The 475,013-nt window shown below is 41.0% G+C and overlaps 2 protein-coding genes and 1 long non-coding RNA gene across 5 annotated transcripts; 2 read left to right on the top strand and 1 right to left on the bottom strand.

The window, feature by feature from the left end:
• Positions 1-16,746: 16,746 nt before the first annotated feature.
• LOC129047012 (uncharacterized) lies at positions 16,747-26,129 on the bottom strand. Its single transcript, XR_008508937.1, has 2 exons — positions 25,699-26,129; positions 16,747-17,974 (listed from the first exon to the last, which is right to left on the bottom strand). It is a non-coding gene; the product is annotated as an uncharacterized LOC129047012 (long non-coding RNA).
• A 522-nt stretch (positions 26,130-26,651) lies between these two features.
• EDIL3 (EGF like repeats and discoidin domains 3) lies at positions 26,652-269,509 on the top strand. The gene is made up of 11 exons (XM_036402712.2): positions 26,652-26,985; positions 95,597-95,725; positions 125,152-125,181; positions 145,880-146,008; positions 165,972-166,085; positions 192,984-193,165; positions 210,810-210,965; positions 212,047-212,191; positions 218,185-218,369; positions 254,077-254,232; positions 265,610-269,509. The coding sequence occupies exons 1-11, from the start codon at positions 26,919-26,921 to the stop codon at positions 265,757-265,759; spliced, it is 1,443 nt and encodes a 480-aa protein (XP_036258605.1). The 5' UTR covers positions 26,652-26,918; the 3' UTR covers positions 265,760-269,509.
• A 128,991-nt stretch (positions 269,510-398,500) lies between these two features.
• HAPLN1 (hyaluronan and proteoglycan link protein 1) lies at positions 398,501-433,260 on the top strand. 3 transcript variants are annotated; one of them, XM_036403500.1, is made up of 5 exons: positions 398,516-398,615; positions 400,038-400,040; positions 412,994-413,368; positions 424,549-424,851; positions 432,971-433,260. In XM_036403500.1, the coding sequence occupies exons 1-5, from the start codon at positions 398,516-398,518 to the stop codon at positions 433,258-433,260; spliced, it is 1,071 nt and encodes a 356-aa protein (XP_036259393.1). The 3 variants fall into 3 exon arrangements, with proteins under 3 accessions (XP_054373907.1, XP_036259393.1, XP_036259392.1); XM_036403499.1 differs by lacking the exon at positions 400,038-400,040 and adding an exon at positions 400,377-400,379; XM_054517932.1 differs by lacking the exon at positions 400,038-400,040 and having other exon boundaries at positions 398,501-398,615.
• Positions 433,261-475,013: the final 41,753 nt, after the last annotated feature.

A 475,013-nucleotide genomic window follows, 5' to 3' on the forward strand; every position in this document is an offset into this window, starting at 1 on the left:
TTATATTCACTTTTCTGAGCCAATTCATGGATTCATAAGGACCAAGTTTTCACTAAGTCAAATTTTATAAACCAAACAGTTTTACAATCTTAAACCAAAGCCCACTGAAGTGGATTAGTCTCAAAGAAGATAGAAAGGGTAATACACAGAAGAAAAAGTTTAAGGATTCTATAAATACTGTAGAGGAAAAAGTGTTGGAGATATTGATTTGCAATAATTAAATAATGAAACTTCCAAAAAAAAAAAAAGTCTTTTACTTAGGCAAGTTTAATTTAATAGGGAATAGGATGCTTGACCCTGCTAGCAAGCTCTTTAACATTATGAAGTATATCACACAGAAAGTATTCTTGATTATTGACTCAATAAAAATGTTAAGAGGAAGAATGTAGACAGAACAGTGAGAAATAAGCATGAAAGATTTTCTGTCATAAAGATTCCTGACAGTGCATAAATGGGGATGTGTTTACCACGAGCACCATAGGCAGATCTGCATTCCTGTGAGCAGAACTGCTCGTGTTACTTAATTTAACTGATTTGGCATCAGATCCTCTACCCCTACAGCTTCAGCATACACTGCAGAAAGAAAAAAACAGTGATCTTAATTAGGGTTTGATTTTTTAGTGACATTTTTTAGCTGCCATAAATGCTTCTTTCCAAGTGTTCCTGTGTTATAAAAGCAGTGACTGTGGATTCCTGTAGTTCTTTCATAAATTTAACACTTTTAACTAAATTTTTTCTTGGGCATTTATCTCACAAATAGTTTTAAGGGTCAGAGGTATTCCAAAGAAACACCATTTTTTCTGTTTTCCTCAGCCTCAAGTTATCCTCTGAGAGTAATTATTTTTAAAATTAACAGGGCAATATAATGTAATCTGAAAATTTCATATTTGTTTTTAATTCAATTTTGATGTTAGCGAAGCGATGCTTTCAAAAAAATTGTTTATATCCTTGCAGTATTTAAATCCCTGTCACAGTCTGTCATGATCTTTGAAATCACATTCTGAGCCCTGTCATTATACAACCATGTTTCATCTTGAGAAAAGGTACTTCCAAGATTGTGTAGATAATGCTAAAATTATGTATTTTAGAATTTCTATTTCATTTCATAACTGCTTAAACAAGAGACTAACTTCCAGTATTGGCAGAGTTTTATTTATGTGGGTTATTCTTGCAGTTCCCCTTAGAAAATGAAAACTGCACAAAAGAAGAGCAATAAAAAGTAAAAAGCCTTTTTTTTTTCCTCCTAGTGATATAATTTCATCAAATGAAAAAAACCCTCCAAGTATGGAACATAATAAGTAGGCACAAATATTATGTGTTAGGATTTTCAGGTTGCTGAAATAACAGTTATATTCCACTGCATGTTACGAGGGAAAAAATTCAGGAGTAGGATTTTGCTGATTGCATAAATTAATTTCAGGCCACCTAAAAAAATACAGTATTACATTTCAGTAATTGATTCTGAGTTTACTTGCAAATATTTTAAAAAACAGCTGCTCTCTGAAATGTGGAATTAAAACTAAGACAGGAGTGTATGTTTAGATTGACTTAAAGTTCAAAACACATCCATCTCTAAGTCTCTGCCTGTCCTTAAGTTCTCCAGACATGATGCTGATTTTTAGATTTTTCACCTCTTCCCTGAGAAAGGGATGGGTTATGTGAAAAATCAGTTTCATTGAACAGGTATTCAATCTTTTTTCTTCTCAAATTATATCCTATTTTTGCAAAAAATTCAAGATTTTACTTTAAATATACCTCTGCAATCGATAGGTATTCCCCCAGGAATACCAGCACAATCTGTTTTACCCCTCTAAGACTGAAATTGGACTGAGAAAACATGACAGAGTATACACTACAAAAGTAACTGAATTTGTTCTACATTTACTTTATAAATAACTTTCCTTTGAACAGTCAGTATTATGGAGAAAAACCCAGCAGCTGAGATTGACAATACCAAAATGAAGCATCTGTAGGAAAGGCTTAATATATTTATTTAAAATTCTCCTGCATCTTGGCCTTTAAACATCAATTGACAGCTGGTCCTTTTGAGTCTTTGGGTATTTTCTGTGGACATGTGTTGTTCCCCATCACAAATAAAACTAAATGTTTACGAAATTGACTTGTCACATTGATAGGCACAGAGGGAATATTCCAGTTTGGTTTACACAGCCAGCAAAGGGCAAATCTGGCTTGGTCATTTCACACAACATGATCAATTATCTAATTAGTAAATTAGTAAATTAGTAATGAGAAAGGAAGGGAAGGAAGGGAAGGGAGGGTGGAAGGAAGGAAGGAAGGAAGTGGCGGAAGGAAGTGGCGGAAGGAAGGAAGTGGCGGAAGGAAGAAAGTGGCGGAAGGAAGGAAGGAAGTGGCGGAAGGAAGGAAGGAAGTGGCGGAAGGAAGTGGCGGAAGGAAGTGGCGGAAGGAAGGAAGTGGCGGAAGGAAGGAAGTGGCGGAAGGAAGGAAGTGGCGGAAGGAAGTGGCGGAAGGAAGTGGCGGAAGGAAGTGGCGGAAGGAAGTGGCGGAAGGAAGGAAGGAAGGAAGGAAGGAAGGAAGGAAGGAAGGAAGGAAGGAAGGAAGGAAGGAAGGAAGGAAGGAAGGAAGGAAGGAAGGAAGGAAGGAAGGAAGGAAGGAAGGAAGGAAGGAAGGAAGGAAGGAAGGAAGGAAGGAAGGAAGGAAGGAAGGAAGTGGCGGAAGGAAGTGGCGGAAGGAAGTGGCGGAAGGAAGTGGCGGAAGGAAGTGGCGGAAGGAAGTGGCGGAAGGAAGGAAGGAAGGAAGGAAGGAAGGAAGGAAGGAAGGAAGGAAGGAAGGAAGGAAGGAAGGAAGGAAGGAAGGAAGGAAGGAAGGAAGGAAGGAAGGAAATGTGTTATTTTCCTCTGCCCAATGAAAAATCTGAAAACTACCATTAAGCACTTAGCTTTACTTGATTTTCCACAAGATTGATGTCCAATAGAGGCCCTTTATGTCTTTCCTTTCCCTGTGTTGTGGTTTATCCTCACCTCCTTGACTTCCTTATCCTCTACTTCCAGGCCACTGGTGCTCTTATTCCAGCAAGGTGATGATGTGCTCACCTGAGGTAGAATTGCCCCAGTGGCTGCAATTTTTTTTTTCCAGATTTTTTTTTACCAGTTTTTCCAGACGTCACTAGGTCAGGAGGGAAATTCCAAAACGTTGGAGATGCCAAGTGTTACAGGATCTCTCTCACAATAAGCCCCACTCCCTGCTTCTCACACCTATCCATCCTTGAGACAGATCTTGGGTGATATTCTTAAATGAGTTTTTTTTTGCCTTGAGGTTTGGCACACACCCAAGAGCATTGCAATAGGGACATGAGGGTTTGAACGTGCCACAGAAATTAAAACTCCTCTGTTTTAAATAATCTGAGGGAGAAAGGGGAGGTGAAGGGGAAAAGGATGGGTAAAGAACGGGTAAATTGCCCATCCTTGTCCCCACAGATTGGGTCTCTGTGGAGAAAAGGATAAGGATGTAATTATTAATATTTTTTAAAGGGTTGCTTCCAAAAGCACAGAGATGATGGCAGTGCTGGGCACAAACACCAGGTTAGGCTGACAACCAACAATTTTCTCATATCACAGGCCAGTGATACAGCAAAATGATCATCCTAACCCAGCCCTCAGAGACAACAAACACCATGTCAGGAATTCTGATTTATTTCAATAAACATGCCCTGCATGGCACAAGGTGAGAAGACGTGCAACAAACAACCCCGAGAGCAAACAAATCAACATTGTGATCAGTAACTGATCATCTAATGCAAAAAATGTTTATAACATTATTGTTTTAACATACTCTGGTCAGAGCTGTCGTTATCTCAAGCCTTTCATGCACCACATTGGGATCCAAGAGGGACTGTGGCGTATCAGGAGGGTAAAAGTAAGAAAATTCATGGTTTGGGATCATAATTTTAATGAGTGAAATAAAATCAGGTAACAAAGTAATAGTAAAAGTAATATTAATAAATTGAAATGAAAAGGAAAAAAAGAAAAAAAAAACCAAACTGAAAGAGAGAGAAATGAAACTGGAGAGAAATGAGAGATGCAAGCTACAAAACTCTGCTCGCAACCTGCCAGAGGAAAAAGAGATGGGAAAAGGGAAAAGGGGGAAGAGAAAAGGGAAGAGTAAAAAGGGAAAAGGGAAGAGAGAAAAAGGAAGGGAAGGGAAGGGAAGGGAAGGGAAGGGAAGGGAAGGGAAGGGAAGGGAAGGGAAGGGAAGGGAAGGGAACTTTGAAATTCCATATATTTTTATGGAATCAAGTCAGCAGTTTAGCATAAGCTTGGTAGTCTAGATAATAAAGATTATTGGTTTTCTTTGTGTTTATCCATAATGATGATTTAGAGTTTGGATTCTGTTCTGAGTGTCAAAGGAACGAGAGAGCATTTTGATAAAAAGCTGCTTTAAAAATAGCTCTTACTCTTTTTAATGTGTTTTAGCATGCTATCAACTTACTCAGTTGGCTAATTACCATTTACTAGGGAAATTAATTAACATCTATTGGTTACCTTGTATTTCTGCAGGCGTAGGAAGAGGTGGACTGGAAGGGAGGTGAAATCCTTGAACAAAATACTGTTCTCCAAAGCCATTCACTGGATATGGGAGGGTTCACAATTTCAGCAGTCCTAATGATGATAAGAAAGATATCTGACCCACACCAGTTTTCCACTTCAAAAAAAACCCCTTACATTACAGCTTTTGTGGCTTTTACCACTTAAATCTATCCCTTGCTATGAAGACACCCTTTGATCCCAGGATCAGTGTATAAGAACATCTATGTGTCACCGAGTTTGAACAAATTCATCTTTCTGAAGTGTTCATTAGTCCCAAATAATGGCAATATTATTATCTTGGATGTGTACAACCCATACCCAGGCAGGGTGCAGTGTTGCTTCCAGCTTGGCAACTTCCTCCTTCTGGCTGGGACAGAGTGGGAAGTGCTGGTGTAAAACCCAAAAAATGCAATCATACCTGCCACTAAAATTTAAATAGTACCACCATTAAATGCCATGAAATTACCATTAAGTGCCAGAAAATTAAATTGTTCCTCGTCATTAAAATGCTTCCTACAGGCAGAATGCAGGACATGCCTGGAGAGGCAGCACCCCTACACTGGAAACTTCTGCAAGACCTGAGGTGACAAAATCTTAGGAATCATCTGTGACAGAAGCTGTGTGATACACAAGAGCCTAGAGTGATATTTAATTTCTAAATATTGTCTGAGAGGGAAAAAAGAGGGACATTTTTTCTTTTTCTTTTTTTTTTTTTAATTAAAAACAACTTGCTTCAATAATTTACTTCTAATTATCCCAATATTATCACCCAAATAGGAAAAAATGGCAACCTAAAGCTGGAAGAGACTGCAATATTTTCCCTCTGTTCAATAAGAAGCTGAAAACCAACTTACAGGGCTTCTGTGAAGAATTTAAAGTAAGTAATAACAGCGTTTTGTCACTAAGATTATTTTCTATTGTAGCCTGCATCACTGAAAATACAGACATACATCTTTTATAATGTCCATCCCAGTGACTCAATTAAGTGTTCTTAAACTACTGGAACGGAGAAAACACCTTAAACAGTAAATACTTCTAAAACTGCTCCGTGGAGACTACTTCAGCCTCAAAGAACAAGGAGCATCTGTTGTTCCAGAGTCCTCCTCCACAGGGCAACAGGAGGAAGAAAACACTCTGTTTTACCGCTAGAAACGCTACTGCACACAGTGCTCCTCTCCCAAACATCAGGAACAATGCCAAATTGCCTTTTGGACTATCAAATTAATGAGCAGCTCTTTCACAGGCTCGGATGAGAGCAGAATTTAACGTCTTTGATTCACAATGTTAGCCATTTGCGGCTAACCTGGGACTAAATTAATTAATAACAAGTCCTTCACGTACAGAGTGCATCCTTCAACAAGCCTCACCCTCAAGTTTTATTTCCTTTAAAGTTAGCTTAGCAATATTTCTAGGACTACAGCTAGAAATTAGTCTCTTTTCCTATGTGTATAAATACCAATTGCTGTCTGTATTTTCCTGTACAGCAAAAGTAATGCCTCATTTAGAGAGTGACATCAGAGAAGAAAAGATATTTCCTTATCTAAGCTCACTGAATTTTTAAATTTTTAGAGGCCTGAGAATTGTTTTCTGGCTTGGGTGATGGAACTTTTTTTTTTTTTTTTAATATGTATTTTAGAAAATATGTGTGATTCTCAATGAATTATTCAGCAATAGGAAAAAGTAGATAATTTTTTCTACAGATCATTTTAAGAAAAGTTGGTTGGTTTTTGGTTTTGTTTTTTTTTTTCCTTATCAATGGCTCTCAGGTTGCATTAATTAATTGCCATTAAAAGCTTCCATAATCTTTTAATTTCTCCTGCAAATCCATTTTTTCTAATCTTATTGAAATGACTTAGAGTTCTGTCTTTACGGAGCTGTGGGGGCTGGGGGAAGAGGTGTTTTTATGTCCTTTTTGAGACTTTTTGGGGATGCAGGGTTACAAAGGCTGAATCTGTCATGTGGCACGGACATTCTTATATTTTCCAGATATACATTTTTGATTAAACAATATCCTTAATAGAAAGTAATTACTGTTTCCCTTTCCTTGCTTTTATGGCAAGCATAGGCCCAGTAAAAGATAAATCAAGTTAAAAGCTTTAACCTTCCTTCAAGGAATCCATTTCTTTGTCATCCAGAGGAAACCTGCAAAATAGGACCAAAATGGCGCAATAAAACTAATGAAATTCAATGGTGTGAAACAGATTTCTGTGCTAAAAATCTGCACACCATCTATTCCAGGGGTTTATGTGGTCCATGGGAGCATGGGAGGTTAAAATGTGCAACTCAGGATGGAAGGGGAAAGGGAAAGGAGAAGGGGCAACTCCAAACATAAATCCACAGATATTGACGTCTCCTCTGCTTTTTTGTGCTAAAACATGGTGAATCTTTGCAGAATTATGTATCTAAAAGATGAAGGGACAAAGTTTGATGGGCTACTTCCATATCCCTGACTGCACATACTCAAAATCTCTCTTCAACTACTTAAATTTTAGTTTGGTAAATTTTGATAGATTATACAAGTCCAAGAAACTCTGCTTCAGGCCACAAGGAAAAGAAAAAAGTCTCTTATCTGTGAAATTGTTTTCTGTTTGGTTTTGTTTAGTTTTATCTGTGTTTCTCCCCAAGGAAAAGAAAAAAAATGACAGGAAAAACACAGAAGGAAAGTTGAAGGTTGGAATTCATCATTTGTGTTCATAGAGAAGATTAACAAATGATAATTACTGAATGTCTGAAAGAAAAATGTGCAGGTAGTAACTTGTCTTATCTATGCTAATAATATGTTTCTATGAATCTCTGTGATTTGACTTTATGACTGATGATGAATTTTAATAATCACAGCCCAGGATAATTTTTCAAATTAAAGAAATATATAAGATTTTATCTTTTATCTTCTCTACATTCATTTATTTGTCTCAGAAGTAACAAAACTCTGGCAAAACAAGTAAAACAAAAACAAACCTTCAAAATGAGAGAACCTAGTGAAGAACTACCAGTCTGAATTTAATGTAGATAATGTCATGATGAATTGCCTGTTTATCAAAGTCGTTTCTTCCCTTCCATGGTGAACCCATGGATCTGAGCAAAAGCCTGAGTTCTATTCCCAGATAAACAGCCCACACCTGACACAGAAGCAATTTTAGTTCCAGCAGTGCCATCCACTGTAGAGCTCGCTATAAAATTTTTGATCTTTATTATTCTTTAATCTTGGAAGAGTGTTGCCCAAAATAATTAAAAAAAAAAAAAATCAATGACCCAAAAAATCCCCAAGGACCCCAAGCACACAAAACCCACCAAAACCAATGAGCAAAATTCAAAACAAACAAGAAACCAAAGAAATTTATGTTTTGAATCACTTTTCTATGCAAACCATTTAATAACTTCCTTGATTTTTTTTTAAGTAATAAAAAATTTTGTAGATTTTGTACTTTACAATATATTATCAATAGAATTTAGCCAACAAAGACTTTTTGCACTCTTCTGCCTTATGTTCAATAAATAAAGCAAAAAACCCTTAATTAGTTTTTACACATTTCTAAAGAGGTGTTTGGCACGCTGTTGGTGCGCTGTTTGACAGGATATAGCAGAGAATCTTAGAAATCATTCAGTGAAAATCCATTAATCCAACAAACAACACATTTGGGCAGAGAAAACGACTTTCAAACTAACACACGAAGCTGTCACCATTTCCTTCTTTATATAAAGAAGCCTTTCAAAGGGCACAAACAAGTCATTAGCAATAAACTTCCTTCATATTTCCAAGCATCACTCTGAGTAGTAGCTCCTAGGTGCTAGAAATAGCAAAAGATTTTGAGTTTCATCCTAAATTCAACCTAATAAATTAATGGTATGTCAAAGAAACCATTGGCTGAGGACTCACATTACTTAATTTCCCACTGAATAGAAACACGTGTCCTTTTAATGTGGCCTGCTATAGTTTCAGTTTGGTATTTTGCAATATTTCCATAGTTGTTCCTCTTTCTGCGTTGTTCCACTCCTCCTAACATTTTTTGCAATAAAAATCTACGAGGAGGTCATTTCTGCATTTCATTTAATGTCACTTCTGAGAGTCTCCCTTGCATCTGTTACACTGAAAAGTTGTTTGCCTGGTCAGGAATCAATATCACCCCCATTTATTAAAAAAAAAAAAAAAAAAAAAAAAGAGCGGCCACAGAGAGGATCCATTTATTTTGCCCAGAGCAGGGTGGTTTGAGAACACACTGGTGTTTTTGACCTTAACTGTAACTCTAAAGTTAACAGAGCAGACGTGTCCTGTGGGATGTGTCACCTTGGGCTGCGCTGTCAGGGCATCAGAAGCTACAAGCAAAACGTGTGAATCAGGTGGGAACTATCTCTAGGAATCTATTGCAATATATTGCAAGGCAAAAAAAAAAAAAAAAGAATAATATAAAAAAAAAGAATTAAAAGAGAACTGAAAATTATGTAGAGTTTTCCTCAAAAATAGGTCGCTCATCAGGTTAATAATGGAGTAAATTGTGTGATGGGACTCTGGAAACATAACAGGGAAAGTCTGGGACAGGGAGCTGAGTTCCCAAGACCTTCACTGCTCTGAGGTGTCTATATGAAGAGGACATTCAGCCTTAAAAAACAATCAGTCAATCCCAAGGCCCCCAGATACCCAATAAAAACCCACTTAGGTAACCTAAAAAGCACCTCCATTACATTAATTTATTAGCACTATCTAAATTGTTTCCATGTAAGAGATATTTAAGTTTTCTTGAATGGTAATACTGTGAGAAAAACCTATCTTTCCTTCCTGCTGGCTTGAATTCAGAAATGTGCCTGAACACCTGCAAAGGCATGCCAAGGGGTCCTGCAGGCTGGAAAAAACCCTCTATTATCCCTCCTGCAGCAGCTTCCAGCACAGGAACCTCTGTGCCTCACCACTTCAGGTGTTCCAGGTGCTGTGCAAGTGTGTTACAGTCCGGTATAACAATTCCCAACACACAATATCAGCTACAGGGACAAAAAAACGTTTGGCACAGCATGTGGAGAGCTCTCATAATTTCCAGGTTTTTCTCAGCTGCTTATATTCTTCCTATTCCAGACACCTTTTCACACATCTCAAAGCTAAAATATAGCAATTATATATATATTTTTTTTTTTAACAATTAGTATTTTTTTTTAATGAGAAAAATACAGCTTAAAATTACAATTTGTTTGTGCTGGTTCCTATTTCTGAGAGGCAAGACCTGTATTCTTCACTGGTGTTTTCAGTCTCAGGTAGAGTAACCACAACAAATGGGGAACAATTAAGGTCTCCATTTGCTCCAGGAGATGGCATTGTGAATACCCTCTTTTATGTGCAGGAAACAGAGACAATCTAAAGATAATCAATGTAGGCTGCCCATAGTTAATCAACTCAGCATTGAAAAAAATAAAATTGAAAAAAAATTTACAGTGTGGGCCAATTAGTTCTAAATAAACATTGCAAAGAATTTTAAGAATGGCTGCTGAACTAAGGAAGCAAAATATTGTGGCATCATTAATTAGGTATGATTGGATTTTGGAAGTATTCCTGAAGGAGCACTGTTGGATCCTTGAACGTTGCTGTGGAATGAACTCTTCTGCACAATTATTTTTGAAGACAGAGCGTATAAAAGGATAAATAATCCTTGTTTAGGGATTGGGAATTAATGATGCCTTGGAATTCAGCAGAATTGAGCGTAACAAGTTACAGTGGGAGGAAGAATATATCTGATGGTGAAAGCTTTATCTGTTCCTCAATTTTTCACACAGTGCCCCTCCCTGCTCTAAACAATGCAGAGGTTTTTAAGCAATTTTTCTTAATCTTGTTTTGCTGTAAAGTTATTTCCTGTAAATCATGTTTTCAGGGAAAAAGTGGATATATTGACCAGGCAAAATAAATGAGAATAGCTATGAACCTATAGGCATTGTTTTGCAAGTGTAAATCAGGTTTTAAAACAAGGAAAGGAAAAGATTCCACAATGCCATGTGGGTTTAGAGCAGGTGGGGAAAAATGTGCTTCTGTTTCATTAAATAAGTAAAAATAAAATCAAATAAAAATGATATAAATTAATTAAATAATTAATTTATATTATTTATAACAATATGAAATTATTATAGTATATAATATTGATAATAATTAATTTATATTGTGTTTGTGTCATAAGCGTAGTCAAATTTGGCCAGTGGAAGCAAACAATGGTTCTCTACATTGTTTGCTTGTAATGTTGGTTTGAGTTTGATTGAGTGCTCAGCACACATATTTTAACACTATGGGTTAGGATCACTTGTGTGTGGATGAAGAGATGACAAGACACAGGCATGTTAAGAAAGGCTATCAGTCAATTATCAATCAATCAATCAATCAATCAATCATGGTGCCTTTCCAAGAATAGAAGAGATAAAAACATGGAAAATTGCAGGTGTTAGTAAATGCACGTTCTTTAATCATTGCATTTCTTAGATTTCTGTCTTTAAAATAGTGTATATCACTTAGGTAAAATGAGATTTTTTCTTCTTCATATTTCCATCTAGTTCCCTTGTGTTGAATGAAAAAATAAATTTCTGTGCTTAGATTTCAAGGAAGTGTTTTGAGATTTTGTTTCTTGAATATATCTTGATTATTTTGAAGTTTGATTTGCTTGATTGTTTGCCATAAAAAGTATCTATTTCTTGCAATCAAATGTAACAGTATTTTTAAATATCAATGTTGAGGAAGAAATTACTAAAGATGTTTTAAATACTCTTTAAGTTTAGCAAAAAAAACCCACATCACTATGATTTCCTAATTGAACAGGCTATCAAAGATATCAATGATGGGAGGACACTGTTTTCTCAGACAGCAAACAAATGCAATAATTGCCACTATATATCATAATGAATGGTTTAAAATATGGGATTTTTTCATGACCATTGTCATGAATGTACAAATTAGTCCAGCTCCAAAAAGGTGCTGCTAAAGTGGATTCTTGCCTTGGATTGTTGACTCCAGGTGCTGCCATTTAACGCTGCAAAGCATTGCAAGTGCACTGCAAATCACACGTCTCTTTGCAGTGATGTTTTTGTTGTTACAATGATCACTGTAAGAGGAATTCCTGAGGAATGACTTCATGTTAGTGTTTATAAAGTTCCTGATCTTGTGGATTGATCTCGCTGGGACATCAGGAGCCAGATACAGGAGGAGTTCCTTGTGGAAAGGACAGAAGTTCACACTCCAACCTTCCTATCTTTCTTTACCTTGAACAAAAAGCATCAAGGGAGGGGGAATTCTGTCCCTGCTCAGGTGAGACCCCACCTGCAGAGCTGCCTCCAGCTCAGGGTGCCCAGAGCAGCTGGGGCTGCCCCTGGATCCCTGGAATTGTCCAAAGCCAGGCTGGACACTGGGGCTGGGAGCAGCCTGGGACAGGGGGAGGTGTCCCTGCCATGGTTGGGGGTGGGACAAAATGGGATTTAAGGTCCCTCCCCAGCCCAGAAGGCTTGTAGATCTAAGATTCCATGAAACAGAATTATAGAAAGTGAAAATTTTGTCCTATAAGGATGAGCTCAATGGGTAACGTTTTTAAGTGTATGGAAATGAGAGGTGATAAACCAAAAAAACAGGCTGCAGATTGAATATATAAAACATTTGAAGTTCAGCCAGAACACTAATTATGAGCTCTAGCAAATGCCGGTTGTCTGTACTGTTAAATAGTCTCTATTATTTTTATTAGAGATGATACCACCAAGTTTATGTGTAATTGTTTGGTTTTTAAAATTACTGGCTAAATGTGTGTTTCTTGCAACTCATCAAAGCATTAATGCAAACATTTGTTCACGGATGCATCTCTTCTATTATTGTAGATAAAGGCAGAGGGAAATGTTTGTTTTGCCTTTTCTACAGCCAGTAACACCATTTACAAAATGTGCAACATTTCCCTTTCCAAAGCATCTGTATTAAAAAGCAATTAAAAAAAAATTCTCTGTAAGCAACAGAACTAATAATGCCTAGTTTTTTATAAGTATTCTGGAGGCTTTTTTATTTTTTTTTTCTGACAAAATTAACTGCAATGTCTCAGTGACACTCCAACCATGAAAATATCTGTCCTTCACTATAAAGCCAGACTGCAGTACCGTCAGGTCACCACCTTCTCACAATTTATCCTATTTCTGCTGTGTACCACAATATTTCAGTCTCCTTTGAATGAGTTTATGTCATCCCTTTACATTCCTCAGTGTTTGATGATGTTTCTGGTTATTTTCTGTGGCCCTTCAAATAAAAGAAGCCGCAGATGATTCTGCTTCCTTTGAAAGCATCTCCATTTTTGGTTTTATTTATTTTTATATTTATATTTATTATTTTAATTTTTTAATTTACTTTTAATTTTAATTTGTTTTTTATTTTTAAGTTAATTTGTTTGGTTTTTTGTGGAGAAAGACTTCCTCACCCCTGTACTTTGATATTCTGCACTTTCTCACCAGTGCAAGTACCTGGTGTCTAAATTCTTTAGGTTTTTTTTTCCTGTCCATGGAGAGACAAAACTCTCTTATTTGGTAACTGATCTTCCCAGTGTTTTAGGACATCTAAACATCTAGACTCTAGAAGTTATTTCAAATGCTTGAAAAGAACAATTCTGAAGTTACTGTGGGAGTATGGCCTTCCAGAAGTCTCACATCAAATGAGAAAATGGGGTAAGAAACGTGCATCAAGGGAATAGTAAAAATGTCATCTTGCTAAAAAAAAAAAAAAAAAAAAAAACCAGAGCCAAAATAAAATTAAAAGAAAAAATACAGAAACCCATGGAAAAAAGCAAAAAAAAAAGCGACAAAAAAACTCAAAAAAAAAAACCAAAAACAAAAACAAAAAAAACCCAAACCAAAAACCAAAAACCAAAAAACAAACAAACAAAAAAAAGCAAACAAAAAAAAACCCCACCCAAAAACTCTGAAAGACTGAAGAATTTTGGAGGAAAAGAGCAAAACTTTGGATGAATTCTAGGTAGGACTTTAGGACTTGCTGCCATTCAACTCCAGGTTCTCTAAAACTTAACAAAGAAATTGTGTGTTTGTAATCCAAACTGAATATGTTAAATCAAGTGGGTTTTTTTTTTTCAAAATTTGAAGGAATTTTTTATTCAGATCATCATTAATATGTGATTCATATCAAAATATTTGCAATATAATGTGAAGCAGGCAGATGCAGCAAATTTCTTTTTGCAGTTCACCATAGGGCAGCTCAGCTCTGGGAGTCTAAGATGGATCAGGCACAGGCGCAATTTTTACTCTCTCTGATGAGTTTCATTGAATCTCCATGTATAGGGTGCATTGTTTTTACATTATAAACAGAGAACCAAACAAGATCCACAAGAGAACCAAATCACAGAACCAGAGAATATTTGGGGTAGGAAGGGATGTCTGATCTGGTCCATCCCCCAGGAAGGTGCAGCTGGGGCTGGGATGTCTCCAGCCAGGGACACTCCAGGCCCTCCCTGGGCAGCTGTTCCAGGGCTCTGCTGTCCCTCCATGGACACAAGTTCTCCCTCCTGCTGCCCTGCACCTCGCTGCCCTTTATTTGATGGCCACTGCTGCTCATCCTGGCACTGGCAGCACCGAGCAGAGCCCGGCCCGTGCTCTGGCAGCCCCTGGAGATGTTGGGATGCATTGATGGCATCCCCTTGGCACCATCCGCTGGGGCGAGCGGGGTCGTGATGGCTCCTTCCCAGATCCCAAAAGTGCAAAAGACAAAGAGCAGGGGACTGTCAGTTTAGTCACAACAAATGCACCTTTACTGAGGGCAGCAAATGTGATGGAGGGATCAGAAAAGGAAATAAAGCATAGGAAGAAAGAGGGAAGGGGGAATATAGCTACCAAGGAGACGGAATCCTCGTGGCCCAGCCACACAGATTCGCCGTGTCCGTGGGGGTTCACCAGAGCCATCTCAAAAGTTCCAGTTGATACAGTCTCAATCCAAAGCAGTGGCACCTGGCCCAAAGGTGGGGAAGATTCCTGGGCCATTGTGCTGAGAGCCCTCGGCGTGTGGGGCAGGTGCGAGCGAGCAAGGCCGAGCCGCTGCTTGTCAGACCTTGTGGGGCAGGTGCAGGCGTGTGAGGACAAGGCCCCATCAATCAGAACCCGTTCCCAGCAGGGCTCTGTGAAGGCACAGTGAGCACACTGCAAACGATCCCTTGGGATAACACCCAGAACACGTCCACCTCAGCCAGGCCAGGGCTCCTGACGGGGCCTTCAGGGCCCTTGCGGCCATCGTGAGGCCAATGAAGGAAACTTCAGAGCGTCCCTTACACCCCTCTTGGTGTTCCCTCCTGCAGCCTGGCCAGCCCAGCTCCCGCAGGCTCTGGCCAGCCCAGAGATGCTGCAGAGCCCAAATCCTGTGTGTGCCTGCCCTGGAGCCTCTGCAGCAGCTCCTGGTGTCTGCTGTGCTGAGGAGCCCAGGGCTGGAGCCAGCGCTGCAGAGGAGCCTCAGCTGGGCCCTCCCTGGCCTGCTCCCACTCTCAGGGCACCTCAGGGTCATCCTTGTGAAAAACGCGTATTTTATGATTGGCTTTTCACAAATATTAAAATGAATATTGTATGTGTTATGTTAGAAAGTTATGCTGTATTCATTTTCTTAAGTAGTGTGTTAAATGTAGTTTTAGGTTATAACAAAATGTTAAGATAGAAACTTTGCTATGTAGGACACTTTTTTCTAAAGAACGGATGTGCACTGAGACAGCAGCCACAGGACACCTGAATCTTTCAAAGAAAAAGAATTTATTGCCCCATTATCAGAAGAAACAAACTTCTTCCTGCCTCGCTCAGTCAGGACGATGCCGTCAGGATTCAGAGGAAGAAGCTGACACAGACCAGACAGAATCCTGTGTTTGAATGGAATTTATGCATCATGTATGAGGTGTATGAATATGCAACAGGTTTTTAAGGGTTAATCCTTTGTTAACATGGGTCCTTTGTCAGGCTCATGCTGCCCAGAAAGAGGTACCCAGACTGTCTGTAATTCTTTGTTTCTATTTTCTCATATTGTCCTAATTCAATTTGTCCAAATTATTACTACTCTAATGGTACTAATATTTTTATAATTTTAAATTTTTATAATTTTTATCATTTTTACAATAACTTTACTACTAAACATTTAAAATTTTAAAACCAGGTGGTTGGCATTTTTCACCCTCTGGCCCTCCTGGCCCCAGGAGCCTCTGACAGTTCATGGCCACCTTGTCCCCAGCAGCACCCCCAGGTCCCCCCCAGGCTGTGGGGGAAGAACCTCACAGGGTTTGTCCCCAGCAAACTCTGCCCAGGTCCCTCTGAGCACCAGCTCAGCCTGCAGGTGAATCACACACTCCCCCAGCTCTGCATCACCAGACACAATCAGATAAACAGGGAACAAGTAAAAACTCCCCACAGGGCTGGTGGGTTGGGGGCACTCATTTTGTCTCCAGGGCCTTCAGTTGCCAGAAGCAGGAATGATATGTGAGTCAACAAATAACATTTGGCATGGAAGTACAGCTGGTTGATAGAATGTGACTTTTTTCAGGCTCAAAGGCCATAATTTCTTTTTCTTTTTTTTTTTTTTTCTTCTTTTCGTGTTTCAGACATGATATTCTTGTATTTAAAAGTGAATTGAAACCTTGTCAGTGCTGAAGAAGCTGTTTTGGCTTAGAGAAAAATCTGTGTGTAAATGGGTCATTCTTAGTTGCATGCATATGTATGGTTGAAAAGCTGAATTTCAGTCACCAACTTTTCAAAGTTTAATGATCAGAATTTTGTTTCAAAAAGTATCTTTGGGGGCTCTTATCAGTTTCTGCCTTTTTTTCTCCTCTTCCATCCCCATCACAAAAGGAATGATTTTGAGAGTTAATATTGTTCTTTTGCAGCTTCAGTGCTCCAACATTGCCAATTTGATTACCAAAGCTACAAATCCTTACTTCTTAATAGGTTTTATGCACCATTCCAATTCTGGTGAATGAATTTACCAGATTTGCCTAATCTGCAAGATACTGAGATATTCGACTGCTCATTAAAAAAAAAAAAAAAAAAAAAGAAAAAACAAACAAACAAAAAAACCAAAAAACTTGAGAAGTAATAAACTTCCATATTATATCCATATATAATTTAGAACTGAATTTTATAGCAGTAATTAATCTTTCCTACTTAGCTGACTGGAACCAAAAGAGCTGAAAGAAAAAAAAAACTACCTTTGTGAAAATAATAATTCTTGAGTACATTTATGAATTAAACATATACTGAAACATCCTTTATCATAACGAAAATATTTAAATGGGAAGCTTTCTCAGATTGAGAGAAACGTCTAATGAACATGGCCTTTTAACATGTTCTTGCTTAAGAGACAAAACTCCCAATTTCAAACAATAATTTTTTTATGTGACAGAACCACCAATCAGGCAGCAATGAAGGATGTGTGAAAGCAATAAATGGACAGAAAAATGTACAAAGCTAACAAAAAAGGAAAACATTTATGTGTATACTTACATATTTCAATGCTATTACTTAAAAACATAGTAGTAGTAGTAGTAGTCATAATGCATTGTGAATTCTGTTGAATTATGTGCCAGTGTGCCCCATGACACAAACATTGTCTGTTCTACATTCCTTTACTTAAATTCATGTAGGCTCTCTGAGTTTCTCTATTTCCATTAGATGAAAAATAATACTACAATAATAATAATAACAATGGTTTTTTTTTTGGTTTTATTCTTTTTGGTGGTGATTTTTGTCGCTGTTGTTATTACTGTTTTATTATTAAAATTGACTGGTACAGCAGTACTGCAGCACCTTCCTCCTCCTCCTCCAGGGAGAGATGTCCTGATTTTGAACCCAAAAAAAAAAAAAAAAAAGAAGATATTATATTGCTGATTCTCTGGGGCCTGCACAATCCTCCTGTGAGAACACAAATGCCAGTCTGAAGGCTGAAGGAGATTTTAACTCAGACAGCCCAAGTCACCCTCGATTTTTTTATCTCCCCAGACCCCTATCCTACCCAATTAACAACGCAAAGACAATTGCCTGCACAGATCGTACTTTGTCATAAAAAATCATGTTCACTTTTACTTTTTCTCATTCACTTTGCTCCTCCACAGCACTTTGTGGCTCTGGCTCTGGTCTTCAGCTGTAAATTCCCTGGGGAAGGGGCTGACGCTGCTGCACCCCAGCCTGTTCAGCAGCTGCCTGGAAAATCTGCTCCGATTGTCAATCGAGATGAAATCAAATGAGACAAAATGAAGGTTTCTCAAAATTATAACGAGAACCAGAGCACTGATTGGAAAAGTGGAGTCCCTGAGGGGAAGGAAATAGTCAGGATATTTAATTGATATAGCAGAGAGGCAGATGAAGCAGCTGTATTGCTTGAGTCAGAGTGCAGGTTGAAATCTCAGCATCTTGTGTCAAACAAGATTCCTGGCTGCTGTACCACTAACAATCTGAAAAAGAAAAGAGAATTCTTGTGTCTTCTTTTGATGAGTGTGCCCTTTTCCATCTTGGGAAAAAAAGCTCTGCCAGTCATGAAAAATATTACCTTTCCAAAATGTAACTGGAACTAGCACATTCCTTCCCTCAACCTTTTCTTTTTTCCCTCTTTTCTTTTCTTTTCTTTTCTTTTCTTTTCTTTTCTTTTCTTTTCTTTTCTTTTCTTTTCTTTTCTTTTCTTTTCTTTTCTTTTCTTTTCTTTTCTTTTCTTTTCTTTTCTTTTCTTTTCTTTTCTTTTCTTTTCTTTTTTCTTTTTTTTCCTTTCCCTTCCCTTCCCTTCCCTTCCCTTCCCTTCCCTTCCCTTCCCTTCCCTTCCCTTCCCTTCCCTTCCCTTCCCTTCCCTTCCCTTCCCTTCCCTTCCCTTCCCTTCCCTTCCCTTCCCTTCCCTTCCCTTCCCTTCCCTTCCCTTCCCTTCCCTTCCCTTCCCTTCCCTTCCCTTCCCTTCCCTTCCCTTCCCTTCCCTTCCCTTCCCTTCCCTTCCCTTCCCTTCCCTTCCCTTCCCTTCCCTTCCCTTCCCTTCCCTTCCCTTCCCTTCCCTTCCCTTTCCCTTTCCCTTTCCCTTTCCCTTTCCCTTCCCTCTTTCCTTTCCCTTTCCCTTTCCCTTCCCTCTTTCCTTTTCCCTTTCCTTTTTTCTTTTCTTTTCTTTTCTTTTGTGGTTATGTGATGAATATAAATTTCTAACACACATTTTTAGCTCTTAGCCTGAAGAAGGTAACAACAAGAACAATAAAACCAACCAACCCACTAAAAAAACCTCAACCAACCCAAGAACACTTAAGAGTAACTTTCTGTGGTAAACATTTTCTGTCATGCATTGAGGCAGGATGGCTCACTGCAGCGGCATAAAATTATTTCTAAAATCTGTCACGTTGTCAAATTCTGACGTGAATTATCTACAAACTGTCACATTGGACTGCCAGATAGAAGATTGAAGAAACCATGTTGGTTAGTTGTCTTGATTGATACAGAACTAATAATTGAAATCTTTCATGTGTATGTGATGTTGATTTGAAATGCATCCCACCATGAGAAACAACGAGCCAAAAGTCTCTTGGCTGTAATAATATTCTCTGATTTGGAAATCACAAGATTTTTGGCAAAGTCTGCAGTTAAATGCCTGAAATGCAGGTGGCACCATGCCCTTAAATACTTCGTAGTGATTTAATGGCTCCTCCCCTGTGTTCTGAAATTCCGTGTGAATGAGCTACTAAAAGTAATGGTGCAATATGAGCACTGAAAGTAAGACAAAGTCATTAAGGAAATTATGTTTCAAATCTCATTTTCTCCCTCAGAGTAAAATAAATTAACACACACACACACACACACACACACACACACATACGAAACCCAAAAACAAACAAACCAAAAAACCCTGTTATTATTTATTGCAAAGATCTGCAAAAGCACACAACCTCAGACACTGTAAAAACTCCTTAGAATTTAAGTGGTTAGAAGCATATTCTTGCTAACATGAAAATATGTTTTGTAGGTGTCTGAAATGAACTCTTTCACCAAGTTCATTCATGATGCTCTCCTTGAAAACCCAGTATAAATAACAGTAGGATAAAGACCTTGGCACAACACATTTAACTTTGCAAAACAGCAACTTCAGCACTAAAACCCAAACAGCACCTTGGTTGTTACAAATTTAACGTAGCCCCTGAAGAGCTGTGCTTGGAATTTTAGCAGCTTCTAGCACAGCCCTTGTGGGGTTTGTGGAAATTCAGCTTGATTCAGTTGAGTGTTGGCCAAACCAAGGGATTTCTGAGGCTGCAAAATATGTACTGCATGAGAAGGAATCCTTGCACCTTCAGGGAATCCTTCAGTGCACCTGGGTCACTGGACTCCACTTCAGAGATGTTCCTTCAAGGATTCAGGGTGCAAATGTTTTCTGATACTCGAAATGTTTCCAAGGCCACCTTTGCTGGAGATCTCAAAGAGCTGTTGGCCTCCTTTCCCTAAGCAGTTGTTTAGAAGGGTGAATGAACCAAGACTCCCATTAATAATGGTGATTTGGCTTTCTTGTAAAAAGGAGCAGAAACAATACACAGAGTGGGGCAGAAAGAGTGGTGCTATCCCAGAGCAAGCACTGTGCAAGTGGAATATTAGGGATCATGGAGCAGTGGAAAGAGACAAACTTGAGAAAGAGAGAGAGGTGTGTGTCAGCTTGGTTTTGTAAGGAGAAAGGCTGTTCAGTCAGATAGTCTCTCTTCCACTGACTGATCTCCTTTAAGTACACATTTTTGCAGCTGGAAGAGGTGTACAGGCCACCAATGGCATGGGAATGTGATATCCGAGGTGCCAGTCAGGGTCCTCCTCACTCTGGAGCGGGATTTAACTTAAAAAAGTATACAGACAGCAAAGAGAGGGGTGAAGCAGCACCCCTCCCATGGGTGCTGTGGGTGCTCAACAGCCCCTCAGAAATGCAGGTACCCTACAGTCCTCTGGGTTTTCCTGGGAGCAGCATCACCAGCAGCTGGGGCAAGGTCCTGACGAGAAACCTTCTCCCAGAGGACTTTCTCAAAGTGACAGAGAGTGGTTTACATGGGATCTTGGCAATGAGGAATTGTTCCCTGGCAGGGTGGGCAGGCCCTGGCACAGGGTGCCCAGAGCAGCTGGGGCTGCCCCTGCATCCCTGGCACTGCCCAAGGCCAGGCTGGGCACTGGGACACTGGGAGGTGTCCCTGACATGGCAGGGGGGTGGCACTGGGTGACATTAAAGGTCCTTTCCAACACATTTCATGCTTCTATGATTCTATAACCCACTGTCTGCAGTTTGCTGCAGGTGTCACTTCATCAGGGCAGAACTTTGCCTTTTTTACCTGAACTGTGACATTAATCTCTAACTCAGGACTTTCTGCTGTCTGCGGGGAGTGGGAGAGAACCACGTGGCACCGGTGCTGAGCTGTCTGCAGAGGCACTGAACAGGCACACGTGCACCAGCACTCAGCTTCTACACATCTTAGTCCTGCTGAAAGAAACGCTATGAATCCAAATTCCCTTCACAAGCAGGCAGGGAATCATCCCAGCTGAGATTAATCAGTTTCTCAACCTCAGGGCTGTGCAGAAGGCTTTACAGGATGAAACACAGGAGTGCCTCATGTCAGGGGTTGTGCTCACACCTTAGCCTTTGCACTCCTCTCCTCTCCTGTGTTCTTGTGCACTTTACATGTTCTCATTTTGGGAAGAAAAGGATTCATTTTAAAGCATACTCAGGCATTTAGACAGGATTCTTTAATACTATCCTCTGTGGGCAGTAAAAGCTTATTTCCAAAAATAAAAGTAATCAAACCCTACTATGATACTGATTTTATTGGTTCCTTCCTATAAATAGTCAAAAAAGGAAAAAAAAAAAAAACCTCTGTTCTGCACAAGACTGAAAGAAAAAAGTTTTTTTTGTTTGGTTTTTTTTTCTTTTTTTTAATGGAGTTTGACTGTTTCCCTGTGTTGCACAGCTGCTTCTCCCCCTTTCCTGTGATGGAGCATTACATGACAATGCTTTTGAACCAGAAGTGTTTGAGGGAAAGGGGATCTTCCACAAAACCCACGTTGACTTAATGGGAAGCCTCACATGTTCAAGAAGTGGGGGATCAGGCTGTGCTTGGGAAGAGATAAAAGAACCAACTGTTCCCTTTTTTTTTAGAGGCAGTGTCAACCCCAGGAATAATTCTATAATTCTGGTGGTGTTGCTGTGGTGGTGACAGACAGATGTATTATCTCTTCTTCTCTTGAGTCAAACACACACAGATGACTTGCAGAATCAGAGCAGCCAGTTGTCTGACAAATCCCCAAAGAACAAAGTACATATTATTAGGAGGAGAAAAAAAAATAAAATAAAATAAAAGGAAAGTTCTGCTGCGTGCAGCAGAGGCTTTTTATAGCCCTAATTATAACGGAGGTGGCAATAAAATCAGTGCCTGTGCAGCCTGAGACCGTCCTGATCCCTGGCTCTGAGGAGGTTCTGATCTGGCGGGTGCTGTGATGGGAGATGGTGATGGAGCTAATCTCCTCCACAAAGCTGGTATCCAAGATACCCTAAAGGTGTTACAGGGTGATTGGCAGGTTACACTCACGTTGTCTGGATGACATCTAAAATTGGCAAGAGGTTGGCAAGCAGGAAAGATCAGCTCTTGCTCTCCTACTTCCACAGCCCAGGTGGGAGTAACTTGTTTCACCTTTTGTGCGACAAATGTTAGACCTGATGTCACTGCTGAACACACTGGCCATCATTCTTCTCTTACGCCCAATTCCTCTTCATGTTACACATTCAGACTTGCTGTCACTGTTCCTTTACTGATGGCTCTTTATTTAAGGACAGTGCGGCTGCCTACATTTCTACAGGCTATAATTTAATATTTTTTTTTTCCTGTTTAATGTACTGAAGGACTGCAAAGGGTTAATTGGAGCATTTGAGGCAAGACAGGAAATAATGTAGAAAACTTAAGCTACTAATAAAAGCAAGATGCAAAACAGTGAGGACATTACCAGACATTCATTAGCTCTTTCCCAGTTAGTTTTGGGGTTTTTTTCCCCTTGGAAAGGCAGCAGTTGATTTGTCTCTCCACTCTACCTCCTCTCCCCCTGAAGGTCTATAGGAATGTTCAGCCTAAGGGAGGGATGATGCAGATCTAGACAGTCTCCACGGTCCTTGTCTGGCAATCCTATTAGGCAGAAAATTCTGACAAGCAGAGCTGATCATTTAGATGGAAGAACATGAGAAAAATTGGATGCAAAAGAGTACTTGATCCTGAGTGATTGGTAAACAAATAAAATATGTATTTGAGTATTAGAGTGCAGCTAAGTCAAATTAAGAAGGAATTATCCTGAAGTGTAGGAACAGTCTGGAAAGTGAAAAGTAGTCTTTGAGTTCTATGTGTGACAGAAAAAGGAAGACAGAAATATTAGGGACTAATGTCTGGCAGTTCTTGAGCCCATTTCTCTCTTAAATTCCAAACCGCAAAGCATATAATGAATCCACATGGCAGGAGGAAGAGTTTTTGCCTTAGGGGTAAATATCAAAATACAAACATAAAAATGTGATTTTATATATTGTGTATTTATATTAATGTTGATATAAAAGGTAGAACGTCAGCCTGAGCTGCAATGGCTTGTGACATCCCAGTCCCATCCCGCCCATATTTCAGCAAAGTGCCTCCACCACGGGGATGGCAGTAAGGATTTGCAAGTTTGGGACCCAAAAAAGGAAAAGAGAACCTTCAGGATGGCCTGAAGGTGCTAGGGTTTCCCACTAAAATTGATATTTGCATACCTATAGTACTTATAGAGTCATAAGGCAGGTTTTCCTGCTGTCAACAGCAGGAGGCAGCTGCTTCAAGAAAAACAAAAAATGGTAAAAAATTAATAATTTCTGAACCTTGGAGGGCATTGAAGGACACCAGGTTAGGGTCTTCATCCAGAAGGTGAGGTCAGGGGCAGGTCACTGTAGGAGGGGGGTGCTGCAAGATGCTGCAACCACAACAACCCCAATGACAACGGTGTGACCCCACAGCACAGCAGCAGAGGAATTCAGGGGTAAAACCCAGGCTGGAGCAGTAAATAGCACAGCCTGCCTTCAGAAAATCCATTTTAAGAACGCCAGGATGCAGGTGATTGCTACCTGTGGGTTGGAAGGAGCAGTCTGCACCTCGGAGCCAATCTCACAGCGCTGAGCTGGGGCTTTTTACCCTGTGCTCAGGGGAGAAACTGGGGGAGGAGGAAGGTGCTGGATGAAGGGACTGCCTGCAGCATCCCCCTGATCCTGGGTCATCCCCAAAACACCAGGAACAAGCAGGAGGAAGCAGCACAGGAAGAGCAGCCCAGCAGAGAGGAGCAGCAAAAAAAGTCTGATTACTCTGAGGTGGGAAGATAGGCTTTATTGAATAAAACTTATTGAGAACCTGGAAACAAAAAGGCACCGCTCTTTAGGTAAGAACCAGGCAGAAAAGCCTTTTGTTGTTTTGTCCCTTTTGGCAGAATAAACAATGCCTGGCTTTGAATAAGCTATTTCTGTGTCATTTTAATCAGCTGCTAGTCACAGGCTCTCAGTGGAAAAAGGCCTCCCGGTACCGAGTGTAGTTAGTCCCTTTAGATTTGTCCTAACTGGGGAAATAAAGGGGCTGCATTACGGGATTATTCCCTCAAGAAAAATAAAATAACAACCACAAAAAAAAAAAAAAGAAAAAAAAGAAAAAAAAAAAGAAAAAAAAATCGCAGGCAAGACTGCCACTTGGGGGTGCAGGCATGCAGGGCTGCCACAGCAGCTACAGTGCAGCCTTGCCTTGTAATTGTGACAGCTGGATTCTTGGTTGTAAAACAGAGATAAGCAGTAGAAATTAGCACCGTTGCAGAGAAACGATGCGTTAATATCAGAAGCTTTGTTAAGGCTCCCTAAATTTCCACTGTCTCTTTATTGACAGCAAAGCAACCCCTTGGGGAGAAAGGGAGGTGTTTTCTTTCCCGGCAGCGGTTCTTCAGGGAGATCTCTGGCATGGAGACTGATGTGTGAAATCCAAGTTGCTGTAGAGGTGGTGATGCAATCGCAGGGACCCCTGTGCAGCTGAATGAAGGTGTGGCTGCAGCACTCCTGAGTGCTGCCAGGTGAGTTCTGCTAGTCCACCTTACAGTGAGGACAGGAAAAAGTTTTGGTGGGTGCCACCAAGCTCCCACACGTCCAGGGCATTTTTACACTGGACCACAGCTCGTGGTAACACATATTTTCTGCTGCTGTGGGCTAAATTAATTTAATTAATTTTGGGAGGTTTTGTTTTGTTTTGTTTTGTTTTGTTTTCTTTTCTTTTTTTATCTGTCCTAGCCTGCTGGACAACTCTGCACCGCCCTGAGTGCCATCAGGAAACTTGCCCTGATGCGATGGGTGAAGTGCACACCTGGTTGTGGGCACCACTGAGCTGTGTGCAAGCAGGAAATGCCGTGGGATTGTGGGTGTCAAATGCTCTTTATCAAGGAGGGTCGTTTCTGTTAATTTTGTAGTTTAACCAGCGCAAAAAAAGCCTCTTCCTCTCAAATCTTTGCTGACAATGTAAGGTGTTGAAACCAAAACACTTCCAGTGCCAAAGAAAAATGTGATTAATTGCGAGCTCAGATGTAAAACCAGAGCTTTAGGCAAGGGCTGTCACCCTGTCACTGGCATTTAATGGCAGACAAAAGGGCTTGCAAAATGAAATGCTGTAACTACTGCGAGGTGCCAGCCAAAGTAACCAAGAGATCAGACGACTTAACGGGTCGTTTCCACTCCTAATTTCACGATGTCTCTTCTCGTTGTCATGCAAGCAGCCCGGACTCTCAGGTTGTATCTGCAGAAACGCTCCTCAACAGCCTAGCGCTGTTCAGTTCATCCTTCTCACTCGGCAAGTGCATTAAAGCTTAATATAATATTTATATGTGGTCTTTCACCATGAAGGCATGTAGACGGGATGCAAATTACAGATATAAAATACCTGGAGAGCCTTTTGACGCCCAATAGGAAATTGGTACTTTTTTTCACTCTCGTGGCTCCGTATACCCAGGTAGGGAAAAGAGATGAAAATTAAAAAAAAAACAAACAAGTGTGTAGTGGTCTGACGTGGGATCTACCCTCTACCTTGGGCTGCTATTGAAATATCACCGCATCTTTCATTCTTGTTTTGACTCCCTTCCAGTTTTGAGTAGGATGATGTCCTACCTGAGGAGGGAGGGAGGTGGAAGAACGGACCTTTGCATCTCCTGGTCTGGTGGAAGGTGTCCTTCATCATCCTGTTGGGATGTGGTGAGCTCTGAGGTCCCTTCCAACCCAAACCATGCCATAATCCTGTGATCCCGTGCGAGTTCCCCGTGTGGATGCGCTCAGGAGGGATTTTAAACCGAGGCAGCACTCGGCAGAGCGCAGGGCTTGGACAGCACCTACAAGACAGAAGAAGTTTTGTGGAGGGCAAAATTCCTCCGCGGAGGATAAAACACCTTCGTGAACAGCGTCCTCTCCCTGAGAGAGGAGAGCAGGCACCCACCCAAAACCAAACTAGCCCAGGACATGCGATTTGCCGCGGGAGAGGAGCTCCGGCTGCGCAGACCCGGTCCAGCCGTCCGTGCCCACCGGAGCGCTGCGGGAGCATCCCCGGGATCAGCCGGATGGAGCTCCCGCACGGGGCCCGGACCCCGCGGTGCGGATCGTGCGGGATGGAGCATCCGCACCGCGGGGTCCCGTCCCCATGCGGGAGCTCCATCCCGCACCCTCCGCATCCCGGGGTCCCAGCAGGGTGAGGATGCTCCACATCCCGCACCCTGCACACCGCGGGGTCCCGGCTCGGTGCGGGAGCTCCATCCCGCACCCTGCACACCGCAGGGTCCCGGCCGGGTGAGGATGCTCCACATCCCGCACCCTGCACACCGCGGGGTCCCGGCTCGGTGCGGGAGCTCCATCCCGCACCCTCCGCATCCCGGGGGCGCGGCTGTGGCGGGGCGGGGCCGGGGTGTGTCCAGCGGCGCCGCCCCCGGGATCCGCGCGGGGCGGGCAGGGCAGCGGCGGCAGGAGGAGGAGGAGGAGGAGGAGGGAGGGAGGAGGAGGAAGGCAGAGAGGAGAAAGAGGGGGAGGAGAGGAGGCGGCGGGACACGGCTCGGAGGCGGCGGCCGGGCCATGCTGGAGGCGCGGCGGCACCTGGCGGGCGCGCAGAGCGGGCGGGCGGCGGGACGGGCTCCGCGCCGCGAGTAAAGGGCGGTGGCAGCGGAGCGGCGGGGGCTGCGCTCGGCCGGGAGACGCTCCGCGGGAGGGACCTGCGCATCCTCGCCGCACCTCGCATCGCCTCAGCGGGCGGAGGCACCGCCAGCGCCCGCCGCTCGCATCCCTCGGCTGAGGCGGAGGAGAGCAGGAGCGAGAACAGGAGGAGGAGGAGGAGGAGGAGGAGGAGGATGAGCCGCGCGGTGCTGGCCTGGCTGGCGCTCTGCGGGAGCCTGGCGGCGCCGCGCCCCGCCCGAGGTGAGGGGACGGCGGGGACGCACCGGGGACGGAGCGGGGGACGAAGGGTCGGGGTCGCGCCGGAGCTCCCGCAAAGTCGGAGTCCAAGTGCGCGGGGGACCGGGAGGTGGCTCTCGGCAGGGTGCCGCTGGTCCGGGCTCTCCTTTTCTCTTTGTGCATAAGGAAAGAAGAAAAAAAAATAACAATACTTATCTCTGCGTTTCAAATAGAAGCCGGCGGACGATCCATCCTCAGACTCGTTCTGTTTTGAAACTGTGCTTGCTTAGAGGGGAAAGAAATGCCGTGAGAGATTAAACGTAATCCAGAATGAGCGGCTGGGAAGATTTAATATCCGCAGAGCTGTCCGCGCCGCTTTTCCCTTCCTCCCCCCACCCCTCTCCAGCCACCGGTCTTCATTGTAATTTGGAGGCTGCTAGCTCCGAGCAAACCGCGGAGCAGTTTGCAAACACGTTCGGGAGCTCGAGCATCTCGGCAGCGGCGAGCAGTTCTCGCCAGGCGACCCTTTCGCTGCCTCCCTCTAATTAGGTCTTCTCCATTCTAAAACACCCGCGGCGCCTTCTCGGTGTCTCACCCCCTTCCAAGACAAAGCAAAAAAAAAAAAAAACCCAAAACCCTACCAAAAGCTAAAAACCCTCCGGAAGAAGAAAACGCCAACCGTACCCCAGAGAGACAACTTTAGCTCTCTTGGGAGTTCTCTTTATTATTTATATTAATCACTTCTTGCAGGGGTTTGCCCTGCTGGCGTTGAAAAGTTGTCTGAGCCCGCGGTGCGAGGCGCTGGTGGTGGGGCTGTGGGCACGGTGCCCCCTCCGCAGAAGGCTCGGGGGCTGCCGGGGGCGGTGGGCGATCACTCCCTGCCCGTCCCGTCCTGCCCATCCCGGCTGTCCCGCTCCCGGTGGTGGAGCTGGGTCCGGCTCCGGGACCCCCGTGGGTCCCCTCCTCTTGCCCGCACTCCCCTCTAGGGCTCTCCCCGTCCTCTGCCAGCTCCGAGCCCCGTCCTGTGCCGCGGATGTTCTGTGTCTCTGTGTGATCCCACCCGGCGTGGAGACCCCTCTATCCTCCTGGCTTGGTAGAACAACTGATGTTCTAATGAGTACCAGAATATTCCCGCTGACTTTTTAAGACCTCTTCCCCTCATTATTGACTTTTTTTTTTTTTTTCAGGTTTCAAAATGAAACCAGTGTATCAGTAAAAACTGAATATTTTATTAGCCCTTAAATTATTCAGCACGGCGGCTTCTCAAAATCCGGTAGCATTCACACAGTTGCAGTGAGCATGTGATAGCTTATGCAATATGTCCTTGTACCTGCGGCTTATTCCCCAAAGTCTCTTTTTTTTTAAGCAGAAGATAACTGTATCTGCCACGAAGTCTGGACTTGTCACAAGTGCTTTGCACTGTGCTTCCTTGGAACTTCTGATAGCTCACATCTGTGGTGTTTTCTCATTAAAGTCCACAGTCCTGCCATGTTTTCAGGTAACTTCGGAACAGAGGGAACTTAATAGGTTTTCTAGCAGAAGTGAGATAGGAAGGAAAAAAATCCATTTGCACTGTGATTGCTTAAGCTGTGATTGTTCAGTTAAAGGTTTGTCCTTGGCTCTCGAAAAGAAACAGAAGAACATTATACTGAGTCTTTTTTTTTTGAGCTGAAATGGAGCAAAATGCTGCTTGACAAGTCTGATTTAGTGGGTTAATTTTGGTAGCTGTCATAACATTTACTTTTAATAGATCCTCTCAAAGTTGCAATGACTCCAAGCACTGTAAGTAACCAAAACTCTTTCAAAAAACAGGTTTTGAACAGTGCAGTTTTGAACTACTCACCAGGAGTCCATTCCCATAATGGTGCAGAATGAAAACCAGTGGAAGTGTCATCTGTGCAGTGGCTGGTTCCCAGCTGCCTCTCAGGGTAAATTCCAAGTGCAGATCAAAGTTAAGTCATATACTTCATTACTGACCTGCATTTCCAGCCTACTGTTAAAGAAAAACACCAACTGTTTTGTTTTTTTTTTTTGATGGAGCTCAGCAAAGTAATGGTGGAGGTCAAAATCCTGTTTATTCACGATGTCTTAAAAACACCTTTTGCTTTTTGTGTTTGGAACAAATGCACAGTATGTCAGCAAGTTTGGGGTGAGGTTCTTTCTGTCCTTTTGCTGCTGTTGTTGATTTTAAGGGAGAGAGAAGGGTGAGAGAGGTTGAAAGATACTAATGGATGAAAAAACCATCTCAATGGGAGACTGTCATTTTCTTCTTCCTGGCCAGTCTGATGAATTTGCAATCTCATGCACTGTAACAGGAGCCTGATCTTCATTGCTGTGTTTATATGCAAGCACATGATGAAACCAGCCTTCAAGGGTGCAGTGACTTCCAGCCCTTAGGTTGCAAGAAAGATGCAGGTGCATTTTTAATAAGCAATGCCCTTTTATGCATATTTAAAAAAACAGCTGTAAGCTTTTACATTTGCTGCTGTTGCTGTTCCTTGGTGGAATTTGAATGCCAGGCACTCTGGTGCTTTACTGTGCATGGACAGACAGTAACTACCAGAGTGACTACAGAGACTACTAGAGGTAATTTCAGGAGGAAGAAACACAGTGCATCCCACCTGCAGTAATGCAGGTTCATGAGTACCACTGTGTGGGGTTTTTTAGGGTTTTTTTTTCATCCCCAACAGCTTTATGAACAGTCAGTGAAGATTGGGATCAGATGAAAGGAAAGCATGATGTAAAAGCGTTGGCTGTTTTGGTTCTGGCCATGGTTTAAGCTGATCAACAGCAGTAATGGGACTCTAGGTGCACAGCAGATCAGTGCAACTAGATCCCATGCCTGCATGATAAACATTTTTTTGCAAGAGGACCTTCTGAAAAATTACCATTTGAGTTGTCTTTACAGTGAAGCTGCTCCCTGGGATGCAGCGTGCTTCTCCTCTTAGCTGTCTGCTGAGTTTTTAAGTGTGGTTTGCCTAAAAATGGTATTGACATTGCTGAAAACAGGCGAGTCTAATTCGTTATTTTATGACCGTATCCTGTCAGCCTGAGTGAAAAAATCTGGAACTTTGAAGGAAGTGTTTCAAAGATATTGCTTTTTCTCCATTACAATGGGAACCTTCACTCTCTCTGAGGCTTAGAAGTTTCTATAAAGCCCCTTTCTGCAGCTGGAATCAGCTGCAAGGAGCAAAAGTGCTGAGAAACAAGAGAGGTAAACTGTAGCTTTGTTCTCATGTATCTATTCTGAAAGGCTGAAAAGATCACAGGGGCTTTTAAAGACCAAGGTTCTTCTGTTTTACTGAATGCCTTTGCATCTTTGGACAGCATCTGCTTCTGTACAAAGTGCTGACAGTGTGACCCTGCATAATGATTTTCACTGTTCTTTTAACAAATTACATTTGTATTCAAATTGATTTTCCATGACTGCTCGTATAGCCTCCAGAAAGCATATAGTGGATATACTGTTGTATTCTGTACATGCCTGGTCAGCCTAGGACAAAATTTGATGTCAAGCCATGCATTATTATAACTGGAATTAATCGTTCTGGTAGTATTAGTTGGGTTTTTCGCATGTGCCCAGCCTCCTATTTCACTGCCCTTTATGTCCTTATCCTTTATGTCTCTTTTCAAAGGATATACTTCATAGAAGGTTGTGTATCAATGGTACCATAGGGGGAAAGGCTCACTGTCTTATCTTCCCTCCTCCACATTTTTTCAATTACCACCCAGCTGAAAGTCAAGGAAATGATCCACTCTGGAAGTTATTTCAAAAGACAGTAACTTTTAATTAAGATTTTTATGCCTTAAATTAGCTGTTTATGCAGCATATGCCCCTACTACAAACTCACAGCCAGAAACCCCTTCAGCCTAAGTGAAGATACCTGGGGAAGCTGTGTTTAAGAAACTGCAAGAATCAGAGATGAATCTCTGTTATTCTCAACTTTATTGTGAGTCACATGGGAGTTGACTGTTTTCATCTTTGTCTCTGAAACGTCTCAAAATTAGTCAAGCCACAGATTTCTGAAATCCTAAAGGATGGTTGGGGCTGTATTACAAATGAGATTAGATGTGATGAAAAAAATATTCCCTGGCAGGATGGGGAGACCCTGGCACAGGGTGCCCAGAGCGGCTGGGACTGCCCCTGCATCCCTGGAATTGTCCAAGAGCAGGTTGGACATTGGGGCTTGGAGCAGCCTGGGACAGCGGGAGGTGTCCCTGCCAAGGCAGGTGGTGGCACTGTGACACTTTCAAGGTCCCTCCCAACCCAGGCCATTTATGTGATTCCATGACATCGGGCATTGTTGTAGCATACCTGAAGCCCAGCTTGATTTTAATAAATATGGGTTGAACAACGGACAGCTATTAATTTAAGTTTCAGAAAAGTTTCACAGTTGAAATACAGTGAAATCAGTCAGATGAGGCATTAGAAAATAAAAGATGAGTCAAAAGATTCAAGTCCAAAGAAGGGTTGTAAGAACATTAACATCTGCAAAATTAAAACCTCTGGAAAATGCTGTTTTATATTGGAAGACCAAAACACATTTTGCACTTTAAGTTCAGGAGACAACCTAGGGGAAAGGAAAATTCAGCCTAAAATCAGTGTGTTATGTCAGTCTGAGGAATAATGGGTCTAAGTTTCCCTTTTTATAGGAAACTTGGATATAATGTTTGAGGGAGAACAATTCACCATGTGTAGCGACAGCAGGGTATGGCTGATAGTCTAATGATCTGTGTAGAGGGTAGAACAGCTTTTTTGCCATTCATATTGTGGGAACAGAGCAAGGATCTGTCCAAACCCAGTTTGGACCCACAGCTGTGGGTCTGTTGCTCTGAAGGCAGGGATTGAATGAGCAGTTGTATCCCAGGAATGTGGAGGCAGAAAACCTGCACCACACCTTCGTGCTTTGAGGTTTTATCAAATCTCAGTCTTGCTGGTCAGGGAATATATTAACGTACTTGTGGGGTTTTTGATTCATTTGTTTGTGTGGGTTTTTCTTCCCTCTAATCAGCAAGCTGTGTTACCTTTCATCGCACTGGGGGTGTTTTTCTGTTTTAAGTTCTGAAAGCTGAGAAGTGAAGCAGACCATAATTATCTAATAAAGTCTCTAGCTAATCCAGCTAATAACTACATGTGGGGGGTGTGTGTGTGTGTGTGTGTGTGATTGTGTTTTCATATGAAACACACATAAAAACATCTTAATTTTACATAATGTATAGCAGCTATGTGCAAACATACTGCACTTTGGGTATAATTTGGGTATATCTACACTCCAGAGACCGTACAGAGGAATTGCAGCCACTTAGTGCCTCACATCTGGTCAGATACTTAGAAGTTTAAGAAATGTTAGATAAGACCTAATCATCCTACGAATTCTTGAAGCACAGCTCTGTATTTGAAGTAAGAATTTGTTATATGCCACAAAAGCACTGTCTAGGACTTTTTTGAGGTTATCAATATTATTCCTCACTGTCCATACTTCTTTAATAAGGGGCAAAAGGGGTTTTGTGGCTTGTAGATAAAAGACTTAAGTCCATAAGGCTTACATATTATGATTTATACATAGATATAGATATAGAGAGATAGATATATAGAGATAGATAGATAGATAGATAGATAGATAGATAGATAGATAGATAGATAGATAGATAGATAGAGAGATATAGATGATATAGATTTAGATATAGATTAGATATAGATATAGATATAGACATATCATCTATATATAGATATATATATATATAATCTATAGATAGATAGATAGATAGATAGATAGATAGATAGATAGATAGATAGATAGATAGAGATATAGATTTGGTGAAGTTTGAAAATGGGCAAGTAAATACTGACACAACCACAGAGTAAGCTGAGCTAGAAGGGACCCACAAGGTCCATCCAGCCCAGCTCCTGTCCCTGCACAGACACCCCAAAATCCCAGCCTGGGCATCCCTGGAGTGTTGTCCAAACTCTCCTGGAGCTCTGGCAGCCTTGGGGAGCCATTCCCTGGGGAGCCTGGGCAGTGCCCAGCACCCTCTGGGGGAGAACCTTGCCCTGAGCTCCATCCCAGCCCTGGCCCAGCTCCAGCCCCTTCCTTCAGGTCCTGCCACTGTCAGGAGCAGAGACCAGAGATCAGAGACCAGAGATCAGAGATCAGAGACCAGAGATCAGAGATCAGAGACCAGAGACCAGAGATTAGAGACCAGAGATCAGAGATCAGAGACCAGAGACCAGAGACCAGAGATCAGAGACCAGAGACCAGAGATCAGAGACCAGAGCTGCCCTTCCTCTTCCTCTCATGGGGAGCTGTAGCTGTGATGGGTCTGCCCTCAGCCTCCCTTCTCCAGCTGAGCACACCAAGTGCCCTCAACCCTCCTCACACGGCCCCTCCACATCATTCACCATCCCCATGGCCTCCTCTGCACACTCTCTGACAGTTCAATGCCTTTTTTGTGTTGTGATGCCAGAACTGCACCCAATATTCCAGGTGAGGCCTCCCCGGCCCAGCGCAGAGCAGGACAATCCCTGCCTGGCCCGGCCGGCCATGCTGGGCCTGGTGTCCCCAGGACAGGGATGTCCCTGCTGGCTCCAGGACACTGCCACTGACCAGGACCCCTGTCCCTTTCCCTGGCACTGCTTCCCAGCCTCTCATTCCCCAGTCTGTCCGTGGCAAAATCCCAAACTTTCCCTTATTGAACCTCACACAGTTGGAGCTGGCCCAGGCCTCTTGTTTGTCACGGCCTCTCTGCAGGGCCTCCCTGCCCTTGAGGGAGTCGACAGCTCCCTCGAGTTTTGTATCATCTGTGAACTTCCTCAAGACCCCTTCCAGTCCTGCATCCAGGTAATTCCTGAGGGTGTTGAGGAGCACAGGGCCGAGGATGGAGCCCAGCAGAACCTCACTAGTGATGGGTTCCCACTGTGATGTCACCCCAGTCGCTGTCACCCTTTGCGCCTGATCCCTGACCCAGCTGCTCACCCATCTCATGATGTGTTTATCCAGCTGTAGGATGGACAGTTTATCCAGAACAACCCTGTAAAAGACAGTATGGAAAGCTGTCCTGAAATCCAGAAAGATTCCATCAGCTGGTTTCTCTTGATCCACTGAGTGGGTCACCTTGAAAGGAAGTCAGGTTTGACAAGCAGGACTTTGCCCTCATGAAGCAATGCTGGCTGTGACCAGTGATTTGTCCTCCAAATGTTTTTCAATAGCTCCCAGAATAATCTTCTTCATACCTTTACCAGGCTCTGAAGTGAGACTGACAGACCTGTAGTTTCTGGGGTCCTCCTTCTTGCTCTCCTTGAACGAGAAGGAGAAAACTGAGACAATGTCAAAACTGAGACAATGTTTTCCAGCTTCCAGTCATCTGGAACTTGTCTGGACTCCCAAGATCACTCAAAAATCATCAGGAGAGGTTTTGTGATGATATCAGCAGCTGTTTGAGGATTCTTGGGTTAATCCCATCAGGCACCTTGGATTTGTAGGGATCCATCTGGAGCAGCAGACTGGGGTTAACTGGGGGTTGTTCATCCTCACAGTCATGCTCCTCCAGCTCAGGGCACCAGGACCCCCTTGGTCCATCTGTGTCAAAGAAGGAGGCAAAGAATTACTGAACACTGCAGCCTTGTCCCTGTCCCTGTCGGTGAGGTGACCATCCTCTTCCTGGAACAGGCCAGTGGTATTTTTGCACTGCCTACTGCCATTATTTTATTCAGAAAATCTCTTTTTATTGTCCCCCACAGCTCTTGCAGCACCAACTCCATCTGAGCTTTGGCCATACAATTTTCTCCCTCCACTGGCAGCAGTATCTCTGTGTTCTTCCCATGCCACCTGGTCCTGCTCACACTGGGCACACGCCTTCCTTTATTGCCTTACTTCCAAGAGAATATTCCTGTTCAGCCAAGCCGTCCTTCTGCCTACGCTGCTTAAGCGGAGAATCCTGGATTATCTCAGCTCTCCCAACTGCGGCAGCAGAACGACAAGTTCTGGGTTTTAGGAGTCAGGATTTCAGGCTCAGTATTTAAAGCAGCAAGCCGAACCGTGCAGATGACAGCAGGGAGGAGCAGCAGATGGATAAGGAGGCTCAAGAAGATCAGCACTCCTTCAGCAGAGCCAGGGCAGGAGCTTGGCACATCCCAGCAGGAATCTCATGATGTGAGAGAAAATTGTGCATCAGATCTGTGGGGTTTTTGTGACTCTGGAGGTCACAGGGGACAGGGAGGGGAGCAAAGCCTGCCCCAGAGGAGGTGGGAGGTTGTGGTGTGGGATTTTTCTGCTGCCTCCCCTCCCAGGTGGTGTGTGGGAGAGTGGGGTCAGATACAGAGGCATAATCCACCCTCCGCCCCGCTCCAGGGTGCAGTTTCTGCATCAAGTGGTGGCTCTTGATTAAAGCTGATGGAGAAATTTCCTGATCCCAAGTGCTCTATCAGAACATTGCAATTCTGTACACACAGCAGTTTAACCAGTGAACAGGCTCACTCTGGAGTGTAGCTTGCACACCTGGGACAGCACGAGCTCAGGTGACTGTTAAGTGCTTCACACTATGGCTTTGAACCCCACAGTTTCAAATTTTTAATTTTAATGCAAAGCAGGGTGTTTTCTCAGTGTTTTGCAAATAATCTTCTCTCATTCTTGCCCCTGACCCCTTGTGACTAATTTTTTCTTTGAATTTGATTTGATTTTGATCATTGATTTTCTTCAAAATATTTCTTTGATTATTTTCAATTCTGAACTACACAAGGCATTTATTTATTCATAGTCAGATTATGGTCCTGCTGTAGGATAAAGCTACCATTTAGGCATAGAGACCTTTTTATTCATGTCTTTGAGTACTCTCACAATAGTAACTTCTTGACAGGCCAAAAAAATACCCCAAACCAAACGTGAAGGAGATGACTGCATTGCTAATTTTTAGCTGCAGCAATTTTATTTGCTGAGATTCTGTGCAGGGAGGCTGGAAAAAAAAATCCTCTGCAAAAGCTGCTTTTTTTCCCTATCATTGTCAAGATGCTGTGTCAACCTGCATAATTATGGAGAGCTGTGACAGCAGAGCATAAATAACAGTAATTTCTGGCATCTGATTACCCATGTCTTAGGTTTCTGCAACAGTGAAGCTACAACAGATCACACAAGAAATACTTACGGATAAGATTTGCATGTGCCAAGCGGAGGCACAAAAAAATAGAAAAAAAAAATTAGATTTATTTTATGTTTAGCATTTGTTTACATCTTTCAGTCTGTCTCCCCCTCATGTAGGAGAGCTTCTATCACTGCTGGGTGTCATTGCAGACAACCAGCCCTGGAAATCCAAGTTTCCTTCCTGTTTACTCCGTATTATAGTTCTTTACACCATCCTGCTTTAATTTGTTTGCCAGAGTTTTTTTCTTCGGGTTTTTTTTACTCCTTTTCCAGCTCAGGCTTCTGAAGTAGAGATGGAGAAACTATAACATGCAATGTAACTTGTCAGATTCCTTGCTTGTGTGAGGAATTGCACGGGATTGCTTTGCAAGGTCTTTTCTAGGTTAAAAACTGAGACCCACTAGCTGATTGCTTTCAGATACCATTCCAGAACTATTTTAAAACCATGCAGTTCTATTTATTTGAACAATTTTAAGGGGAGATTAGCTTGATACTGTGAATAATGTACAGTGTGGATGGGGAAATGATGAGCTGCTGTCATGGGAAGTAGCTGAAATGACCTAGTAGCTCCCTTCCATGGGGCATGCTATATTTGTTTCTTTAATGATGCTTTTGTGTAATTTCTTTAATGTCTTTTTTTTATGCTTTACCCTCAGACCTTGTACAGAATGATGCACTCCCTACAGATAGCCCTTCAGGATAAAGATCAACCTCTTTGATAATGACTTTCATTTTCTTGGGTGTGATCAAGCTCATCCTATTCTGACACCTTGCCTTTCTTCACCAGGCTTCTCTTCAACCTGGTGTCCTTATTCAGGGATATAAAGTCTTTCAGAAATTTCTCTTAGAAATGCTGCATTTTTGTACTGTGGCACAGTTACAGAAATGCTCTGGCTCCTTCCTAGGGGTGGTTTTACTTAACCTTAAACTCTTACTCCAAATGTGGGTCTTGTGGTTCAACCTGTCACTGAAGTCATAAAGAAATAAAAAAAAAAAAAGGTAATTGAAGCAATGTCAGGCATAGCTGGGAATGTAGTGTCAGATGTATCCTTTCTTTTGTGAAATCCATCGGGGAAGAAAAAAATCAAAGCAACATTCTGAACAAGAGCTTGGAAGTCAGCTGGAATAAAGTGTGATTGACTATATATATTGACTTAATGTTAGTTCCACATCTATATTGGTTCACACAGCAAGAGCAGTGATTGCTCTAATATGCCTCAATATCTTTCAGTATAGATGAGTGATTACATAAAAATGTGAATTTAAGAACAGAGAATTATAGAATAATAGAATGGTTTGGCCTGGGGAGGGACCTTAAAGCCCAATCCAGTGTCAATCCCAATCCCTGCCATGGCAGGGACACTTTTTACTGTCACAGGCTGCTCCAAGCCCCAGTGTCCAGGGAACAGTGACTGGGATCCAGGGGCAGCCACAGCTGCTCTGGGCACCTTGAGTGCCAGGTGAGTGTCAGGACTTGCTCACCTTCCCAGGGAAGAATTTCCTCCTAATAACTTGTATAAACCTACTCTGTCAGCTTGAAGCCAAAATGCTGAGTGTGAGTAAAAGTGGAGCACTAAGAGGTGCAGCTCTGACTTGTGGGTCAGAGCAGTTTGGTCAGGGAGGGGTGAAACAAATATCTGGCCTGTAGGAAACTTCCCAAGCCTCCAAAGTTTGTTTGTTTTTCTGGTTTGTTTTTTTTTTTACTACAAGACAAAGCTGAGATGAGCAACTCTGTGAGATTCGATAGTTTGGCCGAAGCCCATCTAGTTTCTCTGCCACTGGTTTTTCCCTAATTCCAGCACTGGTGGTGTTCTTACACAGAGCAGTAAATTTCTCTGGTAGTTTGCCTTTTTGGGATGGCTTAAGGCAGGAGCAGGCCAGTCCCAGTGATGGTGCAAGGAAGGGAGATGGGGACAAGGAGGGAGAAGCAAGTGATGTGGACAGGGAAGTTGAAGACTGGATGTGTCCTCAGCTGATTCCTTCAGGGGTGAGTTATGGATAGTTTTCTCAGCGCCAGTTTTACCCTTTTATTTTTTTTTTTTTTTTGCCAAGAAATACGTTTCTGGACCAACTCCAAGACACAGGCTGCCAAATTTCCCCTTTCCTCGAGTATAGCTGTGTATTCCCCCCTGTGGAAATGTGCAGAAATCAGACCCATGAGCATCCCTTGTGCTCCTGTCTGCTTTGCCTTGGCATGGATGAAGGCAGAGGAGCAAATTCCACATTTTCCTGGCCATCTCCCAGTCCAAAGTGGCCATCTCACCATCCTGGGGCAGATCCAGTGTTGATTAACTAGACAATCCCAGTAGCTTATTCTGTTGAGGACAAATTACAGTGGGTTTTTTTCTTCCCTAATTATTTTGTAGCAAATATTTATCTTGTGGATAACGATCGCTCCTGGGCCACGCAGAGCAGGCGAGGCTCAGGAGCTCCCCACATGCTCTCAGTGTAAACAGGAGGATCTGCCTGCCTTAGAAATCCTGCTCTGGCTTAATTCCAAGCAAGAAATCTGTTTTAAAACTACCAGGGGGTCGATGTGGTTCTGGCTGCTTCATTCAGACCAGCTGAAGGCTGAGCAGGAGGAAAGAAAGAAGGCAAAATGGGTAAAAGCATTGTATGCTTCAGTTCCTTCAGGAGGAAAAAGAGAAGACTCTTCAAAATGTCTGAGATTCCTGACTGACTAATTTTGACCAATTAGCCTGCTGCTTGATTGTTTGGGATTTTTGATAAACAAATTCTTGAGGATTTGTGGGGTTTTTTTCCAAATTTCCCATGGAGAGTTATAAACAATTAACAATGGGTACATTGGTTTCTTTTCCAGATGAATTCTGGTTAGAGCATTATACTTGTAGAAAAATCTGACCAGAATTTAAATTCTATCTAAACATTTTATTTTGAGGAAGAGGAGGGAAGGAGAAATATCCCAAAACCTTACCCAAACTTCACTGGAATAAAAATCACTGGTATGTAATTATAATTTTTTATCTTTTTTAAGCTAGAGGAGCACCATTTGCGGAGCTGAAGAACTGCAGCAAAAACCTTTACTTTTAATGATTTCTGAGTTTCAGGAAGCCACCCTTTCACTCCTTTAATGCTCTAATAATAATCCTGAAGTCTTGTGCTAGCATCTTTCATAGCAATCTTTTGTCCCCTGTGTCACATCAAGATTTTTCCTGTCGTTCACACCCATCTCTTATCCTTGACGTGTCTGTACCTTCCATCTCTGAAGTCTGAAAACAAAGGTTGATACATCAAGTAGAAAAAGGCGTCTGCTTTTAAGAGAAATGATGAGTTTTGATGACTTATGCCTGATAAAAGCCATGTTTTGAGTCTCCTGTAGTGCCAGCTCCAGCGTTGCAACCTCAGCAGCTGCTTGAACATCCATTTCATTCTGTGTGTGTGTGAAAGAAGTGTTGGTATACTGGAAATACTTATCCAAAGATTTTGAGAGATCTCAAAAAAAACCAGGGAATCATCTGGAAATGCTGCTTCAGGAGAGCTCTCAGTTAATGTCATTCATTGTTATTCTCACTTTATTACTATGCATGCAGGAGATTCTCATTTCTTTTTCGTTTTCAAAATGAGGTGCAAGAAGTTTTTACAATTGAAATTGAAAATGCCTGGCCTGTTTACAACATGGTCTCGGTATCTTGCAACAGTTGGGCTAATTTTTAAAAGCCTTTCATGTAGGGTCTCAGAACAAATTTTCTGTAGGAAAAGCAGCTGTGGAAAGAGCCTGTTTTTTCTCAGCCCATTTTCCTGTTAAGATAGAGAAGTAAGAATTACTGAAGATTTTAGAGATAGTACATATGTTCTTTGAAAAAGAACAACATAAAAGACACAAAATTGCTGTTCTAGCAGATTACAGGCTAGAGTGCGTATCTGTTGAAACTGGCCTTATGGAGGGTGCTTCTTCAAAGTTGATGTAGTTTAAAAAAATAAAACACCAACTTCTTTTGCCTCCTGCCCTCCCTGAGTCAGCCCTGCTCTTTGGCTTCACCCAGGGTTTGTGCTTCAGGGAACAACCTGAGGGGTGGGCATCATTCCCACCAGTGACTGAGGAATTCCTGTTTCTTCAGTCTGGGAGAAAAGGGAGAGTATTTAGTCTTGATGCTCTTTAAGACATAACAGACCCCATATTCTCCTGCTGGAAATGAGGGATTTGAAGAAGCTGCATCTCTCTGGAGTTAGTGGTGTGGTGACAGTGCTGTCCTTGAGGCAGCGCAGCTGTGTCCCCACGTGGTCCTGTCAGACCTCATGGGGAGTCTGGTTGAAAATGGCAGTGGCAGGAATTGTACAGAAATGTATTAGCTGGGGAGGAAGAGGTGGCTACTGTACTACCACGCTTATTTTTTTTTTTTTTTTTGGCTTTTGCCTTTTCCTAACACATCTGGAAGCACTAACACAGGACATATCTTCATCCGGTATTTACATTCTGCAAGTGTTCACCAAAAAGTGAAGAGTGGTGGCGATGTCTGTAGACAAAACAGGTTTCTGCATTCAGTACGGCTGTCTCAGGCTGTCAAAAAATTGTCTGGGAACATTCCCCTGCATTAAAAATAACTGCATTTATCCTTGGTGTCTGTGTAGTGACCTAGATTGTTTATCACTAACTACCTTGACTTTTTTGACTGCATGTACTGTTGTCTGGCAGAGTAAAAAAAAAGATAATTCTATATTTACTTATTTATTAATATACTTTTGTAGAAAGAGGTGCAATTGTCTTCTGTTTGGCTGGAGTTTTTTATTTCTTCAGGCCTGAGGTTTTAATGTAATCCTGATTTCTTCTTTTGTACAAAGGGTTTACATGGAATTTTTCACTTTTCATGGAACTCTTCCATTAATTGAAAGCTTTCTAATAGTTCTAATAATTAGCCATGTTACAAATCATAATGGCCAAGAACTGGAGCCAGGTGCAGCTGCAGTACACTTAGGGCAGGAAATGTAGAGAAAAATCTTCACTGTGTCAAACATGATGGTATTTGAAAGTGTTTTCAGGTTTTGGATTTATATTGTACCTTAACCTACAGCTTTTCTCTGGCTTATTATTTTATTCCTTTTTCTTTTTCTTTGGTTTATTTCTTTTTCTCATTTCCCATTTTGAACTCTATTGAACTGCAGGATTTTTGATTTTTCAGTTGGTGGTTCAAAGACCAAGGGCCCTGATAGATGATAATCCAAACTTGACGTTGAAAGTAGGTTGCTTTTCAGATTTATCTTTTTTGAGAAATATGGATTTTTGTGGCTTCTCTTGATTTTAAAAATGCAATGACACTTCTATTGAATACAGCCAGAACAGCTTTACACTGAAGCTGCCTCTAGATTAATGTCTGCAGCTTTGCCAAAACTATTATCTATATTGCAAGCTGTCACTTTATGTCTAAACTAAATAATTAAATCTTCAGATCAGATGTACAGTTTTTTATTATTATAGACATAGTTTAGGATTTTATAGTTTCAAAGAACCTTTGGGAAAAGATAACTGTATTACAGCCTACTGGAGAGTGGGCTAAAACCTCTCTGAAGTTTTTGCTGGTTAAATTACATTCCTTGGTTTGAATTCCTGTTTTTCAGTTGAAACCAGAGATGAAAACTGCCAGCACTGAATTAGGTGTGTCATGCCTTAACCACTGCGAGTCTCTTTATGATCTGGTCTGGAACCCTTAATCTGAATTGCTGACAGCAATTATGTAAAATTATGATAAATTCTTTTTTTTTTTTTTTTTTTTTTTTTTTTTTTAATGCAGAATGGCGAGGTCACCCTTTTGCAATGTGCCAGTTGGGTAACATTATTTGTCCCCAAAATGAACACCTCTGTCTTTCAAGGGTAGGTGTTGCGGGTGGCTGTTTACTTTTGCCAACAGCTCCAGTCCTGTGTTGTGAGACGGGAGGGAAATGTAAGGGTGCTCCCCCAAATGAGCTGCGGATGGAAATGTCCATGATGGAGGAACTTGGAAATTCATAATTTCTGATGTCACATCTCATCCCCACCTCTACTTTTGCAGCTGCAGGAGACTAAGAAAAGGGGGGAAAAAAGGGAAATACAATGAATACAATGTCCCCCGGGTCAGTGGGACAGGATGGACATGATGGATTTCATCCTGGAGTGGGACCTGGGCAGTTCCTGTGCAGGGTGGGATATCTGTCACCTCTGGGACAGCCAGGGATTACCCTGGTGGCCAAACGAAGGTGAAGGTTGCACCCATATTCCAATAAATCCCAAAGGGCAGCTGAAGGGGAAGCTCCAGGCTGGCCAGCCTTGCTGGGAAAGCCAGGAGCTCGTTCCTGTGTGGGGTGGAGAAGCCTGGGGCTGTCAGCAGGGCTTAAATCCCACCTGAGCCACCTGGTGTGCTGGGGAGAGGTGGCTGCAGGGTCTGGCAGAGCAGAGGGAGTCCTGTGCCTGGGCTGGGGCCGGGGCTGGGCACTGTTGCAAGAGCTGAAATGAGGGATGTGGGACTGCAGGGGCTCTCCAAAATGCAGTTTGTTCCATCCAAGAGATCACAGCAGCCCAGGGTCGTGGGGACAGAGCTGTGCCCACAGCTGTCAGCTCCAGCTGCAGGCAGGCCTGGAGACCCTTTGGTTTTGGTTACAGTGCATTCTAGACTTTTCTTTTGGTCACAATGCATTCTAGACTTTCCTTTTGGTCACAATGCATTATAGACTTTTCTTTGCTGAGCATCTTCATACAGCAGAACCAATCTGTACCTTAACTATTATCTACAGCCCATCATAACTACTGTAATTACCATATTCATGTTACTGTTCTCCAGTCACTAACAGTCAGTACATCACAGTTTAAGCCAGAAGTTGTTTTTCAGTTTTCTTGCAGTGGAAAATTCTGAGACCTTTTTTCTACTTGCAACTTTACTGCCTTGTTTGCCTGTGCTCTCTTTGTGCTTGGTAAAAACATCTTCTTGTTTGGGGTGGGTTTATCCTTTGCTCTAAGCCATACAAACCCCTTCTAACTCACACACCCTTTGCCTCCTTGGTTATCCAGTCAGACTGGCTCAGCAATTCTTTTCTTCTATATCAAAATTTGCTTCCATCTCTATTCCTGCATCAGACTCTACATTTAAAAATCTTTCTGCCAAGCTCACACATATCTGTGAGACTTTCTTGTCAAACTCTCATCCTTCCCAGCACACTGTCACTGCTCCCACATCCCCGTGGACAGAGACGTCTCAGGGATGGACAGGGGGACAGACACAAATCCTGGTCGCACTGCTGGGACTCAGAGGGCAGTAGATGATCAGCCCACGTCACTCTGGAGTTTTGTATCAAGTGGGTTCTGTCTGGGGTTTCCTTTGCGTCATGTCTTCATGGGTGCCCTGAGTGAGGTGCCCCGGTGACCAGGGATGCCCTCAAGGGCAGCGGTGCCACCAAGAGAGGAAATAAACCAAAAGGACCCATAAGCAACAACAAATGGCAAGTCCTGCCTTTGGGAGGGAGAGTCCCTGTGAGAGCAGGGAAGTTTAAGGTTTTTTGATCCCCAGTTTAGGAAAGGACTATTTAAATAGGTGTGAGGTCAGGGAGAGCATGGTGGTGTTGGGGACTGGATCTCCTGCCCTGCAAACAGAGGGAACTGTGGCTGTATCATTGCAGGGGCAGATTGAGGAGAAACCCTCAATCCTGAGTCCCTGTAGAAGGGTGAGACTGAGGAGACAGAGACAGCAAGGCGTGGCAGGAGGATCAGAGTAATTTTCTCTGTAAATATGAACCTAACTGGGGGTGAGGATGAAGTCTCGTGCCCCTCATCACCCTCATTTTGAGTATCTGTGTGAGATAAAGCATTGTTCAACTCCATACTGCAGAACTCTCCTTTCAATGGAAGGAATAGGGGTTGTATTTTATGTAGATGCTGGCAAAATAAAATCTAGTACAAGCAGGACACATCTGGTGTTTTTTGGTTTTGTTTGCTCATTTACTTTGTAATTGTTACTTATCATTAATAAAGTAGACTAAGCAACATAAAAAAACAGGTTGTGATTTTCAGTGTTCTGTTTTTTTTTCATTTTGCAGCTTTCACTTTATAGTCTTGCAGTTGTGTTGGCTGCCAGTAAGAACTCCAAACCAAAGATTTACTTGCATTATTAACTTTCCTTTATTTTTGTTTATGAAATCCAAGTGGAAAAAGAAATGAGTAGCAATATGTAAAGACTCATCTTGCACATTTTCCTCCTAGAGATGGTAATAGAAATGTCCAATTTCCAGATTGTGACAGAAAACCATGGCTTTTTTCAAACACATTGGAATGAAGTTATGAGCCTGAATTTTAAAATGAATTCTGGATTTGGCACAAGAGATCTCAGATGAAAACCTCCTGCTGAGATGATGAGGTTTATAGATTTGAGATTCAATGATCATGCAAAGAGTTTAACAACTCTGCTGAGTGTTGAGGGAAGAAGTTAAAATGAACTGAATTGGTGATTCATTTTGGTTACACTCTGAGGGAGGAACAGACATTTTCTAATAATTAATTATCTAATTTAAAACCTCCCTATTTCTTGACTGAGGTAAAAAATGAGGTATTTTGTATAATAAAGCAGCTGATCTTTAAAACTAATGGAAAGTGGTTTTATATTTTTCACAAAAACTATATGCGCTTCAGTTCACTGGCTCTGCCTCAGGAAATCAGTTTTGAGCAAATTAGCTAGTAAAATGAATGTACCCTGCCCTGGCTTATTAATGAAGCAGTGTGTAAACACAGCTGATCAGTATATGGCAACCTGCATAAGCGGAGAAATAAAAATATGTGTGAATAAAAAAGTCCTGATTACTGACCGTTGATCATGAGCTGTGTTTGGTAGGAAATGTTTCTTTTTGCTCGAAAAGTGAAAATGTGTCTCTCCAATTAGCCAGTCAGTTTTCACGGCCTTTGATTGCCTTCGCTGGAGATTGAGAGCACTCAGTAGAACTTAGAAGTAAGAAAAGGCACATCCTTGCAGTGCTGTGCTTCTGGAGGGTGCACCCTGAGATGTAAACATTGCACTCTTTATCACTCACATCCTCAGCTGAGCATTGTGTTCAGGATTAATACTCAGATTTCTGAACATGCTTACACACCAGGACACCCTCCCAGAGGGACAGAGTCCCAAAAGTCTTGACCCATTTGGTAGAGGGCAAGATGTTCATTATAAATTCTCCTCAGGCTGAAAATAAACACCAATTCTTATGCTTTATTATCTAGTTGCCTTAACTCCAGCAGTTAGCCACTATTAACTCTCAAAAGCTTTGGTTAACAAGCCCTTAAATTTTACAAGCTCCAGCAACAAACTTCAGGTACTAAGATCTCAACTTTTACAATTACAATTATAAATGACAAGCTCCCAGTCCTGTAAATAAACTTTGGTATGGAGTAAGGAGTAGTACAGGATAGCCATGCCCAGACAAAGCAGGAGAGGGGAGACATAAAGGTGTCAGGGAGAGAAAGATAACAAGGATCACCCGTCCTCAGAGCCCACACTGGTCCTGCCACGTGGATGGTCTCAACAAAGAGAATGAAGGAAAGAGAGAAGAACTGATATACTCTACTTCCTTTCATAAGGTTTCCTTCCTTTACATCTCAAGTGTAAAACAGATTTTTCATGCCACTGTGTTTCTGCATGTGCAGCCCCTCTGAGTCCTGCAGGAGGTGAGGAGCTGCTGCAGGTAGAAGGACAAGAATGTGTTTTATTTTTTATCCACTGGCTTGAAGCCTTGTTCTGCAAACATCCCATTGCTGCTCATACAATTTCTGATCTTGAGCATGAAATTGCCTTGCAAATATTAAGAGCAATAATTGGGGTGAGTAGTACATCTGTTTCTCTTTCTATAAGAATGTATATTGAATTCTTGTGCCAGGGGTATGGCAAAAGCTTTCATGGCAGTTCTTTGAAGACCATGGTTAAGTAAATTTGCCTAATTCTGTTCTCACAGCATCTAGAGACTTATTGGCTGACACCATGGATTGTATTAGCCAACCATACAAAAAAAAATAGAAAAAAAAAATAGAAAGAATGGCCAAACCTTGTAGTTTCAGGATAAGAAAAAAATGCTGCCTGAGCACAGAATGGAGAATTCTGAAATTCTCATTTCTGATGAAATGGGACTGTGATGGTCAAAGTGCCTACAGCAATCCCCTGATATAACTAAAGGTCAGGGGTATGGTGTGACACAGAGAGCTTTAAGGATGGGTTCAGAGAAGATGAAAAGCAGCTTTGTTGGACCTCTTAAATCCATCTTTCCAAAGCTAAATGGCAACGTGGGGGAGAATGAAACACGGAGTGCTTTGGTGACAAATTTTCAAATACATGGAAGGTTCTGCTGGACTTTTTGTTACTGAGTAATTGATGATTCATTAAGAGATGCTTCAAAGAGCTTTGAAAACAGAGAGGGGTGACATGTGTGGGACGTGGTAGGAGAGGGAGAGAGAAAATGGAGTCACAAAAGGACATTAATGACCAAAATGAAGCAAGAGCCCTGTGCAGGGCTCTGCAACAGCATTTTGGAAAGCTACTATCCCATTTCTGAAAGCCTGAGTGAGAGATGGCAAATTAGCACAAACTCCAGCAGATGAGAACTTGGGGTGATTAGCTGTGCCAGTGGCTAGGAAAAGAGGTGTCCTGGGGGAATAATAAAGGAAAAAAACTGAGATAGTGTCAGCCACCTCCTCACTCTCACGCCTTGCAGAATCGAGTGGCAAGCAAAGTAATACTGGTCACTATTTCAATGTTATTTTGTTCCATATAAGCTGTTATAATTCAGGATAATTCATATAATGGCGGAAATTCAAGGTCCCTGAAAACCTGGGGGGAGTAGTTCACTTTTTAATGTGCTTTTTGGAGACAGTGAAGGTTAGGGCTCAACTCTTTGTTCTCCTTTATCCATATCTGTCTATCCACTATTTCCAGTGCGTGTCAGGAAGAGCTCTTCTGTCTGCCCTTTGAAGTGTGTAGGAAAAAGGGAAAATGTTTCCCTGATGAAGTTTCTGAACCAACCAGTTGAACATGTCCAGCTGGTTCTGGTTTTCACTGTGTGGGAGAAAAATCTGTGTTGTAACCACACTGCTTGAGCTGATGGAGAGTGAAAAATGGTAATTTGAGCAAGAGGCGATTAATCTGTTATAAAGATCTTGGAGAAGAATCCAAATTATTGTAGTCCAAGTTCCAGGGCCTGTATTTCTTCAAAAGAAAAGGGTAAGCAGGAGAGACTCTGCTCTGAAATGAGATGAGGGGAAATTGGGGAAATTCCACACTCTCGGACCCAAGAGTGTGTACAGGTATTGCACTGTGTTGGGCTGAGGTCTGAAAACCCTTAACCCTTCATGCTTCCATGGCCTCCTCCTTTGCAGTAATTTCCAAGGACAGGAATTTCCAAGGAATTCCAGATGCCTTGGCCTGGTCTGCTCCATTATTTCTCCAATCTAATTTGGGAAATTAGGGGACTGTAAATCTTGGAACCAGTCGTGTAGTCAACTGAGAGATCATTTAAGATTTAGTTCATGAAAGTCAAAGTTTAAGTCATTTGGGGGGGAAAAATAAGGTGAAGAAAAAAAGTATTTTTTAACATAATTTTCAAGTGAATTAATATGTTAGATGCTATAAAATTACACAGAATGCTGGATCAGTAATGCATGCAGATCTCACCAGTCTCATTAGCCTTCAAAAAACAGTCTGGTGCGTGATTTGATTGAGCTGGCTTAGAAAATTATTTACTTCAGTCAATATCCACAAAAGTTTCAGATGGCCATGTGTAAAGATCCAGTGAGCTCATTGGGCACTAGAGCAAATTTCATGCAAGAAAGAGAGGAGGGAATGTGATTTCATGTTAGGCAACATTAGTCAGGTTCTAATTTATCCTGCAGGAGGAGAAGCACATCTCTGGAATGGGTTGTGATGAAAAGCACATCTTGGTAGTTTGAGGCACTGGTCTGCTAACTTAGGCCACAGGGAGAGGTCGTTGCTCCCCATTAGTGAAACTTGTTTGTTTTCTCTGCTTTTCCATCCTTAGCAACTTAAAAACCAACCAACAAACAAGCAAACACAGAAGAAAAACATACACACAAAGGAAAAAAAAAAAGAGCACATGTCCTTTGGAACATGAAAGAATCAAAGTACTTTCTGGCAGTTGAGACCATATAGAAGAATTTTTGTGAAAGCTCTAATCAGTTTTATATATGTCAGAGTCAGAATTGTCCAGTGGGAAACAAGAATTGTGAGTTAATTTGATGTGGGACCCTGACTTCCATTTGTGTTCTATTTGCAGAGTCTGTGCTGCCAGAGGAAGATGAGGGGCTGTCTTTTTTTCTCTAGCTTCCCTTTTCAGGATATTTTAGTGTCTTGTCCTTAAATAGTATTTGAAAAGCTGCATCTATGAAGACTTGTAAATAATAGAACTTTGAGAGAGTGTCTCCTTGCATTATATTCCCTGTCTGCATAAACTGAAGGAAGGGTAGTGTTCAAAAAAACTACACATTAATTTACTCAGTTCTTGAAACAGTTGAAATTAATTTCTCTTTCCTCTTTCAGATAAAAATGACCTGTCTTTTTTACTTTTACTCTAGATAAAAGTAAACTATATTTAAATATCTGTAATTTTTAACTTGTCTTTTTTGGGAAAAGCTGATGGAACATATCAGTCTTTTTCTCCTCCTTAGCATTTTACATCTCAAATTGTAAAAAGACCTTAAGTGGACACTACTTACTCTCAGAGTAAACACAGAATGGAAGACAGATCTTGCACAGGTTAACTTCTTTAGTTCAGTCCTGCAGGAAAAAGTAAAATGACAGAACATCTTTGTGGAAATAGAGATAGCAGAGTCTCAGAGGAAATGAGCCAGAGATGTAAAAGTAACTTGAGGTTATTTATGCTTTTGTTTCCATACCTTGCTGCCAGCAGTTGCTGTTTTTAAAAGCTGCCCTGCTTGCTTCTGGTTGGGAGCCAGAATTTTGGAGCATCTCTGTCCTCCACCAGCTGAGTCTTGCCCCAGGTTTTTGACAGAGAGCAGCACCTTAAAGCACCTGCTGCTCCTTTCCTCTGCTTTCTTTTACTGACATGAGCTGTGCAAAGTTTGGGTACAGGCAGGAAGGTCACTTTTTTTGCCAGTGTTTGATTCCTCTGTACATTTGTGCAGTACCATTCATGAGCATTTGTCTACCTGGGTAACAAAGCAAGCAAGCAACCAAAAAAACTAACAAACAAGTAAGCAAACAAACAAGCAACCCCCCAAACCAAACAAATAGACAAAATCCCCAAACAAAAAAACAAAACCAACCCAAAAGTGCCAAAACAAAAAAACAAAAAAAAACAAACCCAAACACAAAACCCAAAACCCACACACAAAAAAATCCCCTGTAACCCATCCCCAAGACAAAAACAAAACAAAACAAAAAAAAAAAAACAACAAAGAAAACAAAACAAAATAAACAAAAATAAACCCCAAAACCTTCACAAAACCCCCCAAACTCCCACTATGCTCAAATAATTCCATGTAACCTTTAGAGAAGAGTCTGGAAATAAGTCAAGTAGCTGTAGAACATCAAGAAATAGTAGAATAAAGCCAAGATGATTTTGACTATGTTGATACTGCAAAGTCTTGCTGTACGAGCAATGTTTCAGGCATCTAAAGATGATATTTACTAGAATCATCCTGCCTGGGGAGTTTCCTGCTGGGGCTGCTTTCCCTGTGCTTTTCATATGGATCTCTGTATGTTTGCTTCTTACTCTTCCCAGAAGGTTAAAACTGAAGGTGCTGTAATTCAAGGGCCAGGATAAATTTTTCTGTGTCATTCCAGCAAGTGTGAATTTTGATTTAGCAGTAAATGAGAGCAGAGATGTGGCTTGCCATTAAATTTCTGTATTTTTTTTTGATCATAATATACTTATTTTTAATAATAAATTACAAAAAAAACCCAAAAAACCCAAACAAAAACAACAACAACAACAACAAAAAACCAAACAAAACAAACCAAAAAATACCAACAGACTTGTTTTCATTTTTTAAATTATGTTTCAGGCAAAGTACATGACTACTTTATGGAGAAAGATGGAGCAACTTCTCCCTGAGGTCACCTGTATTTTTGAGTTCCTTAATGCTGTCGTGATAAGGATTCCATGATGCCTTCTTCTGTTTCTTTTTGATATTCTGGTGGTGTTCCTCCCCGCCCAAGTCACCAAAGTCACTAAACCCAAGTAAAACCCATCAAATTGGTATAGACACATGGGATAGTTCCAGGATTAATACCTGAAGGGATTGTTTCTTCATCAGCAAGACCTACAGCTTTCGAATATTTGTCCTTCAAAATCAGAGGTTTTAAATACACTCCATTGATTTCAGCTGTGTTAGAGTTATTTTTAAGCCATTTCCCATTTCTTTTATTCACTTCGCAGCTACTGAACTTTTTAGGAGTAAGAAAGTAAATCATACTGATTACAGGCTTCCATTAAACAGAAATAGTAATTTTCTGCACTAGAATTACAAGTATTTTTCATTTAAAGATAATTAGATGTATATAGTGGATCAGCTTAAAATTTGCAATTAAAATGACTGAGTAATATAATAGAAGAATTTCTTGGAGCAAATGAATTTTCAGACTTCCATAACTATCTCTAGAAGGAAACGAATATATATATATATATATAGTAAGTGTTTTCTTACAAAGGGTGAAACTGTTGGTCTTCATAAAAGGCAGAGAGCAAAGGCAGAGAATTTATATTGGGTGTGCCATAAGAATTAGGACATTCCTTGAATACAGTGCCTAATTAAAAATGTCATTGTCTCTCACCAAGGTCTTAATGGTTATCAAGGTTTCAAATTCAAATATTCATCAGGTAGTACGAACCCACTGAAAATTATTAATATCTGAGTGTATTTATTCCTAAAGGTACACAGACAAATTCCCTCTCAGATTAATGAACAAACACCCAGTCATTCCAGTATTCCCTCTGCTGGTTTTCAGCGGGAAGCTCTGAAATCTTTGGCTGCACTTCAGGAGCAGCTTATTTGATGTGACAGTGCTCCGTATTCAGCAGTGATGTGGCTATCTGAAATGGGAATAATGTGTTTTTCTTTCACTAGTGCTGCCACGAGAGGATTTAAATCATCTGGCAGTATTTCAGTCGAGGGCTATTCCAGCAGGAAAACCTAAGGACAGCACAATCTTCAAAATAAGACTAGGACAGAGAAGTCAAAGGGGTAAAAGGTACAGACAATAATGGTGTCATTTGAGGTGTTTAAAGAGTAACTCAAATGCTTCCTAAGTAAGCACAGTCCTCAAAAAAAGCTGGGTTTTGGCGTATTTTTCACTTTAACTACTGAAAAAATTGCAACTGTGTATTAGAAACATCTATTTGAGGGTGAAATTTAATCTGTTAGGAGAAAAACCTGACACCAGCAAATGAGTCTATAAATAAATTTGATAGGTCTCTTCATAAGACCTCCTGCAGCACTTCCCTGTATTGCAGTGGACACCTTCTCCTTGTTAGCAGCAGGAGGTGGGGCTCAAGGTCGTGCAGCTTTTAGAGATTTTTAGGAAGACTGTGGTCATCTCAGTTGTGAAGTGTGACAGCTTATAAAAAGCAGGACTCTAATGAAATACTGGTTATCTTACTGGGACATTCCACATTCACACTGAAGACTCAGACCTGGGTAATTGATGGAAATGTCCTTTTCCCGGATGAGAACCTTATCCAGGGACTCCAGGTGTTTCTGCAGTTGGGAATACCTCTTGTTTTGTGCTCCCAAATCATTTGTCATGATGAAGACCTACTTCAGGACTAGCAAACCATTTGGACAGCTCATTATACCCAGAGCAGTAGATGTGTACAAGCCATGCTGTGCCTCCCTGGGGTCTTTTTGGGGGCTGTGAGTGCAGGTCTTTTGTGGACTGGTAACTTGGGGCCTCATTTTCAAAGCAATAAAACTCTTGGGTCTCCTTATGCATCCCTTGTTCCTGGTAATTCTGCTGCATCGTGCAATCCCCAGCTTCTTCTCAGCTGCCAGACTCACCTGAGAAACTCTGGGCAGCACAGACCTGCTCTGAATGGTTCTGGGTCTGCTTCAGTAAAATCACCCAATGATAACAGGAAAATAACCTGGGAAGTATAAACAGCCCTTGCTGTCTCATAACTAAACATAATTACCAGCATTAACTAATTACACCTGGAGAAATATTTGATTATATTGAGCATGCTCTTTGATTTATGGGCGACATGCTTATAAATTAGCCAGTGGAACAGAAGGCTGCAAATAGTCTGTGTGGAGCAGGCCCTTTCTTAAAATGAAGAGCTGATGTGTCATGGCAGTCAGGTTGCTTGAGTTGGTTGTGTTTTTAAAAATAAAAAACAAACAAATAAACAAACAGGGGATGTGTCCAGATATACACACACAAGAACCAATAAGACTGAGCACTACAAAAGCTGAGAAGGAAAATCCCATTTTGCCCCAGCTGAGCCCTTGCTGTGAGCCCAGCACAGAGGCTGGACACGTTTATCCCCTCTGTGTTGTCTGCTCCAGCACTGGGTTGATGGTGCTCAGCACTGCAGCGCCAAAGGCAAACTGCACATCCCTGGTGTGGGATGCAGAGAGGAAAAAAACCTCAAAAACCATCCCAGGTTTACTCTTAGCTTGGGGCTGTGCTGGAAGGCACAGACCACTGCCAGGATTTTGTACTTTCTGCTTTCTTGTCCCTTTTCTTCCTTTTTTTTTCCCCCCCCCGGTTCCTTCCCCCTCCCATCGCACAAACACACACATCCTTGATTTAGTAATGAAATGTGAAGGGTGTTTACTGGGACAGAAGGAGCTGGAATAGAGTCCTGGGAGGAAATTTGAAAGCTGCCCTTTGCCAAGTGCTTATAAGCCATGAATCAGCAGACAGGAGGGACTGTCATAAAAAAGATCACCAGGCTGTTTTATCTGTGTAAAATCAGAGATGCTTGTCATGTTATCAGACAGCTGAATGTCTGCTGTTAATTCCTAGAGTGTCTTGCTAGGTATTGGGTGCTTAGAAATCACACCACAGTAAAAAACATCTAAATTGAATAATCTATGTCTGTATGAAATTGTCTTTTATCTTGTTTGTTTTAATTGCCCAATTAGTGATAAATATTTTTTTCCATGTTTGGAACAACAAAAAAAATAAATTAAACTTCACACTTCTTGCAGATTGGTCTCTTCATTTAGAAAAAAAAAGAAAAATTACTTAATCTGATAAATTCTGTCTTGAATTATTTGCTTCTTTGTAGTGAAGCAATGATTTGTGTCCTTCTAAATTCATTGTCCTGTTCTTGCCCTTTCCATAATCTGATAGTCTTGGTCACCTGGGGGTTGAGATGTCAAAAAAGATGTGAGGAATTTAATAGCCTGGCTGTGCTTCTCACATTGTTCTTTGGTTTCACGTGGGAGTATTTGAAGTGAATAAAGTAAATTCTCAGTAAAATTTTCCACTTTCAACAATGTGGGGTTTTTGGGATTTTTTTTGTAAATGATGACAATCACTAAGTGAATTTTGGTTACTCCTGTTTAGTCATGTCTGAAGGGGAAACATTATTTTTCATGTACTAAGTAACCCAAAGTGCAAGTTAAAGTAGTTTTTGAAAGTGCAAACCCTCTAAGCATTACTGTATAGGTTATGTACAGTATTCCAGGTAGTGGAAAACTGCTTGGCAGGGCAGTTTTATCTCTTTTAAGGATTTTTTGTGTGTATATGGAGGGAGGTTGTGGAAATGTCTGTATTTGACCACTGCACCCAGTAATAGCCTTGTGACAAATTTCTTTTAAAGGTCTTTTCTGTGCATTCTGTTTGGACAGAGAGGAATCACTCCGAGAGCTATAATTTCAGCAAAAGTACAAAATGCCTTGAGTTTGCTTTACCATCAGTCCTTAAATCGACAAGGTTCATGAAAGCCACGCTTACAATTTTAACACACGCACCCCTTTTCTCTGCTCCTTTGCAGCTGGAGAGGTAACAATCAGAATCCGCTGTCCTTACCCAGATGGATTGCTCATGAGCCAAAAAAAAAAAAATGTAAATGTGTGCCCTTGATCAAAATCAACTGGCTCAGAGAAGACTGAGAAGGTGGAACAGGCACATGTATTTAATTAAGTTGAATGTGACATAGATAAGTTGCAGACACCTTGAACAGAGTAACTCCAGAGTTGTCTGTGGTGTGAAATAGGGACTGCACTGGATATATTTCTCATTACATGGCTAATATTTTTTTTTTTCTTATTGTTATTATTATTTGGTGGTTTGCTGGTTTTGGGTGGGTTTTCCTTGTAAAGTCAACATCATTAAGACTGCTTAACAGCAGAAGTTTTGAAGGCTTTTGTTCATATAACTCCAGGTGTCAGGCTGCTTTATCTAAACCACTGTCACATAATTTTGGATGCACAGCAAGTGCAAGATTAGAGGATTTTTCTCCAAATCAAAGCTTCCCAGCTCTGAATCAAATAATGCCCTTATAGACCTGCCACTTTTGCCAGTGTGTTTCACATAAACATGAGAGGAATATAACCAAACACACTTTGGTTAAAGCGTGTACTGAGCAGTAATCCAGTAGTTCCTGAGCTGGGTATTAGCAATCATTGAAAGAATATGCAAAAACCACTTCCAGTTTTCAGACTGTTAAGTATGAATAATTTACATGCAGCAGCGCTCATGTCAGTGCTGATGCTCTAACATGGAGGAGAAACATCAGGAAAGAACAATGGTTGAAATTCATCAGAATGTGTCGTTGGTTTATCTATTTACTCAGGACTCCATGTTTGTGGTAAGCTGTCTAGCCCTCTGTGTGTGCCTAAATTCACTTTTAATCATTGACCATGACTGTGTATAATCCAGGAACTCACTGAGATCTTCCAGAATCAGATTTTTGGTATTTCTCTATCAGAAATACCTCATCTGATACATCCTTAGTGTGCCACCTGCCTTTTCCATGGGGTAAAACCAGTATGGATCCTATGATCAATTAGATCTTTGAGCCCATAACTTGGAGAGACATATAAATACCTCCACCATGAGAGCTGGCTCGCTTCTCTTCTAAATGCTGTCCCACCTGTGCTCCCTGACTCCATCCAGTCATTCCTCTTGTGTACCAACGAATTGACAGCATCACCCAGCTTTGTATCAGCAGCAAGGTTGATAATGGAAATGCTAAACAACCAATTTAGTGGCATGGATCAGCAGCAAGTGGCTCTTTGCTGGAGCCACTCCTTCCAACACTCTCATTATCCACGTGGAGTCCGGATTCACTTTGAGTTTCCCGTGTTAATGATGCTGACAGGAGGCCCTGCTAACACAGAGCTGGTGAATACAAGTCCTCCAGCATCTTGCACAAAGAGCAGCAGCTGCAATTAAATCACGTGGAGAGCAAGGATGGAGCTGACCTGCTATGGTAATGATGTATTTTGGGGTCTGCTATAAAGGATGGTGGTTTCAGACCACGCATTAGACTCATTAGAATTTCACTGCAGAGTGTCTGAGACCAGAAAAGTGACACTTCTAATTAGTCTGGGAGGCACAGGCAGGGTGTCTCTTGTCATGGGTGTCGGCATGCCTGTGATATCTGGGATGTGAGGGGCAAAGCTGAGGGTTCTGATGGCTCTGGGAGAGAAAGCATCTGTGACATGTGGCTGTCCCTCCAGGTGCCCACTAAAATTATGGACACAGCCTGAGAGCTGGTAGGAAAATGAAAAATAAAAATAACAATCCTAAAGAGCAGTGCAGGTGTGCTCATAAATGCTACTGTCATCTGCATTTCAGTGGGGAACGGTGTCAACACAAAATGTGTTACCACAGTGAAAGATTTCCTTGGAGGTGTTTTTGAAGGGGTGTTCATGATACAGAAAGATGTCTCTCTGGTCTTTTACTTTTAGCTCTGTCTATTAATTTGTTGTTTAGTGAAGGAGAGCCATGGGTGGGGAGGAGGAGGAGGCAGAACAATAGTGTTCCCTCTCCAAGTGAAAAAGTAAAAAAATCTGGGTGGAAAGTGGTTCTGAGTACAAAAAAAAAAAAGACTTCAGCTTAAAAAAGTACACAGTGGAAATGGCAGATACCCACTCAGTTAGATCATTTTGAGCCTCATGTTGGGGCAGTGATAAATTGTAAGATTAAACTGTATTTTATCACCAGCTCTGTCCTCTTAAAAGACACTTATTAAGCTTAGGTATCTTCTCAGCCAGAATCTGCACAGCATTCTCCATCACTAATTAGGAATATTTCTCTCATGTGATTAATTTTCTTTTTCTTCCATGCCCACTCCTCTATGGCATTACTGCCAACCATTGCAAAATTTCACGAGGCTGGTTTTTGCCCCCCCTTTTGATAGCATTTCTTCTGTTCCTTGCCTTCCTGATCCAGCCGTGGGCTATGTCAGCAAACAAACACTAAACAATTCAAATGCCCTTGGAGCGTGGGTGACAAAACAGCCACAAACAGTGTTAAAGAGCTCTGTAGAATGAGTTCCCACTTTAAACCTAATCCTGAGCGTGCTGTAAAGGGTCTTGCTGGGTTCAATGACATGTTAGGAAGGCTTTCAGATGTCAGAAAACATTTACTGCTTTCAGTCCTTCCCATAATGTACTGGGGGAAAAAAATCTCTTGCACCTTTTATTTCTTCACGGCTACAAAAAGTCCACAACAAACCAGTAGCGGTGAGGGTGTTTCATATGTGTAAATAATATTTGAACTAGACTCTAACAGCTTTTAAATTAGAACACCAATTTTTTTAACAGCTGAGGGAATATTAACAAAAAACCAAAAAATATCCATAAAATAATAGGTGTAGCACATTCTTTCTGAAAACCACACATTTGTATTAGCATTTGTGTGTGTTCTTGAACTTCACAACGTTGTTTTTTTTTTTTTCCTTGGACCACAGAGGACTGGTATTTGGCAGCTTCTGGAGCACAATCATGGGGTTTGTATGTGTGGAAGTAAAATGTAATGTTCCGTGTGGTTTAGTACATTAAAACTGCATAAACAGTGTGGAAAATAGACTGGCCAGACATTTTTTGGAATCTACCATATACTTATATTTAAAGAATGCACAGTAACAGGCATAAGGACCTATAAGAGATCACAGCATTTCTTATTAGTGTAGGAACTTATATTTAATATAGGAAAACCAGAGAGGTTTTGGACCCAAGGAGCCTATGGGTGCAAATCATATTTTTGTACGTGGTTTTATTTATGTGCATTTTGGTATTTCCAAGGATAGAGTTTTTGAAAGGTAAAAATATTTCCAAGGTTCTCTGGGCTCTTTTTTGCAGTATTACAGACTCTGCTTCCCTACATCCCCTTTATAAACTGCAGAAAGAAATAATTTACTTTAGAAAGGGTAGAACAGCAGTGAACCTGTGTCTGTGGCTTTCACTTTTGATGTAAATTTCCAGCATTTATTTTCCCTTCAGCTGCTTGAGCACATAGTCAGGACAGATTCAGAAAGTGAAGCACATGAAGGCAGACTTCTATCTTCTGCACTCACATTTGCTGGACTATGCTTGAGCACACTTTTTTTTTTTTACTTCCTTTTTTTTTTTATTTTTTTTCTGGATAACAGGTTTTTTTGTTTGGTTCCTGGCTTTCTGGTGTGGGTTTTGGGTGTTTGTTGTTTTTTTTTTTTTTTGTAGCAGCTGTGCCTCAGAGCCCCACTTACATAACAAACAGATTGAGCTGTGAATGTGATTGATGTGAAGTTGCTGAGCATAAAGGATCCCAGAACAGTTTGGGCTGGAAGGGACCTTAAATCCCATCCAGCGCCACCCCTGCCATGTCAGGGACACCTCCCAGTGTCCCAGTGCCCAGCCTGGCCTTGGGCAGTGCCAGGGATGCAGGGGCAGCCCCAGCTGCTCTGGGCACCCTGTGCCAGGGCCTGCCCACCCTGCCAGGGAACAATTCCTCATTGCCAAGATCCCAGCCAGCCCTGCCCTTTTTCAGTTTGAGGCATTTCCCCTTGTCCTGTCACTCCATCCCTTGTCCAGAATCCCTCTCCAGCTCTCTTGGAGTTTGTAGCTGTGAGCTCCTGATGTTGGACAACTACAGAGTAGAGCTTGGAGTGTGTTATTTCCCTGTTCCCTTCTCTAGCCCTGCACATTCAGCTGCCTCAGGAGTTGTGATGTTCCTTAATTCTCTCACCAACTCACTGGAGGCTCTCCAGCTTCACCTGGCCTTATTAAGTAGTGATTCCTCAGTGAAAACTGGGATTTAAAAGCAAGAGAACAATTAACTTGGAAAATTTAGCTCAGGAATTCTACCTGCTGGAATGGAACACATTTTATTCCACTGTCTGTTCAGCTTAATCATCTGGCCCATATCATTCCTCACTGCGTAAGATTGTCTTCCTGCTGAACACACATTAGTTCTTAATGAGGTAACTAATTTTTAAAATTTAAATCATGTGGCAGGCACCGTTCACCATCAGAGAGGTTCCCAAGGCTTGATGTCAGGAGGAGCCTTTTGATTTAGCTCTGAAAAGACTGGCAGGGTGAGAAAATCTGCTTCTGGTCATTTTAATAAAAATGAGGAGAGGATATTAAGAATTCTTGTACAACCCTTGACTGGCACCTCACAGACCTTTGACAGAGAGCTAGTAACTAGCCATGGTGTTTGTTTGCAGCTTGCACGGGGCTCAGTTCCTTCATTTAGGTACCAGGAGCAAATCTTCCTCCATTTAAATAGCTGTATCATTTCAGATGTCACTTTGTGAGTAACAAATGTGAATATATTTTCTAGCTTTTCTTCCCCCTATTTTTAACCAGCTCATAGTGCGTGTTCTTCTGTGTCCCCACTGCAAATCACATTTAGCTTGTCAAGAAAGTGTTCTTAAAATATTTAAATACTTCAGTGAAAACTTTTCTAGTTATGTATTTTGATTGCAAGAACAGATTTTAAACTGTTACTGGTATTTAGCATATTTATGGAGTGGGATGGCTGATAACTGATGATGGATAATTGGGCTGTATATTTTGGCATGGAATGGGACACGATGTGGAATAAATTTTCCAGCGCCAGCTATTTTCACCTCCTAAGGAGGCAACTATTCTGAATTTCTTAATATTCCACTCAGTGAGCTGATGCACATTTTAAAAATAAATCCAATTAAAATGCATACATATTTTTGTTTAGGAAAGCAGTTCTTAGAAATCAGAGAGGTGTGGGAGTGCCTGGCCAACCATATCAAGGAAAGGTGCTATTTATGCCTGGGAGGGAAAACACCCAAAAAGGGGCTGTAGATCCAAGATCTAGATGTTTGTGTAGGCAGGGGACACTGCACAAAAAATTGAGCCAATTCTGTACATATTCCCCTCTCCTTCTGACTTAGAAACTTTCATGGAAGAGGCAGCTTTGGTTTGTTATAATGATGAAAATGTGTCCAATTTCCCCCATCCTTCTTTCATCCTTCAGGAAGGAGGGCTACACCCAGAAGGAATATAAAGCTAATATACAGGTTTATTGGCAGGTCAGCCCTGGTGGAAGAGAGGGGTGGAAGGTGAAGATGAACTGTGTGGGAAGAGAGGGCACAGCTCTTTGTGGTGTACTCTGAAACAAAACAAAACAAAAAAGTAAAAAAGAAAAGTCAAAACTCTCTTTTTACCCTTCTCATGCTTGATGCAGGGAGAACCAAGCGAGAATCCTCCTTATGAGCGGGGAGATTTGGCAGGTCTGTGTGAGTGAAATTGCTGCCTTTGAAACTTGCAGGGAAATTGTACAATGAGGCAAAAAAAAAAAAACCTTCAAAGAGTAGGAGCTGGGAGAGCTGGGCCCGAGCTCACATTCGAGTGGAATGGAGGGGAAAGAAATGGAATATTTCAGTTGTGAGGAATCCACAGCCATCATTTACTCCTGTTGCCTTCTTCTTGGTACTTCCCTCCTCCTCCTCTTCCTCTTCCCCCTGCTCCTGCTCATTGTCACTTCTATTTAACTCAGATAATACTCCTTGCTTAGTGGTAATGGTGCTTCTTTAGTCTTTGTCACAAACAGGGTCAATAACATAAAACATTAAAAACAAAGCATAAAATGCATAAGAGATTACAGTAAAGAGGAGCGTGGCCACACTGGGGATAGATTCCTTTCTACACAGGTCTCATGATGAACAATATCTCCAATAATATTGGAATGGAAACTAAGAAAAACAACCCACAGGTTTTGGATGTCTGTGGGTAGTTTTAACTATTCTTCTGTTAACTTTAAATTTTCCTTCTGATAAAAAATGCAATTACTTTCTATCTGTGGCTGCAGTGGGAATCAGAGTCTAAAAATTCACATTATTATTTTAAAAGGCTTTGAGGCACAGACAAAGGTTTTTTTTTATTTTCTCTTCCTGAACTGCTGAATTTAATAGCAAATGCCTTCACACAATTAGCAGATTAATAATCAAGGTTTTTAGGACTACTCAAGATTAGGAATTTATCTATAGGCCTCTGAAGTTCTCAAATGTAATCAGTTTAATTAGTTAGGTGATGCCACCTTGAAGGATGTTAAAAATCATTGAGCATTGGGCTGTTCCTGATCTCCACATCAATTTACTTCCCTTCAGAAATGTGTTCTCAGTTGAGTGCTTCATTCCCAATGAGCCACACAATAATAGCAAATTGTACAGGTTATTTTAATGGGTTTTAAGTATCAGTCTAAAGTAAAAGCTTATCAAAATTACCAAATTAGTAACTGAGGAAAAATTTTAACTTGCTCTGTCCCTGGAAGAAAATGTTTTCTGCTTGTCAGTGCTCTTCAACTTTTATATATTTTCATAAAGCCTGAGTTGATGCCTCTTTCATGTTCAGCTGCAAAGTATCTAGAAAAAACCTAAAGGAATATTAAATTTTCAGAGTTAGGCAAACACTACAGAGAAAAGAAGCACAAAATTGATGTTGTCTGAATGGCCTTTACTTAGCTTAACTTTGGCTTGTGATGCAATAAATTATTCCATGCTGTTTTCTGACTTAAAAGTGGACATTTTTCATTATGCCACAAGGCAGAGGTGGATGTCTTTTCACTTAGCAGAGCATCTCCTCATTCAGTAACAGGTGACTCTTCAGCATCTCCTTGCATTTGTTGTTGTACTGATCATGCAATGATCTCAGCAGCAATGCAGAATTCTTTTGAATATTAAGAAGATAGCAGTTGTGTAAAATACTTAGAGATACAACCAGATATTTTTGTCCTCCCTTCCTCTCAAATATGTGAGCATGTGTACCTGTTGCTCAAGTGAAGTGAAACTTTTTTTTTTTGTCAGCTTTGTGATTAAAAAAAAAAAAAAAAGAAAGAAAGATCAAACTTACTCAAAATTCTTCCTGGCTGGAAATTGAATAATTCTCCCTGGATGGAAGTTGAATAAAAGTTTTGGGAGAACATAAAGGACTTGAAAAGAGAGACAGATGTGTGATAAAAGAGTGAAAATTATTGTGTTGTAGGCACACATCTAGTTCCCCATGCCCCTGGAAAAGATGGTCTCAGTTTAAAGCAGATAGAAGTACTTAATCCAGTGTCTTGGTAAAAAAAAAAAGTGGTCAATGTTTTATTGCTGCAGGTTTTGCTTAGGTTCAAAAAGCAGTACAGACATATCACACAAGAAAAGTCTGTAACTGTAAATTGGTGGTAAGTCAGAGTTTCCAAGTCCTGGATTGCTTTTCACTGATTTTGTAAACCCCTGCTCTAAACTGCTGTTGATTCTGCTGAGAGCTTCTCTCTGCCAAATACCCAGTCCCATTCCACCTGAGTGGAATTTTTCAGCTCCATCAAGAAATGATTCTCAGTCTGCCCTTCAGACCACTCTGTCTGTGCAGTTCTGGTTGGCAGGCTGGGACAATACCTGTCCAGAGCCCAAACCTGCATGAAGCTGAGCTTCCTTTCCCTCTTATTTATCTCAGAGTTGTGGCCCCAAAACTCATTTACCTTCTAATCACAGTAGAGTTAGGCATTATTTATTGCACAGTATTCAAAACCTGCTCATGGAATAGAATGATTAATTTCCTTGCAGGCCTCATCAGTGTTCATCTTTGTAAAAGTCTCTTTGCAATCTTCCTGGATGCATCTGAAAATATTTCTATAACAACCCCCTGAAAAGAGAGCAGGTAATTGCATCTACTGGAATAGGAAACTGAGGCAGGTCACCCTGGCTGCCTGATATTGTCACAGCATTCCACTTTAAGGGGAGTTTTAAAAGTTCATCTAACAGAGCTAACATTTATTGCAGGGGATTCACATTCTCATCGGTTTTGTCTGCAGTTCACAAAATGAACATCACAGGTAGCAGCCCTTAAAAAGCAGTCTGGGTGAAAGACAAGGTAACTCTGAGGTTTCAATCAACTTTTTTAACCATGAGATTTTTTTTTTCCTTTTCTTGTGATTACCTGTTCCAATAATTTTCTATCATGTAGCACTTCCAGTAAATATAAACTCAGTGATATTGCCAATATCTTTCATTATTGATTCATGATGCTGGCTTTGTGAATAACTGTTTTTCTGACCTAAATGGAGGAAAAAAGTTCTCCCTCCAAACTGAAATTGTTGGGTTTTGTTTCTTGTAATAATACATTCTGTGGTTTTGGAGTGTTTTTCACTTTGCTAAGGAAACCACAGCAATCACATTTCAAAATGAAATCTTGTTTCAGGATACAAATTGGAAATACTTATGTCATCTTGAAAACATTAAGATTTTTCCTCTGGGAGTCCAAACTCTTATTGAAGTTCAATTGGAATTGACAATTTTCAGCCCATTCTGTTTTTCCACGAGTAGCTAATCTTTTATTACAGTTTAACTCAGCTTGCTCAGCTATGATTCACAGGAGCTCCAGTCTGTGTTTTCACCATGAATTAACAAAAATATTTTCACTCACCTCATTGGCATAGATGATTGCAATATTTTCCTTAATTTAAATACTGTCTGAAGTAGAAAACCTGTAAGACTTCAGTCCAACAGAAAGCAACGTTCTGTGGTTGTGAATGAGTGGCTGACCTGGCCAGAGACAACAGGAAGGAAAATATAAACCCATATTTATCCTGTATCTTTGCAGAGCTGTTGTTGATACAGACACTGGGGGGAGTTTCCTCTATTCATTTTGACATTCAAATTATTTTAAGATGGAGAATAATTGGCACAACTTCTTGGTAAGTGCTTCTGCATTTCAGAGTAATGAAATAAAAATTTCTGCAAACAAGGACATTAAAGCCACCTTAAGGAACTTTGCCCTTGATGCAGTTTCTGCTTCCTTCCATGTGCATTTGAGACTTTTCCTATTAAAAATCTGGACTGACTTCCTTTTAAAATATTAATTATCAGTACTTTCTTGGCAGAAACCCATAGTTTTTTCAAGTGTTTCCACAGTCAGCTAGAATCAGCCCTTAGGTTAATGTTGGTGAAGCTTGTTATCTACAACTTTTAAATCCATTACTATTATAACTTCATTGCTGCTTACCCCACCTTTTACAGGGTGTTTTCTTGTGTTTCCCTGAGATATCTCTGTCGAGATCTCAGCACCTGAGGTGAGAATTGTCTGTCTCTATTACTGACACTCTCTCAGGTTGTGGTGCTTTTTTTGGAGATGTTGAAACACCTCAGTTGCCCACCAGCTTCCAGACTCGCTGTGCTCCAGCACACAGACACAACAGCCCCAGAAGGGCAGTATGAAAACTCCTGACTTTTCAGGCTTTTCAAAATAGCGAACAATGTGACAAAAAAACCCCGAAAAAATCCTGCTGCAAATGGCAAAGCTCCACCCAAGTCTCATACATGGAAGGCAGTTAGTGTTGATTCATCCAAATGAGTGAATTAGAGAGAAAATTTTAATTTACCTTTCCACTTTCCCAGCTGACAGAATTTCTGGGTGTTTTGTCTTTTTGTAGGCTGTGATCCCCACGGTTACCTGATACCAGAAAACAGGTAGTAGACATTTGGATTATTCGATGGTGAGTTAGCAGGAAGTGTAAAAGGGTATTAAAATCTTACACTCTTTTATGTTACAAAGCTTTACAGCAGGATTTTGGAAATCCCTGTCAGAGTGTTTCTGCCCATATCAAGCAGTTCTAGTATCTAAATCCAGAAATAAGAGTTTATATCTTGCAGTATGCTTGCTTTCATATAGATATACACACTCATTTCTTCTACTCAAGTAGTACCAGAAAGTAATAAACTCCTGCTTTCCAACAGAGAGAAAATAACCCATTTTTTCCATCCAGTGCTAAGAGGGGAAGATATTGGAAGAACCAAGCTGGTTAAAGGGTGCTGAGAGATTGGAATCTGGGGGCTCAGATTCTTTACAGACAAGGACTTCTCATGTCCTTTCACTGAGAGTATCAGCAAGCAAAGCTGGTAGAAACACCAGTGAAAGCACAAACACAATAAATTCACTTTGAAATTTCTATTTCCAACCTAATCTGCTAAATTCTACTGCATATTTTGTATTTATTTTATTTTATTATGTTTCATGATGTTACAACACCACCAACAAAACCAAGCAGTTACCAAAACTTCTTTTTCTGTATTCACATAACCATCTACTTCTGCTTCATCTGCTAAAAAAAAACCCCAAAACAGTTCTCTCAGAGACTCACAACAGGCAAGTATTTATCTTAGCACCACGATAAACATGAGAGGAAGAGCACAGAGAGTAGGGAAAGGCTGTTGTGTGCCTCATCATGCTGAGGAGTTCTCTGCACATGGACTTGTATAGCAATATCGCTTAGAGATTAATCCAGGATGCGTGAAATTGCCCATGCATGGAGTTATCTGTTACAATTAAACCCATGATGGATGTGCAAGTGTGGACAAACTGCAAGCTGCAGCAGTGGGTATGATAAGTTACCTCTTGAAAGTGAATGCTGTGAAAATTTCAGGGAGGTGACGCACTGTGAAAGAGGAAAATGATATTTAGATAAAGTAATCATGGGAGAGCCTGGCTGGTTCATGAGTAAGTGCCAATCAATCTCCTGCTCTGCTCTCAGGTGGCAATTCAGAGTGTTGCCATGGCTGTCAGCCACTCAGGTGTAGCATGTACTCCTCTGTCTTACTAATTTCCAGGGGATGCAGGGAGGTTCTGAAATGATAATTGAAATATGTATGACAATCCAAGAAGGATTTCTGCTGAGGAGGTGCCAGTTTTAGAGTGAAACCAGGATTAATTTACTCTCTTTGACTGTTGCAAGAGTCAGGATTGAAAGGATTTCTTGTATATTCTTGTATATTTTACCCCCACTACCACCAAAAAACCCAGTTTGCTGCACTAAAAAAATAAAAGGTGTGCAGAACATAGGGGAAAAAATTCATTTGCTTAGAGAGATAGGAAAGAGGAAAAACCAGTAAATATCTGGAAGCTTGAGGGTGTAGCGTCTGATATAGATTTTGTGATAACCTCTAAGGCAGAGGACCAGTCTTCCTTTACAAATGTACTCCTTTCTAAAAAAACCTAGCAGGCAAGAGCAGAACAAGTAGTCTGAGGGAAAAAAGCTATGAAAGCATTTTTCTTTCCTCCAAGGATTTTACGAGTGTCTGTCTCTCTGTAAAGATTCAGTCATGGGGATGGAGAGATCTTACTCTGCACTCAATATTATTTTCTTTAGCCTTCCCTGCTGGGATTTTTGGGTTTTTTTCCTCTTCACTTTGTCTCTCATGACAGGAATTGCCCAGACAGAAACATTAGAATGACCACAGTGGCTTGTTGCAGTTTATTTGAAATCAGGTTACCTTGCAAACACCCTCTCTATTCCATATTTTATGTTCTTTCTCCCTGTGCCTTTTCTTGTCTGAGTAGCAGTTTACCCATGAGGAGGGAGAGCAGGAAGGGAGGAAGCAATCTGCTTGGGGATATCATCAGGGATGGGTTTGAACACTGATTTACTCTCCCAAATGGGAGGTCTGGGTGGTTTAGGGTTTAATCTTCTGTGTGGACACTTTGTAGAGATTTCAGTGTTTGTTAGGGAATGTGGCAGAACGAGTGGGACTGGGGACAGGCAGTGTTGCAAGGCACAACTGACTACTGAGTCTGTTTCCATTTCACATCTTGAGACTCGAAAACAACAAGGGATGAGATCTGAGGAGTGCTCAGATCTGAGAAGTGCTGAGAGAAATTTTTATTTAAGATTCCTTTTTTTTTATTTTTTTCACCTTAATGAATTTTTTCATCTCACAGGACTGAGGATACGGATTAAATGCAGAAAAATTTTCTATCAATATCAACATGTGATTCACACATTTGTTGAAAAGGAGATGTTTCAGAGTAAGTTTGCACTCTTAAATAACCAGCAGTGATTAAACTATCCTTACAACAGTAAGTTGTTAGGAGGAAATATTCATGCCACAAGTAGTGAGTTATCTATAGTGGGTGCAAGTACACAATTTTGACCACCACAAGACAGGGCTTAAATTTCTGAATAAAATAAAGGCTTAAGTGTCCTGTAAGATAAAATCTGGGAGACAATCAAGTTATTGCCAGTGCTGGAAAGTGATGTGATAACCATGGGAAAGAGTCAAGAAGCTATTTGGACAAGGTTAAGTGATTAACAGCAAGACCCTTTTTATGATTTGAACATTTCCATTTTCCTAAACACAATCTAAATTTCAGCTACTAACACATGAGAAAATTATAAATAATGCTCCTATTCCCCACAATAAATATTTGTCACCAGGAGTAGCTAAAAACCACAAAGATCAGCTCCTGAGCCCAGAATTGTCTAATCTTTGGCTGTTTTTAATTTACATCCCGAAGACATAAGATTTACATCCCACAATCCTATTCAGCATTGTGTAGTTCCTTTTCTCCTTCATTCTGGTAGAAATCTCACTGGTTTTCCGTGAGCATCTGTTGGTACACAGTGATACTCTTTAAGCTGTTTGCTAGACAGCTCTTAAAATGGAAACTGGATCTCCCAGAAGGCACAATCATAGCAAAATATAATCTACTGAAATATGTAATCAAATTTTTACCTTCAGTAGACTGCAGCTACTTGGAAAACTGGTATTGTGCTTATTCATATTTTGATGAACATCGAAATGAATCCACATTGCTAATATTTTTATAAATTTATGTCTGAATAAAAAAGTAGAGGAACTTAAATAACCTGCCCATATGGATTATGTATCTTGAAGTTAAGTTGCTTGGCAGGAGTTTTAAAGTTTCAATGAAAAGTTGGTAACGCAGGTTGGTTGCGTGTGGAAATTAAAAAAAAAAAATAAAATTTAAAGTGCCTTTTGCTGATCTTCCAATTAAGGAATATTTTTAGAATGGAATAAAGAAAACAACCTGGGAGCATCAGGAAGCGAGTGGGAGCAGGCCAGGGAGGGCCCAGCTGAGGCTCCTCTGCAGCGCTGGCTCCAGCCCTGGGCTCCTCAGCACAGCAGACACCAGGAGCTGCTGCAGAGGCTCCAGGGCAGGCACACACAGGATTTGGGCTCTGCAGCATCTCTGGGCTGGCCAGAGCCTGCGGGAGCTGGGCTGGCCAGGCTGCAGAAGGGAACACCAAGAGGGGTGTAAGGGACGCTCTGAAGTTTCCTTCATTGGCCTCACGATGGTCGCAAGGGCCCTGAAGGCCCCGTCAGGAGCCCTGGCCTGGCTGAGGTGGACGTGTTCTGGGTGTTATCCCAAGGGATCGTTTGCAGTGTGCTCACTGTGCCTTCACAGAGCCCTGCTGGGAACGGGTTCTGATTGATGGGGCCTTGTCCTCACACGCCTGCACCTGCCCCACAAGGTCTGACAAGCAGCGGCTCGGCCTTGCTCGCTCGCACCTGCCCCACACGCCGAGGGCTCTCAGCACAATGGCCCAGGAATCTTCCCCACCTTTGGGCCAGGTGCCACTGCTTTGGATTGAGACTGTATCAACTGGAACTTTTGAGATGGCTCTGGTGAACCCCCACGGACACGGCGAATCTGTGTGGCTGGACCACGAGGATTCCGTCTCCTTGGTAGCTATATTCCCCCTTCCCTCTTTCTTCCTATGCTTTATTTCCTTTTCTGATCCCTCCATCACATTTGCTGCTGGCCCTCAGTAAAGGTGCATTTGTTGTGACTAAACTGACAGTCCCCTGCTCTTTGTCTTTTGCACTTTTGGGATCTGGGAAGGAGCCATCACGACCCCGCTCGCCCCAGCGGATGGTGCCAGGGGGATGCCATCAATGCATCCCAACATCTCCAGGGGCTGCCAGAGCACGGGCCGGGCTCTGCTCGGTGCTGCCAGTGCCAGGATGAGCAGCAGTGGCCATCAAATAAAGGGCAGCGAGGTGCAGGGCAGCAGGAGGGAGAACTTGTGTCCATGGAGGGACAGCAGAGCCCTGGAACAGCTGCCCAGGGAGGGCCTGGAGTGTCCCAGGCTGGAGACATCCCAGCCCCAGCTGCACCTTCCTGGGGGATGGACCAGGGCACCCTGCCTGGGCAGGCTGGGCTGGGGCAGCTCGAGAGGAACCTGCCAGCCCCAAATGTTCTGTGTTTCTGGGAATCTGTAAATTCAGGTTTTCAGCCTCGTGGAATGCTCTCTGACAATCCTGAAGATATCTGGGTGTATTCTGAAAAGGGCTTGATCTCCTTCCATGTCTCCACACCCTCAGGAATGTTCTTTGCTGCGGTTTACAGACTTTCTGTCCTGATTTGGCAAATTATGTCTTGCACTTCTACAGTGTTTTCACTGATTACTCATTTTTTCTTACCACCCATCCCATTGCCATGTTGGGTTTTGTGGGGGAAGGTTTGTGGACAGTTCTTCCCTTTTACACCTGGGAGTGATATTGCTGATATAAGTGACAGTAAAACCAAGGAAGAGTAAATGATTCTGTGATCAATTATTGGACTTTGCTCCTTGCTTACGGGGTGTGATGTGGACTAACCCTCTCCTCTCTAAAATCTTTTCTCCCAAAAGGAACGTGGAGCGCACTCTGGATGGCTGCTTTTTCTCCTGGAGACAGAAATTCTATAAAATTGGCTTACTTTCATGTCAGGAGAAACATTTCTTTCAAATATGTCCTTAACTGTAGTGAAACAAGATGATTAGGAGGAAAAGGGTGAGGGAAAGGTGAATCTGCTATCAGTGGGATTCAAAAGAAAGGGCCATGACAGAGAAACTTTTTACTTGTAAAAATGGCTTATCTGTGCAAATATCCTGATGTTCCTAGCATAGTTTTGCAACTTTATTTTCTGTCCACTGACTGTGTTCTTATTTCGTGTGCCTTTTTTTTTTTTTTGCCTTTGAATGTTGCACATCTGTTGAATTCAAGGCATATTAAATTTGAATCAATGTCACCAATGCACCAATAATTTTATCTACATTCAGATTTAGACTGCTTTCTGCTCATATCTTCATGTCTGTGTGCTTTCTTGCAAATGGAGAAAGAGTGAAGTTAAATAGCAAGCTGCTTGGTTTTTGTCCATCTATGCTTTGACCAGTCACCTGAAGATTATTTTGATAAGTAGAAACGCTGAAAAAATATTTTATTGACAACACTGATAAAAATAACATTTCAGTGGAGAAAGTATAATTTATTTCTTGGTTTTATAGTAAATAGTTCCTCTACCAAGCCCTGCCATCTCAGTGCTGTTCCTGGTTGTATGGCTTGGGGTTTTTGTGCACTGTCAGACATTTGTATCCTGTTGTTGTTGTTGTTACTAGGTGGAAAATGTTAGACACACAATGTAGTCACCAAATAAATGGATTTTTTGTAGAGATTTTTCAGATTGCAGCACCTGAAGGTTTATTTTGGCCGGTAAGAATATCCTGAAAAGTCAAAGCAATGCTGCCAATGTGGAGTGACACAGCTCTAAATCTGCTCTCTTGAGAAGGTCAGACATCTCAGAATTCTGTCAAGTAGGAATTTTTTTTTGAGAGAAATACAGGCATTTATTTTGAATCGAAGAGTTTTGCTCATATTGCAGTGACCTTTGTGAGTTTCTGTTAGTAAAAGGAGTTTGGCTTATGCAGTCACACTCTTGTGTAGAAGCTATTTTAAAAAAATACCTGAAACTGAAATCTAGGCAAACCAATGTGAGATTTAAATGGGAAATAATTAATTTCAGAAACTTTCCAATATGACAGTGATAACAATAATTAAAACTGTACTGATGAGCCAGTCCCCACCCGATCTTCTCACCTGCAATTTTTGGCCATGAAAAAGGGGGAGCAAGTTGGTTTAACTGAGGTAGGGCTGTGATTTATTTCTCTGATGTAGCTTAAGGCAGGATATCCCAAGGCTCAGTCCTTCCAGAATTAGAGCTGTTACCACCATCAAAACTTGGATATACCCTTCAAAAATGAATAGGTCAAATAAGAACTTAGGAGAACTTGCATTTTAGAAAACGTGAGGTTTTATCCACCTAGGTGAAATGACATTGTGTGTGCATTTTACGAGTCCTTGTCTGTTTTTAAACGTGAAAAGTGGACACAGAATATGATTCAGCTGAGTATCTGCTAATTAAGCTGATTTATGCAAGCCTGGAAGGCTCCTAGGGAGTAACTGGTTAGAAGTTGTGGAAAACTAAAAATAGAGGAGTGAGTCCAATCTCATATGTTTAACATATTAGGGTGAGGACGGTCATTGGTTCTGTGGAACTTGTGAATTTTGATTAAAGAACATAGCTGCTGCACCTCTTCTTGAAATTTCCGAGCCTGTACAAATTTACCAGGTTTGTTATTTCAAATGCAATGCAGCATTTTAAAGCATGTAACATCAGTACATTTTATATGCTAACATTTGTATGTTAGCTGGGAATAAGTGCTGTATGGATTTTTAAAATAATTTCTCTAAAAGCATTTCTTATAATGGCTGAATTTTATTTGAAATACAGGTTTTTACATCACACTAACAAGAAAACTGTTCAGTATCAAGTCAAGACTAAGTGCTCCTTTCATTTGCTCTCATAAACACCCACAAAGTTGTACCCAAGATTTTATGATGGATTGGGTTGAAATTTTCATTGCTTCTTTCTCACTGTTTTTCAGAGTATTCTCTGTGGAATTGAGCTCCCTGCCAAAAGAGAAAAACATTGCAAATTTAGTTTATTTACAAGTTATATATTTTGTTCCACCTAATGACCACAAAATAATAAGAAATGCTTCATTTGCCATTAAAGAAGGTAGATAAGATCAGGTAGTTCAAAACATTTCTGTGAAAACAGATATGATTTTGTTTTCTCTGTTTCAATGCTGTTAGATATCTACTTTTTTTTTTGAAGTGGAGGTAATTAATATTTATATAATTCATACGAATCTCAGATTTAATATTTTGATCTTCAGTTACTTAACCTTTTACATGTTTTTATTTCTTATGCAGCACATTCACACTCTAAAAAGAAGCAATTAATCTCTAGTACAAAACAACTTGTACAACTCACATATTCAATATTTGCTGAGCACCTGGGACCTAATTTCACATTGTGCTTGCCTGCATGTATGCAACTGCCTGAAGTGAGTTACACAAATGAATTTGGTGCAGATACTTCAATAAACGTGAGTTTTCTAATTACAGAATAAAGAAAACAAACAGAAAAAAAATTGAATCACGGAAATGTATGTGTAATCTTTCACTGTGGATATGGCAATATAGTTATTCCAGGATTTGGTGCAATTCATAGAATCAAAGAATTATAGATTGGTTTGGGCTGAAAGGAGCTTAAATCCCCTCCAGTGCCACCCCCTGACACAGGCAGGGACACCTTCCACTATCCCAGGCTGCTCCAAGTCCCATCCAATCTGGCCTTGGACGCTTCATTTCTGTATATTCAGAACTAGATAATTCTTCAAGGCTCACAAAATCTCATGGCCCCTACCTACTCAGAGTAAATTATGCTTTTTTTGGCACTTTTGGGTGTTTTTCTAAGCCAGACTATCACAGGTGGGATGCTGGATGCAGCACTTTGCAACATGGGTTTTTCTGCCAGGGGGTTTTGTGCAAGTTGTCAGATTTACTCTCAGTTCTGGAAAGAAGTTTTTACTAAATGAAGAAATTTCTAACACAAAAAAAAAAAAGAAAAAGGAAATAAATCTAAGTTACAGTAGAAAAATCAGTTGAATTTTGCAGGTGTTCTTGGTTGCAAAATTTATTTGAGGGCAAGCAATTAGCTGTAAACATTACAGAAAAAAACCAACTTTTGAGGTCAGGTGAGATGGATAACACCTCAACATCATGGAGGGATCTCTGCCTGAAATCCAGGCTGCTTTAAAGGAAAATCTTGTAGCTTAAAGAGTCATTATTGCAGATGGGACCCTTGGTGTCATTTTGTATTTGTTTTCCTACGTGTCTTCCCAATTCCACTGAGTGATAATTGTTCTGAGCTCAGCCAGAAACCGTCCTCTTAAATGGATGCAATATTTCAGGCTCAGCTGAGACAATTTGAAACAGTGCCAGATTCTGGAATTTAGGAGGCCCTGATTTGTGGAGAATTCCTCACAAACAATATTGCACATGTCAAGTTTTGTTGGGTGAGTACTCACTTCTGTGTAAATCCCATTTAAAATTACCTCATGAATCACCTGAAGAGGAGGGTGAGGTCAGAAAGTCAGTCATGATCCTCGAGCATCCACGTCTGTTTTAAATACTGTTCTTTTAGGTGTTGTGGTAGCACACAAGAACTGAGGATCGCATCTGCATTTCCCACGAATATGTTTAATGTCTTGAAAGAATTATGGAAGTTTCCGTATTAAGTTTAGTAAACTCAGTTCTCCCTTCACTGAATTTCAGAACAATGATCCTCAACAGCTTTTTCCCGAGTTTTTTTTAACTGCTAAAATCCGTGCTTTGGCGACAGTTTCAAAGCCATGATGAGGTATTTTAATGAGAAAATCCAAATATTTGTATAGTTCTTTTTTTTTTTTCTCTGTTTTTAATAGTGAGTGCCCCAGACAAAAATAGCAAAAAATCAATGGATGAATCTGTGGGTTCTCCTGCACTGTAGCTTGCAAAGTCCTGATATTCTGACTGTGGCAAATTTTTTCATTCCCTTGAGGAGGAGTGCTGCCACACAGATGTAGCTGTGTGGATTCTGCATTTTGGATGTCCTTTCTTCTTGTTGATGTTGATTTCTGTTTCCTTTGGTTTATTTTGTTAGGGTTTTTTTATTGTTTGCTTTGGAAGAAGACATTTTAGTACGGAATTAATATTAATTGCCAATTAGTAAGGGGAGTTCTTCAGTAGGTATTTTGTCCAGCACAACTGCATGCCCCATTTACATTCCTGTCAGCCTGTGGAGGTCTTCATCTTGCATAAATAACCCAAGAAAATGTATTTACAGCAGAAATTTCAAAATAAATGCTGTATCATAGCATGAATTTACAGTACCTCTACTTGTGATTAGGATAACTTCATAATTAAAGACACAGATCCCTGAAATTCACCACAATAAAATAGTTTTGTGAGGGGGAAGATGCAAAGCCCAAAGCAAGCTGGCAAAAATTAGAATGGATTTAAACCAGTCTGATTGAAATGTCTGGTGCACAATCATAAAATCCTGTCCACAAGTTTGAAGCCTCATCAAAACCTCATTAGCTTTAATGAGACTTATAATATGCATTCTAGGAGACAGATTGTAGGGTTGAGGCTCAAATTAATACAGAGTTGTTGCATGACAACTTACTAATAACATTAATCTTTCCACAACCTGTTCTGACAGGGTTTTTTATGAAGAAGATCGGACTTTACTTTTTATTTTCCCTTTCTTCTTTTTTATTTTTTTTCCCCCAGTTGGAGGAATATTTTTGCCTAGGGGTCAAATTAAACAGCTGGGGGCTTGTGTTTTGTCTGTGTCTGTCTGCCCAAATTATATTCTGTGTGCTCCTGAATAGATTCAAATAACATGGTATAATTGTAATATTGTAATTTTCCCCTTGGAAACTCTTGTAATATTTGCTGGATAATTATGAACCCTGCATAATCAATCCCAAGGGATCCTCTGTAGATTTAGAGTGAAATCAAATATGGGCCCTATAAAGATCATCATTATAAGACTTAGAAGTCTGGATGGGATCAACTTAATTCTCCCTGTTTTTCCTTAGAGTTTTGTTTGGGCCAATTTTGGAACCTCTGGTTCAAAATTAGAAATGATAACTTGAGTAAACAACCAGTGTAGCTGTAAATTATTTCATTTTAGTTAAACACCTTTTTTTAATTTTTTTTTAAATTTTTATTCTCCTCCCCATCTTTTTTCCTGATCATTGACTATAATGTTGAGGCATTCTTGGTTCTGAAGAGAGAAGTTGCGTTTTGTAAATATATTTTGCTTTCCTCCTCCCTTCTCACTGCAGTTTCAATATTATATTTGTATGGCATATTTCATGGGGCCTCTAAATTAAAAAAAAATTGTAAAAATAAAACATTGCTTTCTTTTTGCAAAGTAATTAATGAGAAAGGGCACCCAGGAAGGGGTCTCTGTTTTGCCTGTCACTCTTGCTGGTTACTATGACTAATGCTGTATAACATTCCTTCAATCTGTTGTTTAATGGGGATGGATGAGCTGTTAGATAAATTATATTTGTGAACTTTATTCTTTCTTTGACTCCGTGGGACTTAGTAAATATAACAAGGAAGTTTCAGAATTATTTTTTGTCTTTAAAAAAAAAAAAAAGAAAGAAAAGTAAAACTTTTCTAACTTTGACTGCATGGGATGGGTTTTTTGGGTTTTCTCCTGCCCCTTTGGTACATGGCTGCTGTCTCACTGCTGCTTCTCCCTGTGTTTAATTAGCCCCTGAAAAGTTCAGTCCCCACTTAACACATTGTACATCACCAGTGTTTCTGGCAAAATCTGGAATTGCAATTGAATGGCATCGTCTACCTCAAAGCTTTTGAAAAATCATAAAATGTTTCACAGCATGACCCAAGCTTGAGTCAGCTGGTGACTCAGCCTATGTGCTCTTCTCATTTTGAAAAGCAAAGTGCTCTTGGTTTTCTTTAAGGTCCTAATTCTGTTTAGGACCATCTCTCTTCTCCAAATTCACATGTGAGCTATAAATTTAACGTTCTAAAGATGACTTCCAGACCTGAGAGGTACACTCAATTCCTTGCTTGTGCTGAAGTATTTAAAGAAAACACTGAAGCCTCTAAAATTTGGGATAAACATTTCAGTTGATGCTGTGTGGGAGGACAGTCAATAGCCACAGCAGACTTTCATTGTCTGCCTGACAAAGGACTGAGTCATAGCTGTATTTTACTTTTGGCAAACTTTGGGAATTGCTTTCCTTTTTTTTTTTTTTTTTTTTTTTCATCCAATTGCACCAATTTCCAATTCTTTAAAAGAAGACTGTCTTAAGGGGTTTGTCTGAGAGGGCCAGTTAAAACAGGGTGACCTAAAAACTTATGTTAAATTGATGCTAATGCAAATGCTTTTAGTGGTAGGATGATGTGTGAAAAGAAAACCCAGGAAAACAACACGAAAAACCCAAAACAAACCAAAAACTGAAAACAAAACAAAACAACAAAACAAAACAACAGTGTAAATATATGATGATTTTTTCACCTAGAAGTATATCTTGGGTAAGTGTACTGATAAGAAAAAATACTTTATTCCAATCTCTCTCTCAGGCTGGGTGGCACTGGGTTATCATTGAAAGGGCTGGGATTTTTGCATTAGTAGTCCACCTGCTTTGTCTGTTATGAATTATCAGCAAGAATCATTCACATGCAGAACACATTCAATTATTTCTTTGTCTGTCCCAGCTTGTCTCTTCAAAAAACAAAAAATAAATAAACCCAGACCCTGTGAAAAAAACCAAATAGTTTAGAAAGTTCTCCACCTGTATTCACTAAACACAGTTGGGTGTGCTGTGCAGAGTTTCATGGACTAAGAGCTTATAAGCAGCATTTTGAATAGCTTAAAAATGTAGTTAATGCTGTGCTTTCATCTCACAGATCAGGCTCTCATGGCAACACTGGAGTGTTATGAATTTCATCATAAATGACCACAATTCATCATATTAATCGTATTTCATCATAAATTACTCTGATTATTCATTATTTCAGCTGTAGCTTATATGTTTTTTGGACTTCACTGAAGATGCAATTACTTACAGAAAGTCACTTGTCACCTCTTATTGTATTAATGATAAATGAAGTTTTGGACTCATTGCAGTGATTTGTTTTTACACAGGCTACTCTTCGCAGAATTAAAATTTGGAGAAAACTAAGAACTTGATAGTTTCTGTAGCCTGAATCAAAGCCAGATGCTGGCATCCTGAAGGATCTTATTTGAGTAGCTGAGACATGAGGCCAACATTTTTACATTCTCTGGAGCCACGTAAATATTTAGATACTATTAAAGTACTTAATTATGTCTCACATGGATGCAGTCTCTTGTGAAATACAGACATTTTATTAATTAAATGGAAAGACAGGTAGATTTCTTGAAAATTTAACTAGCAATGTATTTATTTGTACAATTAAATATATACAGTTTTGCATTGTATAAATGCAGTCTATTTATAAGGCAATTAAATTTTGCTAGCTATGAGAATTTGTATTCTTTACATACCAATGGTGCTTTTAATTTAATTAATTTCTTAGCAAGGTCATCTAAATTTCTAACTAAAATTTTTTGTCACGGTGAGACTGAACTAATGACAACACCAACACAAGTTTTAGAGTGAGACATTGTGGTTTTTTGTTTTGTTTTTTTTTCCAACCCCAAAATTAAGTAATGGTAATTTAATGTCAAAATTTAAGGGAGAAACCCTCTTTTCCAAATCATTCCCATGTGGGACTTTATGCTGACAGTGTATGAGGTATATTGAGCAACACTGGACTGAAAACTGAATTAATATTATATTTATGCTGTGTTGTAGCAACATAGTTCATACCCTTGCCAGTACAAGATCCCAAAACAAGCTACCACTCACTCATAATGAATTCTCCCACCTGCTTCTTTATAATACACTGCTAGCTTGATTTTGCCTTTTTTTTTTTAATAATCCTCATTGACCTTTTAAAGGAACAGAACAAGATCTGATTGCAAAAAGCAAATACTTTTGGAATCTATCCCTAATTATGGCCCAGATAATCCCTTTTGATTTTTGCCATGGAGAGGGTGATAATGACAGCAAACCTGTTGGGTGCCTGAAAATCCATTGGTATTCAGGGCTTGGCTTATCTGATGTTATCTTTTACTGCTTTCTGCTTATTTTTTGTCTCTCCCCTTTTTAATTTTTGTGTTCTTGAAGAAAAATTGAAATTTGAGATATGACTAGGGATGAAAGAGACGTGTTATGGGTGGAAATGATGCTGTTGGCTCAGGACATGAGATAAATGAAGAGATTATTCAAATAATACTTTTCCTACTTTAATGTTCTGCCAGGCAAGTGTTTTTGGATGGATTGAGAAAAAGATCAGGTGTGAGTATGGTGGCTTATTTGCAATAAATATGTGCTTAGTTACACTGCTGAACATCTCATTTTATCTGTAAGTCTGAAGAGAGTGAGTTCAATGATTTTCCTCACACCACATTTATTCCTGTGTAAGTATCTTCTGATGGGATTTTTAACTTTCTATTTTAATATAGAAGAGGTAAAAAAATCAAAATGTGGGTGAGTGTAGGCAGTGCGTGTGTCTTTATGCACTCTGAAACAAACAAAAGTAAGGATTTGTATTGCACACAGAAAAGGAGTTCTTAAGTTTTTCATAATAGAATAAATATCATATTTATAACTTAATTAAATCAAGCTTTGGGCTTGTAGGTGTGTAAGCAAAGAATCACTAACCTGTCAGTGGTGCATCCCCATATTTTTTGTTATATTTTTAATCCCTTTAGTCCTGAAGTAGAAAGTAATAAAAGACTTTAAAATCTATTGTGTACAATTAACACTTCCTGCATGTGGTGGTAGTAGCGACAATTTTCTTTTGCCATTTTAACATAAAAATATGTCCCATTGGATTACAAGACATTACTGAAAGAAAGTCTCACAGGAGCATAGCTACTAAAAAACAAGTTTCAAGAGAGCCTTGCAAACTTTGTAGGCAGTTTTTAGCTTCATAAATAAGTAATAAAAACACAAGCACTGGCATCCCAATGCATTTCATATTTAGAAACTAAAATTATTATGGTTCCTTCCTTTTTTTTTTTTTATCCTGCTAATCACAAAATTCCAGGAAAGCCCTGGAGGAGGAGATTTCACACCTAATACTTTTTGCTGTGACAATGAGAGGTGGCCGCATTTCTTGCACCGTGGGGTGTTCCTTTGGTGGCTTGTTAGTCTGATTTTTTTTTTTTTTTTTTTATTCTTTTCACCTGATCCAGAAATTCTGCCTGTGGAAGGCCAGACAGCAGCAGACACAGGATCAGCCACGGCTCTGCTGGTGTTTTCCACAGGACAGTTTTTTGGTGTCATTTATCATGTTATTAGGCGGAGTATATTGCGGCCCATTTACTACGTGGGGGCAGAGCACTGTAGATTAAAGGTAGCCTGGAATTCTCTCTGAAAAGCGGGAAAAGGCCAGGAATTCAGAGCAGAAAGCCTCTGTGGAAGTGCCAGCATTGTGAAAGAGGATGGCCAGGCAGCAGGGTTGGTGTTTGATTCAAGCGGGAGGTTTTTGCATCAGGTTAGACACATAATGAACATTCCAAATCCACTCCACAGTATTGCAGGGAGAGAGTGAGGTGTGTTGTTTCCAGGAGGCAGAATTCCTGCCTGTGCTTGTGGTTCCCAGCTGGACTGCAAGGAACTAATAGAAGAGAAGAGCAGGATACAAGGAGAAAGATGGGAAAATGGATGCGTTCCCTCTGAGCAGCTCCAGAGAGGAGCGGAGATGCTCTAAATTGAGTGATCCCACAAATTACCAACTGCATAATATTGCTCACCAATCCGTTGCTCACTATTTTTGGGTTTGCAAGCTGGAGCTCAGAACACAGTCCAACTTGAAATAAGCAAAAACATTTCAGGTTGACAGCCTGCTTTCTACCTGACAGGAGGGTGCAGCCAGGTGTGTGTCGCAAGCATCCAGTGACAGGAAAAGAGGGAAAAGCCTCAGGCTGGCCCAGGGCAGGCTCAGGGAGGACAGCAGAAGGAATTTCTTTGGTGAAGGGCTTGTCAGGCATTGGAAGGAGCTGCCCAGAGAGGTTTGGAGTGCCCATCCCTGGAGGTGTCCCAGGAAGGGCTGGAGGTGGCACTCAGAGCTCTGGGCTGGGGACAAGGTGGGCATCGGGCACAGCTGGGACATCCAAGATCTTGGATGTTTTTTCCAGCCTAAACGATTCTGTGAAACCTGTTAGCCACATGGACATCTAAAGGAGATCTTGGCACATCCTGATAGCTTTGCTTGTTTAAAAATAAGAAGTGAGGGGAAGGAGGGAAGTGAGAGGAGCAGTGTGACACAATTCCTGTGCCCAAACAGCTGGGGAACACATTGGCATTAACTAAACATCTTGAATGCCAAAATGATAATAAGCACCACATTTCTGAAGGATTATGAATCTCAGAACTAAAATCAGCTAGTGTACATAAAAGTGGTTTGATTTGGGAGCACCTATGAGCCTGGTTTCTATTTAATTTGATGTTCAAGACTGGGAGCACAAAACCTGCAAGATGCTCAGAGCAGGAGACTGCTTTGTTTTTCAAGTGCCCTTTGGATGTCCATGGAACAAATTGCACTTGAAGTCAGGTAAATGTCTGAAATTTTAGGATTATTGTGAGGCTTCTCGTTCAGCAGATCTAGAATTGGAATTTCACATTTGGGAACCACTTTTGTGGCCACTCTGCAGCCGACTGCCAAGGCATCTAAAGTTGTTAGAGTGGCCTTTCTCTAATGCTGAACTGCAGATCTTCTAAGAGCAACATCAAAACCAGCATTCTTTAAATAACCATCTGAAATAATGCATGTTTGGGTGTTGGTGGGGTTTTTATTGGGATTTTTAAAAATTTTCTGTGAATTCTTAGCAACTGACAAGATGTCTCTTTTCCTGCTTGGATTCTGGCAGGGCAGTAATCTAAATCAAAGTGCTCTGGCATGCAGGAGAATGGAAATGGTAGACTGGTTTTTAGATCTTAATTCTGACAGATATTGTATTTCCCCTTAGGAAAAAAAAAAATCAAAAACAACAAAAAACCCAAACCAAACAAAAAAAAAACCAAACAAAAATACACACAAAAAAGAAAAACAAACAAAATCAAAGCAAAACAAAAATCATGCAAACAAACAAAACCAAAATCCAAAGCCAACCAACCAACCAAAATCAAACTCAACAAAAGCCCCCAGACAAAAAAACAACCAAACAAACAAACAAAAAAACCCAGAAAAATACACCAAAACCAAACCAAACCATACAAAAAACAAAGGGAAAAAAACCCCAACCAGTAAATAAGCCAAAAATATTCACAGAAACCAGCAAAAGCCACCCTCGCCCCCCAAAACCCACAAAGCAACCAAGGAAAACAAAGTAACATAAACAACAAAGCAAAATGTAAACAAATCCACTGAACTTCCTGATATTTCCACAGAACTATAATAAAAATCAGTCATTATCACTTTTCCAGGAGGAAATGAGACCATGCACAAGGGTTGATCTCCTTTCTTTATGGCTACTGAGATCTTTTGGGTTTGTTCTGCCCTGAGAAATGCTCTGCTCAGATTCTCTGCTGCAGTCTGCCTCTGAAAAGAAGAATGTTTGATTCTTTTGCTTCTGTTTTATGCTCACCTGGAACTCTGGCCTACATGGCAACAGTGACGTGCAGGCAGAAAACAAAACAAACACATACACACAAAAAAATATACTCTAAACACTCAAGCTAACAGAAAACATCCAGGCTCTTGCCAGATCTGTTCAGAGAGATAAAAACCACTTTCATTAGCAAAAGTGCTTCATATGCTACTAGAAGAGGAAGGTAGGCATTGCCAGTCACTCCTTATGAAAGCAACAAGAACTGGAGGTAGAATCATGCAATTATTGACAGAAATATCACAGAAAGGGGATTTTTGATATCTAGAGAATCTACGTCACTCAGTTTTGGTTTTTGTTTGTAAAGGTTCATTACAGAGAGCCAGGCATAATCCAGTCACAGCCTCTACTGCTAAATTTTTGATTTTTTTTTCTTGGCAGAGCTGGGTGAAATCACTTATCTTTGGTGTATCAGAAATATATCAACTCTTGGGCAATATTTGAATATTTGATACAGACTGGTGGGCAATAGGGTTTAAAGACTAGGCAGTAGAATGATTATATAAATCACCTATGAGGACTCACTTATGGACCTCATATATTTTTTGTGGGATTTTTTTGTAGTTTTGCAGGCTTTTTGTGGTTTTAGGTTTGTTGTTGTTGTTGTTGTTGTTGTTGTTGGGTTTGTTTTTTGGGTTTATTTGTCTTGTTTTCAGGATGGCCATAAGTAGAGGTGTGTTTGCTGGTTCCATACACCATTTTTATTATTCTGTGCTTGGTTCTGTTTACTTGGATTGGAATTGCAGCAGGAGCAGGGCTTTGTAACAAAAAAACAAAACACAAAGAAAACACCAAAAACAAAGAACCCCCCCAACGCCTCCCAAAAAAATCCAAAACCACCCCGAAACCCCCAAAGTAACAACAAAAACAAAACAAGAAACCCGAACAAAAATCCACCCAACAAACAAACAGACTAACAAAGAAAAAAAAAAACCACACCAAAATCAATAATCTTTGGACCTGATTTATTAGAAAGTATCTGATTTCTATAGGACCAGGTATCAGGTGGACTGATGAGGGAGTGGATGTGTGTGAAGAGGCACTGATAATTTTCCTGTTAAAAATAGAAGCGATGCAAGACCCCAGCAAACAAAAGTTCGTGGAACATACATCTCATGCTGCTGAATAGATTAGCATTTCCAGAAATGCTTACAACTGCAGTCTCCAACCGGTGATTCTGAAGATAAATACAGAGTTCTCTAGCAGTGATAAATGCAATGCCTTTCGTGGTTTTGTTTACTTTTAAGCACTTTGATCCCGGTTTTTAATCTATTTTCATGGTAATATGTTTTATCTGGGAAGACCCGTTGTCTTCAGTTCACTCCTGACAATGAAACTTACCAAATTTACTTCATGTTAAAGTTTTATTTATTCATCTATAGCAAGTTTCAATAGAGCTGTAGTGGAGGGCAATAGTGCCTGCCTTTGATCTGTAATGACTCAAGATGGTTTCTATTGTGATGCCTCGTAGATTGCTTTCAATAGTTGAGCTTTTCAGACAGTGTTGTCGGCCTTCCTTGGCAGCTGTTGAAAGGAAAATATTCATATCACATTGTCTTCCTTTCAGTCACCTACCAGGGTAGGTGAACAAAGAAGAAACAGGTTGAAAAATGCAGAAATTGTTGTTTGAGCTGACTTTTCTTGAACTTTATGAAATATACCGGTACTTCAAATGCAGCTTTCATAACTGAAATAATTTCATTTCTGAATAACATAGGAGGAGAATTCAGCAAATACCTTTGTCCAGCGTAATAAATGTCTGCTTCCTTTTGGGCTTTATTTTTGTACAACAATAGCAGGGGATAAATGTTTTTTTATTGATTTCTCCAAATTGTCTTGCATACCTCTTGCATATTTGGTTTCAAGCAGGACTAGAAGGAGCCATTTACAGCAATTTCTGGGTTAGTAACCTGGCATTCTGAAACACCACTGAGACATAATTGATATGCCACTAGAATACACTAAAAGGCTCGAGTGTTTCTGGATGCTTCTTAAAAATAATAGCTTTAAACTGCATAGCAAGAAAGCTGTAGCAGGTAAGTAATGAGGGTAAAATCGTAAAAAGGCTGCACACGAATGGAAAGATAGACACTACCAACCGAGGCTGAAATAATAAATAAAAAAATAAAAAATAAAACAAAAAGTCTGGCTGAAAAGTGAAGAACTAATCAGAAACATATGAGAAATAGAAAATGTGGTTTAAACGTTGCTGGATTGAAAACGAGACAGGAAATTGGAGGAAAGGGTAGAAGGAATACTATGAGGACATTAAAGCCTGAGAAATTGTCTTAAAAAATTGTGGTTCAATTAATGGATAAAAACAACTCAAACACTGCTGCTGTTGACAATATCGAGCTGGAGCAACACCATGGAGTTAATGGATTTAATTTGGGCTGGCAGCAGCGTGGGGCAGGTACCCTTTGGATTTAAATGGATTCTGCTGATCTCGTTAGAAGCTGTTGTGTAACAGCTCATGGCCCAGCACCAGCGCTCTGATCCAGCTCCCTGGAAGAGCATTTTTGCTTCCAACTTTGCTCCGGGAGATTTATTGGTCCTTAATCCTGCAGGGGTGCCAAGTGTTGTGCAAACAGTGCTTTTATCATCCAGGATGTTCAGTCTTGTGCACTCCTTGAATTTCAGGCAGCTCAACCTGGCGCAGCAGTGGCTGTGCCCTGGTGCCAAACAGAACATCTTTTGGGGCAAAAAAGCTGAATTTAGGGCAAGGGTGATGTCCTAGCCCCACAGTGGTGACTAATTGTGGGTGTAGCTGCCTCGTGGTCTGGGACAGCTCACTGGAAAATGAATATTCAGAGAGTTAGTTTGAGGTCAAGATATCAAAGCATGGAAATGGCAGCAATTAAAATGTTTGTAGGTCCCAGCAATACAGAGGAATACACAGACAATAATTTGATTTTGGGAAAGGGAGGGATCAGCACCTATTTATATATTTATTTATTTATTTATTTATTGGAGTACAGCAGTATATATATATATATATATATTATATATATATATATATATAAAACCCTGTACTGCTGTACTCCAATAAAGAAAAAGTTCCACTGGCAAAAACATAACTACAACACACACAAAAAAAAAAAAAACAAACAGGTGATTCCTTTAATGAGAGTCACAAATAGAGGGGGAAAACAAATTCCCTAATGAGCCCCTGGGTAGTATTTAATGCCATCGTTTGAGAAGAAATACGTTGAAATTCAGACTGGAATTTTATAACCTATTTATCAGTCATTTTAATTGTGGTGTCTTTGTCAAGATCAGGCTTCAGCAACATATTTGTGCACCCACAACAACTCTTTTATATGTTCTGTTGGTGAATAATGAGGCTTCTCTAATCACCTGGTTGTGCTGTAACTACTGTGTTGTTTGTTGCTGGCATAAATTGCTGTACAGCAATGGCAAACGATAAAAAATAACACACATAAGCATAGGGTGGGGGCTGAACTGGTGTGTGTTTTGGGTGAAGGGAGAAAGAAAACTGAATGAAGTTAATTTTATTAACACATTTAAAAATAAGATGAAGAACAGGAAGAAGTAGGAGACTGGTGCTAATCACAGAAGTATATAAAGAGAACACACATATTCCACTGGTCTGGTGCTAATCCCATACAAATCCAAGCAAAGGCCTTGTTCTTAATCTGAAAACAAAACCTACAGTCCTCTGCTGTGATATCCCATGGTCACAGATGTGGAAAGTTGAAAAGGATCAGTAAGCACTGATGTACATTTATAACTTTATTTGGACACATCAAACTGTAATCACCTTCCATCCCTTTTTCCTGTACACTGCATGAAGAAATGAATTAATTGTGTTATTTTTATTTTAGTAGCTTAAATTTATTTGTGAATATGTATTCATGATTGCCATTATCCTCACCTCCTGCTTAGTGTTTTTCCCTCCCTTTGGGATTTTCTTTATGCTTAGTCCTGTATTTTAAAAATACATTCTCTGTATGCAGATACAGGACTGTGTTAAGTGTCAAAGAAGAGCAATTGCATGTCAAACATGAAATTATATGGGCATCCTGTTCTACTTAACAAGGTTTACATTGCATTGCACTGCTTTACAACCACACCACATTACCTGGAAGCAGTTAATAAAGCAATGCTGCAGGAAAAAAATAAAACCACAAAAACAAACAAACAAAAAAAAATAGAGACCAGTTAGATAACCCTCCTTGTGATTTTTCACCACTGCTGAGTCAGTGTGGGAGGCCAAGTATGTTTCCAGGTCTGCTGTGGCCTCTAGGAATGTGTCTGGGATGTTGAAGGGCTGGTTAATGACTTGGTCTTGTGAGTAGAAGCAGTTATCATGCACTTCATTCCTCCATATTTTGGTCATCTGGTGATGCCAGAGAACAAACGGATTGCTTTAGGAATATTTGTCTGTGTTCAGAAGCTGAAAGAGAGTAGTTGGCTGGCTCAGTAGTCCAGGATCTATATGTACCATTATTAAAATAACGTTTAAGCTCTCTGTTACAATATAGTAAAAGCATTGCATTCTTGTTCACTCCAGTTGTGAACATCTGTAATTTACTCTTTTCTGTCTGGCTTCTTCCTTTTTCATCCTTTCTCAATGACTGTTCTCAGCTCTTCATTTTCAAATGTTGCTCCACAGAAGCAGTGAGGATTCCCAAGCAGCTTTTTTAAGCTTGGTTTAAATGTAGAGCAGGTAATAAAAGTAAATTAAAAACCACTGCCAAGAATACGGTTTGTTTGTGCAGTGTGGCCATACTGAAATGAGGTTTTGGCACATATAAACTGCTTCCTTACTTAATATTCTTGTAAACCACCATGTGGCTGTAACAGCACGAGGCAGCACCTACAATGTGAGAGCAACAAATGAATTTATCAAAGTCCAGTTTACACCTCGGCTAAATCTGTGCTTAGGTGTCCTCATGTCACATGCTGCTGCTGCATGGATTCTGTGCCCTCGGAGGCTCACAGCTCTTGCAGTGCAGTGTCCGTCTGCTCCTCAGGACAGGAGGACAGGGAGCTCCTGGAGCAGCCCCAGAGGAGGGAAGGGGACAGAGGGGATTCAGGGAAGGCTGAGGGAGCTGGGGCTGCTCAGCCCGGAGAGGAGCCCCAGCTGAGAGGGGCCTCAGCCCTGGCTGTGCCTGGCTGTCCTTGCGTGTCCCTGAGTGTCCCTGAATGTCCCTAGGTGTCCTTGGGTTTCCCTGGCTGTGCCTGGTGTCCCTGGGCAAACCCATGTGTCCCCCTGTGTCCCTGTCTGTCCCTACGTGTGCCTGTCTGTACCTGGAGGGTCCTTGTCTGTCTGTCCCTATGTGTCTCTGTGTGTGCCTGGGTCCCCATGTCTGTCCCTGTCTGTCCCTGCCTGTTCCTGGGTGTCTCTGTCTGTCCCCTGTATGTCCCTGGGTGTCCAGTCTGTCCCTGTGTCCCCTTGTGTGTCCCTGTGTGTCCCTGGTGTCCCTGTCTGTCTGTCCATGTCTGTCCCTGTGTGTCTCTCTGTCCCTGTGTATACCTGTCCATTCCAGTCTTCCCTGTGTGTCCCTGGTGTCCCTGTCTGTCTGTCCCTGTCTGTCCCTGTCTGTCCCCATGTCCCCCTGTCTGTCCCTGTCTGTCCCCGTGTCCCCCTCTCCATCCCTGTGTGCAGAGGTCAGAGCAGGCCCAGGCTCTGGCCCCAGGCCTGCTCTGACCCCAGAGCCCCGGGCAGGGCTGATCCCAGCCCAGTCTGTCCCTGTCTGTCCCTGTCTGTCCCTGTCTGTCCCAGTCTGTCTGTCCCTGTCTGTTCCTGTCTGTCCCAGTCGTTTCCTGTCTGTGAGTCCCTGTCTGTGAGTCCCTGTCTGTTCCTGTCTGTCTGTCCCTGTCTGTCCCAGTCTGTCTGTCCCTGTCTGTCTGTCCCTGTCTGTTCCTGTCTGTCTGTCCCTGTCTGTCCCAGTCTGTCTGTCCCTGTCTGTCTGTCCCTGTCTGTTCCTGTCTGTCTGTCCCTGTCTGTCCCAGTCATTTCCTGTCTGTGTGTCCCTGTCTGTGTGTCCCTGTCTGTCTGTCCCTGTCCATCCCTGTGTGCCCCAGGCCCAGCCATGGCCCCAGAGCCCCGGGCAGGGCTGATCCCAGCAATTCCCCTCACAGGAGGCAGAGCCAGCCCTGAGCAGAGCCCAGAGGGGCTCTGGGGCTCCTCCCTGGGAACATTCCAGAATTCCCTGGGCACAATGCCCTGGGCTCTGGGCTGGCCCTGCTGGAGCAGGGAGGTGCCACCAGCTGAGCCACTCTGGGCCCTTCCAAGCTGGCCCATCCTGGGGTTCTTGCCTGGTGGCTTTAGTTGCAATGAACCTGGTAGATTCATTATTTAATCATTATTCATTATTTAATTTAAGTTTTATATCATGTTTGGGAAAAGTCTAGGAAGAAACCTCATTTGCAAGTATTTCATAGAATATATACACGGGTCTTTCTAAGAGTAAAAGTTTCAGATTTCAGTCTGTTTGTGAACAAGTTGGAACAAACGAGGTAAAAATTGCATCTGTCCTTTCCAGAGGCTCTTAGCAAAAATGACCCAGAGGATTTTCATCACTCATCCACAGAGCTCACATGGTTCTGCCAGCTGCATTGTCCAAAACAAACAGAATCAGTTCTTTATTGCAGCTGATAGCTGTAATGCCCTTACTAATTCATATCCCTGACACAAGAGGCTCATCTCTGCAGTGCCTAATTGATATTCTGAATGTGGTCAGTAACGTCACCTTCCTGTAAAATCAGAAAGAAAATTATGAAAAATGGCACTTTTTTGGTATCTCTTTAAGTGACATGTCTTTTTTGACAGTGGCAGGACCTCCTAAAAATCCACATGACCAGAAAATGTGTGAGATTAATGAAGTAAGACTTGTTAACTGTAATGATGAAAAGGTACAGAATATTTTGCTTTATTCTCTTTATGCATAGGATTTGGTGTAATCAAAGAGGGCATTGTGGATGCTGTCCATGTAGGAAAGCATGTTCAGGGCTGGCACGTGAGTTAAAATGATCATCTGGAGTGCAGGTAGGTTTTGCAAGGGGATCCCTGGTTGCCTGCACATCCTACACTCCTTTTACTCCTGCCTGCAGATGGATTTTTGTGGGGATGAGCTGGGTCCATTCCCAAAAAAGCTAAATTCAGGTGGAGGTTCTGGTTCTCAACCAACACCCAGTCATTGGAGCACCTTGGGATCACATGGAGGGAAGTGATTAAACCTGAAGCAAAATCCACAATTATTATATATTGTTAAGATGAAAACCAACATCATTTCAATACTGTTGGAATCTCTTGTAAGAACATGTTGCCAAATAAGGTGTTAAGGAGTGGATAGCCAAAAATAGAAGTAACTAGAAATCAATGAATACTTTTCAAAGTGTAATGAGAATATGCTTAGAACTTATATTCTACAGTATTTCATTTTGGTGCAGATAGAAGGGTATAATGAAGCATAATCAGAGTTTAAAAACTGTTAATGATGACTTTTTTTAATTGCTCAACTTTCAAATTTGGATTTGCTTAGGATGGGAAAAGATAAATTCACCAGTGCTGAGATTAAAGATTGCCTAGCAACCAAAGAATGAATACATCTAATGTAGGGAAAACAAAGGGAGAACAAACCACTTTCATTTCCATATATATGAAGTATGTATAAATATAAAAGTGTGAAAATAAATATACGTGTGTATGCAAAAATATAGACATACACCCTAGTTCTTCCAAACTGCCAACCTGAAATGCTGTGGATAATAAAAAAAAAAAAAGAAATGGAAAGGCGAAACCAAGATCTAAGATGTGGACTACATTTGGAAATTCTCATTTCAAAGTGATAAATCCATGGTAAGTGTTTGGGCTTTGTTTTAAGTTGTCCTCCTTCACTGATGAAGTGAAAGTTGAAAGTGGAGTGAAAACAGTCAAGACCAGTAAAAATATGTGCATCTGAAAACTTTTAAACCTGTAAAGACTAGAAGGAAAGGAGATGTCACCTTTCTACAGAAGATCATAATCACTTAGAACTGTTAATTTTGAAGGACTGTGCTAATGATTAAGCTATGTGCATTCATTGTTCCTCTGTGGAAAATGGGATGGGCAAGAAATATGAATATTTTATTAACTGAGACATTTCAAGTGAACATAATGCTAAAAATCTCCTGATCAGCTTTAAAAGTAAAGGACAAGAAAATGATGGAAATGATGACTGGAAATGATAAGGCATTTCTTGGAATATTTTCTGAAAATTTTAATAGAACAAAACAAACAAATGGAAAGACAGCCTAACTGCCCTGTGCAGAAAGTCTAATGTAAAGGTCTTATTTATTCCCTTTTCATAAACTTCTTTCACCCCATAAATGTGAACAGGTGCAGAAATCCAGGTTTATTCACCTGAGTCTTAGCAAGTGGCAAAAAAAAACGTGAAAACAAAAATCCACTGTGTGAACACAACTGAGGTGAGCAACAACCACAACCGAAGCAAAGTGTGCAGGGACTGACTGCTGGGGTGATTTTTTGCCAGCTTTGTTGAGCATGCAGAGAGAAGAGATGTGGGCAGCTGTGTTGATGGGGACCAGGGTTATCTTCATTAAAGGCAATTTTCTTCCCTCTCCCTAGTTCTACAGGAAGCATCGCTGGCTGGGGTTGGGTGCTGGGGGTGGTGTCACCAGTGCTGTCAGCTGAGCAGGCAGGGGAATATCTCTCTTTTTTTTTTTCCTTTGATGAAACACTGTCTCGACTGATGGCAGCTTTCCTCAAATCTGCACAGCAGCCTGTGCATGAAAGATTTCCCACAAGTTGTAAAAATATTCAGAGCCGTGTTATATAACCACGTCCCCCCTTTAATCGTTTTTGATCCATTTTTTACTAATGAAGATGTGAAATGACAGGAATAGTTCACATTCTTTTTTTCCCTGCAGAGCCTGTTGGCATAGAAATGAACTCTCTGTAACCTATGGAAGAAAGAAGAGTTTACTTTTTAAGCTGTTCTCTGTTTCTACTTGTGTTTCATATTGTCAAACATGAGATGCTTGAAAGGTCTATAACACAGCAGGCTGAAGTGAAGTGACCTGCTGCTCTTTCACATTCAAATTAATAAAGTAGCTCATAGTGTAGACCTTTAGAAAGGCAAGAGATTATACTTTTTTTAAGGCAGAAGGGGATTTGTTATGATAGAAATTAATCTCTGCAGACGTTAGTTTAGGGCTTTATTCTAACTCTTGAAGTAGGGACACACTTTTACAGTATTGCACCATTAGATTAAATCCAAATCTTAAATCAGCTCTTCATCATCACCCAGGATTAATGTTTCAGCCCAGTCCCAGAGTGGAATTCAAACAGTAATTCTCTGATTAGAATAATCTGATTTTCTTTTTGTAATGTCATCTCAGGTTTCGAGAAATCAGCTGCTGCATCTCTTCAGATTAAGAGACCAGAAAAAGTTAAAATTAGAAAAAATTTTTACACCTGGTTTTACACAAGCTCATTGCAGCTCTCCACCACGACTACAAGCTACAGATTACATGCATGGAATCTCTTGATCATGGAGGCTTTCAGAAGTAGCCACTGTGATTTTCATGAGACCTGTGATGAAATAATGAATTTTATTCTGATATTTACATTCTCCTCTAGTTTTGTTGTCCAGCAAGTGGACATTTACAGTTGACATTATTGCTTGATGCATTTTCTATAACCATTTAGACACTCTGCTAGGAGTGCTCTAGCCAAAAATTTACCTGAACTTTCTACCTGCATAGTAAGCAAATCAGGATAGGAAAGAAGCAGAAGGAGGTAGATGAGCTATTGGTATCTAGAAACCTTATTTTTCAAATAATAAGTGAGACAATTTAATTATTCCAACTGTCTTTTTTACCTTAGGAGAAACAAATTAGCTGCCTTGCCATAAAATCTGAAGAAACAGCTTACAAATTTCTTAAAAAGAACTGCAGAGCTCATCTGTTTCTCTGTTCACACTTTGCATCTCTGCACAGGTGTGTCTTCAGCATGATTTATGGTTCTGCTTCAGCTGTGAGGAAATAGATGTGAAGTTGGGCACTGTGGAGATGATTCTGTAAATCAGGAAACTATTAAAGCTCTTTTTCTGAAAACTGATTTTAAAATGAGAATGCTACAGGTGCCAAGTACTTTCTCAGTCTTCTTCTGGAGCTTAGGTGCTCTTCTTAGCTTCAGAACTGGTGCTTATTTTTGCTATATCTATACCAGATTTCTGTTGACTGGCTGTTTCCTGGGCTGTTCATTTTTTGGTGCTGCCTGGAGATTTCTCTTTTGGAACAAGTTTTATTCTTGTGAAAGCGAATGGCCATTATTTTTATTTCTTTTGAAAGAGCTTGTAAAATAAGCCATATTTCTTGTAGCCACATAGGAAATTGAGTGCAATTATGGCTGCTGTTTTAGGCAGAAATGATGGCCCTCCTCTTCCCATCAATGGTGGAACCAAAAGTTGAATTTTAAAGAACACACTGTATAGAATACCAGGAAAGAGCATCGTGTCTCCCTAAAAATCTGTGTGTCTAACATCATAACCTCATATGCCATTCTCTTTGCAGCTACAGCATCAGCACATTTACCTCAGTATCAGCTGCTGTGAATTTCACTGCCTCATTATATAATATATACTCAATGTGTTCATATTTATATTTAATGCCCACTACATGAAAGAATAAAGAGGGTTGAATTTTTCCATGCACACTTGCTGTTTCACAGAATGTGCTCTATTTTTAAATTATAGAAGGAAACGTGGCCCAGACACCAGAATGGTCCTTATTCAATCACTTCTATCATTACAGTTTTGAAATGTGAATCCACGGGATTTTTTTAAGGCAGGTTTCTTTCTTTATCATCATATCATTGTCTCAGGCAGATGTCTCTCAGAGCAGCAGTTCTGCCAGAAAGCCTAATAGTTATCATTCTAGGTGTTATAGTTGAGGGAAATTGTCTCCATTTCAGGCTAATGATGTTGTGCATGGGGACTGGAATGCTTCTCTCAGGCCCAATTCTGGATACCTTAGCTTTTGGCAGGTATTTCTGCCCCAGAAACTGTAACATTAAATAGTGAATAGCTTTAAGTAGGATTAAATAATTCTTTTTCATCTTTTTAATTTTTTTTTTCACTGCAAATTAATTAGAGTATAATAAGGGCAGCTGGCTGGTCTCTCTGCTTTAAGAGTGAGTGCTTTATGAAGGTGCAGGTGGTTGAGGGATGGAACTTCTCCCTCTGCTCATCTCCTTCAGCCTTCACATCACAAGAGTTGTTTTCATAAACTGTGAATTTCTGTTCCTGACAAGGATTGATGGGCTAACTGTTAGCATCACAGAGTGCTGCATTATTTATACACACAAGGGTTGGGCTCCTTCTTTCAGGCTGTCCTCTGCTGTCAAGCAAGGAATTAAACTCCTGAGTCAGGAATCACACAATATTTTGTTTCTATGGGGTTTTATGGGATCAAAAATAAATTATATAAATGTATAAAGTTCAGCAAAGAGTGGGTGTACAACTTCTACCCAACTCCCCACCACTACCTGCTTGTGGAAAGGGGCAATACTTGTATATTCAGGATTTTATTGAAAAGCATGTGGCTTAAAAGTAGTTATGTGAACACATGGAAAAGAGCATGATGGACTTGCAGAATAGTTTTTCTCTGGATGCTTTTAATGAAAAAGATTTATGTTCATTGGTTGAGTTATTCATTATGTACTAAAAAACATCATATTTCTTAAAGAAAATATCCTAGGTATTATTAGAGAGCAAATATATCAGCATTTCATTTGAGTTTTGCTGCATAATTTTTCCTGAGTTTGGAGAATTAGGGAAGGTTCTTAATTAAAATTCTATTTTTGAGTTTGCATGGATCTCTTTGATTTTATTCTTTTTGTCATGTTTTTTTTTTTAAATTCTTAACCAACCATAGTTCCCAAGCAGAGGATGGACAATTTGCTCAAGAACTAATTTGACTTCAAAATGTTATGAAGAAACGACATATGAGCAGAAAAACAATAATAATAATTTTTAAAATCCCACAAATTTAGGATCCTTTGATACTAAATGAGTCTCAAAGGTTTATGTACTGTCTTCAGACACTTTTACACTTGAGAGGTCATGTAAAGAAAAGCACAAGGTTAGTCAGACAGAGGAGAGACAAACATAAATGACTGTTTTTATTCGACATTGAATCTTACTGGAATCCTTTCAGAATATCTTAATAAAAGTGCAATAGTAATTAGTCTTTAGATTTTTTTTCAAATAATTTAATTTCTCATGGAGTGTTTGTTTAATTTGCAGAAATTTGTCAAATTACACAGTCTGTTACACAAACAGCATCTTGCCAATCACCATGGAAAGCCATCAGCAACAGAGCAGACTCCTGCAATATTTATTGTAAACTATATATTTCCTTTCTTGGGTTTATTTTACTCTTCCATTCACAAAATCTCCCAGGTTAAATTATGAAACCAGTGTAGTGCTAAAAGAGGATGTCGCATTTTAATGGGAGCAAATGCCTTTATCAGTTGTGTTAAGACAAAATGCACCCATGTCAGCTTTTCTTACTAATAGCAGAGACTTCAAAATCAAATTCTGCTCATCAAACCCAATGGAATGTATAACAAATTATATTTCAATATTTCACTATGAACGTCCTCTCAAGAGGCACAAAATCGAAATTGAGGAAGATTTTGTTGATTCAAAGGTGATATTTATTTTGTTCAGCACCATTTCACAGACAATAAACTATAAATAACAGAGATAACATTTTACATGATTTTTGACAATTTAAGTTTCAACGTTTGCACAGCCTGGTACCTCCTCTTAAGTAGAATTGTGCAGCTTCTCATTTCTCTGACTCCATCATATTTGATTTTGTACTATGATATTATTTAACCACTGTTGTTTACAGAAAGACTTTTCCTCTTTAATCCTCATTAACATTATGTGAATGAGACAGGATAAGCTGGTTTCTGCTTGGCTTTTTTTTTGTTTGTTTGTTTTTGGTTTCATTTCGGTTTTGTTTTGTTTTTTCTTGTATTTTTGGTTGGTTGGTTTTTGTTTGTTTCATTTTGTTTGTTTGTGGTGATTTGGGTTTTTTTTGTCTTGGATTTTTTGGGTTTTTTGGTTGGTTTTTTTGGAGGGTTTTTGGGTTTTTTTGGGAACTTTTAGTTACCTGTGCTTGCTTTCTTTTGTTGTTTTCTTTAACCCATTCTCTTTAGATGTGTTCTTTATTCACTTTATTTCTGAGATTTCTGTGGTACAATGACATTACAAAAATTACACCAATGACTGACAGGCCAAAGTGGTGGGTCAAAGGAGCAATTAGTGCAGTTATTTCCTGAACATGGAAATAAATGGCTGTTAACAGAGGAGAACATCTGCTTTATTAATCCCAAACTGCAGGTCAGGTCACTTTATTTCAGGCTGAAAAAGCCAACACAAATTTTCAGGCAAATTAAAACCACGCAGCTGACTGTCCACACTTTGGGCATTTCAGGAGATTTCAGTTTTTGGAAATATAATGCAACATTTTGTGTGAATTCTGCTTGTCATTCAATGTAGAATTTGCAAATTCAAAATGCATTTTTGTCTTTTTGCCTCTTATGCCAATGGCATTATTGAAATCAGAATCACACCAAATCAGGAAATATGTGGCAAAAATATCCTCTCTCATTTTAATCAGAATATCCATGCGGATTTGCATACTAAGCGTTCCTGCTGCAGATGCTATTTAGTTTATTAATTTAATTAGAGGTATGGGAATACAATTGTGAGAGAATTCATTTAATAGTAGCTGTTCTTTCGAAACCAATTGCCTAATCCCCATAAAGTAATAAACAAGCATCCTTTTCTACCCCAATAATGCAACAAAAGCAGAAAATGAGAAGTCTTGGCTTATTTAAATTCAGTTAGAATATACCATTTACTGTTCTCAAAAATAGCTTTGCTTCTCCATCAGCTGGACAGTCTTTAAGACAAAACAATATCAAGTGCATGACAGCTCTCTATGTCATGAAGGCACCCTAAAGCTGACAAAAAATTAAATAAAACTACAAATAACCCAGCAAACTTCTGCAGAACTCCAGTTTTTCTGTGCAACTGATCCACAGATTTCATAAAGGCATTTTCGTTGCATCACCTACATTTCTTAAACAATGTTTACATGTAAATTCTCACGCCAAGGATTAATCTGAAATCCATGTGCAAGAAAAGTGTTGAAATCCTGAGCTGAGTTTGCCAACAAAATAATCCAAAACATGCTGTAATTGCTGACATTGTATTGCTGACATAAACCAAATTAATTTCCATAAAACTCTTCAATTACATGGAAAAAAACCTGGCAATTTTCAATTAAAAAACCCCACAGAAAACCATGTACCTGTTCTCTAATATTTTTTTACCTGTAGATCGTTCTTTCAGATGCATTTAGTGCACAATATACTGTCATTTTTAAATGCTATGCTGAGCAGTAGAGAGCAAAAACCTGCCTTAAAAGAGGAGGAGTGAGATAGATAAAAATATATGTAGATGTAAGAGAAACTATCTGGGAAAAAATACTAAATTAAAGTTGGCCAAAGCCTCGGGGGTGTCCTTTAGGGTTGTTTCTAGTTATCCCATTGGTAACAGAATGAAATCTGTAGATATCCTGAGAGTCTTCAGGTTAGAAAAAAATAAATAAATTACCATTTGCCATTGTCTTTTGCAAATGGATTGAGTTTAAGACAACCACATTTTATGGGATGGACGATTAGGGATAGATGATTACCTGGAGCTGTGCTGTTAAATAAATACAAAACTGAATCAGCCAAAAGTCATTCAAAGGACATGTGAGTTCATAATTTCTTTCTGTACTTAGTTACCAAAAATCTGATGTGTTTAGAGCCCATGGGTAATTTTTGGTGTCTTTTCTACAAAAACTTTGTTTTCCCTTGTGCCCACAGCGGATGTGTGCAACTCCAACCCCTGCCAGAACGGCGGCATCTGCCTGTCAGGGCTCAATGACAACTTCTACTCCTGCGAGTGTCCCCAGGGTTTCACAGATCCCAACTGCTCCAGCCTTGTGGAGGTTGGTAAGTGAAAATTAAATTAAATTGATGAAGTGTCTCCAGTGGCCTGTGAGCCTGTGGCTGCTCAAGCAGTGATCCCGTCCGTGGTGTTTTTTGTGGTGGTGGTGGTGGTGAGGCCTTGTTGGGGCTACATTAATACAGAGGCCAGAAAAAATGAAAATAAAAAGCATTTCTGTTTATTGAAGGGCCTTCAGGAACATTTTGGGCTGGCAAAGCCCATCCAGGGGTTACATCCAAAAATGGACTCACAAGTTTTCACACTTTTATAAGTTTGGTCCATTTGCACTTTGGGGGTTAATCTAACAATTACAGCCTCAGGTAATGAAGGCATTTACCCCAAGTTTGCCCACCCAACTCCCTTTTGTTTGCATTTCTGGCCCTGGGGCAGTGAGGTGTCCTTGGTTGCCAGGCCTGGAGAGGAATTGTTGTGTCTGCCCAAAATGGGGCAGCAGCAGCTGACACTGAATGTGGAGTTTGGAGTTACACACTAAAGAACTGCAGGATCACAAATACATGGAAATTATAAAAGCTAAAATCCCAAGGCATCCGTGGGGTCCTTATGTTGATCATTATTGGAGTTTTTAACCTTATATCTGTGCCATAGGCATCTCTAATAATAATAAACAGTTGAAAGGTATGTAATGAGGTTGAAATGGCATCTGCAGTACATAAGTACTCTGAAAAGTCCAGTGGTCAACAAAAATGTCCATAATGATGATTTCAACATCACCGACATTTTTCAAAGATCAATTCTAGATAACTGTACATAATTCTGTGTCAATTCTACATATCCTTCTTCAACAAGTGCCCTTCAAATCTTCATTTCTGATAGTTTTATTCCAATGTCCATAGTAAAGACTAATTTCTTATGCAAATGAAGAGACAGGAACAGCATAGCACAAAACCAGAATAACACATAGCGGTCACTTGTTTGAATTTCAAAATAATTATCCATTTGGAGGCTCTAATTAATCATTAGATGAGTCCATAGAGCACAAGTCAAATGTACTGAAATTTTGTGATGCGCACTTGACTCAAAGTAAACCTAAATTTGAGTGGTAGATCCAAAACATCCAGCAGGTCAGGCCTCTGTGTTAAGAAAACTTAAGGAGAAAATGAGAATCTGAAGGAAAATGTGGAGGTAGACAGCTCACTGAAAGTTAACTGAGCTCTTGTATTATCCCAAAGGAGGCACCAAAATATGTTTACAGAGAAAAATGATAGAACTGTCACGGCTGGGCTCAACACTGCAACTGTCCTAAATCTGTGTGGTTCTCATTTTTTAACAATAATTATTTAATTTAATAAATATGCTTTAAAAAAATTGCACAGAGTGAACCAGGGGTTCACTGTTCTGTGGATTGTGTCGCAGCCATGGGGTAAAGGGAGCAGAACTTAGTCCAGAAATAAAGGGCTGTTCTTTTTATGAGGTTTTCTGTTAATTTCCTTTCCTGCAAATAGTGCTACTGCTGTTTTTTAGAGTGAATTCCAAGTGTCCACCATGCAATTTTAAGGGAATTTGGATTTAAATTGATTCATTTTCAGGTAAAAACTTTCTGCAAAGAAATGGAGCTAGTTCCTGTGGGAGAATGATCAACTTCAGACACCAACTGCAATTTTTTCTGACTTTAAAATGTTGTTGTATTTGGTTGCCACTTAAAACTTTGAGTTGCAGAAGGAGGTGCTTTTTGCCCTCACAAGAAGCCAGGAAACACTGCCTCAAATCTTATTTTCCGTCCCTTTTCCATAATTTTTATCAGTGCTTGAATTTATCCTACGGATATATGTCGTACTACCCTAAAACAACATAGGCATGGCTTCACTTCAGGAAAATTTTGGATTTACTGTGTAGTTGGCTGGCAGGAGATATTGCATTGCACATGACTGGGAGGATGCCAAACATGACTGAATCTTGAGAAAAAAAATCATATTGCGATAATTGTCACTGTAATTAGCAGATGAGCATGAATAGGGCTTTAAAAAATACACATATACTTAACTAAAATCTTCAAGCACTTCAACAAAAACTCGTTTTGGTAAACAGACTAAAGCTTAAGTAAATAACTTGACAATGTGTGGCAATCACAGCAGTTACAGAAGCAGGATGTTGCATTTCTAGTTTGCAATCCATGGGGACTATCTGCTGGTCAACATTGGTTAAACAAAGAATCTCTTTAATATTCCTACAGTAACTAAAATCCAGAATGTTAATTTAGGTCGTGCTTATCTTGTTTTCTACATGCATGGATTCAGTTCTAGCCTTGTTAAAAACTATTAAAAATAGGTTTTAAAATAATCTTTTATTTTTTAGTAAAAGATCATTCTGCTTTTTGTGACCCTGTACACAGTCATATAAGCCACTGGGAAAAAAAAAAAAAGGCATTTCAAGAAAATAATTTGATTTTTTTTTCTATGAAAATAATGGTGATTAGTGTAAGCTGTTAGTCAATCATCTCCATTAATTCAAATACTGAAGTGCCTAAAGTAAAATAATGTAAGATGTGTCTAGAGGAGCCCAGGAGTGCATGACCCTGAGTGATCACTTTTACTAAGAGTGTTTATTAGATGTATGAATTAAGAAGGAATGCCAGCAAAGGTTGCTTCTCTTTGGCTTTTTAATGAGTTTCAGCCCAAAAGCTAATCTCTTAATCCCTCGTATCTCAAAAAAGCCTTCTTGACAATTTTCTGTGCAGTTGAAAACGCTAAGTCAAAAATTAATGTTTAGGATGTCAGGGGGTACCACGTAGGAAGAAAAGAGGAGGGTGAGGAAAAAATAACCAAGCACACAAAAAAACCCCAACAACAATAAAAAACAAAAACAAAAACAAAAAAAAAACCAAACAAAAAAAAAAACACAAAACAAAACAAATAAAATAAAATTAAAAAAAAAAAAAAAAAAAAAACAAAGAGAAGGGCCTGTGCCACTCTGTCTCCCTCAAAAGGGCTGCACAGAAAATTTAAAAAAAAATTCAAAAGCATCTTGGTGTTGTCTGCATCCCCCTCATTAGAGACTTTGTGCAGTGACAGGATGCACTGCTGAACTCTGGGCACCTGCTGGGAAGTCATAAATTTTTCAAGGGACATACCTTAAACAGGAGGATTTTCACAGTAAAAGACAACAGGGATTTTACTTAATCATGCATTAATGTGGGTAAATAAAAGGCAGTCACATTCAGACAGCAAGTCATGAACTATGCAGAGGGGGAAAAAAAATAGATGCATACAAGTACCCAGGAAGATCAAACAAATAGGTAGAAGTCTTCCCTAGATAGATCAACAAATACTCCAGACAGTTTGGGAGCTGCATGGATTCTCCAGAATGCAACTTCCTTTATTATCTTAATAGAAATAAAATTTAAAATAACCTGATATTCATAATAATACCAATTTCAAGCTAATAAGTTTAACTAATTATGTGTTTTTATAAATTTACCCATGGAAAAATATAACTTTTCTGCCATACTTCTTTTTTTTTCTGACCCTGTAGCTTTTAGTGTGCGTAAACCAAAATTTATAAAATATTCCTGTGAGAGTAATTTGCATATTTTAAATTGCTATTCCCATTCTGACCCTACTCTTTTGTTAGTGGCAATCTCACTTTATTTCCTATGTGTATTTATATACCAAACTTAGTTGTGCTAAAAGATTTGAGATGTGGTGGTAGATCTGTAATATCACCCTATTTGTGCAGAGGTTTTTCAGTGCTGTAACAGATTTTAAATATCTGATAAACTGGCAGAGGATAAGATAGAGAAAGGTAGGAAAAATGTGTGTTTTAGTTGTTTTCAGTACAGCACATCCTCCAGCGAGGTGAAAAAGGATTTGGCTAAACAGATAAAAGGTGATTATATCAAACATTCCAAATAGCAGGATGTTTTCCAAAGATAATAGGAACACTATGGTCCAAGTTAACTCTTCAGCAGACTCCCGCCTACATATATGGAAAGTAATTTTAACCTAAATTGAAACAAAATATTTTTCAATTAGTTGATATTGGCATTGAAATGCGTTACAGAGTAGTTGGCAGATTTTACATCTTTTAAACAACTCACAAGTCATTCTCAGGAATCATGTTAAATATCAAAATGCAATAAACAACAACTGTTACAGACAATTAATAGGAGTAATTAATGAATTCTGTTCAGGAAAACTCTTAATGTGCTGCCTGTCAACCTGGGTGACTAATTAGCCATGGACAGCACACGAGGGGATCAATAAAATGGCACTGGGGGGAGTTTTCTTTGAAATAAAAATTGCTCCTGTTTGGTTTAGTGTGTGCATAAGGGAAAACAGGGGGAGAAACACAACCTTAATGGCAAGAAAAAGAGTTTATTCACTTTATTATGCCACAAGGCAAGGAGACTGTGTTCCATGGGTTGACCATGTTCATATTTGAAATCTGAGCACCTTAAAACTCCTCGGTTTTGATCTTCCAAGTCTGAAATTCAATAACTGTCTGAGAGGATAAACCGGTGAACATGTTTAGTTTATTTAAGTGAAAAAAAAAAAAAAAAAACCAAACCAGATGTCAAATGGGCTGCCAGCATCCTTTTGGAAAGTGTCTGTACCTTTTATGTCAGCTCTCACTGAGAGGATCTCATTATTGAAAAACATTATCGAAAAAAAATTGCCTGTGTGCATTTTGGAAGGGTGGAAAGGCAAGTTAATGATCTTGTGGTTAATGATCAAGGGAAGCTGGGTTTCAGTGCAGCATGGAGGCTGAGTGAAGGGAGAAGAGTTGAAAGGTGAGCCAGAGATGCCCGTTTCCCATGGCATCTTTATTCCTCCAAGTGATTAAGTGATCGTGGGGTGCCTTGCTTGGCACATTGCAGTTTTCCATAATCAGTTCAGCCTTCCCAGTACCCAAAGTAAACTATTTCTTTGACAGCTGCTGTCTCTCAGCCAGAAACACAGGAATCAAAGCAGTTCTTCCCTTTTCATGCTGTTAAATAAAAATTCAGTAAAATGGATTAGGCCCAGAGTGCTCTGATCTGTTTGCTTTGTGGCTGTATTTGCACAACCCAAGTCTCCACTTTTGCTTTCCTGACCCCTGCACTGACAGGACAAGGGCTTCTGGAAAAAAATTAGTGCAGATGAAAGTCCTGTCACTCACTTCCTGCCAGTCTTGCAGATGCTTTTCAATGCCATGATTAGAAATGACTGAATGATTGCAAAGATGCTTTTATAGCCTTACAATGTGTGTTTTGTCCTTTTTTTAAGGAGGGTTGCTTGCACCACACGTTAAACATGTGTACTAATGGATTTTTCAAGGTAGAAATAGTGAAATTAATCCACCCTTACCAAAGAATTCCAATTAGTTACTGTCATGTGCACCCTGTATGCAATTGACATGAAAGTATTCACCTCAGCTGTCAATAAGGTAGCCTGAAATAATGCAAATTATAGCACTGGCCCTCCCAAAATCAGAATAGTTGAAGATATGAGGCACTTGTGGAGGTCTGTAGCCTAACCCCACCTCTCATGGATGACCCAGGGTGCAGGTTTCTCAGGGTCATTTCCAGCTGAGTTTTGAATATTTCCAGAGATAGAGACTTTACAGCTTCTCATGGCAACCCATGCCATGTGTTTGATCACCTTCACAGGCCAAAAAAAAAAGCAAGGAAACAAATGGAAAAACCCCAAAAGCCCAAATATATTTAAGTGTAATTTCATGAAATTTAATTTTTTTCTCATTGTGCTGTCACTGGGTACCACTGGGAAGTCCCTGGCTCTGGTGTCTTTATTTGTATTTTCTTCTCCAGGCCTGACTGTTTGATTTTAGGGGAATAATCACACCCCTTGGCCTGCTGGCACTCCTCTCCTTAGTGCAGCACAGTCCTTTGCAGATTGCCCAGGATATTGGGAAATACAGTTTGGACTCCAGATTTCACCACCTGTTGTCACTGCTTTGGGCGTAGAGCCACCCAAACTGGCTATATTTATTCCTATATTAGCAAAATTTATGTAAGGTGACTTATTCACCACGTTTCTTATTGTCAAGAGGAAGACTTTACCACACGACTGTGAATTCTTCTTCAGTGAGCTGTCGTGCTTTTCTCTTGTTAGTGATTCATTATTTGAAGAAAAAAATTGCAAAGTCATTTGCTCTCCTCTTGCTGATCTTCTCACTCTCAAAAACCATTTCTATGGCTCTGCTGCTAACAGAAGATTAACATCAGAGGAGAGGTGGGCCTGTGTTTATTTGAATTCAGCAAGAATAATCAGGTTCCATGGTTAAAGGGTAGTTTCTTCTGGGAAAAGAGTGAGAGAGAGGGTGAGGGGAGGGATTGAAAACAAATTCTTCCTTGCAGAAGAATTATTCAGCATGTTGAGGGCATTTCTCAGTGCTCTATTCTGAAGCCTAAACCCCAGGGCTTCACATTTCTGTTGCACAGCAGTGTTTTAATTTTATGTGGAATTAAATGCAAAACACATTTTTTAAACAGAAATTATCACATAATCAAGATGCTCTCAGAGGTTATGGAGCTCCGTTAAAAGCAATCAATACATATTAATAAAAATAATTTGACAAATTAGGTCCTAATGTTTAGTTTTTGGGTAGCCTGAAGAGCGCATAATGCACAAAAATCTAAATTGAATGGTCTGAATGCATGCAAGCAGAATAGCTTGATAAATGGCATTGATTGCAGGGCAGAAAATGTTGTAAGTCATAATTCACAATATTTCTGCCCAAAAAATTGCCTTTGATGCTGATTGCAATATATCCATTGTGAGAATAAGGTTTTGAGTCACACTTGGTGAAGAGGGTGCAAAACTGGGAGTTCACAGAGTCATAGAATCCCAGGTTGGGAGGGACCTCAAGGATCATCTGGGTCAAACTTCCTTGGCAAAATCATAGTCCAGGCAAGGTGGGCCAGAGCATTGTCCAGCTGAATTTTAAAAATATCCAGTTCTGGGGAATCCATCCCAGCTGGCTCAGACAGAGAGTCCAAGCCACAAGCCTTTGTTATCATTCTTTCCTATTCTGTTCTTAGCCAGCCTTCTGATGAAATCCTTTCTTCTATTCTTTTAGTATAGTTTTAATATAATATATATCATAAAATAATAAATCAAGCCTTCTGAAACATGGAGTCAGATCCTCATCTCTTCCCTCATCCTCGTCCCTCATCCCTGTGAACACGGTCACGCTCTGGGGCCACCTTTAACCAGGGGAGCACAGGTTGAGGTGTCCCCTCATCCTCCTCTCCTCAGGGCTGAGCACACCCAGGTCTCTCAGCCTTCCTTCCCCCCCAGGTCAGATTTCCCAGCCCTTGGATCCTCTTTGTGGCCCTTCCCTGCAGCCTCTCCAGCCTGCCCAGCTCTGTGTGGCACAGCAGGGACCACACCTGGGCACGGGGCTGCAGGAGGGACCCAACAGGAGCTGAGCAGAGTGGGGTGATGACTTCTTCACCTCGAATTTGCCCTTTTTGGTGCCTCTTTGTGTGAAGGATCCTGCAGTCAATTCCTTCCCCATCTTGGTGTGCCTCTGCTCCACAATGTCCTCGTGCCTCTCGTCCTGTGGAGACCCAGACCTGGACACGCCACTCCAGATGTGTCCCTTTGCTAAGCAAAGAGAAGGATCACCCACACTGACCTGCTGCCAGTGCTCTTCCTAACACATCCCACAATGCTGCTGGCACTTGTAAAAAAAGGTGCTTAATATTCTGTTGGGTTTCATCAGAATATTTATTTCATAAAGCATTTTGAAGCACATGACAGGCCTTAAAAGCCTGTGTGGTACCGCTGGTCAATGTGACCATGCGCAATATTTGTGGGTAGTGAAAACTTTAAAACCTGAATGAGAAATGCTCTGTTGAATGAACCCCATGCTGGAATTCATATCACTTTTTTTTTTTTTATTATTATTATTCTGCCTGCACATTTTTGTTATCTGGAGGTACAAACTGTCAAGGCCACACACTAGAGGGTGAGCAGTTGTCCACTCAGAAGGAGATTTTATGCATCTAATTAAAAGGGCAAATGGAAAACAACCAGCCCCTTGTTGACAGGCCTACCACTCAGGATGAGACCTTGCAAAGAAAAACAAAGTTTGTGAGCATGGGGGATGTGTATTTGCCAAGACACATCCCCAGGCCCTGCTTTCAGCTGGAGGGATGAAGGACTCAGCAGTGCATCACGTTTTGGTTGAAAGCTGCAGCACTGATGCCAAGATTTTCATGTAAAAATACTCAGAAAAGCATGCATACAGGTCATGGAGAACTGTGACAAACTGTGAGCTCTGGGCTTTCCATCCAGGTGTTATTTAACTGGAAATTCCAGGTACACAGAGCCTGCTAAAGGCAGGGTGCTTCAGAAACAAGATTTGCACCTGCCTGGGCTGTGTGTACTGGAGGGGACTCCTCTCTGGTGAGCCAGGTCCATTTCCATGAGGTTTTGCCCTGTTTTATTGGGTCAAGAAGAGAAAGGAAAAAAAAAAAAAAAAGAAGAAAGAAAAAAAAAAGAAAAAAAAAAGTTTTCCTCAGAAATGTGTTATGTCTATGGCCTTATATATTTTTTAAACCAGCTTCAAAAGAAGCAGGTAGAAGAAACCAGTTGTGTTTTGTCAGATCTGCCAGTGAAATAGGCTGCACATAAAAATCTGTAGAGCTCATGCTGAGGGGAAAATTGCTCTTTGGATAGGTGCTCTTAGCATTGCCTGGAAAGAGAGGTGTTCAAATAATTCAACTTTGGTGGGCAGCAGCTGCATCAGGTTGAAAGAGCAGAGTACACAACACACCAAGATCTAATGAAATAAATATTCTGGTACACAATATCCTGCACATTTTCACATCCATGAGTACCTCTGGAGTGGTTCAGAGGACTGCTGACACAGCTGCTGGTCTGCTTCTTGTGATGTTCCATGTCATGTTGACTTTGTTCTTTGGTGTCCCTGTCCTGGTGTTTAAAATGGTTCTCTCACCACTTTAAAAATTATTAGTAGTATTAGTATTAGTATTAGTATATTTTTTATTATTATTTTATTTTTATTATTTTTAATATTGCTGTTTTGTTATTGTTATTGTTATTGTTATTGCTATTATTATTCGATTTTAATATTATTACAGTTATCTTTATTAAAACATGGAAACCATATCTATCTTATTGTTCCTAATCAATTGTTACTACCTTTAAGTTTCTATTTTACATTTTCTATTACCAGATTTTTTTTTTAATGCATGCCATCATCATTAACAAATACTAGAGGTCTTCAGGTTCCTATCCAGTTACAGAGAAATTAATTACTGCAGGACTTTTTTGTACTTTTGAAATACACCAATCATTAGGAACTACTAATTCTTACAGATTAGGGATCACTAAGTATCATCATGATTAGGATTAATTACTATTTGGCTTTGCTAGCAATGGGGTAGTAGCTTTATTTTCCTGTTCCTTTTGCTTCTTGGCTAATGCAAAGTAAACAGTTTTGGTGGTTTTTAAGAGACCAGACAACATAATTTCTGATAACATTTTGACTCAAGAAATGTTCTTGAAGCACTGCCTCTGTTTGTTTTCCCATTTTATGTAATATAGCTTTCTCCTGGATTTTTATGTAGAAGGATGTGACTCAACAGTATGGAAACAACTTGCTAAAAAATAAAAATGCCAGAAGGAAGCTGATTCTTTAGCTGAAAAAGCAAATTGGTCTTTAATGAGATGTTAATTCTGGCATCCTAGGAGATTCAGATTAGAAGATTTTATACTTCTTAGGAAAAAATGATCAGATGGAAAACCTGGTGGTGTTGAACTTAATGCAAGCTCTAAATGGAATTTGGTTCCAGAGTAAAAGAAACACAAATTAAAAGCTGAATATTGGATCCAGAGACAGATGGACATTATTGTTGTTTTTTCCTTTCCCTCTTTAAGTTTTTTACCAGAATTTTTTTTCAAAACTATTTATATAAATGGCTCATTAGGCAGAGCAAAGTACATCATGTTTTGGCATCACTTTTTCTTACTTTTTTCTCTCCATGTATGTTTGCTTGTTTTTAAGTAATGAATTAAGGAAATACATCTTTGCTACTAAAAAAATGCAGATACAATAGTTCAGCTTTTGCTTTTCTTCTTTAATAAAAAACTTCCTTTCAGAAGCAGAAGAACAAGATTACCCAAATTTAATGTTTCTAACTGGGAAATGTTGCTATTTAGTAGCTCAGAAATTTCTCTTCACTGCATAATTCTCTGATCTGACTCCTTTCTGTGCTTATTCCTCTTTTATTTAATTTAAAATCTCTGTTAAGTCACTTGCTTAAGGGTCTTTGGTGTTCATCATCCAGATGCAAAATTCCCTTAAGCATTTAAAATACTGTGGAATGATATATCTGCTCTCTTACAATTTTTTTTTCCAGTTCCAGAATAATAAATGAACTTGTTGAAGATTTTAAACTGGAATAGATAAAACTAGTATTGTCTTGAGCAAATAAACCTTATTCTTTACTATACTGAGCACTGTAGCTCACTGTTGCTCTTCTAAAACCTCTACAATTTTAGATGAATGTAGAAGAATTACACTGATATGGATAAGATCAGGCCTTTTAACTCTTTTCAGCAAGGGATTAATTTACTCCAAAAATCACATTTTCCTAAGGGGAATAACTAAATTATTTAGTTCTTGAATGGTTTATCGTTGTTTCTTTTTTCTTTATTTTTTTTTTCCCCCAAATATAAGTGTAATTACAGGAACTCCATAAAAGTCTATGGCTGAATTTTTTTTTCCTATTCGGCGACAGAATTAATTCCCATTTTGTTGCAAGGAATCAAGAAACCAGGGTAATTATATAATAAAAAATAGTTAGCTATGAAAATTATCAGTCAAAATCACAGGAAGAAAAATGCCAGAGGGGTGTCCACTTTTCCTACCCCGTTTCAGGGTTTTAGTTTTGGTCTGGATTTATTGCTGTTTGGCCAGATGTGCCTGTGCTGTACCTGTTCTTGTCAGGTGTTAATAGCAGGGCTGAAGTACCCCCACTTTTCCTCCTTCATTTACCCAGTAAATTATCTGGGATGGTTCTTTTGGGGTGAAAAGGCACTACGTGCCACGTGCTCATCTTTTTGTGCACTCGTGGGTGATGAGGATAATGAGGGCTTGAGTGAAATCCTGACTGTTTGAAGCATATGAATAATTCAAATTATAGATAACTGATTTTGAGAGGTTTTTTTCGGGTTGTATCACAGGTGTACAGCTTTCTCCTACTTGATGATGCTATAAATTAATGATTAATAATAATTAATTTATATTTATGCTATATTAATGACCAGAATTTTTAAGGCATGAGGCATCATGCTGAATTATGGTTGCAGAGATAGTATTTCATGTGCATTACTTGAGCTGAACACCTGCTTGAGAAACTGACATTGCACCATGAGTTAGGAGAGTCAATATATTATTTCCTATGTTAGAAGAAATTAATCAATGAGATTGAAATTAATGTTTCAGCTGCTCCCCCGTGGCTATATCTATAATATTAGAATGCTAATTTGAGGTACAAACTCTCAAGTTATCAATACCATCTTCACTTTGAAACATGCACTGGAATGGCAACACTCTAAATCAGGGAATTATGAAGACCGGAAAATTCAAAAGGTTGGCTTGGAGAGGACCTTAATTTTTTGTCCCTGAAAGGAGGAAAAGAGTGAGGTAGATTTCAAGACCGTCACGATTTGGCAAAAATCACACTTCAGCTTCCTAGGTATTTATGATTCTGTTCAGTTTAAGTGTCACTTCATGCATAATTGGTGCAAATATATGTAGCTCTACTCTTCTGATCTATGCTTTTTGACAGATATCTAATTCCAATCTGCATGAACGCACGCAAGGTTTTAATTTTTATTCTTTTTTCAGATGGACGGGTATGAGACGTGCATATACAATCTGCTTTGTTTGCCTGCCCATATCCAAACCACTCTGAACATAGCACCACAGAATGCTTGGGGTTTGGAAGGGACCTGAAACCTCATCCAGTGCCATGGCAGGGACACCTCCCAGTGTCCCAGGGTGCAGCCTGGCCTTGGGCAGTGCCAGGGATGCAGGGGCAGCCCCAGCTGCTCTGGGCACCCTGTGCCAGGGCCTGCCCACCCTGCCAGGGGAGAAATTCCTCCCAATATCTGGTGCAAACCTACTCTCTGTCAGTTTGAAGCCATTCCCTGGCTGCCTTCCCTCCAGCCCTCGTCAATTGTCTCTCTCCATCTTTCTCATTGGTTCCTTCAGGCCCTGCAAGGCCACCCTGAGGTCACCCCAAATCCTCCTCTCCAGGCTGAACAATCCAAATTCTCCTAGCCTTACTGGTGCCCTAAAATTACCTCCTAACAGACTAACAAAAGTGGTCAAAATATCCTGGAACATTTAGCTTTGCCATCTTCTGCATAGACAGCAGGATACAGAAGCTCAGACTCCAAATCCTCATGGAGATGCTTCATATAATGCATTTCCATTCACAGAAAATTCTTCTTTGTGGCCCTTTCCCTTTGTATCCACACAAATACAGGTTGTTGCAGAAAGGTGTGTCTTCTGGGTTAAGCAATTTTTTGATGCTTTTATCCAGCAAAAAAAAAAAAAAAGAAAAAAAAAAGATCACAGAAAGGAGTTCCAGGCTTGCAGATATTTATCCTGCATAGGATAAGGTGTCTGGAAGACAGGGTTGGGAGCGATGTGCCTGTGGATTCAGAGTTTCAGAGGGGAAGTCCGAGATATCTGTAAATTCCAGAGTCTTTTCTCTAAATCCCAGCCAGTATTTTTTTTGTAGCTCCTCATGGCTTTGAACAGCAATAATTGTTTGGCTTCTGTTGACTCTGTTTGCTCATCTGGTCCTTCCAAATGCAGGTGTAGGGAAAAATAGAGAGGAAAAAGCAACTGCTGCTGTGGCAGCTGCCTTAGAGTTTCTGTTCCTTCTAAACATACTTAGGAGTTTTCATGGAGTCTGATGTGTTTCACAATGCAGACACAAACAGGGCAGAAAATTTTTTTTTCTCATTTGGTTGGTGATGCCTTTGTCTCATTTCCAACACAGACTGGAGGCGGCAGCTTCAGCTTCAAATGCACACTTAAAGTCAAATGAATTGGTTATGAATGAACATTTAATAACCATTATAAAACCTAACCAACAACAACAACAAAAAAACAAACAACAAAACAAACAAACAAAAAAAAAAAGCAAGAAGAATAAATAGTATGTCAGTCCCCAGACTGTCAGATGTGCTGTAGCAAAAGCCATCAATGGGGAGGTGACAAGAAATTATGTACCTGAAGAAAGGACAGTATGTTATTAGAAATGTGCTGAAGAACTGAGATACTTAATGTCCATTTCTTCTCCAACGTGATAATAACATATTATTATGTTATCCATATTTTCATTAAAAAACCATTTCTTGTTTCCTAATTTATTCAGCAGTTGCAGTGACTAGAGATTTAGAAAGGGTGAGAAGCTCAGTTCCAGCAACTTGCATTTAGCAAAGATGAAAATTATATTCTCAGTGAGAACCCACACTGAGTATTATGGGACTCAGCAGAATATACTTGTCTAAGTACTAGTGGTGATTAAAAGACATCATGAAACACTGCCACACCATTTTCAGATTTTCCAAACCATGTTTTTCAGTTTAGTTCTGCACACCAAAACCATGTTCTTGCGGCAGGTGTGTTTTCCCCCTACATTAACCACCTTTCTCCTGTTGGCACAGTACAAACTACAAACATTCCTACTGTAGCAAGGAGAAGTTTTCATCATTACTAAAGATTGTTAACTACTTAGATACACCTGAGAAAAGCTTCTGAGAAGTTTTTGCAGCCCTGTGTTGGCACAAGATCTTCATTTGCACAGGCAGTGGCGACATCAATGCTGGCAACGGGTCCCTGGTTGTGGATAAAGACTTAAAACCCTGAGAACCCAGTAAGGAAAATATTTCTAAGAGCTAAATCTCAGTGTATTATATTACCATTATCTAGATATATAAAGCATCCAGTTCATATCAAGTATCCAGTTCTGTCAAACTCAATTTGAACTGACATTAAATCAAACAAAAATCAGCTTTTTGAAGCTGCCTTGGTTTTCTCCATGTGTTAACTAAGATGAGGGCTGTAAGGGTGTGAAATAACATGAAGGCAGATGTATGCCAACATATTCAAGTACAAATGTAATCTTGCTGCAATTGAAAAGAGAAGTGTGTCTTGATTAAAAATTCCTATCACTTTCCTCTCCTTCTCAGGCAGGTCAACTTTTTAATCATCAGCTATATTATTCATTATGAACAGCCTAATGAGGCCAGAGTTTGGTCCTTTAAGATTAATTTTTGCAGATAGGAAAACTGCGCTGTCAGTGTCATTTGATTTATTCAAAAATATGACTGAATGGGCTGTAATTTATAAGGGGAACGATGACATTCATAAAAAGAAAATATTTAATTTCAGCTTCTGCTTTTCCTGGCATGAAATAAGAAACATCTGCAGTAGTCATTAGCTTGTAGCTGAACAATACATTAGCCTAAGTCAGCAGCAAAAGTGAGCGGTGGATTAACTTTGTCCTCACTGGTGGTGACTTTGGGATTTTACTTATATTAATTTTACTTATAATAAAACAACAGATCCTGACCAATGTAGCATGAACAAAATAAATAAATATATCAATCTGAATGCAGGGTGGTGGATGCTTCTGAAACACCCGTGCCTTCATCACTTGCCCTCTCAGGTGGGAGGAAAGCTAAGCAGTTTAAAAGAATCAGTAACTCAAAATAAAATAGATTAATTGTGTTTCAAGCATTGAAGCTGAATAAATGAATGCCCAAAGACCATGAAACAAAAAGTTTACTAAAATAAGGAATGTAAATATTAAATTAGCAGGCTGTGAATCTTGATGCTGATTAGAACTGGGATGTGTCAAGCATTTCTGTCATGCATCTTACAGTAAAATACAGGAAAAATTAAATTACACAGGTTTTGTCTGGTCTGGCTGAAATCAAACCAGTGGCAATACTTTAGCAGAAATACCTGACACTTGTTTAGGAAAAATACGTACTAAAAATACCATAATCTGGCTAATCGGCTTTGAATTAAATGTCTTTTTTGATATAATTTCATTTGCCACCGAAGTTAATTCCATGCTCTGTAACAGGGAGTGTTGCATCTACATTTCTCATGAACTGTGTTCATTCAAAAACGGTCCATAGTAGCTGCACTGTTCTGCTTTGACTTGGCAGCCCTAAAATCTAGATTTTCTGTGCTGAAAGCACTTGGCTTGATGTGACAGTTCTGCTTGGAGCCCGAGAACTCTACAGGTCGAGTAGGAGAGGAGACAGGACTTGGGGGTGACACTATGAAATCTGGTTTATTTGCATTTTTACAGCCTTCACGACCATATTTGGATAGGAGAGAGACAATTTAGCAACATAAACACAGAAAAATATATTTTTTTCACATCGTTAGCCAGTGTGTGGTACCCGAATCACAGTGGCATCACCGTGTCTGGTGAGAACTGGAGCAGCAGAGAGGATGAGATTAATAGAAAACCAGAGTGCAGCGCAGTGAAACATAGCAGCGATGGCCTGCCTGGTGAGAACAAAGTGATGAAGGGAGACTGATTAAAAAGAATCAAAACAGCCTAGCAAAGCAGCTGAGCAGCACTGTGGTATTTTTTGGGTTTTTTTTTTTTGGTGGTGTTTTTTTTTGTTTGTTTGGGGTTTTTTGTTTGTTTTTTGTTTGTTTTTTGTTGCTGTTATTGGGTTTTTTTTTGTTTTGTGGCAGGAAGGAAATGATGAATTTGACTCTATGTTTTTAGAAGGCTAATTTATTATTTTATGTATTATATTACATTAAATATATAAACATATAATATAATATAATATAATATAATATAATATAATATAATATAATATAATATAATATAATATAATATAACATTACATTGCATTTTATATAATATAAAATTTATATATACTTATATATAATATATATAATATATTATTTTATTTAATATTATTTTATTTATTATTTTATTTAATTTATTATTATTTTATATAATGTACTATTATATATATTTATATATATAATATATTATACATTTTATATAATATATTATATTATATTGCATTATATTATATTACATTATATTCTATTACATTTATTACATATTATGTCATATTACATTGTCTTATGTTATATTGAGATTATACTAAAGAATAGAGACAGGATGCTTACAGAAGGTTTAACAAGATACTAATGAAAAACTCGTGGCAGTTTCTAGAGTTTTGACACAGTTGGACTGTGATTGGTCATTAAGTAAAAACAATTCACATGTTGGATAAACAATTCTTAAACTACATTCTGAAGAAGCAAACACAGGAGAAGCAAACGAAATATTATTTTTTCTTTCTTTCTGAGGCTCCTCAGCTTCCCAGGAGCAGAAATTCTGGCGATGGAATTTTTCAGAAAATGTGACAGTGACAGAGCATCACAAGACAGGGAGAGGGAAGTCACTGCACAGTTCAAGAGAAACTTCAGGGAAATTGAGGTTTTTTTGTCAGTTTAATGGGATCTGCAGGGCTATATCAGCTGCAGGACCACACATTTCCACCACTTGGGAGCAGAGGAAATATCCCTTCAGATCGGGGAAAGGTTACCAAATCCTTTGGCAGAGAAGCTGAGGACACAAGTGATGTGCATTCACAGAGACTAGAACAAATAAACAATGTTAAAAAATAGCCTGCATGCCCTTTAGCATTTCTAACATGTGTTCAGGGCCCATTATTCACCACCTATAACTCGAGTACAGTTAGGTTTGTGGCTGTCTGTGAGGATTCATCAACATAGGGAGCAGAGCAAGCCATGATCAGGAGATGCAGGATGACCCCTGCAAATCACAGCGTGCCATCACACCCAAATATTGCTGCCTGCACCCCAAGCTTTGCCTTCCCCAGGAAGCTTACAAACAGGATAAATCCAGGAAGAAGAGGGCATTTAGAGAAGGGATTTTGATAAGGTGAGAGAAGCTCTGCTCTAGAAGTAGCTGGGAAATGTCATTGTTTAGATTATGAGTATTTCAGGGTTTGTTTTTTTTTTTCTTCCCCTGTTCCTTTACCTGAGTGCCAATGTGGTACAATCTGCAGTTACAACTTCATGTAGAAATGTCACTTCTTGCTTTGAGGTGAGCATCAACAATTAAACAAATAACAAACAAGAACACCTTCTCAGCACTGGATTTATTTTCTGTACATAAATAGTGCTCAGTGATTTTCTATTTATGTTTTCATCGACCAAGTAACAGAACGCTCTAACCCTTACTTCTGATTATTTCTGATTTTTCTTGTTCTGGTAACATCTCAGTTAATTTTCTCTTTCTTTGATATTCTCATGCCTTTGTTGAAATGTAGACACAAGAACCAGAAAACTTAACCCAAATCTGTTTTAAAAACATTAGGAGGTACTAAACTAATTTTATGTGTTTACTTTTTTTTTTTTTTTAAGATATTTTATATCTCAATGTTCAGGAATCTCATTGACTGCAACATTTATTCTTGTTATTGAGAAAGAGTGGGTGAGATGATGGAAAAGGGATGGTATATAAAACAGCAGCAGGATTTGTATCAAAAATAGTGTGGCCAGAAAGACCAGGGAAGTGAAAAAGCGGGGTTAGGTCACAGATTGGCCTCCATGACGTTGGAAGCCTTTTCCACCTTAAATGATTTTGTGATACTGCAATTATTTGATCAGTGGGCAAATAGGAAATATTTACAATATAAAAGACTGTATTTACAACATAAATTGCTGGTGAGAAAGGCATGAAGCAGGAAAAGGCATTGGCCTGGCCTGCGGACACTCAGCAGAACCACTGTCACGCAGGCAACTGGATACTGCAGATATTATTCAAATATTAGCAATGACTAATATTAGCAATGACTGTAATTCAATGTAAAACCGGATGAGAAATTGTAATTTTTCGGTACTATTGAGCATGTTCAACACAGTTTAGAAGGTGTTCTTAAACATGGGCTTGCTGTGGGTCCAGATGAATCCTTGGGTTATCATAACACCAGGTGTAACTGGCACTGGTGATGATGTTTGTTCTTGCTGGAAAGAAAAAGAGGAAAACAACCTGTGAAAACAAAGTATAAGGTCGTGGAAACTTCCAAGTGGAATTTTATTGCAGAAGTAAGAAATTCTAACTGATTTTCAAGGTTTTGATCAGATGGGGTTTTTTTGATCAATAATTCAGATTTTTTTTAGGGGGAAAAAACAGCATTTCCTATGCCACTATGCAGTGGAGAGCAAAAAAATTGATCAGAAATATCCTTTAAAAGCTTCGAGGTGTCTGAGAAAGGCCAGAGGACTTTTGAACCTGAAGAATAAGGAATATGGACAGAAAACACTTTCTTTCCCTTAAGTTTACTGTTCAATTTTTATGGATAACATGGATACACCATTAACATCTTTCCTCTTTAATGTTCTTTGGGAACAAATAGCATCTGCTATTTCTTAGTTTTTACCAAGTTACTCAATTTGCTGTCTGTTTTAAGTTGCTTGGTAAATCAGGTATAAGACTGAAGAAGAAAAGGAAAGTTCATCAAATTGAGCAGTCCTGTGCCCCAGGGAGAACAGAAGCCTCTGGAAGTATTAAAACCAAAAAGCAAAAAGCAACAACCAAACCAAATCAACAAAAAAACCCCAAAAGCCAAAATCCAAAATATTAAAAGAAAAACCAAACAATACAAACGAAAAACCCCAAACAAACAAAAACAAACAAAAACCCAACAAAACCCACACAAACAAATAAAAACGAAATAAACCAAATAAACTAAAAAAAACAAATAAACAAAAACCCCCGAAGCCCAACACCAAAAACCCAAACAAGACCAACCAACCAACCAATCAAGACCTCAACCAACAAACAAAAAAAACCCAAAAAACTCAACAACAAAAAACCACCACCACCAAAGAACACAACAACAGACCAAAATGAAAAACCAAACAAAAAACCTCAAAATAAAGAAAAAAAATAATGAAACAAACAAACAAACAAAAAAACATATAGGGGGGAAAAATTCTTATCTTGAGACCTGATTGATGACCTTTATGTAGAGATTCCAGCAACTACTGGCCTCCACCAGAATTTTGGGGCTGCATGTGGAGTGGAGGGTGCAAATATTTCGGGAAACATCTGGAAACAAACTCACTAAGCCTTTCAGTCACTGAGGTTTGCATTGGTGATGGCAAAATGGCAGCAAAATTTACACACTCACTTTCTACAGGGAAAGATTGACCTAATTGCAGAGGAATTAATTATCCTGGAGCTGTAAGCTGGGATTTGGTCCTGGCTAGACTAAACTCTGATGATTTCAGGGGATGCCTGCATCATAAAGAAGCGTGAGGGGGCATTAGGATAATTCTCAGGCTGCGAGGTAGTAGAGTAAAAGAAGCACAGCTAGTGAAAAGTAATATAAATGTGTATTTCATTGATTTATTCCAGGTCAGCAGGAGACAATACATTCAGTCAGTCCCTTTTATACTTACAAAATGCATCTCACCTGAAGAGCTTTGCGTGTTTCAGAGAATCAGGAAGAAGACAGAAAAGTGAAGAAAATCCCGCCAAATATTGGCTGTTTATTTTTAGCAGACACTTTTCTCTGTCAGCTTAGGTAGAGTAGGGCATGTAAATTTGTATGTATGTTTTTTGTGTTTTTTTGTTTTTTTTTTAAATCTGTAGTGTGTCATTGTGTCCTTTTAATGCAGAGTCATGGATAAAATTCACTAGGTTAAAACATGGAATATTTATGAAGTGCAGCAATTTGCTCAGCGGATGAATATTTCATGACTGGTATTTTTTATGTCTGATTTCTTCAATGTACCTTCAACTTAGTCACAACAATCTTTGATGTAGAAAGTGCTTGCAGAGTGCTGTATAGAGTAATTAACATAGACTTTATAATAGGCGGTTTGAGGTAAATTTTAATGTTCCAGTGGATTTCATTAAAAGGAATATTTTCTGTTTGGTGAAATCATCGAAAAATTCCTGGTGAAAAAAGAGTTTGGTGAGGGAAAAGTAAGTGTTGGGAATTAATTTCTGTCTTTTGCATTTTGTCTTCGTCTTTAATTTAAGCCCTTGTTAGATTTCAGCAACTCCACTGACTTAGTTAAGTCAGTATTTAATGTTAGCATTAATAATGCCGTATAAAGTTGAGCAATTGACAATGCAGTAAAACTGCATCTGTTAGCATTTGGATCACCCAGTTCTGAACCTGAACTTTTCCTTGCATGAATATTAACTGGAAAGTGCCACGGGGGCCATGCAAATTATTCATGAGCGCGTGTTAAATTCAGAAGGAATTTTTAACTTTGAAAACAAACACATTTCTTTGACCTGAAAACTAACAGAAAGCAGTGCAACCTAAAAAAAAATAGGAAAATGTTTATGAAAATGTGTTACTTTCATTTTAATTTTTTGAGATAGTGTTTATTGATGCCTAATTTTGAACTTCTTAAAAGTGCTCTAAAATGATTGAGTTTTTTCTTTTTTTTCTCTTGAAAACACTGAAGTTGAGTTGATATACTACAAGTATGGAATTTTTTTTAGTTGACCCAGATAAAAAGTTTTCCACTTCTACTTAACATATACTTTTTAAAATATATAGGTGTTGGGGAAAAAAACCTAAAAAACCAAGAAAACAAACAGAAAAGATTATTTTTCAGATTTTGTCCTGAACTGAGCAGCTGACAGAGAAGACAAGCTGGTAATTTATTTTTTGTTATTGCATTTAACAGTAATGAAAATCAATCAAATTCCAGCCCAGGCTTTCTTTACCATGTGGAGCATCTGCTGGTCATATTCCCAGATCTCCAGGATGACACACTTAATGTATTTACCCTGAATACTTGTGATGAAGACTATGGAAGAAGAAAGGAAATCAGTCCTTTAAATTTAGCATATTTCAATAACCACAACATCTCAGAATGGTTTGGATTGGAAGGGACCTTAAAGCCCAATCAATTCCACCCTCTGCCATGGCAGGGACACCTCCCACTGTGCCAGGCTGCTCCAAATCTCATTTAACCTGGCCTTGGGCAGTGCCAGGGATGCAGGGGCAGCCCCAGCTGCTCTGGGCACCCTGTGCCAGGGCCTGCCCACCCTGCCAGGGGAGAAATTCCTCCCAATATCTGGTGCAAACCTACTCTCTGTCAGTTTGAAGCCATTCCCCCTTGTCCTGGCGGCCCGGCTGTCTCTATGCGTGCCCCATTTCTTTACACCTTTTTTATTTTATTTTTTTTTTTTGACAAGCACACGGCATTACTTGAACCCAGGAGCAAGGACAGAAAGTATTGATTTTCATTGTTCTGGCCTCGAACGACCCAAGTTAAAAGCACTTCCAGCATTTCCAGTGCCAAGGAGAACAGATTAGAACAGCACTCCCTGTTTTCGGGATGGGCCGCGGCGGCGCGCGGTGGGACGGGAATGTGTGGAAGACTTCTAGACTCCATCCAACATCAGCTGGATCATTTCCTTCCAGCAGGGAGAGGTTTTGCCATCTGTTTGCAGAACAGAAGAGGGGAGAATCCAAAATGAAGGGCAGAATTTTAGCACAGCACTCTGGCAGCTCTTTTTTCTTTCTCCGAGTGGGAGGCGCTGGTTGGGAGCGGTTTTGAAGAAAGGGGTGCTGAGCACCCCTTGGAAACCCGAAAACCTGCATTGAAAATGAATAAATGTGCTCTGAGGAATGTATGGGGAAGAGGGTGAGACATAGGAAAAATCCATACGCTCGGGATGAAATAAAAACATCTTTTAAAAAAAAATAAAAAAGAGAGAAGAACTCAAAATCAATAGCCCACCTCCTACACTAATGAAAAGTGAAGGGCACGGAGGAGCGCCAGAGTGCTCACTGATGGGCTGCTGTGAAAATGTGTCTTTCAGGGTGAATTCAGAGAGGATGGAAAAGTGTTGGCTCCCAGTCAACTCTTCTATTTACCAAGATAAGAGAAAAATCAGTCTAAATGATCTTCCCTTATCGTGAGGAAAGGCCTCAATTTCTAGTAATTTTCTGAAAAATTAAGAATTACATGGATGAAAAATTAGGAGGAAAAGTGCATTTCTGAGAAGAACAAAGGAAACTCAGACCAGGTGTATTTTTTCTATTTCCTATCACGCTCCTTGTGCCTAGTTTGCACCCTGTAAAGCCATGCTCATATGAGAAAGAGGGTAAAAATCACCTTCTTTTACACTTGAGGGTGATTCTCATTTGGCATTCTGGTTTGTTGAAGTACAAGTGTCAAAAAAGAAGTTTGTGTGTTCAGTAAAACCAGTGTAGGACCCAGAAGTTTGTTCAAATTGGCCAAAGATTGAAGTAAGCTTCTTTGCCTGTCATATTTTAGGGCAGAACACTATATTATTTTTGAGGAACTCTGGCTTCAGCATGGCCTCTGCAGATACCCTTTGACAAATTGATATATGGCTTATTATTACTGTTTTTAACCCCAGATCTGTGGTAATAAATTTTTGAGATCTAGATTAGGGCAGTGTTTTATTGAAACTGGGTATTACTGACACTGCTTTGCCATAGCCTACATCACACATATTTTCCAATGTACATTTTTCAATGCTGAACAATAATGGATTCAGACAGGTATTTAATCTGGTTGTACTGAAGTTGAATATAAACCAAATATTGGCAGTAAAGTTTATAGGATCTTCTTTTCTTTCTGCGCAGCCAGAAAAGTTAGAAGAGAATACTTGTGTTTCTATTATTCCTTAAGCAGTAGGTTCCAGTCTCCAAACTCCACCTGAACAATGAAAATAGTGTTTTATTCATTTAAAAATTACCTTCTTTGCCTTTCTTGCACCAGGACTTGATTCTTCCCCCACACCTGCACTCATGCTGTGCAGCTTTAATGGTGGAGCATTTTCTCTATTCCTGAATTTACCAAAGAACCATTAAAACCCACAGATTGAACCAAAGCAACGTGCCTCCCTGCATGGGACCCCTCCAACACCACATCTCTCATTTTATCTGCCATCTGCTCCTTTGAATTCTCCTCTTGGCACCCTATGCAATTTACAGTTCAGGTTTCCTGTGATGGAGATCGTGTTGTGCTATTAAAGCAGCATGCCAGTCAGGCTGGACACAGTAGCATGGACTTATTGTGAATAAATATAAGAAAAAAAGCCGTTAATTCTTTTGTAGGGCCTATAATGAAGCCAGTTCTTCCCACCAAGAACTGCATGCCCCTGGTCCTAAACAGTTTTATTCATTAAGATTTATTTTCTATGAAACTGTGGCTATTGAGTCCTTTTCGTCTAATTTCAAACCAAAGACTTTTAACACTGGTGGCTCCGTGTTTTAAGAGGTGCTGCCCAATCTTAAAGGTTTTATGATAAAGTTGCTGTTGGCCTGCTGGTTTTTACACCACCATTGCCCAGAAAGGATGGCAGCACAATCTTTGCAACTGGCACATTAGGTAATTTGCCAAAACTCACAAAGCATTTGGGAAAGCACTGAAAATTGCAGGATTCATGTTTAACCTGAAATTTTAGGGTTGGAAAGTCTCTGAGGTTTCCTGTGTACTTATTTAACTTCCCAGTATGTGTTTCCACAAGGCAAAGTGGACAGTCTGGCTGCAATTGCCTGGCAACAGGCCAGCTCATGGAAGTTATTTTGGGGTTAAAAATGGCAAATACTGTGACAGAAAGCTCATGCATTAAGATCAGTAAATGACATTACGGGGCTGAATAGAGTCGGTGTTTATTTATCTTAGCTGTTATTTCCTCATCTCTTTGGGGCATTTTTTATGGCCTTTTGAATCCTTTTTTATGCTGCTGGATGTTGTATGTTGAACATTTTCAAGTGTTTTGGTACAGATAAAATACCACACGAAGAGACATAACCCAGCCTCCTGTACCAGCCCAGGGCCAGCAAAAAGTCTGTGAACATCTGAGCGGGCTTTTATTGCATTTTTTGTTTTCTCCCCCAGGTGGGAGGATAGCCATAAAATAAAAAGTATCATCACCATTATGACTTCGTGGTGTGGTATGTGATGTTATTTTAAAATTCCGCATTCACATAAGAACAGGTAGTAAAATTTCCCTTAAAACACACAAAACAACCAAGTGAAACAGCTTCAGGCAAGTGACTGAAATATAAAAGGATGAAATTGTTTGGCTTGAAAGGCAAAGCTTTCTGTCTGTGACTGTGGGGATTTCCCAGGTAGGCTTTTTTGCATCCACAATAAGAGATGCTAGCTGGTACCTACTTCTATAACTGCATTTTACAGCCTTTTTTTAGCATTTTATTTTAAGATTATTAATTTGTTTCCTGGAGAGCGCTCTTTGACACTTAAAGAAGCAAAGAGTTCTGCACACTGATTTGCAGCCTTATCAACTTTTACCTTTTTGAGTACACTTATTTTTTGGACACCGAAGCGCCAGGGGTACCTTCTCATTACATTTTCCGCTCTTTTGGAATATTCACATATTCTCAAATCTGCAAATGTCATCATGTGTGTGTGTAAAACTCTGTGATAGTTCAGGCCATGGCAGACTACTCCTGGTTTCAGAATTACAATCTTCAGTACTGTTGTGCCTTTGGCAGCACTGGAATCCCTGACAAGAATTGGAGCTGACTAAGAATTCAAGAATTCCCTTAAAAACTTAATTTCTTTACGCTGTTTTCCAAAAGAAAGATGATCCTGACAAATACCAGGGCACTTCCCTCCTTGTTCTAGAGAGGCGTAAAAAAAAAAAGTCATTATCTAATCTTGTCTTCTACAAAATGTAGCATTTCACCTAAATAAATTTTTTATTTGATATTTGAACACATTCTCATTCAGCACTGAGGGCGCTGGTGATTGGTAAAAAAGGAAGACCAATGAGTATGGGTTAGATGCCTTTGCTGTCATTTTAAGACACTAGTATTCCAGATTTTAATAATACATGGCATTTTGCTCAGACACCTGCTTTTCTGTTAGAATTTATTTTTCTTGAAATAAAACCACGAAGAAAGAGTAAGTTTTTTTCCATAGATTTTAAGTGCTTAAATCGATGTAAACCTGTGGAAAGTGATACATCTTCTCTACTAAGTGCCAAGGGCCGTTTTTGGGGTTTCTTAATTAATATATTTGTTTTCCATCGAACATCTGTCACCCCAGCAGAGTTTCATTAGTTCATGGAGAGTTATCTCTGCCATGCACTGGTGAGGGGCCTGGCGTGCTCCTTCTGGCTTGGATTTTGTTCATTTCTGTTTGTTCTGTTGTCCCTTTTTTTTCTGTTTTTTGGGGCGTTTCTTGCGGTTTTTCAGGTGTTTGTTTTGGGTTTAGTTTTTGGGGTTGTTTTTTCCCTTTTTCCCATGAATGAGTGCAAAAGCAGCTTGGCCAGCTGGAGCAGGCAAGGAAGCAAATGCTGCTCCAAGGGCCTGTGGATGCTGAATTCCGTCAGATGTGGAGAGAGGGAAGAGACAGGAGTCTCAGGCACGTGTTTCCAGTGGAACATCTGTGGCATTAAAATCACCTTCTTAATGACTACAGCTGAGATTTTGGGGAGCCAGTCTGCCTTCTTCCTTGCACACAGGTCCTCTGGGACCCCTGAGATCCGATGCTGAGACGACTATAATTTAGTTTTGATGCTGCATTCAGAAAAACATTATTTTCTCTTGGAGCTTAGTGTTCCTTTGGATAATTTTGTGGTCCTCTTGTACAGATTCTCCATAGGGATAATGCCATATATATCCAAGTTTATTCCTTTGTATATGAGTCTAGCATTTTATTTGAATGTTAAAAAAACACTTCACATTAATATAAACTTAACACAAACTTTAATATAATGCAAAGCAAGTGTAATGTGTCATAAGATATAACATACCATAGCAGGCTGTTACACTGGATCTGCCTAAACCGAGATATTTATGCTTCAAAATTCAGATTTTTTTTTTCCCTAAACCTGTCAAGGTTTCTGCCATTGTAACAGAGATAATCAGGAGTCTGGCAGAGATATTCAGATACTATCCAAGCATTGCCTTTCTGCATTATCTCTCTTAAGCTAATGTTGGATGACATGTCACCTGGTACAGGCTTTCCAAACCTGCCCGTGTCTTCTTGATTTTTTTTTATTTTTTTATCCCACTTATGTCATGCAGCATTATTCACCTCTAAGATAAACAAAATTAAGTTTTCCCCAAGTGAACATCAGATTTTTTCTGAAGATAAAATCCAGTATCTTTCCCGCCACATATCTTATTATATTTTGTCAACGACGCATTAAAAGGGGAAAGAAATGCACGGTGAAAAATGCTTTAAAGCTGCAGAACAATTTACAGCTCAAGGCCTTGCAGTGCTGTCATAAGACCATGACTGGGGTATGTCTGTGACTTTTTTTGGGGGGCTTTTTTGGGGTTTTTTTTGTTGTTGTTGTTAAGTTACTGGCTCCTCTGTGGGAGTCAGGAGGAGGACACGGGGCTGATGGGGACCCACCACCCACAGCAGTGACTCACCAGCTTCTGCCAGCCCAGCTGAGCAAGGCAACTCCCCCTTAGCCCCTCTCCCCTCCTCTGAAACCAGCAGAGAGTCAATTACACATAATCACCCCGGGGATGAGTCACTATATAAATAGATTTTTTTTTTTTTTTTTAATAACTGAGTGTTTTAAAGCACTGCTGATGGGGAAAAAAAAAAATTAAAAATAGGTGGTGTAGTGTAGGAAGTTTTTGGTGTGGTAATTTGGCGCATTTCCTTAAGAAGTGGAAAGCAGAGTGCTGATATTGCATTTGAGCTGGTATGATAAAGCAAAAGTAGGTATGTTCTTTGAGTACTCAAGATCTTACTGAAGGCTGTTTTTTCAAACGTGGTTTATTAATCTAACGGGAGGTAAAAATATCCTGTCACAAAAAGCAAGAGATTAGGTTAATTTAATTTTTTCCAGAAGTCTGTATGAATTGTGAACAGGTTCAGAACTGCATTTTCATCTCCATTTTTAGTATTCATCTTTAATTTCTGTCTAGGATTAAGAAATGCAGTATTGACGAGTAGAATTAGGGATTTTTGCAAAAGCAGTTCTCACTAACTCTAACTGAGACAGAAAAAGAACACAGTCTATTCCTGGATGAGCTTAAACTAGCAATCAAACAGCCAAAATTAATTAAATAAACAGAAAAGTAACATTATTGGCATAGCCATTTTGGCATCTGAGTGATTTATTCAGCTGAGATTCAGCCATCCTGTTTTATTTAGATGTGTACCTAAGTGCAGAGTGGTCCCTCTGAAACAACCATCAGAGTAGCAACAGAGCCCAGCTTTGAATTGCTAATGCTGCTATTCATCCTGATAATTAAGTCTCAGAATATTATTCAAATAGCAGTCTGAAGGAAACGGTTACTGGAATAAATATTCCTTGTATAATTGGACAATTTTGTTTAACCAGTTTTAAAGCAGACTCTCCAGTACTTTGAATTATTTTTCATTCAAGCACCAGCAGAGCTGGAAGCTAATATGGATTTGGGGCATTTGTAAAATTTTGACTTCCTGCTTTCATGTTCTCTTCTGTCTGTGTAGTTGTCTCTTCCACTGGTACCCTGAGAAATTGCAACCTACTTTATTGACTTAATTTTTAGTTTGTTATTTACTTCAGAGTCTGCTTTTCTAAGATTTAAATATTCTAAATATTCTGGTTTGGGGACTAGTTTTGTTGTTTTTGTGGGGTTTGGGAGAGTGGGGTTCTTTGGCCCTTTTTTTGATTGGCTGGTTGCTTTCTTTGGTTTTTGGGGGTTTTTGTGCGTGCTTATAATCAGCTTACATATTATTAAATTAATGATTCAGCTGATTAGTTCAAGTTAAAAAGAGTGGTGTGGCATTTTCCCTCTTTTCTTTCATTACCTTGAAATCCTCCACTACCACAAACACATTTTATTTAAATTTAGTTTAAGTGGCAAAAGAACATGTTGAAGCTTGACGTGATCTTTACCTATGTACACTGCATAACGGATTAATCTAGTTTCAAAACACACTTTCAAACTTTAAATAAGGAGCTACAGAAGGCAAGGCTCTGCTAAGTACCATGTTTAGGACATTTTAAATTATGTCTGACACAATGTTATGGGTTTTTTTTTTTCTGTGTAGCCTTCTTCAGGGTTTATCTGAATGCCAAACTTTAGAAATAAAAATCACCTGTGTACTTCCAACCACTGTGGTTAGAGACAAGATGGTTGGCTGGTGCTTGAGAGAGTAATTCATTATTTCCCCTCGATTAGATTTGACAGTCCCCAAAAGGACACCATGCTACCCTGCAATTAGCAATAACTGATGTGTTCAGCACTGGTTGTCACATACAGTTGCATACAGAACGCTGTGCTGAATTAACCAAGGGGTTTATGGACCTTCTCAATTGCACTTGGTGTGTCTGTTGACAATTTTTTTGCCAAAAAAAAGGGAAGGTCTCCCTGTTCCTCTCCCAGTTTCTCCCTGCGCAAAACATGGGGTGATACCAAAAGTAAAAAAAAAAAAAAAAATAAATAAAAAAGAGGCGAATTTACCAAGCATGGTGGTGGTGGTGGTGGTGGTCTTAGAGGAAATGTTTGAAGTTTTTAGCCATGCCATGTGCAGGCTCTGTCAGGCTGGATCAATGCCTGCCATGGATGAAGGAGTGTTGTCTGAGCTGGTTCTGCAAGAAATCAAAACAGGAGGAGCTCCCATTTCAACTGGCAGCAGGCGGTTGTTAAAAGGGAAGAAGAAAAATTATGGATACAAGTGTTTAATATCTCTATATCACATTTATGGAGGGTTCTCTCACTTCTGGGCCCTTTTCACAGTATCCAAGTGAGAAACACTTGAATTCAGCTTTTACTGTCATCCAAAAGTTTTTCAAGGCTGTGAAGAGGCCGTTTTTGTGATGCATGTGTATATAAACCACACTGAGTAAAAGAAGAGAAAGAATTAGGTCACTGATGTACTTTTAAAGTTCACTTTTGCTGGGAATATGTCTGTTTCCTTCTTTTGAATGTGAGGGTAATAGATGGTCCGGAGCCATCAGTGCTTTTTTGATGGCAACTTAAGGCAATTTAATGGTTATCTGTCAACAAAAGGGAGAGGTGAAGACAGGATTTTCATTGCTTTTCCCAGAAAAATAAACATCTGGAATGGGGAGCCCAGTTATTGTGTGCCTGACAGACAGACAGACTCACACACAGCCCACCCCAAAACAGCCACTTTGTCTCCCTAACTGCCCAATTTCAGAATCAGCAATTCCCACCAGGCTGGGAAGAAGCTGGGTGGAGCAGAAGGGGTGGAGGGTTATGAGAATAAAGTTTTTCACTATATCTAATTGCTTTTATATTAATAAAATGTAAATAATACAACCATTAGCATTACATGGATTTCTTCATTTGTATTTTTTTTCTCTTTTTCTCTCTCTCTTCCCTTCCTTCCTCTTCCCATTCCCTGTCCCTGCCTCCCTCCCCACTCCTGACACCTTTTTGCACAGCCTCCATTGAAGAGGATCCAACTTCAGCAGGTATGAATTATTTATATCACATCTGCATTGTGGCAACCATTTATTGAGACCTGCCTTTACCAAAATCATTTTAGCCTGTTTCATTTGGTGTGTAACTTGGCAAATATCACAGCTGGGATCTGTCCTCTTCTGTTCCCCTTTCTTTTTTTTTTTTCTCCTTCTCCTCTACTCGGAGTCAGCAGGAAACATAATCCTCCCGTAGCATTTAAAAATATCAGTGGCATTGTTCCATCCTTCTTCCACGCTTAAGCTGGCATGTCAAGCTTCAGGTAACAGAATGATTCAATCAGGAGTTGAAGAAAAAAAAAAATAATCAGTGATTTTTTTTTTAATTCTTATTTTTTAAATTTTCTAAGTTAGCTTTTTTTCTTGTCTTTATGCTGGCAAAACTCACGTCACCTGGATGATGCCCCAAAGCTGACATCCTTTAAAGAGCTGGGAACGAGCAGTGAAGGAAGGGAAAAGAAAGGCAGCAGATGCAGAAGCATCATGCTCAAAGAAAACATTCTCCAAACGATGGCTGGGGTATCTGCTCAGAGAACTTTTATTTCCATTGACAAGCTGCCAAGCAGTGAGAATGGCTACCATCACAGTCATAAAAATTAGTTTAGGAGCTCCCAGAGAGACACAAACGCATCGTGTTTATTTTATTGTGAAGATTAACTATTTCTAATTAATTGGCAATCCATTAGCTGGGGAGTATTTAAAGAAGAAAGAAGACAGTGTACCAGAGAAGAATGCCACTGAGCAGCCTAACATATTTGAAATGGCACTGAGTTGTACAAACTCAGCGAGCTAAAACATCAAATAAATGGGGAATCACTTTATAGTGGCTTGTTAAAAGAAGGAAAGGCCTCCAGAGGAGCAAAAGAGAAAAGGTGAGGAGAGTGAATGAAGAGAGGAAGATGGCAAGGAAGGATTGAACACTGTTTACAACGCTAACCTACAACTTGGGAGCAATATAAGTAATTAGGATACAGCAGAGTATAATAAATGAAAGGACAGAGAACAAAGCCAAGAGTAGAATGTGAGAGAGGGAGAGCAGTTAAGACTAGAACTGAATACAGAAAGAAGCAGAAGGGAGCTTTAAACGTGAATGTAGCAGCAAAATGAGCAGGAAGGAGGACTGGAATGAGAAATAACGCTGCAAAAGAGAGAAAAAAGAGGAATTTGAGGAAAGAAATGTAGAGTACTCACGCAGCCCCATGGACCATGCATTCTAATTACTAAGTATCAACTTTCAACTCTCCATTTCTTGAGAGATCTGTCAGTCTTGGAGCTTTCATGGAAAGTGTTTTAGCAGAAACCTACTGCAGCCATTCAACAGAAGCATTAGAAAAGGATGGGGTTTTTTTTACTTAGGAAAGAACAAAACCCCCAGCCTTTTTCCCTTTAGGGAAATGGTTTAAATGCTCATATTTTTTTAGAGCATCTCTGAAAGGCTTGGCCTCCCTCTTTGAACACCACTGCTGGTTTTGTGAGAGCCCCTAACTGTGATCTGGCCAAGCTACCCAGATACATCAGCTGAAAATGTTCAAGAGGAGGGAAGTGGAATTTATAACACAGCCACGTGGGCTGCACTACAGATATGATTTGTACTAAGAGAAAAATGCATGCATAAAGTGCAATCTAACATTAATTTCTACCTTTAAAACTTTAGAAGCAACGCTAGCTCTTCAGATGCTCCATAATTTATGGTTCCTATTGATTTTGCTGTAAGATATGACCAGATGTCGCTGTTTTGAAAGTACACAGATTAGTTCTGCACTCTTACAGGATTGTTTTAATACAACTTATTTCTCAGATTCTATTGGCATTTGTAAAACTGCGGGTTCTGCTTAAAGCATTCAGGGTGGGAATCAGCCATGCAGTTTGGAAGCTGCAGGGCTGCAGAAAAATAAATAGAAACTGCATTCAAAACCTCATGCACTCACCTAGAGCCTTTCGGTGGCATGTGCCTGGTAGGGACAGTTTTATACAATACCAGGTTTTCCTCTTTTCCAACACAAAAAGTGCAGCAGTTTCCCTCCAGTTAATGAAATTTATCTAATCATTATCTAATCATAATCAATGCACACAGCATTTTTCCAACAAATGCCTTCACTTGTGAAACAACATGAGGTAGGATAAATTGCATCTAATATTTTTATGAAGACTTTAAAAATTATTTTGACGTTTTATGAAAATTACAAACTGTTAATTGACCTGTGATCAGGACCAAAACTAAAATTTCCTTTCCTGTTTAATCAAAGGGATGTAGCACTGTTATTTCCCATACTCTGCTTTTTGGGATAGGGCCTAGCTGCTCTGACAATGCCATCTGTGAGGAATCTTGTAGAAGCAAAGTTTTAAAATTTAAAATTTTTACTTTGAGCATTGTAACCAGTAAATTGAAGATTAATAACCCTGTAATAATAAGTGTCCTGTAGTTATCTCCCTATAGAAATTATAATTCACTGGAGCTCCTTGAGTTTCAGAGTGCTTCAGACTAATTATGAACTCTAATTATAACCCCATGTTTTTCACCCAAGTTACTTTCCCAGGAAAGATAAAGGAGTTTTTTCAAGGAGTTTTTCCACACAGTTTCAACAGAGTTTTCCTTAGCAATGCCTCTGGTTAAGCATTACTCCACATCTCTTTTTTTCTTTCCAGTTAAAAACCTATGATTTTATGTCCTTGTGGACCATCTAAACTCTATTTTGAGTCACTTCGCCATGTTTCTTCATTTTTTTTGACTTAAAATCAAATCTAGTAAAATACTTTAATTAAATTATTGTTCAATTAAATAATTATTTAATAGAAGTAGGAAAATCTCAGGAAAATTCTCTCTTTTCCATGCGTTTTTATGCCATCCATATGTGACATGAGTTTTTGAAAGCTGTTTGTTGAGCCAGGAGCAGACTCCTTTGTTGACAAGTATTTTTCAAAGCCTAATGCAGCAAGGAACCCCTGCTGGATGTCCTGCTGTTTGAAGCTTTTCATCCCAAAAATGTTTCCCCGTGGTTTTATGGATTCCTCGAGGAGCCTGGAGTAGTTTCTACAATTATTAAAGAGTAATTCTTCCAACACCTGATGAGTCAGAGCACAGCAGTTTGTTCACTTGTCTCTACACACTTCATCATCACTTAACTGGAGCCATTCCTTGCCTCTCCCACTGATATTATCATTATTATTATTATTATTATTATTATTATTATTATTATTATTATTATTATTATTATTATTATTATTATTATTATTATTATTATTATTATTTATTATTATTATTATTATTATTATTATCATCATCATCATCATCATCATCATCATCATCATTATTATTATTATCATCATTCTTATTATTATCATCATTATCATTATCATTATCATTATCATTATTATTATTTATTTTCAATTATAATGCTTTAGGAAACATGGCATTTTCATCTTTGCCTTGTCTCTATATATAACATCTGCAAACACATCTGGAGTTTCATGGTAATAAAAGCTCTTTTACAGGGTGAGATCTGCTATTGTCCTTTAAGTTTAGGTGTTGTAGAGATTAAAGATTCACTACATGACAGGGCCTCCTTCTTCAAAGACATTGCTAAAAAATAATCCCTTCAACAACCTTGTGGCAGAGTACATAAGTTGCATTGAATATTTGTGTCTCTAAGGAAAATTATTTTACCTTTCCAAAATTACACACGAGATCTAACCTGTTCCCTCTTTATTTAGATTTCTTGACTTGCATAAAAGTTATTTTAGCATGTTTTTCCTAAAGAAGTAAATAACATAGGGGGGAAAAATTCACTTTTGAGAAAGAAAAAAAGCTGAAAATGTTTTATCAAATGAAAGAGACTTCAGCTGTAAAAATCCATAGAATTAAGTTTATTTTATTAAAGGAAATTAATGGCATTTTATAAAAGAGTTACAATGGAAGAGAACAAGTTCCAGGATGAAAGTTGTACTAGACATAATACAGTTATCAAAAAGTCATGAGAAACAGAGATCTAAAACTATTAAGAGTTTACCCTGAATTGCTTACCCATTACCCTCACTCCAGGAGCATGGTGTTAAGCAATACCTGAAATATAAATCCAGAATAAAAATCAAAACACAAGTTACCTGCTTTGTTTTTCTTCTGCTAGGAGAACTCCAGGTTTCTCTGGTGCTTGTTTTCTTCCTTGGATCTCATGTGTTTAACTTTTTAAAGAGGGATACCAAAACATAGTGTTGGTCTTTGTCTTTTTATTCCCAGAATTTAAAAAAAAAAAAAAAAAGTTTTACAGAAAGAAAATAGATTTTAAAAAACGAAAAATTAAAGGTAATGTAAATTATTTCAGTCAGTAGACATTTCAAAGCTGACTTGCTTGGCACAGCCGTGATGACTCCTAGGAGAATATTTCTGTGCAATTATTGGATCCTCAGAGATAAAATTGTTAATGAGACATGTAGAGTTTAAAAAAAAAAAAACAAACCAAACAACAGAATATAACTTGTGCTATAAAAATGTTGTAAAATAATTAGTTGTCTGTATCTAAATATCTTTGCATTTAAAAATTTATTGGACTGTCATTTTTTATAGATTTAAAACACTAGACATATTATATAATAATAGTAATAATATATAATATATAATATATAATATATAATATATAATATATAATATATAATATATAATATATAATATATAACATATAACATGTAACATATCATATATATCATATATCATATATCATATCATATATAGTAAATAATATATAGCATATAGCATATAGCATATAATATATAATATATTATATATTATATATTATATATAATTATAATATATAATATATAATATATAATATAAAATATATAATAATAATAGATGTATTATTATTAAAATGCCATGCAGCAGTTTAATATTGCTTTGATATTCAGAATATCAAATTTTCATGGTTTGGATTTTTTCATAACAATATAAAGTGGAAGGCGTGAGGGTTCCATTTGCCACCAATCTTAACCAGGTCTATATTAGACAGTTCAAAATGATTTTAATTTAGACGGCTTAAAAATAGGCGGATTGACACGGGATCTTGGCAATGAGGAATTGTTCCCTGGCAGGGTGGGCAGGCCCTGGCACAGGGTGCCCAGAGCAGCTGGGGCTGCCCCTGCATCCCTGGCACTGCCCAAGGCCAGGCTGGACCCTGGGACACTGGGAGGTGTCCCTGCCATGGCAGGGGTGGCGCTGGGTGGGATTTAAGGTCCCTCCCAACCAAAATCAGCCTATAATTCTGTGATTCAAATATCAGATAGGTCTTTTCTTGAACAGGTGAATATTTATTAGCTTGAACAGGTAATCAATTTTTCGGTTTTTTTTTTCTGGCTTCATGTCAGAAAATTCTTTTGCCATTTGGGTGTTGCCCTGCTCATCAGAGAGCAGGTGAGATCCATTTGGTCAAAGTTCTGGGCACTTTGTGTCCTTGGTTCTCAGGGAATGAGGCTAAGAATTGAAGTGAAAAACATTTGAGATTGTACTGGCATTAATATTTACATGTAAATTATGCTTACATCCTTATATAATAACTACACCACGTCTTTGTCCTTAAAATACTTGACTGATGTGGGTTTTAAATTCGGTTTCACAATTTCACAGAAGGGTCTCTCTTCTCCATGAAAATAATGCCCACAGAGTCATTATTAAGAGGCTTTCAGTAATTGGGAAAAAAAGGGGAAAAAAGGAAAAAAAGAAAAAAAAAAGGAGGAAAAGTGCCTTCTTCAATGGTTATTATGATGAGTTTTGGACCTCAGTGATCTTTTTGGTCACTTCCAACCCAAACCATTCGATGATATCATGACAATCTGAAAAGAGAAACAAAATCAGATTTTTCTTTTTTTTTTTTTTAAGTTATTGAAATGAAACTTTAAAAATTTAAAAAAAAAAAAACAAACACATGTTTAATCTGCTTTCTGTGTCACCCTCAAAGCATCAAAGATGTGTCTGGTCCAGTCTCAAGGACTTCCGTTTCCTGCCCACTGCACAGCCGGATCTGGAGTTGTGGTTTTGTGACAGCTCCCAGGCTGTCTTTGGGGCCACAGTGATTTTGCTGTGGTGTGCAAAGCTCTTCCATTTCACACATTTCAAAGAGGGAAATCATCTTTCAGCATTATTCTGAGGGAAAGGATTTGCCATTCCCCCAGGGACTGTACCACAGATTTACTGTCTTGCTGAACTTGGTTTACGCATTTGTAGCAATTCCATTTCCTTTTTTCTTCTCCAACTGCATATTTTCTTTTTTTTTCCAGTGCCTGCAGCTAGCTTGCTAATTACTTTTCCATCTATTCCAAGCAAAATATAGACTAAATCAGAAAATTATGTAAAGGTCATATTGAACCCCATTCTGATGGAAATGAGGCTTAGGCAGTAAAAATAGTCCTAGATGCCAGGTGGCACTGAAGGCTATTGGAGCAGCCTGTCACATTTAAAAGCTGGAAATCTTGCTTAGGTCAGTAATGAAAATTAATTAGTATTTTTAGCCTATCCCTTAGTGACTGTCCATCCACATACCATAAAAATAACAGAGTTTGGCAAAATGGCTTGCTTCTTTCCAAGATTGACAAGAAAAGTGAGCTAGGAGTTTGAAATCAGCCTGCAGTGCTGGCAGCTGCCTGAGAAACTCAGACATGGGCATTTTTCTATAATCTGCGCAGTTTCAGAGAGTGTTCTTTGTGGTGGTTATACAATATTCATCCCAGTGTACAAATAAAGTGGGAGATCATACAGTATCCCCTAAACCAGCTACTGATTTCTTCATTGGACTTTTCCTTCCATCGGCTTTTCCCTTTCTTGCCTGAATTTTGAGGCAGAAGTTTTCCAAGATGAAGCTTTTCATTCCTGACATCTGCCTCAGACTGATGAAGGCTAGGTTGGATGGGGGTCTGGGAAAGCTGGTTTAGTGGAAAATGTCCCTGCCCATGGCAGGGGGTGGCACTGGGTGATAAAGTCCCAGCCCAAAATTCCATGATTCTATGAGGGCTGTATCAACAGGGTGGTTTTACACAGGTGCAGCTGCTCCCATCTGGGAAGCAGTGTTCCCCAAAAAGAGATTTTGCAGGTATCTAGTCCTTGCCAGGACAGATGAAAAGAGTAGGGCCAGCTCTGGCTCTGGACAGCTAAGAGAAGTGAATAATAAACATCCAGATATTATTATTTGGTATTTATTTCTTCATCCTCTGAAGATGAGGAAGGAAAGAAAAGATGAACCAGGTGCTGTTCTGGTTGCTGCAGGGATCTCAGTGGACCCTGTTGCTCCTTGAGTCGTCTGTACTGCAGACAAGTAGGGTTGAAACACAGGAGAATTGTAGGAAAAGAACACCTTTTTTGGGGGAGACGCGATGTTTTGGAAGTGAACCACTTCAGTGATGTGGCACTGAGTGCTCTGGTCGGTTTGACAAGCTGGGATTGGTCACAGGTGGCACTCCTGCTCCTGCAGTTGGTTTTTCCCAACCCCAGTGACTCTGGGATTCTGTGAAAAGTCTGAACATGACAGAGAGGAGTTGACAAAACCCTCTGCTGCCAGGAAGGGTTTTCATCCGAGAAGTGCTGAAAACTGAGAGGAGAAATTCCTGGGGAAGGAAGATGACAGGCAAAAAAAAAAAAAAAAAAAAAGGGATTAATGAGTTGAGAATGGGCACAGATGAAGTGTGTCTGAATGCAGGGATGCAGAGGGAAAGGCAGCGGTGGCGTTGGCTGCTGTTGCAAGGTTTGCTCCCCTCCCACATTTCTGACTGCCTCCTCCAGCACACCCTGCTCTCCTTTGTGGCCCTGCACAGCTCCGTGTGTTTGCAGCTGCATCAGGGGGCTGCTCCAGCTGGAAGGGCCTCATCCAAAATGCAGTTTTCCTGGTGGAGCCAGCGTTCACTTGGTTCTGCTCCTTGATCTCACCTGCCATGCCAGTGGCATGGTGTGCTGGCGCTGGTGGGAATGCGCATTGAAAGTTAGAGTGGAGACGAAAAAATTTTCTCTGGTCAAATATTTGGATTACCTTTCACTAAAGATTCCCATCCTGCCATTAGATACGTGGAAAGTGAAATAAAAATAAGCAAATATTAATGAAAGCAAATCATGCAGAATTAGTGGTTGGTTGAGGATTTAGTAGCAGGTTAACGAGCCCGACGAAAAGGACTCAAATCAAAAAATAGCATCACAAGGAGTCTTACTTTATGCTTATTTTGGGTTTAAACTGCCTTACGACCATCTTGAAAGCATTGGATTGATTGTGAAAACATAAAGAATACCAAGGAAGGAATTTCACTCCTTTACAGTGCAAATTTAAGTGATTTTTAGTCGTCAGGGCTGTGTATTGCACATCAATTCAGGAGGCAAAAAACATATTGAATAATGACCCATTTGTAGAAAAGCTGTTCCTGTTCAAATGAACAAAATTATTAATTAAATATAAATATAATTTAAAATTATTGGTTTTTACAACCACACCTTTTCATTAATTAATATTTTATTACATCGGAGTGTAAAAAAACCCGAGCTCAAGCAGGTTAGATGGCTGCTAAAGCAAGCATGGAGGAAGTCCCAAGGAAAGCTCTCTGGCAGGTGGCAAAGTACAGAGAGCATGGCTGAACTGAGAGAATTTGGTACTTCTGTTAAATTCAGCCTCCTTTGAGGATGATTGTATAATCAGGATCTTGTATTTTGAGATCTTTAAGTCTGTCATAGCTTAAACGGAAAAAAAAATGTTGAAGGAAGATTTGGCCTTATTATTTTAAAAAACAGTGAAATGTTGCTTGTCACTAACATTGGGCAAGACTAAATAGTCCTCTTTAAACTGTATCACTGAAACAACCTAACAGGTAAAATTCAGATGCATTTCTTATCATAAAGAGAATATAAATTGCTTTAGATGCATGGAAATATCAACAAAGGCTTGAATGACTTCACTCAGACAGGACCATGGGAATTTCTGCACATGTACAGCAAATTCTTAGATGATTTCTTGCAGTAACAAATATGTACCACTTCATTGGCATCATTTGTACTCATATATTGACTTCCCATACGGCAATCACTCTTTGCAAGAGCCAAGGCCTTCCTGTTTTCTTTAGTCTTAGAAACGGAATAGATTCTTTTTTTATTGTATATTATTTTGAAGTTTTACTGATGCAATTAAAATGCACTTTACTTTTTTCTACTGGAAATCTTTTAGATAAACTATGCTTTAACTGCGAATGTCCTTTTTTAGGCTTGACAAAAGAATGATATGTGGCATTCACCTGCCTGTGTATTGAGTAATCATAAATATGCTTTTGTAGTAGTTAAAAAAATTATTTTGGAAACAACTATTTTTGCATATTTTTCTCTTCTATTTTTTTCTATTGTCTGCAGTAGTCTTCCTTACAGATAAATGCCATGTGACTTCAAAACAAAATCGTGGCAAAACCATTTACATACAAGCCACAGTACTGTAAAGCAATAAAATGTTAAATGAAAATTGTCAGAGTGACTGAAGATAAGTAAAAGGCCAAAAGATTTCCCAGTCCAGTTCTTATTCCAGATACAACTTCTGCTGGCTTCCATGGGAATTGTGGCTGTGTGGCAACTGTTGGGATAAAAATAACAATTATGAAATTGCAATATGCCTCAATTATGAACACAGTTGTAATCTTAATTGTAACATGCTCCCATGAATGTCCAGTTTTCTATTACTAAAAATAAGCTAGCATGAAATCTACCTTTATATACTTTGGAAGTTATTTGTGTCAAATACCCTGAGAGATGCCTTGGAATTCCTGAAGTTTTATTGGAATGGCTGCAATAGCTACAAGGAAGAAGGCACAGCCCAAGAACAAAAAGGTCTGGGTAGAGATTTATGTATTCAATTTTCCTGCAGCACTGTGTTTTAACAAAGCATGAATTAACACTCTACAGTAATATTACAAGTCAGTGTTACAGTTATTCATGAATTTCATTAGTTTCAACTTTTCGACAGAATTTCATCCTGTTCCAACTGCAGAACAGTTTATTTATTAATATACACTAAGGGAAAGAGTGAGAGTACTTCAGTATCTCTCCAGGCTGACCAAAAATATTTCAATTTTATTTTTTTCATCCAGCCTCCTAAATGACAAAACAATTCTACTATTTATTTTTTTTCCTGCAAAACAGGAACTCTGGTCTTTTCTTTTATTAAACAAAACACAAATCAAACATCCTGCCAGGTCTGTGTTCTGCTCAAACCTCCTCTGAGCAGGGGCAGGGAGAGAAGGTGCAAAGCAATGTGTTTCTCACCAGGTCTTGTTTCCATCTCAAGTTTTTGTAGAACAATACAGGCCATACAATATAACATCCTAAGAAATTCAAAATAAGTTTTTTGTCTCAAACTGTTTCAAGTCCTGCAGTTTGATATGTCTGTCAAGCTACCTATGACCCACCTGAGGGTGGACACCAGGAAAGGCTCTATGGCTCTGATGCCAAAGGATTTTTGCTTTTTATATATTTCTTTTACCTATTTGTAGCTCTGTAAAGCACAATTGTATAATTCTACAGTTTCTTCAGTGGTAGGCCAAAACAAGGGGGGGGATTACCACATTAAATTAGGTTTATTCTAACTGGGGATTCTCATCAATTATGCTAATTTGATAAACTGATAAAAGCGTCAAAGCCCTCTATCACATGTGCACCTGGAGGACCTTGAATAAACAGTAACATCTTTTTATCACTTCAATCTTGTTTGGCTCTTTTAGGGGCTATAAGGCAAAATCTCCAGCAGAAGTTTGCCATGCCATTCCCTAAAGGAATAAATTATTTCCCTGGAGAGCGCTGCAACTCAAGCCCCAGCCCTGGAAGGCAAAATTTACCTGTACTGAGAGCTGTACTTAAACTCCTTATCACAAACTATTTACATTACTATTAAACACAAGCAAGAATTTCAAGTTAAAGCATTAAAGCTTATCAGAAAAGAACCAACCTGCAGTATTGCTGTGCAGGGCTTATTGCCATTAGCCACCAAAATGAGTCAGTGCTCCCATCCAGGTGCAACTGGCTTCACGTGAACCCCATTAATCACAAGCAACTAACTTGAACTTGTGCTGTGGAAGTGGCTGGTGCAAAGGAAGCAGCAGATCTCAAGTGATCCTGCTGTGTATGCTCCAAACTGAAGGCTCATCACTGCAAACGTGGGTCGTGATTTTAAGCTGGGAATCTCAGCCACTGTAGGTTTCTGGGTTGACAAAAAACCAAGGTGGAGGAGTAAAAAGATGAATGCTGTCCTAGCTGGATTGTCTACCTAGGAAAGGAGAAAAATTTGGAGAATAGTGACAGGATCTGGAATTCAATAGGATTTAGGGTTTTTTACATGGAAATAGCAGGGTTTGATGGCAGCTTGGGAAAAAAAGTGGAAGAGAAAAGGATCTATTTCCTCTGTCCTACATCCTCAGGGAAATAAGTGACTGGTGTGTAACTCTTGTCTATTTCCCTTGGTTTCTGCTGTGGACAACTTTATGCCTGTTTGGACTATATATATTTCACATTTAGTGATTCTCTTTCATCACTTTTTAATAATATTTCATGTCCTGAGGATAACCACCCTCTGAGGTTCTCTTCTGCTGTTTCTGTGTCATTAATGCAGCACTAGTAATTAGGATCTGACTCATACAAATATGAACAGCCTAAGTTTAGGCTGTGGCATTTTTTAGTTCCCCCTGGAATCCTCGGCAAGAGGACTAACTGGATTTATTCTATTTGCTGTTATAATTAAGGTTCACATAATCTTTGCAGGTTTTTTTTTCCATTTTCCAGATATAGAGGCGAAAAAGGATGAGAAGTCCTCATCATTGGCAGTTTAAACTGCAGTGAAACAATAAAAAATGGCATCTTCATATATGATGACAAGAATTATGATGATAAAAATAACACTGTTGCACAGAAATCCCAATTGCAAGTGAGGTTCTGCATTAGCTACCAAACAATATATAGTTTCTTTATTGCTGGGTCTGTTTTACTTAAGCCATTACCAGTGCAGTAAACAGAGACATGGATTTGTTCCAATCACATAAAAATGGATTTGGAGAGTTTGTTTTAATGCAGAATCTGTAGACATTAGCCTTTCCAGGACTGAACCTTTGAACTAAATCTTCCAGACATCCCAACTGAAATCTAATCTAATATTTCTTTGAATATTTTAGCATTAAAAATTCAAGTCTGCAGTCCTTCAGCAAAGTTTTTACAAAATTATTCTCTCTGTTTGCAGAGAGTGGTTTGGTTTTTTGGTTGTTTTTTTTTTTTTTTCCCTGTTTGATGTGAACCAGAATCAACTACAAAATAAATTTGAAAAATATTTCTAATGTATGTTGGAGAATTAATCTAGTTTTAATGAGACAAAATAAAGCACAAAAGGAGTGTAGCAAGCAAGATGGCACAGCTGGGTCAGAAAGACTGGGAGAAGTCAGTGACAGAAAAAGGATCATCTATGAGAAAAGCAGGAACGATGCTGCCTGAGTGGAAAGTTAAAGGAGGAGGAGGAAGAGGCCTTGGAAATGTATTTTCTTTAAGCTGATCAGGTGTTCCCTGGGAAGATAAAATCCTCCTGTGAAAGGTGATGCAGGGATGCAGAGCAAGTCTCGCTTTAACACTTGCTAAGGAGGTTTGTGGGAGAGCTGGTGGGGGAAGAATACTGTGAACATTATCCAGAAACACATATTTAGGTGGCAAAGGGTACAAAGAGGTAAAAAAATTGAAGCATTGAAAATTGGCAAAGAAAGTTCTTAGCCTTGAAAGCTGAGGAATATGAAGAGAAATAATGGAAGAGGGTTTGGGGAAAATGCCTTGTAGTGTGTTGAACACTTTCCCTAGATTTTAGAGTATTTTTGTGTCTCACCCTCTGTAAAATCACTACAGTGCCTGCTACACTCACCATGCTTCAAATTTGGGCATAATTTGCCATCAAAGGCTTGGGTGTGACGTTTAAGAATCTTAAGGAAAGTCATTGTATATCCATCAAGTATGAATTGCTCCTTTTCAGAAAATATTCTAGCTATTGGCTCAAAAAACGTTGGGAGATGGCTGGACAATCCAGGTTAAATTTCTTCCCTGCAGAAGAATGGTAGGGAATAGAATTACAGGGAAATGTGCAGAAATGACCCAAAATCCACTTCGCACTCAGGGGCTGAACTTTATCTTTTGCTGCATCCAGATGGAGACACCTTGATCATTATAATCAACACGCTCCATTTGCTGCATTAAAAACAAGATAAATATTTAATCACAGTGCAATTAAGTCTGGATCTCTGCCATTAGTTTATAATGAATATATAGGCAGATAGAATCTAATACACTACTAATTCACTTACAAGCCAGGCTGAACAGATTTTTTTCTATTTTTTTTTCCCCCAAAGCTGGTATTTTGGGAATGTTCATGAGATGACAGTGTGTGTCATCTAATTACTTTCTCTGCTTTCATGCATTAACTGGAATAACATGCAGCAATCAGTTTTTGCTATCAATATTCCACATAAACTGTGAATGATGTTCTGCAGTGCCTGTTCTTTTCAGGTTGAAATAACCAAACAAAAAGCAAGGTGTAGGTCAATGCATATTTGTTGATGCAAAGTACATGTGTATCCCAGCAGTGAAACAGAAGCAACAGTAGCAAATTCATAAAGGAATTTTTTGAAGGAGTAGAAGGAGCTGTTGTGGATTGGTTATTCCCTTTTCTCCTTACTTTACAAATATTTTGTGTGCTGGGCAAGGAAGAATTTCTTGTTACATTTCAGAAGCTTTGCAGGATGAGTTAGTTCAAAATACAGCTTTATTATGATCATCGTAATTAACTGATGATGATCAGTTTGTCATGGTGCACCAGTACAAATGGAGTTGGGCCCTAAAACATTTAGATGTTTATGTAACTTTTTAACATAGAATTACTTTTAAATGGAAAAAAAAAAAGATCTTTGAGTGAGAAGGAGCAAATACTGGACTACAAAGCATTAGTTCATTACTGCTGATGCTTAATACTTTAATACTTTTAATACTTTAGTGGCAGAAGGAGCATGTTGTCTAGAAGACAATTTCATGATTGCTGTGCCTTCGGAAGGTCGACAGCACATCTGCTGGGAATGTGCCCCTCAAAAGTTCCCAAACTCTGCACTGCAAGGCAGGCACCTGGGGGCGTTCAAAGTCTTCACAATAATATTGAATTAACAACCAAAGCAGTAAATGTGAGGAAGATTGGAGACCCTCAGAAGCTTTTGTTGTATTCCTGACCTTTTTCTGCAATAAAGCAGATTTCTGCCAGAACCTGTAGGGACATTCCTGATGGATTTGAATGCTCATCTGTGTGTCTCTGTGGAAGATGGTCCCCTTTTGAATAGGATTAGGTTATACTTTGGATTTGTGTCTGCTGAAGTGTGAAGTCTGCAATCTCACATTTGAAGGGGCAGACCTTTCAAAAATCCATTTTGAGTTTTTAAAAGGGCGATGAGGAAAGAAACAGGTCAATGAACTTCTGAAAAAAAAAGGCAGTCTATCATTTGTGTGCATAGTGGTGGTGAAATTTTTAACCATGTGAAGAAAACATGTGTGTCACTTAGAAAATTATGTCAACTATAAAGACATGGAAACTGAGCTCATCACAAATATTTGTAAAATATCTATTGCAGATTTTTGCTCATTTCTACGGCGGGATGGTTCAGCTTTGTGCTCAGGCTGCAGGAATTGCTGAGCGGAGGCAGTGCAGGGCTGGATTACCTGGGCATTGAGCCTAATTCAGTGTGATAATCCTTATTTCCCTCCCCACGGGCAGCTTGTGCCATTCTGCTCCTGCAGCAAGGAGGCTGATTCTTGCCTTCCCATACAGGTGAAATGAGTTGTTTGCGACACTGGCTGCCTTTGCACACACTAATTCCAAAATACAGGAGCTCCTGCTAAGTGGGCTCTGTCACTGCTTATTTTGAAGGTTTTGCTTTGGCAGAGGAAGCGCCTAAAGTGTCATGTATCATCCAAACACAGAGGAAATCTTCCAACTGATGAGGTTAAAACTCTGTGAGGGATCTCTGGTGAAGATTTCAATTTATCAGATGGGGGAAAACCCTATGTGACATTCAAGTAAGGCCAAGAGGAACTTAGGAAAAGCTGTTGCCACAAAGGCATGCAGCTGGAGAGTACTTTTCTTTAAAATGAAAAGAAAAATTATTTGATATGTTTTATTAGTTTGATGATAGCTCGCAATATTTGTTTTGATGGGATTTGCAGCTTATTATATCATCAGAATAACATTATCTATTAATCCTACTTCAGTAATACTCCACAAAACAAATGAAGCAATTAGCTTTGTATCTTTACCTTGATGTATATTAAAGTCAATATCTAATTTAGTGTTTTTCATTAAAGTCATGTTATTTCTACATGAAGAGAAAATGGATTGATACCATCAAACGTGCTAAGATTTTTTTTTTATTTCATTTTACTTAATTTTACTTGTGAAAAATGTGGTTGTTTTGCACATTTCAATCCATTGGAGTACACATTTTTTTTCTTTATTTTCTCCTTATATTTTTTGTATTTGTCACTTAAGATCGACTTACTAAGAAAAAGTGGACTTTGATTTTTGATCATCTGTTTTAGCATACTTTTGAGTTCAGGGAATCCAACTGTGTGATGGCCTGATGTTGATTTCTTGTTTAATGACATCCCCTGTAATTTTTGCTTCCCACCAAAGCATCAGCAGATTTTATATTTGGCAAAAACAAATGCTTATGTTGTTTTTTAGAGGCAGTTGGCTATCACTAAACTGGTTTCCTTGCTTTCCTGGCTTTATCTTCTCTAGACAAACTCATGGTTTCTCTCAAATATGCAGTTTCCACTGCAGTATGGCATGATACAAGATTTTATTTTGAATTTTTCGTTGACTCTACTTGTCAAATGAGAAAACAGATAACATGGTTCTGCCTTGAGCCCCTCTGCAGCTCTGCTGAGGATGCATTTATTTGATTCATATCTCTATGAAGTCTCAGAGGTTTTAGTAAGAACATCTAAAATTTAAAACCTGCTGCACTTTAAGTTAACTTTCAATATTTTTTCAAAAACAGCATGGGATTTCAATTGAATAACAGGATGATGTATTTTGGACTACACTTATTATGTTGGCTGATACCCCTGGAACTGAACAAAGAAGAGCTCAAAAGAGCAGCAAAGTGAACAGATCTATTACTTTGAGTGCACAATTAATCTTGCTGACATTATTTTATATGAACATGGCTAAAAATGCCTGGAAACCACACCATTGAATTCCTCTGCTCATTAATATTGATCAAATGTTGTTGTTCTCTTTGTGTTGGAAGCCACTTAAAGATTACCTTCAAAAGTATTACAACACTATTGATTTAAAAAACCCAATCAATCCCTGAAGTCCACTGTTTTTGAAAATGAGTTGACAGATTTGGTTTGTTATTTTGTTCGTTTGTTTGGGTGTTTTTGTTGGGTTTTTTTGTTAGTTTTTTAGGTTTTTTAGTTTGTGTTTTTGGTTTTGGGTTTGTTTTTTGTTTTTTTTGGTAAAAAATGATATTTGCGGACTTGCTGCTATAGATCTGAGTAACAGACCATATTAATCAGGCTGTCACAGAATTAATTATCCAGAATTTAACACCATGTTGTTTAAAAGACTAGATATCCCTATGGAAATTGGCTAGGACCTCTCCTCATGTGCCATCTGGGCCCAGATCTTACACATTGCATTTTTGGTGCTTCAGTGGACTGATGGCAGGATTAGGCCCCAGTTCCTTGAAGACTCTTAAATCTGCAGAAATTGAATCATTGGGATCCTGTGGACTCAGTTAAAATTAATTAATTAACTAATTAATTAATTTTGAGGAATCATATTAGGGTGTTCAAGCAATGTAAATAAGCTCAAGATGTATGAACTTAAATTTTGGTCCTTTGAAGAATTAGGAGAAGCAATGGTAGGGTGGCACAGGCTTTTTAATTTTCAATCATTCATTCATTCATTTAGAACAGAGAGTTAGTCTGACCCATGTCTTTATCAATTAATAAATGTTGCCTAGTCAAAACTACGTGACTGTAAATTTTAATTTGAGCACAAATAATGACAATGTTTTGTTGCTCTAAAAATAATTTTTGAACTACCAGTTTCTATGAATAACAACAACAAAAGCAAACAAAAATACCCAAAGCAAAATACAAAACATTTATATTGAAAGTAGTTGTATTATTTGTCCATAACAACCATAATCAGAAAAAAAAATCATATCGTTGGTGTGTGTTTTGTTGTTTTGTTTTTTTTTCCAGAAGAAAGGCTTCATAAAAGAAAAACATTAGTTAGAAATATTATCATGCACCAGTATATTTATCACTATGCACCTCAGATGACCTTTTAAGCCTTTGCAGTTTGGACTGATCTGAGAAAATGCAAAATATAAAGAAAATCGATGAAAGTAGGCTGAACGTGTGCTTAACAAGCCATACAGAAAAAGCAGAAAGCAAAATGAGAAAGTAATTATTAAGAGATTTATTGTTCTTGGAAGATTAGAGATCTTGCTTGCATAGAAACAATTAACATATGATGCTCCCCAAACTGCAGCTCTGCGATAGAGACTTGGAAAAAAACCACACAATTCATATTTATTAGGAGGCTATAGGTGCAAATTATTAGACAGGTTTCTTCCCAAATTATTATTATGAAGAAATAGCATGAAGTAGTAATACTTGAAAGAATAGAAGCAGTAATACTTGAAAGACACAAATCTTCCCAGAATTAAGAATGTAGTGTACCACTACTTTTAGATTGTAATACAGAGTGTGCGTGGCAAAAGGCAAATCAGGCAGCAACCATTCATTCTCCTTATTTTCATCTTCACGATTTTTGCCCTTTTTTTGCTAATAACACCATTTGGAATTATCTGCAGTACATTCATGTCCATTTTTTTTTTTGGCTCAATGAGACATATCCCATGTTTAATGATGTACACAAGCAAAACCTCTGCAGGGCTGTGTCTTGGAACAGGCTGATGACAAAAGTTGTAATAGAAATGTGCACCTGCGTGGCTTCTCAAATTGCAATAGCCACATGGGCAGCAATAACTGGGGAATATGTTCTGACATCCTCATCATTCAGTTAATTTTTATGCTTTGCAAATTAATATTTGCTCGGAGAGCGTGGTGTTCCCTGACGTGAGGTCTGGATGAATGGAGCTGCTGTGAAAATCATTCAAACCTTGGCTTGTAATTGAAAACACGAACAGGCAGACATAAAGAAACATTGAATTTACAGATCTTTAAAGTCTAAATCATTCCTTTTGTTCATTTGTTGGCTCGCTAAGGTGACTTGTCAGGTCTCACCAACCCCCTGGAGCACTCCAGGCAGGGGCAGAGGGGCTGGGAAGCTGGGACAGGCCCTGGGGTGCTGTGATGATGAGGCCTCTGGGGTTGAGATGACCCCAGGGGTCAGAAAACTCTCCTTTTCCCAGCCCCGAGACCGAAGCAGAAGCTGAGATGCATTGGCTCTGCTTTCCAAGGTTGTTTATTTTCTCTTATCTATAGCATTGTTTCTCTGACCTGCCCAGGTCTGTCTGGCAGGTTGGGTTGTGGCACACTGACTGCCCTCAGGGCAGTGTTAGCTTTTTATACTAAAAACTACGTGTTCTTTATTACCATAATTCCCCAATACCTGTCACCTATGTTAGACAGTGAGTTTCTACTTTAAACCAATCCAAAAGTGCCACCATCACAGCAGAAGATGGAGGCCAAGAAGAAACAGGAGGAAGGACAGGACAGGCCCAGATTCCTCCATCTTGCCTCCTGAACCCCCATTCTAAAAACCCCAAAATTCTCCATTTTCACCTCATGGTAAATTCACTAACATTTTACTCAAAGCCTTGTGGCTGGTAACAAAGTTGGTAATTGTTGTTTCCATGGGTTACAATGGAAGGCCCAGGTGTCTCTCACTCCGTGCCCAGGTCTCTGAGGCCCCTGCCAGGCTCTGAGGGCAGCCAGAGCAATGTCCTGGCTTCCAGCACTGTGCCAGCAGCCGGACTCAGCCCAGGGGGGCCCAGGGGTGCCCAGGGGGCCGAGAGGCCGATGGCCCCTGGGCTGTGCCAGCCCTGGGGTGGCGGCAGGAGCGGGGCAGGGCCCGTCCCTGTGCCGGCCCTGCTGAGGCCACACCTCGAGGGCTGGGGCACCTCTGGGCCCTCACGCAGGCAATGGAGGGGCTGCAGCGTGGCCAGGGAAGGGAACGGAGCTGGGAAGGGAACGGAGCCCCAGGAGAGGCTGAGGGAGCTGGGCAGGGGCTCAGCCTGGAGCAAAGGAGGCTCAGGGGGCCCTTGTGGCTCTGCACGGCTCCTGCCAGGAGGGCACAGCCGGGGGGGCCGGGCTGTGCTCCAGGGACCAGGGACAGGAGCAGAGGGAACGGCCTCAGGCTGGGCCAGGGCAGGCTCAGGGCGGGCACAGCAGGAATTTCCCCATGGAAAGGGGGCTCAGGAACTGCCTTGGCACTGCCCAGGGGGGTTTGGAGTGCCCAGCCCTGCAGGTGTCCCAGGATGGGCTGGAGGTGCTCTGGGCTGGCGACAAATTGGGCAACAGGAAGAGCTTGGACTTGATGGCTTTGGTGGTTTTTTCCACCCTCTGGGATTCTGGGATTCTGAAATTCCCAACTCTGATTGTCAGTAAATTATGCTCTAGCTTTCTTTTCTCTTTTGTTTGCTTTGGGTATTTTTTTCCAAATGCAATTTAAAGTGAGTGAAGGATTATGACATTGCGTTTCAACAAACAGTGGTTATCACCTTTCAGGGTACAAGGCATAGGTTGCAAATAACTTACATTATATTGAAATTACAAATCAAGACAAACTTGCTTGTGGGGCTTTCTAAACAATGTTTACTACTTCTTTAAAATGAGATAGGAAAAAAAATCATCAAAATAATGTTTTCTTCTGGTAGGAGTCATGCTGGGGGTAGTTAGTAAGACATTACAATATAAGTAGCTCTTTTCCAGTGCTGTTAAATGAGTAAACTTTAGACCTCAGGTCAAACAATTCCATTTTTCAAAGGTACTTAAAGTTATAGTAATTGGAATTATAGCAGATCTCCATGCTAAAACTTTATGCATCCTAGCATGTGGCGTGTTGGGGAAAAAGAAAATTTAGTCAGAAGATCTTTTTCAAACCATCTTGAAGTGACTACAGAGGCACTGAGTGGAAAAGAATAGTTGGCTTGGTAGCTGCTAACTACTGGCCCAGATACTCTCATTTCAGAAAGTCACCCAGAGCCATAGCAAAGATCTCCTCAGACTGCTAACTTGACATGTAGTGATCATTCAGGGACATTGTACCTGTCACTCTGTGCATGATAGGCATGTTTGATTAATACCTATTCCCTCAGTGGTGCAAAAACTAGAATGCCTGTTATCTTTAACAGAAGAGCAAGATTTAGCCTCACTGTCTCCTGTCTTCTCTCACATTAAAAACTAATGCCATGATTAATGAGTAGTGACACTCTTCATATTTTTTTTCTTGTTCATAAAAATCCTCGCTGGCAAGTTATCTGAAGTAAGTGAAGGGTGTATTTTACTGAGTTAGTGGAATATAAAGGCCTGCATAAGGCATTCTATTTCTTTAATGAATCCTTATAAATGACTGAAATTATTATGGTTGTTATTGTGGATGTGTACATACTTGTCTCTCTTTTTTTTTTTTCTTTTTTTCCCTTCTCACAGGACCCTGCCTCCCCAATCCATGCCATAATGGTGGGATATGTGAAATTAGTGAAGCATACCGAGGCGACACATTCATAGGCTATGTCTGTAAATGTCCACCGGGATTTAATGGGATTCACTGCCAGCACAGTAAGTTCCACGTGGTAAATTTTATTGTATTTATAGATAGGAGCCTTTTTATTGCCTGCACAGTTAAGGATTAATATCGGATCTGCTTTTCTGGAGTATATCAGACTTTGGCCTTTATATTATGAGCAAGCTAATACCACAGAATGCTGCTGCTGCCTTCAGAAAATGACCTGACTACCAACACACTGGACACAACAGGACATGATTTGCTATACATGTTTTACACCATGGCAAGGACAAGGTAAACGTATTTCGAGGGCTTTAATGCAGAAGTGTATTTGAAACAGAAGGACTATCTTCTTATCTCAGTAGTGTTTGTGGGTTTGTTTTGATTAATGCTAAAAAAAAAAGGAAAAACCCATGACATTTCTGAATAAATGTCTTCTACATCTTTCTTTACGTATGTCTTTATAAATAATGAAGAAATGTTTTGAATCACAGTATCTAAGTTCAAGAGCAAAACCTCCAGACTTACATCATTTAACCCTGTTTAAAATACAGTTTCTTGATCTCTTTCTAATCCTTATCATTTATTTGGAGAGTATTTCCTATTTTCAGGTCAGATTTGGAACAGCAGGGCAGTAGCCTCATCATATAGTGGTAGGTAGAGAACTTACAATGAACCATATGGGGAAAGAAATTTTGGGTGTGCTGGATCTGACAGGAGCAGAGTTAAATGTCTTCACAGTAGCTGGTGTGGGCTTGTGTTTTGGATTTGTGCTGGAACCAACACTGAAAATTCAGGGATGTTTTAGTTACTGCTGGGTAGTGCTAACACAGAGTCAGGAGCTTTTCTGCTTCTCACTCCACCCCACCAGCAATCAAAGCCAATTAGTGAGGGATATTCATCTGCTAGTGACTGAGCAGGTCGTGTGCTAACCTATTAATGTAGTCTGTTTTGCCTGTTAATTTAATAGAAACTGGGTTTTTTTCACATGCAAATCTCATTTGAAACAAGTGCTTGCCTGAGGAGAAGCTCACAAGAGAAATTTTGGGGTTTCCATTTTGTGCATGAGTGGTTCTTAAACCAGGAGCAGCATGGCTCTTTAAATCTTATGCTGTTGATGCATTTGGAAGCCAGCTGTTACAGAAGGTAAAAAAACTCGAGGAAATAGTCAGGAATCCAGCTCCACTCACATGTTAAAATTGGTTCAGTTATTCAGCTCACAGTGACTAAGCACTGAATCCAGCCTACCTGAATTAATTGCTCCATTTAGATATTTGTCTATAATTTGAAGTGTCCAGAACACAATACAACAATACGATCCGGCTCAGCTAACATCTTCATGTTTATTATGTCCCTTAAACACTCTAAGTATCTCCAAAGACTGGAATATGGATGCTCCATTCCATTAACTTTGGCCACACTCTCAGTTAATTGTGTGGGTAACGTGGGGAATTCCACTGACTTAATCCAGTGAAAATACACACCCACCTCCTCCACTGGGAGCATGGAAATGAGTGTTTGCTGTCCAGCCATGTGGATGAGCTCATGTGAAAACACAATCACATGGACACATGTGCTCAGGGGTGCTCCATCATGGGACCTGTCACGTTGATGGCAAGAGTTGGAGGTTCCTCTGGCTCTGGTCCAGGGGCTTTTCCAGATGACTTTGTCCCATCTGGATCACCAGAAACTGATGCCTTGTGAAGGCTGACCTAGAACAGAGGCTGGACAGAGCTAAAGAATACATCAGGGATCTATTAAAAAGCCTTAATGGATCCACCTTGGGCAGCACCAGAGCCCAGCCAGGGCTGCATCCAAGATGAACCAAAATGGTCCCAAAATGCACAACCAGGCACAGGGTCTCTCACTGTGTTCAGTTCTGCTCCATTTGCATCTTGCAGTTCATTGTCCCATTCCAGCTTTAGCCCCTGCAGTCCCACCCTGCTTGTTTTTCTCTCTCCAGCCCACGGTGTTTGTTCTCTTGGGGCTGAGATTTGGATCATTTGTCCTTGGTGCCCAGCTGGAGCAGGAATTGTTTTGTCTCCCTGCTCTGTGCAAAGAGCTCAGCATCCCCTGATGTGAAGCTCAGACTCACCCAATAAAGCAGCACAGAATCTGAAAAATAGAAAAGCTAAAACCTGAGGCATCAGCGTGGCACACAACACTTCTTCCATCAAATATAATGGAGCTGACCTTTGTTAAAGAAGTAAATAATCCCACAAGTTTCATCAAGCAAAACACGTTGCTGAGCACGAGTTTTGGATGGAATGCCATCTTTTGTCACCTAATTAATGAGTAAGAAACATACAGCTGGTGCATCACAGAGTGATTCATCAGAGTTGTTTGCTGGGTCCACAGCATCCTTTTAAAAATATTGAAGTATATCATGTTAGCTAATGATCCTGATAATCAGCAAAGTGTGTTTGTGTCAACTTCAGGACAAGATAAAGCCTTCCCACAGCTGACCCAGACTCACCACAGCCCCAGAAGGCAGCTGAAGTGATTTAAGAAAAGACTAGTTTATATGAAGATTTATTCTCTGGGGGAGAATGAGATTCAGTCCTTTTCAGATAATCTGATTTAAGATGGGATGATAAATCAGATACCCTATCCAGGTGTTCTCAGAGGGTCTCTGGGGATGGGAGCTGTGAGAGGCAGCCACAGAGCTCTCTGCAGTCAGGGAGAATTGTGGGATTTTCAGTGGTGGACTTAAAATTTAGCATTTATATACAATATCACCTTAGCTCAATTCACGCTGTTCCTTTGATACAAACTCCTCTGCTTCATGAAGTTTAACAATTCAATTCTGAACACTGTAAATCAAGTAAGAAGTCTGTCAAATTTATCATAAAGAGACAAATTAAAATGACCTCGTTGCAAGGCACGTCTCTTCTGCACTGTCAAGAATTCCAAAAGCCACTTTGTGGTTCTCTTGTACAAAGCTTTTTATCTTGGATTTCTTTCATGTCTAATATTCTGTTGCCAAATCAATTAAGCCAGGTGATTGATTTTGCAGTCGAGATACCTTCTCAAAGCTGGTATTTTATCATTCACATCAACAAACACCCTGTCAGTATTTCTTGCCCATGTAAATAATTAATATGTAAACTATAAAAGAGATCGTTGGAAATTTTACTGATACAGTCAGTAAATATTCTTGATTTATTGCAAAACTGATATTAATTGGCTGTGGTTGCCTGAAAAGATTCTAGTTACCCAATGGCAAAAAAAAAAAAAAAAAAAAAAAAAGAAAGTGTTTCCAATTTCAAAGCTCATAAAGTAACCAAAACCAGGAAAGTCTGCCTCAGGTAGAGTCCTGGACTGGATTTTGTGCTGATGCCACAGCAAATCTATTTTTTAAATATTCTTCCATTATTTAAGGGGCATTTACTTACCTGATTGGAATGAAGATTGAAGTCAAGGGCTCTTCTGAAGCAAGGCTGGGAGAGCTGGGGATGAAGAGAAGGCTCCAGGGAGAGCTCAGAGCCCCTTCCAGGGCCTAAAGGGGCTCCAGGAGAGCTGGAGAATTCCCCATGGCTGGGGGGTTGGAACCAGGTGATCTTTACAGTCCCTTAAAACCCAAGCCAGTTTGTGATTCTATATTAAAAAAGCCTAGAACAACTCAGAATCCATGGAAATACCCCAAATGGACAGCTTTTCCACCCCAAAAAAGGAAAGCAAAACCTAAAAAACCAACCAAAAAAAAAACCAAAACAAAAAACCAAACAAACCAATCAAACAAAAACCAAAAAAACCCAAAATCCCCTGCTAAAAAAAATCCAAACCAAATGGCAATAAAAAACCAAAAATACCAAAAAAAGAAAGACAAAAAAAACCCCAAAAAGCCCCAAACCAAACCACAACCCAAAATTTACAAAAAAAATACAAAAGAAAAAAAGGGACAGAAAATCCCTCACAACACAAAAAAATGCAGTTGAAAGATATATACAGTATGCATTATTGTGATTATCATACTGGAAAAAGTAGGAATTTGAGACATTAGACCCAATATGTGTTACTGGCTGCCACTCAAGTAGCTGAAAGGACACAGATCCAACCAGGAAAATTCATGTTTGAAGCAACAAAGGGTTCAGATTTAAGGGTTTGATTTGCACGTGGGTTTGTATTCTGAGGATCATTAACTCCACCAGACATAACTGAAATCCTTGCAGCCCAATAATAAAGGTTATTAATCAAACACACTTAATAATGTAAGCAAGCCCTTCCCAGGGTTTTACCGAGGTTTCTGCTTTCTTCTTCCACATCATGGGTGGCCTGTGATATCCACATGTGCTGCACAAATGTGTTGGAAAATTGCACAGGCCCTGTGGCAGATTTCCATTCTACCTTGAGCCATCATCCCAGCTACCCATGGGCCAGAGCCTTTCTCCTGTGGTGCCACAGCTGGAAAGGCTCGTGGCCACACATTTCTGGCCAGTTGACCTGATGCATAATCTCTCCCAGCAAAATTCAGTATACAGTCAAGGAATCTCCTGAGGTGGAAGGGACCCATGATAATTATCTATTGAAAAGCTTGTCCCTGCACAGACACTCCAAAATCCCAGCCTGGGCATCCCTGGAGTGTTGTCCAAACTCTCCTGGAGCTCTGGCAGCCTTGGGGAGCCATTCCCTGGGGAGCCTGGGCAGTGCCCAGCACCCTCTGGGGGAGAACCTTGCCCTGAGCTCCATCCCAAATCCCTGGCCCAGCTCCAGCCCCTTCCTTCAGGTCCTGCCCTGTCAGGAGCAGAGACCAGAGACCAGAGACCAGAGACCAGAGATCAGAGACCAGAGACCAGAGACCAGAGACCAGAGACCAGAGACCAGAGATCAGAGATCAGAGACCAGAGATCAGAGATCAGAGACCAGAGACCAGAGACCAGAGACCAGAGACCAGAGACCAGAGACCAGAGATCAGAGACCAGAGATCAGAGACCAGAGACCAGAGACCAGAGACCAGAGACCAGAGACCAGAGATCAGAGACCAGAGACCAGAGACCAGAGACCAGAGATCAGAGATCAGAGACCAGAGATCAGAGATCAGAGACCAGAGACCAGAGATCAGAGACCAGAGATCAGAGACCAGAGACCAGAGATCAGAGATCAGAGACCAGAGACCAGAGACCAGAGATCAGAGACCAGAGATCAGAGACCAGAGACCAGAGATCAGAGATCAGAGACCAGAGACCAGAGATCAGAGACCAGAGATCAGAGACCAGAGACCAGAGACCAGAGATCAGAGACCAGAGACCAGAGATCAGAGATCAGAGACCAGAGACCAGAGATCAGAGATCAGAGATCAGAGACCAGAGATCAGAGATCAGAGACCAGAGACCAGAGATCAGAGACCAGAGATCAGAGACCAGAGACCAGAGACCAGAGATCAGAGACCAGAGACCAGAGATCAGAGATCAGAGACCAGAGACCAGAGATCAGAGATCAGAGATCAGAGACCAGAGATCAGAGATCCGAGACCAGAGATCAGAGATCCGAGACCAGAGATCAGAGATCAGAGATCAGAGACCAGAGATCAGAGACCAGAGATCAGAGACCAGAGATCAGAGACCAGAGATCAGAGACCAGAGACCAGAGATCAGAGACCAGAGATCAGAGACCAGAGATCAGAGACCAGAGATCAGAGACCAGAGATCAGAGACCAGAGCTGCCCTTCCTCTTCCTCTCATGGGGAGCTGTAGCTGTGATGGGTCTGCCCTCAGCCTCCCTTCTCCAGCTGAGCACACCAAGTGCCCTCAACCCTCCTCACACGGCCCCTCCACATCATTCACCATCCCCATGGCCTCCTCTGCACATTCTAACAGGTTAACATCTTTTTTTATGTTGTGATGCCAGAACTGAGCCCAATATTCCAGGTCAGGCCACTCCAGCCCAGAGCAGAGCAGGACAATCCCTGCCTGGCCATGCTGGGCCTGGTGTCCCCAGGACAGGGATGTCCCTGCTGGCTCCAGGGCACTGCCACTGGCCTTTGTGTTTGGAGGTTGTTTTCACAAACAGGACAGCACTGCTGGGGTACATTCTTCGAGTTTTTGTTGCAGCATCAGCCTCATTACATGGTTGAGACAATAGGAAGATGGAAAAGCTCATGTACAGCCAGCAACAGCCAAAGATTTCTTTGCCACAGAGCATTTTAAAAACTTTCTAGCCAATAGCACATTGCTAAAGCTTACAGAAAATTGTTCTGGCCAATCAGTGAAAGCACATGTACACCTGCTTCACATAATGCTTGTCTGCTTTCTATCAACAATACACAATACTCCATTATTAAGCTTAAAACTTTCTACTATCTTGTTAGACATAGAATATCTTGTTTCCTATTTTTCTGCAGTCCTAAGGTCTATCTTAGCCAAGTCTCAAACTCAAGCTATTGTTTAATGTCCTTGCTTGCTCTACCATTGTAACTTTTTCTACTTTCAGATGTTGCAGCTGCAGCTAGTTCTGCGTTTTCTGTTCTGTTTTTAAAAAAAGCCTGCTTTTACAGCTTTCTTGAAATCATCTTACTTTCACTATTTCCCACAACCAGGATGCCCAGTGCCTTTCCCTGGCACTGCTTCCCAGCATCTCATTCCCCAGTCTGTCCACGCATCCAAAGTTACCCCATCCCAGGGGCAGAATCACAGTGACTTTTCCAGCTACCAGGAAGAAGTTACTGTGATGAGGATGCAGAATGTGGCACAGATTTTATGTTAAGAGGAATGAGTGCTCTTGTTAAACCACTCCTGGCTGCTGTTGGGTGGAAGGGCACTCCAGAAACCATTCCCCACAGATGGTTTCCATGCAGCTGCCCTGTTTTGAAGACTAAAACCCATTGTTTTCTTGCACAGATGCAGGTTGTTCCAAGCCAGCCATGGCAAGAGCCAAGTGAGCAAATTTAATGTACCAGTGTGCATGCAGTTGCACCACACCAGATTTTCATCCCATGCTCCTCCTGACACACATAAAATATGGTCCCTCCTTTGGAGAAAAATATCTGTTTGGGCTGTTCTAAACTTTACCACATTGTTCCTTTTTATTCTGGGGTGGAGGGAAGGGTTAATATTCATCAAAATTAATTCTATGAATAGCTTTAAAAAATTATACTGCCAACAAAATACTTACTGGTACAGTAATAAACTCCATAGTGCAGTAGCCAGTTTCATGTATACGTATGTCCTTGTGCCTCTAAGCATTGTAGAGCTGAAATTTGGAAACTATTCCTGTGTTTGACCAGTAGCTTGGACAAGAAAGGAAGGAGGAAGCATGTATCATTATTAGTTTGTGAAACTTCCAGAATTTAACTCAAAATGTGAAAGAAGGTGGGTAATTTTAAAGACATCTGAGAGGTATCACCAGTAAAGAATATAAAAACAAACAGCCACTGAAGGCTATTGGAAGAAAAGTCAGTAAAATGTTCCCAGAATTGAAGCTGTGTCAGGGGGCTGAAGGAAATGGCAGAACCAGCAGGTGTGGGAGCCCCTGGTGCTTTTGTCCCATTCACAGAAGTCCAGGGAAGCTTGTGTGGGGACTGGAAAAAGGAAATTCTCTAATGAGGTGAAAAATGACAGGTTTGTCAGCTGAAAGTGAAGGAAGTTTTGCTGATGGATCCTCTTACAACAAACGTCTGGTGAGATTGGACAACAGTGACACCAATTTTGGGGCGATTGGAAGAAGGTGTTTGTTTTCCTTGAAGCCCAAATAAATGTTGTGGTTAAAGCAGTAGGTAACTGAGCTGATGCTTGCCCCCTCCTTGAAGATTTTATTTGATTCAGTAAGAGCCAGAGATTGCTTTAAAGTCCCAGGTAGGAAGTATAATAACCCCACCAATTTTGTTTCACTCTTCTTAGAATTTGCTTGTATAGCATTGTTTATTCTTTCTATCCATACACAATTCAAATAGCTTTTTTTATTCTTGTTGAGTTACTGATCTTAACAATTTCCTCATACATAGCATTGAGTTTCAAAGTCTAATTTTGCTGTATACTCAATAAAAAGTCCCTTTTCAATTTCCAACCTGCTGTCTTTCAGCACCTTTTAAATGTTTCATCCTTTGTCTATTACAATACTGGGAGAAAAGCAGATTTTGAATGCCTTGTGTACACCACTTGTTATTTTGCAGACATTTGTTATGTGCCCTCTTACTTCTCCTGTGCAGCCAGTTAAATTTGTTGCCTTTTCTGTGCAGTGTGTTGGTTTTTCTTGCACTTTCAAATTGTCTCTCAGTGGCCTTCTCAAAACCTTCTTTGTTCAGTGGTGTATTTTACAGCAGCAGTGACTTATAGTAAAGAGAAAGCTGTAAGGTTTATTTGTCAGAAGTTCCTTACATTCTGTATTCTTTATGCAGCATTTTGTTGTTAAATTTCCTTCTGATTTTTTTTTTTTTTTCTTTTTTAACCAGAACTGGGTGTGGGGCTGAGGCTTTTCTTCAGCAGGCCGTGGTAATTGCTGAGTTTCTTTCATGAGGTGCCATAGGCGGAGGAAATAGATCTTCCTGATTGCTTTGGGGTTTTATGGCAATGTTAAACAGAGGGGTTGGGCTCCTTCCAACCTAGGCACTGACTGAATTACATAATGAATGGTGCTTTTCAGAAGACGTGTGTTTCTATGGTGTAAAAGTCACTTTGGCTGTCAATAGCCATTGTAAACTTTTTTTGTAGGCAGGTAGTCTTTCTCTAATTAGTGTCTTTCTTAAGGAGTAGTTTGTTTTTTTGTTTTGGTTTTTTTTATGGTGAAAAGAAATTAATGTTCCAAAAATGCAGGAATTGCTGTTTGATTGCAAAAGAGATTAAATTTGTTCATATTCTGCATTAAAAATATAACATATGGAGATGTTTTATACATAAAAGTTTCTCTTTATATTTGAATTAAAAATAAAAAGCACTGAATGAAAGGAGTCCACTCTAAATTTGAGAATAGTTATCCCATTGTAATGTCTACATCATGCATTCCTATTTTTATAACAGAAATATTGTAATAAACTATCTGAGGTTGCACTGAGTCCCAGGGAAGAGCTGATAAACCACAGTAGAGAGGTGTATGGTTAGAGGAGGAACACATGATAACTTTGCCTGGACAAAACATCTCTTTTCCTTTTATTTTTCCCACTTTTTGTGCCCATTTGGTAAGACACAGCAACCCATAAGTCAATTTCAGCCACTGTGATGGTTTAGGGTCAACACAGCCACCTGAAGTTTTATAAGCAGAACTCTGGTCAGTCTTTGTTGCACCAGCAGCTTTCTCACAGATACACCAGCAAATTCTTGTGAGGAAGATAAAGTAATAAATGAAATCTTGAAATGAAATCTGATTGTTTAACAAGACAGAACTTACCACTTAGAATTTTGTCACACAGAGATGTGGTCTGGGAGCAGTTGTTGGGGAAAAAAAAAAAATGTAATTCAGATATTTTTCTTGGTTTTATTGTTTTGCTCCTGTAAGAGCTACTGTGCTCAGCCATCTGTATGTGTTGGTGTGTCAGGGATGCAGAATTAAAATATTGTATTGTGTTTGGAACTCGTGCTGGCACATGGCTGTGCAGCTCCCTATTACTGTATAAAATATTGGTACTGCTCATTGAACTACCTGAAAATCTTGTGAGCGGCTTTATTGTTTGGAAATTGAACAATTTGCATGGAAATTTTTCCTGAAAAATGAAAGAAGGAAAACACATTCAGTTATCAGGGGCTTGTTTTATACTACAAACCCAGTGAGAAGTTGGAAGAAGTAAAAGAACTTAGAAGGAAGATCCAGGAGTACATTCAGTAGTCTAGGTACTCTTTTGAAATTATAAACAGTATTTTTTCATGTGGATACACTTCTGAGAACGAACACTGTACAGAGGGAGAGAAGGATATTGCATCAGACTCATTGCCTGTGCAAGAAAAATTTCAAAAATCAGTATTTGTGCTTGAAGCTCAGTGTAATGATAAACTGGTGTAATGGCAGAAACCAGTCTGCATCACAAACTAATCCCTTTGTATTCATAAAATATCTCAAGCAAAACCCACGGTGCTGTCACATTTTCATATGAATACCCAGGATATTCATGTAGTTTGCATTTATTCTGCACTTACTCTTAAGTGACATACAATTATTTCTGTAGAACACCTGGCTAAGAGTTTTAGTTTGAGTCAGGAGTATATTTCTTAAGAAAATCTCTTGATCATCTCTACTTATCATGTTTTGCTTTGTGTGACAGCAGGCTGAGAGCACAAGAACTGGATCCCTGTGAGATTAAAATAATCTGAAAGAAAGTAGCCCAGCAGTCTGAAATTCCTGGGATTTGACATAACTGGGAATTTTCTTAAAACATTCCAGTAGGCAAATGGAAATTCAGTCCACCCAGACATTCTAGAATTTGTACAGAGAAAACGTGCCCGAGACCTGCGTAGGGAAGTGCAGGTGTGTTCTCAGATCTGAAACTGCATGTAAGATTCTGTAAGGCCATGCTTCTTACAAATGCAGGCATACTTTGCTTTTCTCAAAGTACACTGAAAAAATATTAATAAATCCTGTTTATCTTCCTTTTCTTATCATGTGCTAAGTGTCTGATGTAATGAGACACGTGCGGCTTTCTGTCAGCCGTGCTTCGGCTGGAGGTTTGTTTGGTCCTCTGGTGGGATTGTCTGATTCTGCCAAAAAATAATGACGCCCATCTCCACTGAAAATTGATCCCCATCAGACGTGTGTTTGAATCAGCTCACCAGGACTGTGGTGAAGTGCACAAGCTAACTGTGTTAAGGGATTTTCAGTGGGATCAGGTCACAGAATGTGGCCAGTGCTAGGTCCTAGGGAGGTGAGGAGATGGGAACATGCAGAGGGACATGAATGGCATTAATTGTGGCTGTCCCTGGATCCCTGGAAGTGTCCAAGGCCAGGCTGGACAGGGCTTGGAGCAACCTGGAATAGTGGAAGGTGGTTGGAATTATGTATCTTTAAGGCCCCTTCCAAACCAAACCATTCTGGGATTCTGGGATTTTCTAAAAAGCCTTTTTTAGAAGAAACCACCAGCTCTACATTTGCAATAAATTCAATTCAGGAATTACATTCAGGAATTGCCCTTGTTACAACAAAACATTTACAGTGAATTGATGTTCCCTGGTCCAGATGTGTAGGCACTGCACCATAAAAGAGTATTTAAAATGTTATTTACCTCCAAATAATAGGTATCCTTTGTAATCTTGTCAGATATTATTTTGCCCTCCCCACAAGTCAGTCAGGTGGCATCTGGCTCTGAAAATGTATTTATTGCGTGTGATCCTTTATTGTACCTAGCAGAGCTGTATATGCTTTACCCTCCTGCAGTTTTTGCAGTTTACTTAAAAGCAACATTCTTTTCCATACCAGCAGTTGTCACTGTTAAAGAGAAATTAATCTGCTTCCTTCTCACCCTCTCCAATTTCTTTGTCACTAAATATTTAAGGGAGCTTCAGGATAATTCTGCAGGAGACATACACCAAAATTAGGAAAAGAGTGCAAGGCGAGGAGAGCCTTTACCCTAATGTAAAATTAGGAGTTTAAAAAGCTTATTTCTGACTTCTTTATGTCAATGCTCATAAAAGAGCGAGAACCTCCTCCCATTTCTCAGCAAAAGTAGAGATTTTTACAGGAATTGTAGCACCCACACCATTGGGTTATGGTACAGATTTTATGTACAGACTGGAAGACAGTATTTTTCTTCCTGAACCAGGCAATCATTGCTGATGTGGTGGAGCTGCTGCATCTTTTGTGGGGAGGGAGATGGGGTTTTCCTTGTCACCTTTGCAGAGGAGGCAAGGAAATCACCACAGCCCAAAAGGCAGAATTGGTGATGAGCGTTTCTTTCCTCGGTGACATTCACCAACCTGCAGTTCCGGATTAAATACAAGATCCATTAACAGTAAAACATACATATATTTCTGATCAGCTAAGGGTCTGAATTTCAAAACTATCAGCAAAGAGTTGAAGTTACCTCTATGTAGCACATGTATGTGCACTTATGCAAGTGCCTCAAACAAATATTTCTGATTGTTCAAATGAGATTTATACACATTGGCCACAAATGAGTACACTTCACCCTGTGTATATCAAATAAAGACATGTCAAAAAAAAAAAAAACCATAATCATCTGGCTTTGTCATTTTAGAGCATCCATCTTTGTATCTTCCAGGACTTGTTTGTCTAGTGATATTTTTAAAAACCTGTGCCATAGCCATGTTCACGTAAAAACAATGCAATCCTACCCTCAGTCTATTCTGAAATGCATGAACAACTGCATTTTGAAGGGATAAAATTTTTCCGGGATGTATGAAGGGAAATAATGCTAATTTTACTGATTTGGGGTCAAACTCATTTTGGTAATAATTGGATTTATTGCCACGTGACCACCCACACTCCTCTAGCAAATCATCTAGTTGCTCCAATGCTCCATAATTTAACTTATTCCTGAAGCTGAGATTTTTGGAGCATTGCTTGTAATGAAAAATGATTCACCAGTTGAATCACTTTTTAATAAGATTTTTTTTTCTCTCTTTTCCTGAACTACAGCTTAAATGATTTGTCAAATGCTTGTTATATAAATAGCCAATTATTTTAATAAGGTTCATTGGAAACGCCAGGAATAGTTGCCCTGAAGATGTACTTCCACAGTGTAAAATTAAATGATAAGTTACTTAATGGGACGAAGGTTTTCATGCCAGTATTCATTAAAAGTAATTAAAAATGAAAAATCTGCTTCAATACATATTAAAACTTTTAAAGTACCAACTCCTTTAAAACTAATAAGGAACATCCAGGCTAGGCTATTGCAAAATTCCATTAGATTAAAATTGCCTCAGATGAAATGCCATTAAATAGGCATTTAAACAGGTAAATAGAAGATCAGGAAATACTGACTAGCCCAGTGTTGGAAGTACGACTCCACAGAGAACACTGTAATAACTTTTCAGTGGCTATAAGGAAAAGATAAGTATTTTGCATAATAGAGAGTAGCTACCTATGCAGAGTATAATTTCACTGCATGGTCTATTTTATGAGAGTTCTCAAAATTGAAACAGGGATGAAAAAGTATCTAAAAATACCAAAAAAAAAAAAAAAAGAATCTTGTTAACAGCACAAGATATATCACTACTGTGGCAACGATTCTTGTAGAGCCCTGTCTTATTTTAAACCCTTTGAAGTAGATAATTTAAAGTAGAAATGTATTCTGGAATGCACTTAATTGTGTCTTTTCCTTTATTATTTTTTAAATTATTATTTTTCCAATAGTTTTACATTTAATCCTAGCATTCTGAAACCTGTGATTATAGTTACTATTTTATGGAAATGAAGTCACTTCAAAACTTTAAATTTAACTTTGAATTTTTTTAAGTGAAGGTAGCATAGGGTAAGTGCCACAGTGGAATGCAAAGAACAGTAGGAAAATGGTATAGACAATAAATTGATTTTAAACTGGATTTCTAAATACATGCTTCTATTAATTTCACTGCTACTATAACAGAATAACTGTAACTATAATATTGAACAGGAGTGTAAGTTGCAGGTGGAAAAGATGAAAAGTTAAGTGGTGGAGAAAGAAATTAGTCATCATAAAAAATGCTGGTTTGTCTAAATTAAGGATTTTACTTCACATATGAAATTTAAGAAGGTATTAATTAAAATAAAAATAGTCTTTCCATTTTCTCAGAGCCTGGATTTTTACAAATCAAATCAAAATGAAGAGGATCTAACTATATATTCCAATTTTCCTGAAACAAGTTGGCCTAGATATATTTTAGAACCAACAGGGAAGGGAACAACACTGGATTGTTACCAGGTGGCATGAAATATCTTCTCTTGTTTTATTTTTTAAGAAGTCTAGTTAAAGAAGTATATTTAAAAATGTGTAAACTAGAATTTTTAAAGAAGCCTCAAAAGAGATAAATTTGCTCTGAAAAAAGAATGCGAGAATGGTTGGAGAAGCAGCTTCTGAAGGAATTCTAGGCAAGAGCTCTGGGATAATATAATGTAAAATATTTGTAGTGAATGTTTCAGGAAAAATCCTGACAGACATCCCTGTGGTGGATTATCCCAGGTTTCAATATTTTTAAAGAAAACCCAAAATACTTTCCCACGCAGCTGTGCTTCAAAATAAAACTGTTATATAGCTGGCAATGTGTTCAATTATCTTTACTTTTGGAAGCTGGTGTGGCATAGTGTGGACGAAAAGATAATATGGAATAATTACAGGAATAATTAAAGAATAATTACAGGAATAATTACAGAATAATTACAGGAATAATTACAGAATAATTACATTTTCCTCCTCCTGTAAAAATACAGGAGGAGGAAAACTTTATATGGAATTATGAGACCAGGGGTAACACAGTGTTTAACTTCTAAGGATGGAGGAGCAAGAGGTCTGCACTTTTTTTGTCTCCAGTGTAAAGCAGTTTTCCTCTCTTTTTGAAGATCACATAAGAAGGATATCTGAATAGTGAATCCCTTCAGGGTGGCACAGAGCACTTGAAGGTTTCCTGCAGGTTCTCTTGGCACAGTGTTTTCAGAGCCTTCTGTGGTCAGGAAACTGGCTTTGAAAAAGCAAAGGAAACCTCTGAATTCTAACAGATGCCTGTCCTGCGTGGAATGTTAATGCATCCAATTCAGATTTAATACTTTATTCTAAATTCCTGCACTTCAAGGAAATATGCCACATTATTTGTAAAAGTTTCACACCAGTATTGAGCCAAACAAGTGCTAGTGCTTGTTTTTGCATAATCCTAATTAAGTCAAGGATCAGTTATAGCTAAAGCTACAGTTTATCTGTTTATATAAATTATAAACAAACATTCATTTGGAACATGTTAGAGATCTTCTTAAACCTCTCATTAAGATTGTTAAGATAAATCATTATTGTGAAAATTATCTATTCCATATCTTTAGCCAAAAATTGAAGGTCATCCTCCTGTGCTTTTCCTGATGCATTTTCATTCTGTTTAAATCATTCTGTTTAAACACATTTATTTACTTCTTTATTTATTAGCTTTCTAGGGAAAAAAAAAAAAAAAAAAAACAAAACAGCAAGGTAATCTAATTTATGAGACCTTTACAGTTTAGGCTTGTTTTTATAAACGGTGTGAATATGAGGAAGAATGCTTTGATTTGGGGGTTTTTTTGGTAAACATTTTCATAAAAATATTCTACTCTTAAAGAAGATGTGTCTTTCAATATGTGAATTGCTGTAATCCTTCAAATTTTATCACTGAGTAGCTCACTGTTAAGATAATTTTATTAAATTTCAGTTTCTCATGAGCCAGATTATTTGCCAAATAAAACCAGTATAGTTTAATTCTTTTCAATGGAGTTTTGCCATTTTGTATTTCTTAAAAATATTTGGTGCTTGTGCACCTTGGTGCAAATAAAAAAGAAGAGTGTGTAAGCTGAGTTTCATGATTCTAGGAAATTCATAACAAAAAGTTTGACCATCTGAAGCTCAAGCTTAAACAATTACAAGCTACTACAAAATTCTGCAAACAAGATCATACATTTTGTGTGAACTTACTGATATGGTATTGACCTGTGTAATTTAATCATTCAGGATCAATACATAATAAAGAAAAGATACCTAGAATGCATTTTAGAAATCTATAAAGAACCATCAAGCAACTACAAGAATAGCTTAGCTTAAACTCCAAAGACAATTAAAGATGTTAAAACTTTAGGATAATTATTCCACATTATCTTTTTGTCCACATCATGCCATACCAGCTTTCAAAAGTAAAGATATTTGAGCACATTGTCAGCTATATAACAGTTTTATTTTGAAGCACAAATGTGTAGGGAAATATTTTGGGTTTTCTTTAAAAATATTGAAACCTGGGGCGCGGGAAGGAGTGAGAAGTTACTCAAACTGGGAGTTGCTCTTTATCCAGTGTGTGGCTGTGGGTATTCACAGAAGCCAATTATGAAACAGATATTGCTAGATGATTTTTTAATTCCTAAATTGCACTAAATGGCACCCTAAACTGACTTTGTTATGGGAAAGAAAAATGTTTGCAATATTTATAAAGGATAACTGGATTTTGTTGGATCAATTCTCCTAATGAAAGCTATGTTGGCTTCCAGAGAAGACTCTTGAACATAAATGCTTTTTCTTTGATTGGCCAACCACTTTATCATGATAGAAGACTGATTTTAAAACATGACTTAAGGTTGAGATGAGCAGCCTGAGTGTGATCCAGAAGCCAAAATGTGAACAAAACCAAAATCTAAGGGAAGGAATGTTCTGGTCAGCAGGAGAGAGCTTCAGGAAGCCTGCATGGCAAAAGGCAGTCCTGGACCAGAAACAAGGGCTCAGGTGGCAGGAACCAGGAATTCGGGCTGTGAAAAGAACAAACAGGCAGGGGACAGGAACAAGACACTGGTGTGAACTCACAGGCAAAGCACAAGGTGTGTTGGCCAAAAAAAAACCAAAATGCAGTTAAATTGAGCTTATTGGTCGCTCCTTCAGAAAAAAATTCAGTTTGTAACAAGTAGCTTGCTGACGGACTCAAAGGGCTTTATGTAAGAGTTAATTTTTTAATTATGACAGCTGCACAATTTAAATACCCATTTCATGAGGGGTGATTTTCCAAGAAAATATGTGTGACTCTATTTAACTGGTACAACCCAAAATGAGGCTAGGCATTTTTAATTATGTTACATTTGCAAGTAGTAGTTTTTATTAATGTTTTATTAAATACTTAGAGGATTAAATAAGCATATGTATATAAAATCTATCAAAAGAAGAAAAAAGCACAGAAATCTGCCCCTTGATGGTTTTCCAAGTCACTATGTGACATAGCCAAGTTCTCAATTACTTTCCTAGTTTTGTTCTGGGGTGCAACACAACTGTGCTTCAAACAGAAGTCTGCTTAATAACTCTGTGATTATGGATTGAGAGTAGGAGATAGGAAATTTAAATTTAATAATCTGCAGCATAAAAAGAAACCTTAGCATAGGCTTTACTTCCTAAACCTACTCTCTCAGCCCTTCAAGCTATTTCTTTCAAGGAACAATCTGTTTTCAGAAAATCTCAGTTTCTCTGTTCCTGCATCATCCTGAATTTCAGAATCCCTCTTCAGCAGAGATATCATGAGAGATTGGGCATTTGGACTTTTTGAGGCTGGGGGTTTTGGGATGTTTTTGTTTGGGTTTCTTGTTTGGTTTTGTTTGGGTGGGGTTTGGGGTATTTTTGTTCTTCTTTGCTCTCTTTTGTTTGTTGGGTATTGCAGTTCCTCTCGGTTTTCTTTCATTTCCTTTATTGTTGCTTGTTTGTTTGTTTCTTTTTTTTCTAACTGGACACTATCTAGAGATCCAGACCTTCCCTCTGTCTTTTGATGAGTCCTTTTCACTCAGTGTTCATCACTTCCACCACCTCCCTCTGTGAGGAACTCAAATTTCTCTGGCAGCACCCAGGTCTCTGTATTTTATTTAGTGCAAAGCGAAAGGATCTGCCTTGAAGCTAAGACTTAACCTTACCTGAAAACTCATGAGCATCCTGCAGTGCTTTTACTGTGCATTATTAATTTAGATCAAAAGAAAACCTTCATCCTTCTTATGTAGGTAGGTTATGTGGTTGGTGAAGAATTAGAATCTGATAACAGAAAGAGAGTTTTCTGCATGAGTCTCTATTGCCTGGAGGAGCAACTTCTCAAGAAACCCTGGTATTTTAAAATTTCTAGGGAAATTTACTCCTTGTCATGGTGACAGAACAAAGTTTATGTTTTCCAGAAGGAAGGAACACACCAGCTAGTGTAAAGTGCAGTATCAGAATTGGCACATCTGGGAATCTGGACACAAACTCACCACAATTCGTAGGAGCCACCCTTACTTAAATATTCTTCGTCTGCATGTTCAGTCAAATGAAATAATAACGGGAAAATATGTAATTCTGTAGAAGTTATTATCTAACCCATGTTCAAGAATGTTGTTTTATTCTTTAACATGGTTTTGTTGATTTTCTTTTCAACTAAACACATCAGACATGATGCAATGACCAACCTTTCCTCATAAATTCATCAAATATGACATATTTGTTTGAACTGATGGGACTCAAGTTTCTGAAATTACTGGGAAAAATCACTGTAGAAGCCAAGTAACAAAGATAATAATTAACAAATTCCATCTTTCTGCTCTGGATATTGCTGAGTGCTCCATGAGGATGGAATATGAGGATTGTTTTAAAAGGATGTGGTGCTCCAAGCTCAGTTTATATTTCTCCATCACCACGCAGTCAATATGGAATATTCTGGAAAGCTATGCTTTTTCTCCTCCTGTTTCAAGAAGAATGGTAAAATAGGGAAAAAAAATCTTGAGGAGATATTGTCTTTACACAGAAAAGCTTTTAAGAGGATAAATCACTACCAGCATAGTGGGAGATAGTTCATATGTTCACTTAATGTTTTTTAGTTCACAGTGACCTTGATTTTTTTTCCCCCACAAATGTGTTAGCCTGTATTAAAATGATGAATAACCTGATAAAAATGTAAGGTTAATGGGCTTTGCTTAAAAAGGCAAATGGGGAGCTGAAGAACCTTGTTAAATTTTATAAATACATATAAAGAATTTAATTTAGAACTGAGCAGGTCTGCTCTTTGGTCATTTCCCTTGGCAGGTTTTATTTCTCGAACTCTAAGCTGTTACTCCTCTTGTTCATCTTTAATAGAAAAAATTCAGCTAACTCTAAAGTTTTATTATGCCAGTATGTAATATCTTTAAAAGTGAGAAATAGAAAAACATGAGGGGTTAAAAAGAGGCCCAGGGATCCATTGCCACCATTAATTTTAGCATAAAAATCTGAAAACTTTCTGTTTCAAACAAGTGAAACTAGCCTTCCTATTTCACTGAAGACCTGTCTCTGCATTTCTGTTCACAGCAATGGGAAGATAATCCTATTCACTGTATAAAACACTGATTTTTTTTTTTTAATACATATTCCTGGAAAATAAAATAAAATAAAAAAACCAAGTTGAAAGTACAGAAGTCACATACTCAAACTATCGAATATCAGGAAACTTTGTTGACAGATCTGAGTTCTGCTTTTCCTGAGCATAGCCACGTTGCATAAGATTTAGACGTTTTTGTAACATTTTCTTTGGTTTGTGTGTGCCAGAAAAAAAAAAAAACAAACCAAAAAAAACCCAAAAACATTTTGGGCACAGGAGCAGATTAAACACAACAGCAAGGAGTATGACTTCAATTCCCAGTGATTTCCCCTATTATCTACCATGTTATCTACCATATTTACCACATCCTCTACCCTTTTTAAAACATTTAACTTCAGAGGTCCAGTCCTTTTAAAACAACACATAAAACCTATTCATTTCTAGCCCATGCAGAATAAATATAAATGTGGAAACTAAGAACTTCAATTATGATGCATCAACATAATCCCCCTGCCTGTTTAATGTTGACTGAAAAATTCCGTGCCACACTTGAGAAAAGGAATCTGATATTACACTTAAGGTTGCTACACTGAAAAACACTGGTGAGTTTTATTCTTGCAGAGTTTGACAAAGTGTACTGAAAAAGAGGAACTCAAGTGAGATTACCCACCTTTTCTGTCTTTTATGAAATTTAATGAAATTTGCTGGCTTCTAGATTGAGTTATGAGTTTCAATTTGCCCACTAACTCATTCACAGAAAGGGAATTTTTTTTTAGATATTTAAACAGCCTTGTCAATTAGATGTTTAATGAATTTGAGATGAACTGAGACACATCCTTAACTGGCATCTGCTGATAAAGAAGTAGCAACATTCCTTAAAGTTGCAAGAGTCTCTACTGATTGCTCCATTAGAACTACTACAATTTGGTTTTTTGGGGTTTTTTTCAGGCCAAACTTTTGGCCCTGATATCATCTGGAAATAACAGTGGAAATCATTGAGCAAGACTTTGAATTATATTGTACTACAGGACATAATAAAACTTCTCTCTCATGTTTTCTTCTTTTTTTTAAATTCTTTTAAACATGTGCATATTGCTTTTACCATTTCTCTGCTAATCATGGCATTCTTTTTTTGTGATTCCTGCAGATGTGAATGAATGTGAAGCTGAACCCTGCAGAAATGGTGGAATCTGTACAGATCTTGTTGCCAACTATTCCTGTGAATGTCCAGGTGAATTTATGGGAAGGAACTGCCAACAGAGTAAGTACAGCATGTTTTAAAACCATTATTTTTAATAATATAATATAATATAATATAATTAATATAATTAATATAATATATAATTTTATTTTAATAATATAAAATATAAGATTCTATTTTTACAGGGAAAGAACAAACAAAACCAGAACACTTTAATGTACTGTGGAAATACTTCTTTACACATAAAGAAACCTCAAAATAGCCATGTTATTCCCTTCAAAACTGAGGGAGTTTCAGAGACCAAATCTGTCACACATTCAAGTAAAGCATCTGATATGATGGAAATATTTGCAAAATGTATCTATATTTAAGCAAGAAGTAAAATAGTGTAATGTAGAAAAAACCACAAAGATTAATTCAGGCAGAGGTTTCATCTCATCAAAAATCCTGTCATCAGCAATGTTATTGGCAGAAATCAACAAGTGTAGGAAAAGGGCAAAAATATCTGTTATTTGCTCTGACATGTCTCTAGCCTCTGAAATTTGGACCACTGCTTTGTGGGGAAGTCATTAATAGAATTAACAGTCATTAATGGATTTGTCCTGGGAAAAGCTTCACCTGATTTTTTTTCAATAACATCGACTATGGATGCACCATAAAGGTCTGATTCCTAAAGTTCTTCATGTATGATAAACTAGGTAATCCTGAAGGCCAAAAATAACAAAAATAGAATAGACTTCTTTGGCATAAAATGCAATATACCTTAACATGTAGATATTAGAGGTTGTTGGGTTTTTAATACTGCAAAGATGAGAGCCTGTGTGTTTCAGTCAAACAAAAGAAGTTAAAATTATGGTATTGTGGATAAAGCTAATAGCGTTCCAATGTATATTACCATTAAAAGAAACAGGAAAGTATTTAACAGTTGGCTTTAGTGGTGTTGGGTTTTACATTCAGAATACCTGAAATACTGGGCTAATCCACATTGAAGAAAGGGAGCTTCTAGTGTAAGGAAAATCCTACTTCATGTAGCAAAAAAAAAAAAAAAGAAAAAAGGCATTACAAGTTGAATCATAAATAAAGAATCATAAATAAATGAAAACATAACAAAAGCTGAAAAATATCAAATATCATAACAAAAGCTGAAAACATAACAGAGCTGAAAAATATTATTCTTTTTCCTGCATTCACATTGTGGATGTATGGGGGAGAATAGAGAGGAAAACAGGATGGACCAATAACAACAAATGTTTATTTGAAGTGGTTTCAGTGAATTCCCAGATTTATACACAGCAGAAAAAATATTTGAGGCACCCAACATAATATGTATGTAGTTCCAGAGAGGAATAAAAGATGAAGCTTTGCTTTGAAAAAGTCACAGGTCTCTGTGGCTGCCTGAAAGAATTTATTAAAAAAAAAAAAAACCAAAACTATTAAAGTGTTTTTCAGAATTTGCTGGTGAAGCAATTCATGCATTTCCTTATTAGGTGCAATTGAATTGCCATTTGGAATTCTACCAGGAATCTCATCCATCTCCTCAGAGTTTATCCCTTCTCTATTTTGGCTGCATCATGAGCACTGCTCAGATAATAGATCACATAAACCCAATCTCCTGTTTTGCTGGAAATGGGGCAGTCAGAGCTATTACTTAAGTGTTCATTGCATTTCCTGAACCATCATCTGGTATTTTATATTCCTTTTTTTTTTAAATAGATGTGTATGTAGTGATATACAAAAATAACTTTGTGTGTGAAGTTACATATCTTATATATTAAACTGAGTTAAGTTTTATGTATGTGTATCTATAAGCACAAACAGACATTTCTGGTTTTGAGAGCATATAAGAGAAAGTATATGTATGTAAAAAAAAATTGAAACTTTCCAGTTTATTGAAATAGTGAAAGAACTCTGCTGCTCTATTGCAAAATATGTTATCCCCACTCTGTCTTTCTGTGTCTTATTTTGAAGAATCATACTTATGTAAATATAAATATATATAGTGAAGTAAATATAAATATATATAGTTTACCATCTCTATAACTTTCACTATACCATTTTCTATAGCTGGGCTTGAAAATACTTCTTTTTTTTCCATTAGAAGTTTGGTTATGTCATCACACTTAATTACGTAATTACAAGTAGTTATTACACATTCTAATTACACCATCAAAGTTTTGCACATATTTACAGTAATCATATAATTAAATACTGTTATGCTAATTACGTAAATTACTGACTGCTGTCTCAGAATTACCTCACAACACTCAAAGATTCCTGAGTCACATCACAGAATATGTAAAATATCCTAGATGTAGAATCAAAAAAACCCTGCAAAATTGCATCATACAAGCTGCTTTACAGGATGCATTTAGAATAATTTATCTAGTTTGTTATAGCCCAAATACCACTGCTTTGCAACAAGGATTTGTCATGTTACTCATGCACATGCCTCCTGTACTTTGTGTCAGACACCTTTTCCTACACCTCCACCTAGGTTTTCCCTCTTTTTTAATTCCACCATTTGATTTCACCACAATTAATTCCTCTTAGCTAATCTCCTAAGCAATTCCCTTCCATTTCATCTCTTGTGTGGCACTTTTCAGGGGTGAGACAACTGTTGTGCTACACCCAAATCCTGGGATCCTTGTGTGACACCCATCCCAAATCCTTCTGAGTAGTCCCAAAAGCCTCTGGAATAACTAGTGCAGCGAGTCTCAGCTGGCCTGAGAAGGAAAGGGTTAAAACTGAGTACAAAAATTACAATAAAATGATCTTTTAACCATATTTAGACCACCCTGACCATCCTCTGAGTCTGTTTCTGGCATGGATGAGATTCAGACTGGTTTATATTAAGTTCTTTCTTTCTTTCTTTCTTTCTTTCTTTCTTTCTTTCTTTCTTTCTTTCTTTCTTTCTTTCTTTCTTTCTTTCTTTCTTTCTTTCTTTCTTTCTTTCTTTCTTTCTTTCTTTCTTTCTTTCTTTCTTTCTTTCTTCCTTTCTTCCTTTCTTTCTTCCTTCCTTCCTTTCTTTCTTCCTTTCTTCCTTCCTTTCTTCCTTTCTTTCTTTCCTTCTTTCTTTCTTTCTTTCTTTCTTTCTTTCTTTCTTTCTTTCTTTCTTTCTTTCTTTCTTTCTTTCTTTCTTTCTTTCTTTCTTTCTTTCTTTCTTTCTTTCTTTCTTTCTTTCTTTCTTTCTTTCTTTCTTTCTTTCTTTCTTTCTTTCTTTCTTTCTTTCTTTCTTTCTTTCTTTCTTTCTTTCTTTCTTTCTTTCCTTTCCTTCCTTCCTTCCTTCCTTCTTTCTTTCTGTCTTTCTTTCTTCCTTTCTTTCTTTCTTTCTTTCTTTCTTTCTTTCTTTCTTCCTTTCTTTCTTTCTTTCTTTCTTTCTGTCTTTCTTTCTTTCTTCCTTTCTTTCTTTCTCCTCTCTCTCTCTCTCTCTCTCTCTCTCTTTCTCTTTCTCTCCTATTAGCTATGGCTGATTTTAGCAATTCAGGCATAACTGGTATTTAAACCATCTGCTTCTCATTTATGGAAAGCACAGGACAAGGCAAAATCAGGGTAAAGTGGAGTGTGAGAGCACTGACAGCCTCAAAACATATTCAGCCATTCTGGAATGAGCTTATCAGCCTGCTAAGAGACACTTCAACAAACATCTGGTATTTACAGAATCCGCCTGCAGATGTTTAGCAAACACTGAATGGGAAGAAAGCACCTTTCCCCATCTTCTGAATGTAAAATTTAAGCTATTTTAATTCCATATTACTTCCCAGATTTCTAAGGCCTCGGAATTTCCTTGATGCAGCTGAGTCTCCTTCTGCTCTCCCACTCTCTGAACCAATTCCTTGCTTCTGTGTTGAATTCAATCAATTATGATCATGTTCATTACAACTTTCCTTAGTCTTGGAGTATCCATAAATAAAATACTGTTTCCAAGACAGTTTCTCCTGTGGTTGGAAGGTTTCTGGTTTCTTGGTTTTTTTTGGTTTTTTTTTTTTGGATCACAACATTCTCTTGCAGGCACTTTCATCAAGGTCAGGCTGCTAATATTACTCAGTGCAAATCTGTATTTTTAAAATCTCCCATGACCAGCGTGGGTGGAGAATTGCAGAAATATGTGAGCAGTTGCACAGGTGACTTTTTTGATCACTTTCCCTTCCATTTTAGCAGATGGTACCAGGCAGTGGACAACTTACAATTCCAGCACTTTGCATCCTGAAGCTGTGTTTTGCTAAATGCCAAGAGTTTCTGCCATTAAAGCATATGGAAATTCTTCCTATGTTTTTTTTTATGTGAATATCTAGATCAAAATAGTCACTATAAATATTTCTTTACATATACTGTTGTCCGTTCACCTCCTTTTCTGGGGATTCAACCTGCCCATATGTAGGAGAACTGCATTCAAAGCAAGTGCAGCAATTTATTTGTCTAGCATGTCAGAAATCCTGCCAAGCAGTGTACCACCACCTTGTTTTCATTGATTTCCCCTGCTTTTATGGTTTAGTACACTGTTGTGCTTCTCTTGCTCTTGGTTGCCTCCTGCCTCCCTCTCTGTAGAAATCAAAGTGGCGTTTTCTTTCCATTCACATGAAAATGCCCGTCTTTTTAACTTAAAAAATTATCTGAAGATCTGACAGATCTAGGCATAAAGAGATGTTCAAGACTCCTGCTTACATGCAGCCTTACAGTCCCAGACTAGATGGCTTCACCCAAAGCACACTAATGCATTATTATTTTAGAATTTTCCTTCTCTCAAGATTATTCCCAGGGCACGACCCTGCAGCTCACATGATTTGTAGTATGGGATAAATAACTTATTTTACAGTGTCTTTTCTAACAGACCCTTATTCCTTTTCATGCCGTCTGTATTTCACTTCTGTGTCCTCAAGGCAGAGTGTTGGGTCTTTTTTGGCTTCAGGTGCTTGTCCTTTGAACTCCTCTGCTTGATGCTCACAGTCTTGGGTGAATTTTGGATATCTCTGTCTTACAGATCAGACCAGCCCTGGCCCAGCAGGGTCCAGGGTTGATGAATCCTCCATGCTTAGGTTCAGAAAAACCCTACTCAGAACAGACATAAGGGCATAAGAAGTGCACAGACGAAAAATGAAACAATTTATGAAATATTAAAAAACTGTGATTTCTGGGAGAAGGCTTTTTGCTGGGAAAAATTTTGCCTTCCAGGAAATCTCTGTTTTCAAAATATGGATAGGAATCAGAACTTTACCACTTTCTGAAATCAAAGAATGTGGTTAGGGGCTTTCTGGTGAACTCAGCTCATGGAATTGACCTGTTGAAATTAAGCTGCTAGGAACTGAATGGTAAAGGAGATCCCATTGCATATATGCCTTATTTCCAGATTACCTGCTGGGGAACTTTGGTTTCAAGGCCTGAGATTCTTTGTTCAGCTTCAGTAATGTCTTGGTTTGAAAAGCCAGGTGCCTGCTGAGGAAGGCAGGAGCCTCCCCTGAAATGGAAAATGCAACCCCCCTCCCTCTGAATTATTGCAATTTTGAAATTTAGGGGCTCTCAGGCAAAGATATGGGAATAACAGGTTTTTATTAGGGGAGAAAATGAAATAAACAAATACAAAAAAATGTAATAGTACAAAACCCACTGCCAGAGTGAGAGCAGTCCCTGTCCCCTGTGTGTCAGGATGGTGGCACAGCCCCATCCCATGGGGGCTCAGCCCTCCTGCAGTGCCAGCTGTGGCTCTGCTGGAGCAGGGATCCTGCACAAGGGGGGAGTTTTCCTCTGCAGCTCCAGGGCTGCTGGAGATGGGCCTGGGCTCCCTCTGGCCATGCAGGGCAGCAGAAGCTGCTCCTCTGGCAATGCACTGGGCAAAGGCTGCTGGGCTGTCCCAAAGCTCAGATTGGATCCAGGTAGGAATGCTTGGCTCCTCCCCTGGGCGGAGCATCTCCCCATGGGATGATGGAACTGCATCAGCCCCGCAGGGACACTCAGTGGCCATGGACAGAAGGTAATTAATAATGAATGGCCATGGACAGCAGAGATCTCCTGGAGGGAGGGTTGGCTGGGGGAGAGATAAAGAAAAAACTGCCCAGTGAACAGCAGAGAACTGCCCCAGCTCTGACAGATGGAAATGGAATCCACATCTCCATTTCCAACCTAAGACAAGTAAATACTTTGAGCTTGTAGTGAGCCACATTGCCCTGCTGGGAATCAACACAAGTTCCCGAAATTACTGATTATCATGAAACTCTCTGTCAATGACATTTAGGAGGGCATACTCTTCCCCACAGCTCAAAATACCAGTTTGACTAATTCTGAGATTAATGAATTATGAAGTTTGAGTTTAAGCTTATTCTTGATTGTTTTGAATGTGTGCCTGTTTCATGATCTCAAATACTGGTGTTAAACATAAAGTCAGAGGTCATTGAAATACAAAGCTGGACAAATATACTAATGAAGGAGTGGCAAGGGGGAATATAGAAGGTAATTAATAAAGCAGATCAGTTCTTTGATCCAGTGAACTTCACAGCCACACAGGTATTGGGCTGGTACAAAGGAATGGCAGGGGAAAGAGCCTGGGCATGAAATCAAAGCTTAACACCAGCTAAGAAATGTTAATCAAACCACGGTCTAACCAAGAAAGTAGAAACTTTAATTAATTTTTAAGGCAAGAGAAATGTTTATTTAAATTTTAATATTTTTCTTGCTTTGTTTCACTTCAGAGATCATAAAATTTAAAAGCCAGTGTTGTCAGCTTATTGTCAGCAGAGGATAGACTGCAGAAAAATTTGGTAAATATGTGCATTGTTGCTAGTCATTATTTGAATGACAAATTCAGGACTTCCATGAAAAGATTAAGGACGTTTTATAGAAATGCATATATGTGTGTGCAGGTGTAGATATATGTATATAAAATTATTAATCACAGAGAATTAATTTTTCAGTGTCCTAAGGGTAGTTAATTTATCATTCACATGATATCCTTGTGGATTTATGGGATTATGGGGGGGTTAATCTCATACAAAAGAAATAATGAAAAAAAATTGTGCCTAAAAGAATTTTATCCATTTAATATCAAGTTAATAGTACTAGTATGAGCTCCCTGGATTACAGAAATATCTCAGAGCAGAAACATATCAGAAGTACACTTTGAAAGTGCAGGAGGGAGAATTTTTACATGTCAAATGTGACTTTAGGCCATGTAATTCAACTCAACCTCAGTAATTTGTCCTTTTTTGAACATGTCATAAGAATATGAAGCAAAAAGTATTTCCAAAGTTGAATTTCTCCTTGAAAGAGAGGCTAACATCAGTAATAAGAATTTTGCTCTATGTACATCTTTAACTATTTCAGCTAATCTTGAATGGAATACAATTTCTATATTTGCATTGGACAAAACCCCTCTTGAGCCCTTTTGCTGAAAATGATGATTTTTGCTGAGTCTGCACCACTCTGTGAATGTTGTCTGGCAGGCATTTCTGCTTTCATTTGGTACGAAAGTGCAAAGAGGCAGAAAATGTTATAGAAACGACAGAACACGTTGTTAACATTGAAATGTTCTCCCAGGCATTTCAATGACCCAGTGAGAAATATTAATCAAACTCCAACATTTCTAAAACCTTCAAGCAAAGCTCCACCCTGGCCCTTCCACTGGGGACTTTCTCTGTCCAGGCATCTTGTGCAGGACACGGAGGTTTTGGCAGAACTGGGCTCAGCAGATCAGAACTGCAGTTCTGTTCAGCACAAAAGAGAAATGAGACTGATCTCTCCGTGTTTGATGTTGAAGCAAAGTCCTCAGCCCTGTGCCTTCGGGTACATTTCCATCTTGCTGCACTGGCACCGTGCAGGAGCATCTCCCTTTGAAAACTAATTTCTCAATATCTTGTTTTGATTAGGCGGGGGAGGATTCAGTCTTTACCTGCCAGAAACTCAGTGTAAAACACTCAGGCAAGCCCTGAAGGCCCAGCAGGAATATTTTAAAGGTGTAATTGTTTCCTTACTCCATGAGTCATCAAGTGCAATAATGGTTTTTGTGCGGAGTCAAAACCCACGATATTAACTCAACCCTGCATTCAACCCTATATTGTTGACTTCAGATTGAACCACCTTGTTGTGGCAACTTTCCTGCCACGTTTTCTTACTTTAACCTGTGGATCTGCTTTTCCAAAGGGTTTGTGTCTTCTCCCTCTTTTCCTACTGAGGGAGCACTGTGAATTTACCTTTTCACAGAATCCCAGACGCACAAAAAGAGTAGAGGAGGAAAAAAAAAAATCTCATCTTGTAAACATGATCCACTGTTCCTTTGTTGGAAGAACTTTTATGTACATTTTTATGTGTGGCAAAGCCTATGACAATGAATATTTCAGTATTTCTAAGCCTTAAAAGAAAAATTACAGCACTCCATTATTCTCAAAGTAGCCCCTATAGCTCTTAAGTTCCTGGTCTGGTCAATAATGCACGTTCTTTTTTTATGTCCTCACTGAAATGAAAAATAATTTGCAGGTAAGAAATTGGTACTATAAAAGAAATAAAAGCTGGACTGTAGACTGTAGAGGGAAGCTCAAAACAAATCACAGGTTATTATGACCAAAAAAAGCCTCTTAAAAGTATGGAATGAAAAACCACTAATGATTATAAACATGTGAAAAGGGGTATATATTAAAAATAAACATATAAGGGTATATTAAATATAAAAAATTTACAGCTGCAGTCGGTTTAAAAGAGTTCCCAGCAGCCAAGTCACGGGAACATTTTGAAATACCTTATTTCAAGGCTTATTATATAAGATATTGGGTAATTATTTCCAAATAGATTGACTGGGGAAGGTGGCTTGCCATAAGAATTAGCCTGGTCTTGTTTTCTGCTACCCTTTGGTGGACACAGGAATCATCAGTTTGAGTAAAATTATTTCCAGGGCTGTACAAACTCCTCAAAATTAAACTGTCTCGAGCTCTGGAGTAGTTAACAAGCCAGGCACAGAGTGGAATTACAAGTGAGCACGGCATAAACCTTGCAAAACTTGGAGGTTTGAAAGCTGGCTCACATTTTGGAATTTCATTTAGTCTTGGAGCTCGAACGAAGCTGTGAAACATGAAAATCCTTATGAACTACAGGGGGAAAAAAAAAAAAAAAAATAAAAACCAGAACGCAGTTACAGGAGCCCTAAATGAACTCAAATCTCCACTCTCAGCACAGCTCTCCCACCTGCAGCTTTCAGGAGGGTGAGGAAATGAGAAATGTGGAGTGCCGAGCTTCCCGCTGAGGGAAGGCTTGCGGCTCCTGCTGCTCCGGACAGACGGACAGTCCGGCACGGCCGCGGCGCCGGGCGCTGGTGCAGCCACGTGCCAGGGACCTGGCCGGGGATGCTGAGGGCTGGCAGCTGCTCCAGGCCCCAGCTGCCACCACTTCCATGTGTTCGTTCCATCACACGATCCCAGGGCTTGCAAGGGGATGAGCTGACTTGAAAGGTTTGGTGGCAGCGAAACAGGGAGAGAGAGAAATTTTGTTTTCTTTCGGTGTTGGTAAAAAGGGGCTCAGAAGGGTGCAAGCGAGTTTTTGAAATGAAGCAGGGTGAGAACTTTAAATATTCACAAGTGTGGTAGAATGCCTTCCAAGAAGAGCTGGCAGAATTAACTCTTAATTCAATTTTCCTTCATTTCTGTGACTGTTTTCCTGTATTAATGCTGAATGTAATTTGGCCATCTCTAAGCGTGGTGCAGATAGAAATTTTCTTTACAGACAATATAATGTGAAATTTTACCTTTTAAAACACATTAATACCCATTGCTGATCCAGCAAAATCTGGTATACCTCACCCATAAACATGATTTCCCTCCATTGGCAAATCTGTATATTTGACAGCAGCATTGCACGCCTTCACTGAAGATCAGTTTCAGTGTGTAGTTTGCAATATTATATTTATTGTTATTCTAATAATATCAATTCCCATTTATTTTCCTGCTGCTGAAACCTAATTTTGTAATTACACTCTTCCTGGTTTTTTACGAAATTCAATTTTACCCATCTGTGATGTGAGCTTTCATTGTAGATGTAGCACAAAAAGCAACAGTGCTGTAATTCATTACATCAAAGTTAGCAAAAAACAAATAAGGCTGGGAAATGTACAACATTGAAAGCAAATTTGAATCCTCATGCCCACTCTCTGCAAACTGTGGATTATTTTTCTTCAGTAGTTCAGAAGAATTCCCTTGTTCTTCTGGATGGGAGTTTCCATAGATGGAGCCGAATAATAATTTTATTGTTATTAATGAAACATCTTCATCTTCTTTTTCTTACCTCCTGGTCCCTCCACAATATCTTTCACAATGCCTTTTTCTCTTCCATCAGGTGTGAATTTGAGTGTTTTGTTTCACTCATTTTTAGACATCGGAGGGCTTTTTTTTCATGATAAAAAAGGTCAGGTGGAAAATCCTCAAGAATTAAATTTCTCTCCCAAAGTGCACAACGGAATCAGTTCAGCCTCATCTCTGCTGAAGGTGGGGTGGGTTTTCCACTGAGTTTTCTGCAGGTGAAATGGGGCACAGGTCCTTTGAAAGCTGTGCTTAATCTTAGACATAAATATAAATCAGCTGGAAGTAAAATGGCATTTAATAAGGAAGTGCAACATGATTGCCCCCTTTATTTATGTTACATTTCTCTAGAATTGATTTTACATTGTTTTAAATGTTGAAACGCTATTTTTTGGGGTTGTTTGTTATTGGTATTTAGTGATGGAGAGTGCTAATTTCAGAGACTTCACACACTTTAAAAAAGTAGGGTGGATGGAAAGCCTAATTTTTAGCCACCAAGTAGGCCAGTGACCACAGAGAAGCAGACCCAGTGATTCACCAGATTATTGGGTAGGGAATTTGGTAAATTAATGGGAAAGAAAGGTGGCAGAAGAATAATTTTTGTCAACAGCAAAAAAAACTGTATTTACGCAGTGCACCCATGCGTGAGAAATGCAATGTTTCCTTTTGGGAAAGCTGAGAGGCCACCATCCTCCTCTGTAGCTGGAGGAGGGAAAAGCAGATTCCAGTCTCTGATGCAAATGGGATTTTTTATGCACATTGGAGCACCTTCAGAAACCAAGAATTCCCAGTACCCTGGGAGCTGGGGCATGGATAAATTATTCCAGATCTGATCAGACAGGGAAGGAATTTCCTTCCCTTGTAAGCAGACCCCAGTCTTGTTCTCTCAAACTTTACAACTCCTGAAAGGGACATAAACCTGCAGCCCCAGCTGCCCCATTTCCCTGCAGCTCATTGACATTCACAATTTTGGATGCAAACAGGGATGCTGAAGAGGCGTGGCTGCCAAGTGCTCACACCCCTCCCCTGATGCTGAGTTTTGCTGAGATTAGGTCCTCTCGCAAAAGGCATCCTGGGAAACAAATTTCCCTGCTCTGTCAATTACCTGTTGCAGCTGAATTAGGGAAACAGCCCCCAGAGTTGTAATGCCTGGGTCCCTGCAAACCCCAAAGGGATTGGAAGTCCCAAGGAATTTTACAAAGTGAAACTTAGCCAAGAAAAGTGTTAGGAAGTTTCTGTGGTCATATGAGAATTTTGCACTGGCAGTGAAGACATGGGGTGAAGAGGATATTGGGAATTTAAAACTAATTTTTTTCTTTTTTTTTTTATCTTAAAGTTTTTTGATAAATCATTATGGATAACTAATAGCTCACTTTAGTACTATTCTTATTTTTTTGAATCAAAAGAACCAAACAAGTTGGCCCTGGTAGTAGCACTGCAATTTTGCCTTGTGCAACTTTATATGAAATTTCCTAATCCACATATTATTAGCACAATAAGGATTCCTGGCTAACATTCAGATGTCAGAGTTTAATGAATCAAGGAAAATTGGTGTATTTACGCCTATTTATGTATTGCTGACAGGTAACTTCACATTTGCCTTTTCTTGTAACATTCATGAGTAATTGTTTTTACATATATAGGAGTGAAAGCTAAAAGATCAATCTATGCCTCTTCAAATGCCTTCAAAAAGCTTTTTGTAAGATTAGGTGAGAAGATTTTCTCCACAATATATTCAAATGTTTATACATATTTTACTCTTAAAACAAAAATGCCAAATTATTTGGATTTTGGTGACTACGTGATATTGCCTAAACGCTTGAAATGTAAGCACCACAGTTATCTACTGGCTTTGTTGACCACGTTTATTTTTATTTCAGGAAAGAGGATATTATTCCTTAGTTTTTCAGCTGAGAAATACAACCCTCTTCTTGGTAATCCCCTAAAAAACTTTTTTTTTTTCTGTATAAAATTAAATCATTGGATAATTAGATTTCCTACAGAACACCAAGAGCCCATAAACAGCATTAAAAGAATATGCTTCTGAAAAATTATCTTTTTAATGTTTAGTTTCTGTTCTAATGGATGTATTCATTGTGTATGCAGAATGTTTTCTTGGAGAGTTTATTTTTAAATACACTATTTATATGAATAAAAAGGGATTCTTAGCTGAGTTTCCCTACCATGTTAGTGGTAAATTCTTAAGAGCACAAAAATCCTTCATATTAGGTCAGGTATTTCATCAATGGATGTGTCTCTGGCTGTGGTAATGACAATCATTTAAAAAGAATATTAAAAGTACACCCCTGGTCAGTCTCTAGTATCATTCTTGGATCTGCAGTGCCTGAATTTGTCCAGTTCCTTTTTTGAGCCCTCGGGTGCTGCATCTTCTGGAAGGCTCCAGAAGATCACAACCACCATGCCAAGAATTACTTTTTTTTTTTTTTTTTTTTTTTTAAACAGGCTAAGCTGATTTCTTGTGAATTTCAGCGAGTGGTCCCTGATTTCAGTAATGTCAAGGTGACGAGCAGCACCGTACTCATCCTGCCAATGTTTATGCAAAGCTGTATCCCTCCTCATTCTCCAATCCTGTGCTCTTTGCAGCTGTAATGGCCATTTACATGTTCAGTACAGCGCAGGCACATTTTAGGGATTTTGTCTCTTCCCTTTGAGTACATTGAGGTTCATCTGTCACCCTTTTGGCCACTCACCCAGTTTTTCACATCCCTCTGGAGCTGCTCATCATCAGAGTAGCATCTGAGCCAGAGAGCTTCAAATTGGACAATTTCCCCATTCACAATTTCCTCCAGGTCGCTGATGAGTAAAGCTGACTCCAGCAATGACCCTCAGGGAATGCCACTGGTAACACTTTGTCCTGAAAAAGACATTTTCTCTTCTGTAACTAGACTTCTGGCTATAGCAGGGCCATTTCAGCACTCCCTGGAAAGATCCTTTCATGTGGAACCTCATCAAGTGCCTTCTCAAAATCCAAGTGTGCTGTTTCCATTGTATTTCCTTTAACCCTGTGCATATCGTCTTTATTAAAGGAGTGCAACAAGTGAAGCAGAACTGCCATTTATGGGAGGAATACTGGCTCTTTCCACACCTTTTCTCAAGTTCCTTGTGATCTTAATTATATAACTATCTATCAGTACACCTCTGTAGTTCCTGAATCTGTTTTTTGGCCCAGTTCCCAAAAAAACTATCTCATTAAATCACTTCACCATTAGAAAAATTGGTGTAAAAAAAAATCCTGAAAGAAGCCTAAAATCCTTCCTGCTTACGTTTTTTTTTTTTTAATCTCAGACCCAACCCAAGAGTTGCCTAAATTTATTCTCAGTCTGAATCCTCAGTATGGATCCTGTAGAGCACATAAGGGCCCGAAGTTAATTTTATGGCCTTATTATAAAAATTTGAAAGGGGGTTTGGTAATGGACGCTCACGACAGTCATGCAGCAATAATGGCACTCTTGAGAAGTGGAAAGTAACATTCAATTCATTTTTATTTGATTAATCCTGATGGCCACTGCTTACACACATGGACTCTGCTGGCCACTGTGGTAGCAGAATAATGCACTGCTTCTGGGGGAGATGCTACATCAGCATAAAAAGGGTTTTAATCTCTTTGGACATATCAGCAAATAGGTGGCAATTCTTCCCATTACTGCCTGAGAAGCTGTCTTCTGCTGCGTGGAACATAACTAATCACCTCATTTTCATGTCACTTCCTGCAGACCAGGAGCTCAACACAGCATCCTTTGAAAAGTTTTGCTTGTCTGAAAGTGTCTGTGTGCTCGTTAGCTGCTGCTGATGCAAATGGGTGAAGATGTTGCCTTTGACGTGAATTATTTTATGCGAAGGCATAAAACAAGATTAATCATACCCTGCACCTCAGTGCTGCAGTACCACACTGTCTGCTAACATCCTTGGGAGTCACACTTCAGGAATCAGAGCAATAATAATTACAGTGTTAATAGGTCAAGGAAATCCATTTTGTTTTGTTTTAAACCTGTGGAGCAAACTTATGGAGATAAATGTCTTCTGTTAATCAGATTTCAGAGGGGAATAGCTTTATAGAATTACCACATCCAGGAATGTGAAAATATGCTGTTTCATGGTGGAGTTAGGAGTCACCTTGAAGTTACAAAGCCTGTGACTTCTTTTTTATCTAGACAAAAATCTGACATACTCACTGGCACTGCATGTTCTCCAAGTCCACTGAACTGAAAAAAAAAAGAGGGCGTCTGTAAATTATATTTTGCTATTTCATTTTCACTGTGATTGACTAGAAAGAGGAGCACATGATCTGCTTGCTGCCTTGTCCCAGTGGAAATGCTGATTAAATTCCTTCAGTGGGAATGAAAACATCGATTTGGTCGTGCCCGTAGGATGAGTCCTCAGAACAATTAACACGAGTCATTACAACAGAGCTGCTCAATCTCTCTCAGATCAGAACATTGAATTGCGGAAAAAAAAAAAAAACCAAAAAAAAACAAAGAGCCCCACTTGAGCAACCAGGACTGAGCAAACAGTTTGATCAGCTGCAGAATGATTGAAATACCCAGTGGCTAAAATGTGCAGAGCTGAGCTGTGTTGTGGTCACGAGGATTCTCCAAACACCAGCCCATAAAATGAGACACTGAATACTCAACCCCAAAGCAGCACCAAAATGCTGAAACTGGAGATTTTCAGGTTTTTTAGTGATGGTCTGATTAGCTACATCAGATTTATAGCTCACATTACTGTGGTATTATACCATCTCCTTTGGTCAATGGTGATTTTAAATTCATTTTAGAGATCTGCAGAGTTTTAAAATTTTAAAAGTTAGTGTTCCATGCACATGTCTTGCACAGCCTGGAATTAATTCCAAGTGAAAACCTTCCTCTGTGTGGGAGGGCTTAGGCTTTGCTTGTATTTTAAAATGATGTTTTGAGAGGAAGCATAAGAATCAATAGCTGCTTGTGCGGGAAGAAAAAAAAACATGTCATGAACTTGAGAGCAAATGAGATCACCCTGAGAACGTGGAATGGGTCTGGCAAAAAAAAAAAAAAAAAAAATTTAAATTTTTAAAAAGGAGGGAAATGCAATTCAAAAAAGGAGTACTTAGAAAGACCTCCAGCTGCACTGGTACATTGCAATGAGTGCTGCTGGGCCACTGCAGCCCAGCCATGAAACAATTAATGGGATAATGAGCTGGGATGGATGACTGTCCTTCACACAATGTTTGTGCTCTGTGCAAGCAGCACTGAAGTCAAACTGAACTTGCAAAGCCAAACCAGTGCTTCAAATAACTTCAGGTTTTAGCTCCTCTTGAGTCTGTAGTGGTGTGAGCTCACACATATGGTGTGCACACACTTGCAAATGCAGCAGCTCCTGGTAAAATGAAAAGTCTCCTTGGTCCTCTACCTTCCCCTGGAAATGAAGATGTAATTCCTATAATTAGAACTTCTACTTTTTACATTAATGTTGATTACCCGTACAGCTACCAGGAAAAAATTGATTTGGTGTAGGAAAGGAAACACAATTTTTGTTTGTCAGCTGTCGGTCTAAAAGGCTGGGACTGATTGGAACCAAAATATTTTCATATCTAAATTTACTTTTAAAAATTGGAACTGCAAGCACATACTCTATATATATATATATATATATATATATATACATATATATATATATGTGTGTGTGTGTGTGTATATATGTATGTATGTATGTATGTAAATATAGTGTTCTGCCTATCTGCCTATGACTGGCTCCCAGGGGAGATAAAGTGCTAATGAACAAATTATGTGTTATTATTTCATGCAAAACTGCATAGCCCTAGATAAAGTCAACTGCTTCAGGGCATAAATCTTCACCTGTTTTAAATAAGAGAAATAAAGATGCTGTTCCAAAATCAAGAGAACAGTGTCAGATTATTCCTTCTTGGGAAAGAATGCTCTGGGCTGGTTTGTTGCCAGGAATTTCCTCTCTGTCAGCACTGATTTGAAAAGAACTGGAGCTGCATCAATTTGGAACCAGAACATCTCAGGCAGGATGAGATTGGCAGGGGCAGCTACTCCAGCCACCCTCCTTGAGCAGGGACATCTCGAGGCAGCTGTCCAGGCTTGTGTCCACTCAGGATTTTATTGTCCCCAAAGACAGATTTCCACAGCCTCTTGTACAGCCTGGTGCAGTGTTTGACCATTCCCATGTTAAAAAAACCCCCAAACACTACCAAGAAAAACCCACCAAAACAAACAAAAAAAAAAAACAAAACCAAAAACAAAAATAAAAAAAAACCACAAAACAAACAAACAAAAAACCAAAACCAAACAAAAAACCAAAAAAACTCATTAAAAAAACCAAAAAAATCACGCACCCAACAACATCAACGAAACCACAAGACTAAAAATACCACAACAAAGCCCAAACAATCAAACAAACAAAACTACACCAAACAAACTGAAATCACCCGCTGAAATGTAGAACCAACCTCATTTTCTTGTGTTCAAATAGCATTTCCCATTTTAAAACTTGGTGTTAAAATTTCACATTTTAAACCTCGGTGTTCACTCCCTCCCACGAGACATTTTTTCACATGGATATGATCCCCCCTGAGCCTTCCCTTCTTCAGGCTGAGCAATTCCAGCTCTGTCAGTGTCTCCTTGCAGGTCAGATGCCCCATCCCTGCCAGTTCCCAAGTCCACATCCACCTTTTTTTTGATCATCTTTATCAACAAGAAAACCAAAGTCCAGAATGTTGGTTTTGGTTTGTTTTTTTTTTTCTTTTATTTTATTCATCCATCATCTCCTCAGCATTCCTTCTTCAAAGAGCTCCTTCTGTAAAGCCCAGGTATGTTTACTGCCCAGATATCTCTAGCTCTGCAGAAAAATAGATCAACATATATTTTTAAATCAATGTCCTTTTAGTGTTTTTAAAATTAATTGCGTTAATTTCACCTAATTTCAACCTCCTAAACCTGGGCACTAAGTTGAAATAATGCTCAGGTTTGTTCTTGGTCAGTAGACTCAGAAAAAACTAATTACATCTATCTTGAATGCTTTCTTAATAGACGATGAAATGATAAAAATTGTGTTTTAGGCTTGCCTGTTTCCTCCCACAAATGACAAACAGAGCCTGAGCAGCTACTCTGGAGTAGATATGGAATTTTCAGATGTCTGAAGCTGAGTCACATGAATTGCATTCCTTAGGCTTGCTTTGTTTGGTTAGATATTTCTCTAAATAATTCAGAATAATGCCCTTTTTTATGGCTAAATAGATGTTGATAAGGAAAAATAAGGGGATATAAAGAAAAATAAGGGCATATTCAGAAAATCTGGATGTAGATATTTATGCTTAAAATACACCATGGAGTCACAAATAAAAAAATCTCATTTTACTGCGCTGCTATACTAATAAAAAAATTCTTCTACTGCATATATATATATATATATATATATATAAACCCAGAACTTTCTGAACCAACACTCTGAATTTTTTTCCCCACCCTAATAAAAGTGCACAACCCTTAAATAAATTCTATCTTTTTAACAGGGCTTCAAGCCCTGATCTGTAAAGCTGCTTTTCACGAATATAAGGTTATATCTGCACCAAATGGCTTCTGGGAGCAAGATCTAAATGAAGATATCTGAATTTCCAGTTATTAAGATGTTGGATGGGTTATAGAAGGAGATGGAAACAGCTTAGAGACCATAAGGGCTCTTTCTGTGTAGCCAGATTTAAATTACTGTCGTTTGCATGCAGTTTGTGTCCAGTACAGTGAATATAGCTCATGTTTAGCATATCACTTCAGCAGTACACTCTAGAATATTCCCATCCTTTTACTTCTTTCTGAAGAACATGTACACCATTGTAATGCGGAACTCATGAGTGCCAAAATGTGGTTTTTTAAGCTATTCCAATGAATCCCTCTTATAACAATTTCAATGAACTCATCTTGTAACAAGCAACGCTGTCACTTCTCGGAGCAGTTGCTGTTCTCCTGGAGGGGGGAATAAAAACAATGCCAGAGCCACAAAAGGCAGAAAGAACATCTCCAGGCAGCTAAATAAGAATTGCTTCTTGAAAAGCACACAGTCCTCTCCTGGCAAATGAACATGCTCGTTGTCAAGCCAGCTGGCAGGAATGCTAATTACCCTGGTGCTGGGATCCCACTGATTCCCATTGTAGGCCTGCTAGAAAAATGCAGATTGTCTTTCAGTGTGACTCTATCTTGTCATTGCAGTCTCACTTGCAAGAGAACCTTTGGGTTTGGGGTTTGGTTTTTCTCTTTTTTTTTTTTTTTTTTCAAAATTTCTTTTTGGAACAGGCAGATTTAAGGTGCGATTGTCAGCCGCGTACATGCATATGTCATGGTCTGCCTTCAAATTGGCAATATTTTTACTTGGTTATCAAAATTATTAACTTTTAGAGTAGAAATATTGCTCTGTGACCCCCCCCCAAAAAAAAAAAAAATAAAGATCATTTGGAGTGAATTTCAGGAAAATAGAAGATACACTGTGATATAATTCAATTGGCCCACAGGTAGGGTTTTGTTTGGCTGCGCACTCCATAAACAAAAATAAAAAAGAAACCTACATGCATCTAAAGATATATGAATGCAAATATAAAGCCTAGAAACCGTGAAAGAAGTTGTCTGTAGTTGTCAGAAGAGTGTCTAATTAGTAAATTTCCTTAAAAAAGCAGGAAAGCTGTTGAGTTTTCTTGTATAAGTTCAAAAAAAAAATACTTCTATCACTACCTGAGAAGAGGAGAAGTGCATGGATTGTACAGGGGCCAGCATCAACAAATAAAGAATATTATTAAGTGCAGCTTGATCTGCAATTTTTTTTTGTGAATGCCTAAGTTATGTTTAAATTATTAATTGGCTTTAAGCCTTTGCCATAACCATTTGCAACAGCTAGAAATGAAGTGAGTAATTAATAGATCCACCACAGCAGAAATCTCCTCCACCCACATCTGCCGGAATTCAGGTGCAACATAAAATCTTGGGATTGGTAAAAAGTACTCAGAACCATGTATTTTTCCATGCCCCTGCACCCTAAGCTAAAAATAATAACAATCAATTGCTGTTATGTGGCATTTAGGGGCTATGGCCTTTTTCTCTGTGATCTCTTAGATGTGTAAGCGTGGCAGTTATTTTACTTGAAAGTTACTATGAATTTACCTCCTCTAATATAAATGCAATTTAATTCTTGTGAGGTAGGTTGTTTGGGGTTTGGTTTTTTTTTTTTTTGTGTTGCACCATAATTTATTTTATTTGGATTAATTTTAGTGGCATTTAAGTGGCTGTGAGTTATGTCGATGGTTAATGTCAACATTCAGACATGGTAGAAATGTTATTTTTCACAGTGTCAGTTTGAAAGGTAAAAATCATTTTTCACATAAAGATTAATTTATTTCTACATGAGAGCTCAACAGAGTTTGAGAGACTAAAGGCCTTACTGCAATATATTTTTTTTTCCCTCAAAATCCAGATTTGATGCTTGAGAACAAAATAAAAGTAATGTTTACCAGTGAATTGTTAAATGCCATAGCTTAAATAAGTGGTATAAACTTAGAGTTACACAGAATCACAGAATCACTTGGTGTGAAGAGACCTTCAGGACCATTGAGTCCAACCCAGCCCCAACACCTCAATCAAACCCTGGCCCCCAGTGCCACATCCAGGCTTTGTTAAACACACCCAGGGATGGGGACTCCACCACCTGCCCGGGCAGAACATTCCAGAACTTTATCAGCCTTTCTGGAAAACACTTTTCCTTGCTATCCACCCTGTATTTCCCTTGGTGCAGCTCGGGGCTGTGTGCTCTGGTTGTGTCAGTGCTGCTGGAGACAGAGCCCAGCCCCAGCTGAGCACAGGCACCTTTCAGGAGCTGTGCAGTGAGGAGGGCAGCCCTGAGTCTCCTTTTCCCCAGGCTGAGCACCCCCAGCTCCCTCAGGGCTTCCTCACTCACAGGGTTTGTGTTCCCAGCCCCTCTCCAGCGTCATCGCCTCCTCTCGATGTGCTTCACTGTCTCAATGTCCTTCCTAAATTTGGGGGCCCAGAGCTGGACACAGCACTCAGGGTGTGCCCTCAGCAGCGCCAGTGCAGGGGCAGAGTGCCCTCCCTGCTCCTGCTGGCCACACCATTCCTGACCCAGGCCAGGAGCCATTGGCCTTCTTGGGTTCAGGAAACCCATTGGGAATGGTGCTGCTGCAATGTAGTTGGTGTTTCTTTGGATAGAAACTTTTCCAGATAGTTTGATGCTATGGTTTTCTCAGCTAGGGACACACAAATCTTCATTCTGAAATTCTTCCCGGCCCAGCCCCACTAAAATCACTTTGAACATGCCTAGGGATGATGTCAGTATTTTTAGTTTGATGGAGTTCAACACAAGCATAATCACCTCATGGAGAGATACTAAAAAAAATATTTATAAATTTAAAAAAAATCTGATTACACCTTTTTAGATATGAGGTTTTAGATGTACCCTTGTTTCTGAGCATAGGAATAACCATGCTTGGTCTGGTGTTTCTGACAGTGATCAGAAGTGAATTACTGATGATTGAGTGTAAGAAAAGGGAAAAGCACCAAGAAATGGTTGTCCCAGTGTATTTTCCCAGTCTTCAGTTTAAGGATCTTCCTGAATCAGAAGTTGTGTATTCCTTTAATTTTACTGCTCTTGAATAGGCCCCTTCTTCAAATTTGTTCTCTGTTGCAGTTCCCCAGCATCAAGCCATGAATAAATGGGTTTTGATGTGAAATTTGCAATCCTTTCCATCCTACTCAAGGAGCAGAATGGAGGAAATACCAGACTAGAACTAAGCAAACCAGTCCTGAATAACCAACCTACATTTCAATCACAACATTATATACAAAAAGACATAATCTGCTTTCATTGCTCTCTCCATATGCTCCTGTGGTATGCTGGAACTAAAATTATTTTTGGACACTTGCTCAAGGTAGGAAATCCCTCTGAATATCCATCAGAGGGATGTGAATCCCAGCCTGGGGACTGCAGTGTGGAAAATTGCTCATAAGCAGGGAGTGGAAATCTCTGTGTGGAAGAACAAGAAGAAAAAAGCAGAAGCCTGGATTGCATGTGTGTAATCTTTGCAAACATCAGCATTAATGCAATATCTGTGGTCCATTGCCCAGTGATAAAGTTGGCATTTGGGGACTGTCACATCACTGAAACAATTATGGGGTTCACAGACACCTCAAGAAGGAATGGAAGCCATGGCTCCAACGACCTCTCTGCAAATATATTTTGGGTAGCACTTATAAGGAATATTTTGGGGTTATCATGAGACGGTTTTGACAAAGCAGTCCCTGAAAAAAACACCACTTTGCATATGGGTGGGCACTTTGACACCAGATTCTCAAACACCCCTCTGTCAAGCTCCTAAGAATCAGACTTGCTGTTATCTAAGAGCTGTCCCTGGCAGAGCAAAGTGGGCAAGGATACGTGTGTGTCAGGAGGAATGAGAAGAAGAAATTGGAGCCTGGGAGCGGCACGAGCAGGACCAGAGGTCGTCTGTAATCCCACTGTCAGGGTTTGTGTTCAGCACCGCTGCCAGGCCCTGCTAAGCACAGCCAGGGTAATCTCATTCCAGAAAACAAGCTGCGTGGAGGAAGAAAGGATTGCAGATGTCTGAAGCGGATTTGTTTTCTCCCTGCCTCAAATTTTGCATCTGTTTGTTTTGATGACGTTAGCTAGAGGCGGACCAACAGAGGAAATAGGGGTTATATGTTCATGCTGCAAAATCAGGCATGTTTCATCATCAATAACAAGAAACCTTTTCATTCTAGTTGCAGAGGCATAATCATCACATTTTCAAGCCGTTTTTAAACCATTTGGACATTTTGCTTAATTTGTGGACTGACATAAATGCAAAAAATTCAAATTAAATATGCTCCAGTAACATATTTACCCAGTTATTTCTTCTTATTGTCTCTTGCTGTAGTAACTCTTTATCTTAAAAGAGACAAAATTAAAAGACAAATGTCTTTGTCTTTTTTCTATAAAGAACAGGAATCAGCTACTTATTTCCCTATTATAGTGTTTTTCTGAGGAGATGTCAATGTCATTTACTTTGTTTTGCTCAAATATTATTGTTCAGCTGGAGGGACTTGCTGTTGCCAGAGATCAGGATGGAAGCACAGAACTCATCTCCTTTCTGGGGAGCTGTTTGATCCCCATACCCCTGATCCACAAGGGAAATCTGGACTAAAAACCAATTGGTTTGTGGTGCAAAATGGTGCATAATGTTTCTGGATCTAATTAAGGTTGTAAAAGAAGACTCCAAGGCAGATTTATAACTCTGCTGTCTTCACATGATGGGGATTCTCAGGAGAACTGAAAAATTCACTTTTCCTCTTAATTTTTCCCATCCTTCTCTGGATCCATTATGTAGCTCTTGGTACACCTTGGCATTGTTATCTCCATGGACAGTGAGATTTTATGGGCACAGGTCTGTGTTTGGTGAGAGAAAGAGAAGCATTAAATGGATTTTATTTAGTGCACACCCATAATTGTCTCTGTAGGATTAAAACCAATATAACTTGCCTTACTATCTTGCTTTTTAATGACACTGAAATAACAGCTCCAGATGACAAAATCTGCCTGGAGAATCTGTATCATGTCAGGCAGTTTAATTGCTGTTTAACTTTTCTTTATTTCTTTGCATCAAGAGTGTTGTCATACCCCAATGCCTCTGCCTTAACTAATAAAAATATCCCTTTTATTTAATGACTAACATTGACCAGTCTGAATTGTACACAATTTATCACTGTAGTGATATTATTATTTCCCAAGCCGTCATGATTGCTGTTAAAAGAACCATGGATTTAATAGAAACAGAAGCATAGCTATAAAATATAATACGTCTTGCACTTCTGCAAAATATGCCTCTCAGTTAAAAAAAATATATATAAAAGAACTGAAAATGCTTTTGTTGCCTGTTTTCATTGTTAGTGGTTAGTGGTCTATCACAGCTCTTAAACACCTAAAGAAATAATTGATAACTTGAAGAAAAGTGAGGTTTATGTCTGAAATTTATTATCGTGTACAGGAACTGGTCTGTAACCAATCTTTTAGTGATAAACCACATTTAATGGAACCAGATATGGGCCATTCAGCTGAGAGGTTTCAGGAAAAACTGATTTCTTGTGAATTTAGAGAGTAACAGCCCCATTAGAGTTTTTAGAAGAAGGAAGAGTGACTTGATAATCTAGTGGAGTTTTTGGAAGAAATTAATGAGCATATGGCTAAGGGTAGTCCATTTGCTGTGGTATTTGACTATCCACAAATATGTTCAATATTTGATTTTAATTGATAAAAGAAATTGAATTGAAAGGTTTTGTTATAGAAAATGATTCTCATTAAAATAAATACCTAAAGGGTGAGTAAAAGGGCAAAAATAACAGTGGGAGGACCTCACTGACAGTATCCTAATGAAACTTCTGCTGAAATCCTGGCTGTTCAATAAATTAAAAAAAAATACAGGAGCATGTTCTGATAATTTAAGAAATATAATTATAGTATTGTTTAGAAACCATTATCTAGTATCATGCTTTCCACACATCTCATTTTGTAAAGTCTGAACTAAACACCAAAGCAGAAAGTATCTCTAATGTGGTAATTTTAAATTTTAGGAGTGGTATTTTTCTTTAGCTCAGATTGAAAAATGGACAAACATAACAAAACCATGACTGGAACTACAAAGAAAATAAGGAGCTTGTACAATAAAGTACATGTTCCCTGAAGGTAGAGATTGTCTTTGGATTTCAGGAATAATCCTCCTAAAGCTAAAGAAGATAAACACTGCTGAGCATGTACGGTCATAGCTGAAAAAATAGAGTTAAGTGTTGTGCTTGGTAATTAAACTTAGAATGGAAATTGCCTTCAAGTTAGAAAGGAAAATTCAACTTTGTCTTGTAAGGATTTCACACATATTTCAAATAAAATTTAATGGATTTCAGACACGAGATGCATTAACAGACATGGCAAATGTTAGCATGGCTCCAGCATGCCTCATCTTTAAGGTCCTCTCAGAAAACTTCTCTTTTCTCACACTCTATTTTTAAATAATTTTCAGTCCATGATTGCAGCTGTTAAAGATGGTTAATTTATTTCATTCATGCGTCCTGTGGGCATGGGTGTGCTGGTGAGTTACATGTGCACATAGATACACCTGTGTGAACATTTCCATTTTGAAACAGCACAGATTTTCTTTAATAATTAGCTCTAAGAAACTTTTGAAAACCTGCACTTTTCTGAGGCGAGAAGAGTCATTTACCTCTATCTTCCAAGCAGATGCAGCAGTTCTCACACCAAAAGATTCCATTCTGCTTCGATGAGAATACTTCAGAAAACAGCTAAGATTTGAATAGGCCTTTCAATCCCCAAGTAATGCTTGATGAAAACAAAACGAGGAATGACACCTCCCCACCTTACGTGGGTTTTCTGAGTGTGTTCTGCATTGTGCCTGCCCATGCTGGTGACAAAGCTTTTGTTTTCTTCTGGTGCTGCATCACGCCTGGCACAGCAACGGGAGAGATCTGCATTTCAACCTGTTTTGTGCAGTTATTACTCCAGTGCTGGAGGAAAAGGTTTTATTTTTGGCTGATAAAGAGAAGTACATGAGGAGTTCAGGTTCTAGCTGAGCTTTGTGGGCTGGGGTGGAAACCCAGGGCACAGGGAATATTTCTCTGTCTTGCTCTGAGGGGTCCTGACCCCGAGAGAAGCACTGACTTTGACCCTTGTCCATGGAGAAAACTTCCAAGACTTAGAGATAGACTAGAGTCTACAAGATTGTGACATAGATAATAGAGAAGAGTCTAGTCTATCCCAGGGTGAAAGATTTTTTGAGGGATTTTAGTATGGAGGCAAGATGAAGGACACCAGGCATTGTCCCAAGCTTCTTCTTCTTCATCTACTCCATTTTCTGCAGTGTTGGTGGCACAGGGTGATTGGTGAAGGAAAGCTGCAGTTTTAGGTTACATGGACAGACAAGGGATGAGTTACTGGTAGATAAGTGGAAATAAGGTGCGTTTTGAGAGTTAATTGGATGAAACAACTTTAAAAGACCTTGAAAGTGTACATCTGTGGCCATTTTTGTGGTGCTTTTCCTGTGCGCAAAGTCTGGTGCAGGCAGCGTGCTGAAGTTTTGCTAAGATAACAATAAACAACAAACCAAAGACCAAAAAAGCCTGGTGCATCTCTCTTTCCTGGTACAGAACTGCTCCAGGAGGCCCAGGGGGGCCCAGTGAGGAGCCAGAAACCCATGGGCTGTTAAAAACCTGTGTGGAGCCATGAGGGGGTGCAAATCGGTCACACTCACTAATTTGGTTGTGGCCAAGGATTTCATGTGAGCATCTCCTGGAAGCTTGTAAGGTTTTTAAGGAGGAGCGCTCCCTGAAGCTTTGCTTTACCTTTTCAGAGCACAAGCATGTGCTTGTCCATCACCATCATCAACTTAAAACTTCAGTTCTGTTTATCTTTGTCTCCACCATCACCCCACACCTGGGGGCTGCGCTGCCCTGCACCATCTCCTGGCTGAGAGGAGCAAATTGCACTGGTCACTTTTTCTTCTCTGCACCTTTAAATTAATGAGGAATTAAATTATTTGTGACTTCCTGCCTGTGTGGTGTGAGGATTTCGTAACAGTGCAATTTCAGAGTTCATTTTTTGGGTACTGCTCGAGGTGAAATTCTGCCAGGTTTCTGAGAAAACCTGAAATGTAAGTAAACATCTGCCCTGTGGTGCTCAAAATTGCCAAAGTGCAGCTGACCTGCAAAGCAGAAAGTCTTTTGGGCCACTGAGTAACACTGGCTGCCAGAATAATTCCTGTGATTACCTTCTCTCCAGATTCTGCATCAGAACTGAGGAAAGGAAAATCTCAGATACTCAGTTGGCTGTTGAATAGTAGATAAACTGCCAATTGTTTGTATGTAATGAATTTTCATAATTTTCTCAATTTACATTTATGGATTGTTCACAATAGCTGAATGCTTTGGTTCCTGTGCCCAAATGGAGTGGCTTCAAAAAGCAATGTATGCAGATATATCTTGATTTTAAAAAAAGATTAGGTCTACAAGTATTCTTGTGAATAAAATAATGATGAATACCATACATAAAATTATGAACAGTGGAGCACTTCAGTTAAATACATGCTTTGAGGCTTGCTGATTAAATGGATAAACCTTTAAATATTTTTAATGTGACTGAATGATAACTTATGTCTATTTTCATATTTCTAGAGATAACTGCAATAACAATTTGCAGCACTTTGGTTAAATGCTGAACTTTGAGGGAAGAGCAGCAATATGGAACTTTGCAGTAATTACAGGATTTTAAATTTACTTTTTAACAATCATTTCAATATTTGAATCTCAGGAATTTTTCCCTTCATTGTGTCCATAAAACCCAAACTCACGAGTCTTCAGCTAGAACAAGCTAAAAGAAATTGAAAGTTTAATCCATTTCATTACTTGTATAATGAGAATAGTTATTTGCAAGCGACAATTTTTTTTTTTTTTTTTTTAATTTCTACAAACAGGTGATTCAAGAACTTTGAATTTCTTCTAAACTGGATTTGGCATGATAATCTGGATCTATTTGTATGCTATTTCAATTACAGCAACTTGGGACTCAGAACAGTTGATCATTTCAGTTGAAATGTTTTTTTTCCTTTTTCCATTTGCAGGGTGCTCTGGGCCGCTAGGGATAGAGGGAGGGATTGTGTCAAACCAACAAATCACTGCATCCTCCACTCACCGGGCTCTTTTTGGACTCCAGAAGTGGTACCCCTACTATGCACGGCTTAACAAGAAGGGTCTTGTGAATGCCTGGACTGCTGCAGAAAATGACAGATGGCCGTGGATTCAGGTAACAGATGGAGCTGAGGAGGGAAAAAACCATCCTTGATTCAATTGCCAGTGTCACTTAAGAAACTGATGAAGACAAGTGGTTAACGAACAGCTAGATTCTTATTCACTGTCATAGACATAAGCCCAGGCTAAAAGGGACTATTTAGTTGCAAAACAGTGATAATCTTGACTTTACAAATGCACAAGCTCCCCTTTTTTTATTTTTTTTTAATTAAAAAAACCCCTGTGCATATGTTCCATTGTGGCTTCTAAACTGTGGAAGCAGATTTATGCAGGATCCTTTCAAAAAAGCTGCTTTCCACATATGTTGTATTTGGGGGTCAGCTCCTTAGAAGCATACCACAGCTTTATCTCTTGCTGGAGATATCCTAACACGTGCTAAAGGGGCTTGACGTGTGGTTTTGGCACTGCCAGAGCATGCTGGAAGAGCTGGTGCTCTTTGCTGAGCTGCTCTGGGCGCACAGGTTAAGGACTACTGGAAGTAATAAGAACTGTTTTAATTAAGGTTGAAACAGCTGTTAGTTCAGACACATCCATGGGGCTGAGAATACACATTTTCTCATCCCACTCAAGCATGGTATTGCTTGAGTTATTCAAATGGCAGCGCCCTCACTGTGTACTGGATTTCTCTCTGCCCAAAAATGACTTCAGTGAAAGCAGTGAGTATGAAGTCCTGTAGCAGTGTTGTAATGAAGAAAATTATCTAGGGGTTGTTGTAGCTCTTTGCTTGGGTTGTGTTTTCATGACATGTGAATTGGGAAGAGCTTTGGCAATTTCAGCTGTTGGTTAATAAGGGTTAGTGAGTTTGATACTTCTGTGAAAACTTTCTGCACTGATCCTCATGGTCAATGTGTGAGGAGGATGCTTCCCTTCCAGTGAACCCACTGCAGGATTTAGCAAAACTGTGATATTTGAGCATTTTATCCGCCAGCATTAAGTTGAACTGTCCATAATGCCCTCAGCTGTGTCAGACACACTCTTCTTGAGGCTACCTTGGTGTTCATGGAGTTAATATTTGTTCACAATCAATGTTTTTGCCCTGACTACCATCTTTAATGTCATTGAGAGGCTCCTACATATCTGGGGGGGAAGCATTCCTAATTACCTGCTCATTTTTCTTGTATGGGCAGCAGACACAAAACACTGTTTGATGAAGTTTTCTGAAACTGGTACAGTGGGAGTGCTGGATTTTGTCGCCTCTGAAAAACAAAAACTGGTGTTACTGCTTGTTTTTTATTGCAGAATGAAAACGCAAAAGGCCCTTGAATGTGTTGTAAGTCAGTTTCCCTCCATAAAGATCAGAGGTGTTAGGAAGTCTGTAAAACTTATACATTGAAAAGAACTGGAAAGGATCATGCAGAGGGACCTGAGCAGAATTATTTCCATGGGAGTAGAAAGCTAATGTAATTTTAATGCATAATGAAAAAGTCAGCTTTTGGGCTGTGTTAAGAGTGTAGGCTTTATTAAATGAGCTGGAGAAAGATTTCAAAATCGTTCAGCACTGGCCCCCTAGACATGTCTTTTTGAGGAGAAGAACTGGATGGGGATATTTAATGGTCTGATGCTTTCACATTTGTGCTTGGCACCGTGGGGGCAGCTGCCAGACTCCCTTGGACTTTGCTCCCTGGGAAATCTTCCTTCTGCTCTTACATGCAAGGAACATCCTTGGGCCAGTGGAGAAAATATGTCAAAAATCTCAGCCCATTGCAACAGGTCTGAAGAATTTGTTCTTTTTTTTTTTTTTTTTTTTTTTTTGAGTTTTGGAGGTTATTCCAATCCCTTACAGGTTATTCTGTGACTTTGGCAACCATAGGGTATAAGGACTTTTGATAAGCTTACATCATACAATTAATGTGTTTTAAACATTCTCTTATATTCTTCTCATTTTTCTTGCAAAACGAACTTTAGGCTGTTGTTTTCACAAAAATTGCCAAGTGCTATTTTTAATCCTATTTTTTTCAGTTCTGGGCAAAATTAAAATATTATTTGTAATTTCAGAGCAGAGGACTTGAGAGGCCTTTCTTTCCTTTTCTCTCTCTTCGAAACACCTGGAACCAAATCTGAAACATTTTTAGGGAGATGAGAGGTGGGAGGAAGGCATTCTGCAGAAAATCTTTTTAGATCTGGCAAGGTGGAGACACCCACAAACTTTATGCACAGTAGATCTTTACATTAGAGCACTTTCTTGTTCTTAAGCCATGACATAAGCTTTAAGAAACAAACACTGTCTGACCCTCGTAGGGGGGAACTGTTAGAGGAGAGGAGAAGCAGAATTCCCACATTTTATTCCTGCACAGGTTCTGTAATGCCCAGGGAGATGCTCCATAAATGTTTCTGGAGTGGTACAAAAAGTCAGATTTGGGCTAAATTTCTGGCTCATGGGAGAAAAGATGCCAAACCCTCTACCTGGGTTTTTACTCTGTTGTGTCAGCCTCTCCCCACACCCTAATGGGAGCAACCTGCACATGGAACCTTTTCCATGCTGCTCTGAGTGACAAAGCACCTGGTCCAGAAGAAGGCACTGAAAAAGGGTGTGAGTGTTTGGCAGAGATTAACTGGAAAGTTACAAAGCCAGAAAATCCATTTTTAGGGCGCACAAATTAACATTTAGCGCAGTTGAACCTGAAGCAATCTCCTGTTCCCCTCTTGGAGCTTCTAATGCTAGATAAATTCTAAAGGAAGCCATGTATAATGGGCAAAGTCCCTCAAAGTATGATTATGTACAAGCCTGTAGCTATTTTTTGCCTTGTTCCATCATTATCAATTTTCTTTGCATTTAATTTCTTTATTTATATGCAGCCTGGCAAATAAAAGGTTTGAGTGTTCTGCTTATAACTCACTTGTAATGAGTGCAGAAGTTTTTTTTTTTGTCTAATCTTTCAGGTGTCTGATACACATGAACTAATTAGTATGCAATTTCATTTTCCTGTATTCTCCCAATGAACTGAAAATTGAAATTGCCATTTTAAATTTACACTCTCAGCATGTAATTAGTAATGGCACTACAATGCTTGTAATTGGCTTGTGATTTAAAGGGTCACTGACCATGTTTTTGGAAGCAAATTAAAGCCTGAGTAAGTCATATCTGCCTTTTAAAGTTCTCCTGACCTCTGTTTCTCCTCACAGGTTGGCTGTGATAAAATAGCACCTGTGTACTGCTTAGCACTTTATTAGTGATATTAACTTTTATGGTTTGGAAATACAATGACAAAAAAAAAATCACATACATCTATTTTTCATTAATTGGTCCTGAAGTATAACCAAAATGCTCACACTGACTGTTCCAGTAATGAGTCTTTTTTGTAAAGTCTTTTTTTTTTTTTAACAGTGGCTTCTCTTTTCCCTTCTGTCCCTTCGCATTTACAGTTTTAAAAAATATTGGTTTGTTTCATTCTGATTTCACTTCATTTCTGCTCATCTCTTGCACCTGTATTTTTCTATTCCTATATTAGTTATTCTTTTTAGGGCAGTATGAATCAGAATAGGTATGCTCATGGGCAGGGTTATGGTTTCTGTTATCCCTCCACCAAATCCAAAATCATGGATATGATCCTGCCTATGGATTACTATCTAATAAAAAACATAAACTGCCAGCAGGAGTTTCTGAATGTTACTTCTCTCCAGTGAATTCCAGCCTAGGAATCCATGCCTGTGCCCTTACACTCCTTCTCCTCTCCCAGTTTAAACCATCGTCATATTTCTTAATTCATTTTTCCCCTATTCACAACTTTTAAGTCTTTCGTGGTCTTTTGAACATGGAAATTGTTTTTACAGAGTGTAAAACCCACAGGCACCAAGAGCAGATTCCAGCATAGCTTATACCTGGAGAATTTTGAGAAAATGCACGAATTTCTGAGCATCATGCCACTACATGGGAGATGTGTTTGAACGCCTGACCTGTTGCTGGGGGCTGTTGTGTATAAGTGTAAAGTACTCAACAGAATGATAAAACCCATATTTTTGTTATCTCTCACTGAAATGGCATAAACTGTTTCTCCAGTGACACAGGTATGCTTACAAATTTTTAAAATAAAATATTCAAATATTTATTTTAATATTGTGAGTAGTTGGAGGTTTGAAGGATTAATTTACAAAACAGGTAGACTGCTCACTTTGGTTGCAGAATAAAGAGTGGGAAGTAAAGGTGGTTCAGGCTGATTATTCAGCTTTTTTCTTCCAGTTTTTATTGCATACAAGATGATCACAAATATTTAATCTGGGGTTTCTTCGTCAAAGAATTCATCCCTTTCCATGTATATTTCATGTGTTTCTCTGTTTGGAATAAATTTTTGAGAGTCAAGTTATAATTTCAAAATGGAAAAGCTACAAGTCTTACTTAGAATATGTGGAAAGAGAACTATAACTCTATAATTTTTTCTAATTTGTTCCCCAAATGGCTTTTCTGAAATTATGTGCTAAAATTCAGATGAAACACAATAATGAGAAATTCAACAGTCTGATGGAAAATGTGCCCAACCTCTGATTGGCAATTTAAATATATTAGTACTCCAGTCCAAAGTAAAATACATTTGGTTTATTTACCATTTCAGCATGTCTGTTGTAAATAATACTTTTTTGTCTTTTTAATTTAGCTTCCTTAATAACTATGCTCAGCTTTAAGAAAATTTCTTCACTATATTTCTTGAAGCTATGAGTAAACATTTTTAGTGCAGATATTTTTAATAAAAAAGATCACCTGTGATGGAAAGGGACCTAGCCCAACAGAATCAGGGCAAAAAATTTCCCTGATCCCTGTCTTATTTAGAATTAATTTGCTTAGTCCTTTTTTTCCTTGAAAAGCACAGAAAATGCTTTTAAAAATAAAAGTCTAAACATATTGCAATATTATTGCTGATAAGTAGAATTTATATTTTAATTGAGTCTTAATTTGTTTTTTACACAAGTGTCTCCACACCACTTTTGGTTTCAATCCCACCTCTGGTGCTCAGCCTCACCTTTCTGGGACTTTCAGTTCCTTGGCATAATTAAATCTGTGACTATGAATCTCACAAAGCTAATCATAACAACTATGACATACAAAAAAAAATTTGTATAAAAAACCTTTCCATCATTCTTATATGCAAGCAGAAAACCAAAAAGTATTGTGTGGGATTTTTTTCCTCCAAAAAAAAGGCAAGGGGAAAAAAAAAGTTAACATCTTCCTCATCAAGAGCTTCCAAAGAGCAAGTACACACCAGGTGATAGCTATTTGCTAATGAAATGATAAAACCCAAAATACACAGAGGCCTTGCAGAACATTCACTCAAACATCTGTTGGTGAGAGCTCCAAGCAAACTGCCATCTGTGAAACCATTCATTTTGTCAAAGTTCATTTCCTCATTCATGAGCACTGGTGTACAGGCTTCCAAAAATACCTGTCACTAAATGTTTTATGTCACTTAATGTAGCTCTCATCTCAGTGTCAGGTGAACTTTATGAAGTGCAGTCTCAGAGTCATCCTGCAAGGTGATGTGCACCACATAGGAAGATTTAACTCACTAAGTTAAATGTTAAAAAGTTGTTAAAGTTCTTCTTTTTATTGTCAATATTTCAAAATTTGGCTCAATATCATAGCAGGATTTCCTTGGAGGATATTGGTGAGAGGCAGTAAGTACCTGAAAGCCCTTGGCTGTGGAGAACAGACGCTAATAAGGAAAGTGCAGTTGAATTAAAACAATGCCACACAGGACCTTTGGTCTGCAGGAATTAGAAGAGGTTGTCTGCTAGCCAAAGCCTGCCATAAATTCACTGACTTCAGTGAACTCAATACCTGTGTCTGCTCTCTGCAGACCTCCCTCAGCATCTAAACATTTAGCTTACAGGCCAAAAATGTAATTTATGTACTCAGAGCAGAAAACAAGGAGGATGGGAGCCTATTTCTTAGTGTAATCATCCACAGACTCCCTGCTGCCCCACGTCTTGGTATCCATTTTGTGTCACACTGTCGGGTCCGGCTGTCTGTCTCTGCCCCGACACGGGTAGGGTGGTTCTTGGGTGGCACGCGTTTCAAAGGACGAGTCTGGACTCTTCAGCTTTTCGATCTTCAGATTGTTTATTGTTTCTTATCTACAAAATTTTCTGTCTGCCTAACAGAGGTCTGATCTGCAAGCAGTCACAGGCACTCTCTGACTACCCACGGGGCGGTCATGTCTTTTTATACTAAAGTCTACGTACATAATATTTACCTTTATTTCCCAATGCTTTTCACCCATGTTAGCAAGTGCACTTTCACCATAAACCAATCCCCAAGTGCCAACATCACCACAGGAGATGGAGGACAAGAAGAAGAAAGAAGAAGGACGAGACACGCCCTGATCCCTCCATCTTGTCTCCTTAACCCCCCTGTACCAAAAACCTTAAAGTCTATATTTCACCCTCTAAATGTGTCCCTTTAACACCCTTCACTCTAAAGTGATTCTCATGTCCTCAAATTCTTGTCACTTCTGTGGATGGATCAAAATCAAGCCACCAAACACTCTTGGCAACATTCCAGGATTTCCGAGACCCCCAAGGGTTCTCCTGGCATCTCTGGACATCGGGAACGACGTGCTGAGATCCCACATCACACCTCCTGCTTTCATCCCAGGCACGGACACATTCCAACAACTTTGGGATGAGGTTCTGGGTGCACAAAACAGCCAATTCAGAGTCAGCATCCCCATGGCAACTGAGGTTTGATGCTGTTATGAACACCATCCATAATATGCTCTGTCAGCCCCCATGCCAGAATTCCTTAATTACTCTACCTAATGTGGCTGAAGGACTAAAGGAACAGGACCTTTAAACACATTTATCCCCTGCATCTGCAACACTGTGCATTCCAACTAGATTTTTTTTTTTCCCATTTGCCACTCTGATAGTAAAAGCAGTCAAGTCTTGGAAAGTGGTGACACCAAAAGGAACAAAGGTGTGTCCACATCATTTATTGCATCAGGAAGAAGCAAATAAAAGGCGTCCCAGCACCTGTGTGGTGGTCCATAATGGAATGGTGTGTGGGTCTCCTAGTCACCTTGTGGGGATGACAGCATCCGAATCTGTGAGATGATGTCATGCTAATGTGTGATAGTCAAATGAATAATTTTTACCTTCTAAACATTAGCTTGAAAACTGGAAAACCAAATGATCCTCTCTCATTGTTACTGTCCTGCTAGACTTGACTTCTGGGAAAGTGTTGTTTCAAGTTATTTCAATGAAGTTAAGGTTCAGGGAACAAAGTTTAAGATAAAGTAAGACTACATGCCAGGATATTAAGATTTTTTTTTGTGGTATGCAGGCATATGTGCACAATCCCAGGATGGGCCAGCTTGGAAGGGCCCAGAGTGGCTCAGCTGGTGGCACCTCCCTGCTCCAGCAGGGCCAGCCCAGAGCCCAGGGCATTGTGCCCAGGGAATTCTGGAATGTTCCCAGGGAGGAGCCCCAGAGCCCCTCTGGGCTCTGCTCAGGGCTGGCTCTGCCTCCTGTGAGGGGAATTGCTGGGATCAGCCCTGCCCGGGGCTCTGGGGCCATGGCTGGGCCTGGGGCACACAGGGATGCTCAGGGACAGACAGACAGGGACACACAGACAGGAACAGACTGGGACAGACAGGGACAGACAGACAGGGACAGACAGACTGGGACAGACAGGGACAGACAGACTGGGACAGACAGACAGGGACAGACTGGGCCGAGCTCAGGCCCTGCCCGGGGCTCTGGGGCCATGGCTGGGCCTGGGGCACACAGGGATGCTCAGGGACAGACAGACAGGGATGGACAGGGACAGAGAGACAGGGACAGACTGGGCTGGGATCAGCCCTGCCAGGGCTCTGGGGCTATGGCTGGGCCTGGGCCTGGTCTGACCTCTTCACACAGGGACTGACAGATAGGGACACCAGGGACACACAGGAACAGACAGATACATGGACAAACAGAGATGGACAGGGATGGACAGGACAGACAGGGACACACAGGGACAGACAGACAGGGACAGACTGGGCTGGGATCAGCCCTGCCCGGGGCTCTGGGGCTATGGCTGGGCCTGGGACAGGGCCTGGGCCTGCTCTGACCTCTGCACACAGGGACAGACAGACAGGGACACCAGGGACACACAGGGGGACGCAGGGGGACACAGGGACACACAGGAACAGCCAGGGACACATAGGGACAGACAGACAGGGACACACAGAGATGGACAAGGACACAGACAGGGACACACAGACAGGGACACACAGGGACAGACAGGGGGACACAGGGACAGACAGGGGGACACAGGCATACGCAGGGACAGCAAGGAACAGCCAGGGATAGACAAAGACAGACAGACAGGGACAGCCAGGCACAGCCAGGGCTGAGGCCCCTCTCAGCTGGGGCTCCTCTCCGGGCTGAGCAGCCCCAGCTCCCTCAGCCTTCCCTGAATCCCCTCTGTCCCCTTCCCTCCTCTGGGGCTGCTCCAGGAGCTCCCTGTCCTCCTGTCCTGAGGAGCAGATGGACACTGCACTGCAGATGTGCCCTCACAGGGCCAAGCTGAGGGGCAGGATCCCCTCCCTGACCTGCTGGCAATGCTCTTCCCAATGTCCCCCCAAATCCCATGGACCTTCCTTGCCCCCAGGACGCTCTGATGGTCAGGGACAGCTCATTGCCCACAAGAACCCCCAGGTCCTTCCTCACAGAGCCACCCCAGCAGGTCCCCTCCAGCCTGTGCTGCTGCCTGGAGCTGTTCCTGCCCAGGGGCAGGACCTGCATTTCCCTTATTCACTACAGACATTTATTCCCTGCCTGATTCTGCAAGCTGTCAGGGTCCCTTTGGAGGGCTTCACAATTTCAAAGCATCTGAAGCCTCTCAGGGGTTTTTGCCTCTCATCCCAGCCATATGTGGTTAGTGACCTGGTGAGGACACCTCATCCAGCCACTGAGGAACAAGTTAAACAAGTATTTGCCCCAGTATTGAACCTTCAGGGACACCAGCAGTGGCACATCTCCAGCCACATCCCATGACACTGATTACAGCCCTATGGACCTGCTGCTCACCCATTTCTCAATCCAAGCTTGTCTCACCTCAGCTTCCATGGCTGTTGGAAGCACAGAAAGTCACCAGCACCATGAGAACTGCCACAGACAACCAGGGCTGAAGTCAACTCACCCTCCTTGATCTCCTCTGGGAAAGGTGGCATGTGTTTGTCATCTCAAAGACCTTCCAATTTAAGCCACACACGAAATCTGTGAACTGAAAAATGGGAGCATATTTTACTCTTGCACTCTTAGAACCTTCTTCTTCAATGACTGGCTAAGATAAAAAGACATAGTTCAAGCCTTGATTGTTTCAATGAAACTTTTCAAAGATTGTCTATCACAAAACCAAACAATGTTTATTTTTTTAACCTAATCTTTTGCCTGCATATTTCTGTAGAAGGAAAAATATTTTGAGGAAAAATGTGCATAAGAATAGGGAAAATCTCACCAAAGGGTAGCTTTTAACATTTCTATATGAACTTTTTCTTTACTTTTGAGTCCTAATTTCAATTAATAATAAAAATATTCACTTATAATAAAAATATTTCAATTAATAATAAAAAATATTTTATGGGTGGTGTTGGGATTCAACAAATAGCCAATTTCTTAGGGTTCAGGAGAAATTAAAAATAATAGTTTGAGCCAACTTTCTGTGTTCTGTAACAGCCTCTGTGGGCCAAAAATCATTTGAGTGGTGCATTTTTTTCATCAGTCACACAGCCGCTGCCCCCTGTGTGCTTCACTAGCCCTTCACTCCCCTTGTGTCCATCCCCTCTCTCTTTCCACAAAACCAGTGTCTCAGCAGCTAACAGGTTATCCCCAAAGATTGATTAGGATTACCTTGACCATGAAGCAAGGGGATAAAGATACATACCTTAATACGCCTTGTGCACCATTTGATAGCACTGTTATCACTAGATAAGTTTATTCTGGGAATGTGCAATGGGATCTCACAGTAGGGATCTCATAGGTTCAGAAAAGTGTGATCTCCTGAGAGCTCTCAGATTTCAGATGGTTAATACTCCTTTAATCAGTACATTGGATGTCTTTTCAAACCTTGAAACTCTATAATTCCATGACTTCTTGGTCTGGGAACATGCATAGGACCTCAACAAAGCCCACTGAAGCCAGAGTGGGAATTTTTCCCAGTTCTCCTTTTGGGGGCTTGAGATAAGATCATAATTTTCTTCAAAGTTTTTACCAGACTGCATCTGCCAAAGTGCCATAAAAAGAGATGGAAAGTGTGTGAGAGAAAATACCTCTCAATATCTGAAGTTATTTCACAACCAGAAATTTCCCTGAGTGTTTTTTTCTTTTTTTTTACGGTGCTTTTAATATTGCACCTTTTTGAATTCACTTCTTTTCCCTAAGGAAGACAGTTTTCACGTGGGATGAAAAGTGTGTGGTTTTGACCTGAGTCTGACATCACAACTTCCAGATCTACAAGCTGTTGATCAAAGCTCTTTTACAAGGGGAAATACATGCAGATATTTTCACTGACATTTTTATTTACATAGTCTTAGGCTGATTCTTCAGGATGTCTTCCAGACATTGTGGGGAAGTTCTTTCTGAGAGCCATTAACATTCCAAAGGCAGGAAGAGTTTTCACAAGTTCAAAGCATATGAAGAAATTAATAACAGCAATAAATGACCTTGGTGTTTCTTAGGTAACATTGAGTTTCAGGTAGTTAATACTCATTTGATCAATACTTTGCAAATAAAATTATATTTTTCAGGGCTGCAAACCTCTGAACAACGTGAGATTGATTATTGGCCCCTTCTTGAAATGGCAGTCTAAACATGCCAGTGTTTGAATAATTCATATAACCCTGTTAATGGCATTCATAACACCTACCTTTGGGACTAAAATAATGACTTAATAATAAAAAGGAACAGACTAAGCAAGTTTTTTAGTCTGTCTAATTATGTAAACTCTCTGAGGCATAAACTGAAAGTTCTCAACAAAAGCCAAATGAAGTAGATGCTTTTTGATAATTCTCATAACATATGTTCCTCCACATTAGCATTACATGGGCCAAACAATCCTTGTATTTATGTTTTCCACACAAGTAGGGTCTAACCTATATTCTGATCTCTTCACAGACAGGCAAATTAAATTATTGGTCCAATTTGCATCTCTGATTCTGCGTGTCTAATTTAAAGCAGGTACATGAATAAGTCTCACTGAGGATGGAGTTTGTTTTTAGAGGGTTAGCTGAGGCTGAGATGCAGGTGGGTAGAGGGAAGTCCTGAGAGGTGTTTGTTCTTACCCGGAGGTGTGATAGACTGGAAGCAGCAGGGGGGTGAGTTTTCAGAGGATGTAATAGCAAAGTTATGAGGGTGCTTTGCTGGACCTGCAGCCACATAAGTGAAACAAAATAGGCTGGGATCAGAAACAACCTGAGTGTTTAACTGGTCTGTCCTCAAGGTGCAATCCCACAACAACGCTGGGAATTACAATTTTCAAAGCAACCTGTAACAAACGTTTGTTCTCCTAGCCTATTGCAGGACAACGATTTACACTATCACATGAATATTTTACAATAAAACATGTTTTTTCTTCGTGGGGCAGACCCCCTTCCAGCGTGTCAGCAAGGGTGCTGCTGCGGATAAATCACTGCCTATCCTCGCTGCGTGCTGCTTAAAACACACATCACTGCCACTGTGCTGACTGCAGTAATGCCCTGAACTAAATCCAGGGGAGCTCTGCTGACAGTGCTGATTAGGAGAGTATCAAAAAGCCACAGACAGGCAAGACAGATGAGCACCTCGTGTGCAGGTGCCAGCGAGGCTTTGCAAGGGGAAGTTAATAGTGACTGACCTGCTGTGCCCTTCCTGCTCCTCATCACCAGCCCAGCTCTGCAGCTGCTCTGGCACCAGGGTGAAACAGCAGTTTGTCCTCTTCAGACTGGAGGGAACAACCTTGGGGACTGAAAAGGAAGCACTGGAAGGAGCTTTCAGACTCGGTGACTTTCCCAGTATTGAGGGGATTGTGTCAGGTTGTTTGTTTCGTGGGTTTATTAAAAAACATTTCTGTTGGCTAATATCCCTATTTTTCATCAGAAAATGTTTGTCTGGGTGCTTTCTATCTAGCTTTGTCAGAATTACGACTTTGGGAAAAAAAAAAAGAGAGAAGAGACAAAAAAAATTAAATTTCAATCCTTCAAAACCTGATGAGATCAGCAGGGAAGGGTTGCTGTAATAAATCTTTTAATGCCAGTATAACCTTGATCTCTTATTCAACCCTGTTTTTATGTGAGTAATGGTGAGTAGCTGTAAAGATATATTTACTTTGTGCTAGAAAAGATGAAGAATTATTTATGACAACACTATTCCATCTCATAACTGAAACAGGTAAACACCTTTGTTCTCCATAAAACGCACTTCTGTTTATGAATCTAAAACTACATTTAAGGTCTCAAAGACCCAAGGTTTCATGTAGGCTTTAATGTGAGCATTTCTGGAAAGCTTGCTCTGGAGGAACACTTCAGACAAGGCTGTTCTGCAGGAAATGTTAGTAGTGTTCTTGCTAGCAGTGAGATAACAAATGAGGGGAATATGGCTATGGATTCTGTCCAGGAGCATCACGCAGGGGTCTTCCTAAAATCACTCTGTCTTCTCATCCCTCTTCTCCTTTCCTGCCTGCAATAATGTAGATAAGATGGATGCAGTTGGGTGGTTTTATTAATCTTTTTGCCCATTTTATAGCTTCTGCAAAGTGAATATGCTAGCATTTGATCATAAATTGTAAGAGGAGCACCTTCCACTGGAGCTGTCCCAGTTCCTGCTGTTCTGTTACATTTACACATTACGATTCTGAATGTAATTTTCTTTTTTTTCCTACGGTTCTAAGGTTTGTAAACCATGCTGAGAAGTTACTGATGGCCTTTGTTTTGTGGAGCCCTTTGGACTTGCTCATGAAAAACAAGCTCCTGCATTAACTCACAGCTACCAGTGGAACAGCACACACACCATGCAGATTTGCAGGACTGGTTCTGAATTGCCTCTGAAAATGGTGCACTGTACAATCAACAGGAGCTCCTAAACTTACCTTGTTCATATTACCACTTTCTCTTATAGAAAAAGTCCTCCTTGTTTATTTCCTTTGCAATATGGATTTTTTCCAGGTGCCAGTTAAATCTTGATTGGGTATGTCTTCCTCGGTGTAGACAACAATTTAGCATCTCCAAACAGATTGGAATGAATCCCTGGAGTCCAGAGCATTAGTGAAAATTGTTTACTGGATAATCACTCCTGCAGGACCAGTGCTGAGAGCAGTGAGCACGGCAGCCTGGTCCCTTTTTCCCCTCCTGTGGAGAAAGGCCATGACTCTGTAACCTGCTGTGACCATCAGCGTGCTCTGTGTAATCATGCAGTTGGCAGGACTTCGGTGGTTGAAACAAATAAGATTAAAAGGAATTTCAGGGACTTCTTACACTAAAGGAGTTGATTTTATTCCCCAGCTCTCGGTCATACACTGCTCTAGAGGGTATCTGCCTCAAGTGCTTTTATTTGATTTGTTTTGGCTACGTGGATGAATTCAACATGCAATTGTGTACCCAGCAGAGGACCTGAGGTGGTGTTTCTTGCCACAGTCCCTGAACTCACATAAATTGAGCTGGCTCCATGCCTGCGCTCTCCCTGTGCTTTCCTCCACGCCAGCACAGTGACTTTGCACCCCATGTGGTGGCATAATCCACTTCTTGTAGAGTCAGATTTAAGTACATTAGAATCTGACTACTGGCTTCGTTTTACACACAGTTTTACCTGAGCAACTCCGTGTTCATCACTCATTCCAGTCCCAGAAATCCTCCTCATTGACATGCAAAGGCCATCAGAGCAGATTCCACAGCTTGCAGGTGTCAAGCAGAACCTTATCTGAGTTTCATAAAGTTCTTTGTGCCATAAGGTTTTAGGGCACAGGGTGTGCTTGGACTGCAGCCAAATCCCTAGCATATCCGGGGTGAGTCAAATCCCATGGAAGTCACTGGATGCAGGAGACCCCTCTGAGGGGCTGCTGAATGCAGGCCCTTGAGCAGAGGTCAAGTGTCAAGTCTGAATCCATTGCTCCTAAAATAAATTTAAATGGTAAATGTTAAAATGGTAAAACTGATTCTTTCTTTCTTTCTTTCTTTCTTTCTTTCTTTCTTTCTTTCTTTCTTTCTTTCTTTCTTTCTTTCTTTCTTTCTTTCTTTCTTTCTTTCTTTCTTTCTTTCTTTCTTTCTTTCTTTCTTTTTCTTTCTTTCTTTCTTTCTTTCTTTCTTTCTTTCTTTCTTTCTTTCTTTCTTTCTTTCTTTCTTTCTTTCTTTCTTTCTTTCTTTCTTTCTTTCTCTTTCTTTCTTTCTTTCTTTCTTTCTTTCTTTCTTTCTTTCTTTCTTTCTTTCTTTCTTTCTTTCTTTCTTTCTTTCTTTTTCTTTCTTTCTTTCTTTCTTTCTTTCTTTCTTTCTTTCTTTCTTTCTTTCTTTCTTTCTTTCTTTCTTTCTTTCTTTCTTTCTTTCTTTCTTTCTTTCTTTCTTTCTTTTCTTTCTTTCTTTCTTTTCTTTCTTTCTTTCTTTTCTTTCTTTCTCTCTGTAAGTAGATTCCTCAAATGTCTATGCCTGCATCTTCTTCTTGCAAGGCCTTTACCGTGCCTTATTACTTAAATTACTGAGATAAATCTCTCAAAACACTATTGATCTTCTTTCATCCTTGCTTTCTTCCAGTTCATCTGGGTAATGATAAGGGATCCTTAAGAAGTAAATCCATTACCTTTATAAAAAAGATATATAATTCTTTTGCTCCTATCCTGGTGACTTTCACCTCTTTGTTTTAGAACATCATCACACGTGTAATTAAAATGCATAATTTTCTGTCCTTTGTGGATTTTAATCCAAAAAGCAGAGCTTCCTGATCTGTTTTTCCCTCACAGTTGCCACAGAAATCACATTTGAAAAAGCTTTTAGTGATAGAGGATGTAGTTCCCATTTCTTCAGAGCTTCCTACTGAAGTATATTAAATAGGAAAAAGTTTGGACCCTGCCTTGTTACAGCCATTGCTAAAGTTGCAGTATTTTCAATTTTTGCTGAGTTTGAACTTGAAAAATTTAAAACACATTAAAGAACCCAAAGAGACAAAGGGAAAATTAATTCCTGATGTATCCATATTCACTGAAAAGCATGGCATTAGCCCAGGAGGGATTTCTATATAAGCAAGCCATGGGCATTTGAAAGAATTTTTTTCCCCACTTCATTGGGATTTTTCTGCAAACATTGACAGGATGTGTACAGCTTGGGAAATAAGGCAGCCTGGTTTTATTCCTTATGTTGCATCAAGTTCAATACTGCTTAAAAATAAAGTGACTCATTCGACTCAGTTTGTGACTCGAATGATGGACAATGATCAAGAAATCCTCTAAAAGGAAAGATTCTGCAAATAGGAATAGGACATCCAGTGTTTAATGCCATGGTTTCATTAGAAATTATTCTTTGAGAGTAAACAGGGAAATAAAATCCCCATAAATTCTCATCCAAAACCCCAAAGATTATTACCTGGAAATTGAAAAATTGGTGATTAAGCTTAAAAAATACTAGTTATCTGCACCACTGGATCAAACAAAATTTGTTTAGTGTTGCATTATACCTTCCTCTTCCCATGAAGTGAAATGTGAAGATGCTACCAGTCAGCAAATAATCAATGTCTGGTTTCTGTTTCCCTGTGCTTTCTAATTTAGTTTTGCAGATGGTATTCACTTCATTATTAGCAATTTTGTAAATACATGGAAAATTGGTTTACTTGCCTGTTAATTAATATTCTGAAATTCCACATAGAGAATGAACTACTCATAAGAGACTTACATAAATCTTTAACTGGATACTATTCCATGTTAGCTACATTTTTAATGTAGTTATGGGACTAATGGTAGTCTCTAGAGCTGTCCTTTTACAAATATAACAGGGCAGCCTGGTTTTATTTCTTATGTTGCATTTATTTATTTTATTTTGCTTTCCCCTCTGGGGGACCAGGAATTGGGGAAAAGAAGTTTTCCAAGGTTGAAAAAAGTAATGAATCTTTTCTGATTTATACCTGTCTGAATTCCTGTTGTGAGTCCATTCTCCCCACTGGAATTGCACATATTCCTGAGTTTTCCTGGTATTTGTGGGGAAGATCCTGTAGAAAATCTGGTGATTTTGTAGAGGCTTCTCCTGTCTCAATGGGTCTAAACCTCAAAAACACACATTGTTAATACAAAGTTTGTGGGTGTTTAATAATTTCTTTCTCCATAGGGAGAACTATGGTAAAACTACACCAAAAGCCAACTATTCCAAAAAAGTAGCACAAAAATAGCTAGACTCATTAAAAAAAAAAAAAAAATCCCAGAAGAAACCACAAAATTCTACAGTTTGGACAAAGAAATCAGAGGTTTCCTATTGTGCACACAGAGAGATCTTAAAACACCAAAGCCTGATCATCCTACATCCTTCACAGAGGTTAGATTTTATTACCAAGGGGGAGAAAGTCTTGAGGCCCCAATGCAAACAATAAAGCAATTAAGGTATTTGGACAGCAGATCTGCCTCTGAGTCCTCCCACACCTGTGCTGGGACTGCTGCTCCAAACAGTGGGGACTGCCCTGGGTCAGCTCCAGCCGCTGGGGAGCAAAGACAAAACTCATTTTTGAGGGGACAAGCGCTAATGCAGTGCAATGTATTACTCGCCCTGTCCCAGTTGCTCGCTCTCCAGTACCTCCACGCCTCTCTTTGCACTGCCTGCACCTTCACACAGCCCTCACGGTGTGGCAGCTCTTTGCTGAGCTTCATTTGGTGCAAAAGTCACAGATTTCAGCTGAGAGGGAGGCGGCGCAGCTGCCGCAGACTGAGTCTGACACCCTTGGGTTTTGAGTATCTCACCCTGAGTTAGTTGCTCCCGTGCCACAGGTGAGTAAAGCAGGCAGAATTAAGGCTGCTGGAGTGATGCTGAATTTGTCCACTCCGAACAAATCTTCATTTTGTACTTCAAGGAGTTGTGTTCAGCTCAGACAAGCACACAAGGAGTGTTCACATCCACTGATTGATATTTTGGTATTGACTGCTTTACCATTAGCATTTCAGCCTTGATCACAAGGAATGTGAATTTTCGGCCTTGATCACGAGGAATTTTCAGCCTTGATCACTAGGAATATGAATTTTCAATGAGAGTCAAGAAAAAGCCTAATTTCTTTGCTGTCAGAACTTCCATGTAGTTTTAGTTTCACATGGAAGTTTTACTCGGTGCTAACTGAGGGCCTGTTGTATAGTATTGCAAATTGGCTTCTAACAGAACAGAAGATATAGCTTTTGGTAAATTATCACCCTGTTTCATTTCCCTTTTAGGTATGAAATATGTAGGAGTAACCCTATATGCCAAGCAATATCCCAGTAATATTCTGTATATCCATAATAAATGTGCACACATACAGGAAATAAGCATAGTTCAAGCTTTTGGTTCAATTTTTTCATTCATTTGCTTTATACATTTGCACATGAAATCCATGAAAGATCAAAAGAATTAATGTAAATATAAAAACAGTCATTTAAATTCTACAGCTATGTTTCTTTTCCTTTCATTTAGGAAAAAAAAAAAGAGGGAATTAAAGGAATCAAGGATTGTGTCCGTCAGATTAACAGTGTGCTGTTATTTCAGATAAACCTGCAGAAGAAGATGCGAGTCACTGGAGTTATAACCCAAGGTGCCAAGAGGATTGGAAGTCCAGAATACGTAAAATCTTACAAAATTGCCTACAGTAATGATGGGAAGTCATGGACAATGTACAAAGTAAAAGGCACAAAGGAAGACATGGTAAGATAAAGTCATCTGTTACTGAAATCATCTCATGGTTTAGCAGCCTTCAGAAGTATGAGATGTCTTGGGTATTTAAGCCTAATTGCCTGGCAGTATGATATAGGTTTCACTGTTATCATTTTTCTGTGGGAGAAAAAAAAAATCAACAAATTTGCATCTCTCTCTGCTAAGAATTTCTTATACTTTAATTGATGGTTGCATAAATACTATTTCCCCAAGCTAGAATAATCCTGTTTATTACACTTAACTGATTTTCATATTAATTAGTTTACCAGTAATTACTCATTGCTCTGTTTTCAATTTCGTTTTATTGCATTGGCAGATTAGCTTTAACCCTTGGAAACACAGAGCCCATTCATCAATGCTAATCTCTGTACTGCACAAACAGTATCATCCAGCGGGGTGTGTGTGTTTACAGTTTATAGTTACCACTTATTTTTGATGGAGCTGTGCACACAGAGCAGGGAAAAAAACCTTTTGCTGTGTAAGTTTGCATAGAAGGCAAAATGTGCTGCATTAGATGCAGTTTCTCTGTTAGGAAATAAGGATTTTGTGTGAAGAGGGGCATAATGAAGGGGAGAAACGCAGCACAGGGATGTCTGGCTAGAGGCAGGGGTGAATAGAAAAATGCTGATGGGTTTAATTTGTCCCCTCTGTGATCAACGGGAGGGTTACAGCGCACTTCAGTGGGAATTCTGGAACCAGGGGGGAAAAAAAAACGCCAATCAGAGAAAATAATTGCAGGCTTAATTGAACTGCAACTATTTCATATATTAATCAAGAAAAGAAGGCATAATTTAGTTGCATTAGGAGCTTCAATTTCTGAGAGGGACAAGACAGAGACCCTGGTTTGGCCCACGTGGCAAACCCATCACAATACGGCACAGCAGGACATTCTGCCGGGAAAACTTGTGTCAGGCACTGGCAGCGCTGAACCAGCTGCAGTTTGGGGAAAACCTCTCACAGACAGAACAATTCAGGTGCTTTTGAGACAAGGGAACTCACTGGCACTCCAGGGACCCTCCTCCTGACACTTTTTTTTTTTTTTTTTGCTGCTGCAAACGTTGCCTCCCCGCAGGTGTTCCGTGGGAACGTGGACAACAACACCCCGTACGCCAACTCCTTCACGCCGCCCATCAAGGCCCAGTACGTCCGGCTGTACCCCCAGGTGTGCAGGAGGCACTGCACCCTCAGGATGGAGCTGCTTGGCTGCGAGCTCACAGGTGGGATCTCCACAGCCCTCCATCCCCTCCATCCCCTCCAGCCGCTCCCCACCGCGCGCGCTTTGTCCCCGCCGCCAGATGCGCTTGGCCAGCCTGAGTTTGTCCAGTTGCTTTTATCCTCTTCAGCTAACTTGTAAAATCACAGAATGACCAGCTTGGAAGAGACCTTCAAGATCGTTGAGTCCAACCCAGTCCCAACACCTCAACTCAACCCTGGCCCCCAGTGCCACATCCAGGCTTTGTTAAACACACCCAGGGATGGGGACTCCACCACCTGCCCGGGCAGAACATTCCAGAACTTTATCTCCCTTTCTGGAAAACACTTTTCCTTAATATCCAACCTGTATTTCCCTTGGTGCAGCTTGAGGCTGTGTGCTCTGGTTGTGTCAGTGCTGCTGGAGAAAGAGCCCAGCCCCAGCTGAGCACAGGCACCTTTCAGGGGGTTGTAGAGAGTGATAAGGTCACCTCTGAGTCTCCTTTTCCCCAGGCTGAGCACCCCCAGCTCCTTCAGTGGTTCCTCACAGGGTTTGTGTTCCCAGCCCCACCAGAGGAGGCCTCGTTGCCTCCTCTGGACATGCTCCAGTGTCTCAATGTCCTTCCTAAATTTGGGGGCCCAGAACTGGAGACAGCACTCAGGGTGTGCCCTCAGCAGCGCTGCACTTGGCTCAGCTGAGTGATGATGGCCACTTGCAGTGGGACAGGAATGTGTCCCAACAAGGCTGTGTGGTATTAACCCATTAACACCTCATAATTTTTTTCCTGTGTGGGTTAATCTCCAGTTGGTCACAGGAATCACAGAAGCAATGAGGCTGGAGAAGAGCTCTGAGATCATCAGGTCCAGCCTGTGAGAGATCCCCACCTTGTCACCCAGCCCAAAAGCACTGAGTGCCACATCCAGTCCTTGGACACCTCCAGGGATGGTCATTTAGCAGTTTTAACATGCATTGATGGCTATGTGGACTCATAATGTACCACCCTGAGCAGACTACAAGGCAGGGAGCCTCACCCAAGGCCTGAAAATTGTTCCTGAGCCCCAGAGCTGCTAGGGACCCTTGGCAGCAACAATTGTCACACCTGATGTGGGAAATTTCTCCTGTGGCTGTGAGGTGACACCACCCCTGTGCTGTGTGACATCCTCAGAGGGATAAGCCTGCTTCCCCTGCTGTTGAGGACCAGTCCAATAAGACACAGCTTGGTTGGGCTGCTTTAATCAAGATTTCAGTTTGGATTTGTTTTCTGGGTTTAGCAGAAGCAGAGATAGCATCTTGTAGCAAAAAGTAAATGAAAAAGTGGACCCAATATAAACCTTCCCTCAGATTCTTATTAAAGCTCTGAAATGTAAAGCCTGACCTCTAGCCACCTTCTGCAAGAACTGTGTTCCCTTACAAATTCAAAAAAGCATGTAATGTTTTATCCTTTTCCAAGAGATAAACCTTTTTACTGGTGGGAGCACCCCACTGATTCATTTAGGAGTGATTTTTATGTGGCTGCCTCTTTACTCTACTAACAATAGTCATTCAGCTCATGAGTGATACATCAAAACAGCTGGAGTTAAACAATTCTCAGTCAAAACCAGATTCAGAAATGAAAAGTTAATGCATTAATCTTGGTGTAGCCCTTTTCCAATATAGATAGGTTTAAGAGTAAATAGAAAATCCTGTCTAGCTTCTTTGTTCTATTAGATTTTTTTTTTTATGTCTTCCACTTCTGGAACCACAATTTAGAGTAAGTCCTTGCCAGAACGACTAGGAATTGTTTTGCTCAAAGAACTGCAAAAGCTAGTGAAGTGAATTAATTTCAGTGGTCTCCTAACAGTGTCAAGGTCATCATCTCTTAAAACTGTGGACAGCTGAGGCTCAGCAGAGCAATTCCAACCTTACTGAAGGAAAGGTGTAATTACACAGACTAATTCACTCTTAATTCCAGGTGGTCTGCCTTGGGTGGAAAGGCAATTTGAGGGATCTGCCTTCTCTAACATTGCCTGGTGAGAAAGAAGAGAGTGAGTGATAAACAGAGGGAGACTTGCAGCATTGGATCATCATAAAAGCTGACCTCTTAGGACAAACTCCAGCAAAATGTTCAATGCAATCTGCTTTAGTCTCATAAATAGCTTTACTTACCAGGACCCACAGTCAGCATCAATGCTAGTGGAGCCAACTCTCAATAAATTAGGCATTAATTTTCATGGCCCTGTGTTCCTGCCTTGCTTGTGTTTTGCACAACTCTGTGTCCTGCCCTGCCTTCCCTCCACAGAGTATTGATGTGAGGGGAGAAGCAGATCACAGCTACTGCTTGTTAGAATGCCTCTATTCATTAGGCTGTTATTAATAGCAGCATCAAGCTGTTGTTTTTAACAGCAGATCAGTGCTCACACAACAGCGTCACTCACTCATGGAACTCACTCTAGCACTCCAGCATCTGCCTTCCTGCAGGCAGCCCCTGCTCACAGTCACATTTGCTGGTTCCTCTGTGCACCAGTTCAGCCAGCTCTTGGTGTTTGGGGTTTCTCAGCTCTTGCAGAGGGATGTTGGCCCCCAGAACCTAAACATCCCCATGGGACCCCCTCAGAGAAAGCTCCTGAGTGGGTAATTTTCATCTCCTTCAGGCATGCTGTTCCCTGGTAGTTATTTCTTTATCCTAATGATGCCTTGTGAAGGCTGAGCTAGAACAGAGGCTGGACAGAGTTCCAGAATAAAGCAGGGATTTATTCAAAGGGTCTCCTCCATGGATGCACCTTGGGCAGCACCAGAGCCCAGCCAGGGCTGCACCCAAAATGAATCAAAATGGCCCCAAAATGCACGAGCGCTCCCGGGCTCTCTCCCTTGGATCAGTTCTGCTCCATTTGCATCTTGCAGTTCATTGTCCCATTCCAGCTTTAGCCCCTGCAGTCCCACCCTGCTTGTTTTTCTCTCTCCAGCCCACGGTGTTTGTGCTCCTGGGCTGAGATTTGGATCATTTGTCCTTGGTGCCCAGCTGGAGCAGGAATTGTTTTGTCTCCCTGCCCTGTGCACAGAGCTCAGCATGCCCTCATATGAAGCTCAGACCCACCCAATAAAGCAGCACAGAATCCGAAAAATATCAAAGCTAAAACCTGAGGCATCACTAGCAGTCCCTGTAGGCACTATTCACACAAAAGTGACACACAGGGGGACTTTATCAAAGCTACAGTTAAAGATAGGTTACCCTTTCCTCATTTGTCCTCAGAACTCTATAATCTGGAAAGGAATTCTATATTTGTTATTTATAGGCCAGGTTGGACGGGGCTTTAAAGCATTAAGGTTTAATGAAATGTGTCCCTGCCCATGGAAAGGAGTTGGAATTAGATTTGCAGCTAGATGATCTTAAGGTCCCTATCAACCCAAACCATTCTATGATTCAAAAATATGATGAAAAATTTTTAAATATCTCAATTATTAAAAACAAAAAATATCACAGTATAAATCAAAACAAAATTACCTTTGCCCTCAAATAATTGACATACATTGCTTTTGCCAACACTGCACAAATCTTTTTCCAAGAACAAGATTCATGCAGACTGTTGCATGCAGATCCATTTGTGGGTTTGCCTTTGCTACATTGGATATTGAATATTTCCTTTGAGGGTTTGAGCTTTTTCAAATGAAGAGGTAGATGAGGGGCATAGCATGGATGCAGACTGAAAAGTAAAAGATTCTGCCCTCTGAAGAGTCAACAGAGAAAAGCCTTTGTGTTTATGCCTCCAATTTTCAGGTGCTAATTCCCACTCTTTCTCATTATTTCCTTTCTCCCATTCCATCCTGGACCAAATAGGACCTGCAAACTTATACCTGGTTAGATTTAAACCTACAGAGGTATCAGGTATAATTTATCACAGATGGAGGCATCCAAAGCATCTCAAACACTCCAGCCTAAGATGCTCCACTGGATGTAGCCATGTTTCTGCATCAGCTATCTCCAACTTCAACAGATTTCAAAAAAGAAAAATGGGAATTGAATCCTCTCATAGGGACATTGAAAAGCAAGTTTAAAGGTACAGTGCAGTGAAGAGGAGATGTTTCAGGGAGACGGAAGCATTGTTATAAACGCACACCTGTGAGGGATGACACAAAGCCCTGTGCTGGTTTGATGACCCCGTCCTTTGTGCTGTGGGTTATGTCTCTGTCATCCAAACAGCCACAATCTCCTGTGGCAGGGGCTGGGAAGCTGCTGCTCTCTGTGACACAGCACCAAGACATCCTGACACCTGTGTGCACCACGTTTGCCTCTTCAGATTCTCACTGTTCTTCTCACTTTCTCCCGTTGCCTTTAACAACTGCCTTCCCACCCCCTTTGGGGCCACAGAGAAGGCAGGCGAGTGTAAAATCCCATTAATTCATGCACGCATGCACAGGCACACAGGCAGGCACAGCTGTTGCTTCATAAATCAATAATAATACCCAGAAAAGATAGAACTGGTTTTGATGGATTGGGCCAGCACTGAGTCACAGCTTTGACAACCCATGGTTTTGTGACAGGAGCCTCCTTAGCATTCCTCGGATGAAACATTCTTGCTGACAGTCCTTGTGATCCTGGAGTGATACTTCAGAATTTAATAATAAGCAAAGTCCCTCTCCAAAGCAGCAGATTAGTCTCTCTTATTTCTATTACCAATTGCTTCCTCCCACTCCCAGGAAAATTGTTTTGTTGTGTTTTTGAATGAGTCCGTTCCACAGACAAGGGTGTGCCATTTCCATTTGTGCACTGAGAATCAGTTATGTAAGATTGGGTTTTGGTTTTTTTTCAAAAGTTAGCTCTATTTTCTTTTGGCTTTCCATTTGTTTGTTTGGGTTTTGTTTTTTATTTTTTGGTTTTTTCTTAATTTAACATGAAGTATGTCAATATTCAAATTTTAAATACAGGAGATGCTGCATTAAAGTTCATGTTGTTAATAATATAACTGCACATATGCGGGTTTTTGACTGCTGAGACAGGAAGGAAATGAGAAACCACCTTATTTTTTTATGTTCCCATCTCCATCTTTTCCATCTTTCACTTTGCCCCAATTATCAACTGTCACTCCACTCCTGCAGCCATGCATCCACCTTTCCTGTCCTCTTAGCAGCCTTCTCTCTCTCAGCCATTTGCCTTTCTTTTTCTGATTTCTTTGTTTAAATCTTAGAACCATGCAGCTCATCTGCCTTCTCTCGTTTCCAGTCCTGCTGTTTCAGTGCTGCCTCATCTTGTTTCCTCCCTCTTCTGCATCCAAATGCACCTTCCACATTCTTAGCACACAGCAGCAAGACAGAGGAACACAAAGCCACTTATCAATTTTTATTTTTATCTTTTTTTTCACACAGAACAGAGAAGGGAGAAGCCCAAGGTCTATCTTTTCTACAGCAAAATAACTCAATGGTGTGGGATGTCCACAAACAAATAAGGCATTAACTATTGATTTCTCCTAAGTGATATCCTCCTACCATCCTCCCTCCACAATCGTTTTTCTGTGGGCTCTTCCTCCTTCAGTGGGATTTTGGGCTTTCTGGATTTTTACCTAGATGTCAAATAATTCAGAAGTGTAAAAGAGCTCAGTGCTTTTTAACATTTTACTGCAGCACTGGTTTTTAAGAAAAAAATGTTTGTTCAGTAAGCAAACACATGGTGGTTGTGAGGTGGCATAAAAGCATAAGGAAAATCAAACAGAACAGGGAAAACAGTATTTTCCTGTGGGAGAGGAAAATAAAAATAAGATAAGCACAGACAAAAGTCATCTTTTCATTTTGTTTCGCTTCATAAATTTATGCCAGGATAAAATATGTTGAATTCTCTATCTTGATTTTGACTCACCCAAGAAATTGTTGAAACAAAGTGCCTGAAATTGACTATTTTTCATTTATTTGTTTTCGAGTGTCTTCAACAATAGCCTTGATTACATCTTTTTCTTCAAGTATTGCAGGTTTCCTCTGCCATAACAAAAAAACCTAAACCCCTGACAGAGATAAGCAGGTAGCGCCACTGATCTTGCCCTGCTCTTCCAGGTTGCTCTGAGCCCCTGGGGATGAAATCGGGACACATCCAGGATTTCCAGATCACTGCCTCCAGCGTTTTCCGTACCCTCAACATGGACATGTTCGCCTGGGAGCCCAGGAAAGCCCGGCTGGACAAGCAAGGCAAAGTTAATGCCTGGACCTCTGGCCACAATGACCAGTCACAGTGGTTGCAGGTAAATTTTCATGTGGATTTTCCCAGTTGTTTGTCTTCTTTGTGTTTCAGGCATGGAGATGCTCCTCTGGTTCAGTTTTATATCCAAATTCTTCTGTTTCTGGCTTAGCCCTCCTTACTCTGCCACGAGCTCTGAAAGCCCAACATATCTTCATGTTTTTGTTGTCACAGATGCAGGAGAATATACTAGGGGATGCCTCTACTAGCCCCAGTTTTCCTTTGTTAATGAACAAAAATGGTGGTTGCAGATGTGATTCACTGAAATCCCCTCATTTGTTGGGAGAGATGAGTTTATTTTCCTCCCCTCTATCCTTCCAAGGCTCCCTGGAAAAGCATATTTTCTGCCAGCTCTGTGCACCTTAGCGAATCCCGTGCGTAGAAATTATCTTTGTCTAATTGAGGCTGCCCAAAATTACCTTCTGGAGGCAGCAAGATTGATTCAGCCCCTGAATCCATTATAAACCTGTGCACAGGGGTTGTTTTCAGCCCAGGAGTGATTCGTACAACTCACTAATGTGAGGGATTTCAATAAATCACCAGTGTGGGAGCTTGTTTGACCAGCCACTGACACATTTACATTTTTTGAACTGTTGAAAATAGCAGTGTTTTCAGTCAGCTGCCACTTTGCAGTGCAGCTCTCAGTGGGCAGCCTCAATAGCACCAGACATGGCTACTAACCCCCTGCAATCTCTCCACATACAAATTATGACATATTAGCCTTTTTTGCCTACAGCTGCTAAGCAAGTTAGGAATATGATTACTGGGGTTTTTTTTTCCCAAGTTTATACACTTTCCATAAAAAGAAGGAAAAATTGCCCTATCTATTTAAATTTGGAATAGCTGGAGATCCTAGAATCTGCTGAAATTCTTTTAGAGCAGCATGTTGGAAGAGCGGTTAGTAACTTGTGGAGAGGATGAACACTTTATTGCTGTCTTTTATGGTGAAGAAGCAGATGAAAATGTTTTTTCCACAGGAAAGAGAGGTGGTTGCATCAAATTTTAGCCCCATCAGTCAAACCAAGGGTGTGCAGAGGCTCCACAGAAATCTCCTGTTGTGTGTTCTTGCTCCTGTGGATGACAGCGTATTTTTAATTAACTACAGATGGCAAGGGGCTGCATAGTTAATCCTTATATTTTCAAAGTTTTCAGGCTGTTGCAGTCTTTCTATATTTGAATTTACCTGAACCTGCAAATTTAGTCTTATCACTTGCGCTGTCTCTTCAAGTCTTTGAACTATAAGGAACAATTTTTATTGTCCAGTCAAAAAGAAAGTTGTGAAGAAATATTCATCTTTTAGTTAGCTTTTCATATGGCTATGTATTGAGTTCAACAATTCCACAGGAATATCACACAATCTACCCTTTCCTGAAAATCATTATACATAATGATATTTCCTCAAAAAAAGGATCCTAGCATTTCATGTTTGGGGGAAAAAAAGAAAAAGAAAAAAAAAAAAAAACACACCAAAACTAAACCCCAAAAGGCATTAAATCCACTTGTTTCTTCAGTGCTTAAGGTGGTCATTACCTTCTGCTACAGTCTGGTTATTCTGAATTCAGGCCATGACTTGAGACAGTCTCATATGCTTCCAGTGTAGGTAATGATTCTGTAACAGAGATATGTCTATCATTTGAATTCATCTGTTCATTCTTGTTCTCCCTGCTGGTAGCTCTCTGTGGGTGTTTTTGGTGGTTTTTCTTTTCCCCAAAGCGCGGAGTATTATATTGAAGCCTTACAACACATTGACTGAAAGGTTTATCATCCTGCTGCTGCTTCCATGGAGTTTAGTCAAAACACATTTGTAAGGAAAAGAGTGTGAAAGAAAATGTGCCTGCACGCCCTGCTCCCTCAGCCATTCCACAAAGAATTAGGCCCAAAAAAGATGATTCCATGGTACCCTGAAATGGGCTTAAAGACAGACATTTAGCCCAGACTTCTGGATTTTGCTGAAGTAGCTGGCTTACCAATATCATATTTACCATGTCAACTTTCCATGCCCTTTGAATGTTCTCCACAGGCCTTTCTTGCTTTATATTTTGCACTTTTTTTTTCATATTTTACCCTTTCATACTTTATATTTTGCACATTTGCTTTATATTTTGCACTGATTTTCACAAGAAAGCCTGAAAAACTGGGGCGCAAAGCCCGCCGTTTGCCTTTTAGGATTATTGCTGGGGTTTGTGGACGGCTCGAACAGATCTGATCTGAGTAAATGTCATTGTTGGGCTATCCTTGCCTAAACACCACGGCTACCAACACTTTAAAATCTGGTGTGCTGACATCCATCTCAGAGCGCCTGCTGTGATAATGTCTGCAGAGAGGTGATGTTTGAATCATGCATCAAATGCTACTTGCACTTTTGGTTGAACTCTAGCGATAAATTCTCCTCTCTCAGGAGCTGGGACTGTTTTACTCAGTTTTCTCTCAGAAAAGATAACTCTGAATCTCCTATGTATTCCAAAATGCAGCCATCAACAATTAAGCTCTTTGGTTTAAAGTGTTTTGGATTGCTGCTTTCATAATTTAGGAATATGAAGTATTTTGTGTCTCCAAGCACAGAATGTGCATTTTTGGGGACAAAATACTCACCTTAATCATGCTGCAGTTGTTGAAAATCTGCTGTGACTTAGACTCTACAAGCCATAGATTGCACAAATAACATTTATTTACACAAAACACCACCATTAGCAATGAAAAAAATGCATTTTCTTGACATGAAGGGAAAGATAAATAGATGAAACGACTAAAATTGTGTACTTTTCTAGCTGTGTCATAAACTTGGGGCTGAATTCCCCACAGGCTTCCTCAAAGTTACCTTTGTCATTCCCTTGAAGAGGATGTCGCAAGTTTTTGGAGTGCTCAGGCTCCTTCTGGACACAATGCAGGATCACTCTTCCATTTGGTCACCCCACTTACCATTTATTCACTTCTTTGGCATTAAAAGATATGACGGAGAACTCCCTGCCTGATACCCAAAATGAAGCACTGAGGCTGAAAAGATTATTTTAAAAAGTGCAACTGATGTTTCAGATGCTTGGAGAATGCTCTTGTAAATAGATTTTCGCCATTCCATATCTCATTTTCCTAGCTGAGGGCATAGCTCAAAATAATTAACATTTTTCTCAAAACCCATGCCCACTCTACTACTAATTTCCTGCTGTTATAAATTGTGAAATCAGGGCAGCAGCTTAAACTCCCTTTTCTTTATTTACTGTTAGTTAAACTCTGGCATGTCACTTCATTTGGTGTCTCCAAACACCTGGAGCTTTCTCCTCCCACTCAACCATCCCTTCTGAATAAATTGTTTTGTGTCTTGTCCTAGTCCTGACTTTGCAGCCAGACCAGGGTATTGTCAGTATTTTATCTTAAAACTGATGACATGTTGGGTTTTTTTTGGAGGCAACAGCAATGTCAAATTACAATATTTCTCCTGCTGATTGTGGAACCAGCTAAGCACTATTAGAGAAAAAGCAGTTGGTGATAAACAGATTGTTGGAAGATTGGCAGAGCAACTGTTATACCTACATGCTTTAAAAATGTGGTGATTGCCAGTGGTATAATAGATTTGGGTTGGGTATTTTCCTGCCAAGCTAATCCCCAGTATTAGACAATATTACTGGGATTCTTTATCAACACCATTAGATTGTCTCGGAGCTGCAATCAAATTATTCTTTCAGTTTAATGCATAGCCATCTTTTTCGCATCAAAATGCCTCTTGTTTGAAAACAAAGGCAAAATTGCATTCCAAATAATTATCCTCTTTTCATTATACATATACAAAATGCATCTCCATCATGCCATCATGATATTCATCACTTATATTCATTTATATTTATATTCATTTTCTTGTATTTATTTCCAGTGTTTAAGCTTCCAAGTGATCAAATCAAAGAGTTGTTTTTTTTTAAAAAGCTAAGCCAAACCCAGTTTCTACTCTTTTTTTATAGACTAGTTTCCAGAAGTGGAATGTATCTACTCTGCCAGCCACAGAGAAAGATGAACAATTAACTTAAATTATAAGAAAAATATTTGAACCGGGAAAGTTACATGAGCTGACTCTTTCCTTTTTTTTTTTTAATATGCGAAGAGAACATTATTTTCCATCTAGTATTGGTTAGCTGAATTGGTTTCAACGCTGGCATTCATCTGTCACTGAAAAATAAGGAACGTTTTTTTATTCTCTCACGTGGTATTTTCTTCTTGTCTTGTCTGTTATTCCACCTGACTCTTTTCCCCCTTTTTTGATGTAACAATCTGTTCATTTGCAATGAATTCTGAGAAATCTTTCTAGATAAAAAAATCACTATACCCTAGCAATTCAACAATTCATCTGGAGATCTGTTCAACAACTCACAAGGAGAAAACTGTGCAGATTGTTTAATTGTCTTTTGACAATTTGTTTCATTAGCACAACATTTATTAATTCCAGTTCTGGTTAAAGTAACGAAATAAGAGATGTATATGTGGCCTATAGTTTAATTGTTTTAACACCCACGCTGAGTGAAAAACAAAACAAAACAACACAAAACCAAAAAAAAAAAAGAAAAAATAAAAACAACCCCAGAAAATGCTTAACAACATCTTAATTAAATAAGGGCTTGGAAGGCGCAAAATTGGAATAGGATGAAATGTTCATGTAAGATCAATCTGGTACTTAACATAATGAGGAAATTGCATGACTTCTGGAAGAGGCCATGTATGCTAAGCCATGTATGGTGAGTGGGCTTGGAGACACAGGGTGTTCTGTGGGAGCTGTGAATTGAAATATATCACATTATAAACAGAAGACACCTGTATTTCTCTGAAGCTTTATTAAACCACTAGGCCACCATGAAAGAAATCAATGCTCTTTACAGAAACAGCAATAAAATTGGTCTCTGCTTCTCCAGATGCAAAGCTGGTGCTGGTTTTTTATTAGAATTTCTCAATCCTGAAGTTCTTGGATTTCAGATAACAAAATGAAAATTGTGAGGCAATCAGCCTTTTTTTTTTGTGCCTTCTATTGGGATAAAAAAAATTATATTTACAGTCAGTATTGACCATTTTATCTTTCCAATGCAAAACCGCCTTTTTTTCTGGCAACTGTCACTTCTATTTGAAGAACTTCATTTGGACTCTGGGTTTTGGCACCTCCTTACTCTTGTGCCTACCTTGATGAGTGGCTTCACAGTGTCACACTCTGTTCACACAGCCTGGCAGCTCACAAGGGCGCATCTCAAGGCAGGTTGGGAATAAATTATTAACACAGATCTTTCCCACTCTTTGCCAGAGACTTCTACAGATAAATTTTCCTGCAAAAAAAGCAGCCAGTGGTAGGATAAGGTAATAATGGACAAAGAGCTCTGAACATTTTAGTTAAAGGCAAAAGAAGATGAAGACTGATGCCCACTTCTAATTTTCACAGTGCTGAATGTACTGACTTTGCATTGCCTAGGCTAGAATGTTAAACAGGTCACTTTATTCACTTCTTCAATTGCCCATAAACCATAGGCTTGGTTTTGCTACTAATGGTCACTATTTGCTCTTAGGACAGTGTGCAACTCAAGATGACAAGATGAACAAAAAAACTTTTTTCCTTTTGTTTTTTTCTTTTGTTTTTTTTTTTTTTTTAATCTTCATATGTTGCCAATCTGTTTTTGACTGGGCTAACAAACACATACCTCACAGAAATTATATTAGGAGCTATGCCTTGATATCCTACTCAGAGTTGTCTTCCAGCAGTACTTGTTGGCATTTCCAGGGGTCGCACTCTAACTCAGTTTTTTTCCCTAAATCATTTCAAATTAAGTGCATTATTCACATTAATAATGCTACTAAATTGTGCATTTCAGCATTGCCCTTCCTAAATTGCTTTTGACTTTGCAAAGCTTTCCTGTGCAATTCATTTTATGGAAATGTTTATAGTAGTAATTGAATTTAAGCCTAGAAATTAAATAAGGCAGCATAAAATCTTGGTTTATTTTGCCTTTCAAATGCTTTATTCAGGCTGTATTCTATCATTTATGTAGCAAAGTCTGAAGCATCTGTAGAATCATTGATTTTACTCTGGCAAAATACAGAGGGTTTATTAGAAGGACAGACAGAGCATAGGAGCTCTCTGTTGCAAGTTGTCCAGAAAATAGGCATCAGACAGACACACCATGATTATATTCTGTGACAAAAAATTTGTGTGATGTCACCTTCACAGAATCATAGAATCATCAAGGTTGGAAGAGACTTTTAAGATCAACCAGACCAACCATCAATCCAGCACCACCACTGTAAACCCTAAACCATTAAACCATGAACAGGAGCAAAGACCCTGTCTGAGCTGTAAATTAGCTGTGGATGAGAGTTTATAGTAGAAAAATGTTGTGTTTCACAGAGTCCTGCTCTGTTCCCTGAATTATATTCCCAGCTCTCTCTGTTAAGCCTTCAGTAAAAATTAAGGGGTTAAATCAGTGCTCCAGAGCCTGCCTTTGACACAGAACAAATTCATCATCACTAAGAGAAATTATTTAGGAAGTTTCCCTAAGCAGTGGAATCCTGCAAGAGAGAACTGTCAGCTCCCTCACTGACTCGCTGCTTTTCTGTGAGTATCACTCCCCTGCAGATGAAAGTTAAATTGAGTAATGACCCATTTCCTATTACAATAACAGGTTTTGATCTTGCCTCAGAAAATCTGGGAGTGTAAGCAATAACTGCCTGGTTGTTGTGAATTTTGATGTACACAGGATCTGAGGCTGAGGCAGTTTTTTGTTGCTGTGTGTTTGCAGTGGGGATGTTGGTGTTAGTTGAATAGCAGCACCTTCTGAAAACACAGTGCATGAAATTTTAATGGAAATATGTTAGTTTTTCATTGTTTTAAATTCCTGCCTGTTTTACCAAGCTACCATTTCCACTGTCTTGAAATAACGTTCTGTCTCAATTTGTGAAGCAGAGGCATATTTCCCTTGCACTCCCGTAAAAAAATAAAATAGCTAAGCAATTGTTTAGGTAAAAATACAGGAAAAAAGGGTCCAAATGTTTCTTATTCATGCCCTCTTCTTCCATGGTGGTGCTTCAAAACAGCATCCACTTTTTCCTAATAAAATCGTTTGTTGTTTTTGTAGCTACCCTTGAATTGGTTTTTGACTCAAAAATTGGTTTTTGACTCAAGCAGAGTTGGTCACAGTTGTTTCATCTGAAAATGATAGAGAGAAGCAAAATGACCTTGTCAAGGTCAACTATCTTTAAGAAGCAAAAAATAGCAGATATAAACACAGATGAGGCAAAAAGCCAGAGCCAGATGAGGGTGAAAGAATGGAATGGAACTCCATCTAGCTCTGTTTTCCAAGAACTTGATGCTTTATTAACTGGGATATGATATCTTTATTAGCCTTGCATATCTTTTCCCAAATATTACTTTTTGAATAAACAAGATACTTAATATTTCCTTCATGTATCTGTCAGCTTCTCATGAGTAAAATATACAAGGGTCAAGGAAATCTATTCTTTTCTGAATAGGACTCAATTTTACATTCTTTTTATGCCACTTTGAAAACACAGTGCATGAAGCTTTATTGTGAGATTCTGGTTGACTTCAGAACATTTTTGTTCAAAATCTGCTATTCATTTTTCTATTCCATTTCCTGCATAAAGAGCACAGAAACAGATTGATTCCTGTCTTGTCAAATGAGGAACAGAGATGGTATCTTTTTAGCTAAGTAAATAATGAAATTGAGACACAAACATAAAGAAGGAGTGGTGGAAAAGGAACTTGAAATTAATCTAAATTCGAAGGCAGCAGAACATTTTGTATCTTTCTTCAGAAGAGGGGGAAATGTGCTTAAAACCAGGCTGAAATTTACCAAGCAGTAAGCAGAAAATGAAATTGTCATATCTCAGCATATTAAAGCATCACAAAGTAGATATGAGCATTTCCCAGTTGGTCTCTGAATCTTAACCTATTCATTGGTTTCATCATGTATTTTTTTCCCTAATAACACCCTACCCAGAGTTAAGTGTTGATCCAAGCAGAATATTTGGCTTTTTTTTTCTTTTGTTTTGTTTTGGATTTCCATGTTAAGTCAGGTGTGTCTCTACAGCAATGTGCTGTGCAAGACCCTCTTTGCACTCTACTTAATAACATTCATCCTGCTCGCTCCTCAAGTAAAGCAAGAGCAGTTTCCCTGTCAGAAAACATGACAGAAAAGAGAAAATCTCAGCAGAGAAGACTTTAAAAGGGAAATCACTGTAGACACTGAAGTACTGCAACTAAACATTTCCCCAATTATCTGGGTCTTGTTCAAGAGCACCTTGAGACTTGTAATATAAAGTATCACAACAGACTTTCATCAGAATTTCCTCACTGTTTTTTTTTTTTTTTTTTTTTTGCTTGCGTGTCTATACATCTACTCACTCAACAGGCATAGAGATAGAAATTGACTTTTTGTTTTTCAGAACAGAGCTGTGTTTTTTAGTGTTATAATTCACTTATAACATTAGGACAGAGCTGAGAAGATACCTGAGTTGACAGTGCTCATACTTACATTTCATAGTTTTCTCTAAAATAAGCCAGAAAAAAGGTTATTTTAAAGCAATACGAGCTTTGAAAGTTAGTCCTTGGGATTACAAGAACTTCCTGCTTAATTATGTACTATACATAACCAAGCCTTAATTGCTTTTGTTGCTGGAGTGATCTCCTTAGAAGCTTCATGTTTAATTAACTACAAGATATATTAATCCTATTTCAAGTCATCCTTTCTTTGTTGTATAATTAAGCAGAAAAGTATTTTCACAATTAGAAATTAATTCTATATATAGCTAGTGAAAATAAAGCACCTCTATAAAGAAGACACAGGTCTGTTTTTTCCAATGACAGTAGTAAAAATATTTAGACCCACCTTAATGGGTTATCTTTGTTAAGAGGTAATGAGTTACAACACACCAATAAAATTTTCAGCTAAGAATTATTAAGAAGGAAACTATCAGAATCACCTAAAGACCTCACTGCAGATGGCTAATGACCTCCCTTTGGCAGCATCACCAATTCAAAAGGCTTGATATGTTATTTATAAATATTGGAACAGACCCTCCTTGCATATTTCTTTATCTGAATTTATTTTTCTTGACTTTGAGGTGTTCTTCAGTTTGTCTTATACTTTGGCTGTGCTACCTCAAACGCTGCTGCTATAACACAAGATAAAAAAATCATTAGGAGTACAGTTTTACTAGTACTTTGCTACAGAATCCTGAGCATCCTCATCTTTTAGAAGCCTCAATAGCACATTAGAGGAGGTTAAGATTTGTCCTTTTTTTTGAGAGAGAGGTAGCAGGCAGCTTTGGCTGATGCAGTTTAACAGAACAAAAGAAAAAAAAGGGAGATTTTTAGGGGGGTGTTTACTTGGCTCACTAGCTGCCTTTCGCAATGATACTGAGACTCCAAACCTCACTGATCAGCTGAGTTTGTGTAGGTGCCTTCATGAGGGCCCAAGGAGAAGCCTGGACCCACCATGGGCTGGGCTGGGCTGAGCAGGGGGAGCAGCCCTGGAGGGGCCTTGGGGTTCTGTGGGGCAGGGCTGGGACCCCAGAGCCCCGTGCTGGGCCCGGAGCCCAGAGCCCCGTGCTGGGCCCAGAGCCCAGAGCCCAGAGCCCCGTGCTGGGCCCGGAGCCCAGAGCCCCGTGCTGGACCCGGAGCCCAGAGCCCCGTGCTGGGCCCAGCCCAGCGTGGGCAGCAGGGCAGGGGGGATTCTGCCCCTCTGCCCCTCAGTCAGAGCCCACCTGCAGAGCTGCCCCAGCCCTGGGCCAGCCCAGCAAGGAGCTGGAGCTGCTGCAGCCAGGCCAGAGGAGGCTCCAGCACGGGCAGAGGGATGGAGCAGCTCTGCCGGCAGCAAAGGCTGGCACAGCTGCCATTGCTCACCTGGGCAGGAGAAGCTTTGGCCTGAGCTCAGGGTGGCCTGGCAGGGCCTGAAGGGGCTGCAGCAAAGATGGACACAGACAATTGCCAAGGGCTGCAGGGACAGCAGCCAGGCAATGGCTGCCAGTGCCAGAGGGCAGGGCTGGCTGGGATCTTGGCAATGAGGAATTGTTCCCTGGCAGGGTGGGCAGGCCCTGGCACAGGGTGCCCAGAGCAGCTGGGGCTGCCCCTGCATCCCTGGCACTGCCCAAGGCCAGGCTGGACACTGGAGCTGGAGCAGCCTGGGATGGTGGAGACCTGGGACATACCAGGTGTCCCTGCCATGGAAGAGGTGGAATGCTTTAAGGCCCCTTCCAACCCAAACCATTCCATGCTTCAATGAAGACAGCCTCATTGTTTTCAGCTCTCACTGAGATTCCCCATACGCCCCAAGAGGCCCTGTGGAAACTCCACCATTTTCTCCTGTCTGAGGTGCATCTTGACATTTGCACAGCGAGGGGGGTGAGCCTCAGCCCCAGGTGAGGAGTGTGGTATTTGCTGGGTCCCCAGGATGAAGGAGGAATTGAGAATCTGACTCCATGTTCTTAGAAAGCTAATTTATTATGATATGATATGATATGATATGATATGATATGATATGATATGATATGATATGATATGATATTATATTATATTATATTATATTATATTATATTATATTATATTATATTAAAGAATACTATACTAAAACTATACTAAAGAATAGAGAAAGGATACAGACAGAAGGTTACAAAATGATAATGAAAACTTGTGACGGCTTCCAGAGTCCTGACACAGCTGGCTGTGATTGGTCATTAAGTCAAAACAATTCATATGGAACCAATCAAACATGCACCTGTTGGATAAACAATCTCCAACCACATTCCAAAGCAGCAAAACACAGGAGAAGCAAATCTGACAATTATTGTTTTCATTTTTCTCCGAGGCTTCTCAGCTTCCCAGGAGAAGAACCCTGGGCAAAGGGATTTTTCAGAAAACATGAGAGCAACACAGGAACTCTGCACCTCAGCAGGAGTTCAGAGCTGGGTCACACATCAGGGGAACCTGATCCAGGTCCAGAGGAGCTGGTGGGAGCCAGAGTGGTGTGGTGACAGAAAAACAAAAATAACACATTCATCCTACTGCTTAGACAAGCCTGGCTGTGCCTTCCATGCAGGCCTGCCTCCACTGGGATGACCACTTGACTCAAAAAACCCTCAGAGCTGCCTTAAAACACCTTCTTCCTTACTTACTAGTGCTGAACCATTTTATTTTTCACAGCATCTGCCACCAAGCCTTTTATTCTTTTCACTTCCCCTCAAATACACACACACACACACACACACACACACACACACACACACACACACACACATATATATATATATAAATTGCAGGACCACTATAGGATTTGCTCTGCTTTCCACAACACATCAGGAGGGTTTTTTTTTTTTATTTGAGAGGAGCTCAGAAGTCTTGTCTTCCAAGGTTCACAGCAATAATTCATAGTCCTAGAAAGTCCTTTGATATTAAAAATTAAATCTTTGTTTTATGAGAATTTAGAAGCTATTTGGGGGTTATTATTAGAGAGTCTTAACATTATTCCCATTATTTTCTTTATTCCCCATCCTACTGTATGTAATTTTGTGTTGCTAAGCGAATATGACCCTGTAAATAGGAGCAACGTGATTTTTATTTTTTTAATAATTATCATGTAATTTTCCATTTAAAATATACATCACAGACAAAATACAGATGAACGAAGCAAGGATCTTTTGAGAATTTTGTATGTCTGAGTTACTTTCTATCTCTGCAGATGCACCTTTTTTTTCCATTACAGTTTTTTTCAATTTTCTGATTTCATTGCAGTCCACTGGAAAAATGTCATAAAAAGTTATCTGGTTTTAAGTCTAATGAAACAATAATGACACCTTCTATTAGAGCAAGAGAGGACGGGTCATGAAAGACCATGGCACTGTAATTTCCTGACCTTCTGAAAAGTTAAATTTCAAGTGGAATATGGCATTCTGGGGTAAATGGAGCAATTGTAAATAAGTGCTGTCATGTTCAGTAGCATCTATTTCTGTGATTTAAAAAAAAAAAAATAAAAAGAATCTGTCATCTATTATGGTATCTCACTCAGAAGGTGGAAATTGTGGCTAATCAATTTGCATTGCAGCCTCCCACACTGCACGAGCCTTCCTGTTTCATTTTGGCTGAAACGAGAACTGAACCCTGGGAATTAGGTTTTATTTCTTGCATATAAAAGATATAAGCAACTTAAACTTTAATGCAGAAGAAAATAAATGAAAACATTAAAATTAATTATTCAAATTTAATCTGCTGCTCAGTTTTCCAGAGACCTGTAAATTTCATTTTAGGGTGGCACTTTATGCCATTTAGGCAATGTGGTCTTTAAAACTGAAATAGGGACTCTGTGAGGAGCTTTCTGGACAATTTGATCATCTGTCACTTTGTGTTGTGTCATTGCATTATTTCACAGACTAAAGGGAAGAACATAAAAAGAAACTCAATGCCATGGCTCAAAAAGGCATTGCTGTTAAAACACAGATCTTCTCAGTGAACTGCACTTGATTTTAATTGTTTTGTATCAGGGATTAAAATGAAAAGCCATCAATTAGTTCATCACACCAACTTTAGGACCACATTGCTGTAGGAGCTATTTAGGAGGATTTTTACATCTCAAGAACTGCCATTAACTGACACATTATACAAAATGTTGGGGTTTTTTTATTATTTTTGAGGGTTTTTTACAGAAAGGTCAGTATCCAGGAGAAACAATGCCGACTTCAACCAGAGGAAAAAACTAGCTAGTTAGTGAATGTTCACAAATGGCTTTTTCCCTCCAATTTGAGTCAAATCTAAGTTCTCTTGTAGGCACCATAAAAAAAAAAATTAAAGAAGAGCACAGAAATAGTGGGTTTGGTATGCAGTATGAAGCATTTGTCACAATATAAGAATTAAATGGTGGCACAGGAGAGTCACAGGTGGCAGGCTTATACAAATTAAAGAAATATATTCACACTAAGAGCTCACTCTGGTAGCGATAGTCCATACCAGCAGCCACCTATAGACTCTGTGAATTTACAAATTTTATGCTTTCTGCACCTCCTTTTCTTCTCTATATTCCCCATTAGGGAATAATAAGAAACTGCCTGTTGTGGATAAACGGTGTGCAACTGGAACCAGAGGGTTTCAAAAGTCAGCTTTTAGGGGTTGGTTTTTACACAGAGCAGGAGAGACCAGAGAAACTCTGACAAGCAATTTTGTGGCTGTGAGAAGAAGGTTTGTGTCCTAGGGGAGACAGGACATGATGTGATCCAGTAATTACAGGAAGAAACCCATTGGAAATTAATAAAGGGGGAGAACACACAATGCTCAAGAAATTTCCTTACCTGAAAATGAATGAAAAATGCCTAAAATGCCTCTGTTTGTGCATGTGTGTATATATATGTTATGTATATGTATATATACATATATATATATATATATATGTGTGTGTGAAAAATTAATGAAAAATGCCTAAAATGCCTCTGTGTGCACATGTATATACTTTGCCTTTCGGATGTGGGGGACTTTTTTTGTTTGTTTTTGGGGATTTGTCTGGGTTTTGGGTGTTTTTTGGTTTTGTTCCTGTTTTTGATTTCTGTGCACGTGTGTAGCCTGGCAACCAAAATAGTTTTCCCCACTGAGCTCGCATAACTCCATTTACTCGGGGATAAAGTCAAAAGGACTGATTTATGGATGTTACTCTAGGTTTATAGAGCTTTCAGGTTAATTTCAGCAGGATCATGTCCAGAAACTGTTGCTCTGGTTTACCATGGGATGTTTCCTGGAAAAAGATAACTTTGATGTGATTCTTTACTGTGCACGGGTGTGTCTGCGTTTTTCCTAAACCCCTTTAGGCAAATATAAGCAAGTCACTGGCACTCCACCTCTCAAGTCTCACTTAAAGGAGGCCAAAAAAAAAAAATCACCACTCTCTGGGAGACAAAAAATAAGCACACTGTGGTCACCATTGAATCTGCTGACCTGACATGGTTACTTTTTGTTAGGGGCCTACTTTTAACCAAAATAAAGGGTCCACCCAAATTTGTCATGCAGTATTTTTAGTTGAAGTAATTTTAATATAAATATCCAACATGTTTGGGGGTTTTTTTCCAATATTATTGGGCTAATAATCTGAAATACGTCCCTCCACATCAATTTCAATTCTACAAATGTCATTGTGCCAGCATGCCCTGAAGTTAACATAACTCCTTTTCCAGTCAGCCCTCAGGAAAATGAGAAAATCCTGGGGCCTGGCAGTGAGGGCAGCCTGATTGTGTGGACAGATAACATGGAGCACTTGGGATTTGCTTTTAGCAGCTCAGCTGGTTTCATCCATATCACTGAGCTGAAAAGTTCCCTCAGGCACTGGCAGGTGGACAAGGAGGGTGATAAGTACCTGGTGTCTGCCAAGGAGCTTCCTTATATCTCATAAATCCTCCGTGTGCATGTATTCCTCTTTTGATTCCTGCATTTTTCATCTCAAGCACTCTGCAGTATTTCCCATTTTATGGCTGACATACCTTCACCATGGAATGAACTACCTACATGGCAATTAAGCATGTAGCCAGGAGAACGACAAATTTTATGTTATTACCTAATAATAATTGCTTCATTATCAGTATTTCTAACCCCTTAAATTACCATTATGTGTGTTTGGTGTCAAGTGATCCTCACAATATTCTTTCTGCTATGCAGTAAAATTGCACAGAGGAGCTTACACTCCATGAAAGAATTAAAAATTTCTTTGTAGATAGACAGAAAATAGTTTTTCACAGAAGAATTTTGGAGAGTTACAATCTAATAGATTTTGGAGAGTTAAAATCTAATAATCAATTAGATCTTAAAAGTACTGACAGCTGCTTTGATTTATACAAACGGCAATAGTTTTCAGCCTGGTTTAAATACATAATTGGAGAACAGACAAAATGCTGGTAGCAAAATATGTACAAAAAACTTAATTTACTGTAACATCCAAACATAGTTTTGGCACATTGATGGGTAAGTAACCAAGGCATAGATCATAATTGGCTCTGTCCACTACAGATGTTAGCAGGGTGAAAAAACAAAAATTTAAAATGTGAGTGCAACAAGAGCCTCAATTTCTGCTGCAAGAACTCTCAGGAGTCTCTTGCTGGTAACAGAGGGTGAAAGATTTTGCACCCTGGTCGAGGTGAAAGCACTTTGTGTTGGCTTTCAGCAAGTAACAAAAATGAGTGATTTAGGCTAAAAAGTGGTGAGGGAACCCTGGATGCTTGGCACTGCATCATAGCAATAAAAACTGATGCAGTTGCTGTGAGGGAACATTACAGGGAGCCCAAGAGGCACCAGGAAACTGGCATGGAAATGAGAACCTGTCCACCCAAAAAAGAACAAGCAGGTGTTTCTCTGTTGTCTGTTCTTGTTACCACCTGAAGGAGGAGGAATTTTGCCTGTAAGATATACTTTCCTAGGTCTGGTTTTTATTTTTCCCCCTGTGGTGGTTTAATTTGTACAGCAGATCAATGGATATTGTGTGGGTGATGCAAGTTAGTGCTTGAAGGAATGGTTAGATACCCTATTTTAGAACTCAATGTTTTTGCCGTATTTATTTTTTTGCCAATTATTGTACAGGTTTCCAAATTAGCACATATGTTCCAAAAGGTACATTTTTACTGATTTCACAGAATCCCAGACTGATTTGGGTTGGGAAGGACCTTAAAGCCCACCCCATTTCCACCCCCTGCCATGGCAGGGACACCTCCCACTATCCCAGGGTTCTCCAAGCCCCAAATTCCAACACTGCCAGGGATCCAAGGGCAGCCACAGCTTCTCTGGGCAAAACAAATAATGTCAATTATAGATTACATATATACATTGACAAATAACTTCAAATATTTTTTAAAAAAAGCCAAAATACTTGTCAAAATATTTAACCTTTCACAGTGAGACCGTCACTGCATTTGCATTTTATTTTTGCTGAGTTTTTATGCACACTTAAGATGAAGTATGCTGCAAGACCTAATGAGCTGTTCTTGATTAGCTGCATCACAAGGGGTGAAGTGGTGACTTGTTTTTGCAGGATCCATCTGAAGCCTCACATGGTGTTCAAACCCATTGATCTGAAGCAGCACGTTAGATTGGATGTTCTATAGCAGTCATGCACTGGTCACCCTGCCAGAATAAAAATTAAACCAGAATTACCCAGGGGTGGTAATGTTGTCACTAATGGTGTCTGTATTTCTTTTCGAATTCATGGGGAGATTTTGCTCAATAGCTGTAATCCACACCTTTGCACTGCTGTCTACTGTGCCAAAATTGTGGGATTTAGTGAGCTGATAAGGGTATCCTGAGGTGCATATTGATTTTATAATAGAAGTGTCTCACTTCCAAGACAAAAAAGGGCAGAATCTTTTAAACACTTTTGCAATTAAAAGTATCACTGGTACCAGACTCCTGTTAGCTTAAAAATTGAGTCAGTCACACTACAGAAATATCCAATGTAGCCTACCTGCCTGGAAAAATAATTCAAATAAAGATAACTGTGCTGTCTTAAAACAGCAGCAGCCTGAGTTGTGTTGTCAACATCCTGATTTAATTTTCTTGTGGATATTTCATCCCCTGAAAACAAGCAGAGGTTTGCATTTACACATCTTTGCCACCTCTCCTCCTGCCTCCCATGGTTTCACCAGATTTGGAGGTGCAGGACTTGTCAAAACTCTAATATTCTGCATCCATATGCATTTAGAATTTATATGTCAAGAAAGAACCAAATTATGAGACTAGAGAAGCTTGAGCATTAACTCAAATTTAATGTCAGGGAAACCAATTACAGAGTGTTGCATGATAACTGCTCTCTCTTTTGTATTTGTTACTGTAATGACCAAAGGCAGTTTTATGTATTTAATCCCTGGCTGTGTCAACACATTCCTAACCTGTATTTAAATTCAGGTGGGTGCTTGAAGTAATCAGCTGTCTGTGGGATGGTTTATGGTGGTGAACATGCTATGAGTTACATTTTAAGCAGTAAACCAAAAATAATGAACAGCACTTTTTAAATACTTTCATTTAGGAAGTAGTGAGCCGGTTTTATGCTTCAGTGGAGTAAAAAAAAAAAATCACAGAGTTTAATTTTTAAGATAAGTAAGCAGATTACAAGATGGATGAAGAAGTCTAGGTGACTGCACGGCTACCTTCCAGTAGTAAATCAGTTTTGGAAACAAATTATGAAACAAATAGTCTGATGAGAATACTCCTAACTGAGCAGCTGTGAGAAGCTTAACCTGTATATTTTTTGCCTGCCACTGGTGGTGTAGCTGCTGCAACAGCTCCCAGCATCGTTCCAGGCAGTGGAACGAGAGACAGGCAAGGCTAATCTGTGTGCTCGTGGGAACTGAGAGAGCAAGACACAACACTTTCCCCTCTGGAGCCCACGAAAGCCACACTAATTTAAGATCAAAGGCAGAAGAACTTCTGTGTCTCATGGTTCCTTGCATCAGTTTGTGGGAAAGAGTCAAGCTGAAACATGGGTGATCTACCTATAGTTTTTGGTTTTTTTTAGTGTTGCTATTTCTATTTAGCCGTGGATTAAATTGCAATTTCTTGGGATGGTCTGGCAACACATCAGCTGTGTACATACATAGCTATGAATTATTTGCATGCAGAGATACCCTTGAAACAAGAGTGGTACAATTTAGTGCAGATAAAATTATCAGCATTTAGGAAGGGAAAAAAACCATATGTGGCATTGCTTCATATCGATTTGATACTCTGTTTAGAAAAGGCTTGGCTCCTGAAGGAGTTTGTGCAGATAAAAATATATATTGCAGAGCTCTACATTAAGTGGTACATAAAAAATACTGGCAAGTCCCATCTCATTTATTTTAATTCAGTGCTTTCTCCTCAGAAAGGTTAGTCCCATATTTCTCCGGGATCATTACATTTCATCTGCTGTGCAGAAATAAGCCTGACTTCCTCTGATATGCAGCCTGAGACACCATAAACAAATAAAACACACTGTTCCATATGCAGAGCCCTCCTTTCTGTCGCAGTGGCAAATTTAAGACACACGTGACTTAAGTGTAGCAAAGAACTTGTAGCAAAGAACAGCTTAAAGGCTTTTTCAGTGCCCAGTAAAACTTCATTTGTCTTGTTTTGACCCAAAATATTTTTGTTGATTTTTCAGAAAAGCCGGCATACTGGTTAGTAAGGGTAAGTGCATGTAAAAATGGTGCAGGAAGCAATGGTAAAGTTTTTTAGAATATTGTGGGCTATTCCTACAATATTCTAAAAAAATATTTGAGGGAGCATTGATGTGTATAACAAATAACACATCACTTGCATGCATCAGTGAGGGGAGACAAGGTTTGCAGAGAAAATGGATATTCCATATGGGGCCAGCTGACAGGTTTGCTGCCATCAACAGGAAGATCACATCCTTAATTTCCCCTACTCTCAGGAAACACTGAAATATTTCTGGTTGCCAGTGGGGTAGTGCAGGCCTACAGAAGGAAACATCAACCTCAGATTAAATTAAAATTATGTCAATAAAAGTTTTAATATTTCACATGGGGTTTTTTTGAAAATCATTAGGGAATTGATGTCACTGAATATGTCCTTGGCACTAAAATAAAAGTTCTCAAGCTGTGGGTGTGAGCTCTTTGTTATAGATGGCTCAGATACAACAGCCACAACATCCCCCATACTTTTATTTTCAATTTTTACTTATATCACCTGCATTGCATCTCCTGGTCTTTGATTTCCTCTTCTCCAAGAAATTCACTTTTCCTGCTTGTGTGCAGCAATGTTTTTCTTTTTGAAATTTGCTTCTAATTCCCCCTAATTGCAGCTGAATTTATTGAAAATAAATTTACACCTCTCTAGAGAGCATACAAATCCCTATATATTTCTTCCTGGCATGGAGGAACAGAGTGCTGTGGTAAGGGCTGGTATCAGTATGCAAAGAACTCAGAATTTTAAAGGAAAATAAAATTAGGAAATATTTGGGGAAGAATGCGCATGTAAACTCAAGAGTGACTTGACAGATCAGGACAACCATTAGGAAAAAATTACCTGTGTTTTAAGTATGTTTGTTTGAATATATGTAAGTACATATTCCTCTGTGTGTGTGCAAATCTTCAGATGATATAGAAATAGATAATATAGATACAAATTATGGGGATTTTTGAAGAAATTTAGAATGGGTTAGAGATGGGATCTCTGAGTTTTTTAGATTATGTGGTTTATTTTTCTTATCTTCTGTATAGTCAGGAAGGGTGAGTTCAGCTCACCTCTTCACTGCATAGCTCAGAAAGTCACAAGACCTTTAGTTACAAGATTTTTTAAGTATTTATTGACCAATAAAACACTTTCAATAAGGATATTTATGTTTTTGACCTAATCCTCAAACATTTTGTCTTATGGACCCATGCTACAGTGTAAGCTTTTTTAGCCAATCACGTTATGACATAAACTTACAGTACCGTATCCTAAAGTTCTTGTTTACCTTTGTAACTACTTTTATTTTTTCTAGATCTTAAACTCTAAAACTCTAAACTTTCTTCTTCCTAATGTGTCTCTGCTATAAACTATAAATCCACGTTCTCACTTCTAGCACCTCAGTTTGGGAGCCTTTTCCAATGTCGTAGATCAAATCCTGGGTTTAAATCTAAGCTTTGGCTTACAGCCCCAAAGTTTTGAGAATTCCTGGTATTTCAGATTCCAACAATAAATGATAGAGAGAGAGAGAGAAAAAGATAACAATAGATGATGATAGAAATAGAGACAGACATAGCTGCAAAAGTAGAGATAGAAAGAGAGACAGAGATAGATGATACAGATTAGAAATAAACATGACTATTTCTATAACAAAATAACATTTTTTTTGACCACAAAGGACTTCCAGAACACAAATGAGGCCCCTCCAAATCTCCAAATGTACTGAAAGATTCCCTCATTCAAATTTGTGTTTCTCTTCCAAAACTTTGTGCAAGAATTTCTGCCTGGGTTTTCCATCCACCCTGCATGAGTAATTGGTGTAGCACCAGGGGTGCATTCTGCTCCTTGGTACCATGCAAATCTCTGATGTTTCTTCACCCTGAAGCCACTTATGGAATCTCCACAGGGTTCCCCTCCCACCCAGAGCTGTCCAGAGCTGGAGCCAGCTCACAGCTCTCTGAAATAAAAGCTCTTTCAGGACCCTGCAGGTGTTGAGACTCCAGCTGGCTCCCAGGCAATCAAAATACATCCAGGCCGCTGCTTGCAGATAATTCCACTGCCACCCCAGCCAGTGGGGGCTTTCTGTGAGGTGTCCCAGGAAAATGGAAGGGATTACGTGGTTTGTTGGGTTTTTTTTTGTTGGTGTTGTTTTGCTTTGTTTTGTTTTGTTTTGTTTTTGTGGTTGTTGTTGTTTCATTCCTAAAAGAACATTGCCCATGTCAAACTCGTGTTGCTCGGGCAAGCAAAATGCATCTCCTTTTTCTTGAAGGTCCTCTTTGGCAGTTGAATGTGAAATTAAAAAATGGAACTAAGGAATGCAGGAGAGATAAATTTAAAAGCCTGAATGCTGGTCTCTGTTTTAGCCTCTGGTATTTATGCTCTTGTGCACCAGCAGGGCACGGAATCATGGAATCATATAATGGTTTAGATTGGATGGGACCCTAAATCCCAGCCAGTGCCACCATGGCAGGGACACCTCCCAGTGTCCCAGTGTGCAGCCTGGCCTTGGGCAGTGCCAGGGATGCAGGGGCAGCCCCAGCTGCTCTGGGCACCCTGTGCCAGGGCCTGCCCACCCTGCCAGGGAACAATTCCTCATTGCCAAGATCCCAGCCAGCCCTTTGACAGTGGAAAATCATTCCCCCCTGGCACTGCTGATCCTTCCAAAAAGCCCCTTTCCTGCCCTTCAAGTATCTCTTTCAAATCAAAGTTCAAAATTTGCAGCCATCATGTGATCATCATCTCAACCTCTACAATAAACTACTCAATGTAAAACATAATATCAGCATCCATACAGCCTGATTGCATTTGTAGTCCTGGAAATACAGGTAAAATATTGCCATACTTGTGTTTGTTGGGAATTTAGGATATTTTTACTTAAGCCACAGTGCCACAAGTACACCCACTGCTGTGAGCAAGCTACCTGCTTTCTACTAAGAAAATCAATGCTTTTTATAGTAGAATTTTTTTTCCCAGTCTGCCCTGTTGCTCTTCATAATATGGACCATATTCCATGGAGAGGCACAAGGTATTTCTAAATCAAGTGTTTAAAGACTCAGGGAATCACTTAGGTTGGAAAAGAGCTCTCGGATCACTGAGTCCAACTGTTCCCCCAGCACTGCCAAGGCCACCACTGGCCCATGTCCCCAAGAGTCACATCCAAATGGCTTTTAAATCTCTCCAGGGTTGGGGGATCCACCAGGGCAGCCCTTTCAGTGAAGAAATTTGTCAGCATACCCAATGTACACCTCCCCTGCCATAAAAATCAAAAATATCTGCAGGAAAAGCTTCCTCTGCCTCATGAGTGTCTTTGCAGCTTTAAGAAATGGAATTAAAAAACTGGAATATCTCACCCAGAAGTCCTGGGGGATGATCTGTGCCTTGGGGTGAGACCTGTGATATAAAAAGGTCAAGTTCACTGAGTTTGTAACTCCTTGTGAAGTCAGGATCTCTGATACCCATATGCCTAAAGCCAAGTTTGGTTTCTGGTTTTGTTGGTTTTTTTGGGGTTTTTTTTTTTTTTTTGGAGGTTGTGGGATTAACTACCCTGGTACTTGTTCAGGAGGTTAATGAGCCCTTTTTGTGTGTGTTTTTGGCTAAAATGAAGGCACTTTCATCCCAGATGAAATGCAGTGCAGGGCTGGCTCTGAGCAGAATATTCTCCCTCACTTCCACAAAGCCTTGAAGTCTGGTTAGTTTAAGGTGACATCTGGGGAAAACACAGCAGTTTTATCCCCCCTAGGTGTACCCTGGGCAGGTGGTTAAAGGCAAAGCTGGTGGCAAGGCATTTCTGCAAAGACTTGTTGGGAATCAGTCAGTGAGGAAAAATATTAAAGATGATGTTGCTCAAAATATATAAATTTTCTATTAGCCCCCATGCTTTTTTTTTTAATGCAGTTTTTTGTGAGAAAAGCAAACATTTTCACCATCAGATACCGCAGCAAATTTTAAAAATATGACTTCCACTGAGTCACCTGACATAAGCACAATAATCTGCTGCAAGACACAAATTACTGCTGATTTGTGTTATAGAAATAGGGGTCTATTTTCAGCTGCCTACAGAGCAAATCCTCAGGGAACAGTCCACTCCATGGAACTGCAATGCATGAGTGAGAAACACCTACTTACAGGCAGTGGAGAAAATATAACTTTTTATTTGAATTCTTGATGGAAAATGCATCTGCAAAAAGAAGCCAAAGATATTTTATTTCTGTCTGCCTGACAATGTAGTTTCTTGCTTTCTGGTGGAAGTTAATTTTCATTGACACATGGTTTTATATAGAATTTCTGCTGCAGCATGCAATTGGTAGATAGTCAAGCTTATTTCTCTGATTTGTACACCTAAAGCAATTTTTTTAACCCTTGTAGTAAGACAGTGGATGTGTCACTTCCCACGTGCTCAAAATTGACTGAAAAATTCTGGGTTTCAAAATTGTGTTTGACTGTGAAATTTGCTTTCCAAAGCAGTGCAGACACTCTGATGGTAAACACTGGGTTTTGGTAAACCAGACTTATACCCACCTGACAGAGCAAGGGCTGCAGGAGCTCTTTAAAAGATTAATCTTTGTGAAAGGAGCACAAGGGAAAAACAAAGCAAAACAAAGAAATAGGCAAGAAATATCTGATGGATCTACAAGGAAAACACATTGCCCAGAGCTGAAAATATGTTCTTTTCAGGTTTCTTATGCTGTGATTTCACAGACTTCTCCATGTGCTGGCGTTCAAAACTTTTAAGATTTCGACTTTGTTAATAATTTATCACCTCCTATCTCTGTGCTGTTTCATGGCAAAGCAGAGTTCCCTCTCTGTGCTCTTCTTTGTTAGCTGGACCAGATGTCAGCAGGGGTTGTGTGGGTCTATGCATATATAGAATTTGCAAATATTTTTCTTTCAGATATTACTTTCTTTGGGATCCAGCCCTGCTGACTGTAAGAAACAGTTATGTTTCTGAGAGGATGTTTTACACTTTTCCAGCCACAGCTGTGCATTTCTTTTTTACTTTATCTTTGATTCAAGAAAATTTTCATATTTTCATCTTTTTCAAAAATATTGGTTGCAGTTAATTTTGGTCTAAGTACTGCTAGTGAAGTTTGGAATATATCTTTAAATAAGAAACATTTTCACTAAACTGCTCAGCAAGAAAATGGCCTATAATTTGTTTCTATCTAAATCTTTATTAATTCAATTGCAGAAAGCAGCAAGCGAGATGTTGGAAACCCATGTATAGTTATTTATACTAGAAATAGTGGTATTATTTAATACTTTTAACCTATTCACAACAGGATTTTAAATCTCCACTCAAAGATTAGGCCTTTAAGACTCATTGAGTGCATTATGTGTGTTCCAGGAGGGCTTATGGAGGTTTTATGTGCAGGAACCTACTCATGGTTGTGTTTGAGTTGAGAAAAACACAACCTCCTTTTTCCTTTCCTTTCCTTTCCTTTCCTTTCCTTTCCTTTCCTTTCCTTTCCTTTCCTTTCCTTTCCTTTCCTTTCCTTTCCTTTCCTTTCCTTTCCTTTCCTTTCCTTTCCTTTCCTTTCCTTTCCTTTCCTTTCCTTTCCTTTCCTTTCCTTTCCTTTCCTTTCCTTTCCTTTCCTTTCCTTCCCTTCCCTTTCCTTTCCTTTTTCTTTTCATCTTTTTTTTCCCTATAACCCAGAAAGTCATTAATCCAGTGCTCTTTTTGGGGGAACCATCACTTTAGGTATTTTACTTCAGCCTCGGTCAGCCAGATCCTAACTTTCAACTTTATAAGAAAAATTTAAAGACTCTGCTCTATGTTGAATGGAAGGCTGAGATGGGTGTATTTATCTTATTTATGTCTCTGCATTCCTTTCGTGCTTCCACCTGGGTTAGGGTGCAAACAGTGAATAAATTGTAAAAAAATGAAGAAAAAATACTTTTTAAAAAGTTAGTGTTGAGTGCTGATAGGAGTTTTAGGGGTCATTCACAGAAATTTTGTCATTTCCATAAGGAAGATGTCTCTACTGAGGCATAGGGAGAGGCATTAATTCCAAAATAGACAAAACTTCAACCACCACACTCCATGCCCACCTCCAGTTTTCTGTGTAAATTTCTCTTTCAAACTTAGAAGAGTGTAAATAAGTCTAGTAAATAGTTTGTCTGCATTGATTTGCCCTGTTGCTTATGCAGTAAAAAATCAGAGCTCTTTTGATAAATTATTTAACAGTACAAAGGATGGAATAGCTGTCATTTTTATTTTTAAAATATCTTGTTACAATTGAGGTGCTTTCTTATTTATATGAAAAGTCATGGACAACATTCTAGGTGAAAATCCAGAATTTTCAAATTTGCTTCTAATTTTAAAATATTTTGACAGTCATATTTTTACTTTTGGCATTCGTATTTCAACTTTCAGGCCTGTTCTTCTGAAAATGAAAGAACTTCATATATAATTTTGAAATCTCTTCTATAGAAATTCATTCCACTATTAAAAGGATCAACCTTTTAATTATATGAAAAGTGACATTCACATTGCAGAGAAAAAAATCAATTTTTAAAAGTGTTAAAAAAATCAATTTTTTAACACTTCTGTATACAAAACGTCTGGTTGCAGACAAGCTTTAGTTAATATTTAATTTAATGTAAGGCATTTTGAATTGGCTGCTGCTGTGTCCATGGGTTCTAGTTTAAAATTTGGTTTTAAACTGTTTGAGAGTTGATTTAATCCAAGTTTCTTGTTGAAAATTTTTATGATTCATCCCAGGCAATCATTTTTTGTGGAACCTCCATTATGTAGGCTTAAGAATAGAATACATATATGTTAAAAATGGTACAAGTTACTCAGCTGTTACTTTTCTCTGGAATTTTGAAGTCCATTCTCATGGCCCTACTTTTTAACCCCTGGGAACTAAAAGTGAACCTGAACCCAGCAGACCTAATGGACAAGATATAGATCAGCTCCTTCAAAAGCAAAATACTTCATTTTTTATCTCAGAATATTTATGGGGTTTTTTTATGTCTGGGGGCATTTGTTTGTTTGCTAGTTTTGGGAGGACCTAGCGGGTTTGGTTGGTTTGTTGCATTTTTGAGGGTTTTTTTCACTTCTGACAGGAGATAGAGATTTGTTTATTTCTTTTTTTAACATTGGGGAACATGAAAATATTTTCCCACCTAGCTGAAGGCCTAAACAAACAAAAACAACAACCAGGTAAATAATGAACTTCCGTATTACCACCATTAATTTTAATTTCATAAACAAAATGAGCTGCTTGTGCGTTAGATGAGCCCATTTATGATCCCAACACTTTTTGCAAAATTATTTATCAGTCTTGCCATAAAAGCTGTTGTCTCATCCTCTCTGCTGAATGCCAAGCAGTTGTGATATTTCACTTGTAGGGAAGTGTCAGAACCCAGGAAATTCCTCTGGCTGCCCTGGAGGGCTCCAGCCCTTGCCCAGGGGGCTCAGAGACCTTGGCACAGAGCCCAAGACCCCTGTGCCCTTGGTCTTGACCCATGGGAAAACAATTACCAACCTTTATATGAAGAATTACAAGTCAAAAGAGTTTAAGTAAAATGATAGTGAATTTATCACGGGGTGAAAAATAGATTTTTTTGGGGTATTTAGAATGGGGGTTCAGGAGGCAAGATGGAGGAATCTGGGTGTGTCCAGCCTTTCTCCTCCTTCTTCTTGGCCTCCATCTTCTGCGGTGATGTTGGCATTTTTAGATTGGTTTAGAGTAGAAGCTCACTGTCTAACAGAGGTAATGGGTATTGAGAAGTTATGGTAAATAACAAACACGTAGTTTTTAGTATAAAAAGATAACACCACCCAAGGACGGGCAGTGTGCCTCTGCCCGACCGGCTGAACAGACCTCAGCAAGTCGGAGAAAGAATCGTATAGATAAGAAACAATAAACAACCTTGAGAACAAGAATAGAAGAGTTCTGACTCCTTCTTCAACTGCCAGGCTGGGAAAGCAGAAGAGTTTTTCTCTTCCCAGGTGTTGCATCACCAGCCTTTGATTTCCACCTAAAACCCACAATGCGCCAAAACCCCAAGAAAAACGCAAGCAAAGACACCCGTGTGTCTTTGGCTGCCTCTGCAAGTGCTGCTGTGACACATTAACTCCCCCAGACCCCACATTTCTACCATGTGCCATTCTGAAACTCATGGTTAAACACTCCCTTCTTCCTGGCCAAGGCTTTCAGCAGAGCGTTAATCCCCAAAATCAGCCGTGGCCTCGCGGGGGGTTTGCAAAGCCAAGGAAATAAACCCGTGCCAGATCAAAGCTCAGTCCCAGGGTTGGGTCTGTCCTGCCAGGAGAGAGCCCAGGCTTGTTTTGACCAGAGGTCTATTTACCAAGCTCTGCAACAGGGGCTCCAGGGTGTCCTTTTGACTAATAGCAGATAATCTTTCCTGTGTCCTGCAGAATGAAGATTAATAGACCTCCTAATTGCATTCAGGAAAGTATATTATGAGATTATTGCCTTGAAGTGACAAGACATTCAGCCTAAAAGGGAAGAGAAATCTGATTTCTTCTGTAAACCTGGAAAAATACTTCTCTGGCTAAAGCACCCAAAGCTGTTTTCTACAATATAGTGCACCCATTTTATATTTTTGTGCCGGTTATTAACAGTGTATCATAGGCGGGAATAAAAGCTTGCCTTAACATTTCAGAGGACAGCACACACACACATACACAAAAAATTTTAAAAAATGACAAATAAAACCCAAAAAAAACCAACCAACCAACCAACCAAACAAACAAACAAACAAAAAAAACCCAACAACAACCAAAACAAAACAAAAACAACCCGGCTTGCTGCTGTTGTTTTCAAAATCTAGTATCACAATTTTGTCATTTTTTGTCATTTTTAGTGTATAGCTACAGCAGCACTGCTGTATGGAAAAGGTTATGCGTAATAATCCCTGCTGACAGATGGGCAAAGTCATTCTTAGAAACAATGGCTGAGTGATGCTGTCTTGGCTACGTTTCCTACAAAAATAAGAATTATGGAGTCAGAGCTTTTAAACACAAGGAGAAACTTCCAGCCTTAACCCCACTTATCTTCTAGGCAGACTTAGCTTTGCTTACAGGCAGGTTTTCGTTAGTGTTTCAACAGTTCAGTAGTTATATTAATTATTAGTCACTTTGCAGTATCTGGTGTGCAAGCTTATCTTCACTCTGCTCATCGATCTGTAGCCCAGATACTCATACATTATTGAGACATTTTTATGTGCTCCAGAAAATATTTGCAACATTATTAATTACCCGAGGGGGGGGGGGGGGGGCGGGGGGAAGCAACCAGGTAAATAATGGACTTCCATATTACCACCATTAATTTTCATTTTAAAAACAAAATGAGCTGCTTGTGTGTAGATTATGATCCCAACACTTTGTAAAAAGGTATTTATCAGCCCTGCCGCAAGAGCTGTTGTCTCATCCTCTCTGCTGAAAGCCAAGCAGAAGTTGTGATATTTCATTTGCAGGGAAGAGTTTTTGTCTTCCCAGGCATTGCAATGCCAGCCTTTGATTTCCATTTAAAACCCATAATGTTCCAAAAACCCAAGAAAAACGCAAGCAAGGACACCCATATTTCTCCTGGCTGCCTTTGCAAATGTTGCTATGAGATGTAAACTTCCCTAGAGCTCACATTTCTATCAAGTGCCATTCTGAAATTTATGGTTAAATACACGAATTTCCTTCTTCCTCTGCTTATATTTCAAATTTTCTTCTCTGTATTTTGCTGCTGTTTAACTCACTCCAGCACCTGAGATTCCCAGTAATGCTCTTTAACAGAAAACTGAGGAATCTCCACTGGGACAGAACACTGGCATGCAGGAATTCTTACTGATGCATTTCCTTAACAACTTGAGATATATTTTAATAAAATAAAAAGAGGCAACAATCATACTTACTCTTCTCTATATCAACACTCTGTCTTACTCTTCTCTATATCTGAAGAAAGTGGAACAACCCTATCATCTCAACATAATTTTAAAGTTAAAAGTAAGACGAGCAGAAATACAAATAGTCAGTATTTAATTTTTTTCAAGTGTGTAATTGTTCTTCTCTGTGCTATATTTTCACCCCCAACAAATTTGATCAAAAGTTCTCACAATCATTATTGTAAGTCCAGCAAGAACTCCAGATTATATCTTCCAGAAATAAAGCTACTTCACATTATCATACAGGATTATGCAATTTTTTTTTGCAATTTTTGCCTTCTTGGCTATTGTATAAAGAACTGAACGTAAATTAAATTTCTTTTCTCATTCCCTTGTCTATTTCTGTCCATAAATAGGTGCTGGGACTGCTGGCAGCAGTGCTCAGCCGAGGAGCTTCACAGAAAAGCAGCATAACACAGAGTCAGTGTGCTGTGTCGTGACCATATTCATATTTTTATTCTCCCTGCTTCATTTTAATGGCTAATTTTTGTTCTGCCCTTGGCTTTCCCACAAGAATTCCAAGTGATTGACCTCACAAAGGACAGTGCCCCAGATTTTATCAGCTCTTGGAGTGCACTAAAGCAGCTCAAAGGCTTCTCCGAGCTCCACCAGATGTCTAAGCCCGCTTAATCACTGGTAATTTAATGGGCTATTTTTAAATATCCTGGCATCCTCAAGGGCTGATGGGCTCCGAGTGTCCCACAGCAGAGAGACAGACGTTTTATTAGTGCTTTCTTGGCTGTTGGTAACTAATTCAGCCAACTGTGTCATCTCTTCAGAAATCCTCTAATCATGATTACAGCGAGAATATCCCGTGCACAGATGTGAAATACCCAGTGGTAGGAGAAAAAGTTATGGATTTAATCATCACTGATGTTATCGTCTCAAAACTCTGCATTTTCTTTTGCTTCAGACCTTAAAATACCTGGTGCTGACATTTCCCTTGCGAGTGATCCCTGATAAGTTGTGAGATTAATCCAGATCTGTGGAATTCATTCTGGTTTGCAGGATCAGGAGGAAAACAGAATTACCTCATGTGTGCTGTGGGCACAGGATTTACCAAGGTGCTGACACAACCACAGCACATCATCTGCCTTAAAGGACCCAACATTTCCTTCTTCTTTTTTTTCTTCCTTTTTTCTTCCTTTTTTTTTTTTTTTTAATATCTAATTTTTGAAATACCAGTGAAATGAGATTATTCACAGCCTATTAAATTGTAGTTATGAAAAGCTGGCCTGCAGTAAATAGATACTGCTCCGAAAATGTCCAAATAGTTGATCAAATACACCTGTTTTATCTCAGTTTTTACTGAAATGTTGAAAAAATATTATAGTAATTTAGCTGGGTTTTTTCCTCCTTTTCCAGTAATAGCTATATAACAGGGAATATTAAGTATGTAAATTGGGAAGGATTCGCACAATCTGTACTTTTTAAGAAGTAATGGCTACTTAAGAAGTTGCTGGTGGAAATAAAGTAAGTTTTCAGCCTGGTTGTGGGTTTCACTCCAAAATTTTCAACAGAATGTCCTGAGAGGTATTTTTGATGGTCCATGGACATTACAAAGAACAGGCCTCATCCTCCAATTTATCACTTTTAAATTGTACTGGAGACAGCTGATGGCACATGGAATTCTTCCTGACCTGTTTCTTCACTGCAGTTACTGCAGCCATAAAGTCATTCAGAGGGAAAAGCAATTAAGAACAATAAGAAAATAAGACCAGTATTTATTATCTTAGCCCAGAGGACTACAGGCATTAAAAATATAGCAACACAGTGTTAAAATCATGTTGAAGGTGTAAGCTCAAGCGAAAAAGAAGACAGCAAAGAAAAAAAATCCACATTTTTAAAGGAGAAAAAGAGTGACTCTCCTGTCTTATTTTATTTGAAAGCAACCCATCTCCAGCTAGGTTTGAGAAGAAGTTTAATTTTAAACATATGGCAGCTGGAATAGCTAATACATACCCAATTAAATGAAAAACTTTTTATTTTATTTCTTCTTTTTTTTTGCCTAGGAAGCATGAAAACCCTGTATAGTGGAATATTGATCAAAATGCTAAAAACTTCTGCTTTCTATTAAGTTATTATGGCTTCTTCTAGAGCAATTCATTTTCTGTCATAATTTTATTTTTTTTCACATTACATTATTAGCTATTTACCCTAATAATACATATTTAAGAGACTACACAATAAAACTTCTCTGGTATGGAAGATGCTGTGATGAAAATTAGATTTCTCTACAAAGAGCATCTAGTTGCTCAGTTGGTTTTTTTCCCCATAACAGTTTTTAGATCCAATTGGTCATGATGGATTATAATTTGGGCTTGGTTTGAGGTTTGGGTTTTTTTGTGGGTTTAATATTTAGGCTTTAGGAAAAAAAAAATCCTGAAATGCTGAGTTTCAGTTTTCAAAACAGAGAGCTTCTGGTGAGTTGTTTTTAGAAACATTCAGATGTTGCACATCTGCAGCAAGCATAGCGTACCAGCACTAATTTTCCTTTACATCCAGATTTTGGGCATGGAGGAGAGTGCAAAGCACCTTCCTCTGATGCAATAAAATGAGGAGAGCTGTGTTTCTGCCTTTGTGCTGTGGCCAGGACTGCAATCCTGCCCCTCCTTTTCTTAAGGTACAGGTAACAGCTCTGTCTGTGCCAGCTCACCCTGGAAAAAATCAAGGCAGTCACAAGGTCTGAAATAAAGAGTAAATAACAGGCTCAGGACAAGTTATTTACTCTTCATTTATTTACTTGGAAAGCACATCGGTCGGGTTTGGTGTCCAACCATGAGCTCCAGCCATTATCTTAAGCATCCCAAAATAACCTGAGGCCTCACTGTGATATCAGGATATTTAACAGCCAGGTCTGAACTTTGGTGAATTAGCAGCTGGAGACAATTGTGGCCTTTTTTTTCAGTCTCTCTTAAGGGTAAGAACTGTCCCCACCTTGGCAGTGCCTCCCTCCAGTTGTCATATTCGTTGGATCCAGGTTTCTTTATTTCTGATCCCAGTGATTTTGTATTTGCCAAGTGGATTGAGGTCGCCCAGCATTCATCAGTGTTATCTGATGAGTGATTAAAACACAAAAAAAAAAAAAGAAAAAAAAACCAAACAAACAAACAAACAGAAACAAAAAAACACACAGAAAAACAAAACAAAAACCCACCACCAACAAAAAAATGAACAAAAAAAACCCCAAAGCAAAACAAAACAAAAAACCCACAAAAAAACCACCACCAACAACAACAACAACAAAAACACAAAAAAAAAAAAAAAAAAAAAAACCAAAAAAACTGAAACAACAAAAACAATAAAATGCAGTGTACAGGATCACAAAGGCAAATAAAATAAAACCTGTGAGAAAAAATGGCATGTCTGAAATTACAAGAAAACTGAACATAGGATTGGCTCTACTGGGAACAGAACCACAATGTCTGCATAAAGACAGGACTTAACTGAACATTTTAAATACTCCTGAAATGATGAACAGCTGAAAGTCACAGTGAGGCATTTCACCATCATCTTCACCGTGAAACAGAGCCTGGCGCTCCCTGCATCCTGGGGGTTCTTTCTCCTCCTTTGACACTGCCAGGTTGATGAGGAGTGTGTTATTTTTGAAGACACCTTCACTTTTCATGCACTGCTTCACATGATGGGCTATCCTCACAAACCATGGGTTCCCTTCAGGTTAAATTAAGCCAAAAGATGTGCTGGAAAAGGTGGCCCAGGGTATCTGGAAGCGGGGGCCCTGCAGCCACTGCTGTGCAGACGCCCTGCTCTGTGGTGTCAGTGGTGCAGGTCTGCTCTTGCTCTGCTGTGGTGGCTGTCAGTGTAAATGCTGAATAAATGTGCCTATTTCCCAGTTTCTGGGATTTTGGGCAGCCTGGTTGGGTTTTGCCATGTGTTGGAGAACCAGAGAATGGCTGAGGTTGCAAGGAATCTCTGGTGATCGTCCCATGAAGAGCACACCAACACCACGAGCTGGTGCTGCACATCCGTGCAAGTGCTTCCTTAGAAACGCTCCACGCTCAGGTGTGCTCATCTTTGTGCTCTCCTTAAATTAATTCTCCTCCAAACCACCCTGAATTTGTCTGTAACATCTGAAACAAGGTGGGAAAAGGGAACAGCTACAGCCCAAGAGGCTTCTTTCAGACGCAAGATGCTAAACTGTCTTTTGATCAGCTGCTTGTAGAAATGTACATTAACTGTAGACCATGGTTCTCCTTGTAACCAGCTAATGATCCTCTCAGCTGCAGACTAATTGCCTCTACCTCCTTCTAAATTCTGCTGCACTGAAAAAGCCAGAGTCACATTCTAATCCTGTTAATCACATTCAGCTTTGAAGGGTACACACTGGTTGTGTCTTAATTCAACTTCTCTCCCTGGTAATTTGTTTGATTGCCTGTTACTTGCAAGCTGCACTAACTGAATGAAAGTGTTCTGTGTCCTGATGGGAAGTTATGACTTTCATTTAGGCTGTTTTAGTGCAGATGTTTTACCTAGAAGGTGGTGTAAATTCTCCTCAACTTTCTGCTCTAAAGTAGTTTCAATACAAAAAATGAAAAGCAAGGTAGAAGGTAATGAGGCTACAGAATAAAAGCTGTATTTCTTTAATTTAAATAATGATCTTTTTTGCCTGAAGACTTTTCATCTGCTTATGAATAAATAAGTAAATTAGATGCTAAAATACGAGACAGAAATGCTGGTGCTATATCCTGTATTCTTCTCCTTCATCTCCAGCAATATGTGTTGTCTGTATTGTCAAGACCTAAGGAGAGTCTATGTATTCATTATTTCTTTTTTCACATTTTTTTTTTCCAAAAAAACCCACACACACATATTCTACACAGTTCTATATAAGTCTTATTGAAAAAAAAAAACTGAGCAAAGCCAAATTACCTTCCAGCTTCCCACATAATTTTCTGAACAAGAGTGCAAGGCCACTGGATATGTCCTATAAGCACAAAACAATCATTACCAGGACATTTTTATTAACACTGGATGTATGTGATAATAAAGATTTATTGTGATTCTACCTTTGGAATCCCCTGAATCTTAATGAGAAATTTTTTTTTCTCCCTGTTCTGAATTTCAATGAGGAGTACTCTGAGTGTCATGGCCATGTTAAATATTTGTGAAATCCTCTCAGCTCACTTTCAACATTTTAAAAATAAACAACTGGTTTTGTGGACGCATTTTTTCAAGCTAACAGGAGAGACATTGATTTTTAGTATAAGAAGCATTCTCTGCTAAAAAGAGGTTGCACTTGTAAAATGCTAATGTCAAAATTATTTATAAAGAGAATCTAAAGTTGACTCTGAAATGTTTAGTTCAAAAGCTGCCTGAAAGTGGGGACCAATTAGTGATTCCTTACCAGTTCAGTCTGTTTAAGACTATTCATTTAGACTCCAAAATATTTGGAAGCAAGGTCTGGAGACCTGGTGTTTATTAATTCATGAAAGACTTGCGCTAATTAGCAGTGCTCATTTCCCAGGGGCCCACTTAGGCTGTGGAACCCAGCTCCCCTGCACTCCTTACAGAACAGAAAAGTCCCTTCAAGCCATCCATGAAAGCTTCCAAAGCAGGATCCTGCTCTGATTGAGTCCCTCTCTCTCTCCCCATTGAACAAAAGAACACAGTTTTGCCTCCCAGGAACATCCTGGGGTGCCACTGGCAATAAATGATGGCAATAAATTAGTTCACCCCGGCAGAACCAAAATTCTTGAGCCATCTGCAGACCCTGACATTTCCCCTCACTGTTTTGGTATCTCAGTATTGAACTTTTTAAGTCGTTACTTTCCTTAAAAGGATTTACTATTGTTGTTTGCTACTCTTTTCTCCAATGTTGGGATCTCCAGGCTTCCTTTGTTTGATTGCTCTAAACAGTATTCCATTCTTAAAAATAAACAGTGAATTTTTCCTCTTCTATTCTTACACTTTTCAGTTGTTTTCTTCCTTCTGTTCTCACAGAATCCCAGGATGGTCTGAAGGGTTGGGAGGGACCTTAAATCCCATCCAGTGCCACCCCTGCCATGGCAGGGACACCTCTCACCATCCCAGGCTGCTCCAATCCCTGCCCAGCCTGGCCTGAGGACACAAATCCAAACCCCAATTTCCATCTTTCAAAGGCACTGAGCAGGACCAGCTGACTTCTCAAGCTCGTTTGTTTCTGTTTCCCTCCTCATTATTAATTTCTTATGCTCCACAGCACATCTGTTCTTCTCCCCAGCCCCACATTCCATCCAACATGAGTTTGCTCAGGGGGTCCTCAGCTTCCTAAAAATCCAGCACTGGATCTTCAGCATTTCATCAGCCAGAGATTCTTTATTTCTTCACTTTCTAATTTCTTCTTTTTTTTTTCTGTAAAAACATGTCCATCAACCCGCTCCTGGAGTTCAGCACTCCTCTCACTTCACTGTAATATTTTTACTCTGAGTCTCTCTTGCCTGATTTAAGGGACAATTTTAAAAATGCCGGCTGCTTCACAGCCATTTATTGTTTGAAATAAATCCACCTTTTCTTTTATTTCTTCTTTACTGGCTCGCCACATTGCTGGAGGACACAGAACGAAACCTCAGTTATACTCTCAAATTTCAAGAAAATATCAGTTTTGATAGGGAGTTCAACTCCTTCATTCTGCCTCTGAAATTACATTATTAGGTCAATTTACTTTTGCTGCTGCATTCTCTTTCTTGATCATTTTAATCCAAGGCATCTGGGCCAAATCTGTTACATTCAGTGTTGGGTTCTGGTTCACAAAGAACTGAGCACAGGCATGCTGACTCACGTGGAAACCACTTGGAAGCTCAGATTTTATTAGGCTTTAAGACTCCTGCCTTGCATTTTTAAAAAGCATTGTGCTAAGATTATAAAATAAAAAAAATCAAAAAAAAAATCAAGAAATGAGAAACTTTGAGCTTTTCAGGTAGAAAAAGAAAGAAAGGCGTAAAGTGAGAAGGAATTTCAGGAGGAAAAGGAGCATGATAGCTTAAAATGTCTTAAGAGCCTTACTAAAGCATGGGCTCAAGAACTGAGAAGGAAATGGAAAGGCACGTGGGGAATCAGCCATGTATTCTGAGTATTAGGAGCACATGGGAATATTTTTTAGCTGTAGATCGTTCCCACTGTAAATTAACCAGGTTTTTTTGGGTGCCATGTATGACACTCAGCGCAATGGAGAAAGGTGTGAGATCGTTCCACATTGTGCCGTTAGGTGGTACCAAAAAATAAATTTTATAATAAATAAATAAAAAGGGGGGGAAAAAGGGAAATTAGAGTTTGGAGAAGTAAATTATTATCCATAGTGTCAGCACACAATGGGGGGACCAAAGCTGCACCATTTTGCTTTGGTGTGTTGCAAAACCACACTGGAAACAGAAAGTGTTCTAATTATGTTCTCCTCTGTTTTTTTTGGATTTTTTTAAAATTTATTTTGGGGGGGGGCTTGATTGGCTATTAAAATTTGTTTTGCTTTTTTGGGGTTTTTTGGGTGCTTGTTGGGGTTTCTTTTTTGTTTTGGGTTTTTGGGGGGGGGTTGGGTTTTTTTTGGGGGGGAGCTTGGGGTTTTTTTGGTTTTGGGGTTTTTTTTGGTTGGTTGGTTGTTCATTTCTGATTTTTTTTTTTTTTTTTAATTTTTAACTGTTCTGTTCAGATTGACCTGCTCATCCCTACAAAGATCACTGGGATAATCACCCAAGGAGCAAAAGATTTTGGGCACGTCCAGTTCGTGGGGTCCTACAAGCTTGCTTACAGCAATGATGGGGAGCACTGGAAAATATACCAGGATGAAAAGCAGAAGAAGGACAAGGTAAAGCAAAGAGAAAAATCAGTGTTTTGGTTGTGACGACGCCACTGATGAGGGCCTGTGGATTATTTCCTTGGGTTCCATATCCAGGGGATGGCACATGGGGGAGTCAGGGTGAATAAAAGTCACAAATCACAATGACATTCACACCTACCAGTGCCATTCACCTGATTTAATGCTGTTAAATACATAAAACTTTACAGTTCTCCATTAATCACAGCTATTCCTTCATTTAACCCTAGAGCAGAAGGTGTATAAATAGCAGTTAATTTGTATATTTAAAAAAAAAAAAAAAAAAGTGTTTCAGTGCATTTTTTGGTGAGTAGGGACTATTTTCAGTGATTTCCTGTGAAGCACATCCTTGTTACCCAGCCATTTTGGACAGGGTTTTTTTGGGGTTTTTTTTGGTTTTTTTTCTGGAAATTAATAGCTAGGGTTTCAAATACTCACTGAAAATATTATTTTTATTGTGCTATAAAATAAATAAGAAACATTAAAAAAAGTTTCACGACTTCCTCTGCAAATGTTTGAGAGGCATAGGGAAAGTATAGGTTTGCTGATTGATTTACCTGGAAGCATTTAACTTTTCTCTTGTTATTCATTATACCTTTCCTTTAGACTGTGTGACACTTTTATACTGCAAATACCTGAATTTCATAATCACCTGTTAAGAAAAATATCACAGCATATGCATCGCCTAGGGAAATGTTAACCAAGATGACAAAATGTGAATTATTTATTAAATGTCTTAGTAGGGTTCTGTCTGATTGAAACAAAAGATGGATTTATTGAAATACCAGATGGCTGATGTGTCTGATAACATCTCAAATCTGTGTATTCAGGGTGATAAATGTTCAGGCTCCCACTTATATTTCTCAGTATAAATAAAAATTCTTTGGGAAATAAACTGACATATTCCTCACGTAAGTCAATTAAATTACTTTTCTTTCAAACAGTGAGAAAACTTTTGATATGCATTGAAATGAGCTGTGTGAGCACAGGGAGACCCAATGATGAGGGGTTAGACACCTGCATCTGCCACATTTCACAGATTTTAACTGATTGATTGAAGGTCATTGATTAGGGGAATGTGTTATTAGTGGATTGAGTATTTATGTGTAATATATATCCTAAATTACAGCACTGAGTATTTGCATGGCTGTGCTTCTGTGTCTGCATTGTCAGGCATTCCCATCCAGACTTTGAATTCCTGAAACCCAAACGTCCCTCACTGGCTCTAACCCAAACTGAGACTTTTTTTCCCTAAAGGATTTTAGGTAGTGAAAACCAAATCTGTTAGTTTAGCGACCTGGCTCAGACGATTCTTACACCAATGATTTTTTTTTTAATTTTTTTTTTTTTGATTTTGGATGTGTTTGGTATAAGTGGCTGTCAGATAAAAATTGGAAGCAAACAGCTCACCTTAGGCAGGCATATCACAAATATATTCAATTTAAGTGACAGGTGGTGGCTTCAGTACTTTGTACACATCCTATTTTAAATCCCTGGCATTTAAAAAGAGAGGGGAAAGTGAAATAAATGTTCTCTCCAAGCCAAACTAGTGCCTGCATTCATTTTATTGCAAAGGAGAACACGGGTTGGAGCCCCTGGTGATAACACATTCGCAGCAAAACTAAAAGAAAATGCACTCTGACTTAAAGGACTGTTCCAGTCTGCATTTGTTTGTACCATTGGCCAAAGCAATTAGATTGTTTTTGCCTTCTTCAGCAGATGGACTGTTAATTGCTACACACATATTCCATTAGGAGCAATGGGAAACTCTTAATCGTTGTCTCGTTTAAATATATCACACCCTGTATTAATTAACATCCCTGAAAATAAAATAGATGCATGTTATTATGATTCTTTAACAAGTCAAGACCATTTAAAAGATCAACGCGACAGGATCAAATGCACTTCACTGGAAATTAGAAGTTAGGATTTCTGAATCTAAATGTGTACAAAATAAATAAGCTCACTTGATTTGAGTCTGGACCTCAGCCTTTAATACACACAAACATCAAACTGAAATATCTGGGTTTGGGATTTTATTTATCTATTTCAAAAGCATCTGGAAAAGTTAAAAGTTTGATGACAGAGTCTGACTTTCCAGAAGTCACTGAACTTGGCAAAACTTTATAGGATGTAGGGCTGGAAAGGGTCTCAAGACAGCTTTTAGGAATGCACCTTTTCACCTCCAAAGGCACTGTGGCCCTCTCCTCCTGCACCCTCAGCAGAAAATGGGATTCAAGAACCCCCAAGCCCCTTCCTGTCACCTTGGAGTAGGTGCTGGCAGGTAAATTTCAGAGCTGAGGCTTAATTCATTCACCTGTTCTTCACCTCAGACAGGGCTGTACCATCCTCACTCAGATTTTTATTTAATGTGTTCCAAGAGACAGATTGTGATGAAAATTCTATAAACAGTCAGCTCCAGTGTTTAAATATCCTCTAAAGTGGAAAGGTGCCTTATCCCCCTTGCTGCCATACACCCACCCTGTCCTCAGAGGACACAAAAATCTGATTTTATCTCCATTTTTTCCCTTTTCTTTTGGTTGGAGTACTTCAAACTGTTTCTTCTCAGTTTCCATCATCCATTTCCTGACTGCAAAAGCATAAATTCCTTCAGCCAGAGGAATGTAGAGCCAGCCAGTAAACCCTTTCTGACACTCACCACTCCAGCTGGGTGGATGCAGTGCTCCCATGGGATTTGGAGAGAAACCCTGCTCTGTGTGTACTGGGACAGAAATATAATAGAAATATAATATAAATAAAAATAATAAATAATAAAATAATAAAAATAATTAAATAATAATAAATAATAAAATAATAAAAATAATAAATAATAATAAATAATAAAAATATAAATAAAAATAAAGCCACAAGGAGAAAAAGCAGTGCTGTACCTCATCCATGAGGAACAGGAGAGGAGCAGCACCGCTGGTCCTGTCTGACATTACCACCTTTGAACAGGATCCACTAAAATTTCTTTATCTTAAGGTGAGATTTTCTCCCAAATGCAAGGAAACTGAAAAAACAAAAAAAAACCAAACAAATCAAACAAACAAACAAACAAACAAAACAACAACAAAAAAAAACCCCAGAAAACCAAGAAAACAAACGAGTTTTCATAGCAAAGTGAAAATTCTGTGAAATGTTTCATCTGTTTTCAGGAGATACAGAAGGAAGGTAAAAGGTAGATATCAACAACTATCAACAGCAGCAAGCATAAATGCTCATTTTTTACCCTCATTAGTCCTATTTATTAACTGAGCATCCTGATTTATTCTATGAAGGACAGAACACATAGATTTTTTATTTCTCCTGCAGGTGATTTAGTCACCCTGCCCTCATCCTGCTTTGTTTAACCATCAAAAAGGTTTAGGGGAAAGGTGGCTCCAAAACATTTTAGGGAAAGGAAGACAGGATGAAAGGAATAAAATAACTTTTAAAGTCACAGACAAAAGAATTACGGAGATATTGGTAGGCTGGTAATAATGATTTGTGGGTTAATGTGGTGACTTTATAATGAAATTGTGACTTTATAATGAAATTGTAACTTCATAATTTAGACAAGAGCTGAGAACTTGAACCCATCTGGTGCTCAGCATCCCAGTGCTGATCTGTTTTCAGGGTGAGTCCTAACAGATCAGCAGATCTCACTGAATTTCTGGGGCTGTTCACTTATCCCTCCTCATCATTTTTTAAAGTTCATTTTTTAAAGTTTTACAAAGGAGAAAATTACTGGTCTCTTGCATTTATGTTGTATACAACATATTGTATTTTATTTATATATTTTTCTAAATAGATATTATTTCCTGCACATTGTGTGCAGCCAGTAAATTTGGTTAATCCTTAACAAAACCGTGGTTTAGAGGAGAAGGAAATGGGGTCTTCAGATTTTTGCACTATTTCACATGGAAAAGCTGTTCCAAGAGCAGTGTCTCCTGCAGCTCCTGCCTGGCTTCTGCTATTTTAATGGTCAGTCATTTCATTTCACATCTGTGCTCAATTCCTGTGAGTGCAGACAAAAAATTGCTGGGAGAAAAAAGAAAAATAAATAAAAAAGCAAATGGAGCCCTTCTCATTCATTTTAAATAGTTTGAATGAGTGGCCTGGAAAAAACATGAAAACTTTGCCTGTTGCCATCAAGAAGCAAAATAAATTACATTGCAGGCTGTCACATAGGAAGAAAATATATTTTAGAAACAGGGCCAGAGCTAATAGCTATCTTGTTTTTCTCAACTAGAGGTCAGTAGCTCACTGTACCTCCAGAGCTGAGGACATCCAAACCAAATCTGACCTTTTCCTTTTTTTATTTTTCCCCCCTTTTTTTTTTTTTTTTTTTTGTTTAATCACATTCCACACGTGATTTATAAATTGCACAGCCCGCTGTAGGTAACCCAAGGCCAGCTGCAGTGTCAAATGGCATTTCAGAGGCTGTTTTCTCACAGGAAGATGAGAACATTTGAAAGTAGCCTAAAGGAGCCTGGCAGTCTGCAGCACTGCCAGTCACCACCAGCCATCAGCAGCGCAATTAGCTGCAGGTAGACAGTATTTGCATAAATGGCCACTGGGTTTGTACACAAAACGATGGACTAGTCGTAATTTTATACATTTCTGAGTGCACAGACCATTGCCAGGGTGAGAGGAGACAGGAACCTACTTATTAAAGAAAAGTTAGATCATGTCAGGTTAAAAAACTTTCTGCTAGATTTGTTAATGGTTTTGTTTTGGTTTTTTTTTTTTTTTTTTTGGATGACGTTGAATTATTATAATATCTGGTTTACACTCAATTCCTACACCTAATCTACTTACTTGGCACGGGTAATGAATTTTCTTTTAGTAATATTACTTAAATTATCACTATTTGATAGCATTATCTGCAATAATAGTTGTAATTTCTAATCTAAGTGACTATTTTATCTGCACTGGTTTAAATTATGAGTGACTTCCACTACTTTGAGCTGAATTATCCTAATTTGTGTCAGGTGAAGATCTAGCTATGCTCATTTCAGCTGGGGGAAGACAAAATGAGCAAAAGACAAAATGCTTATTTAACAATCTACCTTGCATTTCTGTAAGCATCTTTGGAGGCAGGTTGGTCTTCAAAATGTTTCTCTTTTTGGCTTTGAACCTCCTGTAGGCCATGTACAGTGGAATAAATGCCCATTTCTGTAGCATCAACATGTGGATCACATGGGATAGACAGTATGAGAATGTTAGAGTATGTTTCATAAGTTTCAAAGTTATGAAACCTTCTAATCAGTATTAGAAGGTTTCATAAGTTTTAAAGTTTTATCTCCCTCTACCTGTTCTGAACATGGAGAAACAATAAAGGCTGTGTACAGATATTAATGGATGTGATATGCGTGCACTTGATGTAACTGAGAGAAAAAATTACTTTTTCTCCTCTTATTCACTCCAAAAATGCATATGCCCACAAACACATCCACGTGCCACCTTTATTTTTCTGAATATTGAGATGTTCTGCACTGAAGAAAACTCCAAACAGGGGCCATGACTAGAAATTCTTTATAAAATATTCTTCTTCTAATATGAGCAGGATTAACTGCTCCGTGAAATAGCATTTTTAAAATATTCTGCTAGGTATGAAAAATGTTTTTAAGCTACAGCAGACAACACTCCTTTCCCCAAGCTGCTAGTCTTCAGGTATTTCTCCTAAATTATTCAGTCTTACAACAGTTTTCTTTTTAAAATTCTAATCCACTTACACTGTCATTATCTGGATTTTCTGCTAATGCCATAAAACGCTTTGTTTACATTGAAAATTCTCGCATAATGTTTGAAATCAAGACATTCAAATTGCTTGCTGGACACAAGTATAAGCAAGAATTGTTTGTATTTCAGAACTTTTCAGCTGGGAATATCAGTATCTATTTTCCTGTCTTTCACTCTTTTTCCATAAAGTAACAACGATTAAATTTACCATATTTAAAACTACAGCAGCACGCATTTTCTGGTTTTTGGGTTTGTCTTTTTTTTTTTTTCCAACAGCAGCTGCAAGAGCCTGAACACTACAGAGGAGTGTGTGGAGGGTCTGTATGTGTAAAACTGCTAGAGCTGCTGAGTAAATATTCCTGCAAGTTACGCCTTTTTGAGTGTGCAGACTGACATAAACAGACACTGTAAAATCTGAAACGTTCCACAGCAGGGTTGGCAAAAAGCAGGAGCTCTTAGATCCACTTGTACAAAAAGAAAATTCACCTTGTGACGTGGCAGCCACTGATTTTGGGGAGGGTGAAGCTCTTTCCAGGAGCATCCTGTGGACTGGAATCATGCTTCAGGATTTTGGCTTTTATATATTCCATACATTTGTGATCCTGCAGTTCTTTAGTGTGTAGCTCCAAACTCCACATTCAGTGTCAGCTGCTGCTGCCCCATTTTGGGCAGACACAACAATTCCTCTCCAGGCCTGGCAACCAAGGACACCTCACTGCCCCAGGGCCTGAGATGTTAAACAGAACTGAGTTGGGGGCAGCAAACTTGGGCTAAATGACTTCATTACCTGAAGTTGTAATTGGAAAATTCATCCCAAATAAACAAATGGATCAAACTTATAAAAGTGTGAAAGCCCATGACCTGTGGGCCATTTTTGGGTGTAGCTCCTGGATGGGCTTGGTCTGCCCAAAATGCACCTGAAGGTCCTTCAATAAACACAACTTAATTCCCTTCATTTTGTCTGGCCTCTGTTTTTAGGTAGTCCCAAAAAGGCATCAGGAAAAGTAAGGCTGTCATTCCTCCCTAGTGCCCTTTCCCAGCTCTGAATTTATTTTTTTTTTTTCTGTCCGTGTCCTTAACAGCCCCAGCTGTTTTTCCCCCTCGATTTATCTGATCTTTAGCAGTGGTTAAAGGCTGAGGAAGCTGTGCCATGGTTTAATTACGTGTTGAAAGGGGAACCGTGACCTTTAGATGGCTCTGGATGACCCTGCTGAGGGGACGCTGCAATATTGCCTGCTATCGATTTTCCCCACGCCACTTATGGTTTTATAGACACCTACAGTATCTCCTCTCTGCCTGGAGAGACTTATCTGCTTAATAACTCCCAAAAAAACCCCTTTTTCCTGCTGCCTCTTTCTCTGTGTTTGCTGTTTTGGGATGAAGCAGGAGCAGACCTGCACTCACCCAGAGCTCAAAGTGAAGGTGTGCACTGACACATTGATAATTTACATTCTGGTCTTTATTTCTTGAGCACAAATCACCCTGGAGTTATTTCATCATTGAGGATTTTATTTTTAATTTTTATTTCACTTTTCACAATTTTTTTATATTGTAATTCCAGCATCAGCCTCTGAAATCTTAAAAAGTCATGGCAGTCTTCAGAGCTATCCTGAAAAAAAACTGCTCGGAAACAAATGTGAGGAGTGGCCATTAAGAGGCATCAGCTTTTCAAGGGTTTTAATTACTTTGGTGGCTCATTTAGTATTGACTGCTTGGACATAAAACAACAGGTAGATTAAAAAAATACTTTTAGCTAAAGAAATAGCTTTTTTTTTTCTACTGATAACTCATGTTTTGTTCTTTGTCCTCCTTGCTCCTTCCAAATTCCTCGACTCTATTAGTGAATTGAGGCTAAAAGTAAATGAAGAGTGGGAAAGGATATAGTTTTTCCCATAAGAAATTTGCCATGGGGCCACAGGAAAAGAAAAGTAAATTTCTGTTAGAATGTTGTATTTTATGCAGATCATACTTGTGGATGCTGACAATGCTTCCCTTACTTTCTGATAAATCTACTTCCCCAAAATCCTTCTTCTCATCTAGCACATTTAGTTAATTTCTTGAAACTAGATCTTGAATTTTGAGGAAAGGTGTATTTCGTATTTGCATAAAATAACCTCTGAGACAGTTCAAGTGATAATGAAATCATGCATGAGTTAAAAATAAAATTTAAATCTTGTTCTCATCCTGTAAGTAAATGACATAATCCTCCCTCCTTCAGCTGTATTTGTTGCTGGTTTTGCCTCACATAATTTTATTTATCTTTCATATCTGTGTTCAGATATGAACACTGGGGCTGTAGAAAGGTTCCTTTGTCTAGCTTGGCAAAAAATATCAACAGATATTTCACATGCATGTGCAAGAAATCAAACGGAAAGCCAAAAAACCTAAAAAAAAAACCTTTTAAGTTTTCCTAGCTGCATTTTGGGTTTTGAGAGGTGCCACTGTAATTTCAATTATGATCTTAGTAATGTAATTTTTTGCTACAAATGAAACTGGAATTGAGGAGCAAACCTTGTTAGCCCAAGCTCCTGCTGATTTATGTATCAACCCTTCACTTGGGCAGCAAACAATTTTCCCTGTGCTAAATTATTTTGGTTGTTTGGTTGTTTTTTCTTTTCCTTAGACTCACAAAACTGATGTTTCTGTGGTCATTTTCTCAGCTACTTTATCCATCTATCAGAACTCCCACATCCTCTCATGCTCTCACCTCTCTGATGGCAGAGGAGAAAGGGAATTCATCACCTGGGGAGGGGATGGATTTTGTTTGATGTCCTGAAAGGACAGCACTGGGGAGAAGCTTCCAACATCCAAAAGAGGTTCCGCATGGAGACCAAAATCTTTGTGACCATGCCACAAAGGAACCAGAGTCAGGGCTAAAATGCTAGATCGGCCAGCTTGCACTTCAAACTCTGATATTTTCCCAAGAACTTCTAGGAAACCTGTAATTCTGCATTAATTCAGTCACATAAGCACTTCTCCAGGAGGTCTATATTCTTCTCTGCATGATGCAAACAACAGTCATTCATTTTCAGTCGAAAAGCCATCAGGTTCAGTTTTTATAAATGAGAAGTGAATTGGCTGACATTTTAAGAGAATGAGCATTTCCCATAAAAACTGAAAACAACCCAAGGGGATAATCTGATCATTTTGCCAAAAATAGGTGCTGTGGCCTTTGAATTTAAATAGTGGCTGGCAGGGGAAAAATCTGGCATTGATTTGTCATAGATAGGAGTTTTATAACTCACTTTTGTGTGGATTAACCAATAAGGGTGGAAATAAGATCATAACATGCACTGTACTGTAGGATGTTTTACTTTTATCACAGCCTGATGCTCTTAATTCATCTGCTGACTTTTTTCTGACATGAGAAGATAATATCCTTGATAATCACCAATTTTACAAGGGTTTATATAGTTGCATGCCAGCAACCTTCATAAGTGATACAATAAAAATTCTTACCTTTAATTATTAATGTTATTTCCTCAGAAGCAGTAAGAGGACCCTCCTGGGATTCATTTGAGATGGTACAAATGCCAAGTAAAAAGACATTTAATTTTTTAAATGTTAATGATTTTTGTGTAACTTTCAGAGCGTGGCCCTGGCGGAACGGTGGGTGAAGCTTTGAGTAGAAGCCTCTACCTGCACCAGGGCTGAGCGTGAATGAATCACAAGATTTAGCAGAGGCAGGAGATCATGGAATCACAGTTTTGGGTTGGAAGGGACCTTAAATTTCATCCAGTGCCACCCCTGCCACGGCAGGGACACCTTCCACTGTCCCAGGTTGCTCCAAGCCCCAATGTCCAACCTGGCCTTGGGCACTGCCAGGGATCCAGGGGCAGCCCCAGCTGCTCTGGACACCCTCTGCAAGGCTTCCCCACCCTCAGAGCAAAGGATTCCTTCCTAAAACCCAACTTCTCTTTGCCACTTTAAGCCTTAAGTTTAAACAGCACTAAAAGTCGTGCATACCGACAATAAAAACTCATCGCGGATCCAGGGCAGTCGGAGTTTCACCGTGGGCTGGGCCTCCTCAAGCCAGGTCTAATAAGCTCTTGGAGGCCTATAACACACCCAAGATAGCTCAGCTACCCTTGGAGGCATAAAAATCAGCAGGATGGCTTCTGTTGCAGTGCTGGAAACAAAAAGGTTTAATAAAAGGCAAAATAACGAAACTCTTTACAGAGAAAAACCAAGCCAGGTGCAAGAGGTTCTTGCTCCTGGTACAACACCTCACAAAAGCCATTGTTTTCTTTGTTCTCTTCTTTTTCTAGTAAATTGCTCAGGCAGGATTTTTTGGCTTCCTTCCAATTTGCTACCCTTAAGTTTGAGGTGAAGTCCCTTAGGCCTAAGAGGTGGCTTTTTCACCTAATCGAGGAGATAAACTTCTGGGCTTCTTTCCTTTTTGAGGGGACAAAGGATGGTTTTGTCATTCTGTCAACAGGGGACACATTCCTATAGACCAGCCTTAAAACCTCCCTGCATATTGTAAATGCAGGCAACCCGGACTGTCAGGACCCAGGACATCCCTCTGTCTGTCCTGAGCAGCCCAGACACTGCCAGGGGGCTCAGAGACCCTGGCACAGAGCCCAGAAATGCCCCTGTGGGTTTGATTGTGACCCATGGGGCAAGTTACCAACCTTAGAGGAAGATCTGCCAGCCACGACAAATTAAGTAGAATGACAGTGAATTTATCACAAGGTGAAAAAGTAGATTTTGGGGTTTTTTCGAATGGAGGTTCTGGGGGCAAGATGGAGGGATCTGGGCGTGTCCAGCCTTTCTCCTTCTTCTTCTTCTTGGCCTCCATCTTCTGCTGTGATGTTGGCACTTTTAGATTGGTTTAGAGTAGGAGCTCACTGTCTAACACAGGTGACGGATATTGGGAAGTAACTGTAAATATTGTACACGTAGTTTTTAGTATAAAAAGATAACACCGCCCCGGGGGAGGCAGAGTGCCTCTGAGTGTCCTGCTGAGCGAACCTCAGCAGGCCAGGAGAAAGAATTTTATAGATAAGGAACAATAAACATCCTTGAGACCGAGAAATGAAGAGCCCTGACTCCTTCTTCAATTGCCAGGCTGGAAAAAAGAGAAGTTTTAACATTTCTTGGGGTCACTCTGACAAGCTAGAGACCCCGACACCCAACAAGGGAAGGGAATAATGCATCTGGCTCCATGTTCTCAGAAGGCTAATTTATTACTTTATAATACTATATTATATTAAAGAATACTATACTAAAGTATAGTATAGTGTTCTTTAGTATAATATAGTGTACTAAAGAATACAGAAAAGACACTTACTCAGTGCTAAAAAGATAATAATTAAAACTCGGGACTCTTTCCAGACTCCCAACACAGCTTGGCCATAATTGGCCAAAGAGTCAAAACAATTCACACCAGAGTCCAATCAAGCAATCAGCTGTGGGTAAAACAATCTCCAAACACATTCCACATGGGAGCACAACACATGAGAAGCAAATGAGATAGGAATTGTTTTCCTTTTCTCCCAGGCCTCTCGCTGCCTTTCATCTTCGCGGCAGAAAAACCCTGGGCGAGAAAGAAATCACGTTCAGGGAACGTGACCGCCGCACCCGCAGGCATTCCCAGGGGAACTTCCACTAAAAGCCTCCCCCGTTGCTTCCCCCACAGGTGTTCCAGGGCAACTTTGACAACGACACGCACCGCAAGAACGTCATCGAGCCGCCGATCCTGGCCCGGCACGTGCGCATCCTGCCCTGGTCGTGGTACGGCCGCATCACCCTGCGCTCCGAGCTGCTGGGCTGTGCAGCTGAGGACTGAGCTGCCCCGCTCCTGCTGCTGTAGAAGAAGCTTGTAGGATGCTGCGTGGGGTTTCTCCATGAACCAGTGCTCGCTCATTTTTTTTATGGTAGGCCGCTAGCTGTCTTTCGCCAGGAGGTCTAAGCCTGCCCTTTTAAAAAACGATCCGATCCGGTTTTTTTTTTGGTTTTTTTTGCCCTTGAAATCTGTTGGTGTTGTCCCTTCTGCTGTGGAATTATCCTCCTAGTTCTCCTTTGAGATGTTCACCACCAGTTGAAAAGCGTTGAGGGAAAAAAAGGGAAAAAAAAAAAAACAAAACAGCAGCATCCTTTTTACAAGGGAAGAGAAAAACGAAGCTCATTTGCAGCTTCAGGAACATTGGCCTGACGAGTTCTCCATAAATCATACCATCATCTTACTTGCAAAAAGTGATACTGCAGCTTTTAGCAATAAGTTTACTTGGGGATGACTGCATTATAGTAATTGTGCCTATCAAACACTGTCAGTTCTTACGACATAATATTTTGGGAAATTCTCCCTGGTACTGTTCAAACACGGTACCTGCAATGTTCCAAGCTACCTTTCACCACTTCCATCCAGACAGCAGATTCCACGCACCTGGAGGGTTTTCCTGACTGCCCCATTTTCCTTCTCTATTTTGCATGCTGTAGACATGGTCTCCATCCTTTCTGTTTAGTATCACACTGTGCTGGTGTTTTTTTTCCTTGGGACATGTCACCTGTTTTGCATATGTAACCAAATCAGTGTATTATGACGTTAACGAATTTGCCAAAGCTTATGAATTTTCAAAGTTTCTGTGCTTTTTCACGGAGACTAAGGTGAGGCACCAGGGTATTTGTGGTGTCTCATCTTGGGTTGAGTCCACATTCCATCAGAAATTCCATTCCAGGATGATTTTTCCAGGGGGTGAGCACACAGCCCCAGACTGTGACCTGCCCACCCCCATCACCGCTTTCACGCACGCTCTGAGTTCCATCGAGAAGGAAAATGTGGGGAGAAGGAACCAGGTGCTAAAAGACACACAGGAGGAATGACTCCCTTACTGCCAGGAAACCCTCCCTCTTTAGGCTCTTCCTAAAGTCACAGCTTTCCTCCCCAGAAGGTAAGAGGTGACTTAGGAGCACACCAAAGCCTGGCCCTTGTCACCCTCTGCTCCTATTTTTAGACAACACCAGTGAGCCATGAGGAGGCTGTTTCCTGTCATGCCCCATCTACAGGAATGCTTCACACACAGCATGATAGCAACCCCAGTTTAAAAAGTAGATTTTAGGAGGAAAAGTAGTGGAGAAGTAGGGGGGACATTCTCCCCCGTGCCTCAGTTTCCCCTGCTGATTGAGATGACATCACCAATCTTTGAGGAGCAATCCAAGTTCCCTTGGAGTAAAGAGCTCTTTAGAGTTAGAGCAGCACCTCAGACTAAAAATGATCCCAGGACAGGGAGCGAGGGGACCTGAAACAACAGCACTTGGGATTACTGCCAACCTTTTAATTTCATACCATGCTGATGTGGAGAGAAAGAGAGAATGTGAGAGAGAGAGAGAGAGAGAGATGCAGCTGCATGTTTTAGCAAATGTCACTGAACTTATTATATTTTCTGTCACTGTTCCATTCTCACCAAAACTCTGAACTTGGGCACTGCTTCCCAGGCCAGCAGCTCGCTGGCCCACAATTTGCAAAGGGCAAAGTTTACCTTGGAAACAAAAATGGTTTGGATTCCGAAAAAACCTGCATTTAATCACACATTCTCCACCACAGACTAAATATATATTATCCATTGAACTGTGAAAGCCTCTAGAATAGCAGCCAGGAATTTTACATACAAGAATTGGGGATATAATGGTGGCGGTTTTCTGATAGTGTCACTTAAACTGTCACATTTTAGCAAACAGAACACCCTGCCTCTACAAAATGACTTAATCCTTAAACTGTATTTATACAAGTATTTATTTTATAAGGCTTAGACATTTAAAGACTTCTAAAGAAGAGTCCTGTAAAGGTAAAAGTATGTGTAAGAAATGTTGAGGTCCTGTGCAACACTGCTAAGTTTGTTCTTTATTTTTTACTTTGTGCTGCATAACAAAAGCCACTAGACTGTTACTGTCTTGTCTGTAACTGTGTTAACAGCATTCCTTAATGATGTATATATGGAGTGGTCTTCAAGCAAAAGGAGCAATTTTAAAGAGAAAGTCAATCAATTTGGTGGCACTTCTAATGAGGAAAAAAAATCTGAATAATGGAGGACAAGTCTATCCCTACATTATCTACTGCCTATATTTTGCAATTCAGGCTTTAGGTTAAAAAGAAGATAAAAAATAAAAAGAAAAAACTAGTAATATTTATCTCTTTAGGGCGTGCACACACAACACTTTAAGAGGCTTAAATACATTTTCCTATTATGGGAGAGCAGTTGATCCTGAATTTAATTAATTAATTTAATTAATTTAATTACAGATATGTAGAATAGCATATAGATATTTCACTGACTGTATTAAAAAAAAAAAAGAAGGCCATTTCATAAAATTAAACTTCCTATTTTAAAAATTTGTGCTAATGCTCTTCTGAAATATTTGGTTTCTGTTCTTAATGTTGGGGTTTTTTTTCATGTTATTCATCTTTTGCAACTTCAATTTTGCTTTTGAATTAATATTTCTTGGTTTAGTAAATGAATTGTAATCCCTTCACCTGCATAGAGAGTTTTCATGTAATGTAACGCAAAAATTTTAATTTGGTATTAATTTTTGTGTTGAGTATTTTCACCCTCATGTTCTGTGTCAGCTGTCAGTCTTCACCAGGAGAGCTCCATACCTTGTGATAATACTCCATGACAATTCATTTTAAAAAATCACATATCTGACGCCCTTACAGTTTCAACCTGCATGCTGGGAGTTTTTCCAATGACATTACTCCTTGGCTACCAAAAAGCTTTCTTGGAATGGCTCTTCCAGCACCGAATTCTGCTCCCAGAGTCAGCAGTATCAGTCTGAAATAGCTCTTGGTTTAAGTGGAATCCTTCAGATTTAACAAAACAGGTGGGGATCAGATTAGGGGATAGAATTAAACTCTATCCCTTTGATTTTATTTTGTTGTCTAGGTGCATACCATTGCCATAAGGGGCAAGTTATAAATTAACACAACTGTTCTCTCCCAGTGAAAGCAACCAGCCCCAAAAAAAAAACAGAAGTGCAGGGCCGGAGACATCCCTTTAAGAGGGGATGGAGAAAAGCTCAGAAATAATCCTTGACTTCTGAATTGATCGTTAACAATGGCATTGAACAAGGCCAAAAGTGTTCCCCTAATTAAATTTCACCTTGAACGAGCTAGGTATTTGTAGGCAGGCCTCACCTTTGTGTTGCTAGGTAAGTTTCTACATTTATAGCCTGGGAAATAAAGCACTGGCACGAGGCTCCTTTTTATCAGCGTTCAGGGCCCGTTGCCTCAACTGGCTCTGGATGCGGGGTTGACTTTCTCTTTTGAAATGGCTTCATACAAATTAAGTGTCAGTTTTGAAGACTAAGGATACTAAATGAGTGTATCTTTGCTATACAACCAATGTGAACTATAATATTCAGTGCTGGCTTCTGATGTGTCAGTAAGTACAGAAGTATCTCGGACACAAACGACCTTTGCAACCCTTCAAGCTGTGTGATATTCAAATGGTTTTTGTATATACCTAAATCATGTAGAGCGATGTAAAACCAGTACGACCTTGTCTAGTCTTCAAACTTAACAATAAAAACTTTTGAAAAATGAGGTGGTTTTCTTGAAGCTGTTATGTTGCAACACCTTGGAGGAGACACAGCTTATCTCGGTGGCGGCAAGTGTGGAGCAGAGATAGCAGCTGGCATTTTCCTGGATTCATCCACGGGGTGTTTGTGGTAGGTAAGTTTGATTCTGGAAAAATCAGCAGTTGGTGCTGTGCTCTCCTCAATGTGTTCTCTTTGTTCTTCCAGATTAAAAAAAAAAAAAAAACCACCTCTAGGTTTTGAACGCGTCTAAAAATACCTTTTTTTTTTCCTCCCTATCCCGCTGCTCTCTGAACGAGCACCAGAAATGTAAAATGACAATTTCATTTCCTGTAAGTCAAATTTTCTGGGATATTTATCAGCCCTTATCCTCTCTCCTCCACTCCTGCATCGGCAAATTAATTTCTGAGAAGGTGAGGAGTGGCTGCAGGCCAGACCTGCTATGAGATGCCACAGCAGAGCTGGAATTTGCTCACACCCTTGCCCCTTTTCTCTTTTATTTCCTGTACATCCTGCTCCCCAAAATAGTTAACTCTAAAACTTCAATATCTGAAGAAGCTTAAAGTAGCACATGGAAAAGCCATTTGCTCCCAAACCATTTAAACAATTAAATTACATAAAAATATTATGTTTACTGAAAAGAGATGAAGCTTCAGTGGTTTACACCTTGAATGAGTCTTTTTGTAAAGAAACACATATTTTTGTTTTATAATGGTTTCAGCTCGTGCCCTTTCTCCAAAAATCATCTTTTTAGAGACACAAACCATCCACATACACTCACAGGAGACAATGTCTGCCCCACATGTAGTCTCAACACTCACTACAGCATGTTGTCTTTCAGAAGAAAAGTCACAAAATTGCAATTTTCCCTTACCATGAATCTCTAGCAGTCACAAAAAATGAGAATACTGTGCTGCACATGAGGAGAAGAGTATTTTTGGAGAATGATGGCTGAATATTAGCACTTCAGTCGTAAATTTCTGCATCTTGAAGCTTTCTGACTTTTGGTTATAAATTGCAACTGTTTCATGAAACATGGGGACTTTTCCTGAAGAACTGAAAAGTGTTTTTTTCTCACATACTTCATAACATATACACCCAGGAATTCTAGCGAAGACAACAAGAGAAAATAATGAGTAAATCGCTTCAGAATAGCAATTATTTATCAATGTCCATCCTCCCATATCTGTTGCTAGTGAGGGATTAACATGAGCTTCAACACTCTACATCCTCATGAAAAAAAGTAGTCTCTGATACTTCTGTGGTAAACACAATAACACTTATTTTATACCTTAGATTTAATAAAAAGAGGCCAATTTGTTCACTTAGTGATTACTAAGTGACCGCTTAGTCTTAGAAATCAAATAGAATTAAAAAATATTTTTTAAATAGGACTAAATATAGATAATTTTATGATCCCAAAGTATTTTCATTTTTTTTAATTTCACTTGCAGAATTTTCTTAATAGAGAGATACACTTTAGAATTAAGAACTTAGATTTTAGAAACTTTAGAACTTAGATTTTAGAAACTTTAGATTCAGAATCTAAAATATAAAAGGCAGAATTGCATAAATTGTGCAGCTTTATGGTGCCATTCGTTGCAAAATAACTTTCAGTGATACATGTATCATTGTAAATACATATTTTTAAATTCCTCTGAATGGGGCAACATGGAAACCTGTCTTGTTCTCACAATTTACCTTGCTAGGAGTGCAGCAAAATGTATTTTACCAGTGTGTGTGAGTAAGAATAATTGGGTTTTTATGTCGTTTTTATTTGGAATTAGGCCCCACGTGTGTGGGAATGTACAGGAAGAACCTGGTGGAACACAGGTGGGGCACAGGAGGTGGGGAGGTTGGCCAGCACAGCCTCTTTGTCACAATAATAATATTTATTTATTTATTTGGTTTGCCAGCTGATGGGCTGTGTTATCTGAGGTCGCGCATCATCTGAGGTCAGCAGGCACAGATCTCACTAGATGGAGGAAACCAACCCTCAAAATACACCAGGAAAGGTCACTAAGCTCACTTGCACCAGGCTGGAAAATCAAAAGCAGGCTAAATGGATGTATTGGCTTTCTGGGATGCTGTGGGAGGTCAGCAGGAGCTGTGGGGAAGTGCATTGTGCTGCCTTGGCCACAATAAATGCAATCGAGTGCACAGACTGCATAAAATATACATGGGATGCACTGAGGCAAGATCAAAGGGCCCCTAAAAAGTGATACCTGCTATTTTCTGATGAAAGTGTCAGAAAACGTGAGGTAGGTGCTATGGATTAAACCCACACCATGGGTTTGCAGGTGCCTGGCTGGGGTGGATTTACCCTTCTGGAGTTTCTGGGGCAGGGGAGCCTCAGCCACAGGGGCTTCTTTAGGAAGGACAGGCAGGGAAAGCAAGGAGAGGATGGCGCCTCTAAGCAAAGACCAGGTGGGGTTCATGGAAGTCTGCTGGGATGGGTGAGTGTGGGAATCCACAAAATCAGAGGGGCTTGGGAAAGCTGCAAAAGGCAGGCCCCAGAGACAGCAGAACTGGGATTGGAGCTGAGCAGCAGCCATGAGATTGGTCAGCAGAAAAATTATGTAAAAAGTAGAAAAGCAAGGACAAATAGAGCAATGGTCTGTGTATTAACGCTTGTCTAGATTAACTCCCTGAGCTACAGAAAGTTTATCTAGCAAGATATTAGGAAGTTTGAAGCTTAATAATGGAGCTCTGTGCATTGTGCTTTAAGGCTCACAAGCAGGTATTGTATTTGAAATAAGCAAGCATTGTTTAACCACAGGTACCTGTGCTTATAGTGATTGGACAGAACTACTGTCAATATAGAATAGTTACTGTACAGATATAAACACTGTCAATGGGCTTTTGCTTTGTGGGATTGGGCAAAAAACTCCTGGAGTGAGTTGTGACATTGAGTTCTGTGTCTGCTGCCTGGGATGTGAGCTGGTGGCATCTTCCCATTGCCATAGCCATGGAATGGGAGTGATGCTGGGAAATCAAACAGCTCAAGGTGCTTTCCACAGCACCCCTGTCCCGTTTGTGTCTGCAAACAGCCCCCGGCCAGCATCATGTGAGGAGATGTCAAAGAGCTCACAGGGAGGGCAGGGACAGGTGACAAAGTGGCAGGGATGTGCCACAGAGTGCCAATAAAACATTCAATGGTCACCTCCTCCAAACCCAGCAGCAAAAGATCCCAGCAAAAAGAAAATCACACAAAGATGCCAGGGGTTCTGTGTGGGTGGAGAAATAGAAAACACAAAAAGGAAATCTCCAGAGCATGGAAACAATCACAGCTAGCCTGAGAGGCACACAGATAAGTTTTCCAGGATCAGGTTAGAAAAGGTAAAGTCCTGACAGAGTTAAATCTATCCAGGGACATCAAGGGCAGCAGGAAAGGTTCCTGTAGGTGCATTGGTAACAAAAGGAGCAGTAAGGAAAATCTGGATGTCTTGATTTGGAAAGAGAGGAGTCTACTAAGAAAGGCAGGAGCCTCCCCTGAAATGGAGAATTTAAACCCTCCCCACCCCTCCCAATTGCTGTAAATTTTAAATCAAGGGGCTCTCAGGCAAAAAATATGGGAGCAGGAAATATCAGTTATTTAATACGGAAAGGAAAAAAATTGAAAGGATAAAATAAACAATGCAGTGCACTGGAACAACACTGCCAGAGTCAGAACCCAGCCTGACACCCTGTGGGTCAGGCTGTTGGCACAGTCCCATTGGAATTGTGGCTCAGCCCTCCTGCAGTGCCAGGGGTGGTTCTGCTGGAGCAGGGATCCTGTAGAGAAGGATGTGTTCTGCCTCTGCAGATCCAGGGGAAGAAGAGGCAGCTGCTGTTCCTCTGGGAAATCCAGTGCAGAAGCCGTGCTGGTGTCTCCAAACCCCTGGATTATATCCGGGTAGCAATGCTTGGCTCCTCCCTCTGGGCTCACATCACCCAGTGGGATGCTGCAGTTCTTATCAGCCATGCAGGGACATTCCATGGCTGTTATCAGCAATATCCCCTCCCCAGGGAGGTGTGAATGTGGTCACTCAGAGACAGATAAGGCAAACTGCCCACTTGCCAAAGGTAATCTGCCCTAGAGATGGCAATGGAAAACATCTTGCATGGCAATCTTCAACACTGGGAGAGAAGGTTCTCCATTCTCCAGGACATGGAGAATGCTGAGGTACTCAACAGCCCAGCTCAGTTCCACCAAGAAATGCTCTGGTTACACTGCCCAAGGTGCAGAAGGGGAAGGAAGGAGCTGAAGAACTGTGCAGAGCAGGAGGAGGTGAGGCTGGAGAGCATCCAAGGAACCTGAGGCTTCCCAAGGCCAGGATGCACCCCTGGGTCATGAGGGAAGTGTCAGGGGAAGGGGCTAAGCCACTCTTTTGTCACATTTGAGAAGTCTTGGCAGTCTGGTGGAGGTCTCCCTGACTGTAAAAGAGGAAATGTAACCCCAATTTTTAACGGGGGAATTAAGGGGAATTTTTAAGGGGGAATTAAGGGACACCCACAGAACCATAGGGTGGGCGGTGCCTGTGAGAAGGTGGAGCAGATCCTTCTAAATTATGGAAAAATTTAGATCCTCCTAAAAAAATAAAAATTAAAAATTAAACAATTAGAAGGATCTAAAAAATTTAGATCCTTCAAAATTATAGAAATTATGCCAAGGCACATGGAAAATAAGGAGATGATTTCTGACATCTTCACGTGGCTCCACTGAGGGCAGGTTGTGCCTGAGAGGTCTGGTGGGTTCTGTGATACAGCTACAGCACTGGGGGATGAGGGAAGAGCAATTGGGGTTCTTCCCTCCTTTTTTTCTCTTGAAGGATGTGCCTCTACTATTTTTGGCATGGAGTAATTCCTTTATTGCATGTGACTCATGCCACCATGGCAGGTTCACAGCTCCTCTAAAGTGTGTGCTCACAGCTTCTTTGTAAGAGTGAAAAGGAACTAACAGGTAATTGTTGATTAAGCAATTAAAGCACGGGTTGTTTGAGTAAATATGCAGTGTATATTTACATACATATTTATATATGTGTATATATATCTGCATTTTCTGCAGGTCATGTCATGTATGTCACACTTCATCTGGGAATAGAGAGAGAAAAGTGGAAGCAGTATTACAAAGATGTTAATTAAGCTCATCAACCTAATCTAGCTGTTCTCCTGATGTGTGCTGTACAGTTTTCTCCCATTAAAAAAAACAAATTGATGAGGGTGGGGAACACAGTGCATCTTTGGAGGTGTTTCATTTATGCCCCCAGTTTGCTACCACAGAATGGTTTGGGTTTGAAGCCCAAACAGCCCAACCCTGTGCCATGGGCAGGGACACCCTGAGCCAGACCCTGTCACCCAGAGCCCCATCCAACCTGGCCCTGAGGGGTTCCAGGCATGGAGCAGCCACCTCCTCTCTGGGAAGCCTCTTTCAGTGTTTCACTGCCCTCCCTGTAAAAGACTTGTTCCTTGTATAGAATCTAAATTGTCCTTCTTTTTGTTTAAAACCTTTTTCCCTTTGTCCGGTCACAAACTCTCCTGCTAAAAGGTTTGTCCCCAGTTACCTTTCCTTGGGAGCTGGCATGGAAACAGGCAGCATCACTTGAAAGCCAGAAGTGCTTCTTTATTTTAAAGCCATTTTTCCCTTTACCAAGGGATTTGCAAGCACTTCATTTCCATATTTTTTTCAGGAGCCACGGCTCCCTGAACGAGCGAGGAGGTTTTCTGGCTCACAAAGGTTGGAGTCAGAGTGGCTTCCAGAAGAATCTGACCCGATATTTATGTAATATACATATATATATAGCACATGCCACTCACCACCTGCATTGGCTGCTCCACCTCCCAGCCCCTGAGCCCTGACAGAAAAATTGTTGTTCGGCTGTGGCAGTGAGACCAGCTATTCACAAGTGGCTTTTTTTTTTTTTTTTTTCCACTCAGCAAACGGTCACATTCCCCAAATATTTCTGGGAATCCAAAGCCAGGCTTCCAAACCAGGGGCTGGGTGTGATGTGGTGGAGGAAAAACTCGCCCCGGGTCCCAGAGCAGCAGCTGAGCTGCCTGAATGGCACGCACAGCTCACATCTGCAAACACACCGTGGGCAGCAGGAATGGCTCAGCAAACATGTCCCAGCCAATCCCTTCGTGGCATAAAAGGCTGCGCTTCAGCCTGAAACGTTTGGGTATTTTTGAAAACGTTCAGCAATCTTTTTCCCTCGCCTCTGCTGCAAGCATTCCTCCGGCCTGCAAAAAAAAAAAAAAAAAAAAAAAAGAAAATAATAAAAATAAAAATGCATTTGTGGTTAATTTCTTCTTCAATGGGTGGCTTTCTATTCAGATTCATGCCTGTCAGGCATTTAGACTGCCTGAATGGGTGAATATTCTCCTGAAGTCAGCTAATGGAGAGCTAAAACTGCACAATGGGATGGAAGGTCTGGCATCCCCATCCTACCAAAGGGAAGGGGCTGCTGAGACCCCCTTGATGCCACCAGAAAACAGATGATCCAACACCTTGATGGCAAACCATCACTTCACAGAGCTCAGGACCTTGCTGAGGTTGAAGGAGAGTGGGATGTGTGTCACTGATGCCCCAGTGTGAGGGGTGGTGTGATTTCTGATGGGTGCTGTGCTCCTGCCAGGCACCCACCCAACAGCTCTGCATCCCCAGGGTTCCAAGGAGCACTCCCTGGTTCTTCTGGGAATACACAAAATCAGAGGGTCTGGGAAAGCTGCAAAAGGCAGGCCCCAGAGGCAGCAGAGCTGTGATTGGAGCTGAGCAGCAGCCATGAGATTGGTCAGCAGAAAAATTATGTAAAAAGTAGAAAAGCAAGGACAAATAGAGCAATGGTCTGTGTATTAATGCTTGTCTAGAATAACTCCCTAAGCTACAGAAAGTTTATCTAGCAAGATATTAGGAAGTTAAAGCTTAATAATGGAGCTCTGTGCATTGTGTTTGAAGGCTACAAGCAGGTATTGTATTTGAAATAAGCAAGCACTGTTTAACCACAGGTACCTGTGCTTATAGTGATTGGACAGAACTACTGTCAATATAGAATAGTTACTGTACAGATATAAACACTGTCAATGTGCTTTTGCTTTGTGGGATTGGGCAAAAAACTCCTGGAGTGAGTTGTGACATTGAGTTGTGTGTCTGCTGCCTGGGATGTGAGCTGGTGGCATCTTCCCATTGCCACAGCCATGGAATGGGAGTGATGCTGGGAAATCAAACAGCTCCAGGCACGTTCCCAGCAGCCCTGTCCTGTTTGGGATTTGTGCATAGCTCCCAGCCAGTGACAGTTCTCACCTCTTGCCTTTCACAAGTGATGCTGAAATCGTCTTGCACTGCCTTGTGAAAATCTCCATGGGTACAATTTGTTGGTAAATCCCTCTCAGAGCTGCCTTTTCCCCCTTATTCTGAGCCCTCTGTGCACAGGGATGATCCCTTTGGCTGTGCTCTGATGCCACAGTGAATCAGCTGCATGTACTGACAGCTCTGCAGCCCAGGCCATCTCCTGAACTGCAGCAAAGGAGTGTTTGGATTGAAGAGGCAAAGCCTTATCAGAATTCCTTCACTGTCTCAAGGCAGCCTGGCCTGGTTCTCCCTGGCCAGAGTAACACGCTTCAAACCAGGGAACGTGTACACCAGGCAGTGCTGGGGAGAGGCACTTTGATAACCTCCCCTTTTCCTATCCATCACCTTCCCCAGGGGCTTTTCCTCTAGCTCTGCTGTAAAAATATTGATTGTACCAGCCCAGATCCCAGAGGATCCAACACAGATCCTGCTGCTTGCACTTTAGCAGTGGGGTTCCAGCAATCCTCCCCTTCCTGAGCTCCCAGTTTCTGCACCACTCCTGGCAGGGATTTTAGGAGCAGATAAGAAATGCTGAAGGTGACTCCAGCTCCCATTCTGCCTCAAAATGTCTGAGCCTCCCTGTGATGCTGTCTTGGCATTCTCTCCATGGTCCAGAGCAGACAGAAACTGAAGGAAGAGTGGAAGGAGGCAGGACTGGGCTGGCCCCTGAATGCAGCAGCTCCAACCACGAGGCTCTGTGAGCATCACTGCCAAAAACAGCATGGGCAGAGCCAGAACCTCCCATTCAAAAGGGCTGTCCCGAGCCTGTGCAGCACAGGGTTTGGGTTTATTGCCTTTCATCCAATGTATTTGGACTGAGTAGTCATTATGGAAGAACAGGAGGGGGAAAAGGGTAAATCTCCATCTGAACTTAATCCCCCAGCAGTCCTGTGGCTCTCCAGGTCTCCCAGTCCCCAAGAAGTGTGGTCTGCTCTGAGCAGTTGAGTTTCCCCATGCCTAAATTAATTTTATAGCCAACCTGCTCGAAAGCCTCGTTCATTTGACACAATTCTGGCTAAAGTTATTTTCAAATGTCAATGTTGCCTTAATGCACATCTCAACCATTTCACAGGGGCCTCTCCTGTATCTGTTTTCATCTTGAAACAACCCGATTGCATGCAGGAGAATTAGTTACTTTGGGAACAGGGAAGATCATCCCCATGAATACTAATCCACAGCCTTTATTAAACTGGAGTTAAGGGGTGGTGTGTGGTAGGTGAGAGAACGAGGAAGGGAAAGGAGGAAGGGAAAAGAGTGTCTGAGTGTGCAAGCTGGAATTTGAGATGCATTTGCAGAAGCGGGAGGGGCAAAGCTGTGAGAGGCACCTTTTCCCTGCCCTCCTCAGGTGTGGGCAGGTGTGATGGGTTTTGCCATTTTTTGTCATTCCCAGCTTTGCCTGGGACTGCCACACAGGCTGCAAAACGCAGGAGCAGGCACAGCTGCATGGCTGGCACCTCTGCCTGCCTCATCACCACCAATGACCTTTTTTTTTTTTCCTATTCCTTTCACATTGAAGTCTCTTAACTAATTATGCAGGATCCCAGCCTGCTACGTGATCCTGTTAGCTCCAGGCATAATTGCAAATGAGACAAGAGATCTCAGCCGTGCTGCTCCTCGCAGCGGCACCCGTTCTTTGTCCGATGTTAATTATTCCTTGCAGCTGACAATGAAGCAAAGACCAAAGAGTTAATTCTCAGTACAATGAGGAAAAAAAAAAAAAATCAGCGCTTGCTAATATGTTCTGTGTTACTCTGCTTATTTACCCAGAAAACAGCGTTTGGTTTTGCCTGTGTGAATGCCTGAAAAACAGGCAGCAGATAAAAGGTGAGAAACGTGAGGCACGAAGGTAAAACATCAGATTTATTTGCACGAAGGTAAAACATCAGATTTATCTGCAAACCAGAGAGGATTGTGCCACCAGCTGCTTCTCGGGGAAGGCAGCAACCGAGGCACAAACTTTGCAGGGGCTTTTCTCCCTTGCGCCTGCAGCTCTTGATGGTGCAATTTTCCACACCTGGGCACAAGATGTGGCACAGGACGTGCAGGTGTGGGACCGACCTGATGGGAGGATGGGAGCACCCTCACCACCCCCATCCCAACCCTCCTAGGCAGGGGGCAGAGGGAAATTTGCCTCTTCTCTCTGCAAGAGGAGCAGGAATCTGCCCCTTTTTTTCCTTGGGAGGCCCAAAGGAAAGCCACAGTGGCACTGCAGGACGGGTCTGCTGAGGCTGTGAGCATCCCCCAGCCCACCAGATCAGGATTATTCCCCCCACTGCAATGTCCCACCTGCCTGGTTCTGACACAATTACACGGGTGAGGAGTGGAATTCGTCCTCTGAAGCCCATCTGATTCTGAAACGTAGCCAAATGTGTGTTTTGCACATCTGTAGGTGTCTCCCTTACGCTTGGACTTCGCCAGCGAAATCCAAGAAAAAAATATTCAGCCTTTCTGTAATTGTACATTATTCATGTCAGGATTTTTTGCCAGATCTAGGAGTCTCCCAGAAACATAAAGGCTTTTTTTCCTTTAGCCTCTCCAGTGCCCTCAGCTGGGTACAGCTGTTTGTTTCATGCCCTTGCTTTCTCTTCTGATTCCATCAGCTTGCCTCTCAAAGCCAGTGTGCACTGCAGGATTTTAATATCTTGTGGTCCCTGAAAGGTGTGTGTTGATCCTAATCCAAATTAAGTTGGAAGTAAGGGAGTGGAAATATTAGATATCACCTTAGAGTAGCTTTCCTGTACCTAAAGGGGTTCTGGAGAGAGATGTTTTACAAGGACGTGAAGTGACTGGACAAGGGTGAATTTGCCTTAAACGGAAGGTGTAGATTTGGGTTAAGAATTAGGAGAAATGGTTCCCCTGGCAGGGTGGGAAGGCCCTGGGAGCTGTGGCTGCCCCTGGATCCCTGGCAGTGCCCAAGGCCAGGCTGGACATTTGGACAGTGGGAGGTGTCCCTGCCATGGCATGGAATGGGATAATCTTGAAGGTCCCTTTTAACCCAAACCATTCTGTGACCATATTTTTTCCTGAGAATATTGCCTAGAACAGATGCATCATGCAAATGTACTAATAAAAAATTTAAATGTGCATCTAATTCAGGTCTTCCTTTTACTTTCAGTGGTGGAGTTTTAAATTCATAAAGTGTAGCACTTTCTGGTCAAATATTATGCAGACAGCAAATGCTATTAATGCAGAGGATGGCTCTTGCAGTTTTGTGGAATGCTATGTAATGTTTGAGGACAAGGCTTGCTCAGTCCCTCTTGCTGAAGCCATTCCTATTCTTCCATCCTTCCTCAGCCATACTTTGAGAGGGAGGGAAAATGAGTGTGATAAATGCAGCAAACAATTACCATCAGGAGAGAGGCTATGCCTTATCCTCACAGCCTGAAGGAAGACAATGAATGCTGAACACTTAAGTCTTTTTGCAGCTCAAGCCTCTCTCTAATTGAGGCAGTATTTTGCTCTTTATAAGGCACGTGAAACGCGTGTCATAAAATTATGCTCATTATTTGGAAAAGAAAAGAAAGAAAGAAATAGCCTGTATGTGATGAAAAGCAACTTAAAAGCTAGAGACTCCTCAAGGTTTGTTTCTGCAGGTGAAGTTCTACATCATTAATTACAGAAGCTGTGGGGCTGGGGAGTAAATTAAATTCAGATTATTATTTTCTGCTTCTAATCATAATTCTTAATCACATACATTTTCAGAAATGATCTGATTCTGGATATTTCATCTAAAAACGTTGAAGAATCTTTTGAAGAAAGTGCATGTTCAACATGAACACATTTCCCCTTGTTTCAGATATTGGTTTTTAATATAACCAAGTGCAACTCTGCTTCAGTAAATTCAAGCTCTACCTAAATAATAATGGAATGTATATTTTATTTATTTATATTTTATTTTATAAGTGACTACTTACCATCTTTACACAATTTGTTGTTCTGAATCACAAGGAAAAAAACCCACGCAGAGGAGAAGCTTAACCCAGAAACTGTCAGCGTGTGTTAATCTTCGTTATTTCAAATACTATACTTTTTTTTTTTTTATTAAATATTGAAGAATTCCCACATGCCTGGATGGAAACATTTCCCTTCAAAGTGTAGAAAATGTCTAGCACCATTTGCTTAACATTCTCATGCACAGTTGCACTTTCACAAATACAGAAATGAATTCAAGGGGAGGCAGGCACAGAAACTCAAATGTTATAAAATGGACAATTTGTGAAGCCCGTGGGACACTCACAAAAACAGGAATCTATGAAGGAAACAAAACTGTGGGCTGATCATTAGGAAAATATTCTCAGCACCCAGACTGGTGGGCACCACAGGTTCCAGGTGCAGAGCTGAGTGCACGTGCCCAAAACTGAAGAATTTACCAGCAGTTTGGTTGGGTTTGGGCAGAACGAGGATGGCACTGCAAGAGGAAGGCAGGAACTCGACCCACACTGGGCACAGAGCTCCTTTGCTCTGCCAAGGGCTCCTTTTGGCAAGGAAAATGTCATGGCTGTGTGTGGTGGTGTTCCGGGGTCCCCAGGACAAGGTGAGAGATGAGAATTTGACTCCATGTTTCAGAAGGCTGATTTATTATTTTGTGATATTTATTATATTAAAATTAAATTATATAATAAAACTACACTAAAGAAAGAGAAAGGAGACATCAGAAAGCTAGAAAGGAATGATAATAAAATCTCGTGACAGAGTCCCACCACAGCTGGCTTTTATTGGCCCTTAATTGAAAACAATTCACATGCAACCAATCAAAGATGAACCTGTTGGTAAACCATCTCCAGACCACATTCCACAGCCATCAGATAATTATTCTTTACAGTTTCTTTTCTGAGGCTTCTCAGCCCCTCAGGAGAAAAATCCTGGAGAAAGGATTTCCATAAAATATGTCACTGGCAGCTGTGTTGTATTGCTATTGCTGCACTAAATATTTCAACCCAGCTGAGCCATGCATGGCCAGGCCTCCTCGGTGACTGATCCATGTATCAGGTGCAATTATTGACAGCACAGGCAGTGAACCTGCTCCACTTCAGAGGATCCCATCCAAAGGCAAATCCAGCTGCGTCCCAGGTGACTGCCACTGTGAAGATTGCCATGCAAGATGTTTCCCATCTGTTTGGCAGATTATCTTTTGTCAAGTGGGCAGTTTGCCTTATCTCTCTCTCTCTGAGTGACCACAATCACTCCTCCCTGGGGAGGGGACATTGCTGATAACAGCCATTGAATGTCCCTGCATGGCTGATAAGAACTGCAGCATCCCATTGGGAGATGTGAGCCCAGAGGGAGGAGCCAAGCATTCCTACCTGGATATAATCCAGGGGTTTGGAGACACCAGCACAGCTTCTGCACTGGATTCCCCAGAGGAACAGCAGCTGCCTCTCCTTCCCCTGGATCTTCAGAGGCAGAACACATCCTTCTCTACAGATCCCCCTTGCTCCAGCAGAGCCACCCCTGACACTGCAGGAGGGCTGAGCCACGATTCCAATGGGACTGTGCCAACACCCTGACCCACAGGGTGTCAGGCTGGGTTCTGACTCTGGCAGTGTTGTTCCAGTGCACTGCATTGTTTATTTTATCCTTTCAATTTTTTTCCTTTCCGTATTAAAGAACTGTTATTCCTGCTCCCATATTTTTGCCTGAGAGCCCCTTGATTTAAAATTTACAGCAATTGGGAGGGGTGGGGAGGGTTCACATTCTCCATTTCAGGGGAGGCTCCTGCCTTCCTTAGCAGGCTCCTGTCTTTCCAAACCAAGACAGGCACTACACCCCTGAGAGTGCCAGCCACAAAAAGTGTGTTCCATTGTCCCCAGGGTGCTGTGATGCTGAGCCCTGGGCTGGCAGAGTGACCTCAGCTTTTCCCAGCTTGGGAAGCTCAGCTTTACCTCCCCTGACCTTCTCCACAGCTGCCAGACTGAGCAAGCACCACGGGATTAACAGCACAAATTAACTCAGTGACTCCTCTTCAGAGCAGCACTGATTCAGGAAACATGACATTGGGCAGCTGCTTCCTCGAAATCCCAATCAAACAAATGTGTAGGAGGCCTTCAGTTCAGTGGGTTTTATGATATGGTTTGGCTAATGTAATAGAGACTTGAGCTAGGCTGTTTCGAACACACTCAATCCAGTATGAAAGTGGGGGTTTAAAAAAAAAAATTAACACAAAAATCAAGTTTCATCAAGGAAAGGGAATGAATAAGTTGTGAAGTCAAAAGGCCAGTCAAAACAGACGGCAGTTCACAGCTGTTTGTGAGATCTGTGCATTCTAAACTTTGGAAGCAGTTTGGACTGATAGATATTTGTCACCTCTGATGCACAACCATAAAATCCTTTTATAAAAGAATTATTAAGCAAAGGTTTAATTGATGGCCAACACACCTGCTTTAGACAATGTATCCCACCTTCAGACTTTTCCAAAGCAATGGAAGTTTTTGAAATATATAGCTTTAAATGCACTTTACACACATAATATTGCTCAAATATAGCCACCCATGAACAGTGAGACCATAAATCTTGCTCAAACAAGCTGTTAAAAAAAAAAAAAAACAAACAAGCAGCTCAAGGTTAGCCCAGCAAAACAACAAACTGTGCTTGTTCTTCACAAGACCTTCCTTCAAAAATATCCATACCAACATCTAAATTCTCCCCCTCTGCCCTCCTGCACACCTTGGGTCAGCACAGAGCCCTCAAAAGGATAAATCTGGGAAAAAATTGTCAGGCTGCTGACAAAATTGTCACACTCGAGCTGGGGGCAAACCCCCACCAAAGCACAGCACAATTCCTCCAGCACTGGGTGAAAACCAGTGACCTTCATGCAAAATGCAGGGTCCTGACATATTTCTCTGTGGCATTCCCATTCTCTGGAAAAATCCCTTTGCCCAAGATTTTTTCTCCTGGGAAGCTGAGAGGCCTCAGAGAAAAAGGAAAACAATTCTTATCTCATTTGCTTCTCCTGTGTTGTGCTCACATGTGGAATGTGTTTGGAGATTGTTCACCCACAGGTGATTGTTCCATTGGGTTCTGCTGTGAGTTGTTCTCACTCTTTGGCCAATCAGGGCCAAGCTGTGTCAGGACTCTGGAGAGAGTCAGGAGTTTTCATTATTATCTTTGCAGCATTCTGTTTGTATCCTTTCTGTATTCTTTAGTATAGTTTAGTATAGTCTTCTTTAATATAATATAGTATTATAAAATACCAGATTAGCCTTCTGAGAGCATGGAGTCTGATTCATCATTCCTGCCTTCCTCTGCGGGCAACACAAATACAATATTTCTCTTGTCCACAAGGCTGGATGTGTGCAGGTCCAGAAATATCAGCTGGAATACCAGTAGAATATCTGGAAATATCAGCTGGAATACCAGTAGAATATCTGGAAATATCAGCAGGAGCCTCTGCAGGCTCAGGACAGGCGTGGGGCTGTGGCTGAGCTGCTGAGGGGGGTTTTGGGAGGCTGAGGCTGCTGTGGACCTGTCACCAAGTGCCATCAGGGTAGGGGGGAGCAGAGCTCCTCCCAAAGTGTTGATTTTGACAGCTTAACTGGGTTTTCAAAGTATTGATTTTGATGGTTTAACAAGTTTTCACCTGGGCTGGCTTCCATTGCGCTGCTCTGATGTTGGGCTGACATGAGAAACTTTCTGATATTTCCTTTTTCTTGACAAGAACATCCAGATGGAAAATGGCCATGTGGATGGTGTTGGGAAGAATAAAAACAGGCCTCTGTTTGTTTGGGTTTTCTTTTGGTTTCAGCGAGATGGAATCTCTGATTTGGAAAAATTGATTGGTTTTGCTTGATCTTTCCCCATCTTGCTGAGGACAATTGCTAAACATGTTTATCTTGAGATCTTTGTGGTATCAGAGCTCACTCTGCTTTTCACTACCCTGAAGACAAGGAGCTCAGAGGGCACAAGATGCATTTCCCACCCCTTGACGATGGAATAATGTAGCACAGCTTGAACAAGGCTCCTAGAAGAGATGCAATTCAAGAGATCCTTTCCATTGTCACCATGATCTCTTTCCACATGAATATATTGTGCTTTTAAAACCTTTTTTTGGGAGATAAGCATGCAATTTGGAACTATAGGCAAGTAAAGGCACAGAAAAACAAAGGGGATGAGGGGAATGCTGGAATTCCAATAAAGGGGGATTTTGAAAAGTAGTAATTATATGGATATGACAGCAATTACATGGATTTATTAGATAGAGGGTTTTGCTATTAAATTGTTATAGAGATGATCAGAAAGTCTAAGAGAAGTGAAAAAACCCAGCTCTCCAGTTCATTTATTTCCTTAGTTTACATATCATTTACATATTTTTATTCTCTTTCACATGCTTTTTGTTTTCCAGTATCAATGGGAGGATCCTTCAACTTTTTTTTTTTTCCTTGCATTCTGGATAAGACACAAAAATTCCAGTGTGCATTTAACCAGAGCAATAAGAGAAAGGGTCCTGCATGCGCAAAGCAATTGTAATGACAGTGAACCATCCCCTTTGCCCCTTGCAGAGCTGTCTAAAATTGAAAATATTTTCCATTGCAGACTTTGCCAGTGGTTTCAGTACCAAGTCAGCACAGAATCTGGCGTACAACTCCTCTGTCAGCTGTTTTGTTGCAGCACAGAAATAAAAATCCCATTATAATTTTCTTCAACTTAAATATCGGGGTGCAACAAATCCAAGGAAAGGTGCTGGCAGCTCCTCAGAGGATGAGAAATAACCCTACTTCACTAAAATTACTCTTGGAGGTGCAGATACCTCTCTAATTCCTGGCAATGAGGGCAGAATGAAAAAACTGAGATTAACAAAGCTGGTGACGTAAGAAATCTGAGATGGAAAGAGAAGTGAACATTGAGTCATAAGGTAATGATCTCACAAGTGTCAGCATGAGTGCAGAGGGGAGAGAGTTTCCATTTCAGTCACACAACATGAGAAATTATTCATTTTGTTGCTATTTTTTTTGTAATTTCTTCTGTAATGAGAAGGCCTGCACCTATATACCCCACACTCATGTAAATCACCTGCCTGTCCATCTGTCTGAATTTCCATCCAGCTCCAACATTCCCCTCCCTTTGTTATTACTCACAGCTGTCCCTAAGGGTACCATTGGAGCAGATAATTTCTGAGTAAATCAATATATTTTAGGGATGAGCTTTCATGCAAGTGACACTAATTATCACAAAATAAAAAAACTGCATCATTAAACCACCTGACCATGTACACTGAGCTGTTTTGTGTTCCATCATCCTCTGAGTGCTTTCTGATGGTTCCAGTAGGTGGGTTGTTTTTCTTTTCATCACTTTTCCCAACAGATAAAATTAAACTGCCTCAGCCTGAGGAAAAAAAAAAAAATGAAATCTGCAGCAGTGAATAATCAGCCTTTTCAGACAGAAGCAGCCGTGGGAATGTTTTAAAAATTAAAAAAAAAAAAAAAAAAAAAAAAAAAATTGTCACTTGCCAACTGTGGTGGCTCCTTGCTTTGCTCACCAAGGAACCAGCAGAGTGTACCTGCTCTGTTTTCACATTTAATCCCACGAGATGGGTTTTGTTGGAAGCAGATGATTATTTTTAGCTTTATTGTCAGAGCCAAAAGACAAGATTTCAATATTCGAAGGAGGGGGTAGTGTTCAGTGATAGCACTGTGCTAATTGCTGTCAAAATCTGATTCTTGACAGACAGAAGTGGCTTGAGAAAGAAAATAAGCGTGGAGCCAGGTTTATTGATAAATTGCTGATAAACTCAAAGGTTTAGCTTGTTTGGGCAGCACCCTCCAGACACTGGGAGGGCTTTCTATGCTCTTTATCACAGAAGTACTTCTCCTACAAAGAAAGAAGGGGAAAAAAAATTGCCTAGAAGCTTGTAAAGGAGCACAGCTCATGCTGTTGAGTGTTTGACAGTGGGTGTTAATCCTTTTGATTTCCCAACAGCAACCTTCCAACATCCTAGCACATTACTGTTTATCATGGCCCTTTTTAATGATCTTCTGGTAATTTCCTCTTCATGCTTTTCCCAATTGACCTGAGTTATACATTCCAGGCCAAATTTTATGAGCCATTACACGAAATGCTTCACTAAAATCTTTACATACAATCATATTATACACTTCTTTGCACTATTGCATTCTGTACTTGCTAATGCACATATTTTTTGTTGGTTTTTTTTTTTTTATTCCATGCCAATTGTTCATCTGTGACTAATCATCCTCTTCCAGCTAGAGATTAAAAAAACCCACTGGCCCGATAAATTTCAAAAATAGCTAAAAAGAACAAAATAAGTCAAGTGAAAGTAGATAATTTCTTTTCCTTAAAGACTGAATACATGCAGTAATTCTCATTTAACATCACACAGTTATCTTGCAGTGCAGTCACTTAGCAGTACACTCCACCTCAGGCTCACCCAAAGTTACATCATAAGCTGAAAGGTCATAGATTTAGATGGGATTTTGGGAATCGGGAATTGTTCCCTGGCAGGGTGGGCAGGCCCTGGCACAGGGTGCCCAGAGCAGCTGGGGCTGCCCCTGCATCCCTGGCACTGCCCAAGGCCAGGCTGGGCACTGGGACACTGGGAGGTGTCCCTGCCATGGCAGGGGGGGAATGAGATGATTTTTAAGGTCCCTTCCAACCCAAACCATTCTTTGGTATAAGCACCCCTGGCAAAGCACTGCGCTCTGATTCAGGTTTTCAGGTCTGGCATTAATACTGAGCATCAGATTTGTCTTAGGTTGGAAATGCAAGATGTACCTGGGGGTGTATATTCAATTCCCATCTGTCAGAGCTGGGGCAGTTCTCTGCTGTTCATGGGGCAGTTTTCTTTATCTCTCCCACAGCCAGCCCTCCCTCCAGGAGATCTCTGCTGTTCATGGGCCATTCATTATTAATTACCTCCTGTCCATGGCCACTGAGTGTCCCTGCAGGGCTGATCCAATCCCATCATCCCATGGGGAGATGCTCCGCCCAGGGGAGGAGCCAAGCATTCCTACCTGGATCCAATCTGAGCTTTGGGACAGCCCAGCAGCCTTTGCCCAGGGCATTGCCAGAGGAGCAGCTTCTGCTGCCCTGCATGGCCAGAGGGAGCCCAGGCCCATCTCCAGCAGCCCTGGAGCTGCAGAGGAAAACTCCCCCCTTGTGCAGGATCCCTGCTCCAGCAGAGCCACAGCTGGCACTGCAGGAGGGCTGAGCCCCCATGGGATGGGGCTGTGCCACCCCCTGACACACAAGGGACAGGGACTGCTCTCACTCTGGCAGTTTTCTCTTCTTGTACTATTGCATTTGTATTTTTAATTTTCCTAGTCGAGAACTGTTATTCCTACTCCCATATCTTTGCCTGAGAGCCCCTTAATTTCAAAATTACAATAACTCAAGAGTGAGGGGGTTTGCATTTTCCATTTCAAGGGAGGTTTCTGCCTTCCTCAGCAGACACCTGTGTTTTCACACCGAGACAAGATTTCAAAACAAACCAGAGATATACATAAAATTATTACTGACTTCCTGCATGCAGAGTCAGGTGATATAGAACCTTTCAAAGAAAATAAAATCTGGCATCTTCAGGGCTGGATGTCTCAAACCTGAGCTGGCCAGTGCTCAGTAGGGAACAGATGTGCAGAAAGAAAGGAATGAACTGAAGGTCACAAGAGATAAACCTTGGGGTTTTTTTAAATATTGTTTTTTCTTCTCATTATCCAAGTGATTGTTTTTTATCCGTATCTGTGAACAGAAACAAAGCAGAAATTCTGCAGAATTTTTTTTTTTCTTTTTCCTGAGCATTTCAAGGGAGTGTTTTACTGAACACCCACACAGCAGAGAGTGACCAACGTTTCCTAGATTGCCACGTGCAGCTGCTGATCTGCTGGGCTCCCTGGAGGTAGCTCATCACTAACACTGTCTCACTGCAATGTGCCCGAAATCCAAGCAAATTTGTCACCAAGGTGATCCTGCTGCTCTGAAAACATCCCCAAAGATACTGCATAAATGCATTTTTAAAATTCTGACGGGAATAAATGTATGTGACACGCAGCTCAGGTGACTGGGAGTTTAAAAGCTATTACTTTCCATCATTAGTAATCCCCAGGGCTAGAGCACTCGCCTGTGAAGACAGTTTTGTACTGGCACTGACACAAGGTCATCATAAAGAGATTATTTTCTGCGGTGCTTAGCTGGAGTTTCTTTCCCCAAATTACTTCCATGGCTACAGGTAACTGTGTTTCTATCACCAGGAAAACAAATACGAATCAAACAAAACGATCCAGGCCCGAATTCCTGTGTCTTCTCTAAGCACTGAATGTCAAGAATTTAAATTTCTCCAGAAGAACAGACTTCTGCATTTGCATTCTTCAAAAGCCACTTACAAATATCCACTATAATGTATTTATTAGTGTGGGTGAAATACTCCAGCAGACACAAAGAAATTGCCTATTATGTACCAATTTATTAGTTCATTTCACATTAGTCTGTGATTTATACTACATAGCTTCAAAGGGATGACAGAATAGGAAGAATGGAATGATGAGCTTCAAAATGTATTATGAAATGGACCAAAATAATAGCAGTTAAAAGATGACTTTAAAAATATCTCCCAAGACCTGTGCAAAGAAAATTGAAAGAGAAAAAGAAAGATAATTGTAGTATCTCATTTTAAACATGATTTCCCTTGTTTGCATTCTCCACCAAAACCAACACAATCACTATTTATTCTCATGACACCCAACAGTGAAAGGACTGGAAAGGTGATATTATTATTATTATTGGTCATTGCTCAGATAACTGCAGTGTCTTGACAATTCAGAGCATTGCAGAATTTCAGATTTATTGTTTTTTTTCCTTTAGCAACACAGAAGTTGTGAAAAGCAATGCTTTTGTTATCCTGGTGAATTCTGAGGGTGCACAGCTGAAAACCATAATGGAAATACAGTTTATAGCAGCAGCCTGGAGCCTCCTATGTGCAGACATCATTAACGTGTTCACCCAGCCTGTGGCACACCAGCAGAAATAATAAATGTTAATAAAATAGAGTTTTACACAACTTCACAGGGGCATGGAGCACCTGCACAGTTTTTGAGTTGAAAACTCACGAACTCAGGTCACTCGAGCTGCTGTGCTGGCACAGAATCCTTATTTCCTGGAGGATAATTCCTGGCTGGATAGCTGCTGAGGCTCCTGTGGGACAGGACCTGCATGGGGGACAGGGGATGGGGCACCGACGTGATGCTCGTGGGGAGAACATCCCAAGAGGAGCACAAAGAAACCTCCAGAGGAGGAAATACAGGCATTTCTTCTTCCACTGGTCCTCTGTGAGATCCTACTTGGCCTTGACCCTGAGACTTCCCCTTCTTGACACGCCAGGATTTTGCACAAGTACAGCGCAATGATCCACTCGCGCGCATAAATGCGATTTTACAAATTTTTTAAGCAATTTTTCCAAATTTTTTTTCCCCGCAGGTATTTTGTCCTTGGCAAATTTTTCTGCCTCAGAAAGTTGCCCGGGACACAATCCATGACAGCTTGTTGTGCTGTGTGAGGTCCCCAGGACGAGGTGAGAGATGAGAATTTGACTCCATGTTATCAGAAGGCTGATATATTATATTATATTATATTATATTATATTATATTATATTATATTATATTATATTATATTATATTATATTATATTATATTATATTATATTATTACATAATATCATATATCATATCATATATCGCATATTATAACACATATATTATATTAATATCATATTATATTATATCATGTCATATTATATCATATAGTATTAATTATATTTTCATTATATTAATTATATTATATTATAAGAAATGACATACTAAAACTATACTAAAGAAAGAGACAGGAGACATCAGAAAGCTAGAAAAGAATGAATAATAAAATCCCGTGACAGACTCAGTCCTACACAGTTGGCTGTGATTGGCCATTAATTAAAAACAATTCACATGCTGGGTAAGCAATCCTCCAAATCACATTCCAGAGCAGCAAAACAGGGAGAAGCTGAAGCTCCTCAGCTTCTTAGGGGGACAAACCCTGGCAAGGGGATTTTTCATAAAATATCATGGTGACAACACCCCAAAGCTTATTCTGGGTTTTACCACCTCTGTGTGCAACGTTTTGCATCCTACACAGTCAGCACTTGTGCTACACCGTGTTCAATCCTGCCAAACTGGTAACACCAATTGTGGCAAAAAAAAACCAAAAAAAACAAACCAAAAAGTCTTAACAGAGGCCACTAGTGAAATCTTAAACTATAAAATATGCGTGTGTGCACGCATATGAAAAAGTAAATGTGCTGTGGATGTTTCAGTTGGAATATTTCACTTCAGAACAAGCATTTGTCTTGCTGTATTTGGGTTCTGATAAAACACAAGGGGGTGGGGGAAATAAAGCCTATCCCTGGTAACGAGGAATTTTAAATATTAATAGATATTTTCTGTTGCTACTTTCCCCTGCCCCGACCTTCTGCATTATCTGTTTCTCTTTGGCTGGAAATATAAAGTTTTTGAGGCTGAAGTGACAAAGGATATAATTTTAAATGCCTAAGCCCAGACCAGCGGATTTGGATTTAAGTCTATTTTCTACAGAAACACAATAAGAAACACAAGGTGAAATTGTTCATAAGCACCTGGAATAGCCGATGCTGTATTCACAACATCCATCCTCTGGAAACAAATGTCAGGGCTGACAAATGCCTCAGTTTTTGGGTGGTCAATGGCAAGGGAATGAATTCCACTTTTCAGATGCTCATTGGAGCACTCAAAATCCTTAGGAAGAAAAGCTGCCCCTTTTAAGATATATTTAATCTTTTTCCTCAAGGAAGAATATGGAGGAAAAATCCCTCTAGTGGGGTGATTGAATAAAAACATACGTGGCTTATTTTGTACAAATTACAATAATCAAAATTCGCAGTGGCAATTTTGAGTTGTTAACAAAGATTATTATAAGGACCTGATAATAAAGCAGGGAAGCATGACACTAAAAAGTTCCTTGAAGGCATAAGTATTTTCCATTTTGCAGTTAATCAAGGCAAAAATGAATTTTAATTACTTCTTTTTTTTTTTTTTTTAAATAAAGGAAAATCAGAAAGAACAGCAAGGGGATTGGAAAAAAATGTTCTTTAAGGCCCTTTCCGACCCAAACCACTCTGTGACTCCGTGATTCCACAAGACACAAAGCTGCTAGGCTTTTTTATTTTTTTTTTATTTTTCCCCAGTTAATTCCATTCTTCTACAGAAATAAAGGAGACAAATTTGCATGACGTGGCATTTTTTTTTTCCCTAATTTAGGAATCACAAGTGTGGGCTTCTGCAGCTGCCTGAGCAGATCTGGGTGTCCAGAACCTTCCCAGGACGTGTGACCTACACAGAGCTGCATCTCTCAGAAGCTGTGCAGGAAACTCTGCAAGTCCAGCCTAGGGAGGTGAAGTTTGAATTGAATATAATTGTGCCCCCTCTAGGCATAGAGGAATCAGCTACGACTTCCTGAGGCAATAATTAAATTAATGCATAATGAAAATTCATTTGTATTAATGAATAGTACATTAAGCAGGCATTAATGTTACATTAATTTTAGATTTAAAAAAAAAAATCAGATATTATGAATCTTAAGAATTATGTGGCCTGTACTTTATTTCTTTATGAAGGTCTGTGTGACTTTAGACAAAAAAAAAAAAAAAAACAACCCACACTTTTGATGGAAAGGTATGATTATGCTCCGAGGAAATCATGGAACTAACAATTCCAAGAGGAAAAAAAAAAAAAACATGGAAGACTGACACCTCATAGAATCATGGGTAGAAACTTAAAAAATAGCAGTGAAGATAGTGAGAACCAACTTTTTTTTTTTCTTTCCTAGTGAGTAGATTTTGCAAAATCTAGCTTCCTCTATGAAAAAATCAAAATATCCTTCAACACCAGTTTGGAATTTGCTGTATAGCAAGGGACAATAATATGACTGAAAAAATAAAGCAGTTCAGCATAAGGACAGTTTAAAGGACTAATGGCGGACAAACTTTTAAAACAGAATTGTTTATTTATTCTCCCTTGGAAGAATAAAATGGGGCTTAACAGAGTTGTGTATTGGCCATCTGTTGGAGCAGGAAATCCAGCTGTCTCATCAATAAAGGCCATGAAAAGACACACCAAGGAAACCTGAAAGTGTCAAATGCACCCAGCATCTTCAGCAGTGGGTATGAAAGGAACAAAATAAATAATTATTTTTTTTAAAGGGAAAAAAAGAAGGGGAATTAAAAAAAAAAAAAGAAAATAAAAAACCTCCAGCATCAAAACAAGCAGGAGCCACTGTGAAGCAGCAGATAATATCCCAGTGAATTCAGATCACCTGGTGTTTTGCACAATGGGCATTATGTCTCATCCAAAGGCAGGAAACTGTCTCCAGCAGCAAAATGACCCCTCAGCAGACCTGTGGATTGTGTCACCTGCAGAGCACAGCCACAGCCTTTATCCTCCAAGCCCACAAGCAGTGCCCAGACTCAGGAAAAAACAAGAACAAAAAGAAGAAAAAAATAATAATTTTTTAGCCCTGTGTGTTGAGACCAGCCTCGTTGAAAGAAAAAAAAAAAATGTGATTGGGGGAAAAAATTATTGAATAGTTTGGGAAAGGTTCTGATAATTACAATGTGAAACGCAAAGTTGGGAAGCTCAGTTGGAATGAGTTTGCTGTGAAATGAAGTTTAAATGGAAGCTTAAAAGAAGTTTGGTGATGGTTTGTATATAAAAACAAGTGGCAAGAACTGTTTTGAAAGGGAAGCACCTAGAAACCTCCTGTAGAAGAATGTTATATTACAGAAATATATATTCACTGGTACATACTGGTGAAAGGGATCAATGCACAGATATGAGAAGGAGAAAAGGACAGCGATGAATTTACAGCATTTAACTGTTAGAAAATACAGAAATGTTACCACTCTCTTGCAAACATGTACATTCAGGATATTTCTGAAGTGCTGACTGGAGTGCAAATAACAAATGTGTGTAATTAGGAATGCCCAACCTGCTCTTAGCTCTGCAAAGAAACACATGAGCCATTAAGGATAGCCATTGGGCAAGGCAATAACTCAATATAACCTGGAATAAGGGCTCCAAATGTGGGGTTTTTAGTTTGTTGCACCATTTTTGAAAAACAAACAGCATTTCAAACCCTTGGAGAGAGCTGCAGCTGAAAGTTCTCTGTAGCCATGAATGAAAGATTTTGTAGCCATGAACGGGTTAGAAGCTCCTCTGACTTTCATGAGATTTAACCTTTGAAATAACCTTTTCTTTTTAAACATCATTTTGAAACCCAGGAGTTTGGGTTTTAAATGGGAGTTTCTGCTTGCTCTTAAATTATTCCAAAGCCCTCTACTTGAGCTTTGTTTTACAGTTGAAAAACACCAAAAATATGTGACTGGGATGAAATTTGCCCTGCGTGACTTTTTGTGATAAAGCTGAGGAGGTCCTTGCAGAAAGGTTTTAGTGCAGTCAACCAAAGGAAACACGCTTGTCTTGTAAATAACTCCTTCTTATGAGCTACAGCATGACAAGGCCAGGTTGTGTCCCCACCATGTGCAGCAGAATTTGGAGCCCACAGGACCTGAGGTGCCCCTCAGGTTTTGGCTGCAGCATTCTCAGAGTTCACCTCATCCCCCTGATTTTCGAAGGCATTTTTGATGTTTCTTTATCATAGCAGGTAAGTATAATTCTTAAAATATATGTATATAAATACACATACAGGCTTGAGAAATAAAAATATATGACCTGTATGAGTGCTGACATCACTCAGCATCCACTGAAGTCAATAATTGCACTTTCAGTGGGAGCAATCTGAGGCCAGTACTCTCTGCTTTCAAAAGCTTCCATCTTGGCCATATGTCTTCCTCCTTTTATTTTTTTTTTTGTTTGTTTGTTTTTAAATTACCAGATATTTAGCCATGTCCTGTGCAGGTTGGTGTTTTTCTTTTTCCCTCTACAAAAGTCAATACAGTAAAGGGACAGAGAAAATTGTGTTCTAAAATATATTTGGTAGTGGTTACCTTAGTAGGACAGCTGGGATTTTTAAGCTTAGCCAAAAAAAGAAAAGGCAAGAAAGCAGAAGACCTTTTCCTTGCAACTATCAATTTTATGGAATAAATAAACTCTAGAAAAAAATAGTTTTAGCTGCTAGAAAACAACCTTAATATATAACTCATCCTATAATAAACCATTCATTTAACCAAGGTGTTTTGATATATTTTAGGTAAATAAAATATATTGGGGTATTTCTCTATATTTGTAATTAAACCTCATGTTCACAACAGCTACATGAATAATAATTTTAAAAAATGCAGAGAATAAATTGAACAGCATGAAGGCAGTAATGTGTTATTTTATTACAGGGGAATTTACTTCTTACCATCCCCATCTCCTCCCCCCGTCAAAAAAAAACCAAAACACACACAAAAAAAAAAACAAAAAACCAACATATAAACGAAACAACTAAAATAATTGTAATTACTTGAGCTAACAATTTTATAAATTACTACAGAGGGTGACAGATTGTGTGGATTCCACTCCCCAAACCAGCATGCCCAGTACACTTAAAAGCAGGGCTTCACATGAGCATTTAAGAAGCTAAAAAGTAAAAAATTAATAAATCAACACTTTTATTAAGTACCAAGATGTAATATAAAGAAGCAATTTCACTACTGGGATATCTCACTAGAAATTCTTCTCCTGGGAACTAAGGCAATATCTCCAGCAAACAAATATTGAAATAATATTGAAGGGTTTCTCTTAGCGTTTGAGAAAAAAATACACAGAAAAAAAATAAAAATGCATGAAACCTCACCAAGGCTTTCTTGATTTTTCCTTGGAGTTTTTTGGGAGATAAGCCACAAAACACAAGATCAGTGAAGATTTATTGCATCACAGAATACATGTGAGACCTCATCTTGAGAACAGGTATATTTCAAGGCTTTCATTTTCCTAGGCATGTTTGCTTACAGGAAAAGACAACAGCCCTCAGGACACCTGAGGCTGGCCTCAGTCTAAATACCCTGACTGGAGAGAGTCAGAAGTGCTGCTGAAAAGCACAAAACCACCTGAAAATTTTGTAAGAACCCAATTCTGGCTGCCACTGGTGGGGTGACTTTGGAATCACAGTGGTGGAAGTGTTCTCAGAAATTGCTTTAAAAATTAGTGGTGTGGTTGTCTTTGTGGAAAGGGAAGGGAAGGGAAGGGAAGGGAAGGGAAGGGAAGGGAAGGGAAGGGAAGGGAAGGGAAGGGAAGGGAAGGGAAGGGAAGGGAAGGGAAGGGAAGGGAAGGGAAGGGAAGGGAAGGGAAGGGAAGGGAAGGGAAGGGAAGGGAAGGGAAGGGAAGGGAAGAAAAGAAAAGAAAAGAAAAGAAAAGAAAAGAAAAGAAAAGAAAAGAAAAGAAAAGAAAAGAAAAGAAAAGAAAAGAAAAGAAAAGAAAAGAAAAGAAAAGAAAAGAAAAGAAAAGAAAAGAAAAGAAAAGAAAAGAAAAGAAAAGAAAAAAGAAAAGAAAAGAAAAGAAAAGAGAGAAAAGAGAAAAGAGAAAAGAGAAAAGAGAAAAGAGAAAAGAGAAAAGAATCACCTCCTTGTTGCCAAAATGCTACCTGTGTTTAGTGTTCCTCCCTGCTTGTCGTAGGCACCAAGAATAATATATTTCAAGGCATTTTAAGCTATTTAGGAACTTTAAATATCTGAAATACACTGAGTTTAGATGAGAAACAAACTAATTTGCCAATTGTTGCAGCCCATACATTACTGAAAATACAATTAGTTCTGCTATTTATTTGCAAAACTTTTCTTCATTGTGGAGACTTTTCTGTGCTGTTTTCTGAGGCATTCCCTCCCTCTCTCCAGGAAGTCACGCTTTGGGGATTCAAGGACACTCAGATGCCAATTTATCACCCCTTCTGTCTCACAGAGCACGTTCCAGTTCTGGGCTGCTCGATGTCAAATAATTCATTTCACACCAGCACAGTATTTCCCTGCCCCTCCATCTCCCTCCTGCTGGTTTCCAGCAGCATTTCCCCAACCATTCACCTGACACAGGTAACTTCTTGTCAGGTAAATATGCCCTTGCAGCTTTGCCCTTCATAGGCAAAAAAAATGAGATTTTATGACTTAAAAGAAAAAGTGCCCCTTTGGTGGGTGTGGGTGTAGTCCCTGGAGGCTGAAACACTCATGGAAATATGAATTCAAGGTCCATTCACAGCATCATTCACCTGGAGGATTCCAGCAGACAGGAAAAATTTATTCTCCAACATTATTGAGGTATTTCATGGCAGGAACACCTTGCCAAGGATGGACCTTCTCCAGAGTTCTCCTCCCTGCCAAAGTCCTCAGCTGTCTGAAAATCTCCAATCCCTCGTCTGAAACGTGCCACAGTTTTATTATTTATGTGTTACTTACACACAGTTCTGCACCACCTCACTGTCGCAGCTGGAAGCTCCATGTGAAGTGGTCTGGATTTAGTCTAAAAATAAATTAGTGAAATTAGTTGATGACAAAAAGTAGCTACAAAACGACATCATGTTGTATGAGAGATGCAGTAATCTCGTAGTAGTGAGGAAAAAATTGTTCTATTTCACAACTGAAACTGATATTATATCCAAGTACTTTTCATGTCTAAGTCTCAGTGCATTCCCCTTTATCTAAATCATGAGCTCTGGAGCATTTTTAAGGTTCAGGCAACCACAATTCCACCTTGAACCATGTCATGGTGCCATGTAGTGGCATCAATTGCAAACCCACAATTTCAGGTGGTTAACACACATTTTCTCCTGTTGTTTCACCTATTCCTCTTCTCTCTTTGTACTCTTTTTTTCCCCCCTGCTACTGCTTGTACTTTTTTTTTTTTTTCCCCAAAAATAGAAAGCATGGAGGGCAGAGGGGGTAAAAGGTGGGACTGTGTCTTTTAATCACCAGCAAATCAGGGGAAAAGAAGCAATGTCTTTTTATCCCCAAAAAAAAAAAAAAAATACAGTTATTTGATTACAGACCAAAAAAATCTCATAACTTTTGTGCTGTGAGGCATGAAACTCATCCTGTCAGAAGAACAGCACCTTTAGTGCAGAGTTACTAAGTATTTATTTCAGTGGCAATGTTCTGTAAAGCTTCGACAGCTCAGATTGAGTCCCACTCCCGGGCCCTTTCCCTTTTTTATTGATCACATTAACACTTTTAACACTCTGCCTTCATAAATGGTCGCCAGAGAGCATTCACTCACCACTCCTGCATGGAGCAGCATTATGTTTGCAGGTGTATAAATCAGATTTATTGCCTTTATCCACCTGGGGTCACGGAGTGTTCGGCTTGGTACCAGCCAGACCCTGGGATGAACTCTCAGGGTTTTTCCTGCCTCTTCTGTTTTAAAAGTTTCCCAAGACCCTTCAAAAAATTAAAAGCAAGGATGTAGATTCCACCTCAGGGGGGGAAAAGAAGGTTGCAGCTCCTTGCCAGGAAATGAGTTCTTTCTGAAAGTCAAAATAATTTTGTCAGGGGCAGACGAAATTTTTTTCAGCACAAGTCTTCATCTCAACAAAGTTATTTCACAAGCACAACGAGTAAGGAAGAAAAAGTTCCGGGGAGATGGGAAACATCCTGAATCTGCCTTAGGATGTGACTTTTCTTGGTTTAGCATGAATTGTGAGGAAAAAACTCCTCATGCATCGCAGCCAAGCCTTGAGCCTTGGCCGTCCCACACGTGTGACCTCGGTCCTGACCACGGGCATGCAACCACGCACAGCAATTTTGAACAAAATACCACCAAAAGTGAAGCTGTCCCTCAAAAAGGGGCTTTTGAGACAAGTCAGACCTGACTTTTTGATTTTTAATTTTTTTTTTTTTTAAACAAAAGGATTGGCACTGTTACATCCCTGTGGCTGCCCTGGATCACCTGGGGGCCCACAGGATGGCACTGTGCCACAGGGGATGCACTCACCCTGAAGGTGCTAAAATAAATATTGGATGGCACAATACAGACTCTCCACAGCATTACAGCTTATTTTTGTAAAGAGGAAAAAATTCCCAGAGAAAATAACTTTTTTGAGTGATAATGCTTTTCCTCTTACTTTTGGTGTTAATACATGTTGAATGTAGTAACTTTTTGGTGCCTTATGTGATGAAAAATGTTGTTGAATGTGATAGTCCACTTTTTATCCATTTTTCTTGGCAGGGAATATTTAAACCAATGCAAGAAGAACTTAAGGTGGGGAGAGAAATGCACATAACAAATAAATAAAAAAAATAAAAAAAAAAAAAAAACAAACAACCAAAAACTGTTTTGTTTAAAATCAAAACTGTCTGGAAACTGCTCAAATAAATCAGGCCTGATAGGAGTGAGTTTTGAAATCTCCTTGAGAAAGTCCTCATGAATCAAAACTGTCCACCTAATAATCTCTCACAAAGGTGCTACTGCTTCCATGAAGGCAAAACACTCCAGGAAATGCTGGGGATGCTGCTGTTCAATGTGTATTTTCATGCCTGGCCCACACTGAGGTTGTTCTCTTTGAAAATTATGGAGCAGGTTTCATTTCATTTCATTTTTTAATTTTAAATAAAATTCAGGTCGCTTCCAGTCAAAACTAAGGTCAATTTAGTTGGGCCTGTAGAGAGCACTACCAAGAGGACAACAGGTGTGTGCAACTATCACTGTGAGGATAACAAAAATGCATTTGAAGCCTGGAAAATAACAGTTAAAGAGAATATGATCAATCACTGAATACTTGCAGAATGTAGATATGAACTGAGAACAAACATCCTAACCAAAACCTTGTTGATTTGGGCTTTCTCCATCGACCTGTCTTTATTTCAACCCTAAACTTTCCTCACTTTTGCCTTTCCAGAAAGTGGCTTTGTGGAGCTGAGTCACCTTCCAGGATTAAGCCACAGCAAACAGAAAATAAATGTAAAAAGTTAGATACAGATTTCAAAAAGGGGGATTTGAGATCAGGAAACCTACATTCTAGCAGAATGGTTTAATGTATTCATTTGCTGAAGTGACAGCAGCAAAGACATCCTGCACATTTAAACATAATCATAATATTAGTCATAAGGTATTCACCATGAAATATTCAGCTTTTCAAGCTTCTGACAACTGACTTTAGGATTGTGGAACAATTTTCCCTTTCCACTCACAAATTCCAGGTATTTTTCACTGCCGAGACCTCACCTAGATTTTTTGCCAACTTTTCTTGCCCCTCACAGCTGTGCAGTCAGCATTATCTGTTCAGCAATATGGCATCAGAATTTCCTGATATTAGAATAAACCATTTTGATGTTTTGTTTTGTTGGTTTTTGTGGTTTTTTTCTTGTCTTGTTCTGCACTTTGCTTCCTCTGCGTCTCCCTCCTTGTGTTGCCTTGGAATTCTTGAGCCCATCAGACTTCCTAAATCGCTGAGTTTATACAGCATGGTGGTTTGAGGATGCTTGTGGCAGAAAGGATGTCCCTTAGAAACACTGAAATTTTATTTTTTACTTTATTACCAATGAGTTATATCATGGAGTAATGAAGGGCAGTGACTTGGTGCCTTTACATTAAATTCCTCTTGGGAAAAGGCCATAATTGAATACAACTTTTCCATGGCACCAACATCCTCTCCCAGTTGCCACCCTCACTTCTTAGGACACCACTTCCCACCAGACACAATTGACCTGGTGGTGCTAACAAATCCCCAAATAAAAAAAAAAAAAAAATTAAAAAAAAAGCAGGCTGTAAAATGTTTTATCGTTTACTTTTTTTCATCCATGAATACCAGCAAAAACTTGAAGAAAACAGTCACAGCCCATTTGATACCATTCAGCCATAAATCTCCACCATGTGTAGGAGAACATTCCCCTTCCCCTCAACAAATTCACCTTCAAAACACAACTGCATTCTTCTTTGGCATGCAGAGCTTTCAAAAAACAAAAACAAAAACAAACCAAAAAAAAAAAAAAAAAAACCCACAAAATGAAATTTCCACAGAGAGAAATGCAAAACTCCAGATCATGTCTGTGTGGAGAGTTGTCAGGTCATTTTCAGACACCTCACATCTTTGGTAAAGAGAATTCTTTATGCAGAAGGAGGAATAATCCCTCTCCCACTAACCTGAATCCAAAGTGGATGTTGCTTACTGAGGCCCTAATTAATTACTTTAGTGAATATTTATGGACAAAGAGGCTAAATAAATTACAAGTGAAAAGCAAACTACTAAAAAAACAAACAAACAAAAAACAACAAACAAACCCCAACAAACAGCTGAATTATACACTTTTTTTAACTTCTGGGGAGCTTTTCAATTTCTTCCACCTCTGTATCTTTTCCTTTCTTCACCACCTCCAAGAGATCTCCTTTTTTTCCCCTCTTCCTTTATTCTATTAAGCAAAAATTGCAAGTCTTTATAGTTAATAAGAATCCATGCCATAGAATTCAGCCTCATTTCCTTTTTGGTTGGTTGGGATATTTTCTGATGTGCTTTCAGGGTGGGTCCCTCAAAATTTTCCATGTTTTTTCCCAGTCTTCAGTCCCCACCTTGTTTGCTCTCAGCTTTCCTTTCCATTGAGCTTGCTGTCCCAAATTTTAAAGCTACGAGCACCAGGTTATATTTTAATACCTTTGTCACGGGGAAACCCAAGGAAAATGGATTTCTGTTGACTCTTTGACTTCTTTCCCTAAAATAAATTGCATCTGCAGGGCCTTGCCTTTGAACCACACCCCTGTTTCACTCCCTATCATCCCTTCTACCAGGCTTGAAGTGAAATTATCCCTCTTTGTGCTGCTGATTAAATGGGAGGGGTAAGAAAGCAAAGAATGCCATACATTATCTCTTTAATTGAGTAAAATGGGGGTGATAAATACAGAAGGGTAACGTTGAGGTCGTTCCCAGAATTCCTGTTATTTTCTCAGAGCAATCCCAATTGCTCCTCCTTCCCTCTCTCAGGGATAACAGCCTTGATTGTGTTTCCTGTGTAAAACAAGGAAAAGGTGAGCAGCAGGAATAGAACCTCCATGAAACATCAATTGACCATTTTAATTCTATTACCATTCATCTTTCAATTATTGTAAAATAAGTGGTAACTATAAATGCATAGGAATGTAAATTCCGTCCACTCACTGTGACAACAGCCCAATTGTTTTGTGAGAATCTAATCAAGATTATATCCCTGACTACAGATTTAGCTGAGTCACACTCAAAATTTTGTCATGACCTGGAACAGGAATTCAGTTATATGCAGAATCAAGAATATAGTATCAGGATAAGCAAAGCCATAAAAGCTTAATCAAAGAGCTGATCTTTAAAGGAAAAGAATAAAAAGTGTTACCAAAAAAAAAGGAAAAAAAGGAAAAAGCCAAAAACAAAAACAAAAAACCGAAATAACAACAGAAAAAAAACACCCACAAATACCCAAAAAACCAAAACTCAAACCCCTCAATAATCACAATATAGTTAATACTGTAAACACACTTCTAACAGTTTTCCCAGCTGTTTGTTCATGTTTTCACCACAGCAGGTTGTCAGCACCTCGATTTCTTCATTTGGAGCAGCTTGAGATGGTGGGAGTTTCTCCTTCCTTACTCCAGGACCTGCTTGTGGGGTTTTTTATGTTTATTAATGTGCTTTACACTTTGGTCTTTCTTCATCACCCCGTGAGTCACTTTCTGTCCAAATTCATAATTTGCACAGGGACTTTCTCACATTATATACTTCGTTTTTGTTCTCATTTTTACCCCAAAAAGCTGACTTTGCCCAGTTTTCACTTATTTAACTGAATAATGATGTGTTGTCTATAGGTATAAGGTCTCCTGTGCTGCCTCTGTCTTCACACCCCACGGCTGCTCCTCTTCTTCCCATCCCACACCTCCATTTCTCAAGAGCCCTGCTCCCACTCCAGAACTCCATTCCTCTACACCATCATCTCACTCAAAAACATTTCATTTCACAGAAGAATAATGGCTTGTTACACTTATCTGCACAAAAAAACCCTGGTTGTATCACACAAAGATGAGCGAATGCAAAATAAATTAGGTATAGCCATCTGGCCTTTAGAAAAATTACTGATGTGGTTACACCATGAAAAACAGAGCTCCAGGCAGTCCAGGAGAGGTTCAGGCAAAATTAGCCTGAGAAGCCTCAGTCTGGAGGCCTTGCAGTGGTTGAAACCCTTCATTTTTCAGGACTGCCAGCCTTGCACTGCCTCGAGCACTGCATCAATTCCTCTGCAAAATGAGCACACCACTGCAAGGTTTGTGAATGTGTAAATAAGGACAGCTTGTCTTGTGAATTTTTTGCAGTTTGCAGGGAAAACATGTACTGAAAGAAGCAACATTTACTAGGTGAAAATAGTTTATTGCCCTGCAAAGAAGCACCCTTTACATTTTGGCTGGGGGCGTAGAGCAAGGGGTAAGACACAGTCACAATCAGGAATTAATGAATTTCCCTTGCCAAAAAAAAACATTTGGACAACACACACATGGTGGTATTGGGGGGATTTGTTGTATTGTGTTGGTTTGTTCCATTCCCCCTCTAGGTTAAAATGGTTCTGCCCTGGCTCTCCCTCCCCTCCCAGTTTCTGCCTGTCACCCCAGTTGTTATAGCGACCATTGTATCTTTCGACACTCCACCCCAGTTTCCCTAGTAACCGAATGTATCCTTTCCTCAACCCCACCCCGGTGCCCTGCCAGTCACTCCCTGCCACCACCTTTTTCTCCACAAACTTCTGTCTAGCGCTCGGAGTGATTGGATCAGGGGCCGGGGACCCTCCCCCAAGCTATTTTTATTGGACTCTTCTGTATGTCAATTCCGTGTTCCCCACTCCCCCCTGGATTCCTATTGGCTCCCGACCTGGTTCCACCCCTGCCTCCCACACCCTTTATAACCTCATGTAATCCTTTCCTTGCTCTCTTCGGTTCCTGGCATCCCTAGGATCTCCAATGAAGCTGGACTTTTTCCCAACTGGAGAGCGCTCTCTTCTTTCCCTGCTGAGCGCAGCCACTCATCAGCCTCGTCCTGCATCTGGCAGCATCTTCAGCTGTAACGCTGGGCGTGTGCCTGAGGCGCTGACCTGAAGCACGGCTATCGGGTGAAGTGCCCCCCTGTGCTGCTAGCTGTGCTGGCGAGCCAGCTGGGACATCTTTCATTGGCTGGACAGCTGCAGTTCCTGGCACCCAACGTGAGGCCCTGAAGGCGTTCGAATCCAGGTTGTCTGTGGACCTGAGCACTTCGCCGGGCCCCACAGACGAGGCTGCATTGTGTCTCTGGCCACGGAACTACCCCTGGGTTGAGCAGACCCTGTTCTAGAGGCTGGCGCTCCCAGGGGATTTGGAACAGTAGCTCCTGGCACCCCAGGAGTCGCTCCTCCAGCAGGGATCACCACTCTGGATTTTCTTTTTGCCCCCACTGGATTCTCATAAGTATTTCACCTTTTTCTCCCTCTGTCTTTTTAATCAATTTACCCCTCGGTGCCATAGCTAGGCCAAGGTGATTTTTTCTCTCTCTTTCTGCTGCACAGCCCTTTTTCTGACAGGGGCCGGTGCGGGGTTCTTGTTGTTTTATTTCAAGTTTTCTGGAGTGGTGGGTGGTCTGAGTTGCCCCATTTTTTAGATCTTCATAATGGGTGCTCATTTCTCTGCTGCTCATAAGAGAGTATCTTACCAAGTTGTGGGTATCCTTGCGGAGGAGGGGGGGGTTTGACATTCTCAAAAAAGAGTTTCAAAAGTTAATGCGATGGCTGTTCTCCCAATTCCCTGAGCTTTCCCCTGCTCAAATTGATGACTCCAGTTTTTGGGAGTCTGTTAATACAAAACTACAAGATTCGGTTAGGTCAGGGGAAACCACTTTAGCAGAAATCATATTTTGGACTTCCCAGATTTGATCTGTATTAAAATCCCATTTAAAATTGGAGAGACAGCCATCGTCAGTGAGTTTATTCCCCAGTTCTTCCTCTACCCCTGTTCCTAGCCCTTTTCCCTCCCTTGCTTGCCCCAAAGCTGGAATTCTGAGAGGAGCAGCCTGCTCTAGCACAGCGCAGGGTGTCCACCCTTCCCCTGGCTCCCCTCAGAGTTCCAAATCCCCCCCCCCCCCCAGCAGTCCCAGCCAGACTCCTAGGGGATCTTCTCCTCCCTCCTCTCTCCCAGTTTGCAAATTCCCAGTTAAGAGACCCTCTGTTTGATTTTGTCTCTCTCCACAAGATGGCTCCCATGGAGCCCAAGATGGAGGGAGTCACATGTTTTTTCCCACCCTTTACCTGTTTTCTCCCCATAATCATTTCCAGTCCAGGAAAAACCCTTTCCTATCCTTAGACTCCTCCCCACTTCCCTCTGCTCCTCCTCCTTTGACAACTCCTCCCATTCCTCCTCCCTCCTGTACAACCACACCTCCAAACTCCTCCTTCAAGGGGGAGACACTGTCACCCCATGTCCCCGCGCAGTCTCGTGCCCAGTCCTCCGGCCACACCCCTTCCCCTCTGCCTTCTGGTTCCCACGCTCCCCCTTCCGGTTCCCACGCTTTTCCCACGCTTTAGTGTCTGGGACGGGGCGGGGAGGGGATGGAGACCCAAGACCTGGAGCCAGCTTCCATCCCCTCCGCGGCTCCTGTCATCCTCAGGGGGAGGGGGGAACCTGGGCCCAGTGGAATCCCTTTCCCTACCACCAAATAAAGGAGCTCTGCAAGACCCAAAAGGATTTCTCCCAGGAGAGTGAATACTTCCGGGGGATCCTGAGGGCCACACTAGCCGGCTCAGATGTCACCCCCTGTGACCTCCGGACCCTCTTCTCATGCCTCCTCAACCCCACAGAATTTGTGGTGTGGGAGGTGGCATGGAGGAGGGAGGTGGTTGAGATTCTCCCATCTTTGTGGGGGAACCCACACAGGGCTCGATTTAAATGACGAGGTCATCTCCACCGACCACCTGTGCAGGACAGGGGACAGGGCTGATGGGCTCACCCAAGCCAGGGTCATCCCACACGAAGTCCTCAAGGAGAGTGCTAGGGCAGCGGAGAGAGCTTTCCTGAGGTTGCCTTCAGCGGGGCCTCAAGTTTCTTATTCCAGGGTGGTGCAGCGGGCCGATGAGTCTTTTATGCTCTTTGTTGGGTGTCTCCAGAAAACGATTGAGGCTCAAGTGCAGGGTGAGAAGACGAGGAAGGAGCTTCTCAAAGAAGTGGCTGCCACCAACACCAACCCAGCATGCAGGGACACCATCCTCAGCCTGCCGCTGGACCGTCCTCCCACCCTGCAGCGCACGCTAGAAATCTGAGCTTGCAAGGTTACCACCACATCTGGAGACCTCGACCCCAGGGCCAGACCATCACCTAGGCGCGTCGCCGCTGCTGACTCCCTGGAAGCTGCACCGGTAGACCCTGTTCCTGTCTCTCCTCCACCGGACCATCTCCCACCTTCCAGCATTCCTGGACCGCACCAGAGGACAGCCTCTACTTCGCCGTGCCACCTATGTGGGAAGCTGGGGCACTGGATGCCCGACTATCCCTTAAGGAGACAATTTTATGAGTTTAGAAAAGGGCAGGGACTTCGGGGGAAACCCCAGCAAAAAAAAACTAAGATCTAAGCGCAGTCCCCCCCTGAGCGAAGACACAAATAAGGTGGGTTTGTCACCATCCAGCGGGGAGGGGAAAGAGGGAGAACTGCCTGTTGCCACAACTAAATGTGACTTTCATACACCTGACTTGTCACGCCTACGATGTTTCTGACCTGTGCCAATTTTAACCACCTTTTCCAAAAACAAACCTTACAGCTGGTGGAGCCAATACACCTCAAGGACTCTGATCTCCATCTCGTAACCGTGTGCCCAGAGTGCCCAGGTAACTGGGGATGGATTGGATGTGAGTATGTAGTTGTCGGAGACACAAAGTTCACACCACTCGAAGTCAATATTGTTCCGGACCTTGACATCGGACCTGGGACAGTTTCCTGTGGGGCTGTACTGTGTCCGCCCTCCCCTTTTCCTGCCCAAGGGTCAAGTCATTGCTCAGGCCATTCCAGTGCCTGAGCTAACCTGGGTCCCAGGACTGCCCATCACACTATCACAGACAGTCATCCTACGGTAGCCTGGGCTCAGGTCCTTGGGCGGGACAAACCTAGAATTACGTCCCAGCTTTCAAGGGGGGGAGACCAGAAATTTCTTAAAGGTCTTTTGGACACAGGGGCAAATGTGATGATCGTTCCTTCTCAGGAATGGCCGTCACATTGGGAATTGCAGGATGTGGCTGGTCACATCCACAGTGTCGGGGGTTTGCAATTGGACAAACAATCCAGGAGCATTGTGCAAATTAAGGGGCTGGATGGGCAATTGGTGTCTATACGCCCATTCGTTTTATACGATATGGAACCCCTGTGGGGGAGGGACCTCCTTGCCCAGTGGGGAGCCCGAATTGACCTCCCAGCGGCTCCTCAGGCTTTTTGGGCACCGGTCACTGAAGAGCGCCCTACCTGGAAACTGAATTGGAAATCAGATAAGCCAGTACAGGTAATGCAGTGGCCGCTCAACAAACAAAAATTGAGGGTACTTAACGAGCTCGTCGAGGAGCAGCTGCTTAAAGGCAACCTGGTGGAGACCATGTCAGAATGGAACTCCCCAGTGTTTGTCATCAAGAAACCAAACAAAGATAAGTGGCGGTTCCTTCACAACCTCCGCCAAATTAATAACATCATTCAAGATATGGGTCCCCTTCAACCCGGGATTCCGTCCCCGACGATGCTCCCCCGAGATTGGAATCTGGTGGTTATTGATATAAAAGACCGTTTTTTCCAAATTCCCCTTCACCTGGATGATGCCCCACATTTTGCCTTCACAGTTCCTGCCATCAACCATGGAGCCCCAAGCAAGTGCAACCACTGGCGAGTTCTTCCACAGGGAATGAAGAACAGCCCTGTTATCTGCCAATGGTATGTTGCTTCCTTGCTGTCCCCGATACGTGCAGCCACCGAGGATGCAATCATTTACCACTACATGGATGACATCCTCGTTTGTGCTCCGACTGACGACATACTTACCCACACGCTTGATCTGACAATCAATGCCTTGGTTGCTGCAGGGTTCAAGCTTCAGCAGGATAAGATTCAACGGATGCCACCCTGGAAGTACCTGGGTACTAGGTGGACCATTGTTCTGCAAAAATTGGCAATCAAAACTAATATTAAGACCTTGGCAGATGTCCATCAGCTGTGTGGGTCTTTGAACTGGGTAAGGCCTTGGCTGGGAATTCCGACCGATGACCTAACCCCCCTTCTCAATTTATTGAAAGGGGGAGAGGAGCTTAGTTCTCCTAGGTCACTTACCCCAGAGTCTCAGGCAGCACTGGAGAAAATCCAGGAGTCCATTTCGGCCAGGCAGGCCCACAGATACCAACTGGGCCTGCCGTTCAGATTTGTCATTTTGGGAAAGTTGCCACACCTCCATGGGGTGATTTTTCAATGGGACAAGACCTTCAAGGGTAAGGAGCGAGGCTTGGGGGGCCCTCTCTTGATTACAGAGTGGGTTTTCCTCAGCCATTATAGATCCAAAAGAATGACACAGCCATCCAAGCTGGTGGCAGAGTTGATCCGTAAAGCAAGATCATGGATCAGGGAGCTTGCAGGTTGTGACTTTGACTGCATCCACATCCCCGTCAGATTAGAATCGGGCCAGTTCAAAAAGAAAACCTTTGATGAACTGCTGGAGATCAATGAAATGCTACAATTTGCTCTGGACAGTTACGCCAGCCAAATTGCTGTTGATCGGCCGGCCCACAAATTATTTAATCAAGATGTGCAGTTCTCTCTATCACTAGAAAAGGTTCAGAGCCAAACTCCCTTGAATGCTCTGACTGTTTTTACTGACGCATCTGGAGCATCCCACAAGTCAGTAATGACTTGGAAGGATCCTCAAACTCAGCGGTGGGAGGCTGATGTCACTAAGGTGGAGGCCTCTCCACAAGTAGCTGAGTTGGATGCTGTCATCAGGGCTTTCGAGAGGTTCTCTGAACCATTCAATTTGGTCACAGATTCGGCATATGTCACAGGTGTAGTGTCCAGGGCAGAAAATGCAGTTCTTCAAGAGGTGTCTAACATCCCATTGTTTAACTTGCTCTCCAAATTGGTTACATTAGTCTCCTGCCGAGAGCAACCTTTCTTCGTGATGCATGTCAGGTCACACACCGACCTGCCGGGGTTCATCGCGAAGGGCAATCAGAGAGCTGATGTCCTGGCTGCTCCTGTTCAGATGGCCCCGCTCCCTGATCTGTTTGGTCAAGCTAAGATCAGCCACCAGCAGTTCCATCAGAACGCCCCTGGTCTGGTTCGGCAATTCCAACTTACGCGTGAACAGGCCGAGGCGATCGTGGCTACATGTCCCCAATGTCAGTCCCATCAGCTCCCCTCACTCAGTTCCGGAGCTAAACCCAGAGGTCTTTCCAGCTGCAAGGTGTGGCAAACACACGTAACGTGCGCCCCTTCTTTTGGCCGGTTGAGTTACGTACATGTATCTGTGGACACTTTCTGCAGTGCTGTCTATGCTTCTGCCCACAGAGGTGAAAGGGCAGTTGACACTGAAAGACATCTCATACAGGCCTTCGCTGTCCTGGGCATCCCCAAGGTCATCAAAACCGATAATGGCCCAGCGTATAAGTCTAGGGAACTGAGAAGCTTCCTGCAGCAATGGGGAATACAGCCCAAGACTGGCATCCCCTATTCCCCGACAGGCCAAGCCATGGTGGAGAGGACCCACCAGAGCCTAAAGAGGGTTCTTGAACAACAACGAATGGCTGTGAAGGTGGAGTCCCCCCATATCCATCTCGCCAAAGCACTTTTTCCCATCAATTTCTTAAATTGTTGATTTGATAATCTGAACCCTCCAATCGTGCTACACTTCAGGCAACATGAGCAGCTGCAGCCTAAAGCCAGGCCTCTGGCCCTTGTTAGGGATCTGGAGACCTGGAAGACAGAAGGGCCATTCGACCTGGTCACCTGGGGGAGGGGGTACGCCTGCGTGTCCACCCCCTCGGGTCTCAGGTGGGTTCCATCCAAGTGGGTCTTGCCCTTCCTCCCAAAGAAGGCACCTAAGGTCAGAGTGGTGGCACAGGTTGAGGAGGCATGTTGGCGAAGGAGGTGGAAACCCTTTGCCCTTGATCTCGATCTCCTTTAGGTCTTCCTCAGGGCAGAACCCAATTTTTTGAACCATTTCTTAACTATATTTCTTTTTCGTTTTAGTGACCCACACCCGGATGGCCCCTTTCCCAATCAACATCATTCTGCTGATGGTAGCGCTCGGATCCTTCATTCCACCTTCAGGCCCCTGGGTCATCCCTCAGCCGAAGACAAACGTCTGGCGGACTCTCACCAAAGCCCTCAGCCAGGATCACATATGCCTTGACACCGGCTCGGCAGAGGACCTGATGTCATCATGCCTTGTGGGGATCCCTTTCCATCCAAATGATTTTCCCTCCTCTCTTGCCACCTCTTTCGCTCCTTTGACTTCAAAGAGGGTCGCCAGTCCATTCGGCTTTGACCCCGGGATGGCTTGGAGGAATGGGATCAAAGGGCTGGTCCCTTTAGATACCGATCCCTTTGAATTTGAACTACTCGGCTCCACCAATGCCTCTCTTTGTTTTCAGTTCCTTCCACCCTTCACCCCTTCACGGCTAACTGCTTCCAGGTGGTGCGGCAGTTTAAAAAGGAATAGTCTGCCTATGAGTGGTGCAGGTCTGTCACCAAAATAAATGCACCGTCCACCCCTGGAGGCAAACCCTTGGCTTTACCCCGGGGTGTGTTTTTAATTTGCAGAGACCAAGCGTGGGCAGGCATCCCCTCTTGCCTTATCGGAGGTCCCTGTACCGTTGGGCGGCTGTCGCTGTTTCCACCCAAAATTACCCAAATTAGAGATTGGAAAGCGAAAAATGTCACACTGAATTCGGCCCGATCCAAAAGAGACATTATAGATCTCGACCCCGAGTGTGACTCAGAAATTACTCATTGGTCAAAACCAAAAACAGTTGCAGTTACCTTGTTTTGCCCTGGGTATCTGCAGCTAAGTCTCTAGGTGAATTGGCCCGCCTAGAGTGTTGGGTTGCTAAACAAGCCAATTTTACATCAGTCGCTCTCTCAGACCTCTTATCAGACGAGGAAGTAACAAGGAAGGCGACTCTCCAGAACAGAGCAGCGATAGACTTTCTGCTCCTCCTCCACCATCATCGGTGTGAGGAGTTCAAGGGCCTCTGCTGCTTGAACTTATCATCCAAGGCTGAGGACACAAGAGCTTCTATCAAAAAGATGCAAGACCTAGTGCACAATATCAAGCAAGAGACATCAGACTGGCTGGGGGACATCTTTTCAGGATGGGGCCTTTCCGGTTGGGTGGGGTCAATTTTAAGGACTATACTTTTGGTTATTCTCATTTTAGTTGTAGTTTCAATTGCGTGTTCTATCATTTGGAAATTAATCAAGCGGTTGTTGGGTAGGATGGTTCCTACCACGGACATTAACCAGGTGGTGGCTTCTGAGGATGGACAGTCAGAGGAAGCAGAAGCCTCAGAGGAAGATCAATGGGGCCCTGCCACACCTAGCCACCCCTGGTTTGGAGAGGAATACTCAGACTTTGAGTATGACAACCAAGTTCAGTTTACTTCTGTTTAGACCATCAGTTATTTTTCTTTTTAAACAAAAAAGGGGGAGATGTTGTATTGTGTTGGTTTGTTCCATTCCCCCTCTAGGTTAAAATGGTTCTGCCCTGGCTCTCCCTCCCCTCCCAGTTTCCGCCTGTCACCCCAGTTGTTATAGCGACCATTGTATCTTTTTTACACTCCACCCCAGTTTCCCTAGTAACCGAATGTATCCTTTCCTCAACCCCACCCCGGTGCCCTGCCAGTCACTCTCTGCCACCACCTTTTTCTCCACAAACTTCTGTCTAGCGCTCGGAGTGATTGGATCAGAGGCCGGGGACACTCCCCCAAGTTATTTTTATTGGACTCTTCTGTATGTCAATTCCGTGTTCCCCACTCCCCCCTGGATTCCTATTGGCTCCTGACCTGGTTCCACCCCTGCCTCCCACACCCTTTATAACCTCATGTAATCCCTTCCCTGCTCTCTTCGGTTCCTGGCGTCCCTAGGATCTCCAATGAAGCTGGACTTTGCCCTGACCGGAGAGCGCTCTCTTCTTTCCCTGCTGAGCGCAGCCACTCATCAGCCTCGTCCTGCATCTGGCAGCGTCTTCAGCTGTAACGCTGGGCGTGTGCCTGAGGTGATGACCCGAAGCCCGGCTATCAGGTGAAGTGCCGCCCTGTGCTGCTAGCTGTGCTGGCGAGCCAGCTGGGATGCTTTTCTCTGGCCGGATAGCTGCAGGGATTGTTCTGTGCAGGGCCAGGAGTTGGACTCAATGTTATTTTTAGGTCCCTTCCAGCTCAGGATATTCTCTGTTTCCATGAGACATAAATATGCTGCAGGCAGGAGTCTTGGCAAATTTGGGATTCCTTACAAAAAAAAAAAAAAAGAATCTTTCAGTAAACCCGGTCTTAGCTCTTTGTTGTACAAAAAACTTCACATATCAGCAGGTACTGCTACAAAAGTAAAGGCTAAAGAAAAATCCTACTTATTGCAAGTGTGAAAGATTAAGAACAGTAATGAGAGATTCCGTTGCCTGGGCAAATGGACACAAATGATATCAAAACAAAATTTGTTCAGAATTTGAGCTCTAAAGCCCAAATCCTGAAAACACGGCTCATATGTAACCATCCTGAAAGAAAATTATTGTTGGTCACACTGGACATCATCAAGAAGCAACAGACAATTAGCCTTAATTAGGTTGCAGATACGGAGCACCTTTTTCAGTCTCACCTGTCACTCAGAGCAATGTGTCCTCCAAGGTCTGATGCAGGATAAAACCTTCCCAATGAAGAGAACTTTCCCAACACAAGATTAATTTTAATATCAAAGTTACCTGGAAGAGGTCAACATCACAATGAAATTAAAAAAAATATTTTGAACTTCCCAAAATTTTGCAGTCAACATTTTAATAAATTTCACCATTCATGGCTTTTTATTTTGAAACCACTATTTTCACTGAAAAATTGACAAAAATTTGAATTCAAAGGTGAATTCAAAGGTTATGTAACCCAAAACCAAAACTACACATATTTTCCTGTTCAAGAAAGTGTTTCAGCTCACTTTTTTTTCTGTTTTTATTTCTACTTATTTCACCAGAAGCTGAAAAATGCCTACTTTTCCAATATGAAAGTTGTATAAAGTTTTTACTCCATTCACAAAAACTGAACAACTTACTATTTGCTTATTGAGATTTTCCCAAGTAAAAAGCCATGTTATACTTGCTGTTTCCCTTTGTTCACCAGTGTTTTGCCTATAATTTTAGCTGTCCCTGAAGTGATATGATTATGGGTAAATCTGTTGTGCTAGCAGAATTAATTACTTAAAGCCTTACAAACTCAGTTGATTTCACATACATTCACCGGCCATGCATTGAGAGCAGCATTTATATGGCATTTATATGGAATTAATGAATCATCTGCTGATGAAGAGAGTGACCAAACTACCTGGGTGTCTTAGGTTAGAAATAAGGGACTTTTTTCTATTTCTACCTGTTAGAGGTGGGCAGTTATTTTCTGTTCATTGGGCAGTTTTCTTTATCTCTCTCACAGCCAATCCTCCCTCCAGGAAATCTCTGCTGTCCATGGGCCATTAAGTACCAATTATCTTCTGTTCATGGGCCATTAATTGTTAATTATTTCCTGTCCATGGCCACTGAGTGTCCCTGCAGGGCTGATCCAATTCCACCATCCCATGGGGAGATGCTGCACCCAGGGGAGGAGCCAAGCATTCCTACCTGGGTACAATCTGAGCTTTGGGACAGCACAGCAGCCTTTGCCCAGTGCATTGCCAGAGGAGCAGCTTCTGCTGCCCTGCATGGCCAGAGGGAGCCCAGGCCCATCTCCAGCAGCCCTGGAGCTGCAGAGGAAAACTCCCCCCTTGTGCAGGATCCCTGCTCCAGCAGAGCCACAGCTGGCGCTGCAGGAGGGCTGAGCCCCCATGGGATGGGGCTGTGCCACCCCCTGACACACAGGGGACAGGGACTGCTCTCACTCTGGCACTGACTGGTTTGTTTTTTTGTTTTGTATTATTTATTTGTATTTTTAATTTTCCTAGTTAAGAACTGTTATTCCTGTTATTCCTATTCTCGTATCTTTTTCTGAGAGCCCCTTAACTTCAAATTTATAAAAACTCAGAGGGAGTGGGTTTGCATTTTCCATTTTAGGGGATGCTTCTGCCTTGCTTAGCAGACACCTGGCTTTTCCAACAAAGACACTGGGCAACCCAGTATGGAGTTTTATTTTGGAAAGATGTCTGTGTATCAGCAGCTGACACTGCATCAGACAGATTTACTTTAGCAGCCAACTCATGAATTCGAGCAGTAACCAAATTAACCAACAAGATCAGAGGTTATTGACAATTCCCTTTGTGGTGTGTTTACACTTAGCAGAAGCCTTGGTGAGCAAAGTAGTTCATTAAAGACAGACTCTGTCCTAAGTAGGAGGCTCCAGCGAGGGACAGATGATGCCAGATGGATGTGGCTCATTACAGGAGCTTGGTCCTAGCCCTAACAAGCTCGAATCCATCCTGCCAGCCCTCAAACAAGCAAGCAGAGTGGAGGCAGGAACCCCAGCCAAGTGCAGCCGGCTAATAAGGGGCTGTAATTGCCTTGTTTCTTTGCCTTCTCCATCCAAATCTAGCAACCACGTTGTTAACTTTGCCCTTCAGCAGCTTAAAACTCATTTTGTTTCACATCAAAAATCTTGTGTTTAGTTCAGGGTGACAGAGCTGAAGGCACAACACAGCCCCAGGGCTTTCAGCAGGCACTGGTACCCAGGGTCAGAGCATCTCTACCAGCTCCAAAGGGCTGACACAAGGTGCTGCTCACGACTCTCCCACAGCACAGAGGAAACCCTCTCTGTGTGAAATGTGTTCTCTGCAGCACTGCAGCAGCAATGGAGGATGAGTTTTTATGCCCAAAATCAGATTACAGCACTCGCCCAGTCTCCTCTGTTCTGAGAGTCACCCGTTCCACAGAATCACAAAATGCTTTGGGTTGGAAGCAACCTTCAAGATCATCCAGGTAGTGCTGGGTTTGGGCTGGGATAGAGTTAATTTTTGTCAAGAAAGCTGGTTTGGGGCTGGTTTGGTTTTGTGGTGGAAATGGCGTTGATGGCACAGAGATGTTTTGGTCCTGCTGGGCAGTGCCCACACAGAGCCAGGGGCTGCTCTGCTGCTCACCCAGGCCAGCACAAGGAGGGGACAGAGCCAGGACAGCTGACCCCAGCTGACCACAGGGACATTCCATCTAGCGCCCTGCTCAGCCTGCAGAGCTGGGCAAGTTGTAGGAATGGCAGGGGGATGTTTCGAGTGATGGTGCTTGTCTTCCCAAGTCACTGCTGCACATGGCGGAGTCTGCATTTCCAGGGGGGTCTGAACACCTTCCTGGCCATTGGAAATGGACAATGGATTCCTCCTTTTGCTTGCTTGTTAACACAGCTTTTGATTTTCCTGTTCAACTCAACTAACATCTATCTCAGCCCATGAGTTGTATCAGTCTTACCCTTCCAAATCTCTCCACCACCCCACAAAGGTGAGCAAGCAGCTCTGAGGTGCTTGGTTGCCTTCTGGGTTAAACCATGACATAGTCCCAGCCTCCCTGCCACGGGCATGGTTTCTTGTCAAGCACATCTGGTTAAGGAGAGGATGTGGTGGTTGCATTCACCTCCCCCTCCCCAGGCTCTTGAGCTGCACTATGAACTCAGAACTGCTCGTTAGACCTCGGCTTTGATGAGCAGCACCTGGGCTGAGCCCCTCTCCAGCTCATTAGAAACACCTTCTGCTCCCAAGAATTTCGTCTAACGAGCTCCTGCTTTTTTCACCAACAGCCTTGGAGCTTTTTATTGCCTGAATCCAAGTGAAATAATGTTTTTGTTATCGAACATTCAAGGAAAGTTACTGACCTGAATTATGGCCGGGGTGAAAAATCACGATTAAACCACCTTATTGCAACCCCATAAACAGCAGTCAAGAGACTTTTGAGCTCTCTTGGACAGCAGCAGGCTGGATATGAGCAGCATTTTCCTGGGAATGGGGCACTCTCAGAGCCAGTGAGCTCTCCAGTTTGATGTGCCTGGAGCACTGGCAATGACAGTAGATCCTGAGCTGATTCCCTCACTCCTCAACCTTCATCCCCTAACAAGGTGCAAAGGCATCCTGCATGAGTCACTGAATTCAAGGACACTTTTTCACATATATAAACCTTTGGGTCTGTGTGTGGGTGTGTATGAAAATGCCACAGCAAATACACCAGGAATGTCCCTCTCCTAGATCCTTAAGTAACTTGGATTTGTAAGCAATTTAGGCCTGAAAAGGAGTTACTGTTGTGCTGAAACCTATAAATCTTTTAACTTAACATAGTTTAAGTTATCAACTTAAACTGTGTTAAGTTAAAAGATTTATAGGCTATAAAATTATCAATTTTATAACCTATAAATAAGTGATAAAATTATCACTTATCAATTAAGTCGTGTTAAGTTTAAATTATGTTAAACCATTAGGCCTAATGTGTTGTTCAAGCCCTGAGCTCAGTTTAACCTGGGATCTGCTCTGAACTTTGTGATTCAAAAAAGGGAATTTCTTTATTCTTTCTCATCTTTGCCCTTTCTTACCCTCACCCTTTTCTCCCCCTTGCCTACTACCCAGCCTCCACAAAGATATTTTTTAGGTTGATTTTGGGCTCAGATAGATTGATTTTAGGGTTTTGTTTGTTTTTTTCTCTGTGTTCTTTAACTATCTAGTCAGCAGCAGAGTTGTTCTTCTTCTCCATGGGTTTGGGTGGTTTTGTGTAATTGGATAAAAAAGTCCACATTGCAGCTACAGGTGGTTGGTTATTGGGTTAAAAGTAAAAACAATTTAGGGTCATTTCTTAATTGAACAGTTTATCCTTAAAAGGCCTCATAGAGAGAGAGATGGAGCTCCATTTTTAATTTGGTAGAGTGAATTGCTGTAGAACTCACAGTTTGCGAGGCTGTAACGTAGATAAGAAATAATAAACATCTGAGTCCTAACAAAAAATTCCGTCTCACACATTTAATCTCGACCCTGTCAAAAAGAAGCAAAGACTCCACACCCATGAAGTGCCTCAATCCCTGGGATTTCCCTCTGGGCAGAATCATAGAATCCTAGAATAGTTTGTGTTGGAAGGGGCCCCAAAGATCACCTAATTCCAGCCCCTCTGCTGTGGGAAGAAGCCACCTAAAAATTACCTGACAACACCCAACAACTGATTAGTTTTTTTGGAATATCTTTTTATTAAATTTAATGTGTAATATTTACCCTTCTCAGGAACAGAGAGGTGAAGGGTAGGCACTGATAGGAATTAAATTTTCATTGGAAGCAAAGGGACACCAAAAATTATTGCCTGAGCAGAACTGGAAGAGTAGCAGAGCACTTATGCACATCCAACCTGGCTTGATCTTTTCCTCAAAGAATAATGAAATTTTTTAGTTCCAGTTGCAGATCAGACTAAATAGGAAAAGCTAAGATAAATCCTTCTTCCCCCAAGCTTTACTCTCAACCTACAGCAACCGTTCCTCTTTGCACTTCTCACAGTCCCACCTAGAATTTGCTAAGCACACTGAAGAAAAAGCTTTCCTTCACTCTTCATCCACTCACTCCACCAAAATTGGGCCTTCTTAACTGAGGATAGCAGGTTCAAGCTGGTGTTGAAATAGTTAATATGACCAGAAAAATGCATACTTTACACAGAAAAAAAAAAAATCTGATTTGGCTGGCAACTGTGGAGCAAAGCAAGAATTATTGCCATTTAAATTTCATATCCCACCAAAAAACTATTTAGTGCAGAAACTGTTTCAGACACAGAATAGTGTAGTTAAAAATAATTAAGGGAAGAGCTGAGAGCAAAACTAATACCTAGAGACAGAGTATATATTATTGTAGCCACTGCACTGATAAACATGAATCTGATAATCTTATGATTAAAATGTGCTGAAGCAGACCCTGGTAGAATAGGCTGCAATAGATTTAAAGGAAATGTAGATGTAGAAAAATGTAAAAGAAGCTTTTCTCAAATAAGTGCCCCATTAGAACACAAAATGAATGCACTGGCACCAGGAGCTTGCAGGAAATCACCTTGGCCGCTGTGTCCTGATTTATATAACTGCTGTGATTCTCTATTTTTTTTTCTTCTACTTTCTTTACACCTTTTTTTTTTTTTTTAATTCCTCTGAAAGGAGAAAGAGAAACTCTCACACAACTTCAACTAAGCTATTTCAGAGTAACATTAAAGCTCTGACTTAGGCTGACAAATGACCTCCCTGTAGGGATCTCTTTCTCTGCACAAAACTGGCCATTGAAAAATATTGTAATCAGACATGGTGGTGATTTTATTGGAATAAGCTTATTCATTCCTGTTGGCTGTCAAGCAAGTTTCTGCATGAACCATATATCAAAAAATCAATGGGAGGCTTTTGAACATCATTTTTCTTGAAAACGCACAGAAATACCTAAGCTTCATAAATGTATTGATGTGTGTCCCCGTGTGTGTGGGTGAGTGAAATGAAACTGTGTCTGGACAATGAAAAACGATAAGGAGCTCTAAAGTTCTCTTAGATGAAGTCCCAGTGCAGCAAGGAAATCCCAGGAAAAACTTTCTGTCAAGGAGGGTCACTGTGTAGATTTCCCAGAGCAATGAAACAAATAAATGAGCAAAACGACTTCCTGAAATGTGAAATGTAAGATAAATGCAGTGATAAAAAAAAAATGAATAAAAAATGGTCCAGGAGAGTTTCTAAAACTCAGATTACATCCAGCACAAAAGGAGGAATATTCATAATCTCCTATTTCTTCTGCTATTGGATTCTCTGACTTGAAAAGCTGCTACAGATTAGTGTCAAGAAAAGGGATATGTGATAGACAAACCACTGTTCCAATGGCTATTAATATGTTTTACACATGAGAGTTGAGGAGAAATTTGATAATTTAAATATACGTTAACAAAGTCTAATTGTGCAGACAGAAATAAGCAAAAAAAAAAAAAAAAACAAAACACAAAAAAACCCACAAAAAACCCAAAATATCATTCCTAGTACACACATGTAGATAAATTTTGAAACACTTATTTTTAAATCATTGTCCAGGCTTACCAAAACATTGATTTGGTAAAAATATGTAGAAGTACACCAAAGAAAGGCACTTAGATGGGAAACTGGGACACTTCCAAAGTGCAAAAAAAACCAGGTGATTTTAATTAAACATGGAAAGGGGAAGGGAAGGGAAGGGAAGGGAAGGGAAGGGAAGGGAAGGGAAGGGAAGGGAAGGGAAGGGAAGGGAAGGGAAGGGAAGGGAAGGGAAGGGAAGGGAAGGGAAGGGAAGGGAAGGGAAGGGAAGGGAAGGGAAGGGAAGGGAAGGGAAGGGAAGGGAAGGGAAGGGAAGGGAAGGGGTGCTAGTTTTGCATTAGGGCCACCCACAAAAGTAAGTTTCTAAGAGAAGCTGCTAGCAGTTTCCTTCCTGTCTGACAAAAAAAAAAACAACCAGTAATGAGCTCTGAGAATTGACAATCTGTTTAACTAATGAGAAAGCTGGACAGACCTCTGTGAACACACACTAAAAATGAAAAATCTTGGGAATTCTCTTTTCCTTTTCCAGCCGGACAGCAGGTAACAAGGCCAGCCCAGCCGCCCTGTCTCAGCCAGATTGGACAGAGAGAGAACATGCAGAGGAACAACACCAGGGTCAGTGAAGAAAGCGTCAAGGCCCAGGTAAGAGGAGTGAGGAGATGCTTTGATTTTGGGGCTGAAGTCCTCTTGTAAAGCTATGTAGAAGAATGTAATTGATACATCAGGCTCCTTTTCCCTGTAACCCATTGAAATGTACGGAAGGATGGATTTTTCAAACTGTAGATATGAGCAGATGTTGAAGTAGCTGTGATCCCATGAGAAATTTGAAGAGAGAGGGCAAGAAGAGTGAAGAAGACCCTCTGCCCCAGGGAAAGAAGCAGACCTCTGTTCCCAGAGGTGAAGATGGTCTCAGAGATGGATAAACAGAACCTTTGCTCTTGAATAGCTCATCTTTAAAACAGTACCCCATAAACAGGCATGGCTCATAAACACAGCTGTGGGAAAAGGTGTGAAAATGAGAGGGACTTCACAATTACAGATTTTCTGGGCGGCTCGTATTTCTGGAAATGAAAGGCCATGAGAGAACTGTTTTCTTGTGGAGAAGTCTCCATAAAATGACAAGAGAGACTCCTTTCCCTAAGTGAACTGAAGAAAGACTAGCCTAGAAGTGATAAACTGAGTGAATTGTTTCCCACGCTGTGAGTGGGAAAGAAAAGGTTGTAGGGGGATGAGAAGTGTTTTAAAGGTTTTATTCTGATTCTTATTATTCTTTCTTTTAGCTACTGTTAATAAAGCTTCTTTACACCCTTTTAAAGTTTTGAGCCTGCTTTGCCTTCCTCCTAATCCTATCTCACAGCAAGAAATGACTAAATATATTATAGTGGGTTTGGCCAGCACAAAACCCACTACAGAAGGGATCCATTGTGGGGAACTGTGAGGAGCTTTTTTGAAAGTAGATGTTCTAGGATGAAATTAAGTCAAACGAGACAACATTGTATCTGTGAGACAATATGGTATCTGTGAATAATTTATTGGTAATGGAAATTAAAAAAAAGAAGTTGCCCTAATAGAGAGGACTAGAAAAGACAGAAAAGGTGGAAAGAAAATGGAAAAGGATGGAGAGAGAGAGAGAAAGAAAAAGAGAGAGAGAGAGAGAAAGAGAAAGAGAAAGAGAAAGAGAAAGAGAAAGAGAAAGAGAAAGAGAAAGAGAGAGAAAGAAAGAGCAAGGAAAAAGAAAGCAGGGAAGAAACAAAAAAGAGAAAGAGATAGAGAAAGAGATAGAGAAAGAGAGAGAGGAAAGAGAAAGAGAAAGAGAAAGGAAAGGAAAGGAAAGGAAAGGAAAGGAAAGGAAAGGAAAGGAAAGGAAAGGAAAGGAAAGGAAAGGAAAGGAAAGGAAAGGAAAGGAAAGGAAAGGAAAGGAAAGGAAAGGAAAGGAAAGGAAAGGAAAGGAAAGGAAAGGAAAGGAAAGGAAAGGAAAGGAAAGGAAAGGAAAGGAAAGGAAAGGAAAGGAAAGGAAGTGGCGGGAGGGAGGGAGGGAAGGGAAGGGACAGATTACAACAAACACTTTTCCACTCCGTGCATGCCAACGCATCCCATTGACGCTCTCCATCAGCTCTCCTTGGTGCTGAGGGTCCCCCAGAACATGGAGCTCAGCACAGGCACAGACATTCCCTCGGGGCACAGGCAGGCCATGGGCCAGCCGTGCTGCTGCTGCTGGAGGCAGGTGCTAACGCTTGGGCTGTGCCTGCAGGCAGCAGCAGCAGCAGCACAGCTGCATGAAGAGCGAGGGGCGCTCATCATCGCAGGGAACCGGCGTCCCTTGCTGGGCTTGGCCTCCCTGCAGGCTGGGCAAAGGGCTGGGGGGACTGCTGGGGCTGCGTGGGGCAGAGATCGAGCTCTCTTCCCTGCATCCTGCAGCTGCTGCTTTGCATCGTGCAGCTGGGCTGGGCTCCAGCTGCCTCTGCTCCTCTGGCCGCTGGACAGAGCAGCAGCCAGCACATTTTTCCTCTCGCGACAGCGTTCCCTTACTCACGTCTGTTTCCCATTGGAGCAGCTCTTCAATACTGCTGTCTGCTCCTTGGCATAGCTCCAGGATGCTCTCGGAGTCGCTCTCGTCCTCTTCCCATTGGTAGATGTGCACAAGGCCTCGCACATCTTCATCCAAAAGAGACAGATCCTGGTATCCCTGCCCTTCCCACAGGGACAGCTCTAGGTCTGTCGCCTCCTCTTCCAGGCCTGTCAGCTCTTCTTCCAACAGGAACAGCTCTTGGTATTGGTCACCCTCATCGTTGTCCCATTGGTACAACTCCTGCTGTACCTGCACTATCACACTTTCTTCCAGTGGGGACAACTCTTGACATCTCTCATTCTCATCATCATCCTGTTGGTACAGCTCTTGCTTCATCTGCACTGTCACACTTTCTTCCAAGGGGGACAGCTCTTGGCCTGTCATCTCTTGTCCACACAGAGACAATTCTTGGCACCTGCCACCCTCATTGTTGTCCCATTGGTATGGCTCCTGCTGTACCTGCAGTGTCACACTCTCTGCCCATGCACACAGCTCTAGGCCTGTCACCTCTTGTCCCCACAGGCACAACTCTTGGCATCTGCCATTCTCATTGTCATCCCGTCGGTACGGCTCCTGCTGTACCTGCAGTGTCACACTCTCTGCCCATGGACACAGCTCTTGACCTGTCACCTCTTGTCCCCACAGGCACAACTCTTGGCATCTGTCATCCTCATCGTCATCCCGTTGGTATGGCTCCTCCTGTACCTGCAGTGTCACACTCTCTGCCCATGGGGACAGCTCTTGGCCTGTCACCTCTTCTTCCCACAGGAACAATTCTTGGCATCTGTCCTCATCAGTGTCCCATTGGTAGGGCTCCTGCTGTACCTGCACAGTCAGGCATTCTCCCCACAGGCACCGCTCTTGCTGTGTCCCATGTGGCCACTGCCCTGTGACACCTACCTGCCAGGAGGACAGCTCCTGATGTGTCATAGCTCCCCAGCATTCCTGGAATGTCACTTCTTCTTCCCATCGGTGATACTCTTGCAGTGTCACTTCTTCCCACAGGCAATGCTCTTGGCGACAGTCATCTGCCCAGTGGCAAAGCTCTTCATCCATGGCATATTCCCACTCCTGGTCCATGGTGACAATGCCCCCTTCTCTGACAGGGAGAAGGACTGAGCAGCCCACTGCCCCCAGCCACTGCCCACTGAGGGCCTGCTCTTGCAGCCAGATGGGAAAGGGGCTAGGGGGATAGGAGTTGGGCTTTGCCTTGTCCTCCTGTCTGGCTGTCTGATGTCCCCTGGCACAGATGGGTCCTGGAACACACAGCCACACTGCTGGCACCGACCAGCCCAGGGCCCGCAGCATCCCTTATATACCCCCAGCCAGGAGGCTCTGCCATGTCACAAAGGGCTTTGGGCACCGCAGTGTCCCGCAGTGTCACCAGGGCTGTGACACAAGGTGCCTGTGTCACAAAGGGCACCCTGGCACCCCTGGAGCAGCCCAAGGCTCTGGGAGTGGCTGGAGCAGCCCCGGCCTTGGGGCTGGCAGCTGTTCTGGATGGATGATGAGGGGACTGGCTCACAGTTCAGGGATCAATGCTGTGTGACCGTGCAGAGAAGCTGTGCTGATGGGCAGTTCTGCCATTGCAGTTCAGGTGCCCCCTGCTCTCCCCATTGCAGTTCCCTGTTCCCCTCTGCTCTCCCCACTGCAGTTCCCTGTTCCCTCCCCCCTGCTCTCCCCACTGCAGTTCCCTGTTCCCTCCCCCCTGCTCTCCCCATTGCAGTTCCCTGTTCCCCCCCTGCTCTCCCCATTGCAGTTCCCTGTTCCCCTCTGCTCTCCCCATTGCAGTTCCCTGTTCCCCTCTGCTCTCCCCTCAGTTCCCCGTTCCCCCCTGCTCTCCCCATTGCAGTTCCCCATTCCCCTCTGCTCTCCCCTCAGTTCCCTGTTCCCCTTTGCTCTCCCCTCAGTTCCCCGTTCCCCTCTGCTCTCCCCATTGCAGTTCCCCGTTCCCCTCTGCTCTCCCCTCAGTTCCCCATTCCCTTCTGCTCTCCCCATTGCAGTTCCCTGTTCCCCTCTGCTCTCCCCTCAGTTCCCTGTTCCCCTTTGCTCTCCCCTCAGTTCCCCGTTCCCCTCTGCTCTCCCCATTGCAGTTCCCCGTTCCCCTCTGCTCTCCCCTCAGTTCCCTGTTCCCCTCTGCTCTCCCCATTGCAGTTCCCCGTTCCCCTCTGCTCTCCCCTCAGTTCCCTGTTCCCCCCTGCTCTCCCCATTGCAGTTCCCTGTTCCCCTCTGCTCTCCCCTCAGTTCCCCGTTCCCCCCTGCTCTCCCCTCAGTTCCCCGTTCCCCTCTGCTCTCCCCTCAGTTCCCCGTTCCCCCCTGCTCTCCCCTCAGTTCCCCATTCCCCTCTGCTCTCCCCATTGCAGTTCCCTGTTCCCCTCTGCTCTCCCCATTGCAGTTCCTGTTCCCCCATTCTCTCCCCTCAGTTCCCTGTTCCCCTCTGCTCTCCCCTCAGTTCCCCGTTCCCCTCTGCTCTCCCCTCAGTTCCCTGTTCCCCTCTGCTCTCCCCTCAGTTCCCTGTTCCCCTCTGCTCTCCCCTCAGTTCCCTGTTCCCCTCTGCTCTCCCCATTGCAGTTCCTGTTCCCCTCTGCTCTCCCCTCAGTTGCCTGTTCCCCTCTGCTCTCCCCATTGCAGTTCCCTGTTCCCCTCTGCTCTCCCCTCAGTTCCCTGTTCCCCTCTGCTCTCCCCATTGCAGTTCCCTGTTCCCCTCTGCTCTCCCCATTGCAGTTCCTGTTCCCCTCTGCTCTCCCCTCAGTTGCCTGTTCCCCCCTGCTCTCCCCACTGCAGTTCCCTGTTCCCCTCTGCTCTCCCCATTGCAGTTCCTGTTCCCCTCTGCTCTCCCCTCAGTTCCCCGTTCCCCTCTGCTCTCCCCTCAGTTCCCCGTTCCCCTCTGCTTTCCCCATTGCAGTTCCCTGTTCCCCTCTGCTCTCCCCATTGCAGTTCCTGTTCCCCTCTGCTCTCCCCTCAGTTCCCCATTCCCTTCTGCTCTCCCCATTGCAGTTCCCTGTTCCCCTCTGCTCTCCCCTCAGTTCCCTGTTCCCCTCTGCTCTCCCCATTGCAGTTCCTGTTCCCCTCTGCTCTCCCCTCAGTTCCCTGTTCCCCTCTGCTCTCCCCATTGCAGTTCCCTGTTCCCCTCTGCTCTCCCCATTGCAGTTCCCTGTTCCCCTCTGCTCTCCCCTCAGTTTCCTGTTCCCCTCTGCTCTCCCCTCAGTTCCCTGTTCCCATCTGCTCAGGGGCCATCCTGGGCTATCCAGGGCAGGGAGGAAGAGGAGGGGCACAGCAGCTTGGTGCTAAAGGGGTGGAGCATAACAACACCTGACCTGCCAATCAAGTTGTAAGGGAGCATTCTCCACCAATCGCAGCAGAGAACAGTTGAGTGACAGACAGTGGGAGGGGCCAGGGTTGACTGATATAAAAGGTGAAGCATTTCTCATGGGGAGAGCCATGTGGTGGGCACCCATGAGGGAGGCTCCCGGGCCTGTTTCTCCTTATTCAGTCCTTTTGTTGCGTTTTTGTTAAGGTTTTATAAACTTGTTAAAATGTTTAAAGTGAGCAGTGGTTTCTCACACAGCCCCCTGGTTGTGAGCTGCTCAGTGAAATGGTCAGGAAGGGCTGTGCCCGAGGGAAGGGCCAAAGGAGACCTTGGGTCAAAGGCAATGGTGGGGGTTTGATTGAAATGGGCATGGCAGAGACACAGGGGGAGAGAGATGGAGAAAGGGAGAAGGAGAGGGGGAGAGGAAGGAACGGAGGGAGGAAGGGAGAGAGGGAGAAAGGGAAATGAGAGAGAAAAAGAGAAAAAAGGGAAGGAAGAAGAAAAAGAAAAGAAAAAAAGGAAAGAAAAAGAATAGAAGAAAGAAAGAGCAAGATAGAGAAAAGAGCAAGTGGGAAAAGAGAACAAGAGACAGTGAAAGAGAGCAAGCAAAAGCAAGAGAGAAGAAAGAATTAATGAGAAAGAAAGAATGAAAGTGAAAAAGAGAAAGAAAAAAGGAAAGATAGAAGAGAGTGAAAAAGAGCAAAAGCAAGAGAGAAGAAAAAGAATGAGAAAGAGATAAAGAGAAAAAGCAAGAGAGAAGAAAGAGAAACAGAAAGGAAGAACAAGGAGAGAGATGAAAAAGGAGTGAGGAAAAGAAAAAATAAAAGAAGAAATAAATAATGTGAGAATGAGAGAAAGAAAGAAAGCAAGAAAGAGAGAGAAGAGTGTGAAAGAGAGCAAAAGCAAGAGAGAAGAAAGATAAAGACTGAGAAAGAAAGAGAGCACAAAAGAGAGAAAAAGTAGGAGAGAAGAGAGAAACACAAAGAAAGAAGAAGAAAGAAGAAAGAGAGAAAGAAACCAAAAAAGGAAAGAAAGGAAGAAAGAAAGAGAGGGGAAAAGAAAAAAGAATAAAGAAATAATGAGAAAGGAAAGGGAAAGGGGGGCAGATTAAGACAAAACCTTCTCCCCTCTGTGCATGCCAGCATGCCTGGTTGAGGCTCTCCATCAGCTCTCCTTGGTGCTGAGGGTCCCCCAGAACATGGAGCTCGGCACAGGGACAGACCCTGGGGCCAGGGGAACACCCGGGTCCCTGCCCTGCCCTGCCTGGGGGAAGTTTGAGGCCGTCTCTTGCAGCAGACTCTGCACCTGTTGCATGGCTTTGCATCCCGTGCAGCGCTGTGCTGCAAGGCCTCAGCAATGAGCCTGAGGAGAGCTCTGGGGCTCTCCGAGGGATGGTGACTCGTCCTCACTGTTTCTGCATCTTGTTCTTCTTGTTCTTCTTATTCTTTGCCTTGCTCTTCCTCTTGCTCCTTTTTATACTTCGTGGTCTTGTGGGGTTTTTTTGCCTTGCTTTTCTTTTTCATGTTGTTTCGTTCTTCTTGTCCTTTTTCTCCTTTTATACATTTTGTTCTTGTTCTCATTCTTGTTTTCATCTGATATTTCTTTTTCTTCTTCTTCTTCTTGATCTTGTAATACTTGGTCTTTTTATACATTTTGTTCTTCTTCGTGTTCTTTTTCTTCCTCTACTTCTTTCAGTTCTTAATCGTATTTCTTTTTCTTACACTTATTCTTTTCCTTATTTCTACTCTTAGTCTGATTATTTTCTTATTTTTTTCTTACTCTTATTCTCATTTCTGTTCTTAGTCTTATTCTTACTCTTATTCCTGTTCACACACCTATTCTTATCTTATTTTTTGTAGTACTACTACTTTTTCATCTGCATCAGCTTCCTCTTCTTAGGTTTTTTCCTACTCTTATTCTTTTTGGGGGGAGGGGGGGTTTCTGCCTTTTTTGGTGTGAAATTTCGGGGTTTTGGGGTTTTTTTCTTTACTATTACTATTTCTTAAACCCAACTTTCTTTAGTTTGGTAGGAATTGGATGTGTCACAGTCTGTCAGTCTGAGTTGTGTCCTGGGAGCAGCACCTCCTGTGTGTGCCCGATCCTCATGGAGAAAAAGCCATAGGACCAGCATGGAATCCTTTCTGGAGGACAGGAAACGGCCTGGGATCCCAGCAGGGGAGGTGCAGATGCAATATCAGAAACAATTGTTCCCTGACAGGGTGGCCAGGCCTGGGAAGAGGTTCCTGCAGGGAGGAGCTGCAGTCAGTGTCCCTGGAACACCGGAGCCGCGCGGATGCGGCCCCTGGGGACAGGGTTCAGGGCTGACGATGGCGGGGCCGGGCCGGCGGTGGGAGCGACGCCTTTGAAGGCGCCTCGGCAGCCGGAGGAGGGGCTGGGGCGCGGCGCCGAGCCCCCGGCACAAGCGTCCCCCGGGGCCGGGGCTCGGGGCCGGCCCCACGGGTGCCCTTTGGCCTCGGGGAGCCGCCCCGGGGGTGCCGGGCAGCAGCCGGGGCCGGCCGGGCCCCAGGGCCAGGCGCAGGCCGAGGCGGCCCGTGCGGCTCCCTCAGGGCGCCGGGCGGGCCGCGGGCCGGCCGCCATCTGCAGGCGCGGTGCTGCTGGCAGCGGGCGCTGATGCCGGGGCCGTGCCAGGGCCAGCGGCGTTTGCTGCGGGGCACCCCCTGCCCGGGGCACGGCTCCGCACCCGAGCCTCCTGTGGGACAGGGAGCCCGTCTCGGGCTAACGCTGCCAGTCTTTGCTGCTTGGCCTCCTCATCTCCCTCATTCTGCTCCAGGACGCCGCTTTCATCCCAGTCATCGTCCTCCCGCAGCCAGGCCTTGAGCCAGGGCCTCAGGGCGCCGCTGGATTCCCAGCTGCGCAGGGACAGCTCTCGGTCGCTGTCATCTTCCCTGCTGGACTGCTCCGAGGGTCTTCTCTTCCTTTGCCTTTGGGCACCTCCTGGCAAATGCACTCTTCCCACTCCGAGTGCTCTTCGCAGCTGCTGCCCTCTCTGGGGGACAGCTCCTGTGGGCTCTTCACAGTCCAACACTCCGGGGGAGCTCGGAGATTCTCCTCTGAACAGCCCCTGCTCTGTGCCTTCTTCTTCCCTGTCAGAAACCTCTGCTTGGCTCCTGGCTTCTTCCTGGGACAGCTCTTGCTTAACACAACAAGCATTCTGCTCAGAGAGTCCCTGGTGGCTTGTGCCCGTGTCACAAAGGCCACCCCGGCACCCCTGGAGCAGCCCAGGGCTCTGGGAGTGGCTGGAGCAGCTCCGGCCTCGGGGCTGGCAGCCTCCGGTTGTGAGGCGCTGATGGAAATGGTCAGTGAGGGCTGTGCCCGAGGGAAGGGGCAAAGGAGACCTTGGGTCAATTGAAATGGTGTGGGTTTGATTGAAATGGGCAGGGCAGAGACAAGGGGCAAGAGAGAGAGAGGAAGAAAAAGAGAGTGTGAGAAACAACTGCTCAGTTTGAAAATTTAAAGAGGTTTTTTTAAACCTTAACAAAAATACAGCAAAGGACTACATAAGGAAAAGGGTGCAGTGCTGAGAACTGCCCCTCATGTGTTCCACATGGCCAGTTCATCTTCAAGCTGGATACTCAGGGTTTTATACCCCTGGGGGTTGCATGAGCCCTGGCCCCTCCCAAAGTCCGTCAGTCAGCTCTTCTTTCCATTTATCACTGGAAACTGCTTTCTTGTAACTGGATTGGAGGTCAGGTGTGTTGCCATGCCGCACCCCCTGAGCACCAAGCTTTTCCATTCCCAAGTGCCCCATGCAAGGGATGCCACAGACACATTTTATGAAAAATTCTTTCCTTAGGATTTTTCCTCCTGAGAAGCTGAGAGGCCTCAGGAACAAAATGTGAGCAATGGTTATCTGCTGCTGTGGGATGCAACAGGTGCATCTGGGATTGGGCTCATGTGGTTGTTTCTAATTAATGGCCAATCAGAATCAGCTGGCTCAGACTCTCTGTCCGAGACACAAACCTTTGTTATCATTCCTTCTTTTTCTATTCTTAGCCGGCCTTCTGATGAAATCCTTTCCTCTATTCTTTTAGTATAGTTTTAATGTAATATATATCATAAAATAATAAATCAAGCCTTCTGAAACATGGAGTCAGATGCTCGACTCTAAGACCCCTGTGAACACGGTCACAAAGGGACACGTGTGCAGCCTTCTTTTACCTGTCCTAGACGACCCAGGCTGTCTGATGGCAACAATAGGGGGGGAAAGGGAACTATGGGGAGAACAGAGGACATCTGAACTACAATAACATAAGCACACACCACCAAAGCTTTTCTTAATATTGACGCAATCATTAACTTTTAATTGTGAGTGCCAATCATCTCATTATCCATCTATAACAGAGATAAAAGGGGAGAGAGAAAGAGGGAAAGGAAAGGAAAGGAAAGGAAAGGAAAGGAAAGGAAAGGAAAGGAAAGGAAAGGAAAGGAAAGGAAAGGAAAGGAAAGGAAAGGAAAGGAAAGGAAAGGAAAGGAAAGGAAAGGAAAGGAAAGGAAAGGAAGAAAAGAAAAGAAAAAAAAGAAAAGAAAAAGCTCATCACATTCCTTTCTAATGATTCTAGGGGGGTAAGGAAAAGTCTACCCGTTCCCATGCACCTGGAAGTATGTGCAGCCCACCAAAGCCTCACAGGAGACATCACCATAAGAATGTGCATTTTGCCTCAGTTTGAAGCTCTGACAGCCTCTCCAAGTGTGCAGGGGAGAGGGATGCATCCCAGCGTTCTCACCTTGCATGCTGACTTCTCTCTCATCTGTGGATGATAAATGATCACTAACATTTCATTTGGTTTTCTGGTCGAGGACCATGAATCGTGGAGTGTCAATAAGAGAGAAGATATTTCTGAAATGAAACCAATTTAGATCTGCTGAAATCATTGGAGAACTTTAAAAAAGTACTCTGACATCAGTAACTTTTTTATTTTTCAAGTTCTGACTACAATATATGTATGTGGATGAGATGGACAGATAAGGAAAATGATTGCTGTGGTCCCTAAATAAAATTATGAGAGACAAAAGGAGGTTAAAACAGCATAAAGTGAGGTTTGGAAGAAAAAGGAAGTTGAAACCAAAAAGGAGTACTATGATGTAACTGTGGTAGAGAATGTCAGAATAAAGGTATTTTCATTTCAGTTTGACTGATAAAAAGACAAGGAAACACACATGAAAATTAAAGTAAATGGAGGCTTAAGGAAATACTTTCCATTAAAGGAATCCTAATGGTGCAGGTCTGCATGCAGCAGCAAATTTTAGGACAAAAGCTGTGTGATAATTCAAGAAGGAGATATGTAAAATCTCATGCTGTTACGCTGATTACTGGTTAGATTTACAATATAAACTTCACAAATTACAGTATACAGAGTCCAGAGGCAGAATAAAGATTCTTTTTACATCTTAATCACTTGCTACATGGAAAATCTACAAGGTGATTATTCAGAGACCAAAAGAGTAACCTGCAAAAGCATAAATTTATTTTTTTTTTTACCTTTTTGAGGGGGGAGGGCTGAAGGGGAGAGCAGAAGCTTAATAAGAGGAAATTGCAGTATTCAAATCCACCCGAGACCACGAAGCATAGTATTAGCAGAGTAAATTACTCTCATGCTCAAGGTGCCAAAAGCAATTTAGGCTGTATACAGAAACAAAATCACAAGATTAAATCAATCTGTTTTCCCCATGTTTGTGGGGAAGGGATAATTGATTAGAATAGCAGGTCGCACCTATACTAATGCACCATTCAGTAGCTGACATCATCTCTGCATCTTTGAAATGAACACCAGCTCATAACATTCACTTAGATACCTTTTAATTACTTTGCTCTGCAGCCAGAAAATGGAAGGCTAACTCATTAACCTTCTCTGCCTTTCTGGAAGGTGGTTTTTTCTCTTCATGTTTATGCTTGTTTGGACCTGCAGTTATTCCCACAGGCTGCAGAAGTATCCATTAGCAAACCTGGTCCAGCTGCAAGTTCTCTTTCAGTGCTTAATATATTCAGCAATCTGTTTTTCGTGATTCAAACCCATATTCCAGCCTTATCAGTAAATAGAAACTCCATAGATTATTTTTCCTATTTCTGGCCATGAAGCGGTTTTTGCAAATGCTAAACCTGTTCCTTAGGTTGCTTTGTTGATGGCAGGGGATTAAGAAGGGAACTTACAAACAATAATACAAAACACTGATTTAGAACTGAGACAATCCAATTGTAACAACCATTTCTCTTACTTATGAGTAATGACTTCTTTTTCATGCATTGTTAATACCTTCCTAAAGCACAGGGATCAACGTGTCAGGAAGAAAAGAGAAATAGATTTCCTGGATCATAGTACAATTTTTCAAAGTCTGGACTACAGAACTAGATAAAGGCAAAGAAACCCAAATTAGAGAGGAATCAACAGAAAGCAATAATTCTGGTATGCTCAGTAAGTTGAGTTTACTTTCCTATAAAAAGACATAGAAAAAGAAGAGAACCTTATAAATTTCTCCATTAAAATAAGATAACTTTGCACTTATTCACAGAACAAAGATGCAATAAGAGTTAGTTGCACTGCGGGTGTGAAAAAAATAGAGATAATCAGAATTTGTGTCCCACTCACAGAAAGAAAAGTGCATAGTCATTTAAAGGCAGCCACAGAGGAATGTGACTGCATCCAGTTTTGGCAAGAAGCTGGGATAAGCACAAGGGAACAATTCTGCACTTCAAAGAAAGCTTTAAGTGATAATAGGTTAAACCCTCCTTTGTCTAATCAGTTATTTAAATACTACTAATTACCTGGGCTATTGCCTAGCTCAACACCTATAATTTGAGGGTCTTAAATCTTATAAAGTACAAAGGGTCATTTCGTATTCAGATCAGCAATTTTTATGTGCTTGCAAGTTACATAAATGGACTCCCAAGGAAAGGCCACAAGTTTACAACTTCTACACTTTAAGAAGGGGCTGCACACTGAATATCTAAACTGCGCGTATATAAAATTACAATTTCATACTTTAAGGAAGCTGCAAACTGGGGAAAGCAGCCTGAAGCCAGGAATGCATCAATTAAGGTGTGTAGTAGTAATGTTAATTGAAAGCTCTTATGCAGGAGGGCAGAAGGAAAGGACCTAATTGAGTGGCCATAAGGCCATGGCAGTAATTCTGCATTAGTCTTTTTGTGTGCCTCTTTGCCTCCCATCTGCACCTTCTGAGTCCCCTCTGCTGTACCTGTACATCTGCTCCGGCACCTGAGAAAATCTGGCTTATGGAATCTTCCTGACCTAAAATAAACAGCCCTTCTTCCTGTGCATCCCACAATAAAATTTGGTGACTGATAATTCTGTGTTCTACCTCACCACATGAGGGTACACGAGGCTGGAGAGGTGCAGAAACTAGAAACCTGAAAAACAAAAAAAACGATAGTTAAGGTTTATTCACATATTACTGATGCAAATCAGAGCCTAAGGAATGAGGAAGCAGAACTCTTATTAAGAGAGAATAAATACTTTTGTCATTTAATTCCAGTGTGGAGGAAACAGCTGGAGACTGAGTGCACCAGCATTAGTAACCACCTTTAATAAAAGCAGCGGGAAGATTTGGGGTGGGAACTGAGATTATTCCGGAGCCCTGGGGCTGTTTGCAGGAGCAGCCACTCTCACGAGACAGGTGAGGAGGGAGACAGAAAGGTAAGACTAATAATTGTCTCTGTTCTTTTAAAATCAGCGACACATTCTTCTATTTTTGTCAGAGCCTCTTTACAGAAAATTCAGAAAGGTAAAAAATGGCATTTCCTTCAACTGAGCCTTCCATGGAAGCCACAGAATTTTAAAGGATAATCCACCAGTGATGAGAAAGGCCTGAGAATAAAGAGGCAACAAAAGCTGCCAGGATAAGATTCAAAGACAAATTCTCAAACATCTGGAGATATGACTGCTCCCACATGATTCTGTTATCATCACAAAGGCTTACAGTCATGTAACCCCAAAGACCTTTGCAAGGATGCAGGAGCGGATCACTCTTATATCCCGAGCTGCTAAAAATGGATGTGTCCAATTTCCTACAGTTTAGAGTTGGTATTTTGTTCTTGCTATGAGGAAGTTTCCCAATCTGCCTATTCTGGCACCATATGCAACCAAATATTCATGACTGAAATGCACTGCTCTTTGCAGCAGGTGGCAATACCTGTCACAATGCCAGTGGCAGTGAAAATGGACCATGATGCAAGGAAAACTAAATAACTTGTAATATGTTCAGGGCAAAAATACAATTCAGATCATAAAAAAATACCAGAAAGCCCAGGGAAATCCACTCCAGCTGTATCCATGCAGTATGTGAAGATCAGAGAGCTTTATGATGTAACCTTTGGCTGATGAACTTTGATTTAATTGGTTCTCTGCAACTTGTACCAAAGGAACTTCCTGCAGCAGCCTGTAGTGAATTTCCACTCACTGCAATCACTGCCATAACCTTACCCTACTCACAACAGAAATTCCTGGCCTGTGATGCCTCTTTGAACCAAAGAGTTAGGATTTTAAAGTTTTGTCTCCTACAGGGAGGGTTAAAATTGTAGCGCTGAGTAATGAATCCCATTAGCACTTATTTATAGAGGATGTACTGTGTGTCATCCCCTTGATTATTTCTAGATTTAAATTTGCTCAAAACCTTTGACAAGAGTTTTTTCATGGGGATATTATGTTGGCTTCAGAAGAATAAAATCAATCACCCAGCTGACCTGCTCTAAACTTTCCTCTTGAGTGTGAATGTGAGCCTCATTGTCATGGGTAGTTTGCCCCTCTGCCCTGTGATTTACTAATTTATTTACTTATTCATTTTTAAGATATGCCTAAAGGTGGAGCATGTTACAGTTAATAGGTGAAAGTGCTTTGAAAGACCAAGTCAGAATTCAAAATTATATCAAATAAGAAGTCTTTTAAAAATCCAGGAAGGAATTCAGCTTGGCAGAGGACCCCAAATTCACAAATACCAAACGAGGCAAAGCAACTACCATGAGTCAAGTGGCAGAAAATGTCCCTGGGGTTATAGGCAGACCACAAATTTAAAACTATGCTTTAAAATTTTGTTTTATACTAACATTGCATTCTTTTTCAGAGGATGTAAAACCCAATTACCCTGCTTTAGAGTGATTAGTAAACTCTCAGATGGGATGCTGGCTGTCGTATCCTGCATTAGAGAAGAGTTAGACACATGTCAGAGAGGGAACCACTGCACTGTGGCAGGGAAATACCTGTCTTGGGAGGTTTAAATAACTTCAGCTAATCTCAGTGCATGGAAACAGACTGGATCTCTCCTTGAGCTCCTTTTTCAGCCTTTTATAGATTTAAAATTACACATTCTAAATCTAGAAGGAGTAAAAGTAGAGCAAAATGTCCCGTATTTTAGCCATGGCTCCACTGTTTCAGGATAACTTCTGGCAGATGCATCCTGTGGTGTTGAATTTTAACCTCTAAAACATGGTTTCAGATGTGGCAAGCTAAGGGACTGCCTCTTGTCTCACCCTCCACAGCTATAATTCATAGCAGTGGAGATGGTTCAAAGTAAATTTAAAATACCTACAGGCTGTCTCCTACTACAGTCAGAGAGCTCTGATGCCTTAAGCCTTTAGGTAAGAAGCCAGCTTCCTCTATTTTTCCTCTCACTGGGGTGGGGTAGGTGCAAGCCTGGAGTGAATTGACTTTTCTTGCCTTCAGTGGGGACTGTGTGAGTTTTCTGACTGCTATGAAGAGGCCTTTTATAACTGTGATGACTGAAGCCTGCATTTATTTGGTGCTGGGGGAATTTTGTTCACTAGGAATGTATAGCTGAGTTCCTGAGGAGCACAGTTTATTATATAAAATCTGAATAAACACACATTAAAAGCAGGGTGGTGTTCTGCATTAATTTAATTTTGCTGCATATTCTTAAGGCCCCCGAACTTGAAGGACATTTGGTCAGCCTTGGAGTACAATATGAGAATTAATTCATCATTCTTCAAGCACTTTGATAATGAAGGTCATATTTTTCAAAAAAAATTAAAAAAGAGAGCTCAAGCCATGGAGGGAAAAGTGACCTCACTTTGGGGAAAAAAAAGCCAAACTCAGATGAAAAGTTAATCCAGAAATGTGATTGTTACCAATTAATTTCCTTATGACATTAACTGAAATAAGAGACTGGCTATTCAAGTATCAACAAGAATGAGTGTTATTCTAGGCCATTATTCTCATCTTCTTACAGAAACTTTAATCACAATGACAAATGTCCATTAACTGCTGCAAAAATCACATCACACTCTATCTGGAAAAGCAGATGACCTCTATGTGCAGTTTAAACGAATTTATTCTCATCAGCTTTAATCAACTATCAAATTAGATCGTAATGTTTGGGATAGTATTACTGAACTCAGGGAAGCCAAGTTCACTGAACAGTGTCACATAATCATTACCTTCTGGAGCATAATGAAACCTGAGGTGCTGGGAAACAGCCCACAAAGGTGATAGAAGTCAATACTTTCTGCACTAAAGAAACTATCACAAACACACAAATCTCTCCTTTTTCATCTGGAGCAAGATTTTGACTTGAAAAGGAATGCCAGAGGCTGGCTGTTTTCTGCCTTAGGTGGACCAGGGGAGCAACTTTGCATTTACCTTCCCAGAGCAGGCAACACACCTGAGCTGTCAAGAGAGAGCACTCAAATTTGACAGCTCAGTTTAGTGAAGGAACATGCTTTTTCCTCACACAGTTCAGCACAAGCAGGGCACAACCCATGCCAGCAAAGGCACAAAGAGCCCCCTCAGACAAGAGGTTGAGATGAAACTTTTATGTAACTTGGTCTGAATTATAAGGTTAAAATTCAGATTCAAATCTGCTGGCTTAATTGTTCCGTGTAAGAAGAGAAACAAGTGGTGACACACTAGGGAACCTTCCAGAAGTAACGTGTCAAAAGATGTCCCTGGGCTGTGCTACCTTCTTATGTTTTCTAAATTTTATTATTCAGAAAAGCAGCTTTGAAAGCTTGCTGATTTGTTCCAGCAAGCCAAAAATTAGTAGTTTTTCATTGTGTCTAAGAGGCCAGAGTCAGACTCATTTTTAGGGTACAGCCAGAAATATTAATAATTATAATAGTAATGATACTAATAGTAATACTAGTAACATTTTACTCTGTGTGCAGCACAATATTTTATTTTAGCCCTAGCCAAGCCCATTGGAGCTGATTTTCCTGGGGCTGCCTTTCAGTGGCTGAGTGGCTCCTTAAAGCAAGCAGGGCTCAGTCAGAGGGTAGGAAGTTTCACTCCACAGCACACCTTTCGCCATGGCCCTTTCCCCATGGACTGGAAACTCAGGAACACTGTCAAGGCATGATAATTTTTGCCACATTTCCTCTTGAAACGCCAGCTCGTGCTCAGATTTGAACCGAGGCGGAATGACGGGCGTCTGCTGAGCTTTTCCCTCTTTCTTCCTCTCCTTGACACATCCACACACCCAGCCACACGCCGTTTGGAGGTGAAATATTTTTCATCCACACAGGAAAGCAGGAAATGTTGGAAGAGTTTTCCCAAGCTGTCAATGGGGTGCACAGTACACCTGACACAAGCCCTGGCCTTGTGCGTTCGTCACGACACAAACGGCACCGGGTACCTCAGGGGACCCGCCTGGTATGTTCTAGTCCCCTCTGCCCAGAGATGAATTAGGGCATTTAAAGGAGAGCACAGAGGCTGCTTTCTGAGGCTCGGGCCTTAACTTTGTTCTTGGTCACAGCTCAACTCACAGAAAGCATCATTCACACACGCACAGACACTCGCAGGCCCAGGTTTATGATTAATCCCACCGCAGTGTGCTCATGCTCCCGTAACAAAAATGGTCCCTTTGTGGAAACCTGATGGATGGAACAAGGCGACAGTATATTCAGGCAGTTTTTTTTGACTACTAGGTAAAAAGTTCAAATTCAGCCCAAAAACTGAAGGATGACTCAAGTTTCGTGTTTGGACTTTCTGAAAATTTTCTCTGAAAACAGCATGTGTGAGAGAGTACACATGTACAGGAAAAAGTGATTACTGGAGATGAGGAGTTAAAGAAGGAGCACATCCAGGAATTCCTAATGCACTTGCACTTCTGTTCATAACAGCACTGAAATGTCACTTGAATTCAGCGTGTAATTATTATTTGCCTCCCTGATATCTCAGGGCAACATTCCCTTCAGCACCTCAATTTTGTTTTCTCTGAGCTTGAAGGTATATTGGCACCAGCATTTGCCTAATTTGGTGCAGATAGGATATGGTACAGTGCAGATTTACTACGCTGCAACAACAAATGAGGACTAAAAGCTGCAGGGCAGCACTGAATCAAGGCTCCAGTATTTCTCCTCCAAGTGCCAGGCAGCGACTCTGGTGCAGCAACCAGAGCTCAACTTCTGGGCTACGGGAGGCTGCTTTTCCCACCCTGGCTTGGGGCTGGGCACAGTGCACTTAAGCTTCTAGTAAATTTCTGGGCCCCACCCCACTCCTCTCTCCTCTCCCTGCCCCTGGGTCGGAGTTGTCCTGTCCTGGATAGCGCAGGGTTTGTGCCACAGGTCCCTTCTCACCCTGAGAGCCTGGACATTCAGCTGCTCAAAATGTCAGAGATTCAGGGGCAGCACAGTGAAACTCCTGTTGCTGATGGAGGGACCAAGAGCAAGACAACTGTGGTAGTTTCACTGTCTGAATCTCATTCTGGATGAGTCCAGCGTTGAAACCCTGTGGAGTTTGGAAATTTGAGTGTTTGTTCTTGACAGGTGAAAATAATTACTGCAGTGTGAGTGCCATTCCTTGCACTCCTTCTACAAAAAAATATGGATTTATATGCCATTATAGGCCTTTAGGAAATGGATAATACAGGTGTTTCGGTGGACATACACATCTTTACCAATCATTCCTCGTGTTGTGAGCACTGCTAAGATAATTATTGTTGTGATTAGTTAGCTGCTAAACTAAGATCACAGGCATCAGTTCTTGAGAGAGAAGAACAAAACAATGACAGTGACAATTCACACTTTTCGTACTTTTATGAACATCTAAAGTGTCACTGAGAAAGAGTAAGTCAGAAAAGAAGGGGAGAAGCAGAAAGAAGGCAAAACAACTGCATTGAAAGGTGCATGGAAAGCATTCATGAAACATTATTCTTCAGCAAAGGAGCAATTAAATGCGCAAATAGTTTTTTTTAGTGTCAGTAGAAAGTCTGTTACTTCAGCAAAGCTGCAGCAGACACTGAAAATATATTTAACTAGTAAATAAGGTGCTGCATTCAGAGAAGAGGTGATTGCTAAACAGGAACAATATAGACTTGTCTCGAGACTCAATTTGTATGTTCTCTAAAAATAACAGGTTGAATTTCTTTAAGTTGCCCACAGAGCCCCTATAAATCCAGAGAAATGTCACGGAATGACATCAGTTTTATTATCTGAGCACAAAGCAATTCTGTCAGTTGAGCTTGTGCTTTCTGAAGCAATCAGACACTGACTTGTAATGGCCTGGCAGCAGACTCAGGTTCACCTCTCAGTGATCCTATTTAGTACCTGATTATGACAGCTCCAGTTTAGGCAGAAGACTCTGTGGATCACAGCCACATCTTGCTGTTCTTATGCACAAGACAAGTCCTGCTGAAGTCAGAGGAAGGCTTCTACCTGGAAAGACTGTAGAGCTCAATTCTCTTTGATTAGTGTCTCATAAACACACGCAGCCAAACTAATCTCTCTTATAACAAGCGTATCCTTGCTCCTGTGTGGATATCTCACTGATTTTTTTTTTTTTTTTTTCAAGATGCCTGTGTGTGAAAAGCTGCTATGACTTAGCCTAGAATAATCATAACCACCTTTATTTATTACACTTTTTATTCTGGGGCTGTCTGAAAGGAGTGCCGCGTGTGGTTGTCTCGGGTGGTAATTCTGCAGTGCTGGTGATGCATTGGGTCCCATTGGTGTCACTTCCTTCCGGGATGAGCTGAGCTGAAATGACAGCAAAAATCTGGGATTCTGCTGTGTCTGTGGGACCCTCCCATGCTGAGCTGATGCTACCCACAGCTGGCAGGGTGAAACAGTGGCCTTGTGGCCATCAAGGGCATTGTGTCACCTGCAATCAGAGCTGACACTTGGCTGTTCAAAAATCAGACCAAAAGAGGAAAGGGTGAAAAAAAACACCACATAAGGATATTTTTCGCAATAATTGTTAAATACAGATTAACTCTCTGTCTGGCACAAAATCTGTAGAGTTCTATCAATGCAGTAAAGCTTGGATTAAAAGCCTTCAGGGTCTTCCTCTGACTTTGGCTATTTCTGGAGGACCTTTATTCAAAATTATTGGGATCTCTAAAAACATCAATGAGCAGGACATAAGAGTGTCTACAAGAGCTGCATGCTGTTCAGCTGCCTTTAAAGGGCTTCCAGTGGGCACTGAGATAAAACTTCAGAAGCCCGGAGACCTTCTACAGGAAAGGTCACAGCCCTAAAGCGATGCTGAGGCTGCAGCTCCCCAGGAGAGGCAGGTGAGGACCACAGGAGATCAAAGGTTGTAACTTAGTGCCCAACCAACTTATCTGCCTGAATTGTGTGCGGTTACTCCTTGACTCTTTAACTCTGCAAAGAGACTTCAATTTTTCATCTATCAAAGTCCTGGGTACTTAGGCTTTGTCTCAATTAAATATCTGTTCTTGTAAGTTTCACTCATTTATGATTTTCAGGGATTTTTTTTTTTTCTTTCAACTAGCAGAGGTTGAAAATATCGTTTTGCTATTATATACACTGATGTGGATGACAATTTTTTACTCCTACCCATCAAAATGCATTAAGGAAACATAAAAGAAAAATTCACCATCTCTTTATCTCTGTGCATCTGCAGGAAGTTGAAAGAAAGTGATGAATGGCAAAACATAAGAGCAAGGGCTCCCAAAATGAAGAAAGTGGCATGATTAGGTTCTGTATTTTAAATTAGAAATAACTGCTCTGAATACATAAGTAATCAGACATCCATTTATATCCTGGTTAGAATCTGAAGCTTTATTAATTGCAGTGGAATCACATACAAAATGAAGACTTCCTCCAAGAAAACCAGGCTCATTAAAAGAAAAACTTAATGTTTTATGATAGTATTTTCCACATTATAGTTCTGGCCATGGCTAAATCATCGTGGATAAACATACATATATTTAAACAGAGAAAGGATACACTCTTTTAGTCTAAAAACTGAGCCACAGAAAAACCACTAGACTGAATGCTGATTATTCATATGAATCATTAGTCAAACAGAGGTGAGAACCCAAAATATATGAGTTACTATTTCTATTTATAATGTTCAAGTTTACGTGGCATTTCTAAAGGCCTTTTTTGTCACACCCAGTTTCTCCATGTTGTTAGAAATAGAGATGAAAATTAGATCAAAGGACAGTCTGTGCTGCGAGTACTCACCTAGTAAACATCCAGTCCCCTTTTCCCTTCAGTCATATCCTTTTTTTACACTAAATAAATCTGGGGTGACTCCTGTGTTTTTTACCATTTAGTTCATCACATGAATTCCACTGGAGGACGCAGCAAAATGAAGACAAATTCAAGATAAATATTCAGACAATCTGGATAAAGTACTGAATATCTAATATTTCACAAAAAAAAAAAAAGTCTACATTTTATCACATTGTGAGAATACCCATAATTTACGTGTTCTGTCATCTACATTTTATGACACTATTCTGTATTCAAGAGAAACATGTACTTCTTGTGACAAGTTATACAGTGTGATCATTGCAGTAGTTAATCTGTAGAAAAAATGAGCTAAAAATAACAGGCATGCTTGCTGAGCCATGTTAGCAATGAATGTGGGTTTTAACTTGGATCATAAAGAAGTACAATATTTCTTCCTCATAATCCTGCCTGAAGTTTTGCAGAGCATGATTTGTTCTCCACTTACCACTTTCGCCATAGTCAGGATTTTTCCCCATTAAAAGTCCCTTCTAGTTTATCCAGGAACTTGAGAGAACCTTGAGACAACAAAACTGCTCCACGAGGGAAGGCAGAAATAATAGAAAAGTAGAGCTCACAGTAACAACAAATCACTCATTAAGTGACAAACCAGATCTCCACTTCATTCACCCCTCTGCTGGTGTGGGTGTCTTTCTAAATAAAAAATGTGCATCACTGGCGTTCTCAGCAGCAGCAAAGCTTTTCCCATATGAAAAAACTCCTCTCAGTTCATGCTCAGGATATGCCCCTAACAAAAGCAATCTCAAAATGAGCCTTCTGTGGCTGATCCTTTTATTGTTTGCTACCCTCTGCTGGCTTTTTTCCTTTGTCACATTGAATTGAAGCTGCTGATTTTCACTGTGGGAGCCTTTCACAAGGGTGGCTACAAGGTTCACTAAATTCTTCCATCTCCACTGGCATGGACAAGGACTTTGATGCAGATCACCAGTTTGGGTAAAAATTCTAAAACCCAAAAACTGCCGCGAATGCAGAAACTAGACCTCCTCAGCTCTCCTATATGCAGTGAAAATTCGTTGAGTCTGATGCTTAGATATAGCAACTATGCCCATTTTTCTGACTTCTTCAGTAAAAATACAAAAAAAACCTCCATATATTTCCATGCGCCCTTGATCTCCACGTTCCTCTGAAACATTTTTTTTTCATTCATGATGTGTATGGATCTGAAGGAGGAGAAAAAAGAGTGGACATCTTGTAGAAAATTAGGTAATTTTGACAGCAAACAGACCTTTCAATGCAAAACTGCAGGGGGAAAATATAGTTTGCAGCTGCAAATACATCACACTTGAAATCACAGGTAGAATCATTTCCCTGCACTGTATGGCTGTTCTCAGAAAATTGTGTTTAGCCCTGAGACTCTCATTATTGAGAAGAGTTGTAAATTTGAGAGAGGTCACTGCAAAGCCACTGATATGATTAAAGTGGGCTGGAGGCATTGACTTATGAAGGAAGATGAAAAGATCTAAATAAACATGGTCTGGCTGTGGAATGCTTTAAAGGCATCAAGATAACCATTAACAAATAGCTGAAGGATATGAAAAACTAAGCAGAGAAAGAAAGATATATCTAGGTACGACAAAGGAGAATAACCAAAACTAATGAGATGAAAATTAAGCAAGGAATAATCTAAGCCAAGTGTCTGGATAAGCTCCTAGAAGTGGAATGCATCATGCCATGGAGCACTCCCTCGGGTGTGATGAAAAACCTATGGGCTGAGACAAATAGAGCTGGAGAGACAAAACTGGAGTGGTTGAACAAAGGGTTTAACCCTGCCTTTATAGAGGAGGAGGAAAAAAAAAATATGTACAAATTGGTCTTTTTCAACTCTAATGTCTCTGAATTGCTGTGGAGATACCCCAGACATTAGTGCAATTCTGTTGTGAATTATTTTGCTCACGCCTGGCATAGGAAGCACCATGGAGCCTGTGATTCAGGGTCACAGGAGTTCTGTGCCCATTGCAGCTGGGCAAAATGAGTCATGCCAAATTTTTCGTTCACCAGTGTCCACAGAGGTTCTTCTTTGTAGGACTGCTCTCAATTCATTCTTTCCCCTGTCTGAACCAGTACTGGGGATTGCCCTGACCCAGGTGCAGCATCTTCCACTCAGGGCTTACAGGTGGAGGAAGATGAAGACCTGCGTTTTAATTAAGGGTCTGAGAGCAAACCCTTCTCCCACACCCTTCCCTGGGGTCTCAGCTGTGCTCAAGCAGCTCTGGTGTGGCACAGCTGCATAACCTGGGACCAGCCTGCTGTGAAAACAGCTGTGCTGCCAGAAATCCCTCTGGGCACCCCAGCTGGGGCTGCCACCCTGGGCAGGAGCTGCCTTTCAGCTCAGACCTGTGTCCCTGGTCCTTGCAAGGAGCTGGGGGTGCTGGCAGCCTGGTGCCAGATTTCCCGCCTGCCACCCTGGGTGTGGGGGTCTCTACCTGCTCACAGTGACCCCGAGAAATGTTAAAAATTCTCTTCTTCCCAGCCCGGTGCTTGAGGAAGGAATCAGGGCTCTTCATTTCTCGGTCTCAAGGATGTTTATTGTATCTTATCTATAAAATTCTTTCTCCTGTCCTGCTGAGGTCCGCTCAGCAGGACACTCAGAGGCACTCTGCCTGCCCCAGGGCAGGGTTATCTTTTTATGCTAAAAACTACGTGTACAATATTTACAGTTACTTCCCAATACCTGTCACCTGTGTTAGACACTGAGCTCCTACTCTAAACCAATCCCAAAGTGCCAGCATCACAGCAGAAGGTGGAGGCCAAAAAGAAGAAGGAGAAAGGCTGGACATGCCCAGATCCCTCCATCTTGCCCCCTGAACCCCCATACCAAAACCCTAAAATCTACTTTTCCACCCCGTGATAATTTCACTAATATTTTACTTAAACTGTTGTGGCTTGCAGGTCTTCATCTAAGGTTGGTAATTTGCTCCACGGGTCACAATCAAACCCACAGGGGCATCCTGGGCTCTGTGCCAGGGTCTCTGAGCCCCCTGGCAGGGTCTGGGCTGCTCAGGACAGACAGAGGGATGTCTGGGTGCTGACACCTGGGGACATCCCAAGGTGGTCACAGACGCTGTGGCTGTGGGTAAGGTGTGCCTGGGCAGGTGGCACAAGGCCTGGCCTTAATGGCTCCTGCCTTGCTGAGCATGCTGAAGCTCCCAGGGAAGGGTGGAGATGTTTCTCAAGCAGAGAATTTCTCAAAAGACAACCTAATTCAAGCATAATTCTCAGGACATAATTCAGCCCTCATTCAATCGCTCTTCTCTTGGTCACTTTGCATCCAAATCCCCAGAGTTATGCTGAAGCTCAGCTCACAGTGTTTTCTGTCGTGCCCTCAGAAAATCCTGACCTAAGTGCACTGCCTAAGCTCAGGTGTGCACCCTGTTTTAGAGAGAGGGCTTGAAATTAACCTCACAGATCCCAACCCCCCGGTGGAACCAGTGGAACTTCCCTGTCTTTAAAATGAAAGACTGCCTTGATGTGAGCCTCAAAATGCTCCTCTCAGTTTCCTCATTATGTGCTGCGACTGTCAAATTAAATTTTTTGCAGACAGCGATGCGAGATGAATCTCGGTCTCCTCGTTACAGTGACCCTTCGTGCTGTGATCAGCGAGATGCCCACTCACTTTTTTTTCACGGGGTATCTGTTCTGAAAGCAGCATGCTTCCAGCGCAGAATCACAGAGCCAAAGGGGAAAGGTTAAGATGGCAATCTGCCAACTGGATTTAAAAAAAAAAAAAAAAACAACTAAAAAACCAGAAAAAAAAATCAACCCTTATCTGCTATATACTGAAGTCATTATCTGTTTTACAGCTATAAAAAAGTGCATTAAAATGTCCCAGGCTGCTTGTAGCCAGGTCATGATTTGCTGGTGCCTGAGAGGCCAGCTCAGTGCAGCCTGACAGGTGTTTAGGTCAGGGTGAAATACGACATCCGTGCTCCCACTCAGGAGCTGGTACCAGCTCTGGATGATTTGCCAAATGAGGATCTATTTGCAGGGTTTTGGTTTTGACAGATGAATAGCCCATCCAAGATTTTTCAGTGCTATGCCATCCAAGAGATTCCCCCATTTATGGTTGCTTTCTGCAACCTACAGGCATTTTAATCAGATTTTCCTGGCATTTTAATAAACCGGGTTTGCCTTCGGTATTTCAGATACTGAGATCTGCACACATCTTCAAAGCAGAAAGAAGAAGAAAGAAAAGAGAAAACGCAGAGCCCCACAAATTTCTCAGTGATGAAGTTACGCACAATGAAACCATTCCAGAGTAAAAGGCAGAATGCAAAAGTAATGAGATCCTGCAAACACCAACAAATTTATTAAAATTTTAGACCTTCAGTATGGATTAAGATTTAAACTTTTGGTCCTGGTGCACCTAAGTCCACAAAGTCTGTTCCTCTCAGGCTGATCAGACTCCAGATTATGCCTCTGTCACCTGTCTCTTAATTGTGACACCCTGTATGCAAGGTAGAAATCTTTGCAAAACAGAAAGCACCATTTTAATCAAAAAATACAATTCAACACTCTGTGGAAGCCCACAACAAAGTACTTGAAAGTGCAGGTGGATAGTGCAACACATGCATGAAATTAGGATTTCTATTCTTATAGGAACTGGCCTGGTAATAAGAAAAATATGATATTTGTAGTGGCACAGGGTCATTTGCCATCAAGTTGGAGCACTGCTGAAAGAACAAATTATCAAATACAAAAGACAGCTTTGCTGTGTTTTTGGTTTTTTGGTTTTTTTTTGTTTTTGTTTTTTTTTTTTTTTAATTAAGTATTTTAAAGTACAAATAAGGATTAAGCTTCCTCCTACACTTTCTCTGGAGAGCAGCCCAGAGAGGGCTTTTTTCCATCTCTGCTTTCATTTGGAATTATTGGTAGATGATCTGGTAAATAAACTGAAGTATCTTCTCCCAGGAAAAATCACATCAAGTCCAGTGTATTAAATACCCCAGTTATACCAGCAGAGTTAGGAAAAAAAGGGGAGAAAAGACTTCTCAGATGCAAATTTGTTTTTTATTTCGGGGAATCTGTATCACTTCATCACACATGGTCAGTTTTAGCACTTTAACTCTCCTGACTCTCTCCCCATCGCACTGTGGGGAGTGCCTGAGCAGGTGGGCTGGGCTGAGCTCCTGGCCAGGGTTAAACCGGGGCAGATGCTCAACCAGAGAGGTCTCAGACTCTGCCCAGTGATGCCCCTCTTGCTGCCAGGCCAATATGAATGACCACAGCCCTGTCCATCTGTCCAATGTCCCCCTGTCCATCCCTGAGACGTCTCTGTCCACAGGGATGTGGGAGCAGTGACAGTGTGCTGGGAAGGATGAGAGTTTGACAAGAAAGTCTCACAGATATGTGTGTGCCTGGCAGAAAGATTTTTGAATGTAGAGTCTGATGCAGGAATAGAGATGGAAGCAAGTTTTGATATAGAAGAAAAGAATTGCTGAGCCAGTCTCGCTGGATAACCAAGGAGGCAAAGGGTGTGTGAGTTAGAAGGGGTTTGTATGGCTTAGAGCAAAGGATAAACCCACCCCAAACAAGAAGATGTTTTTACCAAGCACAAAGAGAGCACAGGCAAACAAGGCAGCAAATGGGGCAAGCAGAAAAAAGGTCTCAGAATTTTCCACTGCAAGAAAACTGAAAAACAACTTCTGGCTTAAACTGTGATGTACTGACTGTTAGTGACTGGAGAACAGTGACATGAATATGGTAATTACAGTAGTTATGATGGGCTGTAGATAATAGTTTAGGTACAGATTGGTTCTGCTGTATGAAGATGCTCAGCAAAGAAAAGGCTATAATGCATTGTGACCAAAGGAAAAGTCTAGAATGCATTGTGACCAAAAGAAAAGTCTAGAATGCATTGTAACCAAAACCAAAGGGTCTCCAGGCCTGCCTGCAGCTGGAGCTGACAGCTGTGGGCACAGCTCTGTCCCCACGACCCTGGGCTGCTGTGACCTCTTGGATGGAACAAACTGCATTTTGGAGAGCCCCTGCAGCCCCACATCCCTCATTTCAGCCCCAGCCCCAGCCCAGGCACAGGACTCCCTCTGCTCTGCCAGACCCTGCAGCCACCTCTCCCCAGCACACCAGGTGGCTCAGGTGGGATTTAAGCCCTGCTGACAGCCCCAGGCTTCTCCACCCCACACCAGGAACGAGCTCCTGGCTTTCCCAGCAAGGCTGGCCAGCCTGGAGCTTCCCCTTCAGCTGCCCTTTGGGATTTATTGGAATATGGGTGCAACCTTCACCTTCATTTGGCCACCAGGGTAATCCCTGGCTGTCCCAGAGGTGACGGATATCTCACCCTGCACAGGAACTGCAGGATGAAATCCATCCTGTCCATCCCATCCCAATGACCTGGGGGAGGTTGTCTGCAGCCAGATGTTGTCTCCAGCCAGATGTTGTCTCTAGCCAGCTGTTGTCTCCAGCCAGATGTTGTCTCCAGCCACCCCAGCTCGATGCTCACCCAAACCCGGAGCAGCCTGTTCCAGTGGGAAGCATCCCTGCTGATGGCAGAGGGAATTGAGACTGGATGTTCCTTGAGGTCCCTTCCAACCCCTCAACATTCCATGGCTCTGTGGCTCTGTGATTGAGCACCCCTGCTTTCTGTGCCTGCTGTCACACAAAATCAATTAACGTCTTAATCACAGCATCAATAACTCGGCCACAGAACAAATGAGACCGCAGCCTGTTTATTTCTCCCTCAGAAACAGAGATTAATAATAATTTAAATATTTCTTAATTGAGGGAACAGTGATTTGGGGATGGAAGGGTGTTAGTCTTCTCAGAAACAGAGGTACAGAACTGTACAAATGTATCCACTAAAATCATTAAATGGAGGAGACAGATCTGAATAAATACTGAACAATTTTTATCTTTAATTTGCTGTATTTTGCATTATTTTGGGAATTGTTCCTCAACTTTTACTAAGCAAACCTGCCTGAGTACTGCTCCAGATACCCCTGGAATAATTGTATTAATGTCTGCCTTCAGAACGGCTGGACCAGGGCTACTACCCAACAGCGTTCATCAATTGTTACTTAAGTTTCCTCACTTTTTTTTTTTTTTCCTGTGAAAGTCCACTCTTTACAATATTTCACCTTTTTTTGTAATTCATGGATCAAGAGCAAGCTTTAACTTTCACCCTCAAGAGAGATTATATTATTGTCATATATTTTCTAGTGCATGGTAGTTGGGCACAGCTCAGCTACATGTGTGGCTTTTCTGTTTCTTTCCCTTTTTTGTCTCTAATCTCAATAGGTTTCCTCCACTCTGACACTTAAACTCTACTAATTTGCAATGTCCCTGTTATAAACTAGAAAAAAAAACACTTCTTACTTTTTTTTTTTTTTTTAATCACAGAAAATCAACCTTCATATGTATATGAAGTAGTTACTTCATTTTAGGTCACTTGACTGACTTTTTTGAACATGAATTTTTCAATGCTGTAAATCTATTCTGACTCGGGGGCCTGGCAGTACTTTTAACATCATCCTGACACGACAAATTCAAGATAACTGAATTTGTGGCAACAAATAGCAGCAGCTAGCAGGATACCACATGTGTCAGCTCTACCTTATCTGCCCAGGAGAGCTTCTGATCTTCAGATTACAACAGTCCCTTCTCACTATTGGTGCAATTGCTTAACATGTACAATCATTTATAAATACTAACCCCACCCTTCCTTTGTCGAGGGTGCAAAACTGCTTGCTTAAAACCCGAAAGAAGAAAGTCAATAACGAACTTGTCTCGGGTTTGTGGCTGATTTCTTTGGTCACTTAGAAACATCAAAGGGACGTTTGTGCCTCCAGCCTTTGCCATTTGTTTCTGTAAAAGTGGCAGTGAGTGTTCTTGTCCCTTGCTGACCTCCTCTCTGCGCCCAGGTCCTTTTTATCTGTTATCTCCCTCGGGATCTCTTTGGTTTGTGACAGCACTGGCAGCAGGAGATGCAGGGGCCACTGCTCTGTGGGAGCATCAAGTGCATTGCCATGGCACACAGCAAAAACTGGGGAGCCCCCAGCCAGCTTCCCGTTCATTTTCACTGGGGAAAATGACACCCTGGAGGGATTCCAGCTGAGCATTAGGCAGAACTCTTCCAGAAAATGGGACACACTGACTGCTCAACAAGCCACCAAAACCAACAGATCAGAAAGAAACCTGCTCTGCCCCTCCATCCTCCAAAATGGGTGCAAATAGAGGAATTGTGTGAGATGTCCCAGAAATGTGAACAGAATTGGGTGTCTGGCCTTTTGATTTCACTGATGCCCTGTTGGGACTGCCCAAAATCAGAGGCTAGACAAAATTAAGAGAATAAAAAGCTGTTCTATGTATTGATGGGCCTTCAGGTACATTTTGGGCAGAACAAGCCCATCCAGGAGCTTCACCCAAAGATGGACCATGGGTCACAGGTTTTCACACTTTTACAAATTTGATCCATTTGCATGTTGGGGGTTATTCTCCCAATCACAACTTCAGCTAATGAAGTCATTTACCCCCAGTTTGCTGCCCCTTACTCACTTTTGTTTGCATTTCTGGCCCTGGGGCAGTGAGGTGTCCTTGGTTGCCAGGCCTGGCGAGGAATTGTTGTGTCTGCCCAAAATGGGGCAGCAGCAGCTGACACTGAATGTGGAGTTTGGAGCTACACACTGAAGAACTGCAGGATCACAAATGCATGAAACTTGTAAAAGCCAAAATCCTAAAGCATCACCTCCTGCAATGAGACAGCTCCAAAGCCACAGCCAGCTGAGGAGGAGCACTCAGTTCCCATGGGATGTGCAGCTGCCATCTCTCATCCTTGCCAATATCTCCTGGGAGAGCAAAGATGCACGGATTCCAGGGGAAGAACAAAGTTCTCCCGTGCCAGGTGAAAAATTCATGTGGCTTTAGGCAGCCATCCCCACCATAACGGGATGCTCCTGAATTATACAGAAGGGAGCAGTTCAAACTCTGTCTCTCTACTGAATAACAATGATTTACAAATTTATCTTTTGTCCTCAATATACAGGGAAACAATTCTGCCGCACCCGTTCTCTACAAAACCATTCTCCCCACCTTGCTGACACAGGCACCAAACTGAAATATTTACTGCCTTTCAGTGACCAATTCTTAATAACATAGACAGGACTGGATGAGCTTAAAGGTCTTTCCCAGCCTAAAAGGTTGTATGATTTTATTCTATGAGTTTTCCAAAGAATTAATTGTGTCTAAAAATACATCTTGAAGTGGGATGTGGAAGGTTTGAGCAGCAGAAGGTTCTTTGCTCAAATCAGTCCCTCCAGTACCTTGCCAAAAATCCAGGTAACATGCTGAAAATAAAACATTATTAAGTTAGAAACTTAAGCATATACTAAGAAATAGCCCCAAATCCAGGGCTTATTAATGGAAAATATCATGCACCACACACCAAAATACTGCAAGACAGATTTGTGATGGCTGGGGATGGACAACCCTCACAAATATTCTGAAAGGCAGAATAAATGTTCCTCATTGTCTCTAGATATGACATCACTTTTTAATAATGGCAAAAGCCTTGTTAAGCTGCATGTCCCCTGTTTTTTCTGGGACACCACTGTAAAAAAGAAAACAGTAGGAGGGGAGCTGTATTTCATGAAAATCTAAACAGGGTGTGGAGAGCTAACAGGAAATGGGAGACAGCAGAGAGCTTTAGCCCACAATGTCATCAGTCAAGTTTCAGATCATCCTGATTTCTCTGCTCCAGAGGAAATGGAGACATTTACCAAGACATTTGCCATTTACCAAAAGTTTGATTTTAGGCAAATACCAGCTGTTTTGGTTTGCATTGATGTGTTTTTCTTTGCGTCTTTATTTTTTTCCTCTTATAAATTAAAAAAAAAAAAAAACATTAATAAAAGGAGAGTGACTTATGAGCAGATGCCATTTTGGACAGTGAGATCTCCTGAGAACAGCAGAAATTCAGGGAGCAATTGCAAAGTCCTGACCAGGGTAGTGGTTCATTAACACCTTCAGCCTTCCTGAAAGGTCTTTGCCATCTTTCCATTTCACTGAGCATCCTTCAATTCTCTTGTGAGAAAAAGAAAGGGTCTCAGCTCCCTCTGTTGCTCCATCTTCTGGGGTTTTTTTCCCTACTATGGCCACAATTCCTCTACACACTCAATAATTCAAACTTTTTCCATTGTTTCAAGCTCTCTCCATGTGAAAAATCCTCTGACATCTCAAATGATGTGCTTTGTACTTGAATCTTTATTTAAGACAGGATGACCTTAATATAAAGATTTTCTCTCACTTTTATTTATGATAGGGCTACGAGAGTTAATACTTGTTCAAGCTTTAAGCACTATTTTCACGTAATGAAAACAAGGCTATAAATAAAAATAAAACGAGCTGTCATTTCTCACCTTAAAAACCAAACAAAGGGTAGCCAGACACCAAGCATGCACACCTGTAGCATTTTCCCTGACATTCTGGAATTCCTGGAGCATTAAGCGCAGGAATGAAGGTAACGCGCAGCAGCAGTGCTGAAATTTCAGCTTTGTTCTACACATTTTCCCTGCCATAACCCAGTGAGCTCCTTGCTTCCTTGACCACCACGGCACAGCTGAGCAGATGTTCTCACTGAGTTTTTCCCTCCTGTGAGGCACAGGTCTCCCTCCACAGTGATCACAGCTAATTTATAACCCATCAAGGCGTATGAAAAATTCAGACGGTTCTTAACCAGTGTTAAGCAAGCTTCCAAGAAGGAAATGCCTTTGGAATTCACCTGAGAACAGAACTGGCATTATCTGATATTTCAGTGCCACGTTGCCAGCAGCTGTTTAATATTTTCATATATGCCATTTGCCCTCGCTAGAGCATTTGGCTTCCACTTTTCTGGTCTAATTGCACAGGCTTTATGTTTTGATTTTTTTAAATATTTCAAGGTCAGTCATTGTCCCGTAGGATCTGTTCAATCTATTACCAAACTGATGCCACTTCAGTGCCTACCTACAGAGGAAAACTAAAACTGAGCCATTTCTAGTGCTGTAGCTGGCTTTCAAGGTTTTTAAACAAACAAACAAAAAAAATCAAAGTATTTAATTTCTGTTAAATCCCAGCTGTATTGAAGTCCAGCTACTATGCGGAATATTGGAAATTGCAGAGCTCTTCCAAGTCACCTTCCTCCTGTGACCGTGGGGACAAACCACAGTGCCCAAACTGGAGCTCTGCCCTTCATTTCATAACCATCCCAAGCTGCACGAATAACCAAACACCCACCAGGACAAACTCCAGCACCCAGAGCTTTCACCCAGACACCCAAGAGCCAGGAAAATTTTGTCCTTTTTCAATAAAACTGGAAAATGGAGGCAGATCCACATCTGTGCATGGGTGCAACCGTTTTCATCAATGTTCTGACACTGCAACGCTTCTCTTTCCTCCCCAAAAAAACACTGAAACAGTTGGTGAGAGCACACATGGGATTGTGTTAGCTGCGCTGGGAACGCTCGCCTGAGAGGTGTGAAAGATTAATCATTTATTCAAAGCAGTGGGGCTTCAATGGGAGATCTGAGCAGGCTCTTCTCCCTCCTCTTCCCTTGCTCTCTGGGGCAGGTTACAGACATTGGTCAGGGAAATGCAGGAAATTTCACATCCTCCAGGAAATAAGAGAACTCCACCTGAGCATTTGCTCTACCCCAGCAGCACTTGGCATCTCCACCTGTTGACTTAAACCCACATTTCTTTCTTATTTTTGTAATTTCTTCCTTATTTTTGTAGTTTCTTTCTTATTTTGTAATTTCTTTCTTATTTTGTAATTTCTTTCTTTTTTTTTTTTTGTGCTGGTGGCAAGCATTACTTACAAATTTAGGCATTGCTTACATTTTAGGCATTACTGCCTAAACATTTTAGGTTTTGTTTCCTTACGTTGTCAGTAGGAAAGAAAAAGTTGTGGAGGGAGGAGAAGTGTTCTGGAGGCTTTGTTTTGATTCTTGCTACTTTTTTTCCTTTTAGTTACTGTTAATAAAATTTTCTTTATAACTTTTTAAAGTTTTAGACCTACTTTGCCTTTCTCCTAATCCTATCTTCCTATCTCACAACAAAAAGTAAGTACATAAATAAGTAACCAACAATAAAACCCACCACACTCATCAACACATTAGTTGAGAATTAAAGAAAATCTTAAATTAACAAATCAAAACCACCACACAAAATTAGTATTTCACCCCAGTTTTCAAACTAAAACCACCACATCTTCATAAAGTCATTTTGGGGGAGTGGAGCCTTTTCCTCCAGGGAAAATGTAACAAATTATGGCTTCATTCACCATGGCTTATTTTTTGCTCAAATAACCCACCTCAGAAGTCAAATTTAATCCTGCCACTGCTCATTCTTTTTCCACCTTCTCCCATTAAACTAACAAAAGCAGCTGCAGATTTATTAATCAAAAATTAAGATCTGCTGAAGTATCTGCTATGGAAATTGCAATCAAAAATAATTTTTAACTGATACAGGGTAGCCAAAAAGGATCTTTTGTAAAATCCATGTTGTTATCTCCATGAAGCAGATGAACAACAACAACACAGGGCAATCAGTGCATGTTGTAAGTTCAGCTGTGAAAGTATGGGGGGGGAAATGGACCTGGTGTGAAAAATATCCTGAATAATTACAAAGCACAATCCCAGGAACGGCAGAAAAGGTCGTGAATGATGCCTGCGAAAAGCCTCAGTGCATGCAAACACTAAAAGCCTTTTTTTTTTTTAACTGCGGTATGCAAGAAGTTTTCTGTTCAATTGGGACACAAAGCATTGGTGAAGTGCCTGGGGGAAGAGAAAGGTAGGGAGGAAAAAGGGTAAATTCAGCACTGGAACAGAACAGGACTTGATGTTTTCAAGGGAAATCAGCACAGAAGAGAAATGAGCCAGGAAAGTGACTGGGAAAGATTAAGATTGGTGATCCAGAAAGGCCCACATATATTTTAAATGAACATCTGACCTGAGAGGGAGTAGCTGCTCGGAGGAACAAAGCAGGGGGAAGGCAGGGGTGGGAAAATCCCCCTGACTGATACTGAGATGCATCATGCTGCTCATTATTAATTTCCAGCAAGCCCTGCTGGGTGAACCTAAGTCGGCACCCAGATCTGGCAAAGCTTCAAACCTCACTGTCTAGGAGTTTGCTGTTTGACATAAAGCAGGATCTTTAAGTGCATCTTGGAATTTCCAGGCACTTGTAGCAGGGCAAGGATGTCCACCCAGCTAGGCACAGACATGAGATGCTCCAGGTGCTGGGAGAAGTTTAATTACAGAGTTCTCTCCAAAGTAGAATTCCCTCCACAATGGCATACACAGCTTTTTTTCTACTTTTTTTTTTTTTTTTTTTTTTTTTTTTTTTTTTGCTGGTGCTGGTTAACATGCCCAGCTCAGCAAAATATGAGTCCTTGAGTGGGAAATAGTAAAGGTAAGAAGTTTTTTAGAAAGCTGGGATTAGAACTAGCTGCAGCTGCAAAGTCTGAAGGTAGAAAAAGTTACAACAGTATAGTAAGTGAGGATATTAAACAATAGCTTGAGTTTTATGACTGCAGGAAAATATGTTTAGTAAGATAGTAGAAGATTTTAAGTTTAATAATGAAGTATTGTGTATTGTTAATAGAAAGAAGACAAGCATTGTGTGAAGTAAGTGTATGTGTGTCTTTAGTGATTGGCCAGAACAATTTTCTGTAAGCTTCAGCAAAGTGCTATTGGCTAGAAAGTTTTTTAAACGCTCTCTAGCAAAGAAATCTTTGGCTGTTGCTGGCAGTACATGAGCTTTTGCCATCTTTTTATTGTCCCAACCCTGTAATAAAGCTGATGCTGCAACAAAAGCTCAAGGAACATCTCCAAGCAGCCCTGTCCCATGCATGAGGAAAAAGAAAAAAAAAAATTCCCCAACACATCCTTGGAAGGAGCTGGCTCAGTGGCCTCCCCACCACACCGCAGGGTGGCTGCACCTCCAGACCCTTCCAGGCTCACAAATTCTGGCTCACTGCGAGCACAGACCTCCAGCTCCCAGCCAGAGGTGCACATTTCCTTCCTGCATCCCCCGGAATTTCTTGGCAGTGTGCTGCTCCACGAGAGCTCACCCTGCCGGTGTCCCTCTCTGAAACGGAAAAATGGAAGAGGCAATCCTGCTCAGCAGCAATTCTGTCAGCCAGCCTAAGGAGAAATCACCTTCTGGCTGTTTGTCCATTGCTGGCTCTTGGCTTCTCCCTTCGGCCTCTGTCAGGGCCGGGGGTGAAGTGCTAGAGATGGTATTTGGTGTCCAGACTCAAATGTTTATCATTTCTTATCCATATTACAGTCCTACAAGTTGTGAGTTTTGCAGCATTTCACTAAAAAGCTACAAAATGGCTAACTATCTTCCTATACAAGGTCTCTTAAGGATAAACTGTCCAATTAAGACATGACGCCTAAATTATTTTTACTTTTAGCCCAATAACCAACCACCTGTGGCCCACAATGAGGACTTTTTATCCAATTACACAAAACCACCCAAACCCATGGAGAAGAAGGTGAGGAAGAAAGTGAAGAAGGACCAGACTCTGCCCTAAAACCTCCATCTTGCCTTATATATATTACTGTTTTCCAAACCTTTAAACTCTTCAGTTTCTCACCATGTGATATCACACACTTCTATCCAAGCTCCACACTCACAATCCCAGTTCCATCATTCCATTTTGGAAGCTTCTCCACTGCTTCAGGTCAATGCAGTGCTCTCTTGGGGGTCAGCACAGAAAGCCCAAAATTCTCAATATCCAGGGTTACAACAAGAAAATATCACTCCTCTGTTGGCTTTCAGCTGCTCTTTCACCTTTCCTTTTTCAAACCAAGCTGTTCTTAATTTCTCACCTTAATTTCTCACCTATAGACCATAAATTTCTCACCTGTAGACCACGATTTTTTCACCTGTAGACCATAAATTTCTCACAGCACGTACTCAAGACCGGCTGATTCTGGAAGGATGAATATTTTCTCATACACGAAGATTTTAGATACCGTGTTTAATTAAGTTAGTTTTTTTAACTAAGGTGTGAATTTGTTAGATTTTTTTTTTTAAGTGTATTTGAGGCCATACTTTGGAAATTTTATTCAGACTGAATTTGTCCTGTTCTGTGAAAGCACTATGTTATCCTGTGAAATAAGTTCAATTTGCATCAATACCCTTTACAGGAAGTAAATCTATGCAGGTCTCACAAAAAACATGGGAGCACCAACCTAATCTTAGCCAGCCCACACCAATTGCTCTTTTTGCCTTGAAATTGTGGCACCAAAATTACAGCATTTTATTTTTTTCCATACTTAAAGATGACAACAGCAATCTGCTCGTCACCTTGAAAAAAAAAAGCATTGTATGAGCAGGGGATATTTGATATAAGATTATGTGATAAAGCAAGTCCCAAGTCAGCGCTGTAGGTCCAAAAATAAAATACGGGTTAAATGCAGGTAGCTAAATTCAAATTCAGATGCCTATTAGATGGCAAATTCTACCTTCTCTACCTGCCCAAGCCCTCATTCTGACTTTCTGCTGCCTGATTCAAGCATTTGAATTATCCCTGTCTGGATCACATCACAGAACTTACCACTAAATCTATTCAGGGTGCATTTCACTGGTTGTGCACTCTCACTTCACTGTGAATCAAATTGTGCACAGATAGGTGTACTTTCCTATCTGTTTGTTGTTGTAACTCTTTCAGGGTACTGTACAAGGAGCTGAGTGGCTTCAGAAGTAAAAACCTGGTTTTTAATGAGGAAATAGTTAGGCAAATCTACGGAAAACATGGAAATTTTAGATTACGTGTGCAAAAAACACTGAATTCTTTCACCGCTCTGGGTCGGATCTGCCTATAAAATTTAATAATCCTGCTGCACCCAATGCCTCATAAACACTTCTTTTTTGAACAACATAATGTTCTGCTTCCCCAAAATGGAAATTAATAAAGAACCTCCTAAGTAACCTAAGGATTTTTATTTTTCTTTTTGATTAAGGCTCTCCCTTTGTAGTCCCTAACACTGGAAAGCTGCAACCAAGATCAGCAAAGTATTCTGACCAAAAGAGGCAGAAGAATTTTGGTTTATTGTATATGAACGGAATGTGGGAAATAAAAAATTCAGAATCCAGAAACCTACTTCTTCCAGACTGGGTTTCTGCCCAGTGCATTGCACGGCTGCCTTAATCTGCAGGGCTGAAAAATCTCCTGGCAAGAAGAAAATAATGTAATAGTTAAATTATTCACTAAATACTTTAAAATACAACAATGCTGCCCTCATTGTTCATACTTATTTTAAGAGTTTGCTGTGACCATAAAATTTTTTCACTGCTGGAAAGAGGGATAATTCTTTTCACCCATTGTTTTGGTGGTGCTCTCTTGCCACAAAGGCCCCCTCAGAAAATGAAGACTGTTAAATAAATTGTTTAACCTCTCGTGGTATTACCCAACAATGCACAAAGAATTGGTAATATGCACAAAATTGGTAAAATGCATAAAAAGGTAATATTAGATCTACCCAAATTTAGTATATGATGCAGGAAAAAACTGAAGAAAGGGTTTTTTATTGATTGTGGCATTTTTCCACTGAATATTTCATTGGTGGGGACAGAAATACTGTCAAGTTCAAAAAAAGACATTCACACACATATACACAGCAACTCCTTCTGAAAGCACAAACGAAACAAAAATCTTAAAGTTGGCTTTTTAGGTATTTTTAGGAAGGCGTTTAGGTATTTATTTGTGATGCTATGAAAGCATCACTGTGATTATTCACTGACACAAAGTAGCATAAGAGCAACTTTTTTTTTTTTTATTTGTTTGTTTGGCTTGGGTGGGTTGTTTTTTGTTTTTTTTTTAAATCCAGGCAGGTTTTTTTTTTTGCAGTTCGTCCCCAGTTATTTGCTGCTTGTGGTGAATGGTTCGCGGTGCAGCTCGAAAGGAGCAGAGACTCTGAAGATAGGAAACCCTTTTTTTAAATGCTCCAATCCTCTTTTTGGATCAGGGTGAGGGTCCCTGTGGCTGGAGCTCCACGGGGTTATATCCTGAAACTGCTATTTTAGTTTTTATCCTCCGCAAGCGACACAACCCCTCTATTCATCCTGTGATTTGGCCAGCAAGGCTTCACCACCATTATTTTAAATTTTATTTTGTCAGTTTTGATGTGTTTAACTCCGTTTTCCTTTCTTCTAGGTTCTCTGCAGAGTAATAATGTGCCTTTTAAAGCAGATAAATTCGCACGTTGCTAAGGATATACCTTTTGCATTTATGGCAAAAGTGTGAGGAAGGCTGGGCTCAGCAGAAAGACTTTTACTATGTAGGACTTGATTTTTGTGGCATAGCTCACAACTGTAAAACTTCAGCATTCCAGCAGCATTTGGTTCTCCTCATATGAATGGTTTCATAGATCACAACTCAGAATTTATGCAGGTGAAGTTAATTTCAGCACTGGTGAATAAGATTTTTTTTTCTCCCATTTAAATTGTTTTTCTTAAATAACCATCCTCATTTAAAAAGGAGAAATTCTCTGAATCTGCTCTCTTTAAGGCTCTTTTCCTAACTGTGCTCAGAAGACATATTTCCATATGAAAAGGTAAATCATCATTTTCTTATTATATTGATTTTCCACTTACTGTGACGGCAAAGATTTTTCAGTCTTCCTAAAAAGAAAACAAAGAAGGATCAAAGTCAACACATTTTTACAACCTGATGAATATTTTCCACACTGAATCATTCAATAAATTAAAACCAACAGCATTTAAAATCATGGTGAGAACACACCCCAGTGTACAACTGCTGCACTCCTGAACATTTAAATTCATTAAGCTCTTGGCAGCCCTATCCTGTGTGTGCATATGTTTAATATATTTGTACTGACAGGGACTCCACTTCAAAATACTCCACCAGATAGGGATCACGAGATGGTATCACAAGTGATTCACTGGGTCTTGTCACCAAGTTAGACGAGGTTTTCATCCCTTTTGACAATTTTTATTTTTTTTTTTTCCAAGAACAAGTAAACAGGAAATGAGAATAACTACATCCAGCTTTCCCTCAGCTACAGGGGTGGAAACCCTGCACAGAGGACAAGCAAAGTTATTTGTGTTGACCTATATATATATATATATTTGTATATATTTATATAATCTACTCAAATAATGAGCTTTAATTCTAGCAAATCCCAAAAAAGCACCACGAAAGCCACACCTGCAGGTAGAAATACTGCTGTCAAAAAAAAACAGAAAAAAAAAAAAAAGGGAGCATTCTATTACCACAGAAACCTCCCCACAGAAAATGTGTTAATGGGCTCAAAAGACAAAGTGACTGCTTCCTTTGCAGGGAGCCATGCTATCCATCACTTCCAAGCAGCAGCACAATAAATTCCAACAGTAGGTATGGAATTGCCAGGACAGCTCATGACAACCCATCAAACTCCTTGGAGAAAACATTCCTGGATATCCAGGGCACAAAAACCTTAAGCAGAATACAAGACAACAATCAGAAGTGCCTTTTAAGCTATGCAAATGGCAAAAACCTCTAAGAAACCTTTCACAAGGTATCGCTCATAAAATATTTCTCACGTGTTAAGACCTCTCATTTGAGGCACATCCCATAAGAAACCACAAAGCAGTACTCAAATAAGGAACTGATATCAGAGCTTCTCATGGTTATTAAAAGATATCCTAGCTATAATTGAAGCCAGGGAGCTGCAATCAAGATGATCCTTATTAAAATAAACTAATGAGATTTGACAGAATGTGAATTTAAGCCTAAATACCAACAATGTCACGCTGTCAGCAAATGAAATATATTAACTGAAAACTGTTGCATTTGATTTAAGGCCCTATCATGCAAGACGAGAAAAGAGGTCACCCTAGGCCTCCAGGGAATGTGTTCTTACAGAAATTTAAATTTTGCTCACAACCCCTGGGAAGCAGAAATAATGAAGAGCCTTGCTCAGAGATGTAAAAGGTGCACCAGTCACACACTGACAGCGCTGCGGTTCACGTTTCCTCATCTCCCTGCACGGAATATCCAGCTGAAAGAGCAGATAATTGGGACTAGGCAGCTCCTCTACTCACGCTGGAAATCCTGCTGCAGTGGGCCTGAGAAAGTGCTGATAGTTTCCCCAAAATGAGTGGGACACCTGTCTCTCGTTTGAGTCAGATGCAGAAGGAATGGGGTTTTGTGTGTCACCACGTTTAATACAAGAGCTCCTTACAGGGCATGGAAGCTGTAAAATAAGTCAGGGAGAGGCGGTGACCCTTTAAAGAAGTCTCTGGATCAGCTCCTGCTTGCAAATGCAGACGTCTGAGCCTTTTGGATGCAGTGGGAATGCCAAAAATATTCGCTCATCCAAACCTCGGGCTGCATCCGCAAACCCAGTGACCCCCATTGTGAGGGTGTTCGCAGGGATTCTTGGATTGGGGAAGAGATGAGGATCTGACTCCATCTTTCAGAAGGCTTGATTTGTTATTTTATGATATATATTACATTAAAACTGTACTAAAAGAATAGAAGAAAGGATTTCATCAGAAGGCTTAGCTAAGAATAGAAAAGCAAAGAATGACAACAAAAGCTTCTGTCTCAGACAGAGTCTGAGTCAGCTTGGCTGTGATTGGCCATTAATTAGAAACAACCACATGAGCCCAATCCCAGATGCACCTGTTGCATTCCACAGCAGCAGATAACCACTGTTTACATTTTGTTTCCGAGGCCTCTCAGCTTCTCAGGAGGAAAAGTCCTAAGGAAAGGATTTTTCATAAAAGTTGTCTGCGACACCCCCTCACTAAGAAAAAGTGACCCTAAAGCGTGTGACAGTGTCAGTGCCACCCATCCCTGGGCCAGCTGGCCTCAGAGTGTGAGCCTTGAGGGCCCTGCCTCTGGATACCAGCTGGTTTTTGGTGCCCTGGTGTCCTTCCTGGCAGCCAAGTGGCTGCTGGCTCCTGCGTGGCCTCCCTGATCCAAACTCCTCCAAAGCTGAAACCCTTGGAGGCACCACAATGTGAGCGCAATCACGACTCCCCGCATTTCCACATGGCTCAGAAAACACCACCCAGCACAGGAGAAGAGCACTGCAAGCCCTGCAGGACCCTCCCAGGAGGCACAGAGAAAATATTCCTGGAGATCCAGGACACAAAAACCTCAGCAGAATACAAGACAACAATCAGAAATGCCTTTTAAACTATGCAAATGGCAAAAACCTCTAAGAAACCTTTCACAAGGTATCTCTCATAAAATATTTTTCAGGTGTTAAGACCTCTCATTTGAGGCACATCCCATAAGAGACCAGTAAAAGCAGTACTCAAATAAGGAACTGATATCAGAGCTCCTCATGGTTATTAAAAGATATCCTAGCCAGGAGCAGACACCAGTTTTCCAAGGCCACTGGCACCGTCTCTTCCCTGCACTTGGGAATGTGCCACTGGGAAGCTGAGCTGCCTCGTTCTGTGCTGGGGCAAGCAGCTGGTTAGAAGCTGCACTCAGATGGCTCAGTGGATGTTTTGAAGGCTGGCCAAAATCTTCAGAGTTTTCAGTGCTGCCTGGGTGGACAGGCAGCAGCAACGTCCTGTTCTCATTTCCAGTGGCTTGGGCTGCCTTAGTTCAGTCATAAAAAAGTGGGTTTTGTTTTTTTTTTTCTGTCTGAATGGTTTGAAGGATGGTAGCACAGTCAGTTTTAGCAGCATTTTGTTGGTGGTGGCCCAACGCTGAGTAGAAACTAGCTCTGTTTTCCATGTCAAAATGTCACTCCTTGGACCCACTTCTAGTTTTGAGGGAGCCACAATTGCCTGAAGTCGTGTGGATTGTGGTGTTAAGCACCAAAAATCAGTCATGTTCCTACAGACTGGAAAACGCCACCTAATCTGTGTGGGAGGGTACCTGTGATCTTTGTGGGACGATGCAGTCCCCACACATGGAGAATTCACTGATTTTCCAGCAGGCACAGTGGGCATTCACTGTTCCTGAGACTCAGCTGGCGTTGAAGTCGTAGGTGTAACTAAAAATGAGAGCAGTAAGGGCAAACCAAGTAATTTACAGGAACTGATTATTTTCTTTCAACTGAACTGAAAAACTAGCGCTTAAGACAACAGAAGTTGGTAGTTTGCCTTTAAAAGTATCTTATCCACTACTGAACCTGTTCAGTTCAAAGATTGCCTTCAATATTTCCCTTTTATCACTTCCTAAACCAGATTTCTGCTGTCTCATGGAATAAAACTCTCTCATTTCTGGGGTGTGCAGAGCACAAACACTCGTGACACCTGTAAGAGCTGCAGAAAGTATGGTGAAAATGCCAAGTATTTTGCTGACTTGAGCGCTGGTGGCAGAAACCTTCCCGCTCCTGCTCCTACACTATTTATTCTAAATCCTTGCTCCCTCACCTTCCTTCTTTTCTTCCTCCTTGGCTTCTTGAGGATCACTCTCCATTTCTGCCCCACCAATTCACCCCCAGGGTCCATCGGGAGAACAGAAACCCAATTGACATTTTGGGCTTGCGGGAGCTGAGGGAGCACTCCTAGCCTGGCACGAGGAAGAGGCCCAGACACCTGTGAGATGCAGAATCAACACCAAAAGAGTTCTCAGAAAAGCCCTGGACGGCGGGCCCAACAGCGTGCTAATGAGTCCAATCAGATGCCAGGGCAAGGCAGAGATAACGCAGATCAGGAGACAAAAATCAGTGAATATTCTGGGGAGGGCCGCGTAAAGATCGCGCGATGAAGCGCCCGAGTCAGAAGTGTGTTTATATGAAAATCATTCTCCTGATGCAATCAGGCAGGATGGAGACCATGCAAATTCCTTCTGCAGAGCCCATCCATCCATCTCCAGAGAAAGTGATGTTAGGAGAGAGATAATCCGAATTTTTTCCTTTTTTTTTTTTTTTTTTGTTGGCGTTCCATTTCTTAAGCTGTAGGAATGGGAATACTGTGAAAAAGGAAAAGATTATGTTGAAAGGAGTATTAAAGAGCTACAAATATCTCACTGAAACCTGACAACCAGTCTGAAGAAAACAACCTCATAGTGTAAAAAGCCCAACTTGTGAAAAAGAAGGAGAAAACTCTGTAGACTGAAAATCTATAAATAATCTCAAATGGAAAGCTGACTGTTCAGCTGGCATAAAATAATTTCCTTTATTTTCAGTCAGTTTGGAAAACCAGTCCTTTCATACATTTTCTTCTGACTAAATAATTTTTAATGGGTGTTACTTTATTTGTCACCATATTTGTATCTCTCTTCTGCGGTTTTCTCTTCTTTTCAGTTAAAAAAAATTTGCATGAATGTGTAGGCTTGTTTCCAGAAAAAAAATAAAAATAAAAATAAAAAGATTATGTTCTGCTGCCTTTTTTTTTTTCTGCTGCAGATTTCAGTAGCTTTATACCAATGACTCATAGCGTCCACCCTGCTGAATTTTCCAAGCAGAGGAAGTGGCATAACTCACATTTTTCATCATATTCTTAGCTTTTACCTCACATCTTCCTCAGTGGGATCAAGTTGTGCTTCATTTCTGCTGCCTGAATCCTTCCCTTTTCCTGGATTCAGAGTGAGTGCCTCCCTGAAAATGAAATTCAGGGCGAGTGGCCACAAGGAAGGGTGAAGGAGGAGATGTCTGCGGTGCCTTGGGGACCAGCAGCAGGTCCACCACTGGTCTGCAAGACGCGTGCAGGAAGAATAATTGTGAAATTTGAAGGCATCTGGCAATAAAAGAGGTGCTAAGAGCGGTTGCACAGAGAAAATGGACTATGCATTTCATGTAGGACAATAATCTTCCTGCAGGAAGACGTGCCTGCCAACACCTGATTTTTCTGACAAATCCTAAATGCACCTCACCGTGGCACTAAAGAACCCTAATTTTTATATCTGTTGTGTATGTTTATGGTTTTATCTCCTTTTTGTCTTGCCACCCCCACAAAAAAAAACCCCGATGAGCACCAGCTACTGCAATTTGAAAATTTCTAAGGGTTTCTGGACGGCAGGACTTTGACAAGTTTAGAAGCAAGTCCCTCAAGAAGTGAGCAATGCAAACTCAGGGTGATAAACCTGTTAAAAGCAAACCCCTGAAACCTTTCCTCCCCTGACTTTTTAGGTTTATTTGGAATATTATGCTTTAGGTGCTGTTTTCCCAATGTCCTTCTCCTCCAAGCCTGAAAAATAGCCAGTTTCAAGTGGCAACAGTGGGAGTTTCCAAAATGTTTTTCCATTGTAGTCCAGTGCAACACGGATGACAATACTTGCTTTGGCAGAGAATACCATCTTTGCAACCATATTAAAAAGGAAAACTCAAAAATCTTTCACAAAATGGTTCTGAATGTTCTTTTTTTTTTTTTTTTTTTTTTGAGTTGTTGCTGTGGTCTGAGGTGCCAGGAATAATAATCAGCAGGCCTGTGAAGCTGCCCGTGGTGACAGTGCTCCTAGGTAAAAGCAAACCTAATATCTATTCATCTTATCTGAGCTGGGTTTAAGCAAACAGCTTTCACTCTGCACCCTTTCATGGTGCAGATACTGGGAGGGGGAAGGAAAAAAACCACACCTAAACCATGCTTGGAATAAGGGCAATGATCATCCCTGATCACTATTATAGATAGGGTTGTTTAATGTTTCGGGATGCGCGCGGAGCAGCGCTCTGCATGTGGAGCAGCTCTTCAGCTGGAGTGAACTCTGCTGATACTGAAACATCCCCATCAAGATATGCAGATTAGGCCCCCAGGAGTGTCAGAACTATGTGAAATCAGGGGGGGGTTTTTTGTTGGTTTTTTTTTTTTAACCTCTGTCGAGTGCTAATCAGGCAGGTTCCTTTGAGACAGTGCAGCAGCTCCTGTCATGCTGAGCAGAGCTTCTGGGTTTAACCCAAAACTCACGCACAACTGCATTTCTCTCCTCAAGCGAAGCTCCTAATTAACATTCTGCTTGTTTTGAACCTGTGCCTTTGGTCAACAAAATGATAACATCTCTCTGGCACCTAATGCATGGAAACACACATATTGCCCCAAAAATGACATTCCTGTGCCCAGAATTTGGCTCAGCAATGTTCAGTTGTGGGGGCCTGAAGGATGACTATGGAAAAGCCAGGAAAAAATGAACTTTCCACAGATCTATCCTCTTGATATCCAGCAGCTCCATTAGCTTGTCTTCAAACCTCCATAGGGTGCTAGAATTAATTTTAAGATTTACAAGAAGGCTTTATTTTAAGACTCTGTGATGTTTCATCCTCTTAGTTACCTGAACCTGACATGTAACAGAAACCACACAGGTTCACTTTGCAGTTCCTTTTGGTTTACTCTGTCTAATAAACCAAAAAGAGAGCCTCTAAACCAAAAATAGGGCTCTTAAAAGCCTTGCTGACCCAAACCCCACAGCACAGGGTGTGGATGACCTGGAGTCTCTCAGCCCAAACCCGCTGCAAATAAAACAAGTAAACAACTCGAGGAAGAGTGCTGGGGAAACAAACACCAAGAAATGTGAGGGCAGCGAAAAAACTCGGCGAAACGCCCATTTCTGGTCACTTTCATGGCTCTCGCCTCGGAGGGGAGGGACAGGGTGGGGACAGCGAGGCGAGAAGAGCCCGAGAGTAGGAACGGGAGGAGGGGGACGCTGTCCCAGCCCCGCTCTCCCGGGTGCTCCCGGCGTCCCCGGAGCTCTGTGCCGAGGCACCGCTGCCTCCATCCCACCCGCATCCCACCCGCATCCCACCCGCATCCCTCACTCTGCATCCCACCCCGCATCCCACTCTGCATCCCGCATCCCGCACCCCGCATCCCACATCCCGCATCCCACCTGCATCCCGCACCCCGCATCCCACATCCCGCATCCCACATCCCGCATCCCACCTGCATCCCACATCCCGCATCCCACCTGCATCCCACCCCGCATCCTACGTCCCGTATCCCACCCGCATCCCACCCACATCCCACATCCCACCCACATCCCACATCCTGCATCCTGCACTCCGCATCCCACCCCTCATCCCATCCACATCCCGCATCCCACCCGCACCCTGCACCCTACATCCCACCCCGCATCCCATACCCCGCATCCCAGCCCCACACCTGGCCCTCATCCCACATCCCGCCCCGCATCCCTCCCTGAACCCTGCCCCGCATCCACATCCCACCCCGGATCCCACATCCCGCCCCTCATCCCGCATCCCGCTCTGCATCCTGCTCCACATCCTGCCCCGCACACGGCCACGCATCCTGCCTCTCATCCCGCATCCTGCCCCGTATCCTGCCTCCTGCATCCTGCCTGCATCCCGCCCCACATCCTGCTTCGCATCCCACATCCCGCATCCCTCTCCCCATCCCGCATCCCACATCCCGCTCCTTATCCCACATCCCACATCCTGCCTCACACCCACTCCCCATCCCTCATCCCGCACCCACATCCCTCATCCTGCTCCCCATCCCGTATCCTGCCCCATATCCTGCTTTTTGCATCCTGCCTGCATCCCGCCCCACATCCCGCTTCGCATCCTACATCCCACATCCCACATTCCACATTCCATACCCCACTCCCCATTCTGCATCCCACTCCCCATCCCACATCCTGCCACGTATCCTGCCTCCTGCATCCTCCCCGCATCCCACATCCCCATCCCACATCCCGCATCCTGCATCCCGCATCCCACTCCCCATCCCACATCCCTCATCACGCTCGCCATCCCGCACTCTGCTCCCCATCCCGCATCCCGCTCCCCATCCCACATTCCGCATCCCGCATTCCCCATCCCACATCCCTCATCCCGCTCCCCATCTTGCACTCCGCTCCCCATCCCGCATCCCGCATCCCACATCCCTCACTCCCCGCTCCCCATCCCGCATCTCGCATTCCACATCCTTCACTCCCCGCTCCCCATCCCGCATCCCGCCCCTCATCCCACATCCCTCACTCCCCGCTCCCCATCCCGCATCCCGCTCCTCATCCCACATCCCTCACTCCCCGCTCCCCATCCCGCATCCCGCTCCTCATCCCACATCCCTCACTCCCCGCTCCCCATCCCGCATCCCGCTCCTCATCCCACATCCCTCACTCCCCGCTCCCCATCCCGCATCCCGCATTCCACATCCCTCACTCCCCGCTCCCCATCCCGCATCCCGCATTCCACATCCCTCACTCCCCGCTCCCCATCCCGCATCCCGCCCTCCTCCCGCCCGCCCACGGGGCCCCCGCGGCTCCTCCCGCCCGCCCGGCCCTGGCCCCGCCGCCGGAGCTGTGTTTTCTCGCCGTGCCCCATCAAAGCCCCCTCTGTTATTGAAATCCGAGCCCGCTTCCTCCGCGGCGGAGGCGGGGATGGACGGACGGGCGGACGGACGGGCGGACGGGCGGACGGGCGGGCCGCGCTCCCGCCGCCCCGAAGAAACGTCCCTTTGTTGGGCCGGGAGGGGCCGGTGCCGCCCCAGCCGGGGCTCCCCGCACCCCCTCGGCCCCCAGGAGCGTGGGCAGCCCTGCCCGAACCCCGCTCGGTGCCCCAGCTCGGTGTCCGCGGGATCGGGACCCAACCCCCGGGTTTACCTCACGTCTTCCCCAGTGGGATCAAGTTGTGCTTCATCGCATGCCTGAATCCTTCCCTTTTCCTGGATTCAGAGTGAGCACCTCCCTGAAAATGAAATTCAGGGCGAGTGGCCACGGGAAGGGTGAAGGAGGAGATGTCTGCGGTGCCTTGGGGGACCAGCAGCAGGTCCACCACTGGTCTGCAAGATGTGTGCAGGAAGAATAATTGTGGATTTTGGAGACAGCTGGCAGTAAAAGAGGTGCTAAAAGCAGTTGCACAGAGAAAATGGACTATGCATTTCATGTAGGACAATAATCCTGGCCGTGTCCGAGCATCCTTGGTCCCTAAACACCTTCCCTGAGACCACCAGCACATCGATATTTCACCGCACAGAAGTTGCACTGTGCACCTTTCACACCCCCTTGCCCCACCAAAATCTAATAATTAACCTTCAATTAATAAACCTGGGGTTTATTAATAACCTCACACCGATACCCTGGTACTTTGTGGGATTGTTGGGGGTGTCCTGTCAAGCTGGGCTCTGACGATCCTTATGGTTCCTTTGCGTCTCAGGACGCTCCATGATTCCAGACAGAGCCGTGTTTATTTGCCCGGGGTTTGTTTTATTTCTGTTTTCTTTTCCCTTCCAGCGGGCTGTGCTGGAAGGAGCCCCGTGTCCCCTCAGATGTGCCTGGGCCCCGGGATGTGTCCGGCTCTGGCATTTCCTGCTCGGGCGGGATTGATGGGCTGCAGCCTCTTTTGATGAGAGGGCTTTGACACCCACCACGATGAAAGCTGAGCAGGGTCTCGGCTGGAAAACGATGCTGGGGGCTTGCAGTGGGTGTGACACGGCCACATTCTTCTGCTCAGCGTCGGAGAAGGAGCAGGGGAAGGGGAAAGGATAAAATCCATCCACAGGACCAAGTTGGCTGGACCACGTGCGCTTCCTAACCTAGCAAGTTTAAGGGGTTAAGAGCTCCACATTTATTTCCTGCTGGTGTTGGGAGATTTAGACATCAAGAACCTCGTTTTTCTCAAACGGAGTAAAAACCAACACCTGCTTTACACAAGTGACACGATTTGAGCCCAAACTTGCCAACATGTAGTCCACCAACAAGGCTTGGCCTTTTCCCCCGCTGTTCCTTTCATCTGCTGTTGTTTGATTCGGGGTTTTGCTTTTGGTTGGTTGCTTTTTTAGATTCAGATTTTTTTAGATTTAGACACGTTCAGAGATACAGCACCATCCACACCTTCTGCCTCCAGCTGTCAGGTGTGAGATTTGGCGTCTGTGCTTTTCATGCCGTGGCATTTAAGGGGTTAAAACCACACACTTGGCGGATTTTGGCAGATCCCTCCGGGGCTGTGTGTCTTACGAGGTGTAGGGGAACAACAACACTGAAATTTTTGGTGCTGGAGGAACACTCTGGCCTGGGGTGGCATTCGGGAATTGCACAAAGTCTTGGGATTTAGGGATGCCAGAGCCCTGAGCAAGGTGTGTTTTGGTTTTGGGGTGTGATAAGGGAAGGTGGGTTTGTTCCCTGGATTTATAACTCTCCTGGAAGTTGGGGGTGAAGGGAGAACAGAAGGGGATCCTGTTGGGTCCAGCTGTTTGCACTCCTGCTTTCCTGCATCACTCCCTGGAGTTAATGGGAGTGCGGGGCGGGGGGGGTAAAAAAGGGAAAAAAGGAGCGGGGGCTGGGAGGCAAGTGGTCAGAAAAGTGTCATGTTTCCCCGGGTGTCACACACCCTAAATCCCTAAACTCAATGCTCTCTTCATGAGGAGCACACTACCAACTAACTTCTTTCTTTTCTCTCCCCTTCTTTTTTTTTTTTTTTTTTTTTTCTTTTTTATTTTTTTAAAGTCGCGAGTAGTTTTTAGCTCAGGACTTGCAGTGGAGTTTGAGAGAGGCTTTTTTAGGTGCGGATCCGGACCCGAGAGGGGCGAGGACAGGGACGTGGAGGGGGAGAGGGGCATCCTGCTGCTCCGGGGGTTTGGGTGTGTGTGTGAACCGCAGGGAAAAAAAAAAAAAAAAAACACCCGCGATCCTGCGGGTTCATTTTCCCCCCCTCTCATTCCTGGGAGCACGTTGGGCTGTAATTAAGACATCTTGGAGGCGTACTTAACTCATGACGTGTTGCTTTTCTTTTCCTCTCGGTGAGAAAGTGGCTCTCCCTTGCCTGGACCGGGTCCACAAAGAGACACCCGGGACGCAGACACGCACGCACGGACACACACACAGGCGCAGAACTCTGACTCAAGGTGAGCACCAAAGTCTTCCTCCTGCGCTCCTCTGCCCTCCGTCCCCAGCCGCTGGAGAGTCCTGAGAGCATCTCGACTCGCAGGGAGCTCCAAGCAAGGTAAAGAGGGGGGGATAAAAAAAAAAAAAAAGAAAAAGAAAAAAAATTATCAAACTTTTGGGAAAGTTTTTTCTTTTCTTTTCTTTTTTTACTTTTTTTTTGTTTTTTTTTTTCTACTGTTTTGCTGCTCCGAGCGGGATGGGGACCCGGCGAGCAGCGCCTGTGGCATCAGCTGCGGGGCTGCCTGCTCTGGAGGGGTTTTTGGGAGCTCTGATTTGGCAGCTGAGGAGGGTGAAAGGCGGATTGGAAGCAGCTAACTTCAGTGTCTTTGACTTTTAAGCGCTCTGTGTTACCAAAGGAGGGATCATGTTGCAGGCTGCAGAAAGACAAAAATTTCTGCTCTGTGGCTTCCTCCTGTGGGATTGTTCTCCTCACAGACATTTGTCCTTTCTTTTTTTACTTTTTTTTTGTTTGTTTGTTTTCTGTTTTGGTCTTCAAGTATTTCTCCATCCATTCAGATGCTTTTACAAGTTTTCAGGACGTTTTCAGGGAAAAAGAGCGTGGTAGACTGAGAAAAAAAAAAGTCTCAAGGGCTGGAAGCAGAATGTGCACAAAGTTCTGCCCATCCAGTCAGAAGCAAAGGGATTTTGATAAGATGTGATATGTTACATACTGATGTCATATTTGGCTATTTATTGTCAAGGGAAGCCTGAGCAAGGTTTGGCACAGGTTCCTGCACCATCTCCACTCCCTGGTAAAGCTGGGATGCCTCAGCTTTATCATTTTACAGATGTGCATTTTACAGATGTAGCTGCACACGAGCTGGTCCAGGGCTCTGAGAGCTGCATCATTTCACTGCCTGCTCATTTGGGGTCAAACCCACAGAGAGGTGCCATTCAGAACGTTGGTTTTTTTGCATGGCAAAACTCCCTGTGCGGTAGGTTTAGATAGCAAGGGCTGGAGAGCCTTTGTGTGCTTGAATTAAGGAGGTTTATTGCTGTTTGTGTATAATTAGAGAGGGTTTAATTGCTGCTGGGGTCTTTCAGGGCAGAAAGCGCTGCCATGTATGTTGGTGCTTGGTGTCATGTAGGTGGTGAGCAGCAATGGATTTGTATCTATGTTTGTTTCAGTGCCTAAACGTGGGAAGAAGGAGCTCTGGAAAGAGCCCTGTTGTTGTCAGGAGTGTGTGTGATGTGGGAATTGACAGCTCAGGTGAATTTAGGCGGTGTGGATGTGGGGACAGACCCCCTCAGTAACACAGCTTCTGGGGACAGGTGGGGAAATACAGACCACAGTCAGCAAAAATCATCACTGGCAGCTGTGAGGAAGGGATCTGCAGTGCCAAGGTGTGGCAAAGCCCTCCTGCCACACGCACAGGCAAGAGATTTTCCAGCTTTCTTGGGGTTTTGGGTCTGCTGAGGCCCCAAAAGCTCAGTCTTGTAAAGAGCAGCTCAGCAAAGTTGTTCTGAGTGCATCATCCTGAGAACCCCAACCCTTACACACCTGCCAAGGGGAAAGGGAAGGAGGAAGAATGCAGAAGGGAACAAAAAAAAAGAAAATTAAAAAAAGACCAGTTTGTGATGGTTTTCAGCACTTTAAAGTAAAGTAGGGCGGGAAAGATGTGGATGGAGAGCAGCTTTTACAAGTTAAACCCCCCTGAAAAATAAATGTAATAATGAAGACACTGCCAGTCGTCACTGAAATTTTGCCAAAAGGCCAATCTTTGTGATAAGATTCCTGGATGTATCAGCAGATCCCAATAGGAAAGAGGGAAAAAAAGCCCATCAGGGAGAAAAGTGTTGTCCCTGCCAGAGCACAGTCCTCAGCAGAGCATCCTCTCATGCCAAACCCAGGGCGGTTCTGCTCCTTCCCATGCCACTGAGCCTCGTTAAAACTACCCAAGAAATTAAAAAAAAAAACCTAAAAAGCCAACCAAAGAAAACCCTAGAGAACTTCAGAAGCTTGGGGCAGAGGGAGAAAAGGTTTCAGGAAAGGATGGAGGGCTTGTGTTGCATTAGAGTTTGTAAAATTGGTAAGAAGAGTGTTTTCTACCATAGGTCCCCAACATTTATGATTTTTATGCTGATGTGTGATTAAAAGGAATGTTTTTGTCACAGCCTGGAGCCAAAAGGACTGTTATCAATATTTAATGAAGTCACTTAACATCCTTTTGCCCCTCAGTAAGAAATCTGGAACCGGTGTGGACCACCCCTTAAAAGGTGTTCTGAGATCCTCAGGTGGAGGGAGACTTTGCAATTGCTTGCACTTAAATTCATTAAAAGTTTTCCAATTCGCTGCAAGGATTAAGGTGCGAAAACTGGAATTAATGTTTTCCGCTTTTCATTTGCCTTTTTTTTCCACTGAAGCAGCGCTTAAACCATTCCTGGAAATTGAAATATTTAGCATTTCTGTTTCGTTGCGAGCCTGACGGTGTGTTTCGTTGCTCGAACTCTATGGAAATGAAAAATTTTCTGTGGGGAGTAAAAAAAAAAAAAAAAAAAATTTATTTTCACATGACAAGCTGCTTCTGTTGCTGGTGAGGAAGTATTAGACATTCTGTCTCCTCTGGTGGGAACTGTAGCACACAGTGCTGCGCCTGAAAAGGCAGCTTGTAACTTGTAGGTAACAAAATGTTCTTTGGGGTAAGGAGAAAAAAAAAAAAAAATTAAAAAAAAAAGAAAAAAAAATTTAAAAACTCTGAATATACTTAGGATTTCAATCAACGGTGTTTAAGGAGGATTAGAGGAAGCAGCTGGCTAAACAAATATTAGGTGTAGAGTGGATGCAGTGGTATAAATTAATAATGCAGCTCTTTATCTGCCGTATGAATGGGAGGTTTTGTGGAGATAAGGCGGCCCAAACGCGGTCGCTGGATGCCACCTAGTGGATATCGCCGAGTCTTTTGGCAGAATTTTCTTGAATTCTCAACATCTGTAACCAATTCGGGAGCAGTTTAGCTGTAAGTGGTTAGATTTATTCACGTTTACCATTAAAAAATCAAAATCAGTTGGTTTTTTTTGTATTTTTAAGGGGAGATTATGTCTGTGTTTTGAGTGCCCATTAGATATGACAAAAATCAGTTTGGCTTCTATTTATAATTTGCCACTAACGTGTATTTGCTGAGACTTTTTAAACCACTCTGTAAAAAAAAAAAAAAAAAAAAAAGCCACAATTTAACAATCAGTTTGTCTGTTAGTGAACAAGTGAGGAAATTTCTGCCCAAATATTGTGTCAGGAGAAGCTGTGCCCAGCAGCAAGGATTTCAAAGCTCCTTCCAAAAGTCCTTGATCACATAGGATGTGTTTTTCTTAACCCCCTTTGTTTTTTCCTGAATATTGTGTCAATGATAAGCACAGACGAAGAAAATGTATTATTTCTAATATTCGATAAAAGCTCATAATTTTTTTTCCTTTTTTTTTTCCTTTTCTTCTTTTCTGCTGTTTATCCCCACCTTCCTCAGATGTCAGACGCACCCGTAGCTTAAATTGTCTTTATTAACTTACTATTAAATTGTCCTTTTTATTTAAATTTTCTTTTTATTGGAAAGGAAAATTGTTTATTTAACCGTTGTAAGAATTGTCTATTCGGCGGTAGGGATTCAGATGCTGTCAGTTCTCATAGCTCTAAAAATGATCCCATCAACGACACAGTTTTAGGCAGGCAAACATGCATCTGGATGCACTTTGTGATGGGATTTATGGAATCTGGCCAGCTCACAGGCTTCTTCTTCCTCATTTATTTTTTGTTTATAAAATGCCACCATCAACACTGCGCATCAGCCAAGGGAGGGGAACGCATGGTTCTGATCCTACCAGTTTAACACAAGTGCCACAGTGGCCACTGGAGCAAAAGGGCTGTTAAAATACGTGGCAAATTCGAGCTCCCTGTGCTTAACTTTCTCCTGGTTTTCATCACTGAGCAGGAAATCAAATGGCAACGTCACACTCAGCAGAACAGACAACTCCTGTGCCCTTCTCCTTCTGTCAGCTTTGAAAACACTTTTTTTTTGTTTGTTTGTTTGTTTTATTTAGATTAGGACAACAGGCTGGGTGTCTCAAACATGATCAATAGCTCAAAAAAAAAAAAAATTAAAAAAACCCCCAAACATTTAAACCTTTTCCCAAGGCTCACATGAAATATTGCCACAGGAGGTTGTTAACAAAATCGTGAGTTAATGGCTAAAGCCTGCTTTCCCATTAATCAGGAAAAGTTTATGAATTACAGACTAGGAAGGCAAAATATCACAGCAGCAAGTGAGTTAATTGGCTCAGCCCTGTGCTTCATAGGTGGCTTTGCCTTCCCCTTCAGCTCTGCCCAGCCTGGTGCTGTGAATCACAGGGGAAAGAAAAACAAACTTTATTAATGAGGGGCTCTGCAAGGCTCCTGGGACCAAGTTTTCCACTGGCACACAGAGTCACTGCCACTGCAGGGCACATCAGGGCAAAATCTGCATCATTAATGGCTTGGCATAGCAGAAAAAAATAAAAAATAAAAAAATAAAATAAGGTGTGAGACAGAAGAATGTCCCTGGATAAATGTGTCTTGCTGCAAAAAATGTCATCTTGGCATTTGCCTCACTGCAGGAGACCATTATCTTGTGACATCTTTCCATTAATAACAGCTTCTAATTACCTCAAGCAAGGAAATACAAGGAAATATATCTAATGCAAGGAAAATGTGGGGCGTGGAGGCAGGTTAGAATGGAAATGGGCTTGACAGAAATGTTAAGTGGTAAGAAACAAAAAGTTTCAAACTGCTCCAGCGCAAAAAGAAGGAAAAGTAGGAAACATGGAATTATTTGGGTTGGAAGGGGAAGCTAAAGGTGGCCTGGTTTCAGCTCCTCTGCCATGGGGTTACTCAGAGATAGCTCAAATTTGTGTTTGATCAGTTTTGCTCTGGGTGCATTGAGGGGTTTTTGCATGCCCTTATGTTAATTTGCACTGCCTGTGCCATGGTGCCTGATAATTCGGCTGGTGCCTAAATCGTGTCAGCGAGTGAACCCTGCCGCGAGGAATCCCTAAATCTGCTGTGATTAAGACTTTCAGATGCTCAGAATCCCCTTCCTGCAGCGCTGCCTGCACGCAGGGAGAAGTGGCAGCCCGTGCGCATCCTCTGCTCTGGGAGATTCTGGTCCAGGAAAAACGCAAATAATTAACATTGCTCACGTCAGAGACTGGGTGGAATCAACGGAAACTCAAACAGCCCTCAGTGAATAAAACTTTTCATCTATTTGCATACACACGTGGCTGATCGGGAAGCAGCTCATAAAACCCCAAATCTGCTCAGATTTTATAGATGTGAGTACCTACGAGGTGATGTCAGTAAAGCGTTCAGCAAAACTCTGCACATCTGCAAAGAGCAGAGGAACCAAGGCCTGCACCCATGGAAGGAGGGCACGATTAACGTAGGAAAAAAGAACTTTCATTGCCAAAATAGCCTCCCAAACTCTCCAATTGAAAACTAACTACCCACCTATTCATTAACATGCTGCATCACAATATATTTATGTGATTGCTGGTTGGGTTTTGGTTGGGTTTTTTTTTTCCCATAAACTTATTTTCAGGCGAAAAATAAAACCACCCCTGAGCCACATAAAAATAATACTGCCTAGAAATAGGAAAAGCACAGTGAAAAATGTGACAACACTGGAGCGTTGGGCCCAGTCAAAATATTTATAGGAGCCATATCAGAGAAAAATAATGTTACAGGATGTGTGGTGGTTTCCCTACTGAAATTTCAGTGATTCACATGAGGTGCAACTGCAGCAGACCATGGTGGTGTCACCACTTTCTGATCATGCTGCTCATGGCCTGAGGTGATTTGCTCAGCTTTTTTAACACCCAAGGTGCTGCACACACAGCAGGGAAGGTCTGGGATTTTAACTTCACCCTTAACCTGGAGGATTTATGCGCACACTGTTATTTTCAGAAAAGCTACATTTCTGGATTTTCAAATATCTGCAGCAAAATGTGAGGTCCTGCTGAGTCTTTGTGACTTGTTTTTCTGATAGCCTTGATTTTATAGACCTAAAATACGTGCACAAAACATGACTCAGCTTTTATCAGCATGTCAGGCCGAGAGACCTTTTGGGTTGGGTTGGGTTGGGTTTTTCCAGCTGTTGCTGTATTTATTCCTTGTTTGCTTTCATTAGAACCCATTCACAAGTAAATAAACTTGATGTGGTCCTGAAGTTCTTCTCCAAGCTAAACCATTCTGAGAGCTTGTAAATGCAGTGGCTGTGCCTGGTCACATTTATCATCCTGTGTCACTTTGTTGTGCTGTGGGGACTTGGTGGCCCTCTCTGTGAGCCAAGATCCAGGGAAAAACAGCAAAGATGTTGATCTCCCGAGCATTTTCTAGATTTTGCCCAGCTGAAAAAGCAGGTAGAGACACCACTAATTCAGCTGTTGTCGCTGATGCAGAAAATATAGACAATTCTTGGGTTGTTGCTCCCAATTTCCAGCCATTTCATCTGTTTTCCCACCATGAGCAGACCAAGAGAAACATGCAGATATTACTTTTTTTTTTTTTTTTTTTTTTTTTTCCCCCCAAAGCAACCCCCATAGCTGGCTCCATCTGCATTTTAATGTGAGCTCTGCTCTGATCAAACCAGACAAAAAGAAAAACTTTCCAGCCCAGCAGGGCATTTCCCCAGCAGGATGGAAGAACAGCAGTGGCAAGTTTAACATCTTCATAAGGGAGCTGGGGAGATGTTTTCTTGGCAAAACTAGTGTGACATGTTTTCAAAAGTGGTTAGGAAATAAATGGCTCACTGTGACAATGGAGGCACGTTTCAAATGGGGTTTTGCCAGGGCTGCTCAGCATTGGTGCCCTTCAAGGTTTTTTCATTTTCTATTCCTTGGAAAAGGGAATAGAAAATATGCAAAGGTTTTTAGAAATTGCAAAGTGGGAAGAGACTAAATTATTTTTGCTTTGAAGTTTTTTTTTTTTTTATTTTTCCTTCAAATGGTTTTGCCTGACTGGAGAAATAAAATAAATTAAAAAAAAAAAAAAGGAAAATAATGTTTTCAACAAAACAAGAAGGGGTAAACTGAGACACCAATAGAACAACCTACAAAGACACTTTGGCACCTAAAAAATTAGGAAAATATTTAACAAAATCCAAAGAGGCAAATGACAATTCACACTTTGCAGCCCAAATCAAAACTCTGTTCCAGAACAAAGTAATTCAAATACAGGAACAGTTCACCCCAATCTGACTTCAAAACTCATTTGGGCACTCAAAACTTCAAAATTATTTCTTTTCAATCACATTCTGCAAATCTGAGACAGAAGAGGCATCCTCACTTGTGAATGTTGCTGTGCAGAGTGATCCGTTTTGCATACCAAGTTGATAGAAGTTTCAGATTTACTCTTTTTCAAGACCTATCAGGCAGCAAATTATGCAGAGAATTATGAGATAATATCCCATGAATAAGACTTTTCCAAGGAATAATGGTTGCCTATAAAAAGTCAAACTGCCACACTTAGGGAAAACTCTGTAAGTGTCAAGAGAAAGCACAGACATTTATTTCCAGACCAGGAGACACAGATTCTGTCAAGACATATTTCAAAAAGTGACTTATTTTTGCTGCATCTGGTGATTGATAGAGATTCTTTTATTTTCTCTGAGGAACGTTGGTTGATCTCTGCACCATTACTGAATTATTGCAATTTTTTTGTTTTTTTGGACTTCAGCCTTTCCCTGACATGGTGCTGGGGAAATGTGGCTTTACGTCCAGCTGATTACAGCTTTCTGTAAATCTGTGTTTATCCGTGTGACTTGCAGTGTGCAAATAATCAAGGCCAGACCATGACCCTCCTTCCACACACAATGATATTCGTCAACTCCTCATTATTATAACTGCAGAGTTATGGAATGGAATGATGACTGGCAAGTTTTATGGTGTTTTTTATATATATATATATATATATATATATATAAAATATCTGTGTGTGTGTGTATATATGTGTGTATATATATATATGTATGTATGTATTCATATATATATATGTGTGTATATATATATATATATATATATGTATATGTAGCAACTTTACATCTATATCAAGTTTACCACACAAAATAATACAAAATCTTATGATTTTAAGTATAAAAATGGTGACCACATGGTGGAGGGCAAGAGCTCACCCTGAAAAATACCTAAAGAGAGGGAGGTGGAGGTCTCTAATGTGGAACCACACCATATCTGAATTCCTTTGACACCAAACAGCCAATTTGAGTTTTCTTTTTTTCTTCTTTTTTTTTTCTTCTTCTTCTTTTTTTTTCCTTTTTTTTTTCTTTTTTTCTTTTTCTTTTTTTTTTTTTTTTTTTTTGGTATCTGGCTTGAATATTCCCTAAAGCTCTATCTATTTTGGCTTTCTGTTTGTGCCACCTGTGAGGAATGGCTCTTTTGCCCATGACCTCACAGCCCCATCCTCAGGGAAATTTATAGATGGAAAATTTTTATCTGGAGGAAAACCAGAAGAAGGACAGTCCTCTTCTTTTCCAACTAATTTTTTTTTCCAGTTAAAATGTGCAAATAAAAATGAGCAAAAGGACAAATTAAACGGTCTTCCAATCAACAGCCATAACTTTTTATTCTCTTTTTATTCTCTTTTTATTCTCATAAATATTGCCATGAAAAAGGCAATTCTGATTCTCTGCAGGTACATAAGCTCTTCCCAGACTTTGTTAAGGACAGCAGAACACACAGGAAATATATGTGGGTTTACCTCAAGGAAAATTTGGTTCATGTTCCTCTGTCATGGAAGCTTAAATATGGCAGGTGGCCTAGAAAACATTAAAAAATTTAAAAAAAAATTCTCATAACATTTTGTGGGTTTGTTTTATTAAGTCATCAGTTTTGAAGCCACAATATCAGATAAGAACCTTGACTCCCAGTAGGAAAAGTCTTCTGACCTTTGTGCTTACAATGGAAAGCTCAAATATATGAACTGCAGGAGTAAACTGGAGAGAATGAAGAGTTAAAAAAGGAGGAGATGTTACAAATTGAAGCCAAAGCTCCAGTTTAGCTGTGTTTTTGAGAGCCTTTTAAGGAAAAAGGAAGGTAAAAATAGAGGGGGAAAAATGAAATATATCAAAATTGTGGCATTGCTTTTTCCTCCAACAAGGAACTGAGGGGTGTGAGGGGGAAGCTCAGCTCTTCAGTACATGGTAGGCACTGCTGCAAAGCGTTTAAAAGTCTTATCAGAACTGTGTTTAACTGGATGTAGAGAAGGAAGGAAGGCAGGACAGAATACAGAAAACACAGGGCTCATTTGCAGAGTCCTCCATTTCCTGCCACCCAGCCCTTAATTGCTCCTGGCTTTGACCTTTGGTGCAATTCTCCAGCCCTGAGCCGATCATCTCCTCCAGACTGGCTCAGGGAGCTGTGGGAGCTTGATTCAGTGCTGGGAGAGCCTCTTGTGGTGCTGCATCTCATCCCAAAATCACCTGGGATCAATTCCAGGGAGTGCTCTGCTGGGACAGTGAGGGATGAGCCAGCAGCAGGCTGTGGTGCTGACCTTTGCTTCCCTTTTCCGGAAATAAAACCGCAGAGAGGACAGCCAGAGGTGCACAGAATTGTGAATAAATCCCTGCTGCATCCCTCCAATGCAGTTTTATCATCCCTAAAGGAATTCTGGGGTGATTGCAAGTCAGGCAGTTTCATTGAGGGGCTGAATCCCAGCACTTTGCTGCTTCAGTCTTGTGGGAAATGGAAAGAAATGGAAACTTCCAAAGACACAGGAAAGTTTGATGTGCAGCCTTGGGAGAGGCTTGGATTGATGTAAAAATAAAAGGACACAGAAATTAAGCAGAAAAATTATAAACTTATGTTTCTATAGTTGTATGTAAGATTTTGCCTTCAGCAAGAAACTCTATTAGGTAAGATGGAGAAGATTTTTAAAATGTAGTAATGTAATTATATGGAGTAAGCTAAGAGTTTAGAGATCATAATAGAAGCATATGTACATGTGATTGTAGCCTATTGAATGAAAGTATACACTTAATTGCAGTAGAATTAAGTAAAAGTGATAGGTTAGAAAACCAAAATAAGCTTTTTAGCCACTGTCCATTAGATGAAAAAGTCAAATATTGTAACAAAGGACTTATGACCACTTTAAGCTATAGCCAGCTACTTGTCCTCTTAAATCCCCCACCCTTTAAAACTGATATTTGTCTGAGCAATAAATAATTTTTAACCCAACTGTAGTCCCATCCCTTCATTAAAAACAGTGATGATGATAATAATAATAATAATAATAATAATAATAATAATAATAATAATAATAATAATAATAATAATAATAATAATAATAACATCTCACTGCCAATCAGAACAGCATCTCAATGCATAGTGGAGAGCCCACACAGGATTTCCAGGGATGATTTCTGCCATCCTAACTCCTCCCTGTTCCAAGGAGAGAACTTGCTGTGCCAGCAAAGAACATGGCACAGCATCATTTTGAGATCCAGGCACCCGAAAAACCAATATTAACTGTTGCCTTTTAATTATGTATTGCTTTTAATAGGAGAGAGAGAGGACTGCTGAGTAGTTAGGACACTTTCCTGTGAGGATATTTTACTGTTGCTGGTGGAGCATTGCTTCAGTCCCCTGCTCAGACCTAAATCCTTCTGTGGCTTTGAATAAGTTGGAGGCTCTCAGTTCTCCATCCCTCCACCTACCAAAATGAGATGATAAAACTTCCCCTGCTCACAGGGATGGTGTGGGGACAGTACAGATAATTCCTGCAGGCAGCCTCAGCGGTTTACCTGGCGCGGCGTCACCTGTGAAATGTGTCTGTGCAGCCAGCTGGGTCAAGCAAGGGCAGTCGTGCCTTTCACCTCAGGGAAATGTTTATTTCTCATGGCATTGTCCCTTGTCCCATCCTCTTCATGCAAGCCAGTCTGGTCCTGGCCACCTCCAATGGCTTTGGGAGGGATTATCAGGGAGGAATCCAGAGGAGCTGCATGGGAAGTGCATCTCTGTCGTCAATCTCTGCTCACCGGGTACCATAGCACTCTTTTTTTTTTATACAAACTCGCTTTTTTTTTTTAAATTCAAACTCGTGGTTCCACCAGGGTTTGTGAGCTTTGGTGACATGTTGAGCCCCTGAGCCCAAAGCAGCAATTCCTTTAGAAAATGGAGTTTTGGGCTACCATCTTCAAGTAGGCGTAATTTCAAATTCAGGAGAGATGTCTGAGTGTTGCAGACTGCAGTGAAAGTGGATGGGAGTGAAATAAAAGAATCTAGACTGCCTGAAAGTACTGGGAATCATCTAGGAGAAAAAAAAAATTCAATTAATTCAACTTTCCAACTTGCTTCCAGGAAAAAAATACAAATTATACAGGGAAGGTGTAGAAACAAAGAGAAAACCGACCTAAAATTCATACAGATTGTCACTTATAAATGACACATTTTAGCGAGCAAAATTAAAACTTTAAAAATGCATCTAATAATAGAAGTTATATATGGAAATCAGTGCATCTTTTTGAATTCAAGGAAAACCCTCCCTTATTCACTTTGCTGAAGATTTATTGTATGCGAATGCTGCGCACTTACTTTACCAAGATAAATAAATGTCTACATGAGTCAAAGGAAAATAAAAATCTGGTCAGAACGCCTTGAGCAATGAGGTTATTGTTCTTTTTGCAGAAGACAAAAAAGGCAGTTCTGGCTTCAGCTCTGTTGAAGACAGTCGTGCAGCTTTCCACTATTTACTTTTCTAAAGGTTAATACAGCAGCCTGAAAAATCTTGAGTAATTACAGTGAGGGCTGTGTGTGCTAATGTCTTCTGACTCATTGACTCAGAGGCCAATAATATTTCATTTGATTTTCTGACTTCATTTTCCTGTTAAACTATGGATAGCCTCTGAAATTACTGATTTATAGATCCGTAGGCATCATCTGAAGGATTTTAGGCACTTTTTATTCAAAGCAGGTAAAATTATTTCATGTGCTGGCCCCTTGCTCTGCTGATTTTTCTGTGGGCATGTGCTTGATAAGAGATATCACAAAGTAAAAATCACTTTTATTTATAGCATGAGGAGAGGCCACAGATTTTAGATAATTTGGGGTTTTCCAGGTTTTGGCACGTGGGATTTAGGCACATTTCTGACCTTGGGGTTTCAGGAAAGCCAACATGAACTTTGGCATACAGCTTGGAAAAGATATTCCCCATGAAGGCATTAATTATGTTGCATCATTTTAACAGCAAATTGCTACACTTCTGACATTATATTTTCAGGTTTTAAAACAAATAGGAGCTGTGGGACTCTCTGAGAAATGGCAGAGCACTGCAATGTCCTCCAGCAACCTTGCCATAGCTCACCCTCAGGAGGATTCCTTCAGAACCATGAACATAATATGTGGTTCTTGCAAATAGATTTTCATCCCTGCATCTTAAATGCCAAAAGAGAGAGATGGCAGCCAGCATCAAGTAATCTAAGTGGACTCAAAGTTAAGATTTTATATTTATATATATACACACACACATATTTATTTATTTATTTATTTATTTATTTATTTATATAAATTTAGATTTATATACATATATAAATAAATATGTAAATAAAATGTATATAAATATAAAATTGTACATAAATATAAATATACATATAACTATAAATATATATAAATATAAATTTATTTATTTATTTAAAATTAAAACTGATGTTCTGGAACACCTTTAGCAGTCCAAATCAAACAGAAATCTTGTGATTTTTTTTTTTTTCCTGTACATACCCACAATGCAGAGAACCCTAAATACCCATTTATAGACTCAAGGAAAAGCCCAGCAAGGAACACTTGGGCCAGAAAACATTTCCAGGTGAGGATATTCCCCCCCAGCTACCTTGCAACAGCTGAAAGTGTTTCTTGAATTTGCAGCTGTGGATCTCTCTTGTGAAATTAATATCTTCTCTCCAGTGACCAAGAACCATAGACAGTGTTGCTTAACCTCTCATTTTGCCTGCTGAAAACCAAACAATATTTATCTTTGGCAGCACCCACTGCACTGTTTTGCCAGTGCTACAAAATTAAGTCATTTTTTCCTTTTTTTTTTCTGATGGCCAGCAAAAGGAAAACTGGGTCTTCACAGCTTTATCCTTAAAATATTAAAAATTTAAAAATATTAAAACACAGAAGTCTCAAATAACTTTGCATACTTCAGAAATATTTTCATTCGTTTGGGGTTTTCTTGTTGGTTTGTTTTTTGTTGTTTGTGATTTTTTGGCAGATTTGTTTTCCATACAGTTGGGGGGTTATTTGAATATTTTTTTTCAGGTTTTCATGGTTTTTTTTAAGGTTTCAGCATTATCCCAGGTATTTTAGGGCAGCTAGAGGAACCATTTCTAGATGTCCTGCTGGATGCCAGGTTGTTAGATCTCATTCTCTTGTATCCTTAACATCCAAGCACAAGAAATGAGATTTTTGAGAATCTTTTCCAGCTGAAATGTCCTTTTGGAAGGAGGGGAGCACACAGGTGGGAGGACAGTGCAAAATATTTACAACTTCTCTTGAAGGGAAGGAAACCTGAGGAGAGGTAAAAAAAATATCATTTTGGCTAAAATTGAAATTAACTGAGAAATTAAAGGTGCTTAACAGCTGCAGAAGTTTTAAGTGAGCACAGAACAGAGGGGTTGGATCCTGGGCCGTGGACCTGGATTTTTATTTTTTTTTTCCCTGGGATTTGCTGCTTGCTCTACCCTGGGCCAGCAGGGAACTGCTCTGTGTCCCTCCCTGAGCTGCAAACAAATCTCTTATCCCCAAAACAAGACAGAAAATACTTTCCTACAAAGTTTATTTCGTTAAAAAATAAATAAACAATAAATAAGTGCTGTAATCTATTTATTAAGAATTATAAAGAAAGAAATCAGCTGAAGTCCAAATATTTTTTCTGAATTCAGAGCACGTAGGGAAAATCTGAGTTGTGGTGGAGGCGCTATTTATAGCTTTTATGTTCAGAGTTTATAGTAGAAATGAGTTTATAATGGAAAGTATGTCAGGTTATGAGTGTGCCAGCGCCTTTTTTTTCCCAACAAAATCTAATTTGAGACTTTTAAACAGAGGTGCTTGGAGTGGAAGACTAAAGACTGGCATCAAAAGCTTTTTTTTTTTCCTCCCTTTTCTGATGACCAACGTGAAATCCTTCATAAAATATGTGTGCCAGTCCTTTTATAGTAATAATGAAGGGAATCTCTGGGATTTTAAATAGCATCAGGCTTTAGAGCCTTTGAAATAAAGGTCACCCAGTACCTCAGACAAGAGCTGTGAGGGAAGGAGCCACAGCACATCCCCAGTTCCTCTGGTTTGGGCTTCCCTCTTTTGCTCTCAACCCACAAAAAGAATTGAGGTCCCAATCAGATGCCCAAAATTTGTTTTTCTCCTCTCCCCCCACCAAGCTCCTAACTCACATTCTTGGAGTAAAAAGAGTAAAAAAAAAAAAAAACAAAAAAAACCCAGAAACCTTTTTTTTGTTGCCACAATTGCTGTCCCCTTCCCATGGCAGGGAAGGTGTCGCATTTCTTTAATCGATTTTCCCTGCAGCACATCTGGGACTCTGTGACTCCCTGAGCCTGGAATGCCTCTGGTACCTCAAGGCAGGGATTGCCCCAAGCCTGGCACCAGCAAAGATCAAAGCCAAATGCCTCAAGTTATCCTGGAAGCACCAGGGAAATGGTCCCTTACTCTGCGTTTGCACAAAACACACCCCGTGGCTGCATCTCAAAAGATGTGTGGTATAAATCTGAGATTAAAACAGCAGGGCATTGATTCTATCTGGTGTAATCTTCAGGTGGCTGCATTGGAGGTGAGAAATTTATCTTCACTGATTGCAGGGTTTGTAGGCATTTTCTCATGTCTGTGTCAGATCTAATTAGAGCAACGACCTGATTTTTTTGGGGAAGAGATTTGTACTGTCTACAGCCCTTCCAGTGAGACTAGACCATTAAAAAGCTCATCAACTATATTTATGCCTCTCAGATTAGTTCATTTTGATGCTAGGAAACTGCCTTTTAAAGTATCCATTTCCTCAAAATGACCGAAACTCAGGAATATTTTCCATTATTCCCTTGATGTATCAGCTAATGGAATCCTATTTTCTAATCTTCTGTTGTCAGTGACATTTTCTTTACTACTTTTTTTGCTGCATTTAACAGCCGTGGCCCCTGAAACGAGCAGATATTCTCCCCTTGGATATGCAGCTCCTGTGAGAATGTTGAAGTGGCTGTTCCACATGAATAACCCACTTCAGGAGCAGATTAACCATCAGCCAGGTTTGAAGGAGGCTCTGCTCAAGGCCAGGTTCCAGTCCCAGAGAACAGGATGTTAATAGATATAAAGTTTATAAATAAGTTTATAAATAAGTGCTCACTTTCTGCCTGGGACCCACAGTAGATGCATGAGCAGTTCATTCTTTCTCCAGAGCAGATAATAACATGTATTGATGCCTCAAGAGTGAAAAACAGAGGGAAATTTATTTTATTGCAGTTTTCATGTTGGGTAATTTCCCTCTAGAGAGAGGAAGAGCAAATTCCTGAGCACTGGTTATTCTAACCAGCTTTCACTGGTGCAGTCATGTCAATCAAAAACATATCTTTAACACCTTTAAAGGTGTTGATAACACCTTTATCAGGGTGTTATCAACAACCAAAGCTGGGATGGCCATCCACACATGTGTAATATAGAGGTAAACATGTTTTCTACAATGAGCATTCATTTTGTTAATTATTAGTCTACAATAGACAGGTATTATTAATGTTATTATTATTATTATTATTATTATTATTATTATTATTATTATTATTATTATTATTATTATTATTATTATTATTACTATTATTATTATTATTATCATATCATCATCACTATATTTAAATATAATAATAAATTCTTATATTATTATATTATAATATATTCATGTATTATATTATTATATATTTTACATATAATAATATATAACATATAATATATAAATAATATATAATATATAAATAATATATAATATATAAATAATATATAATATATAATATATAATATATAATATATAATATATAATATATAATATATAATATATAATATATAATATATAATATATAATATATAATATATAATATGTTATATATTATATGTTATATATTATATAATATATCATATTGATACAATATTATATTGATGATAAAATAATAAAGATAATATCTAATAAATATAAATGTATTATATTATTATATTGAAATATAGTAATAAATTCTTATATATTATTATATTACGATGTATTAATATATTATTAGGTATTTTTGATATAATATGATGTAATTAATATAATATAATATGATTATAATATAATAAATGTAATAGTATAACCTAATAATACATATAATAATATAATACATTAAATATAAATATTTGAATTAATATAATAATAAAATAATTTCCCTCTCTTTTCCACTCTTGAAGCATCAATATATGTTATTATCTGCTCTGATGAAAGAATGGCTACTAATTCAACTGCTACCAATTAAGCTCTTGGAGGGTTGTTTCCCCCCTCTACACCAGGACTAACCTGTCAGCATCTCCCTACCCATGTATCTAAATCAACAAACCCTCTCTAGTGTAGATTAAACTTAATTAGGGATTAGCACAGCTCCCAATTCCGTCAGGCAGCCCTCAGGCTTGGGAGGTGGAGCTGTGCTGGGCTTGGTTTATTTAGGCCTGCCCAGGATAGATTTGGGCATTTGGGGCCCTTTTTTTTAACCCCTGCTATTTGACTCTTTAAAAACCCTGGAGAGTCAGCATTTAGAGTGCAAAACCTGACTTTTGGATGTAAGGGAATCTGTGCCTTTGCCCTGACATGAAGCTGAGCTGACCCCACAAGATTTAAGCTCCTGGCAAGTGAGAGATCCTGGAACAGGGGTCCCATGCCCCACGTGCACTTTTTGTGGCTTGGGGAATTTATGTGTGTCACTGAGATGAAAGCTGGCCTAAGCAGGAGCCAGAACCTCAAGGTGATTTATTTGGTAATTTATGGTCCTGGTAGAAAATCACAACCCTAACTTCTAAAAGCAGAAGGGGAATTTTAAGCTTTGATGGTGCACAGATCCCTCATGGTCTGACAAATACCTGAGGTAGGGGATGCTGCATGGGGTATGGATAAAAATGACAATTTGACAATTTTCCATGACTGTGGAGCATCTGGGAAGAAATGAGCAGAAATATCAGCTTTTCAGGGAAATCCTCAGCAGATCCTCTTGCTCTCCCCTCTTTCCCCTCTTTCCTCTGGGGCTACAACTCCTGCCATTAGCACACACAAAAAAAAAAACCAACCAAAACCCAAAAAAAAAGAAAAACAAAACAAAAACCACCAAAAAACAACAACAACAAAAAAACCCCACCAAAAAACCAAACACAAAAAAAAAACCCAAAACCAAAACAATTCTTTTCCCAAAAGCAGCACTTTGGGGCAGGGATTCTCCTGTCAGGCAGTTTTGGAGATGCATTGTTTCTACTGCTTTTGGGTTCTTTACCCCAGGCCACAGTTTTAACAGCCCTGCTTGCAGTCAGCGGAGCTTATAATGGAAATTTTCTCCTTGTGTCTGGTGCAGGTATTTGGTGCAAAAGCTCAGTGAAGCTTTAGTAACTGAAAAAATAAATAAATAAAAATAGAGAATGTCCATAATGCATCAAGGCAAAAGTCATCCTTGCCCTGTGACCACTGATACCCTGTAATTGTTTTAAGGATAGAATTCAAAGAAAAATAGGTAGGATGAGTGCAGACCTCCTGTGCTGTGTATCTCTGTGAGAGCTCCCTGTCTGTTGTAGGGATGTCACCCTCCAGAGTGTGACAATCCCTGCCTCAGGAGGATGAGGATGTGGATTTGAGGTGTTCAAAAGCACTGGAAGGTGCTTTTGGAGCACCTGGAATAATGTCTGTGAGGCTGAAAAACAGCCTGCATAGTCCTGAGGACATGAAAGCCCAGACAAAAGCCTGGGGTTTATTCTGGATTATTGTAGAACTGCTGATCCCTGTAATTAACTAAGTTTGGAGGAACGTGCAAAAAAAGAAAAAAGTAAGTGAATCCTATCCATTTGCCATTAATTTATCTTTGAAACACAACTCATTTTCAGCCTGCTAACGCGGGTATTCTTGTTGACTAAGCAAGCATATAACCTCATCTGGCTTAAACAAAATCAATACAATTTCCTTGTTAATTGAGTTTCCCAGTTCAGAGATTGTCAAGAGAACCTGCTGTTGGGTTAATGTTTTGGTTTGGCTTGCTTTTGTTTTTGTTTTTTTTTTTTTTTTACTGAAATCTGCACAGGTTTACTTTATCTTCAGGACTGACCACAAGCCAGCAGATATTGTTGGCAGACAAAAATAAGTCTCAAGCCAGTCCATTTACCAATTACATCAATGTTTTTTTTAAAAATGTCTTCTGTTTCATGTCACAGCTCTACAAATTAAACCCTGTCCTTGGACTTTGGTTCTCTCAAACTCTGTGTATGCTAAAAAAAATTCTCTCCTGTTTCTAGATTTCTACTCATTACTTCTCCAAATACAAGTCACTTTTCTCTTCAGAATGGGTCTCCAAGGCACAGACTCCTCAGTCATGCCTTCCTACATCTGAATGAACCTAAAATATGATGCACTTTTGTAATTGTACAAGGTGCACTGAACTGCCTGCTCTGCAAGGCTTTATGCTTACACAGCTTCAGAGGTTTTTATTTGCCATGGTGTGTTCTGCATCATGATTTTATCAAGCAGTTGCAAATTGCCCAGTTAATCCTCTGCTTTGCATTTTCTCAGATTTCACCAGACCATTGTGGTGTTACATTATTTCCAATATTCCATTTTCATCAGGGTGGTTTGTTCAGGGGAGTTCCTGCATTTTTTTATTCATGTTACACATTTGATTTACAAGCACGTGCTGAAATTATCATTATTTTCACAGCTTAACACCCTGAACCACCCTTAGACATCCAGAGTGGAAACAGAGCTGCCATTTTCCCTTTCTTTCTGCCACATCCCTGGGATGCAAGGGTGGAAAATTCACATTTTGCACATAACCACTGCAGCAGGCAGGCAGGCAGGCAGAAACCTCCTGCATGACCAAGCATTTCAGCAGCCAAGCCATTTAAGCCAGCCACAAGTGCCTCCATTTCATTTGCAGATATTTAACGATCCTTATCAGGAGGGAACAGAGCTGCTGCTGCTGCTTAAAGCAGAGAGTCCACTTAGGAAATTATTGGAGTCAGGCGCCGTGAGAGAAGCCCAGAGATGAGAAAGGTGCTTTGCTGGCAGTGCTGGGAGTTACTGGGAGCAGGTTTGTAGGATCTATAGGAAGCTATTCCATCTGAATGGGTTGGATTCTGTCATTAGGAGCATCAGCCAGGAGAGCTTGGACCTGCCGTGAGGGGGAAGGAAAAAAATTCTGCCTGAATTAGGAATCGGTTGTCCTACTTATGTTGAAGTTTTTGCCAAGAATCAGGCATACAGGAACAAAAAAAAAGGGATCCCCTCTGTCATAACCTAGTCCTCTCCTATCCACATTCCCCTTCATCCAAGACAGTTCCTCTCAGAGCAGTCAAATTGTGATTTAAAACTAGCTGTGTTTCTTTCCTCCACCCTAAAAATGTCTTTATGGAGGCTGTGAAGTTTTCCTACAGCTTAAAATTATATCATTTCCAACTTAAACTTATTTATGGCCCCACCAGTTCTGTTCCCAGGTTTAGCTGAAATATCCTTTAGCTTCTGAGGCTTTTCCTCTGTGATATATTTATAGAGAGCAATTATAACCTTACTGAGGTGTGTTTTGCCAGAGTAACCAAGTCAAGCTCTTTTGGCCTCTTTTTATAAACAGGTTTTCCTTTCCTCTGGTTGCAGCCATAAACCCTTTGCCCTGTCCAGTTTTAAGGCACTCCATCCCCATTCCAGGGACCAGGAGCTTGGGAATTCTGCCTGAGGGTGCTGCCAGTGGCTGGGAGAGGGAGGAGAGGTTGCCAAGGTGGTGGTGAAACCCAGTGGCCACTCCAGCTCTTTGATGTTCCTCCCTGTTGCCAAAAATCTTCTTTTTCAGCACCTCTGGAGGCCAGGCAGCCACCCACCCACTTATTCTGGTGCCACATTGCTGATTCCCTCCCCTGGACTCCTCTGAGGAAAATTTCTGAGGTTTGGCATAGCTAAAATCACCCATTATTTTTAAAATTCTTTGCCTCCTTAAACCCAGTCCCTTCCTCCTCTATCCCAAGTGATAATTCCTGATGCTGAGTCACCACCAATGTTCCGATGCTTCCCTTTTCAAGTCCTTATCTAGACACCTTTTTCACCTTATCAGAACTTTTCTGGTGCCATCTGCCTCTGGTGAAGCTTTTCTCCACTGCTGGCACATTGACTGTTCACGTGTCACGAGCAATATATTTGTTTATTTATTATTAAATTCCCTCACAGAGGTATTTCTGCAGCACTGTCAGTTTGCAGCATCAGTTTTCAAATTATTGTCCTTTCCTCTGGAGCCCAGTAAATCCTTTTCGTATTTCTCCCTAGTGTTGCTGTTGACTTATTTACTTCAAAGTGCAGAACTGCAGTCTTTCTTGTCAGCATCTGCAACTGCAGATACAGAGTCTGGACCTTTGAAAAAACACTAATTTCTGTCATCTTTCTCACATCTGACTGACCAAGGATGGCTGTGTAAATCTCTTGTTATCATTGCTGTAAACCAGTAAAGAATTTTTTTTTTTTTTAATTTTTCCTTTTAAATAAATGAGTCACGCATGCATTTCTGGACCAGAAACAAAAAAAAATGGAAACAAAACTATGGTTTTCAGACCATAGTTTGAATTTGGTGTTTTCTTGGTATTGTTGATTCAAAAAAGGTGTATGCATAGTACTGAGGTGACACTGTTTAAAAGTTTGAAAGACTTGTCTTTATCTGGAAATATTTTCTAACAGACATCCACAGTCTTACTATTGTTTATTATTTGTTTTCAACTGAATTTAGCTAACAAGGCTTTAACTAAACAATCATATGACTCATGTGTTTTTCCAGTGTTCTCAGGCCTAAGACACTGCAAAGAAAAGATACTTAAGAAAAGCAGGGAAGGGGGGGAAATGGCACAAGTGGACATCCAAATGTTCTCCTGTGTGTAAACACATGGTCAGCTATCACACAGGGCCTCAGCATGTGGAAATATTTGGGTTTTTTTTTAGTGGTAGGCTCGTGAAGAACCCCAAATCTGTTATAGGTGTTGATAAAGTCTCATTGCAGCCATGTTGCAGCTCCTTCTAACCCTAAAATTATTCGAAAAATCACTTCCATGATTTTTAAGCAACAAAAAAGATCATCATGGTGCCACCAAAAGGGAGTTTAGGAAAGAAAATTAATCCTCCTTCCTCCTTCCCCCCGTGAAGGGTTGAACTCAATTCCCCCCAAAACCTGAACCCATGGCCTGACCCCGAGACCTCCCCCATCTGCAAAGCCACTGATCTCAGTAGAAAGTATGTTTTGCCATCAATTGCCGATTAATTCAATTATGGAAATTGCTGGAAGAGCTGTGCTTTCACAAGTGATACCCACATGGCTTTGATCTGGCTGCACCCACAGCCAATTCCCCACCACCAAACAGCCAAAGAAAACTCGAGTACATTTGCAGATGTTTGATGAAAACAGTTCTGTTGTGAAGTTAAAGCGTTTGCCTTCTCAGAAGCACTGATTCAGCTGGGGCTTGCATTGGCAACATGGAAATGTTTTCAAATTTTCAATGTGAAAAGATGCAGGGTACTGTACCATTGCTGTTATTTCTTCATGAGAGTGAGTGGCTTCTTAAAGTCATTCTCAGTGACATTGAGAGTGCAGACAGTGCAGTTTTGAGGCCACAAGACAAATATATATATATATATAAAGAGGGAGGACAGGGCTGAGTTCTCACGGCTGGCTGGACAAGGAGCCCTGTTTTATGCTCTGCACCAGGACCCATGACAAAAATATTTTACTGCCTGTAATTCCTTGCAGCAGGCTGGCACCAGCCCCTGCTCAGGAAGTCTGGCAGTGCATCTGTTCTCTCACAGGGTGGCATCCTTGAAGGGTGTGAAGGCACTGATGATGTTTTAAATTTCAATTTTTATATTTCTGGTACAGCCAGCTTGGCTGGGGGGGAAGGAATGGGGACTCCACCACATGAAATGTGGCTCAGAAAGGAGGGAGCAGAGAGTACCTGGCCCATTTCCACATCTCAGATGAATATCATTGCATGGACAGTTCCCCAACATTCCTATGACTTTTAAAATATTTCCCAAGCCAAAAATCTAGGATTAAATTTGAAGTGATGATCAGAGATGGGTTTGGAAACCAGCGGCCTGCAGTGAATTTAAACACAGAATTTAAACACTGAGTGACCTTGAACACAGACACAGAATTTATACACAGAGTATCAGTCGGTGGTTTACCTGCCTGCTTTTGAATTAATTAATTTGTGCCACATTTCCAGAAAATAATCTTTCCTCTGTCCTTTTAGGGGGAGTGGGGCTCGTTGGTGTTTGAGGCTCATTGTCTTTTCCACGTGAAATATTAGTTTTTCCAACAAAGATTTACATATTTTTTGGCGGGAACTGGAGAAGGTTTAGATTGTGTAGATTCCTCTTTTAGGTCTGGCTCAAAGCCCCATCATAATTTCAGTGGCTGGGAGGGCATGGGGAGACCCTGAGGGGAGACACAGCATGGGTTGTGTGGGAGATGAGCAATTACAATTTAGAAAAACCCCATTTTTTGTCATCCTGGGTGCTGTGCCTGGCAGATTCTAGAGAGTGGTGCTGCTTTGGTGCCCAGTTACCTGAAAATTGATAGTGGGAAGTAACCCTGGAGCCTCCCTACTCAAATATCCCAGTCTCATCCTAATTAATTAAATTTCCAAATGTCCACCAGGCTGAATGGGCTTCGAGTAAATTATTCGCCTTTTCACGGCACACAAAAGCCTCAAAAATTCTGTCTGACCAATTGGAAAAGGTGGGTGGACTGGACTAATTGTTCAATTTAAAGCATGAAATGTGGCACAACTGGTTCAGGTACAGAAAGGCAGTTCAAGCTCCCAAAGACAGCAATTATAATGATAACATAAGAATAATATTATTGTTAATAATATAATCATATTATAAAGAAGTTAAAAGAACATTTTGTGGGAAACTGCCTAATGTTATTTGATAGATGGGATTTTTTTTAATTGCCTCAAGAAGACAGGCACCCAGCTTGTGTTCACCTTTGGCAGGGGATAGAGCAGTAGAAAATTAAAACATTTATGACCCTGTAGAAATCCAAGCATGCAGGAAAGAACAGGCAGAACCAGAACCACCCAAAACCCCCCTGGCAGAAATTCCCGAGGCCTTGCAGAAGTTTTGCAGCAGGAAAATATTCCTGCCACCAAGAAATCACCCTGAGGAAAAAGTGTGGGTAATTGTACAGGGCCTGGGGAGCAAAAAAGCCCTGAGGAAAAGCCAGTTTTGTAGATATGGCCAAAAGGCAAAGAAATTGAGGGGGAGAGATCAAGTTTTCTGCTGATTCTCACTGACCTCCATGCTTGTTTGCTCAAGAAGAGCTTTTTGCTGAAGAAGGTGTCAGAATACAAACACAATCTGTCTGGAAAGACAGCTCTCAATTGTTTTGAAGATCACTGATAAGTGGAGATTGAAGTAAAAGCTTTCTCTAAAGGAAGGGACAGAAAAAAAATATATATCCAGTTTATAACAAGAAAAGCAAATTTGCCTTTCTGTGTTATCAAAGAACGTCCCACTGCAATACTGAAAGCAAAAAAATCCAAATTCCTGAACTGAAAACATGTTTATTCAGAGCGTTATTAAGATAAAATTTTAAAAACTAAAACAAAACAAAAAAAAACCACAAAAAAACCAAAAAAAAAACCAAAAAAACCCAAAACAAAACAAAAAAAAACCCCAAAAAATAAAAGATAAAAACGCCAAGAAAACTCAAGAAACTCAAGAAATAAAACTAATGGAGTCACTGAGTGAACACTATTCCTTCCAGGATAGATCCTAACGCATATTTGCTTTATCCCTGATTGCATTTAAAACCTACAGTACCAAATTTTCTACACCACATGACCTTGACTCTACCCTACCAGTAATGACAGAATTGCTTTTACCCTTGGTTTCTGGAATAAATTCCATATCTGGTGCAGGGCAGGCACTTCAAAGGCACGTAAAGGCCATTTTCTTTCTCCCTGCACGCCATTTATCAGCATTCCTCCTGGGAAATTGTTGGGCTGCAGGGGATTCCAGACGTGCTCGGGGTGTCGTGCTGCTTCTTTGCACTGAGCTGCTCTGCCCAGGGCTGCAGAGCCACGAGCACAACCTGTTCTCCAGACAGCCACCGTCTGCCACCTCAGATGGCCCCAGATCCCACACGAATTGCCTTAAAAACTGAAGTGCCAAGGGAGGAAGATGCCTTGGAATGTGACCTTTAAGTCATCCTAATAGAGGATGTAAATATTGTCATTCCCACGCCACCAACTTGCTCTTTCTGTTCCGCCACGGCACCCAGCAGATTTTTATTTTGCAAGAAAAAATTTAGCGATTTGGGGATCATTCTGCTGAGTCTGCCCTGCCTTGATTCCATCACTCTGGGGGATTTCACAAGGAGAAAACAGTTGTCTTAGCAAAATGAGTGACAGTCAGAATCCAGAGTGGCATTGTAAAGGTAGCCATGGCAAGAAGTGGATTTTCATCAGATTTGGGGGACTGAGGTCTTGAGTCTATAGCTGGAACTAAATGTTTTACTTTTGCCTTTGGAGAATGGAAGGTTTCGGGAGGAGATGGAGGTTATTAAAAAAAACACCAAAAATGAATGGACAAAAGTCATCCTGGGCCAGTCAAACACACACCTCCCTTCCACTGACCACGCTGACCAGGTACAAACTGACTGTGACAATGGTCTGAGCGGGGTGTAAACATTTTGTGCCCAGACAAAATGGCCCAGGTGCCCACCATCTGGAGCTGAATTCCATTTTCATGGCTTGACTCAGCTGCCAAAGCCCAGGGGCTTACACACACAGATAAGATTTGATCTCCAGCAGCCTTGGGACTGAGCAGAAAATCTGTTTAATCAGCTGGATTGAAGTGTTCTGCTCCAAGTCACCAGTTTTAAGAAAAGCTGCTGAAGGGAGTGTGTGAGTACTGCCTGGACTGGTCCTCTTATTCCATTACCCACCAGAAGTGCCTAAAGATGAGATACCCTTCATTACTGCTCCCTCAAAATACACATATTTTGTTCTGTTAATAGATAATTTCTCTCTGTTTAACACCAGCTCCCAGGTGGATCTGAGCTCCACAGAGAGGAGCCTGTAAAGGCTTATATTATACAGTAGGTTTGTGTGAATGATAACAGATTTTGGGGGTTTTTCAACCCCAAATTATCAGGACTGATTCTATGTATTCTGTCCCCTGTTTTAGGTGCCACTGATTCTTTTACTTGCTGAGCCTCATTTTACTAAATTTAGAATAGCCCACAGAAAGGCAGAAAGTTTTATTAGGAAGCCTCCTGTTTCTGCCCAAGGAGCCTGGGTTTCTCCTGTGCCATTTTCAGTTCAGGCTTCCACAGGTCTTGGAACTCAGGGAACCAAACATTTGATGTAAGAAATCATCACCTCCTCACATCAGATGAAAATTAACTCCTGTGAACAAAAAAAATCTTTCCACTTTAAAGGCTTTTAACTACTGCCAGAGAGAGAGAATATTGAGGTAGGTGGCCCTTGTCCTCACACAGTGGATGTTTGCATGTTCTGCAGCTATGCAGCAGTTGCAAAAGGAAATAAGAAATATGTTATTCTATTCAAAGCAGACATTGGTGGGTAATGCTGTTTTTCAGTGCTCTGCCCTTCAGAGAGATGCTTGTCACTAAAGCAGCCAAACTGCTTGAAAGCATTCTGTAAACTCTCAGATTATTGTGTTAAAATACAAAAAAATTAGTGCTTTACAGACTTTTAGATATGCCAGTAGTAGATTAATTAATGCTACGTAAGTATTGAAAAATGGTGATTTAATGTCAGAACTTAAAAATGTATCTGAGAATGAGCAATTCTGGAGAATTTAAACACTGAGTGACCTTAAGCACTTCCCTGAGCCTTGAGGTTCTCCCTTTAAATCTCCCTTTCCAGCTTCTTTGTGTGCCTGTCCAGGGAGATAGCAGATTCATAACCTGCAGTAATTGAAACCAGCGTGAATTTCTTGAGTATGACTAATCTTTACCATTCCTTACCCCCCCCCAAAAAAAAAAATCACCTAATCCCAGCCAAGACTTTATTAATTTTAATATGAAAACATCCACACCTATCATGTCTCCCCTGAGGTCCTCCCAGGCTGCTGCAGAAATGGAGTCTGACTTCTATTGCTTTGGCTAGAGGCTGAGGATGTGAATTCCTCTGGCTAATTGCCTTTTTGGATAACCTACAAAGCACCAGGGGTCAGATTCTTGGCCTGGTAACGTTGCCTTGGCTCAGTGCCTCCACTCCCATCATGGGGAATCCCAGTAGGAGAGAGGTACCAGGTCATTCCTCACAAATTCTGCCTTTTAACAAATCTAAAAATGACACCAAATTGGGTTAATCCCCCCCAGAAAAAAACGGTGTGGTGATCTCTAGCCATGTCTGTGACATGTGGGATTGGTCAGCTGGACACTGAGGAAAAGGAAAAATAGAATTCCAGGTCAGCACTGGACTCTCACCCTGCCTGTGTGATGCTGCCACATAAATGCTCCAAAATCAGATCATACCTGCCTGTAAGTACCAGGTAAATATCCCCAAAAAATGTGACCTTCATCCTGAAATTATTTGCTTTGGAAATCATCCCCAGATGGTGCTGCATGGAGGAGTTTCTCCCATCAGTGTAGGCAAGGAGAGGGAGGCACATGTGGAGCTCTCCATCCATGTTCCCAGAAGGAGAAATATTCCTCACTCCTCAGCAGGGCCTGTGCACACAGTGCTTGGAATAGATGGGGTTGCTGTCCCCAAAAAAAAAATCCCTGTGATTGTTTTATTTTTTGTCACAGAAAAGGGCAGATTTGTGTTTAGAAGTCAAAATGAGCTGATCTGCAGAGCCCCTGTGGGCTTCTCCTCACTCACAGAGCCCAGAGCCGGAAAACTCCCACAGGCCTCGCCTTCCCAACCAAAGCTCTTTTGTTAAACAGGCCACGTCTAAATCAATAGAAATCATTAATAAAAAAGAATTGTCAGAAGTTAGCCAACAGCCAAAAAGAAAAGAAAAAAACCAACCAACCCCAGACCCTAAACTTACAGGATTTTGCAGTCTGAGAGGGAACACACGGTGTGGGGTTTGTGAGGGACAGGGCAGGGTGAGGCCTTGGAGTGGCTGCCCAGAACAGAGGCCGGACAAAATTAGGAAAATGAAGTGGGTATTTATTAAATACACCCTCAAAAGGTGCATCTTGGACAGTCAGAAGCCTCCCAGAGGCTACACCCAAGATGGACAATGGTCATGAGTTTTTTACACAATTATAAGTTTGGTCTATTTGCATTTCAGGGGTTAATCCTCCAATTACAGGTTCAGGTAATGAAGTCATTTACTCCCAGTTTCCTCCCCCCCAAACCCACTTTTGTTTATACTTTTGGAGCCTGAGGCTGTAGGCTGTCCTTGAATTTCAGGCCTAGAGGGATTTTTTCTGACCAAAACGTGAAGAGAGCAACTAACACTATTCAGAGTAATTAGTAGAGTTACCTACTAATTCAGTACAAAATCTGAAAAACATAAATGCTTAAATCCTAAAGCATCAGAAGGAGCACCCAGGTGCCCCGGGGTGACCCTCCCTGAGCCCAGGCTGGGGCTGATGTGCTCTAGAGGGAGCCACATCTGTCCTTGCTGTCCCAGATGGAGGTCACCATCCTCCCAGGCTTTCCAGGAAAGAGGGAGTGGCCGAGGCTGGAGTTACTGAGCCTGGACCACCTGGGAAAGAGAGTGCAGCCAGCACTTGTCCTCCACCTCTAGGCACTGCACAGGAAGGATTAAGGGATGCTGAGCTGGTTTTGAGCTCCCCACCACAAAGCTGGCTGTGAAGAAATGGAAGGGCAGGCAAGTAAACGTGCATGTTCTGATATGGAAAAAATGGCTTTTTTTTTTTTTTTTTTTTTCAGTCTGCAGCAGAGGTTGGTTCAGGTTACAGCGTTTAGATCTGGACTTGAAGCACTTCAGGGTTTGTGTCTGTTTAGGGATAGGGGAATGCTTTCAGGACTCACACCTAGACCTTGGTTTTGACTGAGTATTTTGCAAATTTTATGTTTTTCTAGCTCTGATGGAGAAAAAAAAACAGGAGGAAAGAATTATCTCTGTGCAACTGAGAAAAAAAAATCACATATTTGATATGGGAGGGGGAAATCCTACTCTCTTTAAAGGCAAAGTTGGGAAATAGCGACCTTTTATTTCAAGGAGTCAGATTCATAGAAACTAAAGCCATAAAACACAACAGCAGCCCCCCCAAAAAACCACACAAAACCCTCTTGTATTTTATGCCTCCTTTTCTATTTCAGGTCCTCATTTGCCTAATCACTTCTCAGAGGCTGGCAGAGATTTTCCCTGCAGCGCTGGGCTCTGCTGACTGCAGAGACCCTACCTGGCACACTCAGCCAGTGCGTCAGCATTCTGGGTGGAAATGAATGAAAAATCAATCAGGGCAGCTGCAGCGGTAGCATTTTCAACTCTAACCTACTTTGTGCATGGTTTCAACCATTTCATTGTGTGTTCAGTTGTTTTTGTTTTGTTTTTTTTTTAATGGTAAGTGGATCTGAAGTAAAATTGATCTTCCTTAGTCAGCCTAATAAATGTTTTGTCATCTTTTCTGCTTAGCTCAAGCAGATTTGCCATCCTGACTGCTAAGTTAAGCTGCAGACTTGATTGAAATGCCAAAACCTACAAGAAGATTGTTTTAATCTTGAGAACCTGTCACCAGCAGATTGCATCATGCAGTGGATATAGATACAGTGATAGAGCTTTGATTGTTTTAATTGTATTTGCAGACCAGAAATAGAGTAGGTCTTGAAAATCAAAAGTACACCAGAACCTCTTTTGAAGCGCAGGTACTGCTTACGTGTGGTCTTGCAAGGAGTTTGGCTTAGGAGTATTGGTCTGTGCACTTTCTTTTTTTTTTTTTTCTTGTTGCATTTCTGCATAGGCAGAGTTAAATATGGATTTGTAGTTTCACTTAGTTAAAGTCCACAGTAAAGTGGTCCAATATTCATGCCAAAAAGATTAGCAGCTGTTGTAACTTCTGCCAGCTGAGTGGGTTCCATACATTAAAAAAAAAAACCAAAACAACAAAACCTCGTAAGATCACTGCTCTAACAAGTTGAGCAGTGCAACACTGTAAAAGGTTTCCTAAAATTCACAATCCTCTTCTTGTGTGTGATGCCCTTACAGTGAAGAAGATTCTTTTGGCTGTAAAGATGAAGGCTCTCCTTTTTCTGGTGCTGATCTCTGCCTGTGGGGCTGAACCTCACCCTGGCAACTCAAGTCTGGAGCATGAAAGAATTGTTCACATTCAAGGTAAGGAAATAAGCGAGAAAATACCAATATCTTCATATTGCTGAGGGAAACAGAATAATGTGCTTAATGATCCTTATTTAACTTTTTTTAATTTTATTTTTACGCTGTCACACTGTTTTTAAAATACTTGTATTGCTGCTGACCAAATGTTTTCTTTTCTGGTTCTGTTGCATTGTTATTTCTCCTAAGAAAAGTCAAAAAAAAAAAAAAGAAAGTTGCACTGTTTAATAGCACTTAGTCACAACCTTGCAAAGGTAAAGTACAGCATGATTTAAGACAAAGAGAAAAGGCATGCATCCTAAAGTAATAAACAACTGCAGTGGGTTGAAATACTTCAGTTTGTTGTAGAATAGATTTGATTTTAAGAGGTCTGCCATACACAGCTCTCCACAGCACAGATATTTATTGCTGTGGTTCATTTAAAAAGGCTCAGCACATCAGAGATCATAACTGGGCAACATAAACCGGTAAAAAAAATAAAAAATGTAACTTACCCTGAAAGAAATGTGCCTTTCCTCATACCTTTAATTCACACTAAATATTATCCTGGCCTTCTGCAGAATCCTGTTTGAGTCCCAGAGATTATAGCTGTGGCAGGATTTGAGCCTGCAGCACAATGCAGCTGTTTTTCCAGTCCCAGCTTCAGTCCTTCAGGGTTATCCTGCACAAGAAAAATCAGGGGGTTTATGCAGTAAGGACAGGCAGAATGAACAGGGATTCTCCTGTTTTCACCCCTGCCTCCCCCGAGCCTGGCTAAAATTAATTTTGCAAAATTAAGGAACACAGAATTACTGCCCCTCCTCTCTCCCTCACTCCCCCTCTCTCTTTTTAAAGTTTGATTTATTTCTCTCAACAGCCAGAAAATCGTGCTGTTTGTGTAAATATAAATTACCAAGCTAGGGCAGGGTACCAGGAAGGGCTGAATGCTCAGGAGTTCACAGGAGAGGCAGAGAAGTTAAAGGCACCCTGTACCTATTAAAGCAGGGATTGTCAAGGTCAGGCAGGGAGTAGCAGACAGCTGCTCTCCCTCTGAGGATGAAGGTCAGAGGAATGTGTTATCAAATGTAAAATGAGCATCTATCACTGCCCTGAGCGATAGATCTTCATGTTACTTGTTTCCCAGGGCAAATTTCAAATCAGATGTCGATGTGTAATAAACACATATTTTGCCTTCCCTTGTGTAATGCAGCTTTTTGTCTCTGAGCTTGACTTTTTTGGAAAATGTAATTAGTGTGCTATATCCTGCACTTTAGTGTAATTCAGGAGTCATGCATGTCAAACAGTTCAAAGCTGACAGAAGCTCCCAGGTGAACCCTTCTCCCTCCCTGTGAAAACTCACCTGTACTTAAAGAGTTTATTCCTTGAAGGAGAGCTGGATAAAGATGTAAATTTGAGTTGTGTCACAAACCCTCTCCTCACAAGCTGGTTCAGGCTCTGAAATGCACAGAGCCACAAATCAAAGGGAGTGAGACTGCCGGGGATGTGGCATTTCTGCTTCTGATTTTTGCCATTCCTCTCTTTCCTCTCTGCATTGTGGAGCCCCACCAGGGCTGGGATCCCTGTCTGCCCAGTGCTGAAAAAAAAAAAAAAAACTAAACTTATAAAAAAATCTACACGTGGAGAAGGGGTGGAGATCAGGGAACACTGTAGAAGATGTTCAGGTGTTTTTAATCCCATTAACAAAACCCAGCATCCCTCTCCACAGCTGAAATCCAGGAGATGTGTGGCTAAACTCTGCCTGGGAATGCCTTGGAATTACAGAAGGTGTGAAAGGGATTTCCTGAGGCAGAGAAGCAAACTGTGTTATATTCCCCATTCTTTGTATCATGTAATCTCCTGTAGGCTGAGTTTTATTTGTTGAAAAACTGGGTTTCAGGTCTTCTCACTGCAAAAGGGTTCTGCGCCCTACTTTTCTGACATGGAAAACACACTCCTAATCCTCCAAGTACATTTTATGATCTTATTCTTCTAATGCTGCTATTCTTTGGCTTCCAATAATATTTTTTTTCTTCTTTGAGGTTCACTTTAAAGCATCAATAACACCATATCCCCACAGCTACCATTTGAGTGTGATTCTTCAAATCCTTCTCCAAGTGTATCACCTCCTGATTACTGTCCTAATTGGATATTGCCACCTGTTAATATCAGGGTTTCCTCTTTGCACTGATTCTCATCTGAATTTTCACTCCCTGAGTGCATCCAGCCAGGACTTTATTCCAGATAAAAATTTATTTTATTCCAGATAAAAATCGTCATTTGGCCGCAGTGTTTCTCTTTTCCAGTGTCCATGCTTTGTTCTCCAGACCTTGGATCAAATTTGCTGCTCCCAGCTGTGCTGCAGTGCTGATCAATAGTCTGTGGTGATAGACAGTATTTAGCAGTCTGTCTCCCTCCCTGCCACTTGAAATTAACAACTACAAGTTCTGTATCAAGAATTTTTCATACTAGACCTCAAAAAGCTGAGTTTTGCATTCAGCTTTAAGTGTCATCCTAACTTTTCCACCCTTCTTTCTTCAAATGTTTTAAATGCCCACTCTTCTCCCTTCAGTGCTGCTTGATAAACCATGTGAAAATTTTATTTATCCAAAAGTCACAATTCTTTATAAGATAAAATTAGTGAAAATATTGGAGAAGTTGTACTGAAGGCAATTCACTGGCATTTTTTATACATTTTTTTCCACATCATTCAACTCCCTAAGCTCCAAGCAAATGATACCTCACATTCCTCAGCCTTATACATTTCTTTTTGTTACATACCTGATATCAGATTACTCTGACTTTCTTTGGCAAATATCTGCTTAACCTCATCCCTCTTTCTAGTACTGACCCTATTCCTATTGTTCAAAACCTTTCCTCCCAAATTTGTTGTAAAGTCCTGTTTGCTGCTGAGGTCGGACTGATTAACTGGGTAATGGTTTAATTACTCTCTTTACGTGAATTTGTTGTTTTGCTGCTTTCCAGAAACACTTTAGGTACTGTCCTAAAGTGACAGGTGAGGCCACAGCAGTGCCAGCAGGTCTGGGTGCTCCAATTTTCTGCCCCTCCATCAGTGTGAAATCTCCTGACACCCCCCTCAAACTCAATACTTGTCAACCAGAACAAACAGTGTTTCATAAATTTGTTATTGTTCTGCAATTATACTTTCCTTTCAAGGACACAGAGCTCTGCCTTTCAAGTGTCCACTCTCTGGAAAAGAGAGTTTTCTTTATTTTTACTAAAGACTTTCCCAGCCTCTAACACTGCAACATACATAGTTCTGTGACTGTGTTCACTTTTAAATATTTCATGCTTTTTCTAGAAATTATTTACTGGTTTCATCAGCAGCTCTGCTGACAGTGTCTGTTCTAGCTCTTGGTTTCTCTCCTTGTTGGTTAATTCAGTTAATTTGGACTTAAGTCACAACTTAAACAACTGCAAGACAGTTTTACCTCCCTAGTTTTCAGCTTATTTCCTCTGTCCCAGTTGCTTTTTTAATGCATTTTTTTTCTCCTTGGGTTTTATTCCGCTATGCACAAAATTCATCAATTTATAAAATTTATATTTTATATGAAAAGCTGCATTTTATGTATTCTGTGGCTTTATTTTCTTTGCTGAAGCCTGTGGTGGATTTCATGGTTTTGCTCTTTTATCCAGGCTGCTTCACCCTCTCCCCTTCCTGTCGTAGTTTGTCATTCCAGTCTCACTTTTGGGGATAAAAAAAATAAAAAACCCAGAAACCCCACATCCCAGAAAAACCCCGTGTGCCTCAGGGAGACACCAGTTTCACTCTTCAGAAAAACCCACAGCCATAAATGAAACAATCTGGCGAGTGTAAAAATGGGGCTGAAGCGTCCCCACACCACATGGACACCCACGAGAAAACAACATTTCCCCCAGCACAGCAATGTAATTAGAAACTCAGATTTTTCTCCTGAACACCTGCAAAGTCTCCCTGAGTTTTGAGAGAGGATGGCTCCTTTCAGTGCTCATTTTGTCCATCTCCCTGAGCTGCTCGTGGTGCTGCCCACTGACCCCGATTATCCAAAAAAATTACAGGGCTGCCCTCAGAGATAAATTATCCAAAAAAATACAGGCTCTCCCCTGGGTGTAGCTGCTCTGAAAAATAATCAGAGTTGACTAAGCCACCACAGTAATTCCTGAGTTAATTACCTAAAGAGAGCCAAACCTTTAACACTATTCCAGCTATTCCTTGTTCAGGCTGTAGAAGCACAAGAAAAGGCAGAGATGGGAACAGAAAATTTGGTTTGTGGAGCATCAAATTTAACATTTTAGCTTTCCTCTGAACGTAAGAAATTCATATTCATATTCATATTGATTCATTTTGGTGTGTTTGAGGTGAAAGTATGCAGCCCTTTGCCTGTCAAGATCCCTGTACAGATATATTTATGCATACCCAAAAAATATTTCGGCAAGGAACAAACAGAAAACTTTTTAATGCTGCAAAATTGGAGCAAACAAACAAACAACAAAAAACCCCTAAGCACACACAAATGAGCCAAATCAGTTAACCAATAACAAAAGCAGGGGAAATCTTTGTCCAGCTCTTTCTGCAGTATAATGGGTTTTATTTGCAGTCCACTTCTTTTCCTTCTAACCAAGTCAGCACCAACAGAGAGTAAGAATTTTAACAGAGTTTCTGGGCCAGTCAAAAACCTGATAAAAGATTAAATGCACTGCTCATCTGACCTCTTAATTTATTTCTTATCTGCTCAAGATAATCTTGATTATCTTCATGCTTTTCGTGCTTTTCCACTTTATTTTTGACTTCTTTCCACCTTTCTGCATTTTTCCATTTTCCATGACACTGACATTTCTTTCCATTTCCTTGCCTTTGTGTTTTCCACTTTATGTTTGGCTTTTTTTTGTTGTTATTGGTTTTTTTTTTCTTGCCCTTTTGTTTTTGCCATTCAGGACAATTTTGATGATGCCACGACGCATTTTCCTGTCTCTTCTTGCAATTTTCTTTGATTTCCACAAAGTCAAAACTTTTCCTTTGACTTCCACACAACCTGTTTCCCTGCTCACATCATGGCCTGTTGCAACTGCAGGGGATAGAAAAGTCAGGAGAGAGCAAAAATTCCACCTCCAGAAATTCCACAGAAATCAACAAAATCCACAAAAAAAAAAAAAAAAAAAAAAAAAAAAAAAAACCACAACAAACCAAAAATAACCACACAAGAAAAAACCCCAAAAAAACCCAACCCCCCCTCCCCAAAAAATACAAAAACCAAAAACAAACATGAAAACAAAAATATTCTTTACTTGAAGGCACCCTGGACCTGCATCTTCTGGAGCAGACCTTAACTGATGAGCTCCAGGTTATCTGGGTTATTAAAAAATATATAATTACAGAAGGGTTGGCGTGGAACGTGAATTTAAATCATTAATTTGCCTTTGCTGGTTACGTCAGTGGAATTCCATATTTATAAATAGCATTTGGGGGTGATTAAGGGACTGGAAGGGCTCCATGCAGTTTCTGTGTAATATTTTGGTTTTGTCAAACAGTCCTCATGCCACCCATGAAGATTTACTTCTGTGAGGAAGGAGAGCAGAGACTTTGCCTTGATTTCTGTTCTGCTCTGCGACACCTGATCTCCATGAAATTTATCTACACCCAAGCAAAACACACTTAGAAGTTATTTGAGGCAATAATTTAGGAGAGATGAAGTTTGTTATTTCCCTGATGGTTTTATGTGCTCTCAGGTCTCCTAGAAACCTAAACCTGAGTTAATATGTCCTCTTTAACAATTCCTTCCCCAAGCTGAGGAGATGGAATCAGCTGAAAAATGTTTTATCTCAGCCTGGTAATGTCTTTTTTACAAAGACTGATTTCTTCTCTGTTATATATAAACCAGCTTTACTATTTTTTAGCTGTACTATTATTTGGAATCTGAAGCTTCTAAATAAGATTTATCTAGCATTTCTCTTACCAGTTTTATATAAAAACTTAAAAGTGTGTTGGGGGTGTTCTGTCCTGTCTCTTCAGAGGGAGGTGGATCCTTGTCTTTTCTTTCTCATGACACAGCAAAACTGCATTAGATCTTGAGCCAAAAAAAAAAAAAAAACCATATTTTACCACTCCTGCAGATGATATATAAAAGACTTTAGATTTTTTTTCCCCCCCAAAAGCAGAAGGGAAAAGGCAATTAGTTAAAATACAAATAGAAAAAATGTGCGCTATGTGCAGAACGTGTGTGTGATTCTCCCTCATGTTTTCCCTCAGTATTCATTGAGGGATACACCCATATAAGAGTTCATCAATACTGCACTCCTCTACATATTACAGAAAACTGGAACCATTTTTGTCACAGAAAATATTTATTAACTTTAAGTAGCATTTTACATTTTAAAAGAAATTGAGTGTAACAACTTGCCACTGCTGTGGGAAGAGTGAGGATATTTTAGCATGAGCTCAAATCCCTGGGAACACTACAGGTAAGCCAGAAAAAACTCTGTTTATTTAAAACATAATGGCACAGGATAATATTAAGCTAGGGGCTTGCTAAAAGTGTGGAACATTTAGGGAATACATGAATTTATCTGACAAAAACACTTCTATAAAGCCATCATAATGGCTTATGATTTTGTTTTTCCTGTCTGTAAAAATGCACATCTTTTCCTCCGCTGTCACTTTGCGAGGCACTCCATGAAAATGCTGTAATAATCGATTTTTGTGGCCAGCTCAGCATAGGACTGTGGATACTCCTGGTGGATAAAGCAGACAAAGGTGTTTGCCAAGGGTTGTGGAGTGACTCATCCTCTCTGCCCCACACTGTGTTCTTAGCCCCCTCCAAGCCTGGCTTGCCATCATCCTGGTGTGCAGAACCCAGTTAAGGGAGGAAAATAAGAAAAGGAAGCCAGGAGAAAACCCCACAGCAAAAGTTTAGTTAAAACACACCAAAAGAGAGGCAAAAAAACACAAAAACCAAAACCAAACCAAGCAAAAAAAAAAAACCAAACCAAAACCAAAAAACCCCAAAAAACAAAACAAAAAAAAACCAACAAAAAAAAACCCATTAAAAACCCCAAAAAAGCTCCAAAAAAACCCCAAAACAAACAAACAAAAAAGAAAACAAAACCAACAAAAAAACCTCAAAAAAAACCCAAAACACAAAAAACCCAAACAAACAAAAAACAAAAACAAAAACAAAACAAACTCCAAAAAACAACCCAAAAACACAAAAAACCCAACCAACCAAACAAAAAACAAACATTAAAAAACCAAACAAAAAACAAAACAAAAAAGCACCAAAAAAATCCCAAAATACCACAACACAACCCAACAATCAGCCCACAACTAAAATGACAACCAAAACCTTAAAATGCCCAGCAGTAAAATTTGGAGCTAAACCAATAAGGCAGCAGGTGAGGCTGAAGTGAGAGCTGCAACAGAGCAAATCCCCCTTGCTGTCCTTGAAATGGGCACCTTGAAATGGGACCAACACCAGGGCTAGGAATGGACAAAGCAATGACCACCAGAGCAGGAGTGCTCATTGCGCAGCTCTCAGGCTGGGGAAGCAGAGAGGAGGATGAGGATGAGGAGGATGAGGAGGATGAGGAGGGTGACAGAACAGGTGCTCAGCCTGTGCCTTTTCATTTAAAGTAGCAAAATATCCTTTCCCTCGCAGCTCATACCAGATTTGGCACCGCTGATATACAGCAAAGCCAGCCCAAAAATCAACTTTTTGAGTGAGTTTTGGTTTCTGCTCAGCAGCCTTTCCCTGCAGCCTGGGGAAAGCAGCTCCCAGAGTTGTGTTCTGTCCCGGAGAAGATCTGTTCCCTGTGCTGCCTTTGCCATCCTTCCAACTGCTCCAAGAGGATTAGCAAAAGGCCACAATCTGTCAGAATCAACAGCAGGGAAGCAGGAGTGGGAAAAAAAATGCTGCAAATTAGTCACCAGTGGGGCCTGGTTCTGTGCTAACAGCTTGGCTGCTGCCTGCCTGACCATGCAAAATGTGCCTGGAAGGGTGGAAAGCCCCACCTGGGAAATCTTTCTCCTCCCAGTTCTGCCCTTGGAGCTGAGTGCAGATATCACCAGCCGGGGTCTCTGCACAAACCCCAAACAGGACAGGGCTGCTGGGAACGTGCCTGGAGCTGTTTGATTTCCCAGCATCACTCCCATTCCATGGCTATGGCAATGGGAAGATGCCACCAGCTCACATCCCAGGCAGCAGACACACAACTCAATGTCACAACTCACTCCAGGAGTTTTTTGCCCAATCCCACAAAGCAAAAGCACATTGACAGTGTTTATATCTGTACAGTAACTATTCTATATTGACAGTAGTTCTGTCCAATCACTATAAGCACAGGTACCTGTGGTTAAACAGTGCTTGCTTATTTCAAATACAATACCTGCTTGTGAGCCTTCAAACACAATGCACAGAGCTCCGTTATTAAGCTTTAACTTCCCAATATCTTGCTAGATAAACTTTCTGTAGCTCAGGGAGTTATTCTAGACAAGCATTAATACACAGACCATTGCTCTATTTGTCCTTGCTTTTCTACTTTTTACATAATTTTTCTGCTGACCAATCTCATGGTTGCTGCTCAGCTCCAATCCCAGTTCTGCTGTCTCTGGGGCCTGCCTTTTGCAGCTTTCCCAAAACCCTCTGATTTTGTGGATTCCCACACCCAGAGGCAGCCACCAGGGTGTTGCCACCTCTGTCCCCAGCAGAAGGAGCAGCTGGGAGCTGCCCAGCTCTGCTCTTGCACCACCTGAGGCTCAGGAGTGGCACACCTGAGCTGCCTTGTCCCCAGCCACGATGCAAACTGTGCTGTTTGCAAGGACAACTCCTCAACGAGGGTCAAACCCTCTCTAATCCAGGGGTTTCAGAGTTCACAGCTGTTTGTCTGCTCACCTCACAAGTTCTCTGCTGGCATTTCTGAAGGGAGCAGTTCTGGGGAAATGTTACCCTCCTCAAATGACCACACCTGGGTGTCCCGTCCTTGCTCCTTCTTGCAATCACCTTCCAGATATTCCTGCCATTTAGAGACAGAAATAATTTTATTTACAAGGACCAGCCTTGTCAGAATGCCCATGAGGGGAGCAGCCAGGGAGCTAAAACCCTTCAAACCAGTGTTTCCTCCATCTCCCATCGCTGTTTCACAAGAGATCAGTCCTTGTTTCACTAAGATAACCCAGGAAGAAGAATGCATTGCTCATTTGAGCTCAGCAGTAAAACCAGAGACAAACACATATTTTAAATGAAGGGATTCTGCTTTGCCCTCTGTTTGGTTTCTTGGGGGCTTGGGGTTTTTTTAAATTTGTCAGCTCCTGGAAGAGTGGGACCATTCATTGTGCCACACTCCCAGAAATGTTCAGTTTAGGTAGATTTGGCCCTGGCTCTCACTGGCTGCTGGATAATGAAGACCTCTAGGCCTCTTGCCAAACCCCTGTCATCTCATTTTCAGTCCCAAGTCTCCCTGCTGCCTAAGCTGTGCCTCATTCCCCAGCCTGACATCTGCTTTTCCTCAAAAGGCAGAGATCCTTCCTCCTCTCCCAGATCTGGGAGAAGCAGCAGCAGCAATGTCATTTCTGCCTCACTGTCTTTCCAGCGAGAAGGGCACATCACCCCATTTTCTAAAAAAAAACAAAGAACTGGATTTTGGAAAACTTAGGAGTGGAGGCACATTTCAAGTGTCACATCTCTCTTGGAACCTCCAGGGTCAAAGGCGATATTCCAGGATGAGAAAAGCCATCCTTTTCTCTTTTCTTTTCTTTTCTTTTCTTTTCTTTTCTTTTCTTTTCTTTTCTTTTCTTTTCTTTTCTTTTCTTTTCTTTTCTTTTCTTTTCTTTTCTTTTCTTTTCTTTTCTTTTCTTTTCTTTTCTTTTCTTTTTTCCTTTCCTTTCCTTTCCTTTCCTTTCCTTTCCTTTCCTTTCCTTTCCTTTCCTTTCCTTTCCTTTCCTTTCCTTTCCTTTCCTTTCCTTTCCTTTCCTTTCCTTTCCTTTCCTTTCCTTTCCTTTCCTTTCCTTTCCTTTCCTTTCCTTTCCTTTCCTTTCCTTTCCTTTCCTTTCCTTTCCTTTCCTTTCCTTTCCTTTCCTTTCCTTTCCTTTCCTTTCCTTTCCTTTCCTTTCCTTTCCTTTCCTTTCCTTTCCTTTCCTTTCCTTTCCCTTTCCCTTTCCCTTTCCCTTTCCCTTTCCCTTTCCTTTCCTCTCTCCTCTCCTTCCTTTTCCTTTTCCTTTTCCTTTTCCTTTTCCTTTTCCTTTTCCTTTTCCTTTTCCTTTTCCTTTTCCTTTTCCTTTTCCTTTTCCTTTTCCTTTTCCTTTTCCTTTTCCTTTTCCTTTTCCTTTTCCTTTTCCTTTTCCTTTTCCTTTTCCTTTTCCTTTCCCTTTCCCTTTCCCTTTCCCTTTCCCTTTCCCTTTTCCTTTCTCCTCTTTTTCCTTTCCTCTTCCCTTTCCTTTTTTTCCCCTTTTCTTTTCTGTTTCCTTTTTCCTTTCCTTTTTTCCCTTTCCCTTCCCCTTTCCCCTTTCCCTTTCCCCTTTCCTGTTTCCTTTCCCCTTTCCCTTCCTTTTTTTTCTTTCCTTTTCCCTTTCCTTTCCATTTCCTTTTCCCTCACATTTTTTTCCTTTTCCCTTTCCTTTTTTTTTACTTTCCTTTTCCCTTTCCTTTTTCCTTTCCCAGGCTACCATCCCCTCTATCTCTATACATCTGCTCAGACTCAGCTCGTGGCTGCTGCAGAGGGCCAGAGGAGGTGGCAGGCAGCCAGCAGGGAGGAACATCCCCAAATTAGGGTGCTGCTGCTGGAGTCAGAGGTGACAGTGCTCTGGGCAAGCCTCCAGGCCCTGCTGGCACAGCCACAGTTGTTAGAAAGAGTGAGCATTAACAGCCTGAGTCACAGCCTCACAGCCCTTTCTGCTAAATATTTATTAACCTATTTCAGTATTAAAAGCCCAACATAGCTGAGCTCTGAGTCAGATTTCTTGGTAATAACCGCCCCAAAGCATAACATTTCTCCTCCCAAGGTGGACAGAGCACTGTGGAACGTCTTTGTCCCCAAAGGAAACAGGAACATTTGCAGACTAACTGTGCTGGCTGTCTTCACTTTCCTCCTCCTCCTCCTCCTCCTCCTCCTCCTCCTGTGGAAACTGCTGGTAAAGCTTTCCATGGTGCCTTGCCTCAGATCACCTCTCTCCTTGGATGCTCTCCTCGGGAGTGGATTATTGGAGGATCCCTGAGCCTCTGGAAAGGAGGGCAGTGAAAAAGAACATCATTTAAAAGGGGCTGTAGGCGACCTCCTCTGCAGCTTTGTTTTTTCACCAGGCAGGAAGGTCTCTCACCCTGGCAAAACACCTTGCAGCACTCCAATTTGCTCATTCTCGAGGAAGCTGGAGCCCTGACCAGTGCAGAGAGCAGCAATGCTTTGGGCACAGCACCTCCCAGCAAAGAGCTGCACCTTTGGGATACCTGTTTTCCCCAAGCAGATGCACGTTTGCACTCAGCAAGTTTGTCTTTGCAATTACCACCCTCACTTAGTGTTTGCAAAACCACAAAATCCTGCATTCCCTGGGGTGCAGCTCAGCGCAGCAGTGAGCAGAGAGGGAAATCCAGCTGAGGCTGCAGTTTGGGCAGATATTTCCTTTAACCACAGACCTGTCACCAGGCCTCAGAAGCCTTGGACTGTCTGGAGGGATCCAAAAGAATCTCCCTGAAGGCCCCTCATGCTGTGGGCACACCACAGATTCCTGCAGTGCTGTGGACAGACGGCTGGAGGGGTGGGATAGACACTCCGCATCCATCCCAGTCCTTCCCTCCTCCAGCCACCCACATCTCCCTGGCTGACGACATTTTTTCATCAGTTCTGTCTGAACCAACCCAGAAAATTGCTGCTAGCCTTCACAGGGCCACCCTCTCAGCAGCCTCTGTGTTTTTTTGGGAGCTCACCCACAGCTTTTGCTGGATTCAGAGAGAGACAGGTCAAGGTTCAGAGCGAAGAATCGCAATTTTGGGCAGCCACATCGACCTGCTGGACATGCACAGGGGGCTGCAAAGTCTCTTTTCACAGCCTGTGAGTGCAGAGGGAGGTTGGTGATTTATTGGGGGTTTTGGTCACTGTCTCAGGGGTCAAGGACAGCAAACCCAATGGGAGCGCTGAGCTTGCTCAGCCAGTTTTGCAAACTTCGCATGAGGAACGAGGCAGGAGGTACTGAAAGGAGGCAAAACTCTCACTTTTGGGTACGTCTGCTGACTAGCACATGAAATCTGCATTTCCCAGGGTTTTCCCAAGGCAGCACAGCCTGTAAAATCCCCAGAGACTGGGCTGGAAGAGAGCACCTGCCCCAGCCGACTGTCCTAAGCAAAATTATTTCACGGGGCAACATCTGCTGCTAGAGGGAAGAAAAGCGGGAAACCTGGGGTGAGGAGGGGAGGAGACAGGCAGTCACATACAGGTTTGCATGAAAAGTGTGATCAAAATATAAAAGATAAAGCAGTGACAAGTTTTAAGGAGGAAAAAACCACATTGGGATGATGAAGAGGGTGGGCAGCAAAGGAACAGATTTTACTGGACTTCCTTACTCTGGTCAGAAGAGGAACTTACACTCAAAAGTTAGAATAAAATACAGATAAAAATGCCTAAAATATCTGCTTTAGAATTTTGCTGACACTTTTCATGTCAGTATAAATAATACCATTTGGTGCATTGATGGTTTTTCTGCTTTGTGAGTGGGATTCTCTGCATCCCAGACTGTGAGGACCTCTGTGTGCTGCTGCCTGAATAAGCAGAATTCCTCCAGAAAAACTGAATTATGAAAATAAAAAATAAAGCATTGATATACAACTCTTGAACAAGGAAAATATGGGAATGTGTGTTGGAGCCTTTTATGGGTGATGGCATTCATTCATCAGCAATACAACTCTGTAAATCTATTTACACAACTCACTCTTCATGAGTGTAGGACAGTCTCTGCCTCTGTGAGGGGCACTGAGATGCTTTGTGCACAAATAATTAAATAATAAATTAGAATATTTAATATATATTATAATTTTTAATATTTTGTTATCATAATTAAATAATAATAACAAATAATTATTTATAACTGGTTTATAAACCTTATACTGAACAGGTCCAAAATGATTGCAAGGTAGTGATCCTGCAGCTGCAGCTGGTGAAGGCTGGTCTAGAGTAGAGGCTGGACAGAGCTAAAGAATAAAGTAGAGATTTACTAAAAAGATCTCCTCAATGGATGCACCTTGGGCAGCACAAGAGCCCAGCCAGGGCTGCACCCAAAATGAACCAAAATGGCCCCAAAATGGATGACTGGGCACGGGGTCTGTCCCTTTGATCAGTTCTGCTCCATTTGCATCTTGCAGTTCATTGTCCCATTCCAGCTTTAGCCCATGTTTTTCTCCTTTTTAGCCCTTGTTTTTCTCTCTTCGATGTACAGTTGTTTATAATTTTTGGGCCAGGAGCTTGTAACTGTTGTCTTTGGTCAAGCTGGAAAAGGAATTGTTTTCCTTTGCTGAAGAAAAGGAAAAAACGAGTTCAAGGAATCGTTTTCCTTTTCCTCCCTACCCCGGGAGGAGAACTTGCTAACACTAAACATGAAGCTCACAGCTACACACTAAAGCAGCACAGAATCTGAAAAATATAAGAACTGAAACTTAAGACACCAACAGATTGACCCATTCTGTAAAAGGAAGACTGCAAACCAATTCCTGGAGAGTGGGTTGTCACAGACATATTTTATGAAAAAATCCTTTTGTTAGGATCTTTTCTCCTGAGAAGCTGGGAAGCTTCAGCTTCTCCATGTTTTGCTGCTCTGGAATGTGATTTGGAGAATTGTTTACCCAGCATGTGAATTGTTTTTAATTAATGGCCAACCACAACCACCTGTGTCGAGGCTGTGAGCAGTCACAAGATTTTGTTATCATTCTATTCTTTTCTTTCACTAGCTTTCTGATGTCTCTTTTCCTTTAGTATAGTCTTAGTATATCATTTTCTTTTAGTACAATATCACAGAATCACAGAATCACAGAATTTCTAGGTTGGAAGAGACCTTCAAGATCATCGAGTCCAACCCATGTTGGACCCATATATATCATAAAATAATAAATCAACCTTCTGAAACACGGAGACAAGATCCTCATCCCTTCCCTCATCCTGGGACCCCTGCGAACACCTCGATTTTATTATCATTCTATTCTTTTCTTTTCCTAGCCTTCTGATGTTTCTTTTCTCTTTTCTTTTAGTACAGTCTTGGTATATAATTTTCTTTTAATACAATATATATCATAAAATAAGAAATCAGCCTTCTGAAACACGGAGGCAAGATCCTCATCCCTTCCCTCGTCCTGGCACCCCTGCGAACACCACCACAGCAGGTGTTGGTTTTTGTTTGGTTTTTTTTTTTACCTTTTCCTCCTTAAATCCCACAGAAAACGGGCCCCGTCTCCTGGTGGTAGCAGAGCAAGCCAAGATCTTCTCCCACCGCGGCGGCAACGTGACGCTGCCGTGCAAATTCTACCACGAGCACTCCTCCACTGCTGCCGGCTCAGGAACACACAAAATCCGCGTCAAGTGGACCAAACTCACCTACGATTACCTCAAGGAGGTGGACGTGTTCGTGGCCATGGGGCACCACAGGAAGAGCTACGGGGGCTACCAGGGCAGGGTGTCCCTGCGGGAGAGCAGCGAGAACGACGCCTCGCTCGTCATCACCAACATCAGGCTGGAGGACTACGGCAGGTACAAGTGCGAGGTGATCGAGGGGCTGGAGGATGACACGGCAGTGGTGACCCTCAATTTGGAAGGTAGGTGACAGCCTGGGACGTGCCTTGAGTGGGATTGATGTGGTGTTAGGGAATTCCTGGGGGTTTTTTTCCCTCCTGCTGATGTTACGTTACCAGATGATGCATTATCGCTGACGTTGCGTTGTTGGTGATGTTATCACTGATTTTGTCTTATCACTCTGATTTTGTGTTACCACTGAGTGTGTCACCTCTGGTTTTGTGTGTTATCAGTGATAACAGCAAGCTGAGGAAGCAGGATTCATTGTGCTCTGGGGAATCTTGGCCTGACCACAATCATAAATTGGAACATCGTCCTGGCTACTATAACTTACACTGGCCTACAGCATATCCAAATTCCAGCCAGACCTGGTGTGAGAGGAGCCAAGAAAGGATGAGCAAACACAGTGTTGGGAGTTCCATGTGTTTTTCATTTTCTCTTGTCATTTTGCATAAGCAGCTGCATCTTTTTACCTAGGTGAAATTATATCAAATTCCCCCCCAACGCTAATTTTACGAAACTTCGGGATATTTTAGATGATCAAGCAAATGCAAATCTTCTTTTAAGGATAAAAAAAGTTACAGTAGTTACCCATAGACAGTGGGTTTGCATTTTTCCAGCCTTATAATCAGATAAATTAGTTCTTTACCTTGTCTGCCATTCTTACATGTAGTGCCTAGTCATTTTCTTCAGCACTATTCTTGAAAACAGTAGAGTTAAAAAGTAATGAAACAGGTTTAAAGAGGACAAAATTTCAGCTTTCCTTACCTCTTATGCAATTCAGATACATTTTATGAGTTTCAATACACCTAAAATAGTGTTCGACCCTTTCTTTTTTTTCCCAAAGTAATGCACTGAACACAGAGGTAAGCAAAAATTTTCATGAGGACATATCACATACTCTAACACTCACCAGCAAGTGTATGCCAGAGGGACCCTGAGAGAGGGAGAGGGAAAAGAAAAAAAAAAAAGAGAGAAAAAGAGGAAAAGAGAAAGTGGGGAAAGGGGTGGAAACAAAAAAAAGGAGGAAAAAAAGAAAGGGAAAAATGGAGAAAGGGAGAAAGGAGGAAAGGAGAAGGAGGAAAGGAAAAGCAGAAAATAAAAGGGGGAAGGAAGGAAGGAAGGAAGGAAGGAAGGAAGGAAGGAAGGAAGGAAGGAAGGAAGGAAGGAAGGAAGGAAGGAAGGAAGGAAGGAAGGAAGGAAGGAAGGAAGGAAGGAAGGAAGGAAGGAAGGAAGGAAGGAAGGAAGGAAGGAAGGAAGGAAGGAAGGAAGGAAGGAAGGAAGGAAGGAAGGAAGGAAGGAAGGAAGGAAGGAAGGAAGGAAGGAAGGAAGGAAGGAAGGAAGGAAGGAAGGAAGGAAGGAAGGAAGGAAGGAAGGAAGGAAGGAAGGAAGGAAGGAAGGAAGGAAGGAAGGAAGGAAGGAAGGAAGGAAGGAAGGAAGGAAGGAAGGAAGGAAGGAAGGAAGGAAGGAAGGAAGGAAGGAAGGAAGGAAGGAAGGAAGGAAGGAAGGAAGGAAGGAAGGAAGGAAGGAAGGAAGGGAGGGAGGGAGGGAGGGAGGAAGGGAGGTAAAGAAAAAGGGAAGGAAAAGGAAAAGGAAAAGGAAAAAAGAAAAAAGAAAAAAGGAAAAAAGGGAAAAAGGATACAGCTGCCCTGCACAATAAGAATGTCTGAGTGGTTCTTGGAACCAAGAAAACATAATGGACTTATTTTACTTCTTTACATCTATTCTTCCATTTCTGGCTGGAGGCCACAGAAACTTCCCCTTTTGGATTGCAGGAAAACCCTGCTCAGTTTCCACGCCAGTGGGGTAGTGCAAGTAGGTTGTTCCACCCCACATAATTCATCTGTAAAAAGAATGGACCCTGTTCTTTTCAAACTTATGAGATAAAGAGAACTGGACACTTACATGTTTATCTTCAGTTCTCTAAAGCAGTTATGAGAGAAGACAGAAATCAGCTGGAGGATAAAAATCTTTGGTTTTCTCTGCTGGCCCCAAACTCTCATGTGTTCAGCCTCCCCTTCAACTGGGGCAGGCTCTGCTCAGCCCTTGAAGGGAGAAAATTCCTCTTGGCAGGCTCAGCTCTACCTGAGTGAAACAGCTCTCCCCACCTGCCCAGGCTCTTGTTTCCTCTGCAGCAAAAGTTCATTATTTTTCTGCTGTGAAAAGCTGTGAGTGCTTCCTGCTGTGCCTGGGAAGGGGAGATGCTGATGGACGTGGAAGCAGAGCAAGTTTGCCTGAAGCTTGGTACAAATGCTTGTGCACGTGCAGAAATCCGTGCCTGAAATTAATTTTTGGATTAAAGCTGCAGTGAGAAAGCAGTGAGGAATCATTTCTTTGCTGCATGCAGTAAACACAAGGGGGATTTGTTTTAAAAAAGGAGATTTTCTACCTTTCTTACTGTTTCGTAATACAGCACCAGCCTTGGATACAAGGTCAGGGTCCCTCCTCCAAAATAAGGAAATTCATAAGTAGAGGAGGAATCATATTTCCTCAGCCAAGTGTGTTCCAACCTGCTCTCAAATGAAAGTTTATATATTTTAATCAGTGTCTGGCTAACCTAAGGAACAATGGTTTTTCACTGATTTTTGCCGCACATGGGACAGGTGTAATGTTCATGTCTGACATTGTGGAGTGGTGTTTCTTAAACTGGAAGGAACAATTTCTTTGCAAGACCTCATGGTAAAATGTAACATTTCAAGTAAGATAAGAGTGGTGAGAGTTTCAGTGCCGGCCCTGCCTGTGTTCCCTAAATCCAGTAATTCTGTGTCTATGGCACACTGAAATTTCCTAATAAAAAGATATGTACTAAAATATAATAATATTACAGTGGAGATTTATTACTGATAGAATACATTCCTCTGTTTGCATGGCCCTGTGCTTACTTTTTCAACACCCTTGCAGCTTTATGTAGTTCTGGCATTAATTTCCATTTCATGTATTTGTGCAAAGCAGAAGAGACCGGGGAAGGAAAAAAACCCCACAATATTTGGACAAAAATTAAAGTATATCAGCCCATTCCAACATTCTACAGTCTGGTGCAAATAATCAGGTTAATCTCACAGTGGGAGTGATTTGCATCAGCAGCCTGATGTCCTCTGAGCTGGTGGCCTCGAGGATGTTAATTGGCAGCAGGAAAAAGCCATTTACACCCAGGAATGCCCAAGAGCGGTGCAAAGCAGCTGATGGCTCCCTGTGCAAAACCCATGGGCCTGTATCAATACCAAAATTCTTGACCTCCTTGGACCTTTATTATTCTCCCACTGTGATAGCATTTTATTTTTTCCAGTCTTAAAGGTCTCCTGGGGGTGTTATTAAATGAAACATTCATAATAACTGGGCACTTTTAGCTTTGAAAAAAACTGAAGCTAGAGTCAGTCTGAATTTGTTACATACCTTACATTTTTGTGATTTGTTATCTTCGTTTTTATTAATTGGGAACCACAGCATTTTTTCTCTAGACCAGAGAGATTGTGCTGAGCGCCAGCTAAAGCTCAGAACTGGAACCCACTGCAGTTTTTCCACAACCACCAGCTTTAGGATCTGTTCATGTCCTAAATCACGTCCTGACTTTCAGCCTGAAGCACCAGGACTGGCCTGAGGGCTGGTCAGGGTTGGTCGGGGCTCAGCAAGAAGTGTCAAGTACTGAGAAAAGCAGAATAGTCTTTATGGAGAACCAACCTCATCACCAAAGCCATCTCTCTCTGAAATGGCCTTACTCTCCTCCTGCCATAAAATATGGATCATGAGTTTTACACTCTTTGTTCAGTGCCCTCAAGTCAAAAGCCTGATATATTAAAAGGTCTCTGACAGCAGCCAGATATTGTTGTCTGAGTCGTGAGCAAAAAAAAAAAAAAAAGAATTCTCAGCTCACATTAAATTTTATTTACGGCAGCTTTTTACAGTCCCGCACTAAATTTTCTTTATGTTTGCGCTTTGCTAGTTTATTTCCTCATGAATACCTGGCAGTGTGATGAATCTCTCTGCTCCAGGTCTGTGGGTTTGGCCTCCCAGGCTCCAGCCCTCAGGTGCTGCTCAGGCACAGGTTTTGTGTGCCCTCCCTGCAGGAGAGCCAGGGCAGGGGTGGCAGAGACAGTGGGACAATGCTAAACAGCCAAAGGTAGGGTTTTATCAAATTAAGGTATTTTTTAATAATTAAATAATTTTTAAATAATTAAATATTTTAAAAAATAAATAAATAATATTTAATAAGTAAATAATTTTTTTAATAGTTTCTCTCTTCAAAGGGAGGTGAGAGTTGAGCACAGTAAGTTTGCAACACTATAAAGGCTATAAAATAATTAACTTTTACATCCAACACTACTGGGAATTTGAAGATCTGGGTAAAATCATTAAAAGCCTCTGTAGAAAGCAGCTTCTAGATAGAAGCTAATTCTTCATGTGGCTCCCCAAGAACCAGAAACCACCAGTATTCATGTTCTTGCTCTGATATATGTTGGCCTTTAGGTCCAAGAAAGAAAAGAAAAAAACCAAAAAACAAAAAACAGGCATCCCTTTCAAAACCAGACTCTTTAGTTCAAAATGGCTCAAGCAGATCCATAAGCTTCATATAAACAAATTTTTTCAAACTGTCAAAACAATAATTTTTTAATCTGTTCGTTTGGTCTTCAGCTGGATTGGATGTAAGCAATGGGGAATGCAGAGTTGAAACCAACAGGAAATCAGCTTTGTGCTCTCCAGAGTAGGAGAAATCAGATTTAAACTAATAATGTCATATTTGTTTCCTCTGTGTGCTGCTGTTCCATCCATACATAAACCAAAAAAAACCCACATATTTCTAATATCCTCTGTGTGATGATCTGTTCTACTGTCTGAAAAGCTGATTTTGTAGGACACACTTTTTGTGGGTGCCTGGAACAAAAACCAAAGAGGAGCTGTCAAGAGTAACTCATGGCAGACCAATGTAATTCCTTCTGTGGCAGGGCTTTGCAGACAGAGCTGTGGTTGCACATGCTCCAAGAAATGGTCCTTGAATGATGCAGGTGAAACAAAAAGTTAAAAAAAAATTGGCAGAAATTGTAAAAGTAAAGTGTCAAAAGTAAAGGGTCAAAAAAAATTTGGAGTAATTACGCTAAGAAGAGCAGAGAAAGGCAGCGGTCCCCAAATTTTTTGTAAAGGCTGTAGAAATACAAGGGAATAATCTACTCTGGGCCAGATCAGTGTATTTTATATGTTTTTATTGGTTAGAAGTAAGCAACCCCACTGACAGTTATGGGATGCTGGAGGGACAATATTTCAGGGCTGAGTTTTATTTTTAGGGAGATTGATACCTGACATTGACAGCCAGTGGCTGGATGATCAGACATCTGAAAGTTCTGACAGGCAGGAAGATGGAGGTGGAGACTCTGTGAAAATGAGGGGGGTCACCAGTTTTTATGGAATTTTAGGAATCCAGCAAGGAAAATTTTGCCATTGAGTGTGTGAACCTGCCAGTATAAAACTGTGCCCTACAGTACAGAAAAGAGCAAACCCTACTGTTGCCCCATGTTTGCACTGGCTGTGAGAAAAATTACTGTTCAGTTTAGGCTAAAACTTAAGAAATCCTATTTCTTTACTGGCTGTGAAAAAACCTTTTTTTTTTCCCCATGTGGATCAACAGAAATTTGTGTTATTCTGTTTCCACGTGTCAATACTCTTGAAACAGCTAATTGTGTGTGGTGCTGGCTTAATTAACACTCATCAATCATGACAGGGGTTGAACTTTCTGAGGTTGTTTCCTCACCTTGTTGCCCTGGGTAAGTGCTCCAGCTCCTTGCCCTGACAATGTGTGTGAAGTGAATTCACTTGCCCTGAATTTTAGGGGCTCATGTAAGGGGTACATAAAAGACTCTGAAATAAGACGAATAAGACAAATACAGTCCCAGAAAAACACAGCAAGTGGAGAAGAGTTGTACATTTGCTCACTTGAATGAGAAATCCATAGAAATACTGGTGTTGCTGTGAGGAGGATACATAACACATCTATTTTTGGTAGGAATCCCAATTTCCTTTACAGGATTCATTTTCCAAACTGCAGTTGCTTGGTCACAGGTGCATGCATCCCCTGGTTTCTCACTGACAGACTCATTCTCTGCTGAGCTGATGTGTCTCAGGCTCTTCCTGTCTCTTTTGGGAGCAAGGAGGTCTTTCCCTGGGACAGAACCTTTTCCAGAGAATCGTGGATTTTGGGAGAGCAGCCACGCCATGATTCCTTATAATGGAAATTAATATCCCCACCCAGCCTCCACATGGGTAGGGATTGGAATCACCAAGGTCAAGCTAAGGCTCCTCAGCTCTGCCTTCCCACAAAGTAACCAGATTTTAACCTTCTGAGGCTGGAAGTTTTTTGCCTCCCTCCCTTTTTTAAGCTGAATTTGTTAAGGTTTGGGAGCGGGTGTTTTGTCTAGTGGCAGAGCACGGGGCTGGAGTCAGAAATTGAGGCTCAGCCTGTGCTTTGGGAACAGCAAGGAGCCTCAGGACAGCTTTTTGTCCATTCAGGAACAGATGGGATGGATTATACTTTGATGGGTTTGTAAGGTCCAGGACTGAGGAAGACGCCCTGCCATTAACTAAAGATCAGCACTGCTAAAGTGTAAAAGGAAGGGGAGATGAATGTTGAGCTCTCACTATGAATTTCAGCAAGGTTTGATAGGGAAGTGAAGGAAAAAAAAAAAAAAAAAAACAAAAAACCTTTAACAAAATTGCAAGGTAATTCAAAGCTGCACAAAGCACAAACCCAGTACATTTTCCTCAGCAAAATCAGCCCTGGCCACCCCCAGCTGCAGGGTGAAATTAATGCTAATCAGTTGCAGGCTTGTACTGCAGATGAACTCCAACAAAAAATCAGCTTCTATGCAGTCTGCTCCAATATAGCCCAAAGATAATATTACAGTTTAGTGCATATTTATGTTATAAAAACATTATGTCCCAAACTGTCAAACTCAGATTTGCAACACATTTACATACACAGTTTAGCCCCTTTTGAAAAGTGATTTTGGAAACCTCAAGGAATCGAATCTGTTTATTTAAATAGTTATCAACTAGTTGCTGCTCAGTTTTTAGAAGTATGTAAGTGTATATCTTGATCTTTCCTACTTGTAGGGTGTTTTTTTAATGTATATGCAAATCAAGCACATGTACTGGAAAAGGAGTCTGTTGTCTGGGGAAATGCAGTTCTGAAAAACATAATAAGTATTAGATTTCTAATAAAGTAAAAGGGTTTGGATTCCTATTGAATTTGCTAATTTTTTATTATACCCAGTAATATTTCAATCCATTAGCACTGACGAGGAATGGATTTTTTTTTTAACAAATATATGATGAAGGAAAAACAGAGATCCAGAAAAATAGGAAATATCTTCTTGTGTCTTGTTTATGAAGCTTAATTTAACACACGTTGTGTTACATTACATTCATACACTGCAGTTCAGAACATCACATAACAGAAAAGCCCTTTAACAAAGGATTTACAAAAGGAAAGAACTGAAGCAGACTCTCCAGCTAATTGATGAAGCAGAGCAAAACACTGTTTATTATTACCCTGCCAAGTTTACATTTGTATGCTTTATTTTCTTGGACCAAGTCACTGAGGTTTAGTAATAGCAAAGATTTGTTAAACAAAAATAACACTTGGACGACAGAAGGGTGAGGGAGAGAAGAGGAAGCAAGGGGACTTTAGGAAACTGGTGGAATAGATACAGAAATGGTTTAGAATGTTCTGAAAGAAGAGTGGCTTCATCACATGGTGACTGCCTTGCTTGACCACAGGGTAATTTCTCTATCTTATTCTGCACTGCCCTGAGGACAAAGAAATTGTTGTAGGCAAGAGGATCCAACAGCAGGAAAAAAAGTAAAAAGGAAGGTGGATATTTATACCAGTGCAAAGTTATTGGCTCATGTGTTATCTTGTCTTCAGTCCCCCTGAGTCCTACAGCACTTAGTTCTGCAGAGATGTCTGAGTTTAAACATTCTGAGCTGGATCTTCTCTAATACCACTTTATTTCGGCTTATTATGAGATTGGGCTAAAGCCAACTGTAAAATTTAGGTCTGGGTTAAATTTCCAAGCCCTGCCAAAGATTAGGGTGGTCTGATCCAAACTTTTGTTTCAAGTCTCTCTGTTCTTGTTTTATCAAACCCACATGGGGAGGTGATTCTTCAGTGCTTTCTGAAATGTCTTTCATGCTCCAAGGAACAATGTTTAATTTCTGATATTTTCCACAAAACAAGCAGAAGAAAAATTTAAAGAAAAAAGTGCCAGGTAAGGGCAGTGACTGTGATTAGACGTCACTTTTGAAACCATCCTGGAGGTGTCCCCACGTTTCCCAGCCCCTCTTGGATGTCCTCTGTCGTGAGGTCTCTCTGCTGACCCTGTCTGGCCAGGGATGAGCACCAGACAGGGCTTGGGGACAAGGCTGTGTCCTTGTCCCCTGGTGGGGACAGAGCATTTGGCAGGGCCATGCTCCCTGCACAGTGACCCTGTCCCAGGGTGAGCCATCACTGCTGCAGGGGCAGAGAGGGGACACACATGGCTTCCCACCAGGGCAGTGCCACCATCTGTGCCAGGGGAAACCTGTCCTCTGTGAGGAGCCCGAAACCAGCAGAAAAGTCTCCCACACAACTTCACTGATTTCATTTCCCCACTGATTTCATTTCCTGCTTTAAAACCTCAGGATGCTAAAATTGAGCCTCCTACCAGATTAGCCTTGAAACGCTGTTGTTAAGGCAGACATTATTCCTGGAATAATGTGAAATTTAAAAAATTTAAAAAAAAAAAAGCCACCCGAAAAAAACCCCACAAAAAGTGCAAACAAAAAGCAATTGTCTTGAACATCTCAGGAAATCTTGGCAAGGGCTCATGCAAAGAACACAACACTCTTTTATGTAGATCAAAACATTTCATCGTAATGTCTGTGAGTCAAAAGAAATAATTCATAGAAATTCAACTATTCAATTCAACAATTTCTTCTTTCTGAATTGCTGCCAGGAACTCCCCTATTCCCATTCCACACTAAAAAAAAAAAATCACCAAACCAATGAAGCAACAAACAAAAACATACACCAAAAAAATAAAACAAAAAAACAACCAAAAAAAACCAACTAACCAAATTAAAAAAAAACCCAAAACAAAGCAAAACAAAGAAACAATCACCCAAACAAACAAAATTAAAATAAGCAAAGAAAAACAGCCCCAAACAAACAAACAAATTCAAAAAGTAAAGCTATATTAGGGTTTAATTGACTCTTTTTAAAACGAGAAATTGACCTTACAATGAATAAATGGAAATTTTCCATGAAAAACGTGTAGTTGCATAATTCCAGCTAGCTCTGCTCCTCCTTAAGCATGGTGAGAGTAGGGCACTGAGACCACTTTGGTGACAGCAAGGTGCAGGTGGGAGCAGCATGCAGACCTGGCAGGGAAGGGGATGAGGCCATGGGGAGATGATCCTGCTAGGTAAGGCAGCACAGAATCACAGAATTAATCACAGAATCAACCATAGAATCACAGACTCAATCACAGAATCACAAGATGAACCAGGTTGGAAAAGACCTTTAAGACCATCTAGTCCAACCCATGACCCAACGCCTCCTCATCAACTAAACCCTGGCAACCCAGTGCCACATCCAGTCTTTTTCAAGCCAACCCAGGGATGGTGACTCCACCACCTCCCTGGGCAGCCCATTCCAGCACCCAATCCCTCTTTCAGTGAAGAATTTCTTTCTAACATCTGACCCAAACTTTCCTTGGCACAGCTGAAGAGGTAAGGCAGCAGCCCTAACCTCTTTGTGGCATTTGCTGGGTCCCCAGGATGAAGGAGGAATTGATGAATCTGACTCCACGTTCTTAGAAGGCTAATTTATTATTATATTATATTATATTATATTATATTATATTATATTATATTATATTATATTAATTATATTTATTATATTATATTATATTAATTATATTTATTATATTATTTTCTATTATAAGAGTACTATACTAAAATTATACTAAAGAATAGAGAAACGTTACAAGAAGGTTTCAAATAATGATCATGAAAACTTGTGACTGCTTCCCGAGACCCGACACAGCTGTTGGTGATTGGTCATTAAGTCAAAACAATTCACATGAGACCAATCAAAGATGCACCTGTTGGATAAACAATCTCCAGACCACATTCCAAAGCAGCAAAACACAGGAGAAGTGAATCAGATAATTATTGTTTTCATTTTTTTTTCTGAGACTCCTCAGCTTCCCAGGAGACTAAATCCTGGGCAAAGGGATTTTTCAGAAAATATGACAGGGACACCTCTTCCCAAAACCAGAGCTGCTGTGCTGCCAATGGGGCATTTTTCCACCAAAAAAAAATCGACACTGCCACACACCGTGGATCCAACCTTTAGCTCCCCTTTACTCCTCCTCCTGCTGGCTGCCAAAGCTGTTCCCCTTCTCCCTGCCACCTTGATTTATTAAAAATATGGATATTGATCTAGCACCGATATCCAACTGTGACAGACAAAGACTCTCTAACAGTTTAAAGTTAGAAAAGTGAATGTTTATTGCAATGCCCAGGCAGCGGTGCGAGATAGCTCCCAAATACACACTGTGATTTACAGGTGATTACAGAGTCCTTTTATCTGTACAACTATTGAAGACCCAAAATACAAATGCATATTCATCACTTTGGTACATCTCATTCCTCGCTTCGTATGGTAATTAGTTCAAAAGCTATTAAGTATGCGTAGTTTGTTCCTTGAAATGGGTCGGTGGTCCCTTTCATTGGGAGGGGTCCCAAAATGAGGAAGTAAATGAAGTCTTCCTCGTTCTGACCTTTCTACCTTTTCAATGCAAATATGACAAATGAACCCTTGGTAGACCTCCCATTGCCATCTTCAATTGGTTGCAGAACAGAGGAGGCCTACAATTGTCTTATGTTCCTAAAAGCTATTCATCAGATTCTATATTCTTCATTATAAACCTAGCTAACTAAACATTGTGTTGACAAGCAATCAATTATTAGTTTACTACTAACTCTTAACTTCATGAAGTTAAGAGTTAGTAGTTAACTAATAACTACCCATGAAGGCCTACCCATTTATTTTTGATTAACTCCAATAAAGCTTATCTCCAACTAAAACCTCAGCTCCTATAAAATCCCTAAATTCTTTAAACTTTATGCCTCAGTCTCAGTGCCTGGTAACTCTCCTCTCCCCCTGCCCCAGGTGTGGTGTTCCCCTACTCCCCGCGGCTGGGGCGGTACAACCTGAACTTCCACGAGGCGCAGCGGGCGTGCGCGGAGCAGGACTCGGTGATGGCCTCCTTTGACCAGCTCTACGACGCCTGGAGGTCGGGGCTGGACTGGTGCAACGCCGGCTGGCTCAGCGATGGCTCCGTGCAGTACCCCATCACCAAGCCCAGGGAGCCCTGTGGGGGCAGGAACACCGTGCCCGGGGTCAGGAATTACGGCTTCTGGGACAAGGACAAGAGCCACTACGACGTCTTCTGCTTCACGTCCAACTTCAACGGTGAGAGCGTTTCCTTGGCCTTTCCCTCGTAAAATGGCTGTGCTTAGGCAAGGTGCTCCGGGGGTAGGAAAGGGTGCTTGGTTTGTCAAAGCTCGTGTTAAACCTGGAAGATGCTAGGAATGAAATAATCAAGGTAATTAAATAATTGTGGGATTTCCAAGGGTATGCGCAGGGAGTAAAGTCGTGTTTGCCACATGGCCACATAGATAGTTTTTACAACTCTGGACTTGTACTGACAGGATTTTCTAATGTCTCCCCTTTCACCCCTTGAAAATTTATACATACCCTTTATACCTACCCCATTAAAATTTCTACACACCCTTTTAATGCTGGTGTGTAACCAGTTTAATTCAGTTCAGCCTTCGAACCTGCAGTTCATTAATTAAGGTTTCCTGTTGAAGTCAATAATTCTGCTCCTATTGCTAAAATCTGTCAGCAAAACAAAATTTTGATCATCACTGCACCTATTCTGCCATGTCCAGTAGCTCCTGCTCATGTACCAGGTCTAATATGACTAATAGTTCCTTATCAGCAGACCTATTTCTAGATTTATTCATAATTTAGATTTCTAATCTTAGTACACTGCCAAGTCACTGATCACTTTTGCTCTGAGGTTGGACTTCTGTAAACCTTACTTTAGCAACTGCAAGTTTGTTGTTTTTTTGTTTTTTTTTTTGCTATTAGTTGATATATTTTTTTTAGGTATGAAATGAAATTAAAGGACCCAGTCTCAGCTTGCTATCGTTTTTCAGGGCTTACCTAGTGTCAGGAAAACATTTAGAAAGCATTGCTGTGAATGCATCCAATCCTCTACAGCATCCTGCTTGTGGATAATTCCTACATAACTCTGCACAGGTTTGGCTTGCAGCCCACTCAGACCATGGAGTGTGTCCTTTTTATACTTATGCACAGATTGCTCAGCCACAGTGAAGGAGTTTTGGCCTACAGCAGAGCAAAAAATAAACATAAGGCTTGGTTTCAGAAGATATGCTCCAGTGCTAAGTCTGCACCACCCTCCACAGAAAAAGACCCATCCAAAAAAAAAAAAAAAAAAAAGAACAAAAGCAAACAAAAAAAAAGTACCCTCCCAAAATAAAAATCAAAAAATAAAAACGAAACAAAACAAAACAAAAAAACAGAAAAAAAAAAAAACAAACCAAAAAAAGCCACCAGAAAACAAAAAAATACACACAAGAATAAAACCCCCACCAAAAAAAAAATACAACAGGAAAACCCAAACAAATCCTCAAGCCAACAGTATTACATTTGGTTCAAAGTGATCGGAAACAAAAGTTTGGCTGATTTCTTTATCATACTGCTTCATCCCATTAAAAGCTGGCTCAATTTTTCTTGCTTCGTTTATCTAAGCTGAAATCCTGTATGAACTCATCTTTTCTATACAGATTTAACCCTGTGCTGTAGAAATATCACCAGGGTATTAAATAATCAAACAGCAATAATTAAAATGTGATAGCTGCACTTTTTTTCCAACCCTTGCAGAGTAAAACCTTGTGACTGCTGCTCAGTGATCACCACCCTTTTACACACCAGCTGCTGAGCAGCAGCATCTTTTAAGGAAGAAAATGCATAATTTCTGGGGAAAAGAAAGAATAATAAGTACTGACTAAGATAAATATTAGAAAAAGAGAGAGACAAAGAGAAAGTATAGATTGATAGATATAGATATATAGATGATATATGGATACATAGATATACACGCATATAGATAGATATATAGATATATAGATATATAGATATATAGATATATAGATATATAGATATATAGATATATAGATGTATGGATACAGATGATATAAAGAAGATATAGATTACAGATATATAGAGAGATATAGATGGTGTGGATATAGGTATAGATATAGATATAGATTATAGATATAGATATATAGATATAGATACAGATATCCCCACAATTCAGTGTCAAATGTCACTCATGACATCAGCTGAAAATCCAGATTTCTGCTTCTCTCGGCTTCCACTCTCTTAACTCACCAGATTACATTTTCCTCACGTGTCCCTGCCGTGTTCTCCACTGCTCCTTGTCCCAGGCTCACCCCCATAACCACAATTAACCCAGGCACTCTGCCAGCTCTCCTGTTTTTGGCACAGCATTTTGGATAAAGTGTGTTTAATGGCATATGTTGGCTCTCTCACTGCAGAGGGAAAAGGTTAAAATTGCACAATTTGCCACCAGGCTGGGGTGAGCATTTGGCAAAGATAGTAGCTTAAGGCATTAAAAAAAACCCCAAAACAAACAAAAAAAAACCAACAAAAACCAAACCAAACCAAACAAAAAGAAAAGAAAAGAAAAAAATCCACAAAAAAAAACCCCAAAAAACCAAAAAAAAAACAAAAGAGAAAAAACCTACCAAAAACAAAACACCAAAACTTGGAAGAAAAAAAAAAAAAAAGAAAAAAAAAGAAAAAAACATGAAAAGGGAAAAAAAAACCAACAAAAACAACAAACCTCTATTACTGCAAGACCCAATATTGATTCTCTCAGCTCAGGAACAGCCAAGGAAAATGAGAGGTGGTTGGGACACGGCGCATTCCCAGTGGCTGCTGGAGTCTCCTGATAGTAGGAAACAGAGGAGCCTTCAACTTTATGTAATGGAGATGGGAAAATTCCAAGGGCCACAGGAGCAGGGAAGGATAGGGAGAATTTAAAGCAAAAAAAAAAAAAAAAAGTTGTGGGAGCTTCTATAAAAAAAAGTCAGGTTTAGATACCTTCTAAATGGTTTCTCTGTAGGGGGAAAAAAATCCCCAAATATATAATGATCTCAGGGATTATTAAAAAAAAGGTTCAATTTCAAATAATTCAGCTGTAAAAGAAAAATATCTTGATTTTTACCTGAAGAAGAAAGGTAAAAGCCATGGTATTTAGCCATTTGGGTAAAAAAATTAAAATGCAATCATCAGTGCAGTGAATCCAAATCCAGGTTCAGTGTTTTCCCTGTGGAATTATTGGATCCCAACTGTGATGACCTGGATACACAAAAAATAATGGCTAAAAATGAAGGCATTATACCATTAGAAAAAACATTTACATGCTTTTCTGTTACCTGCACAAGGAAATAGCTTGAGCAAAGCTCAAGTAATATCAAATAATCTTGTTACTTTATGAAATTACCCTCCATGATGACTTTTCATAGAATAAGGCAAATACAACACACATTTTGTTCTGCCTGTTTTTTACTGATTTATACTCAAATCTTTCTGTTGGTTCATACAAGATTTGTTCATGTTTTGCACCCAAGAACATGAAACCATTTCATACCTTTTATATCTAATTGTACCAGCAATCTACCAGTTTATAAAGATATATATAGTGATGTGTTTCATAAAACAAAGCAAAGACCTGCTGCTGTCTGAGAAATCCATCAAAACATTTTGAGATAACAAAACATTTTCTGCCTGCACTGGGTGGCAATATGTTTCCCAATCTGTTTTTACATTCCTTGTGCTGATAAAGTCTATTGAAAATGAGTGTACACGAGTGGGGAGGGTTCTAACCTAAATTTGAAAATTCCACATTGAAATTTCCTGGTGTCTGAGGGCTCAGCTTTGCTCTCTCAGAGCAAATTTCTCTTTCACTTGTCCTGCCCAATGGAAACCACTTTAGTCCATGACATCTTTAGAAAGGTTAGGTGATCCAAAGTTTTTCCAGGGCTGCAGATCACCCAAATTTCTCTCCTTCCCTTGTCCCAAGGAATGAAGATGCTCCTCCCCTATGCAATCTCTCCAGATGATCAATTTGGGGAAATAAATGCAGATAAATCCTTTTGTTACAATCTTCCTCACTGAGCCTAACAGCCATAAACCAAGGAATGTATAATGGAAGAGCTGAGTGGTTATTCTTTATTTCTTTTCAAAGGTCTTCTGAAGGACAACAGTTCTTTTTTGTTTTTAAGGAAAATCCCTGAGAATCTTTTGCACCGAAAAGTGCTAAAAGAGCTAAATGTACATGTACTTATCAGGTCCTCTATAATGAAGCATTTTAAAAGAAAATAAAGTACAAGTACAGCTTGCATCACACTTTCCCCTCAATAACATGCATTTTGTTATATACCTTTTCCACAGAACCATAGTGCACAATTGATCTTTCATCAGCTCCAGGAGAATCAAGTAAAAATCTTGTTTTAACAGAGTTAAGAACACGAGGAGTACATTTTTGAGAGCATGTTAAAAGCACAGCTGTGAGCCACCTGTTTATCACAGCAGTGCATGAGACAAGCAAGCCACCTCTGCCATTTAAATGGGAGAAAGCTGTGGAAAGTCCTGCCTGAATAATGCTGACTGTTCATTTGACTATTTCAGAGTATTTTATCACTGGGAACATGTAGCAACTGTTCCAAAGAGAGAAATTGAACCCAAAATAAAATCACACACCCTTTATTAGCAGTGGTTGCTTCTGACTCACCGGAGTCATTACTGGTATTGGTGTGTTTAAATTTATTTTTTCCTCACATACTTAATTCAAAATCAGTTATTTGAGAGGATCACTGGATGTCAAAATATTTACCAGGTCTTAAATATTTCTCTCCTTTTTTTTTTTTATTTTTAAATAAGAGAAACTTACTAATAAGCCTCTCAATTGAACACTAAGCTTGAAGAAATCTCCAAGTGTGAGTCATCTCTCAAAATTCCACAGTCACAAGGGTGTGGGGTGTGTAGGTCAGTGGCTGGAGTTTCCCTCTTTCAGCTTTCTGTTACACACAAAATCTTAAAATAGCTGTTATAGATGGGGTTTGGGCAGGTTTGCACAAACCCTCTGCCCCACGGTTTGGGTGTGAGGAGTCAAATCAGGCAGGATCCTCTGTGGAAGTGACCCAACCACCCAGCACTAATGAGAGAGAGACAGAAAATTCCTCCCTGCCCTTCCACATCAATTAAACAAATTCTGAGACTGAACAGTCAGGAACCCTTCCCAACTAATATCGGGGGGAAAACTGCAAATCTGCACAGAGTTTATTAATGGAATTTTATGTAATAAGACATTCTGGATGCACATTGCACCCCTGCGGGGTTTACTATTAAATTTCTCTTGTTTGAGGGAGGAGCAGAGTATAGGAGTTTTTTATTATTGATGTCATATGTCAAATGCCTGACCTTACTGCAAATCCCTAGGAAATTACATTCCATTGACATATGGCTTGAAGAGCACAAACTAGGTGAAGTTTACCCAGTATCAGTCCAAACCCCTGTTCCCCTAAATCAGAAAGCCTGTTTGCTTTGGGGAAACCTCTTAAGAGTGTATCAGTAACAGGATTCCATTTAGTAAACATTCCCTTTAGCAGCACGTTGTAAATGCTCTCAGCCTGCCAAAACAGAGTATTAAAAAGTGTTCTACAAAGGGATGATTACCTGTTCTCAAGAGTTTTGGAAATTATGGAAATTTTGGAATTTCGGAGTTATGGAAATTATGTAGGTATTGTCTCTGACATCAATGAATTTTTTTAAAAGTCTCTTTTCCACCGCAGCTGCAATGTAGATTCCTTTTTTTAAAATGTTGTTGTCTTGATATCCAATTTCCAACCTTTAGACAGGGTTAATTCAATTACCTTTGTATCGTGATCTGACCTGACTTTCCTTCATTTAGAAAAAAAAAAATCCTGTTTGATTTTTGCAGGAATATGAAGCTGATATAACTCTTAACTTGCTCAGCATTTTTTCTTCACCAAGAAAGCAATCTCATACTAGGCATAGTTCTGTGTATCTACCTGATTTTTGTGAGGCAGAAAGTGGATATTGTGTTGGAGTACATTCTTAATTAATCAGTAAAGAATGTGCTCTGGAATTAGAAGGTGCCCAGAAGAATAAAGAAAAAATTCCTTTTTTTCACCTAACTCTCCTCTTCAGGAGCAGGCAGATTGGAAAGTTGTGAATTTATTTGGAAATTACTGAATGCCTTCAAAGAAACACGATTCTTCTGCAGTCCACTTGGCTGTCAGAGCAGTGATGATAAATAATCCCAAGTACAATGAATGAAACGCTCACAACGAATGTTTATTGCCTTGATGAATGGAATCAATACCAATATTATCGCTGCGTATGGATCAGTCGGGTAGACTTTGCTTTTTGGGTTTTATTTTCTGGCGTATATTTTCATTACCTTGAGACAGGGAACATTTTTCTCAGCAGCACTATCAGCTCGGTCTCGTGTTGTGGTGAGGATATTCCCTTTGATGCCTAAAGAGAAACAGAGCTGCAGAACTGCTGGTGAAGACTCACAACAGACATAATTTTGGTCCACCACAGGCTCAAGCTATCCTTCTGAGAAGCTGTTGGATACCTTGGCTTTCTCACAAAAAAAAAAAAAAATTTAAAAAAAAAAAATCTTTTTTTTTGCTTGTATTTAATCAGAGACAAGGTCACCACCTTGTCAGAGAGCAAAAGAGCATGTGTTACCTGCAGCTGCCCTCCCCTAAAATGCTATCACTTAATGCTGAATGTGACTTCAGGTGGAGAGGCCATTGATATTAGAAGAAATAAATGAATAAATGTAGCATTGCCTTTTTTTTTTTTTGGTGGGGTTTTTTGGGTCTGTGGTTTTGGGGTTTTTTTTTCTTGTTCAAACAGTCTGTTTTCTGTACCTGGGCTGTTTTTTGAGTAAGGATTTTTTTTTTTTGTCCTGATACTTATCAATTCATCCCAAAAAAATCACAATATTTTCAACAACACAACATCCAACTGGCACAGACCCAGATTAACCACATGTTCACATGATCCTTCAACAGAATATCTCCATTTTTCCTCAAAAGTCAGCATTATTGTATTGTTGCCTGAAATCAAAGCAGAAAAAAAGCCTTGCTACAGTATTAAAATGGAAAAAAAAAAAAAAAAAAGATAAAAGAAGGTAAAAAAGAAGTTCCTTATTGGAAGCTTCCAGGTGTATCCATAGTCACATTGTGCTATGGGCACAATGGTATTGAATTTCTACAGTTTTTATAAGGTTAACTAATTATCTAAGAGATACATCCAATAGGAGATTCAGTTGCCCCTTGGGTTTTGGTGCAAGGGCTTCTATGCCCCAATTCCTGTTACGTCTTCTTATAGGTTCTCTACTTGACAATAAGACCAAGAAGTATTTCAGGAATGTGCTAAAAGGTCAGCTTATTACTCTAAAATCTTAGAGGAAGGGTAGGAAAAATACAAGGAGCTGTATAACTGGCATACAGAGCTGTGGATGTATGAAAAGTGTATGAAATTGCATAAAAAGTAAAACTCTTTAGGCAACACCATTGAGGTCACAGAATCACCTGAAAGGAAGTTGTGGTCACGTGGGGTTGGTCTCTTTCTCCAGGCAGCACTGACAGAACCAGAGAAGACAGTCTCAAGATTCTCCAATGGAAATATAGGTTGGATAATAGGAAACATTTTTACAGAAAGGGGGATAAAATTCTGGAATGGCTGCCCAGGGAGGTGTTGGAGTCCCCATCCCTGGGTGTGTTTAAAAAAAGCCTGGACGTGGCACTGGGTGCCAGGGTTTAGGTGAGGTGTTGAGGCTCGGCTGGACTCGATGATCTTGAAGGTCTCTTCTAACCTGGTCATTCCGTGGCTGGACTTGATGATCTTGAAGGTCCCTTCCCACCTGGCTCATTCTGTGGTTGGGCTCAATGATGTTGAAGGTCTCTTCCAATTTGGAATTCTGTGGTTGGACTTGGTGATCTTGAAGATCTCTTCCAACCTGGAATTCTGTGGTTGGACTTGATGAGCTTCAAGGTCTCTTCCAACCTGGAATTCTGTGGTTGGACTCAATGATCTTCAAGGCCTCTTCCAACCTGGAATTCTGTGGTTGGACTCAATGATCTTCAAGGCCTCTTCCAACCTGGAATTCTGTGGTTGGAAATGATGATCTTCAAGGTCTCTTCCAACCTGGAATTCTGTGGTTGGACTCAATGATCTTCAAGGCCTCTTCCAACCTGGTCATTCTGTGGTTGGATTCAATGATCTCGAAGGTCTCTTCCAACCTGGAATTCTGTGATTCCCCGTGATCCTTTGATTTAAGACTTTCAAGATTTAAGCCCGCAAAACACCTCCAGCACCGCCGACACCCAACCTCCACAACACTAACAACTCCGTGTTCCCCCTTTCTCCCCAGGCCGCTTCTACTACCTGATCCACCCCACCAAGCTGACCTACGACGAGGCCGTGCAGGCCTGCCTGAAGGACGGCTCCCAGATCGCCAAGGTGGGGCAGATCTTCGCGGCCTGGAAGCTGCTGGGCTACGACCGCTGCGACGCGGGCTGGCTGGCGGACGGCAGCGTGCGCTACCCCATCTCGCGGCCGCGCAAGCGCTGCAGCCCCAGCGAGGCCGCCGTGCGCTTCGTCGGCTTCCCCGACAAGAAGCACAAGCTCTACGGGGTCTACTGCTTCAGGGCCTACAACTGAGAGGGCACGCCTAGAGCCTGAAAGTTTTTCTGGGTTTGGTTTGGTTTTTTTTTTTTTAAGTGTGAAAGATGTCTTTTTTTGGGGGTTTTTTTGGTTCTTTTTTGGGTTTTTGGGTGGTTTTTTTTTTGGTATGAACTCATGCAAGCTGCCAAAACTGTGATAAACCTCTTTTACTTACTGTAAAGAGTCATTTTCGTAGACACTCCCTCCCCCAAACCCGTCGGTTTGGTTTTGGGTTTTGTTTTGTTTTAGTGTTTTGCTTTTTTAGGTTTTTTTTGTTTGTTTCTTTTGTTTGGTTTTTTTTTTGGTGAAAATATCTTTCCATAGATATTTTAAATTAATATAATTTAATGGGAGCTCTAGGTAAGGAACTTTTTAGATTCAAATTCTTTAAGCTATGTCATCCCAAAAAAATTATAATTTTCATGAATGGGGCATGCAATAGAGCTTGACAATTGCTAGGGCACAATTATGGAGTGTAAGGCTACTCAAAGCAGAAGCTTTTAAAAGCACAGATTTTACATATTTGTACCAGTTTGAGAAACACTGCAAATTGATTATGACAGGAATTTTAAAATAAAACAATCTTTTTGTTAAAGGGGATCAGTGAGGTTTCGGAAAGAAATCTCACAACAATATATGTTAGCAAATAACTGTTTTCACTGGTTCACATGGGAACAACAGAGACTTTAACAAAAGCAGCTAAAACAGTCCACAAAAATAGGACTAGTTTTACAATTTCAAACCTTGCCTTTCTGAAAAATAAGCTCATGGTCCCATGCATAGGAAGAAGCACAATTAGTTCTCCTGAACATTTCAATTGTGTTTTTGTTGTGTATAAATCATTGAGTGAATAATTAACTGACGAGAAAACTCTTCTTTTCTTCTTCTCTCCAATTAAAGATGCCTGAGAAGTGTTGTATTACCTTTGAGTAGCTTTACTGAGCTATTTTTAAACTCTTAAAGGCCATTTGCTAAGCAGCATAATAGCATCTACTCAGGGCAGTTGTATAAATGAACTGCTGGACAGAGAAATTGTAAACTTTAGCAGCTTGATTTTACATTAGCCTTTGAAATGTTATTGTCTTAATTAAAGAACATTACAGTATTTAATATTTCTTAGCTATTTACACATCACAAGAAACAAAAATTAGAAAAAAAATATTTAAAATGGTGAAGTATTAGACTATTAGAAAAAATCTGAAACCAGCCATTAAGTTTTAGTAGAGAAAAAGGAAAAAACACTTCATTTCCTTACATCTTATTTGTATCTAAAAAATACATCTGTTTTTTAAACTATCAGTGAGATAATATAGTATCGCTAGCCCTGAATTATTTAGTTAGTCCTCCTTAGAGTTAAGAAAAAATAAAGCTATTGAAATACTTCTTTTCACTAAATCTGCAGTGGTCTAGGTGGAAGATGTTTACCTAAATCTGCCAGTGTCAGAGAAAAACACGCACTGTGCATGGTGCCTAGGATTTTCAGAGCTGCCTAAAGCACTAGGTCCTCCCTAAGTACCAGTTTGAGGGAATTTGGGATTTCTAATGCAAACTCACTTTGGATGCAGCAATTCTTGGTGCTCATCTTCAGCTACCTTAATGCAACCAGTTTTTCAGAGAGCAGGTGCTCGAGGCTCTCTGAAAATTTACTCCACTTATGGTGTCTCAAGCTGGATATCCAAAAAAATAATAATAAAAAGAAAAAGGCAGAGAGGCCACTGATTGAAAATATCTTGGTCTCGGGTAATCTCTTCAGTGTTTTTTGATGTTCTCTATCTAGTATTGGTTCTACCACTTAAAACGGAGAACTCTTTTTCCTACTCTACGCTTGCTGACTATGAAGAACTCAGAGGACCAACATTTGTATTTACACCAAGTTTTATAGCTGCCCACTGTTTTCCATAATTTAAACGAGGTATAGTGGTGTTTATCCAACTAGGACACAACCTGTATCCTTTCATGGATGGTTTGGTGTAGCTATTTTCCCGTGGAAGTGAGTAAATAAATCTCTTTCCCAGAGTGGTTGTGGTCCATTTTTAACTCTGTGAGCAAGCCAGGGACAAGATATGGAAAGGGGCTGTAGTGTAAGGTGTATTTTATTGGAGCTCATTCCCACTGAACTCAGAAGCAAATTTCCATCCTTCTGGGGATATTTGCATCCTCTGTGGATATCTGTTCATACTTTTCTGATGGAGAAATCTCAGTGCCAAACCCCCTCCTTTTTTTTTAATCCACCAGGAATTGGATTTTCTCAAAACGGTATCCTTTAGCTATAAATAGAGACTTACTAGAGGTCAAGTCCCTACAGCCACGCAACCTTTCTTGAACAGCTATTTCTTAAATCCATGCCCATTTCACACATTTTCTCAGGCCATTCAGAGCCTTCTCTGAAACCTTTGGAGAAAAAAAAAATGGAAATGGAAATAGAAATGTTAAGTACTCAAAAAGGAAAAGGAGTGGGGTACACAAGAGTGGACCATGATCAAGAGGAATACATGTCATTCCTCCATCCAAACTTCAGAAAATTTGAAAAAATGCAAACTGTTCCACAGTTTTTCTTCTGAAGTTTGGATAGGAAGGTTGTGGGGTGCGAAAAGCTGTAGAGAATATCCAAGTAATTGCCACAGCTAGATCCAGAGTTGCTGTAAAGAGGGGAGCCTTACGTAGCTGGCTCTACCCTCCCCAAAGATCTGCTACATCTGGAGGAGGCTGCATGGTTTTCTTATTGCACAGAGGTGAAGAGACCCTCATGAAATTTTTTTTTTTTTGTACCTCTCCAAAGAAACCCCCTACAGGGTTTCATCCAGACACATCACCTTTTTTTAATTTTTTTTTTTTTTTTTTGCAGGAATGGGGATTATATTTTGCCTGCATTAAAAAAAAAATAAACAATGTACACATCCAACCCACTCGTGGGGCTGGCTGAAGTGCCCTCACTGCTAGACCAAAGGCACTGCTGGAAAGGCCAAGCTCAGCCTTTCACCAACTTTGCAACGCTCTGGAGATGGCTGGTCAGGTCCTAAATCACAGCAATCTCAGGCTTGCTCGTGTTTTTGCCTTCTGTGTCCACACCTTCCCCGGGCCGGCCACAGTCCGGGCGTAGCATCCCCTGACCCTGCCCCGCTTCCAGCACCCCCCAAACCCCAGCACAACCCCAGGAGGGTGGCTGAGCAGGCTCTGCACCACCCACCCAGGGGACTCCCCCCGTCTTGGCAGCACGAGGAGGGCAATGAGGGGTCAGGGTGTCCTCTGGGGACACCACAATGGCAAAATTTTACCAAAACCGCTGGTTTTTTGCCGCCTGTAAGCGCAGGCGGGAAACGCCGCTTGCTCGGGGTGGTAAATTCCACGTGTGGAGTCACAGGGTGTGGGCTCACACCCGCCGTGTTGCCCACCAGGAGCTCAGTAGTCTATATTTGGGATCAGGCTAGATTTAGGTCTGTGTGCCAACATACAATGCTATTTTAACAGCTAATCGGACAGTCTGGTGAAAATGCGTTTGTGCGGAAAAAAAGATAAAGTGTGTAAAAAAAAAAAAAATTAGTTCTAATGTAAGCAGGTGTAAAAACCGTATGAAATGTGTATGATTACCTGAGAAGTGGGCACAAATAGACAAAAAGACACGAATTGTATTTATTTTTACAGCCAATGACTCCATTTCCTTTTGTAATGTCAAATGTCAGGATGTTTTCTTATTTTCAACTGAGCTAGCTAGGTGCTTGAATAAAAACTTTGAAAAGCAGCTTAATAACTGGATTAAAGCCTGTGCTATTTTCTGTTCATGAGAGAATATTGTTAGCGTCGTGTTCTCTGTCATTATCTTCTATTTCACAATGTACCAAAATTTTAATGCCCATGAATTAACAACAATAAAATCACATTGTTCTTTCCAATATCATGATTTCTCCTTATTGACTGGCCATTCTTCTACTTCTGCCTCAGAAAACACAAATAGGGAAAATCAAAATATGAAAATACTTACTTTGCCATATTAAACAACATGATTATGAAACTAAGGAGTGGGAGGGGAAAGACTACTCTGTGAATATGATTCACAAAGAAAATCAAGAGGACTGTATTCCAAATCCTTTTGTTTATGCTTCTTTGAAGCATTTTTTAAAGTAGAAGTGCAAGCACCAGTTTCTTCTTTGTGTTTTCTGCCATCTTCTAAAATAAAATAAACTATAAGTAAAAAAGGTGCTTTTTAAATTATTTTCATAATTATGTTTGATATGACACTGCACATCTATCTCTAGAAATTGGATGCAGAGCAGTGTTTCATGTATGAGAAAATTCATTAAATTATTTATATAGTCCTCCAGCCTTAGAAATTAAAACCCAACAAAAATCTCTCTTTGTAAAGTGAAACAAGAAAAATTTCCAGCGTCAAGCAAGAATTAATTATTCAAAGCAGTTGGCCAGCTTTTCAGCTTCTGTAATCACACCATTTCTGCATTCCCTTATTGATCTGTGCCAGAAAGTTAACCCTGAAACTTGCCTGCACTGCACCATTTTGCTGGGAAACATTAATATTCCATAAAGTTTTGGTACTTTGGTCATGTTTAGAAACAGGACAAAAAGAGCTTTGGAAAATTCCTCACTCAGAAGAAGGGAAATCTGTGTTATCATTTATATATGGTTGAGATTAATATCCTTTACTTTCTAAAAATTTAGCTTAAAAACAATTTAAAACTTGCCACATTTCCACTTCACAACACTATTAAAACTGTCTTTTGAATAAACAGTCACTCAGTAATTAGGATTTTAATTAATAGCAGCAGACTCCCTGCAATGATATTTTGCTGTTCAAAACAGAGTCACTGTCTTTCTGCTTGGAAGTGGCTGGATTTAAGACTTGCTGGAACTACCTCAAAACCAGAAATGTGAAGATTTTCACCCAAACTCTCAGGAAATGAAGGAGAAGACTGCCATGGTTCTTAGCCCTTCTCTCATTTAATAAGGAGTTATAGCAGCAGCCAGTCGCCCTTCTTGAAGGTTTCAAGAAGATGAATTTTACACATTTTCAGCCATTTTTTCCCTTTTTCAGAAGCAGTTACAACACATTAACAAATAGATCATGAAGCAGAAAAATCTCAATGCCAGGTAGTTTCTTATATAAAGAGACAAGATTTCTCTGGCCCTCAAATTAAAAAAGAGAAAAAAAAGGAAAAAAAATACCTTTTTAAAACCAAAAGAAATTAAAAAAAAACCAAAACAAAACAAACAAACAAACAAAAAAAAAAAAAAAAACCCAAAAAACACACCCACCACTGCTAACTTAAAATTATTTAATGATAATAACTGAAAAATAATCTCTCTTCTTCCTGTGCCATGAACAGTGATTTTCCCTTTAAAACATGCAGGCTTCTGGAAGGCTCTTGAAGAAGAAGGAAAGACAACAGAAAGTAATAATTTAGTTCTCCATCTTTCACACAGAGTATGTTATATTTTGTCGGATAATAATTATTGGGTTACATATTTAATGATATAATTTTTAAAAAAACCCAACCAGATCAATAGTAAATCAAGAGTTTGGAAGGGATTTCTTCTTTTTCTTTGCCAAGCCTTGATCTGGAGGAATTTTTTTGGGGTAGGGATCCAAGAATGTCTCAATCCATAAAGCTACAGCAGTGTAAACTGTAAAGCCCATCTATTTCTTCAATATTTTGCCAGAGGCAAGCACTTGTTTAACAAAAGACAACTGCCCTAACAGAGGCCTCAGCTAATGAATTATTCACTGGTATATATTCCAGTGCATACCCAGTGGGTATTTAATGGATTAATTTTTTTGAAATGCCAGCAAAACAAACCCAAAATGGTATTTCTTGGTACTGAATAAGGACAGTTTGGGGTTTGTTCTTTCCTTAAAAGATACATTGTAAGGCATTTCAGCTCCTTGCTTCCTACACAGATATTCACTGTACTTATATACATGATGCTGTTTGCCTGCCACTTAATTTCATCCTGTTTTTTGTTGGTTTTTTTTTTTTTTTAATAGCTGGAAGAAATTTAAGTTCCTTGTTTCCTTTTAAGCAGAAAAAGGTCACATTTAAAAACTTTGGCGTTCCAGCTGAAACACAAGAGAGACAGACTGAGAAACCTTCTTTGCAGCAGAACTGGGCCTGCCTCTTACAATTAATTAGGAAAAAAGCACAGCATGAAATGAATTTGCATTCCGTGTTAGCAAACACAAGCCATCAGTAATGCTGCACTTCCCTCACTTTCAAGGATGTTTTTCATGAGGTTTTAGCTCTTTGTTAGCACCCTTGGTTTGGAATCTTTGATTTTCACCAGGAACAAGAAAACCACACCTCAAAAAGCCACACCTAAAAAAAGCACACCTCAAAAAAAAAAAAAAACCACACCACAAAAAACCACACCTCAAAAAGCAGAGGGAACCACGACAGGAAGACAGGAACCACCAACAGCATTTCTGTCAAGTTGAAATTCACATTTATGTCATTAATGTGCTCTAGTGGCAGAAGTACTTAAAGTGATCACTTGACCCTGCTTAGCCCTTCCTTGGACTGAAACATCTGCTAGCTAAGTGTTCCTAAATGTTTGGTTATAACAAAAATAACAGTGATCTCCCTAGTTGGCTGACAATTTAAATGCTGTGCACACAGGTTAAAGTCAGCTACATATGTGCATTTAAAAAAAAAAAATCAGTGCAATTAATTGAGGGCAGCTCTGTGGTTTTGAAGTGCAGCTCCCAATGAACTCCACCTTTCTGCCCTTGGCCTTATTTAAGACAGGTTTTGTGCATGGGATTTGGGTTTTCTGTGGAAGAAACTAAATTTGAAGCTCAGGATGAGGTGGGACATAAATGCATCCCATCTGTAAGGGGAATAGAGCAGCCTGATCCAATCCTTGAGCCCTGGGACATTTTCATCCATAGCGTGGATTTTTGTTTCAGGGACTGAACTAAGATGCAACCTGATGAAAAAAAAAGCCCTAAAACTCAGCACTGTGCAGATGCAGTTGTGTCTGGCTGTGGTCAGTGATGAAGATCCAGTTGCTCCAGTTTGGAGGGCAATCCAAAGAGGCTGCTCTCCTTCCCAAGCCCTCCCATTGAGACGTGTTGGGTTTGGGATTTGATGGCAGTGCTTGGACACTGAGGGCACCTAAAAACACTTAGCCAATAACCAGGGGACCCAAAACAATTTACATTTTAAATTGTGGGGTCTTTTGCAGCTTACCAAAACAATGATACAAAGAAGAAAAACAAACAAACAAACAACAAAAAAAAACCCCCACAAGGTTTTAGGGTTGCTTTTGGGCTCAATGACTGTGTCGCAAGCTGGCAGCACTAAACTGCAGTCATCCCACTTTCATCAAGCCTCCACACCCTAATCAGCTCCAGAAGATCCAGGTAATCTGGTTTCTGTCCATTCTTTATGGGAAACCAACAAAACATTTCTTTGTTTAGAGATCGGCGCAGTACAGTGTGATTAGCATGCACCCAGCGTCGCTCTTGTGCACAGCCAGTTAAAATAAGATTTTATGCTGTTACTGACTGCAATCAAGTGTAGCTCAGCTTTACTGCATCAGCTTGTCTCAGGGGAGTTTCTTGGGATATTTAGTTCTGGAAAATAGAGTGCTCAGCACAAAACTAACATTTGGGGTATTTTTAACCCTTTTTTTTTTTTCCCATTTCTCTGCATCTCAGCTCCGCAGTAAGACCTTCACCATTTTCACCCCAAGAGGTGGCACACAAAAGCACAAGAATATCCCCAAAATACAGAGCTGCAACAAAGGTTTTCAATTCTCACGGCTTCTACAAACACTTCTCAAGTTATCTCAGGGACAGTTATCAAAAAAGGGCTGTGCCAAGGATGGCGCCAGGAAAAACTGACTTTCCCATCTTTAAAACATGACCTTCAAGGCTAAACACTTACAGAAAAGTTGATACCTACCCTTACAGATTTCTAAAGATAGCATGTAAGTCTCAGTCTTCTCTGCAGAAAGGGAAATAAATTGTAAATAAATAACTAGAAGAAGAAGAAAAAAAAAAAAACCCACCTAAAAAACCCAACCCCAAACAAACAAAAAAAACAAAGCAGAAAGAAAACCCCCTGCAAAATAAGCACACTCCTAGAACTTCTTTGTAATAATTCTTAATCACAATTAACATTATTTATAGAGATGTTCATCTTTCCAATGCATTTTTCAAGGCTAAAGTTTCAGCCCTGATCCACAATAGAGATGAATTTGATAATTTTCAGCCAATCCTGTGACAAATTCTTTAAAAAGGCTTTTCTTGGGTATGTTTAAGCTGCAGCAGCAATGCAGTAATTGTTCAAGCAAGGTTAACTGTATGTGGAATTCAGCAGGATTTCAAGGGGGAATTTTTTATTTCTCACTGACTAGAAGATTTTTCATTTTATCTATATTGCATTTCATTTTGAAATTTCAGCAACAAGGGGATCAATATAATTACTAATGTGAATTTTCATTTCGATTGTCCTCACTTTTAAAACACAATTAGAGATCAAAAAAATTAAGAGCTGAGGAACTTGTCAGGGAGAGTCACACAGGAACTGGAGCATTTCTGCTGCCCCAGGTGGGGCAGAAACAACAAAAAAAAGATAAAATATATAAAAATATACAACCCTCATTGTTAGATTTGGATGCAGATAGAGGAAGATTTTGCTTAAAATAAAACTTAGGCAGGAGGAGTTGCAATGAGCAGTGTGGATGAAGTATTTCCCCATTTCATAGTTTTTTCAATCTCTGATGGCCACTGGAGATTAAATTGTAAAAAACCTTGTGTGTGAGGAAGATCCATCAAGGCAGTCAGCCCAGCCCACAGCTCCATCACCTGATTTGCTGCTAAGAAATAACCTAATTTTCTGTCTTTTTTCCTAAAGATCCCATGGAAAATGGGAGCAAAGAGTCAGGGGCAGTCGCTCCTTGCTGAGAGGGTGAGGATGGAGGTGGCTGAACACAATCCTGCATGAACATATTGGTAGTGCCAGGGCTCTCTGCCCAGACACTGGACCTGCCCAAAATGCCTTCTTTAAGACTGGATGGAGCTGCCTGAAAACCAGAAATGTGAAGATTTTCACCCAAACCCTCAGCAAATCAAGAACATTTCGACATGGGTTCAGGATGAACATGTTTTATGTTCTATCGTTATATAACTTTCATGTTAATTATTAAACTTGTATTGTTCTGTTGTATACATAGATTTCATTCAAGCATAGGCTCCCCGTGGTCCTCCTCAAACTTCTAACATAGTTTCTCATGATTCTTCTTATGATTAAACAACAATTATAATTAATTACTAAACCATCATCACATCTAACAATCATATCATTTATCATACTGCTTACGCAGGTGCAATTTCACATGATCTGGCAAACACAGAGCCTAACATCTTCAGAGTCTATTTTTGACATTTTTCCAGGGCCCCACTAAGTCTAGCCCGAATTTTATGATTTTAAAACCTTCTACTATCAAATACAGAAAGGATACTTACAGAAGGCTAAAATAATAATGAAATAATAATGAAAACTCGTGACTCTCTCTCAGAGTCCCGACATAGCTTGGCACTGATTGGCCAAAAATTCAAAATAATTCACAGCAGAATCCAATGGAACAATCACCTGTGGGTAAACAATCTCCCAACACATTCCACATCAGCACAACACAGGAGAAGCAAATGAGATGAGATTGTTTTCCTTTTCTCTGAGGCTTCTCAGCTTCCCAGGAGGAAAAATCATGGGTGAAGGGATTTATCCAGAGGATGTGAATGCCACACACCTGAGTCACCCTTGTGACAAGATTTATGCATGTCAGTGGGAAGAGGAGGCCCTGACCAATCAGCAATTCACATCTGCTCTTGCACAGCTTTCTAAACTTCCTTTCCATTACAAATTAAGAAATCATTCCAGTCCAGCTTTCACACAGAAGTCCATCTAGAGCCGTATCCTGAAACATAAACACTTTTATCAAAGCCTTTGCCTGAACCTTATTTAGCAGGCTAAAAATTATATCCAGGAAATGTGACTTAGATTTATGAAGGAGAACTATGAGATCAAATATCTGAACAGCACTGTGCAATATTTCCAGCGTGGCAGGGATTAAAAGTCCACATTAATAAATCCACCACATTTCCCAGATGCAAAGCAAAGCTTTATTAATCAGAACTATTCAGTAAAAAAACCTGCTGCAACTATTTGCCTTAAAGTTGTGACATTTGCTCTGCTGCTCAAGGATTCCCCATCCATTTGGTAAATGCCTATTTATAGGCATTAAAAATGCAAAGCAGCTTGTACATTTAATTTTAAATTTATTTTTTTTCTCCGAAGCTGTGACCTAACTCATTGAGTGAAAGAAAACCAAGGACTCCGAGGTACTTCTGCTCCACCAGAAATTATTCACGCCTTTAGCACGGATGCAGCCGAGGCAGTGCCCACACAGCTGGAGAAAGCCATCAGATAAAACCTAAGAGACACTGCAAGGGCCACATTTTCACAGCCCACTTGTTCAGCAACACCCCCAGAGCCACACTTTTATCCCAAATCACTCCCACTGGAGGCTTCTCCAGGTCCTGGATGGACCATTGAGATTTTCAGCCAGAAAATGAAGTATTCGAGGTTTAAGTGCTCAAAAAGCAATTTTAATGAGCTATGGTGAACTGAAGTAGCCTCTTTACACCTCTTCCAGGCTAACATTGCATTTCGTCCTATTTCCAGGAGTCCTGAGGAGGGATTTTTCTTCGTTTCCCTCGGTAATGGCAGCGCAGATTCACAATCTGAACACAAACCTCCAAATGAAACAAAAGGCGTTTCCTCCTTTTGGGATATGAACACCCAAGAACTGTTGCAGCTTACAGAGACCCCAGATAGGGAGAGACGATTTAGGGCTCGCTGACATCTGCTAATTGGCTAATTACACCGAGCAATTTAGGGCTGATTGAAGCAGATAGGCTGGACTCTGGGTTTCTGAGATAACTGCAGAGTGGGGCTTCAGCACAGGCAGGGAATTCAGAGAGGGATTGGTGCAGCCCCATCCTCCCCACTCACCCCAAACCAGCCCACGTGGAAGAAATGTCCCAGAATGCTGGAAACACCTCTCATCTCATTATTACTGCCCACTAAGCTGTGTGTGTTAAGGCATTTTCCTACAGTGCTGCTGTAATTGTATTTGGCAGTAAAATCCTTGGGATTGTGCTAAATATACAGAGTTATTTTGAAATTCAGTTAAATCGAATCTAATAAAATAATAATACATTAAATATATATAATATTTACTATAATTATATATATAATATATACTATATTTATATATATAATATATGTAATATATTTTATATATAATATAATATAAACAATTTATTTAAATATATATTTTATATTGTATATTATTTTTATATAATTCTATATAAATAATGTATTTAAATATATAAATATATTTTATATTTATATTTATTCTATTATATTATATACATAATGTATATAATTTATATATGATGTATATTATATAATATATAATTAGAAATAAATATAGTTAAATATAAATTTTTATATATTACGATATTTATATTTATGTAATATAATATAAAATAATATATATTTATCTATTATATTTTATATAATAATATTATATTTATATAACATTATATATTATAAAAATATATATTATATTTATATTTTATATAAATATAATATATAATATATTGATATTTTATATATTATGTTTATATAAAATATATATATATTAAATAAAGATATATAAATATATATTAATATATACATATATATAAAATTTTGCCTAGAATTACAGATTTTTTTTGCCAAACTTCTGTGACTTGTGTCCACCTTACAGGGCCACTATCAAAATAGTGACCTCAGCTGGGATGTCAGGATGAGCAGTGAGACCTTCATTCCTTCACTCCTCACTTTCTCAGCTGCTAAACCAGGAGTGGTTAAGTCAGTGAGCATGCATGATGGGAATACAGTGAAAAATGAGAGTTCCCTTGCAGAACAAAGCCAAAATTTACTGGTTTTAAAGGATTTTTCTGTCCACTTCCAGGTAAATGATGCATTAGATTTGTGTCCTTAGTTTTATACCAGGACACCTGCAGGGCTGGTCCCAGGGCAAGAAGGGTAAAAAGAAGGGCAAGAATGTGCAGGAAGGGTAAAGCCAGGGCAGGGATTGTCCTCCAGCCTCAGCTCTGTCCTCCCACAGCAGTGAAGCCTCCAGGCTGAGGCACTGGCAAAGTGGCCACAGGACAATTGTGAGGCTTAACCCAAACCAGGGACAGGTCTAACTCCAGTGCTCAGCTCAGCTGAGGAAATTTTTATTTATAACACACGATAAATGCATTTATTCATTAATTTGCATCTCCCCAAACTGAAGGTTCCTAAAGATACAAAACATGAAGAGTGAGATGTGCACCGTTGGTGGTCATCCAGACATCATGCTTCATCCCAGTGATGGGGACACCTCCCACCTTAGGTGAACAATTATGGAGTGCTTGGAGATCCCTCAACGCAACGACCATCGTGTAAAAAGTACAGAAAATTATGCCTGCTGATAATGTGGTCTTCCTGAATACTTCCTCCACATCAGCAGTATTATATTGGAAAGAAGGTGTTCTAAAATTTGGCTTAATGCAAGAATTAATTAGTGTAAGGTGAACACTTGGGGGGCACACTCCTGGTTTGTTTTTTTCCCCCTTTGCTGTGTTAGGAGGGGATGGCACAGCAAGAGCTGGGCAATCTGCAGCAAACCCAAACCTTCACCCCTGGTACAAAAGGCCCTTTTATTTTTGAAGCAAGTGCCTGTCCTGTGATTCCCTCATACATCCCCTTTGTGTCCGTGGCGCTGTGCAATTTTTTCCCCCTTGGATAGGGTGTCCTTTCACTATTCTTCTGCTTTTCGGCGAGGAGGTGGACAAGGACAGCAGGCTTATTTAAAGTGCTCTCCCAGGGCAGTGCAGCGTTTCCTCCTCTCCTTTTCCAGTGGCTGGTGAGTAACAGAGACAGTTTGTGAGGATGTAGTCAAAAGGAACCTCAGGGGTTTTCTGTGGGGCCGTTTGTTTGACTCCAAACCCACGGCGTGTGCCAAGCCCACGGCACCGTGTCCAGGAGCCAGAAAATTTAATGGAAATTGTTTCAGGGTTTTATTTCCTGCCACAGGCCTTCTGAAGCACTCTCAGAATTTTCCTTTCAGGTTAGGCTAGAGCTGTTCTGTATAAATATTTGTGTTAGGGTGTGAAGGGGGAATCACCTTCCGCGCTCCACCCAACAAAAATGTTGGAAAAAATGATGCATTTTTGGTAGTGGACATTTCAAACATGTGGACAAGGGCAGCCTTTGACTGTATTTTACTTACTTTCTGGCTGGCATACACTGCAGTCTTTGCCAAAATCAAAAAATACAGAAAATACTATATTTTTTAGAAGCTAAGGGAGAAAATATTTTCTCTGACCACCTCCCCCATCCCCTTTTTTTTTTTTTTTTCCTAAGTTTAAATGAACAGCATTCTGTAAAAGTATGTCTTCTGCTCAGGAAGTCACATCTAGACATGAGGAAAACACTACCCCAATCAATTGAAAGAAAAATGCCTTTCAATGATGTTTCCACACTGGAAAAATAAAACAGGCTGATTCTGTAATGTGCTTTAGCAGTCAGAGATTCCTTTTTTGCCCGTTTCTCTCTGATTTCTCAGAACACAAGGGAGGAAGGACTTACCCTTAGGGTCCAAAGGGCCAAGCAGATATATTTTCTGGTAGGGAAGGAGAAACCAGAGGCCAGCTTTGCACATTTTTGAGGTCTGGAAAGTCCAAGATCCTTTCATTTCTGTCTCCATGCTTGACTCTTAACCTGTTTTACCTCCTATTTTCTTTAGGTTGGAAACATCAACACAATAATTTTGTTGATTTCACCTTCTTCACCCAACCAGCCAAAAGATTTGGGTCGCAGGAGCTCTCACTGGACAAACACAAACCATGGAACCACAGAATGGTTTGGGTTTCAGGGGACAATAAATCTCATTTTGTCCCACCCCTGCCGTGGCAGGGACACCTCCCACTGTCCCAGGCTGCTCCAGCCCCAGTGTCCAACCTGGCCTTGGACATTTCCATGGATCCAGGGGCAGCCCCAGCTGCTCTGGGCACCCTTCAAAGTGGCCTTGAAATGGCTTTTTTTAATTTATAGGAGGGGAATTTGGGAATAAAAGGGATAATTGTGGTTGTCAGATGACAACACGCAGGTGGCTTTGAAGCCCTGTGTTTTCTGTCACCACATTTACCCTGCACAGTTTGAGTTTGAGTTACTGATGTTCAGAATCTGTGGCTGAAATAATAAATTGGGTGAGACACAGATTCTGACTGAGCAGAGCCATGATTTAGTCCTGTGACCTTCCTGAAGGACAGCAGAGTCACAACTGCTGCTCTGATTTCTCCCACCAGGCCTGTCCAACATTTTTTCCCCTCACAGAGAGAGGGAAAAACACATGCACTGAGGCTAGTGAGCAAAAGAATGAATGAAAACTGAGTCAGGGTGTGCCATTTAACTCCTACACTTCATTTGTTGGCTTAATTTATTTTTGAACTCACGTGGCTAAAATTCTAGGCGAGCTCATGCTCATAATGAGTTTAGATCAGTATTTAAGAACTCGCTTTGGACACATTTGAAACTCCTGTTATGCTGAGTTTATATTGAATTAGTGACCGACTCGCAGCATAAAAAGTGATTATAATGAAAACCTGGCTGTGCAGCGCCACAGTCTGAAGGCAGGACTTCACAAAAGAGGCCATTCATTCTTCCCCAACTTTTCCGTAAAAACAAACATCAGGCCAAAAAAATTCCGAAGTATTGTTTCAATCAGGTTGAAACCGACGAGTTTGATGGGGTTTGTCATTTGTGGAAGTCCTCCATCAGTTTCAATTAATTTCCTAGCCTTTAAATAAAGACCAGATGACTTCTTAACAAACAGCACTTAGCAAATAATTGGGATAGAGCTGAAAGCCACTGAGTGAAATTTACAGTTCTGTGGAGCCCAAATTCTGCATGAAAGGTAATGGAAATTGTCCATTCTGAATTGCAGAGAGCCCTGTAGCCCTAATGGAATTTATGAAGGCCCCAGACATTTCTCAGCTGGCATTTTTCTGACCAGCTCTGGGGTTCTCCAGCCCTATCATGCATTCACAGGGACTAAGTGAAAAATACACTGGAAATCTGGGAGGGCTGGGACAAAGGAAAGGGCCTCAATGACAAATAGAGTCTGCAGGGAGCATTGGCCTCATTAGAACAGACAATGTAGCTGCTTTCCTGCCCTAAAAGTTCCAAAATAAAAGCTTAATTCACTCAATCTGGATCCATGTTGCCATATCTGGTACAGGCAATTGGAGAATAGCTATTTCTCTGAAATTACTTTTATTTTTTCCAACGTGCTGCATGCATCTTGCAGCACAGAGAAAACCTGAGCTGGCACAGTCCAAAATGGAAATAAAAAGGGACCAGGTAGGGACAGGGATGAACGTTCATGAATCAGCTTGTTTTATTTTTTTTTAAAGGAAAAAAAACACAAAGCTATTCTTGTTTCCAGGAACAATTGAACTTTTCAAACTCCAACTTTCTCACTCCCTTCCTTCCCATTTAGGGAATTCATCCTGAGGGAGGGGGGGAAAGGCTGCCCATAACTTTTTTTCCAGTCCATTTGGAAGGGCACATGTTTACTACAAAGTCATCTGTGCGATGTTGTCTCCAGATTTGTTGTGCTGGCTCTCACACAGTCCCAGGGCTTGTGCACGTCCTTATCTCTCCTGGGCTGCAGATGATTTCCTTCGCTGCGTGCTCCTGCAGAGGTTTGTGCTCCAGACAGCTCCAAGGGGTTGAGCAATCCCCAGCCCCGTGCCAAAGGAGAGGAGGGAGCGGGGAAGGGGCAGCATTTCACATCCCATTTTACAGTGTTTACATCACATTTCAGGGGCCATCTCTCACAGACTGGTCCTTAGGTGTAAGAGCCTGAATGAGGGATGTGGGGCTGCAGGGGCTCTCCAAAATGCAGTTTGTTCCATCCAAGAGGTCACAGCAGCCCAGGGTCGTGGGGACAGAGCTGTGCCCACAGCTGTCAGCTCCAGCTGCAGGCAGGCCTGGAGACCCTTTGGTTTTGGTCAAATGCATTATAGACTTTTCTTTTGGTCACAATGCATCATAGACTTTTCTTTTGGTCACAATGCATTTTAGACTTTTCTTTGCTGAGCATCTTCATACAGCAGAACCAATCTGTACCTTAACTATTATCTGCAGCCCATCATAACTACTGTAATTACCATATTCATGTCACTATTCTCCAGTCACTAACAGTCAGTACATCACAGTTTAAGCCAGAAGTTGTTTTTCAGTTTTCTTGCAGTGGAAAATTCTGAGACCTTTTTTCTGCTTGCAACTTTGCTGCCTTGTTTGCCTGTGCTCTCTTTGTGCTTGGTAAAAACATCTTCTTGTTTGGGGTGGGTTTATCCTTTGCTCTAAGCCATAAAACCCCTTCTAACTCACACACCCTTTGCTCCTTGGTTATCCAGTGAGACTGGCTCAGCAATTCTTTTCTTCTATATCAAAACTTGCTTCCATCTCTATTCCTTCATCAGATTCTACATTTAAAAATCTTTCTGCTAAGCACCCATATCTGTGAGACTTTCTTGTCAAACTTTCATCCTTCCCAACACTTAGGTCTGAATTTGTCAGGAGTCAGAAGCAAATGCAGACAAATATTTCCACGTGGCTCTTGTGGGGTGAATTTTGCTGCACATTTTGGTGAAGAAATAGCCTTGTGAAGCAGCAAACCCTCCTGCTAAGCAGGCTGGTCCTGGAGAGAGAAAGGGAGGGCTTTAATGAAGCCCTAATGAAGCATGCTGGTCATTAAGCAGATCCCAAAACGAGCTGTGCCCCTGTCTCTAAGGGCCCACCACTCTACTCTCACTCACTTTTTTTGGTGCTTTGCACGAAGAAAAGTGCTGCAGGGTACAGCCAGGCTACGGCATCTCTGCTGATGTGCATCAGCCTGTCTGGGCCTCTCCTTTTTTTCCAGGCACAGTGAAAAAAAACAAACAGAAAACCTTAAACCAAACACTTTTCAGCAGTTTGCAGAATGACAACATCCTTAAAGGCAAATTCAGCAGAGCCAAGCAGAGTTTCCCAATGCATCCACCCCACAAACTTCACTTTCCTTTTGAAACAATGGAAGTTCTTCCCAGTTTCTGGCCTTGGTTGGTTGGGATCTCGGGATGCTGTGGTTTGGATGGGGATCCTGCATCCCACATCCCTTCCTGGGTGCCTGGACCCTCCAGCCCAGCTCCCTTGAACACTCCAAGTCCAGTGGCTGTCTGCACCAGTGTTACAGGAGCCTCCTTGAGCCAGGTCTCATGAGCTCTTGGAGGTCTGTAACACACCTAAGATAGCTCAGCTACCCTTGGAGGTACAAAAATCAGCAGGATGGCTTCTGTTGCAGTGCTGGAAACAAAAAGGTTTTAATAAAAGGCAAAATAACAACCAGAGAAAAACTAGCTTCTGTCCAATTAGCTGTCCTTAAATTTGAAGTCTCCAACGTCCTATGAAGTGTCTTTTTCACCTAATCAAAAAAAAAGAAACTTCTAAGCTTCCTTCCTTTTCAAGAAAACAAAAAATAGTTCTGTCACTCTATCAACAAAAACCACATTCCTGCACAGCACCCCTTGTTCTGCTCCTCCAAAGCCCCACAGGCAGCCCTCACTTGTATTTTAACCTGTCTGTATTCCCAGGGCAGACTTGTGAATGCTCCAGCTGCACACAGCAGACTCAAAACCAGCACCAAAACCTGTCTTAGTCTGGGTTTATCTCCTGCAGAGCAGCGAGACTCGTCTAAATATTTTTATTTAGATGTCGAGTGGGACATGTGTCCGCATATACATGCCCCACTCGACATCTAAATAAAAATATTTAGGGGAGTCTCACTGTCAGGTGTCTGACACAGAGTGTGAGGACCCCTCTGAGCACAATCAGCAGCAAAAAACATGTCCCTGTGTGGGACAGCCACACGTGTGCCAAGGTCTCAGCTGAGCCCCAAATGATTCATTGCTCTGTGTGTGTGACTCAGTTTTCGTTGGCACCTCTGCCTGGCTCCATAATGTTCTGGCTCCGTGGATTATTCCATGAAAAAGAACAGTGGCAAGTCCCCTCTCAGACTGATTGGGATGAAGAAAGTGAGGAAGGAAAGCCAAGGAGTGCAGCACTTTTCCCATCTTTTTGCTGAAAGCCACGGAGATCTTCATTCTGAAGGAGCAGCTGGTGAGGTGCCACCCACAAAAGTGTGGCAGCGTTCAGGAATGGGGCACCCATCCAAGGGAGATAGCAAGGGCCACCCATTGGTGGAAGAAAATTTGGAAAGACAGCAAATTCCTATTACTCACACCATCAACTCTGGAGGCTGCAGATATCTTATCATTTATCAAGCGACTGCAGAACAAAATAAAGAAATCAGTGTTCTCCTCCTGATCAACACAGCACCAAGGGTTTGGGAGATAAAGCAACCACACCATGGCAAGGGTGGAATCTGTTTTATTAAACATTACTGCTTTATACTGTCGTTTTGATTTTTTAACATTTTTTTTAAGCCTTCTGATGTTTTCAATCGTGTAACGAACTTTCTCACACACTTTATGTAGATGACTCATTGTTTCGCATTCTTTCATGGAGGAAGTGAAGTTTGATGGACTGTTGGTTTGTCCAGTTTCATTGGAGAGGTGGCACTGTCACCCTCCAATCCACTGTCACTTTTGGAAATCTATAAATGTTGGAGTCTTTTTTTCACCTGGAGAACAGCAGTGTGTGCACTCGAGTTGTTTCATGTCCTACAGTGACATTATATTAGCACTGGATAAATTCACTTCAGCAAACTAAAGGCATCTGGGGTAGAATGGGGCATTTGTTTTGAACAAATCTCCAGCCAGTCACACCTCCTGGTGTCACCTGCTCTTTTCCCACAGTAACAGCCCCAAAATGGGCACATCCAGCTGGTCCAGGCACTGATGTGCAGCACAGGGGACAGGGGACACCAAGTTCCTGACACATCCCCTAAGTTTGTTTCCTGATGGACAAAAACAAGATGTTTTTTGCCTAAGTCCTTTAAACTCTTTAGGAGTCACAACTCAGAGTTTCCAGCAAGGTTGCTGTGTTAATTACAAATATCCCCAAGATTCAATGGCGTTTGGCCATGCACTTTGTGAAAGCCACTCAGTCCTGGGTTGTTTTTTTGGGATTTTTTTTTTCATTTTATGGCCATGGATTTTAGAGGACCCTAGGTCCTGCCTTAGTCAGACACCTCACCTGACCCATGGGGAAGACACATGCATTTAAAACACAGAACAAGACCTGAAAACTGCATTTAAAACCCAGGGAAAAGACCTCTTTAAGAAGCTGAGGGATGTCTCCAACATGGCACTTACTCTAGCACTGCTATGGCATCCATTTCTCCCCTGCCAAAAACATCAGGCTCCATTGCTCAGCTGCCAAATATTTACATGTTAGCTCACAGCATCCTGCTCCAATCTGCACAAAGATAGTGGAAGAAATAATAAAGATCCAATGTGTAATGAAAACACAGCAAATACCCCCAAAACAGATCACACTTCCCGCTGCCAAACTTCAAACACCACCAATTTCCCTCAAGGTCTGGGCATTCTGAAGGAACCTGTCAGGAAGATGACAAGCAATAAATTTCACTGGAAGCCACTGAATGAGAACTTCACTTTTTGGATTGATTTCTTTTGTGATTGCCTCTCACTTGACCAGCAAATCTTCCTCCTCCTTGCAGTGAGGAGGCAGGGGAGGGAATTGGTGCCGGCTGGATTCTGTGCAGGCTGGATTCAGGCTGGATTTTGCTGTGCACAGCTCACTTCTTTGACTTTGCTGTGTGTCACTCTAAACGGAGATAACTTTGCCTTGCTCCACGTGGGCTGCTGTCAGACATTCATAATCCACATCCACTCTCCTCTGCTGACACGGGTGGGGAGAGGATGGAAGGGTGGTGGGCACAAAATATCCCCCCTAGGAATCTTGGAGACTGATTTTTTTTTTTTTCTTATTTTTCACTTGAGTGTGAGGGAGAAATTCTGGAGGGCCCTTTGGATCTCAGATTTCAGAGGGAGGATCAGGGGCCATTTGGAAACCAGCAGGAACTCATAAATCAGACAGGAGAGGGCTTTGGGCCCGCAGAGGGGAGAAAAGAGGGATCACTAATCCCTTCATCTTAAATGTTGACTTAGCCTCACTGACTGGACACCTCAAGATAAACTGCCAGGCCTCTTTTGAAGAGACAGTCCTGCTGCTTACTGCTTCTTGCCAAGAAATCAGCAAGTTTTGTCTTCATCTCAGCTGGAGCTCACAGCTGTGGTCACAGGAGTCACAGAAACATTCTTACCCGAATTTTTGTCTCATAGTTTAGCATGTTGTGCAGGGCTTGATGGTCCCCTTTGCCGCCAAGCCTCTGCAGCTTCAGCTCCTCTGCCTCACACCATTGCCATGCAGTGTCCAGGGATGTCTTCCAGAAAATTCTGTGCTTGTTCAACGCTTCAAATTGTGCTTTGCTGCCTGATGGGACTGGAAGCAGCTGTGGGCACAGCAGGATGCTGAGATCTGCTCCTCAGGGTCTGGGGAAACACCACTGACCTTCAGGGGCAGCTGGATTTTTCCCTAAGAGGTCTCGGAAATGGTCTGAGAGCCTGTGTTGTGACCAGAGCTCTCCTAATTGATGGTGAGAGCTGCTGTTTCCAACAGAGAAAAAAAATGTCTGTGAGGCTCAGGACTCTGCTCAGGGAGAGAATCCCACCCCTCAGCGCTGCCCTCCCCCAGCTTTTCATCAGAAATATCCAGGATTCCTCATTACTTTGGTTTTCTTTTGCATGTACCTGCACAGTAATACCCATTTTGGACAATCATAAATGCACCTCTTTGCTATTTGAGCCCTCCTGAAGTTTGCCTGTTCCACCCACCAGTTCCATGACTAAGAAATTGAGATCATATTAATCAAGTTGCAAAAGAAAACAAAAAACAACCAGCAATGGACACACACACACACATAAAAAAAAAAAAAAAGGCACAAATCTAATTAAAATAGCTTCCAGGCATTTCACAGTAAACAAAGTTTAGATAAACAAGTTTCACTCTGGAGGAGATTTTAGCTAGCAGAAGTAACCTTGGTCTCTGGGAGAGACTGATGTGTTTGGCACACCCAGATGTTGGGTTCGATCCTCAGCTCAATTCCAACCCTTCACTCAATGAAAAGTAAATGCAAAGCTGACTTGGTTTGCACTGAAGACATTCCTCTTGCAGGCAATGTGCAAATAATTGTACATTTCCCACTCTTTGTCTCTTTGACAAGTTTTGAGTGGAGATTGCGAGGGTGCTGCACTGTGGAAATGCAGCACAATTTTATTTCTCTTTCAAGTTAAAATTCCTTTTTAAAAGCCAGTTATACCAGCAGCCCCATTACTAAGGGAAGAACACTGAATCACCTTCCACAGAAATCCTTTGCTCTACACAAAGTGGTGCCTTTGGAGGTTTTTTTGGAGACCTGTTTTTAGAAGAAATAAGAACCCATGTGAAAGTTGCAGAGGTCTGCGTCACTGACAGAAGAAACTGTGCAGATGCCATTGCTGATAATTTCTGCTCCAAGCTGCCTGCATGCCACTTTACTTGGGTAAAACATTGCAATATTTCTAAAATTAGGGTTTGTGTCCGGCTTGGCTGGTTCGGTGCCATGCTAACAAAAAAAGTCAATATCAAGGTTTTAACAAAGTCTGGGGCAAAGGTGGGGGATAAGTGTGCAAAGACAACATGAGGAGAACAGGAAAAGAAAAATACATCTTTAAAACAAAAGTATAAATCAAAGCAAAGAAAAAGAATTGAAACATAATGGAGAAGGAGAAGGAGAAGGAGAAGGAGAAGGAGAAGGAGAAGGAGAAGGAGAAGGAGAAGGAGAAGGAGAAGGAGAAGGAGAAGAGGAAGAGGAAGAAGAAGAAGAAGAAGAAGAAGACGAAGAAGAAGAAAAGAAGAAGAAGAAGGAGAAGAAAAAGAAGAAAAAAAGAAGAGGAAGAAGAAGAAGAAGAAAGAAGAAGAAAAGAAGAAGAACAAGAAGAAGAAAGAAGAAGAAGAAGAAGAAGAAGAAGAAGAAGAAGAAGAAGAAGAAGAAGAAGAAGAAGAAGAAGAAGAAGAAGAAGAAGAAGAAGAAAGAAGAAAAGAAGAAGAAGAAGAAGAAGAAGCAGAAAGAAGAAATGAAGAAGAAGAAGAAGAAGAAGAAGAAGAAGAAGAAGAAGAAGAAGAAAGGAGAAGAAGAAGAAGAAAGGAGAAGAAGAAGAAGAAGAAAGAAGAAGAAAAGAAGAAGCAGCAGAAGAAGAGAAAATAATTGCTATTTTTCCTAATGTTGGGCAATTTTTTGTTACTCATTAATAGTAGGTTGCATTCAAGCTGCAATGGGGTTTCAATCATGTGACCAGGCAATTCACCAAACCAATGAGAGCATTCAGCAGTACTTTTTTTTTGTAAATTCCAGATACAGGGAGAGATTTTACAAAAATAAATTTATAAAAAGATTCATTTTATTTCTTCAGCTTAAGAACAAATAAAACAACTACTATTAATTGAAAAAAAAAACCACAAAAATTAATTTTTTTATATAAAAAAGTCTCCATAACATTAACAAAAAAAAACTTCTCTCCCAAAATAAACTAAAAAAAGACTATTCTAAAAATAGTAAACTAACTAAAATTTGAAGTTTTATTTCTTTACATTATTAATAAGGAAAAAAAAAGGTTGTGAGGAGAGGAGAAGTGTTCTAAAAGTTTCATTCTAATTCTTGTTACTCTTGCTTTTAATTGCTATTAATAAATTTTTCTTTATACCCTTCTAAAATTTTAAACCTACTTTACCTTTCTCCTAATCCTACCTCACAACCAAAAATAAATACACTAATAATTAACCAACATTAAGCACACCACGTTCATCACCACACTAACCAAAAAAATCTCAACATTAACAAAACCTCAAATTAACAAACCAAAACCACTACAAATAGGAAAAAAACAAAGCACAGCCAAGCCGTGATTATCACTGAGAATTAGATTTGCTGAGCAGCGGATTTCCCAACTGATCCTCAGGTGGTGCCCCATGAACTCGGCCACTTGAGCACAAACACCAGTGTGGGAAGATGATATCGCGATGTTACACTCAAGATATCGCGATGTTACGCTCAAGATATCGCGATGTTGCACTCAGGCGGAACCCCTCCCCTTTTACCGTTACCTGACTGTTACCCCCTGCTATAAATGACCCCGTGAAACCGTTAATAAACACCATTTCAATGTCCACCACACTGATGTGTGCGTGTGCTTGGTCCCTGTGGCAAAGGTGCTGCCACCGAGCCGTCCTCGACCCAGGACACCATGCCCTGGGCTTGGCGACTTGTTAAAGCGGCTTTAACAAGTGGTGCCGAAACCCGGGAACAATCCGGGAAGCGGGAACCGCCTGGGCGAGTGAACAGCAGCCGGAGCAGCGGGACTGTCTCCGGCAGGGAGGACACTCCCAGAGGACCGGCAAGAGGGGAAAGTCTCGTGCTGAGAATCGGCAAAAGAGGAAGTCTCACGCCGCAGCCAGTGAAAGAGGAGGTCTCGCGTTCATAACCAGTGAAGGAGAGGATGGAGCCCCTTGCCAAGGTCATTTTTAAAATTCACAGAACAGTGGGGCATAGATTGTGAGCCAGGAGACTTTATCCTCGCGGTGTCGAGGCTCCTGTGCATTGGGGTAATCGGGCAGCTGGAGGGTAGTGTGGGATGGTTGTACCGGGGCCCTAGTGGAGGAGGCTGTCCTCAGGCTCAGGGCGGAATCTAAAATCATGGGGCAGGGTCATGCAGGCTCTGAAAAAGGTTCAGCAGGTTCAGCAGGAGTGGGAAAAGTGGGAGGCCACTCAGAACTGCTGGCAGGAGGGGCCCCGGCAGGGTGTGGACAATTGTGGATCCGCTGAGTGTGGGGATTCGCAGCCGCGGGAGTGCTCTTTGCAGCTCCCGAGCCCAGGCACCCCGACTATGGGGAAAAAGCAGCCATTTTGGGATGGGCTGCTAGAGGAGGCGCAGGGCGCAGCCGTTAGCTCGGAGGTGAGGGGTGCAGTCATTAGCTCAGAGGTGTGGAGCCCTTCCATTAGCTCAGAGGCGTGGAGCCCCGCCGTTAGCTTGGAGGCGCAGGGTGCAGTCGTTATCTTGGAGGTGTGGAGCCCCGCCATTAGCTCGGAGGCGTGGAGCTCCACCGTTAGCTTGGAGGTGCAGGGCGCAGTCGTTAGCTCAGAGGCGCAGAGCCCCGCCGTTAGCTTGGAGCCGCGGGGCCCCGCTGTTAGCTTGGAGGCGGGGGGCGCTGCCATTGATTCGGTCTCCAAGGGAGTTTGGGCGAGGCCTCCGCCTTACACACCACGGGGTGGTGCGCCCCTGAAGTGGGGAGATGAGGACGTGAGTGCGATCGGCAGAGACGGAGAAGGGTTGCAGGACAGCACAGACACGTGTGGGCATAACAGAAGGAAAGGACACGGAGGGGGAGCTGACGCTGCTCGGGATACGTGTTGGAAATCTCATCACAGGGCACTGGCCTCCCCCAGCAGGAGGCAGGGCGAGCCTAGAGGGAGGGAGGGCACAGGGCTAAGACAAAGGGGCAGGGTCGGAGCCTGACAAAAAGGTCTCGGAGCCCAGAAGTCTCCAGCCAGTCGAATTCCGGGACCGAGTCGGACTTGAGCTGGGATGAGTGGTTCCACAAGTGATCCATTGCTGACCCCAACTCTTATTCTGATGATTCTGATTCAGACAAAAAGGGAGTGGGAGCATGTAAGGGTAGCCATCGCAATCCCCCTGCTTGGGTCAAGGGAAAACTAGGAAAAGAGCAAGCTCCTCTTACGGACTGGAGGAGAATAAAAATAGCGTGTGCCGAGTGGGCCCCTTCAGCCAAGTTAGTGTTTCCCGTCTGGGTGGGGGGGCCAGGCGGAAACCAAAGAACCTACACTCCTGTGAACCCCAAGGACATACAGGCAATTGTCAAAGTGATTGCGGACAGGGGGATTAATTCGGTGATGCTCTCTACTCTCATCGACCGTGTTTTTGGAGGGGATGACATGCTCCCATTTGATATCAAACAGACGTGCAGATTAATTTTTGATGGGGTGGGAATGATTGTATTCAAACAAGAGTGGGAGGACAACTGTGCAAGGCAGCTGGCCTTGGTGACCAGGGCAGACCATCCACTGCATGGTTCCAGCTTGCAACACTTGATGGACACAGACCCAGCTATGATCACCCCTCAGGTGCAGGCTGAGGGCCTTCGAGCCCATGAGGTAATGACAACAACCCGTGCTGCCAGAGAGGCGATTCGCTCTGCATCTAAGGTTATCGCCACACCATCGCCCATCGCCATGGTCTACCATAAAGCAGAGCCAGAGCGAAGGTTTCATGCAGTTTGTGGACCGCCTCCAGGCAGCAATTGATTCCTCCGCTCTACCATCAGAAGCAAAGGGCCCTGTGCTAGCGGAGTGCTTGCGCCAGCAGTGTAATACTGCTACAAAGGGCATCTTGTGGTCTCTGCCACCCGGGGCTACCACAGCAGACATGATTAGGCATGTCGTTAAAGAGGAGCATCTGGCCCCAATTCAGGCAGCTATCCACACTGCTATAACTAACGTAATGGCATGCTTTAAGTGTGGCCAGGCAGGGCATATCGCAGTAAACTGCCCTCAGTCAGGATACCCACCGACAGCCGTTCCCCCACGCCAGACGGGGCTTAGGGGGCCATGCTGGACATGTGGAAGGAGGGGGCACTTTGCTAGGGAGCGCAAACCCAAGGATCAGGGAAATGGGAGGGTGTGCCCGGGCCGCACACAGCCCCCTCCCACCCGGAACATGAAGCGGCCCGGTTGTGCCAATTGTCAATGGGGCACAGAACTCCCGCACCCACTGCCCCCTCCCACTGTCAACTTCACAGCCCAGCTAACGGCCCAGCCAAACCCATCCACACCCCAAGAATACCAAGAACGGCTCCCTGGGGAGGAGGCCCCTGGGTGCCCTGGCCATGAAGGTGTGGGAGCAAGACCCATGGGTGGCCTTCGCTGTGAAGGTGGGCAGACACCCGCTAATAGTGTGGGCTGTCTGCCGTCTCTATAACAACCCTGATGGCCCTGCTATCTGTATCCCTTTTTGGGTTGACACAGGATCAGATGTCACTGTCATTCCAGACATACACTGGCCTTCACAGTGGAAGTTGGAAGAAGCCCCCATGGTGGGCGGGGTTGGAGGGCTGTCTCGCGCCCAAAAAAGCACCCAGCTTGTCACACTAACGCTTTGCACGGAAAGGGGACCGGGGAGAACCATCACCCTCTCCCCATATGTGATGTCCGAATGTCCACCCTTGCTAGGGAGGGATGCCCTGACCTTGCTGGAGGTTAGAATGACAAATTTATTCTAAGGGCCACTGCTACACACCCGCAACTGCCCATCAAACTGAGATGGAAATCACTAGACCCAGTGTGGGTCGAGCAGTGGCCCTTGTCAAAGCCTCGAATGACTGCCCTGCTCGAATTAATTACCCGGGAGCTACAGCAAAACCACATTGAACCCTCCACAAGCCCATGGAATACTCCCATGTTTGTCATACCCAAACGATCTGGTGAAGGCTTCCGTCTCCTACATGACCTGCGGGAAGTGAACAAAAAAAATCCAGCCAATGGGCCCTGTGCAAACTTCGTTGCCAATGAATTCTATGGTGCCAAGAGGACAACCCTGTGCAGTGCTCGACATCAAAGACTGCTTTTCCATCCCCCTGCATGATGAGGACAAAGAACAGTTTGCCTTTTCAGTCACCTTCCCGAACAGCCAGCGGCCCAGCCTGCGCTTCCAGTGGAAAGTGTTGCCTCAGGGAATGGTGAACTTCCCTGCCATTTGCCAAATCACGGTGGACTGAGCACTAGCGCCAGTCCGGCAGAACAATCCCACCGTGACCATTATCCAGTACATGGATGACATCCTGATCGCCGCACCATCGACGGGCCAGGTAGACCGGCTAGTGTCTGTGATCTCAGAGACCTTAAAAGCAAATGGGCTTGAAATTGTCAGTGCAAAGATAAAAAGGGGACCATGCGTGACTTTTTTAGGGGTGGGAATCTCAGACTCCAATATAAACCCTCCCTAAATAAAAATCCACCGAAACATCAGGACGCTCCACGACATGCAGCAGATGGTGGGATCCCTACAATGGCTCCGTGACATCATTCTGAACCCTCCCGAGGTCATGGATCCCCTAAATGACCTCCTAAAAGGGAAGAACCCATGGGAGCAAAAGGTACTGACGCCAGAGGCAGCGAGCTCACTTGACTTTATCGAACGTCAGATGTCAAAGAGCACGCTCGCCAGATGGACTCGAACGCACCAGTCAATTTATATGTCCACCTTACAAAGAGAGGGGGAGTAGAAGCACTAGCCCAAGGACCCCCTGATAAAGCCCAACCAATACAATAGCTGGTCTTGGGAAAACCATCGCGCGCCTTTTCCCCAGGAGTTGAGTGCTTTGGTAGCCTCATTATGAAAGGCAGAAAACTTTCCCTGAGACATCTGGGCACTGAACCCACCAGGATATATCTGTCCTTCCGCAAACAGCTTTCCACACAGTCATCAATAACATCAGAGTATCCAGCCATAGCCCTCTCTGGATTCGGGGGAGAAATTCATTACGCAGCAAAACCCCCTTGGATGCAGCTGCTCGTGGTCATCAACGTTGACCTACAACCTAAGGTGATTGACCGGCCACAAGAAGGACCCACAGTCTTCATCGACGCGTCTTCATTAACCTCCACTGCAGCGGTGGTACGTTAGTCAGGAGAGCGGTGGCGTTGTATTAAAACAACAGATCCTGTGCTTTCGGTCCAGCAACTCAAAGCAGCCGCTGTGGCACTAGCATGTGGACTGTTCCCAGAGGAACACCTTAACATCGTGACAGACTCTATATTCATGGCCAAGCTCTGTCTAGCCATGGCTGGACCTGGCGTGGCAGTGTCCGCAGTGGCGACGATGCTGGAAGAAACACTTTATTAGCGAAAGGGCACCGTGTCTATCATCCGTATCAACAGCCACAGTCCAGTTAAGGGATTCTTTCAGATCGGCAACAACAAGGCAGATGCCGTCACAAAAGGGCTGTGGACCCTAAGAGAAGCTCATCAACTACACGAATCCCTACATTTCAGGGCCAAAGCACTCACAAAGAAATGCGGGATCTCAGCCGCTGATGCAAAGCACGTCGTTGCCTCATGCCCCTACTGCCAAAAATCACCACTGTGGTCCAGCAGCGTCAACCCCAGGGGCCTCATGGCCGCCGAAATATGGCAAACAGATTTTACATTATGCCAGCTGCTGAAACCCCGAGCATGGCTTGCGGTAACAGTGGACACCTACAGTGGAGTAATCATGGCCACGCAACACCGAAGGACTGACTCCAAAGCAACTATCCAGCATTGGTTAACAGCCATGGCATGGCTTGGTATCTCAAGGCAAATGAAGACAGATAATGGTCCGAGTTTCATTTCAAAATCAGTCCAAACGTTTGCATCAAGATGGGGTGTAACTTTAGCCCACAGCATCTCGTATAATAGCACCGGACAGGCCATTGTCGAACGAGCTAACCAGACCCTAAAAACTAAACTGGAGGTGCTGGCGAAAACAGAAGGTTTTACCAATTCCATCCTGCCAAAAGACCAAGCGCGCATCCTAGCAACTGCCCTGCTGGCTTTAAATCAGTTCCCCAGGGGAGATGAAACAAAAAGTCCTGCCCAGAGGCACTGGGCCACCCAGGCACTAGAGGAAGGCCCACAAGTCATGATTAAAAATGAATTAGGAGAATAAGAAATGGGTTGGAGGCTAGTACTCACAGGGTGAGGGTACTCAGCCATTAGGAAAAATAGTAAAATTAAATGGTGCCCGCTTAAGTTGATAAAACCGGACCTTCAGGGCCAAAATCAAAGAAATTTGTAAAGTTTGTTTCACAGGACTGAATCCTCGGAGGCCCCCGCGGCCCGTATCTTCCTAAAGGCTGTGACGAATCATCAAGCAGCCCGATGGCAGACCATACCGGGGTCGTGAAAGAAATCAGTGACCGAACTAAAGGAGAGGCTGGCGCAGAGAAGGACTGGGGGAAAAAGCTCAGCAAAAATGTTATCAGTCATGGTTCACATAAATGTTGTTTTTGAAAGTCTGGTTTTAAGTGGTATCCATCAAGTAGGGTTCAAACTCTGGCCAGGTTCTGGCTCTACTTGAATGGAATGCCAATCAACCTGGAGTTTTTCCTGCATCAAAGGTTCAAAGGGCGTTTTGGAGAGAACATGAGTCCAGACATGAGTTCTCCAAATCTCTCTAGTTTTAAGGTCAAACAGGTCGCAGACTCTGGGAAGATAATTTGGTGCTGTGGTGTCAACCAAAAAATTGAGGAGGTCCTGCGAAGATATCCAAAGTCATGGTTCAGTCAGCCCCCATGACTGATCACCTTATATTTTAAACAAGCTCATGTTGTTTTTTAGAAAAACCAGTTAGAGATAGTTAGCTTTTCGTTTGTTAAACATTTACAGTTACAAGTTTGTTGTGGTTGTGTTACATTGTTCAAGTTCGGTGCATTTTGCCAGTTACACATATTTCCCACTTGTCAGTTTTGACCGTAGCATTTTCTATGTTTTTAGCTGGTCATAAAAGGGGAGGGAAATGTGGGAAGATATTGCGATGTTACGCTCAAGGTATCGCGATGTTACGCTCAGGCGGAACCCCTCCCCTTTTACCGTTACCTTACCGTTAACCCCTGTTATAAATGACCCCGTGAAACCATTAATAAATGTCATTTCACCATCCACCACATTGGTGTGTGCGTGTGCTTGGTCCATGTGGCAAAGGTGCTGCCACCAAGCCGTCCTCGACCCGGGACGCCACGCCCCAAGTGGCGGCAACACACAAACTTAATCCAAAATGAATCAGAACTCTGGCCAGATGTCAGCAGCTCATGTAAAGGTTGTTTCTCTCCTCGCTCAGCAATATCTCCTCATTCTCTGAGTGTGCTTGGATTTTTGTTGGGACCACAAGAAGAAATTCCCTGGCTGGTGTTTGCCCTGGGCCATCACGTTATGGTGCCACTGGCCGTGGTTTGTCACCGTCATATTTTCTGAAAAATCTCTTTGCCCAGGATTTCTTTGCCCCTGGGAAGCTGAGAAGCCTCAGAGAAAAAGAAAAACAATATTATCTCATTTGCTTCTCCTGTGTTTTGCTGCTGTGGAATGTGTTTGGAGATTGTTTACCAGCAGGTGATTGTTTCATTGGCTTCATTTTGACTTAATGGCCAATCAGTGCCAAGCTGTGTCAGGGCTCTGGAAAGAGTCACAAGTTTTCATTATTATCTTTTTAGCCTTTTGTAAGCATCCTTTCTGTATTCTTTAGTATAATTTAGTATAGTATTCTTTAATATAATATAGTATCATAAAATAATATATCAGCCTTCTGAGAACATGGAGTCAGATTCATCATTCCTCCCTTTGTCTGGGAATCCTGAAAATACAACAGTGGCTCTGCGGGATGTCCTGCTCCAGGAGGGAAGCTGCTCATCCCCAGCTGCCTCAGGAGGAGCAACTCAAGTTTCAACCAGATTTAAACCCAGTATTTGGGTGAGGAGTAACTGGCAAATCCTGCAGAAAGTCATGAGCGGCCAAATGGGCCATTTGCCCCAAGGGTGTTTTCTGACAATTGTGGAGCATTGGTTAAATATGAGTTGTTTCATTGCTGTTATGTCTACCCAAATCAAATCCATTGAAAATGTCACTGAATTTACTAAAAAACTGAATTTGTCATTTAACTAAAATAACGATAAGGTTTAAAATACAATAAAGATGTTCAGGTTACTCAAAACACCTCGGATCTTAGCTGATGATGGAAGAAGGCAATCACCAGAGTACAGCTCTGTAAAATGAGACCTTCCAAAAAAGATCACTTAGTTATAAACCAAATAGAAATGTTCTTCTGCTTCCATTGATCCATCTCGGGCTCCAACACTGCCCTTTCCCACTGACAGCTTTATTTCACTCCATCCAGTGCACAATTCCCAGGCGCTGGTATCATCACACGCCGGCCATGAATTATTTATTTGATTAAAAGGCTGACATTACTTGGCAGATAAATACATCAGCAGGGCACTCAGGCAAAAGGCATTACTGCCTGGCCCTTCCACAAGACATCATAACTTAGGAATGACCTTTGTAAAGCCCGGCCACTGAGTTCTGGAGCAAAGGAAGCAGAGCCCAGCTCCTCTCAGTGATGCTCAGAAAAAGGAGAGGAAGCAAAGGGCACAAGCTCAGCACAAGAGAAAAAATTATTTAATTGTGAGGGTGGTCAAACACTGGGAAACGATGTTCAGAGATGTTATAAAGTCTCCATAAATGGAAATAATCAAAACTCCCAGTCAGCTTGGTCTGGCTGACCCATCCTCAAGCAAGATGGTTTGCACAGGGTGACTCCAGAGATGCCTTCCATCCCCAGATGTTGTAATTCCAACTAAATGAAGGTGTAACAGTGCCACATTTTCAATGAGACATTGCAATCATGTCACATGAAGTTTGAATACAAACTCGTCTGGTTTGCTTTTTATCCTCACCTGTTTTTCTTGGAGCAATTAAACCACACTGCCTCTAAGTCAACACCTCCTTCTTCCCCCAGCAACAAACTAATTGTAAAAAGTCTCAAAAATTTAAGGTTTCAGCTATTCCTTTATGTTTTCTACATAATTCATGACCCTGAGACATTATCTGGGAGATGAATGTGGAAACTGACATTCTGCTACCCTGAGACATCCAAACTTCACCAGGTGCCCCACACTCCTGCCCGGTATTTCCCTTCCAGAAGGGTGTCCAGTTTTATCTTGGTAATAACAAGCCAGAGAAAGACCAAAAGTTCCCAGTGTCACTTGTAGAGACAATGGAAATCATGCTTTCTTTATCCTTTGTCTTACTCCAGTACTGATTGTTGCCCATTCCTGCTCACAGTGACCAACCAGAATAACTGGAGCCTTTTTCCCCATTCCTGGCTTTTTCACCATTTCCAAAACTACTGTAAACTTGCATTTTTCACGTGGTGATCCTGGGCTTGGGAGAGTGACAGGGAAAGAAACACATTGGCTGCTGCAGAGGTCAGAGAAACAAAATAAAGAAGCTTTAACTCCCTGGAGGAAACCACAGAGATTTTAGAAACCTGAAAATGGAGAGGACTTGCTGATTTTACACCACAGGATATTTCCCCTTGCATTTTCAAGTTAGCACACTTTTACCAGCAAATTTCCATTTTTAAATCAGATTCTTCCACATCACAAGTTGATGATTCAGGTAACAAAGTACACAAAATTCAAGTTAAGAGGTTCTGTGTTCCAGGCATCAATCACTAATCACTTTAGACATTAATCAATCATTAATCACTTAAAATGACCACTCAGCAATTAAAGCAACCAGACTGCAAAAGGAACTGTAGTGGGCACTGGGCAGAGGTGGTGATTTTAATAAAAATAAGAGACATATCTGTATATATTGTATATATCTAGAGATTATCTGTATGTATTATTTTATATCTGTTGATATATATAATAAGACATAACTGTCCCCCTGCCCCAGAGTCTCCAAGATGAAGTAATTAAAGGATTGCAAATATGATTTGTGGAATTCTGCATTATTTGAGGGTCATACTTTAAAGCTCAGACTTTAACTAATAAAACTACTGAACTTTACAACCAGGGGGAAAAAAAAACCTTATCACAAGTTCTTTATAAAGCCATGAAATATTGGCTTTTATGACTCTTCTACTCATTGCATAAGACTAAAAACTGAGGATATCAATGAAAAGATGAGCTATCCAAAGTTAGTCAGGGAAACACTCCGTGTGCAAAGGATATTTAAGGTTTATCTAAAGCATCTATTGCAGATTTGGCTTCATTTGAATTTCCCACCTTGTCATCGTAATTGCAGCAAGGGCTGCAACTTCCACCAGCAATCTCCAATATCTGAAAACACAATTTTAAGTAATAAAACCCCACAATTTTAAGTAATATTCACCTTCAAATGGCACCTACCATCCTCAAGAGAAATTAAGCAAGCCTAAATTAGAACACAGTCATGCTGAAGTCTGGAGGTCTTGAGACAAAGTGCCCAGACCTCAGCTGTCGGTCCTGTGACAGGAGTAAGGGATTATTTTCCCCTTTGGATAACTCATGGAATGCATAATTTTTATTTTTTGCAGCAACCAACCTTCATGGATCTGCTGGAGTATCACAAGTTAACCGATGGGTGAAGCTGAAAGAAGCGAAAATAAAGTAAAAGAGGAAAAAAAATATATATAAAATTTCTCCTGGCAGGCTGTTTCCCCTTGCAATAACCCTCCTGTGTGTGACATCTAGCGTTGGCTTGCTCAAAGGACAAGGCTCCGAGAGCCCTGAGCGTGCTGCTCTGCAGGAAAGAGGAGGCAGGAGGGGACATTCGGGGAGAGCAGGTGATGGCACTGCTGTCCCCCACCACTGTCACCCCCTGGGCGCAGAGGGCATTGGCCCTGCCATGCTCCCTAAAGGAAAAAAAAAGGGGAAAAAAACCTGGATTTCAGGGCTCATCCAGGTCATCCCAGCCATGCCAGTAAGTGCATTATTGTGATGCAATTATTTGATAACAGGCATGAAATTGCCTTGATCCAGTCTAGCAAGGCTGTTACTCGTAATGAACCCGATTAATTAATTAACCGAGTTTATTTCATTTAAAGAGTGAATAAAAGGGCGGTTCAGAGGTGTTCTCTGGGCAGTACAGACCAGGTCAGTTCATAACCAGAAATCAGTTAAGGAAAGGGACTTCTCCCTTCTCCAAGAGAGCTTTAGTGCTCTAATTTCCATACAAATTGCCAGGAATGCCTGAGTTGTGTTTCAGGTCCTTAATTGGATGGGAATGTAATGACCACTGCCACCAAGAGTCGTTGACATTTGCAACTGCAGCCCTTGTCAGTGGACAGGCCCAATAAATAAAGTGCAGAGGAGAGATTTTTCAGTATTGTAAGTCAAAAAAAAAAAAAAAAAAAAGCTGAACAGAAAGCAAACAATTCTTGTGTCCCTCCATCCTCCGGATACTGCTGTGAGCCCACCCTCAGCTCTGCACCTTCTTTGGAATCTCACCTCTATCAGTTATTGACAGGGGGAAATTCAAAGAATTCACAGAATGGAAAAAAAAAAAAAAATATATATATATATATATATATACACAAAATCCTTTCTTGTTGACTAGCTGATAGGAAGAAGAAGCATGGTTTCAAACACGTGGTTTTTAGTTTCCATTTGAAATGGTGTTTCTGGCTTAAGATTAAAATTTGCTATTTTAGTCAAGGCTGTCTAGGGATATATTAAAAAAAAAAAAGGGAAAGGTTATAGGAAGGTAGAGGATTTTTCATTCCTTTAACTGATCTGATTTAGAAAAAGACATTTTTACAGGGCAGGGGGAAATTAAACCCTTTCAATCCTCTGTTTCAACGCAAAAGTAAGAGCTTCTGGGAGTGCAGTGCTTTCTTTTCCCTCTCAATACAGAAGATATTTAGGTCAAACTGCAGAGCTGTGACCTGAATCTGCATAAAACCAAATTTTTGTGCCCCATCCATACACAAAGAGTAACTGGCAGTCCACTGTGGCTGCAGATCATTGTGGTAAGATCCAAGGATATTCCTCCTCCATGCAGGACAACACACGTGGCACATTTTCCTTGTTAAAAAAGGCAGAAAATATGAATTCACAGGCCACATGAGGTCACTTTTTCTCACGAGCTGGAAACATCAACAGATGGAGATTTTGAGACTTTTGGTTTGGCCTGTCTCTGCCAGAAACCAAATCAGAATCTGAGAGAGACACCTCATATTGCAGGGGGGCTGTAACTAATCACAGAGCTAATAAAAATAACTCTGCCTACACCCAGCTACTTAAAGGAAATAAAACTCCAGAGGAGCAGCAGGGAATCAGATGCCTGGGAAACCAATTTAGAAAGTCTTGGCTTATAAAACACTGATATTTAAAACCCCTATCAAAACCCCTATCACAGACCTTAGTTGGTGGCATAGGATTAAAAAAAAAAAAAAAAAAGCTAACATAATTACCTCAAAGTCTGTGGGCACTAATCTTTAGGTCGAATCTGTTAAATTACAAACCCCTGTAATTTAATTTGGTTTTCTCTTCTTCTCCCTAAATTCACCTGCACAAATCCATGACCACACCCACATTCTTATGCTGAAGGGGAGCAGTTTTGTGTGTTCCCTCTGTGTGCTTGGGCTTGACTAATTTATCCTTAAATGGGCCTTGTGTCACAAAATACACAGAGAGGAAGGGAAAATAACCTGATATTCCAGGATTATTGTTGTGTGAGGACAGGCTGGGAGCTGAGAGTTTTTCATGTGGCTGATGAACAGGAGAAAAACATTCTACCCTCCTGCTTTGAGGTTAAATATCAAAACTGGTGCTGATCTGGTCAGAAAGTCCAAATTTCTCTTGAGGGAACATATGTACGAAGACAGTAAAAACTCAAGCAGCATCTTCTCTGAAAATACACTTTTTAACACTCTCATCAGTGTCCTCTGCTTTAATAAAGGATACACAGTGCCACCATGAAGACTCAAATAGTGCAGGCAAATAATATAATTTTTTTTCCTTTCAGTTCAAGAAACTTTAACAGGGGTCACAATAAAAAAAATGTATTTAGCGGCACTGGAGTTTCCCAAGTCAGTTGATGATAAAATTATTACTAAAAATGAATTATTATTATTATTATTGGTGGTGGTGTTGTTGTTGTTGCTGTTGTTGTTGTTTTGGTGTTGTTGTTTTGGTGTTATTGTTATTATTGTTGTTGTTTCGTTAATAATACTAATACTAATACTACTACTACTACTACTAATAATAATAATTACTACTATTCTTATTATTATAAGTTATTTAAAAAATGCACACCATAATTGTTGGTGCAAGCCTTTATGCCTCAGATTTGGCTTTTGAATGTGCCTGTGTCTGCCTATCACCAGAGAATCTGTTTTTTTCCAGTGCACTATGAAGACATCAGAATCAACTCTTACAGGCCCTGTAATATTTGGGGGGGGTATATTGATTTTCCAAGACACTCAGCTATGCAGACTTTGTTAAAAAGCAGAAATGTCCAGCCTAGTAGTTTCATAGGAGGAAAAACAGACTTGAAAAAAACTTTAAGAAACCTTTTTTTTTTTTTTTTAGGTTTCCTAGCAAAACCTTAAAAAAAATTAAAAATCAGTAACATTCCAGCATTTCCTTGTGTTAACAGATTAAAGGGATTGTTGCTACCATGGGAGGAGAATTGGGAAAAGCCTGACCTGCAGCCAATGAGGGGAGGGAGAATTTCAAGATGCTCCTGGTGGGGGCTGAAAGACAAGGATGGGCACAAGAGCCCCCAAGGCCACTTCCACAGACTTATAGGGAAGAATTTAAAAACTAAAAACTGGGCTGTGCTGATGGCAAACAGTTTCCTCACGACACATTTTCTGTCTGAGTGTTTGATCTTGCTGATATTGGTGTTGAGAGCGTCAAACCTGCCACTCTGAACTTGCTGCTGAGCACACAGTGAGGAAAACCATGGAAGTCCCATAATTTGTTTTTGACTTCATATTGGTAAATATTGCCTCTGGGCCTCATGTTAATCACACTGCAAAATCACATACTGTGTGGCAACAGGGAATTCTGGAGCAAAGCCTGAAATCTCAGGTGTGCTGAAGCATTTTGTGTTGGAAAGTTGTTTGCACAAGCCCAGATCTAAATGAAGAACAAGGGGTGTGGAGGTTTAAAACCTTGTAAGACCAAGTTCTTTATATTAATGCATTTCCTCAGGATGCTTGGGTGTAGGTATTTACCTACAGGATGATGCTTTAGAAAATATGGCTTTTTGCCTTTGCTTGTACACTGATTAGCAATTAGTACAGTCATTCTTTAATCTATTGTATTTTTTCCTTCCTGGCCCTGATCCATGTCAGATCAGATTGCATAAAATTGGTAATGATATAAAACTGGCATTGTAGGCAGCCAAAGCATTCCTTTCAATAGTATTAATATTGAACAGCAATATTAATTATCACTGAACAACAATATATGCTACATGTTTGCCACACATCTCAAAATTCAACCTCATCTTGATAACCTCCCAGGAATTAAAATTCTCTTAGTCACTTGGGAATCTATCATCAACAAAAATAATATTTAAGGTAGTGAATTTTCTGTAAAGATATAAAATATTTCTTCTGTTCAGGTATTTTCTTCATCTTGAGATTTTGGGGAAAAACAATCCTGATTAATTTTCCTTTTTTTTTCTGAGTTTTTTGTCTCACTTTTGAATTTTCAGTAAGTAGTTTTTTAAATAAATAATACAGGGAAGCAAAGAAAGATTTTTCACATTCAGCTCCTTGAGTGAGAGAATCTCGGATGTTAGGCAGTTGCAGGAAGGGTACAAAACAGAGAGATAGAGCCCCTTAAAATGCAAAAATTTCCATTCTGCTACTGTCACCCCACTGGCTGTTTCACCCAGAGATGTTTTGCCCTTGGGCACAGGTATATGAGTTTGACTCATATGTGAAGTCAAAGACGTTGTAATTGTGAATAAAATCCATGTTGTTCAATCCTTCCTGCAGTTTATCGCATTCTTAAGTGAGGAGAGGCTGATCTGGGAATGACACTTGCTAACATCCACCACAATTTAACCCCAGAAAATGAGCTTTTCATAATATTTCTCTAGTCTTCAGCTCCTCCTCACCTACTCATGAATCAGATATGCGATACATTAATAAATGTGTATAATCTGCTTCTGAAGTTTGTGCTAAATTGGATGCTTTTCCCAATTTTTAAGGAAAGGCTGCATAAAACACCTCCTTGTGCTTGAATTCTGTGATTTCACAGATTCAGAGAGGCTGGAAAATCCCTCCCAGCCCATGGAGTCCCAGCTGGGCCCAGTCCCCATCCTGTCCCCAGCCCAGAGCTCTGAGTGCCACCTCCAGGGGACACCTGCAGGGCTGGGCACTCCAAACCCCCCTGGGCAGTGCCAAGGCAGTTCCTGAGCCCCCTTTCCATGGGGAAATTCCTGCTGTGCCCACCCTGAGCCTGCCCTGGCCCAGCCTGAGGCCGTTTCCTCTGCTCCTGTCCCTGGTCCCTGGAGCACAGCCCGGCCCCCCCGGCTGTGCCCTCCTGGCAGGAGCCGTGCAGAGCCACAAGGGCCCCCTGAGCCTCCTTTGCTCCAGGCTGAGCCCCTGCCCAGCTCCCTCAGCCTCTCCTGGGGCTCCGTTCCCTTCCCAGCTCCGTTCCCTTCCCTGGCCACGCTGCAGCCCCTCCATTGCCTGCGTGAGGGCCCAGAGGTGCCCCAGCCCTCGAGGTGTGGCCTCAGCAGGGCCGGCACAGGGACGGGCCCTGCCCCGCTCCTGCCGCCACCCCAGGGCTGGCACAGCCCAGGGCCATCGGCCTCTCGGCCCCCTGGGCACCCCTGGGCTGTGCCCGGCTGCTGGCACAGTGCTGGAAGCCAGGACATTGCTCTGGCTGCCCTCAGAGCCTGGCAGGGGCCTCAGAGACCTGGGCACGGAGTCAGAGACACCTGGGCCTTCCATTGTAACCCATGGAAACAACAATTACCAACTTTGTTACCAGCCACAAGGCTTTGAGTAAAATGTTAGTGAACTTATCACAGGGTGAAAATGGAGAATTTTGGGGTTTTTAGAATGGGGGTTCAGGAGGCAAGATGGAGGAATCTGGGCCTGTCCTGTCCTTCCTCCTGTTTCTTCTTGGCCTCCATCTTCTGCTGTGATGGTGGCACTTTTGGATTGGTTTAAAGTAGAAACTCACTGTCTAACATAGGTGACAGGTATTGGGGAATTATGGTAATAAAGAACACGTAGTTTTTAGTATAAAAAGCTAACACTGCCCTGAGGGCAGTCAGTGTGCCACAACCCAACCTGCCAGACAGACCTGGGCAGGTCAGAGAAAGAATGTTATAGATAAGAGAAAATAAACAATTTTGAAAGGCAGAGCCAACGCATCTTGGCTTCTGCTTCGGTCTCGGGGCTGGGAAAAAGAGACTTTTCTGACCCCTGGGGGTCATCTCAACACCACAGGCCTCATCATCACAGCACCCCAGGGCCTGTCCCAGCTTCCCAGCCCCTCTGCCCCAGCCCGGAGTGCTCCAGGGGTTTGGAAAATCCTTTCAGTGCAGAAATTGTTCCTAATACCCCATGTAAACCTTCTTTGAGTGTTGTAGGGTGTTGGAACCCTGGCTGCTGAGAATTTTAGATTTTCTGTGCTGACAGGCACTGACCCCCCCCAAGAGAACACTGCATTGACCTGAGGCCATGGAGAAGCTTCCAAAATGGAATGGCAGAACTGGGATTGTGGGTGTGGAGTTTTGATAGAAGTGTTTTAATATAAGTGTGTTTCCACAGGGTGGAAAAGTCAGAGTTTAAGGTTTCAGAATATAGTCATAAATAAAAAGCAAGATGGAGGTTTTAGGGCAGAGAGTGGTCCTTCCCCTTCATCTTCTTCTTCATCTTCTTTTTCTCCTTCTTCTCCATGGGTTTGTGTGGTTTTGTGTAATTAGATAAAAAAGTCCTCATTGCAGCCACGAGTGGTTGGTTATTGGGTTAACAGTAAAGTAATTTAGGTGTCATTTCTTAATTAGATAGTTTTTCCTTAAAAGGTCTTGTAGAGAGAGAGAGAGAAAGAGAGAGAGAGAGAGAGAGAGAGAAAGAGAGGAGACTCAAATTTAGTTTGTTAAAGTGCTGTAGAGCTCAACAGCTTGTGAGACTCTGATATGGATAAGAATTAATAAACATCTGAGTCTGAACACGAAACTCTGCCTCACTATTTAATCCTAACCTTGGCAGAAAAAAACCAAAGAATTTAGAAAAAATTGGTCTCCCTCACCACAAAGTGTCAGGCTGTGGGTTTGAGGGAAAGGGGGAGAAGAGATTTGCATTAGACCTCGGTGCTCCTGTGCCCCAAGGTTAAGGAACACAGGAATAGCTCCCAAGGTGACCCCAAAACACCCCACAGGCTGTGGAGGTATGTCAGACTCTGAGGCTGTGCTTGCCATAAAACAGCTCAGAGGGGTGAAACTGGGCATTTCACATCCAAAATCAAGTGGGTATCTGTCCCCTGGTTTGGAGCCAATCCAGCTAGCCAGTATCCAGTATATTTCTAATCTCAAAAGTAGTCTAAACCCTAAATTTCTCCTTAACTTTCATTAAGATCTGGGGTCTCTTCTTCAGGAAGAATCTCCCAAGTGCAGAATTAAGTGATGCTGGATGTCAAAAGCCTTTATCTTTAGAAGACATTTCACTCCAGCAATATCACTTATTAATGATAGTTAATGTCACTTCAACTTGACAAATCCCTGTGTTCACACAGCCTGTCATTTTAAACTCAAAAGTTTGAATTTATAAGTGCAAACAGCTGTTCCTAACAATTTGCAAGGACTAGAGAGTGACAGGAAATGTTGCCCACTTGAGCAAGCATGGGCTAAAAGGTCTTGTCCTTAAAAAAACGTCCTGAAGGATTGAAGTAGCTTTTTCTTAAAAAAACACCTGTCATTATAGAATGCAAACAAAACACATTTAGGCCAGTTTATCAAAAACTAAAATAGCTCATGCTTTTTATCATATATAGGTGCTGTAGTATATGGTAGAGATAATTCATGCTATTTATGTATAAAATATTATAAAATCCAAGCTATGTCTTTGACCACCCCAGCTGGGAGCAGAGTCTTATTTTTATTCAGTTAGTTCACGGACAATGTTGAGATAGCATCAAGTCTGTTAATTTAGGAATGAAACCTTCCCAGCCATGATTGCTGACTTCCCTGGAATGTCAGGGCACTCACAGGGACCTGCACCTGGGAGATTGCATGTACCACCCTCCAGCACCGGTGCCACCCTGCTCCCTGTGAACGCGGACGCTTCGGAAGGGCTCACGCACCCATCCGGACACCGGGACTCGCTTTTGCCTATCCCTGCACATGCACGGCCCCGGTTCTGCGTGTGCAGGGACACAGAGGAAGGGTCGCTCACCCCTGCCCCGGGCAGGATAAGCTGTCTGTCAGCTGGCAGCGTGAAGCACTCGGGGTGCAACACCGGGGAGACGCTGGCGCTTTGTCAGCCTGACCCAGGCTCGCCCAGCGCCAGCACCCGGGGCTGACGCTGCCTTGGCTGTGCTGGTTTGTCAAATTTCTATTTTTGTTAACGATCCAATAAATCATTGTTAAATTTTCATATAAATTTGGCTGCCGATTTGATCATTTATAACAGGTGCTCTACTGATGTGCATTTCCTGGGGATGTCACTGTCATTGCTTGGTCTAAAATCATTGGCATAAATTCAAGTTCCTGCCTAATACAAAACTTGCCCAGATTGATTTTCCATTTTCAAATCAATACCCACAAACTTTTCCTCCCATCCCCCTTCCTGCCTTTTCATCTCTGCCATCAGAATTCCCCTTTTACAACAACATTATTTCCTGATGATCTTCACCTTTCTTACTCTGCCTCTGTCAGCCTGGAAAGGTTTTCCACAGGGAATGAGCCAGGCTGAGGGCACGGGAAGGATGTGGGGGAGAAAATCAGTATTCCAAATCTTTTCCCTTAAATCCTCATCCACTGATCTGGGTGGGTGATGGCAGAGT

This window comes from Molothrus ater, chromosome Z (genome assembly GCF_012460135.2).
Source record: "Molothrus ater isolate BHLD 08-10-18 breed brown headed cowbird chromosome Z, BPBGC_Mater_1.1, whole genome shotgun sequence".
Classification (NCBI taxonomy): domain Eukaryota; kingdom Metazoa; phylum Chordata; class Aves; order Passeriformes; family Icteridae; genus Molothrus; species Molothrus ater.

What these genes read in the sequence shown, in the direction of transcription:
- EDIL3 (XM_036402712.2), top strand. Translation starts at nt 26,919, where the DNA reads ATGAGCCGCGCGGTGCTGGCCTGGCTGGCGCTCTGCGGGAGCCTGGCG. An exon ending in TGGGATTCACTGCCAGCACA is followed by an intron (nt 146,009 to 165,971) that starts GTAAGTTCCACG and finishes TGATTCCTGCAG; the next exon opens with ATGTGAATGAATGTGAAGCT. An exon ending in AAAAGCAGAAGAAGGACAAG is followed by an intron (nt 254,233 to 265,609) that starts GTAAAGCAAAGA and finishes CTTCCCCCACAG; the next exon opens with GTGTTCCAGGGCAACTTTGA.
- HAPLN1 (XM_036403500.1), top strand. Translation starts at nt 398,516, where the DNA reads ATGAAGGCTCTCCTTTTTCTGGTGCTGATCTCTGCCTGTGGGGCTGAA. An exon ending in GGTGACCCTCAATTTGGAAG is followed by an intron (nt 413,369 to 424,548) that starts GTAGGTGACAGC and finishes CCCCTGCCCCAG; the next exon opens with GTGTGGTGTTCCCCTACTCC. An exon ending in CTTCACGTCCAACTTCAACG is followed by an intron (nt 424,852 to 432,970) that starts GTGAGAGCGTTT and finishes CTTTCTCCCCAG; the next exon opens with GCCGCTTCTACTACCTGATC.